This window comes from Neofelis nebulosa, chromosome 12 (assembly GCF_028018385.1).
Source record: "Neofelis nebulosa isolate mNeoNeb1 chromosome 12, mNeoNeb1.pri, whole genome shotgun sequence".
NCBI lineage: Eukaryota > Metazoa > Chordata > Mammalia > Carnivora > Felidae > Neofelis > Neofelis nebulosa.
The window spans coordinates 66,272,794-66,849,509 of NC_080793.1; the positions used below are offsets into that span (position 1 = coordinate 66,272,794).

The 576,716-nt window shown below is 42.8% G+C and overlaps 4 protein-coding genes, 5 long non-coding RNA genes and 2 other non-coding genes across 26 annotated transcripts; 2 read left to right on the top strand and 9 right to left on the bottom strand.

Annotated features, from left to right (window-relative positions):
* Positions 1-2,336: 2,336 nt before the first annotated feature.
* Positions 2,337-9,581, bottom strand: LOC131491951 (uncharacterized). The gene is made up of 3 exons (XR_009251734.1): positions 8,378-9,581; positions 7,648-7,870; positions 2,337-5,058 (listed from the first exon to the last, which is right to left on the bottom strand). It is a non-coding gene; the product is annotated as an uncharacterized LOC131491951 (long non-coding RNA).
* Positions 9,582-13,587: 4,006 nt separating this feature from the next.
* AOPEP (aminopeptidase O (putative)) lies at positions 13,588-358,678 on the bottom strand. Of its 16 annotated transcripts, XR_009251735.1 has the most exons (19): positions 358,580-358,675; positions 320,923-321,851; positions 305,942-306,108; positions 285,914-286,067; positions 278,284-278,529; positions 167,829-168,018; positions 163,710-163,816; positions 141,153-141,257; positions 139,704-139,806; positions 138,963-139,070; positions 127,015-127,058; positions 116,326-116,386; positions 89,975-90,037; positions 89,481-89,555; positions 37,322-37,438; positions 19,237-19,323; positions 17,192-17,336; positions 14,529-14,775; positions 13,588-14,140 (listed from the first exon to the last, which is right to left on the bottom strand). XR_009251735.1 is itself a non-coding variant. In XM_058695509.1 (18 exons), the coding sequence occupies exons 2-17, from the start codon at positions 321,717-321,719 to the stop codon at positions 17,196-17,198; spliced, it is 2,565 nt and encodes an 854-aa protein (XP_058551492.1). In that variant the 5' UTR covers positions 321,720-321,851; positions 358,580-358,675; the 3' UTR covers positions 13,588-13,991; positions 17,192-17,195. The 16 variants fall into 16 exon arrangements, 12 of the variants coding, with proteins under 12 accessions (XP_058551492.1, XP_058551489.1, XP_058551490.1 ...); XM_058695509.1 differs by lacking the exon at positions 14,529-14,775 and having other exon boundaries at positions 13,588-13,991; XM_058695506.1 differs by lacking the exon at positions 14,529-14,775.
* Positions 54,860-65,600, bottom strand: LOC131491953 (uncharacterized). The gene is made up of 2 exons (XR_009251739.1): positions 58,768-65,600; positions 54,860-58,531 (listed from the first exon to the last, which is right to left on the bottom strand). It is a non-coding gene; the product is annotated as an uncharacterized LOC131491953 (long non-coding RNA).
* LOC131491954 (uncharacterized) lies at positions 66,150-86,801 on the bottom strand. Its single transcript, XR_009251740.1, has 2 exons — positions 66,767-86,801; positions 66,150-66,515 (listed from the first exon to the last, which is right to left on the bottom strand). It is a non-coding gene; the product is annotated as an uncharacterized LOC131491954 (long non-coding RNA).
* On the bottom strand, positions 307,315-307,421 carry LOC131492313 (U6 spliceosomal RNA). Its single transcript, XR_009252002.1, has one exon. It is a non-coding gene; the product is annotated as a U6 spliceosomal RNA (small nuclear RNA).
* On the bottom strand, positions 348,701-348,845 carry LOC131492301 (U4 spliceosomal RNA). Its single transcript, XR_009251998.1, has one exon. It is a non-coding gene; the product is annotated as a U4 spliceosomal RNA (small nuclear RNA).
* A 50,184-nt stretch (positions 358,679-408,862) lies between the features above and the next one.
* Positions 408,863-425,182, bottom strand: LOC131491955 (uncharacterized). The gene is made up of 3 exons (XR_009251741.1): positions 425,030-425,182; positions 414,845-415,004; positions 408,863-410,550 (listed from the first exon to the last, which is right to left on the bottom strand). It is a non-coding gene; the product is annotated as an uncharacterized LOC131491955 (long non-coding RNA).
* Positions 425,183-432,106: 6,924 nt separating this feature from the next.
* Positions 432,107-448,446, bottom strand: LOC131491957 (uncharacterized). Its single transcript, XR_009251742.1, has 3 exons — positions 448,340-448,446; positions 446,207-446,500; positions 432,107-434,295 (listed from the first exon to the last, which is right to left on the bottom strand). It is a non-coding gene; the product is annotated as an uncharacterized LOC131491957 (long non-coding RNA).
* Positions 448,447-448,622: 176 nt separating this feature from the next.
* Positions 448,623-476,732, top strand: FBP1 (fructose-bisphosphatase 1). Its single transcript, XM_058695520.1, has 7 exons — positions 448,623-448,936; positions 461,486-461,648; positions 464,005-464,097; positions 470,058-470,198; positions 473,449-473,586; positions 474,661-474,780; positions 476,403-476,732. The coding sequence occupies exons 1-7, from the start codon at positions 448,767-448,769 to the stop codon at positions 476,592-476,594; spliced, it is 1,017 nt and encodes a 338-aa protein (XP_058551503.1). The 5' UTR covers positions 448,623-448,766; the 3' UTR covers positions 476,595-476,732.
* Positions 476,733-485,785: 9,053 nt separating this feature from the next.
* Positions 485,786-516,630, top strand: FBP2 (fructose-bisphosphatase 2). Its single transcript, XM_058695521.1, has 7 exons — positions 485,786-486,071; positions 490,655-490,817; positions 492,869-492,961; positions 504,071-504,211; positions 506,401-506,538; positions 512,869-512,988; positions 516,215-516,630. The coding sequence occupies exons 1-7, from the start codon at positions 485,902-485,904 to the stop codon at positions 516,407-516,409; spliced, it is 1,020 nt and encodes a 339-aa protein (XP_058551504.1). The 5' UTR covers positions 485,786-485,901; the 3' UTR covers positions 516,410-516,630.
* A 4,154-nt stretch (positions 516,631-520,784) lies between these two features.
* On the bottom strand, positions 520,785-524,957 carry LOC131491959 (procathepsin L-like). Its single transcript, XM_058695522.1, has 8 exons — positions 524,772-524,957; positions 524,329-524,464; positions 523,915-524,037; positions 523,666-523,812; positions 523,261-523,485; positions 522,393-522,555; positions 521,634-521,751; positions 520,785-521,158 (listed from the first exon to the last, which is right to left on the bottom strand). Exons 2-8 carry the CDS (start codon positions 524,452-524,454, stop codon positions 521,059-521,061), a joined length of 1,002 nt encoding a protein of 333 aa, XP_058551505.1. The 5' UTR covers positions 524,455-524,464; positions 524,772-524,957; the 3' UTR covers positions 520,785-521,058.
* Between the last annotated feature and the right edge of the window lie 51,759 nt (positions 524,958-576,716).

Here is a 576,716-nt window from a genome sequence, read left to right on the forward strand (position 1 = left end):
CCCCACCCCCCGTTGGAGAGCCAGGAGCACGGAGGCCTACGGCGTGCATTATGCAGCAGGGCTGAGGCCCAGAGGCTGTATGTGGGGTTGACCAGACTGGGTTTCTTTCCAGCACAGGGTCTGTGCCAGGCACATGCCTTTGGCTTCCGCCAGCAGAATATCCAGTGAAGAGTGGCTTAAACAGGCAAGACACCTGATGGTGTCAGACACACAAAACCCAGAGAGGTGGCTAATTCAGCCACTCAACAATGTCATGGCTGCAGATCAGCTTCACTGGAGTTCTGGCTTTTCTCTCCAAGTTCAAGAAAGCTGCCAAGCCCAGGCCTTTCTGACAGCCTCCAAGAAGGCTCTCGTGTCTCTGCTCGCAAGCCCACACGAGACCCTCATGTCATTGGCAGACCCAGCCGCCGCAGAATGGGGCTTGCTGCCACCCTGTTGCTAAGATTTATCGGGACACTAATGAGGCTTGAGCTTCAGGGCCTTGCACCACCTGGCCCCTCCCCAGGCCCTGGGAGAGGCCCTGGCATTGTGCTCCCATGGTCGTCTGTTTTGTAAAATTTGTAAAGAAACGTTAACTGCAACTGGCAAAAATGTCTCCGTGTGCTCCTACTGTCCCCCCTGCCCCTGGGCAGTGTGCACCTTCTGCGATCCAGCTGAGGGAAGCCAAGTTGGTTCGGCACCACTTTGGGGCACAGTGAAGTTACTGTGGAGGACCAGCTTCCAAGAATGCCAGCACCAGCCCGACCAGTTCAGCTGGTGCTGGCCCAGGGGCCTTGGCACAGCAGAAGGGTGGCCTGTGCCACCACAGGCCCGCAGGTACACAGGAGCAACAATGAGGGAAGTGTGAAGAGTCCTTCCAAGACCTCTGGCTTGGGTCTGGGGCGAACTTGATAGAGGTTTTCGGAGACCTGACAACAGCTCTACAATTCTGTGTTCCCCACAGCAAGCCAGGAAGCTGAGTAGAGCTTTCTAAAGTCTTAGTAATCAAGTTTTAGGTAAGCGTGCTGGAGAGACTGTGGGAATGTATAAAATCACTGTGCCAGCAAGAGGTGATCAGAGAGGACAGAGCTGCCAAAAACTGGAGAGGAAAGGCATGACTGGCCACGTATTAATGCAAAGGCTGTCACCCACTGGTACTTCATGGCGTGTGGCATGTTAGCTCTTTTAAATCTGTAATTTATTTTTTCATTATAAATAAAAAGTCACAATACATGTGAGTTTGTATTCACTAAAGAGTACAGTCTTTCTTAGAAAAAAGCTTCCCTTCTCTCCTCAATTATGGAAGCTCAGGCTACACAAAACCTGTATAGACCTGCCCCTAGAAAAGACCAATTTGGCATAGCCTTTGGGCCTGAGAATCTTGCCATCAGATACCTACAAACTGGGGTCCCACAGCCAGGGAAGAAGGGAGGGGGCTGCAGGGAGGCGGTTGGCAGGGGCTGCTGAAACAAAACGACGTGCATCGTACATGTCTTTCTCTTCTGTAAGCCAGCCTCCCATACTACCACCTAGTGCAAATGGAACTGGCCTGTATACATTGTTCTTCCCCGATTCTAAAGATGGAGCTCGTCCGACAAAGCACAGCCCACACCCGCTGTGCGCACCACTGTTTCACAGACTTGTGACCCTCGTGCTGCAGCCTCCACAGGGTCCCCTAGGAGTCATGGGATGGAATCCCCCCGCCCCACCCCCAGCTCCATTCAGTGGCATCTGCCGGACCCAGCCCACCCTGGTTCTGCAGACAGCTGGCATGGGTTTCCTGGATGGTCGCTCTGCTTCCTGATGTGCCACCCTGCACGTCTCCATCGGCCAGAGGCACCTGAGCAAGCAGGGGGCAGGTGGCCAAGATGTGTCTGAAGAAGCCCCTTGCTGAACTGTCCTGGGCTGTTTATGTCATTGTGCATTTTTAGCACTTCTCGGCCCCGTTGCTCACTGGTGGGACAAGGATGCTGGGACAAAAATGGAAACATGTCTAGAGGGCAGGAGGAAGCCATACCTTCTGTCACGGTGGAGAAGTCACGAGCAGGGGCTTGAAAGGGGGGACCACCGCGGTGGCCAGAGATGTGAAGGAGATCAGAACGGAGCCTGTCCTGTTACCCAGAGGGGCAGGGGGCGAATGTGAGGAACGCTGGTCCTTGTTTGACAAGGAATGCGAATTGATTTTGCTTCCAGGGAAGCAGAGACATGAATTTTCTGTGCTTCTCTCCCTTCTTTTCCTCTCTTCCCTCCTGTCCCCCTCCCTCCCGCCCTGCCCCGTCAGCAGTGCTGGCCATAGCCTTTTCCTTGCCTGACACTGGTTTTCACATGGATTCCACAGACTGTCAAACACTTGTCACTTATTACTCCTCACCAAGCCACTTTACTCCTAAAGAACCAAAAGCAAGGCAAAATAAGTATGTGTGTGGTAAGGCCTTCTTCTTAAATCCAATTCCACAATTTGATACCGTGAGTCCAAATCCTATCCCTCATACACAGACTGGTAATGAAGTCTACAATGTCAGCCTTTCCTTTTCCCTAGTCGCAACATAATCATCATGATAACTTCCTGTATTTGGGGTTTTGGGTAGGACACTCGGATTCTTTTATGTGGAAAGTTTCACATTTAACTTTTCTGTAGAAAAGCAGAGTTAAATCAGTGTTGAACATCTCACTGGCCTCTGGTGTTTCCCTCACTATGACGAATCCATGGATATCAGCCGGGATTCTTGGTGGCAAGCCACAGGATTGGACACAATGTTAAAAGTAAAAGGGAACTGATCAAAAGTAAAAGCCCACAGAATTGTCAGGCAGACAGGACTTGGTGCCAGGCAGCTAACAGTGCCCAGACCTGGCTTCAGAATGACCTGTGAGGAACCTCCTGCTGTCGCCACCAAATCCTGCCACATAGAACCTTTGTGGCTTGTTCGTGCGAGGCCCACCACCCCCACAGGGACACAGTCCCTGTCCCCACTCTAGGGCACCAGTGCATCTGACAACCTGTACGTTAGCTGGAAGGGCACCTGGAAAAGCACGTGTCTGGCTTATTTTGCTTCCATGACATTACTGGACACCTTGGATACCAGTGGTCTCCTACTTACAGGAAGGGGTCAGGGCCTAGGCAGCTAGAGAGAATAAAAACTCCATAATATGTATCACCTACTCTTTAGCATTCGAGAAGGTCGAGTACCATGAAACAGCCCGACTACTAATCAAGAAGAGGTAGAGAAGGGCCCTTGGCAGAGAGCCAGTGCGCAGACACCTGAGGCCGAGTTTCTCCAGTGTGGTGCGATTGACAGTGTAGGGCAGCTGCATCCATGTGGGGCGTCATGTGCGCTGGAGGGTGTTAGCAGCATCCCTGGCCTCTCCCCACTAACTGCCAGCCCAGCGGTGACAAGACTCTCTCCAGAACGTCTGGGGGGAACCCCCCCTCACCCTCCGGTGGAGAACCATTGCTCTAGCTGGGGGTTTGTTTCTGGAAAGACATCCTGGAGAGAAACACAGTTTCAGACATGTAAATTAGACTTCATAGGATCCTAATAGAACTAGATAATCTGAATCCAAAATTCTTAAGGAAAAATAAGCAATCAGGAACAGGCAGGAAAAATCTGAAAGTAAAGTGTAATGCGGTATAAAGAGATGGAACAAACACTGGCATGTGCTTTAAGGCTGCAGTGTGACCGCAGTGTGGTAGGACCAAGGGAGCTGCACACAGAGACCCCCATCTGGGTGGCGAGCCCCTCCTCATGGACCCAGCCAGAAGTCCTCAGGTCCCGCACAGGCCTGGGCAGCCTCTAATCCCGTCAGTCCCTGCTTCCCCCCTGCCAGTTTTCCCTTGGCTGGCAGAACATTCAAGGGCTTCCCCTCAGCTGGAGAGCTGGTCCCTGCTTGTCCCCTGACCTTTTCCTGGGGAGCGCTCCCAGGCTTCATCGTTGCACCTCTGCCCTGTGTACTTTCCCTGCACTGGGCTTTCACGTAGTATCTTTGTGCAGAGGGGCCACACCCTCTCCTGGACCACAGGCCTGGACGTCCCACTACCCACTGGGCATCCCCTGGAGGTCGGATGCCCATCTCAAATTAACATGTGCAAAGCCGATGCCACCAGTACCATGCCATCCCCCTAAACCCACGATCTTCCCACGTCAGTGGATGGTAACTCCATCTTTCCAGTGACTGAGACCCAATTCTGTAGTTACTCTTGATTCTTCTCTCTCTCACTCCCACATCCAAGCCATTAGATTATTCTGACCATTTCTTGCCCTCCACTCTTAGACACCGTCATCTGCCTGGCCTCCCTGCTCCTGCCCACCTTGCTGCAAGCAGCCTCAGAGATCTCTCTCCAGTGCAACATGGCATGCCGCTGTTCCAGGCATTCCAAATGCTCCGCACTTCACGCTGAGTAAAACCCAACATTCTTAAAATGGCTTTAAGGCCCCACACAATCTGGACCCCCTTTTACTCTCTGACTTCTCCTAATTTTCTCTGCAACTCCTTCACCCACCTACCACCACCACCACATGGGCCCCCAACAGTGACTCCACACATGGTATACCCCAACATCAGGGCCTTTGAACGGGCTGTCCTGAACCTCCTAGACATGCAGGCCAGTTCCCTTGTCTGCTCACAGGTCACCGTCTCCATGAGGCCTCCCTGACATTGACAATCGCACTCCACTCCTCACCCTGCACTACCTTGGCTTTTGTCCCTGACACACCACTTCTAGACACCAGGTAATCTACTTACACCTTTTGTCTATTCTTGTCTCCACTACAGGTGCCTGAAATAGTTGCAGGCATATCAAAGATGCCCAATAATTATTTTTTGAATTCATCTGTAAAGGGATTTAGTATATGATAAAAGCATTTTGATCAACAGGGAAAAGATGATGTCGGGAAATCCAGTTGGATCTCCACTTCTTTGATGAAAAGACACATTCCAAAATAAAATGTCCAACCCTCTTTCTTTACCAAATGTCAGCATCTTGAAGTCTGGGCTGGGGTTCTCTCCACAGAAGGCTCTGGCAGTTCTGCTTGGAACTGGGTGGTAGGAAGGCTGCTGCTACTCTGGGAAGAGAGCCTATTACTAAGATAAATAAAAAGCCGTTTATAGAAGCAGAACCTCCCTGATGTAGAAAGAATGTTTTTCTATTTCATTTAGAATTCCTTGCTTCCCCTTCCCCCCCCCCCCCCCCCCCCCCACGTCCCTGCCTGGGTCTGCAAGTCGAAGTCCCGGGGCCACAGCTTCCAAGAAGGCCTCTTAGTCCTTTGTGGGGAGGCCAGGGAGGAGGGAATGGGTCTTTCCCTGCCCGAGGTGGGGAGGGCCTGAGGTCCCACCCATATCACATGGAAACTTCCACAAATTCTCCATTTGGGGCCCTTCAGCCAAATGGGAGCACTTTCTATGTAAGATAGAAAACCCACGGGCACCTGGGTAGCTCAGTCAGTTAAGTGTCCAATTCTTGATTTCATCTAGGGTCATGATCTCACAGTTTATGAGATTGAGCTGAGTTGGGCTCTGTGCTCACAGCATAGAGCCTGCTTAGGATTCTGTCTCTCTCTCTCTCTCTTTCTCTGCTCCTCCACTGCTCACATTCTCTCTCTCTCAAAATAAACATTAAAAAAGAAAACCCAGAAACCAGGACACCTGGGTGGCTCAGTCAGTCTTGGTTTCAGCTCAGGGCATGATCTCACAGTTTGTGGGTTTGAGCCCTGCATCGGATTCTGTGCTGTCAGTGCAGCCCTGCTTGGGATTCTTTCTCTCCCTCTCTCTCTGCTCCTCCCCTGCTGGCTCTGTCTCTCTCTCAAAAATAAACATTTTTTTAAAAAAGAAACCCCAGAAACCACAGAAGACAAATAAAATTGACCATACAGAAACTTTAGCCAAAAATCCAGGGCACCTGCATGGCTCAGTTGGTTGTCTGACTCTTGATCTTGGTTTTGGCTCATATCATGATCTCATGGTTTGTGAGATAGAGCCCCATGTCAGGTTACACACCTAGCATGGGATTCTCTCTCTCCCTCTTTCTCTGCACCGCCCCCCCCCCCGAATAAATAAAATAAAAATTTAAAAACAAAATAACCAAAAATCTAAATAGAAATAACACTCTGGGGGAAATCATTTGCAACACATGACAAATAACTAAGTTCTAACTGTAAAAGCTCTTCTACATGAATAGAAGGCCTCCCACCCAGAGACTGATGGGCCAGTGATACAAACACTGCACACAATTAACAGGAGAAATACAAAGGACTCTGGCAAGACTTTTAAAAAATATTTAACACGGCTATGAGAAACTCAATTTTTTGTCCCATATCAATATGGTTGGAAAAGCAAAAAGGACTGACACGGCCAGATGGGTGAGGGGTGGGACACAGGCACTGTCCCACATACAGAGAGAAGGACAAGTGGTCATGTTGTAATATTTAAAATGTATACATCCCTGGGGCGCCTGGGTGGCTCAGTCGGTTAAGCATCTGACTTCAGCTCAGGTTGTGATCTTGTGGTTCATGAGTTCAAACCCCACATCAGGCTCTGCGTTGGCAGCCTGGAGCCTGCTTCAGATTCTGTGTCTCCCTGTCTCTCTGCCCCTCCCCAACTCGACCTCTGCCTCTCTCTCTCAAAAATAAAATTAAAAAAAATTTTTAAGTAAAATTAAAAAAATAAAATGTATACATCCCCCAAACAGTGTGGTAACAGAATCGCCATATGATCCAGCAATTCCACTTTTAGGTGTATCCCTGAAAGAACTGAAAGCAGGAACCCAGAGGAGTATTTGTCCACCATGTTCCCTGTGGCTCTACACAGCAGCCAAAGATGGAAACCATCCAAGGGTCCATCGACAGATCAGTGGATCAACACAGGGGTCTATCCGGACAGAGGAATATTACCAGGAATGAGGCTCTGACACCTGCTATAGCATGGACAAAACTTGAGAATATTTTGTTAAGTGAACAAAGCCAGACACAAAAAGACAAATACTGTGTGATTACACACAATATTTATAAGAGGTGCCCAGAGTAGACAAATTTATAGAGACAGAATGGAGGTTGCCAGGGGCAGGGAGGGGGCGGTCTGGGGATGGAAGTTAGTGTTTAATGGGGACAGAGTTTCACCCTGGGGAGATGAAAAAGTTCTGTGGACGGGCGGTGGTGATGGTCGCACAACACTGGGAAGGTACTTAATGCCACTGCACTGTATGCTTGAAAATGGTTAAGACGGTAAATTTTCTTATATAAATTTTCCAAAATTAAAATATTAAAAAAAATTTTACATATCCTGTTCTCCATTAACAAACATCAGTTCTTCAGAGCCACCGTTTTCCATTTCGGGTTGCACGGACCCTGCCGGAACCCTCCCACAGACACACTGGTGCCGTGAATACCCAGAATGCCCAGGGAGACTTCCTGCAGCACTGTTTCAAATAGGCGCTCACTGAAAACAGCTCGAAGGCCCCGCGGTAAAGGGACGGTTAAATAGACCAACAAATGAACAAAGAGGAACACACACCCTTACAGTTGATGCTAGGCCCTGTTATCAGGGTTTTACATCAATTCATTCATCAAATTCTCACAACCACCTAACAGAGTTGTCCAGTTTACAGATGAGGAAACAAACCCAGGAAGATGCACAGATGACGTCTGGCAGGGCCGGGCTCTGAGCAAAGGAGCCCACCAGCTATGTACCACTACTGCCTCCTGAAGGGTGTGATGTTCAGACCACAGAGCCGTCCAAACAGAAGTCAAGCTCCTCCTGCGAGCCAATCTTGAAAGTCTGTCACGTGGAAAGATCGGTGTGCGCTCTGCTCCCATGTGGGCACAGAGCCGGGGCCGTGGACGTGCGCTTACCGGAGCGCATCTGTGGAGTCAGTCTGTGCGGGGCCAGGCCCGTCAAGCTCCTAATGGTGAAGGTTTTGGAGAAGGGACCAGGTGAACATGTGGCGGGAAACCTACTTTTTGCTCTACATATTGTTTCTATTTGTTTGCATCTTTGATGTATACCAAGAAAAAAAAAATTGTATTCAGCAACACATACAGGTGGATTCAGGTTTGCCTGTTGCAAGACAGGCTTATGTCAACCGGAGCTAGGAGGGAACGGGGGTTCAGGGCCACCTGGAGCTGCACAAGGGGACACCCTCCCTGGTATTTCCCACACTTTGCTCAGCACCATGCCATTTTACAGCTTATTTAAGGGACTTCTGTTCTAGCCTTGAACATTGAGTCTTCTAGTAAAAGACAACCTGGTTGCATCCAGATGCCAGACTTACAGGGAAGATGGCCTGAGGACTGGGGTTTCCCGAGCATCCCCGGTGGGAGTAGGGTGTGGGCCATGACCCAACATCCCAATTATCCTCTCATTTATCCCCATGACTCACACTTCCTTTGAGAGCCTCTCCTTACCATACCTGATGTTCAAGTCCTGGGAGACTGAAATCAGGCGGTCGGGTGGTGGAGCCTGAAGCATCAGGCTGAGGAGGGCTGAGGTCTTAACCCAGAGGGCTTCCTTTCCTTCTGCCTTTCCCATCTCCGGGAGTATCCTCTCCAGTCCTAGGACACTCCTGCCCCCGAGGCCTGTTCTGCCAGACCTGGTGCAACAAGGGAAGACTGTTAGAACGGAAAAGAACTTTCTGGAACACGGGGCTCTTGGCAGTACTGCCAGGGCCCAACCACATGCGGTTCCGGCACCTCCCGCACCGCCCACAGACAGGAACGCCTCCTGGGCTGGGCTCCGGCAGAGGAGCCACCGCCACAGGCCGGCAGAAGGAGCACAAGGAGGCTTAAGAAAAGAGAAACCGCGGCATCCTGCACCCCCTCAGTGTGACAGCGGCGTAAAGTGGCAGAGCCGTCGGAAGTGACTCAGGGAGCTGGAGCAGGTGGCGGGACGAGCCTTTTGAGAGTTCTCCGTCTCTTCCCAGTCCTGGGGGCTGAGGAGCCAAAGCCCTGGGCTCATTTTATCTCCACCAGGGCAGTTTCACGTGCGCTGTGTGGGACAGATGGAAATCTGCGGCCGGAGAGGCTTTTACCTGCATTTCTGCGTTCTGCTTTGCATCACGCATGCGCGCGCGCGCGCGCGCGCACACGCACACACGCACACACGCGCGCACACACGCCGGTCTTGTTGCTATCACCAGCCCTTCCCAGGCCCGGCTCCCAAGCGTGGGCTGCTCCGGCAGGTCCTCTGCACCCGTGCTCCGACACCAGATCCCCACCCGTCATCCTGGCAGGAGGCTCTCAGCTACTAGTGCTGGTCCTGGGAACGTCTAGTTTTACCGGAGTTTCCTTCCGCCCCCAGGCTCGGCTGATGGCCGCCTCCTTTTTTCACACCCTCTGGACTGGAACAGAAATGCCTTATTAGCCGATCAATCTCCCAGACAGCACCAAAGGGTGGGAAAAGATCTATAAACCCCCCGCCTATGAATAGCCCGGATCCGCCTCTCCTCCCATTCCACCCTGTAAACCCTCAGGGCCCAGCCAGGGAAGGCCCAGGTCATTGTCCTCAGGACAGTGGCCTGGGGCGGGGGCCATGAGTTCATGCCCTCCCCGCTGAGCTTGGCCTCGGGCACCACCCTGGGAGGTCCAGACAGCCCTTTACACCCACACCTCCCTCAGGCTTCTCTCTACCCCTCCCTCCCCCCTCCCCAGCCCCGACCTTGGGCTGAAGGGTCTCCAGACGTCTAGGCTCCCTTCGGTATGGAGTCTTTACCATAGCTGGGCACCCCACCCCCACCCCGCACTGAAGCCCCCCCACCTCCCCCTCTGTAGCAGGAGCCGGTTCAGCCCAAGGTGTCCTGAGGAGAGGGCACTCCAAGGGACCATCTAACCCCAAAGCAGCTGCACTTTGTCACCTGCCTGTGCCAGCTGCAGCAGCCCCTCTCTTACTTCTCAGGAATGGGGTGTGGTGGGCCCTGTCACCCCGGGCAGGGTGGCTAGCAGAGGCCACAGGCCTGGGGTGCTCAAAGATCTGTCAAGCAGGAGGCGCGTTGGGACAGACTACTCACTCACCAGTGTAGGTCTACCCTGCTGAAGGGGTGGGCAGACCCCCTTCATGCCCCTCATTCTCCTACCCGACCGCTCATCTACTGAATGAGCAAGTGGTTGGCCCAGAACATAGAGCTCTAAAAACACTGGCCCTTAATCACAGCTCACTCAGCTTTTGCTTTCCAGCTGCCCGGTGGGTTTCAGGTGTCTTTGGTGAGGCCGACTGAGCCCAAGGCAGGCACTGTGAGATGGGCCGCCCCACGCGGCTCCCCACAGCTCCAACCCAGGCTGAGGCGCAGCCTGCACTCACCCTTTGCCAAGTGTCCACACTGAACCAGGCAGGCCAGGGAAGAAAGCCAGAACGCACTGGAAACATCTCTTTTGGAGCTCTGTTCTTCATTTTAAAGGGATGGTGGAAGGTTAGGGACACAGTTTACTATTTCTGGTTCCTATACTTGGGGTATTGGGTTCTGCTTGCTATTGTGACATGTCTGTACCTCATTTGGGATGGAGACTATTACTTCGATGTTTTGATTTGAAATTCCAATAAAAATAAATGCTTTGAAACCCTGTAATCCTAAAATAGAGGCCAAGAGGGAGAACTGAAACATCTTCCCTTGTATTTCTTCCCTGTTTCTCCCCCACCTCCATTTCCAGTCCTGGTACAGACAGAGCTCCCAGCACTTCGGCCCTGGCTGAGGCCCAAAGCCGGGTGGTGGGAGCTGGACAGGCAGCGGGGGCTCCTGGGGTGGGGGTGGGGATGGGGGGCTCCCACACCTCCTTCTTCTGAAGCTCGGCCCCTCAGCCTAACTGCAGAAGAGGGGGCACAGGACCACCTCAGGCTGGCCAGGGGGTGGCAGCCAGGCCCCAGCCAGGCCAAGCACAGGGTGGAGGACCCAGGGGACACCAGAGGCCTGGCCGCTGCCAAATATGCTGGAAGCCAAGGTGAACCGGGGAGATGGGCTCCTGTCCCCCTGGTTCTAGAGAGGTGGACGGTGTTTGGCAGTGCACCAGTCAACTCAGAGAACAAGACTGCTTCTTGGATAATTTCTGGTAGAACACCACCCGTCCTGTGCTTGACCGCCTGGCTGGGGTGGTGGCAGGCTCCCATAGCGTCCCCCACATCCCTTGCAAGGGCTCGGCGGGCCTGAGCTCCTCCCAAGAAGGGAGACTGCTTACAGACTCCACTCCTGGTGGGGATCCCCCGACAGCCCCCGTGAAGCGACTGGTTCCTGACAGCCAGTAAAGGCTGAGTGTTTTGGGGTCAGAGTTACCACTTAAGGAAGCCGTAAGGGGCAGGCACCACGGTTGCTAGGTGTTTCTTTGCTTTGCTAGACCAGGGAACCCACGGGGATTTGTGGGACCCTCTGCTGGGGATGTGCGATCTTGCTGGTAAGAGGCTCGTTCCTCTTGGTTTACTTCCCACGCTCATTCTGGGGATGGTTCATCCCGTCACATCTGCTTCACGTGGGAATCGTGGCAGGGGTCAGGGGAACCAAGGCCAGAAACGGGGTCCGGGGGAGCAGACAGCAGAAACTGTGGCACCGAGAAAGTGTGCCAGACTGCCATGCAGACAGGATTTTTGTGACTCCTCCATGGTGACTTGAGTGCATCTGACTCAAGTTGCCATTTTCCCAAAGCAGGTCACCTGGGGTCACCTGACCCCACCCTGGCCCAGGCCCATTCTGACAGCAAATGGGATGAAGAGTGAGGCCTGTCAACCCTCAGCCCGTTGGTGAAGAGGTGGGCCGTCCCTGACAAGTGCAGCACTGAGTGCACGGACCACAGCATGTGGTGCAGTCCCAGGGAGGAAAACCCTGAGGCATGTGGACCCACATTCATACGTTGCCTGTCACTTAGTAGGACACCTCGGGGATCGGGCCTGTTAAACCCATCGAGGCGAGATCCACAGTGGGAACCAGGATAGGACAGGCTCACACCCAGATCCTGGTCTCCACCACAGCCCATCTTCTGTCCCCAGGGCTCCTGGGTCTTCTGTGAATTCTCCGGCCTGGACCGAGGCCACTCTTGGGAGGTGCCACGTGGTCATGTGAAAAAAAGCAGCCCGGGGAGGGCAGGGTGCTTTCTAACTCAAATCCTACTACACGCCCTAGGTGACCCGCCACGGTTACCAGCGTGAAGCTTTTTTCTGCAAGCAGATGAAACATTTAAAAAAGTAGCATGCCGGCCTTAGAGACCTGCCTCCTGGCTGACGGCGGCCACTCTGCAATCCAGCAGCCCCGCCAGGCTCTGGCCACGGACTCCTCCTCTGCACCCTCGCTGCCGTCCTCTTAGGAGATGCTGAGGTGCAAGCTAGGAAAACCTGTTCGAGATTCTGAAGAAACTCGGAAGGGGTGGATAACGGGGTGTGGTCGGAACACCAACAGGAGGTCTCCGTGGAGGCCCACTCACTCTTCCTCCCTCACCTTCCCTGTGGTCCCTGTGGGGACCACACCCGACACAGGTAAGGATGCCCGCGTCTGCAAGCCGAGAAGGCAAACAACCCACGGGACTCAGCCGAAGCCGTGACTGGGGGCGTCAGTTCAGATGACCCCAGAGGACTTGGGATCACGGGAGCAAGGCAATTAGCTGTCTTGGTGCAAAATCCCGTGCGTGCGGTAGCTCAGCTTTGCCTCAGTGGTTTCTAAGGACAAAGGAGGCTTTCACAAGAAGAGGCTAAGCACTGGGCCGGCTGGTTGCCCACAGCCCACGAGGAGGTAGTGAGTGGCTGTGTGCACACAGCCAGGTGGGCAAGCGCTGTCGGTGCCTCTGGGTCCCTTCCCGCTCCACCCGAGACGGCTGAACACTCACACAGACCAGAGGGAGACAGTGTCATTTATCCCAACGCTTCCCAGGAAGCAGCGTTCTTGCATTTATTCAAATTCACAAATAAAAATCTTTTTTGAGGGAGAGAACACGCAAGCGGGGGGGGGGGGGGGGGAGAGAGAGAGGGAGAGAAAGAGAGAGAGAGAATCTTAAGCAGGCTCTACACTCAGCGTGGAGCCCGACAAGGGGCTTGATCCTATGGCCCCGGGATCCTGAGCTGAACTCAAGAGCCAGGTGCTCAATCGAGTGAACCACCCAGGGGGCCCCCAAAATTTGAATCTTGTACCACTATGGCTAACAAAGCACATACAATCATATGCAACTCATGTAACAGAGAAGAGCAAACCCCCAGGAAACCTTCTAGAGTAACAGTCACCGTTAAAAGAATTCTGGAGACCAAGAGCTTTTAATGAAAGAATGTGTTAAAACCACGCTTCCTCCCACAAGCCCGATGCAGAGCCGGGTGAACACAGCCTGGAGCCGCGCTTGAGGCTGCTCTCGTCCAGCTCGGGCTCTGGCACAATCTCGGGATGGTACCAACCACTAGGGCTTCCCGCGGTTTCACACCACCCTCCCTCCAGAACAGCGCCTGGAAGCTTGGTTTCTGTGTGCGTGTGCGCACGTGTGCACCATCAGAGCAGGAGCATACCCTTCACGCTCCCATGGCCACCTGGGAGGGTGACAGACCAACCGGTGGACAGGAGGGACGGTATCAGGTTGCAGAGAATACCCCTGGGGTAACGTCATTTTTCTTTTTAAACAGTATTAAAAAATAATAATAAAAAGTATGAAATTCAGAAGCACGCAGGAATACAAAAACAGCAATCATGTTTTATTATGAACACATCTTGGATTCTTACCCTGCCCTTTCAGAAATAGCTAAAGAACAAGACCTAGCAATCAAGACAATCCTGTAGGATCTTTCTGAAATGACCCAGAGAAGAATACCAAATGGTGTTCACTGATCCCAGTATACAGAATCTCTGACTTCCTGGAATTCTAAAAAACATCCAGTGCAGCCATATGCTGAGAGGATCCATGCAACAAGTTCAGCAGTTTTTCTGATTTTTTCTCAGACAGCTTTCATCGTTTGTGTGAAAGAACTGCCTTGACCTCACAGAAGAGATCCAATTCAGATTGCGTGTCTTGGGGTGGCAAGTTCAGGACGGGGGACAAAGGCACCACGCGGTCTGTGAACTCCAGGGACAGCAGCCTCTGGAAAGAGAAGCACCAAGGCCTGGACGCTGCTGGCTGATGGCTTTAGCAGCCCCAATACCCTTCCTTTGATGTCCAGGGTCAATGCGATCCCGGTCCCACCAGGGCTAGGAGTAGATGCATGAAAAAGAATCTCGCTGTGATCTTTCCTGCAAAGGAAACAGCAATAAAATTTACAGCCTGGTAACAACGGAAGAATTCTTGTAAACCAGTACCGCTGTGTGCCTTCGCTCTCCACTTTGGAGACAAGACTGAGAGGATGGGATGAAACCCACCGCACCTCACGACCCCACAGTGGGGTTCACAGCCGCACTGCTCACACACGGCTGTGAAAGCCAGCGACCGTAACCCGGGCCCCATTCCTTGCACCTGCTTCCGCAGCCTGAACCCAGCGAGCTCACAAGGAGGCAGCGCGGCCTGGGTCCCGTGAAGCGCTAACCGCGTTCTGCCTTTAGGAGTGGAAGCCCGTCCCCTCGTCCCCTGCGTGTCAACGTATCACTACGATGCCACCAACATCCACACCCCAGGGCCACATACAGACGGGCGCCGCCGCTGCCGGGGGTCCAGGCGCGCGGTCTTCGGTGAGCGCAGTCCCAGCTCCGGAGCCTCCGGGCACTTACACACAGGAAGGCTTTTTGCTCTAGGGCTCGACTCCTGTTCCTGCTGAACTGAGCCAGTGTGTAAAATGAGAACTGATATCAGCTCAGTAGGCACCGGAGGGCGGGTCCAATCGACAGCCCGGAAGCAGTGCCTCAGCTGGGAGCTCCTGCGCCGGCCTGCGGGGCTGCGAACACAAAAGAGAGGTTACCATGCTCGGGAGGAGGGGGAGACCGCAACCAGGGGTCTCCTCTGAAAGCAACAGCCCTACTCACATGCAACCAACTGCTGACAGTTTTGACTGGACTTTTTGCCGGCGCATTTAGCTTTAGTTTGTATGTAAGAAGAATTTTTGCAGCTTTCAATACATTTGACCGTTCAGACAGGTGTCTAATCAGTGGACTGATATTCCCACAGACTTTCGGTACACTCATGCATTCACGACAGGAGAAACTGCATCCTCGGAGCCACGCGGGTGTCGCCTCGTCCGGAGCGGCGCCCGGTGCCTGAGCGGACCACCCGGCGGCGGCCTCTGCCCCAGCAGCTCCAACTTAACTGTCCCCATCTCACCTTCTCTTCAGGTGCAGAACTTAGCCACTGTGAACAAAGCGGAAACCAGTCACTGTTCACCAATCAGCTAAGCTCTGCACCTCGTCAGAGAGGTCGTCGGCTGGGCACACTGGGGGGGCCCGGCGAGCATCTTCCACAGCTGTCGGCTTCTTCCGTTTCTGGAGAAGAGCTACAAGATGAGCGTGTTCTCCGAACTGCAGAGAGAGAGAGCTATGGCTTCCGGAGGAGCAGCCAAGGTCGTGGTTGCGTGGTAATCCCTGGCAATGTGATTTTAATCTGAAGTCACAAATCAGCATGCCAGGAACCCAAGCAGCCAGAGCACTCGGAGCAGCGCCGCGCCTGCTCACAGCCCGCACGCACGCGCTGGCTTCCTCACGCACCAGGCGCCGACACCGCTCCGCCCGCTCCCGCGTGGCCTTGACTTCGCCTTGTTGCGCGTTTACCTGGCGTCCCAGAGGCCCAGTGTCTTAAATTGAAAGGGCTCTGTGCAGCCTTGGAGCACAAAATTAAAAAGGCAAGGAGCGGCTGCCCTTGCGCGGTTTGCCGTCTGCACCCTCGGGGCCGGCCGGTGCCGTCGTCGCTGAGGGACAGCCGAGGGGCGAGGCACGCACGGGGCCCCGACGTTCACCCACAAGGGGCAGGAACGGGAAGAGTTCCCAGGAAGGAGCCGACTCGTGACCACCTCCCCGAAAACTCACGAGGAGGAACGGAGAGCCATGGTGCCCGCTGTGGTTCTCCACAAGCTGGAACAGGGGACAGTGGGCCGAACAGCCCGCCCCACTGTGTTTCAGTCTTCAAGAACCCCAAACTCTCCATGAAAACAAAAATCTAAAGAGAAATATGATCTATACTCTTACTACAGGGGGCCCACCGCAAGGGAACCGGTCCCTCTCAACTGGCCCGGCCCTGAAGGACCCGAAGCCACCAAGGAAAGGGTGTGGGTCCAGCTATACAGGACACACAGCCATGGCAATCATTTCCACTACTCTGTTTCCTGGGAAATGTGGTTCCTGCACTCTTATGGAAAAAGAGGATCCTACTTTAAAAATCCCTTTTCTCCCCTTCATATCAGAGTTCTTTCAAATAACTAAGACACTAACACATGTTAGAAATGGTCTTAATATACAGCAAAACATCAGAAGCAAACAAAATCTGACACTGGGTTACGAATACCAACATAAAATATTACATAACCATTAAGAATTCTACCTGTCGATAAGCTGTAGAACATGAAAAATGCTTGAGATCTGATGTGAAGTTTAAAAAAAGACAGAATTAGACGGGCCCCATTACATCATGTGAAACCGTGAAGAAACACTGAGAAGGTAACAAATGACAATACACCCACAGCCCCACAGCTGTACTTAACAAAGCTGCACATACCCCTGCTACGTGACTTGTGAAATGCAGAAACCCACAGTTAAACACTCCTAGAATGTACATCTAATAGGTCAATTCCAAGACAATTAACAGGAAGCAGCTTAAATAACTTAGGACTTGCACTGCAGCGTAGACCAGGAGGAGATTCCACTCCAACATGAGGTGAGAAATAAACCAGGCACAGCGGGGTCGAAGAGCACATGGCACACCTTGGCAGGATGCCCTCAAGTTGGTCAGACCCCTCATGTTCTCATACAGATGGTGGGCTGGGGATGGACCCAGACGCCTGCACGGAGCTCAAGGTTCGGGGTAACCCAGCAACGTGCTCCCGTGTGAGCCCTCACCAGAAGACTGGATCAGTGCTTCCACCGTCCAAACCTATTCCAAATGCTCTCCTGCGTTTTTGTCCCTACAAGTAACAAAACCTAAAGTGGCCAAAGCAGTGCCCAGGGAAGTGATTCCGCCGGGGTGGGCAGCCTCTGCTCCTGGGGCCAACCTGGCCAGCCTAGCGTGAGTTCTGCCTGCACTCCCAGGCCACCAGCCACTGAGGAGTGGAGGACCGTGGCTCAGCGCCTCCTTATCGACTCACGTGGCTCCTACGAGGAATCTCTGGTTAGAACCGAACAGTGGAGAATGGGAAGAGAGAGAATCACCTCTTCAGAATAACATCTCGGCCACCACCTGGGCTGAGGATCTGTCCATCTGCTCCTTGGTCAGCTCGAAGCAGCGGCGGGCGACCTGCTGCTGCCGGGAGTCCTCGCTCACCATCAGCTCCCCGTAGAGGTAGATGCCCATGGCCTGTGGGGCACAGAGCACGGAAGGGAAAGAAATGACACGTCCACACGCACACGGTCTGCGCTGCTGGAACACACACTTGCCCGTGTGGAAACTACAAAGACCCTAGAGAAGACGGCCGAGTGGCTGTCCTCCTGAAGCCAACAGTTTTCGATCCCTTCACTTTCTTGTTCACACTGAAGCCCCCTGGAATTCTTAACAATCAATTCCATCAACAGGACTGTGGTGGCAATCTAATCGGTGACAGAATGACGCATGAGCATTTCTCCAGGGATGACTGTGTCGGTATCACCAGGGAGAGTCAGGGAGGTCCCCACAATGCCCACCACGGAAACATGCGTGGCTGAAAGTGGCCTCCGAGGCGTGGTGTGCGTGTCACAGGGTTGCAGGACCTCTCTCAGGGAAGTACGCCCTGAGGCGCGGCTGGGGAATGAAGACCAGCACGTCACATGGCACCACGGCAGGGAGAACGTCACCCCACCCAGGGAAATATGTCCACTGCGTCAGCCCAGCCCGACAGAGCCCCTCAACCATCCCTGCCGTGGCAGCAAACACCGCCTCTTCAGTTCCCAAAACAATGTTCTCCACACATACTTTAAATTAGAGCCACTGAAGACATGGACACATACTGTGACAGCTAAGCCACGGCCTGACCCAAGACTTGGGGATGCTGTGAGTCATTTGGTACTGACAATGGTCCACAGACATGCACATCTGCATTTTTCCTACAGTTTTACAAACAGCCAGTTAGGTTCTGGAAGACCAAAAGAACCCTTTGGTTCTGCCTTTTCTCTGATTCCAAGCTTACTTATGCCACGGGTTACATTCTGTTGGAGCAAATTAGAGGGCGGATCTCAAAAGATCCTTTTAGCACAAGATAAAAATTTGGTAGTATGGGGCTCAAAAATCCTTTCCTTAAAAAGCTGAGTTATGGTCATCCTTATTTGGCAACGGTCTTGGCTCTAAAAAGGAGTTACTTCTGGTTTTCAGAACAGACCTTAAGTTGCTCTTATATTTTGTCTTTGTTGTCTGTGTTTCCAAACACCTCTGCTCCAACTGTGCAAATGTGACATTTCTCCTGATACAAAGTCATGTACTTTTCTTTGTGGGAAGAACGAGCCCTTACTTGCCGGCTGCCCCCCATACTCAGGCCCTATCAAAAGTCCCTTTGTTTGCCCCACCCCCACTGAAGCATGGCTCCATTCTCTCAGCCCACAGTACCCGGCGGAAAGCTCGCTCACAATGGTCACGCTAAGAGCAACCAGCTGCAGGCTGCCTTCCAGCAGCTGACAGAACCCACAGAACACACATCACCATGCACGGCCGTGCGGGGCAGACGTGGGTGGTGCAGAGGACGCAAGGCAGACACCCCCCAACACGTTCATGCGCATACATGTTTCCTGCAGGCTCCTTGGAAGGTGACTGCCTTCCCCTGGTGAACAGTGAGGTGTGGCAGGGTGTGGCTGGTACAGGTATAGACCAGACTGTCCTAGCCAGGCCGGCTCTCCCTGACTAGTCTCATGTCCACGCATACTTTAAATAAGAGCCGCTAAAGACACGAACACACACCGTGACAGCTAAGCCATGGCCTGACCTGAGATTTGGGGATGCTGTGAGGTCTGCATGTGTGTCATTTAGTAATGACAGTGGTCCACAGCTGGGTCAAACCACCAAAGCTTTTAAGAGGTGTAATTCATGCTTTAGAGGGACAAAGTGGGGGGAGATGGGGAATCAGCTCCAAAATGTGTTAGGTAAGCTCCTACCTACTTCTTAAAAATCTTTGGAAAATGCTTAAGTATTTGTGATGAAAAAGATGTTAATGACCTGGGTCCCTGTGTTAGTAAATGCACTGGACAGTCAGGAGACAGCATTAAAAGAATTCCCAGGTAATTAAAAGAATTACCTGATCCTCCTGGAGGAATCTCTCCACATCTTTGTACGCTTTTGTGTATTTATGCTTTATGATGAGTTCACACCACCGATGGCGAACCTTAAGGAAGGAGAGAAAATCCAGTAAGCAACAAGCTGGTGGGTTTCCTTAGTCTATCTTAATGACAGAATTTGTATTAGCAAAAGTTACACTCTCAAGAATATTAATGATACTTCGTTCCAAATCTCATTTTAGTTTAATTTCTTTTGCAAAGAAAGGAACCATGTCCCTCACTGGAAGGCTGTCAATTTTAGGAGAGCAAAATACACGTTTTAGTTAGGTGTTTTGATGTTTTTAAGTGCAATTCTGCAAGACAAAACAGATAAATGCAAAACATAAGTGGGAAACGAAGTGCACATCCCAGCCAGGTGACTGCTCTGTCCTCCAGCGTGCCACTAGTGAAGGTTCCCTTTAAAACTGCAACTGCTTAATTTCCTGCAATAACCAATCTGGTTCAATGCTGCTGACTGTTAGCAATAAACAAGGTAAATTCAGGAAGACACTGCTCTCCACATTCCCGAGAAGATGCACAGCTCACCTCTGCAGCATTTGGGGAGGGCACCCGGGGACAGGAAGGAGAGCAGGGCACTGTGCTGCAGGTCTGTGCAGCCTGCCGCCAATGAACGAGCTAAATGTGGGCGCCGTTCAGTCCAGATCCACTTGACTAAAGGTTTACCAGAATGCACTTGCCAGGAGCTCCAGCCCCTACAGACAATATGGGGGTCTAGTCCCAGCACTAGCTAGCTCTGCTGATGCAGGCAGAGCCCCAGCCAGCTCTTGGCACTGCTGGCACATTCTTTAGCTGGAGAGTCTACCCGAATTTGGTTTTCAGAATCTAGTTGCAGGCCAATGCCTCAAAGCCCTCTCAATTATCCCTAGTGAGGAGTTCACCACTTTCTATTCCATTCCTGGCTCAACATCAGCCATACATGGAAGTGATTACAAGCACCTAACTTCCTTCCTTCCCTCTTTGTTTTCGTTGTCTTTGAAAAAGGGAGACCCTGCATAGAATCCATTTGTGGCAACGGGATAATGTAAGCAATTTCAACATTCTGACTGGGGCCCCTGTAAATTATATCATTACCCACTGCTGGCCGGATCTCTCCTTTAATCTACTATAAATAGATTTGCACACAAACAAGTAAGTATGAAGAAACAAATCTTCTGGGAAGAATCCTTCCCCTGGGCTACAGTCCTCTCCAAGACTGGGTGTTAACTCGGGGGATCTGGTGGTGCTGCTTTTTGCTTGTGGGCAGTGAATTTACATCTGTGAAGGAATTTCAGAGGCGCATGGAAATGAGCTAATGGCCTCAGAGCATCACAAGAAATGGGAAGAGGTTGGACTGCACTGGTCTTGGCAATCTTTCCATCTTCCACAGAATGTTCTTTCCTATACAGCCAATAGAAATGAACAGACCATGAAGGGCACCCCCTAAAACGGTCTCACAAAAAAGACAACTGAACAGAGCTCCAAGAAGCCAGCTTGTCCCATTACAGTAATCAGAAGCCACCAGAACCACCAGACCCCTGCTCCCACACTCTGGTTCGAGTACCACAGGCTGAGCCCCGGAGAGCACCTGACCAGCACCCTTAGACGCCACCCCCTCCCCCCCCCCCCCCCGTTTTCTCCCTATCACGGTAACCTAAACACCTCAAATACCACTGGCCATATCTTGAGAGCTTGGTGAAAGTGGGGGCCAGCTCCCCAAGGTCAGGAGAAGGACCGGCAAGTCGGTGTGGCCTGGTGGGATGCCCCCTGGGGAAGAGCAATCCCCTCTCACACCTGCACACTGGAAGGCTTGCACCAGCTTTTGGTGGGGTGATGGAGAGCTCCGTCGGCTTTCCAAGTGCTCTGACCTGACCGCCTAGGTGTGTGTGACGTGCCCACACCATACCTCTCTGCACTCTAACACCTGGGGAGGCTATATTTTTTAGACCTGATTTTGAAATGGAGGGTTCAGCCTCTCATTTCCTCTTCCCGTGCTCTCCTTTCCCAATCTACACAGAGATAACAAGGCCTAAACAAGGGCCTATTTCCTGGCAAAGTAAGACCCGCCAGGCTGGCGGAAGGTGGGGTGGTCCCACCACACCGGGTGAAGGTCCAGGAGCCCCAAGTGGAGGCTCCTTCACACCAACATGAAGTCAGTATTGCCACTTCTCTTACTGTTAAAAAGGGTTTATTGTCACGATTAATAAGCGATCTAGTCTTCTGACCCCTGAGGGCCAACATGGCATCCAGGAAGCACAGCTCAGGCTCCCTTCCCCTCCCCTCTAAGAGCAGAAAAAACAACAAGCCTTTTCTTTACAAAAGAACTCAGTGCATCTCAATATTTCAGTGACAGGATGTTTAAAAGACATCACAGACATGCTGTGTGAGGCTAAGGGCCTGACACATTTCTTGCTTGCGCAGAGGGTTTTTACCTCTCTTCGTATTTCGCTGACAAAGAAAACCCTCACTTTTTATCCCCTAAACTTGAGGACCCAATTTGCATGGCCACTTGCCACCACACGTAATGGGGTCTTGCTGAAAAGCTGGCAGCAAAGTCACACCTGTCTTAATTTTTCCTAGCAATTATTTCCATAGTGGGCACTGCCAGAATAGTCCTTCTCCAGATCACTGAGAAACTTGAACAGTCCTTGACAGAGGCTGTCACATACTCGTACTAAGTTCCTGCCCCCTCTGGAAATGGGGAAAGTGAGGTTCTCCATGCTGCGGAGCCAGAGCCAGAGAATTTCAAACAGGTCTCTGAGGAGAGAGCTGTCCATCCTGTACATTTGCTCTTATTTCTAATTAATTTATTAATGGGGGTAGTGGTCACCTGGACTTTTAACTTCCTCCATGAGATGAAAAATAAACATCGTGTATGTACATGACAGTGTGGGCCCAGCAGCCCTCCCACAGCACCTGTGGCTTCTCGACTCTGCTCATTTAGTTCCAATGTTGCAGGTGCACACACACGCCAACACTGACCAGATTACACTTCAAAGAGTCACGTTTTATTACACCGCAGTTATGCTGATAGAGATGAAAACTTTTAATGACCTTTTGAACTAGACTCAAATTCACATCACTCCCAGTCCTGCCCTATAGGAAGCACCTGAAAACCCGGAGTCAGCCAACAGGTTAGCCCCGAACACTGGTCAATGTGATCAGGCCGGATGGAGAAGTAGGGGTGAGGACCACGTGGGGAGGGAAGGAAAGGCCAAGAACCTGAAGAGAATGAGAAAAGGGACAGAGCTGCCCACGGCAGCAAAGAGGGGAGTCCCAGGGACCTTGAGTGCCCGTGCCCTCTCTCCGGCTGCCTGGGACCTAGTGTGTGTGGGAGGGTACCGGAGGCCTTGTTTCCAGGGACGTGTCTACCTCCCCACCGTTGCATGTTCAGGATGGGTCCTGGCCCACCTCCCCTACCAGTGCCGGGACAAGCAGGCACACCCCACAACGGCCACACAGGGGGTTCCCAGCACACACACGGAGCACTTAGCAGAGCATGTGGCACGGGACTGACGGAGGATATGGAAAAAGAGAACTTAGGTTCCTGGTTCTTCCTGAAATGTCGCAATGAAGTTGTGGTAGACAGACATGCATATACGGTTGTGTGCCCACAAATACTTTGGTCTGATAAAAATTAGTCTGAAAATCTGCTTTCTAGAGTTCTGCTCCAAGGACACTCTGAACAGAAAAATGATGTGGATGCTTCAGTGCACAGGTGGGTTTTAAAACACATGCTAATCTGCACCAATGGAAATGGATTCCAGAAGTTTCCAGGTTTCCAAAGCCCCCACGAACAACGATGAGTGCACAGACATCATTGCTCTCCCCAGAGTGCCAAAACAACGTGACTGGTCCTTTGGGGTTGGGTCCAGATGGGGAGGTTTTAGAATTGGGAGTTGGGGGGGGGGGGGGGGACAATGAAGGGTAGGTGTGCAGAAGCAGATTCATCAGACCCACTTTTGGTGACAGAGAATGAAAACCCTCCAATAATCCACATAACTGCTCCAGGATGGTGGATCCCTGAACCTCAGCAGGGACTTCTCCAAGAGGATGGGCTGTGTCTGTGGCAACAGGCCTGAGCCTTGGGGGACGTGGTAGACATGCGGCCTGGATGTCCAAACAGTCCCCTGCATGTGATGTGTATACATGTGGATATACGTGCACATAGACAGAAACATGGTTCTTTTCTTAATCCTTTCCCCTACTCAGGTATTTTGTTCTTCTTTATGCTAGTTGGTACTCAATTGATTTCATGACCCACTGGGCCCTGAGTCACAGAGCCTGAGGCCCCAGGCTGGAGACCCAGGTCTGCCACTGAGCAGCTCCATCAGCTTGGCCCTGCTCCCCGGGGTGGGGGGTGGGGGTGGGTGGGTTGTAAGTGTGCGTCCCCTCTGAGCTATTGTGAAAATGAGGTCACCCACTGTGAGTAGCGAAGAGTCCCATATACTGTCACTTTAGCTGGAGTGCCAGTGTCTGGCTTTTTCTACTTCAGAAGTTCTGTTATTTATTGAAATTATGAAATCTTGGGAGTATCATTTCCAAGGAAGTGTTTGTTACCTGGTGAAATGACAGAGCAAGGCGCCTGTGCTGAAGGTAGAGAGGGCAGCCTGGATGGTGTGTGAGGGAAGGCAGGTGTGTGAGAGGGCTGGGCTCTCTCGGGTGGGCTGGGGAGGGGATTCAGGAGTCTGAGACTCCCCCTGGGAGAAGCAGCAGGGGCACCACCAGGGAGCGGCCGAGAGGCCCAGGGAAGCTGGCTCTTCAGTCCTGCCGGAAGTACACCCAAGGGCCAGGCACCTGGGAGTTTCCCAAACCACCTGTGAAAACAAAACCCTCAGCTGTGCCCCAACCCCCTGGCATTTCTGCCATTTCAAGAAAGTTATTACTACCCAAAGGGCTTGGCCAAGCTGAACTGCTTCTGGCCTGCTCCCCTGATTTCCAGCAGTGCCCAAAAATTGGCACCTGCCTCACAGGGTCATTTGTATTCCCAATCCATGTCTCAGACTCAAGGGGACAAGTCCCATGACCCAGTGGGGCCTCCCTGTGATATGACCATGACCTTTGTTAGGACGTGCTGGTGCTCCCTCTCATGTAATTATTCTCTCCTGGAAACAGCAAAGAGAGGTTGCTGGAGAAGAAGCCCACCCCCCACAACCCCAATCTCTTTTCAACCTGACAATTTTCATGCATCCGGAACCAGTTTTGTATTGAACTCTGAACAAGAGTTGGCAAATTTTTCCTGTCAAGGGCCAGAGGGTGAGTGTTTCTTGGCTTTTCAAAGCCCATCTGCCATTGTACTGCCACAGCAGCCTGGACAGTATGTAAATACATGGTGTGAGATCTGCTATCTTCAGATAAAGCTTTATTTACAAAAACAGGGTGGGCTGAGTTGGCATGGCTACATGCTACAGACTGGTCACCTGCTCTAGGACGGAAGGAAGCCCAAACCCCAGGCCCCTGGAGTGAGGAAAGGTCTGAGTGTGCTGGTAAAATGTTCAACCTCCAAATCTACCTGCACCATGTCACAGAACACAGAGCTGGGAGGTCCTCGTGAGCTGGCTCAGGCCTGCTTCAGCCGGTCCTGCCCGGAAATCTAGGATGTTCCTGAATGTGGGGCTTCTGAGTCCCATTTTGCCTGAGTTAAACTCCTTCTGAAATAGAGCGTCTCTTGAGCTGGTGGGCCCAGCACAAATGTGGATGGTTAGGCATCACGCATGGGTGAGTGACCGGACACTGAGGAAATGAGGTCTTTAGGAAGAGTGACCCCCTCAACCAGCTCGCTCGTCTCCCCACACTGCCGGGGCTCCCCTCTGTGAATCACCACACACCCCAGATCCCATGCTTGCTAACGCTTCACAATTCCCAAGGCTCTTTTACAGCTTTTACCTAATTTTCTTTCTTTTCTTACTTCAATTTGAGTGTTTTCCATGAAGCTAATTTCAAAGAACAAAAAACTCGTCTATGGGAATGCTCCCTGACAGCCTGCTTACTATCTAACAGACTAATTTTCTGAAGTGATTTTTAAACTTTTCTTAAACGTAGTTTTTCTAACTTTTATTAAAAGTGTACTCTGGGGCACCTGGGTGACTCAGGTGAGTGTCTGACTTGATTTCAGCTCAGCTCATGATCTGACGGTTCTTGGGATTGAGCCCTGTGTCAGGCTCTGTGCTGACAGTAGGAGCCTGCTTGGGATTCTCGCTCTCTGCCCTCTCTGCGCCTCTTGCACGTGCATGTTCTTCTCTCTCCCTCTCTCTCAAAAAAAAAAAAGAAAAGAAAAAAGAAAAAAAAAAAGGTGTACTCTGGAACCTCCTAAAGACCAGTTTGAGAAAAGAATTTAAGTGGTTCTTCAAGCAGTCTGAACCTCTGTGTCAGGTAGGAAACACCTTTAAATTAAACAGTAAACTGTGGGGCCTTGCAGGCAGAGTTTGAAAAACAGAGTCTCACAGAGGAGTTACTGTGCCTGAAAAATAAATGGAATCACACAGAATGAGCAGAGACTGCTGTATATGTAAGAGATTAGTTCCAGTAACTTGGCTAATACCCTTAGACTTGGCTCTGATAGCCACTGTGTCACCAACACCATACATCAGTCAAGGTGAGAGAGAGAGTCAACCATGTTGCTTCTGTTGCTGTGGTTTGGGAGCCAGGGTTTGGTTTGATGCACGTCAACATCCAAGCCTGAGCAGGCACCTATGGCTCCTGTAGGCAGCTGCTTCCCTTGCTTTATCTTTAAATGTTTAAAAATTATAAACACATTAAGTTTGCACAAATGGAGAACCCAATGAACATGAAATTCTAGCCATTCAGCCAAATTCATTTCTGATCTTAACAGCAGCATTCAACATGGATATAGTATTCTGCATTTCTCCTTTTCCCTACCTGCCACCATTGGGTTTGCTCGCTGAGTGCAGCCCGCACACCATCACTTAAAAACAACGGCAGGGAATGCTCCCCTGCTAATGTAAAGTCTCAGTGTGTCCCAGAAAGTCCCAAAGTATGTTAAGAGACTATGGCTTTTTAACAAGCAGGCTGTGAGGGGCCAGCACACAGGAGGGGAGGGGACAAAGACTTCTGCTGTGACACTAGACGGCCCTGCTGTGGTCCCACTCTTCCCAGCACACCTGTTTGCTCTTTGGATCTTGTACATGTGCATCCCTGACCTTGCCTCTGTGGCCCAAGTTCATCAGCACTCCACCACCACTGGCCACTCGGTGTTGTGCCTCATGGAACAGGTTGCGTCTCCTTGTTTGCCTGTGCAGTGTACAAGCTCAGTGAGAGCAGGGGCCTGGGTGCCTTCAGGTCATCTAAAGATGACCTGAAGGCCTCATCTCAGTGCCTGGCACACAGTACACGCTTGATAAACGGTTCTGAATGAATGAATCACTATTAAAGACTCAAATGCTTCCCAGCGACTTTGGAATTATAAGGCACAGTTAGAAGCTGTAAAACGCTGTGAAGAATACCACCCATCCTATTTATGACAGGAAGTACTCCCCTTTCTTCTCAGTCCTTTTGATTTCAAAATTGACTGTTAAAGGGGAAAAAGTCCGTCTGGGGAACATGATCTGGGAAGCCCATTAAACCTCATTTAGAGTTCCATTTTATATCTGTAAACAGAAAGACCAAGGCCCATGGCTTTTGGGAGTTAATAAGTCTAACACAGCAATAAATGAAACTGCTTTTTCCATTTGTGTCTGAAATTAGATTTAACTTTGCTTTAAAGTGGCTTCACGGCTGGTGACAGAGGCCTGCCCAGCAGCGCAACGGCAGGAAAGCCTCTGCAGCGACTCCGGGACAGACGGCATCTTCGACCAGCGTTCTGTTTGGGGCCGGACACACCTCGTCCGCTCTCCCTCACGAGGAAACATGGAAGATCCTTCAGCCGTGTGGCCCTCACATCAAGATCCCTAGCACTTCTCCTTTTCTCTTGAAGTCTTTACCCGATTTTTTGAAACAAAAAGGAATGAAAAGTTTCTGCACTTGACGTCACGAAGCCAGGTGGGCAGATCCCTCTGCCCAGGGTAAAGGCAACATGGGAGGCCTCAGAGGCTCTCAGCAATTTCTCGGGGCTCCTACCAACCATCCGTCACGCTCTGGTTATGTAAAACCGGTCATAACTGGTTACAGCCAAATACAACTCATGCTGAGGCAACTTGCAAAACAGAGATCCTTCAGACGGCTGTGGGGACCCCCACACTGGACACGTCCACAGAGAGTGACAGGGAGGATAAATGTATGACAGACATCAAGGATTATAAAGGAGGCAGCCCTATTCAGAGTTCTCTCGGGCAAGTTCTAACCCTTCTTGCTTCTCCTGTGGATATACTATTTGCTTTAATGAGTAAATTATTATATTATTTATATAACATATAAATAATAAACATACACATAAATAATATATAAATGATAAATATTTTATATTTATGTATTATAAATTATATTATTTCTCAAAGCTGTTATTAAAAGCAACTCAAGAGCCCAACTGGGGAAGGCTGTTTCAGCAAAGGGCACTACTATGGGGTCTCTTCTTTTTAAAAAAAATTTTTTTTACATTTATTTGTTTTTGAGAAACAGAGTGAGACAAAGCGTGAGTGGGGGAGGGGCAGAGAGAGAAGAAGACACAGAATCCAGAGCAAGGCTCCAGGCTCTGAGCAAGCAGTCAGCACAGAGCCTGATGTGGGGCTCGAACCCACCAACTGTGAGATCATGACCTGAGCCGAAGTCAGAAGCTCAACTGACTGAGCCACCCAGGTGCCCCCAGGATCTCTTGAGGGAACTACCTGGTGTCCTGACAGCAGGGCTGGGGCAGGGCCGGCTCTGGCCTACTGCTTCCTGGATGGCAGGCTCCGCCTGTGCTCAGCACGGTGGGCTGCTTCTCCCTACAGAGGGGCGAGACGGTTGGTCTACCGAACATGGGTCCACGTGGTTCAAGGCTGCAGTGCAGCAACATGCAGACAAAGTAGCTTAGAAGAACCAGTTACAATGCCACCCCATAAGGTTTAGCTGATCTTTAAATCTCTCTCTCTCTCTCTCTCTCTCTCTCTCTCTCTCTCTCACACACACACACACACACACACACACACACACACACACACACAAAACACATGCCATCATTTGCATATAAACGAGGACTCTTAAATTTTTAAACAATTTAAATCCAATATCATCTTCTCTTTGCCATCAGGTACGGGCACAAACATTCGCACGTGAGAGGCACACGCTGCCAGGAAACTGTGTGGGGTCCACAGAACACTGCCCCCTGCCTGCAGCAGCTGTCCTGGGGAAGGCTCCCTGCACACCCCTGGGAGAGGCTGTGTTCTGTGTGTGGTGCATAGGTACTGACAGCTCAAAGGCTACTAACCCAACCTCAACTCCTGATGTGCCATGGAACTAGAGAGCAAGGAAAGTGTCCAGGCAAGGCACTGGAGGGAAGAAAAGCGATCTGGAAAGTGGCAAAAGTGAGTCCTCTATTTTAGGGCACTTATGGGACACTTTATGTATGAACATGGCTCATTTTATAGTTGTGGGGGAAAAAAAGGGCAGTGTTCACAGACAATACAGTGCTTTTTTGGTGTGGATTTCAGCACAGAAATACAAAAATATGTAAACTACTGGAGGTATAAAGAGCCCAGAAGAACGAACAAAACCCCCCAGTGATTTCACTCATGAGCCCTTTAAAGACAAAATCGACATGAGCTGTAGCTGGGTTTTGGGCTCTACCAAAAGAGCATTAGGGCAATGTTATCTGTAACCCCAGAAAATGTGTTAATCTCTGCATCTTGCTGAGAAAATCTGTACAGATTGGGGGTGGAGAGGTACATAGCAAGATTAGATGATGCTCCTTAAAGTTTCCATACCACAAGACCTGCTGCTGAACACCAAATGGCCAAAAACAAAGAACAGGAAGAGACCAGGAACTTTTCTAATCAAGTCTGGCTGAGCCTATGGCTAACCACCCCTCTATTAAATGTTCCTTTCCTTTTTGTTGTATTTACAGATAAATTATAAATAGTATGAACTGATGTTAAGTGTTTATTTAAATGGTCCTTAGAAGAAAAACTGAGACTATGCCATTAAGTGGCTCACTTTTTCCTTTATCTTCATCATTTAACACATATTTCAGCAGCCCCAACATACTGTAACAATTCAAGGTAAATAAAACACAATCCCTGCCTTCAGAAACAAAGAGGAATATTCATCTAAAAAATAAAAGTCTTTCAACTCTGTCACTGTAGATCACTTTTTGAAAAGTTCCTTTATCACACTATAGCAGGGGAAACTAGTCATTGCAAGATTTCCCCAGGAAAACTCTAGAGGCACTGAACTGAATAATCAAGAAAACTCCAAGAAAGACCTAGAGAGATCTTCCTGACTTGGAAGGAAATATTCTAAAACATTGTTTCATAAACCAAATACAACAAAGAAAAAAATATAACTAAAGAATTATATAAGAGCTCTGTTCTTTCCCACATCATAAAAGGCCCAAAGTTTAAAGACAGGTATATATCTAAAGCAACTAAAGAAAATTACCCTGATCTCTTTTTTCAACTTGTACCCCACCCAGCTCTGAAAACTAGAAAAGGAAATATGATGCTGTGTCAAAGGGGCAGCTGAGCGTCCCCCACAAGCACAGTCTTGGCTTTTTAAAAAGTGGGTATTATTTCACACTATTTATAGCTCACATCCTAAAGTTGGGGTTCATTAGCAGTTGACCTCTTGATTTGCAACCTGAGCTTAACCACATCAAAGGGGCCACCAAGCCAGACCCCTTGTCCCTGCAAAAAAACTATGACAAAAAGCCCAATGCTGGATATGGCAGATGCCAACCTGCCTTTCTGGAAGCTCCCGCCCCATATCTTACCCTGGTAAACCATCTCACTAATTATTACCACACCATTCTCACTCTCCATAATGGTCTCTCTTTCACGTTTAATCCCAAAACTGCCTCATGGGTCTCTGGGCCAGGATGGTGCCTGTTGACAATGCTGGTTGAGGACCTGGAGACGTCCTGGGGTATGTGTACAGCAGAGCAGCCTCTGGGAGGGAGGGAAGGAAGGAAGGGTGTCACTGCAGGCGGGGTGGGGCATGCTGAGCCCCGGCACTGGTCCTGCCCAGTGTCCCTGCACCATGCAGCTCTCACACGGCACCAGGACTACGGGGCCAGATGTCAGCAAGGCCACAGCATCTGCCTTCGTGCTGCTTAGATTGTGCGTGGAGCCAGAGCAGAAGGAGGCATGGAGTTCAGTGGACTGCATTTTAACAAATGCAACTGACAGAGCAGCCTGAAGCGGCAACAAGACCTAAGTGATCACATCTAATCTCTCCTCTAAACTGTTTTGTGTGGAAAACAAAATAGGAGTGCTTTATTTATTTTGTAGCTGGAATACTGTGGGAAAGCAAGCAGCCTAGGAAAGGGGTACTGGGAGCTCTGCACGACAGGGAACAGACCGGAACACCCTGCAGAAGATGGTAACTTTGAATGGAAGGAATGTTAGCATTAAAAGGAATGGGCAGAGTCACAACTATGGATCAATTTCAGAATTGAGAGATATAACACCTTACACTAAACTTTTATTCTCTGCCCTTTTATAACATATCAAGGTCTCCGAACCATGAAATTCTCTCAATTCATAGAAACTATGTTTTGGGCCCAAACGAAATCAGAAATGGGCACCAGAGCTGTCAGACCCTTGCATTCCTGGAATTATCCTGTCTACCTTTGGACTTCAAAGAGAGCCTGTCCTGTTTTCTGTTCAAGCAAACGAAAAATTCTCTTAGTAACGATGTATGCAAATACATGCCCTCCCTGCATAGGCAAAGCCCACCGTGGGAGAGGGTTCAAGGGCTCTTCAGCGGGAAAGACAGGAAAGGCAGCGGTGTGGGAAAGGCGTGCAAGGTTGGATGTTTTCCCATTTGCAATCAACCTTGAACGTGTCCTTTTCGGAGCAGAGCCCACGGATGCTGGCAGGGCTTTTTCTGCACACTAGTGGTAAAACAGGTTTGCCCTTCTTTGCTAATCTGTTTCCTCGGCTTTATTTGCTACCACCACTTTAGTCATAAGTTCCTTCTTTTTCTTCCCTGTAAGAGATTTTGTTTTCACCTCTCCCAAGGTTACACTGTTTGGAGCCTCATGAGTACGATGACTCAGGATGGCCCTTACATGTTGTTAACGATCTTTCTAGCTCCTCCATGTTGTGTTGTAACCACTCATCAGACGCTTTATTAGATGAGAGGAAAAAAATGCCTTTTGTGAATCAGTTGGGGCTATAGAGATGGGGTTCTTAAATGGGGTGACTCTGCCCCCCAGGAGACACTTGGGTATGTCTGGAGACATTTCTGACTGCCAGATCAGGGGTGGGTGGGCAGCACTCCTGGTAGCATGTGAAGGCCAAGGATGCTAAAGTTCCTGCAATGCCCAGGCCACCCCACCACAGTCCAGAAGGTTGGCAAACCGTGATTCAGAGCCAGTTCTCCCTGGCATCGTACCCCACAAGCCCACCACACCCCCAGATCAAGAATTCTGTGACCAGATGCTTCGGGGCTCCCAGCAGTTAGGTAGCCTATGCTTCTTTTCTCTCTTTCTCCCTGACAGATTAAAGGAAGGAGAGAATACAAAGGTTGTCCAAGCTAAATAACATAACTTGACCATTTCACAACAAATGAGAGACTGTGAGTCTTACATGAACACACATTACGTTAAAGCCGTGGATGCTCACAGACGTTTTCTCACAGCATGTTGCTGATGGTCCCATGAAGAAGGGGTTCATGGCTCTACTTTAATCCTGAGAAGGTGGAGGCACAGGATCGTCGTCCACAGTCCGCAGGGCGGAAGCAGGGGAGCTGGTGAGGACCCCGACATCATCTCATCCAGCATTTTTCAAACTGTGGCTGGCACCCATTTGGTGGGTCATAAACTAAGTTTACTGCATCACAATGCACGTTTTAAAAGAAAGCAAAATAGGAAATTATAATAGACAATGTAAGAGTAAAACCGGTTTTGTGAAACTCTTTTTGCCAGTTGGCTGTGGTCATTCAAGCTGGAACACCTGAAGTCTGGTCCCGGCAACAACTGTGCGGACACGAAGACGGGACCCAGCAGGGGGACGACTTGGCTGTGGTCAGCAGCCTCTTGGGGGCCTGGCACTTGAGTGTAGCTCGTTCCTAAGTCAGTGTCTTGGCCAGTACCAGATGCTCTGCGGGGGTGTTAAGAGGAGATCATGGCATGGAGAGTGGCTCCTGAGGTCAGGAACAGGCGCCATCCTTCCCTTCGTGTGGCCAGTCATGGGAGCACATCCAGGGAGACTGAGGGCTGGCGCCCAGCTGTCCCATTCCAACCTAACCCAGGAGACCTCTCCTTTCAGCCTTCAGTACTTCCCCAAACGCAATGATGGGGGGAGCTGATGCTGGTCATGGCCTCTCCCAAGAATTAATTTTCTGGCTCAATCTACCAACTGAAGCACCAGGGCAGGGCATGACACCTTGGAGACCTTTCTAACGTCCCCCACTCTTACCTAAGACACATAAGACACTGAGTTGCTGATTCTGAATTTCCTGAAAGTTCATTGGAGGTGTGCCCCTAATTTTGAAGTGCTTAGCTGTAGTCTGTAGGAAGAAGTTAACTTTGTGGCGCCTGGGTGGCTCAGTCGGTTGGGTGTCCAACTTCGGCTCAGGTCATGACCTCACAGCTCGTGGGTTCGAGCCCTGCGTCAGGCTCTGTGCTGACAGCTCGGAGCCTGGAGCCTGCTTCAGATTCTGTGCCTCCCTCTGTCTCTGCCCCTAACCCACTTACATTCTGTCTCTGTCTCTCTCAAAAATAAATAAACAATAAAAAATTTTTTTAAAAAAACCAAAACACTTGTTTAGAAAGAAGTTAACTTCCAGGTCAGTTGTGGGGCTCTTGGGGAGAAAGGTCCCAGAGCCACCTTGCATGGACCCTCACCTCACTACCATAGCAGCTATTTTTACACTTTTGAGAGACCTGCTGAAGAGGGCAGTCTTCACTTAGAAAGGAACTTAGAAAAGATCTTTTGTTTCAAGAATCAGTTAAAACTTGTATTTGTAAACTTCCATAGCTCTTTATTTGGGCCAATACGGTCAAAAAGTGTAGACATCATATTTCTGTGAACTAAATTTTCCCTCAGCTCATTTTCCATCTTGGTTAAAGCAGCCCCACAATAAGGTTAGTAGTTTCGGTAGCTAAGGATGTAAAAGATGGGTGACCCTTGTACTCAACGATACTTTCCAGGCTAAGGAAGGCAAACATTCCCCCACCACCAGTGCCCGTTTCAGATGATGGCAATGAGAGTGGGCAGGCAAGGCACAAAGTGGCCTAGGAGGACACCCAGGACTGCCCAGCTTCCAATCGCATTTGTACTCCGGCGCTCTTCTTGTAAGGCTGGGAGCAGACCCGTGTATTCACGCCACAGGTGACACGGGCACAGGGAAGTCAGAAGGCCGACACCCACCAATCTGACACGCAACACCCTGGTGAGCAGACGGCACCATGCTCGGAAACCCTGACACACAGAGCAGACGTTCTACCACAGCTGACACAAGAAGCTGCACAACAGGCACCGACACTGAGCTACCTGGAGAGAACAATGAGACACAGACTTCCTCGTGGGCCTGCACTAGGCTGTCCACACACAGGGAAGGAAGGAGGGAGGGGCCAAGGAGGGTGACAGCAAAGAAGCTGAAGCAGCTACTGAACAGAGGGGCCCCATTCGCGGCAAGACAGGTGCCTTAAATAGGTGAGAATCCTCTGGTGGGATGCATCAAGAACGTGCTGTTCTGCCAAAAAAGGAGGGCTGCAGTGATCAGGGGCATGAACAGCTGAACACCCCACCGCCGCAAGCTGTGGAAACACTGTAGCAGCAAAGCCCAGGGAAGTGGGCTCCCCTGTCCAAGACGACTTTACACATACGCTTTCAGGAAAAAGTCCTGTTCAAGAATAAGGGGAGACACCTTGGAAACATGGGGGATGACACTCCCTGCTGTGGGCCATAGAGCCCGGCCGTTCTGGGGCTCAAGTCTTGATCCCAAGGTCACAGCACCCTGAACAAGGATCACGGGGCTTTAGCCTACACTGCTCCCGGGGAAGCCCATCCAGAACCCTTTCCCACAGGTGTGCTCCACACACAGCCTGCCACACTCAAGTTCACACTCAAGTCAGAATCCTCAAGCCCTTCCAACCAAATAACAATTCTTTCTCCCATGAAATGTTCTGTCATTTAAAATAAAGGCAGATGGTTATTCAACTAAATTCCTGCTAATCAATGTCACAAGAAATCACACTTAACTAATGAAGTTTCTAGAAAACACCCTGGTTGGCCAAAATCCTGTTGCTTTTCTGGTTCTGAGTGACATTTCAAGGAAACTTCACAGTGAGACAAGCTGTCAGCATAACCAACTACATGCCAGGACCTCAGAGAACCTGGGGAGGGGGCGAGGCGAGGGCACATTGTTAGAAAAAAATCCCAACCGCGCACCACGGCCCCAAGGCCCTCCTTGATCTGGCCCCTGCCCACCCCTGACCTCAGCCCTGCAGGCCCTAGCACAGGGGTCAACAAACTCCGGATAAGGCAGGCCAGATCAGCCTGCAGCTAGGAGCGGTGTGTATGCTTTTAAATGTCTTTTTAAAAGAACAACAACAAAAAGAGTATCTTGGGACATGTGATAATTATATGAAATTCAAGCTTCAGGGTCCACAAAAAGTTTTACCCGTGCACGGCACATGTTTGCTTACATGCCATCTACGGCAGCTTTTGGACTACAACAGCAAAGTTGAACAGCTGCAAGAGAACGCGTATGGCCTGAAATATTGAATATCTACTTTACAGAAAAAGTTTGCTGACCCCTATCCTAGCACATGCCGAGTTCACACCTTTGTACTTGTGGTCACCCCTGTATAGAAATCACCCCTGGCCCTTGGGCTTGATATGGCCAGTTCCTTCTTGTCCTTAGGTCCTGGCTCAAATGTCACTTTCTCTGAGTGGCCTTTCTGGAGTACTCTATCTAGAGACACCTAGCCCGGCTTCATCCTGTGTATCTCTTGCATAGTTCTGACCTGAAATGGTGTTATTCATTTACTTATGAGCTGTCTTTCCAGAAGACTATAAACTTCCTAACGGTGACCCTCGCTGCTCATGACCACTGCTGTCACCCTAGTGCCTGGCAGAGCTAAGTATCTGCAAAGAGCAACAGGGACGGTACTAGTTATACAAACGGACTAAAGCAGGCTTCAGGCCCCAGGCTCTCGCCAACAGAGACCCAAGCTGGAAAGCCTGCCCTGGCTTCAGGTACCCTGGTTTATAAGTTTTGTGAGATATTGTAAGTAACCAAATTAAACCTGTCCTACTTCTCATAGGTTTAAGAGGTTACAGGTAACAACTTCGTTGAGCTGTAAGTGAAGAACACGATGTGTTTTATGCCAAAAGGAAGGGGGAAAACAGGGTCTCCCACCTCCTGGCTTCCAGGCAGAGAGTGACAGGTGCCCGGCGCCTGCTGTGATCCGCCTGCCCTCGCCTTGGCCGCTGCCGGTCACAGGGGCCTGGCATTTCAGCAGCATTCAGCTCTGATTAAAACATAACCTCATGCCTATAAATAAAAACGTCTTTTAAATACTAATTAAAAATAACACGCTGGCATTTGGAAACTCCCATAAACAAAAATATAAGAGTTGAAATAAACAGCAACCGTTGCACGTGTGATCTGTGCTCAGGTGGGTAAAAAGCTACATGGGTCTTCTCTGGAGTTTTCCATTAATTCCCGAATTTATGGGGCTTTAAAATGCATAACAATGTCCATCTTACCTTTTAATCTAATAATGAGTGGGCTTTTCTCAATTTACTCCATTTTAATGACTGTAATTAGTTTTAATAATATTTTATTTAACCCAACGTACCAAAATATCATTTTGACATTGTATAAAACAATAAGAAATTATTAATAAGATAATTTGCTTTTTTACACACTACGTCTTCAACATCCAGGGTGCATCTCACGCTCTCAGCACGTCTCAGTTCACGACAGCCATGTATCCATTACTCAAGAGCCACACGTGCCTGAAGGCTGCCACGCTGGACTGGACGGTTTTTAAATGTTCAGTTATTTCAACCAGACACAAACCAGACTTACTTGCATTTTAAGGGTTTTACATAAAAGAGCTTTTCTCGTTTTTTTTTTTTTTTTTTTTTTCCCAACGTTTTTTATTTATTTTTGGGACAGAGAGAGACAGAGCACGAATGGGGGAGGGGCAGAGAGAGAGGGAGACACAGAATCGGAAACAGGCTCCAGGCTCCGAGCCATCAGCCCAGAGCCTGACGCGGGGCTCGAACTCACGGAGCGCGAGATCGTGACCTGGCTGAAGTCGGACGCTTAACCGACTGCGCCACCCAGGCGCCCCAGAGCTTTTCTCGTTTTGATTGTGTGCTTGTTTTTTTCGTCAGATGACTTACTACAATAACTATTTACTATTTTATATATAAAAACTCCTGGAATTCACCTTAGGATTCACACTGCATTCTTCACAATAAGCTAGAAGATATTATGAACCACATCATATTGCTTTCCACAAGCATCCAGTTTTGCTTTTCAAACCATGGCTGTTAGATTTAGTTTTCATTTCCTTCACACATGGCTCCTTTCCTGTCCTAACTGAACAAGACTGAGAAGCTGTGGCACATCTGAGCCAAGTTTCCTCAAATGTGCTGCGGGAGGGCGCACATCGTGCACAAAATGACCGCCTGAGTTATAATTCAGAAACACCGCACCCTGTCTGCTCATTCCTTTAGGAAACTTATTCCATCCTCATGATCTGAGAAGTAAAAAGGGAAAACTTAGGACGGCAAGATACTCTGGTGAAATGAGGAGCAGAGGCCCCCTGCTGGAGCAAACACAACCAGGGGAACAGCTTACGCTCGGCTCCAAGTACCTGCTCTTCATCATAACCACACAGCAAGGATGCTGCTGATGGAAACAGCAGCTTTAGCAGCATGGGGGCGATGGGACTACCTGTCTTCCCCAACAGCGAGGGCCCAGCGTCTAAGCTCCAAGAGCGCTCCTGGTTACCTCTGCATCCTGCTGGGTGAGGCGATATGCCCTTTCAAGGCTTTGAAGAGTCCGGGGGTTCAAAGTCTTCTGCTCCAAGAGATGCTCCAGAAGTAAGACAAGCTGGTCTGGAAGAAGCTAAAGGCAAAACCAAAAAGCTTGTGAAAAGACTACAAACTTGACCTTGGTAAAAGCTCAGGGCTTACACTGTGGTTCCCAAAGACACTGCATTCCGGGGCCTGATTAAGCCCTATTCTCCATGGCTTTTCATGTCAGTTCTATATTTAGAGCAGATCAAAAGATCTGGTGTTTATCTTTTTATTTTTAGGTTGTACAATGTAATTTTTTTTAAAGGTGTGCAACATGACAATTTAATATACATATACACTCTGAAATGACAAAAACTGTACTTATCTTAATAAAACAATATCATGGTTTATTAAACCTCTTTCTTTTTGGTATATGCCAAAAAATGCCATTTAACCTAGGTAAAGATTCAAGAAGCCATTTGATTGATATTAAAAAGCAGCTTTCAGATTTCCTTTGTTATCACCTAAACATTGCAAATGTACACCAAGAAATAAAAAGCACATAATGGAGAACCATATCTCACAATCCTCCATTATAAAAGTTGTAAGTTTATTATTTCATCAAAATTTTAAAATGATTGTACACGTGATTTTATACATGTATGTATGTACGTATGTATGTATCATCACACACACATACACACACACAACACACACAAGGTCACCCTTATTCCTGAGTTTTTCATAAGGATGGGTCAAAAGAATGGTGTTTAATACTTAAAGGCAAGGAAAGAATGTTTTTATACAACATAAAAGCAACAAAAACTAATTTGTGAGCAAACGATATTTGTGAAATCCAAGGAAAAATGTCTTTATTCACAACTGAACTGCACGCAATGCCTAGATCAGCCTCTATCAAAGAGCAGCACTAAAACGAAGGAGGAAAAAATTAATCTCAGATACATCTTATAGGAACTGAAAAATATCCATTCTAAAGTCAAGGTTTTAAAACTATTATGAATTCCATTATTCTCCACATTAAGCTGCCCTCCCTCCTTGCTTGCACCCAGATAATCCCTGTCAGCAAACTCAATCTTCTCGGTGTGCAAGTCAATGCTAGATCAACAGCATGTTCATACCACCACCTGGATGTTAATCCCCACTTTCTGTTACTTTAGAAGAAAATTTAAAAATCATTGGCTTCTCTAGCTACCTTTCTGCCTTTTTGTCTCCAAGTGGTACTCCGCCCTACCCTCACTCCCAAACACCACATACACTTGTCCAAAATGTATGGGGAGGAACATCAAGCAGCCTGCAAGCATAACATTCACCAGGCAATTCCACAAGGAAAGCATTTCTTGTATTTTCTCACTATGCCCTTCTAAGTGATAATAAAACTCCCACTTTTCCTACAGATAGACACAGAAGCACATCACTTGATTCCTTGGCATTTGTATTTTATAGCAGCACTTCATCTACCTTAGAGTCATGCTGTGGATCCTCTCTCAGGCTGACAGGATCAGAACAAGGTGCCTTCAGCAAGAATAGAGGGTTACAACCAGCACTGACCTGTGAGGTCCTGTAGGAAGACTCAAAGAATAGCTAACACTTCATTTTCTTTCATTATTAAGTCATGTGCCTTTAAGATGTTCTAAGGGATCAAATCACTACGTAACAACAAAAAGTAAAAACGCCAGTTTTTCATTTTTTATAGTTTCAGACACGAGACTTTTATATTTTCAAAAAATTTGTTTCTAAAACAGCCCAAATCCAGGACCACCAGCCTCTAGGGAGCCTCCTCACCCACCAGTTCACACCACGAGCAATCTCCTTAGGCCCTGCACGTACCCAGGCTCTGTCAGCCCTCCTTCCCACCCACAGCATGCTGCAGCTCCCTCTCTGGATCCTTCCTTCCCCATTCTAAGAAGGGCTCTTCTCTAGTGGAGGCTAATCCTTCAGCACTGGCCTTGAGTACAACCCCTCACGGCACCTTAGGTCAACTCCTCAATTGTCCTCCTGCATTTGAACCCTCTTCAGAGAGCTGGCCTTTCTGCCCCATCAGGGTTCCCACCCCCTCACTACTTTCCTTTACAAAGTGTGCCCCAGTGGCCCACACCTGGCGGTGACCTAGCCTAGCATCTGACTCTGTGGGGGCTGTGGAGGGGAGAGCCCCAGACTGACTGAGGGGCCCATCCAGCCCTACACTCCTTCCCCCCAAAAGGCACTCTCAAAACTGGTCCACAGCACTTCCACAGCTAGCCAACACCAGGAGCGATGGCTTCGTGTCGAGGCCACTCTGGATACAGGAAGAGGGCTTCTGGGGAGGGGCCCACCTGATACAGCATAGAACACTACTCATCAGCTGGGGGTGTGGGACTTGTTCGCTAACTAAATACAGCGATTTGCAGAGTTACAGGGAAGGAAAGAGCAAGAAGGAAAGCATCTCCTTATTATGTGTGCACACACGTACAAAGACGCCTATTGTTACAACTCAAGTCTGGGATTTGGTTTAAAGTACAGAGACCCAGGGAGGACAAAACCCTTGAGTAAGACGAGTCGCTTGGTCCTTAACTTACCCCCAACTGGGTTTAACCAACAAACACAACTCCAATTTACAAATGAAGAATTACTAACGTGAATCTATCAAGATACCTGGATTCACACTTTTATATCTCTTGCAGTTTTCTTCTGAGCAGAAAGGTCACACATCCACACAGAAACAAAACCACAAGGATCAGTGAAAGCTTTTGTCCTCTCCAAATTTTCCTCAATGGAAAAATACTTAAAGCCAAGCCCCCTGCTTTAAGACAGACGTTGGAGATGGATTAGGGAGAGGTGTGTGTGTGTGTGTGTGTGTGTGTGTGTGTGTGTATGTGTGTGTGAAACCTTCAGGGCTCTCTAATACGTTTCATTTCCTCTAACTGGGGCGAGGCACAGAGCAAGCTGCACACCCCGCCAGGGAGCGCCCCCTGCCCCTGGCCCCTACTGATGAGAGAGCCGGCAACGAGGGCCCACACAGAGACTTGAGACCATTCCTAACACAGGGAGATCTGCAAGTCCTACGCTTCAGGATGGACTCTTCTAGATGACTCTCTCTTAGTAAACAACCTGTAGCCGTCTGGCTTTCAGCTGCAGCTCTTCTAATTCACCAGGAAAACTGTAGTTTCTAAACAATGGGAAAACTAGAGAAAATCAGTAATCAAATGCTACTTTAGTACACAGACAATAAAACTGATCAAAGGTCTTTCATTCACAAGTAAACGTGACATAATTTTTTTACATGACATTACAGACCTTGAAGCGACGATATTAAAGCAAAGATGTGGTAAGTTGTTCACTTTAATACAGCACATTTCCCATCGTAAAATCAACATTTACTCCCCGTAAAGCCACCCTACAATGAGAAAGAAGTACTACGTAATAAAGCGAAATGTTTTGCACAGCAGTTCAGAGCTCACACACCAGCCAGTGCAGTGCTGGGCACCACCGGTCCAGCAGCTGGCACGGAGCAGTGGGAAACGTGGTGTGGGTCACTCCACTTCCACCCACATACAAATCAAATCAGATTTCACGTGATTTCTATGCCAACTGTGCTTTAACGCAGCAGTGCTGAGAGCTTCCGTTGCACTACGAAGTAATTAAGAAAAATAAAGTACGTGTTTCAGAGCGTTATCTCCTGAGAAAGCAGCTCTAAACATTCTGAAAAGAACTTGCCTTTACTTCTGAGGGTCTAATGGTGCTTACACCCACAGTTCAACAGTGACAAGAATAGAAGGTCCTTTCCTTTTGCACAAACAAGGAATTCATGACGGGGTAATTATTTTTTCCATAGGGAAACCGGCTCGGTATTTTAAAAATTCATCTGCCACAGAAACTCCGACAAAATAAGACTATGGGGTGCCCGAGTCATGTGCATACTTTGTGTGCGAAAGAGAACTTCACAGCACTGTCAAACTTACTCAAATACAAAAAATAAAACGGTAAAGGGGGGGTCAGTCAACACAAATGCTATTTGTTAAGGATTTAAAAGTCTGTGTTCTTATTTTAAAGAGAAAAGATTCCATAATTGCTAATTACCCAGAAACATACAAAGAAAAAGGAGTCTACCTGGTATTTTCCCAGTCAACTTAAGAACTGAGGCAAGCCACACAACTCGGAATGGTTTTAAAGAGTTTCCACATAGGCTCTTGGAAAGAAAATATGAATTTTCCTAACCCACCCTCCTAGTCTACAAGCAGCACAAAGCAAACAAACCCTGACTCTTCCAGAAGCCCCTTACTGCTGTCACAGGGACATCACTCACTCCTGGCTCCCAGAGGACCACCCACGCAACTGAGCCCCTCCACCATTTCTTCCATTAGCAGGATGCAGAAAAGGCCAGCTTGCCTCCTAGATCAGAAAATGTCACCAATGCGTCTCACTACTGACCTTCCAGAGGCAGGAACCGACACAAGGAACCCGGTGCCACCAACGTCCAAGTCCCACCGCCTGCACCCCTTCAAAAGGAAGGCACCTCCCCTCCCGGCCCAGCTGGCCAGGCTGCAGCCGCACACGAAGGAAGTCTCTGAGAGGCTCCCAGGCGGGGAATGAGCCTGGGACTAAGGCAGCCACCGACTGACAGTGGCGTGAGTTCTATTATTACCCCATTATCACTCTGGATCTGTGCCTAAATGAAGCATGCTTCCTCCCTGCTGCCATTTCCTTTTATCCTGGCTGGAGACTAAAAGCGGATCAATGGGGGCAATACATATGATGTCACTTCAATTTACAGCAACAACCTCCCTCCTTCAGTGTGTCTGAAATACACAGAAAGATCAATTCTTCCCAAAAATGGTTAAAAAATGCTTAGGGAGCATTCTTCTTCCAGAAAAGCATTCTCTGCTATATTTGTCTATGTTACTACGGCAGGAACTGTTTACACTGAACAAAAACAGAAGAAATGGGGGAGGGAGAAAAATCTCAAATTCTCCTGTATGCTGGAGACTTGCTGGCTGAAATTCAACAGAAGCAGGGTCCAACCAGAATTGAAGCTGTTGACCTTTCAAAGTCACAGGCTCTGGGGCATAGGGGCACAATAGAGACAGCAGTTCTCTGGCCTTTGGAATAAAAAGGTAACTCATAGATATAAAAAGTCATTTTTGTAAGATTTCTCCACAAGTCCACCAAATTCCTTTCCATTCTTCCCAGAAAACTCACACCACACTACATAGCCTCAGGTGTCCCCACAGTCCAGAGCAAGAACAACAGTGCCCCTTCATGCACTTTTCTCACTAAGGGCAACAAGGGACTGACTACAGGACACAAAGAGATGGAGACTTAAGTCAGCTTTCAGACAGTGCTCTGACCCCAAATGAAAAACAAAATAAACAAAAATCTCTAAGTTGTATAAATTTTTGTAAGATGATTTTTGGAAATGGGTAAAATTAAGATATACTAAAAAAAAAAAAAAAAAATCCTCAAACCATAAATGCTCCTTCTCTACAACCCCAAAAGACACACAAAATCGTAAGAGTATCAGAACCTTGGTGAAGTTGACCTTACAGACTCCAGACACTGGGCAGGACTATGGTCTTCACGTCATTAGTATATAATCTTCCTTCATCTGTCACCTTTTTTTTTTTTTTCCAGTTTATTTATTTGAGAGAGAGAAAGGGCACACACGTGTGTGTGTGAGTGCATGTACGTGCGTGCACGTGCATGAGCAGGGGAGGGGCAGAGAGACAGAGAGAATTCCAAGTAAGTTCCATACTGTCAACACAGAGCCCGACACAGGTCTTGATCCCATGAACTGTAAGATCATAACCTGAGCCAAGATCAACAGCAGATACCCAAATGACTGAGCCACTCAGGCGCCCCTCTGTCACCTTCTTAATGATAAACGTTGTTAGCTGACAAAAATGAATTATGTAATAACATTTACACAGGAAAGTCTCTGCCTAAGAGCTTTTATCAACTAAAGTATCATGATAGAATTAAAATATTTCTAGTTTAAACTGGTAACTTCTGTAGCGGAAAAACAATTGGCTTGAATTTCTGCTGAAAAACTAAAAACAAAGCCTACAAAAGAAAAACCATCCCCTACATGCTAAAGCAAAAACTGAATACATTTTAAAGAACTGCCAAATTTAAGAAAAGAAGTCATAGTTCATATAATATTGGGGACATGAACTTGATTTACCAACAAATGAAAATCACCAAATAATTAAAAGCAAAAATAATTTCCTTCAAAATAAGAAAGCAATCTATCTATAAATAAAAATTCATATAGCACAGTTTTGATTGTCAAACATCTTTAGGGAGTAGGTCTGTGGTCAAATTTTAATAAGAAAATTTAAGCAGAAGCAACTATTCATATAATTCATTTCACACCAAAAAAAAAAAAAAAAGCATATTTACTACAAAACAAAAATACAGTAACTCCCCTCATACACATTTCTTGCCATCTTACCACATTACGGGAACAGTTCCATCTTATTCTTTTTAACAGCTGCATACTACTCCATTATGTGGTTATATACCATGGCCACAATCTGATGTACAAAACCAGCTGACAGTTCTCATGATAAAGGTATTTGCATGCTGGACTTTAGGGGGTCATAAAATCATATGCAACTAGAATTTTGAGTTAGAAGCTATTACTATGTACAAGTTAGGAACTCTAGCTCATAAAACACACGCACTTATTCAAGACAAAGACATCAGTTATTCAATACAATATTATTAATTTAAGTGAGACAATTAATTCCAAGGAAACAAAAAGATTTCTGTTAAAAAAAAAAAAAACTGCAAATGCAAGAAAAGTTAGAAGCATTCTCTGATACTTTCAAGTGTTCCAAATTCTTTAGAAAGCTTTATGAAGCCCTATACTGAGCATGCCACTGTTGTCATGGCAGAGAGAATAGACTGCATCACTTAGGAATTTATAGTTTCTTCTTCACAAGTGAGGATTTTTTTGAGAAGCCTAAAATTCAGATCAGGAATGGTCACCCTGTGGCCCCTTTGGTTACTGATTTGGCAGGTTCCTGGGTAGGGGAAACAGACATAAAAAATCCTAAGCACTCTGGTAAAATTCTGGTAATTTTCAACGTTGAGTGTTTACAAAGATTTCTTTTCCAAAATATATAATGCCATAAATGATTAACGTACATGTTTATAAAAGCTGTGAGAGGATTGCATTTTATGTAGTTTAAATAACAGGCTTTATGTCAGCATATAGCCTGGATAATACTTTTATAAAAGCTGGTGACATTAAGTTAGCACATGAAAATGTGACTCTTATATAATGTGTACACATGAGACTGACTTACGCCAGTAAATTATATCAGATACTATTTATTTGCTAATGATGGGTGTCTGTTTTAGTCTCTGTGGGGTCACTTTTGGAGGTACTGACCCCACCCATGACTCAAAAGTACAGTACGTGAACTGCCTGGTCTTGGTCTTTTCCCTTTTTTCTGCCTCCCGCTGAAGCGAACCGTTTTTCTTAAGTCAAAAAACATTTCCCAATTTACTTAATAAAGAGAAGATCTACTTTATGAAGAAATTCAATACAGCAATCTAATCTAAGCACTGAAATGCATAAACGATTGAAGCACGTGCTCTAACAAAGCCTGCACCTGGAAACTGGGGGCTTCTGTGAAGAGGTTCAGTCAGTACAGGCAGAATCTCTAGCACGAGTGTCACAAGAAACCTGTTGGTAACCCTCTACTCTTAGTCATAACGACAATATTTGAAAATAACCCAGATCTCAAAAGTTCTGATTTCAACGTTACTATATAAAGATGAATGCTAGCACCGTTAAATATAAGACGTTAGTTCTGTGCAAGCCAACGGCTAGAATTCTACAACCTTGAAATGCTTTCTGTATATAAGGCATTGCATCAAACAGCTGCACGCTCAGATTTTTATGTTGTCATTTACAACACAGATGAACTATCAAATACGTTCAGTTTTTTCCAAGAGAAAAAAGCAAACAGTAATTTCATTCAAACCGAGAATTTTCTTCCCATCTTTCTCTAACTTCCTGTATTACCCCTCAAATGTCAAAATCAGATAGTCTGTGGAACATTATTTATTACAAATTAAATACTTTAGTAAATAATAACTGTATCAACTTTAATGCCTCTTTGTAACATTTGGTTGAATATATTTCATGTAGCCCTATGTTCCTGGTAAAGAGTGATCGATCTATGTAACATGCACAAAAGGTGTTCATAAGTACAAATATGTAACCCTTAGGAACATTCAGTCTAAAAACATACTTTTTCCTCTAAACAAGTAGTTAGCAAAGGGGGGGGGGGGAGAAACTTAAGTTACTGAAAATATTCTCTTCCGTATTTTATGGACAAAAATAAGATCCTTATAAGTTTAATAAAAGAATAGCCGAGTTCAAACAAAACTATATTTTAACTTCCGTAAAAAGTCTAATAAGGCAACTCCTTTCAGACTGGAACCGACAGTGCTCATTTATTGCACCATCTACCCCAGGCCTGACATGCACATGTTTATCAAATTTAAACAAAGGACATAATGTACAATGTAGTAGGTGGAGTAACATAGTAAAAATGATGGCAAGAATGGTTGTCAGTCAACGATTTGGTGATTTAAATCTATTACAAAAAAACTTACAGCTACAAATGAAAATTCTAGCCAGGAGTGATTCTCATGTCTAAACTAAAACAAATCCAAAAAATACAAACATTCAAATACATCAATTTAAAGAGTTTTTTTCAAGCATTCTGTATAATAATAGACGTAGTAGAGGATTCTTAAACGGTACAAATGCCTCTTCAACTGTAATCGACTGTATTCACTGAAATGATAGCTCTGTAATGTTCTTAAAGAGCTAAAAAGTTACGCTGTATGAGGAATTGCAATAACCCGTTCTGCTCTACGTGCAAAAACTTGATAGCATCTCTAAGAGAAACCTGCCTTTTGCTTTCCAGTCTCCTTGTTAAAACTTGCTATTCAAGATTTTTTTTCAAATTAGAAAATTACCTGCCAAAAAGAAAGTAAGCCACAAAATCATTTTAGAGACAATGATACATATGAACAAGACTTTAAGGTGAGAAAGAAAACAAGAAACAGGAGGAGGGAGAAACCAAGTCAACCACTGGCCTCAGCTTACAAACCGACTCAGGCACACAGGGACACACACATTGGTGTTTTTAAAGTGCAGAACGTAATTTATAAACTAATTTCATCTTTGGGTGTTTATTCTGGTCTAGAATGCTCACATTCCATTACTGCTAGTTCCTGCCCTTTCTTCTTCCCAGACATGTAGTCAAAACAACAGAAATATTTTTTATTTTAAGTAGACTTTATTTTCTAATATTCTTTCTATATTTTCTACCAAATTCAAACTAAGCATGAATTTAGCCACATGCCTACAATGTGTTGCGGTTTCTGTCATGAAGTTGACATGACACATATCCCTAGATATATGTATAGCCAACCACAAGTAAGGAGGCATTGTGGGAGTGGGAGGCAGACAAGGGTGGGGAGCCAGACTGTGTGAATGACTCTGGGGCAATAAAACAAAAAGTTATTTTTACCTAATAAAAATGCGTTGAGAGTACAGTTCAATGGACTGTCCAATGTCTCAGGGTTATTTGACAGAATTTATTATAAAGCACATGAATCAGATTTCACTCAAATTCTGTATACTTCTGGATTCAAGTCCAGACATTTTATATCCACGACTAACTCTGAAAAGTTTTATGAAGAATAAAGGATGAACTGGTTAAGGGTCACTTTGACAATTACAGCAATTCGTATTCTTGAAAAAGATATGGACTTAAGAACTTCAAGAGAAAGAAAGGTAGAGAACAAGTTTCACGTACTTTCAAGAAATGTTTACTTCATTTTTAACTTCTTTTCCCCCTCCTCCATATTAACACCTGAGGGAAGCAACACCCCTAGAGGTCAGAGCTCTGTATAAAGAGAAGGGGATGTCTTGTGGTTGCACATCATGTAAGAAGGTGAAACAGTGAATGGGAAACAACAATAAAACCACACGGACACCATCGATGCCAGATTTGTTCACACCAAGTTGCATGCTCTGTACAAATGGTCAAGTAATTCACAAATTAATGTGCTTCTTATCACAGCAGAAACTATTCCCAACTGAACAAGTAGATTAAAATAGTAAGCTTAATAAAAATGTTCTTTTGGAGCAAAATACCCACTTTATCACTAGGAGAGTTCACACACTATAATCTTAAATCTACTGTGAGCTCCAGCTGGGACTTGAGGCTCGCCGCCCCCGGGGGTGGGGGGGGGGGGTGGGGGGGGGCAGCCTGAAGCTGATATGGGAACAGGAAATCTGAAATGCGGCCCTGTTTCCTGCCATGGAAATATTTTCTCATCTGAATTCAAGTACTGGAAAGTCAATCCAACAGAAGTAAGTCTTCAAAGATGCAAACAGATACTAACCATGGATCTAAAATCCTGGTAGGTCAGAGACCTTTCTAATGCGTGTTGGCACGAACATGATTAAACCCCACAACGTGCTTTCTAGTGGTAATCTAAAATCTCAAGGATGTGCGAGTTATCCCTAATAGATTCCTAAAGAAATTTCATAAAAATTGTTTCAGATTTTCCTTTATTTATGTATAATGTGCTCATGTAAAAAAAATATCAATATTATTTTATTGGAGTAATACATTTTAATAGCACAGAACAACTCTTGGAAGTTACAGAACATGTTAAGACATTTCTAAGTTTTCTGTTTATTGAATTTCAGTGGAAAATAGTCCACTGGAAAAGCAAACTTTCCCTTCCCCCTAGTATCCTAAATTATCTGTATAAGTTAACTTGGAATTTATCTTTACAAAAAAAAAGAGATTTTCAAAATTTTTTTCTTACAAAATTAAAACTAAAAAGAACTTAAAAAAATATTTACTCTCAACATTTTAACACAATTTTTGCTACTGTCATTATATCAAAGTTACAACACACCAATCATAATCTACACGTTCTATATCAAAGTGAAGCTTGACTTATTTAAAATAAATTAATTTGAAAAAACAGTCCTCACAGATTCCCCCAAAAATAAAAAAGAAAAACGGATACACATACTTTTTTTTAATGACTAAATGCAACCTTACAGGTTGAGAACTATTTCTTCGCTGATGTCACAACGTAGGGTCTCATCTCAGAACTTTGTTAAGGAATAGTTGAGACACAAATAAAAAACAGGTTGCTCCTTCCTGGGCAACCCAAACAAACTTCTCTTTAGAGTCAATATTTAAAATGCAGGTTTTAAAAAATTGTTTGTGGTCAGCTGCCCAGCATTAAGTCTACATTTCCATCCAAGAATGCCTCCCAGGAATTCAAAGACCAGAACCCCTCTTGATCAGCACACACCCTTGACAGAAGAAGAAAAAGGAGAACAGTTCTCTAGAGACTAAAGTTACCCTGTAGAACGTTTCTAAAGAAGGCTCCAGCCAGAAGCAGTAATTTTTGTTACTCCTTTCCTGATGGATTTGTCCTTTAAATGAGTTTTCTTGTGTGCATCCGAACACACTTGTTTACCTGGTCTTTTTTCCTTGAAGGCTTGGTGAATATAACACACCAAAAATTACAATACCGACGCAGAGGCCATGGAACACACTCTGAAAGTTAAAATGTTTACAGCGACTTACAAAGGCAGGATAACAAAGGCAACAAACAGCCCGTCAGAAGCCCCCTATAGCATTTCTGAAGGCAAAGGAGAGCTCCCATTCACACGGAACGCTATCACCATGGTGGTGGGAATGCAAACTCCACAGAATGGGCTGCTAGCTGTCAGCAAATAAGGGCACGATTATGAAGCAGAACGAGTAACAGTAAAGCAAACTTGGCTTTCTTTCCCGCTAAAGCTCATCTGGTGGAAAGACTGAGGTTAAAAAGAGGCAAACAAGAAGGGATTTGGTAGAAGGGGAAGAAACCACTCTAATTCTCCTAACGAACACCACTTGACGGCCCGGGCCCCCGCAGCTGTCAGACGGGCCGGGATGCGGCGGGCGGGGCCGCCGACCTGCCGGGGGGAAAACGTCTTACTTACTGAGGCTCCTGTCGGGACGTGGGCCGGAGCCTGGAGTCCGCGCCGACGGGTCCCGGCGCCGGCTGATATCTCCCGCGGCCGCCCCGCGCGCCGCCTCCGCCTCTGCGGCCAATCCCCGGAGAGGCCGGCCGCCGCGCCCCGCCCTGCCCCGCCCCGCCTCGCGCCGCCAGTCCGGGCCCGGCTCCCAGCGCGCAGCGCCCCGGCCCGGCCACACCCCTGGCCCCCGCCCCGCCCCGCCAGTCCGCTCCCGCCCGGTAATTACTCTAATTAGAAGTCTTAGTCTCAGCAGTTAAACAATGTACGAACCAGTCCCAACACAGCCTGCAATTCAAGTGGCTTTGAGAACAAAGGCAATCATAGCTGTAGCAATTTTCCCCCTAATTTATAGAATGTGAAGACTTTCTCTCTCTGAACGTTGTACTTAAAAAAAAAAAAAAAAAAAAAAAAGTTTAACCTCTGGTATACATGCCCTTTCACAAAGATATCAGCATTTCTGTGGAAAAACACCGGCACATACCAGCTACATGTAACAAAAGAAAAAGAAACACCCCCGTTTCGAACAAATGAATATTAAACTTGTAAGTTTGATCCCTCCTGCAGAACCAACGTTCTTGGATCACTTGGAAATATGTAAGATGTACAGAGACGTGGAAGGGCTGTTTTTCTAACAGTTTATAGATTATATGAATGAAAGGGAAACAAACTACCCGGGGCATCTTTCTAGCAAGCAATCTGCACAATTCTTTACTAGTACCGGTGAAGGTTGCTAACTGTTCATACTAATATCGACAGAATGGCTACCTTCCTATCCAAGGGAGGAAAACACCACAGGATTGTATCCTGGGTGCAAGAGCAACAAGCTTTAATGCCTAATGACTGGCATGTTCGCCAGAAACAACCAGAATATTTCAACAGCACACAAGAGGCCAGTCTTGTTTCCAATCTTATAGCAATCCCAGTAGATAAAGGTCACCAGAACAGATTCCAACAACAAAATCAAACACTGCAGCTACCATCAACTACAGTAACTATTTCAAAGATTGGGGGAAATGTATTTATCAGGAATAAGGCATTTCTCAAAGAGAGATATACTTCACAATAAAGTCAAAATAACATGGCCCCAAACCCAAGGAACTCTCAGGAAGGGATGTGATCAGGCCTGTTTTCCCTAGAAAATTATAACAGCCCATTCACAGCTCTTCTGGGTATTAAACTCTTTGTGCTAGCTTAAATGTACACTGGAATTTTCAGGACGAGTAAAATTATAACCGTAAAGTATGTGTTAGAAAGACTTTAAAAAACATCAAAAACAAAAAAGCCTTTCTTACTTTACTTTCCAGTACTAATTTGATCTTTAAAGCAATGTGCATCCATTTTAGAAGAATTACTCAACAACTTAGAAGTTTACGTGAATGATTTTTAAAAAAAAAAAGGCAATGAACTATTGGAGAAATAAAAGCAACCACTACAAAAATGTTGCACAAAATAGGGTATATGTCTCAAGTCTTTCCCTTTCATCACATTTTTTTTCCCAAACACAGATTTTAAGTTTTTCAAAATTTCAGGCATAAGTACAATTTTCAGTTCCACTCCATGCATTTACCAGGATATGCCTGAAAGTTTCTCCATTTTTAAATGAAGGAAATCTTAACTGTTCACATTATGAAACACTAATTTAGTGCCTTAGTTTCTTACAAAATGTGATTTTTGTTTAGCAGCTGTTTGCCTCTCTAGATGTTAATTAAGACAAATACCTGAACACAACTTAGTTTCATTGTAGTAATCATTTAAAAAGTTAATCTCTTTTAACAAGGAAAACAACTAATTCCAAGTTAAAACAAAGAAACAACTAAAACCAAATGGAAACACTTTCAAATGCTAATGTGCCTACCCCGTTTAAAAGGATAAAGCCCTGAATATAAGATGATATTCTTAATTAAACACTTAAAGTAGATCAGGTGCTTGGGAAATACATAGAAAGGACTTCCCAACACTTGTTCTGCAGATGAAATAAACATAGTGGGCAACTGAGAACCAACACAGGGAGAAACCTCTTTCAGAAAAAAAAAATATTTCCCCCAAAACTTATCCTTCCAAAATTCTCCACTGAGCCAACATCTAAATATGTAAATGGCTTTAAAGTCTTCCTTAGCTAAGCCAATCTCTTTGCGTACAAGACAGGACAGCCTCTTTTAAATTAGTTAAGAACATTAATATGCTTTTCAAAAGTGTAAGAACGTAAAAATCATTCAATATAACACTTTTTTAAAAGTTTGTTTGAAAAATCCATGTTATCTTCCTTCAAATAATAAACATAAATATTCCGCAATAAGAGACAGAAAAGAATAAAAATTTTTTTACAAAATATACCAAAATGACTCACAAAAGCAAACCTCTAACAGCCAAGTACCCATGCTATCAGCCTCATCGCTGACCCAAACTTATTTTAACATTTATTTTTAAAAGCAAAAAGCTACTGTCGATTAAGCTATTAGTCAAAGTTGCAATTTTGCTTTACATTGCAAGGTAAAGAGCAAGAGTTAAAATAAAATACACATACCGTCCTGAAAGTATCTCCACTTAAGGCAGAGTTCTCAACATCAGAGATTTCATTTCTCGTTGATTCCAAAACTATTTGCTCAAGCTATTATTATAATTACCATTTCCGCCTTTGGAAGCCAAATCAATAGCCCTACTCCATGAAATTGTTATTTATTTGGAGGGGGGGGGGGGAAGAAGCAGTATTTAGGAAACGTTTGCTACCCCCTCCCCTTCCTAAGCAGAACGCTGTCCTCTGAGGGCCAGCACTGCGAAGCCACCTGCGCAGCACCCTGCGCTCCCACCTCTCTTCAAAGCGGGGTGGGGTGGGAGTGGGGGGGACACCTCTCCAAGGGTTTTCAAAAGCAAGTCCCCAAACGCCAGTATCAATTCCACAGGTCCCGCTGGACGATGCTGCCCGAATTCTACACGTCTCGCTCCACGCTGTCAACCAACTTCACCTAAACTTAAAACCAGGTAGGACTACACTGACATCTGTCCCCGAGCACATTTGTCTCTGAAGCAAAGAATGACCTAAGTTAGAAAGCACGGGGACAACAAATTATGAAGGGTGGAGGGGGGCACAAAATTAAAGTACCTAGCTCCTAGGAGCCTACGGCTGTTGCGTAGAATCAATGCGCGAATAACGCTCTCCGGTTACGAAGCCGAGACCCTGGGTGAGCACGCCGGATACCTCCACGATACGCACAGAAGCCTTTTCGCCGGGAGAACCGAGCACCCAGAGTCCACCAGGAAGGCGCAGTCGGTCCCCGCAGGGAAGAAGAAGAAAAGGGACTTAGGGAATCTCTGGGGTGCCCAAATGCCTGGATCCGAAGCCCGGAGCACCCCTAATACAAGAAAGTTTCAACCAAAGCAAGTCGTGTTGGCTCTGGGGCCCCACCGGCCGCGGTTCGTCTTCCCCCACCCGGACCCTCACGCGACACGAACCGCCAAGCCCAGATAAAGTCCGCTCCCGCGCCAGTGTCGGCGCGGCCTCGCAGCCCGAGAGTGGGCCCATGCGCCGCAGGGGTCAACCTACCGAGAGCGGGTGGTGGGCGGGCTGCCGGGGCTCTCACGGAGGGGGCGGTGTCCTGGTTCCGCGCCGGCCCCGCCCCCCCCCCGCCCCCCCCCCCCCCCCCGCCAGCTCTGCAGGTGTCTACCCGGCCGCGGCACCCTCCCGCACCTGGCTGCACCGGGCGGGGCGGGGTTGCGGCTCTCGCCTGGTGCAGGCGGTAAGACTGCCTTGCCTCTCTTTAAACACGAGCGTCCTTTTCCTCCGAACACAAACAGCAGGCAGTAGGGGCGCCTTCAGCGGGCAAGTCAGAACCCGGGTCTACTTGCCTAATGACCTTGGGCGCAAACTGCGAGTTCCATTCTCGCATCCCCAAAAACTCTACCCAACTCTTAAGGGTGTCAAGAAATACTGGCCAGCGCACTTCTGGGCTCGTGACCCACTTTGGTCCTTGGCGTGAATTTACAACGGCCCACCCTCCTCCCTCACGCTCCCCAAGAACCAACTGTGCCCACAAGGAGACAAGCAGCGTAGAGCACGGAGTGAAACCAGTGACCCTCCCAAAGTTAACCACCAAACGTGAACCAAAGCAGCTCTTCATTCTCCCTCCCTCCGTGGTTTGTAGCGCCTCCCATTGTGCGGGCCCCTGGGCCTCGTCAGGCCTGCGTGACGGCATGGATCTGGATTATAAACCCATGTTGCCCAACCCCACCGGGCAGGTGAGTGTCGCTTACGCACAACTCTGATTCTGGCCGCCTCTTCTCTCTGTTCTCTGACACAGTGACCTGTATGCCCCAATGTGTGTCATTCAATACGTTCATTTCCAGTTCCAATCCTCTCAGCCGGTCAAACTTTCTTTGCAAACTGATATGAATTGCTAATAACCAGTCCCTCTGCCTGGAATGCCCTCGGATCCCCCTAATCACTTTTCAGGGGCTACCTTTTTCAAGAACCCTTCCAGAAACGGTTTGTGCTTCCTGGGTTTTATTCTCTCACCTATTCCCACGTGGGTAGTCCCTCTCTGCCGTATAACAGAACTGTCGGTGCTGCTGTGCACACACGGAGCTTCTGAGCTCCTGGAAGGGCCCCCGGAGGTCTTTTCTTTCAGTCGCCCCACCCTCAATACCCAGCACAGCCAACTTACATGATTCGGAATTAATGTAACCTGACTTGCAGCAAGATCAAAGTTTCAATCTTGTGCCCATTAGCACTGATTTTAGCAACCAAAATGACGAAAATTTGTTAAAACAGGATCAACTTTAAAACAGAAATTCAAAGATAATTTTTTTCTTTTTTTAAGCCTTACACCATTAATTTCACAGGCAAAGAAAGCCATTACAGGTAAATGTCATATCTACTTCAGGGACATTTTCTACTAGGAAGCTGTTGACAGCTTAACCACTGCAGCTCTGTTTTATGCAAATACAGATGGCGCTTTTCTCCCAGAGAACTTCACACATCTGCTATCTCAGTTGATTTTGCCATGGCCTTGCAGACATGGGCTCACACCACCCAGGGCCTTCAAAAGAGATGACTGGGGCAAGGGCCCACAGAAAAGTCAAGCCACTTACACACAAGAAATGCACACAGTGCTTAAAACTATGTAAAACTTTTACAGATGTGAGCACCAAAAGATCTTTATAGTGCTAAAAATAGAGTATCCTTGTTTTTTAAATAGAGTATCATTTTCATTGGACATTCTCCTATGAAGTGGGGTGTTAATGACAAATTATACAAAAAATTCACAAGACAAAACATGATTAATTCAATTATTCTCAAGTCAATGAAACTATAATTGGATCATTCTTTTGAATAGAGAAATGCCATTTCCCCCCAAACTAAAATTATAAATATGTGTATGTCACACGTAAAGTGTCTTTATATTTACTAGTTGACATTAGATATTACAGTAAAATAGAAACCCACTCAAGCTAAAAATAAAGATCTTTTTATTTATTGGTGTTACATACCATGTGTGTTCATGTACATATATAATTTTTCCAGATAGTAGTTATAAGAAACCTTAGTAAGAAGCTATGAAAACCCACTTCTAATACCACACAGCCTGTATCTACTATCCAACTCTATGAACTCCTAATTCACTAATCTCTTACATTATCAATACTCTCTAGTGTGGTAAACAAGATAATGGCCACACCCTGATCCCTGGAACCAGTGAGTACTTTAGGTTGCCCGGCAAGGGAGAGTTAAGGTTGCTAATCAGCCGATTTAGAGCTGGGATGATCCTGGATTACCGAGTGAACCTGATGTAATCACAAGGTCCTTAGAAGGAAGAAGACAGGCAAGGAAGAGAGAACCAGAGAGACAGTAGCGTGAGAAAGACTGGCCGGGCCTTGCTGGTTTTGAAGATGGAGGAAGAGACCATGAGCCAAGGACTCAGGGACCTCTAGAAACTGGAAAAAGAAAGGAAGTGGATTCTCCCAGAGCCTCCAGAGTGGCCTACTGACACCCTGAACTTCGCCCAATGAGAATGATTTTGGACATCTTACCTCCAGATACTGTAGGTAATAAATCTGTGTTGTTATAAGTCACAGAATTTGTGGTAATCTGTTACAACGGCAACAGGAAACTAATACATGTGGGTTCTAAGTTCCTCTTAGAATCAACCTCACTGCTGGTTTGTGTTTGGCTCAATATGTGAGGAAGATAAAAACATTCTTTAAAGGCTCTCGGCTACACCTGCAGTCTGATCAGTTTCCTCCTAAGAGGGGAGGATTCCTTCCTGGGCCCTCCCCTCATCCCCAAGGACACAGCTTCATGGGGAATTTCAGGCTCGACTCTAGTGGCTGAGAAGTTTGCTGGAGTCGGTGGGCTGAGATGAGAAGAAAGCTGGATAGGGGGTCTAAAAGCCCTTTAGGGTCTGGTTCCTAACTGCTTCACTGCTTTTCTAGTGCCATGGAGGCCAGGGCAGAGCATGTCAATGAAACAAAGGACAAACATGAAACAAAACGCCATGGGCAACCACGTCTTGATCAAATCTAAGAGTGATTCAAGTTAATAAGTAACATAACCCCACCACCTTTTTCATGGCTTTAATTATTACAGCCAGTAAAAAATATTCAGGCCATCCCTGTTTAGTGATGTTTTATTTACCCCTAAAGGCTAAAGTCTTCATTAAAAGCAGAAGAGTTGTGTTCAATTCAACACATATGGTGAGATCACAGCCCAGTTTATTATAGTTTTTTGAAATGTTCACTCGCCCTCCCCCCAAAACATATATACACACAATCGAGGAATCTGAATACACAGCACTGCAATTACAATTGGCCCGTATCAGATTTTTAGTACATAATTGATTTAAAACACAAACTTATTTTTGAATAGATCCCCATGGTTTCTATTTTTCTAGCACAAATCAATCTTTTCCTAAGGCCATTTCTTCCACTGTTCAAAGGGAACAAAGCTGCTGTTGAAGGGGTTTTCCTTTGCCCCAGATGTTTCACTCAGGTGTGCTAAACCTGGCCAAGTTCCGGAATGGCCTGACACCGTGTGGTTGCAGAAGCCAGACAAAATGCCTGAGCTATAAAGGAACAGGTTAAGAGGACGGAGCAATCCACACATCCACAAGATCAGTGCCATTAATTTCTTTTTTTTTTATGGTATACAGACTTTATCACGGAACTGCCCAATTATGTTTTCCAAATTTCACACTTTATGTTTTCCAAAGAGAATTAATGAGCCGTATCTTTCCAGGTAAACTCTTCACTGAGGGAAGAAGTGTAATTCTTTGCCATGTCTATATTAGAAAAGCAATTGTTTCCAATCATACCTCACTTGGATCAGTGGTTTTTTTTAAATACCTTTGGCTCTCTTTTGGCATTACTTGGTCTGTGAAGCTAAACCAGCAGGAGAGGAGCTGGAATCATTCCAAATTAAGACCCTCCCTCCTGCAAGAGAGGAAGGCTGAGGGGGGAGGGGTAGTTCTGTCACAAATGGCCTCACCTCCATGAACACTCAACCGGAGGGAGGGGGAAAGCATCCTCACCAGTAGGTGTCTCTTGGAGCACTTGGTCAGAAATGAGCAAAGGAGTCAGATCTCCCTGCTCTTTAATCCCAGGGATGGAGGCAGGTTCTGGAGAAGAACTGGAAAATGTGGAACCTCAGGCACTGGGAAGCAGCCCAAGATGAAACACACTTGGACCTGGGCCTTGACATTCTTCTTTAGAAAAAAGTGCTTATCATGTGGCTGTACAATGGTCTAAATGCTGGAAGCATTTAGCTGGAAGCTAAACTTGGCTTTGTGTTTGACCATCCATTTTTATTAGCAGAATTGCACACTGTGAAATACAGCCCTCCTTCGTCCCTAGTTCTCAGAAAACCATTCCTGATGGCAATGTAATTCTAAAGGGGAAAAAAAACCCACAGGAAAAAGAGGCCAGGCATTAAATTTTACAAAGCACAGGAAAGTAACTGATGTTTGATTATGTACGGACGGTTATTCCTATCAATGTAGACACAAGCCTATGGGAAGGGCTTGGGGAAGCAGGGCCCTCTGGTGAAGCTGCGGCCTCAAAGCCACCTGACCCCTGTGCTCCTCTCCCCTCCTGAGGTCCTCTGGAACTGAGGAGAAACCGTCTCCACCTGGTGCTGCTTGTGTTCGAGGAGGGCTAACAAGACCCGTGCTTCCTCTTCTAGCCCTTCCTACAAGCCCCTAATGCTATTCTTATTATATTCCCAGAATTAAATTAAATTAAATTAAAATAGCATCCTTAACATGCTTTAGTTCTGTGGGAAAAGGAAATATATCAATCATGTACTAACTTAAGAAATTTAACATCCTGAAAAGTTTTTACAAACTCTGAGAAATAAAAAATAATGTCAGCAATCTTGGTCTGCCGTTACAAGTCACTGTTCTTGACAGTAAATAACACCAGGGGCCATTTTAAAGACTTAAAAATTAATAACATGAAAAATGAAGGAATGACAATAAACAAACATGATGTCCATAGCAGGGGTAAACAAATTAGTAAACTCTTAAGTTGTTTCTATTGTATAGCCTGCCCTAAAGACTTTAGGAGAAGTATTATTAAAGTAAAATGTTGTGGGTTTTCTTTTTGTTTTTAAGTAGGTTTCAAGCCTAGTGTGGAGCCCAGTGCGGGGATCGAACCCATGACCCTGAGATCAACATCTGAGCTAAGATCAAGATACAGCTGTGTAAAAATATGAATTTATTAACCGTTTCTATTAGTAACACAGTATATTGATTTATAATTTGCAAAAATAGGACTCTTAAACCCGCCAGTGCAGTTTAAATCACTTAATTTTTGTCCTGTGAAAATACAGATTATCTTGTGGACACCTCCTTTGAATACAGGACAAAATACAAAGATGGCAGGATGTCTGGCTTCCTCACTACAGGAGAGTTTTGAGAGGCACTCAGTGACTTGTCCAGAGGCACAAAAGCTAGAACCCTGCTGGCAGTTCATCCCCAAAGCCTCAAACATTGCTGCTACTAGACAGAAAAACTCTCCTCATAGATCTTAATGTTTATTCTCTAATATTACCTCTCTTTGGACGTTTCCCAACTGATCCACACTCCTCAAGATGCAGACTCCCAAAGTGCATAAAGCATACTGTCTGATCCCCTCCCAGCCATTACACTACTAAATATTTAAAATTTTTTTTTCAACGTTTTTTATTTATTTTTGGGACAGAGAGAGACAAAGCATGAACGGGGCAGGGGCAGAGAGAGAGGGAGACACAGAATCGGAAACAGGCTCCAGGCTCCGAGCCATCAGCCCAGAGCCTGACGCGGGGCTCGAACTCACGGACCGCGAGATCGTGACCTGGCTGAAGTCGGACGCTTAACCGACTGCGCCACCCAGGCGCCCCTACACTACTAAATATTTAGAGGCAATGGGCAAATCCCCACAGGTGTCCCATTCAACTTCTGTCTGCCTAGTGGATCCACAATAACCCTGCTTTCAAACCTAGGGCTGGGAGTTTCCCACATGAATCTAAACAGTGCCTGGTCTACCAAGATCACTGCGACTGCCACATTTACTGGCAACTTTATTAAACCTGCCTCACCTATAAACTCGCCACGGTTATCTTGAAGTCCAAATCCCCAACACCAACAGTCAGCCACACTGATTCAGGGACTGCTCCTATCATTTCCCTCCCTGTGGCAGTGTAGGCCCTGATCCATCCAAACAGGACTCCGTGAGTCCTGAGAGCCGCTACAGGAAAAGGTAAGATAAGCCAGTATTCAAGAAACCATCCAGTACCCCTTCATGGACAAAACATGCTGCTGTCAATAAAGAGATCTACGACTTCTAACAATCTTAATACAGGACAAATTAAAAATACAGGAAAAGAAATCTCCCTTAATGAAAGAAACCATTTCCATGAGGAGATCCCTTCTCTTGCAGGGGATCCTGGAAGCAGAATACCCACGATTTGTTCGTACCGTAGAAATATTAATCATTTTGCAACAAAAGGAGTTATTTACAGCTGCTTTGTCTTCACTTCCTAGATTTAACCACCAGAATCTCTAAATAGCCAGGTAGTGGCCTGGATTTGTTTGCTGTAGTTACCAAGAGTTGTGGCAAACAGGGGTTATGTCACTAGGCTTTCTATCATTGTATTCAGGAGGGTTTTTTTTGGTTGGGGAGGGGAGGGGAGGGGAGAGTTTATGTGTTTATATTCAGATTTAAAATTTGTGCAAGTTGCCTAGAAACCAAAGCACAGAAGAATTCACAGTCTGATGTATGTGAAATTGCAGCTGCTGGAAACAGCATGTTCTCCCAACTACATTCTGGGCTGGGCTCATTCCTATCTAGCTCTGTCATTCATGGTTGATGGGATCTAGTTTTCCAGAGCGTTTGGTTTAGTTTATACCATCACCTTTGGTATAATGACAGGAATCAGTGTTGTTTTCCACCTTGCTTGAATGTACTTTATTCTTTAGGAAACTTCCGTTCCTTCTCCTGTCTCAGGACAGTACATACATGTAGCTTTACTTTTGAGAGATACAGGCCTTGCACAGAGTGAGGATGGGTGGATTGATGGATGGATGGATGGATGGATGGATGGATGGATGGTTTCTCACACTGAAAGCATTCTTCACACCGAGCAACTTTCACCGAAAGAGCTCCATGTATTCTGTACACATCGGAGGTGCCAACATTCCCCGCCAAGGCACCATACTCCTGGTCACATTCGGTAAGTAGGGGCCCAGTAATAATGCTGCTCAGGATAACGATAAATCAGCAAGTGAAGCCAGATAAACGTTCAGGAATTTATGAGCTTGTCTGCCAGGTAATGGGCTATACTATACAGATAAATCACTTATAATGTTGCCATAGTTTTCAGGACTAAGCACTTCCTTCTCCAGGAGCGTCTGAAGGCCTGCAGAGAGCAGCTGAAGAGAAATAAACAGCACTTACGGGCTTTTCCTTTCTAGTTTAGCAAACTGGACGATTTACCATCCTGTCCCCGTCCCTCAGCCATCTCCTGGAGGCACTATGCCCAGAACAAAGATGATGCCTTATTTACTCCACAAACTGAGAGGTGGAGAAGAAAGGTGAATATTCTAGGGAAAAAATGCAAGTTAAATTTCTGTAGCACACCGGAATTCATCAAGCTCTGGTGCCCAAGATACGGTGTTATTTTTTATACTATAATCTCAAACAATAAAACCCTGTACAACCTTTACGACCAAATGTGGCAATACTTCTGATGACTTATATGTCCTAAGGACACAAATATTTTCTGTAGTTACTTGTATAGCCTATTATTTTCTATCAATGAACTCTAATCAGCTTTTGGGTAAAATAAGCAAAGGATGACTTCAGAAAAAATTCTTAAGATAAAATAGACACTGATAAAAGAAAATCCTTTCTTTTTTCCCCCCAACTTAAAGGCGAACAAAAAAATACAAAGGTGAACAAATAAATACATTTTTCCTGAAACATCATAAAACAGTTATTCATAACCAAACTACCAATACCGTTCTGAAGTCATGCTGGTAAAAAACTTCAAAAGCCTCTGTAGGCTCTCTACAATCTTCATGCCCACAGTAAGGCTGGAGACACCTCACACATGTGTGATGTTCCAACAGAACAGCGGCATCCAGGTTTCAAATGAAAAGTTTAACAGATGCTACCACTTTCTGCAAGTAGCACATTCAGAATGCGCAACCTGCCCAAACGCAGTGAGCATCTGATCCCCTAACAGTTGAGTTGGCAAGAGAGGGACATTCAGGGCCTGGACTGCTAAAGTGAGCTGTGGCCAGGCTGGGACAAGGAGGTCAAAGGGCTCTCAGAGCCACAGCCCTGCCCCCACCCCGGCTGACTTCCAGCCCTGTGGTCTCCAGGTCAGACGTGGAGCTCCGGGGGCCAGGTTTCCTCCACTTCTCGGTTATGTCACGCCTGGTGACGTCTGCAACAAACTAGTGTTCTCCCCACTTAAAACAAAAAAATCCCCACCATTCTGGTAGCTGCTGAAAGGAATACAACACCACACTTCTGGTTTTTAAGAGCAAGTAAATACACACGTTTTATGGCCAATTACGTATTAAGCTAATTAGGGAGCAAGGAAAGATTTTTGACAAAAAGATTAAATACCTTTATAAGGGATGAAGGACATTCCCCCACCCTCCATTATGATTCCTGTCATTTTAAGGGTTGCTACTCTTAGAAAGTTATTTAAAATTTAGGATTTTTTTCCATAGGTGACAATTAAAAGCAAGGACCTTGGAACCTGGGTGGCTCAGTCGGTTAAGCGTCTGATTCTTGGTTTCGGCTCTGCCCTGGCAGGGCGGGGCCTGCTTGGGATTCTCTGTCTCCCTCCCTTTCTTCCCCTCCCCTACTTGTGTTCTGTCTCTCTCAAAAATAAACAAACATTAAAAAAAAAAATCAAGTGAAGCCTACCAGACAAATTCCATCTTCAAGAATTACAACCTCAGATAATAAAATCAAAAGATTGTATTTTCATACTTTCAAATAATTAAATTACAAAAAATGTCCTTCAGAGAAACCAGTAAGATCTTGCAAAAGCAAGCAAGCTCACTGGAAGATTCCAACTGCCCTCAAGCTTAGAGAAGCTTAGGCTTACAGGAAATGTGCACACACAAAATCACAGGTGCATCCTCATAAAGGAACCCTTAAACACAGCAGGAATTCTTAAAAGACACCTCAATTACGAGATAGCAAAAATCTGGGGAGATTTAAAACACGAGTATTTGTACAGTCTTTTGTATTCAAGAGAGTTCAGTGTGACCAACGTCACAGGAGCCTCTCCCCGGGGTCTGCAGTCTCTCATTTTCATTTTCTGGATGAAGCACCTGAAAGCATGTGGTGTAGGGGGCGAGTCTGGGTCAATGAATGATGAAAGGGCAGTGCCTGCTCTTACTGACAGACAAGCTATGCTACGCACTGATTTCTTTTAAAAAATGGGGCGCCTGGGTGGCTCAGTCGGTTAAGCGTCCGACTTCAGCTCAGGTCACAATCTCGCGGTCGGTGAGTTCGAGCCCCGCGTAGGGCTCTGGGCTGATGGCTCGGAGCCTGGAGCCTGCTTCCCGTTCTGTGTCTCCCTCTCTCTGCCCCTCCCCCGTTCATGCTCTGTCTCTCTCTGTCTCAAAAATAAATAAACGTTAAAAAATATTGTGGGGCGCCTGGGTGGCTCAGTCAGTTAAGCGTCCGACTTCAGCTCAGGTCATGACCTCGTGGTTCATGAGTTCGATCCCCACATCAGGCTCTGTGCTGACCACTCAGAGCCTGAAGCCTCCTTCGGATTGTCTCCTTTGCTCTCTGCCTCTCCCCTGCTCACACTCTTTCTCTCTCTCTCAAATAAATAAACATTAAAAAAATTAAAATATATATATTGTGTGAATCTGGTGTCAACGGGATTCATTTTTAAAAATAGCAAGGCACCAGTTCAAAGGAAATTCCTTAGAGAGTTACTATTGCTTAGATCTTCAAGGTGTTCCAACTGGTCCTCAACCTGAGTTAGTTTCTGACTGCTCTCACAGGATGCATCTTTGGGGCAGATTTTTCAAATATGCCAACAATTAATGTCCAGTTTCAGGGAAAAAAATGAAGTGTGACTACTGTTAGAAATGTTTTTCTTCCAAATTATTAAACAAAATGCTAGATGTATAGGATGTCTTCCCGCTTCCCTCCCAGGTTCATAACAAAACCAGAAACATATCAATCAATCCAATCTAGCCTTTAGCAAGAATCACAGCAAGGTCTGCCTGTCAAGCTCCTCTTTCTAGAGATGTGTATTACATCACCGAAACAGTATGTGCTTTCTCTCAGTGTGGCTCATGTGAAATCAAGGACTGTCAGTTGATCAGAATTGAAGGCATAATTGTTCCAACCTTTCTCCATTAAAAAAACATGAGGATATTTACATCTTCCAAACAAGTACCTTTAGCCCACATAAAAACTGATGAGCCAAAGGAGGCCTCACAGGCCACAGTGCATGGTTTAAGGGAGAAATTATTAATGCCCAAGTACGGTTTCAATACTAGCTCATCTTTACTGTTCAACTGTTTCACCCTCACCATTTATGCCATTTCTGCCCCATTTATTGTCTCAAACTGTAAGGAACATGGTCTCAAATTCTCTCACCTCTTTGATCTGTGTCAGAAAACTCAATTTGTATTTACCAGTTTTGCCCTTTCTTATATCTTGATGTTATTTTTCAAATCGACCTATATTACCAGGAGGGAGAAAATGGGGGTGAAAACGTATGTTTTAGTGGTTGTCTGGACCCATTCTCCTTTGTGAAGGATCCACTTTATGAAGATACCTAAGCTCTTATTCAAAAGTGTAATAAGAATAAAGATGAAGTAATCACTACTTACATTTTGGCTTTGAACAAGAAATAAAAGTACGATTAAGTTTCAAATATAACTGAAAACCCCTGGTTTTCAAATATGCACCCTAAAGAGAAAACAACATGAATGCCAGGACTCGGAACCAAATCTCTAAACAGAAGACAAAGCAGGGACACGTGTCACCAACAGGTCACATAGAAAGCAAGTCTCTTAATTTAGGGGACAGAACTGCACTAACACAGGTGACAGCAAAATGGGCAGAGAATATACAACACGTTAGAACCCCTACTTGATTAAGCAAATGATGCGGTTTGACATTATAAACTGCTATGTATAGTATACTAAATTTAATGCCCAACACGAAGAACTTTGGACATTTAACTTCTGGCTATATGATTTTTATTATTTCTGTATATTAAATTGTTATGTAACTCATACTCCAGTCCCATTTCTGATATGGCACGATACAAAAAACAGCACTGTGATTCACTGAATCTTGCCAGATTCAACATAAAGCTCATATTCCTAAATGTCAAATATTCCCAACGGGATCCTTCTGGTGAAAGGAATATTTAGTAGACTAAATTTATTATTAATTAGTGTCAGATAATTAACCTAGTATTTCATTTTCAAAGAGGGGAAACTGAGTTATGGAGTTAACATGAAGAGTCACTGACCGATACAGAGAGGACCACACACATGTAAGCCCATCAGTGCTACTGGGTTAACAAGGCCGTCTGGTGGAACATGACTGGGTGGAAGGAGAGGGAAACTGGACAAGTAGATTCCGCAGGACAGAAGGAGTCACCATGTGGGGTGCAGGGGAGCAGGGATAAGAGAGGAGAATGGAGAGAGGAATGCTGGGCACCCTGAGGGGACGAGCCACCCAAATCAACAGGTGGGGGGAGAGGCTAGCACCAGAAAGGGGAACAAAGGTATCAAAAGAAGGGGTGAAATGAGGACACACTAGGTGGACACCTTGGACGTGCCACCCTCCAGCCTCTGTGACCCAGTAGGAGAGAACTGCCTCTGAAATTAACAGCACATGGTAGCAGGGCTACTCTTAGCGATCTGTGCTGACTGGAGTTGCAGGTACCTGCCCTCAAACCACGCAAGGCGTTCCTCTAACTCCACTGTTTCTAACTGAAATCTCCTCAGAAACTACACTGGTGCTCTAAAAAACAGCCATTCTAAAATGAACTCGGGTGTTCCAGCACTTGGCACAGTATCAGGAAAGCCCGTCCCCATTATACACACACACATGCACACGTACATCCACAGTCAGTAAAGACCTCTGGGAATCTTTCAGGGCAGCACAGCCTACAAAATCAGTGAGAAGGCTATTTTATCATAGAGTAAAGGCTATTTCATCACAGCACACAACTGGATACAAGAAATCACCCTGCCCTGACTCTATTCAGTCATGTATTTACCGATTTGTTTCAGAGAACGTGTCTCTATTCCTCAATAGCACCTACTGTTTACTGGTTACAAAAACTAGCCTCTGGCACTCCTGAAATGTGCCACGACTGAATCCCGTGCCTCAGAAAGACCCACAGAGCAGAGAGTATGCTGGAGGAACATCAACTCTTCTGACCAGTCCCACTGGACACCCAAGGTGAGGGTGAACAGTGAACACCGCTGTCTTTCCAAGGACAGAGAAAAACATCTCCAGATTTTAGCCAGTGGCTTCTGTGTCAATAGAAATACCTCTGAAGGGCAGAACGGCGGACCGTACTTAACTGAGAACATACCCACGAGGCGTGCTTTAAAAACAGGGCTACGGGACCCTCTTGTTTCCCTGGAGGCAAAAGCCCACTCTGCTCCAGAAGGGATAGGCTTTCTGATGAGCCACAAGGCCCCACAGACTGCTGAGGAATACCTGGTCAACCCCAGCGCCCCAGGAGGGCCAGGACTTGCACCTACAGCTCCGAGAGGGGTGACCCAAAAAGGAAAGCCACACTACCAGAAGCATTTGGCCCTGGTTGGTCAGGACCAATGGGGCTTTCTCAGACATACACAACAAAGTGTGTTTTCAGGCACACTGGAGAGTTACTGGGCCACTACACATGAGTCTGATATCCTTGGACTTGTGCCTTCTGATCAGGCCCCTTTCCATGTTATGGTTAACACAACAGGATGAGAGAAACCACAAAGTACAAAAAACTACAGGGGACTGAGCAACTTATCCATGCCCCCTGTAAGTGCTGGAAAAAGACGTCTTTAGCAGAAACACATGTAATCAAAAGAAAGGGTGGGGGCTGTGGAACACCAAAGCCCCTCAGGGTGGCACAAGGTCCACAAACAGGATAATCCTCCAAATATTGGGGACAAGTTGCAAGATGGGGGAGCAGATAGCATCTGCCTGTTGGAACGGAGATACATTTCCAAAAATGACCCTCAATGACATGATCGAGTAACAGTTTAGGAAGCTCGTGTTTTAATTCTGCTACCCTCTGGGAGCTGGGCTGGGAAGAGTATTCAAGATGCACAGGGAAGCTTCTGCAATTCTTTGGTTCCTCGGGGGACTAAACCCCAGTGGCCCCTTTCATTTTCATGACTGTGCAGCTCTGATGTCATGCTCCACACCAGCTGGCACTGTTAGGGCATTGTCAAGGAGCTGTGCACCTGACCTTTCACGGACAGCCACGACTCGGCAGGTATCAGCTGCTGTAAAATTTTTCTAAGGGACTTGCTTTCTTCTCACGTTAAAATGAAGACCTACCAGATATCACATTCTGGCATGCTGGGAACATGTGGGCCGTGCCTAACCAGAGTATGTCCTGCAACAAAAGAGAGCCTACCTAAGACTCATGACACTCTTTTTAAACTAAAAAGAGTAGATGCACCAAGAGCAAAAGCAGACAGACACACTGACTCCATTTAAGCCAATACTGGTAAATACTGAAAAATCCATTCATCGCCAAAATAATCGCCACTATTCACCCACACAGATTTGTGTATGACATTCACTTTGTGTGGTAACACTACCAGGCCCGTGATGATGTGTGTGTGTTTGTGCACACGTGTGTACCTGCACACCCCAAGGATGAAATAGGCAATGCACATGCCAGACTTTCCAGTAGCCTGGGACGAAGCCTCTCTGGGAGGGGTTTTCACCAATGTAGAAAGCAAGATAGCCAGAAAAGCCAGCCTGGCTGCAAAAACAAAAACAAAAACAAAAACAAAAACAAAACCCAGAGAGGCACGGCATCAGTTATACCCCTGTTCAGGACTCAATTATACTACTTTGAAGTTAAGACTATTTGCATTTTAATAGAAGCCAGAAAAGACAAGATGGCTGTGTAACTGCATATTCCTTAGAAACAAGCTGGGAGTATCAATTTCAGCATAACTCTTGAAGTGGAACAGAAATAGCCCCCTATTTAACTGATGAACAGAGGCATCTTCCATAGTTCCCATACTGTGACTGCAAGCTCGACCCACAAGTCATGAGGCGAGCTGGTAGCATACCCTCAGATCCTGAAATGGATGTCTGTCTGATTCACAATGAGAGAGGAAGCAGAGACACAGCATGTTGCTGCCACTGTTTACACCAGCGGCCACACGCAGAAAGTCAAAGGTAAAAGGAGTATCCCACAAGCGCTGGACACCCACTCCCGGCATCCATTCGTGAGATCGTGACAATTGCGTTTACAAAGGTTTACTCTAGTACACACAGGGTCATTTCCACACGGATTTAGTTAAGGTACACAAGTCCCTGGGAAAGCCAGGATTCTAGCATTCACTGTCAAGCAAGTTAACTTTTTATGAAAGGTATAAAACAGACCTTTCCAAAAAGGCAGAATTTCAAAATCACTGAATTCAGTTAATTAGGAAAAAATAAAAAGTAGCCTGAATGAACCACCTTTGAAGTCATAAACACAAAACACACTCCCATTCTTTTTCAATAAGTTTTTTCACTAAGAGACTTAAAAGACAAACACTAAAATGTTAAGAGTAAGTAGCTCTCTGGATGACTGGATTACTGTCAGTTTTCAACCCTCTTCTTGATCCTTTCCTGTATTTCCTAAGTTTTCTCTAATTGACAGTATACCACTTTTGCAACAAAAAAAATGTTGATTTGCTTGGCTCACGTTGATTTGAAACGAGAAACAGAGTTAAACATGCTGAAGTAAAAATACAGGAAAGGTGCCACACAGGAGAACAAACTGAAGTTATTTTGTGTAGAAACTGGGGACATACCACTCTGCACCAGTTAGCACTCGATCTAGATGTCCAACAATTCGAGCAACATAAACTGGGATCCCCAGAGAGCCCACTCAATCAGCCCCGTGGGGCGGGCATACTGTGGCCCAGGCTACCCTGCAGTGTCATTCAGATTTTACCAAGAAACTCTCAAAGGCGTACGCATGGCTTAGTGGAAACTCAAGTTGTTCTATTAACAGTGGACTTGGGTTATTACAAATAAACTAAATTAAAATTAATTCCAAGTCCCTGCCCCAGTAAATCTTTCTCAGGAGCTTCCATGAAAAAGCTGAATTAATTTTTTTCCCTCCTTGTGTCCCTAATAAGCTGTTGGAGAAGGCACTTACAAGCACTGAAATGCCCAAAATATCAGTAACAATTAGAAGGAGAATAATTAGTATCGGAAAATCTGCAAACTTGAATCAGTGCTAAGATCGTTAGGAGCCGGTCAAATATCACGTCTCGAAAACCCAGGGATGAAGAGGGACTGGCATGGCACAAAGTGGCCCAGAGTGATGACAGGCTGGCAGGTGTCTGAGGGCCCAGGAGGGGAAACTGTCACTCACAGGGAGAAGGACACTTGCAGGTGAGGGCTCCGAGTAACTAACTGCCCTGCTAACAAAACACAGGCCCGAAGGGGCTGCTCCAGTGTGTATCAGGGGGCACAGCTCCTTGTCAGGAACACACACAGACAGAAGGGCCAAGGCTGTGAAAACTGAGACTGGTAAGATGATTTAATGTGTGCGTCTATGCAGCGCCCCTAAGGAATTAGGTAATGTCATCATGAAGCCCGACAGCTCAGTTCTTCACTCTCCACTCTGCATCTCTTCTCAGAAATATGTGACTAGCCTCGTGACCATCCCCCCGCCCCCCTTCCCTACGGAGGGGAGGGTTCTGCACTGGAGGAGACAGCAAGTAGTCCCAGGGAGTACTACAGAGCCCACAGGAGAATCCATTTACAGCAAAGGAGCACAGCTCAGTGACATGCAGCACCCTGCCCTCCACAGGTATCTGCAAACTCAGCTCCCCCTGCACCTCCCATCAGCTGGGGACACCCCCTTCCACACACACCTGTAACATGGACTGAAAGCCTATTGGAACGTGGAGCCAATGGCTCTCATGGTTATCAGAAACAATGCCTCGCTTTTAAAACTAACTCAAAGAGAAATCCTTAGATAGCCTAACACACATACCACAAATAATGGGAGGGAGAACTTAACAGAATGCCCCATCTGTAACATAAAGGAGAAGTCAAAGGAAAGCAGGTCCAAATGTAGTAATGTGCACTGCGGTATTTACAAACCCATGAACCCTAAAAGACATAATGAAGCAATGAGAGGCCTGAAGAATCCCCATAAACACACAGCTATTAATGCAAACTGAATCAAGCACGCTGTGTAGTTACTCAGACACAAAAGCATTCCCACTGAGGACAAAGTTTTCTGAAATGGCAAGCACTTTGGGGAAAATTCAACAACATACAATCCTCACAGATTTACTTGGCAGTCACATTCCTAGAGAAAATTGGTAAATATTAAAACTGTGTATACAAGAGTTAGATTAGAGCCAGGATTTTCACCTGTGTAACTCTCCAGCAGGCACCCAGACGCTGAGGAAAGCAGCTGATTCCTCGCCACCCTGAGAAGAACTACAACTGTAGGTACACGGTTCCTGGACGCAGCCCACTAATGGCCACAGTGCCCCCCAACTGCCGTGATAACCACATCATCCTCATGGGGGCGATTCTGCCCCTTGAGAACTACTCCTTTATACCAAACTGCTCCCACATGTCAAAGTGTCAGAACAGATATGGAGACTAGGACAGTTCATGCCAATTGTATTCAGCTGCGGTGGTCTCTTCAGCCATCAGGACACAGGAGAACATCTCTGCTGCTGTTTCCTTCCCATGGACTTCTGTCACTTGGCACTTGGGTACCCCTCTCATCCTTTCTTCTTGGGAGGTCAGGTGCTCTCATCCCTGAAAAACCGTTATCTTTATCCAGTCACTGCTAAAGCCAACTCTGGACAAGCACAAATTCAAAAGACAAGCAGGCCTGCAGGTGTCCCGAGGCACCCATGGAGCAGCCACAGACATCACCCAGGAAGCTTGGCTGTGACTAGGATGTGCTTAGAAAAATGCTTATTTGATAAGCTCACTGTCAGAATAAAACACACCTGCAAATCCTAGAGTACACAAAAATAATAAGCAACTTTTACCACTTGGTCTTGAAAGTGCACAGAAATACCTGCCATGTCAAATTATGTGATAAATTATTCCTGCACAACTTTTGTGATGCCTCTGGAAATGGCCCAGATTAATACAAAAACCTCTACTTGCATTTTTAATAAAGAATGCTTAAAAGCTACCTAATTCTATAAACTAGAAACTTACCATTTGATTATTTAAAGTACCATAAAACATGGTTCTACAACACATGTGTCTACTCTATATTAAGACAATCTGTATAGTTAGAAATATAAACTTGGGGCGCTTAGGTAGCTCAGTTGGTTAAGCATCTGACTCCTGACTTCTGCTCAGGTCATGGTCTCACAGTCCGTGGGTTCGAACCCTGAGTCGGGCTCTGTGCTGACAGCGTGAAGCCTGCTTGGGATTCTCTCTCCCTCCTTCTCTCTCTGCCCCTCCCCCACTTGTGTGTACTCTCTCTCAAAATAAATAAACTTAAAAAAAAAAAAAAGAAATATAAACTTATAACCTTTTGTCTGAACAGAGAAACTAAAAAGAAAAGTCCAAAAAATAAAATCCCTTCTCAAAGTAAACTAATTTAATGTTGAGACAATTAACAGCACACATACACACATACCCTGCATACTTCATATCAAGTCCACACACACACACACACACACACACACACACACACACACAACGTAATTAAATGGAACATTGTAAAACTACTGCAAACTATTGCACCACTGACTGGTGGTAGACCCCGGAGATTGGAGAAGACAGAGTACCAAGGACTACAGTTTCGGTTAAATTGTGTTAACAATGCTTGAAAAGTTACAAAAACACTAAAACAGTTTCTACCTTTCTTTTATGCATAGAATATCAAATAAAAGTTAAAAATTAAGGTTATTCCTTAAATATAGCCTGTGGTTAGGGTGTGGAGAAACTAGAACCCTCATACATCACTCACTTCTGGGAATGTAACAGGATATAGTTTTTTTGGAAAACAATCTGGCAGTTTCTTAATAAGTTACACATAAATTTACTGTAATACTCCTAGGCACCTACCCAAAAGAACCGAAAACACACGTCCACACAAAAAGTTCTGTGAGTCTTTATAGCAGCAGCATCTATGATAGCCCCAAACCAGAAACAACCCAAATGTCCATTAAAGAGTGAAGAGACAGGCAAAATGTGGTATATCCATCCAACAGAATACTACTCAAGAATAAAAAGGAACAAACTACTGATACATGCTATAATATGGGTGAACCCCAAAAACGTTATGCTAAGTGAAAGAAGGCAAATGTATTAAAACCACATTGATTCCACTGATAGGAAATGTGCAGAAAGGCCAATCTAAATGAAGAGCAAATAGATGACTGGTTGCCCATGGCTGGGGAGCAGGGGTGGGGGGAAATGGGGAGGGAGCCACTGCTAATGGGCACCAAGGATCTTTCAAGGACGACGGAAATGTTCTAACACTGGAGTCTGGTGATGACCGCACAACTTGGCAAAATTATTAGAAACCAATGAATTACACACTGAATTTCACACTGTTTACATTACACCTTACAGAAGCTGTTGAAAACATATACACACATATACCCATAGAGCCTACAGCTGAAGCTCTGGACAGCTATGAAATGTTAAATCTGTGTTTTGGTCATCCCTCTCTCTTGACTCCAGACTGGAAAAGATGACATCAGGCCATTAACATTATGAGAATGCAGAATTTTGCTATTCAATTTCCTCTTAAAGATAATAAAGGAGCATGGCAGGGAGGGAGGCGCACAGGGGGAGCAAATAAATCTGCTCTTTCCTCATTATGGAGTTCAAACCGGGTCATGGCCCTATTAGCCGGTAACTACGAGTAGCTTACTTATTACTGCACACTGCCGGCGGGGACTGTGCTGGGGCCTGGGAACGCAGAGTCCACTGCCCTATGAACATAGGACCTTTGTAATGGGCAAACCTAGGCCAGGCACTAGGATAAGCATGCTAATGGACACTCTGAACAATTAAGAAATGAGAAACTAGGGAAATGCTTATATTCAGTTTATGTGCCGAAAATCTAACACAAGCCACTTACCTCCCAAACCTCAAAGTTAGTTTTATTTGTTAAAATGGGTACCTACTTAATAATTTTACATAACGACAAACTTCAGTCTGGTAAACAGGCACACCGTGTACGATGCCCTAAGACGACCTAGCCTGCCTTCCCCTCCCATCTCCTACCGAGTCCACTTTTGCCAAGCACCTCCTAAATACACTCACTGCTTTGCTCAGCTGGGCAGTGCCTCACAGCCAGGGTGCTAGCTGCCTTCACAGCAAGGTAACATGCTGGATGGCATCCGGCACCGTTCCTGTGCACAAGGAACAGGTTCTGGGCACTGTGGGCTGATGGAAGGGGCAGGGTGACAAGCACGTGGAATAGCCCTCTAGGAAATGGGTCATGGAAGAAACAAGGACAAGGACAAGGACAAGGTAGTCAGTATCCAGAATCTCTGTCCATCCATAGCTAGGACACCAAGACTGCTCCTGCCATCTACTCACGGGAGGTCCCGCCGCAACCCACGATACCTGTGCCACGTCTACGGACAAGCACCTTCAGGACCACCTTGTACAAAAGTTTGAGTAGGAAAAATAAACAAACAACGGTAAGTACACAAGTGATGAGAGGGCCAATCTGATAGAAATGGTAGGCAATTATCTTCTGTTGAAGTTGGCAGGATAAAAATCCATCTTAAGAAAAATGAAATGCTGTGAAGAACAGAATGAGCAGGAAAACGGAAACGCTATACTTATCCTCCTCTCTCCCACCACTCTTGAGTATTTCCTCTATTTTCAGAAGCAATAAAACCAATAAAACTGTTCCCCCTACCAGCAATCTGCCTGTACTCGGAGACACACTGGCTGGCAGGGCCCCCACTTGGCCCAGAGTATAGGAACATGCCATCTCTGGGGCAGTCAGCACTCACACGGGGTCACAGTGCTGCCCTCTGCTGAGCTCCCCCCCCCTCCCCCCCGCCCCATCCCCCATGAAATCCTTCCAGTGGCTCTCGCCACTCACAGAGAGGTAAGGCACTGCTTGGGAGAAAACGGGGACAATGTTCCAGCGACCGCCTCCTCAGGGGGCCCCACAATGCCCCTTACTGCTAGCAAGCCTTGCAGCTGAACTGCTGCTCTCTGTCAACAGAGGTAAGAATATTCCAAGAATGTCAAGGACGAATGAAAAGGACCAGCAGTGTTTTCCCATGATTCATTCCCCTCGTTCCAAACCTACTTTCTCTCTCATTCTTGAATCTCTTATTTAAAATAAACTTCACAGAGGAAAAGTAGGGATCAGGTGAGTAAAAGCAGCAACGTGCATAACCTGATAGAGCTAGCTGGCTAATATAACGTTGACATGAAAATTATCCTACATAAAAAAATAATTTCTTTCCCATAAAAAATTCAAGCCTGTTCATAATTTAGAGGGTATGTGGAGTTTCAATCCTTAGCAATTAGGGAGCAAAGTCAGTCCACTGGGTTTTGTCCAATGACCCTTTTAACTACTTGAAAATGATGTCTGATTATCAAATAATGTGATGGCTTATCTATAAAAACTTCTTTCTAAAAAATATTGATTCTTGATTTACATAAGCAAGGACATTCTGAGAAGCCTTTTTAAATCATGCATAATACATTACTTATAGTTGAGAAAAACACTGGGCCCATTTCTTCAGTGTCTAAGTGGGTTTCTATTAGTAAGTCTGCGCCTGGGGAAACTCACTATTTGGAGCCAGCTCTACATAAGAATAATAGTTATTGTAAACTCAGACCTCTATGGTTGCTGGGGGGCGGGGGTATCTCAACGCTTATTTTTGATAACTTCCTGGAATTCTACAGTGCTCAGACACCAGCACTGTATTTCTGGATAGCCAGACCTTTTGATGATTGAGATGACTTTAAGTAAGACCTCAACCCAAATCAATAAAACCTCTCTGAGGACTTCCAACTAAAACTGTCTCGGAGGAGCCTAGTGGAAACTTCCAACAGAACCCAAAGCAGCATTTGTCTAAAGCAGAGTGGCCCCACAGAGCAGACTCCTGGGTCAGCTTGGGAGAGAGGTGTACCTTTAGGCGTAGCTGAGACCTGCCAGAGAAGTCACTGGGCTGCCTCCCTGGTCTTAATGCTGGGGACACTCCAGCTGGTCCAGAGATGCCAGGCTGATGTTCCCAACGTGGCCATTCTTCTGTGGCTACATTTCTTGATCTATCTTATTGCTTCTCAGGGCTCCTTCTGTTCTCTCAATACACCACATATGATAAATGCCTTTCACCCCTGATGATGGTATTGGAAAAGCCTATCACCAATAACGCTAATAACTAGTATCAGTGAACAATGATCTAGTGGCAGCTCTTTGCTAAATGCTTTACAGTAACTATTTTACGGATGAGGAAACTGAGGCTTACACTGGCTAGTTTGTCCAGGGTAAAACAGCTAGTAAGGGATAAAGATGGGATTTCAATTCATCTATCTGACTATGAATTCCATGTCGTGAAGGACAATAGAGGGGGAGAAATGTACTGTACCATTTCAGTTCAATTCTAGGAGCACAGATGACCCACAGGCATCAGTGGTGGCCATCTCCAAAGTTCTGTGGAGAAAGAAGTTAATGGAAACCACACATGTTCTGAGAAGAGGGGAAAAAAAGTGTCCATCCACAACAGATTAACATTTTTCTTGCTAAGAAAACTAGAGTCAGAAAACTGTTTGGGAGGTAAATGCTCTTGACACATGAACTCTTTCTACTGAGCTATTATTAAAATAACCACTTTATTTTGATTTTCAACTACTTCTGATACTAAAATGAATGGTCTTTAAAAAATGAGGAAGTGTTTCCATATATGCTGGTAACTGTTTTTCATAGGAAAAAGTCCCATCAAAAATAGCATAGAGATAACTTCTTTATTCTTAACCCTCTTGTAAATGACATGTCTCACCCTCCCTATTATTGGAAGTTCCTTTTGAATACAAATAATTTGAACACTGAAGTTTGCACATATTTATAGTATATCCCCTTCTCTGCAACAGTACACAATCACAAAACAGGCTGGATACAAAAAACTGGAAACTGAGAAATTATGGATACATGTTCAAAATCTACAACAATCACTTAGTTTACTCTCCTCCCCTCCTCCTGTTTTAAGAATGTAAACACAAGAGTGAGGAGTCCTGCAGCAATAAGCCAGATCTCTCTTCTAGCATCTCCAACTCTAGCAGGATGACGGCAGTTCTCAGAAAAGTGACTACAAGTTCAGCGAAACTAAACAAAAAACATATCTTTCACCCCCTGCTCTGGAGCCTGCTTTGCTCCACCGTCACTTTTTCCACCAAACCTCTCCCTCAGATGGCTCACAATGACAATGACTTTGCATTACGCACAGGGAGCATGAGTCAGACTCAAACAGTGCCAGCTGTGGAAACAGAGTCTGCAGCTTCCCTCTGAGATGGGAGACAGTGGTCACAATAGCAGGCCTCAGCCCTAACCTCCCCTGCTTGGAGGCCAGAGGTCGATGGAACAGGTAAATGTGTGTGCACATGCGTGTGTGCGTCTGCATGCATACCAACCAAGTTATATGTGCGTGCGGGTGCAGCAGTAATCCTTTGTTGAAGGACAGTTCAGCATCATCGAAATTTGTCTTATGATAATCTGGTGCTCTAGGACTGGGTAATGCTACTGTTGACCAAGCCAGGGACTTAATCTCAAAAGAAGACTCAAAGTATACCAGATCAGCAGTGCAGGAATCTCATCCCGTGCCTTCTCTCCAGCCCCTTTCATTTTGCTGGGAGTGAGGGGACAGGGTGCCTTCTGCAAGTCTGAGGCAGCTCAGTACCCACTCCCCCTTTTCGTCTGCCCATTTGGGGCACTATCCTTCTGTATCTGCCAGCTGTGTTGCAGATAAAACACAAGCAGTTTTTCCCCTAGATCATAATATTCCTACTCACTTTGCCCTGCCAACAGTACAGCAAGTTCTGGGAACTAAACCTTTCATAATCCAAGTTCAGCACTGGTTTTATCAATACTGTTTTGGAGGTGGAGGTGGTTTGATTTGGCCTGTAAGCCACAAGCCAAGTCAGAGACACTGAAGAAAAACATAACTCTAAATGTGCGATACATCGAGGTAGGAATATGTAGAAACACAGAAAGCAGCCTTGCATTTTAGAATAAACATTGAAGATATCTGCACAGACTGAAGAAAAGGCATTTGTGGGTGTGCCTTTACCACATTCCAAAATAAAATGCCTAGTAATCTGGTCACACTTATGTCTGATTAAAAAAACTACCCCAACAACATTTTCGTGTTGCAGTTGCCTGGCCTGTGATAAGCATCACAAAAACTTCAAATAATCTGTGCCTTGTAAAATTCACTCATTTATTATGAAAAGCAAATGTCCACGTCCACCCTTGCAGACACCCAGCTGTCTCACCATGAAGTCTTTCTCTGCGTTCGGAAATGACCGAGCCCTCAAAATCAGACCTGGTCGGTGCCTACCCAAGCCTCTGTATGCTAGGAAAGGGCCCTCACTCCGGATGTGTTTCTAGGTGACAAGGAGTGGCCTTGTAGGGACATTCTGAGTCCCCCAGACCTTCTTTCCAGGCCTCCCTCAGCTGTCCATGCCCTACAACAAAACAAAGACCAGCGGGACCCACTTCTCCTCACCGGAGTCCAAAGCCGCTCTGCCCCCACACCCTGCTTTGGGGGAAGTGCCCAGGTGAAGACAGCAAAAATGGGGACAGACGTGGGCTCTGGTTCCAGGCGGGCACTCCAGCCTGGGACCGAAATATTCTCAAGGCCCCCGTGTTTTCACATGCAGAAAGGCTGGCCTTGGAGAAGCCGTAAGGTCTTCCCTATGTCTAACAGCTCCATCCCGTATGGCCTCCCAAATAAGTTGAAACTGGAGTTGTTCAACTTTCCATGGGACATTCCCCTCCATTTCCCCCCTCATGGTCCTGCGCGCTTAGGACCTCCAGTAGCTTTCATAACATTACAGCCCCGCACACGCTCCTCCAGTCATTTTAGACAGCTCCTTGGGGGTGGGGAGGCTAGTTTCTGAAGTTCTCAACCTTTTAGCTCCTGTTCTGTGTGGCAGCCAGAGACCAAGATGAAATTTTTCACAGATCCAAAAACCACGTTCCCCTTTAACACTTAGAAACTCAACGTGACCAAGAGTCATTTCAGAGAAAATAATCATCTCACAGACAACTACCTAGAATTCACTTTTTGTCATGAAATAAACACTACAACTGTGGCCAGCAAAAGGCAACAGAGGTTAACTGGAACCTTCTCTTCAACATGACCTGCAAAGTGACAATGGAGTGGGGAGGTGTGCCCCATATTTAAGTGCTTTTCATTAGCTGGGTATTTGTATAAACCCCACCAGCCTTCAAAGGAACTTCATATCAGAACATTTTGGTCCAAAGAAACAAAAGCAATGACACGTTGAGTGTAAGAAATGATTATAGACTGATCTAAAGCCGAACTTTGCTAGAACACAGATCTTATAGCCTAAAGAACACTTTGAGCACTTCAACTTGGAACACGGAACAACAACACCTTATTCTACCAGAGTGGACAAACCGAAGGGAGACACACATGAATTGATCCAGTAGCTCTGAGAAGTAGGATTAGTCTTCTTGAGTGAAGCCAAAAGACAGGGACTAAACATACAAACTTATAAAAGTACTACTGCTACATTTGCTGCAGACCAAAGAACAATAAGAAACCATGGCTGATTTTTTAAAATTAGTATATAAATTTAAGAATGTTTTCCTGCCTCACTGTACAGACAAAAAAAACCCATAAGAGTGGTGTTACCATCCACACACCACAAGATAATCAGCCCTTCACAGTCATCTGAAGAGGTGCTGTAAAATGTATTAAATATTTAGTACATGCCAGCTGTTTTCGATAAGTCACCTCACTTGACTCCCACAAGGCTCTGGTGAGGCAAGCATCTACCCCCTTTGACAGGATGACACGTGGTGGCACAGTCCACAGGGCCCGCCTTGGGAGCCAGGCCTGAGCCACACAAGCCTGTGTACTGCAGCTAAGGAGCACCTCTCCAAGACACGAGCACATCTCTGCAGAAAACAACTGGATTTCATCAGACAAAATTCCACAGAGGATAAGAATGATCATTCTACAAAGATCAAAAGAAAGCCACACCCAACAAAGCTATGAGGACAAAGAAGGCCCTGAGTCACAGGGAGCCACGAGTTGGAAAACAGGCTGCTGTGTCCCCAACTGCTGCATGAGGACTCTAAGCTCAGTGATTCATTTGGGGATCTTGGGTGAGACATTTAGATTCTCCAGGTACTGCTCTACTGCCTTCTGATCTGTAAAATGCGGGACACAAGCATATTGGGGTATAGAGATACTTTGAGATCCTCACAAGAAATAAAAGAAGTATAGAAAGCATAGTTCAACTCCCATGAGAATGGTTAAAATAAAGATGTCTGACAATTCCAAGGGCTGATGAGGAGACAGAGAAACTGGGAACCTTAGGAGCGCCTGGGTGGCTCAGTTGGTTGAGCATCAACTCTTGATTGGCTCAGGTCATGATTCCAGGGTTGTGGGATTGAGCCCTGCATCAGGCTCCACGCTGAGCATGGAGCCTGCTTCAGATTCTCTCTCTGCCCCTCTCCCCAGCTTGCACTCACTCTCTATAAAAAACAAACAAACAAACAAACAAACAAACAAAAACACAAAAAACTGGGAACCTTAAACACTACTGGTGGAAATATGCTGCAGCCACTTTGGAAAAACAGTTTAGCAGTTTCTTGAAAAGTTAAACATACCCTTACCCTATGGCCAAGCCATGCCCAAAAGAAGTAGGTCTACATAAAGACACTTAAACACTATTCATAATAAGCCAAAACTGCAAAAAACCCAAATGTCCATCAAGCAGTAAACATATAAACAAAATGCAGTCCACCCACACAATGGAATACTACTTGATAATGAAAAGGAACAAACACAAATATATGCAATACTTCTGATACTCAAAACAGGATGATAAATGGAAGCACCCAGGTCCAAAAGACTAAAGTGTGTATGATTCCATTTATATGAAATTTGTGTAAGAGGCAAAACTAAAGACAGAAAGCAAATTGGTAGTTCCCTGGGGCTAGGGGTCAGGATGGGGATTAACCACAAATGGATACAAGGGAACGTTTTGGTGATGGAAATGTTCTAAAACTAGATTGTGATGATGGCTGCACAACTGTGTAAGTGTCTTAAAACCCAACAAACTGTATGTGGGTGAATTTTATGTCATATAAAAGACACAGGACATTAAATTCAATGAAACTGTTAAAAGAGAGAATCAGAACCATAATCTTCTGTTGTCTGTGGAAGCACTCAGCATCCTTTACCATTAGCGTCAGGAATAAATGCTCACACCGTACCTTCGACACTGAAAACTAGAGTTTGTGTGGCTGACAGTTAAGGAGAAAAAGTGAGAAACCAAATTGTACAGGAACTCAGTCCAGAGCTGTGACCTGCTTCTCTTCTAGATTTGTGCTGTTCCTTTTTGACTTCTCCTGCTCCTCATGGAGACCATGAATTTCTTTCCTTGGACATCAAATGAAAATGGCCACAGAAAGCGAACAGCATAAGCTTTCTGTCTTTCAGTTATAAAGGCAGCTGCCTAAGAGGGCTACTGTTCCTGTTTTCTGCGAAAATGCCAGGGAAGTACAAACATATTCTAAGACCATCTTTTCCCACTTTACATAGTTTCCTTGGTATTAACCACTGCAAATCAGGTTGTTTTCCTGCTTCGTGTCTATGAAGTCTGAACCTTCACATACCTATGATTTAGAATTTAACACTCTGAAAAACAAACCTTTCGATTTGTAGAGAGACATTTAAAATGTTGATGATTTGGATGTGCACTTAATGCCATTCTGTAGCTCGTTCGATGAGTCTGTGCTCATCATCAGAAAGGTAAAAGGGGCATAGAATTATTTCCTTAATACTTTTTTTTTTTTTTAAAGGTCATGCTATATTTCTGGTGCTGAAACAAGTGCGATGCTTTGTGAATAACACGATCCAACGTTCAAGAATCACAAGAGGAAACGAACGGGCTCTAGAGCTTGCAGTCACCATCCCTGATTCTGAAACCAAAAGTTTAGGGAAGGAAAAAACTCCAAAACTTAACGATGCAAATAAAAGGGCAAAAATAGAGTGAAACAGACTGAAAACCTGACGTCCTCAAGCCCAGAGATAGCATGACCTGGCAGTGGCACTTTGCAAAGCCGAAGGGAAGTGCTAACTGCAGCATCAGTATGTTCTCGGGAAGACCATCAGAACCTTGAGAACCGAAATGCTGGTACCCTCAATTCTACAAAGTAACAAAAGCTGAATAAACTCGAACAAATATTTATACCCTGCTATCATCCGGGACCAGACTTATGGATAACGCAAAATGCCCAAAGTGAGAGGGTTCCCTTTCCTTACAGATATCCAAACTACTCTGTGCACATACCTGCGTTACCATTCATAGACGTTTGATTCAGTTCTGTTTCCCACTTTATACAGTTTTTCACACCTAACTGTAAACTAGTTGAGGCCTGTTTTCCATTCATCTCTGTATTTATGCATACTCCTTATTCGGGGTTTTGTGTGCTGTGGATATGCAGTTAAGTCAGTAAATAAATGGTTCAAATAAAAATAGAATTTAATAAGGAATGTGTTAAACATGGAATTATAGGCAGTATTATATTTCTAGCCTTGGGTTTTTGAATGATTCTGGTTCATAAGTGTCAGCAGAATTTCTATGATAGGTTCCAGCCTTACTTGCAAAACATGGATGAATTTATTTTTAAGAATCACATTTTCAAATAAAGACACTAACACTATTTACATGTACGTCAATCAAACCCCTATCTGTGCTTACAAATCATGTAAAAGCATTAAAATGGATTCAGTTAATTCAGTTACCCAATTTCCCACCGCAACTTCCAGGCTGCATGTGTAAAGGTTGCTTTATCAAAACATGGCCCAGGCGTGGAAACTCGAGTCCAGGGTAGCCTCAGGTAAAATGCATCATATACTCATGTCCTTAGTTTGTGCCACACTGGTTTGAATTTATTTATCACATGCTGCTTTGTAAATGATCTTTGATATGTGTGTGTTTTATCTCCCATGGCCAGAAATGACATCTCCTGTGTCTCTGGTATTTTCCAGCAGCTTCTTATATAGGACTTATGTACAGCAAATCCAAGAAAACATGTTGGCTGATGAGAACTGACTTGAGTTTTCAGCTCTCATTATTTGAAAAACAAAATTTTTTTTTCCTGTGTTATTGTTCTACACGTAGACTACGGTCATGTAAACCCAGTTTTATGTGGGAAACTAAGTGTGAGAAGAGTGTGAGTAGAATATAATGGAGGAAGTGTTTTCTACGTGAGATTCTTTCAAAAAGCACCACTGTTTTTAGGCCAGAAGTTCTCCACGCATGGGCACAGACCGCCTGCTTACCGCAAGGAGTCGGCATGCATTTACACATCGCTAAAATGCAGACAAAAGACTTCAGAGAATCCACTTTAGATTTATCCCAAATATAAAGCCAACTCAAGTCCAAATGCCCATAAAATACTCTAAATTTTAAAGTTCCTAACAACAGGGGACTTTGAAGAGTCACAGAAACTAAAATAAATGTAAAGCACTTTATATACAGTATCTTAGGTGGTCTTCAAATCCACTTTGAGTAGCAAAAAAAAAAAAAAAAAAGTTACCATTATTCTCATTTTACAAATGAGGCAAATAAAGCTCAAAAGCCAATGGACAACTGTGAAAACTAGCCCACAATGAGACATACCCAAGTAACATTTTTGGAATTTAAAGAAGAAATGATCTGGATGTCCAAGAGAAAAGACCAGGTCACTCTGAGGGGAAGAATTGAGACGAGCAGAAGACTTCATGCAAGACAATGGAGTAACATACTCAAGACACTTAAACAAAGAAAACATGAATCCAAAATTTTGTGTCTAGTTGAACTGACCCTCACATGGAAAGAGCACAAACTTATTAAAATGCAAGACCTCAGGAAATATAGTTGCCCCAAGCTCTTCCTGAGAAATCCACTCTGGAACTAGCTTCAAAAAATCCCAATTGCTGAAGATCAGTTATATAAGGGCAGCTGATGAGCATTATAAATTTACTTGCAGAATTAAAACTATGTGATTTTATAAAGCATATGGTATACTATGTCTACATGCGCTGACACTGTAAATCTAGTACAACTATCAAAAAAAAAAAAAAGAGGAGGAAATGGGAAGACTGTATAAATACTGTCAGCTTGTTGGCTGTGTTAAAGGTGTTTAACTGAAGCAAAAAAACAGTATTTCAAGTCACATGACAGAAGATCAAAAGAGGAGGGGCAAGAAAAGGTTAACATCTAATTTCACTACTGCTCACAGCAGGAAATCAATACACAAGAGCAAAAAAATAAATAAAGTGAAGAAAAGAAACCAAAATGTATTATTATGTCAAAGTAACCACTATAACAAAAATATAAGCCTCCTAAATACCAAAAATGGACAAAAGAAAAATTACATCATAAAAGTATAAGAAAGAGTCAAGGCCAAACACACACATTAATCTTATCATTAAGGTACACTGGCCTAACTGGCCTGTTAAATGAAAGGATTTTCAGATGAAAGCAGAAGTCAAGTGACAAACTCAGGGAGCACATGATTGGGTGGCAGAGTTGGGACCAGGGTCAGGTCTTCCTGGCTCTGAGCTCTCTTTATAGACGAGATGAAAAAGATGACCCATGACAACCAGGAAAGCTCTCCCCAATGTGCCTTCGTGAAAACCTCTGTCATTAAAGATCAAAATAATTAAACAAGAACTGGGACGTTACAATTTTTAAAAAATGTAATCGCCAAGTATGATTTAGGAAGGTAAGTGCCATGTGTGGGAATCATTCATCTAACTCATTCAACAAATAGTAATCAAGGCTGCATGTAATCAGGTCCTTCCCTAAGTGCTGGAGATAAAATAAAAGGCTTGAGTGTCAGTTCTGCTGCACTCAGAGACCCAGAAACGTAAGTGAAATACATGTCAGCTATACCTAAAGACACATAATAGTGTCCGCCTCCTGAAATAGAAGATGAATGGAAACATTCACAGGTCCTAAACGACACTGACATCAGTAGGTCCTACTAAAATAACGCATCTTATTACTACTGTATGATGCTAGGCGCAAAACAGCAATCATTAAAACGCCTGAGATGAGAATGATGGCCAAGTAAAGCATTCTATCACAGGAATGTAACTAATGCTTCCTATAAAAGTAACTAAAAAGGCACGAGATTGTTCTCTGCCCGCCTCCCTGTTCCAGCCACACTCATGTTTTATATTAAAATGGCTTTCATCTTTCATGGCACAGAAGAGTTGCTGGCTGCTGGCATCAGATCTGCTAAAATCAACAATAGTGTAATTATCTGCACACTTTCATGTGTTTTCAAAACATTCGCTGGCTAGGATTTTCCTCATTTAGAGATGCGTCCTTTATGCTCGTGGTCTAGGGCTATCAATAGCCTGGGCTAAAAAAATTTGTTTAAATCTTGCCCAAAGCATTCTTTTCTGCAGCAATTATTTGATTTGTTTATACCTCACCTACTTTCACAAAGCGTTTGCCCCCGTCTACAACATCCTCATAGCACATTGCTGGTTGGTGGTACTACTTTAATGGTACATTTACATGAGCGGGTACATGCAAAGCACTTAGAATAGAGCTTGACACATGACAAGTGTCAGCTATTATTATATTAATAGTCCCATTCACAGATTCTTTTTAAAATACGTGAATAAGTGCGTGAGGTAAGTGGATGACTGTACTTTAATTTTCTCCGTTATGCTAGTTGAAAATGGAAGGAATTTCAGTACACTCAAAATTCTTAGAACATTTTCTTAAAGGTGCAGATTCTTAAAAAAATAAATCTATGGAACAGATGAAAATTTAATGGCATAAAATTATGCAGATCAGCCTCCTTTCCTGAGGCTACCAAAAATACATTTTCTCAGCCATTCTTCCTCGGTCCAGTTTAAAAAAAAAAAAAGGCAGAAAAAGCCAAGATTTTGTAAAACCAAATCTACTTTGAGACCTAGGTATAGAGAATTTAATAAATTATGTATTTGCCAGAGATTTACAAGGAAAAAAGGGAGACCCACAAATAAGACCCAGTTCTAAATATTGCAGCAATAAAATAACGAATTGCATATTAACAGCACTGTAATTACTCTTTTTGTTAGGTTTCTTTGTAATTACTTTTAATAAATTACCCTGCCTCTCTCCATCACTCAAGTAAGTTGTCATCCAAAGGCACAATCAGTACAACACAGGACACAAAGCCACTCACAGATAGGGAGGGCGGCTGGTGCCTCAAGAGCAGTGACTCATTAGAACCCATAAAGCTTTTCTATGGAGATCAAGTATCAATGAAGCTATTGTAAGAGATTACAGCTATATAAATGTAGACTAGTTATGAATTCTCACAGGGCAGGAACATTTTCGAAAAGAGGCAAGGGCACCGATGCCTGGGAAACCACTCAACACCAATGCTGCCTCAGTTGCATAAGAGTGGCTGCCTGCAGCCTACCATTTTGCTAAATGTGGGGTAGCTCCTGTAAAGTGAAGGGACCCTTGGTTCAGCACTCTTTAAATTCGTCTTGTGCCATTTTCTCAAGCTTTGTATCCTGATCGCTCCAGAGTCAAGCCTAACACGGTCACCGTCTGCTGTTACAGGTCCAAGAAAGAGCCAGATAATTTTTATTAGTCTTAAATAGTTTTCCAGAAATCATAAACTTAATATAAAACAGACCTTTGTCACAAAAGACAAACAGCAGTAAAGCATTTTGTTAAATAGTTTAAAATTTGTACCTACCTTTAACGTGTTGAATATTTCAATATTAGAATTGTAATAAACGCATTTTCTTAGAACATATAAAATTTTAAAAGGAGCAATAAATGTGGCAAAATGCATAAGCCAAAATGGGTTCTATACACATTTTTTAATCTGTAAATTATTATTCATACCAAGATAATCACTGCAGTTCAGAATCAAATGTGAGGAAAGAACACATGAAGTAAAACTGAGGGAAAATGCTCCAGATCACAAAGAAAACTGTCCGCATTTTCTCTTCTCAAAGACTCTGAGATGGTGACTAAATACTATAAAATCCACATTTTCACAACCATCTCTCTAGATCTTTATGTCTCACTCGATATTTCAAGGAAAATTTCACATTTTTAACAATCTTATGCTCTGGAGTATTGTTTTTAGGGTTCTGGCAGGAAAGAACAATTAAGGTAACCTTAAAGGGTGCTTTTGTTAGAAACCATTTGCACCTCCTGTTCCTTATGACTAATCGTAACACAGGCCAGACACTCACCCTCGCCAAGACCACTAGCTTGGAAACAAACTAACACACATAAAAGATAGCTTGTCAATAATAATAGTCAACCTTAGTATCACTAAATTTTCAACGTTCTGAAAGTTTGCCAATGAATACCTGTGACATCATATATACTCGATGATGACCAGAAAAGAGTATCTTAAAATTTATCCTCTGTACATTATCAGGTACGTATAAAACATATTTCAGGTGCTTCTCTGCAATCTGAAAATTGGAATTTTCTTCTTCTAAAGGAATCATACGTCATTCACACATTCTTTTCCTCAATATACTATTTATTATTGTGTAGTATAGTATTACTAACCCTTAAAATTAAAAAAAAAAACCACTATTTAAAATCTTTATATTTCACATATATTTTAAAAGTATGTTTTTCCTTAATCTTTGAATGTGATGGATAATTTGAATTTATTTTTGAATCAGTGAAAGATAAAAGCAGGGAAAAAAATGTTCCTCTTCCAAAACCAACAGCCATTTAGAAAAATCTATTAACATTATTAAAAAAAAAAATACACATACAATTCACTTTTGCAACCACCATTGTTTCACTGCCCCTTGCAGAGCTGAGCCATTCTCCCTAATTGTTCTTTGTGTAGTTGTTCCTGCTCTCCTTGCCTTTCTGCTGCACAAATTATTGAAACTAAATAATAGGAACTTGAAATAACATAAAAGGAAGAACATCATAATGTAAGGAGAAAACACCTGAGGACCAGAAGCAAAAGAGAGGTGAGTTTGTAATTTAAAATGAAGAAGACCGAGAACAGTATAAAGGATCTGAGCTGCACCTAGTGGAAAGGGGGCTAAAGTATGAAGAGAAAATAAAATGAAAGTAAATATCAGGGAAGACAGAAGACGCATAAGACAGCACTATGAGCTTCAGGAAGACGAGAAGCAAAACCTGGAAGACAGCACTGGGCCTCCGGTGGCTGGGTGGGAGGGAAGGACTCAAGGACTCGCACAGGAAGGAGAACAGCCGGGAAAGGCCAGGAGAGCATTTTAAATCACTTCTCCCGGTAGAACCTCTCACTCACCCAGTTTACTTTATTTCATTATTCGTTATTTTAACCCACAGCTGAGAACAGGGTAAGTTTGTTTTGCTTCCCCTTCTGAGTTCACTGAAAAACTCAACTCCTAGATCAGGCCGTGCCTACCACTTAGCACCTTCGTGATTTTCTTTACGGGGGGTGGGGTGAGGGGGACAAATACCTCCTGTAAGATTACATTCGCCACCTATAATTCCTCGCCCGCTGCCCGCTTCCAGACTGTGGCCTCGCACTGCTGCTCGGTTTTCCTTCCGCGGGCAGGTCAGGAGACTCTGCTCTCCACAAGTCAGTAAACACTGCAGGAGAAATGTTCCGACCCTAGCACAGTAAAACACAGACTAGTTAACCAAGTTCAGTCAGATCTGGGCTGAGTCCCACGTGAGCCTGGAAGATGTAAATACAGACTTGGGGGATGGAGGAAGGGCGGCGTAGGGGAGAGAAGGGGCAAAGAAAACAAAGTAGGCAAATAAAAGCAATGGGTAGACTGAAAATTATGCCTACCAGAAATGACTACCACTCGTTTTCATATTTTACAGTAATATAAAATGAATAAAAGCTGAAAATACCACAGTGTTACTTGAATGCTGTAGAAATAGCGGATGCAGGAAAAAGGAGAAACTGGCTAACGTGCCTCTACTCGTCGCGTGGCAGACATTTAAAAACCCTTACTAAACTCAACAGAGAGTTAACTACTGAGATTCCTACTAACAGGTTCAAATCGTAGCAAAAGGTTAACATATGACCTCGGTTTAAATACTCATTACCACACAGAATTTGATCTGTACTTCAGAATAGACACTCAGGCAATCAGGGGACGGCACCCTGGCTTCCAGCTGCAGGGTGGCCTCTGTGCCTTTCAGAACTTGCTCTGATGCCCTTGGTCACTGATCACACTCCATTTCACCTTGCCCTTGAAAATATCGCAGGCCTTTGCCTCAGGGAGCTCCTAACCCTCTCCTGGCTGTAACACAGGCAAAACAGTGGGCAAAGGGCTCGGCTGCCTCGCAGAGCCAGGAAGAAAGACTGGACACGCTGATAATTAATATTCTCTGATCCAACTCTGAAATCTCCCATCTTCTGACCTCTCTACCTCCTCCCTCAAAGCTTCAGCTTTCAGCTTCATTCTTTGAAATCAAGTTCAGTGTGTTGATCCCAACCTACTTCATTTTCGTATCCTCTTTAAAACTGTTGCCCACGTTTTCTAAGAAAAGTCAAACGTGCACCTTGCCCATAAGCTCTAATACACAGCCTCTACGGAGCCGAGAAGGCTCAGCAAAGAACCCCATTTTCTTGGTAGGTGAAATCCTCAGCACCCCCTTCTCATTCTCTGAAATCCTCAGCACCCCCTTCTCATTCTCTGAAGGCGTCACAATACTTCAAGTTCAGATTTGGGGAGTGATGGTACCTAGTAATCCACAAAGGTAACGGCTTCCCTTCATTCACGCCTGGCATATGGTCTACTTGAGTAATCTTATTTTTGGCTTAAAAAAATCATAGCTGGAAATTTTTTTTTTGCAATACTAAGCAAGCCATAAAACTTTTCCCTTCTTTGGACATTTTATGATCAGATTCATCACCTTACATTTTTTAAAACACCTAGAGCATGAAAGTTAAACAAACACAACCTACCACAGCATGCCGAGGTATGGTCAGAAAACTCAAGTCTCTTCAAAATGACACCTTTTTCTATTACTGTTTAACTGAACTGACAGATATGACTCTGTTTAAAAAGGTTAGGGCTGGGGTGCCACTTTTCACACACTGAATGTCTCCCTACAAATGACCAGGATCCTAGGCCAGTTCTTTTCCCCATTCTCTTAGAAGCTGGCCTTGGTATCCTTACATGCACTCTGGAACTCTGGGATCACCTTCATTATGATGTGCTTTGTGCACATTCTCGGACACTGCAATGCCCATACTAAGGCAACACATCACCGAAGTCAGCAGCAATGCTATCAGCAAGAACTTGGCTTCAGAACCAGGAGTGATTCATCATACATTCTAGCAGCAGAAAAACAACACACATCTATTTTAATCCCCTGGTGCTATCAAGAATCAAAAAACAGTACAGTAATTAAGTAGGCGCAACAAAAATCGTATCTGCTATAACATTTGTGAAAACGTTATTCACTTTTAAGAGCTTTCAATAAAAGTCACTCAGAAAACAACAAACTATACTTACCTTATTTCATACTATTTATTATAATGACAAATCAAGTTTTAATTTAATATAATTTCAGGAGAAAATAGGTAGTCCAAACTTCTGCAAAGTAACATATTGAAATTCTAAATTTAGAAAAACAAGTTTTTCATGTGCTTTACAGTAAATAAAATCCCTCCTAGGGTTTCAAAAGAAATCCATCGTCTCCCTCCATTTTTAAGATTACTCTAATTTAAAGTCCCAAAGCTAAGTGAGTGTGCTGTGTCTATCACAACCGAACAGAGAAACCCGATATTGTGGGCAATTTATTCAGAACGCCCCCCCCCGCCCCCGCCCGTCTAGAAGTACCTTAACAACTGCCATAATAACTACTACTGGTCTAACATAATAATGGAACCCGCTTATGTCCCATTGCTCTATTTAATGGACATGAAACATAGCTCCATCCGGGGTCATCCTCTTCCTGACAACATAGTACGTCCATAATCATTAGCACTGTCAACCAATTTTTCTGTGTAACTATCCAGGTTAATTTACAGCCTACTGTAAATTTAATTAAAACTTAAAAAAAAAAAAACAAAAAAACGCTACTCTATTGTTGTGACCAAGTCCTCTGGGGCGGACAGGGAGCTTTCTCAAGAACTCCACCCGGTGCTCTCTCTCGAGGGCCCTACCTTTTCAAACACTTGTTCGGTCTCCCTTCGCTTCCGTTTTCGGGGTCTCCGGTTCATTCGAATCCATTTCTCGACCTGAAGTTCAAAAACCACAGAGCATTTTAAACAGGACGACGGGTCGTGAGGGCCCTTCCTCGGCGTGAGAAAGAAACGATCGACCGCCTCGCGACGCAGCCTTCTTGCGCTTCACCTGGGGAAGCCACGGGCACCTTCCGGGCCCGCTGGGCGGCCTCAGTGCCGGGGGCCCGGGAGGCGCGCGGGGGGTGCGACGCACCCAGGCCGTGACCTTCGCCCGGGCCGCTCCCTCCGGTCACGGGCCCGGCTGCCCGCCCCCGCGCCGGTGCGCGCCGGAGCCCCCCGAACGGGGCCATCTTACCCACCGCGGTCGCGCGTCGCGCCGCGGGGACTCCGCGGCGGGGATGCGGCGCCGGACCCACCGCCCCAGGGAGGGAGAGGAGGGACGGGAGCGCGGGGAGCGCGCCCCCCGCACTCACCTCGACGCTCACTTGCCGCGCGAGCCCGCACTCCGCCCCGGCCTGGCGTTCCCTCTGCAGCGGCTGCGGGGGAAGGGGACAGAGTCAAGTTTACCCCGGGAGCCGCCCCAGCCTCCCTCCCCCGCGCCCCACCAACTCGGCGCGCTGACCCACTACCTCGACCGCGGAAGGTGAGGGTGGGAGCCGGGGCCCCGCCGCCCGCGCCCAGCGCCCGCCGCCCGGCCAGCCCGCTCGAGAGCAGCGGGCGCGCGGGGCCCGCAACACCTAAGGCGCAGCGCGGGCAGCGGGCGGCGCGGGGCCGGGGCGGCGGCGCGGGCGGAGGGCGGGCGCTGGGGCGGAGGCGGGGCCTGCCTTAAAGGTATAGGCGGCCGGGCCGGCCTCCCCGCAGGTCGCGCCCGCCCCCGCCCCCGCCGGCGCGTCCCTATTTTATTGTTCTCTTTGCGAACGTCTTTCTTCCTCTCCCCGAGTCCCGCCCGCGCCCGCGCTCCCGCGTCCTCCCACGCGCGGACCGACCCGGGCGCGCACGCCTTACCTTTCCAGCCCCCACCCCCGCGGGCTCCGGGGGACCCGCGAAAGGGTTTCTCTGCCGCTGAGCGTGCCGAAGCGCGGCCCGGCCGCAGGAGAAAGGGCTTAGCTTGAGAAGTGCCCCCACCCCCGCGGCCAGGCCACCTCGCTTCTCCCGTCAGAAACCTAAGTGTCCAGATGGTCTATGCGGAGCGGAAAGGAACTTTCCTAGTGGACTTTTTTTTTTTTTTTTCCGGGAATGGATTAGACGCCATTAAGTAGACATTTTTCAGTGGCCCCTCCGGACTCCGGGGCTGTGACAGGTGACCTCCCCAGGGAGAAACCGGGAGCGCGTAAAGGCGAGCCCCGCGCACCGCCCGCGCTTCGACGGAGCCTACACGCTCCGGTTAAGCGCAGTAGGCACCGCACGCGTTCTGCCCATGGAACCCCACCTCCACCCCACCCCCGCCAGCGACAGTGGTTGAATTTAAAAGGGTACATTCTGTATTCCTTATTAGGGGAAAGTTTCCCCTTAGTTTGTAAAAGCCTGCGATACTCCAAGTTTTTCCGCCGACCCCCAAAAGACTTTCTTCCCATCCGCATCAGAAGTTGGCTGAACCAGAATGGGGGTGAGCGCTTGGGGAGAGGAGTCGGGTAGCATTTCTGTTTGTTGATCTTGACCATCCCTTTAACTTTATCGCATTTCTTTAAAGAAAATCTGTCTTGCCCTCTCTTTATTGCTACCCCATCCTTCTTTCAAGATCAAAAGCTTTAGATCAAAGCCAAGATCAAACTCACTACTTTAAATAGAAGCAACTTTGCCACGGAGTATTTTACACAAAGAGGAGCTTCTTAATGGACACATCAGAGTGGAAAACTTTATTTTATCCCTTCATCCCATATTCATAACTGGACTACTTAAAATTACATTGATGATGCACTTATATGTCCTAAAATAAACAACAGGTCTGCTCAAATGGGGGATTCTTAAGTGTTTGTGCTTCCAGGAATACAAAGAAAAAAAAAAGTCACTCTATAGAGTTAGATAGGCATATTAGCCATTTTGTATCATTACTAGCTAAGTGCTATGAAATGCATGCTCATTTGGTAAAGATTTTTCAAAGTGGTAGTGAATCCTTACGTAATGTACAACTATCATATACAATTTTTCACTGTAAAAGAAATGCATAAAAATAGTGAATGTCTTGCAAATTTCCAGTGCACAGTACACATAGGTAGATAAAAGTTACAAATGATGAAGTGGATTATGTATACGCAGAGCTGCTTAATTTTAAATGGAAACAAAACCTTGAACTATTTGAGCTTCCACGCTGCTAATTACAGTTCCAGAATCAATAGAAATCTATATACTGGTAAACACTTCCCTTTACTCACTAGAATTTTTTTCCTTGGGAATTCACTATCCCTAAGAACTCTGCTACAAATCGTTCAACACTGATGTATTAAAACAGCACCCTGCCTAAAGTGGACCTTCCTTAAGTATCCTTTTTGTTGACTTATCAAAAATTTTTTGACACGTAGCCTTAAAAGAAACAAAAAACAAAATAAATTCCAACAATCCAGTAGCAGGAATGGATAACTATTGAAAATTAAATCCGACACAGATTTCTATGAAAATGTGTTTTTACAGCTGGATAGTTAGTACTTGAAGGCTTGTTTTCCCTTATAATTCTCATCTTATTGTAGTCTCAGATACACACACACACACACACACACGATTGTTCCTCATTCTAAAAATCCCACTGAGCTGCTGGAAAGATCTTAGGAATGGAGACCTGGGAACCCCGTCTTGCTGCCTGTTAACAGTCTTCTGTCTTCCTAGCCTGTGGCTCATGGAGAACCTAATGGCTTCTGGCATAAGCTGAGCAAAGGAAAGAATCCTACTGTCATTCTGTTCTACTACTACTTTGAGTAGATAAAAGCTATGGTCCATTCTAAGTTCCTCCTAACTTGTCTCCTTTGTACTCATGCACCCTCATGACCACACCCATGATCCATCCTCCATGGAGAAGTCAGAAGAATATTTCCAAAGGTAGTTCAAATGATATCACTTTGCTTCACCAAGAATGTACTTCTTTCTCTTCTCTGCCTGGCTGGCTCCTACTTATTCTCTAGTTCTGACCTTAAACAACAACTCCAGAAAGGTCTTTCCTTATTCCCCAGTCCAAATTATGTCACCCCTGCTATTCCTTCTAATAGCATCCTGTTTATTTCTTTTAAATTGCTTATCTTTTAGAGCTATTAAATATTTTTTTATTTTTAATTAAGACTTTATTTTTTAGAGCAGTTAACAGAAAAATTTATGCAGAAAGCAGAGTTTTCATATGCCAACATAACACACAGTTTTCTCTGTTACTAACATCTTGCATTACTGTGCTGCATGTTACAATTCATGAACCAATATTTGATCCATCATTAGTAACTACAGCCCATGGTTTACATTAGGGCTCGCTCTGTGTTGTACATTCTATTAGAGCTATTTTTTATTAATTTGTTGAATGTCTATCTCCCCAACTGGCTTTAAAGTCCAGGAAGGAAAAAAAATAAAGTCCAGGAAGAAAGAGATACTGTCTCTTTTCTTGTTGATTTTTATCCAGTCAATAAAAACACTGCTGGCACATAGTAGATACGAAATACGTATGTTAAGTAAGTGAGTGGAAGACATAGGAACAAATGGCTGAATGAATAGTGTATGAAATTTCAAGGGGAAGAGTCTCAAGATGAAGATCTTTCTAATTAGCTCCTGTTTGTTTTTCCACTAAAATACCTTGTTTTGTAAAGAGCACAAAATTGTGCATTTTTTAAAGAGAAAGACCATGGACCTCAGTTCATTGCTAGGGTACTTCTAAAATGACTTAAAAAAAATAAAAACAGAAAAGCAAAAAGAAAATAAAAATAGAAATGAGAAATAAAGATTCCTAATTCCCTAATATTAATCATAAAAATTATATTCTAAAATGATGCTAGCAGCTGAATTTAATTTGGAATAAAACAGTAACATATTTCAAAATTATTGGGAAAATATTATTAGAAAAATTTTAATTCTTTTTTTGTGTTCAATATAACTTCCACACATTTCTCCTTTTGCCCACCTGAATCTCTCTTTCTTCATGGGCTGACCCTGACAAAGGTAACGTGTGGAGAGACTGGAAGAAGACCACTTTTTAAAAATTGGAATTCCGTAGTCAGGGATGGATAGTCTAATAACTATCTTTAAGAAAGTGGTGAAAGCACTTTAAAGCTATCTTTTAAAAACAGATGTTTTCTATTTGAATTATGTTTTGAAAAATGTTTCGTCTAGTAGAGATGCAAGTTTTGAAAGGAAGTTGTTCTAAGAAACTTTCTTGTCAATGCAGTTTATAATAGCTGAAGACAATTTCAGAGGCTGAGGAAAATGCCATTGCTTTAGAATAAAAGCATGACTTAATCTAGTGGCTGGAGACTACTTTTGGAGAGAAAACCTTTTTCTGTTTTTTTTGTTTGTTTGTTTTGGTTTTGTTGTTGTTGTTGTTGTTGTTAAGAGGAAATGACTCCTTTCACTGGAATAAGATAGTGATATCAATGTCGTGTTGTTAGGATGGATATGTGCTTCTGTTTCATGATGAGCTATAGTCCGGAGGAATGAGAAGCAGCAGCACACTTTCTTAGTCACCTAGAAGGCCGAAAGGGCAGACAAGGGGAGCCCTTTAATTAGTCCAAACAGCCTCAGATGGCAAATTACACTCCCTTGGGCACAGCAGAGGAAAAACTATCTACTGTAAGAAGTCAAAAGACCTTTTAATACCAAACAAGGTAGAGAGGTCCAGAAGCTTTTGCTGGTTTCAGAAGGGATCTATAGCCAACATATATCAAGGGTAAATGGAAAAGTAAGCATGTACACAAAACTGGAAATAAAATCAAGGCTAGTTTAAGTTGCAAATAACAACAAGGAAGTAATCCTGATTGGGGTCAAAGTTCTCATATGTCTATGTCTTTAAACTTTGCTCTACCATTTTAGAATGTAGCATTCCTTTATGATATCTTTTGTTTGATTTTAGAAAGGCTATAATTTCTATTATTGCCCATTTTGTGTCTCTAAGAATGAATGCCTAATTCTCTCTCACAAGGATTTTGGCCCTGCCCAATGGACCTCTTAGTGGAATCCTTATAAAGCATGGTTTTCAAAAAAGGAAATCCTTCCCACATTTGTTCTGCAGTGAACGGGCTCACAGAACCTCTTTCTCTCAGCTATCATAACCCCAAACTGTTAGAAACTTTTACGGAACGTGCCTGAGGGAACATGCTTGGTTCTTGCATTGGTAGATCCCCTCTGAGAATCTGAAGCATTAGCTATCAGCTGTTGGCACCCTAGGAAAAAAAATACCCCTACAACACACACGGTCCCCTACCCACTTCCTCCACACACATCAATTGTCAGAAGGTTTACAGATTTTTCTGATTGCCCAAACCCTTACCCTAGATACTCTAAGATCCTTTTGGATTAGAGCAGACCACCATACAGCTGGCGCAGGACTACATCTTACTGGTGCTCTGTGAAATTCCTTTTATCGCATTATGTTCTGGTAAGAAGCCATCAACCTTTATTGAGGCACATTATAAGAAACAGCCCCATAAAATCCATCACAATGTTTACCGTAAGGATGGTTTCAGAGGATTGTTTATTACATTAAAGGGTAATTTTCTGAGAGGACCCACAGGAAAAACTTCTCCCTGGTATCAACATCAGGAATAGCTGGACTGAGGCACCTGGTTTGTTTTACCTCATGAACACTGCAAATTGATCCCTTTTCCCTCTTCTAGAAAATTCTGTGACCTTACACTAAACCAAGCATAGGAACTGCAGGGAGTGCATACTGTATGCTAATTTAATTCCTGGCCCCATCTTATTTTCTTGCCATTATTTTCACATTGCTTCATTTTTAATATTTTAATTTATTTTTATCATTCTGTATTTTGCTTTGGAAGCTGTCTTAACTCTGTTTTGGGCAAGGAGGAATAAGAATAAATAAAATATTCTTGGTTTATTTTTTCTTTCTTTAATTTTCTTTTTTTTTTTTTTCTGGGAGAGGAAGGGGGTCTGGAAAAAATGTTATGGTTCTAATATTTCTCTCCATTAAAAACACTTAGAAGTGAAGCACAAAAGGTAAGGACGTATGATTATAGTCATAAAATTCAAGGGAAAAAACTGTTAAAATATAAAACAAAAGTAAATACAGTGCTATACAGACATCACACTGAAATACTATAAAAATGTTAACCAACCAAGTATTTTATCTTTTTTGATATCAAAACCAGAAGAAATGAGCTCTGACCTCCAGAAGAAGAATGTAGACTGGACATATGGACAGGTTAGTCATTTAACAAATGTACTGAGAGCCTACTGCAAAACAGAACACTAGCTTGTGAACACAGAGATGAGTAAGACACGGTCCCTCACCTCAGGACACACATGTGACCAGGCAGTGACACGGCATGGTAGCAGGAGCATGCAGACAGCCTTTGAATCCAGGCTCTGCCATATATCCATCGTGTGAGGTCTAAGCCTCCTTTCTTAGAGAGTTGTGAAAATCGAGAGACACATGTGATGTGCAGTTGTTATTTATCAAATTCTAGACTGTTAAAACTAAGACTACAACATCGCTAGAAGCTGGACAGAAGAGACCTTAAGACACAAAAAGTACTGAACTGCTATGTATATCAGAGATGACGGAACCTCAGAACTGGTAGAAAGAACCAGGGTGGTCAATTTTGTAAGGCTTGCAAAGTGCTTCCACATGTAGGCCATTCTGTTTGTTTCCCACACAGTCCCATTTTCAGGATGAAGAAACTGAGTCTTGGGGAATTTTTGGACCTTAAAAAAATTTTTTTTCATGTTTATTTATTTTGTAAGAGAGAGAGAGAGTAGGGGAGGGGCAGAGAGAGAGAGACAGAGACAGAGACAGAGACAGAGAGAGAGAGAATCCCAAGCAGGCTCCATGCTGTCAATGCAGAGCCCAACATGGGGCTTGATCTCATGAACCCTGAGATCATGACCTGAGCTGAGATCAAGTTGGACGCTTAACTGACTCAGCCACCCAGGTGCCCCTGTATCTTTTTTTTTTAAGATTTTATTTTTAAGCAATCTCTACACCCAACGTGGGACTCGAACTTACAACTCCAAGATCAAGAATCACATGCTCTACCAACTGAGCCAGCCAGGTGCCCTAAATTTTCCTGTATTTAGTACTTAATATTGTGTGGCCCTTAGATCTCCTGGCTGTAAATGTAGTACTCTTTCTACTCTAGCATGAGAGCTTAAGGAACATCTAGCATGACTGTCTTACTTTAAAATAGTTGCTTATTATGTGGATCCGATCAACGTCAGATCAAAACACAGCCCATAAAATATTATCCCATACCATAAAAATCCATTGAAATGGCCATTTCAGAAAATAGATATTGTATACCCCTTCAGCATCTGTATGACTGCAATTCTTTACAGAAGCTTAACATTCACGGACACTTTGACCTTAAAGAGTTTCACAGGTGAAATATAAAGTTATTTAGGTGTGGCTTTAGATCAGTGGGTCCCCTGACTGCTTCTTAGAATCACCAGGAGGATTTACAAATCCCAATGCCCAGGTGGCACTCCAGACCATTTAAATTCACATCCTGAGAGTGGAACCCTGGCATCAGTCATTTTTAAAGCCTTCCCCACCCCCATGCCTCCCCCGTGATTCCACTGTACTGCCAGTGGTGAGAACCCCTGGTTTAGATCATTTTAATGATGACCTATCTCTAACAAGTTACTATTAAGAAATTCCAGATGTTTGGGAGACATCTAAATTTCAAGGTCAGTGCCACAGAGGACAGCCATCTATTAAGTTCTATTTCAATAAGTCTCTGGGTAGTCAGCAGACACAATGCTGTCAGCCTGACCCAGCGTAGCATTTCCTATAGTTTACACATAGGGATGAACTTCTCAGCAAGATTAGTTAAGTACACACATAGACAAAAGATTGAAAAGAAATGGAAGATCTCAACACTAACCAGAAGGGAGGCAAGAATGGATGGGTATTTGGCTTTTCAGAATTTTTTCCAGGTTCGCAGTTAATACAATTCTGGATCCTGAGTGAAAGCAGCATAGATCCTTGCCTTTCAGGGAACCTGGAAAGCTGTATATATGAGGTGGTTATTTCCCCACTCATCCCCTGTAGACAATGCTCTAATTATGTCGATGGCTGCCACCTATTCCCTGGAAACAAATATCTTGCATTTGGAAGACTTCTGGCCATGATTAAGGGTCAGTGTGAACCAATGGAAAAGACCCTTCGTTATGTGCAAAAGCTACTGTTCTGCACAGGAAGCAACCCAGGTTGATCCTGCTTAGTGTTGGACACCATCCTCTTACCAGATGGGCTTCCTTATTTAGAAAAACACACTACAATGATGCTATAGGAAAACTACTCTGGCAACAAGCCTTACAGAAGATATTAGTTACTATTTTTTAAAAGCATAAACATATATGTTAGTATTTCAGTAGCTTGAAAAGCAAATGCTCATGCCTAGGTCCCTTTGGTTATTCCCTAAGATGGAGTGGGTGTGGTACCTGTAAATATTTGCACTGGGAGTGCCTTGTGCTTCATGGTACCTTTAAAGGAGGCTATGCATTGGGAGTCTGGGGCCCCAGCATGTCTATTTTTAAAAACATTGGCACTCAGACTGGCTTGCCTCTCATCTGGCCTCCCAAGAGAACCCAATGAAGTCACAATTTGCAAACAAGCACAATGGGCCTAAATCATCCCACTTCTGTTCAGAAGTAAGAACACACACACACACACACACACACACACCACACACAGAGTAAGGAAAGTAAAATCCATCACAATGGGAGGGTGGGTAGGATGGCTGTCCCAAATATAAATAATACATGAGAAAAAGCTATTTTCCAGACTGTTTGTTCACCAAACATTTAGATCCATAGAAGAGGTGTTCCAGGAAAACAACGGGAAGGGTCAGAATTAATTGGCTGCTAATCTCTTCACTTTTTGTAGGATGTTTCCTCCAGCAGTGGATTAAATCAATGTTTAATGCTACACAGGCTCAGCTGTGTCCATATTAGGAAAGCCCAAGCTCACATCTCTTTCTCAGTGAAGAAAGGACCCAGCCTCCCTCCTTTGCTTCACTTCCACCCCCCTGCCTGTGTAGGTGGGAGAGTAGGAGCCAGGGAATGTGAACTTGATCCAGCATTGATCAGCCAAGCAGCAAACTCTCATTGTTCTTTAGATACCAAACATAACTTCTCTCTACTAGGGATCAACCCAGCCATTCTGCATACAACACAGCTTTTGTGCTCAGTAGTAGGAGAGATGAAAAAGAACCACAAAGAACATTAAAGCTTTATTAGCCTCATCATAAGCACCTAATATGCAGAATTTAAGAATCTACCCAGGGAATTCATATTCATATTAACATTACGTATGTTAGATTCTCTTAAACCTAACAATCTGCTGGTCATTTCTGTCTTTACAATTACGGATTTCAATTTATACCATAAATACTGAGGTCTGCTTTAGTTTTGCCTTCCATCTGAACATTTCTTACCTCACTGCCTTGCTCTCTGAGGTCCAAGAGCATTGGAAACCAGGCTAATATACCACTAGATATGCTGTTGTTGCTTTTAAGTGCTGTCTTATGAATGTGGCTTAACAATCTTTGTACAAAGCCATGTGTAATAAGAAATATACAGTTCAGAATTTAGACCTCAGCTACCTCCATCCTTGCCAGCTAGAAGCTGTGTAACCTCGGGCGTGTCACATGACCTCTAGGAGATTATGCTGTCTGTCTTGCAGAGCTGAGGATGAAATGAAATAGCCCATAAAGCAAGAGGCACAAAGATGGGCCGGTAGATGCTAATTCCCTTCTTCTTCCTCCCACCCCCCAGCCCCAGAACAAAAGCCTGGGCCGTATGTCTGATATTCTGAACTTAAGTAAACTTTCAAAGGTATCAAATCAATGAGATGTGACATCATGATACAAAGCCTCACCTGACCACCGCACAGATGTGATGCCACTGATGGGGCCTATGGTGATATGGCACGGCTGAGCTACAACGAACAAGTGCCTGTCCCTTCCCAAAGGACTGGTGGACATGAGGAAGCAAGTTCTCTTTCTCATGTGCCTTATTATAAAGGGGATCATTCTGTTTCTGGTCCCATCTCTCTCAAAACAATAAGCCCACTGTTGTTCTAAGAATATTGTAAAATGAAATTTGATATTTCCAAATTGTTCTCTGAAAGTACCAATATGACCAGGTGTTAGATGCAAAAACATCTAAAATCCTGATAGTAGCTACGTGCATTTAAAGCTAATGTAATAATTAAGAAGAGAGAAAGATTAAATTGATAAATACAATTCTACACAGAGCTATCTAACCTACATGTTCTTGGATTTACCCATTTACAGGTTTTTTTTTAAATGTTTATTTACTTATTTATTTTGAGAGCGAGAAAGTGAGCAGGGGAGGGGTGGAGAGAGAAGGGAGAGTCCCAAGCAGGCTCTGCACTGTTAGCACAGAGCCCGACACACAGCTCCACCTCACAAACCGTGAGATCGTTACCTGAGCTGAAATCAAGAGTCAGACACTTAACCAACTGAGTCACCCAGGCGCCCCCATTTACACTTTCATTCACTAGATGCATTTATACAAAACTCAGGCAGACATCTTTCAGTCACAAAATCACCGACAGCGATGAAGAAATACAATCTGAGGAGGAGAAACTCAGCAAGAACTCTGGAGAAGCCAACTTTCCAATAAGTATAACCAGGAAGAGTCTTACAGAGAACGTATCTTTGTCTGGCCACAAGGAATATGAAAAGTGACTGCACACACAACTGAGGAAAAAGGAAGAGAATACAGAGCAAAGGAGATGAAGACCAGAGGAGCTGCCAACACGGAAGACAACCTCTCCCCATAAACAGGCCATGGAGTGAGGGCCTTTCTCTCCAGTTCAACCCTATTATCACTTGTTGCCCTGGAGTCTTAGCCCCCAAGTCTGATGTATTGACTCTGGTCTCCCTTCCATGCATTTTCATGCCAATAAAGTTGCTGAGATTAAGAAGTGAATTGTGAAGGTTTCTGGCATAAATAATGTCGTATTGCAAGGTCAGGACTAATGACAACCAGGATGCCCTAAATGCTCTTTAAGAAAAACCATCTGATCTATGTAGCTCTCAATGTGGTTTGAAATTCCCTTAGCCTACAAAGGAAAATATTTTTAGCATGTAGCACACTTTGTAACAGACATATAAATGCACTGAAAATATAATTTTAGGAAAGCATCTGGGTTTGATCATTTCTTGTTATACCTCAATGCCAAATAGGTTCTACTTTGTCAATATAAGGAATATTGCAACATTCTGTTACAAGCTCAGCGATCACTGTAGCAATTTCTCATAAACATTTCATTACTGGCTCTGCTTGGTTTTATTTTTTAAAGTGCAAATAATCTACAGATTTAAATATAAAAGCAGCATAAAAAATGAGATGCTCCTTCTGGACCATTTGGCCCCAATGTCTTCCTCTCCCAGAACTCACTGGACATTTTTCCCCCCAAGGTCATCTGGAGAACAGACATAAGTGAATATTTATTTTTATGGCTCAAAATGTGTCCTAAAAATAATAGTTGCCTCTGTCTAAGGTAAACTCACCTGAAGCTTTTATTGATCTGCAGGCATTTCAAGACATCGACAACCCTGGCAAAAAATTTTTTTTCACCTCCTGCTGGCCAAACAGGTCTGTGAATAACTGATTTGCAATAGAAGTAAATGCCTATTCTTCAATGATCAGCCAGCCTAAACGCTCTTGCAGATTGATTATTACCTATGATTTCTCCTAATAATCATTTCAAATAGCAATGTGCCAACTGAAGAGCAAAGAAATGCACACACAAGATTTCTTGAGAGTGTACCTTTGTAAAACACCACTCAGGAGGAAACATATGAAAACTCTCCCAATACCACTCCAAACTAAGGGCAATTCCACAGATTCCTAGGTAAGAAAGGAAGATGCTTAGAGGAAAAGCAAATCCCAACTTTGCTCCTCTCAGAGGCCACCAGGCTCATCTGGAGCTCACAGCTCAGCCAGGTACTGGGCACAGCATATGGTAAAAAAGTGGCTCTGGCCTTCACCCAAGCCAGTGCCCCCCATTCCCCAAAGAAGCAGGAAGGGCTCAGAGAAGGCAAGTGGTTCACCCAAGGCCACACAGCTTAGTGCAGTACAGGACTGCTTGCAAAGCTGCATCTAATGTATCAGTTGCCTCCTGCATCCAATATAGGATTAGGTTTGCAGAACAAAAATTCACTACAGCGTGCTTTGTGAAAACAGCAAATTGGATACACCATAACTGACTCTCCTCTCCCACCCAGCCTCTGTTCCTGCTCCTTAACCTCAAAATAATGCAGCCTTGCATTTTATGCATCAAATTGTCTGGACCCCACTTAGATATGGTGGTGGTAGTTATAAATAGGATCAGCAGCAGAAACACTGAGCCTGTGAAGGCCCAAGCTGGAAGGCCGACCTGGAAGGACAGGGTCTGCTGTTGAATGAGCCGAACACACCCACTGCCAAGTGCCAATAAATCACAGACAACTGTCATACAGAGATAGGTGTGTGACATGCTGTCCTGTTTTAAACACGTATTTGGATTTGGGAAGTTTGACAATCATGAACTATTATCCTGACCTGCGATACACTTCCTGGTGGGTCACCATCGGGCCGTGCACCCCAATGCTCTCCTGCTCTGGGGAAGTGGAGGGGACAAAATAAGGGCAAAAGCCAGGGACTCTAGTTGGAATTTGCTTTTGAATGCAAGTAAGAAGATAAAGGATGCATCCCTTAAATGCTTTAGAAAGTACATAAGCACACATTTTTGTTAGACCAATTGCTTTTTCTCATTTGTTATCTTGGTGACCTGATATTTATTACCTAATTTAGTTGCCATTTCAAGGGAGGAATAGCTATGTCTTTCTAAAGGCAAAGACCTAAACTCATCTCTACACACACTCCTATTTTTCACACCAAAAAATGCCGTAAAGCCATAAATTTCCCATGCAAAGTAGTCAGTCAGATACACAGGGCTACTATTTAGAAACATCCATTGGAAGAAGGATGTATATACACCATGGCACACACTTACGAAAAGCCCTGGAAAGTGAGGTTCATATTACTGCATGCACAAGGCACATTTTTGCCCACGAAAGAATAAAGAACAGATTTAGGAAAAGGAGCAGTCATTAGTTACATTAAAAATCACCACCGCTCAGAGCTCCCTGCTGTATTCATTTGTTATCTCTTCATAAGTCTTGTAAAACTGAAGACAAGGATGGGATCAAGCTGATTTGGATTAAAAGTAACACTGCTAAAAACACAAAATACCTTACTTGGATGGACAGACGATTGAGGGTCCTAGAGCTGAGCTGTGGCACTGTCATCCACAAGAGCTATCAGCTTGGGCAGATCAGGCCACCACTCCTGGGGTGCAGCTCCCCCATAGGAGAAAAAATGAGCTCCTCACCAAGACTTGCTCCTGTCTAGGATTCTAAAGCAGACTGAAGGCTGTGCAACACCAGAAAAGACTAATATTTAACCAGGAAGCAATAGAGGCCACACCCAAGAAGCACATACCACGCGCATAGTAAATATACACCTATTTCGTACGACATAATGTCTTTCCACAAAAGAGAAGGGGAAAAAAAGGCCTGTGGCCTAAAATCAGCCAAGTGTTCCTAATAGCTTTCCTTGTCAGCAGGTGCTCTGGCGGCAGGTGCTGGCGGAAGTCCCTGTGAGCATCGTGGAGGGCCACCATCAGAGCCACTGCCCAGAGGCATGGGATGCAGAGCTGAACATCAGTATGTGCAACAATGCTGTGCAATGTCAAAGTGCCAAGGGGCCCTGTGTGTGTGTGTGGGTGTGTGGGTGTGCAACAAGTGCACAAGTCGCCACACTACTGGGTCTCAGGGCTTTCCCCAGATGTGGGAAGAGTACAAGGCAAATACAGAATAACCAGCCTTTGCTACAGAGTCTACAAGAATATGCCTTCAGGCTAATAAAACAGAGAATAGGGGCAGTTCTTCAAAAGTAGAATCAAATGCTTTTCTATTGACATAAAGGTTTACAACCTAAAGCTGATATCTTTGTGCTAATTCTTTGAGTTTACATTGCTCCTTCTTTCCAGAGATGTCTCTCTATGAAATAGATAAAGCACCATTACAATGAAGTCCTGATAAGTGGTATCACTATGATTGCTGCGATGTCCTTACTTAGATGAATCTCTCTCATGGGTGCACAGTATATATGAGCCTGAAAAACAAGTAACACCTGTAGATCCAAACATGGACTACCAGACTTTATACCGTGAGGCCAGTCACACTGGCTCCCTTGCACATGAGCTGGCTGACTTGTGACCCAGTGGGGCACAGCTGAGTCTCCTGCCTCCAGGCATGCAGTCTTCCAATGGACTTAGTCTCCTAGCTGAATGTGGCAAAGAAGTCAACCTCTTTGATTCCTCTCAGGTCTCAAACTCAGGGCAGAGGCCCCTTTTGCACACCTGGAAAAAATGGCTGGTTTGTAGATGCCCCTATGGGCCATGGGCTCATGAGCAGAGCTGTGTCCTTTCCGCTCCATAAGCCCACTGTCCAGCACAATGCGTGGCATAATGGTTGAACAAATAAACCCGAACCATACTGCCAAATAATTGGATTGCCCAGGAGGAATGTAAGACTAAAGGATCCTAAGAGCCTAGATTATACTCAGTGAATAAGAAAACTTCTTTTGATTCAATACATTCCAGAATATGACCTAATTATGGATTCTGTCAGTTGGTCCCAGCCCTACTTATGGAGAGCATCATTCACTAGGTAGGGTCTGAGCCCAGGGTCCGTAGTTTTAAACAGCTTCCTGGATGATTCTGATAACCAGGTCTCAGCACGACTGGGCTTCGTGGACTTGAGGATCTCTAACCCAAGCCCACAAAGCTATGGTTCTAGAAAATATCCACACTTATCTCTTTATTAAAAACCATGTGTGTAGACAGGCCCCTACCAACTGTCTCTATCAACTGGATGGAGCCAAATAGACTTTTCAAAGCTAGTGGCTCCTGCTTCCTTTTCCTTCTGATTCAAAAGGAAGCAAATATTGTTTTTCTCTCCACAGTGTCACACCCTGATCATGTTAGTGTCCCTCTGGGCCAGTTCAGAATTTTTACTCTTTTTTTTTTTAATTGTTTTTCACCATTTATTTTTCAGAGAGAGAGAGACAGAGACAGAGTATGAGTGGGAGAGAGGGGCAGAGAGAGAGGGAGACACAGACTCTGAAGCAGGCTCCAGGATCTGAGCTGTCAGCACAGAGCCCAACATGGGGCTCAAACTCACAGATCGGACTGTGAGGTCATGACCTGAGCCAGAGTTGGATGCTTAATAGACTGAACCACCCAGACGCCCCCAGAGTTTTTATTCTTTTTAAAGAAACAAGTTCTTAAATGCTCTTTACCCACCTGAGAGAGCCATTCCCATATGCCTTCCTGAGCTCACTTTAAAAATAGGTGTCCAGGGCACCTGGGTGGCTCAGTCTGTTAAGTGTCCGACCCTTGATCTCAGCTCAGGTCATGATCTCACAGTTTGGCGGGGGAGGGTTGGGATTCTCTCTCTCCCTTTCTCTGTCCCTCACCTGCTCATGCAGATGTGTGCACTCTCTCTCTCAAAATAAATAGAATTAAAAAAAAATAAAAATAGATGTCCAATCTGAGATCCTAAAGGATGCAGGCCTCAGTCTAGGTCAATATCTTCAGTGTTTTCCCTCATCACTTAGCAGGATTCAGTCATGTTATCTGCATTACATGAACTTGTGCCTGTTTCACATGGCTTCTTACTTATTTCTCTGAGGGCACCTGTAGATATCTGTTGGCCCACTGCATGTGCTTTCTGGGGAGACACCATTGGCCATCCAGATACTGAATGATGCTTTTAAAAAGCATCCATGTAAATGAACAGCTCCTGGACATAAGAGTTCGAAGTTAAAAACTATGGAGTGAAAGTCACTCCCTCACTGTTCCTCTCACTTCCCGAAACTCCCTAGAACCCGAATGGAGGAGTGAGGCTTGGCCTTTCATCCAGGAGTCTTCCTTTTAGCCAGGCTGCTTGCACATCTGCAAGCCTCTGGCGGCCCTCAGTGGCTCTTGAATCTTGTGGGAACCCTCCAGCATCACATCCAAGTTCCTGTGCAGTCTGGCAGGGTCCTGCCTAACTAATCAATGCCCTTTGCAGATCCCACTCTCCACGAAAAGCAAGCAACAATAAACCTGTCCCTGACAAGGGAAGTGGAAGGGGGAAAGATCACTATTCCAAACTGTGGTCAAAATGCATTCACCTAGAGCCCCTGGGTGGCTCAGCTGGTTAAGTGTCTGACTCTCTTGATTTCAGCTCAGGGTCATGGGATTGAGCCCTGTGTCGGGCTCCACACTGAGCATGGAGCCTGCTTAAGATTCTCTCTCCTTCTGCTCCTCTCCCCTGCTTTTGCACACGTTCTCTCTAAAAAGAAAAAAATGCATTCACCAATTATATTTTTTTATCGCTACAAAAAAAAAAAAATGCACTGACCCTTCTATTACTGCGGGCAGAATGACCTTGTTTAGAATGTGGCAGAGGCTGGGAGGGAGCAGGGAGTGACAGTGAGGCTCACTAGGAAGCTGCTTTCCCCCCTCCCTTCCATCAGGATACTGCCTCCATTCCTCCATTCCTCTGGGCACTACCCACCGAGCCTTAATCATGCTTATGACAAACTGGTTCCTCAGCCCTGCCTCCCCATCATAGAGCTCTGACTCCAACATACATGCTCAGTTTTCTACCACCAGATGCTGGTTACGGCTCTCCTCCTGCCTGGAATGGCCTTCTCTCCTACGTGTCCTTCAAGATTGCCTTCAAATGGTACTTCAGCCCTCCCTGCTTCCACACATGGGAAATGACCTCTTTCTTCCAAATGCTAAACTTTAGTTCATTTTTCACAAGTTACTGCTTTCTGCCTTAGGTTGGTTATTTGTGTATCTGTTTTCCCTACTGAATTATTAAGCATGTTGAGGGCAAAGCCTGTGTTCTCTCATCTTTGAGTCATCCACAGTCCCTCATAAAGGACAGCCGTACAGGCTTTATTTGTGGGAAGAAGGGAGGGGACAGAGAGGGAAGGCACTGGAGTGGGTATGATTTCAGACCCTGGAAGATTCCTCTCACAAATCTCATCCATCTGGCCTGGGATGCTTCACAGCTCTGTAGAAGCCTAGGCTCCAACACAGTTACAAAGGAAATCTTCAAGGGAGAGGAGACACTTTTCATCCTTATTATTCCCTTGGAGTCTCCTCTTAGACTCTTGTGAATGAGATTCAAATTCTTTCTGGAAATCGGGTTTTGAAGGGAGAGAAAAGAAGGAAGGACACAGAGCTTTCATTGGCACACCAAAGGGAAATGCCTCCTGTTTCCTCATGGTGCCTTATGCATTTAGACAGTGTCAGATCAGATGCCCCCACTAACACGCAATGCCCAGCACAGACCTTCAGTTGCCTAGTACTCTCTGGGAGAACAGACCCTTCCTTCCCATATTTCTTTCTCTCTCATTCCACAAGACAGAATGTCATTTGGGACCCTCCCAAAACTATAGACACCCAAAATATACATCCCTAGGGGAATAAAATATAGTGAGGTTGACTTGAGTGATTTTTATTGGCCATTTTGAAGGGATTCACAAGAAATGTGGAACTAATCAGGGAAGTGTTGGGAATAAACATTGCTAAGTACTGAAGTTTTCTCCCCAAAATCCACGTGTTGAAGTCCTAACCCTTAATACCTCAGAATGTGATTGTATTGGAGATACGGCCTTTAAAAAGGTGATTAAGGTAAAATGAGATCACATTAGTAGGCTCTAATATAATCCAACTGGTGTCCTTATAAGAAGAGATTAGGACAGAGATCTGTACGAACACAGAAGAAGAGACCACGTGAGGACAAAGCGAAAAGGCGGCTGTATGTAAGCAAGGAAAGAGGCCTGAGGAGAAACCAAACCTGCCCACACCTTGATCTTGCACTTCCGGCCTCCCAAACCGTGAGATGATAAATGTCTGTTGCTTAAGCCTCCCAGTCTGTGGGATTTTGTTGTGGCAGCCTGAACTAATACGAGCATGAAGGCACAGACGCCTTCATGTAAAATCAGGCTACAAACGAAAACTCTCCGTCTCTTGTGACTGTGGAACAGTGTATCACTCTGAGGGGTTTATTCGATAAACCATGGTGACTCAACATTACAGGCCCTGCCCAAACTGAGGCCAGAGAATCTAGTCAATGTATCTCAAAGTACCCCTTACAAGATGTCTACTCACTTAGAAAACATGAGTCAAACCACTGGACAAAAATGACAGCAAAATTATTAGGAGCCCCCAAAGCTCACCTCATAATGGTAAATGCTATTATTGATTAAAAAAAAAGAAAAAAAAAAAAAAAAAAAAAAAAAAAAGAACTAAGGCTCTCATAGCAGATATAATTCGAAAAATACAATTTCTCTGGAATTTGTAAAAAACAAACCAACCAGTCTCGGTTTTCTTGAATGACCATTACATGTAGAATTCTTGGGGCGCCTTGGTGGCTAGGTTGATTAAGCGTCCAACTTCGGCTCAGGTCATGATCTTGCAATTCGCGAGTTCGAGCCCTGCATCAGGCTCTATGCTGATGGCTCAGAGCCTGGAGCCTGCTTCGGATTCTGTGTCTCCCTTTCTTTCTGCCCCTCCCCCACTCATGCTCTGTTTCTCTCTCTCTCTCTTTCTCTCAAAAATAAACATTAAAAGAATTTAAATGTAGAATTCTTATAGACACCACTGAGATGGAGTATCCCAACGGGCTTTAAAATAATGTTGGTGTTATGGCACAAGAACAGACACTCAGACCAATGGAACAGAATAGAGAACTCAGAAATGGACCCACAAACGTATGGCCAACTAATCTTTGACAAAGCAGGAAAGAATATCCAATGGAATAAAGACAGTCTCTTCAGCAAGTGGTACTGAGAAAACTGGACAGCGACATGCAGAAGAGTGAACCTGGACCACTTTCTTACACCATACACAAAAAATAAAAAAATGGATGAAAGACCTCAACGTAAGACAGGAAGCCATCAAAATCCTCGAGGAGAAAGCAGGCAAAAACCTCTTTGATCTTGCCCGCAGCAACTTCTTACTCAACATGTCTCCGGAGGCAAGGGAAACAAAAGCAAAAATGAACTATTGGGACCTCATCAAAATAGAAAGCTTTTTTCTGCACAGCAAAGGAAACAATCAGCAAAACTAAAAGGCAACCAACAGAATGGGAGAAGATATTTGCAAATGACATATCAGATAAAGGGTTAGTATCCAAAATCTATAAAGAACTTATCAAATCAACACCCAAAAAACAAATAATCCAGTGAAGAAATGGGCAAAAGACATGAATAGACGCTTCTCCAAGGAAGACATCCAGATGGCCAACCGACACATGAAAAATGCTCAACATCACTCATCATCAGGGAAATACAAATCAAAACCACAATGAGATACCACCTTACACCTGTCAGAATGGCTAACATTAACAACTCAGACAACAACAGATGTTGGTGAGGATGTGGAAAAAGAGGGTCTGTTTTGCATTGTTAGTGGGAATGCAAGCTGGTGCAGCCACTCTGGAAACCAGTATGGAGGTTCCTCAAAAAACTAAAAATAGAACTACCCTACGACCCAGCAATTGCACTACTAGGCATTTATCCACAGGATACAGGTGTGCTGTTTCGAAGGGACACATGCACCCCCATGTTTATAGCAGCACTATCAACAATAGCCTAAGTATGGAAAGAGCCCAAATGTCCATCGATGGATGAATGGATAAAGAAGATGTGGTATATATATATGTGTATATATATATATATATATATATATATATATATACACACACACACACACACACACACACACACACACACACACACAATGGAGTACTACTCGGCAATCAAAAAGAATAAAATCTTGCCATTTGCAACTACGTGGATGGAACTGGAGGGTGTTATGCTAAGTGAAATTAGTCAGTCAGAGAAAGACAAAAATCATATGACTTCACTCATATGAGGACTTTAAGAGACAAAACAGATGAACGTAAGGGAAGGGAAACAAAAATAATATAAACACAGAGAGGACAAAATAAGAGACTCTTAAATACGGAGAACAAACTGAGGGTTACTGGAGGGGTTGTAGGAGGGGGGGATGGGCTAAATTGGGAAGGGGTATTAAGGAATCTACTCCTGAAATCATCGTTTCACCATATGCTAACTAATTTGGATGTAAATTTTAAAAAATAAAAAATAAAATTAAACAAACAAAAAATAATGTTGGTGTTATTACCTAAACCGTGCAAAAACAAGCCTACAAGTTATTCGCCTAATGAACCACTGACTTTCTCTGTGCTACAAGCACCACATCTTATCAAATTTCCTGTTTTGTAACCGGCCCACTTTCCCTAGGAGACTTGAGTTTTCTATCATTTGCTTGTGTGGCCTTTGGCAACTTGTAGATGTGTGCTTAAAAAGAAGTGGTGTTTTCCAAGACGACACAATAGCCTGCTGTTGTAACTTCTGGGATGCAGGAGCAAGTCTGGGAGCTTGAGCTGCTTCCCGCCTATTTCCCAGACACTCGATGTGATCAGCTCTCCCCCATCTTCTCTATCCTCATCGGTGCCACTGCTGCCTGTGATTTTGCCATGTCACATGTGCTGAGCACTTCCCCCAGAGCAGACAGAGCCCGAGATGGGCCGTGAGGCGCTCTGGCGTCTGTATGCTACTTAATAGTACCTCGGGAAACAGGTTGCCTGGGAGTTGAAATGAGGAGCTGAGGTGAGGCTGGTAATTAGTTCATGCCCTTCTGGATGTCCACTGTGAATAAGCGCTCCCATCCATGCATTATAATCATCTGTGCCGTCAGAGCAGATTGAAGGGCGTGTATGGGTTGGTCAGGCTGTATCTTTATCCATACATCTGACAAAAATATAGATGTTTTCACTTACATTTATTTGGTGGGGGATTTTAAGGCATGGTGCACTCAGATTTTAATTCAACTAATAGCTTTACAGCAGCACTGTTCAATAGGAATATACGCAAGCCACATTTGTCATTTAAAATTTTCTAGTTGGTGAATTTAAAAAGTAACATGTAACAGCTACAATTAATTTTAATAGTATTTTTTACTGGGTATATATGCATTGGGTTATGATGTAGCCAAAATAGTATCATTTTGACATGTAAACAATATTTTAAAAAACATTAAAGAGATATTTACCCTTCATTTTTTTATATTAAATCTAAATCTGATGAGTTTTCACAGTCACCTCAAGTGCTAAATTTTAACCAGAAATGCTTGAACTGTATTTAGATTTCATAAAATTTAGTTTAAAAAGTAGATTCATTAGGGCGCTGGGGTGGCTCAGTCAGTTAAGTGTCCGACCTCGGCTCAGGTCATGATCTCACGGTTCGTGAGTTTGAGCCCCACGTCAGGCTCTGTGCTGATAGCTCAAAGCCTGGAGCCTGCTTCAGATTCTGTCTCCCTCTCTCTCTGCCCCTTCCCAGCTTATACTCTGTCTCTCTCTCTCAAAAATAAACATTAAAAAAAAAAAAGTAGATTCATTCACATACCCAAAGTTGTTCCAAACAAAAACTGAATTATTCTTTTAACTTTAGATTTAGATTCAATTAAAAATTCAGCTCTTCAGCTACACTAAATATTTTTCAAGCACTAATAACTGCATGTAGCTAGCAGCTGCCATATTGCCATAGACCCTGAGCACCTACTATGTGCATCACAGCAGGTAAGGCAAGGATGAGTTAGACACAGCCCTTGTTTCCTCTGGCGGGGGGCGGGGGGGTTGGGCAGCCTGTGGATGAGGCACAACGCAAACAGCAACAATGTAAGGCAGGCTACCACACTTGCTAAGGACACAGAAAGGAAGACATTGCAGGGAGAGAAAAAGGCATGCACAAAGGAAGGCTGGGGGCAAAGAGACGATCATGTAGAGATTGGAAATTATGGTTGGACATATGCCTAGGAGGGTAGAAATTAAAGTTTAAAAAGACAGCCTGGGGCAGTTCTGCTGATAGCCTCAAATAGCAGACCAAAGAGTTTGTTCTCAATCCACTGTCAGTGGGGAAAAAAGTTCCTGGTGAGGATGAGTCTTTTGGAAAGATTCACTTGGTATTGATGCAGCAATAGATGGGGGGGGACGGTTTGGTGGCTACAAAACCAATTAGAGGGGCACCTGGGTGGCTCGGTCAGTTAAGCGTCCGACTTCAGCTCAGGTCACCATCTCGCGGTCTGTGAGTTCAAGCCCCGCGTCGGGCTCTGGGCTGATGGCTCAGAGCCTGGAGCCTGCTTCCGATTCTGTGTCCCTCTCTCTCTGTCCTTCCCTCGTTCATACTCTGTCTCTCTCTGTCTCAAAAATAAATAAACGTTAAAAACAAAAAAAATTAAAAAAAAAAATTAGTTACTGAACCAGTCCAAGCAAAATACAATGAAACAATGGGGGAGGTGCTAGGAAAGGAAAGAAAATTCAAAATTTAATAAATATGTACATAAGGATACCAGGACTTGGCAATGTGGCCAGGAATTCAAAGAAAAAGAGGAGTCAGAGAATTCTGTAGCAGCTAAAATAAGGAAGTAGAGATGAAAGACTGGATGGGAAAAGTTATTTCTAATGTATCTGCATATAAATGTTTTAAAAGGAGATTGGAATATGTGTACATATGGGCTGGTAGGGGGCGGGAGGAGACCTTTGGGCAGACATGAAAAGAAATCAAAATCTATTTATAGAATGGCCAAATTAGCAGAATGGGTGACTTTCTAAGAAATAATGTATACTATTCCAACAGTGGGGGCGAGGAGGGAATCTGAGTAAATTAAATTACAGTACCATTTGTTAGAAAGCCATGCAGCTGCAGGGGTGCCTGGGTGGCTCAGTCGGTTAAGCCTCTGACTTCAGCTCAGGTCATGATCTCACAGACCGTGGGTTCGAGCCCTGCGTCATGCTCTGTGCTGACAGCTCAAAGCTTAGAGCCTGCTTCAGATTCTGTGTCTCCTTCTCTGCCCCTCCCCCGCTCACACTCTTTTTCTCTCTCAAAACTTAAAAAATTAAAAAAAAGAGAAAGTTATGCAGCTGTTAAAAATTATGGCTCTTAAATTATATCATAGGATATGGAAAACTGCTTAAGATATACTTTTAAATGAGAACTTTCAGTTTGAATAAAAAGATTCCAATTTTATTTAAAAAAGGTATGCACATTAAAAAAGGATGCCTGGGTGGGTCAGTTGCTTAAGCCTCCAACTCTTGATTTTGGCTCAGGTCATGATCTTGTGATTTGTTAGATAGAGCCCTGCACTGACAGCACAGAACCTACTTGGGATTCTTTCTCTCCCTTTTTCTCTGCCCTCCCTCGCTCTTTCTCTCTCTCTTTCTCTCTCTCTCAAAATAAATAAATAAACTTTTTTTTTTTTTAAGATATGCACCTACATTCTGTATATCACATAAAATGTGTGGAAGGACTCATACTAAGTGGTTAGCAAGCATGGATTTGCTCTGGGGAGTAAGACTGAGGGGGCAAGGGCTTTTGCTCTTTATATTTTGCTACTGCTTGAACTTGCTACAGAGAACATGTTATTTTGAGTTTTAAAAAGGGAGACAGGGTACCTGGGTGGCTCAGTTGGTTGAGCATCCAACTCTTGATTTGGGCTCAGGTTGTGATCCTGGGGTCATGGGATTGAGACCCATGTTGGACTCCACACCGAGTGTGGAGCCTGCTTAAGATTCTCTCTCTCCCTCTCTGTCCCGCTCTCCTGCTCACGCATGCACTCTCTCTCTCTCTCAGAAACAAAACAAAACAAAAACAACAATAAAAAGGTAGACAAAGGTCAAACTATGTATTCGTACATCAAAAAAAAATGACTGAAGGGATTTATCCCAAAAAATTATCTCTGGGCCATTTTAATTTTCTTATTACAAATTTTTTTATATTCTAAAATAAATATGTAATACTTCTATAATTAGAAAAAAGTCATAAAAGGAAATAACCTATAATACCAATGGTACAATCAATTTTAAATCTGTTTGCAAAGCCAAAGGTTACAGGGTTGGGTGTTCTTTAAAGAGGTTTGGATCCAATTTCTTTTACTTCTTTGGGGCTCATGCTTACTTTTATTGCTGCTGAAGTGATTTCCACATTTTTTTTAATGATTTCCATTCAGTGTGGCCAAAAAGGAAAATCGAGGCCAACCACAAGGCAAGCCTTCCTGAGAGGAGACAAAAAGCCTCTGTAACCTGTGGAATGAAAACTTTACCAGGAGAACGTGACTCTTTTGTCATGAATGACTTCAATTGCTGGTGGACAGAAATTTTTAACGAGAACAAAGAGCATCGAAGCGATTTCAGTGCCCTGGTTGTCAATCCAGGCCAAGCACACTAGTAACTTTATATTATAATGATGAGGACAAAGAACAAGGTGTCCCATTCACCGCCAGGCTCCTGCAACCAGAGGGTCCCGGGCCTTTGCAGAACCTTTCACTGCGGTGGAAGGGAGAAGGAACTCTCAAGGAGCACAAAAAGGGCTGTGAGCAAGTAAATCAGCATCAACCATATACATAATGGCAGAGAATGGGTACAGAGATGAAACGATGTCGTCTGATCATTCACCAATGGAAAGATATGCACTAAATCAGGGTCTTTTCTGTCTGATGCTGTTGTTTTTACTGAACAGTTAAGCGCCCAAGGAAATACCAGTTGGGTCTTAAAGACAATTTATAGCTGGGTTGGCCTCATTGCACCTGGCTGTGTTTTGACAGCAGGTTTCGTCAGTTTATAGCATAAATTCTTGTCTACACTATAAGCTGTCACAAACGCAACTAGACCTTGGAAAAAATGTACCGCTTAAAGGCAAATCTCCCTTTCGCCGCACCCCTCCCACTTTTAATGAAAAGCAAAAGCCTCCTGCTGGTGGCACAGCCTCCTTCTCTTCAGGGGAAATCAGGGAACCTCCTGGGACCAAGAGGGTCAGTCCCAGTGTTACAACCCAAGCAGGGTGCGCCTGCTTCTGGGCACCCGATTAAGGACTCTTTCTTTCCTCTTCCCTGAGGGCTAACTGCTGAATACAGCGGCCTTGTTGTTCGGAGCCAGGAAATTTCAGGATTCTGCTCTCTGAGCTCCCCACTCTTCCCAACTGCCAGGCCACGGAAAGAATGTCTGGGCGCCTTGCAACCGCCTGGCCTCGGAGCACAAGGCATGCAGCTTTGGCGAATGCCCTCTGCCCCCATCTAAAACAAGAAGGCAGCGCTTGGCTAGTTGGGATCAGACAATCCTTAACTTTGTTTTTGAGATTTTTCTAGTCGGCAAATGGCCTGGCAATGACTTCGGCAAATGACTTCCACCACCGTGGAAGTCACAGAACCTCATTACAATACCTAGGAGGTGAGAGCACTGGCTCCCGGGACAAGGTATTGCCTTATCCACCCCTGTTTTGTGTTGCTTTTTAGACCTCAGGATTTTATTTTCTGCTCCCAAGGACTGGGCCAAACAAATAACTTTTAACAGGTGCCACGCATCCCCGAACAGAAGGCAATGCGTCCTTTTTAGGAATGAGTTCATGGTGGCTGGTGGCCGACATCCCCCCCGTGGGACAGAAAGGACAAAGATGCAAAGAGAGGATGAAAAGGTAATGGAGAGCAGCCCCTCCTGTTCCTTAATTTCATGGTTCACAGACATTCATTGACATTCAGACACTCCCAAGGGGAAGCTCATATAACCAGCCATGAAACTAGAAACGAGCAAGCTAAGGGGGCTGCTTGCCTGGACCCAGGGCAGAGTTTCTCACAGCCATGGGGGTCCACTCCCAGACACTAGGGCCCACTGTGATGGGTCTGCAGCTGCTCGGGGGACCAGCCCAGATTGGGAAGCTCCAGGCCTGCAGAGTCCTTTGACCAGCCCCACGCAGGATGCCTCCCTCGACTTCCCAGGGCCCATGCTCTAGTGAGGGTCAGCACTCGGGGGCTGCCCTTCAGGCTCCAGGAAGCACAGGACCTGGGAAGAGTGGAGAGAGAGGAGGCCTCAAGCCAGGTAGTTCCAGTGGAGCTGGGGCTGGATGGGAACATCTCTCCCACAGAGGTGCCCATGGGCCGAAAGAGGAGGAGACAGCAGAACCTTCAGGAGGGGCAGGTCCTGGTCCCTAAGACAGAGAGATGAATCTAAATAGCGCATGCAGATAGGACCAGCTTGAGGCAGGGATGCAGAGCCAGAGGAGGAAGCTGAGGGGCTAGCTGCACCGGGGAAATGATGGGGAATGAGGGCACAACAGGTCAGAGGAGAGCTGCAGGCGAGCCGGCTCACTCATTCATCCGGCTGTGTCCAAAGAGCAGAGCTGGAGGCCACCTGCTCAATCCACTGGTAGCCTCGAAGTGCTGCCTGGTGACAGCACCCAAAACATACACCACACTTTGCAAGATCTCATTTAACACACCGCTCAAGGTCAACCAGGCGCCCTCCTACAGCACCACTTGAGGCAGAGGCCAGAGACACACGTCATGATGGCAGGCTGACAAGGGTGGGAGACTGTCATTTTCCCGACTCAGGGATACTCCAACTCAGCCAGATGATTAATTTTATATTTACACACATAAGTAAATCACTGTCCTAAGCAATACACCAAGCAGCAAGCTTTACTATCCTCCACAGACTCTCCTGAGCAGCAATGTTGGGCGCACCTGGGGTATTCCAGAACTCTCAAGCCAGTCTCGGAAGATGTTCTCCACAGACAACTCAAGCCTTTAAAAATAAAATGAAAAGGAAAGGATTAAAAAGGTACAGAGCACTTATTACATAGCACATTTCTATGGTACCTCACAGCATCCGTCTTCCAGAGAGGTAGCTGCTCTCTGGAGAAAGCAACTCTGTCCCAGGTTAAAGTGCAGGGGGGGGACCCAGCCACACTCAGGACAGCTTCAGTCAATAGGAAGGTGCACCATGAAATCTAAACATCAGAGGCACACCATCATAGGTGCTCTCAATGCCTTGGCAGGAACTGTTTGGTTGGGAGTACCAATTCACGGACAATAGGGCATGTCCACAGGACACATCAGGCGTGACCGCTTCCCCCAGAGCTGGCGGCACAGTGAAATCCGAATGCTGTAGCACTTAGTACACCAAAGTGACATTTGAACTTTATCGTGACGAGGGGCTGTGACAGGCATAAATGGTGCAATTCACCGTCAGAGCACAGACGGGCTTGGCTGCAAGAGTGCACACAGTTTCCATGCCTCTGTTTTAAGCAGGCCCACATTGCTTGTTAAGTCTGACCCAAAGTCAGCTGAAATTCTTTTTTTTTTTTTTACGTTTATTCATTTTTCAGAGATGGAGAGAGAAAGAGAATGAGCAAGGGAGGAGCAGAGAGAGAGGGAGACACAGAATCTGAAACAGGCTCCAGGCTCCAAGCTGTCAGCACAGAGCCCGACATGGGGCTTGAACTCACGGACTGTGAGATCATGACCTGAGCTGAAATCAGACGCTCAACCGACTGAGCCCTACCCAGGCGCCCCAGCTGAAATTCTTTTGGTTTCAGGTCCTGCTGATTTGAATACTCCTTAAATTTGTGAAATATCCAGTATATTTAGGGTCAAGAGACCTTAGGTTGTGTCTTCCTGTCTTCCTGGGCTAATGATGTTTAAAGCAACCCCAGCTCACTTCTAGATAACTCCCACTCATGCCCCGTATCTCTGCTCGCAGAGGCCTTTCCCAAGCCCTCTCCCAGGCTGTGTATGACACCCACTGTGCTCCCTGTCCCCTGCACCACAGCATTCATCAGTTTGTAACTGTCATTTATTTAACCACTTGCCCTTTACCTGTCCCCTCGCTGGGTTGAAGCTCTCTGAGATCAGGGTCTAATGTCTGTTTTACTCACTTCTCTAAATCCAGAACGGAGACCAGTTCCTGGTGTAAGACGATTCCCACTGGTATTTTTTATTGGAATGAGTGAAAACACATTTCACAGTGGACTCAATAAAAAATATTCCCTTTTAATTTAAAAATTACCTTTCCCAGTAAGAGATTCCCAAGGTGTTAGGCTCCAAAACGTTAAAAAACTGTATATATATAGAATATCCCTTTCCACCCTCCCTTTAGGGGTTACAGAGAAGCTGTGGAAAGATACAGTGCTGTCTGCATTGTGAAGGTACTGAAGGCCGGAGCTCCTTTCACCTCCCAGGCTGGGAAGTGGTGGGAAGGGGAGGAGGGAAAAGTGGGTGGGGGTGGGGAAGAGGGGGCTGGGCTGATATTTTCACTTCTTTTTTCTTCCCCAGTGAAAAGCAAGTCGCTGGGTGCCTTGGTCTTCCCGGGGCCAGGGCAAAAGCCAAGGTTGCCAAAGGGCTCAGCTGTTGGTATTTCCAAACAAAACAGGGGGCAAGAGGGACTACACAGACAAAGCGATTTGGATTCATTTTCAAGGTGATGTCCATCTGTGAGATGAACAGCAGGGGAAGGGGAGAGGCCAGCGGTGGAGAAGGGGAGAGTGACGACCTCCCAAGGCTGCTCACCCTGGGCTCATCCAGGTTCCCAGACTCAGTGGAATTATTGGATGTGCCTCGTGTGCAGGTACCACCGGGTGCCACTGTCCCCGAGCCTTGCCCCACCTCTTTGTGGCCAGTTAGCAGCATCAATCCAGGTGTGAGTGGCCAAGCTCCCCCTCATGACCAGGAGAGTGTAGAGACGTGTGTGCATGCACGTGTGCACTCATGTGCCTGTGTGTGTGTGTGCAGCACGTGGCGCAGGGGTGGGTGGATGACTGGAAGAGAGGAGGTGGCTCCCAGAACACCTTAAATCCAGGTCACTGTTCCTTTTTGAGCTTGGTTGGTGGCACGGAGCAGTGCTGGAAATGCCCTGTAACAGGCCTGATTGATCTGCTAGGGAGAGTAGGCAGGGCTGAAGGGGCCTCTTGGAGAAGTATCTGAGGAAACTCAAAGTGGTCTTATTTTCTAAGGAAATGTGAGGGGCTGCAAAGGCAGAGACTGTATAATTTCCACTGAAGACAAGGTGCTCCATGCAAGGCCTGCTCGTTTGGAACAAATGCAGACCATCCCCACCTTGTCTGGCACTCAGGAGGGCGGGTCATTTGGTGGTGCTGGGTTCCTGCCCTGGGGCCTCAACAGCTGTGGGGGGGATCTGCTGGTGCTCTAAGTTGTCTGTCCTGATTGAGAGGCATGCCTGCTTTCTTCCTGTCCTTCCTTCCCAGAAGCTTTGCTGAAGCTTCTCCTAAGCAGCCCATTCATCTGTTTCCTTTCCTGGGTCTGGAGCCCTGGGGCCAAAATCTCCTGTCGCCATCCTTCCAGCGAACTCAGGAAAGCCAAAGCAAGAGGCTCACTCTGACCTGAGCTCTGTTGTGCTGTGGCATTCTAGAAAAACAGGCATTCTTAAACCTTGCACAACTTGAGAGGAAGACAGGGAATTTAGAAAGGATTTAGACAAGAGTGGCAGTGAGGATCAAAGGGCCGAATGCATTGGATCCGCAAGGGAGGTCAAGGGAACTGGGATTAAATGTCCTGAAGAAGAGAAGTCTGGGAGTGACTTCATGGCCATTTTTGAGTGATTTTACAAAAGATGGCGAACAGCTGTTGTGCCTCCCCGTGGAGGAGTAAGAGCACGGACATAAATTTCCTTCAGGGAATTTTAGCTTAAAAACACGTTGTTAGGGGTGGCATGGGGAGGGGCTGAGGAGTTGAGTCCTGGAATGCTACTGAGCAAGGCCCAGTCTTCACCAGAGAAAACTGAAGAACAGGCAGTGCCTCCTGCCTGCGGGCGTTCGTTCCCTGCATAGATCTATAGGGCACAGGGTTCTGGGGAAGGCTCAGATCGGAAACCCTGGGGCCTGTCTGGTAGGGACACACAACAGACATAGTCACCGTGCTGCCAGGGCCTGTGCGGAGAGGTGGGACTATGTGTGGAAGGGGCACCGGCTGCATCAGGTGTGGCAGCTAGAAGGACAGTGGGAGGTGTGTTAGGGGAGCCTTTTTTTTGAAGCTTATTTATTTATATTGAGAGACAGAGTATGCTCATGCAAGCAGGCTGCTGGCAGAGAGAGAGGGAAAGAGAGAGTCCCAAGCAGGCTCTGTGCTGTCAGTGCAGAGCCCTACACGGGGCTCGATCCCATAAACCGTGAGATCATGACGAAATCAAGAGTTTGATTTAACTGACTGTACCACTCAGGCATGCCAGGAGTCTTCTTAAAGGAAGCAAAGCTTGGACCACGTCATGGAGGAAGGCTGTGCTATACCCAGTGATGGAGCAGGACCAGTAAAAGAGAAGGAAAGTGCATGCAGGTAGAGGGAGCTGAAGCAGGAAAGCGCAAAGCCATGGTCACCTGGGCTGGCACACGGAATGAGGTGAGGGAAGAAAAGGGGTAACCTGTGAGAACGCTGAAACCCTGTCCCTGGGCCTGGGCTTCATCAAAGAGGCACTGAATATGGCTGCAGAATGACACAAACAAAATGGAGTCAAGGAAGAGCACCTGAGGGAAAAGAGGCTGGAGGCAGAGAGACTGAAGTGGAGGCTGTGAATGTGTTCACATGAGAGGCTATGTGAAGAGGATTAGACAGACGTGGTGTGCTGGGGATGGATGTGGAGGGTGGCACTGGATGAGTGAGAGACCATGTGCAGACACTGGGCCCCATCACTCTCTGCAGGATGATTCCCCATGGAATGAATCTACATGCTGGTGAACAATTTGTGCTACGGTCTACAACCTGAACAACGGACCAGGCCAACTGTGTGGGTTATTCCGTTGGAAAGTATTAAGGCAAATTTTGCTTTGCCATATTTAGTATTTGCACACACAGGTACTACTATACCATGGCACCAAAACAAAGCAAATAAGAACTCCTCTGTCCACTATCAAGTAAAGGCATAAAAGCAGCAGCTACTATTTATTGAACACCTACTATGTACCAGGCACTGTAGCGAAAATCTCATTTACACTTTACAACATTTGTGCAAGACCAATACTATTATCCCCATCTCAGAGATGAGCAAATACAAATTCCAAGAAGTTAAGGGATTTATCCAAGGCCACACAGATGGTACTTGAAGAGCTGGGATCCAAGTCTATGCTGCCTGGCTACAAAGCCCCCGCTTTTCTTTCTATGCTGAACCTAGGCATCGTGATATGTTGGTTGTGACTTTTGGTGCAGGCAAATCTGTGGAAAAGAAGGGCCTGTGCTTGTTCCAAACACTGCTGCCTTCTTGCTCATGTCTCTCCTGCTGAAGGTGGCCTGGCCCCTGCTGTAGTCGCCCTGTTTGTCTGCCCTTCGATTTCAGTTCTGAAGAGATGGAGAGACCCTTAGGAGGGGCAAAAGTGTGAGGGCAGAAGAGTTCATTGTTCAGCTGCATCCAGGGGCAAAAGACACTCTTCCTTGAATGAAAAGAACATGTGTTTTCAGATCACTTTCCTTTGGAAAGGTTCAAAGCATCTTATAACCATTATCACTTCATTCTTCATAATATCCTTGTGAAGTGGGTGTCAATTGTTGTGTGTGGCTTCTAGCAGATGGAGAAACTGCAGCATGAGAAGACTGGCCAAAGTTGGGCCAAAGAAAAGACCCAGGTTTCTCGACTCCCAGTGCCATGCAGATGTCAAACTGCACTGATGCCTATTTGGGAATTGCTAATGGGGAATGGGACGCTGAACTACGAGAGGAAGATAAAAGCAGTAACTGCAGCTGCTAAAAAAAACCCATTATTTTTTTAAGGTACTAGAAGTGGCTTTACCTCCCAAAGAAGTTATAAGGGATGTGTGATTAATGCCTACTTTTTTTTAAGGAGGCTCACTGCCCAACATGGGGCTTGAACTCACAACCCCAAGATCAAGAGATCTACTGACTGAGCCAGCCAGGTGCCCCAATAATGCTTCATTTGCAAGGAAGAAATGGACTGCATGTTTGGAGGGAAAAAGTGACAATTATGTAGTTTTTGCTGTTTTGTCACAATTATTGAGGTGACAGTGCCGGTGAATTTTTAGGTCTGGATTTGGATATACAGCCATGGTAAAGCAAAAGTTGGCTTTTTCAAATCAAGACGCTCAGAGTCTAAGCCAGTGGTGAATGTTTTCCCTCTGAGATCATGTGGCTTAAAGCATCACAACAACAAGCAGAAGCAATTCCACTTCGGTGGGACCCAGGACTTACAGGAAATTACTCTTCTGCATGTCTGATCACTATGGAAATTGATTTTATACAGATAGCTAAAAGTACACAGGCCCACGATGCATGCCCCCATATTTGTACTAGCGAGCAGTACTTCTGCCTCATTACCCAGGCCTCCTGGATATCTGGAACAGCACGTTGTTTCACCCTCCGGCTGGGAGAGTTCCCTCTCTGTACTCCTACATCCTGTAAGGCAACTCTGCATTTCAGGCGTCTGTCTCCAGTCCCTCTGAGCTATAAATGTGGTCACACATAGTTAACACGGCAGGGGAAAGAATATGCTGGACGCCCTGGCATAATGCTGGCTAGAGAAATAAGCTGTGTTTAAAGCTGAGAAAGTTTAAAGGCAATGGCTCTTCTCTCTGTGAGGTTAACATGCATAGAAATAGACCCAGGCTTGTGTGAAAATGGTATTGCGCTTGTGGTATTGCTTGTTCAGTTGATATCTGAGGGCGGAGTGACGAGGCTGGGTGGGCTGACCATCAGCTGTTTCTGCCACTTGTGCCTCTCAGCTTGTTGCTGACCAGAAGAGATGTCTTTATCACTCTGGCTCCCACCTGCAGCCTCTTGAGGTTCCAAAGATCACACACTCTCCATATCTCTAAAGGAAAGCACAACTTGCGCAACTTTCTAAAGCCCCTTGCAACTTTCACGTGAACTAAACTGCAGATGGGACAGACTTTGGAAGTGCAGGTACGAGATGCACTCAAGCACTGGGACCCTCAGTGCTCTGGTCTAAAATGGAAATGCCCTTGTTTGGCACATGACTGACATTCTGCATGGATTTTCAAATTTTAGTAATTTATGTTCTGGTTTTTAAAATTTTTTTACTTTAGAGAGACAGGGAGCGTGAGCAGGACAGAGGGGCAGAGGGAGAGAATCCCAAGAAGGCTCCACATTGTCCGCACAGAGCCCAATGCAGGGCTCAGTTCCGCAAACCTGGGATCATGACCTGAGCTGAAGTCAAGAGTTGGATGCCCAACCAATGGAACCACCCAGGTACCCCGATAATTTGTCTTTAAGTTTTCTCTCTACAGTAGATACAAATAGTGTGCATCTCAGAACCGTGCACATGGTTACTTGTTTCTTGATCAAAAGGAGTCATTTGTGCTCGGGTAGATAATGAAGATTGCTGAAGTCACATTTATAAGCAAGTACTCCCTAGCTCTGTCGGGGAGGAAGGGTAGTGAATTAAACCAAACATAGGAACATGCACACACAGACATAATAATTGATGAGACCCACTGTTGATACGGCTGCAGTATCAGGTGGGCAGGGTGCTCTTGTATCAGGGCTGGTTGGCACCTAGGATCCGTTTGGATTTCCTTCTAAGCCCTTTCAGCTTTTTCTTCCCTTGGTCTCATAAAACATTAGCATTTAAACAGAAATCTCACGTTGAAGATGTGTGAAACACAGCTCCTCACCTTCCTCCCTCCACCTTCAAGTCCTCTCCCTTTCACTCCCTCTGCCCCATACTGGTTCCTGAGACAAATCTCCCCTCCCTGAGCTATGTTTCCAGCGCTACCTCAGAGAATAACTGAGTGGCCAAGAAAGGTAGGTCAGGTCGTGCTGGACTCCTCCCTATAACTTCCAAAAACAACCAACCAAGTCTTACCTGTGGCCCCTCTGGAATATCCCTCAGATCTGCTCATTATTCTCAAACCCTCCTGCCACAACCCCTGCTGGGTTCCAGCTCTAGATCTTGCTGGGTGAACAGCTGTCTTGGTTTCTCATTGGTGGACTTCCAGTCCCTCCCACCCACATCTATCTTCCACAGTAACCCCCCCCCCGCCCCCCTCCCCCCAGTATCTTTCAAACCTGCTGATGGCACTCTCCTACTTTAAACCTTCAGAGGTACTTCCTTGCCTCCAGGCTTGAGGCTAGGACATGGGGGACCTTTCCCTGTATACCGAGGAGTCTGAAACTCCCAGGAGCACTCCCAGGAGTCACAATGATCTGTTTCACGTGTATCTTCAGCAGTGGATTAGGAGATCCCTGCGGGCTGGGCATGGAATCTATTCCTTCCCGTCCCCTAGTGTCCAGCCTTTATATAAAGCCTGGTATGGGAGGTGCTCAATAGATAATGTTAAATTAATCAAAGCAAAAGAACAATGCAAAAGCACTATGACACACAGGATGCTGGCTCCTGAACACTAACTGGTCTAATCTGAAGAACCTTGTCCCGATCAGAATGGCTCACGTGCCTAACAGATGTGCCCAGGGATCAGTTTGCAGCAGAGCCACAGATTAGAAGCTCTGGGGGTAGGTGTGGGGCCTTCGGAGACCCAGATAAAATTGGTACAATATGCTGCATAGGTAAAAGGGCAAACGGTCTGTTTTAATAGCTGAATTAGATTCTCAGTTTAGTTAGCAGGAAAGAAGATGTTTGAGTCTCAAAAACTATTCTGGTATACTTGCTGAAACAGATTCCTTGTAGGGAGGAAATGATGTTAACTTTTAGGGGGATTTTCACAAAGAAGCTTAAACCTGCTAGCCAAAACATGATCCTAACTGGGAGAGGCATCCTCTCCTATGGTGAAGGTTGCTGGTCGGTGGCCACTATCAAACAGACGGGGCTCTTCCACAATCACAACAAAAGTCTCTTTGTGGGTCCAACAGAATGTCCCTCAATAAATATTCACAATGATAAAATCCAGGTCCCCTGGAGCCAGAGGGCTCAGGGCCATCCAAATGAACTTCATAACCTTAGTAGCAAGAGGATGAAAAGAAAGACCTCCCAAACCAAAAATGCACTTTGTTGCTTCCATGAAATTTGCTGTATTTGTGCCCTAAGAGGTTCTTCTGAAACAATGTATAGTAACAGACTTCGGTAACAGCAATATACCATTTCTATTAATTTTCTTTTCTTTTTTTTCTTGCATTAGCTTCTAAGGAAACTGCTTAATTCTACCAGAGGGCATGAAAACTTATTTCAGGGAGGTACAGAAAAAAAGAAAAGAAAAAAAAAAAATATATATGTATATATATATATATATATATATATATATATATATATATATATACACACTGTTGTTCTTGACCTTAGGAATAATGGCCACATCTGATGTGATTTTTGCATAAAGAAAACCCTTATCTCTGCTTTAAAAGAAAGGATTGTAAATCTGAAACATTTTAGACTTTCCAAAACAAACCACACTTCCTTCAGGAGCAGCCTCGTGAAAAGCTAATTATCTTGGCCAATTACTAAGCTCCATGCAATCTCCCCGTATAAGATTTCCTACAGCATCAAAAGGCATGAACATGAAGAGGCAGAAATAAAGGAATTTATCAAATAATAGAGGTATGTTCATTCTGTATGGTGCACTGGTTTGCTTTATGTGTGTGTATTCACATCTAATTTTATTTTATTTTTAAAGTTTATTTATTTTGAGAGAGAGAGAGAGTGAGTTAGTAGGGGAGGGGCAGAGAGAGAGAGTGAGACAGAGAATCCCAAGCAGGCCCTGCACTAACAGCACGGAGCCCAATGCGGGGCTCAAACCCACAAACCGCACTATCATGACCTGAGCCAAAACCAAGAGTCAGGCGCTTAACCAAATAAGCCACCCAGGCACCCCCACATCTAATTTTTAAAAGTAAGTGGCTAATTGGAATTAGAAGTAGAATTGGAATTGGAGTTAGAATGTGAAAGATGGGAGTTAAGACAAAAGGGCAGGCAAAAATCTGAAAGATGGGAGTTAAGACAAAAGGGCAGGCAAAAATCTAACACTTAGAAAAAAATCTTCATGTCTTCACAGCCCCTGGAAACTCCCCTGAACCTATATGTCATCTTCTGGTGGCATAAACACTGCCACCTTCCCTTTAAGACATTCATCTGGACTGCCTGTAAGACTGGCCCACCTACATGGAAGATGACCTTGTGTGGGTCCAAGTAGTGTCTGTGTGAAAGAATTCATTTCCACATTTGGAGACCCAGTGTGAGCATAAAAACATAGTTAAATCTGTGGGTCAGAAACGAGAGGAACATTGGCTCCGCTTCAAAGAAATGTTTGATTTCTCAAGATGCCCTCCTTTAAGGTTAAATACCAATTTTGCTATTAGAAATTATGTTTCAGGGTATTCACTTTTACTGTCTAAATGAAGACGGGAAATTAGAAGGAGAGGGTTGGAATGAACCTAGTCTAAACTTTGATGTAGGTCCTAAACCTCCTCCTCCTGTACGTGGTCAGCTCCTCGTGCCTCAGTCCTCTTACTGGTAAAATAGGGGCAGGCATGTAATGCACCAAACGGTGTTGGATGGAAGGTTAACTGAGTGTCTGCATATAGAAACCTTCCAATGAGTGCTGGCTCACAATAACCACTATGATGGGGCGCCTGGGTGGCTCAGCCAGTTGAGCATCCGACTCTTGATTTTGGCTCTGGTAGTGATCTCATGGTTGTGGGATTGAGCCCCATGTTGAGCTCTGTGCTGAGCATGGAGCCTGCTTAAGATTCTCTCTCTCCCTCTCTCTGCCCCACTCCCCTGCTTGCTCTTTCTCTGTCTAAAACAAAATTAAAAAAATAAAACGATAACCATTATGATGATGGTGGTGGTGGTGGAGGACTGTAATGAGGATTAAATGACTTACTGTATATAGATCCTATATACAGTGACTGATGCACAGAACATGACTATTGTTTTAACTGTATCAATCATTGATTGAGCACCTACTTTTCACAGGTATTATATCCTTTAATCCTCCCAAGGGTGAAAAACTGAAATTTGGAGGCATGAAGTAACGTGCTCTGAATCTCAGAGCTAGGAAGGAGCCACAGTGATGTAAGAACCTACCTAGGAGAACTTGACTTCAAATCCCAGGCTCTTATTACTACACTATGCTTTTACCTTCAATTAAACAGTATTTCCTTATATTAAGCTACATTAACTAGAGAACCCTAACCTAGAACTCTCCTCTCCTCCATTCTTTTTCACAGTAACTAAGGCCACAAAGTGTCCTTGGCTTGCCTCTTACACTACTTTCAGGGCTCATCTATTCTGGGCCCTCCCAAGGCTGCATGCCCTAACTCCCAACACCCACCTGGGCCTCACTCTCGGTCTGGTTGACTGTCCTGGGACTCCCTCCGCCTGGGAGGGAGTTAGTTAAGGGAGGAAGATTGAATTTTCTAGATTGTAACAAGCCAAACAATGGCAGGATCCTTTTTTAACATTAAAAGTAAAACCGGGCTCTTAATTCCTAAATTGGTCCTCACCTTTTCTCTTCTGGGATGTTCTCCAACAGCATTTGAAGGAAATCCTGGAATAAGAAAAAAGCAAACCATTAAAGATGTCCATCAATAAATAACTCTGTCCGGAATCATGCCAGAGACCGGGTGCTCCCAGCTGCTGACAGCTTACCTGGTAGGGAAGCCAGGCCTATGTTGACTTATTATATGATATATTGTATTTATTAATTTACCAGGGCTTCAATCCAATCAGTTAAAGAGATTTGTTTTGTAAAACCCACAAACAAATTGAAAAATGTACTGTTTGTTATTTTGACCTAACCCACCAATTTATTTTATTTCATGTTTAACTATTTTCAAAAGGCACCATCCTCTCTCTACTCAACCACATTCTCGTCATGAGCTTTCCCTAGAGATCCTGTTACAACTGGACAATCACAAGGCCAAGGGGCTAGTGACTAACTTGCAACATTCTTGCATTACTCTAAGGAAAGATAAAGACAGGCACCTGGCTCCCTCAGTTGGTGGAGCATGTGACTTTTGATCTCAAGGTTGTGAGTTCGAGACCCACGTTGGGTATAAAGATTACTTAAAAAAAAAAAAAAAAGATGAAGACAAAAATCAAGACAATTAATACCCCAGTGGAGGAACAAAGATGTCACAATTACAAAATGGTTCATGGGCCCATGCCTCCACAGCCTCTTCCATGCCGCTGTGAAATCCTCAATTATTTCACATTTAGGATCTTTCACTAATAGATTTTTCTAAACTAAAGGTATGACTTAAGACACGCCCATTTTTCCCTTTATGATGGAAAATTTCAAACACACTCGAAAGTAGAGAAGAGTATAATTAACCTTCATGTACCCATCAACCCACGGCCAATCCGCCTTAACCTCTTACCTGCCTCCTGTATTATTCAGAAGTGAATCCCAAATGTTACACAATTGCATCAATCAATGTTTCAATAAATTATCTCTAAAAGATAAGGACTCTTTAAAAAAAAAAAATAGCCATGGGGTGCCTAGGTGGCTCAGTCGGTTGAGCGTCCGACTTCAGCTCAGGTCATGATCTCACAGCTCATGAGTTCAAGCCCCGCGTCGGGCTCTGTGCTGACAGCTCAGAGCCTGGAGCCTGCTTCTGCTTCTGTGTCTCCCTCTCTCTCTGCCCCTAACCCATTCGCATTCTGTCTCTGTCTCTGTCAAAAATAAACAAACATTAAAAAAAAAAAATAGCCATGGGGCACCTGAGTGTCAGTCCGTTAAGTGGCCAACTCTTGATCTTGGCTCAGGTCATGATCTCACAACCCATGGGATGAAGCCCCTCGTCAGGCTCCTCGCTGATAGCACGGAGCCTGTCTGGGATTCTCTACCCCTTTCTGACCTTCCCTTGCTCTCAGGCAGGAGCTCGCTTTCTCTCTCTCTCCCTCTCTCTCTCTCAAAATAAACACACATTAAAAAAATAAAAATAAAAACATAATCACAATATCATAGGCCTAAAAATTTCACATATAAATGTTCAAAGTTACATTTATATTTAATTGGCACCTTAAGTACTGTGACCAATCTTTTCAGCCCATCTAATTCTAGAATCTCGATTTGGTCTCAACTAGGTTTGTCAGATAAAATACAGGATGATCGGGGCGCCTGGGTGGCGCAGTCGGTTAAGCGTCCGACTTCAACCAGGTCACGATCTCGCGGTCCGTGAGTTCGAGCCCCGCGTCAGGCTCTGGGCTGGCGGCTCAGAGCCTGGAGCCTGTTTCCGATTCTGTGTCTCCCTCTCTCTCTGCCCCTTCCCCCGTTCATGCTCTGTCTCTCTCTGTCCCAAAAATAAATAAACGTTGAAAAAAAAAAAAATTAAAAAAAAAAAAATACAGGATGATCAGTTAGATTGGGGGCATACTTACACTAAAAAATTATTTGCTGTTTATCTGAAATTTGAATGTAAGTGGATGTTATGCATTTTTATTTGCTGAGTGACCCCAGACTAGTGTTAACCCTAAGTTATTTTCAGGGTTTGATAATATTCATTTTGGATAAATGTAGAACATGAAAGAGAGAAGATGAATATTAAAGTTTCTAGGGACTTGATATTGAACAATAAACAAGGTCTACGCATGAAGTTTTTCTTTTAATAAATTGAAAACAATCTTTTAAAACAGGTCCTTTAAAGAGGGACCTGTGTGTGAGTCCAACTGATCAAATAAGACACTACCAAATGACTCTCTTCAGAAAGAAGCCCCACCCTCTGCCCCAGCCCCAAGAACCAAGTCTTCAGATCCAGGGTCAGCTCGGGGCTCTGATGAGATCCATCTAAGTCATGGTGCAAGATGGAAGCAGCACTGACTTTCATATTACAAACAGATGGAACTGCAGAGGAATGGAAATCTGCAAACAATTTGTATGACAAGGTGTTCTCTCTCCATCATGGCACCAAGCATAGCCGCCATCCCTTTCTGTGTTTACAGGTGGTTAAGGCCATTTCTTCCACAGGCAAAGTCTCTCTAGTTGGAATACTAATGAAAGGTTTATTTCTCCTAACCTCCCTTCTCCTTCCAAGTTATTATTTGTCTACTGCTGCTTCACCTACAATAAATGATACAAAGAGCAACAAAACTAATTTTTAAAAAAATGTATTGTGTATGGGGCGCCTGGGTGGCGCAGTCGGTTAAGCGTCTGACTTCAGCCAGGTCACGATCTCGCGGTCTGTGGGTTCGAGCCCCGCGTCGGGCTCTGGGCTGATGGCTCGGAGCCTGGAGCTTGTTTCCGATTCTGTGTCTCCCTCTCTCTCTGCCCCTCCCCCGTTCATGCTCTGTCTCTCTCTGTCCCAAAAATAAATAAAAAACGTTGAAAAAAAAAAATTAAAAAAAAAAAATGTATTGTGTAGTCAGAATGGAAAAGGACAACTCCAAACAGAATAATGCCTCACATCTAAAGTCCTTCCTAGCACCTTCAGTAGATATATGGAGAAAAAAGAGGAAATGAGTAATATCTAAAATGTGAGGAATTATTATTTAAACATTTTTTTAATGTATATTTATTTTTGAGAGAGAGAGACAGAGTGTGAGTGGGGGAAGAGCAGAGAGAGAGGAAGACACAGACTCTGAAGCAGGCTCTAGGCTCTGAGCTGTCAGCACAGAGCCCGATGCGGGGCTCGAACTCATGAACTGTGAGATCATTGCCTGAGCTGAAGTTGGACACTTACCGACTGAACCACCCAGGTGCCCCTGTGAGGAATTATTTTTGTTTGAGGTTCTTAAAGTCATTATTTTTATAATTTAATTTTTTTTAATGTTTATTTATTTTTGAGAGAGAGAGAGAGAGAGAGAGAGAGAGAGAGAGAGAACAAGCAGGGAAGGGGCAGAGAGAGAGGGAGACACAGAATCCCAAGCAGGCTCCGAGCTGTCAGTACAGAGCCCAATGCAGGCTCTAACCTGTGAACCATGAGATCATGGCCTAAGCCAAAGTTTTATAATTTAAATAATTATTTTGTAAAAAAGTTAATTTAGAAATTAATTTGTCACAATCTGGTATACTGATTACTTTGCAAATATTTCTTTCATTGGCCTACTGATAGTATTCTTGCTTCTTAAAAATCTGAGTGCTGAGGCATGCATGGGTGGCTCAGGCAGTTAAGCATCAGACTTCAGCTCAGATCATGATCTCACAGCTTGTGGTTTCAAGTCCCACGTCGGGCTCTGTGCTGACAGCTCAGAGCCTGGAGCCTGCTTTGTATTCTGTGTCTCCCTCTGTCTCTCTTCCCCTCTCCTACTCATACTCTGTCTCTCTCTCAAAAATAAATAAACATTAAAAAAATTGTTTTAATCTGAGTGCCATAATTATAATTTACTAAGTTTGCTTCATCATCTCCTTATAGTCCATACTGACTCATCCCATATTCATTCAGTAATTTATGCTCAATTATATAGGAGAGAAAGTGACGTTAACTCAATGACAAGGAGGAGAATTTAACTGCAGGAGAAGCAGGTAATTCAGAGTTAACTTTAATTCTTCCCTTTTGCATTTTTCAATCACAATTGGATCTTTCTTTATAGGACTACAGAACACAATGTTCCAGAATTTTGTGTGAATATAGGAAAAGTATAGGAGGTCTCCAAGAAACCTTGCTTCATTTTTGAGAAAGCAGGTCGTCATCTGCCTCATCCTGCCTCAGGGTTGAGACCTGCAGGTCACATGGCAGCTGGCTGGCGGCTTCCAACCAATGCTGGGGACAACAGGTCTAGAGGATCACGATGGATCACAAAACCCCAACACCTCGAGCATCTCTAAGTCATGGTGCCTGTATTCCCATGGGCTGTGTGAATGCCATCCACAGTGCTAGATCCATCCAATCCAAAGACATTCTTGGCCCCATTGCTGTATCAATGGAATCAACCCTGCTGGTCCTTCTTACTCCTTTTATAGACCTAATCATTAACCACAATCTGCTAGCTTTCCTGGCTCTTTTTGGAAATTGGCATATACCCCAGAGTGGACTCATGACAGAAGCTTTCCCCCTCTTCTCACAACAGGAGAACATAAAAGGAAAAATGTCTCCTATGGTTATTCTTTCCTTCACTACCTCTTTTCAATTCTTCCATCCAGCTTCTTTCTTCCCTTCAACATGTTGGCTGAATTTTAAGTTACAAATCTTAACTGGACAAGGAGGACTTTCCTTAAAGCCTGATTCTAGGATCATTGACAAAGTTAGCTAGCAACAAATGCCAGAGTCCCAGTTTGTCACCTCTACAGTATGCCTGAAAAAAAGATTAAAACCAAAGGCAAACCAAACCAAACTCAAAGCCCAAAACCCCTGTTGTTTTGACAGTGGGCTAGGATAAACTTTTATCTGGATCCTTGGAAATTGTTACAAGCCCTCACCCCAATCAAAAAATACATTCCTTGTGAATATTTTGTCATTTCCTACTGTCATAAGAATCTGTATTCCTGCTCTTGTAATAACCTATATAATCAGGTCAGTCCCAGATAGCTTAGTTTGATTAATACCTAATAACAGTGAATTAGGCATGATTAAAAAAAAAATACACTAATGTTTGGCACAAGGCTAATTTGGTAATTTCTTTTTTTTTTTTTTTAATCCGGGTAAAAATATTCAATAAAAAGCAGGTACACATATATTCTACCAGACAAACTGACAATGGCTTGATAATTGCACAGGACTAGTGATTTCTTTCAGATGTTTTATGAATAATTACCATGGTCATGGGGAGAGGGAGGTAGGAGAGGCAAAACAAATAACCAAATAATTTAAGCAAGGACAGGGTTGGCAGGGTAAGAACTGAGAAATGAACTGGTCAGCAAGAAGTCATTGTTAACATGTAGTGGGGACTGGGAAGATGGTAAAACCATAAAATATTGGACAGGTGGGGTTTCATAAGGGATATGATTAAGAAGTAAATTGGAAAAAGAAGAAATTGAAGGACTTCTTTTTTTAAATTTTTTAAAATGTTTTTATTTGTTTTTGAGACAGAGAGAGACAGAGCATGAACGGGGGAGGGGCAGAGAGAGAGGGAGACACAGAATCCGAAGCAGGCTCCAGGCTCCGAGCTGTCAGCACAGAGCGCGATGCGGGGCTCGAACTCACAGAGGGCAATATCATGACCTGAGCCGAAGCCAGATGCTTTACCGACTGAGCCACCCAGGTACCCCTGAAGGACTTCTGAGCAAAGAACCTGGATCACAGCCTTACTCATCATTAAAAAGTAAAAAAAAAAAAAAAAAAAAAAAAATCAAAAAATTAAAATTAAAAAAAAAAAAAAGACAAAAAATGGCACCGGCAGCATCCAAACAAGGAAAGAAGTACAGCGTCACGGCATAAATTTGAAAAGGAGACAATACTAAGGAAAGAAACATAAGAATCCAACACAGCCTTAAGCCCTCCCTCTGCACCACGCAACCTCATGCTTAGCAGTAGTGGGACTGGTAAATTGCCCAAACCCTGAAAATTCTCACAGATACCCACACATTTGGAAAGAAACAGGACTATCTTTACCTTTCCTCTACCACCACCACCACCGAGTCCTCTTCCTCCTTCTTCTTCTATTTATTTTTTATTTTATATTTCTTTTTGACCATGAAGGGACTAGAAATGTTTACTAGAGAGAGATAAGCAAAACCTGGGAAATAAACAACTGAGGAGGATGCTCTTTGATGGACTGTATAGCTTCTAGAGATCCAAGCAGAACTGGAGGAACACTATTGAGAGAGTACCTGCAGTGGGAAAAAGCTGCACCCAAATTAGGTGATGAGAATCTTTGCTGGGGACATTTAACAGAATTTCAAGAGTTACTGCAGCCAAATTTTTGCAACAAAAGCTGTATGTAGCTCCAAGTGGAGCTCTTGCCCTTCACTCTCTCCATGCATTAACACCCAAGGTTTAAACTGTAGCTCAGAGGGAAAGAAAACATGTCTATGACAAGTTGGGAAAGAAATCAAGAACAAAGTTCTAATACATATGAGAATAAATAAAAGGTCAGGACAGGGCTACTTATACTGAGAATAAGCAACAAGAAAAGTATGGCAACTATGCAAATTAATGTAACAAAAACCCACATAAAGGGCGAGAAAGAACTAAGAAACATAAAATAAAAGACAAAGACTCCAGTCTTGAAGAAAACCTAATCCAAGGAACAGAAGAAAATTCTCTATGAACATTTACACTATAAAATAATTTAAAGATTATAATAAGAACATAAAGTCAGTAAAATGAAAGCTCAGACACAAGATGACAAACCAATGAAATGAGATGAAAAGAGAGATTTCTTTTTTTTTTTTCAACGGTTTTTTTCTTTTATTTATTTTTGGGACAGAGAGAGACAGAGCATGAACGGGGGAGGGGCAGAGAGAGAGGGAGACACAGAATCGGAAACAGGCTCCAGGCTCCGAGCCATCAGCCCAGAGCCTGACGCGGGGCTCGAACTCATGGACCGCGAGATCGTGACCTGGCTGAAGTCGGACGCTTAACCGACTGCGCCACCCAGGCACCCCTAAAAGAGAGATTTCTAAGCAAAGAAAATAAATTAAGGACCAAAATAATAACAGTACAGGAGCACCAATAATACAGAAACAGCAATAAAAACAGACATTAAAGAAAAAAAATTGCTATAATGTTATAACAACATTAATAACAAAAATAATATCATCTGAGATAAACACAGGCCATCAAGAACAAAAAGACAGAAGCAATTACAAAATAAAAGATATGGAAGGCAAGAATGATATAAAATAGAGGCAGGTGCCTGGGTGGCTCAGTTGTTAAGCACCTGACTTCAGCTCAGATCATGATTTCATGGTTTGTGGGTTCAAGTCCCCACATCAGGTGATCTTAAGCCCCGCTTTGGATGAACACAAGCCCCACCTTCAGGAGAGGCCCGCTTCTCTCTCTCTCTCTCTCTCTCTCTCTCTGCCCTCGCTCACTTGCATCCTCTCTCCCAAAAAACAAAACAAAGATGATGTAACATAAGGATAACTGGTAACCTTGAAATTCAGGACCCTTCAAGGGAAAAAAACCCAAATGTGTTCAAACATACAGCTAAGACAATTTTACTAAAAGAAGGAAGAACAGAAGGTAAAACTGGAAGTGCACACTCCTTTCTAGGGAAAAACAAACAAAAACAAAAAACTGATGCAGACTCATAGACACCGAGCTATTTTCTGAGTCAATTACTAAATGTCACAGATAAAAGAAAAATAATCCTTCTTTCATCTGAGTGGTATATAGAGGAAAAAGTAGTTTCTACAGCTTTATTAATGTCAGGAGGCAGGTTAAGCAACATCCACAAAGTTCTGAGGAAATGAAAATGTGACCCAAGAATCTTATACCAATCCAGTTTGTAATTCAACTATAAAGGCAACAAACATTCTCAGGCACATACGAACTCAAAAATCACAGAAGCAGTGAGTCTTCAACTTGAACATCAATTTGATAACAAGTCCAGCCAACAAAAAGTCAAATCAAAATATGGCACTCCTAAATACATAAGCATGAAACAGTGACAGGTGGTGAAAGTGAAGTCCTTTACATACAGAGCTAAGACTATACAACTGTGAAAAGTATGGCTACAGCACATACTGTAAAGGATATAAACCTTAACTATGTGAAAATATTCACTAAGAAAAGTTTCAAATTGGGGGAAAAGTAGTAGAAATACATAACTGCTAATTTCTTCAGCTTTTACAGAAGTGAATAAACAAATGCTTTCTAAAAAGAAAATAAATAGCTAAAGAGAAAAAAATAATTTCAACCTCAAAGACTTTTTTGTAATCATCCTTCTTAACTATAGAAGACTCTTTTCTCTCTTACATGTATCTGAAGTTCAGGAAAGTTTTTTGCATTCACTAGTTTCTTTTTCATTTGTTAAATTCAAGTAAAATAAAGTTGAAAACACTTCATTAAAAAGCACATACAATATAATCCTATTTTTATAAAATTATTTTATTTTTAATTTTTTTAAACGTTTATTTATTTTTGAGACAGAGAAAGACAGAGCATGAACGGGGGAAGGTCAGAGAGAGAGAGGGAGACACAGAATCTGAAACAGGCTCCAGGCTCTGAGCTGTCAGCACAGAGCCCGATGCAGGGCTTGAACTCATGAACCGCGAGATCATGACCTGAGCCGAAGTCGGACGCTTAACCGACTGAGCCACCCAGGCGCCCCTATAAAATTATTTTAAAATATATCTTTGTGTCTATACATGTGTACACACATACACACACATATATACACTATATACAGATATACATCCAGATACATGTATACATATCATCTATAACATATAGAAAGGGAGATATAGAGAGTGTAATTCCTGGAATGAAGTTCACCTAATATTCATTATGGGTATTTATAGGTGGTGGGATTTTAAATATTATTTCACATTCTTCTTTGTACTTTTATGTATTGCTTGAATTTTTTTTTATAATGAGTATGTGTCAGTGAAAAAGCCATAATTTCCAAACTTATTGTGGTACTGGCAGAAATAGAGATTGATGGAATGGAATTAATAGTCCAGAAATAAACTGTAGATAAAATAAAGTCAACTGACTTTCAGCAAGGATGCCAAGACAATTCAATGGAGGGAAAGAATAATCTTTTCAACAAATGGTCATGAGACAACTGAATATTCACATGCAAAAGAATGGAGTTACATCCCTACCTCACACCATATATAAAAATTAACTCAAATGGATAAGAGACCTAAATGTAAGAGCTAAAGCTATAAAACACTTAGAAGAAAACATAAGAGTCAATCTTCACAACTTTCAATTAGGCAATGGTTTCTTACATATCATAGCTAATGTATAAGCATCCAAAGATAAAAAAGATAAATTGGACTTCATCAAAATTAAAAGTTTTTGTGCTACAAAGGACATTATCATGAAAGTGAAAAGACAGCCCATAAAATGAGAAAGAACATTTGCAAATCATATATTTGAAAAGGGATCTGAATCTAGAATATACTAAGTACTCTTAAAACTCAAAAATAAGAGACAACCCAAATGAAAAATTGGCAAAGAATCTAAATAGACATTTCTCCAATGGAGATACACAAAAGGCCATGAAAAGATGCTCAATATTGGGGTGCCTTGCTGGCTCAGTGGGTAGAACACCGGTCTCTTGATCTCAGGGTCATGAGTTCAAGTCTTGAGGGTGGAGCCACTTTAAAAAATGCTCAAGATCATTAATTCTCAGAAAGATGCAAATTAAAACCACTTCACACCCACTAGGATGGCTATTACAAACAAAACAAAACAAAACAAAACAAAACAGAACAAGTGTTGGTCAGGATGGGAAGAAATAGGAACCCTTGTGTACTGCTGGTAAGAATGTAAAATGGTACAGCTGCTGTGGAAAACAGTATGGCAGTTCCTCAAATACAATTAAAAGATAAGAAGGCAGGGACTCCAACAGATATTTGTATACTAATGTTCAAAGCAGCATTATTGACAAGAACCAGAGGGTGTAAATAACCCAAGCATCCATCAACAGATGGATAGAAGAACAAAATGTGGTTAGATACATACAATGGAATATTGAGTCATAAAAAGGAGGGAAATTCTGACATGTGCTCCAACATGGATAAACCTTGAAGACATTATGCTGAGTGAAATAAGTCAGACATAAAAGAATAAGTATCGTACGATTCAAACTCATGAGTAGTCAAACTCATAGAGATGGGAAGTAGAATGATGGTGGCCAGGGGCTGGGGGAAGAAAAGAATGTGGAGTTATTGTTTAATGGATACAAGTTTCAATCTGGGAAGATCAAAACATTCTAGAGATGGATGGCGGTGACAGCTGCACAACAATGCAGATGTACTTAATGCACCGAACTACACATTTCAAAATGGTTCCAATGGTAAATGTTGTTATGTACATTTTACCCAAGTTTAAACAGTAAAAACTAAAATTAAAAAAGAAAGATGAAGTACTGCTACGTGCTACAACATGAACCTTGAACACACTGTACTACATGAAAGAATCCAGCGCAAAAGGCCACATATGATATGACTCCATTTTCACGGAAGGCCCAGAACAGGCAAATCCATGGAGACAGAAAGTAGGTTAGTGGTTGCCTAGCACTGGGGGGAGATGGAAACGGGGCGGTGGCTGCTAATGGATTGGAGGCTTCTTTTGGGGGTGATGAAAATGTTCTGAAATTACAGCATGGTGATGGTTGCACGATCTTGCAAATATACTAAAACCACCAACTTGTACACTTTAAAAGGGTGAAATTTATGGTATGTGAATTATATCTCAATAAAGCTGTTATGTGAAAACAATAAAGCTGTTGTTCACAGAAGATAAACAACAGAAAAACCGAGCAATTTGGTGGAGGGGGGCACTAACTATTTCACGGGAAGTTGAAATCGGAACATCCGAAGTCACGGTAAATGTGAGGCACTCATTTAACAATACAGTATCTTGGTGAGAAGTGGTTTTAAGCAGTAGGAGTTTGGGCTAATCAGTCAACCAAGCATATAAGACTTCTGAGCCCCTTTTCGAGATGTCTTTCCAAATACATGCCTAGGAACACCTTCCTTTCCCCCGCAACCAAAAGAAAAAAAAGAACGTAGAAGCAAGGAACAGCCATCCAGTCTTGTCACATCATGCTATTCCCTCCACAAGTGTTTAGACTGTGCATGCACATCTGTTACATCTAACACTGTGGGCAATGTGACTTCAAGACTGTGTATGAGCACCACTGTCAAATAGCAAAAATACCCATCAGACCAATCTGTGCTGAGGCTGCATCTTCTATTCTCTATCAGTTATGAGTGCTGTTTTCAGAGCATCTCCCTCTTTGTTAACTTTCTTGCTATGTGCAGCCCGGCCTCATGCCAGTATAAGCTGACAGTGTCTTTCTCTGATAGTTTTGTGGCCAGGCTACCTGACTATGTCAGTGTATCTTTTTATTAATCTATTCGTTTATAAAATATATATGGCACATGTACTGTACCAACTGTATATTAGGTACTGGTGACGTAAAGAGCATGGTCTGGCCTTGTTGAACTTATACACAGAGTGGAGGAGACAGAAAAAAGCAAATGGACCCACAAATGAAAATATAATTATAAATAATGGGAATGACAATGAAGGTTATGATAAGGGCAAAGGGGAAAGAATAACACGGTGGGTGCACCTTTGCTTGCAAAGATCATTCCAGGTAGAGAGAAGAGAGGGACTGCGCTGCTTCTGTTTTTAGGGTCACTTAAGGTGCAACTATCCACACCACTGTGCACAGGAACAGCTTTGGGTTACAGCCTGTCCCAAAGCTATAGGGAGGTCAGCCTCCCTGAAACAACACTGCCCTGTGTCCACTTCGTTAACTTCCTATTTTTCTTACTGCATTAAATCGTAAATCTTTCCCCTACTTTTTAATACTCACATAACCTAGTCTCTACATACCACACTCCCTCCAATTATATATCATGGACTCATGATGACTCATAAATTACCTGAGAAAGAATCAACTGCCCATGAAAGGTGTGCACAAATTTTCTTAAAAATGCAAAATAGGTGTCATCTCCAAGCCTTTGGGCAAGGAACCGGAGAAGGAAATAGCCCTAGAAGAAAGGAGGGGGAAAAAAAAAAAAGATGCCTGTCAGGGGTTTGTGAGAAAACACAGCCAACTCTAACTCACCCACCAGTGCTTTATGCACATGTAAAGTGTTCTTTCTGGCCTGTCCTGGGCTGCCTTCCACACCCTTACCAGTAAGGCGGGTCCTGGAAATTAAGGAAGGCCTACTTTGCTTGCAATTCTTCGGTTAATGGTATCACCATCTTGTTTTTCCTTTGTTTACATGAAGCCTGATGTCCATCATGGACCAAAAGTGAAGAGGGGCCCAGCTCCTGCCACCCTCAGCTATGAGGAAAAGCCTTTGCAATGTAAAATACTTCCTTATTACTCCTGTCTTCTACTTGGAACCTAACAGCAATTTCAAGATTCTGTTCTTCAAAAGTGACAGGAAGCAGAGGGAAGGGAAGTGCAGGGCAGGGAATTTGATTCATGTCTCATTTGGGGGGTATGACATGTTTTAATTATGCGACAATCAAGATATCTTCCCAGTCAAATGACATTACAATGTGGATAATGTTTTTGTTTGGCACCAGCCATGTGATTAGTCTTCCCTGGTTACATGTATAACCTAAAAAGTGCTGCCCCGTAACAACTGGCCTCTGCCACTTGCTACACGTACCTTTAAATAATGAACCTGCATGAAGACCTTCTCAGGATTGAGCCCATGTTTGACGACAGATGATCCTGAGTCACTCACATAGCCAGTCTTCTCTTTATTGGGTCTAAAATGATGCAGAAAAATTTTAAGTATGCACATTCTGAACTAATTAAACCGTAACATCATCTTATTTCTTATTTTCAAAGTTGCTCAACAGTGTCTGAGTTCTGTTCAATTGTACCAGGTATAATTTAAAACAGTTTATATTATAAATTCATGTACTAAACAAGGAGGGATTTATATTTGGGTTGGCAACCTGAGGTTGGCTATTGGCAATATTTTACATCATCTTATCCAAGATTAAAGCTTGCCAGACCCTCAAGGAATCTGAGCTCCAATATGAATTATTTAAGAACCGATGGGCTTTTCTTTCAGTGGGAGTGATGAACTGGGAAATGCAATGGAAAATGCAGCTTTACTTGGAAGGATAAAGAATTAATATCATTTTCAAAAAATTCTGAAAGCCCCAATGTTATCCACTTCTCTTAATTTGCATTTAAGTAGTTCAAGGCTTAAGAAATGTTTGTACTCCGAGGCCATTTTACAATCTCAAAAACAAAAACAGAAGTTGTAGAAGCCCACGTTTTTAGAACTGGAAGACATTGACATCCTACATGTTAACCTTCTTGCTTCACAAATGAGGGAAACTGAGGCATACCGAAATTAAGTCTGCATCCCCAGTCTCCCAGCTTGTTTCGACTTGTGGTGATATCAGCATTGAAACCAATGTCTGCTTATTATCTATCAGGGTGCTTTTCATTTTGCTCTATAGTGTCAAGTATTTTTTAAAAATCCCTTTAAAAATATAAGTGCATAACAAAGAAGCTTCAACAACTAGCTAAAATCAAAATAAGTGGCAAGGTATTTGCAGCCTTCAGCTGTTCTAAAACCAGTCACTTATTGGACACACTGAAGAGCATGATTTGGGGTGAGGGGAGGGAAGGGCTGACCAGAGGGCTGACATATCAGACAGGGGGCGCTTATTTTTCAAAAGTAGTGTGGTGTTTCAAGGTACATGGCCTTTAATCTGAGAGACCTGGTGTCGAATCTCAACCCCACTTCTTACTACTTGTTAATTACTGGCAGATTACTTAGATTCTCTTGTCTTCAATTTACTCATCTGCAAACCAGGACTAATCCTACCTAACTCCCCAGGTCCTATGGGGAATAATTGAGAAAATACACGCAAAGCCCCTAGCAAGGGCCAGGGATACAATAATTACTCAATCAACTTAATAAAATCTTTGAAAGCAACAAATACTGCTAAATTCAAGGTTGGTCACCTGATATTAGAGGTCACCTGATTTCAGTGGCTCACCCATGCAATCCATATGCTCACAGACACAAGGGTGTAAGGACGCTGTACCCAAATGGAAGTACCTGAGGATGGCCCAGCTTGCCGGTCAGTACCTTTGCAGTGTGTTCAAGCTGCCAAGCCAGAACCTCTGATTAAGTCTCTGCTGAATATTCCAGTACATTATCCCGGCAGACACAAGGCACGGGACCAGCAGATTCCTAAAGGAGAGACAACAACTGGCCGATGGAGCTAACTGCATAGTTTCCATTTTTGTGCTTGATCCCTGACTTACATACATGACCATACTTGCGGCTATAACTAGTCTCTTTCATCTTCATTTAAGACTCCATTGAAACGCACCGGCTTTATTCCTGCTCTCAAGTTTGTCCTGGGATTGAGCGTTTTTATAAAGAAAGCCGCACTGGCTTTGATAGGGAAAGCCCACCACCCACAGCCTTGGCAGGAGGAAGGCTTCTCAGAGTCGGCTTGAATTCAAACCAGCTTTCCCAGCCCCAAGAGAGGCAGACTTGGCTGTGAGTGTCTTAGGCCTTAAACTTTAAACTGAGACTATCAGAAGGGGAGGGACACAGAAGACCAATGTAAATGTCTGCTCTGAAGGTTGCCTTCTAGCTCAAGTTCCTGACGACACCTTTATTTTATTTTATTTTATTTTATTTTATTTTATTTTATTTTATTTTATTTTTAAGTTTATTTATTTTTGAGAGAGAGAGAGAGAGAGAGAGAGAGAGAAAGTGAGCAGGGGAGGGGCAGAGAGAGAGGGAGGCACAGAATCTGAAGCAGGCTCCAGGCTCTGAGCCATCGGCCCAGAGCCTGACGCGGGGCTCGAACCCACAGACCGTGAGATCATGACCTGAGCCAAAGTCGGACGCTCAACCGACTGAGCCACCCAGGCGCCCCTGATGATGCCTTTAGTTGGTGCTTCTTTTTTCCTTTGCCTAAAAATGTCTTTCCAGAAAGCGTCCCTCTCTTACTTTGTTCTTCCACCTTCTCCAAATGAAGAGGTGTTCAAGAAAATTCTTTTATGCTCACAGCATCCAAGGCAAACGTACAGGTCTCCAAGAGGTTCCTTTTAAAGTAGACGTTGTGGCGGAGAGAGCAGTGTGCAGGCAAGCTTTGTGAGAAATCAAAGGGAGTGGTTTTTACAAGGAAAAGATACTTCATGAGCGGGAAGAAGGTGACTTGCTCTGCTGTCCTACTTTGGTTCTCATGATGCCATTTACCCCCAGGTCTGTGCAGAGAGACAAAGCACAGAGAGAAAGCAGGAAACAAAGGAACTACCATTCCATGCAAAAACAGATGACTCTCCTGGGTGAGTGACAGGAGGCACACCTAAAAAGAGCACATGCCAATGTATGATTGCATTTAAATAATTGTAGTCAAAGAACAGGCAAAACAGACCTTTGAGAATGGAGATCAGAACAATGGTTACCCTTGGGAGCAAGTATTGACAGAGCAGGGAAAAAGAGGAGGGTCTCTGAGATGCTGGGAACATTCTATATATTGATCTCAGTGGTACTTTCACAAGGATACATAGGTAAAAATATACTGAGCCATCTAGAAGTATCTGCATGCTTCATGCATGTTACATTTCAGTTAGAAAGTTAAGAAAAAATAGACGCACGTGAAGCAGTACACATTTTGTGAGAATAAAAGGGAATCTGTGTAGAAAGGGAGTTTGCTGTTCATGTGCTGAGAACACATGACTAACATTAACGAAGCCCTCTACACCTGAGGACCAATGAAGTACGTTTTTCTTTATTTTAATTTTTTTTAATGTTTAGTTACGTATTGAGAGAGAGAGAGAGAGAAAGAGAAAGAGAAAGAGAAAGAGAGAGGGAGGGAGGGGCAGAGAAAGAGGAAGAGAGAGAATCCCAAGCAGGCTTCGTGTTGTCGGTGCAGAGCCCAACTCAGGGCTTGATCTCACAAACTGCGAGATCATGACTTAAGCCGAAATCCAGAGTTGGCGGCTCAACCGACTGAGCCACCCAGGTGCCCCTGCAGTATGTTTTTCAAACGACACTGTGAGAGGCAGGAAGAGCTGTGGCAAATGTAATTTGGCTCAATCCCATTCTCATCCACCTTCTCTCCTGCCTCTTATACAATTAAATCTGAAAAGTTAAATGCTCACTTTCCAAGTGTCCTGGCAGCTATGAATAGTCAGAAGACACGGTCCAGGTCAATGGGACAAAAGCAGATGTCTACTGTGGTTGAAGTGGGGTTCTTGGAAAGCTTTTGCTTTCCTTACAAAAGAGGGAAATATGACTGGAAGATGGAGGTACAGCAGCCACCTTGCAACCTGGAGGCAGTAAGTCAATATGCTATGGAGACTAGAATCACCCAAAGAAATAACATAAATAGTCTTTAATGGTATCATTCGGCTGCTGGCCAGCCCGAGACTGACTGCCTTCAAACTTTTTATTGTCTGAGAAAAAGAACCCTCATTTGTTTAAGCCAAAATCGCTTTACTATTCTATTAATTGTAGCCAGATTCATTCCTGATGGATGGAGAATGGAACTAATACTAACAGCTACCATTTCCTGTGCCAGGTACTCTGCAGAGTTCTTCTTACATATGACGTCCTTCTACCCTCACAAGAACCTGCTGGGACAGGTACTATGATTATGTCCATTTAAAGTGCTGGAAAGTGAGGCCTGGGGAAGACCACAAAGCCAGTTAGTGGCAGAGTTGAGGCTGGAACACTGAAGTCCTTGCTGAACTCTGAGGTGTCCCCAAGATCCAGGCCCCCGTGGTGGATGCGCCAAATAGAAGTGGAGAAACAGGGACAGGTGGCTTACCCTCCCTGAAGCTCAGTTTCCTCACCTATCCAGAGCGTGATGACGCTCAGATAACATGAAGGCACTTTGTGAACACAAAAGTGTTAAGCATCTCTCTAACATGACACACCAGTGTTTATTTCCTTGGCTGGAATACATGGAATGTGGGAGATCAAGTTACCAAGGTCGTTTGGGCTTAAATGTCCTTGGTCTCTGTTGGACCTGGCACCAAATGCAACAACCGAGATTAGCATGACCTTTCCCTTCCTTGCCTCCTTCCTTTTCCGCTGCGCTCAGAAGCAATATGGACATTGAAAGAAGTGTCAGATAGCAGTGATCTTTGATAACACAGTGATTTCACTTAGACTCAAACCTCCCGAAGAAAGGACCAATTCTGTAGGAGCATCACCAAAGGTGGGATTTGGGAAAATGCCTCCGAAAGGTGCTCAGGCGTGTCAGCTTGGGTCTGAACACCTCCTGTTCTGCCACCGCCCAGACGGGCCGTCTGCCAGCCTTCTCCATCTCCTACCCCTTGGCAGTAGAAGTGAGAGCCACGAGATATCTTCATCTATAAATTCTCCACTGTTGTGCCTGAGCCAGAAACTAAGCATCCCAGAAATGAGAGAGAAAGAAATGAGACCACAGGCCGTTAGCTTTTCAACATGCTTGTCTGTCTATCCATCACAGCTGACCTGCCAGGTGTGAAAGGCCGGGAGTTGGGCCTCACTCATGCCACCACAATGGAGGAAGTTAAACACTACCTTTGTCCAGAAACTGGCCTCCTGGTACTTATCTGAGCCCCACATGCGAATGTGGGACCTACAGAGGAAGCAGTGTAAACACTGGATAAGAGTTTGGGTGTGAATTTTAACTCTGCCGCTTAAGAACCACGCAAGTCAAGCAACCCCACGAAGCCTGTTCTTTCATCTGTAAAAAAGGGGACAGCGATCGTGACCATGACACCTCATCAGGCTGTTGTAGCATCTAGTAGCACTTAGCCATAATTCCTGTTGGCATTTTGTAAGCACAGCATGAATGCTGTCATCGGCATAATGCATTCTGACTGGAGTTCAGGGAACACCAGCTGACCCCGCCTATGACAGGCAAAGGCATTAACAAAAGACCTCACTCTGTGGTCCTACACGTTATCACTAGGGGAAGCTGGGCGAAGGGTACACAGAACCTCTAGTTTTAATAACTTCGTGTGAGTCTAAAATTACTGCAAAATAAAAAGTATTTTAAAGAAGGTACGGCACAGTAATGAGGACTTACACCTTCCCTTTGAGAAACCCAATTTTGAGTGTAAACCCTGCAGGGGTCAGTCTTTAAATCTGCTCCTTGAAGAATCAGCAGAAAACGAATAAAAAGAAACAACAAATTTCAGGTGTTGCCTAAAGTTCTTGTGAGCTAGGTCTGGGCATATTTCTGACACACAAGCCCATAGTCTACACCACTCTGTGAGAAGATTTCTAAAATCCTGGGTAAAAAATGAAGGCGCAAATAATTCAAAGTACAGGAATCTTATATTCTCCATTTGTTTTTGCAGCAACTTTCCCATCTATAAAATGTGCATCCTTGCCACCGACCTGACTGTGGACTGTGCTACCAGAGAGAAGTGGACAGAAAGTTGTGCACACCTTTAACTAATGAAGTTGTGTTGTGTCAGAGATACCGTTTGGCAAGTTTGATTATCTGTGTGCTTTTCACAATGGATTTAACAGTTATCCAGCCTGAAGGTTCTCTTCCCCATCAGGGACCATTATCCTGTAGCAGACACAGCAGGATATTGCTCTGGTGTTGAAAAAGGCAATTGTTAAGATGATTTAAGACAGAAGGAAGCTTCCCTCCAAGGAGCCAGAGAAAAGTGCAGACGTATGTTGTAACCCCTGATGGTGAAAGGAGCCAGTGGTCAGAACCTATAGAAAGAGAGGTCAGCTGCTGAAGGTGACCAAGGAAAAATCTGTAGTTAGCGGAACTGTAGAAAATACAAAGTCCACCAGCTCTGATAAGCAGGGTAGGAAAATGAAGGATGAAATTTCGAAAAGTGGGAAGCAATGAGCATCAGTACAAAACCAAAACAGTCCTCAGGTTTTTGAAGGCCCATAAATCAGAACTCCCTAGGAAACAAAATCCCAGAGGAAAAAAAATAAAATAAAATAGAGATTAATACAATGGTCTGAGCCAGAGGTAATTTGGACATGTCTTCAAAGGACATAAGGAAGACAACAGAGAGCAAAGACACCAAGATGGCTGCCCAGGAGGTTTCCGATGAGGTGAATTTTCAGAGGCCATGTGCGAAAGATGAAAGTGGGGGATGCTGGAGAGAGAAAAAAACCAAAGCTAAATATAAGAGCCCAGAAGTATAAAATCCTTGTCAGGAAGGCAAAAAGTCAGAAGGAGCTGATGCTAATGGAGAATGTTTAGGACAACAAAAGGGGCTTTAGAGGGATTGTTTGGAGCATAAAAAAGACCAGGTGTGAAGACACAACGGAACCAACAGAAGTACTTGAACTCCCACTTTGCTTCAACTTTCCTGCCAAGGAGAATGATTTTCAAATTGCACATGGCAGAACAGCATTGTTCTGTGGGAACTGATGCCTGGGACAGGTGACGGGGGCTCCCTCCTCCTTGAAGAGTTCTGACGCCAGGCCCCAGTAAGGGACATGCCACAACTCTGAAAGCTTCCATTGGCAATCATAGACCTCTGGGGACATCACCAACGGAGACAACAGGAAAGGGACTGGTGGGGACAGACAAATGTTATTCTCATTTGCTAAGGAAGAGGGGTTAAGAGGAGGAAAGACGAAATTCGTGACTGTGACTCACACAGAGCTTGTGAGCTCTTAGAACAGAAAATGAGGAACTATAGGAGTGAACATAGAATCTGGAGGGCCACTTCCATAAATTCACTGCGGGCATCAGGCATCGTGACAGAAGTCAGCTGGCAGAATGGATGTAGCAGTGGTGAGTGCATAGTGGTTGTTTCATGCCTTTTAGGTTAAAAAACAGAACTCAAGGCTGTTGATTAATTACTGGCTAGAACCAGGAGGGAGTACTACTTAGGCTGAGCCCCAGGAATGACGATGTACTGGTGTAACAGATTTGCATTTTAGTCCAAGCTGGGAGTCTAGCTGGTTGATTGACAGCATCCACAGGCAAGAACAGCAAGCACATGCTGACATGAAGATCCAAAATTAATAAGACAATAGTTAATAAGAACAAAGAGGTTTGAAAGAATAAGTCTTTCCCCATAAACTCAACAGCGATTGATGTGACTTCCAAAATAATAACCACGCTGGTAGGTGGGCTCAACAGGAGCAACGAGAAGGTAGTTGGAAGTACTGCTGGGGAGGGCATCAGACAGCGTCCAGAGCAGTGGTCAAGAGCTGAGCTCTGGAGCCAGACTTTCCTCTACTTGCATCCCGGCTTGCCACCCACTGGCTGTAGAAAAGTGGCCAACTGCTTAACACCCCTATGCATTGGTTTCCTCATCTCTCACATGGGAAGGAAGATGGTACCAGAACCCATCTCATAGGGCCATTTTGAGGACAAAATGAGATCATGTATAGAGTGCTTAGAAAAGTGTTTGGCACATCGGAAGCACTCAATGAATGTTACTGAGGAGAGAAAAATGTGTGGGGATTGGAATGGTAGGACCACCATTAGAAGGTGTAGGATACTGGTTTAAAAACAAAATATGGTATATATGTGAGTGCATCCAACTTGATCAGTACTTGTCCATTCTTTTCTGGCCTAGCCGGACAAGAGAAGCAGGAATAGTCCCACTGAATTCTTCAAAGGTGTAACTACAAACAGCACTGTGTTCAGTTCAGGTGTCATATCTGGAGAAAGTCACTGTCAATGAAGACAACAACAAAGGACCAAGCCCAGGAAGGCAAGGGTTCTCCCAACCTTGCATTAGGTATGACAGATTTCCAAATCTTGGGACCTAGTGACCAGGAAAGGAAAGACAATGGTCTTCACACATGTGGATTTGTTTGGGTGAGAACAAGGCAAATCCTGTGTAACTCTGGAGGTAAAGAAGATGACCTGGAAGAACTTACAAGGAGGCAGTTCCAGCCCAGTCTGAGGAAGGCCATTTTAAGATGGGCATACCCACAGGGAAATTGCTGCTTGCCAGAGCAGGGAGAATTGGATCCTGGAAATCCTTTGGTAGAAGCTGGGTAGCTGTCTGTCAGGGATACAGAAGGTTAGGCAGAATCACTTTCAAGGTCCTTTCTGACCCTAATGTTCTAGGATTTTAGAAGATAAAATAACCCAGAATTATTTAAGCTGCAGTATTTAGATGTAAAACATTATTCATCCACTATAGTGGAGTCAACAGGTTTGCTATGTAGCCTTGGTCATGCCAAATCAGCATCAAGGGTGATTCTGATTAAAAATTCTGATTAAAACAAGCACACAAGGAGCTTGGTGGTTCAGTCGGTTAAGCATCTGACTTGGGCTCAGGTCGTGATCTCACATTTCTTGGGTTCAAGCCCCGTGTTGGGCTCTGCTGATAGTGTGGAATCTGTTTCGGATTCTCTCTCTCTCCCTCCCTTTGTGCCCCTCCCCTGCTCTCTCTCTTTATCAAAATAAATAAACTTCACACACACACACACACACACACACACACACACACACACACACACACGTGTAAATGAATTAGAGGAAACTTAATTTTATTCAACCACATATATTTGGGGATAGATGTAGCGTAAGAGTATATGATCCAAGCATAAGAGGCTTTCATTATATTTTTTACAGAGTTGTAGTCTAGGAGAGAGGGCGAAGGCAAGAGAGGTGCATATGCAGTAAACCTGAACTGGAATCCTCAGAATCCAGGTTAAAAGGAGCCGCATACTCTACTCAGGGCTAGGGTGATCATGACGAAAGGCAAGCTGTCCGTCAGCTATACACATTCAGAACATAGGACTACAGAGAACTTGGAAATTACAGGAGGTGATTTCAGGAGAAAAGGTAATAAGGGAAAACTTTTTTGTACTGCATCAAAAAAAAAAAAAAATCCACGACACTATCCCAGAAAGAGACAAATGAGACAAACACTGGCTTCATTTTGTAAGGGGGGCTGGAAGCACTTTTTGAACACCAACAGCATGTGTGCTGCTGTGTGCTGAGATGGTGGGAAGATTCGTCTCATCTTATGACTCAAAGAGGAGCAGATGGTCGGTGGGAGCTGGAGAAGGACTTTCCCTCCTTGGTGGAGAATGGCACAGAGCTGAGGACTGGTAGCCACAGGGGGGTGGGGTGGAGGGCTTGCCTGGGTTTGAAGCCCAGTATGCACCAGGATGTAAAACAAGATGAGTAGTTGGGAGAAGAGCTCTCTTCTCAGCCTTGCGGGCAACTGAGTACTATTTAGGTCTTATATTTAACATGCTGTGCATTAACAGTAAGACCATTCACCACAGTATTGTTTGGAAAAACAGAAAGCTAGAAATCACCAAAATGTCCAGTGGTTGACAAGTGGTTAGTTGGTTGTGGGACACTCATATCCTGGAATATTCTGCAGTAGTTAAAAAAAAAAACAAAACCTACAAGTGTTGATAATAGAACTAGAGTCAGGACTATATTATTATTTTTTTAGTTTTTATTGTGGTTATTAATTTGAGAGAGTGTGTGAGCAGGGGAGAGGGGCAGAGGGAGGGAGAGAGGAAGACACACACACACACACACGGAGAGAGAGAGAGAGAGAGAGAGAGAGAGAGAGAGAGAGAGAGAGAGAGAATCTTAAGCGGGTTCCACACTCAGCATGGAGCCCTATGCAGGGCTTGATCCCATGACCCTGGGATCATGACCTAAGCTGAAATCGAGTTGGATGCTCAACCAACTGAGCCACCCAGGCACCTCAGGTTATTAAGAGAACAATGGAAGGGACGGTATGTGGTGGAAACAAATTGACACACACACTCACTCATGTGTATATACTTGTACTTGAGGGATGCTTTCTTGGAAGTGACTCATCTCTAGGTGGGGTTGTTATACCACAAACCCTATAGAGATATCTTCCAGGCATCCAGTGCTAGATATGGCTCCTTGGGGCTCATCCAATGCCCTGAGAAAACCAGTTGCCTTCTGCCATAACTTCATCTTCCATCTCTCCTTCAGACACTGCTGGTCAACCCTGCTAAGGCTGAAATGATGTTATGAAATGTTATAAAATATGCAATGATTTCCATCAATCCCTCTCTTTAAAAAAAATTGAGATATAATTCACATATCATAAAATTCACCATTTAAAAAAACTTCAGGGGCATCTGGGTGGCTCAGTACAGTTGAGTGGCCAACTTGGGCTCAGGTCATGATCTCATGGTTTGTGAGTTCGAGCCCCACATTGGGCTTGCTGCTGTCAGCACAGAGTCCGCTTCAGATCCTCTGTCCCCCTCTCTCTGCCCCTCCCCTACTTGTGTTCTCTCTCAAAATTAAACATAAAAAAAAAAACTAAAAACAAGTATAATTCACTGGTTTTAGTATATTCATAAGGTTGTGTAACCATCACCAGTACCTAATTGCAGAATATTTTCATCACCCCCAAAAAAGATCCCACACCCACTAGCAGTGGTTTTCCATTTTTCCCTTCACTCCAGTCCCTGACAACCATTAAGTTACTTCTTGTCTCTATCCATTTGCCTATTCCAAATATTTCCAATAAATGAAATCATACAGCACATGGCCTTTTGTGACTGGCTTCTTTCACTTAACATAATGTTTTCAAGAGGCATCTATTTTTGTAGCACATAACAGTACTTCATTCCTTTCTATGGTTGAATGATATTCCATTGCACGAATATAACACACTTTATTTATCCATTCATCTGCTGATGGACATTAGGGTTGTTCCTACTTTCACTATTAAGGACAATGTTTCTATGAACATTTGTGTACACGTTTTTGGCTGGACTTATGTTTTCACTTTTCTTGGGTAAATACTTAGGAGTAGAGTTGCAGGGTTGTATGAGAACCCTATGTGCTACATTCTGAGGATCTACTAGACTGCTTTCTAAAGGAGCTGCACCGATTCACAATCCCACCAACAATGTACAAGGGTTCTAATTTCTCCAAATCCTCTGTGGCACTTGTTCCTATCTGACTTTTCAGGATAGCTGTCCTAGTAGGTATGAAGTGATACCTCACTGAAGTTTTGATTTGCACTTCCCTGATGGCTAATAATGTCACATTTTTTAATGTGCTTATTAGCCATTTGTATATCTTCTTTGGAGAAATGTCTATTTAAATCCTTTGCCCATTAAAAAAATCATTTGAGAGAGAGAGAGAGAGAGCACATGAATGGGGGAGAGGGGCAGAAGGAAAGAGAGGGAGAATCCCAAGCAGACTCTACACTCAGCACGGAGCCTGACACGGGCTTGATCCCATGACCCTGGGATCAGGACCTGAGGCAAAATCAAGAGTCAGATGCTCAACTGACTGAGCCACCCAGGTGCCCCCTTTTGCCCATTTTTAATTTGAGTTGTCCTTTGAGTTATAAGAGTTATAGGAGTTCTTTATATATCCTGGATACTAGTCCCTCATATACGATTCACAAATATTTTCTCCCATTCTGTGGGTTGTCTTTTTAGTTTCTTGATGGAGTCCTTTGAAACACAAAAGTTTTTAATTTTGATGAAGTCCAATTTATTGATTTTTTTCCCCTTTGGTCACTTGTTCTTTAGTTTAAGAAACAGTTGCTTAATCCAAGGCCATGAAGATCTATACCTATGTTTTTAGCTCTTACATTTAGGGGTTTGATCCATGTTGAGTTAATTTTTGTATGTGGTATGAAGCAGAGGGTCTAACTTCATTTTGTGCATGTGGTTATCCAGTTACCCCATGGCCATTTGTTGAAAAGACTATTCTTTCTCCCATTGAATGGTCTTGGCACCCTTGTCAAAAACCAGCTGATCATAAACAGAAAGAACAGTTTGTTTCCAGACTCTCAATTTTATTCCATTCGTCTATATGTCTGTCCTTATGCCAGAATCACACTGTGTTGATTACTGTAGCTTTGTGGTAAGTACTGAAATTGAGAAGTATGAGTCCTCAATCTTTATCATTTTGGTTATTCTGGGTCCCTTGAATTTCCATATGAACTTTAGGATCAGCTTGTCCATTTCTGAAAAAAAAAAAAAAAAGGCAGCTGGAATTTTGACACTGAGCATTGCCATTTTAACAATCTTAAGTCTTCCAATTCATGAAGACAAGATGTTTTTCCATTTACTTCATTCTTCAGTTTCCTTCAACAATGTTTTGTACTTTCCACTGTATTGCACTTCTTTTGTTAAATTTATTACTGTTTCATTATTTTTGATGTTATTGCAAATGAATGTTTTCTTAATTTCATTTTCAGATTATTTATAGCTAGTGTATAGAAACACAATGGACTTGTGTACATTGATCTTGTATCCCGCAACCTTATTGAACTTGTTTATTAGTTCTGCCAGTTTTTTGGAGAGAAAATTCCTTAGGATTTCCTATATATAAAATAATTTTGCCTGCAAAAAGAGATAGTTTTATTTCTTCCTTTCCAATCTGGATGCCTTCTATTTCACTTTTTTACCTAACTGCCTTGGCTAGAACCTCCAGTGCAATCTTGAACAGAAGTATAATCCCTCTTTTTTATTCTTTATCTCCTCCACCACTGACTTGAAAGAGGAAGAAGCCCTTATAAAACTTAACATGTAGAAGATTCTTTTTATGTGTCCTTGCAGCAGTCCAGTCAAATACCTGTATTGTTTGTCAGCCATTCTTGGTCAAAACTATTGGCTAAAACACAAACTAAATGGTGGTGTTCGGGGGAAGTGTACAGGGAGGATGAGAGTTTTTCTGAGCGGGCAACTAACACTCACTAGCCATGAATGTAGTGTACATCATGCTAGGATTGGCTGAGTGCGTGAGATATCCTCAGAGGCAAAATAAGAGTGAATTATTATAGATTGGTTTATATACATGAATTATTATTATACAGGACTAGTATTATGTTTTAGGAAAATATTTCACAGGCAAACAGTGTTATAATGAATCAGTCGCACACGGGGGAGCAATACAGAAGTATGCGTGTATACTTACAAAATTTATTTTTGGAAGGATTCACAAGAAAATGCTAGCAGAGATTATCTTAGGGTGAATGAAGACTGCAATGGTGGGGATGCAATTAACACCTTTCTAAACTGTCTGGGTTTTCCTCTTAGTACTTTTATTACAAAAACAAAACAAAACAAACCCACCCCCACACCATGGTTAACTAAGCAGTGATTATGAACTGCTTTATTTCTTCTTTAAGTTTTTCTATATTTAAAAAACCCTACTAAATGTAATTGTAAAAATGAAACACAATGTACAGTAAATATGTAATTAGGGGCCTATCAAGGAGAATTCTATCCCTCCCTTAGAAATACCTGAGTGATGAGTAACCAGGGAATGGTTCAGCAAGATGAACCATTTGAGTGCTATTTGAGTTCAAATATTCAGGACATGTCTATCATCTTTGTCGGGTAAAAGAAGTGTGAACTGAGGGTGTCCCTCCAACAGGAAACAGGAACTGAGTGGGCAGCTCAGGGGGAGGGAGCTGGCCTTTGAGACAGGAAAGGGCAGAGTCTGTTTCTGGCTAGCGGAGAGCCTTAAGGTTTTTCAGAAAATGCTGGCACAGGTACAGCACCATCCTGTCACGAAAGGGTAGAAACCGTCTATACAGCTAGCTTGCTAGTGTGCGCAGCTCAAAAAAAGAGAACAAGACAGAAAAAATGGGGTGAAGGGGGTCCCGGGCTTGAGGGATGGAGTAGAGGGTAGGAGTTCCAAGGTATGTATGTAGAGATCCCAGGAAGTGCACAGGTCAGTGCCAGTGGTCAGAACTCAGGTAAGAACGCTTGAAGCCATAGAGGCCAGAATTGTTTTCTCCTCAGGGCTGTGGTCAGATTCTGCACAGAATGCCAGGGGAACTGTACCGAGTGAGCAGCACCAGAGGGGACACCAGTGTGGCCCTGATGTACAGATGAGACCAAAAGTAGGTTCCAGGAAGGTATGAAGATTCCATTTGTCTTAGAAGCATTGCCGAGGTAATTCTTGCCTCAAGCTATTAGTTTAAGCATCTTTGTCTAATGTTCAAACTTTTTGGGGGGTTTGTTTTTGCTTTTAATCCCATCTTTTTCATTGGTAACCAGGCATTCTTGCTCCCCCACCCCTTCTTTAAACATCCTCTTAACTTCTTGGGGCACCTGGGTGGCTCAGTCAGTTGAGTGTCCGACTTCGGCTCAGATCATGAGCTCACAGCTGGTGAGTTGGAGCCCCGTGTCAGGCTCTGTGCTGACAGCTCGGAGCCTGGAGCCTGCTTCAGATTCTGTGCCTCCCTCTCTCTCTGCCCCAACCCACTGGCATTCTGTCTCTCTCCCAAAAATAAACATTAAAAAAAATTAAAAAAAAATCCTCTTAACTTCTTAATACAATTAACTTTTCGGGGTGCCTGGGTGGCTCAGTCGGTTAAGCATCCCACTTCAGCTCAGGTCATGATCTCGTGGTTTGCGAGTTCAGGCCCCATGTTGGGCTCTGCGCTGACAGCTCAGAGCCTGGAGCCTGCTTCAGATTCTCAGATTCTGCCCCTCCCCCGCTCTGTCTCTTTCTCTCAAAAATAAATAATGAAAAAAATTTAAGTTTATAAATTAACTTTTTGAACATTCTTGCCAATTCCAAGTTAATCAAGAGGAAAAGTAGTGTTTCCAGGCTCCAGTTGTTAAAGAGACAGGAGAAGGGTGCCTTTGTGTTCACCAGAGGAGGGTGGCAGCAGTGAGAGAAGAGACAGAAACCAGAACAAACCAGGAGAGAGAGTGGGGCTGGCTGCGAGGGCTGTGTCCTTGTGCCCTCTGTCACTCGTTGGGTAAATATTGACCAAGTGTCAGAGGGTCTAGATGACAGTACCTAACATGTGTTGAGTGTTTACTGTAGGTTGAATCATTGGAAACTGACACTACTGAGCCATTTTAGATCTACCAAAATGGCAATTCTCTGTGACTCAACCCAATATATGTGTTCTAAGTGATTTGTACATATTCATCACATTATCCCTCTTACTCATCTATAAAGTAGAAACCATTGTGTTATCATCTCCATGTTAGAGTGAGGAGACCAAAGCTTATTATGCTGTGTACCTCTGTCAAGGTCACTCAGCAAGTGGAGGAGTCAGAACAGGATGCAAATCCAGGCACTCTGGCTTCCTAAACCCTAGACTACTCTCCAGGGTTGAGACCTGAAGACTGACAAGCTCTGGAGAGGGTCCAGGCCTTCATTCGTAGCTGTTGTTTCTCTAAAATGAGGCAGGACAGACCAGGCTTTGGCCAATAAGGAGCTGGGACTATTGCCTTTCACTCTGTTAAAGTCATAACAAACTTCACAAAGCCCACATATTCAACCACTTCCTTTAGTGGGTCAATCCAATCCTTATCTGCAATCAGAGAAAGCTTTACATCCTATTATTAGAAGCCTTCTCTGAAGTTGTATGGACTCTCCAACCAGTTTTGAATAGCCCCAAATGAGCCACTTAGAGCCCTAGGCCAACCAGGAAGAGGATCCTAAGCTCTTCTAAATTCAGGTGTGGGTTCCTGAAATGGCTTCTAGTCTCTGTCTCTCTGATCATGTGTGATCTCACAGGCTGGGTAATCTTCCCAGAACTCTCATTTTCATTATGTCATTCTTGGAACTGAAAATAGCTCCCCAATGCCTGGATGGTCACGTGCAAACTTTTGAATCTGGCATCTAAGGAACTCCATTACTTAGCCTGTCCTTCCCTGGCCCCCTTCAGTCTCATGGGGTTCCTGATGGCTATCCTTTCCAGGAAGCTCATTCTCACTTTAATGTCCATTTCCACAATTAATTCACTGTTTACGCCTGCCATGCTTTGCTCCTTGAGTTCCCTTCCTTCCAGCTCTTTCCCAGTCTCAATGTTAGCCTTTCTTTCCATCCCAGTTCAAACCTCACATCTTCCCAGCCACCCTTTCTAGCTAAACCTGCCAACAGTAATATCCCAGTCCTTAGAACTCTGAGGATACAGCCTAGGGTTTTTCTATCTACTGTCTTCTGACCAATATTTCAACGCTGCAAATAATATAGAAAGAACCTCAGGGACAGAGGTCATGTTGTCTAGGACATTCATTTCTTCAACATTTATTGAGTATCCATTTAGTGCCAAACCCTGTGGTATACAGAGGTGAAGAAGTCCCTGGATTCACAAGGCTCATGACTCAGAAGAAAGATGCATTAGGTTGGACCATATGAAACTAATGTGTTTGTAGGTTAAAAAGGGTCGATAATTGGCAATATAACATGGCTCATTCTGAATTTAATTATCAAATAATGTAGTAAGATGAGGGATGGAGATACAACCAGAGCATTTAGGGGTTACAGATGAGGGTCACATGTTTATATTGTCAGGAGAGAGCCTGAGACTTTTGGAATGTGGTGATATCTGTGTTGAATCATGACGATTTGGGGTCATGCAATAAGAGGAGGACATTCTAATAGAGACCACATGAAAACAAGGCAAGGAGGTTAAGAAAGAACAGGCATACAGTAGATGTTATGGGCTGCATTACATTTCTCCAAAATTTTTATGTTGAAGCCCTAGCCCGCCCTACTTCAGAATGCAACTAGATTTAGACACAGGGCCTTTAAAGGGCTAGTTAAGTTAAAATGAGGCATTTGGTTGGTACCCTTTACAAGGAGAGGAGATCAGGACACACAGAGAGACACCAGGAATGCAGGCACACAAAGGAAAGACCAAGTGTGGGCTCAGAGAGGAGAGGTTGCAGAAGAAGCCACACCTGCTAACACTTTGATCTTGGACTTCTAGCCTCCAGAAGCGTAAGAAATAAATTTCCACATACCAGTCTGTGATATTTTGTTATGGCAGCTCTGGCAAACTAATACTGTAGGGTTCTATATGACCTCAGTGAGGGGGCTGGGGTGAAGCAAAAAATGGCAAGAGAAGGGACTGTAAAACACAGGTAGGAGTGATGGCGTGCAGGGCTGTGCCTGCTGTATTAAGGAACTTGGAAGTTTTTCCTGGAGGTGAAGGGAAGCTTTTGGAGAGTTTTAAGTAAGAAGGTGGCGGAATTAGAAGGTGTTTCAGGGAAAGCTCCACGGTGGCAGTGAGGAAGGTGGACTTGATGACTAGAGACAGAAAGAACAATTCGGGAGCTGTTGGATTGGTGCCAGCGAGCTAAGTTCTAACCAGGGAGACAGCAGTATTAGGAGTGGAGAAGGGCCCAACTGAGAACACTTGTGAGAAAAGTTCATAGTGATGACTTAAACCCTCCCAGGGCAAGGAGGAGAGAGGAGGGAGGAATTGGAAGACCCCCCATTTTTGACCTGGGATGAACGTGAGAACCTGAGCCACCACTGATGGGCTCACCACCATAGGAGGTGAGCAGATGGGGCCCATGGGACAGGGTTACCAGTGTGAGATGGCTGTAGGGCCAGCAGGAAAAGAGGATGTCAAGTGGGCAGCTAAGCAGTCACATGTGATCTTTAAGAGAGAGCGGGGCTGGCCTGGGGATGTGGGAGCCTCCAGCACAGAGAGGAGGTATAGTCAGCAGTGCCCATGCCCCACTCACATTCTGTGGGGCCTTTTTATCTGTGTGCACGTTAACTCTTGTCCTGCTCTCCATGACTCTGTCAGATGTGGCTCTCTGGTTGCCTGAGGTTCTTCTACGTGTAAACACAAGAGACAGAAGTACCTCGGGATGTACATCTGTCCAAGCAATGAGGACAGGCAAAGGGGTATACACACGCTGAGCCACACCCTGGTGGGGACAACTCTGAGACTGACCCGCACTGCCTCCACAGCAATCCTATGTGACTTGACTTGATACCCTGGCTTGGCCTCCTTTCCTTCTCCTCACTTCTACTTCCCCTCCTGGGAATACTTCCCCATGAATCTTGTCTCAGGGTCTGCTTCTGGGGAATCCCACCTAAGGCAGGGGGTGTAGATGAGACTACTCTAAGAGTGGAGCCCCCGAGGAAACAAGAACTCTGAACAAGAGCCAGAAGAGGTGCCACCAGGAAAGCCAGGTGACTGAGATCCCCAGAAGGCAAGAGTTATCAATAGTATCAAACAAAGCAGAGGAGTTCCAATAATATAAAGACCGGAATACATTTACAGAATCTGGTGATCTTAAGGGCAAAATGGCCTTAGGAAAAAAGTTCCCCTAGAATCATGACCCCAGCCCATGGCCCAAAGTGATGGCAACTTCATTCTCCCTTCATATATGGATTCCCACCCCCCCCCGCTTCCCTTCTTCCTTATGGGCAGAAGGTTTAAAGCTCACCTAGGTATATGCAAGTTCTAGACTTGCGTCGATGCACATGCATTTCCACTTCTACCTCTGGAACTAGAAATTTGTCTGTAACTGTATTAAGACTGACAGGTTGCCTTCAGGCATCTGAGAGGTCAGGGAGAAATGGATGTTGATGCATTTATAGAATTGAAGGGAGAACATGGCTGATGGCTTCAGTTTTCCCTGGGGGACAGGAGGCAAGAGAAGAGAGAGCAGGAAAGGTCTGGAATAAACACTGAAGACCATGGGGAAGGGAGCTGCCCAGGAAAGAGTGAACAGATTTGTTCCCAGGCTGTGGGGCCGGTGGAGACTGAGGTGGGCATGCTGGGAGTCTTGGCCCCAGGAGGAGGAGCGGCGGAGGCTGAGCCTCTGGGCTGGAGGTGGGTGCGTGACGGCAACAAGGGACTCTGGAAGGACGGGAGCTTTCCCATGAGGCAGCTTTGTGTGGCTACGAGTGGCTGAGTTCCCACATGTGGGTGGGAAAAGACTGCTGTGTTCTTCAAGGATCAGAAATAAAAATTTTGAGAAAAACTTTAAAGGCAAAAGCTTCATGCATACCAGAGGTGTACACATAGACTGATTTCAAAAGTCTTACTGTTTTATTATTTTTTTAATGTTTACTTATTTTTGAGTGAGAGAGAGAGAGAGAGAGAGAGAGAGAGAGAGAAGACAGAGAGCAAGCAGGGGAGGAGCAGAGAGAGAGGGAGACAGAATCTGAAGCAGGCTCCAGGCTCTGACCTGTCAGCACAGAGCCCGATGGGAGGGGTCGAACTCACTGTGAGAGCCGCGAGAACCGTTTGATCATGACCTGAGCCAAAGTTGGACGCTTAACCCACCGAGCCACCCAGGTGCCCCCAAAGTCTTACTGTTTTATTTATTTATTTATTTTTCAACGTTTTTTATTTATTTTTGGGACAGAGAGAGACAGAGCATGAACGGGGGAGGGACAGAGAGAGAGGGAGGCACAGAAGCGGAAACAGGCTCCAGGCTCCGAGCCATCAGCCCAGAGCCTGACGCGGGGCTCGAACTCACGGACCGCGAGATCGTGACCTGGCTGAAGTCGGACGCTTAACCGACTGCGCCACCCAGGCGCCCCAAAGTCTTACTGTTTTAAATGGAACATCCAGTGTTCAGGTGTCACACAAACCCACAGAACCAACGGCACGGCATGCACACTTCGTCTTGGCTGTGGACAGCTGCATATGTGGGGTTCCCCCCATTATTATGGGATGTCTTTTCGACCAGGGAATGAGACATTTATGAGGAAAGTAGGAAAAGATATTGGTGTTTCTCTAGAATTATATCGTCTGTGGAGGCAGCAGCTAGGAGAAAGAGCCACATCAGACTCTGGGCCTGTCAGCGCCTTCTCAACATGATATATTTTCACGTTTTTCTCAGCATGAGCTTGACTTTAACAATGAATCCAGAAAAGAGGGGAAGTGATAATAAATCACAAACAATAAAAACCAACAGAGATTTCTCCTGACCCTGCCACTGTAGCTCTTCCGTCCCGCAGACCTGTCAGAATATACTAACACTCACAGGGTAAAGCTCTTTAGAGAGAGAATGCCAGAATCCAGCAGCGCCCCAGGGACCAAAGGCATGGGAGTCTTACAGAAGGCCCTTCACATCTTCCCTGGCAAGAGTCACGACTGCTGCACAGTCAAGGGTGGGGCGGGGGTGGAAACAACAGGAGAGCAGAGTGGTGGCGGCCAGGCAGAGTAGGACAGCAGTAAGATCAGCTTTGCCTCGTACAGTTCTGTCCAGGGTCAGTGGACAGGTGAGTGGGGGGGGGGGGGGGGAGTCTGGGGAGAGTTGCCGGGCTCTCATCTATGGGAAAAGCATCTTTAATAATTAACAAATGAGAAAAGACATGGAATGAGTAATGTGACCCCTAGCATTTTGAAACTATGAGCAAATCGTCATGCCACAAGAGCCTGCCGCCACATTACAGGCTCCCCAGCCAAGGAACGCTGAGAAGGAAAACACAGGAACTGTTGTAACCAAATGAAATCTTACAACCAAGTCAATCCAGGACATATCCGATGAGAGCCATGTTCAACACCGGGTGTATGGAAGACACAATTGGGAAACAGTTATAACATTAGCACGTCAGAGCCAAATACAATTTTAGTTTTTCTCTTCTCACTTTGTTAATACTCCAATATCTATAATCAACACAATGTTGAGGTTTTTTTTTTTTTTCTTATAGCTACTGAAATAATCAGACACATGCACTCATGTGTAAAAGACAAAGATGCTTGGCCCAAGGATACTTTTTTCTTTTAAGTTTTTTTATTTATTTTGAAAAAGAGAGAGAGAACGCAGGGGAAGGGCAGAGAGAGAGAGGGAGGGAGAGAATCACAAGCAGGCTCCACGCTGTCAGTGCAGAGTCCAACACGGGGCTCAAACTCACCAACAGTGAGATCATGACCTGAGCCGAAATCAACAGTCAGATGCTTAACCAATTCAGCCACCTAGGCGCCCCTAATGATAATTTTTTTAACCCTAACCTTTGTATCCTTCCATGGTTCAAGATACCTTCAGGGTTTGTTTTTTGTTTTTTGTCTTTTTTTTTAAAATGCAACTAAATGCTATACCGAGTTCCTTGAAAGCAGAGAGAGAAAGACTAGGGAAAAGAGGGTCGTTTCCATCCCTAGGTTTCAATCTCTGCTCTGCTCTTTATCAGCTGTATGATGTTGGACACCTTAATCTCTCTTTCTGAGCTGTGAGTCATCTAAGTGAAGATGTTGAATAGCCAGCAGGAGGGGTGGGGAAGGGTTGGCATCAGAGCAGAAGGAAATCAGGGAGAGTGGGACACACAGAAGCCAAGTGCAGAAAGTGGTTTTAGAAGGAGGGAGTGGTCAACCATGTTGAAAGCTACTGCAAAGATGAGTAAGAAAAGTTTCCATTTTGTCTGTCAACACCGAGGAATGAGGAACGTAGCAAGACACAAACCAAACTTCTAAATTGTTGGTCCATCACTTCAAGACCATGGGGTATCTTGAAAGAGAGGGAGGAGAAAAATAGCGTCTTTGATTATGGTCTTGTCTTAAGCTATTTCTTTGCATATTAAACCAAAATAAAACCTGAGAACAAATTCTCATAACTCTGATTCTTTTTTCTTTTTCACTTTCGGTTATTTCTAGGCTCTCCGTTCCCATTTAAGGGAGAATTCCACAGGATGGGAGTAAACTAAACCTAGACTATGTAACTCGGGGCAGGTTCAGAAACATCTCATCTCCACCATAAGCACATCTGATAGCCTTGGTTTCTATACTGATGTGCAACAAATCTTTCAAATGCAGCCATTTCATGGTTTGCCTAAATTTAGGCAAACACGATTTCTGAATACTAAGACAAAAACAAATGCCATAATAAGCTTTCCAGCACAAGGGTCTAAATATAGTGTATTTCTTCTCCCGGCTCTACACACACAGGAAAAGCTCTTGGCCCTCAGAGGCTGGGTTGATCACAGCCCCATGGAGTGCAGAGATAAGGCTCTCCTCATGTGTGTGATGACTTCTCTGTGTGCGGTTGGCCTGCTTATAAATTGGGAGCACATTTCATCAACTCACGTTCATTACGATGCCCCACCCCCCTTCCACACTGATTTCCAGAGTTCCTCTGCTGGCTCCCCACCTTCCTCCAACCTCTTCCCTTGCCGTCCTCTCTCCCTGGTGATTTCAATGTGCTCAGTTTTAAGTATTTATAGTCTGAATGTTCCAATCTCTCCAGTGAGCTGCTGACTTGTAGACCCCACTGAGTTCTCAATATTGAGTATCTATTTGGCATCCCAAACTTCAGGATTTTTATTTTTCTTTCCGGTATCTCGGCTGTCTCACCAAATGGCCTCACCGTCTACCCAGCTGCTCAAGTCAAAAGCCTGGAATCATTCTGGACACTCCCATCTCCCTCTTCTCCACATTCAATGACCAAAGATCCGGCAGCTCCACCACCCAAACCTGTCTCAAATGGGTCTATTCCTTGCATCTGCCCCCCACCCCCAGGATCTCCTGCATGGATAACTGCAGGTTCTAACCCTTCTCCTTGCCATCCTTCTGCTGCCTGTAGCCCACCCCCCCAACTGCCAGAGCAGCACTGAAAACACAAGACAGATCATGACCCTTCCCTGCTGCAGGCACTTGGAGTAAGGCTTGCTGACCTGACTCCTGCCTGCCTTTCTCTGCCCATCTGGCCCCACCATCCCTCGGCACCAGCATGTCAGGCCCTTTCCTACTTCAAGCCTTCATGGTCCTCAGAGACACCTTCCCTTCGTGACACTTCTCAGCATAACTAGCTGTGAATATGACAGAGTCCCGCTAAGTCGAAGCTCCACGAGATCAGGGACGCTGTCCATATCAGTCCCATGGGAGGTATAGCCGTCCCACTGGCTGAGTGCAGAGGTGTACAAACAGTGGTGCTGGGTGGGGGACGCGGGGCTCCTGGCTCTGGCTTTGGCTCTGGCTCTCCTAAACAATAGATGAGTCAGCGGACTGCAGAGGTTTGCGTGCGAGCTGGGGGGACTTGTCTGTGGGAAGAGTGGCCACGCCCAGGCTGCAGTGCTGCTCAAAAGCACCAGCCAGCCTCCCTGGGGTCAGGCTGGGCCCCGTGCATTTCCCTCAGACTTAGCCTCAGTGGACACTCACTGTGGAGTGGGGGTGTTCATTTAAAAACAACAACTGAACCATTTCAGGCCAGCCCTGCTGGGGAGGCGGACTGGCCTTCAGGGTCATCATCAAAAATGAGGGGCTATTGCTGGATGGCTGCCTTCCCACCTGTCAGACTGAGGATTCCACATGCTTGGCTCTAGCAGGATGAAAGCTTCTGTTGTCATAGCAATCGTGGCGTTCCTAGGGCCTAGGCTTCGGGTTTCAGAATAACAACTATTTAGAGAAGTGAAGGAAATGAGCAAAGCAGAGAGGGGCAAAAATGGAAAAAGCGCAAGAAGTAATCCTACAAGTAAGTGCTACAAGTCACACTCTGAAAACAAAACTCAGGAGCTAGGAGTAGAATCTTCCCCAGGCACGGGAGCGGCCTCCTGCTGGGAAGACGGGAAACAAAAGGCCCCATTGACACAAACATCTGTTATTACTAAACACTTAGGAATCAAGTTTTTCCTAAAGGTTTTTTTTTTTTTTGGCTTTTATTATTTATTTATTTATTTATTTATTTATTTATTTATTTATTTATTAATTATTTTGTCAGGTCATCAGACCCCAACCTTGTCTGAGTCCTCAGCCACCACATAAAGTGACTCTTAGAACATCAAATGAAGAATTTGGTCCTGGAAACGGCCTTGTGTTAGTTTTTTCCTGGCCAGAGACACCAGGAAAATGTCAGAAGGCAAAGCCCTGAAAGACGCAAAACACAACAATCACATCCCTGGGATGGGGAGGGTGGTGGTGACCTAACCCAATTTGATTTAAAAAGGAAACGCAGCAGATTTCACAGATGGCCAGGAGGTGCCTGGAAGGAGAGAAGGAAGGAGGTGGCAGGCAGAGGATGAGAAGGCAAAGAGATCACCTGGCGCTTTACCTCAACACCTGCATCTCCTCCGGGGAGTTCCGCACCTCGTCCTGGAGACGACACCAGCGTAGACAAGCCTTCAGCTCCTGCTGCTCCTGGGTCTCATGGGGGTCCAGCTGCTTGGGCCACAGACACACAAACACATGTGCACAAAACACGGTCACTGTTGTCCTCGTGTGGGTCACAGCTGCCCAAAGGAGCAGCTTGCTCAGTTTCAGGGTGATGGTCTCTCCACCGTGCCTTGTGCCCCACCAGAAAAGTCAGAGGGCAGAGGGGGTCTGGCGGGTCCTCAAAGAGCCAGTTGCTCACTCTTCTGCTGGTGACAGAGCTGGGCCTGGCTGTTTGGAAGGCGCCCCCTGGTCCTAGACCCACCCTTCACACAACCCTGGCCCCAAGAGAGCAGGCTTCCCTAGGGGGCCATTTCCAGTCTGATTCCATCCAGACCTTTCCTGCTTTGTCTTTATGCACAGGGTGGGGCAGGTCCCCTCCATTTACCTCCTACTTTTCCCAGCCCTCAGTTTTGTTAAGGGCTGTTTACAGTGGAGCCTGCTAATGCAGCCCAGATGATTCTGTCTGCATATAACCAGAAAGAGTGTACTGCCTGGACTGAGTCTGGGGGAGGGGAGCACCATCACTCCCTGCCCTGCTAGTGAGAATCGGCGGCTGTCACTGTGCTCATGAGGCCCTGCGGCTAAAGTCTCTGTAAGGGAGGGCAGCAGAACATCCACTAGGGAGGGAAATGTCAGTATCAACAGGCATTTCTGGAAACTAAAGAGCCTTAATGGTTCATTCAACAGATATTTACTGAGTCTCTGCCAGGCCCTGGGTACATTACGGACACAGCATGTACTCCAGGAAGACTGATAAGAACACCAGCCATTAGAGTGCAGTCATGGTAGACATTAAGGAAGAATCTAGATGCCCTCTGGCCAGCCAGGTGAGTCAGAAGGCTTTCCTGAGGAGGTGCTGGGGCCTGTGCTGGTCCCCAGGGACAGGAGGAGTCAGCCAGGGGAGGAGGAATTTCAGGCAGAGGGAAAGCATGTGCAAGGTTCATGGGGCCTAGAAAGAGTGTGATGTATTTACAGAATGGTGAAGGATATGGTCAGGCTGGGAGCACGCTATTATTGGGGAGGGACAGAGGTGCCAAGTAGCCAGCAGAGGCCAGATGATCAATAGGTTCTGTGTGCTCTGTTGCTATGGAAAATTCGTATGTTGAAGCCCTAACCCCCAATGTGACTCTATTTGGAGACAGGACCTTTAAGTAGGTAATTAAGGTTAATGAAGTTATTAGGATGGGCCCTGGTCCAACAGGAATGGGGTCCTTACAAGTAGAGGAAGACACGCCAGAGCTCTCTCTCCACATATGCAGAGGAGAGGCCATGGAAGGACATACTGAGAGGTGACCATCACCAAGCTAGGAGAGAAAGGTCTCCCCAGAACCCAAGCCTGTCAGCACATTGATCTTGGATTTTTAGCCCCCAGAACTATGAGAAAACAAGTGTTGTTTAAGCCTCGCAGCCTGTGGCATTGTGTTATGGCAGCCTGAGCTAAGACACCTGTGAAGGAGTTTAGATTTTTATCAGGGTTGATGACAAGTTATATGATACAATCTTGCAGCTAACTCAATTCACTTCTCCCTATGGAATGCCACTTTCTATCTCCTCATTCAGTGACTTCCCCCTCCCCACTTTGCCCCGCTTGCTAATGTTCAGTGCTGCACAGCACAGTCATCTGGGCAGCCAAGTGGCCAGTGTGCCTCATGACATCTTCCCTGGTGACATCCACTGCTGGCCAGAAGAGTCCTGTGAGCCAGTGCACCCTTCCCTGCCCCAAAGAGCCCTCCTCTCATGCTTGGGAGGTCTGCTGCACACACTCAGACCTCCCTTCAAGGAAGGAGCTAGAGTGACCCATGTGCTCTGGAAATGTTTCCAAACTTTGTGCTAAAATCCGGAATGGCCACTTTATTTCAGACCAAAGCGTTTTCACGTATAGAAGAGTTATTGCCCAGACAGTAAAGGGTGATGAGGTGGGTTGTCTCCTGCGCCAGGTTAAGGGGAAAGGAGGGATAAAGAATCCTCAACTCCTGCTTTCCCTTTGAGGCCCATGTCAGAAGTCACCTCCTCCAAGAAGACTTTCTGGATCAGCTCAGACCTGACCTCTCCCACCTTTGAAGCCATACAATATTCAGTGTTTACCTCTCTCTTCTAACTTGTTGTCTGCTGTGTGCTTTTCTTATCTTCACAGTTCAACTATGACCTCTTTCAGAGCAGGGTTGTGTCTTACCCATCCTATTATCTCTACAGGTCTAGCACAGATGGACACACAGAAGGTATGCAGCTGTGAGATGAGGCCAGACTGGCTTCATGTCTCTGTTAGTGGAGATGGACATATTCAGGGCAGTAAGAGGCAGGACCCATGCGATGAGACTCAGGCGTGATCCCCTGGAACTATGGGCAGGGGCAAAGCCAAAGGAGGAGCGCTTCATGGGGATGGAGATGATGAACAGAGAGATCATCATTACATGCCTGAAATAAATTTCACACTTATCAAGAATAGCACAAATCTGATTGTCTCAGGACAGAAGCACCTGAGAAAAGGGATGTTGATAGAGACTCATTGATATTAGCCTATTTAACCCTTGCTAAATGTCTACTGTGCGTCAGATGGTGGAAAATACAAAGAGAATGAGAGCAGAAAAGGAGAACTGGTATTTCTTGCACAAGCTCCATGTGTCATTCATAATTTTCCCATTCACAGTGCAAATGTTTATTCTTATACCCATTTTCCAAATGAGGAAACTGAGGCTCAGGGAGGCTACATAAACTACCCACACTTACAGAGCTGGTGAACAGCAGAGGTGGGATTCCATACCTGGTCTGACTCCAAACCCAGCTGCCTTTCCCAAACCTGCCACGTGGCTGCTCTTCACTGTGTGGCAGGGGACACAGGGTGCATGCTGCAGGCCAAGGGGCAGAGAGGGTGGGAGGGCGAGTAAGATGTAGCTTCGTTCGGGAAGAGGTCACAGTCTAGTTGAGAGGTTCGAGGGAAAAAGAAAAAAGTGAGGGAAAAAGAGGCAGGTACCAAATACTGGGGGAGTTCCAAGCTTCTAGAAGAGTAAGTATTGGATTGTGAGTGGACTGATCAGTCTGGGTTATTCAGAGTAGGTGATCTTGAGCTGGTTAGTGAAAAATAAACAGGATTTCAACAGGCAGAAGGAACTCGAACAAAACCACACAGGTATGCACAAACTTGAAGATTTCAGAAAATGTTAACTAGTCCAGTAAGCATGTAAGGGGTGGGGATGACAGGGAAGAGAAGTGACCAAATATTCGGAACTAAAACATAAGCAGGAACCAGTTTAGCTGCCATATCCTCATTAGCACTGGCATCCAATTCTTTAAAGCAGAGGTTGTAAACTGGGAAAGTGTTGCCCATACCTCTGGGTATGTTTGCTTGGCATAGTATTCTTTAAATTACTAAATTTCACATAAAAATCCAGATTGCGAACTTCCTTTAAACAACTACGAGTCCAGGCTCCCCCGAGCCCTCCCGTCCACATGATGACAACTGGCCCTCACTGATGCACAGCTCCCAGTTGGCCTGAGTCCTCACTGCTCCCTAACCTATTACACCAGCCACGTTTCAGTCTTCATTAGTTGCCAGCAGACATCTGAGATGACAACTCCCGATTTAAATTTTTATCTTATTAGTAAAGAACCAAAACCATACACAGTCAACATCACCACAACCATAACCACAAGGGAGTGCCTGGGTATGCCACAGCCTGACCTGAGCTCCTAGTCTCTGCTCAAATGTCCACTATCAGAGAGCCCTCTAGTGCCTTCTAAAACTCAGCTTCCCACCACTCTCTCCAGCTTCATCTGCCTTCCAGTCCTCACCACCTGACGTGTTACAGATGTGTTTGTCTGTTTCCCCATTCTCTCTCCTATCCCTGCATTGAGAACCCCCAGGGCTCAGGGACTTTTCTCTGTTTACACAGCTCTCTCCCCAGCAAGCAGCACAGTCCTGGTGCACAATAAGCCCTCTACATATCTGTTGAATGAACAGATGCCTGTGAAGAGAATCTGACTCTGGGTGGGGAAATGCTTAGGGTCACTGTAAACCTACCTGCTGTGCTTTGGCCCAGAACACATCTTCCAAGTGAGTGGCGAACCCTTCACTCAGCCACTCCTCCGTCCAGTCCCGGGCCCCAATGGCTAGGCCAAACCAGGCGTGAGCGATTTCATGGCAGAGACGGGTCCCACAGAGATGGCTGTTTCCCGTCAAGACGCTCTGAGAGAGGAAGATGATGTGTGGGCTGTGGATAATGGGGGAGAAAACACACGGAGTCTTGTTAGAGCCTGCCCTCGTGGTTGCCCCATGGGGCGGCTTTCTCAGCCTGGCGAGCCTGTTATTATCATGTGCATGCCAGATCATGACGGATAGGCTTGCAGCTTAGATGCTTTCAGAAACAAATAAAGTGGCAGTTTACGTTTCTGGCAGCGGTTCAGGTGGCCGTTTGTGCCAAGCAGTCGTCTCCGTCACCCAACGGCTATTACCTGTAATGAGTAACCTGCACCAAAGTTTTATGCCGAAGAAATTACAAGGCAATGGAAGCATTTACTCTGAAATCTGGACTGTAAAAGAAGAGCAGGTGTGAGACTGTGAAGCCCATGCTGTCAAGAGAGTGATCAAAGAAGCCCCTTCAGCCAAAAATCCGAGCAGCTTACACGCAAATTGAGAAGTCATGCAGAAGGACAGGAAAGGCCCAGAAGAATGGAAGCAAAAATTTTCCATTTCGGACTGGGGCTGGTCATGGAGTTAACACACCAACAGGTGCCGTGGATGGGTGAGGTTTCTGAGAGACTCAGATGAAGGCGCAGTCTCTGCAAGGCAAAGATTTTCAAAGGTATCATCTCCTATCTGTAGCTGCTTATACATTCACATGACATAACAAAATTAGGCAGGGGGTGGGGGGAGCCAACACTCCCAGGTGTGCGAACGGCCCCAGGGCTGGCCCCAGCTGGGGAGATTTATCTAATCTCATTTTCCATACCTTGTTTTAAAACCCCAAATACCATGATTAGATTGCATAGACAAATGGGAGGAAGGGAGGCTGAAAAAAAGAAGAGGCAGATAGAAAACCTCCTCTGCTTCCACCTTCCACATTTTTCATTTATCCAGGACTTGTTTACACTTTTATTAATGAAGAATTTGCTTTAAAAAAAAAAAAAAATCCCTCCTCCTTCATTTGGACAAGAACAGTTGGGAAACCTCCCAAATTAAGAAACTGTACACACGGGTTCCCTCCTTCAAAAGCCATTTGTTTGCTACCACGCCGGCTCTGCACAAGCCGGGACTGCTCGCAGATTTGTCCTCCGCCCCCACGGCCACCAGTAGAGAAAACCCCACCTGTATTTCCCTTGCACAACATCGCCCATTCAGCTCGGAGAGCTCCACTGAAATCGTAGGAGCCACGTGTGCCAAAATAGACAGCTTTCATGTGAAATAATAACAGGGCAAGCACGCAAATGAAGTGTCTGCCAGGCCCTCAGCAGAGTCCACCAGAAACCCCAGGAATTAAAACGTGTGGTTGGGGCATTTAGGATGCGGCGGGTGGGGGAGGGGGGCAATGCAGCAGCCACCAGCAGTAGTTCAGAGGACAAAGTCAGAAAACAAAAAAGGAAGGCAGGGAAGAAGGGAGGACAGGAGGGCCGATGGAAGCAAGGGAGGAAGGAACTGACAGGCACAGGAGCTAACCTTCTTACTGAGAAAGTCACCCCATAGAGAAGACAAACTGTGAAACCTGGCATTTTCGAGTAAATGACCCCTTGCTCTGGCATGTGCAGCGCTACAAAGGAAAGCCACAGAAATGTACCAAGTAAATAACATTCCAGACATACTGCTGGCAGCGCTTGGCCCTTTTGGCTAAAACAAAACAGAAGTAACTGCAGGCCTTGTAAACAGGCTCAAAGAGGAGTCTGCATTGGAAGGGTCTGCTGGCCAGAGACACAGACGGTGCGCACGTAGTTACAGAGACTGGACGACTGACCCGTCCACTCAACCCACGAAGGTTACACAAGCTGATGACTGTGAAGTCACGGCCAGACTGTCCACGAAGAAAATGCCTGCCCTGTCCTTGGTGATGGCTCGCTGTTCTGTCCCAACGTGGAAGTCCAGCCAAGGCCCATTTATGCAAATATCAAAGTCTAGAGAGCCTGAAGGAATGCACAAAAGCAGCTGCGTGGGGGGTGAGGGGTGGCTGTGCGCTTTCCTGCCCTTTAATCTTTTCCCTCCTAGGGCCTTTGTTGTCTCCGCCAGACCTCCCTCCCCACCTGCCAGTGCTCTGGAGACTCCACCCGGCCTAGCCTCCGTGCGTCTTGGCCGGGCTCAGGACGGGACCGGCGTGGCTGGAATCCTACGTTCCCACTTCCCATCCCCAGGCCCTTCTTCCTAGCCAGGAATAAATGGATTTCCTACTGTCTTCGGAGAAAGATCAAAGCTTAAACATCCTCCTGGGTCGGAAGGAAGGGTGTTTCATTTGATATAAGTGACCCTATTATCAGTGGAAAACATGACCTTCTCCCTGAAAAGCAATTTTGCAGTTGAGAACCAGACCCCAAATCCTGCTGCAGTGGAGTCTGCACTCTGAGCTTGGCTTTTTAACTGTGGGCGACTCTGGGGTGGTACTTCCCTATGAAGGAAATGGCTTCTTTCTTAAAACTAAATTTAAAACATGGATTAAAAATGGAGTAAGGTTTTGATAATCTTTCTCAAGGGTTATTAACAAAATTCTGACACAAAAGGACCAATAGAATTTACTTTTAAGGAGAATTTCCTCCTCTCGACCCTAAATGTCAGAATTGCTCGTGTTACGTACAATTTTTACCCTGTTGTTTTTTTTTCAACAGTGAGTGAGGAAAAGTATAATGCTCTTAAACTCACTTTAAGGAGTAATATTAAATACTCCTTTACCGGCAGATAATCTACTTCCTGCCCACCTTCAAAACAGGATGGATGTTTAGAATTTTCTACTTCTACCTTAACCTTGATTTATAAGTTTCACCCCTGGGCTCCTCACACATTCCCGCATTCTCAGAACCTTATTCATGGTCCTGATCAGCCAGTGGGTCATCCGTCTTCACTCTGACAAGGCCCATTTGAAAACAGGTTGTCTTGTTTCCCCCTAAAAGGGCCTGTGTCAGCTGCCTCTACCATATGCCAAATTGTCGATTCATCACTGCAAAGGATGAAGATAATCACTTCAATGACATCTTCATCCTAAAAACTGTTTTCTTTTTAAATTCACAGAGTTTATCACTTTTCCCAAATAAGAGATGGGCAGAAAAGTAATACTTCCAACTCTCAAAAACCAGAAGCCTCCTGGGTTGTATCATAAATTCTCCCTTGCTACAAGTGGTCGGAGGAGGACAGGGGGCAGAGGAGGGGGGCGGCACAGAGCGACAGCAGGACACGTGTTCCCATTCTTTCCCAGGAGACCACCAGCGGGGCTGCTCCCGACAGAGGCCACGTGGTGGTGGATGTCTGCTGCCTTGCCCCTCGAGATTAAAAATATCATTTCTGGCCTGAAAACAGCTTCCCAGGACTGTTCCTAAAAGCTACCTCTCCATCCAGATTAGAAGGCTGTGTCTGTTAATGTAAAACATGCTTCTAGCAGAGGAGGAAGGAGTGCCTTCATTACTCTCAAGAGCTGCTCCAATCCTTCGGGAGGAATTCAATTTGGAACGGAAATGGAGAATTTCATCAGATCTTAAGCAGGGGCTGGTGTGTGATTTATTTCAGCTTTGTCCAGGGAGACGTGACCAGCGTGGCCCATCTTGCTGCCCAGGGAGAGGTACAGCACTTAGGGGCTCCAGCTCCACGTTGCCACCCAGCGGGTCAGAGCAGGCTGCGGGTGGGACCGGGACAGGAAATGGCTTTTGGTTAAGGCCACCCCTCCCATCTTACTGGAGCTGATCCCAATTCCCCCGGGGGTGGGGGGGTGGGGAGAGGAGAAGCAGATTCACTTTTTCTACAGATCCTTGGGAGGGGCATCCAGGAAACAGATTTATACTCTTCGAGCTTGAACTTCTTAGCGGTTCAGTTTTTCACAATCTCAACAATACGTGGACTCCAATGTCCCATTATGGGGAGGAAGGAAGAAACCAGGAAAGAGGCTCTTTTCCCTGCAAAGTCAACCTGGATAGTTTTAAGGGTCTCATAATCATGTGAAAGCAGCTTTTGCTTGCATGACTTAATTACTTGCTAATTTAATTTGGACAACTAAAAGTAAATTCGTAGTAGCCTGGGGCAATCTGCAAAGGGAGACCAAATCTTAGTTACCACTCCCTAAGATTCAGAATGTGTTTTCTCTTTCATCCTTAAGGTTAGCGTGATACATGTCAAGCACTTCAACCAATGTGTTTACAAACAAAAATGCTCAATCTGGAGCCCCTCTTCTCTGCAATGAAATCCTGTAGTCCCTATCTCTGGCATGCAGTCTGATGTAGGGGAGGCATCTGTGGTCCCAAAGGCAAAGGGGTGGCCCAGATGACCTGGAGAGCCCCTGCTCCCATCTGGCTCCGAGACTGCTCAGTAGGAACTAGTTATGCTTCATTTGCCCCATCTGGCATCCCACTGTGGTCACACAAGGTAGTCTTTACACTGGACCTGTAGGAGATGAGGGAACGTTCTTTCAGGGATATGGGACTTTCAGGAGCTTGAGGTAGAAACCAGCTCTAAAACCTTGACGAAAACCTACTACATCTGATCAACACTGAGATCTAGGTTTGGGAGAAAAGGCTAACATTAGTATAAGTTTTCCTTTAAAAATTCTGAATAGCAAACAGGTGGCAAAACATCTACTCATTTTCCTAAATGAATTCAGGTTTTTAAGTTTTTATTTATTTATTTTGAGAGAGAGAGGGAGAGAGAAAGAATCCTAAGCAGACTCTGCTGTCAGCGCAGAGCCTGATATGGGGCTCGAACTTATGAACTGTGAGATCATGAAATGAGCCAAAACCAAGAGTCAGATGCTCAACCAACTGAGCCACCCAGGCACCCCTACCTAAATGGATTTTGGCTGAAACTACCAACATAACTACAGCAGAGAGTGACTAAGAGAATCCCCAGGCCACATTCCAGAGGCTTCTACCAAAAGCAAATCTTCCTTCTAAAGATTCATATTGCTTGAGTGCTTCCTATGTGCTGGGCACTATATGATATATATATCATCTCATCTGATCTATCTCATGACCTCAGGAGATAGATTTTATTATTATCCCCATTTTACAGATTCTGAAAGTGAGGTAGAAAAAGGTAAAGTGACTAGCTGAAGGTCACATAGCGAGCAAGTAATGGAGTATTTCCATTCATACAGTCTTGACCCTGAAGCCTTACTCTGCCCAACTCTGCCCAGGGTCATTTGGTTTAGATCTGCAACTTCTGGGCTCCCATCCCTCTGTGCTAGCTCAAGCCCAGTGGTGCAATAATGTCCTTGATGGAGCCCCATCTTCAGAGTCCACCCAAGGGAAGCCACCAGCCATGCCCTGGGACCTCTGTTCCCTAAATGTATGTCACAGCCAGAACCGGCCAGGGTTACCAGACTTTTGATTGGTAGACCTTCAGCCTCTTCCTTGTGGGAAAGCAGGTGAGGATGGAAGGGACAGGGGGCAAAGCGAGGAAAACATTACCACTCCACTTCTGATGCCTTCATAGGGCCTAAATTCCTGAATGTAGCACCTCATTCTTTCTAACCCTGTCCTATGCCAGGAGTCCCTCGTGGACCACCACAAGGGGATGCTTAGATAAGCAGGTGCAAAGGTGCTTAGGCCCATCCCTAGGAGGCCAGGAACACGCCAGACTCTCCCTGCCTTCTATCTCCCACCCATTTTTGCTAACTCCTGATGTTCCTTTTCCTAAATAGACTTTATTTTTTAGAGTTGTCTTAGGTTCAAAACTTAGGTTCTGCAAAAACGGAGCAGCAGGGTACAGAGAGTTCCATATACCCCTCTGCCCACAAATGTATAACCTCCCCTACTATCAACATCCCCCACCAAAATGGTGCATTTGTTATTGTAATTGATGAATCTACCTTGATGCATCATTTTCACAGTCTACAGTTTACATTAGTTTCACTGTTGGCGTGAGGCATTTTCTATGGGTTTGGACAAATGTATGACATGTAACCACCATTATAGCATCACACAGAGTAGGTTCACTGCCTGCAACAATCCTCTGAAATTTTTTTCAAGAAGAGATGGTTTAAAGCAGGTCGCAAGCTCAAAGGTTTACAGGAGCCAAGAACATAATACAATGAGGGATGCAGAGACGGGAGAAATGGATAAAAAGATAAGGGGAGTAGACAAAAAGATGGGAGGAGCACACAAGGAGATAGAGAAATAGACAAGGAGAGGGGGAAGGAGTCAAGGAGAGGGGGAAACAGATCAAATGAGAAAAGCAGATTACAAAAGGAAGGAGGAAATAGACAACAAGATGGGAAGCAAATAACAAGATGAAGGAAGTAGATTAGAGGGGGATAATAATATAGGGAAACAGGTAACTACAAGATGGAAGTAGAAAACAATAGGGGGAAATAGGCAGCAATTTTTTCAAACCCCAGGTCAAAGCAAATAAACCTATGGACAGGAGCTACAATCTTTCTCCTCTCTGGTTTAAAGCAGTAACCTTAGGTGAAGAAGCTCATGGTTTCATTGCACACTGAGGTGTGCATCCTACCAGGGTTCAGTATGGGGCTCATGGAAGACAGAGAAAGGCTCAATAGCTGAGCACAGATGACAGCTGGGAGGAGAGATGGGGTTCCAAGTGAGGCACAAGGAGGGAAAAAGGGTTGGCGCTGGGGACACCAAAACATTTTGCCCGCTTCACAACTTTGTTTAGTGTTGGCCTTGGCCTCTTGCTAATGGGAAAAATCATAGCATGGCAGCAACAAAACGCAGAGACCACCTCTCATTCCAGCAAACACAAAGACCACTTCTGACTTGAGAAAACAGAGATTGTCTTTGGCAGAGTGCTTAGCTGTCAAAAAGCAGAGCAACAGACACCGTACTCCTGCACCGCTGGGCAATCAGTCCATTGGGAATGCTGTCTAGACCTCAGCCCTGAACGAAAAGTGGAGACAGGGCTAGCAATGAGCTATCAGGAGTTGGCTACATCTAACTGGGGCAACCCTGCCTGAGGAAGGCGGTGGCGGTTGGTATCTCGTGGTTATGCTGATCTAAAAGCTAAATAAAGCCACAAGTAAAGCTTAAGAATCATAGGTAGAACTAGTATTTGAATTATCCAACCAGATTTGGACTCCTTTCCTTCTGAATCCTAATGTGCAATGTCTACCTAAGGAGTCTTTGGATTTTCACAGACGAAAACAAAGAAAGAGCTTTTTTTCTTTTTTTAAGTTTATTTATTTATTTTGAGAGAGAGAGGGAGAGAGCACATGAGCTCGGGTGGGGCAGAGAGAGAAGGACAGAGAAGATCCCAAGCAGACCCCCTGCTATCAGTGCAGAGCCCCACGTGGGCTCAGACCATGAGGTCGTGAGATCATGGCCGGAGCCAAAACCAAGAGTCGAACGCTTAACCAACTGAGCCACCCAGGCGCCCCAAGAAACAGGTTTTTTTGAAGTTACTGAACACTCTGATGTTTTGGACACCGGGGACCTACCCATACCAAAACTACATGAACAATATTTATTGTAGCTGAGCATGTCTTTTGAAATCACTAAATTACTTATGAACCAAGAGCTGTGTTCTGCAGGATCTGGAGAACTCTCCTGGTAAGTAATTACCAATTAAAACATGTTGGCAGCCTCCACTAAAGCACACGGATGACAAAATGTGATTCCACTCCTTTACCCCCTGCTCCCGTCCTCCCCAACCAGGGTGATGATGTTTGTTCCCATAAAAAGAGCTAATAAAATTAGCTTCCCCTGTGATACAGGGGAAATTTTATTCAATAAAATAATGCATTTTGCTTCATTCTCATATTAGCAACAAAATGGTGCTACTCAGCACCATAATATCTCATCCAGTCGGTTTTTGCTGTGTGTACAGGTCTGTCATTCGTGGCCAGGTGGAAGCCTGGAAAGCTGCTTCGATGAAGGAATATGTTCAGGCAGTTTGCACCACCCTCAGTAAGAACCACATGGTTATGGGTTTCCCTTGAAATATGGTGTGAGCACTCTTTGGATCCACAAACGACGTCCTCCCATGTTCCTTGTCTAGAGAAAGAAATTGCGGGAATTTCCCCAAGAGTACTTAGAAATTTAACTGGGGTGGAGGGGAGGTCATCCGTTGCTTCCACCACTGAGAGGCACTCTGGGAATCTGAAACCTCAAGATGTACTTAGGAATATGTTTAAGTGTTGTGCAGGGGGCTGATGAAAGCATACAGGGGGCAAAAAGGTGGGTCTGGACAGCGATAGCCCTGAACACAGCAGGGTGCTGCAAACTGATAGAATGACTCCTGGAAGCAGATCTGTGCAGAAGGCACAGGGTCCTCCTGCCAGACAGCCACACTGTCAGCTAGCTTCCAAAGCAGTAGGGTACTCTGTGTAGGAACAAGCACCAGAGCTACCTTAGGGTATGAGGTAACAGACTCAGATCTCTATATCAAAGGTAGATCCAGGAAGACAGAATTAAAGGAAGCTGAGTTCAAGTACTCCCTGCTGGTTGGTCCAATGGTGGTGGCGGTAGTGGAGAAAAATGAGAGGAAAAACAAAATAATGATGATGGTAAACTCTGAAGACCTTGCTTACTCTCACCCAGGCATGGTTCTAAATACATTCACTAACCCGTTCAATTCTAACAATCCCGTGAAGGAGATATTACTATCCCCCATTTTACACACAAATAAACCAAGCCACAAAGATGTTACATCGCTGGTCCAAGATCCCATAGCAGATGTCAAATCTGACTCAAACACAGGCAGCCTGGCTTATGTATGTGTTTTGCTTGATCAACATCAGTGTGTTTCAGAATCATCCAGAGGTAGGGTTGCTAGATAAATACAAGACACCCAGTTAAATGTGGATTTCAGATAAACAATGAATAATTTTTTAGGGTATGTCATGCCCCGTGCATTATCTGCTAAACCTGGCAACCCTACCTGGAGGGCTCATTAGAATAGATCATTGGGCCCCCACCTCCAGAGTCTGACTCACAGGCCTGGTTGGGGTCTGAGATTCTACATTTCTATGAGTTCCCAGGTGATGCTGATGTTGCTGGTCCAGGGATCACACTCGGAGAGCCACTGATTTACATTGTGGTGGCTGTATTGCTCTAATTAAAAAAAAAAAAAAAAAAAAAAAAAAAAATCCACTGTCAAAATTTCTAAGTGGGAATATTTCACCTTGAGATCCAGATTTTCTAATTATACTGAAAATTTGAAAGATTTGGCCACACTAGACCCATATTCCCATGTAGCAACTGCAGCTGAATAGCAGGTGACCCTTTGAGTGGGAGCCTGGGCCCTCAGACCCCAGCTCCCCACCACTCCTTTCTGTCTCCCCACCACTGGCTGAATCCGCTTGTGTGTTTTTTCTCCCCCTTTCTTACAGCAGGATTAAGGGCAAAGTGAAATATTTCTTCTACCTGCGTCTCTATTAAAAGTAGGCAGAGAAGACGAAGTGTTCTAGGGAATCCTCTGCCATGCACTCATTTTCATCTGCTGCCTCACTCCTTGTAAGCATGTGGATTTATTAATCTCTTAGTTTTTCATGAAACATTCTACTGTCAAACTTGTTGGTGTCTATAAAACAGTTTAGCAGACTCTTGCTTCGTGGAGAGGACAAAGACACAAACTCCTGCCTCGCTCAAGCCATTCACGACAAATTCCATATTACTAAGAGTGGAATTAATCAGGTTGATTGTATTTTTGAAATCCAAACACAGTTTCAATTATTACTAGTCACTAATGGCTTATAATGAAGGCAGAGCTTGTTAGCTAAGCAAACAACTGGCATGTTTGTTTAAAGTGTAAATAGAAGGGAAATTCATGAATTAAATGAATGAATTCGCTGATTGTTCTCTTTAGGCTGTAAAAGAGCATTCAGCTGCCACAATATATATCACCACCTTTGCTGAAAGGATTAGCCTGCTCAAGTTGTCTTTATCCGGTCAGGGATCTTCTTAGTAATTGCTCACGAAGTAAATGTCTCTCTGAGTTTTTGAAAGTACTCATCTGCATCAGTAAGTGCCATTAAGGACAAGGGATCACCTGACTGTTGGAGGCTCATAAATAACTTTGCTTTTAAGAACAATAGCCATATTCCCTAATCTTTATTTGACTCCACAAATAGACTAACAGCATGCTTGAGGATATAAACAGACAATATGCCTCATATTTTCCAGGGTGGTCCTAGAAAGTATGGGGCAGAGGGTCATTCTCAGAGGTTTTGAACTTAACAGCATTTCCCTTTAAAAGGTAATAAAGTGCACCAGAAACGAAAAATAAACAAATAAAAGGTTTCACTCTTCAGTCTTCTGGTTTTTAACTAAGCTTTTCATTTAACAGAAAAGACAACTCACACTGGTACACACGAAGAGGGGTTCTCTTCTTTCCTATAACAAGACGTCTGGAAGAGGGTGGTTGCTGGGGTTGGTTCAGTGACTCAGCAATGCCAGTCAGAGCTCTAGATCTTTCTATCATCCCATTCTGCCAGCCATCCTTACTATTTTCGCTTTCGTCCTCACACCTGCCACCTCATGGTCTCAAGTTGGGCTACCGCAGCTCCAGGCATCACATTCATGTTCAACATAAAACAAAAAGGCAGGAGAAAAGGGGTGCTGTGCCAGCAATATCTATTCCTTTCATCAAGAAAGCAAAACTTGCTCCAGAAAGCCCAGAGCAGATTTCCTCTCACTGGTTACCCAAGGCTGTAAAGCAGCATGGGGAAGAGTCTCTTTGGCTTTTTCTGATTCCATGGCAGAGGTGGGCAGGAAGAAGGGGTTTGCATATAGGTGTAGGGCCAGCCACAGCACCCGAGTTCAGCCGTCCTTCTCATAGATGTTAAAGAGCCACTCCTTGGGTCTCTTAGAATGCAAATACTTTCAGAAGAGCTACTGTGCTAAAAGAATTCACCCTTAAGTGTTAGTAAAGTATCTCATATTTTTCTAGACAGGAGGCAGTTTGAACGCAGGGACTGCAGGATGGGCAAGAGTATGTACTTCAAGGCCATATTCTACCTATTTCCCAACTTACCATGATGCTGGCTGACATCTGGACTTTTATTTTACCGTCTTATCCTCCACAGAAGACTGAAACCCATTCAAGCTAAAGGCAATGCTATCAATATATTATGGTGGTTTTTAAGAACTCAAGCTTTGGGGACAGAGCCATGGGTTTAACTCATGGTTCTCCCATTTACCAGCGGCAACACTGTATCAGTTTCCTGTTGCTGCTATAACAAATCACTACAAATTTAGAGGCTTAAAACAACACAAATCTCCATTTTACCATTCTTCAGGTCAGAAGTCTGACATGGGTCTCACTGCTTTTAGAAGTCAGGACATTGGGCCTTGTGTGTGTCAGGAGGGAGGTGACTGGAAGGAGGGGGGCATGGGTTCTTCCGGGGCATTGGTCGCATTCTGCTTCTTGATCAGGGTGCTAGTTACAAAGCTATATTCAGTTTGTGAACGCTCGATCAGCTGTACACTTAAGTTGTGCACTTTTCTGCAATGTGTTGTCCTTCAGTGAAAGGTTAAAAACAAGCAGACGAATATCTTGGGGGGAGTGGTCTCCATTTTCTTCTTGGAAAAATCAAGGCAAAGATTAAGCCAGAGTCCCATCAGTAGGGACAGGAACGAGACCAGAGACTGTGAAGCCTTCCCCTAGTTCTTTAAGCTGAATGTAGTCCAGGCCAGTTTCCAACACTAATTATGTATATATTTTAAATCTCTCGAGAAAACTTTTTTTTTTTCTTTTGCCATAGAGTCACATTTCTATTGCAAGTAAAAGGTACCTTGTATCCTTCAGACACACCTGTAAAAACAGAACTGATACTGCCATATATCCATGTCTGCTTCATTTTCTTTCAGACACACTGGAAAACATGCCACAATAATAAGCCCCTTTTCCATCCTGGCCAGCTGGAAAATTACGTTATGATTGAAATGACATCATACAGCTATGACACTCAGCCAGCGGCCGCTCTGAGAAACCTGGGTGAGGCAGTGACAGCATGGATGTGAACGCCACTCGCAATGAATCCCACCTTTTATTAGCAAATGACTTTTTTATTGCCATGACATTTTGAAAATGAAACTGTGGCAGCCACACTGTCGGAGGCCATTGATCACCCAACGTCCCCTATCGCCACAACTAACCACACTGGCCAAACAAGACAAGAACGGGACTAGGAGAAAGTTCGTTTTAAATAACTAGTTCCAAAGGCAAAAGACCAGGGGCTGAGGCCAGGCCCGCAGTGACTCTTAGGGGGTGGGTTAGCATTCCCTCTACTGCTATCAATTGTTTCTCAAGTGACCTCCAGTAGTAGTCATCATAATAATAGCATAAGGAGTAGCAGTAGTAGTAGAACCTACACTAATATCCTTCGATGTAGAATACTGACATTTCTGTAATGTAACACTCCAAGCAAAACCCAGCATGCTGACTAGGCAAATAAAAACAGGACAAGGCCCTGACTCTCCTCCATCTTTACAACTTTTGGGACGAACCACATGAAACTGCTGATATTTGACCATTCTCAACGTCCAAAGATGGGCGATCTCATATGGCTCATCCTATAGACTGTCCCTCCTCCACCCAAGATCCTGCTCTGCAGCAATGTCAGGAGCTGCCACGAGATCTGGGAAAATTCCTATACTTCTCAAGCAGCAGGGAATTAGAAACACTGTTGCATCCCACTGCGGAAAAGTGCAGATGACAGATCCTGGGCAAATGACACTGAGTTGTCCTCAGAAAGAGGTGGACCCTGCCTAGGTCAGTGCCCCAGATCAGAGCCCTCTTTGGCCAAGGCCAACTCAGTGTGAAGCTAGGCATCTCAGGTCAGGAGCAGATCCTGAAGTCAAAAGCAAAAGCAGGAGTGGGCCAGAACAGGGAGACTGGAGCAGCGATCACTCCCACACCCTGAGGGAAGCCGAGTGTATCCGCAGCTGATGTGCTGGGTGCCTTACGGCCACCTAAGACCCATGCCCGGAAGCCAGAGGCAATGAGGCTGGGGTGCCATGGCAGAGAAGCTGGAATCGCAACCGAGTGGTGTGATTTTAGTGACCCAGCCTCGCAAAGACACCTGACCCTTCCGTAATAGAGGCAGCCCCCATGGATTCAGGTATTACATGGTCCCAGGGCCCAGGGGGAGATAGACAGCACACTGTTTCATAGCCACTGTGCACAGGATGAACATGCATGCGATATTTGTTTAGCCAGCTGCCAGGAAGGGCTCTGGGAAAGAGAACAGGTTCATTTTGATGGAGGACTGGAGGTGGGGAGGAAAGGTGAGCACAGGGAGCACTGTCAAGGAGAAAAACTCAGCCCATGGGGGTCATGGGGGTGAGTAAGAGGAGCAGATCCGGGGCAGGAACACGGGATTCAAAGGCCTGGGTAGAATCTGGCTCACAGGTGGGAGACGGGCTGAGGCAGGGAGATGAGCTAACACTGAAGCTGGGGAAGGTATGAGACTGGTTCTGGAATCCCTGGACAGTCCATCCAAAAGCGATCTTAGAGACCTGCCCCTCTCCATTCTACATATGAGAACACAAAGACCCAGAGAGCGAGCTCATTCATTCCACATGGTGAGAGCTGCCTGTGCCACAGCTAATTCATGTCAGACCCAATTCTGCCAGACATTTTATTCTAAAGTGTTTCACAAAATCCCAGTCACAGCAGAACCAGCGAAGCCCCCTTGCCTGAGACTGGTGTCTCACTCAAAGCTCGTGGCGACTGAGGGCAGACATCGGTGGACCTCATCTTCTCTAGCCATGGTCACAAAATGCTTCTGAGATGGATGTTACCCACCTAACAGCCACTGATTACTGGGATGCGCCCTCTGGTAAGATTTGGCTTTTTATCCTACTGACAGAGGGCTACCCTGAAGGAAAGCTTCAACCACATTGTTTTTGTCTGTTGGTTTCTTTTTTTTTTTTTCCGCTCACCAGTTTCACATAGGAGGAAAAGAACAACAAACAAGAAAAAGAGAACACCCCATGCTATTTTCTTGGTATAAAAGGTGTCATACCTTCAGTGTGTAACTAACGGTTTACTTTACTGTTTTCAAATTTTCTCTCTTGTTCTTTAATTCATTTTTTTAAGGCTCTGCAAACTGACCTTTGGGTTGAACACATCTATGGAAAGAAAGCCTGGCGTAAAGAAAAACTGGGTTATGATGGAGCGTCAAGGCAGGTAGCCTTAACTACAGTGTTTGCAAAAGCAAACACTGTAACGTATGAAATAAAATATTAATAGCCATTACCTCAGTTCTTCTGAGAACAGACCTGACTCACAGTTTTTGTGTGGCGTGATTTCCACACATGAGCCTCACCGTGAACACTGCTCACGTTACCAGGCGAGAGAAGCCTCAAAGCAGGCGAGACCAAGTCGAGTGTGTGTTTTTATTCCATAATGTCATGGGCAACGTTGCTTATTTTGGCGACCAAGTTCAGTTCTCCTGAATTTACCACCTAGTGCACATTTAAGACTAATCACCTAAACATATACTAGGAGGGTTGGCAAAATTATTTTCAACTTAAAAAGGAAAATATTGGAATAAGATTAATGTCTCCTGGTGATTTATCAGTGGCTAGAGATGCAATCACTCAGCTGAACCCTCTGACATTTGAAAGCACAAAGAGGGCAAAATATTTGTGTTAGTGGATGTATTTCCAATGCCTCATATGTGGGAGTTGCGAATGAACATAACTAGATTTTTTAATTCTGTGTGGATGGTGTTAACGTACGGCAAACACATTCAGCTTCTCGGGGGCTTATGGTAGGTCTGGTTTCTCCTTTTCTCCCTCTTTCCACTGTCTTCCTGAAAAGTTTTAGGTTCATAGTGGCCTAAAAAGAAACTGTTTTGACAGTTTTGTATATGATGATTATTTAGCTGAGTTAAATAAAGAATAAGAGTCAAGTGCCTACCTCAGTACCGGCACACAGAAAACTTGCCACAAATGTTAGTCCCTCCTTCTTATGCTGTCTCTTAGACCGCGAAGTGCTTTCAAGTCCGTGTTTAGAATTGATTCTTCAAATCCCCCATGAGATAGTGTAAAGTGAACAGTCCGCTTTTATTGGCGGGGGGCCCAGAGGGAGAGGATGGCTAATTTACTCCTCCAGACGGGATGCTGGCACAGTCCACGGCTGGACTGAAACTAGCTCTCTCGGCCACAGCTTAGCGGCAGGGGTTCCTGAGCTAAACTGCTTCTTGAGGTGGCCTGCCACACCGAGGTGTGTTTTTTAAATCTGTGCAATAAAATTTGGTGTGGTTGGAGAGGTGGCGGCGGACGGGAACCCACCCACAGGCAAATGACGTCAAAAAGCTAGAGGGAAACATTGGGCTTCTCTGTTCTCGAGAAGCTTCTGCTATGTTAAGCAACCTGAGAAGGAAGCTGACTTTCCATTAAAAACCAGCCGCTTTGGCAGTCGTCAGAGACAGCCTGGGGTCTATACTTCCCCTCTCAGGAAAAGTGGGGAAAATAATTTCCATAAGTTGGAAAGGAAGAAACCTGGAGTTCAAAGAGTCTTAGTGCTGGAAAGGCACTTAATGGTCATTTGGGGCAACTACCACTTCCAAACAGCAAGGAAGGAAACTGAGGCTCAGAGCAGGTTGGGGACTGAGTCTTGGCTTCTGGATGTCCAGGGCAGCTCCTTCTCCAGACTGTCACAAAGCCAGCTGCCTACCTACACCTTTGTGAGTGGCTCAAAGGAGAAAATACTTTGCACTCCAGTTTGCAGAGGGATTGTTTCAATAGAAGTTCATGGATGACTGAAGGGAGAAATGTCCTGTCCCACTGATACTCTGAGGCCCAAGATCTTGCTTGGGAAGAAGCTCTGGAGAGGCTGGGATGTGTGTGTGTAAGGGGCACACCTTTGCCCATAACAACCTGATGTGTGGGGTTGAGCACACTTTGCAGTGGCCCCTGCACCCTGGAACTCTGGGAGACCATACTGCGTGGGAACCGGGGCCAACCACCAGATCTCTCAGATCTTCAGCTTTCTCCTTTGCAGAAAGAACCCTGAGATGACAGCTAAGGGACGACTGGGAAGCAGCATGCAAAAGTCACCAAGCAGCATTGTCCACACATTCCACACGAGGCTGCAAGTTCAGCTTTACTCTGTGTGTTGGGAAATCAATAAGCCCGATTTAAAAATACCATTATGTCGCTCACAAATGTGTTTGTATTTTCTTTAGTAAATTAACTGTCCCATCAGTGACTTCCCAAAAGAGACATTCTTCAATTAATAAATTGCAATATCCTTATAATTTTAAAAGGCCCTTCACATCCATCTGTTCTTTCTCTTTTTAACTGAACCTTAACAGCTTAGTGAGGATTGTGGATTTTTTCCCTTCGGGGGAGAAAATGAAGGCTCAGAGAGAGGAAAAGACTGACCTGAAACAGCAAGCACATGGGTAGGAGCTGGAACTCAAGCCCAGCTCCTCTTTCTAACTGGACTCTGGACACGTGTGCAGTAGGACCAGCGTTGGTTCCATGGTCTACAAAGTGAATTCACTCAGGGAACAGAAATTCTTGGTTCAATACTGGGTTGCACAAACAGGACACATAGGGTGGACACTGGTGCTGATCCATCCATTCACTCAGCAGATGTTTACTGAGAGCCTGCTAAGTGTCAGGCTCTGTGCTGGGTGCCTGGGATACATTCATGAACAAAAGGGGCAGAGGCTGGGGTGGTCAGAGAGATCACAGTCTAGCAGGGGAGACATTCAGTAAGTGGTACTTACTTTCCCTCCCTTGGTTTGTGTTTTTTGTGGTGCAAAATCAGATCTGCACCCCCCACCTGCTTTATGTTTTGCTTGCTCAAGGGCCTCTGTAGCCCTCCCCTCAGAGGCCCTGATCTCTACTCCCTGTGGAAATGACAGTGATGATGGATGGTTCTACACAGTGTCTGACTGCTTTAGTTTGAGTGGTGGCAGTTGTTAGTGATGGACATTATTATCTGATCACTGATAGATTTCATTATGTGTAGCTTTCTATCATGGCGTTTACTGGAAGAGAGTGTGTGTGTGTGTGTGTGTGTGTGTGTGTGTGTGTTTCCCAGAATACATTTTATGGTAAGTTTTAAAATGGTTGGGGCAAAAGTGTGAGGTGAGCAACTTTCCAATAAGGGCTCGATGATGCGTAGACAGAAAGTGCATTTGAACAACAAGGTTATCCCTGTACATGTAACTATAGAAAAGAGATGACAGAAGAACATGTGTTTTTACTGTTTTGATTAAACTAGACTTTTAAATCAAATTTTTATCTTTTTTCTTTTCTATATGCAACTCTTAGTTTCTTGATCCACAAAGGCTGGCTCCTTCCTCTTACCTCTATTATTGGAGGGGTTAGGACAGTTATTTAATGCAATCCCTACATAATAACTGCTTTTATAACATTTTAAAACCACTTTTCTTAAACAATATGTAAGTGGAGCATAAAGAAACCAATATTTTAAATTTACTAAAAGATCACTGATCGCTCTGGAGCTTGTTCCTGTGGTGAATGAAATGCATTCTTTAATCAGGGGGGAAAAAAAAGGATGAGAGGGAAAATAGCACATAAAAGCATAAGTAGCAACTCAAAAATTATTTTCTTGGTTTATTTTATGTTGCAGCTACACAAGCCATCCCTTTTTGTGTACCCATCAATAAGATATCTGTTGTGCTTTTGTACAAAGAACAAAGATGCTTTTATCAATTCTCAAAAGTCTGTAGGACAAACCATTCATGCTGTCAAACCCCCTAAAACCCTTTCAGCAAATAATGAAATCCATCAGTGACAAATGTCAACATACTAATTTGTTAAATGCAAAACAAAAGCAACATTCAGACAAGGCGCTTCATTTCATGTTATATCAGCACTCCAATTTGTACCAAGTTTATGGCAACCCACGGATCATGCAATATTAAACAGGACTATTATAATGACTAAAACTGGAACAATAAACTCTCCTTAGCTAGAATGCTAATAGCAGCTGAAATACTGGCTGTGATTTTAGTACATTCAACTGCTTCCAAACTATCAGAATTTCCATGAAGATACCTATTTGTAGTAAAGAGTGGTGGCGTACATGACCCAAATACATGGATTCCTCGTGGATAAAAAAAGAAATTTGAAAAATAAAATGGAAGTCATAGGGAAGACTTAGAACTCAGTTCAACAAGACCACTTGGAGCAAAATGAAATTCTTAAAGGTCTGAAAAGTACAATGGAAGGATTTTCCTGATTTTTATTGTTGATCATGATAAAAGGACATGTACTTTTTAATTTGTTCCTTTTTTTTTTTTTAGTTTATTTATTTATTTTGAGAGCGAGAGAAAGAGTATAAGCAAGTGAGGGGCAAGGAGAGAGAGAGTCCCAAACAGGCTCCACACTGTTCAGCGATGTGGGGCTTGAACCCACAAACCATGAGATCATGACCTGAGCTGATATCAAGAGTCAGACACAACCAACTGAGGCACCCAGATGCCCTGATAAAATGGATATTTCAACTGAGGTTGTCATATTCCGCATTATGGCAGATTTTAAAAAGAAAAGCCAGAAGAGAAAAGGGAATGGGTGATGCTGAGAGGCGGGGCTCTATACTTAGTGTGTGTGAGAGAGAGAGAGAGAGCCATTGACATTTCCTATGATTTTTTTTAAAAAACAGCTTCAGATGATGCCCAGTGCCCTAGAGGACTCTCAGTGAAGTAGTCAAAGAGCTAGTGGGTCTGGCAGGCTTTGAGGCCAGACAGAACTTGAGTAAAAATCCTGGTTCAAGTGCATGATAAGTGTGTGACTTCAGGCCAAGTTCTTTACCTCTCTGGGCTGCAGTTTCTTATCTCTAAAATGGACATCACACCCACCTTGGCAGGGAAGCTGTAAGGATTTCCAAAGTCATGTACAATATTGATACATGAATGTCTTGGCCAGACTTCCCTCAAATCATTTCATTTTACCCCCTTTACTTTCCAGAGAGATTAATTTAGTTGGGCTTGTGGGCACTCAACTGAAGATATAGCAAAGAGCACCATTTTGGACAAGAAGAAGGCTAAATTGTGTAGTTATGGTGTGCAGTCAAATCGCAGCAAATGGCAATCACATGGCAATCTCAAGTGTTTTACTGATATTTTAAAAAGTGTATCTAGTTTGGATTTCCATGTATCTTCAACCAATTCAATTACCATAAAGACAGGGTAAGGATGACACCTGCTGTGTATGACCACAGATCCATTTGCTACCATTCTCCCCCAGCACGGGGGCCTGCTGCCCTTTTACAATCTTTAAAACAGAAGCAAACAAACAGAACTACTTCAAGAAACAGAAATACGAAAAGTTATCACAGAAAGATAAAAATGAGCTTCCAATTTTCTTCCCTAAACGGAGTGTGTGTACACGTGCGCATACATACACATTAAGAAAATCGTAGGAAACTCAGGGCCAGAAAATGTGCCTAAATTGTGATGAAAGAGGTAGACAAACATATCTTTGTCGAAGATAAGTTACACAAATCACACCACTAATGTGTTGGGTAAATTCCCAATTGGGCAATTGCCACCTGCCTGTTTAAAGTCCCATTCCTTGTCATTTCTTTTGGATACAATACCTGTCTGTCTATGCTTCCACTCCTAAAAGGGGGCATGCTGTTGGGGAAAAGACTGAGCAGCTGCTGTGTTTTGCCCACGCACTAACCTGTGTTTTGGCAGCTGACCCGCTCACCTTCCTCAGGAGCTGAAGCAACAACACACAAAGCAAAATCTAGCCAGCTTCATTATTTTTTTTCTCATTTTCTGAGCATCATTCACACGTAACCCTATTCACCCTTTTCCACCCCTTTTCATTTATGTGTGTGTAAGAAACAATAAATGACATACTCACTGGAAATTGAAATGTGACTTTCTTTCCTGATTAAACAATTAACAGCACACACAAGTTCAACTGCAACACTTTGACACTCAAAATGTGGTCTGGAATGAGGACCATCAACATCTCCTGGGAGCTTACTAGAAATGAAGAATCTTGGACCTACCTCAGCACTGCCAAATCAGAATCTGCATTTTAAACATGATCCCCAGTGGATTTATACGCATATTAAAATTTTAGAAGCACTTTCCTAAGTGAAAAGTACATGTGTTTTAAGTGAAATCAATTGAAGAAGTCAGATTTTTTTTTTCATTCTCTTATGGATAGCAATATGGGTGTGAGACACTGGAGGGGGTGGGGGTTAGTCCTAAGGACTCAGGGTTAATCCCACATTCAAAAGATAAAACTCACATTTAACAATCAGAGGAATACTGGGCACATATGGAACACTGAGCCAAGTGGAAGGGGTTTAAGGATGATATGCATAGGGCCTGTCCTTCCATTTAAAACACTCACTATATCCTCAACATAATAAAGGCCATATATGACAAGCCCACAACTAAAATCACAGTCTACAGTGAAAAGCTGAAAGCTTTACCTCTGAGATCAGGAAAAAGACAAAAATGCAACTTTGGTCAATATTAGGAGTCCTAGACTTCTTCTAATAATATTAGAAGTCCTAAACAAAGCAGTTAAGTAAGAAAAAGAAATGCAAATTGGACAGGAAGATGTAAAACTGTCACTGCGGATGACATGATATTATATAAAGAAAATCCAAAAGATTACACCAAAAAACTAGTAGAGCTAATAAATAAACTCAGTACAGTTGCAGGATACAAAATCAATATACAAAAATAAATTGCATTTCTATATACCAATAACAAACTATCAGAAAGAGAAATTAAGAAAACAATCCCATTTACAACTATATTGGAAAAAATAAAACAGCTAGGAATAAATTTTTTTTAAATCATTTTATTTTTTTCATCATGATAAGGGTACTCTTTAATTCCTATCCTCTATTTCCCCCATTCCCTTCCCCCAACTTCCCCTCTGGTAACCACCAATTTATTTTCTATACTTAAGAATCTGTTTCTTGGTTTGTCTCTCTTTCTCTTTTTCCTTTGCTCATTTGTTTTGCTTCTTAAATTCTACATGACTGAGATCACATAATATTTGTCTTTCTCTGGCTGACTTATTTTGCTTAACATTATACTCTTTAGTTCCATCCCTGTTGTTGCAAATGGCAATTATCCATTCATCTATTGATGGACATTTGGGCTGCTTTCACAGTTTGGCTATTGTAAATAATGCTGCAATAAACGTAGGGGTGCATATATCCCTTTGAATTAGTGTATTTGTATTCTTTGGGTAAATGCCCAGTAGCGCAATTCCTGGATCATAGGGCAGTTCTATTTTTAATTTTTTGAGGAACTTCCATTCCATTTTCCACAATGGCTGCACCAATTTGCATTCCCATCAATAGTACATGATGATTCCTTTTTCTCCACATCCTCACCAACACTTGTTTCTTGTGTTTTTGATTTTAGCCATTGTGACAGGTGTAAGGTGATATCTCATTGTGGTTTGATTTGTATTTCCCTGATGATGAGTGGTGTTGATCATCTTTTCATGTGTCTGTCGGCCATCTGAATGTCTTTTTTGGAGAAATGTCTGTTCATGTCTTCTGCCCATTTTTTAACTGGATTATTTGGTTTTTGGGTGGTGAGCTGTATATGTTCTTTATGTATTATGGATACTAACCCTTTATTGGGATACATCATTTGAAAATATCTTCTCCCCTTAGTAGGTTGTGTTTTAGTTTTTTTAATAAATGTTTATTTATTCTGAGAGAGAGAAGGGGAGGGAGAGAGAGAGAGAGAACGAGAGAGAGCGAGCACACATGCAAGGGAGGGACAGAAAGGAGGGGAGAGAGAATCCCAAGCAGCCTCCACACTGTCAGCTACCCAGGCACCCCAGGTTGTATGTCAGTTTTGTTGATTGTTTCCTTTGCTGTGCAAAAGCTATTTATTTTGATGTAGTCTGAATGGTTTATTTTTGCTTTTATTTCCCTTGCCTCAGGAGACATATCTAGAAAAATGTTATTATAGCTGATGTCAGAGACATTACTGCCTGTGCTCTCTTCAAGGATTTTTATGATTCCAGGTCTCACATTTAGCTCTTTAATCCATTTTGAGTTTATTTTTGTGTATGGTGACAGAAAGTGGTCCAGTTACACTTTTTGGCATGTAGCTGTCCAGGTTTTCCAACACCATTTGTTGAAAAGACTGTCTTTTTCCCACTGTATATTCATTCCTCCTTTGTTAAAAGTTTAATTGACCATATAATTGTGGGTGCATTTCTGTTTTTGTTGTTGTTGTTCTATTCCATTGATCTATGTGTCTATTTTTATGCCTGTATCATACTTTTTAATGCCTTGTAATATAACTTGAAGTCTGGAATTGTTTTGAAGTCTGGAGTTGTGTTTTTCTTTTTCAAGATTGCTTTGGGCCTATGAATAAATTATTCAAGGAGGTGAAATAACTACACACTGAAAACTGTAAGATATTGATGAAAGAAACTGAAGACACAAATGAATGAAAAGACATTCCATTATCATGGATGATAAAACCTAATACTGTTAAAATGTCTATATTACCCAAGGTGATCTACATACAATGCAATCCCTACTAAAATTCCACTGGCATTTTTCACAGAAATAGAACAAATAATCCTAAAATTCATATGAAACCATAAAAGACTCCAAATAGCCAAAGAAATCTTAAGAAAGTAGAGCTTTCTTCTTTCTTCTTTTATATTTTTAATTTTTTAATGTGTATTTATTTTTGAGAGAGACAGAGACAGAGACAGAGCATGAGTAGGGGAGGGGCAGAAAGAGAGGGAGACACAGAATCTAAAGCAGGCTCCAGGCTCTGAGCTATCAGCACAGAGCCCAGCGTGGGGCTCGAACTCACGAGCCATGAGATCATGACCTGAGCCAAAGTCAGACACTTAACCAACAGATGGCCAACAGGTATGTGAAAATGTGCTAATAAACATTATTAATAATCAGGAAAATGCAAATCAAAATCACAATGAGATATCAATCCACACCTGTATAGGATGGCTATTATAAAAAAAAAGACAAGAAATAACAAGTGTTGGCAAGAATGTGGAGAAAAGAGAACCCTTATGCTCTGTTGAAAGACATGTAAATTGGTGCAGGTACTATGGAAGTTATTCAAAAACTTAAAAAAAGAAATACCATATGATCAAAAAAAAAAAAAAGATACCATATGACCCAGTAATAACACTTCTGGGTATTTATCCAAAGGAAATGAAAACAATAACTCAAAAATATATCTGTACCCCCATGTTCATTGCAGCACTATTTACAATAGCCAAGACAGAAACTACCTAAGATAACCTAACATTCATGAAGGATGAATGGATAAAGCAAATGTGGTGTACACACACAAATGGAATATTATTCAGCCATAAAAATTAATCCTGCCATTAGTGACAATGGGGATGGACCTTGGGAGTAGTAGGCTAAGCGAAATAAGTCAGAGAAAGACAAATACTTTATGATCTTACTTACATGTGGAATCTAAAAGAAAAAACTGAACTCATAGATACAGAGAACAGATTGGTAGTTGTTAGAAGCAAGGGGTGGGGGGATCACCAAAAGGGTGAAGGTGGTCAATAGTTACAAACTTTTAGTTATAAAATAAATAAGTCCTGGGGATATAATGTACAGCATGGGACTATAATTAATAGTATTGTATATTTGACAGCTACTATAAGAGTACATCTTAAAAGTTCTCATCACAAGAAAAAACTTACATCACAAGAAAAAAACTATATATGGTGATGGATGTTAAATAGACTTATTACAGTGATCATTTCACAATATATACAAATACTGAATCATCAGGTTGTACACTTGAAACTAATATGTTATATGCCAATCATATCTCAGTTAAAAATGAAAAACAAAACTAACATTTACTACACTACACTATACTAGGTTAGGTTATTAAAATTGCTAATGAATTGAAAGAATGAAAGAATGTATTGAGAGGTATGGGGGCCCAGAGGAGGAAGCAATCAATTCTTTTTTAATCTGAGCAAATCCAAATACTCTATTTTTTGTCATTGCCCATTAAAAGGTAGAATTTGCCATAAATACAAGCCAACTCCACACGAGTCAGGGAAGATTATAACATTTGACTTCCTGCTTGTTGACCGTGAGTACCACATTCTACTTAATTGTTTTGATGATATCTCCCATCTAACCACTTAGTGAAGTGATATTTTGTACTAGTTACTCAACTTTGCATGGATTAGAAATAGAAGCCCAAATGGTACCCACCTCCTGACATTAAGGAATACAGAAAGGTCAGTTTTGCCAAGATCTGAGAAAAAGTGAGCTAATCCAAGTATGGAGTTATTGTAGGAAAGACTTGAGCAAGGTCTAAGAAACGGGGCACCTGGGAAGCATCCCACTTAACTTGTGAGTCAGATGTATCCTCACAGCGAAGCTTCGTGATTTTGTTTAAAGTCAGTTCCCAGAATCTCAGATATATCCAGAACTGGAAGCTAAGTAGAAAACACTCTGAAGCCAAATATAGATGACATTTGGATGATCAACACTCCCCATTCTCTTCTCTTAGGGAGAAACCTGAAAGTTGATGAAGATACAGATATGCAGAGAAAAATGTTTCAAAGAATTATCAGTACTGAATACTATGACAGAAGTGATAGCTTGTGTCCCATGATTATCTTCTATCCAAGTACCATAAAATACTTTCCTAGTGCAATCTGGGGCAAGTGCAGTGAGAAATGGGGAAGAAGATGATAACAACACAAGAGATTCTCTGGAGAGGGAGGAAAGCACAGGGAAGTCCTGAAAGGCCCAGAAATGTAAGAAAAGGGACCTCTGTACTCCCCTTCATGAGGTGTGAAGAACCACCAGCCCTCCATAAGATACCAGCAGGGGTCTAGGGATACTATTGTTTTTGTCCGTTAAAGGTGCACTTTGCTTTTTTGTGCGTGTGTCTTTTTGTTTTGAAAGTTTATTTATTTTGAGAGAGAGAGAAAACAGGAGTCGGGGAGGGGCAGAGAGAGAGGGTGAGACAGAGAATCCCAAGCAGGCTCTGCACTGTCATTGCAGAGCCAGACATAGGGCTCAAACCCAAGAAAGGGGCACTTTGAAGAATAATGTTTACGTTAGCTAGCTAATGTAGTCATCACAATCGCTTTGGGGGCATTAAAAGTTTACAGAGTGGAATGTACATACACCACAGAATTTGATAACTGGAAGGGACTTTTGCCACCACCTTTTACCCAGTGGTTTCATTTTACAAAGGAAAAAAGAGCCTCAGAAAGGATAAGGTGCTTGCTAAAGTCCCACAGTGAGCAAGCTGGTCGCAATTAGTAGTTAGTGGTGGCATTCATTGTCCTGACTCCCTGTCCAGTGCTCTTCATATTATAATAGCAGTTCCCATCCTGGGTTCCCCAGACCCCTGTGACTCCTGTAAGTCCATGGGAATAAACTATGTTCAGTATTTCAAATGAAACTATATTCAGATTCAAATGAATCCATATATTTGCTGGAGGTAAAAAGAAAAAAAAAAAACAAAACAGATTCAAGTGCCAAGTCTCTGCTTTTCGTTAAATTTATTTTAACTCTGTTGATTCTAGTTAGATAGTAATTTGGGACTCAAGCAATGTAAGTTTTAACACTCTGTGATACTTATCGAAAACGGTTGTCTGTAATTTGTTTCTATTTTTTGTTTTTGTAATTTTAATAATGAATAACATGTGCACCGTAAAAAGATCTCAGTGTAAAAAATTAACAAACGATGAGGAAGATTCTCATCAGTCCTCCCCTTTGAGTCTTTCTTCTCCAAGACGAAGTGTTAAAAACTTATTGTGAATCTTTCCAGAAAATATGTTCAGGTGTATAGGACAAATCATAATGCCTCCTGCATCTTGCTTCTTAAGATGATACCGTGTTTTGGAGCTTCTCCCACTGTAGTTCTTCTACCTTATTCCTTGGAAGGCTATAGAAAAGTCCACTGAATGGTGTGGCAGCATGCAGTTATCCTGGCCCTACTAATGGACACTTGGATGGCTTATAGAGTTTTGTTTTCACCAGCAATACTAAACTGAACACTCTCGCCCATTCACCCACCCATTCTTTGGTGAAATTCCTAGCAGTGGAGGTGCTGAGTCAAAGAGAATATGCTTTTGAAAGTTTGGTAAATATTGCCAAATTGCCTTAAAAGTAATTACAGCAATTTCTCCTCCCACAAAAAAAAAAAAAAAAAAAAAAAAAAAAAAAAAGTCAATGCCAAGTTCATGTGCCCAGTTTTCTTTTGGGTTACATTAGATTTTCATTTTGGGGAGAGAGATTTTTAAAGTACTTGTTAGAATACTTTAAAAAATAAGGAATCCGACCCTTTATTTGTCATGCATTATATATATCCCCCCCCTTTTGTTTTATTTCTTCCAGTCTTGTTTATGGCATTTCTTTCAATAAAGAAGTTTAAAATTTTGATGTAAACATATTTATCACCATTTCTTTCTGGTTTCTGGGTTTTATCATTTGACTATAAAAGGATTCCCACATTTTAAGAGCATAAATAGTCATGTTTGTATATTGATGTGGTTTGTTCATTTATTTGCTTCCATTTGATGTTTGATCTGGATTTTTGTGAAAGAAAATATGGTGTGCAGCTAAACTTCCAAATTGCTTATAAGTTATTTCACTAACATTTACTGACCAATCCATCTTTTCCTTGCTGATTTGAAACGCTACCTTTCTCACATAAAAATAGTTCTCAATGTATTTGAATCTAGTTCCTAGTGCTATTCTATCACATTTCAAGTGTTTAGTTCCATCTCAGTAACAGACTGTTCTGATTAATGTATCTTGGTAACATGTTTTCATGTTTGATAGAACTAGAACCCTTTATTAATCTTTAAAAAATGTTTCCCCATTCATTCTCACATGTTTATTTTTTCAGATGACTTTTAGTGTTTTTCTTCCTTTTCTTTTTAAAAATATTATTTTCATGGGAAATTTATTGAGGCTGAGCTACATACCTTATTATTTCTTACATTCAATTTGTATACTTTTTTATTTAAACTTTTTATTTTAGAGTTGTTTGATTTATGAAAAGTTGGAGAGACAGTAGAACCCCCATCCAGTTTGCCCTATTGTTAACATCTTACATTAGTACATTTGTCAAAATGTATACGCAGCTGTAAAGGTATTGGTCCAATTGTATACTAGTACCATGAACCAATCTTAATACATTATTATTAAAGTCCATAATTCACACAGACTGAACAAACTTAGCTTTTATTGAATGTCCCCCCTTTTTTCTTTTTTTGCAGGATCCTATTCAAGGGCACATTACATTTAGCTGTCATCTCTCCTTGGCCTCCTTTACTGTGACAGTTTCTCAGACTGCTTGGTTTTCAAGAACTTGACAATTCTGAGTGGTCAGGTATTTTAAAGAATGTCCTTCAACTTGGGTTTGTGTGATGTTTTCCTCATAGTTAGAGAGAGGTTACAGGTTTTGCAGAGGAAGACCATAGCTGTAAAGTGCTGTTCTCATCACACCATATCAAAGGATGCGATATCAACATGAGTTATCACTGTTGACACTGGCCTTGATCACAGGGTTGAAGTGGTAGGACAATCTGTCAGGTCTCTCCACTGTAAACTTCCTTCTTGCCTCTTGCCATGTGATATTTTGGAAGGAAGTCACCATGCACAGTCCACACTTAAGATGTGGGGCATTATGATCCACCTACTTAAAGTATAAGGTATTTGGAATTCTGCACAGAAGATTTGTCTTTCCTCCCTCGTTTATTTGTTCAATCATTTATTTATATCAGTGCAGACTTAAAGGTATTTATTTTGTACTTTGGGTTATAATCTAACACTGCATTATTTGTTTATTGCTCAAATTATTCCAGGTTTGGACAGTGAGACTTCTTTCAGTTGGCTCTTGCGTCCCACTGACATAACCACATCACTTTTAGGGGCTTTGATGTTTTCAGTACTTCCTTAGTTTGTGGCATTCTATAGGTTTCTATCAGTTTGTCTTATATATTCCCAGTCCTAGCCCTAGAATCAGCCATTTCTCCCTGAGGAATATGGCTCCTTTTACTGGAAAATATATATATTTTTGTTTTTTTAATGTTTATTTATTTTTGAGAGAGAGAGAGACAGAGCATGAGCAGGGGATTTACAGAAAGAGAGGGAGACACAGAATCTGAAGCAAGCTCCAGGCTCTGAACTGTCAGCACAGAGCCCAATGCAGGGCTTGAACCCACAAGCCACAAGATCATGACCTGGGCTGAAGTCAGACGCTTAACCGACTGAGCCACCCAGGCGCCCCAGGAAAATGTTATTACTAATGCCCAAATCTATGCTGACTATGATTTTTCCTGCTGGGGTTTTCTTGGCTTCTAGGTCCTATGAGCTGACAGAACCATGAAATGGAAGTGTGCATACTAATCCATGTGTATGTACGTATTTCCATATGCACCCATCTGTATCATAATATTTAATATCATTTAAAAGCCCCTCTTCCCCCATCAGTTCAACCCAAAACCTACTGATACTTTAATTGGTATCAAATTGAATTTACAGATGACTTGGGGCTGGGTTTTTTTGTTTTTGTTTTTTTATAAAAGGCTAATGTAAAATAAGTGACAATGAGAAATATTTTTATAAGTTTTTCTATCCTTTTTCTTTTGTTCTGATCCTCAAGAAAGTTTAGGTTTTCCTTCACATGTTTCCATATTCCAAAAATTTTTTTTCTGTGATTTTCTAAAGCTCTTCTTCCATTGTAACTTTTTATTGTTTGTAAAGCAATGATTTTCAAGAAACTTATTTTGTAACCATCCGTCCTGTTGAATTTTCCTATTATTTTTATTTTCTGTTCAGATGATCATTTTGGGTTTTATATGTATCTTTTGCAAATAATGATAGTTTTGCTTCCCCCTTGCAATATTTATATATCACTTGGTCTTATCTATTTGTATTATCTAGAACAGAGATGAGAAAATTTTTTCTATGAAGAGCTAGATAGTGAATATTGTGGGCTTTATCACATGTACCCTCTGTCACATCTATTCAATTCTAGAATTGTAGTGTGAAGGCAGCCAGAAACAAAATGTTAATGAATGGGCAGTACTGTTCACCAATAAAATTTTATTCACAACAACAGGCAGTTGGTCGGGTGGTATAATTTATTAACCACTGCCCTAGAATACAAATTATGTTACATAATGATGGTGATGGGGGGTACCTTTCCTTGTTTTAATCTTCATTTTAAACAGCACATTCTTCTGTTTTACTATTAAGCATAATGCTAGCATCTGATCACAAATACACACATACGTACACATAGTTTAAATAATGTTTACAAAATCCACCTTGCCCTATTTTCTCTAAGAGTATTTATTAGGAATATTGTTGAATTTTGTTAACTGCCTTTTTTTTTTTTTTTTGCAACTACTGAGCTTTGATGTCTTTGACCTATAAATACAGTAAGTTATGTTAATATGTTTCTTCAGATGTAACCATTCTTATACTTTTGGTATAAAGTTCACCTGGTTTTGGTTTATCATGCTTTTGATATATTATGTATTACTCCATTACACTTGTTAATAGTCTGTGTATGATTTTTACATCCATATTCACAAATAAGAACAGTTCATAGTATATGATTATTTTAAATTGTCAGATTATGGTTCTAGTATTTTGCTGGCTTCATATATATAATTTATTTATTTTTTTTTTTTAAATTTTTTTTTTCAACATGTTTTATTTATTTTTGGGACAGAGAGAGACAGAGCATGAACGGGGGAGGGGCAGAGAGAGAGGGAGACACAGAATCGGAAACAGGCTCCAGGCTCCGAGCCATCAGCCCAGAGCCTGACGCGGGGCTCGAACTCACGGACCGCGAGATCATGACCTGGCTGAAGTCGGACGCTTAACCGACTGCGCCACCCAGGCGCCCCCATATATATAATTTAAAAGACTTCTTTTCTATGGAAATATTATTATGACTAGGACTTACCAGTTTATTGAAAATCTGAGCAAATTCATGTATGAAACCCACCTGGGTCTGGTGTTTTTCCCAGGGAAATCTCAGGTAACTTTCTCTATTTCTTCCATGGATATTGTCTAGTGATAGTTATTCTGATATCAATTTTTGGTGATTCATTTGTTCTTAGAAAATCATTTCTTTCACCCAGATTGTCAAAATTATTTGCTGAAAAGTTCAGAGAGTACTATATGATTTTTAAAAAAAATTTCCTTGCCATCTGTTGTTGTTTGCCATTTTTCATTTCTAAATCTTCTGTGTTAGTTCCTCCCTTTCTCCTCTTAAGTAAGCTAGCCAATGTTATCTTTGCTTTATTGGTGTTGACAAAAAAGCAACTTTTGGATGCATTCATTAATTTTGGTTTTCTTTTTCATGCTTTCTAATTCGTGTCTGCTTTGACCCTTGCCTCTTCTGTGTTCTTTAGGTTGACTTTATCACTGTTTTCTAAACTCTTAAGGAGTGATTTGGGCTACAAATTTTTCACCAAGAACAATTTTAGTGGCATCCCTTAAATTGGGCTAGATGGTGTTTCATGTGATTTCCAGATATTCTCTGCAGTTTAGGTTTTAATTTCTTCTTTGATGCAAAGGTGAAGAAAGAAGATTTTAGGGGAGAGAGATATTGGTCCTCTTTTCTGGTTTCCTAATTTATTATTTTATTGCATTGGGATCAGAGATAGTCTTATTTCTTTTGAAGAACTGATCAACATTTTTAGTAAGTCCCAATATGATTAGTTTCTATAAATGTTCCATGAACTAGGAACACTTTTTAAAGCAGACAATTATAAGTGCACCTGGGTGGCTCAGTTGGTTAAGTGTCCAACTCTTGATCTCACCTCAGGTCTTGATCTCAGGGTTGTGAGTTCAAACTCCACACCGGGCATGTATCCTACTTAAAATAAATAAATAAAATAAAGCAAACAATTATACACTTCACATTTTTCTAAGAACAGTATAGAGTTGTTTCTTTATGAATAGTTTCTTTAGAGCAGGAGACCTATGTGATTCATGTTTGTATCTCTAACACATGTACTATGCTTGGTACACAGTTGTTCTGTAAGTGTTGAATTATTGAATTAATGAATGAATGCTGCCTGTATTCAGTGGGCTTATTTTTCTGGGGTTAACTGGCTCTAGACAGTTTCTCTTCACACCAATACAAGACTGACTGACTACTAAGCCATTTGCTTCATAGCGATCCATGGTAAAATGTGTCAATAAAAAGGTTAAAATGGGATTTGGTATGTAGGTTGTTAAAAACCTAGTTGTATACTCTTCTTGTTTCTTAAATGTCTTCTCTTCTGCTCATTTTATACTCATCTTTTAAGGCTCAAGTCTTCACTCATATATGAAATCAGGCCATCTGAGTTTACTGAGTCTCCAGTCTTGTGACTTTCATTGACTAGAATCATTTTGGCATGTGATTTAAAGGGCTTTGTACTGTTACCCAGCTGTTTATTATATCTCTTGTCTTCCTGGTAAAACAAAAAGCTCCTTGAGAATCTTACATTCCTTTCTATCCTACAGTGTACCCCAAAGAATGTTCAGTAAACACCTGCTGTATCAACAAGAGAAAAGTTCAGAGAAACTAGTACTTTGGTTGACATTCTACCGTATCACGTTCTTGTGACTTCAGCTATTTAATTTTACATCTCTGGAGCTCAGTTTTCTAAAAGGGCACACTAAAGCCCTTTCAAAGCTTAAGAAACGCAATCATTTTTGTCCTATGTTTGATTCTATGAAGGAGAAGGAGAGGCAATCACATGAAGGAAACAGCATAAAACATGCATCCAGTTGGTCAAGCAACAATAGCACCATTGTTCTACACAGACGTCAAAAACCACCCTGTTCCATAGTTTGTTTCTACTCTGCTCTTCCACCGAGGCCCTCCTCAGCTTTCACTCCTCCTTCTTGCTCCACTCACTCACAGAATGTCAACTGTCACTAACATGTGTCTCTAAAATGTGCTCCCTTTGGGCCCACCTCTCCAGAGAAGCCACAGACATCCAATTATCAGGCATTGTGCTGACAGATACACAATGTATCTGGGTGTTGTGCTGGTTGCACACATTCATTTCACAGAAGCTCATATTTTGACTTCCCTATCCCCCAACCCATAACCAATTCCTTTCCCTGATGTTCCTACTTGTTTTAATGCCCCTACCATCCTTCTCAGAGTCCTCTTTGGTTCTATCCTATCCCTCAACTCCCATATTCAATCAATTGTCATGTCATCAAGAATCTACCTCTCCACCGTCTAGAATCCATGCTTTCAGGGGCGCCTGGGTGGCGCAGTCGGTTAAGCGGCCGACTTCAGCCAGGTCACGATCTCGCGTCTGTGAGTTCGAGCCCCGCGTCGGGCTCTGTGCTGACAGCTCGGAGCCTGGAGCCTGTTTCTAATTCTGTGTCTCCCTCTCTCTCTGCCCCTCCCCCGTTCATGCTCTGTGTCTCTCTGTCCCAAAAATAAATAAAAAAAAAAACATTGAAGAAAAAAAAAAAATTTAGAATCCATGCTTTCATTTCTATTCCCTTTGTTACCACCTTACTGAGGCTTGCATCACCCACTTCTCAGGGCAACTCTAATTGCTTCATAACTAACCAGTTTCTGTATGACCTAATCAATCATATGCAACACTGCCAGATTAATCTTCCTACCGTACAGTTCAATATGATGACATTGATTAACTGCCTATCATGTCTCTGTGTTGGCTTAATTAACCAATCAACCAACCAATGAAACAATCAATCACAAGTAATTCTCCATGTTCTTCTAAAACAATTTGATATACAAATTTCACTCTGGAATGAACCTGTTTGGATTAATTCGCCACCTGTTAAATATACAACCGGTGTCCCTGGGCAAAGTAGTGAACCATTCTGTTTTTACAACTGGGAAAAAAAAAAAAAGGACAATAGAAAATAATGACTAACACTTAATGAATATTTTTTATCTGCCAGGTACTATGCTAAATGATCTATATGTATTAAACCACTTTAAACCTCAAGCAGCCTTATAGGGTAGATACTACTTTAATGCCCACTTTTTAGATGAGGACAGAAATCTGAGAGAGGTTAAATACCTTGCTGAAGGAGCAACTGTTAGTAAATGGTACAGGTGAAGCCTAGAACTCGGGTCTCTCTGAGATATTTAGTGAGCTTTGGGTTCTTTTTTTAAATTGAATTAAATTTTATATACAATAGAATGAACAGATCTTAAATAGTTTGATGATTTCTGATAATTGAATACACACAAGTAACAACCACCCAAATCAAAATTTAGAATATTCCCATTACCCCAAAAGTTCCTTCATGCCTTGCTCCAGTCAATCTCACCCCCACCCCAAAGATAACTACTGAGTTCCAGTGCCTAGATTAATTTTCTCTGTTCTTGAATTTCATATAAGTGGAATGATACAATATGCCTTCGTTAGTAACTGGATTTTGCTCACCAGAATTTTTTTTTAAGTTTATTTATTTATTCTGGGACACCTGAGTGGCTCAGTCGGTTAAGTGTCCAACTTTGGCTCAGGTCATGATCTTACAGTTTGTGGGTTCGAGCCCCACATCTCCCTCTGTCTCTGCCCCTCCCCTGCTCATGTTCTGTCTCTATCAAATAAATAAAGGTTAAAAAAAAGTTTATTTGTTTATTTTGAGAGAGAGAGAAAGAGGGGAAGAGAATCCCAAGCAGGCTGTATGTTGTCAGCACAGAGCCTGATGTGGTGTGCCATGGAACCACGAGATCATGAAAAGAGCCAAAATCAAGAGTTGGACGCTTAACCAGCTGAGACACCCAGGTGCCGCAGAATGTTTTTGACATCCATGTTCTCTTGATGAGTAGTACTTCATTGTACTAACATACCATAATTTGTTCACTCATTCTTTTCTTAGGAGGCATTTGGGTTGCTTCCAGTTTGGGGCTATCAAGTATTAGGCTGCTATAAATATTTTTGTACAAGTCTTTTTATAAATACATTGTCATTTCTTTTTATAAGTTCTTCAGAGCAGGATTGCTAGGTCATATGGTAGGTGTGTTTTTAACTTTGTAAGAAAGTACCAAAAAGTTTTTTAAAGTGGCTGTATCATTTTACAATTCTATAGGCAATGGATAAGGATTTCAGATGTTCCACATACTTGCTAACATAATCCTATCCACCCATTAGTCATTCTTGTGGGTATAAATGTTATCTCATAATGGCTTGAATTTGCATTTTCCTGATGAGTGACGATTTTTTTCGTATCTTTTCATGTCCTTTTGACCATTTCTAATTTGTGTATGTGTGGGTGGTGACTATTCAAGCCTTTTATCATATTTTAAAGTGAGTTGTCTTCCTTATATATTCTGAATACAAGCCCTTTATAATGTGAATAATTGTGTCCCAGTCTATGGCTAACCTGTTCATTTCCAAATATTCATAATTAGAATTGTTAAGTTTATTAATTTTATCATTTATTGTTAGCACTTTTATGTCCTAAGAAATCTGTTTGTATTCCAATGTCACAGGAATATTTTATATTTTCTTCTAGAATAGTTAGGACTCTAATTTTCATATGTAGTTTTTGATCCAACTCAAATTAATATTTGTTTCTGGGGTGAGGGAAGGGTTTAGATTCATTTGTTTCTATAGTGATATCTAGTTTTTTCAGCCCACTTCCCCACTGATTTCCCTTGGCATTTTTGTGAAAAACAAAGTGACCATATGTGTATGGGTCAGTTTCTAGATTCTGTATTCTGCTCCACTCATCTGTCATCCTTACAGCAATACTGCCCTGTGTTCAGTTTCCATTGTTTCTAAGAAGAGGTCTGTCATCATTTTTAATGTTGTTCCTCTGAATGTAATAATTCTTTTTAATCTGGCTGCATTTTAGATATTCTATTTATCTTTGATATTTAGCATTTTGACATGATATACTTAGATGCAGTTTTGTTTGTAGTTTGTTATCCTGCTTGGGATCTGCTGAACATCTTAGTAGATATGTGGGTTAATTTCTTGGATAAGTTTTATAATATTTTTGGCCCTTATTGCTTCAAATATTTTGTTTCTTCATTCTGTCTCTCTTTGCATTCTGCAACTTCAACTACACATGTGTCAGACCATTTAATAATGTTCTACAGTTCTAAGATGCTCCATTCATAAAATGAAAAAAATGTTTCATTTTATTTCAGATAAAATCTATTGATTTGTTCCTAAGTTCACTCATCCTTTTTCCTCTGTGTGTAGTCTATTCTTTGCCCCATTATATAAATGTGTCACTTTTTTTAATTTTTGGAGATTCCATTTAGTTCTTTCTTAAAGTGTCCTTTGTTATTGTCGTTGATATTCCCCATCTATTCATTCACATTGTCTACCTTTTCTATGAGATCCTTTAACATATTTATCCAGTCATTTTAATGTCCTTGTCTGCTAACCCAACATCTGGCTGTTCTGTGGTCTGGTTCTAATGACTGATTTCTTATTCCCCTTCCTTCCTTCCTTCCTTCCTTCCTTCCTTCCTTCCTTCCTTCCTTCCTTCCTTCCTTCCTTCCCATAATTTTATTTTTTACTGTATACTCAACTGAGAGTATAAGAAAAGTAAAAACTTAAGTAGATAATATTTATTCCAGGAAAAGCTATTCCCCTTTCTTTGTCAGGCTAAATCAATACACCCTGTAGTCTAACTGCAGCTTTGTTTTGTTGCTGTTTTAGTTTGATTCAGTTCACCACTGACTTTAAAATGTTTTGAGGTTGGGATCATTAATTTCCCCTCAGTTCCAAGAAAAATCAGATGCTGGAATTATCTCACGAGGATTTTAAAGCAGCTGCCATAAAACAATGCTTCAATAATTAATTAAAAATTCTCTTGAAATAAATGGGAAAAAATAGAAAATCTGAGCAAAGGAAGAGGAGTTATAAATAAATGGAAATTATAGAGTTGAAAAAAAACCCCAATAACTAAAATGTTAAACACAATAACGCAATAACTCACTGGATGGACTTGACAGTAATTGGAGATAATGGAAGACAGAATCAGTAAACTTGAAGGGTAGATCAATAAAATTTACTCAATTTGAACAGTTAGAAAACAGATAAAAAAATAAAACTATAGAACTTTGGGGCTCCATGGGAAAATAACAAAAGTTCTAACATTCATATCATCAAAGCCTCAGAAGGAGAGGGGGAAGAGTGTGGGACTGAAAAAATATTTAAAAAATAAATATTCAAAGAAATAATGATTGAACATTCCCCAAATTTGGCAAAAGACATAAATCTATAGTTTCAAGAAGCTAAGTAAATTGCAAATAAGAAAGCCAAAGAAACCCGCAAACACATCATAATTAACTTTCTGAAAAGCAAAGAGAAAGAAAAAATCTTGAAAAAAGTCAGAGAAATGACACATTATAAAGAAACACCAATGGAGCCTTGTGGTAATGGTATACTTAAGTACTTTGATTGTGATGGTGGTTACACATGGTGGAAACTACATACAGAATGTAATTGCAGAGAGTTACAAACACACACACAAATGTAGAGAGAAATAAATGTATTACAGCTGACCCTTGAATAGCACAGGTTTGAACTGTGTGGGTCCACTTATATGTGGATTCTTTTCAGTAAATACAGTATTGTAAATATATTTTTCTCTTGTTTATGATTCTCTTAGTAATATTCTTTTTCTAGCTTACTTTAAGAATACAGTATATAATACATATAACAGACAAAATATGTGTTAATCACCTAATTACGTTATCTGTAAGGTTTCCAGTCAACAGCAGGCTATTAGTAAAGTTTTTGGGGAGTCAAGAGTTACGTGTGGATTTTTGACTGTATGGAGTCAGTGCCCTCAACTCCCACATTGTTCAAGGGGCAATTGTCTAACTGCTAAAATCTGGATAAACTGTGTAATGCATCAATGTCAACTTCCTAGTTTTTTCTACAGTTAGGCAAGATGTTAACACTGGAGAAGGCTGAGTGATACACACATAGGACATCCCTGTACATTTCTTTGCAATTTTCTGTGACTCCATAATTATTTCAAAATAACACACACACACACACACACACACACACACACACACACACACACACGTGCTTCGTCTCAATTTATTCTATGATGGATTAACTTTATTTACACGCCATGGCCAAAAATGCTTAAAGTCTCATTTTTATGGAGAAGGGAATAAAATTCTAATTGGTTGACACTGTCACCTCAGCTGTTAATAATAGATTTTTGTCCACTTTCATTTTTACTTCTTTCCTTGTCATTAATTACATGCTACTATAATTAAAGTAATCCTCTTTTTAAGATGTAATATTGGAAAAAAGGTGAAAGTCTGGTTAACAGACATATTTTTAACAGTCCGTCAAGGCAAACAATGGCCTTATGATTAGAAAACTTTCAGCATGACAAATCCGTTCCCAATAAAACCCACTGCTCACAGCCTAATGAGGGAAACTTCCAGTGTTTATACTGGATTTCTCTATGGACTTATTTCACTTAAACATGAATAGCTCTAGCTTCTCTTTGTACAGGCTGAAGTTCAAGAAAAGAGTCTAGTTTGCCCTCATTACTTCAGATATGTTAACACTGTTCTGTGCATAAGTCCATCTGATTATGTCTGTTCCTGGGCAGAAAACACAGGACTGAACTACTTCCCTGGTTTGGTCATCCAACATAACTTCCAGCACAGACTCATGAAAATTCACTAGCAGTAAGACTGACATGGTGCCTGCCCTTCTGATACTCTCAATCTAGTAGGGACCTCTTGATATGTATAGCACATTAGAGTTTACATACCATTTCATTTGATCTTTAATACAACTTACGAAATAAGTAGTAGCCTCATGTTACAGGCAACAGAGGTAAGGCTTAGAAAGAGCAAATGACCTGCCCAAGGTCATAAAATGTCAGGACTTCCAACTCAAGTCCAGTATTTGTTCCTCTACACCATGGAACTCCATCTTTCATGGATTTAATTTACATGGATTAAACCACACCCACACATAAGAAAAAACAGGCACTAATAATTTAAATAGTACCATGAGATAATACGTGCATGTGTATTTCATCACTGTATACTAATCTGCATTATACATTCCTATTACATGATAGATTATATAAACATATCTACATATAGTATATTTTATGGATGTTTTAAGGCATTTTAAAGATAATTTCAAATATTGGGACTTACAAAACTTAATATAATGTGTTGTATTAACCCTGTCGAAAACTGTACTGTCCCACAAATTTCAACAATACTAAGGAGCAAAGAACAATCCCACTGTAGGAAATCAGTCTAAAACCATTTTTTAAAGAAATTTTGCATGATATCACCTTCTTTTTTACTTTTCTTTTAAAACTGATATATTTGAAAAGAAAAAAGCATAAAGTCAGCCCATGTCTATTCCAGATTTTTTAAATTATCACAAGTTTGCTTTCATACACATATAACGTGACCTGATAGGATGACCTACTTCAAAAAATGAGTAACTACTTAGGCTAATAGACCATGGAAATAAAAGGTTTAGCCTTTTTTGTAGGACTTGATTACATAGATATCTTTTTTTATTATTTAAAAAAATTTTTAAATGTTTATTCATTTTTGAGAGAGAGAGAGAGAGAGAGAGAGAGCGAGAGCGTGCACACGAGCAGGGGAAGGGCAGAGAAAGAGGGAGATACAGAATCCAAAGCAGACTCCAGGCTCTGAGCTGTCAGCACAGAGTCCAATGCGGGGCTTGAACCCATGAACCATGAGATCATGACCTGAGCTGAAGTCGGATGCTTACCGACTGAGCTACCAGGTGCCCCATAGGTATCTTTTTTAAAGCATTAAAACTGGATTTCTACAAATGCAGTTTATAGACATCTTCTCAAAAGTGTTTATACATCCAGCAAAGCACATCTGGCTCTTGGCTATATTTTATTTGTATGCTTTAATAACTGCCAAAGAAACTCCATTGCCTACCACCTGTCAGATGCACATTACTTTTGCTTTTCTTTGGGGTTAGCTTTTTCATCAGACAATTTTCTACCATTCTGACCTTTGTATTCCATCCAGATCTCTCAATTTTCCACAATGCTTTGTGGTTTTAATTTTCACCAATACTTTCTGGTTTCAACTGCACTAACCTCAGATTGTACTGACATTGACCTTGGCCATGGAGCCAATGGAGTGAATGTAGATTTTATTATAATGGTGGGTCAGTTGTTACCGAAAAAAGAATGTGTTTCACATCTTCTGGCACTCCTTTGATTTCACACATTGATATCCTTTTCAATTAACATAACTCTTTAAATATGAAACCAAACTAATTTAATTTTGATGATTTTGTAAGACTTTTCAAGTAAAAAATTTAAGCCACATATTTCAATGTTTAGTTAGCAAAATACATGTTTTATTACATGTATCACATGTACTTTACGCACTTGATCTCTTGAAAAAGCAAAAAAAGCTAGGGGATTACTGATGGGTTTTAGGGTTGTGGCAGAAGATTCTCTTCACCAAAATCCACTCTCCTCTTGTTACTGGACTCTCAATGTTAGGCTATATTTTCTAGCTTCTCGGGCAGTTAGCTGTGGCCATGTGACTGAGTTGTAGCCGGCGGAATATGAATAGGAGTGATGTTCGCCATGACCAGGGCTCAGCTCATAAAAGCTTCCTGCGCATACTCCATGCTCTTTCCCCTTCAACGATCTGAATGTCAGTAGATAACTAGTATAAGCTATCTATCTATCTATCTATCTATCTATCTATCTATCTATCTATCTATCTATCTATCTAAAACAACAATGACAATAGTAACAGCAGCAAATATTATTATAGCATCTACTTTGTGCCAGTCCCTGATTGTAGAGCTATACATGCATTAATTTCTTTCATCATGACAACCCTGTGAGATAGGTACTATTGTCCCCACTTCTCAGATGAGGAAACTGAGATGCACAGAGATTAAGTGACTTCCCTAAGATCACACGGTTAAATGGCAGGGCTGAGGTCAGCACCCTGAAGTTCCAACTCCAGTGTCTGTGCTCAGTCTGATTCTTTTTGAATTGCTAACACATGTCTTATATTTTGTGATAATTCAAGATTAGCCTAAATATGTGTCCAGTCTGAAAGCCCTAACTGCTTAAGAGAATCTCATCTTCAGCTTTCCTAGAAGTCGAGTTGGGGTGCCACAGCCAATTCCTTAAGAATTCATTCTTTAGTTGGTAAAACAGCTTATCTTGGGTATGGATTTCAAAGCCTCACTGAAGCATCTTTATTTGGCAATATTACCTGCTAATATATGGGGGGAAATCTGAGACAAAGGAAGAAGTAAACAGCAGCATTAAAAGGGATTTTATGGTTTCTTTAGTTTCTTCCTTTCTCCATCTCTCTCCAGACCAAGAGGGGAAGGGTTTTTTCCTGGGCTTGTGATCTGCTTAGTGCGATGAAGACAGAGGCCCCCAAGGAAGATCCAGGTGGCAATTTGCATCCCAAAGCAGATGACCATGAGTTAGTGATCCTCCTCATGAAGTTCTAAGCCTTGAGTGCCTCCATCTTCGGGTGTAGTTCTGAGAAATAAAGTGGTGGCCAGAAGGCTGCCCTAGGTCCCAGCTTTCAGAGCCTGTACCTGGGATGGAGGTCTCAAATACCCATCATTCTGTGGGGTCTCTCCTCTCACTTTCTCTATATGGTCTCTAGTATGTCAGACAATATTAATCTGATCTCTATCTCAACCCTCAATTCACGTTTAAAATTTTTAACTAATATCTTCTGCCACTGACCTAAATTATTTCATAGGAGTATACTTATGCTAGACACATAGACGAGAGAGAAACATATTTTTCTGATACTTAGAAGTAACTACCTTATTCCCATTACTTTATTATTCTCATACTAATGATCCATACTCATAAAAATATTTTCATACTATTCTTGAACTGGAAGTGGAGGAGTTAAAAAGCATCTGGGTGAAAAACTATGGACCCTGAGTTGAATAAGAGCCCCCAACCTAGTCTTCTACTTTAACAACTTACAAGTAGCTAGACGGGCCATTGAAATCTACCTACCACAGGAAATCAGTAAGACAATAAAGGCTAAATCTTGAGACTGTTAGTCAACAAAATCTTAACGTATACTTCATAAGCCTTTTAATTATTGGCAGCTTATTTTCCTATCCTTGGCCTGAGAAATATTTACAATATTTACAATATTCTTCAGCCAAGAATTCATCCTTGATCATCTTTCCCTACACAGGTGAAAGGCATAAATTCATGTTTGGCAGGGTTATGAGAAATAACATAACTGCCCTATTAAAAAAAATAAATAAGAAACAGAAAGCAGTCTGCTTTCTGAATCTTGGAATAACTCAGGCCTCGAAATCTTCTGAATGCCTTTCTGGACCTTCAAAAACGTGTAGAGATTCCGTCTCTGGTTTTTAAGTTGTAGCATGTGTTATTGAGAATTTCGAAGAGCTTTTCTATGGCTCCTTCCTTCATCCACAGAGTGCCTAGTGGGTTGGGATAAAGCCACATTTCTTCTGGCTTTTAACAAACAAATGAACAAAAGAAAGAGAGAGAGAGAGGAAGGGAGGGAGGGAAGGAAGGAAGGAAGGAAAAGGGGAGGGAGGAAGGGAGGATGAAAGGAAAAAAGAGAGTCCACATGTCTTAGGACACAGTGAGTTCTTTGAAATCAAATGGAAGCAGAATTACTGCCCAATCTTCTAAGTGATGAGTCAACATTTGAAAAGTGCTTGAACGTTTTGAGATGAAAGACCACAGATCTGTATAAAGTATTATCATTATAAAAATAACTCTATTTTCCTGTGGTTATTTTTTTCTTTAAACAGGAATGTTCTTTTGGTTGCTGTTTATAACCAATTAAAAAAAATAATAAAAACCACCAAAAGGAGGATATTCTTGTAGAAGAACATTAAATCATCAGTACTTTTCTAGGATTAAAAAAAAGGGAGTAGGTGGTTGAGCAATGCCTTTGAGAATGCCAGGATGGGAACACTGGAGAATTGTATAACACACTCAAAATTTTTTAATAATCATATCAATGACCTTTAACAAGTAATTTTCTAATCACAGTTTTCCACCTTTTTTCTATTTAGTTTTAGAGGGAACCGATATTTCTCCATGGTCACAAAATCGAACATAATTCTCTCATATTCTTTACATGCTCCGGGCTGTACCTTCTGTTTTTGAAGAGAAGCTGTGTTCCTCGTCGAGGCCGCACACAAGACGGAATGTCCTCAGTCAACTACTAATGGTTTACTCACCCTCCACTGAGAGCAGGGCATGTTATCTCATCACTTCACTGAGCACAGTGGCCGGGACTACACTGAATTATGTCAGGAATTTAGTATTTACTACCTACAACGTTTTATAGCCATGCTGGTGAAACAGAGAAGATATTACTGTTTCAAAGAAGCAGTTTGAAAACAATTATACTAAGCATTTTCTTGGCCTTTATTAAGTTAGTGTATAACACATGTAAGTCAAACAAACAGAATAAAGAAAACAAAAAAATTTTTGATGGTCCCCAAGTAATTGCTCTAGGTTCTGCGAGTTGGTGAATTCTTGTGAACGAACCAAATATGGGAGACAAAAGTGAAATGAAGAGCAGCAATTTCCCCTCCTCTTTGTTCCTTCTTCCAACTTGGCCAAAGTCCCTAGTTCCTTCGCAGAGTTACCTCCTAACCACCCAGGCAACTGTAATTTATTAAGTTATGCTTTGGCTCCAAAGACGTCAGGTGCTTCCCGAAGTGATGAGATAAAGACCACACCACACGTATGTTAATTCCAAAGAATTCTAGAATCAGAACTTTCAAGTCATATTCTTGGGCAAATAGTGTAACGCCTTCTTTCAAATCAGAGAAATAAAAGTCGAGGTTTGGGGAAAGCATTCAAGTATTTTCGCAGGGAGTTTTCGCCTCGGTTTCCTTTGGCCACCAAACCAAAGCATTTTTGACAGATAATTGGCCTGGAAACAGTGGCCCTGGAAACCATCAGCCAGCATTCCCACCCATTAATTAGGTGATTCATTTTCATCTTTTTTTTCTTCCCCATTTTTTTCCCCGTTTCCTTTTCCCACCCTTCCTTGTTGGTTTTTTCTTTGGATCGTCCATACCTCTGCTATCCTTCTTGATCTATTTATTTGTGTTATAACTCACTACCCCCTTGGATATATTTTCTGTTCTTGTTGCCTCTCCTGACCTGTGGGTTCCTCTTTGACAAATCTTCCTGTCTTGCTGCTTAACTTCCCTGTGGAAAGCTTAACTATCCTGCAAGTGAGAAACCGCTCCGGAAGCCTCCCTGACTGCTCCAACTTGCAGTGATTTTCATTTCCCTTAAAGTTCCATGGCACTAATGATTGGTACCACACAATTAGCACTTTATTACTGCTAGATAATCTTTTGTATCTTTTCTTTCCAAATGAGCATTTCCAAATTATAATCTTTTTTGTCTCTTCTTTCCACTCAAGCACAGGGAATAGTACAGCTAAGTCTCAGAAAACACGCAGTATCACTTGAACAAATGGTCACTGATTGAGTAGGACAGTGAACATATCTCATGGAAATAAGTGATGGCCTCTTTGGGGGTAACAGGATTTGAGGTTAAATGAATTTTAGATATTTAAACTCTTTTACTTGAGAATATAGGAAACACATAGCTATGAGGATAAATAATAGAGTATAGAACTCTGGCCTCAAAGAGGCATTTCTATTGCTTCATCAGTTAGTGACCCAATATTATGTGGAAGTGAGGTTTCAAAATTTCTCCTAGAAGTTCTGCACGTATGAACTCATGAGCCCTGGGTTTGAGCTAATTTCTGCTATGAGTTATATGAAAAACCATGAGTAGGTCAACCTTTCTTGGCTTTGGTTTTCTCCTCTGTAAAATGAGGGAGTTGGATAGATGACATTTAAAAACCAAACAAGCCAAAAAAAAAAACAAACAAAAAAACAAACAAAAAAACAAACAAAAAAAAACCAAGAGTAAAGAATCAGTACCCCCGTTTCAATCGGAATAGTGTAATCTATCTAAACATATGCCCCATTCGGAGGACCACTTTTTCAGATTCGCAAAGATATGCCACCCAAACAAGACCTGGAGAAGAGAGGATGAAAAGTCATATGAAAATTCTAGAGTCTACTTTTTACTGTCGTAGAACCATTTAGTTCCTATCTTGTTGGACTATAAAAAACTAGTAAAAAAAACTTCAACTCATCATATTTATTATTATTCTATGAGATACAAGACAAGGAAAAAACCTAATTGTCATACTAGCAAATATCAGATAGGCAAAATACTTTTAAGTCTGGAATGATCAGGTTGGTAAGGGGTTGCAGAAATTCAAGCCCAACTTGACACATCAATGTTAGTAAAAATAGTACATGCCAGAGCTACTTTCTTAAATCAAGCAATCACTGTGGTAAAGCAAAAAGGATCAAAATATCAAGACAAGCATGCCATTGGCTTGAGGTATGTGTCAGATTTGTTGTGGCTGAGAAGATTGAAATCAGGCAACATTAAGGATGGTGTGTACGTGCCGCATTCAGATGTCAGGAAGTCTGAAAATTATGCCATCAACGCAGAGAGGTTCCTGGGTGGATGATAAATGAAAGACACATTTAAAACAGAAAGGCCGAAAAGCACCCATGGCGCAGAGATCCTGTGATCGCTTGAGTCGCAGCATTACCTGTGGCTATGGTTAAGAGAGAAAAGCTAAAGATAGCAAGATGAATCAAGGTCATATGAAAGAGCTATAATGAGAGTGAGTAGAAAAGTTGCTGACACAGGCTCAAAAATATGATGTCAGGGTGGGGCACCAGAATGCACTCCAGCGTACAGACCTTTTTAGAGAATGGAATTGGAAGTTACTCCCAGGTTTCAAGAGTTGGGGCAGAAGGCCGAGAGAGGGATGGAGAGTAAGAGGAACGGCTGGCCATTATTTCTGCTGGAGCAGTGGATACTGGCCTAACCCAATGCAGGCAGAGAGAGGCGGGTGATGGCTCGACCACCCTTCAGAAGCCAGCCAGCTACTTGAGACAGACCTCAAGTAGGGCAGGGATCCTTCCAGGCCAAAGGCGGGTCTGTAAAAACCCAAATCACAGTGACTTTTTAGTTTTTCTGGCTCTTCCTTGGAAACCACATAACCACTAACATTCTACTTCTTTTCCCACTGAGAGGACACACATCCAGCTTATATATTCCCGATCCACAAGAGACATGGCATACATGCAGTCATCGTGCTGTGCCAGGCACCAGTGGTGATTCCTGCCTAAGGCAGGGCTGGGTTGTTGCTAAACTGTGGCATCAGCAAGCTTGGTTTACTGGAGTGTGGAAAGAGCCCTGCCTCTGTGAACACATACATCCGGGTCCAATTCTGGCCCTCCCATTACCAATTCTGGGACTTGGAGGGAACTGTCTTAATGCCTTTGAACTTTTTTCATTTATCAAATGATGAAACACATATTTATTCTGCAGGGTCACTGTGAGGACTAAGTGGAATTTGAATGCATGTAAAACACTTAGTATGTGCTGGGCATGTAATTGGTACTCTAGAAATGGAAACAATTATTATCAACTCACTGTACTCTTGTCCTTTAAAAAAATAAATAATTTAAAAATTAAAAAAAAAATCGTGTTTTGACCATTTCGTCTCCCTTTAAAAAACATTCATGGCTTTCTCCTGCCCAAGTGCTGAGTGCCCTTATCGTGCTCTATCTTTCCTGTCAGGAGAGAAATCAATTTGGTAATGTTACTCATATCAAAGGACAATGCTCAATATTACAGACTTTAAAAAGCAATGCATATAATGGTATTGGGCAATGATTACATAAAAGAGTAATCTGTGGAGAGATAGTCACAGCAGATAGGCTGTCCCCAAATGGCACTCTATAGATGAGTAATCATTCATTCTGCTTTTAGGTGAGATGAGTCTTATCTGGCTTGGATTCTGTATCTCTACATGCTTCCTTTTATACTAATTCAATCAAATTTAAAGGTAAATGGTGTGATTAAAAAAAAATTACCCAGCTCATTCTACACGGCTGTGCCATCCACAGCAAACTGCCAAGAGATACTAGTAAACTTTTCCAACACATATTTTGCCCAGACAATAGGCTGAATGGAAAACTCAATAGAACAGATAAGAGTTGATGACTCAAGCCTCCAAACAAATTTTTGGTTACATAAAGTTTCAAAGGCTAATCACTAGATGCAATCCACCCAAGCTAGAAATAGGGCATTCACTAACAATCAACAACCCTGTACAAGATCAAAAACTTGGAACTTCGGAAACATAAAAATAAACTGGACACAAAGGCTGCCACAGCAACATGGACACATTTCAAAAACATACAGTTTTTGAGGGTAAAAAACAAGCTGTCGGATAGGAACTGAATCATGTTAAGCTTTAAAACATGACAAGAAATACTAAATAAATGTTTTGAGAGTATATACATATGAAGTAAAATTGTAGAGAAATGAAGGAGAATGAGAAAGAATAGGGGTTGCTGGAGGGAGGGGCACGGAGAGAAATGAAATTGGGGAAGGTAACACAGGGAACTTCTGTTGTATTTGTAATATCTCAGGTCTCACTCGGATGATGGGTGCCCTTGGATACTTACGTAATTCTCTAAATCTTTTTCTATTTCTGAAATATTTCATGCTAAGAAAATACAAAAAATAAAAATAATTCCACGGTGGGAAGCTGTTGACCTAGGAGAGAAATAAAGTCTGATAATATCTGTAAGCTCTTAGTGATAATAAAATGGACCTCTGCAATTCTTATTTCCATTTCACTAGGTTGGGTGGGGAGTAAGACTGGATGAAGGTTTGATAAGAGCTGAGCTAAAGGGAAGAAGACCCCCCTGATGCCCCCCCCCCCCCCCCCCCCCGTTGGATCACTTGTTGATGGAGGCAACCTGGGTCAGGGTAGGGCATCAGCCTCTGGCATCTTCTTGTTCTCTAGACCTTCCCATCAGGCAAAAAAAAAAAAAAAAAAAAAAATGAGACCGGTGAAGCATGAAGCCTTACACCTTTTAGGATCTTGGTCTACACTGGAAGTCAGCTAAAGCACAGGAGTACTCAGGGCAAACTTCATGGGTGTGCCACCTGTGCACAGGGCCCTGTGTTCCCTGTGCTTGGTTTAATGTCTCAGTCTTGAAATTCTTAAATAATGTTATCTTTGAACTTGTGTTTTGTAAGCCAAGACAATGGGACAATGGAGCATGCACATGAGCAGAGAAGCTATTATGTGCATCGTATGTGTCTGACTATGGTCCCTGCCACTCTATCCGCACAGAGCAGTCACAATGCCCATGAACAAAGAATTCTGGTGGACCCACACTGCATGGGAGTTCAGGAAGACTCAAAGTGAGCACAAGGTAGCTGTGCTATGGCTGAGACTGAGTAAGTGGGATTACCCAAGAGGCTCTGCTTTCCATTTGAGCCAGAATTTTCTTCGGAAAATCTGAAGCCAGAAATCAAAAAGAGTTCTAAGAAACACTAACAACTGAGGAACCCCAGCTAATCATTTTTACTCCTGTTACTTCCCTGTATTAGCCAACCACAGATGCTGAAAATGATGGGATAGAAGAAAAGGGTAGGATAGGGTGAGCTATATAGTTCATTGTCTTCTTAGTTCTTCCTCAGTCATCAGGAAGTCAAAAGTAAACAGTGTTGGTAGAATGTGCATGCATCAAGAAGTGAAATAAAAAAGAGTGAGCTAGTTTTCTGCAGCCTTTCCACTTCTGGTAAGAAAATCTAGGTATGTATATGCTACAAAGAGCTATGTGATTTCAATGACTTTGCATGTGAGTTGAATGTTCTTATATTTGCATTAAAAATCAGTTAGGGACGCCTGGGTGGTTCAGTCGGTTGAGTCTGACTCTTGATTTCGGCTCAGGTCATGATCTCACAGTTCCTGGGATCAAGCTCTTGTAGGGCTCTATGCTGACAGTGTGGAGCCTGCTTGGGATTCTTGCTCTCTCTCTCTCCCTCTGCCCCTCCCAGATCTCATGGGCTCATTCTCTCTCTCTCTCTCCCTGTCTCTCTCAAAATAAATAAAAATTTTTAAAAAGCTTTTAAAATTGGCTTTTCATAATATAAAGATGAGTTGTAATAATAATTAAATTTGTAAAATTTTTCTTTACTTAAAAATCACATTAAGCAATAAATAAAACATAGAACAAGTTGAGACCAAGACTGAGGAATAAAAGGAAAAGTCCTCTATATGAATACCTTTCTCCTGGCATTTGAATAAGGGGCCCTGAATTTTGATTCTGCACCGAGCCCCACCAATTATGTAGCCAGTCCAGGGAATACTTAACTACCAACTTCTGTCCCAAAGAAGTATGGTTTCTAATAAGTCTCAAATGAGCAATTAACTGATAGTATCTGTATTTAAGGGCAACTCCTGAATAGCATCTTGGACTGTGTAAGTTTTGAATACATGCTTTGAAAGACAGCAAAATTAAAAAGAAAAGTCAGCCATTTTATTCGTTTTCAAGATTTAAAAAACATTTTTAAATAATCTCTACAACCAACATAGGGCTTGAACTTCCAACCCTGAGATCAAGAGTCACACACTCCACTAGGCCAGCCAGGTGCCCGAGTCTGCCATTTTAAAGAGAAGGCAAGAATCTAATTGGAATATATCCTTCCTTCCCTAATGTTATTTGGTAATGCTAATCACATTCTCTTCTGGAACCACCTTTTCCCCAAATGTCATTAAGTAGTTATGGTCATATTTTGTGGTGAAGCTACCTTGAATACCTCTGTGTGAGAGAAAGAGAGTGAGAGAGCCGGAAAGGGAGGGAGGGAGGGAGAGGGAGAGGAGGAGGGCGAGAAAGAGAGAGAAAGAACACTCAGAAGTGCACACTCAGCAGAGTGGGGCTTAGAGGCCTAGTTCTGGACTGCTGGTAACTCCCTCGGGCGCCTCCTCAGATTCCCAGCTAAGAATCAGTTTTACCTTCATTTATCCTACTTAAAGCATTTCACAAACATTCCTCAAATGGCTCAGAAGCCTGAGAGACATGTGATGTGTAACGGCAATGACTGGAAAATCAACGTTTTGAAACATTTTCTCCAAGTGCAGAAAGCACAGTCCTCCAGATCAAGGACCGGCAGGTATTCTTACTACAGCAGACTGCCCTGCCCACACTGCAGAACTGTGCTAGGTCTGGAAAAAAGATGGAGCCACTTGTGGCTTTCCTGGGGACTGAGTGACACAAAGGCCTGCCCACCCTGGCTGTTATGCTCATTAATGCTAATGAATCTTGGGAATTGCTAATTTTGGTCAACTGTTTCACCCAGCACGGGTTTGTTTATTTGAGCTTTGCAATTTTCCTTAATAAATAATCAACAAATCCTTAAATTGGTGGCCACTGTCTGTAGGCAAATCTCCAGAGTGTTCTGACTGTCAAAATGGAAAACAGCCAGGGAAGCAAGGATTGGGAAAACAAGAAGGATTTATATAAACATCATATATTTATATGTATATGTATACGTATATGTATATGCATACATATATTATACTATATTATATTATATTATGTTATATTACATTATATTATATTATATCATATCATATTATGTTATAAACATGTTAACTCTCATTTTCCTAGCTGGTCTGATGTCATACCTTTATGTGATACTTTGGCATTTTTGAAATGAAAGGCAACTGGCTTAAACCCAGCTATAGGAAAATCAATGCACTAGCACATAAGTACCCAGGTTCATTCACCAAGAGAATGTTCCTTGGTGTTCTGAGTCAGAATGGATCCTACCAGAGCTGGGAGGACTCTGGTGACGGTCTTAAGGGGTACTGACCTAGTGGCATTCCTAACTTCAGGCCAAGGTGTTTGGAAAGGGAGCAGTCAGCCATCCTAGCTAATAGGCCAGGTGCCTCCCAGGCAGGAAAAGAGTCAGACAGGATAGGAAATCAGACAGAAAAATAAACCTACTCTTCAGAATATGAGGTGAATTTTATCACTCTTTCAATGTATATTCAAATAATTTAGGTTAAGGAAAGAAGTAGGGGGGAATGCTTGGATAAAATATTTTCTTTTCCTTGGCCAATTGCATGGAACAGGCAGACTTATGTGTGTGCCGGTGAGGTTGACACTGAAGTGACCTCTGAAAGCAAACACCCCAGTGAAACTGTTATGTAAACCAAAATGCTAGACATTCCAGGCCACCACAGCATAGGGCAGGCTGTGCTAATGACAACCCGCCACCTGTAAATAGCAAGTATTTCTGAACATAAAGGGGATGGATGGATGGAAATACCCTCTCTGATTTTACATTAGTGATAACATTCTACATTGGGATACAATTTTGTAAGTAATAGAGATCTAAAATAGCTCAAAATTTTAGAGAAAGGCTTTATAAACGGGATAGGTGGTAACAGGAGGACTTTGAGGTTTCAAATCTGAACGGCAAGAACCAAATTTAATCAAAACAGCAGGCCACAGGCTGGAAAGGGTATAATATAATATGGACTAATGTGTTATTAGCCCATGTTCACGACAATGAGATTAACTCCCAACAGCATCATAATCAGATCTTGGTATTTTGCTGGGTTAGATCTATATCCAAAGGACATACAGCCAGAAGTAAGTATGATGCATTTCACACCAAAATTCTGACTTACTTAAGTAAAGTTGCTTTTAAAACAATCCTTGATTTTATAAACTGATGGTGAATCACCAGACCCTTCAAAACTCCTTAAGTAAAAGGTCTAAAGAAAAAAATCCTTTTGGACAGTGGTTACATTGATGCTGCTTATATTTTTAATCAACCAATGAGCTTTCCTAAATCAACGAAAGACTTGGTTTAAAAAAGCCACAAAAATCTGCATATCCAAGTGAGCTGCTTTAAAAACAAAATAATCCAAAATCTATACACTGATTTAAGTCATCAATCTCTCCTAAGGGTTTTTCTTAAAGTAAACAATCTAAGATAATTTTTTTTGAAAAGTGGCTTCACTGATGCTTGCTATATTTTTGATCAACCAATAGGCTTTATTTGTAAAATTCAAGACTTGGTTTACAAATGCCACCAGGCCTGGGCAGAGAGGAGCCCTGCATTTCCTTTGTGCATGAGAGTTAATAGGATTAAAGCTTGAAGAATTGAATAAAAACCCTGAGCTGGTTAAGATGGATGTATCACATTTCAGGCTTCCCATTTCATAACCGGCACGCCCCACGTTTCATAAAATAAAACATGCTGGTGAGCTTATTTAAATGGTTCTTCAGGAATACACTGATTTCAGAACCTTGAAAAGGGAACGCGTGGCCATTTCCTCTCTTGAGCCATATGGCTTTTTGTGTACTCAGCCTGCCAGGTTTTAGGCTTGTTTCTGCTTCACAGTCAGGGACTGACTCGCTGCTCCCGTCCAGTTACATGGAGAAGAGAGTCTACACCTTTGTGCTCAGCGAATTTTTGTTTATGAATTAATCGTTCCTAACTTTCACAACGATGCAATTTGCACTGGTCTTAATCATCTATAAATATACCAAAGCCAAGCTAAAATGCCAAAGCCCTGTTATCTTCCTCCAGATCATGTAATGGAACTGGGGGTCTGCTGCTTTCTGTTATCAAGGTGGTTATTATCAAGTATAATTTGTGGTTGGGAATGTTTGGCATTCCTGTCTAGCAGTAGCCCAGAATGTTTAGAGTAGATTTTTACATAGGAGTTCAAACATCTGTCCGTTTTAGGTCAGGTTTCTGTGAGAACTTATGCATTACAGTCTCTAAACATCTGCAGCTGTCTTTCCCAGATTAAATGGGAATGGTTTCTTACATTACGATGACAACAAAGGGTCAAGTTTAAAATTAAGAATATAAGAATAAGGCTAGGAATGGTAAGCAAAATGTGTTCCCATTCTTCCAAATGCCAGATAATGTCACCACTTACAAGTTGGGCTGGAAGGCTGTTTAAACGCCATCCCAGCGTAAGACTGGTTAATGAGCAGTCTATAACACCAATTTGCCTACGGACTAATACGCAGCATTGCAATTTCATTATAGATTCCTTTCATTTGCAATTCCTGTTATAGGAACCTGGTTCGTCTGAAGGGAAGAGCGCTTATTAAATGAAAGCTGTATATAAAACTGCAAAGAAACATAACGTCACATGTTGGAAAGGAAGTTAAAGAAGAATTAAAACAAGCTGTGATGATCTTAACAAAGACACACAAAACCTGTTACGAGGAAGAGTTGTTTGGTCAAATTTCCTGTTTTTCCCTAAGCCCTGGTTTGTTTTAAACACGTCTTCAGCGCACAGTTTACTGCTGCTGATTAACATTCCTACGTGTCCAGTCCAGAACTGCTCTCCAGGACTTTTTACTTAAAGATACTCTAAACAATGTGGATGTTCTCTTTCTTCTTCAGATTGAGGAGTTGACCATAATTAGAAGATGATAAACCGTGGCCTGAAATAGCTGAAAATTACTATTAGAAAGTAGAAAGTTATTCAAGTATGGGTTAATAAAAGAGTCACACAATGAAAGTTTCACCAAGTGTCTCTTTAACCCTAAGCAATCTTACCATAGGATTTGAGAAATCAGCTTGGACTGCTACAAAGCACATCAAATCAAAGCCACCCAACTGTTGCTGATGGCTCTTTGTTTTTTTTATTCACTTAAAAAAAAAAAAATCCTTTGCAAAGACATATCTTACTCTGATGGCAACCTATTATAAAATTTAAATAACTTAATCATACCATTGTGTCTGGAACATAGGGAAACAAAAATTCCTCCCTTGGGGAAAAAAGTATAAAACATTAACATTTTTCTAAGTATTTTATAAATTACACAGCTTTATTAAACACATAGCATCAGAAGTCTCTTCTAGGACTGACAACACTTTGCTTAATGGTCGTTACATGTTTAAATAAATGGCTCCTGAAAATGTGCATTTACATTATATAAATAAAACCCTAATTAATATAAACATACTCAGATATAAACTTTTTAGAAACGTGAGCTTAAAACTATCCAGTCTAAATAAATCTTCCTATGACTGGTCTAGCAAAGCAATTTTAACACATTTATTCACCTAAAAAGCTCATAGAGATTTAGAAGCACCATCCAAGAGAGAAACCAAAATAGCTTTGAAGAAGACTGTTTCCTTCATGTAGTAAACAACTCTAAGCATACCCAATGGATGGATAGTTTTTAAAACCAACCAAGGCCATGTGATTTTATTTTCTTTTCAGTACTATTTTTTGCTCACTTATTTATTCTCCTGCTTACTGTTGTCTCCCCAACCTGAATGTAAACTTCCTGAACGTAAAGACCGCATTTGTCTTGTTCTCTTCTCTACTGTTAACACACAGCATAGTAACAGGCACACAGTCGACACAAAGAGTGGTGCACTGGAGAATTCTTGAACGGTCTGATGAGACAAAGCTAAAAGGACTCAGTTATTCCTGTGTACCTCACTTTATCTAATTGGTCGCATGTGTCAGAGTCTCTAGCTGTATTTCCCCTTCTTCCTTAATACCCCCAAGTTTCCCTGAATACATGGCCACCTAGAATAAAGCCTACATTTTCCAGCCTCCCTTGTAGCTAGGTGTCACTAGGTCTGAACTAATAAGATGCAAACAAAAGCATTCTGCAGCAGCTTCTGGGAAAGCTCCTTGGGAGGCAGCTGATGCGAGCCTTTTGTCCCTTTTTCCTCCTCCTCCCTCTCTCCTTCTTCCTGCCTAAAATGTATTCCTAAAATGGTTGGAGCTCAATCAGCCACTGTAGATTATGTGTTGATCTTGAGAATGAAAATCACTTGTTATGGGGCAGATCAGCAAGAAAGAGAAGGCTAAGGGCTGGGTGCTTGCCCTGTGGGGTCCCACCCACCCTGGACTCTTCCCTCTGCCCTTCCATCGCATGGAAAAAGAAAGAATGTCCTATCTTAATTAAGTCATACTTCCAGTTTTCTGTCTCATGCAGCCACATTAAATCTTAGCAATATGATTTTGAAAATAATTCGGAAAATGAGACACAGGTAGACTTTACACGTGCCTTGAAAAAATCTATTACTTGACAAAAACACTGACAACCAACAAGTAGGCAAGTACTTGTGAGCACGTATTTTGTCCTCAGAATTAAGTCTGATACTGTCAGAGGATACAGAATAATTCAAGACTTAGCTCTTCCCCTTAAGATGTCAGTGATTTAGCCAGTGAAAATGAACACACACAACCTGCCCATCTTCCCGACAGCCACCCAGAGGAAACAACACACAGCAGCAAAAAACAAAGTGAAACTATGTGCTAAGCCTGCAACTGTGGAAAGAATGCAGAAACCAAAGGGCCAGTGAAGACAAGGGTTCTTGGCAAAGGTTCCAGGGATGAACTGGCCCTTGAGGTGAGACTTGCAAGAGGGGCAACCTGCAGAAGCAGTGGAAATGGGCTGGGTGTCCCCCGGGTGGGGACCGACAGCAGGGAAGCCTCTGTTTCAGTAATGAGCACAACATGTTCAAGGAGACTGGAAGGAGGTCAACCAGATGTGTGGCCTCTGGAAACCAAGCCCTCCTGTTTCTCAGAATGTGGTCTCTCAGCCTTAAAGAGGATCTCGTAAAGGATGGCTCACCTCACCATTCACCCCCCTCCTCCCATTTAGGAGAGGAATCTCTGCTCCAGATTCTCCCTGCCTTGCATATAACACATGCCTGATATTGCTTACAAGTCCCCTGAGCCTCCTCTACAATATGCCTCAGACCCAGGACCCCTGCTTTTCTTTAAGGATCCTGCTCAGACCTCAGCCCAGTAGTGACTTCTAGAGAAATGTGCTTCCTCCCATACAACAGACCCATCTGAAGTCTTGCTTACATCCTCCGATGAGGTGTTTTAAATTAAACTGTTAGGTAGGGGTAGGGTGCTGTGCCCCCTACGTTGTGAAATAACAATAAAGCCACAGACTGACCGCTCATTGCTTCCAAAGAAGAGGCCAGGGAATTAGATTACTCACAAGCTAACCACAATCACAGGATGAAGCAGCAACTTTCCTAATAAGTTCCCTTTCAGCTGTTCCTCATAAACAAAGCCATTGTTCAGTTTTTAAAAATCAACCAATCAACACCTGAGGAAAAGGAAGGCGCTGTCGAAGCTAATGGAAGACCTGGACACAGGCTTCCCTCACAGGATGTGTTTCAGGAGAGCAAGTGCCGTTATGGCCACCAAGGAGCCCAGACGAGGTCAGCTGAACAGAAGGAGCCCTGTGGAATCAGGGCCCAGCCAGGTTTACTTTGAGTAATAAAGCACTGACTGAGGAGAGGAGCCCAAAGTGTAGCAAATTACATACAGTGTTTTTATATCTGGGGGTGTGGAGGAATGAATAATCTCTCAAGGGGTGGGCTCTAAGACGAATGAAACCAAACTTGACCCTTTTTCCAAAATTGGGCCTAAAATGGCTCCTGGAAACCATCCCTAGCATCCTGGTGGGGCAGGAAAGCACGGGCCAGGTGTGAAAAGACTTGAGGGCGGGCATGGTTCTGGGGCTGAGGAACTTGGTGTTGACCTTGCTTTCTTTATCTGTCAGTGATAAGGAGTTGGACTCGAGATGATCTATCCCTGAAACCCACTCTGCCAAGAACAGACAAGTGCAAAGGAAAGAAGGAAATAAGATTTTCTTTCTGACTTCATCTTCTTTTCTGCCCGTCGCCATTTCTCCATATGCCCCAAATCACATTAATTCGCCAATTAATAAGCAGCCCTCCTCGGCCACAATCTCCTCTGCAGCTCAGCAAATTTCATGCTTGTCTGGTGACAGCAGCAGCTGCTGGTCTCCTCAAACCACATCCTTCCCCTTCGTCATGAGGCCTCCTCACTAGCCACAGTTTGCCTTGGCCAGGGCTCCCCCTGCGTCAGCTTCCACCAGAAACTGCCACCCATGTGCAGGGTTCTAGTTCATCGGCCTCTCTGAAGCAGATCCAGCTGGCCAGAGCAGCGTCCAGGTGGTCAAGACCAAACAATTTCATAGCATCGTAGGCATATTAAAGCTGAAAGGGGCCACAAAATGCATCCAGTTCAACTGCCAATTTATAGATGAGGACACTAATGCCTAGAGAGGTTTATTTATCTGAAGTGGCCTAGCCAGGGCTAGAACCTAAATGTACAGACTTAAAGGCCAGTTATGATTCGAAAATGACTAAAATAGAAGCTCCTATTTCCAGTGTGCTCCATGCCAGGCACTGTGCCAACTGACTTCTGCAAGGTTAGCATATACAAACTTGAACTCAGGATCTTTTCTCTAAATCTGCTCCTCCATATGTCCTCCTGCTTTCATCAAATGGCACCCCCTCATCCATCTAGCTGCTTATGCCAGGAGCCTGGAGTCATCCTTGACACCTCCCTCTTCCTCATGACTCCCTCACATAAAACTCTTGAGTTTTTGAGACCCTCCTGTCATTTCTCCGGGGCATATTTTGCATCTCTCCAACGTTCTCCACCATCAATATCGCCAGCCCTGGTCCACGCCAACTTTGCCTCTTGTCTGGAACTATGGTCACACCTTGGATCTCACCATGCCACTGCCACCACCCTCGTCCTGTCAACCCATTCTCCAACCAGAAGGCAGAGTAATTCTGTAACAACATAAACAAGATCATGCCATGCCCACCTGTTCCCACCCTGCCACTACTTAAGCTTCCGGTCTTCCTAGTGCACTTCGATGAAGCTCACATTTCTAGAAGGCCCTGCCTAGTCTGACCCCTGATGACATCTCCAATCTCATTTCACTCCAGTCTTCCCACAGCTTTGTAAGTTCTACCGACACTTCTTTCAGTTCCTCCAAAGCTCCAAGTTCCTTCCAGCCATAGGCTGGCCCTTTGCATGAAATGCTCTCCTTTCTATTCCTAGCCTGGCTTACTTCTCACTGTCCTTCAAAATCTCAGCCTAAACATTACTTCCTCTGATGGACCTTCCTCAGGACCCTGCTAGAAGCTACCCCTTCTGTGTAGCATTTACCAGTGTGTGGTACTGTATTTTTCAAGTATTTGTTTAATGTCCATCTCCCCAACCAGACTATAAGCCCCATGAGGGCAAGGGACCACATCTATTTGTTCATCATTGTAGCCAAAGAATTTAGTGGCAGGCACATAGTAGGTCCTAAATAAATATGTGGTGAATTAATATATGTTTGCTTTTAACACTTACCAGATTGCATGGGAAGAGAGAGAAGATATAGGAGCCTTGAAGGTTAGTTGATTCATTTGGAACAAATGGAGTTTGGGATAGGCTAGAAAATGACCCCCCCCCCCCCCCAAGAGATATCCATGCCCTAATTCCTGAAGTCTATGAATGTTAACTTATATGGCAAATACATAAGAAAGAAAGAGAGGAAGGGAAGGGAAGGGAAGGGAAGGGAAGGGAAGGGAAGGGAAGGGAAGGGAAGGGAAGGGAAGGGAAGGGAAGGGAGGAATAAGGGGGAAGATCCTTTAAGAAGTGATTAAGCTAAGAATCTTGAGATGAGGAAATGATCCTGGATTATCCAGACAGGCCCTAGATACAGTCACAACTGTCCTTAAAAGAGAGAAGCAGAGTGAGATTTGACACACAGAAGAAACGGGGATATGAAAATATAGCAGAAAGGGATCTGAAGATGCTGGCCTTGAATGGTGAAGTGATGTAGCCACAAGTCAAGGAATGTCGGTGACCAACACAAGCTGAAAGAGGCAAGAAACAGGTTCTCTCTATAGACTTGGGGGAAGAGTGTAACCCTGACAACAGCTAGATTTCAGCCCAGTCATACTGATTTTAGACTTCTGGTCTCCAGAACCATAAGAGAATCAATTTCCATTGTTTCAAGCCACCAAGTTTGGGACAATTTGTTACAGCAGACCAAGGAAAGTAGTATACAGTCCATAACATTACTTTGCTAAAACGCAGCGGTTTACATCTGGAAAAGTTTTACCCCTTCCCAACATCCCCCGTCTGTACTGTGCCATACACTGTTCAGTCACAGGTAAACATGGCTCCACCATGGCACTCGTGGCACCACCTCTACCACACACGCCCTAAGTCAAGAATTAGCAGTGAGGAATGAGAAAACTGTAAGGCAAGACAGAAGAAACCACTGACCACTAGGGGTAAAATGCCTCAAAGCTGAGGACTTGTATAAAAACCAAAGTGAACAATGTCTTAGTATTGCTTCCAAAATGTTTAGGATCCATGAAGATCTTCTGTTTTCACCTACATAATACAGTAAAACATTTATAATAGATAAACAACTGCTTTAGAATAGCTCGAGAATTCAATTCCATGAAAGTAAAGGCCTTGTACTTTCAGATTCGTCCTTCGGCTTGCCTCTTGGTCATGGTCCTGCCTCATATATCACTAGTTCGGATTTGGCAGACAGATAACGTATGCTGCTTTAAGACAATCTACAATTTTGTAAGACAAGATGCCTAGAAATATAAATTTCCAATGACTCATTTTAACATTATAAAAGAAGTCAAATAATATTTATGAGGTGAGACACACTGTGAAGAAATACATTTTAACATAACCTCAATATTCCCACCCAGAGGACAGAGATAATAGCCCTCTTGCCGGAGCAGCCATCTTGCTATTATTCCGTTCAGAGCTTCCAGATGGGAAAAGGATATTAAGTCGTTGGAAATTAATCCTGCCAAAGGAAATCGGAAATTTTCAAAGCTGTTGTCAATATGGCTCTGCAGTTAAAGATGAACATACATGAGGTGAATACACAGCAGTTAAAATCTGGTTGAAGAAACGATGATCATAAGAACTGCTGTAAGAGAGCATAAAGAAAGCTCCAGATGAGAGGGAGTGAGAAAATATGGTTGAGGCAATTAGGTGCAGTGGTTCAAGTTTGCTGAGTCTTGACAGAGGGCAGGGCAGGAAGGTGAGGACATTTCAATGTAAGAAAATCTCAGCAAAGATGATTCTCACAGAGCCCAGAGCTTATTTGGGAAGCAGTCAGATATATTATAAAGCACTTCACTTGTCATGAGATTTTGAAAGTAAAAAAACGAAACAAAACTCCGAAGATCATTTAGCTCAACTGCCCCATTTTATATATGAGAAACTGAAGCCACCAAGGGTTTCCCAAGGACAGTCTGCTATCAAGTGGCCGAGCTGGGGCTCAAACTCAGGTCTGTTCGACCCTCCTCTGGTGCTGTGTGCTCTGCCCCTCCACATTGATTTCAGACGTGAGAGGTGCATCTACTAGCTTAAATAATGGCAAATTACCTTTTATTTCTTAGAGGCAAATTGATATTTAAGCACTGTAGACCTATTCTATAATGAGCTATTTCAAGCTGATTGCTTTTTATCAATTCTTTTCAATATGATGTTCAAACAGATGTAGCATCTCGTCATCTTCCTGCGTCTTCCTTTACCCTTGGTCTCCCTTTAATCTCCTGGTTGGTAAATAGCTATTTGGCCAAATAACTTGTTTTCACTGAGACGATCCAGTTTTTACACCTGAGTTATTATCAGCCACCCTGAAGACAGCAGCCTGTGTTGACAGGAGCAGATGCTGGGTGGGTGTGCTCGTGCATACTGGTCTGTGAGCATGTGGCCTGAGTCGTATCACTAGATGGTGTGTGCCCAGCTGCAGTGCTCAGGGGCACTGACCTTCCTGCTGCTGTGCCCCTACTCCAGAGCTGATGCCCAGGGCATCAGCCTCCCTAGCAGGAGCTTGCTTCTTAGCCTTAGGTAGAAAGAACTTTGGTGTGTAACCCTAAGGTATGAACCCCATGTACATGCCCCTTTGCCAGGTTTATATTCTAATGCTTCTTCAGTGATGACTCATGAACATCTGGTGACAAGAGAGTGTCTCTCCTTTGTCATATATTCTTTGGGTCTCACGCCAGAGTCCAAGAGGAGGACACCTGTGACTTTGTATAATGTAGTTTTTATAAGGATAAACTGCAAATACATTCTTTTTATCTATCTCTAGGCCATTATTTATCAAACATAATGGGCATTTGACCCACACATCGACCAACAGTTCTAGGTATATGAAAAATAAAATTCCTCATGACCCCGGGTGGATCAACCGACTGGTTGAGCACCAGACTCTCATGTATGTTGTTCTTAAAAAATGTTCCAGGGTGCCTGGGTGGCTCAGTTGGCTGAACGTTCAACTCTTAATTTTGGCTCAGGCCATGATCCCAGGGTTGTGGGATTGAGCCCCACGATGGGCTCCATGCTGATCATGGAGCCTGCTTAAGATTCTCTCTCTCTCTCTCTCTCTCTCTCTCTCTCTCTCTCTCTCTCTCTCTTCCCCTCTCTCCCTCTCTCTCTCCCCCTCTGCCCCTGATCCCGGCTTTCTCTCTCTCTCAAAAAAAAAAAAAAAAAACAACAACAACAAAAAATAAGATTCATTACAATTTTAAAGATAAACTAAAGCATATTACAAAATTATCATTTTTTAAAAATTTTGTTTAATGTTTATTTATTTTTGAGAGAAAGAGAGAGAGGGAGACAGAGTGCAAGCTTGGGAGGAACAGAGAGGGAGACACAGAATCAAAGAAGGCTCCAAGCTCAGCTGTCAGCACAGAGCCCGATGCGGGGCTTGAACTCACAGACCTGAGCCAAAGAAGGATGCTCCACCCACTGAGCCCCACAAAGTTATTTTAAATTAGTTCACATCACTGAGAGGGATGATATGGTATATAAGTATTTACCTAATGTATATTTGACATTATATCTATAATGACAAATTAATTTGTCAGACATAAAATGACAAATAGTTTGAGCTGTCTTCTACGTAGTTTCTTATTCTGTATTTCTACTAAATCAGAATCCTTGTATGTAGAGACTGTCAGAAAGGGCTACAAGTGTTTGGTAGCTCTGTTAGATACATTTGGATATTCAGATTCAGCACTGTCCTAAAAATTATGGGGTGATTTCTCACCAAGGAAACATAAATTGGGCTTGGTAAACACAAACTGATGAGCACATCAGATCCAAGAGCTGGAACATAGGGCTGAATGTTCCATCAGGGCAGAGAGCAGCCGATAGACGTCAAATCTATTTTTTGGTTGCATTTGGCAAGCATGTAGCAGCATTTGGATATGGCTTTAAAGCGTAACTTACAATACACCATTAGTTCTTTCTCTAAGGAATAAAGATCCATTCACTCATCAAGTATTTATTGAGCTACTGCGGACACTGCTGGGCACTAGGGTCACAAGATAGGGTCTCTGTCCTCATATATCCACAAGATAACAGGATTTCTTGTACTTAACATTAAATATCTTAATGTTCAGCCCCCAAATAGCATATCACTTGAAAAAGCCACCTAAATAATAGAAATGGCTTTTACAGACACTAATCAGGGTCATGAAGACATGCTTATAACTCATATCATGTTCTAAAATCTTTTGAGAGGGACCTTTGCCTCCAATATGCTACATGCTGCCCATTTTCTTCATTTATGAGAAATTGTCACACTTTTTGTTATTTTTTTTCAACTGTAATCAGGATCAAGAGGCATGTTACAGATCACAAACTGTTCTCTGAGAATAAAATAATGTTATCACATTCTAGTGTAACTTCTTTTATTCATGTGGCGGTGTTCTTTTTCCTCCCGAATCTGTCACTACTGGTCCCTCCTTACCTTTTTCATTGCCCTTCATGGCTCACAACATTATCATTAACCAAAGCAAACCTTTTCTGGTGACACGGGTTTTCATGAACAAAAACTCTTCAAGCAATTCGTTTCATATAAGTACTGCATATACGCCAAGAGTCTCTTAATCTGCACATCACTGGCTTTGCCCAAATGTGACGTAAAAGATCTACTAACATGTACATCCAATAGTAACTGCTTTTACACATTTGTACCATGGATGTTTTGTAATTCCCATTTCATAAGAGAATTTTGCCAAATTCCCTAGTCTGCTTTCTTTGAGAATTATACTCGCCACTAACTTGGGAGAGAGCCTTATGAACTCTTCAACAGTAGTGTGACTTGTGCCTGCTTTTCTCTACATGAAGTGGGGCTCCGAATATTGTCTCGGTCAGTGACAGAAAAGCTTCAGTGATGTCGTGCCACTATTTGATAAAAAGGGCAGTTTACAATGAGGTAGGGTTGAGGGGATGGCTGTCTCAATAAAATCTAATTTTAGATATCCATCAGCATGCTTTTCATCCTTATTTGGTCACTTATGTTAAATCATCCTACTCATGGAATCATTTGTCCCACCAGCTACAGATACATATTCTATATTTTCACTGGTGTCCTGTTCACTGTTAAAGTTCTAACATTACTCTGAGTGCTAATATGACTCATCCAGTCTACTTTTTCCCTTCACCATTGAGCCATTTTTTTTCAAATTGGCGTATAGCTGTGATACATGAAAATTTATGTGAACAATAATGGCAGATGAAATAAAAACATGTCAGCTGAGATGAACTTCATTCAGCTGACCAAGTATTGTCTAAGACAAAGTGACTGACAGTCTTTCTAGCACAGATACTATCTTTAAGAGGGTAAAGATTATTAAGAACAGGATTCCCATGAAAATAATATTATTTCTAATAAGTAAAATGTGTATGAATAAAATGACTTCATTGGTTTATCCCCCAGAACTGCCAAAGCACCTGCAGACCACCTGACAGAATGGAATGGGGGTGGGGAGATCCAGATGAGCCACACTGAAAAACTACTCTCAGACTTCCAGCTTGACTTGGGTCTATGTAACACTCCACCAAAAACTGTCATGGATTTCAGACCCACTGTCAACTCAAGCTGAACCTCATGAAAAAGTTATCTTCGTATCTTTTCCCCTTGTCCCTTACCCTATGTCCAACTTCCAGCCAGTCCTCTCACCACCCCTGGTCTATGCAAATTTACCCGCAACATCTCAAGTCAGGAAGCTTGGGATAACCTCTGCTCAATTTCTCATATCGAAGTGTGGTCAAATTCTATTGGCCTTTCTCTAAGGCAGTAGTTCTCAATCGCGGCAACTCATTAGAATCACCTGGAGAGCTTTAAAAAGATTAAACAGTACCGTTGCCTAGACTCCACTCCATATCAGTTCGACCACAATCTCTGGGATGAGGCCCCAGTACTTATGATTTTAAAAAGCTTCCCCAATGACTCTGACACGTAGGCAGAATAAGAATCGCTGCCATAGGTGGCACTGCTCGAAGGCATCTCCCATAGTGGTCGTCCATTACTATGTCTGAATATTCTCACCCACCTGCTGGGATCACCATCTCTCATCAGGGCTACTGTGACAAGCCCCCTGCTGGATTCTCTGGCTAGTGGACCTACTGACGCTGGTGCCTTTTACACCTATTGTTGCCACAGATCTCAAATGGCCTTCATCATCTTTCCCTCTGGCTGTTCTTCTCTCCCTCCAGGATGGTGGTTCTCAACTTGACTGCGCTTTGGAATCGTTGGGGCCTTTCAAGTACCAGCATCCAGGCCGCAACCCACACCCAATAAATCATCACCTTTGGGGATGGGAACCAGGCATCCATTGCTAAAAAGCAGCCCAGATTGAGAATCAATACTGTGGGACCTGAAGTATCTTTCTATGACCACGTCTAGCTTCATTTAGCAACGACTACTGAGCTCAGTTCTGGCTTCCTGACAGCCATTCTCAATAGGGAAATCTCTTCACTCAAGAACTTACAGTCTACTGGCAGAGACAGACTTGAAAAACCAATCTTTAAATCACAGTGATGTCAGTACTACAATGGAAATATGAAAAACCTTTTATAGGACACAGAGGAGGGAGCAATTAAAGGCCTGAGGAAGGCTTCTTGGAGGAAATTCTACTTGAACAGGGTCTTGAGGGTGCCATCAGACTGGAAGAGTAAAAGGGAAAAAGGATGTTTTCTTAGAAACATATGTTTATCTTTTAAAATACTTTTATTCTTGGGGTGCCTGGGTGGCTCAGTCGGTTAAGCTTCTCTCTCCCCTCTCTCTGCCCTTCCCCCACTCATTCTCAAACAAATTTTTTAAAATATATTTTTATTATTGACACACTGATGCAGAATATATTTTTTAAGTTTTTATTTTTTTAATGTTTATTTATTTTGAGAGGGAGTGCACAAGCGTACGTAGCTAGCAAGAGGGGGAGGGGCAGAGAGAGAGAGGGAGAGAGAAGAGAGAAGGAGAGACAATCCCAAGCAGACTCTGTGATGTCAGCATGGAGACTGATGTGGGATTTGATCTAGCGAACTGTGAGACCATGACCTGAGCCAAAACCAAAAGTCCGATGCTTAAGTGACTGAGCCATCTGGGCACCCCTAAGTTTTTATTTACTTAAGTAATCTCTACACCCAACATGGGGCTCGAACTCATGACTCCAAGATCAAGAGTCGCATGTCTCCCAACGAAGCCAGCCAGGGGCCCCCATAATACTTTTTTTTTTCCCCCAACGTTTTTTATTTATTTTTGGGACAGAGAGAGACAGAGCATGAACGGGGGAGGGGCAGAGAGAGAGGGAGACACAGAATCTGAAACAGGCTCCAGGCTCTGAGCTGTCAGCACAGAGCCCGACGCGGGGCTCGAACTCACGGACCGCGAGATCGTGACCTGGCTGAAGTCGGACGCTTAACCGACTGCGCCACCCAGGCGCCCCCCCATAATACTTTTATCATATATTTTTGATAACTTAGGACAGGGTTTCCCAACCTTTTTTTCCAACCAATATAGCTAACTGCCACAGCCATAGGTACATTTTCATCTTACTTCTAAGGCTTTTTGTGTATTTTGACTTTTTAAAATAGACTTTATTTTTTAGAGTAGTGTTAGATTCACATCAAAATTAAATGGAAGGTACAGAGACTTCCCCTATAGCTCTTAACCCTACACAGGCGGAGCTTCCTCCATTATCAGCTTCCCTGCACCAGAGTGGTACATTTGTTACAACTGATTAACCTACATTGATACACTATTATAACACAGAGTCTACAGTCTACATTAAGGTTCACCCCAGGTGTTATATACTATGGGTTTGGACAAATGTAAAATGATACGTATCCACCATTGTAGTACCATATGGGACAGTTTCACTGCCCTAAAAATTCTCTTCACTTTTCCTATTCATCCCTCCCCACCCTCAATCCCTATTAACCACCGATGTTTTTACTGTGTCCATGGTTTTTTTTTTTTTTTTTTGTCTTTTTCAGAATGTCATGTAGTCAGAATCATACAGTATACTGTAAGTTGGCTTCTTTCACCTGGTAATATGCATTTAAGGTTTCTCCATGTCTTCATGGCTTGATAGCTCACTTCTTTTTGGTGACGAATGACACTCCACTGTCTGGATGTACCACAGTTTATTTATCCAATTCACCCACTAACGGACCTTTTGGTTACTTCCAACTTTTGACAATTATATGAAGAAAGCCTTTATAAACATCAGTGTGCAAGTTGTTGTGTGGACATGTTTTCAACTTTGGTTACAATACCAAAGAGTGTGACTGCTGGGTCATACGGTAAGAGTGTGTTTAATTTTGTAAGAAACTGCCAAACTGTCTTCCAAAGTGGCTGTACCATTTTGCATTCCCACTGGTAATGAACGAGAGTCCCAATTGCTCCACCGCCTCACCAGCATCTGGTGTTTGGCCATCCTAATAGGGATGTGCACCTCCTAATGGCATCCTAATCGTGCACCTCATTTTTGTTTTAATTTGCATTTCCCTGACGACATGTGATGTGGAGCATCTTTTCATCCTCCCAACCTTTTCAATGCCACGATACACATAGAAAATATCTGTAAATTCTCTGGATTAAACACCAAGCTTGCCTGTGGCTAAAGGTAATAGGTCTGGGACTCTGGCTGCCCCTGGTCCTTCCCAGCCACCTGAAAGCTGAGGGCATCTAGATTTCAGCATACCTGTTACACATCTACAGAACACCAGCATGCCATGGCACACCTGTGGGGATGCTCTGAATCAGGATGCCTTTAGCTACCAGTAACAGAAAGCCAATTCAAACTAACTTAAATAATGAGGGGTCTTATTCTCTCATATAACAAGACAGGCAGGAGCTAAGTGCCTCCAGGTATAGAATGTCAGGTCCTGTTCTGCTTCTCAGCCATGGTCTCTGCAGTGCCTTACTCTGGGTATTGGCTTCCTTTTTAGGTCAGTGGCAAGACGGCTGCCACATTCCTAGGTATCACAACCAAATGTGATCAAGAAAGGTCAAGAGAAAAAAAGAGGTGTCCTTCCTTATGTGTCTATTTCTCTCAGTGAAGAAACCCCTTTCTCTTTCTCGGAAGTATGTAAAAAGTCACCCCTCATAGTCCTTGACCAGAATCTTGTAAAATGCCCCTGCCTAACCACATTCTTGACAAGGGGAAAGAGGATACCATGACTGGCTCAGATGAAGCAGGATTTACTAAGGGAAATGTGGACAGGATTCATCTTCTCTGAGAAACATAGAGAGGGGCAAAGAACCAAACAGAATCAAGGCTCTTCCAGCAAGCAAGACAGTGGAACTGGATTTTAGGCAGGCAATCAATGGGGTCAGCCTCAGTGTACTTACTTCATGTTGGAAACAGGCTATAGAGCACAGTGGCCAAGGGAGTCAGGCAGTGGGCTCAAATCCCACTGGACCATTGACTACCTGGATGTGCAGCCTTTAGTTTCTTCTCTCTGAAAAAGGAATAACCAGAGTCCCTAACTAAGAGGGCTGCTGGCAGGAATAAATGTATAGTGCTTAGAACAGACTCTGGCACACATTAAGGCTTAATCAACGTTAGTGGTCATCTTCACTTCCAAGGCATCTGTCATAGATTATAAACACCTAATGGGCAGGGACCAGATCTGTGGGGGAGAAGACTTCTCTCTGATGAGTACTGAGCCCAGTACCATGCTCAATTAGGCGTTCAATAATTCATTTGTGCATTTTTTGCATATTAATAACTTAATTAAATGGTAAATTTCTTCTTTTTTAAAAAAATGTTCAATGTGTATTTTTGAGAGAGAGAGAGACAGACAGAGCATGAGCAGGGGAGGGACAGGGAGAGAGAGGGACACACTGATTTCAAAGCAGGCTCCAGGCTCTGAGCTGTCAGTACAGAGCCCAACACAGGGCTTGAACTCACAAACCGTGAGATCATGACCTGAGCCAAAGTCAGATGCCTAACCGACTGAGCCACCCAGGCACCCCAAAAGGTACAGTTCTTCTTATTGCTAGCAAAAGCTGTTACTGACTAAAAGTAACATTTTACCATTACAAATACTTCAAAAAATCTATTGCTCACTGAAAAATATATTAAGAGAAATACAATAATTATTACTTACAATGAGTATTTACTGAGCCTTTACTATGTGCTGGAGACTGCTATCAATGCCTTACATACATTATCTCATTTAATCCTAAAACCAATCCATGGAGTCAGGTTTGCCAGTAAAATACTTTTTTTTTTTTTGGAGAAAGATAGAGAGTGCGTGAGCAGGATACAGGCCCGGGGGGGGGGGGGGGGGAGAGAGAGAGAGAGAGAGAGAGAGAGAGAGAGAGAGAGAGAGAGAGACACTCTCAAGCAGGCTCCATGCTCAGCACAGAGCCCTATGTGGGGGCTCGATCCCATGACCCTGGGATCATGACCTGAGCTGAAACTAAGAGACACTCAAGTGACTGAGCCATCCAGGCATTGCTACCAGTGAAACCATCTTAAAGCTAACCTCAAACAAAATACAGATTTGTCTTCAAAGTGTTAATGTTTCCACAGTACAACATCAAATGAAAACTTGAGCTACCTAATTTCTAGTTTTAAGACATGTTTTCTCTTCTGCCTCTCTTCCCTACTCCTATTTTAACATTGCTAAAACCAGAATGCATCTTACATTCAATGTTTATATTTACTATAGTAGAGTGTGTGTGTGTGTGTGTGTGTGTGTGTGTGTGTGTGTGTGCGCGTATGTATCTGCCCGGTTAGGATGTTGGAAGTGCACTTGCATAAAGAAGGAAACACAGGGGGCGCCTGGGTGGCTCAGTCAGTTAAGCGTCCGACTTCGGCTCAGGTCATGATCTCACGGTGAGTTCGAGCTCCATGCTGGGCTCTGTGCTGACCGCTCGGAGCCTGGAGCCTGCTTCAGATTCTGTCTCCTTCTCTCTCTGCCCCTCCCCGACTTGTGCTCTGTCTCTATCACAAATAAATAAATCCAAAAAAAATTTAAAAAAAAAAAAAAGAAGGAAACACAGCAGTTACAGCCATCATGGAGTCAGCCTCCATGTTTTACTCATTAACCCTCATTAACCAAATGTATGCTGATGAGATGCTCTCTTCTACAGAGGGCCTTAAATTGGGAACTGAACAACTAATTGGAGTATCACATTTCCCCTGGAGCCAGTAGCCAAATAATTCCCATCTTAATTGTAGAAATTATTGTGAAGAATAATTGTGAAGCAGTGAGGGCCTGAACGTTAAAGAGTGAGGATATGTCCCCAATCCTGCAGGTGGTTTACAGTCAAGATTTAGCACTTTGCTTCAGTCCGGGGACCAAGTGATGAACTAGAAATTCAAGGACACCACTTAACTCCTGGATCTATCACTAATTTGCTGGATGCTATGGGCAGTTACCGAAATGCCCTGGGCTCTCATTCTTCATCTGCTAAAGGATATCAACTGTCCCTACAGAATGTCTAAGGATATTAAGAGTAACTAATGAGATTGTTTCGGTTCCAACATAACTCAAATTTTCTCCCACTCATATCTGTTTCCTCTCTTACCGCACAGAAGGCCCCCATCTCCCACCCCATTAATGATTCAACCCATTAAAGAAATCAGCTCCTCGCCTGGCACCTAATAACACAGTTCTGCTTCATTACTTTTTGAATGAATTTCATTCTCTTCAATCTTCTATAAGAATCTATTCAATTTCAAAAAAGTAGATGTTAACAAGAAATCAATAGCATAAAGAACTAAAGAGAGATGTCACCTGTTCCAAGCAATGGCCTCTGAATGTCCTCCTGCCCCCAGGCTTTCTCCACCTAGTCCCATGTGGGGAACAGAAGCAATCGACACAGGACTCCCTCGCTCTTTCACCACCAAATTTACCACCCTACCTGCACCCGCCTCCATGTTTGCCTCCTCTTCTCTGACAGGGAGATGAGCCTCTTCTGCTCCCATCGAAGGTCCACTCTGCTCTAACTCTGGACCCCCATCCCTTGTGCCACAACCACACATGTGCCACCATCACCCATCCTTTCTCTCCTTTCTCATCACTTCTTCCTCTTTACTCAGATCATTCTCATCAGCACACACGTGTGCTCTGATACAGTCTGTCCTTGAAACATGTTCACGGGACTTCGCAGGTTGCCCAGCAACTTCCCCAGCCCTCTGGTCCTCTTTACAACAGAACTCTTTGAAAGAGCTTCCTGTACTTATGTCTCAACTTCCTGCCCCCATCGTCTCCTTAACTCTCTGCAAGTAAGCGTCCTTTTCCACCATTCCATCACCATTGCTCTTTTCAAGGTCACCAGTCACCTCCACTGGACCAAATCCCACAGTCCTCATGTAATCCACTTCTCAGTGGCTCACACTCTTGCCCACCACATCTCAGTGCTCACACCTCTTATCCTCTCTTTCTACCTCCTTCCACAACATGCTCTTCCAGTCCCATGACTTTAAGTACCATCCACATCCTGAACACCCTCCAAATTTATATCTCCAGTCAGGGGCTTCCCTTTGAATTCTAGTGACAATTCCACTTAGACATCTCAAAATCAACGAACTTAAAACCAATGTTGATTTTCTCTTACAACCTTATTCTTTCCCTGCTGTTTCCATCTCAACAAAATGGCATCAACATTTTGTTCAGGCCACAAATCTTTAAGTGGTCCCGGTCTCCTCTTTCTTTCCTGTCTTACACACAATCCTCTCCAAAATCTCATCAGCTCTATTTTCAAAATATCCCAAATATGAACACTACTTACCTCATTCACTACCACCACCCCAGTCCAAGCTATCATTTTCTCTCACATGGATTTTTCCATTTGCTTTCTAATTTGTTTGCCTGCTTCTGCTCTTACCCGTCTCTATCCCCCAAACCAAAATATCAGGCATCCATCCAGAATGACCATTTCAAGGTATAAATCAAATCATGTTACTAACTACACAAAACCTTCAAGCGGTTCCCCCTACCATGCAAAATGAAAGACCTAGAAGGCCTCACACAACTGGATCCTCAGCAACTTCTCCATGTATACTTCCTGCCATTCTTCCCTTTAGTCATTCAGCATAAGAAACCTGGCCTTCTTGGCAGTTTTTCCAACTTGCTAAATACATGTCTACTTCAGAGGCTCTGCTTCACCTGGCCCGCTCGGCTGCTTCCAACAAGTCTGTGCTCAAATATCACATCATTAGAGAGTTCCCCCTGAACTGGCCATATACAATAGCAATTTCCCCCCATAGCCAACATCATACTCAATGGTGAAAAGATGAAAGCTCTTCTTCAAAGATCAAAATAAGACAAAGATAAGGATGCCCACGACACCACTGTATCAACACAGTATTGGAAGTCCTGGCCAGAGCAATTAGGGAAAATATAAGAAAGAAATATAAGGCATCCAAATTGGAAAAGAAGTAGAACCACCACCATTTGCAAAATAGCAAGTTCCATACTCTTAGTGCCCTTACCCTGCTTTATTCTACCTAGCACTTTCATTATCTCCCCACATACGCACTCATTTATTATTTGTCTCCCCCAACAGGACTTAAGCTCCATAAAGGAACGAACTTTGTCTGGTTTGAACAAGTAGAACAGTATGTACTACACAGTAAGTGTTCAACAAGTATTTGTTAATTGACAGACTGCATGGATGACTAAATTCTTGGGCTTCTTTACTGTTTTTCTGAAATGGACACTTTTTAAGTTTCTACATGGTATTCACTGACTGGCACAGGTAACTTATGCCCTGGCCCAACAGGCTTCACACCATTCCCCCTGAACTCCACGTCCACAGGCAGCCCCGCCCTAGCCCCTCAGAGCAGGCCCACCTGTCCTTGGGGACCGTGAGTTCCTCCAGGGCACATTTTCTGCATTAACTTGCATCCCCTGTGCTAAGGGTTTCTGGCACCAAGTGGCTGTTGACTACGTGTTTACAGATTTAAATAATATGCCCAGTATGACTTGGCAACTCTGGGGAGGAAAAATAAATAACCCAGCTATAGTGAGATAAAGCAATACTGTACCTAGATTTATCAGAAATTATTTTCCATAGCATAGATCTTACCAATACTGAGATAGTAATAGTTGAAAAAAATAACACTGAGATGCACATAAAAAAAAGAAGGGAAGGTATACTGGAGGGAAATAAAAAGCCAAGTGTAAAATCTAAACTTTGGCTTGTGAGGGGGGAAAAAAACAAAAAAAAAACCCCAAAACTATGAAACAACATAATCTTTTCTGTTCTGAAGAGTAATAGAGTATTCAAAAGCTATAATCATTACAGCAATATCAGACAAAGCAAAAAGAGAGTCTTGGTTAAATTGAATAAATTTTATCTATAATTTCCATAAAAAACTTGGTTTCAAAGACTCACAGGCATTCTGTGTCTGGTACTCAACTTACCCAAGAGACTGAAGGAGCAAGAATGGCAACAATAACAAACTAGTTATACACGGTTGAGCCTCGTCTAGATGCCAGACACTGTGCCAGGCACTGGGGACAGAAGTACAAATAAGACACAGTAGACTGTGAGTTCCTTGAGAACCGGGCCTACGAGAAGGAAACATGAACACAGACCAACACAAGAATGAAAAGTATAGTAATAGAAACATGTAGAATGTACCATGGGAAAAGAGGAGGCTGGGATGAACTCACGCTGAGGGATCAGAGATGGACCACTGAGGATGATACTCCTGAAGCAACTTTTCAGAGATGAGTACAAGCTTGCCAGGCAGCAAAGGGGGTGGGGGTGGGGAAACAGGGACAAGTTGGGCCCAAGGAACAAGATGTAAGAAGATGCAGAGGCCCAAAAAACCTGGATGGGGGAGGAATCTGAGCTGAGAAGAAATCTGGTTCTGTGGGGTGCCATGTTATGACCTGGGCACAGGCAGGCAGGAAAGGGCCTTGTATACTGTGCTAAGGTGATCAGCAGCCAATTCTAGTCACTTTTCAGGCAGGTTGGATAATCAGGTTTGTGATTTAGGAGGACAGTTCCGTTATGGTGAAGAAAACAGATTTTGAGGGGAGCAAGGCCAAAGGCAGGGGCACCCAGGAGGAGGCTTCCTCAAACGCCAACTGAAATGACAGGGTTTCTAATCAGGAAACACCCTCAGAAGGGAGAAGAGAGGGCTCAGAAATACTTTGGAGGAAAAGCAGGAAGCGTCTGATGACTGACTGATGGAGTGAGTGGGAGGTCAGCAAGAGTTCAGACTCATGTGGAGCTTTGTGACCTCGGTCACTGAGTGGATGGCAACGCCACTAACCAAAAGAGAAGAGGGGAAGACAGAAGGGAGGAGGGTGACAACTATTAAAGAACTGGTGCATCCATGCACTCACCTCGGCCGGAACATGGCACTGGGGCCTCCATTACACTCGGGTTGTTCTCTGGAGCTTCCAGAGCCAGCCTGAGGAGAAAGTAGGTGGGACAGCCCTGCCTGTGGCCTCTCTGGAGAGATCTGGTCTCACAGGGTCAAGGGCATTGCTTCCCTGGTACTGTGCCCCTACACTTGTTGCACCACACAAAGGTCACAGTAAATAAAGCAGAAGTGACATAGTTGACCTCACCTGCTGAGAGAAAGTGAAAAACCACAGGACTTGGCTCCCCACAGCCTTCAAACAATGCAATAAGTTTACTGGCACATGAGTAAGTTGTTTGGAAGGAAGCATGTAATTTTTGAAGACTTCAACATTTTCTTACTACCTCTGTTTGTTTCTTCTTCAGTATTATTACTTCCATATAAGATAAACATTTCAGTCATAATATGAAAACATTTTGGAATTTTATCCAGTTTTGGTGAATAAAAAAGAATTAATAAATTGTTAACCTTCTAAACTACCACTATAATCAATTTCAGTAAGTTCTTATTAGTGTCATTACAATGCAAACTACAAGCAAAAGTTAAGAATACCATAAAGTCCTTTGAGGAAAACTCTTGGTCTACACAGGGGCCCCACATGTTAATGAAAAGAACACAGGCCCAGAGGATTTCTGGTTGCAAGTCAGGTGGAATAAGCTCCCATCACCCCCTCTCTCCCAATGAAGGCAAATCTGAGATATTGACAGATGCATGGAATGACTATTTGAAGACTCTGAAAAAGAAATAGCAGAAAAAGTTGTAGATAAAGACTAGAACTCAAAATACTATGGAACCAGTGAAATCTCCATTTATCACGCAATATTCCCCAGGCTGGACTCAAAGCAATGATAAGGTACTAAAGATCTATGCAGGGAGGGGGGCAGATGACAAATTCCCCATTTCCTCTTCTTTTCTTTTCTCTGTTTGCTCACTCCCTAGCCTGAGACAATCTACAGTGGCTGTGGTGACAGGCAGTGGAGACAGCAGGGGGGGAGGAGAGGTGGTGGAAAGCACCTAAAACTGAGGGAGGTAAGCTTCCTTTGAAGCCTTGGTCCAAAAGGCTGGGGTAAACACCTATTGCTTTTTTTTTTTTTTTTTTCCTATGTCAATACTTCTGCTGTTTGACCCTGGACAAGGGCACAGATGTGGGCAGTGTATAACAGAAGGGGGCAACTAAAGCCCCAGCTTTCTGGTCAGAGGACCAAAAAAAAAAAGGAGACCCAGGTAACCAGATAGTAAAGGAAGACTGCAGAGAGGGAAGGGCCCAGCACCCAATAACACTGTTTATAAACTTCTGAGTTTACTCCCAACCCAAGCTATGTATGTGGGGATCTGACCATAAACAGCATACCAAAGAGTTTGAGAACTGCACAAAAGACCACTAGGCTTCCCATAGGGTGGTACAGAGGATGGACACATCCAAACAGCAGTGCAAAGACTTTTAAAACAGGGCAGACATTGAAACCGTAATCTACAAACGACCGGTCAGAATTTCTAGCCTAAACCTAACTGCACTGGTTGCATGCTTAAAAAAAAAGAAATTATTCATAGATTTAAACAAGACACAAATCTCATTAAAATTTAAAATGTCCAGAATATAATCCTAAATTATTTGTCACGTGAAGAATCAAGACGATGTCAGTCACATGAAAAAGACAGTCAATGCATGACAATGCAGAGATGACAGAGACGTTAAAATTATCTGAGAAAGACTTTAAAGTAGCTGTAAAATGCTCAAGGAAGTAAGGGTGAACACTCTTGAAATAAAATGGTAGAAAGTTTCAGCAAAGAAATAGAAGATACAAAGCAGAAGCAAAAAAAACAAACAAAAACCCTCACTGGATAGGCTCAATAACAGATTAAAAGTGACAAAGGAAAGATTCAGTAAACTTGAAGATACAGTGATAGAATCCAAGCTGAACAACAAAGAGAAAAAAAAAAAGTTAAAAAAAAATGCTCAAAGCTTCAGGTTCCTGTGTAATAACACTAAAAAAGTTAACATTGTGTCATTTAAAGTCCCAAAGAGAAGAGAGACTGCAGTGCAGGAAAAAATACTTGAGGGGCGACTGGGTGGCTCAGTCAGTTAAGTGACCAACTTCGGTTCAGGTCACGATCTCACAGTTGGTGAGTTTGAGGATCTCACAGTTGGTGAGTTTGAGCCCCTCATTGGGCTCTGTGCTGACAGCTCAGAGCCTGGAGCCTGCTTCCAATTCTGTGACTACCTCTCTCTCTCTGCCCCTCTCTTGCTCTGTCTCTCTCCCTGTCAAAAATAAATAAACATTAAAAAAAATTTTTTTTTAATATTTGAAGACATGATGGCTGACAACCCCACAAATCTGCCAAAAGATATAAACCTACAGATTCAAAAAGATGGGCAAGTTTAAGCAAAATCAACTGAAAGAAATCAATTCCAAAACAAATCAGAATCAAACTGCTGAAAACTATAGACGAAAAACTCCTGAAAGCATCCAGAAAAATCACTTATAAGGGGACAATGATTTGAATGACTGTGGATTTCTCATCAGAAACTAAAGAGGCCAGAGGAAGTAACAGTATTTTTAAAGTGCTAAAAGAAAAGATATACCCAGGAGTCTATGTGAAAATATCCTTCAAATAAAATAATGACACACTCAAATGAAGGTAAATTAAGATAATTTCTTGTTAGCAGATGTGCTCTAAAATTGGAAAAAAAAGTTCTTCAAACACATAAAAAAAGACACCAGAAGAAAATCTGGAATATTAGAAATGAAGGAAGAACAAGAGAAATGGCAAATGTCTCTATAAATATAATACTTCTCTTACTGAGTTCTTTAAAATATGTTTGACAGTTGGAAGTAAATATAACACTGTCTGGTGAGATTTACAATCTTTGCAGATGTTATATACAAGACAAGTACAACACAAGAGAGACAGGTAAAGGAACGCTTATACAACTCTGTCTAATAACAGCAGAACAGAAACTCTTTTGAAGTGCATGTGGAACATTCACCAAGACACAACATATCCTGGGTCATAAAAACCTCAAATTAAAAAAAAAAAATTGAAACCACAAAAAATTTGGTCTCTGACAATAACAGAATTAACTAGATATCAATAATAAAAGAGGAGAATCTCCAAACAATTGGAAATCAATCAAAACCTTCTAAACAGCCCATGGGTCAAAGAGAAAGTCTCAAAGGAAATTAAAAAATATTGAAGTGAACAAAAATGAAAGCATAATATATCAAGATGTGTGGAATACAGCTAAAGCAGTGCCTAAGGGAAATTTATGTCATAAAGTGTTTATATGAGTAAAGAAAGGTCTCAAATCAACAAGCTAAGTTTCTATCTTTAGAGATTAGAAAAAGAAGAGAAAAATAAATACAAAGCAAGCAGAGGAAGGAAGTAATAAAAATAAGGGCAGAAATCTATTAAACTATAAACAGAAAAAACAACAACAGAGAAAAATCAAAGAAACCAAAAGTTGGTTCTTGGAAAGGATCAATAAAAGTGATAAATCTCTACTCAGAAAGACAAAAATAAATAAACAAACAAACAAATAAATAAATAAAGACAAAAGAAGCAAATTACCAATATCAGGAATGAAATTATCATTACACACTCTGCAGACATTAAGAGGATAGTAAGGGAATACTATCAGCAATTCTACACACAAAAATTCAACAACTTAGATAAAAGACAAGTGCATGAAAACCACAAACATCCAAAACTCTGCCAAGATGAAACCGATAACCTGAATAGTACTGTAACTTTAATAAAACTGAATTCGTAGTTAGAAAACTTCTAAGAAAGAAATTCTCTAGGCCCAGATGGTTTCACTGGTGGTTTCTACCAAATGTATAAAGAATAAATAACATCAATTCTACATAATCTCTTGCAGAAAACAGAAGAGGAAAACACAACAACAAAACAAAACAAACAAAAAAACCTCCCACACTTCCCAGCTCAGTTTGATAAAGCCAGAATAACCCTGATATCAAAACCAGTCAGATAATATAAGAAAACTGTAGGCCAATATAGCTCATGAACATAGATACAAAAATCCTCAACAAAATATCAATTAATTGAATCCAGCAGTATAGAAAAAGAACCATATACCACAATCAAGCGTGGGTTTGTCCTGGAAATGCAAAGCTGGTTCAATATTTGAAAATCAATCAGTGTAATCCACCATATTGACAACCTAAAGAACAAAACCCAGGGGCACTTGAGTGGCTCAGTCCGTTGAGCCTCCGACTTCAGCTCAGGTCATGATCTCATGGCTCATGAGTTCGAGCCCTGCATCGGGCTCTGTGCTGTCAGCTCAGAGCCTGGAGCCTGCTTCGGATTCTGTGTCTCCCTCTCTCTCTGCCCCTCCTGCACTCATGCTCTCTCTCTCAAAAATAAATAAACATTCCAGAAAACAAAAAAAAAAAACAAAAAAAAAAAAGAACAAAACCCAGATAATCATATCAGCTAACACAGAAAAAAGCATCTGATAAAGTTCAACATCCATTCATGTTAAAATTTCTCAGCAAACTAGGAACAGAAGAGAGTATACTCAACCTGGAGAGGACATGTACAAAAACCCATAGGTAATATCACACCTAATGGTGAAAGACTGAATGCACTTTCCTTAAGATCAGGAACAAGGCAAGGATGTTTACCCATACCAGTCCTCTTCAACATTGTATTGGAAGTCCTAAGTGTGCAATAAGGCAAGAAAAAAAAAAGTCACACAAAGTACACAAGAAGAAATAGAACCACCCTTTTCCTCTGACTCCTAGAACTAATAAATGAGAAATAAGATCGCAAATAGAAAGTCAATGCAATTGTATGTATATGTACTACCTATGAAAACTGAAAACCACAGTTTAAAAAGAATACCAGTTATAGTAACTGTAAAAAGTGAAACACTTAGGACTTGATCTAATAAAACAAGTATAGAATCTGTATGCTATAAAGTACAAAACACTGATGAAATAAATCAAAGAAGACCTAAAAAAAATGGAGAGATACACCATCATGTTCATGAATTGGAAGACTCAAAGTAAGGACTCACAGTAAAGATGTCAACTCTCCAAATTTATCTCTGGATTTAGTGCAAAAATGATCTAAATTCCAGTATGTGTATATATTTTGCAGATATAGATAAGTTAATTCTAAAATTTATATGGAAGGCCAGAAGAATTATACTAGCTAAAACAATTTTTGAAAATAATTAGAAAGTTGGAGGAATCATACTGCCCAATTTGAAGAATTATTATAAAGAAGCTTCAGGAATCAAAGCAGGTATGCCATTAGACACAGATCAATGGAAGAGATTAGAAGGTACAGAAATAGACCACAAAAATATGGTCACTGATTTTTTGACAAAGGTGCAAAGGCAATCCAATGGAGAAAGAGTAGTATTTCAACAAATGATGTTAAAACATCATTGGGCATACATAGGCAAAAAAATGAACCTTGACCTAAACAGTACATCTTACCAAAAATTTTTTCTCAAATTGATCGCAGATCTAAACATGAAGCATAAAACTATTAACTTAAAAAAAAATTTTTTTTTAATGTTTATTTAGTTTCTGAGAGAAAGAGAGAGACAGAGCATGAGCAGGTAAGGTAAGGGCAGAGAGAGACACACACACACAGAATCTGAAGCAGGCTCCAGGCTCTGAGCTGTCAGCACTGAGCCCCATGTGGGGCTCAAACCCATGAACCGTGAGATCAAGACCTGAGCTAAAATCAGATGCTCAACTGACTGAGCCACCCAGGTGCTCCTAACTATTAACTTTTTAAAAAAACATAATAGAAAATCTCCATGACCTGGAGTTAGACAAAGAATTCCTAGACATAACACCAAAACAGAATCTATAAAGAAAAAATTGATAAATTAGACTCCATCAAAATTAATATCACTTTCTCTTTGAAAGAGACTTGAACAATATCATGAACATTATGAGGGAATGAAGAGACAAGCTACAAGCGGGAGAAAATATTAGCACATCACATATCTGACAAAGGACTTCTATTCAAAATAAATTATGAACTCTCAAAACTCAACAGTAGGAAAACAATCCAATTAATAATAGGTAAAATATCTGAACACACATTACACCAAAGAAAATAAACATATAAAAAAATGTTTAACATCATGAACTATAGGGAAATGCAATGAAAATCACAATAAGATACCACTATCTACCTAAAAGAATGACTAAAAATTTTTAAAAAAATTTTTAATGTTTATTTATGAGAGAGAGAGAGAGAGAGAGAGACAAAGAGCGTGAGCAGGGAGGGGCAGAGAGAGAGAGGTAAACACAGAATCCGAAGCAGGCTCCAGGCTCTGAGCTGTCAGCACAGAGCCCAACAGGGGGCTCGAACTCACAAACCACAAGATCATGACCTGAGCTGAAGTCAGACGCTTTACCAACTGAGCTGCCCAGGCGACCCATGACTAAAACTTTTTAAACTGACAGTACCAAGTGTTGGCCAGGATGTGGAGCAAGCAGAACACCTGTTCATTGCTAATGGGAAGGTAATACTGCAAAAACAAGTTAGGAAGTTTCTTAAAAAGTTAAACATATACTTAACATATGACCTAGCAATCCTGCTTCTAGGTATCTACTCTAGAGAAATCAAAACTTATGCTCCTACAAAAACCTGTATATGAATGTTTGTAGAAATTCCATGCACATCTTAAGTTATGTGGCAATTACCTTTTCCTGGGAAAAGGTATGCACTTGCAAACATATATGTATGCACACACACATGTGCACACACGCACACAAGCCACGAGGGGAAAAGGTCAGCCAAATGTGTGCAATCTCATCAAGGTGCTTTCTCCTGCAGATAAACATGTCCAGCTACACATCCCTCCCCTACACCACTACATCTCTGAGTTCAAGATCCCCTCAACTGGGATTGACTGATTTGGGGATGCGAAGAGAACAAAGGCAAAAACAAGGAACAATAGAAGAATTAAGAAAAACCCACTAAAACATCAGAGCCTCTGAACTCATCACTTGGAAGACACACTTGGGACTAGTCATAAATACAGAATTGCCTTGGCTGTCTACTCCCTCCACTCACCTGCTCTTCGGGATTTTACATAGATACCATTTCAACTGAAGCAAAAAGAAAAAAGTTCAAGCACTCACCTAACTCTGTGTCAAAGTCTTTGCTCTTGTCTGGTTAATAGACCAAAATTTAAAAATAAGCTGAAGTCTCAGTGCATCTGGGTGGCTCAGTTGGTTAAGCATCCGACTTCGGTTCAAGTCATGATCTCATGGTTCCCAGGTTCAAGTTCCACATCAGGCTCTGTGCTGACAGCTCAGAGCCTGGAGCCTACTTCGGATTCTGTGTCTCCCTCTCTCTTTGCCCCTCCCCCAGGTACACTCTGTCTCCCTCTCTCTCAAAAATAAATAAACATTAAAAACATTTTTTTTTAAATAAGCAGGAGTCTTAATGCATTTCTTAGCGAAGTTTCATACCTCTAATTTAAGTCACTGAGAAATGCAGGAAATTAAGTTAGAGACCATGAGGGTAAGTTAGACTACCTTTTTTTGTTTGTTTATGTATTTTTGAGAGAACGAGTGCAAGTACAGGCACATTAGCAGGACAGGAGCAGAGAGAGGGAGACAGAGGATACAAAGCAGGCTCTTTGCTGACAGCAGCAAGACATATGTGGGGCTCAAACTCACAAACCGAACCATGAGATCATGACTTGAGCCGAAGTCAAACGCTCAACTGACTGAGCCACCCAGGCGCCCTGCTTTTTTTTTTTTTTTTTTTAACGTTTTACTTATTTCTGAGAGACAGAGAGAGATGGAGTGTGTGCAGGGGAGGGGCAGAGAGAAAGGGAGATACAGAATCTGAACCAGGCTCCAGGCTCTGAGCTGTCAGCACAGAGCCCAGTGCAGGGCTTGAACACACAAACTGCAAGATCATGACCTGAACCAAAGTCAGACGCTTAACTGACTGGGTCACCCAGGCACTCCTTAAAAACATTCTTTTTAATGTTTTGTTTCAGGTGCCCCAGTTTTAAAGGAGAAAAAATAGAGGCTCATTTGATGGTGGAATATTTTCTGTGCTCTCTTCCATCAATCACCAAATTCTCCCCAGTGTCCTGTTGTTTCTAGTGATGTAGAGACTAAAGGAAAATATTGGCTAAAGCTAGGAAGGCACAGACCAAGGATGACCACACAACAGGCAACAGTTGAGCCAAAGAAAAACTCTGACTCCATGAACCCTTAGTAAAGAGTTAAATACACATTGCTGGGGTGGGGGGCGGGGGACAGAGGACAGAATCACTCCTGTACATCCTGTGGTGGCACTCTCCTAGCTGGACTCTTACCCATCCAATCTATTCTGCTCATTCAATTACATACAATAAAATGCACTGGTTTAAAGGGTACATTTTGATAAGTTCTAACAAATATGTACACCCACATAACCACCCAACAGTCAAGATATAGAATATTTTCCATCTTGCCAAAAAGTTGACTTGTGCCCCAACTCAGCAGATCTGATCTGCTGTCACTAAAGATTTACCTTTTCTTTTTATTATTTTTTTTTTTAATTTTTTTTTTTCAATGTTTTTTATTTATTTTTGGGACAGAGAGAGACAGAGCATGAACGGGGGAGGGGCAGAGAGAGAGGGAGACACAGAATCGGAAACAGGCTCCAGGCTCCGAGCCATCAGCCCAGAGCCTGACGCGGGGCTCGAACTCACGGACCGCGAGATCGTGACCTGGCTGAAGTCGGACGCTTAACCGACTGCGCCACCCAGGCGCCCCCTTTTTTTTTTTTTTTTTTTTTTTTAAATTTTTTTTTTTTCAATGTTTTTTATTTATTTTTGGGACAGAGAGAGACAGAGCATGAACGGGGGAGGGAAGATTTACCTTTTCTAGAGTTTCATATGAATGTAATTATCCCATATATATACTCTTTCATGTCTGGCTTCTTTTAGCATAACCCTTTTGAGATGCAACTATGTTGCTAGATGTATCATTTCTTTTTATTGTTGAGTAGGTGTCCATTATATGGATAGCATGGATATACCAAATTTGTTTATCCATGCACATAATGGTGGACATTTGGTTGTTTGCAGTTTAAGCAGCAATGAATACTGGTGTGTAAGTTATTGTGTGGACATTTACAACTTTAATTTCTCTCGGGGAACTAACTAGGAGTGGAATGGTTGAGTCATTTGGAAAATGTATATTTAACTTATAAACTGCCAAACTGTTCTCCAGTTATTTACAATTTTGCATTCCCAGCAACAATGCAGGAGTGTCTCAGTTGCTCCATATCCTTGCCAAACTTGATATTGTCAGCCAGTCTTTTTAATTTTATCCATTCTAATATGTAGAAGTCAACTGGGGTATCACTGGGGGGTCAATTTGCATGATCCCTTTTCAAGTATTTGTTGACAATCTATCTACTTTTCTAAAGTATCTGTTAAAAAATACTTGTCAATTATTTATTGGATTATCTTCTTATTGAGTTGTAAGAATTATATTTATTGTGAATAAAAGTCCTTTGTCAGACATATATATTATGAATATTTCTCCCAGTCTTCTGGCTTGCCTTTTTAATTGTCTTCACTATATTTTTCAAGTAGGAGAAATTTTCAATTTTGATGAATTGTTATTTATCAATATTTTCTTTTATGGTTCATGTATTTTGTATCCTAAGAGATATATTCCTATCCAAAGGTCATGAAGATTTTCTCTTCTGTTTTTTTGTAGAAGTTCTATGTTACCTTTAATTTAGGTTTATGATCTGTTTTAAGTAAATTTTTGTGTATTGCATGAGGTTAAGGCCACTATTCATTTTTAGTACAGTAATCTAGGGTTGTGGGGGTGAGGAAAATGGGTGAAGGGGGTTAAAAAGTACAAACTCCCAGCTGTAAAATAGTAAAATAGTAAAATATAAAATATAAATTTATATAAAACACAAAAAAAGTCCTGCAGTTGTAATGTACAGCATGGTGACTATAATTAATATATAATACTGTATTATATATTGGATAGTTGCTAAGAGAGTAGAAATTAAAAGTTCTCATCACAAGAAAAAAAATTTTATAACTATGTATGGTGATGGATGTTAAGTACACTTACTGTGGTGACCATTTTGCAATATACACAAACATCTGATCATTATGTTGTATACCTGAAACTAATATAACGTTATATGTGAATTATATATCTCAATTAAAAAAAATGTTTTAATAAAACCAAAGTCCAAGCTTTCTACTGAAAAAAATTATTTTTTTTTAAAAAAGGCTATCTGGTTGTTCCAGAACTATTTGTTGAAAAGATTGTCTTATCCTACATGAAGTAATCTGGCATCTCTGTCAAAAATGAATTGACCATATATTTGTGGGTCTTTTTTTTTTTAAGGTTTTATTTATTTATTTATTTTTTGAGAGAGAGAGCAGGAGCAGGGGAAGGGCAGAGACAGAGGAAGACAAAGGATGCAAAGCGGGCTCTGTGCTGACAGCAGGGACCCTGATGAAGGGCTCGAACTTATGAATCATGAGATCATGACCCGAGCCAAAGTCAGATGCTCAACTGAACTGAGCCACCAGGTGCCCCTATTTGTGGGTCTTCTTATAGCATCCCTGTCCCCTGTCCTTTACCATGTCTCTTCCTTTTTCAAGGATCCATAATGGCTCCTCATTGTCCATCAAAACAAGTATAAAATTTCCATTCTTAACAAAGTACTTCCAACAACTTTCAGGTTCAGTTGGACCTACCTCAACTCCACCTCCCTGCCCCCCCAAGCCCCCCCACCCCCGTTCCATTCCCTGAATACAGCATTATCAGCGCTGCCCTATCATCCTGGGGATCCATGTCACTCTTCCTGTCATCCTAGGATGCTCCTCCTACCATCCTTAAAACATTGCCTGCCCTTCTCCAGCCATGAAGCATTCCTTGATAATTGTATGTATCAAAAGATTTCTTCTCTCACTGTCTATAGTTCTCATTATACTTAAAATACATGCCAATATCATACTGTTCCAACCTTAAGTGTGATTCAATATTCATTCCAAAGAGCTACTGAGGCTCTACCATGGCAAAGCATGGTGGTAGGCACCTCACGAGGAGAACGAAATGAAAATAAAGGGTCATCATTGCCCAGAGACTTACAGACTAGTGAGGAAAGAATCAAGTAAACAGACAAAAATAATTCAATATATGCTCTCTCATACCATTCACTATAACACGTTATAATTGTTTCATGATGTACATTTTGTATCCCTCAAATAAATATTTCAGTATGTAGCTCCAGAAGGACTCATTTTTTTCCTTAAAGTTTATTTTGAGAGAGACAGAGACAATGCGAGTGGGGGAGGGGTAGAAAGAGAGGAAGAACAGAGAATCCCAAGCAGGCTCTGCACTGTCAGCACGGAGCCTGACATGGGGCTCGAACTCACAAAACCATGAAATGGTGACCTGAGCCAAAACCAAGAGTCAGACGTTTAACCAACTGAGCCACCCAGATACCCCTAAAAGGACTCATTTTAAAACAAAGCTACAATACTATTCTTATACCTTAAATATTGTATTTACATCAATATCATCAACTACCTAGTGTTAAAATTTCCTTAATTATCTCATAAATGCTTGTTTACAGTTGGGTTTGTCTACACTGAAATCCAAATAAGGTCCATAATTAGAACTGGTTGGTATTTCTCTAAGTTTCTTTTTAGATTCCAATGCCCCTCTTCTCTGCAATTTATGTGAAAAACCAGATTGTTAGTCTTTAAGATTACCCGGATTTTGCTCATTATATGCCTGTAGTGTCTGTCATTTAATTTGTTTCTCTGTCCTCTCTGTATTTCCTGTAAATTGATAATCACATCTAGAAGCTTGAGCAACTTTAGGTTGGTTTTAGCTGGCTAAGAAAATGTCAACAGAGGTGTGCGCCTTTGTCCCCCCCATTAGTAGGCCTAAATGATCACTGCCTACATCCATTAATTAAGCAGGGGTTGCAAAATGGTAATACTCCATTCTATCATCACTTCTTAATTTATGAGCTGGAATTCTTCTATAAAGAGAAACTCCCTTTCTTAACAATTTGATTATGCTGAGATACAGCTCATGCAGGAAAGACAGGATAAATGCTTGATTCTTTCTCTTTGTTTATCTGTTTTCAAAATAATGAATTCATTCTCTGGCACCATTAGAGGATGAGCAATTATGTGAGTTTATTTTTATTATTATTAATTCATGGATCTAAACATGTTTGATGTATTTTAAACCATTGCAGTTACTATCCTATTAATGCTCAAATTGCCCCAGTGGGCAAAGTCTTCAGTTTGGCTCTCAAGTCCTTTGATTGTGGCTCCAGTTGTCTTTGACAGCTTCTTTGCTTTCTGGTATGATAAAAAAAAAACCAACCAAACAAACAAAAAAAACCCAAAAACCTTCAAGCACAAGTTGTACATTTCCTGCCCCAAATTTGGAAACAATCATTTCTACTAGGAGTACTAGTTCCCTTTAGTGAGAAATGGTATTTAGAAACCACAAACTATGTGCTAGAGATGCTCATTGCTACATTATCCCTTGGCCTTTCAGTTGACACAGATAGGAAATTTTTTTTTCTCAACATGAACTACATGATAAGCCCATAAACACTTCCATTTCAAATTCATAACTATGGAGTTTTTACTTAACTTCCATCAATTTTACATCTGGATCTTCTTTCTCCAATGGCTTAAATCTCAGTCCTCAAAGACCCCAACATAATTACTCATTTGCTTTATCCTACAATAGACAACAGCCTCAAATTAACATCATCACTACCACTCACAATATAATAGAACAGAGTAACTCCACTGGAAGTATACAATCAAACTACTGTACTTTAAAGTACTTGGAATAGTTACTCTGTATAGTCATGCTGCCAATCTGAAACACAGTTAAGTTCATTTGTTTCATTTTGCTTTCAATTTTTAGGGATTCCTTAAAAAAATACCATAGGTTTACAATTATGTATAATATTTTCTCAGTTCCAAAGTGAAGTCTCCAACAGAAGGTGTGGTTAAAAGAAGTCTAGCTCCTATCTCTGTCCCTATCATCTGATTCCCTTCCACCAAAGGTAACCATTTTAAAAACTTTTATCATTTATATTTCCATTGTTCTTGTTAAATATCAAAGGAATTGATGTTTAGTATCAATTTAACAATTGATACTGTACATACTTCCTCTACCTTGCTCTTTTCATGTAACAATATATATAAAGATTACATGGCCTTTGAGAGAGTCTGCAATTTTTTTTTTATAGCTGCATAGTGCTCCATTGTGTGAATGTACCATAGTTTCTCTAAGTTAGTCAAATTGGTGGGCATTTGGGCTGCTTCTGGTCTTTTACTGTGCCAATAAATAACCTTCTACATGAGTATTTTCCTGTTTTTGCCAATGTATCTGTAAGATAATTTCTTACAAGCTGGACTGTTGAAGAAAAGGACTATCTAATTTTATTAGATATGTAAATTCCCCTCCATGGAGGTTAAACTGTTTTGCATTTCTACCAGCAATGTAAATTGCCTGTTTCCCTGCAGCTCCACCAGCAGTGTATGTTGTCAGACTCTTATCCTGATAGGTAAGAAATGATAGTGGTTTTAATGTACACTTCTTCTATGATGAGCAAAGTTGAGTGTCTTCTCATAGCTTTAAGAGATACTTGATTTCTTTTCTGTGAACTGTTTGTTTATATCTGTAGTTCATTTTTCTATATGGTTATTGGGTTTTTTTTTTCCTCTTTCATTTTTAGAAGCTCATTATTTATTTGTCTATGGCATAAAGTACAGATATTTTTTTTTCCCAATGAGTCATTTGCTTTGCTTTTTTTTTTTTTTTTTTTTTTTACATGCAAAAGCATTTTGTTTTCAGGTGCCCTAATTTATCATTGTTTTGTTTTATTGGTTCTCTATTTTGAACCCAGAAGTTTTCTTCAGCTTGAGGTTAAAAAAGGAATTCACTCATGTTTTTCTTCTAGAACTTAACACAATATTTTTAATGATCTTCACCCTTTTGCCCTCAGTCCCTTAGAGTATATACAAAAACAGTCTTATATCCAATCAATTCACAAGTTGTAAGCAACTAATTTCTCTTTTTAAAAGTCAAACGTCTGATGTAGTTCACGTAGTCTTTCTGGTAATGCTGTTCTTTCACACGCATGATCCCTTGGATTGTGCAGGCAAAGCACAGAGACATGCATGTGAATGTATCATTGTGTTTTCCTTTACGGAGCTCCCCTTGTCACCTGCAGTCATAACGTCAGGTGAAATCCAAACCACCAAGTGCCTCAAATACCAAGAGAGAGCTAGAGTCAAGGCATTTTATTCCATCTCTATTCAGGGAATGAACAGCAAAGGAAATCTAGGAGCAAGGGAATAATGAGTTCTACCTAGGGCCAATCGGGATCTGCCAAGTGGCCAGGGTGAGTTGGGGGTACTCGCACAGTCCTTTTGTGGGTGTTTTTGTGGAAGAAAGAAGAACTTTGGTTGAATGAGCAGCTGCAGCCAGCTGCTCAGGGAAACTCTGCCCAATGCCCTGGCATCATGGGCATGGCCTGTTTTGTGAAGTGCATCCAATTTAGAAATGGGGAACAGTTTCTAACGTCCCTTTCCAGACACAGATCATGTTTCCCATCTAAAACATTTCTTCATCAATAGGCTTTTAGGAGAATGACTTCCACAACTGCAGTCTGGTATGTGGTTAGACAACAGCCTCACTTCTTTGGATTTCAAAATAAGACCACAAAAAAGATCTGATTTTTTTTTTAATGTTAAAATATATAAATCAATGTTACTCAGATATTTGATAATAATCTAAGAGGAAATAATAACCAGGCCTAGCTGGCTTCTAATATAAACCAGTGTATCTTAGGGGCGCCTGGGTGACTCAGTCAGGTTGAGTGTCCAGCTCTTGATTTCAGCTCAGGTCATGATCTCACGGTTCGTGGAACTGAGCCCTGCGTGGGCCTCTGCACTGACAGCATGGAGCCTGCTTGGGCTTCTGTCTCTGCCCTTCCCCGTGTGTGTGCATGAGTGCTCTCTTTCTCAAATAAATGAACACATTTTTAAAACAAATTTTAAAAAATAAAGCACTGTATCTTATACCTAGTCATAGAAGAATCACGTGTATATAAAATCACTCTGCTCTCCTGACAAGTATTCCAGGTAATCCTAATGCAGGTTTCCTCATTTCCCAGTTTTTTTTGGAAAACCAAATAAAATAAAAGAAAAACAAACTCTGCTCAAAAGTCTAAATCCTCTGAAAGTCTACCTTACCCCCAAATTTCTTAAACTGCCTTTTTTGTCCCCAGGTTCTGAAACACTCTGACACTGATGATTATTTTGTTGACGGTTTTCTCCTTGGCATCTTTCACAATGCCTGGCACACAATATGTATGTCATACCTGTTTGTTACATGAAGGAATACGAATCTAGGGCAAGTGGGCATCTACATGCAAGGGATGACATTCTCATGCCATACACAACACTTGACTCAAAATGGATGAAAGACCTAAATGTAGGAGCTAAGGCTATAACACTATCACAAAGCACGGGTGCACATCTTCATGACCTTGGATTGGGCCATGGTTTCTCAGATGGGACACCAAGGGCACAAGCAACCAAGAAAGAAACAGATATATTGGACTTCATCAAAACTAAACCTTTATGCCTCAAAGGATATTATCAAGACAAGTGAGAAGACAACGCACACAACAGGAGGAATACACATCTATCGCCTGCTTCCATGCTTCCTATAAAAATATTCCCCCGCGCCTACTCCAAAACCACTATTCTCCATCATTTCTTTTCTAGCCTTCTGTCTCTGGTCTTTTCCACTTCTTCTCATCTTTCTTTTCTTTTTGCTCTCACCCCGTTCCTCCTTTTTCTTATTCTGTGTCTAGGGAATGCAATTTATATTTTTATTTTTATAAATAGGATTCTGGTTTTTTGTGTTTCTTTTCTTTTTTCTTTTTTTCTTTTCTTTTCTTTTTTTCCTAACATCACCAGGGAATTTGTTTGAGGGTTAAAGATCCTGGGTACCACAGAGTCTTTGCCATACTACAGGTCGCCCGCTTCTGTGTACTTACCCAAGGCTCACGAACAGACACACACAAAGTAGGCCTTTGATCCTGAAAATGGAGGGATCCCACTGGGATGAGGATAAATATTTATCTCTATTTGCTTTTTTCTGTTGGGGCCTGGTTTCTGGCTTGCCCAATGTCCTATTTGGCCAAAGACCAGCCAGGTCAGGAAAAGATCACTCCACAGTTCTAGCCTTGAAAACATGCGGGAAGAGCCTCCAAACAGTTCCCATATGAATCTTAACAGGGTCATCTGAGTACACGATGAGTATAAGGAAATATGTAGGGAGCAAAGACATTCTCTGCACTCATGCTAAGTTACAGCAGAAAACCAAATATAGAATAATCTCTTATGAATTTCTTCCCATACCCTTAGCTAAGGAAAGGTAAGAGATATTCCAGAAAGTCTAGGAGGACTGAAAAGCTATCTTGCGGCCACAGTGGAGGAAGAAGTAAAAAGGGTTTGATGTCACAAAGATCACCTTTTTCAAGCCCCAGTTTTGCTACCTATGAGCCACGCTTCACTTTCCTAAGCTGCAAAACAAAGATAATAAAAGCTTGCCTTACAGAGTTGTTGAAAGGATTTACAGACACAATGCATGGAAAGCACAGGGCGTAGCTCCTGGGACATAACAAGCAATTCAATTTTGGTAGAAATATTACCTATGTCCCGCTGTGTCTCTAGTAACAGGTCTAGGGTTCTAAACCTTCAGATCACCATGTTCCTAAACTGGGAGCCACAGAAAAGAAGATGAGTTGTTCTCTGGCTCTCAAAGGGAGACCTGCCCTTTAAAAAGGGCGTGTAATCACCTCTCCTACAAACCAAACTCATTGTTCGCTGGAAGGCGAAATCTATCAAAAGCCAGTTGTTGGCTCCACTGGGCATATTGCGTGTTGGGAAAGCACAACAAACAGATTCCCAACGCCACTGCCTTTGCAAAGAGCCTGGGCAGGCAGAAGTTTGTCACTCCCAGTGTTGCCATCACCACCATCACTGCAGTGTTGGTACCGCCACGACAACCACTGTGGCCATCGCCTCCTCCACTAGTAATACCATCAACCCAATCATCAGGACCTTCCCCCATCACAACCACCACTACCATCATTATCACCACAGGGCATCAATCAAAACCCCAGCTACTAAAGAAGGAATGACTGAAGGTAAAGCTGTTTAGCATGAAGCCTTAAGGAAGGTTCTATTTGGTGGACTTCTGAATCACGTGTGCAAACAGGATCACACCCATCTCTCAGCAGGAACAAAAATGGCCCCACCTAAAGCTACTTGCCGCAGCAACTGCCAATGAGCTTAAGAGAGATTCTCAGACGGGCAATCTCCCTCTTCCCCTTCCCTACACTCACAGAGCAACGGCTGGGAGACAGTTCTCAGGCCCCCAAGTGGATCTCTAACACGGTTTTGTACTGGGGCTGCTCACCGTATCCCCACATGCAGGGGCCAGAAGGCTAGGGCTGGGTGGGATGTGAGAGTAGCCCCAGCCTCGTAACCGGAAGGACTGGCCGTGTTTCCATGCGCGAGCAAGAGGCTGCTGTGCACTCCTCAGCCAGGAGTTCTGTTCCAATGACTTGAAGTCCAATGGCAAAACGGCTTTGCCAGGACTCCTATGGGAGGCTCATGTCTTGGAAGACGAGGCAGGCATTTACTAGTGCCCCCGCCTGTCGCCATGAGGAAAACTGAAACAATATCCGTTTAAAATATCTTTCACAGAGATTTTGCCATATTTTCCTTTGAAGACGTAACAAATCTCGAAGAACCTTGCCCACATTTTTAAAAATGGGTCACAACTTTTTGCTAAAATAAAAAGAAGCTATTTTTATTTCCTTGTATCCTTGTAACTTAGCAGTTATAAACAGCTAAACTGAATTTTTAATTATCCTTTTTAAGACTTAAAGCGTAAAGGTTATTCCTAGGCTGACATTGAATATGCCAGGTCTGTAGCTAGAAGCAAATTTTTATAGCTGGTTATAAACCCCTGAAATATGAGTTTATATTGGAAAAGCTGAAGCAACCTTAACTCTAAGTACGCCGATGGGCGCCACTTTAATTACAGTCCCAGAATCGAATAAAACACAGTCTCTCTTCTACAGTAGCATCACAAAGAACCCCATTAACTCTCCAATTACTAAATGAGGAAACAACATTTTCTAGAACCCAAGCCAAGGAAAAAAAGAACAGTGCATGTTCCAACTTAAAACCTTAAAACTGGGCTTCAAAGTCACAGTCTGCCTAAGGAGGCACTCCCCTGCACGGTAATGTTTACTTCACTTATTTAAAATAAGTGAGTGTCTTTGCCAAGGCTCACATAAGGCTATTTGTTTAACAAATAAAGATGTGTGTTTCCTGGAGTGTTTCTAATTGGGGTTTCAGATACCACCTCCTAGGAAATTCTGGGCTTGGATACCTCCCGCACGCATGATGCCTTTGACCATGTGGGTATCCCATATTGAGGGGAGTGGAGGGTCTGGTGTTCATAAGGGAGCAGGCACATGGCAAAATCTACAGAACAAATGGTTTGTGTCCCAGCAACGCATCCATCACGCTTTCAACAGGAAAGAAAACTGGGGAAGGTCAAAACGATATCCAGTAGGATTGGTAAATCGAGCTATTCAGTAGGCAAGCAAACATTAAAAATAGCAACTTGGGGGAGGCCAATCTTCCCTCATCTCCTCCCTTCTCTCTCTCCCTCCTGCCTCCCCAATCTGCCCTCCTGCCCCCGCTGTCTTTGCAAGAGCAGTTAAGCAGCCCAGTTCTCAAAGCCACGATAACTTCTTGGGAAACGCCAGGGCAAAATCAAAGATTCTTTGGCTGGGCGTGTAATGTAAAACTTGAAGTTGTTCCTGTTAAATAAAAACAGCCATGTTAATTTTGGTGCCATTGAAAACACAGGAAAATGCTGTTGCCAAATGGAAAAGGGGGAAAAAAATAGCTTACCAAATGGGAAGCAGTTGTATTTTCAAGACTTGAGAAGGGTAAATGACAAAAACTAGACAGTGAAATTGAAAGAGGAAAAAGAGATGTAAAAGAATGGTTGTTTTCTCTTTTTAATTCTCTTCCTCCATCAAGGTAAAGGAATGCACCCTCAGTTCCCTGGAGGAGACAGGGAACTCAAGTCTCGGGGTTCACTGCCTTGCCCTGTAAATAACGAAAAGCTTCCCAGCCCAAGCTCCTGGTCCCACCCTTCTGCAAGTGCTCTCAATAACACACTCCCATGGTTTACAGATTCCGTGAGCCACTCAGGAACCAGAAAAAATATTCTGTACTCAAGATCCTGCTCTGAGCTGAATATGACAAACAGTTGGAAGAGCATAATCGTGGAGGCAGAAATTGTTGGGGCGCCTGGGTGGCTCAGTCGGTTGGGCGACCAACTTCGGCTCAGGTCATGATCTCACAGTTTGTGAGGCCCCCGTGTCGGGCCCTGTGCTGACAGCTCAGGGCCTGGAGCTTGCTTCGGATTCTGTGTCTCCCCCTCTCTCTACCCCTCCCCTATTAACGCTCTGCGTCTCTCTGTCTCTCAATAATAAATAAACGTTAAAAAAAAAAAAAAAGGAATTGTTTATTTTCTGGTTCCACTTGAAAGTTAGCAACTATTCCCAGCAGTGTTTCCAAGTACTTCTGAGCTCTTAAACGCAGTAGACACCACACTGTACTTGTAATGATGGGTATAATTGCAAGCGATTTGCAGGAGACCATCCTTGGCGGATTTTAACATCTTTGGGCAAGAAACCAGAGAAGGAGAGAAGGAAAGAAAAGCTAAAGACCAGAGACTCTCGAAATCCTTGTTTCAGGGGCATGAGGAGATTCTGGAACATTGACGTGTTGTTGTTGCTGCTGCTAGTCCTAAAATATGTGTTACGAGAACTTTTTTTACTTTAATTGTAATTTGGAAGATAACTCTAATGGTGATTCCTGTCTTGCCTTCTCTTGCTTAAACTGCTGTCCAGACACTGGGGAGATTACACTAGCTATCTTTGCCAAAAGTAAAACGACCTTCATCACTATTGCTATCCCTACGGGCATTCATTCTTTCCTTCACTTTATAAATAATAAATAAATCAACTGAATGTCCTCTACATGCCTGGTACTGTGTAGCGTGCTGGCTGTGATACAATTCAACGTCAGGTGAATATTTTTCATAGGTGGTATTTTTTCATTCCAAAGGCATGGCTTCCACAAAATGCTATCTTGGCAGTGCCCCAGGTTCTTGGTGAGAGCCATGAGTGCATGATAACCCTGGCCTTGAAACAAAATGCAAGTTAGTTTTCCCCAGGTCTGAAGTTACTGTGAAATTCTCCCAAATTTGGACTGGGCACCCCACACTGTGGCTCACGCTACACATCCTTCCGTTCCATATGCCATGGAAACCCAGGGAAGGACCAAGGGAAGCATGCGGGTGACATCAGGGAGGGCACTGGTCACCCAAGACTCCCAGGAGGCACTCGCCAGGTAAGAGACTTCATTAGATCCTCCAGGCAATCGAGCTAAGAGAGGTTAAACAGCTTCTTGAAAGGCTTGAATTCAAATTCAAGGAGCATCAAAGCGCTTAGAAAAGTAGTTAAATAAAATGAATTTCCAGGAACATGTGCAGACCAGTCTGAAGTAAGGAATGAAGACCCATGTGCTAATAAAGTAGAAAAAGGTGGCCATAACAATCTTTAAATGGAAAGCAAGACAGCTATCCAGCACAGTTGTCAAACATAAGGACCTGGGATTAGTGAATGAAATCACGGCACTGGGGAGACATGGCTCAAACTGCAGGCTATACAGTCAGATACCCTGGTTGAGTTTCAGCCTTGTAACTTGGGAGACTGAGCAAGACCCAACTAGTCTTTTTGGTTTCCTCATCTATCAAATGCCAATAATACTAGCCTCTACCCAGAAGCGGTTGTAAGGCTTACATGAGACAGACACACATGAAATGTCCCCAGCAAGTGCTGGGCCTAGAATTAAGTGCTCCATAAATCGATCCTATATTCACCAAGGAGATACACTTTTGTAGCTTCCTGGGCCTGGTTTGGACTTTCCAATTTCTGGGCAATGAAGAGAACTAGAAAGTGATCCAGAAGAAGGCAAGTGAGATGATTAAAGAAAAGGAAAACAGAAATTACAAAAAGGAGCTCGGTAAAACTGTTGGGATTATCTAGGCCGGCAAAGCAAAAGCTGGAACAGGCTTAGCAAGAAAGCAAAACAGCAGTAAGGCACCCCGTTATTCAGCATGGGGTGACCAGCTGTTCTGCTGCTGGAGTTCGGTCACAGTAGGACGTATGTTGCTGCAGCAAGAGGAGCAAGGGTTAGCTATAGAAAAGGACTCACTTATAATTTTCTTTTTATGAAGAGTCATTTCCCTTGGCCTCAGAGTCAGACAAGCACAAGTCTATTTCTCACCAAACCAGACATCCATTTGAGAGCATAGGAAAAATGACCTTCCGGCTTCTAACAAGATCACCACATCCCTAAAGGGGCCTAGGGGTCCTGCCAGGTAGGGGAAGTAACACAAATGGCCAGTAGCTCCCCTCACCCTGCTCTCTGAGCCTTTCTGTGATGGCTCTCTTTGTCTGTTCCCCTCAAGTGATGACTGTCCTTAACAGTGTCACACACAAAATACAGTGTCCTGCCCAGCCAGGATCACTGTATTTTGTGTATCTCTGGTAAATATGTACCAGGGAGGTCAACAGGCTGAATGCTTGTGTGTGTGTGTGTCTGCACACACGCAGCACAAAGGCCTGCAGTTCGTATCAATTTTGAATCCACTAAGATGGTTGCCCTTTAGAGATTAAAAAAAATTATTTGCTATGCTAATAAAGAACGTCTTCTGAATTTGTTCTTCAGTGTCATGCCTTATTAAAGCTGAGATAAATCACATCCCTTGCTTACCTCCCGTTGATGTCACTGAAAAAAATTAGATTATTCTAGCCAACATGAAACCATAATGGGGTAGCTGCCTAGCCTCTGCTCACTATTTAAAATTGAGTTTTGGGTGACATGCTCTAGAATTATGTGGGGGGTGGTAAATGGACATTCATCTGGACTTAGAAAAACATGTCTCAGCAACTCTGCCACAATTCAACCCATTCCTTGAGAAGCCGGGAAATTCGGACACGTTTGGTTGTTTCCATATCCCACTACTTTCCACTTCCCTTTCTGGCATTTCATTCCACTTTTTCTGTTTTCGGATCATGCTTGGCTTTCTGCCCAAGTCTGAAGATTAAAACCATTAAAAATCTCTGTCTTCTCAACATCCTCCTATTTACAAAAAAGAGCCCGCATTGGCTTTCCCCTTTATTTTTCTCTCTTACAAGGTTAAAAGCAAATTTCTCCTTTTCCTCTTTCAAACTTTTTGACTTGAAACCTACACAGCAGCACTATTTTATAAGACGGGTTGCTGACCTTTTGGCCTGGGCTCAGCCCGGCCCCTTGCCTGCCCACCTCTGTGTCTCTGGAGTAAACACCCAGCTGCCGAGAGCCCAGCTGTGGGTCCCTCCACCAGCTACAACCATTCACTCAACACCAGGGCACAACCCAAATAAATAAAACCAACAGCCCAAATTGTATAAACAATATTTAGTTCTCTTAACCAGAAAAATAAATGGCATTTCTTAATGCGGTTGAAAAGAGATAGCTATTAAATGGGCTATTTAAAAATGTCAAACATGTAGGTTCATTTTTAAAACAGAGGCTCTCTCTCAATTTCCCAAGTTACTGAGAATGGGATGAATACATCTTTAAAATTGCTGAAATTAAGAAATCTGAAAAACAACATCATTACCAAACACTGAGAAGGGATCATCCATCGTGGCTTGGGTCTAAAGGAACAAAAGCCTCACCATGGAATGTTAGGTTTGAGGTGAAGATTATTATTCTCGTTTCCATCCCTGCTTTATTGCATGTAGGTTCCTCCAAGTTTTGGAGAGCCACACGGAAGTGCTGACATTTGATTGCTTTTGAAACTTCCCGAGAAACTTCATGCGGTCCCACCTGTAGTGGGGGATGAATAAGATGCAGGCACAGCCCTAATTCCCGCAACTAGCAGGCAAATCGATGGAATCTTTGTGCATTTACTGACTCCTCAAAATGCACCAAATACTCAGTGCAGCATTGTTGACAACAGTAAAATACTGGGGGGAAAGCTCAAAGATCTGTATTTTGGAAAAATAAAAAGGGAACATCTTCAGAGTAGAACACCAATGCCACTAAATTGAAAAAAAGAGAGAGAGAGGGGCGCCTGGGTGGCGCAGTCGGTTAAGCGTCCGACTTCAGCCAGGTCACGATCTCGCGGTCCGTGAGTTCAAGCCCCGCGTCAGGCTCTGGGCTGATGGCTCGGAGCCTGGAGCCTGTTTCGGATTCTGTGTCTCCCTCTCTCTCTGCCCCTCCCCCGTTCATGCTCTGTCTCTCTCTGTCCCAAAAATAAATAAAAAATGTTGAAAAAAAAAATTTAAAAAAAAAAAGAGAGAGAGAGAGAGAGAGAAAACTTACTAGGACTTACTGGTAGAAAGCAGCCCAGGATGTAATGTGAAGTGATAAAAAGCACAGAGTAAACAGGGTGTGTGTGTGCTGCCTCCTTTTGTGTAAGGAAAGGGAGGGGTGGTAATATCCATATAGTTTTACTGGGTGTTATTGCATTTGCATGAAGAGACACAGGAAGTTATATAAAAAGCTAATAAAAGTACCTAAAGAAAGAGGAATGAGGTATATGGGAACAGAGGTTAGGAACAAAAATAGAAAACAATTTCACTATAGAAACTTACTATTCAAAGGCCTTTTAAGGTTGATTCCTTTGCAAAAGTGTCTTGAGCCATTCCCATTCTGGCCTACAGGATTATCTCAACCAACACAGGAGAGTACTACTTACAAAATGCTGTGTGGGCTTCTGGGAGAGGGGCCTTGGGAAGGCAGCCTGAGCAGGGCTGGCATTCAAAGCAGAGCAGAGCAGGACATCACCCCGCCCCGCCGCTGCTCGCCCCTCTCCAGCCTGGCCTTCTTCCTGATTCGGAGCCTCTCTGGCTCCATTTGGAAGTGGCAGGGGTGGTGACACAGGGTTTTTTTGGAAGTTTCCATCACATAGTCCTTTCAAGCATAGGTCAGATAATGCCTCCGATACCACCAAGAACGGACCAGACACTGCTGCCTCAGGAGTGAACAGGGCTCCATCTCTGATCCAAAAGCCACAGGAAAAGGGGGTCAAGGACACAGCTTTCTCCAACTGCTGGACCCAGAGCCCCAGGGGGCTCGGACAGTCCAGCTGAGTCCGGGTGGGATCCCAAATCCCCAGAAGTTCAGGATTTCTTTTAGATGTGGAAAAGGAACTAAGAAATGAATGTGACCTGAATCAAAAATGTCTGCTGGTTTTATTCTGCTGCCATCTTCAACTTTTTTGGGGAGGAGGAGAAAAGTTAATATGTGAACTACTAAAGTTCAGCTACATCCTTGAAGGGAGACCTAACAAGAATGTAGGCGCTACTCTAAAATGCTCCACTGAATTGAGAAATTCCATTTGTACGGTCTGAGTAATCTGGGCTCAATAACTCTTTGTAACAAACCATTCATGTTTTCATAGTACCATGGTAACTTATCACACCTATTTTTATTTTTTCCCTGGAGCTATTACTTCAGAGAATCATGGACATCCTGGGTTGGTAGGGAACCTTAAATTTTGTGATTCATACTAGTAAGCAGCCAATCACAGAGGTGCTTTCTGATCCATAAAACTACCAAATGTCTCCAAGCCTACCAAAGCAAGGGACTGATATCTGCCAAGAGCCTACTATGCACCAGCTGTTAACGTGATCTTATCTGATGCAAACAGGAGTCCCGGAGGTGAGCAGCCACAGAGATTTTACAAACGACTAACTGGGCCGAGTGTCACAACAGTCAGTGGCACAGCTGCACGACACACAGTCTTTCCTCACTCCAAAATCTGTGTCTCCTTCCATCATCTACGTCCCAAGGACGGAAGGACTGACATAGGCTCTGAAAAAGCATGCAGTAACAGCACAATGGTTCAAAAGGCTAACCAAGGAGAAATAAACCACAGGAAAGGATATTAACTGCACGTCTTGCCCTTGCTTAAGCTCACAGTCTGTGCATGGGTCTACAGGTTTCTATTCCTCACCTCAAGCAAACAACCCACCATTAGAATCCACTTGTCCTTGGGGTGCCTGGGTGGCTCAGTTGGTTAAGCGACCCACTTCGGCTCAGGTCATGATCTTGCAGTCTGTGAGTTCGAGCCCACGTCAGGCTCTGTGCTGACAGCTCAGAGCCTGGAGCCTACTTCAGATTCTGTGTCTCCCTGTCTCTCTACCCCTCCCCTGCTCACACTCTGTGTCTCTCTGTCTCTCAATAATAAATAAATGTTAAAAAAAAAAATTAAAAAAAATAAAAAAGAAAGAATCCACTTGCCCGATGCCTCAGAGGCCAAGAGTGACAGAAGCCCAGGTCCTGATCCTGGCTGTCGGCACCTGCTGAGACTCATCGCCCCACAAGATAAACTCCTGGGCCAAGCAGAAAGCAGAGCTTGCCCTGCCGGGGCACGGGGGGAGAATGGAAAATCATGACAGGCGCTGGGCAGACAGGCCTCTCTGAGTAGGAGGGATTCCATGAGGAGAGCGGGCTGGTCCTGAAGGTAGCTTCGGGGAGCCTGTGACAGCTGGGCTATCACAGGGCTGAGAGCTTGTCTGTGAGGATCAAATGACAGAATATATGCACGAAGACCCTCCGCAAGCTGGGAAGAGTTGGTCAATGGTATTACCATGTAAGAATTGGAAGGGAAAGGATCCCAAGTTGCTCAAAGCCACTGACTCATCTTTGCAATCCTAAGGTCTAATGATACTTTGTCTGTACATGTGAAAAAGAAGTAGCCCTTGTAAATTCGTCAGGGCCCTGGGTTGTAAATGACAGAAAACCAACTCAACCAGCTTGGACCAAACAGAGCTCCGTGGGAAGGTTCGCAGACCCACGGGAAGAGCAGGGGCACACATGAATGCCATTTCTCGCCCAGATTTCTGCTCCTCTTCCAATCTGAGACCAGGCTCCTCCTGCTAATGGAGACCCAGCCGGGTCACTCCCACCCCACACACTCCTCAGCCCCCTCTGCCCCTCATCCCCGACTGGGAGATCCCAGGGAGGAACTCAAGCCCATCTTAAGGTTCCAGTACACAGGTGCCTCGGGGGAGAAGTTACGAACATGAGCAGCACGTGGCTGTGGGAGGGAGGCACTGTGAGGTACAGCCACGGCCTGGGAAGGTTCCTGGGGTCTGAGGAGGACAGGCTGACAAGCACCAGTCTCCTCTCAGACCCTGAGTCAGACCTCGGTGAGACCCCCTCCTCTGTCCACCTCTGTGAACACATCGTGCTGGTGGCAATGCCGGTTAGGTGACTGTCTAGATCTGGGCCTCTGGAGGAAGTATTACAGAGTGAGAAGATAGACACTTGGTCTTGAGTCTTGACAACAAGCACCTTCTTTGTCATCTCTTCTTTTAGAAATGAATTTGACCTGAACCAAAAATGTCTGGCGGTTCTATTCTGCTGCCTTCTTCGTCGTTTTTTTTGGGGGGGACAGACTTCCTTCAACAACTTGGAAGCCACAGAAGAGGCATTCCCCAGGTGAAGAGCCATCATCTGTATCCTCAAATAACATGAAACTATCCCTGTGCTGGCAGGCACGAGGCTGGATCCAATGGGCTCCTTTTGTTCATCCGTTCACTCTCCTCACCCCAAGTTCCAGCACCACCATGCACAGCTCAGAAGCAGAGGGGAGACTCGAAGTTGTAAAAGATAAATTTCAAACAGATACAACAGAGGTGACCCTGGACCACATAGGTAAGGTAAGACTCCTTCCCAAACATGTCTCCCCAGATAGCACTGAAGCTGAGGAGGTGCCCCCGCCCCCTGCCCTGGGGAAGGGGGCCAGGCTGCAGGGTCCTGGAGGCTGGCAGGCTTTCTGGGCCCGATTTCCTGCGGTGGCCTGGGGCCTGAGCCCCCTACCAGGCAGTGTGCCCTGCTGAGCTCTGGGGCCCATAATCTCTTGATTGCTTGCAGCTCTGCAAGAAGATATCAAAGCCAGGAAGAAATGGTTTGAAGCCAAACAGAGGGGTGAGAGAGCAGGAAAGGCTGATTGGGGGTGGAGGGAGTCTGGAGGGGATGGGTGGGGAGGGGCTGAGGGTGGGGAGGGTTAGGACAAGGGAGAAGAGAAATCAGAATTAAATGAAAACAGTGTCTGTAGCTGGGCCCCTTTCAGTAAAGTCCTGCCATGCATGCATTAACCCTCCATCGATGAAAACAAAATCCAGGGACCTGGGGCTGGCCTGCTGGGGCACATAAAGCTTAGGGGATATAATATCTTCCAGGTGGGTGTGCCCAGAAGCACACAAAGGTGCTTGACAGGTCGTTTAAAACTGACTGTCAAGGTCAAAACAACACCACCTGCAGGTACAACTAAAATGTCTTCATCCATCCCCTCCTCTGGGTTCTCTGTTGTTGTTTGTTTTAAACCAAAGCACAGTTTGAGCGGCAGACAAGCCTGACAACTGTTCAAACATATGTACGTGCAACTTATTAGCTTGCAAATGGAGGTATCTGGAGGCTAAAAACAAGGGGTGGGGGGAACAAGTTAGCTGCCATCTCAGAGGGGGTGAGGGGAGGGGGTCTTAGTTGTAAATGGCTGGGCTGGAGGATGAAGGCCTTTATCCACGGAGCGTGCTCCTGATGCGGTATTTGGAAACGCTGTTTTGCACTGACGGTGTGCTGAGCAGAGGCGGTTATTATGAAAGGAAGGGGCCCTTGCCCTTGAGATCTGTTTATTTTGCAATTAACCAGGACTAAGAGAGGCCCCTTCTGAACCTTCTGCTTGCGGGCCTAAAATTTAAACGCCCACTGCTGCCTAGGTGCCCAAGGAGTACAAGAAAATCCCAAGCTTATGACTAACTAGCTCTTACATCAAAAAGAAAATATATGTGTATGTAAATTGCTAAATGAAATTGAATCACCTCCACTCCTGTTCAGCATAAAAACTCAGCATAAAAACCTAATTAAATCAATGAAGGTTAGGGCCCTAAGACACTCTGCAGGCGATTCTAAATCGGCCCCTTCACCTTTTGGGATGAGCACTGGGTGTTGTATGGAAACCAATTTGACAGTAAATTTCATATATTAAAAAATAAATTAAAAAAAAAAAGTACAAGTAATCAAATAGTGGTAGTATTTTAAAAATAATTCTAATTATAATGTATACCTCAATTTTATTTTCCAATAAAAAGTAAATCAGAGTAAAAAAAATAAAATAAAATAAATAAATAAATCGGCCCCTTCCTTTTTCCTGGGATCCTGGCCTGTCACTGGGTTCAGCTCCTCCAGAACACCCCTTCCTTTCGAGTAACAGACAAGCAGGGAGCCTTACCACGGAGCATCCCTGCTATCCTCTTTCCTCAGTCTGACATTCTCACCTGAGAGAAGATGGCAGGGTGTGGAGTCTCAGAGCTTCCCAGGAGAATTTAACCTGTCCAGAGATGCCTGCCAACCCTGCACAGTCCCCAGTGCACACACTGCTCTCTAACACCTGAGCAGAATCACCTGTGTGGACGTGTTAAATTTGCTGATGGCAAGACCCCACTGCAAACCCACCGAATCTGAGTCTCCGTGGTGGAACCCAGGTTCTAGGGATGCCAGGGCTCTAGCCAACCCACTAGATGCAAGGAGAAATAGAAACTCCTTAAAATTTTTCTCATCCTATCTCATTTCCATTTTTGTGTGCATTTTAAAGTGTGCCCAAGTATATTAACGCTGTATGAAATGTATACAACTTATAAACACCCGTAAATTCCTTGTGCGGGTGACAGTTCAAAAAGAGATGTAGAATCAGAAAAGTGTAGGGCCTCCTGCACTAAACTGTGAGCCCATCTTCCTCACTGCGATAAAGCAAGGCTCTCACCAGTGCCTGACACATGGCAGGTCCTCAACTGACACTGACACTGACACTGACACAATGAAAGGTGGATTCCACAGCCAGCTGTACAGTGGGCTCCAAGATATTTTGGAATAGAATTCCTTCTCAAAGTTCTGTTTTGAGGAGGTTTTTTTGAGACCATAAGAGGAATGTATACTGTAAAGGAGAATCCCTGGGCACATAAGGAGGGATACTGCACCTTCTGGCCCATCTTCAGTAGGCACATATACACCAGGATATTAAATCAGGATAATAGGATATTAAAGGCTTTCTTAGAAGTCCTCCAGCAAAGACTCCATTTTAACTCTGTTTAATCCATTCATTTCCTGAATTAATTACGCCACAGTTCCTTTTCCCACATTATTAACATTCCACAAAACTAGTCTTCCTTGGAACCTACTGTAGAAAACCCAAATTTAGACTAAAGGTCTCCTACTTCTTTGCAGCCACAGAATCACCAGCATTCATCATACCTGTCCATTGATATGCATCTACTGAATGAATTCTTGGCTTTGCCCATCCAGGCCTTTCCACCTGCCAGCTTTCAATAGGATGTTCAGAAATTGCACATGTGTGATAAAAGCCAGGAACTGCAGCTGGCTCATTCTCAAAGCAGGTTCTCAGGGTCTCTTCTTGGAGTGGACCAACTCAAATATGAGGATCTGCCAACCACAGTCCCCACAACTCAGCAAGCTGGCCTCTAAGGAATAAAGGCCCAGTGATGGGCCCCCAGGATCACAAGAGCACCCCCTCTTCTTTGCCCATCCCAAATCCTGGCTGAGGAGCCCAAGTATCATTCACACTTTCCTGAAATGGAATTCTAAGTTTTCCATTTTCTGGTGAGAAGGGGAGGTGGTTATTTTCAGCAAGCTAACTGGGAAAGTGAAGGGCAGATCTGGCATTCTGTCTTCCCGGAACAATGTCTAGACTTTCTGAGGAGTCACCTCTATAAATAGCATGGTTAGTTAACTAAGAAATATAACATGCTCTACTCTGAGCTCCACTCGGGTTAAATCAAGGTGAACTTTTGCATTGTACCCGCAAGTCCCACTAAGCAATCAATTTCTTAAAAAGTAATCCATTTTCGAAAGGATCACATCTTTGGCCTTTTAAAGTGAATACTACTTTTTATAAAAGGTAGCTAGCACACTTTTCCAGTTACATTTCAGTGGTGGGGTAAAGTGACAATCACCCACTTTATGCACACAGGCCTCTGTGGCTCAGATGTCGGGGGGTTGCAGGTGCATATTGGCTGTAATACAGCAGAGGCAATGTTCCCACCGAGCAGAGTTATTCATGCATTGTGCCTTGCTTGAGGACTGTTTCCAGAGTTGGTGTTTTCCCCCAAAGGAGTCTACCCCATGCCCACATACATATATAATACAGTCCAGAAGCTGGTAGCATTTGCTCACTCTGTGTAGTGGTCTGAGGAGTGAGAACCCACAAGGTTGGGAACATTCCAACTCAGGCAACTTTGCGCACTGAATTCCATTGTTCTTTTTCAGCCAGGGAGTGTATGTTCTATTTAGTAATGATGCTTCTGTGGAGAAATAAGTGGGAGGGGGAAAAAATAAAAGCCTTTTCTTTGCAGTGGAAAAATGGGAAGGTAGTGCTGACTGGCCATCTCAGGCTCAAGGGCTGGAAGAGATTAGGGGCCTATGGAGAGAAGAAGATTACAAATGTAGGCAGAGGGATGATTGCTTCAGGAAGGCCTTTCAAAGGCCTGACAACTTCTCTTGAAGGATGGCCCCAGCAGTGTTCTGTGAAGGTAGGACTGTCAGTCTATGTGTGTGGAGAACAGTTCAAAGAAAACAAAACACTTAAGCCTAATCTTTCAGAGGGTGAGGAATCGTGGCGTAATGATGATAAAATGCTACTTCTGGGTCTGACAAGCCGCACAGCTGTTTGATGGCAAGAAGAAGATTCTGGCTAAGCCAAAAGCTGTGAGTTCACTCTGCTGTTGTTCCAACAGAAGAGAGAGAGAGAGAGAGCCTGGCCCCAACTTACTCATGTGATCCAGGAATCTGCCTGGTTACCCAGACTCTGTGGCTGCCTCAAAATGAGCCCACGGTGAAAGCTGACCTTCAGGTAGACTCCATGACACTAGGATTCCCAGGGAGAGACCCTGAAGCAAATACATACACCTCAGAGAGGGTTCCAGAAAACACTCACCTAAGTCTGAACCCCAGACTCTGACAGCCATCCCGTGATGAGGCCGTTTTACTTCTCTCTCTGACATGCTGGCTTTAAGTGACTTGGAGGCATCATAGATCCTCCTGCACCTGCGCCATGAAGAACGGAGCATACATACACCTTCTCACTACCTGCCCCACTCAGTATAAACTCGTAGTGTCAAAACTAACCAAATAATCACGGCCAAGGGCTTTCAAGGTCTCAGAAGAATGTGACTGTAGGAATACCAGTTTCTATTTCAAGAAAGAAAAACAGAAGAACTAGAACATGTTAGACCCTTCTCTGTAAGACAGTAGGGAAAAGAAGTCAGATAATTTTCTCAAGAAGAAAAATGGAGATCAAAAACGAAATGGAGGAATGAACACAAAGGAAGCCACAAAGGGGACACTTGTGAGCTAAGCCTCCTTGCGTGGGACCTCACCACTCACCCACATGTTGCTTGTTCATCACTATGGCAAGGGCTGGCGTGCCAGTAAACACAGGATTAAAGTCTTTCAGGAAAAAGAGAAGGATGGTTCGAGCTGCTTTCTATCATTCACACCCACCTACTTGAAAAAACATAGAAGCGTTATACTAGAAAACATGGGAACGAAATGCCCCTTCAAGACATTTTTAAAACCAATCCACTCAGAAAGAAATTTGAGAATTTGAGAGTCTGGGAAACAAACAGCAACAACAAAGAAACAAAACCCACACACAGACCCCCCAAATCCTCAGCACATCAGAGAGGGGAAGAGCTGGCAGCCTTGGTGCCAAATCAGATTGGCTCAAATCAGATTCCTGAATGGAAGAATCACTACAGTTGCATCCTGCATTGAAACCATGGGGTCACATCCCCTAAAATTTAAAGGGCTATTTAAAAATATGGTGGTTTCGGTTTGGGGGGAGGGGGTGAAAAAATTCAAGTAGAAGCCAACAAAGAACAAGCAAAGAAAAATTCCCAAAGCTGTGAAACCTTGCTATTTAAGATAATGACAGAAATTTATGACTGCTTCCTTCCCCGGCAAAAAGGAGCACAATTAGAAGGCTGAAAACAACAGGCCCTTTGTACCAGCATGTTATGTTTTGCTTATTCTATTACACACTGGCTGGGAGATAAGAATAAACAGGACAACACCCTGTCTAACCCCAGGAGGAGGGGGCGGAGGGAAAGCTGGTGACGTTCATTCTTGGGCATGTATGTGCACACCGTTCATTCCCAAATTGAGGTACTTGAGAAAATTGTGCCTGCAACAGTCAGGAACTAGTATAAGCACCCAGAAGCCTTTTATTGCACAATCACATCTTTTAGGATAAGCCATGTATAATAGGGAGCTTTATAGTTTTTCTCTGCTGTGAAGTGCACTGAAGATATTTAAGTAATTAGTGATTATTTCTCTATGCTCTTTATCAATCCTATTTTTGTTCAGTCTTTGAAAAACTTAAAAATTAGGATGAGTAGGGGCACCTGAGTGGCTCAGTTGGTTAAGTGTCCTACTCTTGGTTTCGGCTTGGGTCATGATCTCATGGGTTCGTGGGATCGAGCCCTGTGTCAGGCTTTGTGCCAAGTGTGGAGCTTGCTTGGGATTTCCTCTCCCTCCCTCTCTCTCTGCCTCTCCCCCTCAAAGTAAGTAAGTAAGTAAGTAAGTAAGTAAATAAATAAATAAATAAATAAATAAAATTAGGATGAGAGCATATAAACACAGCCTCCTTCCCTGGATCCAATGTGTCAAAAAAGCTTGGAAGGAATCAATCAGCCATTGGGAAAGGCCATGTGGTGGCCTGAGACTGTGTTCTCTCTTCTCCACAAGAGGAGAGTTGCCAGTCCTTGCCAGGTGTTCTGATGCCCCGCGATGGAGAATTCTGCTCAAGGACAGCAAATGCTAAGCCAAGTCAGGTTCTAACTAGCCAGTCACAAGATGGTATGGCACTGTTGGTCCTCACAAAACGGAGAAAAGATCTGACTTCTCTTGCAGCTCTCTCTCCATAACACCTCACTGCCTGGAACCATCAATCCCCACTCAATCTCTGCCATTTCTTGGTCTTTCTTGCTAGTGCTCCTCATGAGGGTGTGCAGGTGGCTTGGTGACCCAAGCACTGAGGGACCATGGAATCTCCTGGCACCCAAAATGAGTTTATGGAAGGAGCTAAGAGAAGCCATTCTAAAAGCTCACTGCTCTCTTTCTGCCCCTCCAGCCCATTTCAGTGGTTCTCATCTCGGGGCCTTTGGACCTGCACTACCTCAGCCTGGGTTGCTTTTCCACCAGACTGTCACAGGCTGGCTCCTTTCTGTTCTTCTGTCTCATAGCAAACATCACTCTTTAAAGAAGTCTTTGCCTCCCCACCCTAACGATCACCCTGTCACTTACTTGGTTTTCATTCTTCATAGCACACATCTTAGTTTCTTGTTTTTAAGTATATGATTTTCTCCCCTGACCAGCATGTAAGTTCTGCAATGACAGAGATCTCATCAATCTTGTTCACCCCCATAGACTCAGCATCTTAAATCCTACCTGGTACACAGTATGTGCTTAATAGAAATTTACTGAAAGGATGACCAGATAAATAAATAGGCAAACAATGGTCAGACGAACAAGACAATCTGCTATGAAACCAGTGGAAAAACAAGTCAAAGCAGAATCATCACCTAATGTCAACCACAATGCCACTGTATTTTTTTTCAACTTTCCAAGCGGAACCAGGGGTGAAGCTACATGCAAACAGTAGATCTGAGAAGGAGACTCACAGAAAACACAGCTTTTTTTTTTTTCCAGTGCTTTAAACACAAAACCGCTCTGAAATGATGGCAGAAGATTCTTGAAATTCAAATAGAGGAGGAAAAAAAAGAATGTATTTGGATGTCAGCAAGGTAGTTCTGCCAACCTAATTATGCCCCGTGACATGTAATTGTGAACCGCTGAAAGACAAATGGCAAAGCAAAGCATTTATTATAAACACACACAGAGGTAAGACTGAGGTGTTAATTTTTAAGCAACTGTCATCAATCTGGTTCCAGGATATTATTCCATTAACATTATTATTATTATAACAAAGAATGTAAGCACGATGATGAGTTCCTTTCATGTATTTCTCAATACCTGGGAAACGAGACTTACTCGTCAATCTCTAGCTGAGACACCTGAGAAAAACATGAGGACACAATGAAAATGGCAGAACACTAATTATACCCACACAAAGAGAGTGGATCTATACATTGGAGATTCACTTAAAATGCATTCACGTCTTTGGCTAGACACCATATTACTCAATCCAAGAAAGGTATACTCCTTATATGGCAGATTCAACCTCTATGGAAGGCACAAGCAAAATGAAACAAACAGAAAGCGTACATGCATCAAGTGAGAAAATTAATGGAACTAGTCAGTAGTGTCTCAGGGGCAAACCGGTGATTCTTCTCAGAATCAGAAGAGAATGAAAGCATCTCTCCCCAGAACAGTGACTGAGAAAAGGAGGTTGATAAGTAATGGCTCCTATTATATTAAAGGTGACCCAAAAAATGAGGTGCAGTTTTTTCTTTTTTCTTTTTTTTATTTTATTTTTATTTTTTTTAACATTTATTTATTTTTGAGACAGAGAGAGACAGAGCATGAACGGGGGAGGGTCAGAAAGAGAGGGAGACACAGAATCTGAAATGGGCTCCAGGCTCTGAGCAGTCAGCACAGAGCCCGATGCGGGGCTCGAACTCACATACCGCGAGATCGTGACCTGAGCCGAAGTCGGACGCTTAACCGACTGAGCCACCCAGGCGCCCCGTAGTTTTTTCTTTTTAATTTTTGTTTTAATGTTTATTTATTTTTGAGAGAGACAGAGACAGAATGCGGGTGGGTTAGGGTCAGAGAGAGAGGGAGGCACAGAATCCGAAGCAGGCTCCAGGCTCTGGGCTGTCAGCACAGAGCCTGACGTGGGGCTTGAACCCACAGGCCATGAGATCATGACCTGAGCTGAAGTTGGACGCTCAACTGACTGAGCCACCCAGGTGCCCCTCTGAGGTGCGGTTTTGATAGATGTTCTAGTTACTGCTATGTTTGAAAAGCCCGCCAAATTCTAAAACAATGTGTATGTGTTGTTTGCCTTCTTATAAATTGATTTGTCATTATCATATGTTCAAAGTATCATATTATACAAGTGTGTTTCTCCCTACTTTACTGAAATATCAGAATCAGGCTCCAAACAGACTCAGAGAGGAGAGTTTTAAGATTTTTCCATACAAACTACGATATGTAATATTTGAAATACAGTAGAATCTTTATGGATATCATCCAAAGTTTTTGAAAATTCTTGAAAATGGTTACCAACAATTTACCCATTTTAGTTCATGTGGGAATGTTTAATGCCATTCACCAAAAAAGAATACTACAATGGTAAAAAATGGTATTCATTATGATTAAGACCTAACCACTCGAGAAGGCCAGAGGTATGGAATTTATGATCTTGCTTACATGTTTATAAATGTGGACTCGGCAAAGAACCATTTAATCTACCAAGAAATCCTTTGATCTCTAGTGCATTGCAATTAACAGGACAATGGCAAGTTTCAGTGCAGAGGTCTTTTTGGATGGCTCCTACTACACTTGGGATTTCTCTGTTCCTGTTTAGGGTACAGGGTTGACCTACAAGACTGTCATTTTTTGTTCCAGCTTTGCTTTTACAGAGCCCCAAGCAAAGCCCTGACCATAAATAAGGCAGCAGGGCCCCCGGAGCCAGCTGAGTCATAAACCCCACTCACTCGCATGTGGCTTAAGGTGTTGGGATCCCGCGAGAGTCAAGCCAAGCAAGTGGAATCAATTTAGGCCAGAGTTAGGAAAAACAGAGTGCTCCCCCCACCCCTGGCTGGCAGTGCAAGATACACAATCCCCCCTCCACAGCTCAAATATGGGGAACCGTAACTAAGCCCAGGAAAACATCTAGACCAGGGCAGACTACTTCCACAGTCTAAAAGGAAAGAAAAAAATGGGGGGAAAATGATATTTGACAACCAACCACAAAATTTTAAATGTACGGGTCTCCTGTTTTTAAAGCATAAAAACGGTCTTGTTGCTGCTGAGTTATAACCATCACATTTTCTGACATTTGTGCCCAGTACCATTTGGCCTTAGGGTTCTTAGGCTTATTACTTTCAAAATACAGAGCAAAGCATGTTTAAGTCACTTTAAATATCTCAAAGAGCAGCAAACCCACTGCCTACCTGCTTGGGCACGCAAACTCGAAAAGAGAGGCTTTCCAGAATGGCCTGCAGGTCAACAAATTCTGGTTTTGGCAGACTGCTGTCAGGAAGGAGCTACAGAAAATGAGGTCCTCTGTATGAAAAATACTCTGCCTTTGGTCCCCTCACGTCAGAACTTGGAACTGTTAGCAAACATGCCCTGAAAAGCTACAACTCTCATAAAGTGCTAAAAACTCCCAAATAAATAGAGCCCCTCAAAACTAGGTACAAATGAGAAACATTTAATGAACAACCCTTTCTTCGCCAATAATTCTGCTTAAATTAAGTCCAGCAGACTCTTCAAAGGGACCAAAGAATCCCCCTTGTTAAGACAAATTCTATATATAGACATCCAAAACAATATTGATGCACATAACCAAATATATATAATTATCCTAGTTTCTACGTTCTCATTATCTTCATAAATACAGGATAAAAATCAGCCAAAATGACTTTCTCAGACCTCCTCAAGGATTAAGACTAGCCAGCCAGCTTTAAAAAGTATACGTATGTAGTAAAGATCAAAAGCAAATGTTCTGGTCAGTTCTTTTCTACTCATGGGTCTTACTAAGAATGTATGCAGTTTTCAGGGAAAACACCACAAATGACAGCTGTTCAAAAGCATGGAAATTAATTGGCAGCAGGAATTTCCTTGACTAATAGGGAAAAACTTAAAGTCACATGTTTTGATGAGCTTATTTTTCCTATCTTCAGTCAAGCATATTCACTGTTAATGATTAAGATTTTCACATAGAAATATAACCAAGTGAAATCCTGAGTATGTAACAAGTAAAATGCTGAGTGGAACACAGGTACCTATTATTGAAGGAACAATAGCATTAACGAATGGGTTTTAGGTGTCAATAATATATAGGGAAAGGTTCACCTTGCAGGCCTGGATTATCCACGAGAACTAAAGTGAGAAAACAGTAAGAATAATGCATTTATTACATTAAAAAATATTAGCAAGACAAGTGACCCCCCCCCCCCACTGCCCCACCCCCCGGTAAGCCATCTGCTTTGAGCTGTTTTTCCAGCAGTGGTGATGGATTTACACTGATCCATCCACAGTCTCTCTGACACAGGGGCTCTCAAGTCGTTGCCCTTATGACCAATGGCAAGAATGGATGAGACAGCTGGTCAGGATTAGGCGAGCAGCCTGTGGCCCAGGAACTAAGTTGTGTTCCTCTGCCCAGAGTTGTGACCTTGGGCCCATTAGCATTATGCTCTCACCACAAGCTAACCAGTCACTCATCAGCCACGATCCAACATACATCACTCTGGGGGCACAATGTGTTTTCAATCCAAGCGACAATGTGAGCTTGTTATTTTCAGAGCAGCTGATTGAGCCCACGACACCCAAAGGCTCCCGCATGGTGGAGGCTACACACAAACTGTCCCTCGAGGCAGCAATGAGATGTCCAAGCATGAGCAACTGTGGCCCTTCCATCCTAACGGAGCCCTGACAGAGCCCAGGGAAAGCAAGAAATAGTCAAAGGATGTCCAAAGCATGTTATCCAAGTGCCACAATAGAACAACGTACCTGGCCATCCCCAGACTCGGAAAATTGCCGGGGACGATGAGTATGTCCAGCCTGGAGAACGGGTGTGTTCCCAGGACACGGTGTGCTGCTGAGAGGCAAGGAGGGACCAGTTGCAGAAGGGTCTCTTGGCAGGCACCCTTGAGGCACACTGGGGCAAAGACCCGATGAGGAATAATTTCCTGGGTGGTGGCAGAAGGATTCTGGAAGCGGCAGGGGTATTCCATGTGACCACAAATGCCAACATACCTGGGAACAACACGAAATAAATAGATGCACTTTATGGTAAATCGGGTTTATTCTTGCCATGGAGGTGGGGAACTCTCACAGACATGCACAACTTCTAAGAGACGGCAGTTCAGATGGGCTCACGATCAAGACAGTTCAATGGAATTCTTGGCTTGTCTGTTTCTCTGCAGCAGTGAAAAACTATAAGTCAAAATACTTATTGATGTGCTGAATTGACCAAGTAGCTTCAATCTAAACTAAGTGAAAGTAGATTTTCCTACTTATTTTAGAGTAAACAAGGAAAACCTCCCAAGCCTCAAAACAACAAAACAACCCCCTCCCGAAAATAAAAAGCAAAATTTCTGCCCCTCAGAAATGTGCTTTTCAAGTAGCACCATGGAAAAAAATCTCCAAATCAGAAACAGTTCATAACTTAGAAAGGCAAGGATGGTGCAAAGCCAAATTAAAGATCCCATTCTAGAATTTCCTAGAACAAAAAATGAACCAAATGACAGGACAGGTTTCGACTTTTCAAAAGAACCCAGTCCATTTTACTAAAAAAGTAATCCAGATGCTCATGTTAAAAGCCATCAGAAGTTGTGCTCTTATGGAACACAGAGACACTTTTTTATTTTCCCCAATCCACTTTTGATACAAATTGAACAGAATCAACCTTTTAAGGAAACAGATCAGAGCTCAGCCTGTACCATCTGATCGCTGCCAGTTATTCTGTCAAAGGTGGAGCTGAAAAAGAATTCCTAGAACTTGACTCACAGGCCTCGAGAGAACTCATCTACCCAAAGAAACCCACATCAAAGGGAACTCTATTTTTTTGCCTGTTAGTACGTCCTTTATTCAAACACAATGGAAAACCCCTCTAATTTTAATTTACAAATTATAATTTTACCTATGGGTGCTTGTTGGATTCACAGTGAATAATGAAAAACCTTAAAATGCTGGCATGTCCCAATAGGGGCAGGCCACAACAATAATTCCTCTCCAAGTTTCTGAAGTGGCTTTCACTTATCCAAGGCCAGCACTGCCCAAGGAGATCCACACAGCTATGGAGATGAGCCTTGCCCTCCCACAGCTTGGTGCATAGAACACAGCTTCCAGCACCAGTGACATTTCACCGCTGTTGAGGGTAAGAAAAATGGGTGGAGACCCATAAACACTTCTGCCAGGATAAGGCAACAGGGAGAATATAATTATTGACATTGAATGCTAGCCAAAGCCCCTGGGTTGATAACCTTGCTTTATGGAGAAAGTGACTAAAGGTGCCTGTTGGTAAACATTTACCTGAAAAGGCTTCAAATGTCCACCTAATGACAAGTACTGTACTGGTGTATACATTCAAAGGTCTCATTAAGTAAAGAAGTCTATTTATTAAGGGGTGCCTGGGTGGCTCAGTTGGTTGAGTGTCTATTGATTTCAGTTCAAATCATGATCCCAGGGTAGTAGGATCAAGTCCCACACCGGGCTCCACGCTGAGCATGGAGCCTGCTTAAGATTCTTTCTCTTTCTCCAACCCCCTTCCCCTGCTCACGTGCTCTCTGTCTCTCTAAATAAATAAATAAATAAAATAAAAAAGAAAGCCATTTATTGAGTTAACCACCTAAGATATTTACATAGGGACATAACAGGCTATAATAATTAAAGCTTACACTTCCTGGAAAACTTTCAGAGCACATTAAATAATAGAGAAACTGGAGGTGTGGAGGCATCTTCAGTACAAATGTGGGGCATAAGTTTAAATTCTATGTGTCAAAGCACAATTTCGCAACGAGGCATTCCACTGGCCTATCTAGACACATACCACGGGGCCAGACTATTTCCTGCAGCCAAGAAAGATCAGAAAATAATTTGAGGTATCAAAAAAAGTCAACTTGTTGAAGAGAAAAGGTGAGTTAAATTCTCTCTGGACATGAACGGCACTAGCCAGGGGGAATGAAGGTTATTCCAGTTGTGTGTATTAGCACCATTTTTTAATAATCAAAGCCTGGGAGAAAATGCAGGACTTTAAGGTAATCAACCTATAGATAAATGAGACTATTAAGGCTCTCCCAATAAAAATGTACGTGGCATCAGGGAAGGCCACACATAAGTTCCAACGTTGGGATCAGGAAAGCTGGGCTTCAGTGGCTGTTCTCACACGGGCTAACTGTGATGTGAGGCAAGCAACTCAGTGCCCAGGGCCCCTTTCTCGTCTCTAATGTGGTCTCACGAAAATGGCTGCAGGGGGAGGGGAGGAACTGACCGGAAAGGAGGTGAGGGAACTACTGGATGCTGGAACGTCCTCTATTAGTTTAGGGTGTAAACAATTGGCAAAAACTCAGACTTAAAATCTGTGCACTTTGTTTTATGTTAATTATACTTTCGTTAAAAACAAACAAAAAACATGGCTTCCAAGGTTTCTTCTGGTACTGTGATTCTCTGACAACTCTCCACATGAGGCCCTCGCCCCTCTTCATATTGTACGTTTACGAAGTCATGAATAGTCCTCTGTGAAAGCAGTATGAACTCAAAGATGCTTCTTCTCACACTCACCTTCGACCGTTCATTTCTATAGCTGTGCCTGCTCCAACCCACTCTTAGTATCATCAACAAGTCAAGCATTTGTAAATAGCTATTCCCTGTGCCCAGGCTCATAATCAGGGTAAACATTTTAATAGTTAAAGATTAATAATAATGCTTGATTGTTATTTATAAATAATCCATACTGATGAGAATTAAGAATAGTAAACAATAACTCCTACCACAACTGCTATTGAACATTCACTGTGTGCCAAGAACTGTTCTGAACACTTCATGTGCATTATCCCAATTAATCCACACAGCATTCCTGAGGAATAAGAACTGTTCTTTTCATCACATCGTGAGTCATCACAAGCTCCTCCCTCCCGACCTTCCTTCCCCACATACTCCGTTAATCTTCTTGAGTAAATTTGGATCCTAGATTTTTCTAGAAGCTGAGCTCAGCTGCTCTGTGGTTCTCTGGTTTCCTGTTCCTCCTTGTCGATATTGCCCATTAATATTGCCAAGAGTGGGAAGAACTGGTGAAATAAATGTTAGGTTGATAAATGATGGGAACCAGACCACTGGTTCCCTCTCCTGCGATTCCTGGGCTGAAATCATTTCACATGAGGTCTTTCCAAGGAAGAAGAGTGACCAGGTTTTATTCAGAATCACAAGATTGGACATTGCCTACAGAGGTTCTCCTCTGGTCCTCCTCTTGTTTCCAGAATGAGATGTATGGAAACTAGTTGACAAAGACATTTCCCTGTCATAGGCTCAAAAGGAATCACCAAAATTTCCCTTAGGGATGCAGGTCCTTTTTTGACAGTTCAACTCAATCATTTAGTAATGATTTCCTGCATTCTTGCTCTACTCGAGGCACCCCAAAGGTGTGCCACGTATACACATAGGAATAAATTTCTGACCCTACCTTTGAAGAGTTTACAGTTTTAATGGAAGAAAAAATTTAAAATTCTGGTACATACAATGACACTCTAAGATGTTTGGACAATTTATTAACATATTTTAGCAAGCAGAGTAGATGCTTGCATACCGTAAAGATCACAAGTGTTCAAAATGCCACCACCAGCCACCAGTGAGCTGTTGGCAATGATGACAATACATACGCAGTGATGCAGTCGTATCTGAAAGCTGGATGCATTTCCTAGGGGAATTCTCGTATAACGCAAAGCAAAATGCAGGATGTACAATAAAAGCCAGAAAGCTGAAATATACCAGGGAGCTAGAGCTGGAGAAATCAAACCAAGCCAAGAAGATTTGGAAAGGCTTCTCTACAGCAAAGCGTGTACTGGAAATTGGCATTTTCCCCTATGATTTATATATCATTCGTTCTTTCCTAGCCTTCCAAAGACACAGAAATAAGGCCTCACTCTGCTAGGTTCACAAGGCAACTTTCCACAGACCCACAACTCTAAAGAAAACTGCTTCCCCCCTGCCCCCCACCCAAGCTTTCCCTTCTTTAGGATGAGCAACCTCAATGCCTTTTCTTTGTGGTGCCTATTTTCCACGCTTTTAATCATTTTTCCTGAGTTTCTCTGGACTTTATCCAAGTTTCCGTGTCATGCTTAAACTGTATGGGCCCAAAGCGAAGACAATGCTTTAACAAAGGCCTCCAGAGGTTAAACATAATAAAAAGATTCCTCTGTGGCCAGAGAAGGTTATATTGCAGCCGAAGAAAATTAATAAAACTTTCAATGGTTTACCTAAGTGCCTTCTAATTAACGTATTTACGAAAATGCTCACCCAGAGTGGGCTGGAGCACGTGTGGAATTGAGTTGGAAGAGGGAATGTTCTTCCTATAATTTAGCCCACATGAACAGTGATCAAAAGTTCAGTGACCAATACTTTGGCCAAATTTCTGGGACCCAGATGAACACTTTAGGTAAATGAAAGCCTGTGGTATATAAGGCCCCTATAAAAGTTACATTTACGTGCATTGAACTGGTGGTCTTGGGAAGGTTTGAAGTAGAAGAGGGGGGTGGGGAAAGCAAGGGGACCAGATGTGAACATAACCGAAAACACTGTTGCAGTTGGCACTTCAGAGTACCTTTGTTGGCAAACGTAGCATGGAGCCAGAGATTTAATGGATAAAAACACAAAGCTACCCTCTGATGACTAAAGACAGCACACATGAAGCACGCAGCCAGGGAAGGATTAAGCAAATGCAAGCTATTATTTTATCAGCAGTACATTTTTGATAGACAAGCACAGTGATAAATGAAGGGAAAACTTAGTCATAGCATGTCAGACATGGAAGGGAGTGTGGGAAGGACTCCGTTCCTCAGGCCTCTCCACACAAGGACATGCTCCCCTGGAGTGGCACCTCTGACCTCTCTCCAGCTGCTCTGATTGGCTTGGCCACTCTGGGCTGCCTCTTTTCCTATCTGCTTGCCCACAGACGGTGTACTTTTTGGCCAAGAGGCAGGCTGCGTGTATCTGTGTTGTGGAGGCCAGAAGCAGTCCAGGTAGGCAGGTAACTGGACGGGTAAGTTTGTCTAGTTTGGAAATGGAGTATTAGAAAGCCCACTGTGACTGTATACCTGAGTATTCCCAAGTCCAGCTTCTGTCAGTAACAAAACCTTTACTGTGCTCTTCTTCTATGGTGTCTCAGCTGGCTATAAACTCTAAAGGACAACATCCCCTTCCCCTGAACCCCAACGGGAATTTCAGATGCCATCTCTTCCCAGAATGCCCAATGGAAATGGCCATGGCTTCCTCCTTCACAATTACGGGCATAAAGTGAAAAGCCATCTCCGCTGCTATGGGCAGTAGAAAGAGCACATAAGAAGTGGTCCTGCCCACTCCCCAACCTCGTATCCCTGGGAATATGGCTAGAAGGAAAAAATAACAAATGTCTTTCTTTGCCTTGCACTACAGGGCACGGTTTTCAACTGCACACCTCCTCTAACAGTCAAGCAGCCCTGAGGCTGTAGGTGAAGAGCACAGTGCTTCTTCATCATGAAGAATTTGACAACCCCAAGCAAAGTCTTTATTCTACAGAGAAGCACAGTACAGCTTTGCCCCAGGAAACCTACCCAACCAGTAGGGACAGCACCCTCATGCTCAAAGGCAGAATTCTCAATTTCTGTCTTCCGTTCTAAGGCGACTCATTCCAATCAATAAGAGTGACTCAGACATGGCAGTGACTCTCCAGGTGGGAAGGTGGATCAGACTCCAAGTAAGGCATGGACATTATACACAGTTTTTAAAACTCCCCAGGAAAGATTCTGAATCACTTCTATAGGGGATCAAGCCCAGATGGGAATCCAGGTGTTGTAACTCAGTAGAGATATGAACACGGACATATTGCTGTCTAAAACCTCAATACCTTTATCTATAAAATGGAGATAATAAAGCCTATCTATCTTATAGGCTTATCCTCAGGACTAATCAAGATGACATTTAAGTCAAGACTTTTCCTGATTTCAAGCATCCAATGACTTCTCTATCATTTTGGGATAGGCTAGGGTATGTTGCAATAACAAACATCCTCAGTGTTTCAGTAGCTTAACAACAGAAAAAAGTTTATTTCTTGCTCCTAACAAGTCCACTGAGGATCGCATTAACTCTCTAGAGCACCTGTCCTCCCTATGCAGAAATTTTGCCACCCAAAACAGAGTGGGCCACATTGGCCTACTCTGAGCTCAGTGGCAGGAAAGGGTCTCACGTGCAAGTAAGTATTCCCACGTGAAAGTAATATGTGTCACTTCTATCCACAACTCTCCTCTTCCCAAGAGTGCATAAGTAAAATCCAATAAGCAATCTAGGATACTGTGTATAGCTCAGGGAAGACTAGTCCAAAATAGGCAAGTTACTAAGCAGGAAGTGGAAATCCCTTCTATTCCTCCAAAAAGCAAAATGCAAGTGGTAAGACATGATTGTCATAGGAGAGGGCTCAATGGCTTTATGTCCTAACAGTACCAACCACCACTGCAACCACTGCAGTAAGAGTGAAAACAACATGGCAAAACACAACCAACACAAGGGAATTTGCACTAAAAGCGTGTCTTGGTTGGTTTACCAACCTGGGCTTTCTCTACCAGAAGGTACTGGACATAGTGACTGTGTATAAACAGGAAAAGTGGTTAAACTAAGCTGGGTGTACAAGTCCCAGGAATGAAGCATGATGCAATAATGCACAATTTGGACACTTCGTACCTCCTACGTCCATTCCCTTCCTCCCTTTTGGTTCTCAAAGCTAGAAACAGTTGAAGGTCTGGGGAAGCTGCAAGTGAATATCCAATGGCCTATGCTGATTTTTAAACACTTTAAACTGATTTTCTCTGGTCCACTTTGAAAAAGAAGGAATCACTACTCAAGTTAATGGAGTCCTAACCCAGGAGGTTACTTGTAACCATGACCTTGTGACAAGCTACCTTGTGTCCTGTGCTCCAAAGCAGACTGACAAGCCCCACTGATGGAGGGCCACCCCTACAAACGCACTGCTAACAGCAGTCCTTGGAACGAAAACAGTAGAGTGGCCTACGAAGTAATCCAGCAGACAAGCAACTCCTCTTTATTGTGTTTTTGACCAAATTGGCATTGAAAACCAAAATTAAAAAGTGTAGAAGGAGGGAAGGCATTGAATCTGAGGATTCTGTTGACTTAACCAAACACATAAAAATATTTCACCTGACTTCACAGAGGATTTCATATATACTTCTTTTCTTTTCTTTCTTTCTGCATAAACAATATGCCCACATTTCTGCCTCTCAACTCCCTTTCCCTCCCAGTAGGGTTTTCCTGCTTTGATTAATCATATTTTGGTTTAGTTTCTCAGCAGGGATGACTCACATTCCCAGTGCTTGGAATAAATGCATCATACTGCTCCCTTAAGTGTTTGTTTTTCAGCAAGTTCCCAAATACGAACCTGAAGTCAGCCTCGGAAGGTGACAGAGATCTCTCTGCTGCCAGATCATTGGATGAGCAGGTCTCTGGCTTCATTTCTGTCCAGGATCCCACTGCGATTGTGAAGGTGGAGGCCGGCATTGGCATGGTTACATAGTAATGCCAGCTTGAGCACCCTATAAACAGAAGGAGAAAATCCATAATGAGGCCAATGAATGGTTCTGGACGTCACTCTGTACCTTTTCGCTTTAGGCACTTAAAGAATTTGTGTGATAAGATGACATGAGCTACTCCTGGAGATGGGTCATATCTACTGAAGGGGCATCACTGCAGTTCTCAGGCAGAGCCTAGAGGGATGACGGTTTCAGGGCAGCTAAGGAAGTTTGTATCTCCTTAAAGACCAGGGATCAGTTTGAAGCACTTCAAGTGAGGCTATAAATAAAGGGTGGCACTTGAGATGGTCACGTAAGGGCTACAAACACATAAAGGGCACAGGCTGTATGCTGCTATAGAAACAAGAACATCTTTTGTTCATACATATTGCCTAGAGCAGTGTTTGGCATAAAAAAAGATGCTTTGCTGAATACATAGATGAAGAAACTAACACATGAATGATCACTACTGTGCTGCTAAACTATTTTGTCTAAATTCAATTTAAGTCCATCTAAAATGGATATGGTAGAGAATGGAGAGACCAGGGAAGGAAGATACCTGGGTTTTAGTCCCAACTCTGAAACTAATTAGCTGTGGAAGCTTAGGTTTATCCCTTATCCTTTTTATCTGTACAGGTATTGGGCTCCTCCCCCATTCCTTAAGGAGCAGATGAAAACCAGGCCTAGAGAGTTTCAGGGGAGCCAAGGACTCCCAGCTAGTTTGTAACAGGCCTGGAATTTCAGCTGAGGCTCCCCACCCCAGCCAAGGGTGTGTGTTCCACTTAGGCCAAAACATAGTGAAGGTGTTTACAAAAAAAACAAATGACTGATAGTTTATAACACTATACTTCTTACTTCTACGATGGGAAAATGCTTTCACTGTTTCTGATATCTGAATGCACCCTACAACCTGATCTAATACAGTATTTTTTTTTTTTCCTGAGCATCTGCTATAAATTGATGATGTGCTTAAGGAGAATTCATATCACCTCTTGTTATGGAACACACTTCTCCTTTCCTCATGTTCCATGTAGGGAACTTCCATTACTCAACTAGCCCTAGCCTTTCTTTCAGCCCCATACTAATTCTTTTGCAGGAGCTATTCTTGTCATTCTTTTTTTAAAGTAAATGTATTTTTTTTAACGTTTATTTATTTTTGAGACAGAGAGAGACAGAGCATGAACAGGGAGGGGCAGAGAGAGAGGGAGACACAGAATCTGAAACGGGCTCCAGGCTCTGAGCTGTCAGCACAGAGCCCGACATGGGGCTCGAACTCACAGACTGTGAGATCATGATCTGAGCCAAAGTCGGACACTTAACCAATTGAGCCACCCAGGCGCCCCTTTGTCATTCTTGTTAAAAGTTTTAGAGGGCCATACACTCATGGAGTGGCCTGTGATTGTCCAATATGATCAGTGAGTGGATAAGATGTCAAATTCAGAGTCAAATAGTTAACATGCCCACATTGGCCAGCAGACCTAACATGACATTTTTCAAAGTGTTTTTTTTACCTGTAAAAATCAATAATAAAGGTTAGATTTCGATCTCCCTATGCTTGTCTTCTCTGTCTCTCAACTCATTTGAAACTCCAAAAGCTAGAGGGGTCATTATTTATTATCCCCTGAAACTACCAACTCAGATCCAAAGAAACAAAATTTTAGGGGCACCTGGTTGACTCAGTCAGTGGAGCACAGAACTCTTGATCTTGGGGTTGTAAGTTAAAGCCCCACGTTGGGTGTAAAGATTACTTAAAAATAAAATCTGGACCAGCTGGGTGGCTCAGTCAGTTAAATGTCCAACTCTTGATTTTGGCTTGTATCATGATCTCATGGCTTGTGGGATAAAGCCCTGCATCGGGCTCTGTGCTAACAGCAGAGCTCTCTCTCTCTCTCTCTCTCTCTCTCTGCCCCTCCTCCCACTTGCACGCGCCCGTTCTCTCTCAAAATATACTTAACATAAAATCCTGGGGCACCTGGGTGGCTCAGTCAGTTGAGCGACCGACTTCGGCTCAGGTCACGATCTCACGGTTTGTGAGTTCGAGCCACGTGTCGGGCTCTGTGCTGACAGCTCAGAGCCTGGAGCCTGCTTCTGATTCTGTGTCTCCCTCTCTCTCTGTCCCTCCCCTGCTCGTGCTCTGTCTCTGTCTCAGAAATAAATAAACATTAAAAAAATAATAATAAAATCTTTTTTTTTTATGTTTGTTTATTTTTGAGAGAGTTCAAACCATGAACCGTGAGATTCATGACCTAAGCCAAAGTCAGATGCTTAACCGACTGAGTCACCCAGGCACCCCAAAATAAAATAAAATCTTAAGAAAAAAATTTAAATAGAAAACAAAGGTTTAAACATAAAGAAGAACTATGATATCAAGTTTGAATAAGTATGATAGGACATGAAGTTTGGAAGTCACTGGAGGAGATATTTGATGAAAGAATATAGAAGGGCACACTCAGAACTACTGGAAACCCATCACAGAGGCAGCCATGCTCCCAAACCTGTTTGTAAGTTCATCCTGCTTCTGGAGTCAGAACGGCCACTCTAAGAAGCTGAAGGCACACTCCTCTTTAAAGAGACAACCAAATCCAGTGATGTTGGAGCCAATCTGGTGATATGTGTAGCTTCTACTCAGCTTGAAAGAAAGCCACAGCTTTAAAGAGAACAGCTGCTCTGATCCCCAGCCAGTAAGAAGAGGGTAGAGACAGTCACAGCAGACCTAATAAAAGCATGACATGGACTCAGCAGGACACGCTGCACCGAGCCCACCTCCCTCGTTTTTCTACCTTCCCTTAACTACCTCATTCCCTGCAACCTGATGCCGCCCCATGGTTGCTCCATGAAGACCTTCAGTTTGGACTGAACACGATGAGAGGTTGAGGGAAGGCTGGAGATGAAAGAAGAGGAAAGGAGTTGTGGGTGAGGAACTAAATCTTTGGAACAGCCTCAGTTTAAAAGAAAAATCTTGACTAACAAAATTCTCTTAATCAAAGGGCTGTGGTCTGGTCATGCTTTCTGTGATGTACACTTTGCAGTGTTTACCGTGGGCCACTGAATTTTCCTTTTAAAAACTTCAGACACTGGGCATTTGATAAATAGCAATGGTGAGGCTTTCAGGTAAAAATGGAAGACTGAACACATGAAGCTACTTTTGCTTCCTCCCAAAGCCCAATTAAAGGACAGTAAAAGGATTTTTTTTTTAAGATTTTAAAAATTTTTAAGTAATCTCTACACCCAACATGGGGCTCGAACTCACAATGTCAAGATCAATAGTTGCACACTCCAATGACTGAGCCAGACAGGCACCCCGTAAAAGGATTTAAAAAAAAAAAATCCATACACCAAGAAGAACAGGGAGAATAAAATAGGAGACAGGAGCTGCAAAATACTGGAAGCTACCATGCGGATGGAGGCAGGGCTAATGACGCAGCCGATCTGAATCCTGAGTTGGCAACGGAGAAAGACAAGAGCCACCTCATTTTATCCTCTAGAAACCCCAGAAAGCTGGGGGTGGAAGAAGCACAAAACTAAGCAGGCCTGGCTGAATGACCATCTAAGAAGGGCTTAGATCCCCAGATGGACTCCCCTACTCCACACACCTGTGCTAGTTCCCCCCCACACTGCCCCCCACAACACCCCAGCAAATAACTGGAGATTTGTTTTCTATAGAGAGTAAGAGAGAAGGCCTCTAGACTGGGGGGGGCTGTGGGTGGGGGTGGGGAAGAAGGGAGGAAACCGGCACAGTTGAAGGCAAATGAATGGGATTAGATGAACATATGCATATCAGATGCTGAGACCAGCCAGCCAGCTTCTCATTTGGTTCCCAGAGTGCAGGCAATCAGTCTTTTACCCTCCAGGCAGAGGAATGAAAAAGCTGAACAGCCCAAGAGAAGGCAACTAAGGAGACTTAAGTTGGAGGTGTCCTATGATCAGCCTATGGTGAAGCTAGCTCACAGCTGAGAAGCCCTACGTGGGCACAGAGCTTCCGGTCAGTATTTTAGTCCCTACTCCTGAATGCCTACAGACAAATCAAGCACCTCTAGGACATCTAGAAAGCCTCTGACGTGAAACAGAGATGAAAACGAGCAACTTGAAGGTCAGTGGTCTTGTGAGGAGAAGAAAACTTCAAAGAACACCAAACATACACCCACTAAGTATACACTGCTAAGTATTGCAGTGCTGAAATAAGAAGAGTATAATATAAAAAAGGAGCATTCCAAAGTAAAGAGAATTAAAACCACGATAGAAGAAAAGAAAAATTCAATAAAGGTGTGAGATGGAATGGAAAGCTGAGGAAATCTCCCAAAAAGTAGCAAAAGAAGAAAGGAAAAAAAAAAAAAAAGAGGGAAAAATAGAAACCAGTTCCGCAGGCCCAATATCCAAGTAATAGAAGCTCCAGAAAAAGACAACAGAGAAAAGAGAAAGGGAAAAAAAATCATCAGTTAAAAAATTTGAGAAGATTTCCTCAAATTTAAGGGGCCATGAGTTTCCAGATTGAAAGGGCACATAACCCAGGACACTAGATACAAATCAATCCACATCAAGATACATCATTTTGAAATTTAGAACCCTAGGGACAAAGACAAGATTCCACAAGCTTCCAAAAAGAAGGAAAAAAAATCAACATATAATAAGGACATTTTCAGACATGCAGTTTCACAAAAAATTCACCTCCCACGTATCCTATTCTCTGGAAGCTACTTAAGTATGTAAAATATGCTTCACAAAGATATAGTAAACCAAGAGGAAGGCAGACAAGCCAATACAAGAGAGAAGCACAGGGAATCTGTAGACTAATGGAGAAGGGTGATCCCAGGCGCCAACTATGCACCCAGCAGAGAGGGTAACCCAGCTCTTCAGCAGATTCCAGGACCCTGGGAAAGACTGCTTCAGGAGGAAATTGATAGGCAACTTGATGTATTCGAGCACCTTAGAAGATTGAAACAACTTTCAACACCTCTAGGGTTGGTAAATACTAAGCAAATAGGAAAAACAAACAATAAAACAATGATTAACGCCATGAAAAACTAACATGTTGTACAGAAACAATAACATAATCAAAGCTGTACAAGACTCAGCTTCTAAGAACATAGATATAATGATGTGAAGAACATTGATCTAATCAAGGTTATGAAATTTATTACATCAGGACGATGGGATTTGGGGAAGGGGGTATGTGTGTTACGAGGGCATGGAGAGAGCTAAATCCTCACCTGCCAGAGTGGGAAGATCAACCCTGAACAGTCCTGCATCTTACTGAACAACATGGACATATATATCAGATAATCAGCTAAAAGATGTGAAAGGGGTTACTTCTGAAACAGAAGAAATACAGTAGAGGTATTTTGGGGAGGAGTATAATAAACCCAATAGAACTATTTCACTCTTTGAATATGTGCCTTTTTAGTATAAAAAAATAAAAATAATCAGTCAACTAATGAAAAAAGAACAATATTTTTGGTCCTAAGGTTATACTGAAATGATAACATACAACTCAGAAGTAAGAGGCAATTTAGAGATAAGGAAGAGGTACTAACCTATTAGAAAGTCCTTCTAAGAATAAAGCACTGGCAATGACTCTTTGGATATGACATGAAAAGCATAAGCAACAAAAGCAAAACTAGACAAGCAGGACTACATCAAACTAAAAAGCTTCTGCACAGAAAAAAAAAATAAAACAACCCACAAAAATCATCAACAAAATCAAAGGGCAACCTACAGATTTGCAAACCACCTATCTGATAAGGAATTAATATCCAAAACATATAAGGAACTCCTACAAATCAACAGCAAAAAATACGATTAAAAATGAGTAAAGAACCTGGATAGACATTTTTCCAAAGATATTCAAATCACCAACAGGTACATGAAACCACGCTCAACATCACTAGTCATCAGGGAAATGCAAATCGAAACAACAGTGAGAGATCACCTCCCACCTGCCAGAATGGCTACTATCAAAAAGTCAAGAAACAACAAGTTTTGGTGAGAATGTGGAACAAGGAAAGGGGCCTGTTGTGCACTGTTACTGGGAGTGTAAATTGGTGCAGCCCTGTGGAAAAGAGTATAGAGGTTCCTCAAAAAAATTAAAAATAAAACTAACATACGATCCAGCACTTCTTCTTCTGGGTTTGTGCCTGAAGAAAATGAAATCACTATCTCAAAGAGATTTCTACACTCCTATGTTCATTGCAATGTTCTTTACAAAGGCCAAGGCATGGAAACAACCTAAGTGTCCATCGACACATGAATGGATAAAGAAAGTGAAGTATACGTGCACAACGGAATACTACTTGCCATAAAAAAAGAAGGAAATCCCGCCATTTTGACAACATGGGTGGACCTTGGAGGCATTATCCTAAGTAAAACACATCAGACAGAGAAAGACAAATACTGAATGACCTCACATATTTGTGGAATCTAAAAAAATCATCAAACTCACAGAGACAGATTATAAATTGGTGGCTGCCAGGGGTTGGGGGGCAGGGGAGGTGGCAGAGAAATGGGTGAAGGTGGTCAAAGGAAACAAACTTCCAGTTACAAGATAAATAAGTTCACAGGGTGTAATGTACAGCAAGGTGACTACAGTTAACAATCCTGTATTGTATATGTGAAAGTTGATCAGAGAGTGGATCTTAAAAGTTCTTAAAACAAAAAAAATGTAATTACATGGGGTGATGGATGTGTTAACTAACATTATTGTGGTAATCATTTTGCGGTATATACAGATATCAAATCATGACGTTGTACACCGTAAGCAATGTTATATGTCAATTATATCTCAGTAAAGCTGAGAGGGAAAAGAGAGGAAACCGTGTACACAACAGGCTTTCTCCCTACACTCTGCATTGAAGTTTTGATCTGATGTTTACTGTCTCTTTGGTTCTTGTACCATACAACTGGCACATGGGCAAGAGGAGGCTTCTGGAAACAGCAAGAACTAGAACTGCTTTCCAGAGAGAACAGTGCTAATGGAATAAGTGGTTTCTGCTAGATGCTATGCAAGGTCACAGAGAGGGCCCAATCACATCCTGTCCCAGGGCCTTTACTGGAATGTCTGTATCCTAGAGGTGATGTGGGGAGGGCACTGGAAGCGATAAAGAGATGTGGCAGGGAAGAGGGAGAGATCAATGTGTTTGTTTTATTTTATTTTATTTTTTTCGGGCAGAAACCTTAACCGACCTGAAGTTTGGGAGTGAGATAGCAAAAGTGATAGCAGAACCTCAGTCAAGCCCAGCAAAAATATATCCAAACTGCCACTGCTCCCTTGTAGTCTTCTCTGAAGTTAAACAATGGAAAGAAAGGATTTGGGGGGCAGGGGCGGGATGTATTGAAAATATCACTCAAAAAAAAAAAAAATATCACTCAAACCCATATCTTAAATGTTCAAGATGATTTTCTTCTATATGATCCTCAGGATTTTTCATTTTTTAAGATTCTTAAAGTTCCTTTACTTAGTGGATGTCATTTAGAATAAACTGTTTCATATTTCGAGCCTTAACAGCAAAAAAGTTTCTCTAGGCTACCAAGTGATGGTTAAACAGGGGCGGATCAATGCGCTGGGCCAAATAAAAACTGGCTAGAAATGCGTTTCCCAAAGACCCTTGTTGGACCCTTCACAGAGGCTCCCCAAAGCTGTCCAGCCCTGGGCTTCTTGCCCAACCCTGGGTGAATGTTGGAGCAACTGCTGTGACAACTGAACGCTTTCAGTTCTCTGGGGGAGGTTTTTACTAGTTTCTTACTATGAGGGCATGTCTGGTAGAAAAGTCTCATTGGGGTTGTCTGTTAATGGATTATTCCACTGAGCCCAATCTTGTATGAAGACTGCCCACTGCCACAGGGAGCTAGCTGCTCAAGGAATACCTGATCTCATCTTCGAACCCAACGGCAAAAAATGCAAGTAACTAGGTGGAAATACTGCCCCAGAAAGCAGAGCATGCATTCCAAAGACAAAGAGAAATAATTTCTGGATTATCTATTGTTTGGGATAAGCCTACCTTGCAAAGGGAATTGATGAGAGCTTATTTCTTCTGAATATGTCCATTGATTGAGTTCCAGCTCTGGAATCTGACTGCTGGGGTCCAACTCCCTGAGCCACACTTACCAGTTTGGGCACATTGCTTAATCTCTCTATGCATCAGTTTCCTCATCTATAACAAGGGAATAATCATAGTATCTGCCTCATAGCATTATGTGAGGATTAAATTAGATAATATATATAGAAATCACTCGACATAGTAATTGGCACATAATAAGTGTTGAAGAAATGTTAACTGCTGTTGTCTTTACAACTACCTCCCCCTGTTGCTTGGGCTGACTGTCTGGAGACAGAGACAAAGAATGTTGAAGGTATGGCTGCCACATGTGCACCAAAGCCTGTGGCCTGATGAGGCCCACATATGGGGGTTTAAGGTTGAATGGCATTAAAACGCAGTGCACACAAAGCGATCCATTTAAAGGAGAATGACAGCCCAAAGGGGGCATCCTGTATGACTTCATATAGAATGGGCCATTTGGAGACTATTTAAATGGTGTTTACTTTAAATGAGCCATCCTCGATGAAACAGACAGTGAATGCCTTCATTTTCCTTTTTGATTCAATCCACTTGCCCTAGACTCCCTTGCTACACCAGCTGCAAAACAAAGAGAACACGCTGTACTTGAATTAACCCAGAGTTTTTCCTCTGCAAAGGCCAGAAGCCCATCACACCACTGGATGATTTCACGGCCAGGCCGGATTCATTAGCAAGACTAACAGGGAGGGGGGAGGTAGGAAGGGGCCCAGAGGAAGTGGCACTCCCTAACCAAGCAGGCTTGAGCAGCCACCCATCTTGCCTCCCTTCTGGGCCTCCTCAGAAAGCTCCTGAATACCCCTTCACCACCTCCTCAAACTGGAACTTACTAAGGGTGGAAAATTCTTATACTCCGATGGTCTCACGAGTAAGACAGATACATCATATCAAGTATTGTTCTTATGATCACAATAGCAGCTGCTATAAGATCCAAATAGACCTGTTCGTGTCCAGAACGGAATTGAAATTTTCTTTGAAGATGATTGTATTTTTTGTAGGTATGATAAGGATTTGAAATAGGTCACTTTTTAAATCATAAGAGGCAGTTCAAAATTTAGTTTTAAAAATTCTTATAACTGGAGTGTTAAAACAATTCCCTTAATTATTTTCTTATTTATCACATTTTAAAACACCGTCCTATGAATAGTTTTAAAGGTTCAGTCTTCCTCCATAAGAAGAGGAAAGAGGAAAAAGGAAGAATTTGATGGAATCAGCCCATGGAGGCAGAAAGAACTTTTTTACACTAAGCCTGTAAAAAACCTTGCTCATTATTTGGAAAGATCACTTTTATAAAAAGAAAACCAGAAGAAAATTAAGATACTGTAGTCATTTTGACACATCAATTATGCCCACGAATAGTAAATTAAATACAAAATATATGGAAAGTCATTATCCTATTCTTAGGGGAGTCTTGGAAATACAAAACACACTGTAAAAATACAGCCACCCCATCCACAACCACCCTGCTTCTAGAGGCAAAGGCAGATAATTTATCTTTGCAAAGTTAAACATCTCACAGAATTTTTTTGTTATTTAAGGAGTTCTTGTTTTCCCTGAAAATTAAAACAGGCACTTAAATTCTTCCTATTAAAAGCTCTCACTTTATCTTTTAAACCCTTCCACTGTAGGTTAGACAAATAACATGAAGCATTAGGAAACATCAGATTGATACATGCTTTTACTTAACATATCGGGTTTCTTTCCTCAATTCTTCTGTAGCCCCTGCTTGTTTCCTACCTCACGACTGATTTTTTTTTCTCCAGCCCCTCTTCTTAATTTCAGAATTTCCTGCCCAAATTATTCCATGTATCAAGCTATTTTATGATTTTGCAGTATCTTTGTATTACAAATTAAAGGTGTATAGGAACACGTGTATAAAGGAAAATGTGTATTTTTAAGTGTAAGAGATAGTCACACCATACACAATGCGCAGGTTATATACGTGTTGTGTTTGTTTTTTTTTAATAATCACAGATACATGAAAAGGAGGGAAAGGTCCCGGTTTGGGTTGCTCTTCCTCTCTTGGCTTGCCGGTCCAGTGCTTGGGTCTTTCAGCAAACCCCAGCCCTTTCTCTTTCAGTACTTTTGAGCTGCTGAGTCTACACGTTCTGGTTTTATGAGCTAGTGCCACCCTCTTGAATACCCATGGCGTGACTGTCTTTCGTTAGTTCTTCTCTGCTGTTGCTCAAGGGCGGGAACTGGCACCAGAACAAAGGAGACAGTAAGAATGCCCTGGGCTGGTATGCACCGGCACTGCCTAACCAGGGCCAAGTGCCAGGTCATGCCACCACTTCTCAGGCACTGATGCCACCCAGCAGGGCTTCGGGTTTCCTTCCCCGCAACATGGTACTGCCTGCGGCACAGGACTCCCCGAAGAGAATGACCTTCAAGATCATTCTTGTGAACCAGGTAAAAGAGCGCCACCTACTGAACTGAGAACACAAGTACCTCCATTGGTTTTGAGGTTTCCCCTCGTGGTTAACGAATACCTAAAGGAATACATCGCATTTCACCAGGCTTGTTATTCCACATCTCACCCACCATTCTGACCTGTGACACAGATTACCCAGTTCCCCTTAAACTTAAGTACAAAATGGGTCAGCAAACCAGGCACCAAATCATACTGCTGCAGATGGTCACAGGTACACTTGAGAACTTTATTCACATGAGAAAATTCATGAATGTCAAGCCTAAGACAAAAATCCATAGCAAAAAGAATTGGTCCATGCCTATTGTAATCATCATTACCCAAAAGACATCATGATGACTTCCCATATGCCAAATATGGTAAGTACAGCACTAGGAGGGCAAGCAAGAGCCAGTCAGAAGCAAGTCACAATGAAAAGAATGAATGGACAAAGATTTAGAAAGTGCTGAGACATGATGTGAGGCCTTAAAGTGAGGGATGTAACAGAGCACAACACTGTCTCGATCACCAGGAGCTTTCTAAAGAGAAAAAGGTGAATGCATTCACTCTGTACTCCTATCCCTTGAAACATATGTATGTGTGCTAGCTCAGAATACAGTTTCCTCAGTTCTAGAAACAATGAGCTTTCTCTACGTTGCATTCTCTCTTTGTGGTGAAAACTCTTAATCATAACCATTCCTAAACGTCTTTTACTTTATCATTTCCTTATACGTAATTCCTGGTTGCATACTGTGGGAGCAGTCTAAGTAGTATTGCTCATTTTGAGCCATCAAGAGGAAAGAAAGTTGGCTTTCAATTGCACACAGGAGGGTCTGGACCCTGAAATCCTGGCTTTTTCCTGGAATTTCCCCACACAAAGTCAAGAGAGAGAATGTCAGAGACTTAGTCTATTGGGCAGGCCAGAGTAGCATTTTGCCCAGGATGAAGTAATGTCTACAGTTTCTTACTTTTGCACAGAAAAATGAAATCAGATACTATGCGAGGGCACATAGAGTTTTTAACACCTTTCTCTTGTTCATATGCTTCTTCTCCTACTTTTGTAAGCAGCTTAGGTTAGTTTTATTCATTTACATCAGGCTTTCCATGAAAAATAAGTGCAATGTTTTATTTATCTAGGAAGTAGGAATACACTAAATTAGACTCTACAAAAATAAAACTAAATTAGACTCTACAAAAATAAAATAAAACTAAACTAAACAAAAGAATTGCAGAACAGGGAAAAATAAGAATGTTGTGCCGTTCTTTTTTCTTTTATTATCTATTGAGCCTAGGAAAAAAGGCATAAACTCTAAACAGAAGCATAAGTACAGAAATGACCCCGAAATCTTTTTTGTTACTATTCAGTAGTGCTTTTAAATGCTCCTTCCATGAACTTCTATCTGATTATACAGAACACATTTTTTAAAGCAAGTATTGAGGACCTATTACATACAAAGCACTTTTGGGGGGCAATGGGTCTCTGTGCATAATAGTTGAGCTACATTTTGGCAGGCAACAGAGGCCAACCGTAACATACAAGCTAACATTTCTATCTGCCCAAATGAAATTATGCTGGGGAAGTTAAATAATAAAGGGGCCAAACTAGCCAATCTAAATCGATAGCTTTGATGTAGCCTTCTTGAAAAAAGGCTAGTGAGGGGCGCATGGGTGGCTCAGTGGGTTGGGTGTCCGACTTCGGCTCAGGTCATGATCTCGCGATCCGTGAGTTCGAGCCCCGCGTCGGGCTCTGTGCTGACAGCTCAGAGCCTGGAGCCTGTTTCGGATTCTGTGTCTCCCCCTCTCTCTCTGGCCCTCCCCTGTTCATGCTCTGTCTCTCTCTGTCTCAAAAATAAATAAACGTTAAAAAAAAAAAAAAAAGGCTAGTGACTTCTGAGCTAATAAAATTCTTATGATGGTCATCATGCTGCAATCTAAACCATTAGCCTTCTTTTTGTAAAGAGCGAAGAGGAATGATTTCCCTCCTGTAGCAAGGGCTCAGAGGTCCATCTTCTGATGTCTGTCCCCTGCCCAAAGGCTGCTGTCATTTCTGTTGCTGTTATCTGCCTCATTACATTATGCTGCTCCCAGGTGCTTTGCTTCTTTCAAGAAATCAGCTGGTGCCTGCCAAATGTGCTAATCACGCTGATGTGTCACTGTGATGGCAACTGTGACTTGGGGGCCCAGTTTTCCGCTCATGTTTTTGAGGGGAGCTCATCGTTTTAAAGGGCATTGTGCACAACAGAGTGGAGGACCTAGGAGACCACTCTACAATCTAGAAAACATAACTTAGAAAGGAAGTAGTATCATCTTGTAGCCACATACCCTTTTTCTCTAGGGAGCGCACAGAAATTTGGAGGCATTATTCCATCCTCAAGATAGCCATTTTGGAACTAGCAAAGAGCTTTGCTAGTACTCTTTTCCGGTTGTCCTTTGGAAAACCTCAGCTGTGGTCTGTAGGGGAACTGCAGTATTAGGTATTAGTATGAGTATTTTTCCTTGTCTCACTCAATCCTTTCTCAGTTTGAATTGGTAAAGTCTACTCCATGATATCACGTAAGTGTAAGTGGTATGAACATAAGCAAATCCCAGTAGGCATCTCCTTTATTACAACTCTGCCCTGAACTGGTTAATTCTGAAAAAAACATTCTCAGATATATTCCTGGAGGCATGAAAAATTTCCATGAAAATTTTAAAATCAATTCTTGTTCTAATTTTGATAATCTTTAAATAGACAATTATAGACAGATACGAAAGGGGTCAGAAGGCTTTTTTTCTGTAATAAGCTAGTTAATAAACATTTTAGGCTTTGCAGGCCATACAATCTTTATCACAATAGTTCACCTCTGCCACTGTAGCACGAAAGCAGCCATAGGCGATGGCCATGTTTCAGTAAAACTTTATTTACAAAAACAGATAGCAGGCCAGATTTGGCAAGCAGGCTGGATCATCCAGATATAACTGAGTACTGGTAAACAATTTCACAGTTTACATCTGCATTAGTGTATATGATTGCACAGGGACATGCAAAACTGCTTTAATTATTGAAAGATAACGAGAAAAGAACATAAGGATGTTTTTGGTGAATAAGGACTAGATGACATAATAGTATGCTGTGTAAACAAAAGCTTTACAACACGTGGAAGAAAAGCAGTGGAGGACAAGATCCTTGTGTGGCTCAGGGTAGAAGACGCACAATAATCTCAACAGAACCTTCATGGAGCTGTCCACACTACAGTTATAGTGAGGGGCAATTTCATTTCAGTGAAATAATAATCTTTTCATTAAATTAAGTTGCTAATTTGAATTTTATTGATTTAATAGTTTGGTCTATGTTTAGTTTATATTTGATTTTGGCTTTATAGATGTGTAAGAGTTACTACATAATAATAACATATATAACAAATATTATCGAAATATATAATAATAAATATACTGACCATATCACATATATCATAATAATATATATCAATAATATATCCATAATGTAATATAACATATATTATGTAAAAGTTTATACCCAGTCTTCCATTTATACTTTCTAAAATATCATTCTAAAACAAGTAATTTAAGTCAACTCCAGTGAATCAGGGGATTTTTTTTTCCCCTCTAAAAAGACAAATAATACTCAAGTTTGAGAAACACTGCCAAACACAGCCTTTATATCTGAACTGCAGAGCCAAATTATGAATGAGGAAGTATGTAGCCGTGGTGAAGTGGGAGGAGGGAGAGCCACACAGCATCTGAGGAAGTGTAGTTATCACAAGTAAACCACAATAGGCAGCCACAGAGGCTGGAGGAGTTCAGGTATCAGTGCCTGCTTGAGGCTGTGGCATTTCATATACTCAATCAATTCAGCATGTCACGGAACCACATAGGGAGGGTAGAAAAAGACCCTGTGTGAGCCCAGCAGAAGTTCATTAGACAACTTGCAAGAAGGCACCAGAGCCTGGATAAAGGAGCGGTGTGCTTTGTAACCTCTCCTGTGATTAACAGAGAGAGGGTTTTAGGCAGCATATAAGTAGACAGTGAATGGAATGCAGGGAAATCCATAGACTTTATCCTGTCGGTACATAGCAGAGAGGAAAGCCATGAACACTATTAAAAAACAAAAAACAAAAAACCTCAAAATAAAGGTCAAAGAAAACATTGTTCTAAGGACTCAGAGGAAGAACAAGACTTGGAAGTCAATTTACTAGACCCCAAACAAGTTCAGCAAACTGGCATTCCAATTATGATACGAGATATAACTTCTATTAAAAAAACAGTAAAAAACCACGCGAAGGCAACAGGCTGAGACAGTGTAACATAGTGAGATCAAAAGACAACAAAGTAATGAGATAAAAAAGATGAGGAAGGATTGCAAGAAACTGTTACAGAAACAACTTAATCTGTAATGGAATTACTACAGAACAAAACGTCTCTAAGGAAAATCAGTGTTATATTATAGACTACTAGTAAAAAATGAAAAGGCAAGCCATACAGACTGGAAGGGTGTATTTGCAATACATACATCGGACAGAAGGTTTGTATCTAGAGTATATAAAGTATTGTTACAATCTAATAATAAAAACAACCAAAAACCCACATTTAATAAATGAGTGAGTTGAAGAGATGTTTTTTTAAAGGAAGATATAGGAATGTACAATAAGCACATGAAAAGTTGCTCACCATCATTAGCCGTCAGAGAAATGTGAATTAAAGCCACAAGGAGAAGTTTTTTACCACCAGCTGGAGGGCTAAAATTAAAAGGACTGACAACACCACGTGTTCTGCTGGTGAAACAGAAAATGACTCCATCACTTTATAACTAGTCTGGCAGATACTTACAGAGTTAAAATATACATATATGATCCCACAATTCCACTCCACGATTACTCAGAAATAAAAACCTGTATCTGCAAAAAGACTTATAATTGAATGTCCACAGCATATGCTCTGTGATGGTCAAAAACAATTCAAATGTCTCTCACCAGGTGGGCAGATAAAACAAAAAACAAACAAACAAAAACCCGTGCAGTTCATTCATATAATGGGTGACTACTCATCAATTATCTTATTTAAAAAAACAAAAATGTTCTAAGCAAAGTCTACTCCCGACATGGGGCTCAAACTCACAACCTTGAGATTAGAGATATGCTCCACCGACTGAGCCAGTCAAGCCCCGCCCCCCCCCGCCACCAATTTCCTTAAAAGAGTAAAATATTGGGGCGCCTGGGTGGCTCAGTCAGTTGAGCGTCAGACTTCAGCTCAGGTCATGATCTCACGGTACGTGAGTTCAAGCCCCGTGTCAGGCTCTGTGCTGACAGCTCAGGGCCTGGAGCCTGCTTCGGATTCTTTGTCTCCCTCTCTCTCTGCTCTTCCCCTGCTCACACTCTGTCTCTCTCTCAAAAATAAAGATTAAAAAAAAATTTAATAAAAAAAATAATAAAAAAGTAAACTATTGACACCAACAACAATAAACTCACAAACATGCAGAGCAAAAGCAGCCCAACATGAAAGAATAAGTCCATTTATGTGAATCCACAGGAGAGGCAGAGATATGGAAATCAGAGCAGTGGGAGACTGGTGTGCGGCTGGGGAGAAATGACTTAAGGAGAGATGGCAAAGGCACGGGGAATTACCAGGGGAACAGAAAGAGTCTATGTCTTCATAGGGGGGCTGATTAATTACACAGAGATATATATTTGTCACACCTCATGAACAAGGCTTAAATGAACAAGGTATAATACAAAAACAAAATATAAAGATAATTATCAGTCCCAAACCACAAACTGTATTAATTAAAACTGGGGAATGTGGATGAGGGAAGAGGAGAGAAGTAAATGCTCATTAAATTTATTATTTGATAAAGAGTGAAGTCAAGAGCTATCAGTTGACTAAATTGTGAAACATCCATTTACAGAATACTCTGTAGTCATAAAAATAATGAGGAAGTTCTTTATTATGTTCAGATATAAGATTAGCTATAAGACACATTTATTCTAGAGGAGGAAGCATAATACAAAAAGGTGTATAGCATGTTATGATTTGTGCAACAAAAAAGGAGAAACTATACCATCCACAAAGAAAATTGGTCACCTTGATTGCCTTGGGGGACAATTACTGGGTAGGTGAAAATTAGGAGCAAAAAAGGTAACTTTATTGCAATTTTCTTGTCCTTTGTTCATTTGTTTAAAAAGTTTTCTAATTTTTTTAACATTTATTTTTGAGAGAGAGAGAGAGAGTAACAGAGTGTGAGTGGGGGAGGGGCAGAGAGAGGAGGAGACATGGAATCTGAAGCAGGCTCCAGGCTCTGAACTGTCAGCACAGAGCCTGACGTGGGGCTCAAACTCACAAACTGTGAGGTCCTAACCTGAGCCAAAGTAGGACACTTAACCAAAGGAGCCACCCAGGCACCCCGGTCCTTTGTTCATTTCCAAATGAGCCACGTAAATGTGACCAATTTTTAAAAGTAAAAATTTACTTACTATTTTTTAAATTAAAATTATAATTATTTTTATTATTATTTTTGAGAGAGAGAGAACGTGAGCTGGGAGGGGGCAGAGAAAGAGGGGGACAGAGGATCAGAAGCGGGCTCTGTGCTCTCTGCACAGAGCCCAACGTGGGGCTCGAACTCACAAACCGTGAGATTGTGACCTGAGTCAAAGTCAGATGCTCAACCGACTGAACCCCCCAGTTGCCTCAAAAATAAAATTTTTAAATATATTGCTTGTTTTGTTTGGCTTTGACCTTGGGAATCAAGTAAACAGTCACTGAACCCTCCAGTACATGCATAAAACTAGTTTCTGACACAGGAGATCTCACAAATCAAAAGATAACACTTGTCATGCTGAGCACTGAGTACTGCACAGAATTGTTGAATCGCTAGATTTTACACCTGAAACCAATATAACACTGTATGTTAACTATACTGGAGTTAAAATAAAAAACTGAAAAAAAGGAGAGGGGTGAGCCTGAGTGGCTCAGTCCGTTGAGCGTCCAACTTTGGCTCAGGTCATGATCTCATGGTTCCTGAGTTTGAGCCCCACGTGGGGCTCTGTGCTGACAGCTCAGAGCTTGGAGCCTGCCTCAGATTCTATGTCTGTCTGTCTGTCTGTCTGTCTGTTTCTCTGCTCCTCCCCCACTCTCCCTCTCAGTTTCTCTCTCTCTCTCTCACTCCCTCTCAAAAATAAAGATAATTTTTTTGTTTTAAAAAAGGAGATACTACAAGTCAGCAAAATCTAATAAATGATCTTGGAGCAACTGGTTTCCTATTTGGAGAAAAAAAAAAAGTTTAGTTCTCATTTCATACAGCTGACCAGAATAAACTGCCAACAGATTAAATTACAAAAATTAAACTAAAATTTAAGTAAAAATATTAGAACAAAGCAGATGACTCTCAGAGCAACAAAAGACTTTCTAAGAGAAAGTTGACAGATTTGACTACATAAAAATTAAAATCTCCTCTAGGTCAAAAACATTATATGAAATTAAAAGGCATATTATAAACTGGGAAAAATACTTCCACAAATATCATACGAGATTAATAATTTTATTTTATTTTATTCTTTTATATAGGAGATGAGCTTACAGATTTGTTTAATATAAGTTTTATGTGATGAGGGGGCCCCATAAGGAAACAAAGAGCCAAAGAAACCCTCAGCCAGTGTACTTCTCTGCTACGTTTGATGAAGAGTAGACAAGTCAGGAACAGCTAGATGGAAGAGACACATATGAGAAGGGACGTGGGAAGAGGCATGAAACATCCATGCCTTCTCTCTGCATCTTCACGTTTACCAACTTGGAGGCTCCAGTATCTTTATTTATTTTTTTTATTTTTTTTTATAATTTTTTTTTTTTTTTAACGTTTATTTATTTTTGAGACAGAGAGAGACAGAGCATGAACGGGGGAGGGTCAGAGAGAGGGAGACACAGAATCTGAAATGGGCTCCAGGCTCTGAGCTGTTAGCACAGAGCCCGACGCCGGGCTCGAACTCACGGACCGCAAGATCGTGACCTGAGCCGAAGTCGGCCGCTCAACCGACTGAGCCACCCAGGCGCCCCGAGTATCTTTATTTTTTAAAGACCCAATCAAATTAAAAGGTGAAACAAACTTTCGAAAAGCTTCACTAAGGCTTATTTATTAGAATAAAAATGGGCAAAGGAAGTGAATAGTTAATGAAAATGGTTAAGAAACCCACAAGGACAGGTGCAACCTCACTGATAATCGAAGCGGTCCAATTAAAGAGAGACTTTCTCTTGCCTGTCAGACAGGTGAAGCTCCAGGTTAACCTCAGAGCTAGATAGGTATGGAAATTGGTGCAACCTTTCTGGAAAATAACTTGAGATATGTACCAACAACCTTAAACACGTTCAAAACTTTTGACTCAATACACACTATCTCATTTTATACACACTATCTCCTCAGGAATTTAATGCAACTTTATTCGTAATAGGAAAAACACCCTGTAAATAATAAAAATGCCTGATACTGTGGAAACGTTAAATAAAATCTGATATATATACAACAAAATTATTATGCAGACATTAAAATCATATTTTTGAAAAAATACTTAGTGGCCTGAAAAAATTCAAGATACAGTACAAGTGAAAAGAGTGGAATATAAAACTCTTACATGCTGCGACGACAATTTTGAAATGATAACACGTATTATACATACTGATTTCAAACACTGGGGGGAAATGCAGCAAAATGTTAGCAACCATTTTCTCCAAAGTTATTTTGTGTAACTTCTGCTTTTCTATAAGTGTTAAAGTTTCTATAATAAGTACATAGGAGGAGACACCATATTTTAAATGAAGAAATAATATATAATATAATTACAAAAGTTTTACCTGGCGTCAACACACTCTGGATCTTAACTGAAAATGTTAGCTAGTGCAATAGGCACGTGACTCACAGACAAAACGTTGATGCGTTAGCACTTGCCTTCCATCTTTCTTACACACCTTTGGTTCAGAACCGAATCGGCAAACAGTGTGTAGAACAGATGCCTTCGCAGGGCATCTCCAGTGGGTCAGCCAACAGGAGTTCGATTGCTCAGTGCAACAAATAACCTGGTACAGGCTCCATGACTGAACTCCAGACAACCCAACTGTAACAGTGTTTCTGTGACACATTTGCCTGCCCAAAAGTCTTCAGCTGAGACCACCCGCTTATGGCCCACAAACCACCAGGTGAAAGCAACTGCTAAAATAATCTAGGAATTGATAACTCTGGCATGAAGAGCCCCGCATGCTTTGTCCAGACTCTCAAGTGCCCCTCCCCATCCCCTGCTGTTTTCTCTGGCAAAATGTTTTTAGTAGGTTCATTCCAACCCAACTAATCAAGGAGCTCTTTAAAGTCGAGAAAAACATTGCGTACTGGATCCCTGGGTCCAGCATGTGTGCAATACAGAAAGAAGCACAGAACACATGTACGGTACCTTCCCGAAGCTGTGTTGGCTTGGCAGAATTTTCCCCACTCATTAAAACAACAAAAGATGCAGCTGCTCGAACTGTAGCTTGCCATGTTGACATGGCAACGGGTGGCTCCTGGCAGGGAAAAAGGGCCCTGTTGTTTATGGGAGATCCCATAGTATAAACACATGGCCTGCAGAAGAAAGACAAAGAAACAAAAGGGGAGAATCTTTAAATGAGTTGTCACTTTTCTCACCACCGCCATAGTGAAGGTTAAGTTGAGCTTTTAAAGAGAAAACATTTGAGGCTTTGTAGTTGACTGGTTTCAAAGCATTTTGAACTAAAACTGCCAAGGGCTGGCTATGTGAATAGCTGGGTAGTAACTTCTCCCAAATGAATTACTTAAATATGTAAAGAGAATTGTTGTGTTTTTTTTTTTTTTAAGGGAAGAATATATTTTTGGATATAGCTTTAAATACCATTCTGTCAATTTATTTTTTTTAAGTTTATCTATATATCTATTTTTGAGAGAGAGTACAAACAGAGAAGGGCCAGAGAGAGAGAGAGAGAGAGAGACCCAAGCAGGGAGCCCTACGTGGGGCTCGAACTCACAAACTGTGAGATCATGACCTGAGCTGAAACCAAGTGGGACGCTTAACCGAATGGGCCACCCAGGTGCCCCACTATTCTGCCAATTTAAAATTTATATTACCCATGCCCCTCCCCTTAGGCCCTTAATACCTTCAGAAGAAAACAAAAAGGTTTAGAGACATTCTTACAAACCTTTTGGAAAACATTCTGGAAAATAAAATATGTTTAGAGATCACTGAGATATTAATGTTTGGAAAAACAAGCTGGTGGTCTCAAATCCAGTTGCTGGCGGGCAGATATCCCCAATGTTGGAAACCACCATCTCAAATGGAACCCTTGTGGGAATCCTTGTGTGGAGGCCAAGAACAGGGGTTGGCATATAAACAGGACCGTAGGTCACAACAACCAAGCTTGTGATGGGAAGGCCAAGTGTAGAGTCATTACCAAAGTGAGTGGAGGAAACCAAATAGTATGACGTCAGGGCTCGTTCTGCAACAATTAAAAATTACAGACCCACCCATACCAAGAACGATCCTTTCCATGATTAAATCAGAGGACAGAGATGGAAAAGATCTAGGAGATCAAAGAAATCCATTCTTTTGACACCAGAGTTGAAGGCACACGACTGACCCTCAGGAAAATGTCTTAAGAAAATGTCTCCACTTTTTTGCTTTTCAGGAATTATGACAAACATGATGTAGGGTTTTTTTTTTAATTTTATTTTTTACTTTTTAAAATTTGCATCCAAATTAGTTAGCATATAGTGAAACAATGATTTCAGGGGTAGATTCCTTGATGCCCCTTACCCAAAAATATGGAATGCTTCACGAATTTGCGTGTCATCCTTGCGCAGGGGCCATGCTAATCTTCTCTGTATCGTTCCAATTTTAGTATATGTGCTGCCGAAGCGAGTACAACATGATGTAGTTTTAATCAGCTTGATTTATAGAGTAAAGGAATAGAGCAGAGCACTAACTCTCTTGGGTAAACTGGTTTTCCTTTTTCATTAACATGATTATGACTCAACATTTATTGTGTTCCTATAATGTGAGGGAACACACAGAATGATGGTCCTACTCCATCATTCAGGGCCCAGTAAGGAAAGGACACACCAGTCTAGATCTTACCAAACATAAGTAATTTAACATAGGCAACTGGCTATACAAATAAAAGAAGAGCTGAGAAGCCAGAGGAAAATTAGCTGATTTTCTGAAAATTAGCTGAAAATTAGGGGATTAGCTGAAGGGGTAAACAGCAGTGAGTCCTCAGGCTGAGGGAGCTGGTGTTACTGGGAATTACTGGGTTGCAGCTCAAGGGGTCATGTGGCAGAAGCCAGAGGCACAGTGGGGACTGTCCAACGGGTGCTGGGACCAGGGGAGACTCAGTCACTGCTGGAGATGCCAAAGAAAGCAGGGAGGGAGGAAGAAATACCTTGTTTCTCACCAACTCCTGCTCTCAAATTTTCCACCAGTGCCCCAAACCGTGGGCCAAACCTAGTAGGAGGCAGAAGACAAGGCAGCCTGGGAAATGAGGTTCCTTGTCATTCAGAGGTCACAAGGAGGGCAGAAACTGGATGTCAGAGCAAACAGGCAGCTGCAGCCTCTCTGTCCAGGCAGTGTGCATGCCAGTGTGCTCGCAAGTCCAACACAGGGCAGGGAAAGATTAGAAATGGAGGAGCCCGTGGTCCTGGCCAACTTATCAAATGACTGTGAGAAAGTCCCTTGACCTCTCCGAGTCCCAAGTCAAACGGCGATGGAGGGGAGAGCTGACCTCTATTCTGGGCCATAAACTTATGATTCTGGTCCCAAGTTTATAAATCTAAGAACAGAGGTAAATTTTCATAGAAGGCCCAGAATCTCCCACCAACGAGTTCTGAACTCCCACCTTGGCCTCCTTGGACCCTTAGTCAGTTGACTTAATCTTGGTTAACCATCCAGCTTTAGACTGTTGAAGAACCTAATGAGGTTCTCCCAGCTTCCTCCCAGGTGGGGCTGGTAGTGGTGGGTGCATGGTGGGACAGTGCTGTAGCAGCTCAAGTAGCTCACGGGAGCTGGGGTTCAAGGTATGCCTACTTCTGAAAACTCTACTGTTTTGCTTTTTCCCCCAAAGCCCACCTTATAGGAGGGTCTCAAGGAAGAAAGGTATCATCAGTGGAAATGGGGTGTATTCCCACCAGCCAAATGGCAGGTATAAACTCGTTTCCTCTGACAATGGTAGACATTGAGAATCAAGGCTTTCTTCCTCACTGAAGCAGAATGGATCCCACAACTTTTCTCAGTTCAAGAGCTCTAGGAAGCCACTTCCAATCTAAGTAGACATGTGGAGTTAAACCTATTTGTGATATTTACAAGGAAGTGACAGACCTTTGACTGGAGATCTCCTAAGACTTTCTCTGCCCAAGGGGCGCCTGGGTGGCTCAGTCGACTGAGTGTCTGACTTCGGCTCAGGTCATGATCTCGTGGTCTGTGAGTTCCTGCCCCGCATCGGGCTCTGTGCTGACAGCTCAGAGCCTAGAGCCTGTTTCAGATTCTGTGTCTCCCTCTCTCTCTGCCCCTCCCCTGCTCATGCTCTCTCTCTCTCTCTCTCTCTCTCTCTCTCTCTCCCCCTCTCTCTCAATCTGTCAAAAATAAACATTAAAAAAAATTAAAAAAAAAAAAGACTTTCTCTGCCTCATGCAAAGGGGGAGCTGACATCATATTATGGTCTTAAATCCTAGGTGCTTAGGTCAAGTCTGAAAGCACCCATGCTCACTTGCTATTGTGCTCAGCACCTGGTTTCTGTAGGGTGACTCTAGTGTTACATGTCTCCCCTTCCCTGCACAGGGAATGAATCCTCCCCAAAAGACTGGCTTGCCAAGAGGTATGCTCTCCTTCTCCCTATAAGTTTGGGCTGGAGCATAGTATTATATATTCCCCCTGTGCCCTTAGGTGTGTGGTCCCCAAGGCTTCCTCCATCAGCCTCCATGCCTCTTCCCTGAAGAAACAGATTTCAGATGCTGTCATGTCTGGAAAACACTGTAGAAGAAGAATCAGAAGGACTTAATGATCTGCTGAAGGAGAAGAAGGAAAGGAGCCGCTCAGAGATAGCTGCTTCCAAGGTGGCCCCCAATAACCCTTGCCTCCTGGTATTCATACCCTTATGGAGTCCCCAACCACACTGTAGCAGGGTTGGTCTGTGTGACCAATAGGATATGGCAGAAGAGATGTCATTTCTGAGATTAGAGAATTTAAAAATCTGTGACTTTCATTTTAGGGTCTCTCAGTGTCTCTCTCTCCCTCCCTTCCTCCCACCCCCCCGCCTGCCTCCCTCCCTATCACTTGCTCTGGAGGGCACCCAGCTGCCATGTCAAGACAGTACTCACACAGTCTCTGGAGGGGCCCATGTGCTAGAATATAGAGACCTCTGGTGTACAGTCAGGGAGGACCTGAGGTCTGTCAATAACCATGCAAATGAATTTGGAAGAGAATTGTCCAGCTGAGATGCCTGTGGCCCTGACAGATAGCTGACTGCAACCTTGTAAGAGATCCTGAGCCAGAACCACCCGATTAAGCTGCTCCTGGAATCTTAACCCTGAGAAACCCTGTGAGATAATAAATGTTTGTTCTTTTAAGCAGTTAAGTTTGGGGTAATTTGTTATGCAGCAATAGATAAGAGAATTTTCTCAGGTTTCTGGCTCAGGTGATAAGATGGATTGCAAAGCTATTAAGCAAGAAAGGAAACTCAAGATGACAAGCAAGGTCACAGGAAGGGACAAGGAAGAAGAATTCCTAATTAATTTGCCCATACAGGGCTTTACACACTCTATGGCAGAGGACACTTGTATGGGCACAGAGATCATGATTTTCTAACCACAAACAGTACAGTGTTCAGCAATGGGACTGAGTGTTAGAAATCAGACCGATCTTAGAAAACTGAGGAATGATGGGTTTATGAACTAACTACTGATGCTGCTGGCAGATTTGAGTCTGGGTACCACCCACAAATCAGGGAGTGTGTGGGGAAGGAAATCCTTCCATTGGCTGGATTTTTAAAAAGCACTGTTATCACCATTCTTTCTTCTCCCATTCTCCATTATTTATCCTCTAAATGGTCTAGTTCTAGGTACTTTATTCTAGAATTCTGTCTTGATCTCCCTGGCATCCTCTTGAAGGCTCTTTCTGTCCTATTGTCACTGGGTTCCAGGACTCTCCCATCAAGGAGATTAGTTACGCAGCCAGGTCCCCAGAAAGCTCTTGCCTCCCGCACCACCACCCCCCCCCCCCCACTGTCCTCACAATCCTCTTCTGCAACCTTCTCTTTACATGGGGGCGGGGGCATCCTTGCTGCTAGAATCGATGTGTTTTAGGGGCGCCTGGGTGGCTCAGTCAGTTGAGCGCCCAACTTCAGCTCAGGTCATGATCTCACAGTTTACGGGATCAAGCCCCGCATCAGGCTCTATGCCAACAGCACAGAGCCTGCTTGGGATTCTGTGTCTTCCTCTTTCTCTGCCCCTTCCCTGCTCTCTCTCTCTCTCAAAAATAAACATTAAACATTTTTTTTCTTTAATCTATGTGTTTTCTATTTTCTGTAGAGGCCACTTTTAGGCAACAGGCTTCAGTAATGGAATGGAGAGGAAGGCAAAAGGGCCCACAGCAACCACCTGGCTCATCAGGTGACAAACCTCAAAATATCCACAGGCCCCAACTGACTTATGAGCTACTTACAACCAGGCGCAGGTACGAAAAAAGGGGAAAATTCCTTATGTCCCCATATGTCCTCACCTTCCCCCTTAAAAACAGCCCCAACCACAGCCTCGATGCAGACAGTCTGTCCTTTGCTGTCCTCCCTTGGTCTCCCTTGCAGTGTATTCAGTAAACTTCTATCTCCCTTGCTCTGCCTTTGGTGAATTCTTTCACTGCCCATGCTGCCTGCCCCCACCCTATCAGGACGCCCCACATTTGGGGACCCCCCCCCCCCGCACCATCTGATTAGGAGAAACACCACACTTTCCCCTTGGTCTCCAGAGCAGTAACTCTGAAAGTGTAGAAGCCCCATCCATAAATATAGCCACGTCTAATAGAAGACACCATTGCTTTCTTATTGGAATGTTTTCGCCAATAGGAAAATAATCACCAAAGAGGGAGGTCCTAGGCAAAATTTCTTGAAATCACAGATTATCTTCGTGTTCTCAGCCTCCTCCTTTCTTGGCCTTTTCTTCTCAGTTGCAGCCTCTCTCCTTCCTTCCCAACATGCCCAAACCAAGCACCAGGGACTTTATAAGCAATGGCGCTTTGAGCTTTTACAACCTGGTATCCTTATGCATGTCACATGCCCTAGTGCAAATATCTAATACAATTTAAAGTTAAGTAACTATATTTTAACAGAGATGAAAACTTTAACCTCTGGATAAAACTCTAATGGTGGAATTTGGGGCATCCAACAAAAAGTGGAGAATAGGTGAATGTAGGGACTTCACTGAATCATGAAAATCTTACTCCCCACATAGTGATTCAAGAGTAAAGATGGCTCCCATCATGCACACCTACAAACAAGAACTACAGACAACTGATTTCCTGTCCCCCACCCCTGGTGCTCCAAGAGGGGAGGAAAATCTATGTGCATTTATAAACATGCTATGCAGCTATCTGGATGTGTAATCACAGAAATAAATGCAGCTGTGTTTATTCAACATGCACAGCCTTGCACCTCGGCCATGTTGCTAAAACGCTCACGGGACAGATGTGCAGGCGCCAGTCTCCAATGCTTAGAACTTCATTATTTCCAGACTGAAAAATTCCTTCTAGCACGCAAAGGAAAATTCTCCCACACCAGGGCTCATCCCACGTGCCCTGGGATAGCCACCCAATGAAAGACTTCCTGGAGAGCTCAGTTAACTGCACAGGAGTTGTGGGAATGTGGAGGAAGACACTGAAAATCAGAAAAAGAACAGGGTAAGACAGCGTAAGAGCGGCCCCATGACTTGCTGCCATTAAAGAGCTTCTAAGTTGGGGGGTGCCTGGGTGGCTCAGTTGGTTGGGTATCTGACTTTGCTCAGGTCATGATCTCACAGTTTGTGGGTTCGAGCCCCACGTCAGGCCCTGTGCTGACAGCTCGGAGCCCAGAGCCTCCTTCAGATTCTGTGTCTCCCTCTCTCTGCCCCTCCCCCTGCTCATTGTCTGTCACTCTCTGTCTCTCAAAAATACATAAACGTTAAAAAATAAAATAAATAAATAAATAAATAAAAGAGAACTTCTAAGTGGAGGAAGAACTTGCCAGAATGGCTACTACTTCAGTTTGACACGTTTGTGTTCGTGGAGTGGTCAAACAAGGGTGAGACACACTATGCTGCTATGGGCTGAATGTGTCCCCTCAAATTCCTATGTTGAAATCCTAATGACCAATGTGACTGATGGGATTATAAGGTGGGGCCTTTGGGAGGTGCTTAGGTCACATGAGGACAAGGATTGCATGAACGTGACGGATACCATTAGCTCCTAAGCCCCTTCCCCCATGCTAGAAATCAGCAGTCTGCAACCCAGAAGAGTGCCTTCATCAGAACCTGACCACACTGGCACCCTGATCTTGGACTCCCAGCCTCCAGAACAGTAGGAAATAAATTTGTGGCATCTTGTTATAGTAGCCCAATGGACTATGACCTACACCTTCCAAGGTAAGAGGTCGGCAAACACTCCCATGCTTGCTCATTGTCTTAAGGAGCCACCTTATAGACAGAAGATAAACTTCTAGATAGAAAGAACACTTGAAGGGGATTGATTCAAACCACATATTTTCTTTTTCTTCAGGTGATGATTATATGATTTGTCTTTTTGCAGTCAGTGTGAAAAGGGGGTTATTCTTATTTTAAATAACATTTCAAATTCCACCGCTTTCCATAAAATCACCTGTTTTCAGAGACTTGGTTCAGTGACTGGGGAGAGGGCTGCTTCAGGAGAAGCGGGCAGGAGGTGATGAGCTTGAAGCTGCCATGAGTGTAGCTTGTTGGGGTGTTTTCCCATAATGAGATACTGATCTGGTCCTGGAGGCTAGGGGGCCGCAGATGTTAACAGTGGCGGTGGGTCGGATTCTTTCATAAACTTGCCAGGGTGACAAAGTCATCAGGCCTCTTTCAGTTCATTACCATCTCTTCCCTTTCCAGCACCTGATCTTTTGTAAGACTCCATGTTCTCCTTAAACCCAAGTTATAGGCAAGCAACCCTCTTGCTTTCTTGTGCCACAAAAACCAAGCACCGAACTACTAAAATAGGAAATGTCAACTATGACTCACTCTCTCCCCTCAACTCTCCACACACACCTTCCTCATTATATTCTCCTTCATGGCATAATTACTGAAACCAGGATCCATCAATCATACTGGACATGTGGCAGGTACAAGGAGAATGCTACTTTGACTCAGATTTTGTGTACAAAATGAACTGGACTGAATGGAAGTGGCTTTGAGTCAGAAACTCCCCACTTTTCAGCACAAGTGTTTTGGGTACAGAATAGGCAAGTTGTTTATAAAGGCAAAGACAGTATTTCTCATCTGGAAGTCTCATCTGGAGATCCTACAATGAAATCTCTTTTTAGCACATGAGAAAATTAAGCTCCAGGGAAGTAAAATGCCTTATCTGAAGTCAAACAGCTAATGGGCAGCACGGCTCGGACAAGGGACAAGTCCTCAGGTCTCCTGGCTCTCGCTTTCCAGCTTCTTTCCAACATACTATGCTCTTTGGTATAGGTCTTTGTGATTTGTTATTTTCTACTGGTGTTTGGTTATTCAGGGTTTTTCTGTTTGGTTGGTTAGTCATTTGGGTTACTTTTGTAAATTAAGACAGTCCATCCTTGCCTTTTCTCCTGGGATTCTAGGAAACAGAGATAGATCTAGAATGTCAGCAAGGGGAGAAAGAGGCTAGAGTAGAACGCTTGCAAACTTTTAAGTTTGGGACTATCACTTCCTCCTCTTACAATGGTATCACAGCATTATTGTGCATCCCTACCTCAGTCCTCATGAATTTTGTATTGGTTTCTTGCAGCAAGCAAGAAAAAAAAAGGATTAGCTGTAGAAATGTTCCTTTCAGACCTGAAATCTCTTCCAAAAGATCTGCTCAATTCTCTTAAATCTTTCCTTTATAGTGAGATATTAAACAATGAAACTACTTCAGTGGGGGAGGGGGAACATGTTTTAACATCTGGTTTTGATATCAAACTAAAAATACTCCTGAAGTCTACATTTTCCTTGGTCCAATAGCTAAATAATAAACATAATTGAAAAAAATTATTCTCTTTAGTATCTTGCCAACTTCATTCTGGTCTTGTCTAAAACAACATCATAGTGATGTAAGGAATTAAAAACTTTTAATATTACTTTAAATTATAGTGTATTTTCCTAATCAGTTTCCTTATCTTTAACGATGATCCAAGTAAGTGGGGCTTTAAAAATAAATTTCCTATATTTAACTGAATTTCAACTCCAACTCCTGTTCAGTGATGTCATCAGCTTAAACCCAGATTATCTACACCACTTGGCTGGTTCCACGACTATTATAATGATCCTAAGGGAAAAGAGAATGGGTTACCAGAGAGAATGCTTTGGTTTTAAATAACATTTTATTCAGTGGAAAAGAAAAGTAAATGGAAACGTACATAAACTTTGAATTAAAGATTTCCATTTCTTTTTTTTCCCTTAAATTTATTTATTTATTTTGAGAGAGACAGAGAGAGTGCAGTGGGGAAGGGGCAGAGAAAGAGGGAGAATCTCAAGCAGGCTCCACACTGTCAGCACTGAGCCCATGTAGAGCTCGAACTCAAGAAATTGTGAGATCATGACCTGAGCTGAAATCCAGAGTCAGATGCTTAACTGACTGAGCCACCCAGGCACCCCTTCTTTATTTTTTTTTTTAAGACTTTTTTTTTTTTTTTTTTTTTTTTGAGAGAGAGAGCATGCACGCACTCCAGCAGGGGAGGGGCAGAGATCTAGAGGGGAGGGGCAGAGAGAGAGAGAGAGAGAGAGAGAGAGAGAGAGAGAGAGAATGAATCTTAAGCGGACTCAGGCTTGATCTCATGGCCATGGGATCATGACCTGACCTGAAATCAAGAGTCTGACACTTAACCAACTGAGCCAGCCAGGCACCACCCTTAAAGATTTTCATTTCTAAAAATTTTTTTCTTAGGTATACTAGGGATCTAGAACCAAAAAGATATTAAGTCCCTTTCCTTCCCAGCTTAACAATAACTCCTTAACACATTCTTGACTCAGTCCCTGTTCTGAAATAGTTCTTCAAAATAGTTTTAGAGGGCACACACATTCACACTACAAAACATAAACAGGGTTTTCAAGAAGCATGTTGTATCAAATTGTTACATACATGTTTGTTTTGGCAGTCCTTTTTATTTTTTTTTCAAATTTTTTTTTAACGTTTATTTATTTTTGAGACAGAGAGAGACAGAGCATGAATGGGGGAGGGTCAGAGAGAGAGGGAGACACAGAATCGGAAGCAGGCTCCAGGCTCTGAGCTGTCAGCACAGAGCCCGACGCGGGGCTCAAACTCACGGACCGTGAGATCATGACCTGAGCCGAAGTCAGACGCTTAACCGACCAAGCCACCCAGGCGCCCCGGCAGTCCTTTTTAAATGTCACCTGTAATGACTGAGGCAAGAAAGAGCATTTCAGTTCAAGATCTTCCATAATCCCACAATGGCTAAACCTCGGTAGGAAACTGTAGCTTTCACACTACCAGATATCTCACTTTATTTTTTTAAAATGTTTTTAAATGTTTATTCACTTTTGAGAGAGAGAGAGACAGAGAGAGAGAGAGAGAGAGAGAGAGAGAGAGAGAGAGAGAGAGAGAGAGACAACGCATGAGTGGGGGAAGGGGAGAGAGATAGAGACACAGAATCTGAAGCAGGTTCCAGGCTCTAAGATGTCAGAAGAGAACCTGACGCAGGGCTCCAACTCACGAGTGGTGAGATCATGACCCGAGCGGAAGTCGGATACTTAATCAACCGAGCCACATAGGCACCCCCAGATATCTCACTTTAGAACTAGAATAATAATGGGGAAGAAGAAATTACTGAAAACTATTGGAAGAAATACTCTATTATAGCTTCAAATACATTTTCAGTTCCCCAGAAAACACGGTCACTTGATAAAAATCTCCCTTACAAAAAGGAGGTTTTAAGGTATAAAGATGGTGACTGCTTTCCAAATTTGTAGTTTATTTTTTTAATAAACATTATTTTAGATCAGGTTTAGATTTATTTTTACAAGTGCAAAAGATAATACATAGATTTCCCATTTACCCCATACTCACTTTTATTAACATTTTCCGTTAGTATATTTGTCACAACTGATAAACCAATATTGATACATTATTAACTAAAGTCTGTATTTTATTCAGATTTCCTTGGTTCTCCCTAATATCCTTTTTCTGTTCCAGGATATACTATTTTTATCTCCTTCATGTCTCCTTAGGCTCCTCTGGACTGTGACAGTTTAAGACTTTCTTTTCTTTGTTTATGTTAGCCCTGAGAGTTTTGAGGAGTACAGGTTGGGTATTTTTTGAATGTCCCTCAACTGGGATTTATCTGATGTTTTTCTCTTGGTTCCATTGGGATGATGGGTTTGGAGGGAGGACAATCACAAAGATGTCATTTCATCACATCATACCAAGGGTACACACTATCAACATGACTCATCACTACTGATGTTAATTTTGACCTCCTCACTGACAGGTCATGATTGTCAGGTTTTTCTAATGTAAAGTTACTCATTTTTCTCAGTCCATACTTGGTAAGGAGCCAGGAGTTATGTTCCATCTCCTTGAGGATAGAGTATCTACATAATTTGGACAACTTCTATACCTTAGATTTGTCTGTTCGCCTCCATTTGTTTATTCAAATATTTATATCAATGTGAACTCATGAATATTTATTTTATACTTTAGGTCATCATCCAAAACTATTTTACATTGTTGCCCAGCTTTGTTCATTAGGAGTTCTTTCAGATGGCTCCTTGGACCTTGGGCATATACTCGCAATTGCAGGCTACTACTGCTGCTGTTTGAGCACTTCCTTATTTTCTGGCACTACAAGGTGTCCAGGGCTCATCTTGTCTATTTCCTCCAGTCCTAGCCATTCCTCCAAGAAGCCCTGGTTTCCTTACTGGAGAATGGTAAAAACCAAGATCCAGGCACTGTGCTTTTAGACCCTCTTGGCTGACAAGCAAGGAAATTTATGCTTTCATGCTAACCCTTGGAAAACACCTACTTATAATTACAGTATTTCTACATACAACCATCTGTATCCCTCTTAAGCCAAACATAAGTTTACAGTGATGCCTCCAATTCTAATCTATCAGCACATAGATCATTCTAGGGTCCTCCCCTGGCTCTCTGTAACCTCCCACTTCAAAAGTAGGAAACCTGGTTCCCAGGTTTACATAACTGACTGAATTCCTCAATTCCAGTAGACATGTATAGTGGTCCTGGACTTGTTAACCTGTATCCCCATGGGAAATACCTTAATCAACTACAGCACAGTACTGAGGTGCACTGCCTTTTGCCTTTAGTTTTACAGACTCCCCTCATTTCCAAAGTGACAGGTCAGCACCTTCTCCCCCAACCCCCGCCAGCGAGGTTGTTTCATACATTTTTAATACAGTTAGATTGTTTGGTCACAATGTGCATTCCAGCCTGGGATCCTCTGATCTCCTAAATGATAATTATTTATATATTATCAAATTAAATAATTTAAGTTTTATTTTCAACATGGGGCAGGGGGAGCGTGACAAGGGGAGAAGGTACTGATGGAACTCAAAAGGGAAGGTATTAACAATTTAGAGATTTTCTTAAGTTTCTACTGATTAAAAATAGAAATTTATTGAAAACTAATGTAATTATTTTTTAAACATATTGAAATCTTTGCACATAAAAATGGACATGGTAAAGATCAAAAGTAAGAAACATAGTTCCCTCTTATAATTGAAACATGGATTTTTCTAGGAGCTTTCAGTAACTTTATCCAATTTTCCTAATTGTAAAATGAGAATAAAACATTTCTTATCCAGGACTAAGAATTTATGGTAGGTATACAGATAGTATTCTGCCACTCAAGGATAAAATGTTAGTTTTAATAAAAGCAGACTCTATGCCTTGGAGAAAATAAGCTCTACCCAATTATATTTTTCATACAATAGTAAAATTTTCTATTTTCACACAATCGTATTCATAAAGCCTAGTAACCCTGATGATGATTAACTTCTTATCACTGAGGAATTTTTTCTGTCTAGCAACCTGGGATCCTTAGGCATTTTAAAGTCCTTAAACTATCCAAACAGTTACCAATATACACCTAGATTTATTCTTAAGCATGTGGGAGAGTTTAAAAAGATTTAGTGGCCATAAATTACCCCAAAAAAAGACAAAAGGGAGAGGAAACATCTTTTGAGGATTTCTTTTTTAAAACAAAATTTATTATCCTCGTAAGGCTGCATAAATGCCATTTATTTACTAACACATAATCACAAATTTCCAAGGATGCAGTTTAAACTCCTGCTATGATCATGCATTTTATTGAATTATCAGAAGAGGAAACATTACAAGTAAATTTGCCAAGACAACCTTTGCAGGAACAAGATGTGCCCAAGCACCCCTTCAGTTCCTTTACAGAAAGCAGCATTTATCCATACGTAATTCACACCTGACATGGAACGTAATTCAAAAATCTAATCTCTTTCTGTGTAGTGAGCACTGAGAAGGAAGCCATGTGTGAGGCCATTAATGAATATTTCTTCCAATTACTATTAATAGATTCTTCTTCCCCATTATTTTATTTCAAAAATGAAATATCTAGGAGTATTAAAAACCGATTTCCTAATCAAGTATTCAGAGACCATATGTTGTTAAATCTCATTGAAAACCCTATCCTTAATAATTTCAAAAAATTTTAAAGATACAATTAGAACACCTGTTTCTTTGAGCCTGGGTGGCTCAGTCAGTTAAGTGTCCAGCTTTTGATTTCTCCTCAGGTCACGACCTCCCGGTTTGTGAGATTGAGCCCCGCATCAGGCCCCGTACTGACAGCACGGAGCCTGCTTGGGATTCTTTCTCTCCCTCTCTCCCTGCCCTTCCCCTGCTGGCGCTCTCCCTCTGTCTCAAAATAAATAAATAAACTTAAAAAAGAAAAAAAAAAAAGAACACTTGTTTCTTTCTCTCCTGGTTTCCCAAGAATATCCAATAAGTTATTCTATACATAAATCAGTATGCTTTTGTACTGGTGTAAGTTTGTACCAACCCTGCAATTTCCCAAAGACTGTCTCAGACTCCAACAGAAATAAGGCAAGAACTGAACTCATTGTAAGTAGAGTGGGAGACCAGAGCAGAGAGGTAAGATTGGAGGCAAGGAATAGGATAATTAGAGCCCAAAATTAAAGTGATGCTTTAAAAAAAGCAAATCTAAAAGGTTTGAGGGGGAAGGGGGTTAGGGAAGAGATCTAAGCAATTTCCAGAGACGACCACTTCTGTCAAGGGAGTCTGATGCCATAAAAGAAGGCGCTCAAAACAAGATCATGGAGATCAGCATTCCTATCGATTTGCAGTACATTAGCACAAAGACATAAGTAAAATAATGAGGAATCAAAAAAGTTTGATTTAAAAATCCTCAAATTCTAAAAACCTCGAACAATTGTGGGAGGAAGGGCAAGAAGAACAGAACAAATGGCTGCCTAACCTAACGTGCCCTTGGAAATTGATGCTTCATCAATTCCTTCTCTCCACACGAAAAACCCAGAGGCTCCTGGTGTCAAATATGAAGAATCAGCGCCAAAGGAGCAAGTGTGCAGTCTCAGCAGGACCGCCACACCCCACAAAAATACACCATTCCAGTGTTGTGGGGGTTCACGCTACCTGACAACTGACAGTCTGGGAGGCACAGCTGCCAAGACACAGGTACAGTAAGAAAAGTCCCCAAGCAGAGCTGGCGTTATTTGGAACCACTTTAGCAGGCCTCACACCAACAAAGCTTGGCGGCAGTTTGTTCCCTCAGGGGGAATCTGAAGGAACTTTGAGAAAGTATTTGCTCAGAGCCACATATCGCTTCCATCTACAGCACTCAAGTCGCCAGCAGAGATCCCAACAGAGAGGTAGGCTCGGGATTTAATCATTAGGCTTGCCTTTCAATCTCCTAACTCAGAAATACAGGGGCTTAATAAGGTAATCTTTTCATCCTGATTTAAGGGAAATAATCCCATTAAGAGTTGAGCATGCCTGGGAATTTACCTGCTTCACCGTGGGTCTAGGGATTTGAGGCTAGATGGGTAATGCCACAGAATAAAGAGGAGCATCTTTGCAGAGACTGTCTCCTGAGAGTGTCCCTGCAAAGGCTCCTCTCCCAGTGTGTGAGATGAACGGGCAGGGGGCTGTGGGGCGCCCAGATAACCTACCTGCCACTCTGGTCTGAGGTCCAGGTAACTGATCGCCCCTGGGGTTTGGTGCTGTACCGTATCCTTATGGCGTGAGGAAAGTCAGTAGCTGTCTGAGCCCCTGTCTTCCTGATCTGCAAGCTCCAAGTGTCAGTGTCAAACAGGAGTTCCCCACAGCCAGGAGCCTGGCTGCAACGAGCATAATAGTCTAACTGCTCCCTCCAACGATCTGCAGGCAGAGTCACAAGTTCACACACAATCTGATTCCTGAGCTCCTCAGAAACAACTGTGAGCTTGGGAGACCTTGTCAATTTTTCAATACCTGGCACAGCAGCAACATCCACCTCCTCAACCTTTAACACAGATAAATCACAGCAGTCCAACACTAGCAAAAAATCCTCACTCCCATGATTCCCTGTGTCACAGCAGTACTTTGAGCTAGAAATCCCAGAAGCCTGTTCCCAGTTGTCATGGTTACCATCTTTACCAGAAGTATCTTTTTCACCTTTACCACAGATTGTAAAATCATTAGATCTTGTTTTAGAGGAGAAGGTCCTTGTATCTGTCACAGGACTATGGCAGGGTTCAGGCATCCTAAATCTGCAGGCTTCGTTTGACTCTGATCGGCAGGGTTCCTTGGTGGACCCACTCTGTTTCTGGAATCTGTTTCCAGACTCAAAGAAAAGCACTATGGTGCCCTCGATGATTTGACTTTCAAAGTCCACAGCTAAATCCAGTACATAGTGCTTCACAAGTATGTGGCTGGTGTTGGCCATGAGAGGTAGGTCATCCTGGGAAGGGTCCAGCTTTGTGTCCATGGCGTTGGTTGTTGTTCAAGAGCTTTGTTAAAATCTCAGAAGGGGCTTCCTAGCTGCCTTAATCTTCCGGAATCATAAATGGCCGCTTACCAAAAAAATACCTGATGTCATAATCATGGCTCTTTCAGTCCCCTGGCAAAGAAGAAAAACACCATTAGACAAAATTCCAAACAAGACCCTAAATGTTCCTACAACCACTGCTTCACTTCAGCAAACTGACTCCCTCCTTAAATAATCCCCCAATGTGGTAGAAGCTCATGGCTAGAAGGCAGACTAATCTTTCTGACTGACATCAAAGAAGGCTGCATTATGGGTTTCTAAAAATATTTCAATTACCAATGGAATGAAAGGGGCCTCCACAAAGCCTGAAGATTCTTGCTCTTAACTAGAACAGTCCTTGTTCTGGGAAAGAGCAATTGTTATGCAAAAGCATAACTGAGCATCACTGCGCCTCTTGTTTTAAAAGATATTAAATGCATCATTTCTAATTTTGTGCATCAAAGATAAGTGATTGTTTCTCTACTGTGATTCTAAGTAACAAATGTGAACGAAGGCTAAATGGCCTCATACGTTTTATTCTTTGAGAGTAATAATTTAATACATAAAATGTAACTCCAGGGATTAATGTACTTTTCACATTAGGCCTGCTCTCATATCAGCACTTCCAGTAAATTACAGGAAAATGAGCCAATTTACCAGGAGTGCATTCTAAGTATTCCTTTGAGATTGTTCATGGAGATTTTTCAAATTTATAGTTAAATACTCAAGGTATATCATTACATCTTAATAGCTGAAAACCCATTAACATTCTGGATAATAGCCTTCTTGTGGCAAACAAAAAGGTCTTCTCACTTGAAAAAAAAGTAGTATGCAAATACCTATAAAAGGAAAAAGAGAAATTAAAATGTAGAAACAGATGTTGTAATAAAATGCCCAAGTTCTTCATAAAAGTTCTGAATCAAAATGTATTCTTATTTTATAATAGCAATCCGGCTATAAGAAAAATTATTTGAAATTATTTCAGTCCCTGTTGTGTACCTAATTTCTTTCAGCATATGCTGTTCTTTATTTTTTATTCTTTTACCAAAAATGAAAATGGGGGAAAGAAAATAACAACTCTGACAGGGTAGATATATTTAAAATAATCTTTGTATTTCTACATATCAGGAGGTATTCTTGTATCAACTACAAAACATCACTTGCTTGACTTTTCAAGTAAAACTGAACCCTCCCTTTTTATTCTGCTTAACTCCTCCTCACTTCCCCTCAGATTTTATCTGCCTGTCTACTAGACTCTTATTTCCTTCCTTTTAGAATCTCATTCCAGAAATCAAACCTATTGAATTTTCATTTTCTACCTCTCCACAGGCTACTTCCTCAGGAAAATCCTACCTACCCTAAGCGGGAGGGGGATGGAAAACCTGGCTTCCTGCATCCTTGTCCAATCTGGTTTCAAGCTATTTTCCCGGCACGGAGACCATACTCCCTTTGCATCCGTGTCCTCTAGCCAAAGGGCCTGCTCAACAGTCTGTCCCTAAATATGACATGCTCTTTGGACTAGGCAGTGGCCATACCTGGAGTGTTCCCATAGCCACCTGCCAAATTCTATTCTGTCTCCATACCCAGTTCAAGTGCAATCACCTCCTGAAATCCTTCCTTACTCTCTATTCTCCCACCCTTCACCAAACTGTATGTGGCAATATACAGTTTGACTTTAAAAGTAATAGGAACTGAGAGAAATCAGGGATGCAAAGAATATTTTGAGATTACTTTATAAAGAAGTTGGCACTCGCCTGGGCTCTAGAAGAATCAATAGGCCAAGGGAGGAAGACAGAGTGTTTTCTTTTCTGCATGAAAGCAATTGAACTTGTCATGTAAAGAATAATTCATAGTCTAACCCTAATAGATCCTTTCATTTACTTGTAAAAATTAATATAATTTAAGAATAAAATGTATTCTATAGAGCAGTTGTCACCACTTTTGTCCCTGGTGGCCGATAATAAGGCAGCTTGAGAATCCCATCCATCCAAGCCTGTTAACATCACCTCTTCACCCTAACTGGAATCATTTGCTTCTCTTCCATGGATTCTTGAGTACACTCCCCATAGCTGCAGTTCTAAATCTTTTCTTAACTTTCCAGTTCCATGCCTGCTGACTCATTCTCGGCTAACTATTTGGCCTCCCACTTTACTGAGATTATTTCAAATCTCTGAAACTCCCTCATGGCTCAAGTATCTGTAGTTCTTCACAACTATTGCCTTCTCCTTTTTGACTCAAAGAAAACAATAGTATCCCTTCTCCCCAAAGCTAATTCCTTTCCCCTTGAATCCTAGCTTCTGGGGTATGAAAGGGCCAAATGAATAGCACTCTTCTTGCCCACTCAAATTCTGAACACACTGAAATATAAGATGAGGATATGGCAGAGGGATACCAAAATATCACTATTATTACAGGTGAAGGTTAAACTGGAGAATATGGTTTAGTGTGGGAGCCAAAGGTACCTGAAAACTCAATCCCAAAATTCAATAGATTTACCCCCAGGGTCACAGGAAACACTGGATCAGGTCAAAGCTCCCACAAAAGGTACCCTCTCCAGGTAAGAATTAGGGCCTGGAGAAGTAAGGAGAATAGCCCTCCAAGGTCAGGACTGCTGGCCTAAAAGCAAAAGGGAGGAACTCAAAGGAACAGAACATGCTCGATTTCTTCTTCCCGCTCCACCTCCTTTAAGAGGGAAGGAGTAAAGTGATCAAGAATTTTACAGTAATTAAGCACCCTTCACAAGACAGGAAATATCAGAAATAAGAAGCTTTCCCTCAAACTCTATCTCCTCCTACTAATTTGGAATCTTCTTACATTTGACAAAAAATGTTTTTCTCTTGCCAACATCTTCTTCCTCTCAGTGTTTCTATCCTATTCCCAATGTTTCAAACACTCCCAGGGGCTGCCATCTTCAAAAACAAACATTGCAATATATCCATATCAAAGCAGTATGTTATACACCTTAACCTAATACAATGTTGTATGTCAATTACATCAATTAAACTGGAAAAAAATAAAAACAAACAAAAACATTCGACCCTGCTGCCTATGTTAACTAAGTTTTTATTTCTTTGCATTCTGGAACTGACAGATTCCTTAGGGCTTAATGCAACTGTCTAGTTCTACAAATCATGACAATGAGGCCCAGAGAGGTAAAGCAATGTGCCAAGGTCACTCATTTCTGATGCTTTTCTCCTTGCCAATTCTTTCCCTTGCAATTCTCATTCTCCAGCTCTTGTAGCCATTGTCTTTATGTTGTCCAAGTCATAAATCAAATGTCTCCTCCTAAGACTGTCTTCCTGTATTCCCATGCTCCCATTCCTATCCTTCAAGTCATATGGACTAGACTCATTTCATACTGTAATAGCTTTGTGGGGAAAGGAGAATTTTTAGGCCAGCCCCAGAAGATTCAGAAGATCACGGTCACCTCTGCATGGTTTCCAACCTAAGCTGTGTACAATATGTATGTAAGTCTGTTAAACTCGTTGCTTATTACACCTATTTCCTCCTTGCCTTGGATTCTTAGATGACCTGAATCTCCTTTCTCGACAAGTTCACAACTCTCACTGATGTCCCTAAACAGCCCCACGTTTAGGGAAGAACTGAACTAACTGTGGTTGCAAATGCGAGTACGTGGCCACCTTGTAAGGCTTCTCTCAGCAAATAGTAACCATATTTCTAAGCAGTCTGTTGACTTCAGCACTTTTTGCTATTATTGTGCTCCAATTTAAAATGCCAGTTTGTCTCACTGAAGCATTTTTCCATTCTCTGTCATAAGCCATAACATATAAAATTCCCCCCCTTTATCAAACCCAATGGTTAGTTTCCAGTGGCTAACCACTGCTGCCTCTAAAATAAGTGTACTGTGTGGTATGTATTTTAAACGCTTAAATGATTGTCTTAGCAACACCAGTAAAGGCTTCAAAAGGATTAACGTACAGCAATATTTTTCTTGAGAAACGTGGGAGGAGGGGGCAAAAGAGAGGATCAAATACTAAACAGTTATGGCACACTGAAGAAACTGCCCTGCCACTTTCACTCGCCAAACAGAAGTGCACACACCTACAAATGTGTAAAATAGCCTCTGTAGAGCCATTCCAGATACCTCTAAAGAAAATAATTTCACTCTCCTTTCAAGCTACAAAGCCACATGTGTGATTCTCATGACCCTTCCCTTATCCTGCCTCATTCTGCAGTTACCTCTACCCTTCCATGGTCTAAAAACAACTAGAGATTCCTGATTCATCTTTGTATGCATGGCCACGTTGAGTAGAACGTACACAGTAGGTTCTCAGCAAATATCTGTGGAATTGACATCTGAGGTCATTTATGACTTCTATGTCTAGCTATCTACAGAGCAGGGATTCTGGCTTGCATAGGTTCTAGTAGAAAGTTATGGCTTAAAAAACATCTTTCTCCAAATGGTTCTCACTTTTTCTTCTCATACCTGTCCCTCTTTATGCCACATCTCTTTCCTTGTAAGCAAGTCAAGGGAAAAGGAGAAATTTACCGTATACCACTGAGCACACTACGAGTGGTTACAAAATATTTCATTCTACAGACTACTTGTTCAGAGGAAGATAGCTTTCTGCTATTCCAAGTGTGTTCCTTCTGTAGAATACAGTGATTGCTCTTAATGACAGCCAGTTTACTTGCTGAAGTATACTGTTTCTGGGCACAGTTCCTCAGACACTCAAATGCATATAATCATAGGAACATAGCTTATTGCTGTGAAATTTGATAAAATAATTTCAGAATTAGAAGGAATCTTAGAAGCACAAATGTATTATTTTGTATTTAGAAATGTCACACTGACATATTACTCTGTAACTTATTTCTTTCACTCAGTGGTTTTGAAATACAGCCATGTAGATACACATAAATCTGGCTCATGTCTTGTAAATGCTGCTTAGTGTCCCTATATGAATATTCTACAATTTATCTACACATTTCCCTACTGATACTTAAATCCTTTTAAATTTGTCATTATTATACACCATGCTACAATGAACATCCCTATATAGGTCTCCTGGTGCAAGTGTTCCCTGGGTGAAACACCTAGAAATTCCATTTGGCCTCAGATTAGTATTGCCACACCAACTTTCTTTTGGTTTGTTTTTAACTGATACATCTTTTTTATCTCTTTATTTTTATTGTTAACTGCTCTGGGTTGTTTTGCCTTGAGTATCCTTTTAAAGCAACAGTTGGCTGTATTTAAAACATATAATTATCATTTTTAATAACTGAGGTTAATTTACTTAACATTTATCATGATTACTGCTATAACAGCACTGATCTCATCTCAACCAATTTATTTTATGTTTTCTTTCTTTTTCTTTCTTTCTTTCTTTCTCTTTCTTTCTTTCTTTCTTTCTTTTTTAAATGTTTATTTATTTTTGAGAGAGAGAGAGAGAGAGAGAGAGAGAGAGAGACAGATCGTGAGCATGGGAGGGGCAGAGACAGGAAGACACAAAATCCCAAGCAGGCTCCAGGCTCTGAGCTGTCAGCACAGAGCATGACACAGGACTCGAACTCACGAAATGTGAGATCATGACCCAAGCCAAAGCCAGAGGCTTAACTGACTGAGCCACCCAGGCGCCCCTATTTTGTGTCTTCTATCTACCATGATTTCTTTGCTACTTAGCTTTTACTTTCTGCTTTTTGCTGCATTTCTGAAATATTTTTTCCCTCTACTGTTTCATAAGTTATACCATCTATTTCTTTAACGTGCCTACTTAACGTCAATCTCTAGTAGTCTTCTAAATAATAAGACCCTAGAAAGTTTTACCCTCAGTCTCTCCTCTTCCCCACTCTCTGATATATCAGCTTCCACATTATTGTTGCTAATGTCTTAATATCACATTGTGGGGTTTTTTAAGTTTATTTATTTTGAGAGGGCATACATGCAAGAGGGGGAGGGGCAGAGAGAGACTGGGAGGCAAGGGAAAATACCAAGCAGCCTCAGTACTACCAGTGCAGAGCCCAACATTGGGCTCAAACTCATGAACTATGAGATCATGACCTGAACTGAAGTCAAGAGTCAGACACTTAACTGAATGAACCACCCAGGCAGCCCAATATCACATCTTTAACAACCCTCATCCAACTTAGGAAAAAAAAAAAAAAGTTAATACTTACTTGTATTTGTTTACCAGATTCCTTACTCATGACTGATTTATGCATTCCATTCATCCTGTCAGGGTTCAATTTTGTCCCAGTTGCTATTGCTACCTGAAAAATTAACTCAAGACTTTGTGGCTTCAAAAAGCAACCATTTGATTCTGTTCCGTGGGTCAGGAATTTGGGTAACACTCAGCTGGGCCATTTTCTGAATCTTATGAAAATGACTACGGCACTCAGTGGTAAGAGGATGGCTCATCTGGGGGCTCTGATGACCAGGAGCAGTCATACACAGCCCATCTAACATAGAGGTTTCAGAAGAGCTGGACAACTTATATGGCAACTGGTGGGCCTCAGAGCACGTGTCCCAAAGGACCAGTTGAAAGCTGAATGACCTTTTCTGACCTAGCCTCAAAAGTCACTGTGGTATCACTCTACCATATCCTATTGGTTTCAAAAAGAGTTGTATAGCTAAGCTAGTCCAGATTCAAGGAGAGGAAACTCAACTTCATGTCTTGATGGGAGAGTGGCTAGGTCATACTGCAGAGTGGCCTGCGAGAAGGTAGACACTGTTATGGCCATTTTGGGAAAATACACTCAGCCACAATTTCCTTGTTACTTAAGTATGTCTTTAGTAATTCTTTCAGGAGTCCATGAGTAGTAAACTTTCAACATCCATATGTTTGAAAATGTCATTATTATATCCTCACTATTGAATGATCACTTAACTAAGTGTAGATTTTAGGCTGATAGTTATTTTCACTTAGTACTTTGAACATATTACTATACTATATTCTGACATTTCTTTGTGCTGATAAGGCATTTGATATTAATCTGCATTTCTTGATATGTATCTGTTTTTTTCTCCCTAGTAGCTTTTATACTTTTTCATTATCTTTGATGTTCTATTGTCTCATTTGATGTATTTAAATGTGAATTTATTTTTATATGGCTTGCTCAAGATTCAGTGTGCTCCTTTAGTCTGAGGAATTCTTTCCATGTATAACGCCAAGTAGACAGAAATTTTCCTTGCCTCTCTATTGAGACAGTGTAATGGAATTTTCTTTCTCCATTTGCCCCTTCATGGCTTCTGGCTTTATACAGGTATCTCAGTTTCAGTTCTCCACAGGTACTAGGTCTATGGCCAAACACCTCTTCCTTGGTATATATCAGGATCCAACCCCCTTGCGATTAAGCCTACACTTTCCCTCTCCATTTTGGTTAACTAGGATAACTCTTTCTTGGTTGTGAATCTGCGTGTGTGTGTGTGTGTTATACTTTGTCCAGCATTTCTAAATACTTGGTAAGTTTTTTGTTTGTTATTGTTGTTTTTTAAGTAGGCTCCACACCCAGCATGAAGCCCAACACGGGGCTTGAACTCACAACCCTGAGATCACAACCTGAGCTCAGATAAAAGAGTCGGACGCTTAACCAACTGAGCCACTCAGATGCCCCCAGCATTTCTAAATACTTGAAGGGGGTGGGTGGGGAATTCCTCATAATTCAGTTCATCTTACTGACCAGAAACCCACGAAATCCACTTTACCAATTAAATGGTCCACAGCCACAAGTCCCCTGGCTTAAGAAGTTTTCATGCAGGCCATGGTTTGCTGTATAACTTTCTAGGCACCATAGCGACAGATTCCCTCCCTTTCATCATCACAGAAGCCTAGAGAGATGATTAAAGACTGAGGGGATAAGAATACATGCAAAGAAGCCAAGATGCAAAGAAAGCTGGACCATATCGCTCATTCATTCAACAACTATGTGGAATCCTCTTCTATTCTCTTTATTAACTTTTTCTCTCTCCCAACCATGTCCTCAAGGAAAACTTTCCAGACCTCACCGATTAAGTCAATTTCCCTATTAGATCTCATAGCACTGTATACTTCTTTATAGCACTATAGTTTTCATTTTACATTTTTTGTTTGATTGTTTAATTAATATTGTTCTTCCTCTTAAATGAAAGAGAGTACCACTTCTGGTAATAGCAGAGTAGCTTATATCAAACCAATCCTCTCATTGATAGCACTCGTAAACTCTAGACATCAACAATAAAAATCTGAAGGTTCATGAGAATGAACAGAAAGCTAACAGAAACTGTAGGGAGTTAACACTTGGGAGAAGGGAATGGCACTGAGTTTCCTGGGTTATTGCTTTTCATCTGAGGGCAGACCCTAGTTGGCACTATACTACTAAAATTCAGACTGAGACCTGCAACCTTACTGGCTAAAAAATCAGAAAACAGAGTTCAGGACTGAGTCAGTACCTGGAAAGTAAAGAAGGAAAACTTCAGAAAAGGTATGAGGCCCATATTCTGCATATATACTGCCTAACTTTCTATGGAACCCCTGAACCATGCATTTAGAGGCAGACCAAATAGTCCAAGTATGGCTAAATGAACTGAAGTAAGATTTCTGCTGCTGCCCACTTCAGGGAAGGCAAAGTTGAAAGTTTAAGTTCAGCCAAGTTAATTGCCTCCTAATACAAATACAAAACATTAATACTCTTCAGAGGAACATAAATCCAGTTTCTACTAAAGTATCAATCACAATGTCCAAGATAAAATCCAAAATTATTAAACACAAAAAGAAACAGGAAAATATGACCCATACTTAAAAAGCAATCAAATGGAAACTGACATGAGTGGACCCAAATATTAGAATGCTAGAAACAGCAAACAAGGACTTTAAAGCAGTTATTAGTATCATAGTTAAGGACACAAATACCATAATGAATGAACTAAGGTACACTCAGCAGAGAAAAAGAAATTTCTTAAAAAAAAAAAAAAAGGAAATTCTAAGAACTGAAAAATACTATGTCTGAAATAAAAAATCTACTGAAGTTTAACAGAGATTATAGAAGAATAAGTAATCTTGAAAATATTTATATAGCAAAAATATTTATATGGCAATATTTATATAGCAAATATTATTATTAGCAATCTGAAGACCAGGGAGAAAAAATATGAATCAATGAACAGAGTCCCAGGTACTTTGGGTCAAAGATTTAACATATATAGAACTGAAGTCCAAGAAGAACAGGTGAATAAGAATGCTGCAGCAAAGAATACATTAAAAAATAATGAGCAGTGACAACAACCAGCACCCAGGTTACGGTTCCTAAATACCATTTTCCAATGAAAGGAACTCCTAGGAGGAAGGGCTGATTCTAGGACTGGGGCAGGAAAAACAGAAGATGAGCCTACAGCATCATATAGATCCCAAAAGTAAGAAAGCTTAAAAAAAAAAAAAAAAAGGCAGTGGGTAGGGGAGAATGGGCATCTCAAAAGGACACAGGAACTAACTGCAGGAGCTTCCAATAGCCAAAAGTAGAACAATCTGAGCAGGAAAATAAATAATGACAGTATTGGATTAGAACCCAAAGAGTAAAATAAACACCTATAACTCAATTTTGATAAAAACAAATGATTGATAAATGGGGAAGAAGGGAACATCTTCCTTAAATAATTCCAAATAACAGAAATTGATACTACCTCTTCCAAAAGGCAGGGGTAAGGCTTAACTTCCTTCCCCTTGAGTATGAGTTCCGCTTAGTGACTCACTTCCAAAGAATAGAGAATGGAAAAGAAGAACTACAAAATTTAGAGAAGAGAAATGTGGCAGACATAAACTTAACCACATTATCGAGGTTAGTATCACCAGTGATAAGTCATTCTGGTATCATTATCCCATCCTATGATTCAATCATTGAGAAGGGCACCTGACCTCTGTAGTATTCTTCTCCAAATCCATAAGCTCAGTTTAAGTATTATAAAACATCTGACAAACCCACACTGAAGGACATTCTAAAAAATATTTGTCCAGTATTCTTCAAAATTGTCAACACAATGAAAAGCAAGTAAAATCTCAAAAACTGTTACAGATTGAAGGAGGCTTAGGGCATGATGATAAAATGTAATGTAGTATCTTAGACTGGATCCCAAAACAGGAAAAGAAGAAAATAAAAAAGGACACTAGTGGGAAAACTGTAGTTATTAGTGGCATTGTGCCAATTTACTTTTATAATTTAACAAATACACCATGATTATGTAAGATTATGGGAAGCTGGGTGATACATATATGGGAACTCTATAGTATCTTTGCAAATCTTCTGGTAAATCTGAAAGTATCACAAAAGAAACCATTTATTTTTAGAATAGTTAAAATTTTCCAAATTTGGTGAGAGATATAAATCTAAAGATTCAAGAATCTGAGAACTCAAGCAAGATAAATGCAAAGGAAACCACAGCTAGGTGTGACACAAACTGCTAAAAACCAAAAATAAGGAAAAAAATCTTGAAACTAGCCAGAACAAAATGATATTACATACAGGAGGAAAATGACACAAATGACATCTGGCCTCTCATCAGAATAACACTTATCAGAAATCATGGTAGCTCAGAAAACAATGGAATGATATCTTGTAAGTGTTTAATGAATTTGGGGAAGCACATTTGCCTCAAATATATTAGTCCTAAAATACTATTTATTTTATAAGAACAATTTATTAGGAAGCTCTTGTTTTTGTGCTTAGCATGACGGCAACCCATTTCCGCTTAAATTATCCAAACTTCTGAATAAAGGGGGCCTGGACCAATTTCTACTTTAATTTAAAATTGGTATTTCCTCTTACTTACTTTTAAATTTTTAATTCTTTGTATTTAAAGACAAATGTATACTCTAAAAGACTAACCCTCTCTCCAAAATACCTGGCTCTTTCCTTCTCAGTAGAAATGCTCATGAATCACGGACAAGTTGACATAGCATGGAGCAGGTTTTCCACCCAAAAGTTTGAGTAGCTATTAAAGTGTCTGGCCCCTCAGAACTCTTCTTTCAGCTGCTCATTTTAATACCTTGCCAATTTGATAGCAATGGTTCACTGATGCCTTAAACAGTTAATAAACTTTCAAAGTTGAAGTTTTTTTTTTTTTTTTTTTTTTTTTTTTGTCAACATTTTTTATTTATTTTTGGGACAGAGAGAGACAGAGCATGAACGGGGGAGGGGCAGAGAGAGAGGGAGACACAGAATCGGAAACAGGCTCCAGGCTCCGAGCCATCAGCCCAGAGCCTGACGCGGGGCTCGAACTCACGGACCGTGAGATCGTGACCTGGCTGAAGTCGGACGCTTAACCGACTGCGCCACCCAGGCGCCCCCAAAGTTGAAGTTATTTTTAAACAGCAGAAACAAGCCAATCAGATAATCACCATTATCTCTGGTACAGTTTTGATCTTTGAGTTTAGGATATGCCAATATGCCTTCAGTCACTTTATTTGGTTTCCAGCATTTTAACATTAAGCTTTCCCCTTTTGTTCATTTCTTTTTATTTTTCTTCTACTTCAAGTAAAAATGCAGTGTTGAAACATTAAGCTATATGTTTTAACTGAACAAAGTACCAAGATATTCAGAGTTTAAATTCCCTCTGGAACCCTAATTCTAACAGCCTGCACTGCACCCCCACCCCGCCCGTGGTATAAATATATGCTACAATAGGGTCTTTCATTGCAAAACTCATACCTGTGAGGCAATGTCATTTATCACTGAGTAAATAATGCAAGATAACATACTGAAAAGGGGATTTTGCTTTATTCCCTTAACTATAAATAAAAATATGTAGCACTTTTCAGGATTACCATGTGGTATGATATGTATGATTTAATAAAGATTAAATACCAATCTTTAAACCAAACTGTAAATAAGATAAACTATGGTCTCTGGTCTCAAGTTTTAAATAGACTCTCTTTTCTTTAAATTTACTGCTTTCATGAAGCATATAAGGGTGACTGCATATAATTTGTGATCCTGCAATGAAAGAGCTATTGTGATATGTATATGTGGGGGAAAAAACACAACAACTGGAGTTAATGTTGTTGTGGGAATTAAAGAAAGTGCCTGTGATGAAGATCAGTGCAGTGAGGCCAAGTCAGAACTAGAGTCAAAGGCCTTTTTCCGGATAAAGAAAGCAAATCACTGTCAGCTGTGGCTTGATTTATATATTATAACCAGTCGGGGCGGGGGAGGGGGGGAGGGGGGGAGGGGGGAGGGAGAGAGGTCTAACATGTGAAAACAGAAAACAAAAACTGATTTTACTCACATCAGTATATGACTGCCCTGAATTATGTTTGAACATGATGTGATATGATGGAATTCAGCTTCCCTGATGGCAGCTTGTGTTTATTCTGGCTATTCTGATCCCATCTCAGCATCCAGATGCCATTCCTCTCTGGTGCCTAATGTGTTTATGCTCACAGTATCAGCAGGCATTGGGTTGCAAAGATCAGATTGGAAGTGATTTCACTCTATTTTCAAAGAGAAAAGAATTTATCCCTTTGATTGCTACTTGCTTGCAAAGTAGAACTTGTTCGTTTTCTAAAAGTGCCACTTAAACTAAATTATAGCAGAGTGATCGCAAAAGGATTCCTAGGAGAACACATTACAGTTACAAAAAATAGAAATTTCACTTTTCTACTCCTTTTTCAAGAAGTCATACTGACCAGCAAAGGCAGTGGAAAAGTTCTTTACCTGCTGAACTGCAACATCTCATTCCTCCTTAGGAGATGTATCTTCATCAACACTGATTTGTTTCCTGGCACTAACAACAATTAAAGGTTTCATATAAACATCTAAACTTTAAAACTAGAAAACAGCTTTTCTGTGTCAAAACTGTTAGACATGTCAATAGAACACAACAAAGAACTCATCAATCATAGCGTGGCCTGTTGTGGATACACCTCTCCAGACAAGCTGACTTTGTCCTCACAGAATCCCTTTATCCTTCCCCCTTCCTGTGCTCTTTGCCGTCTTGCTGATGGCACAAGACCTACTAACATATACTGACAACTCTCCATTATCCAGAGGCAAAGGCCATGATTTGTCAGGGTTTTTTTTTTTTTTTAAGTGCCTTTATGGGGGCGCCTGGGTGGCGCAGTCGGTTAAGCGTCCGACTTCAGCCAGGTCACGATCTCGCGGTCCGTGAATTCGAGCCCCGCGTCAGGCTCTGGGCTGATGGCTCGGAGCCTGGAGCCTGTTTCCGATTCTGTGTCTCCCTCTCTCTCTGCCCCTCCCCCGTTCATGCTCTGTCTCTCTCTGTCCCAAAAATAAATAAAAAACGTTGAAAAAAAAAATTTAAGTGCCTTTATGAAAAACTGGACACTAGCGAAAAGCAATGAAAACATCTGTTAGAGATAATCTATCTAGAAGAAGAAATAATTGATGTTTACTGTAATACTATTCTATTCTATTTTTATTCTTTATCCCCTTTTACAGATGAGGAAATGATGTGGGGAGAAGCTAAGTGTCCAAGATTACCAAGATTTGAACTCAAGTAGTTGGACTCCAGAGTGCTCTTGCCCTCTACTGCAGGGCAATCCCACAGAGTAACCACGCATGCCACCGTGTGTTAATGTCACAGGTAAAACCAAACAGAAGCCCATCATAGAAAACCGCAAAGGTGAAGGGAAAACCTAGAAGTGGGTACAGGAGTATGAAGGGAGCAAAATTAGGTCAGGGAAGGGAGGGGTGAGGACAAACAACAGACACTGCATCTCTGCCCAGCTCTTGTCCCATTCTAATACTTTTTTTTAAGTTGTTTTGTTGTTGTTGTTGTTGTTGTTTTTGGTGTTGTTGTGTTTTTTGTTTTGTTTTGGTTTTTGAGAGAGAGAGAGAGAGAGAGCACAAGGAAGGGAGGAATAGAGAGAGAGAATCCCAAGCAGGCTCTGTGTTGGCAGCACAGAGCCTGATGTGGAGCTCGAACCCACAAACCATGAGATCATGACCTGAGCCAAATCAAGAGTCAGATACTTAACCAACTGAGCCACCCAGGTGCCCCTCCCCCATTCTAATACTTAAGAGAGAAGTCCATGAAAATGAGAAATTAATTAACAGATGATTTTGACAGGTAGAGGGTTTTAAGGTGCATTTCAAATATTATAATGTTTACAGTACCTAAAACATACTTGTATTTTTTCATACTTTTAATGAATAACAATTGTGTTTCTAAATATCAGATGTAAGTTTAATTAAATAATTTTATGTTAAGTCCATTTCTTACCACATTTTTATTCTTCTTTGAACCATGATCAGGATTATACGACGCCCACTCACCATCTCCCCAGGACTCTGTCTCTCAGTAACTCCTATTTACTGAGCAGTGATTTGAGTATGAAGCTGAATTTCCCAGGCTGGACCCATGCTGTTTCGAGCCATTTCACCAATGCTCTCAACAGGGCTTCTGAGTCCCTGCTCACTGAACTCGGACCACATCAGTGTTTCACCCCTGTAATGCCCTACCGTGCATTTTCCGGTTTTGAAGCCACAGAGACTTGCGAGTTCCCATCCATTTCTCCTGCTAACCACCCTCAGTTTGCCATCTACCAGCAGTTACTGGGTTATGCTCCATTCCTGTTCAGGCAGAGCCCATTCCCACCCCCCCAGGCTCACTCATGACCTCTGCTCTCCACTCCTGCTCCTGCCATGAACACGGCCACCGCCTCCTTCCTTCCCACATCTACTCTCCCACCTCCCAGCTGATAGGAGCCTTTAAAGCTGCTCAGGTTCTCCTACAGCAAACAAAACAAAATAAAACAAAACAACAACAACAACAACAACAAAAAACCCCAGTAACAGCAAAATATGCTTTCCCTTACTTGGCCCAACAGTACCATTCGAGCTTTTGCCTCTGTCTTACTATCAAACTTTCCCAGCCAATAGCCCATACCCTCTTCTATTTTATGATCACACATTTCTTACAATGTTGAAATCTGGTATCTGACCATACCACTTCACTAAAAGTTTATTTTTAAACATTCACAGGGATTTTCTTCTTGCCAAATCTAGCTTGACCTCAGTCCTTTTCCTTGACTCTCTGTGGCATCTGTCACTACTAATCTCCCATCACCTCCAATGATTCCTAGGAGACTATACTGTCTACACCCCCTCTTACATCTCTGCTCTCAGACATTGGATGTCCCCCAGGCTCACAGTCCTGGGCCCTCTTCTCATTCTGGAATCTGTCTTTTGCTCACATCTCTGGTACTCAACTAACCTCCCTATGGAAAGGACTCAGCTCCTTACCTCCAGCTCTGTCTTTAAGTCCCTGTCCTTACCTTCAAAGCAATACTTCTCAAACTATCTGTGGCGAAGGGCTAGTTATTTTTTCCCGTTACAGGTCAACACTTTTGTAAAACATAATGAAAACAAATCACAAAAAGAAAAAAAACCCTACAAAACACAAGCCCTGATTATTTTATCATCGGATTTAACACAAGCGCAACCAGAATAAACCATAACATGGGAAAGAAGAAAATAATTACTATAATAGTTTTTTTAATGTTTATTTATTGAGTGAGAGAGAGAGAGAGAGAACGAGAGGGGGAAGGGCAGAGAGAGAGGGAGAGAGAGAAACCCAAGCAGCATCCGTGTTGACATGGGGCTCAATCTCAGGACCATGAAATCATGACCTGAGCTGAAATCAAGAGTGGGACACTCAACTGACTGAGCCACCCAGGCACCCCACTATAATAGTTTTTAAATGATTACTCTCTGTTTGAGCACTGGCTGGCAGACTACTCCTTAAGGAGCACTGCTCCAGAGGCCTGCAGGGCATGGACTGGGCCCCTACCATTCCCTAACACACACCAACTTCCACACTTCTGTCTGCTATGGCAGCATCACCTTCCACTGGGTCTAAGAGTTCTGCCTCATCTTGACTCCTCCCTCCTTTGTAACTCTACCCAATCAATTATCAACCTTTAAATTCTACTCCTTCAAATTCTTTCTTTTATCCAGCTCTTCTCCACATTGCCTGGGACAACTCTAATCCATACACTAAGACCACACACTTGAACTATTATACAACAACCCTCTAAATGAGTCTCCATGGGTGGTGAGCAGTCATTAGTGCTATTTACAAATATTCCCAGTTCTTCTTCCCCAGTCCCTAATCCTCATACATAGAAGGACTGCAATTTCTGGTAGCCTGTGACTGCCATCTAGTTCTAGCCAATAAGTTATAAATGGAAGCATGAGTGTCACTTCCAGGCCTAATATTTAATTGCTAGTGCATGACCTTCCAGAGTGCTCTCTTCTCTCTTTGGGCAAACAAAACATGAGAGGGTGGCTTTTCTGTCAGCCTGGATGATTATAAGTAGAGTCCCCAGTTGAGCTGTGATAGACATGCAGCATTAGCAGGAAACATACCTTTACCTTGTTAAAACCACAAAGATTTTAGAGTTATTTGTTACTATGCTAACTTAACCTATTCTGACTCATACACTCTGTACCAAGCCTCTCCTCTCTCTAAAACCATACTTACCACGACTGATTCTTGAAGTGTGAATTTAATATCCTGGCTCTACTAAAAAAAAAAAGCACCTTGAATGAATTTCTATTAAAGAAAAATGCAAACTCCTTGGCATTCAGAACTCTTACCAACCTATTTTTTCAGTCTTATCCTACCAGACTAACCTCTCATTTCCTGAACTGTCAGGCTCCCTTCCAGTCACCCACCAACCCACGCCCCCAAAAAAAGGAACACTTCCCTTCTCTCTTCTCTTTATGGTAAATAATCAATTCTATCTACTCAATCAAACTTTCCCCCACAGCTCTACCAACAGCTAACACTGAATACTTGTTAAGTGCTAGGTTTTGTTCTAAGCATTTGTCATGTATTAACTAATTTACTCCTCAAGTAACTCTATGAGATGAGTACTATTATTATTAAACTCATTTTACAGATGAGGAAACTAAAACATGCGGATTAAGTAACTTGCTCAAAACCACACAGCGAATAAATGACAAAGCCGGATGAACCCAGCAGCCCATCCTCCTAACCACTGCCCTCTACTGCTTCCAGGACACTCTGTCTCCCCTTCCACTGAACTTCCAGGACACTCTGGAGATCTCCCCAGTACATAACCTTGTGCCCTGCATGACCAGTCACTGATGCGTGCAGGCTTTCTCTATTAAGCTAGACTGTAAGTTCCTGAAGGTCAGGGAGCCACGTTACCATGTTTTGTATCAGTCAGTAAAACGCTGCTGAAAGAGTCCCTTCTGTGATAAAAGCACAGGTCTACCAGACAGGAGATCTGTTAATCATGGTTTTCATTTTCTGTATTTGATGATGCTTTGACATCTTGGGGCCCTGCTGCCCCCAGACAGACAAGTCTTTCCAGGGCTAGCCAATATGCAAATCAACCAATCCAGAATTCACATCCCCAACCACCTCTTTTTATCTTTTTAATTTTCTCTTTATTTTATTTTTCTTAATATAATTTATGGTCAAGTTAGCTAACACACATTGCATACAGTATGCTCTTGGTTTCGGGGGTAGATTCCCATGATTCATCGCTTACATACAACACCCAGTGCTCATCCCAACAAGTGCCCTCCTCAGTGCGCATCGCCCATTTTCCCCTCTCCCCAGCCCCCATCAACCCTTAGTTTGTTCTCTGTATTTAAGAGTCTTTTATGGGTTTGCCTCCCTCTCTGTTTGAAACTATTTTTTTCCCCTTCTCTTCCCCCATGGTCTTCTGTTCAGTTTCTCAAGTTCCACATATGAGTGAAAACATAGGATATCTTTCTCTGACTGACTTATTTCACTCAGCAGAATACCTTCCAGTTCCATCCACGTCATTGCAAATGGCAGGATATATATAAACCACATCTTCTTTATCCATTCATCAGTTGATGGACATTTGGGCTCTTTCCATGATTTGGCTATTGTTCAAAGTGCTGCTATAAACATTGGGGGTATACGTGCCCCTATGAATCAGCACTCCTGTATCCTTTGGATAAATTCCTAATAGTGCAATTGCTGGGTTGTAAGGTAGTTCCATTTTTAATTTTTTGAGGAACCTCCACACTGTTTTCCAGAGCGGCTACACCAGTTTGCATTCCCAGCAGTGCAAGAGGGCTCCCATTTCTCCACATCCTCACTAGCATCGGCTGTTTCCTGAGTTAATTTTAGCCACTCTGACCAGTGTGAGGTGGTATCTCAAGGTGGTTTTGATTTGTATTTCCCTGATGATGAGTGATGTTGAGCATTTTTTCATGTGTCAGTTGGCCATCTGGCTGTCTTCTTTGGAAAAGTGTCTATTCATGTCTTCTGCCCATTTCTTCACTGGATTATTTGTTTTTAGTGTGTTGAGTTTGGTTAGTTTTTTATAGATCTTTGGATAATAACCCTTTATCCAATATGTTTGCAAGTGTCTTCTCCCATCCTGTTGGCTGCCTTTTAGTTTTTTTGATTGTTTCCTTTGCAGTGCAGAAGCTTTTTATCTTGATGAAGTCCCAATAGTTCATTTTTGCTTTTATTTCCCTTCCCTTTGGAGACATGTTGAGTAAGAAGTTGCTCCCAACCACCTCCTTTAATACTCATACACCAAGCCAATATTCCCCCAGCCCCAATTCTTCCCAGGGCAAGCTATCAAGGACTAGGGACCACCCCAAAAGCCCAGACCCCTCCAAAAGGACTCAAACTAGCCAGTCCTAAGTCTGCTGACTTTGCCCTGCCTGGTCTTCCCCAGAAACCACAATAAAGGCTCAGGCTCCTGCTCTACCCTTGCTCTTCTGCCTCCTGACCAACCCTGGTGCTCCCATGTGTGGCTTTAGGGGTATGCCCCCTCCTCTTGGGAACTGTAAATAAGAAACTTTTCTTTCAAAGACAACTCGTCTCCATGTCTGTCACCTGATCATACCTGATTAAAACAAATGCCGGGTCCATGTTAAAACATGTTATCATCCTATTAGGAGCTCTTTGGGAATGCAAACTACATACTTGATATCAGGGAGGATTCTTTTCTTTTTTTTTTTTTTTGTTTTTTTTTTTATTTATTTTTTTTGGGACAGAGAGAGACAGAGCATGAACGGGGGAGGGGCAGAGAGAGAGAGGGAGACACAGAATCGGAAACAGGCTCCAGGCTCCGAGCCATCAGCCCAGAGCCTGACGCGGGGCTCGAACTCACGGACCGCGAGATCGTGACCTGGTTGAAGTCGGACGCTTAACCGACTGCGCCACCCAGGCGCCCTATCAGGGAGGATTCTTAAGGCTCTCTCTTGATTCCATCAATCTCTGTGTTGTTGGAAAGAAGGATTTTCACGGGGGATAGAAGAGATAGAAAAAGGATTTTCAAGGGGGTAGAAGAGACAAAAAATATAGAATAGAATATACTTGGTGAGCTTCATGTTCAGCATAAGGAAAAGAGAAGCCCTAGTTATTTTTCAATTGTCTTTCAGTCTTAATTCTAACAGTTACTATCTTAGCACTGAATTGGTAACTATAATTGTAAAAACACCAAATCTTTAAACTCTGCATTTGTTAGCCGCCTTCTATTTTTTCCATAAGGATTAGCAGTAAAATCCTGAATCCCACAAGGATCTGAAGATAACCATAGGGGCAACAAGGAAAGGTGAAAGCTAAGGATAGTGTAGCCTATCTGCAGCCAGTCTTGGGAAAAATAAAATCCCAGGAAAGGAGTGGGTGGAGGCAGTTCTGAGAGAGAAAACCAGGATAAGCCCCTGAAATCTGCCACCAGGAAAAGAGCATGAAGATCCTACCTTGATTTGAGAAGCAGTCTTAGCAACAAAAGCCAAGGGGTTTCCTAACACTCTCCTAGCTAACTAACACTCAAAGCTAACCAGTATGAATAAGTGCTTAATCGACACTTGTTGAATGAATACCTCAATCTTATAAAATTGAGTATAGTTTTATGACACTCATGAAGATTTAGATATAGTACACTTTGTCATCCTATTAACTTAAACTCTTTGTGTCCTTTACTATATCTCCCTTGAGACAAATATACTGCTTTTCTCCTGTAGCATAAGGTGGTACAATTTTTCAAAGTGCTCTGATATATTTCAAAGTGTTCTTGGAATATTTCTTTGGAGTATCTGCACATTCAGCCATGGACTTTGAAAAAATGCCAGAGAAACTCCCATCCCACAAACGCTCCATGTTTCAGAGGTTCCAGGAACAAAGTGTGGAAGATATCCAGATTATCGCCAGCCAGGAGAATGCCATTCACCCAAAACTTCCCTAGAATGTGTTGGTCCCAAACAAGCAACATGAATCTAAAAGTCCTTGGAAAGACCAAGAAGACCAGAGTCTTTTTCCTTTGGGGACTCAGTCAATTCAGAACTCATCTGGACTATTTAGAAATCTTTGAGAAGGCACTTGACCTTTATATCCCAGTATGAATAACAATTAGCAACTGCATCTAACATCTATTGGGTACTTGCTATGAGATAAGCAAGGCATATTAAATACATAATTTCATTTACTCCTCACTATCCAGTGAGGTCCGTTATCTCCATTTTACAGATGAGTAAACTGAAGCCCAGAGAGGTTAAGATAACTTCCCTAAGTTCACAGTTATTAGATGCCATAGTTGAAATTTAGATTCTTATGGTCTGGCTCTAGACCCTAGATCAGCACTATACTGTATTACCTCAAATACAGTCCAAGCCTAGATCAAAAATACCCATTTCAAGTGCAGCAAAGCTCGTTAGATCCTAACCCTGTAAGTTGAATGACACAAGCAACAGTGAAACAGGTCAAGGACTATCCCCATATCCCCATACAAACATGGACACCCACTGTTACCAGAGTCTTCCCCACCACTCTTAACACCATATTCTGTTGTTTATGGGCAAGAGGGTTTATACTATTCTATAGATCCTACATTTCAAGGAGCAACAAAATCTTCCACATACACCAAATGCAAAGTAAATTTAAATCCTGACCTAATAACACAACTACATAAAACTGCATTATACCAAACAATGCTACATGTTTGTATTCTATGTGTTAAAGATAAAATCATGCATTCATGTAATAATGTAACATTCCATATATCCATGAATAGCCAAAATACTGTCCAGAAACCATTCTTACCATCAGACACTGGACAAGATATTCTAGGAACTGAAAGATGGTGGAAAGGTATTTAAGGATGGAAATTAGAACATGAGAACACAAACTCATGTTGTAGGCCTCCTCAGCTGGCAGAAGTTCCAGCCTTGTTGACATATGCGTCTTTCACACCAACTTCCCCCACTACTCTCCAGAACAAGACAAACTCGGAATGGCTGGGAGAGCCCTCATGATACTGCCCAAGTCTTCTCTTCCAAGCTCAGTTCTTTCACCTGCTACTCACCCAACAATGGTTCTAAAACCTTCATAATCCCAGCTCGTGCTCAAATTCATTCGCTGTCCTCACTGCAGAATTTGAGTACAATGGTTGAAATCAGGCAGGACTTCAGCAGAAGCAAAAGGAAGGGCTATTATTACATGAAGTGCTTTGTACACTACAGGTCCAAGATAAATAACTATTGAACATTTTAGTAGACATAATTCAGTTAATACAGCCTTTAAACATAAAAAGCCACCTGGGTGGCTCAGTCGGTTAAGCATCAAACTTCAGCTCAGGTCATGATCTCACAGTTGGTGACCTCAAGCCCCACAGTGGGTGAACTCGAACACTGCTTTGGGTGAGCCCCGCTTCTCTCTCTCCCTCTCTGCCCCTTTTGGGATTCTCTCTCTCTCTCTCTCTCTCTCTCTCTCTCTCTCTGCCCCTCACTGCACCCTCTCTCTCTCTCTCAAAAAAAAAAAAATTAATTAAAAGAACTGGCTTAATATTTAATAAAGATGAGGGTTTTATCAGACCACCCAGGAATTTTTGTGCTAGGATAAAAGTTAACAAAACTTTTCAAACTCCATTAAGAGAATTAATATAATTTATTATTATCTATAAATATTCATAGAGTGGAAACAAGATCTAGATTAATAGAGCTGGGTTACAGAGTTCAGTAGGGTAAAAATAAAGAAATCGGAAAAGAAAATATAGACAAAAATATCAGCTTTTTCCATAAGATTTCCTCTTCTAGAATTGTTGAAAAACACTATTTTTAAATAGAAACTATTTTGGAAACTCAGTACTTAAAGAGGTATTGTGAAAATAGTTTATTAATGAACATTCTGCTACAGAGAAAAAGTCACTGCTCTGGCTCATAGGAAAATACATTTTACTAGCAAAAACAGATGACAGATACAGACTCCTTGAATCCATGACAACAAGAGACTCAAAATTCAGTTCCCACTCACTGCACGAGGCTCCTCTACAACACACCAACAGAAGTCATCTAGTAGCTATTCAAAGATTCCAGGTATTTTAATTTTTTTTTTTTTAATTTTTCAAAAGTTTATTTCAAGAGAGAGTGAGAGTGGGATAGGGGCAGAGAAAGAAGAAAGAGAATCCCAACTAGGCTCTGCACTGTCAGCACAGAGCCCAATATGGGGCTCGAACCCATGAACTGGGAGGTCATGATCGGGGTCAAGATCAAGAGTCAGACACTTAACCAACTGAGCTACCCAAGTGCCCCAAAGACCTCAGGTATTTTAAAATATTGTTTAGGAGTCCAAAATATCTTTTGGAGTGATGATAATACCTGAAAATTAGACAGAGGAGATGGCTGCACAACTCTGTGAATATCCTAAAAGCCACTGAATTATACAGTTTTAGAGGCTAAATTTTATGGTATGTAAATTACATCTCAACAAAGCTATTTGTTTAAGTAGGCTCTACACCCAATTTAGGGTTTGAACTCATGACCCGGAAATCAAAAGTTGCATTCTCTACCAATAGAGCCAGCCAGGTGCCCCAAAGCTATTATTTTTAAAAGTGGCAAAAAAGAACAGCAAACTGTTTTAACAAAGTCTTACAGTGGTTTTCTTACCCATGTCCTACAGAAGATAGAAAATCTTACATAATTTAGAAAAGACTCAGTAAAAACGTATCAATGATATTAGCAAGGATTAGTATAAGCTTCATGTTTTAAAAGGGCCATTTAAAAGAGATGTACATTGGGGCGCCTGGGTGGCTCAGTCGGTTAAGTATCCGACTTCGGCTCAGGTCAAGATCTCATAGTCTGTGAGTTTGAGCCCCATGTTGGGCTCTGTGCTGTCAGTTCAGAGCCTGGAGCCTTCTTCGGATCCCGTGTCTCCCTCTCTCTCTGCCCCTCCCCCACTCATGCTCTGTCTCTCAAAAAATGAATAAACGTTAAAAAAAATTTTTTTAAATAAAAGAGATGTACATTGACTTGAATAGGAACTTGTAGTTAAAGATCTATGCTACACCCAGTGCACATCTTCCAACATGGCATGGCATTTCAACCTCAGAATTTATTTTGTATATTGTTTTAAAGACTATTTCAAAAAGTGTAAGCCCTGAGTATCTCCTAAACTTCGGTCATGTATGTACCACCTTCAGTATTTTTGCCATCTTCATACCACCTTGTTATTTATTAAATACTTTTTCTTCAATCCACTTTACCACTGACTCAACTTTTATAATATCCATGAAATCATGGGTTTGACTGGCTAATTTACATTTTTCCACCGTATATTAAAATGGACACATAACTATTAAAATTCAAAAGATGCTTATCCATGTACCACTTTAAATCATCTTGCACACAAGTCAAGAAAACACTGGTTTTAAAAAATCAGCTGAGCCTGGTAACATATCTGTATCTACACTTTAAAAACTGTTAAGGAAATCAGAATGTTCAAAAGCCACTTTGCAGCAAAATTTAGGACTGTCCTACTCTATGAAGGCACATTATCAGTGGGAGCCACAGGGCTGGCATTCAGCCAAGAAAACGTATTTGAGAATAACACTGGAGTGGATGGTACAGAAAGATGGCAGGCAGTAGGCCTCCATGAGGGAAGCAGCTGAAAGAACAAGGATGCTAGGTCCTCTTTACAAATTCTTGGGTTCTTGCTACAGCCACAGAGCTGAACTTGGCAGAAGACCGACTGCCTAATGGACAGGTGGGCAGGGCTTTTTATTTATCCTGCTTCCTTCCTGCCAACACCAGTACTGAAAGCCTGCAGAAGGGCCCACTCCTAAAGTAGTATTCTAGGGCAAAGAAAGAGTCTGGGCTCTACCACACCTGTTCCTCCCATCTAGAAGACATATGGGTTAGATTTCATTCTGAAATATTAGCACCGTAGGTGGTTTGAAACAGCTTCCTGAAAGGAGCTTACCCCCATTCCTGATGGGGGATGTCATGACACCATGCCCTCACACCCCTCAAAAAAAAAAAAAAAACACCCTGAAGACACTGGATATCTAACCACTTTTTTTTCACTTCCTTTTCACACTGCAAAGAGGACTACCTCTTTTTGTAGTTATCTATCCTAAATAAGTGACACAATTATAAGTCACTGCCTTTATTCTTATTCATTTCAAGAAGCCCTAACTGAGTCCTAGGTAGTGAGGCATAGAGAAAGCCGGTAACTGAGGCTGTCTCCAAAGAGAACTGGGAGAGGGAAGGGGGGAGGGTGTGAGAGAGAGAGAGAGAGAGAGATGCTTCCTGCCCCAATTTTTGTTCTTGGATCATTTTTCTGGTAACTAGATAAAACAATTTTTATATAATTCTATGCAGTAAAAAATCATATATCATTTTAGATAAATCTACTCCTGCCCCAACAGTGAACTTAGGGTACTAGCCTATAGGCACACTGACACAGTATTTTCTTAATACTATTGATCCCTTTTTGGCTTCTAACACATGGCTTGGAGGCTGCAAAAAGATACACTTTTCCAGTATTTTCTCAACTAAATCCATTCCTTTTCTGTATAAAGTTTTAATATGTAGCCCCATAACTATAAACGTAGGCTTCCTAAAGACTATTTGGAAAACATGAACTATATACAACAAATTTTTAAATCTGACTGGTTTTGTGTTATAATGTTATACTGTCCAACTGGCCTTTGGGGGGCATCTTTAACCTAGGAAGGATACTCATGATTTCTAGAACTTTATCCCAAGCATCTCTATACAATTTACTAGTGAGTATTAAATATTCAGAGAGCTTCACTGCTAGCAATTAAGATTCATATCTGTGAATATCTCCAGCAATTCAGGAACACATCTGTATCTCAGAACTCCTCAAGGATAAAATTGTAATCCAATAAATTACTGCTTTTCTCAAAGATCTAGCACGGTGTTTCTCAAAGCGTAGGCTGAGGATCACATGCATAAGAATGATCTGGTGAGGGGCACCTGGGTTGCTCAATCCATTAAGCGTCTGACTCTTGATTTCGGCTTAGGTCATGATCTCATGATCATGGTGGGGTAAAGCCCCGTGTCATGCTCTGCAAGGACAGCACAGAACCTACTTGGGGTTGTCTCTCTCCCTCTCTCTGCCCTTGCCCTGCTCATGTGCTCTTACTCAAAATAAAGAAACGTAAAAAAAAAAAAAATAATAAGATCTTGTTAAAATACCAACTAGTGAGCTCCAAGAATGTGCATTTCTAACAAATTCCATATTGACACTGCTGGTCTAGCAACCAGACTTTGAGAACCACTGGCTTAATCTAACTCTGGTTATAGTAACTCTGGTCTCCTCCCAATCAACACTGTTTAGGATTCACTGTGGAGTTCAATGATGCTAAAAAATGGCTCCACTTGGCAAATTCTCTAACCACTTTCCATAGGGCTTCTTGTGTAAGACTCTTCTCAGTATCTTCAAGAAGTTTCCATCATTCAGAACTTGTAGTATGGGTGAAAAGTTTGTCCTTTCTTGGCATCTGCAGGGATAAATACCCTTCACATCCCTCCCCTAATTCCTGGACTCTGTCTGACCTTACAGCCCCCACTTCCTACCCTGCGTGGACAACCTTTCTGTCCTCTATAGGAAACCATACTTCCTACAGCAGGAAAGCTGTAGGAAGGGCAAGAGGTCACTCTGTTCCTGTGTTAGGAAACTACATTTCCTTTAGCCAGAAATCAAGACAGACTCCCTCTACTTAGTGATTTATTTGGTGATTGTCACAGGGCTACAGCTACAGACAACCAAGGACAAGGAAAGGAGTACTGTACCCAAAGGCAAAATTTGACAAAATTAGATTCTTTAGAAATAGCATTCAGATCTCAATATTTACACTCTGCTCTTCCATGGGAATAAATATATAACAGATTTCTCCATTGAGAGATAGGTCCACAATTTACACACTACAAATAGGTGTCTCATTCTCTGTAAATGGCTTTCAAATCCATCTCACTGAGGTTTAAAATATATTCCTAGTGATTATCATGGTCTCAGTGGTGAACTGAACATATATGCAGTTCATCCTTCCCAAGAAAAGAGATTTCAACTAATTCCTAGAAACTGAAAAGCATTTGGGAGAAAGATAATAAAGAAAACATATTTGATATAGCTTCAATATCTTAGAAGATCTCCAGGATCTCCATTATCTTTTCAATTTGAATATACAACTGAACATATGTAATTGGAGACCATATTAAAATTAATTAGGATGATTTAAAAGGCAGGTTAAACAGTTTATTTTTCAGGGCGCCTGGGTGGCTCAGTTAAGCATCTGACTTCGGCTCAGGTCATGATCTTGTGGTTTGTGAGTTCAAGTCCTGCATCGGGCTCTGTGCTGACAGCTCAGAGCCTGGAGTCTGCCTCAGATTCTGTGTCTCCCCTTCTCTCTGCCCCTCCCATGCTCTTGCTCTGTTTCTCTCTGTTTTGCAATAATAAATAAACGTTAAAAAAAAAAAATTCATTTTTCTTTGAGACTTCGATATATGCTTAAGGAAAAAGTATAGACCCGGAGAATGATACAGAACAATAGCAACAGGGAAGGATATTTAAAAAAAAATTTTTTTAATGTTTATTTATTTTTGAGACAGACACTGGCAGAATGCAAGTGGGTTAGGGGCAGAGAGAGAAGGAGCCAAAGCAGGCTCCGGGCTCTGAGCTTTCAGCACAGAGCCAGACACGGGGCTCGAACCCACAATCTGTGAGATCATGACCTGAGCCAAAGTCAGATGCTCAACCAACTGAACCACTGAGGTGCCCCAACAGGGAAGGATATTTTTAGGAAAGTTTTCAATTAGCAATAATCGCGCCTCGGATAAATCTCATTGGTTACGATACTGCCACTGCACAAAGCTGGAAGGATATTTTTTAAATGTTAGCCATAAACTGGTTAAATGCTGCAAATACTGCATAACATTAACAATTTACAAGGAGTGTGAAAAATATGACTTTCTTAAATCATTGTAAGAAAATGACTAAACAAAACATATTCTATGACCATGGTATTTCCAGAACCTAAAACACTCTATTAGAAAAGTCATTAAACCATGTTCAGAATCAAAATGATTTGTTACTAACAACAAAGTTCTTGGGCATACGTGTGTTCGAATGCCATCACTGAAGAATCTTATATTTGTCCAATACTGAATGTGGTTGCAGACTGAGCACAAAAATCGTCAAGTGTCATCTGCCGCTAGAGAACAACCGATGGGGATGTAATGCTGCTGCTTTTTAAAGCACAACTTCTGCGATAAAATGTTTCTGGCCTGCTTTTGTACTTAGGATGAATGTCCGTTTTCGTGGTTTGGAGAGAACAACTCATTTCTCCTTTGAGGTGTTAGATCCTAAATACCAAAATTAAGTCCTCAAGAAAAACTGGTCATCGTTCTTTATTGAAGTAACAGATTAATCTTTTTCTTGGAAATCCTCATATTTAAGTATAGAAATAAGGTCATAAAAAATCAGTTCATCACCATTAGGGGATTTAGCCATAATAGGATATTCCTAGACAGAGCTACTTATTATACTAGATCAAACATAGTATAATACTGATCTAATAGATCAGCACTCACAAAAAATAATTCATGTAAGAATCAAGTAAAAATGTCAAGGCTTTTAATGCCACCTACTTACTTCCTATTTTGCAAGACAATACTTGGGATATTACAATAAAACCTACATCAGCTTATATCTGTGGATAAGTTTTTTTTTAATGCCTTGTAAAAGAGGTGGGAGTTATTGCACTTTCTTGATGAATAATGCAAAGTAAGCATTATTACATAGGAAAAGCATCTAAAGGCATATTCTATGAATATGTCCAGCTTACTGAGTCCACTGTAATTACTTGTCAATCAACACCACACATACATATAATCACAGCTTAAAAATAAATATGAAACGGGGCGCCTGGGTGGCTCAGTCGGTTGGGTGTCCAACTTCGGCTCAGGTCATGATCTCACAGCTCGTGGGTTCGCGCCCCACGTGGGGATCTGTGCTGACAGCTCAGAGCCTGGAGCCTGCTTCAGATTCTGTGTCTCCCTCTCTCTCTGCCCCTCCCCTGCTCACACTCTGTCTCTCTCTCTCTCTCTCTCTCAAAAATAAACATTAAATTTTTTTTAAATAATAAATATGAAATAATAAAGAGCAAAAGAGAAAGCAATGGGGTGGGGGAAGGCAAGGGAAAAGAAGAACATCTCTAAGAGGTTGTAAGATTTAAGGATATGTTGATACGTCTTCTGCCAAAGATAGCAGACTTCATAATGAGGTGCCCAAATGCAAAAGAAATACCCTGAAATTAGGTCACACAGCACAGAACCTGGGCTTATTGAAAAGTAATATACTTATAAGTAAAGGATCACAAAATCAGATCAAGAAAATACTGAAAAAGAAACAAAAAAGAACTCCTCACCTAAAAAATACTACAAAAACCAAGCTGAATAAATTCCATGACTTTTTTAAAAATATTTTTTTTTTTACATTTATTCATTTTTGAAAGACAGAGAGAGAGACAGAGCATGAGCTGTGGAGGGGCAGAGAGAGAAGGAGACAGAATCTGAAGTAGGTTCCAGGCTCTAAGCTGTCAGCACAGAACCTGATGCGGGGCCAGAACCCACAAACCATGAGATAATGATCTGAGCTGAAGTCGGATACTGAGCCACCCACGTGCCCCCGCTGCCCCCACCATGATTTTTTAAAACACTACAGAAGGAAGGTCCCTGGTCAGGGAATTGATAATGTTAGAAAAAGAACTGAGAAACACTTAATGGATAGAGTAAAGAAACAAACATCCAAAAAATCAGTTCTGGCAGCTGCTTTCCCAGCTTGTTCCGTAACTATAGGCTTTCTCTCTCTCCCCAAATTACCTACTCAGTGCCAACAACCTTTGCCTTCACTCCATTCGGTGAACCAATGGTCCATTCTTGACATTTTCACTACTTGGAACAGTTCCATCACTTAAATACTTCATTTCCATAATCTTGTATCAGAGCATGGCTTCCTATTCTCCCTATTCTTTCTCTTAATTATTCACCAACTCTTATTATATTGAAACTCCAGTCCCTCGGCTTTTCCATTATCTTCAATGCATCTGCTCCCTCTGGTTCTAGGACAGAGGCTCCAATCGGGGAGTGCCCCTCAGAGGGTATCTGGCAATGTTTGGAGATATTTTTGATGGTCACAACTAGAGGGGGAGGCATATAGTAGGTAGAGGCCAAGAAGGCTAAACATCCTACACCGCACAAAACAGCCCCACAGCTTCTACATTTCTGAAGTTGAGAATCTCTACTCTGTGGTCTTCTTTAGATAATGTGGTTCCTTTCTTCAATCACTCTTAGAACATTTTAACCTCAATTCTCTTGCTCTTTCATCCTTCTGATACCTATTCTATAAAACCTTTCAACCAACTGAACACCCAAGTTTTCTACTTCTAAAGTCAGTGTACTGAACTCAACCAAAGCTAAAGAAATAAATTATTAAATAAATATCACACGACCATGCAAAAGGTGGATGCTACATATTCACAGATTCCAACCTCAATGAGACCCCCAGCATTACCAGGCAGGCAACCTTTCATGTGTCTCTCTCTAGTTGCCCCCTCAACTCCTGTTCTTTCCCCTCAGTGACTACTCTAAACTTTTACCTCTATCCCCAATCCTCCACCGAATCAGCACTCAATATCAGCAAATTTACCCGCTTCATCTAGGAAAGTTTGCTACCATCAGGCAAGAATTTTCCCATATTCCCTCCCCAACTACAAACTTATTCACATTTATCCCCACCCTTCCCCAAGCGGTCCCTTCCAGGAAGGTGGAGTAAGTGTCCTTCCTGTCCCAGGACTCCCTGATCACAGCCTGTGACATCCTCTCCCACTGGCCTTCTCTGGAACCCTGCTTCATCAATCATCCAGCCACTAAGGCCCCTCCCTCAACTTCATCCTCTCTCTCTCCACCCTTTACATCTCAGAAATAAGTGATTGTTCCAATCTCTTCTTGGGGGTGGGGGGGGGGAACATGAACAAAAACCCTTCCTTACTCCCACATTCCCCTCCAGCTCTTCTCTCTCTCTCTCCCCTCACAGCCAAATTCCTAAAAAGGACTGTCTTCACTTCCCACCCCCATTATTCCATCTCCCTTCCAGTCCACTGCTTACATCCTACCGTGCCACAAAAATTCCACAATGGAGGCAGATGACTTCCTATTTATCAACTGCAGTAGGTTCTTCCAGTCCTGAATTCTGGAGCATTAATACACATGACCGTACCCTCCTTAAATTTCTCTCCTCTTTTGGTATTTGTGATACCATTCTCCTCTATCCCTTCCTGCCAATTTGGTGCTTCCTTCTCCCCCTTCATAGATGCTGGTGTGTCCTCCAGCTCTAGCTTCAATTTTTCTCATGTGCAATCCATGCTCTATTCACTTTGACCTCATACACCCAGTCCTGATCTCCTCTAAGTTTTCCTAGTGAACAACACCACCATCTACTCAGTTACCCAAGTACCCCAGATTTCTTACTCTCAGCCACACGTAAACAATTGCAAAGTCTTACTGATTTAACTTGAATACCTCTTGAATCCATCATATCAATTCATTCTCTTGGCAACCTATCCAATTCAAGTCATTCTCTCTCACCTAGAACGTATTATAAGATTAAGTACATATGAGTAAAAATGGGAGTCCCTCTTACAAGTAAGGATGCTACATACGTACAATGAGGTATGATTAAAAAGAACACAGAACATTGGAACTCTTTTTAAAAAAATGGATTCTAATACCGTTTGAATATAGGGAAATCATTTAAGCATCCCAGGCTTCAGATTCCCAACTGCTGAATGAAGGGTATGAGAGAAATATCTAAGGACCCTTTGCACCCTTAACATTCATTCTATAATTCTATTTCCGCCAGACATTACTCAGACAGTTGATACCTCCAAATATGCACCATACTTGCTACATATGCAAAACACTATTACTGCAAATGAAATAGGCTGATATACCTCTCTTTTGCTGCCAAACTCTATCAAGCATATCCCAATTCCCATCAGTTTCAAAAACCAAACCTTCAACTGCAAGTGTCAAAGAAATAAAATGTAAACAAAGGAAAAAGCCAAGAAAAAATTATAATGAAATTGATTATATATATAAAAATGTTATCTGAAGATAATTTCTTCAGGAATCAAACCATGCAGAGTAATGAGTTAGCAACAAAATGAATGTGCCATAAACAATCCTGACAGTAACGTTATAAACAAAAAACTCTTTTTACACACAGAAAAAGAGTGCGGGAATTGTGCGACATCTAAAGTCAATGCCAAAAAAATATATATGCAATATGAGATCTTAAAACGTTTCAAAATCTGTTTTTTCAAAGACAGGCTCTCAGAGAAAGATAATATGAACTAAGCTTTGAAAACGCAGTTTGAATGTCATTCAAATGTTATCGCCCAGCCAAATAAGAAGCACCTGTCATCCTTTTGACAATTTGGGTTCAGAGGCTCTTCTGTTACCTACTGAGCTCAGAAGTAATGTTCTATTTTAAAAATGGTATAAAAAGAGAAGGTAGGGGGCGCCTGGGTGGCGCAGTCGGTTAAGCGTCCGACTTCAGCCAGGTCACGATCTCGCGGTCCGTGAGTTCGAGCCCCGCGTCAGGCTCTGGGCTGATGGCTCGGAGCCTGGAGCCTGTTTCCGATTCTGTGTCTCCCTCTCTCTCTGCCCCTCCCCCGTTCATGCTCTGTCTCTCTCTGTCCCAAAAATAAATAAAAAATGTTGAAAAAAAAATTTAAAAAAAAAAAAAAAAAGAGAAGGTAGAGGAAGAGTGTGGCAGGCAAGAGAATTTACGTTGCAAAATTGGTAGTGAGCCAAATGCCAACACAAAACATAGGATAAATCAACTCTGGAGCCACCTAGCCTGAGTTCAAATCCCAATTTCACCACTTTGCCAGCCTTGCAATTTTAACAATTCAATTACTTTTCTCTGTGCCTGGTTTCTTCATCTATAAAAGAGAATGGTGATAGTACCTACTTCACAGGTAAAGTGCTTGGAATAATGCCGGGCATGCTGTAAACACTGTAGAAATACTATGTAATGTTATCATGATTATTATTTCCCTTATTATATTTAGACTAAATAATAGGTGAGAAGAAAAATTACACTATAATGCATGCTCAAGCTCCAGTTTAACACTATTACCAGGTATTTTGTTTACTGTTCAATAACATTATTTCAAGTATTTCCATTCCCATCCTCTAGAAGTTCACAAACCAAATCACCAAGTATTAAATTCATACTATATGGAATGAGAAGTCTATAAAAGCATGATTCAATATGCATCAAAAGTATAGTATATGCTATACACATACAATGGAATGTTACTCAGCCATAAAAGGAATGAAATTCTGATAGATGCTACCACACAGATGAACTCTACTACAACATGGGTGAACACTGAAAATATATGAAGTGAAATAAACCAGATACAAAAGGATAGTGTATGACTCCACCTAGAATAGGTAAATTCATAGAAACAGAAAGTAGAATAGAGGTTACCAGGGGCTGGGGGGAGGGGGAGAGGGGAATAGGGAATCATTTTTTCATGGGTATAGAGTTTCTGTTTGGAATGATGAAAAAAATATGGAAATGGATAATGGTGATAATTAAACAATACTACAAATGTGCTTAATTGCAATGAATTATATGCTTAAAAATGGTTAAAATAGTTAATTTTATATTATGAATATTTTACCACAATCAAAATCTTTAAAACATACAACCTACATTTTCAACAGGAAGTTTTAACATGAGTATCAGCTTTAATGGTACTAAAATTAAAAAAGTAGATCACTTATTCTCAAGTTCCTGACTAGGGATACCAAAGGAGTCAATATCAACTCCTAGCTTGAACTTGGTTTAAAATACATGCTTGAAAATGGGTACACACTTTGTAAATTCAATAAGGAACATTATTTCATTTTGCATATAGTCAATTTTTTTTTTAGCTCATTGAAGACAGAAAACGAGAATTACACTGAGAAGGTAGCTTTATATGTGACCAATGCATAATGGTTAGTTCTATGAGGAGGTATTTATCCACATAGAATCATAACATGAGAGCAACAGCATACCTGTGCAGAGCACAATAAACAGATATATAAATCAACTGGTATTCAATTCAAAAGTAGAGTGGGTTCCCATATATTGGTAAACCATAATTTAAACCACTGAAATATCCCCCAAATTCAAAACAGAAATTAAAGGCCTATTATTTTGATACATATAATAACATGAAATATTTGAAGTCTTCACTCCAAACAGTGCAACCAAAAAGCATATTGCATTTCAAAGACAAAATGAAAGTAAATTTAATAAATTAGCATTTTCCCAGAATGGCTATGGTTAAGGCACTCTAGTTAGGATAATTTAATTCTCCAGTAAAGTCATAAATATTATATATCAAATATCATTCAAAGAATAACAATTTTCAGAGAACTAGAATGCAATTTTCAAAGAACCTAAGGCCCAAACTAGACTAATAATATTAGCAAACACTTACATGGCTCTTCCAATATGCCTGATTTGTTCTAAGCCCTTTTCATAAAGTAACTCACTTTACCCTCACAACATCTTCTGATAAAAAGTATCTTATTATTCCCATTTTACAAATGAGCAAATTGAAGTGTAGAGGGGTCAACTGTCCTGTCTGGGCTCACTGAGCTGCTAGTAAGTGACAGAGCTAGGACCTGAATAATGGAAGTGTGGTTCCCCAGTCCCTGAATGTTTTTATTTTTTTAATGTTTATTTATTTATTTTGAGAGAGAGAGAGAGAGAGAGAGAGAGAGAGAGAAGAGGAGACAAAGGGCAGAGACAGAGGCAGAGGGAGAAAAAAATCCCAAGCAGGCTCCACGCAGCCAGCGCAGAGCCCAACGAGGGGCCTTAACTCACAAACCGTGAGATCATGACAGCCACCCAGGAGCCACCCCACGCTCCCCCTAACCCCATCCCTATGGTTTATCACTATGGTTTACTATCTCTTGGTGACAGTGAGGAATGGAATACATAAAGTATAGGTAAACTCCAAATGCAAAGCAGTTTGGGTGGTCAAATATAATAAAATCTCTGAGGAAATTACCAAATTATAACACAGGACAGTAAGAGGGCACTTGTTGGGATGAGCACTGGATGTTGTATGTAAACAATGAACCACAGGAATCTACCCCAAAAACCAAGAGCACATTTCACACACTGTATGTTTGCCAATTTGACAATAAATTATATTATAAATAAATAAAAATAAAAAATAAATTTAAAAATTTTTAATTAAAAAAATAAAATGACTGCTCTGAGCAGCATCAGGGTGGTTCAGTCAGTTGAACGTCAGACTTCAGCTCAGGTCATGATCTCATGGTTTGTGAGTTCGAGTCCCACATTGGGCTCTCTGCTGTTAGCACAGAGCCCACTTCAGATCCTCTGTCCCCCTCACTGTGCCCCTCCCCTGCTTGAACTCTCTCCAAAATAAATAAATATTAAAGAATAAATAAATAAAATGACTGCTCTAAGACATTAAGAAAAGATTAAAATACATCAGTATACTTAGTATTTAAGAAGGCAAGGAATTGTTTAGGACATTTAAAATTTTTCTATCCAAAATAGTCAATAGGGTTTTCAATTCTTAAAGGGGTAAAACTTTCCAAAATTATGAATTACACATTCCCTGAGGGGTCTAAAAAGAAGGAAGAAGGGTTGTACTGAGCAATCTTGCTTCCCACTTATCTCATTCTTAAGGAATGTGTGTGTGTGTGTGTGTGTGTGTGTGTGTGTGTGTGTGTATGTCTAGGGGGAATCATAAATTAAGCTTTCCAGGCATTTTAATTCCAGGTATATAAGAACTTAATACTAAAGATATTACAAAGTGTCAAATCATTTAGATAGATGAGTGAATAAACTCACACAATTAGATGTGACTACTGTGAAAAGGCTGGAATTTTGTCATTTATAGCAGAGTCATTTAAAAACAAACAAACAAGGGGCGCCTGGGTGGCGCAGTCGGTTAAGCGTCCGACTTCAGCCAGGTCACGATCTCACGGTCCGTGAGTTCGAGCCCCGCGTCAGGCTCTGGGCTGATGGCTCGGAGCCTGGAGCCTGTTTCCGATTCTGTGTCTCCCTCTCTCTCTGCCCCTCCCCCGTTCATGCTCTGTCTCTCTCTGTCCCAAAAATAAATAAAAAATGTTGAAAAAAAAATTTAAAAAAAAAATAAATTAAAAAAAAAATAAATAAAAAAAAATAAAAATAAAAACAAACAAACAAAAAAAAGGTATATGCTTTGAAGTCATACACGGACCTGAACTTAAAGCCTGGCTCCAGCATTTAGTTAGAGTTTTTGGCAAGTTAACCTCACATACCTGCGCTCGTTTCCTTCTCTGTAAATTGAGGATTAGTAATTCCTAACTCACACAAGGTTGTTGTGTGAGCTAAGAAGAAAACATATGCAAAGTGTCAAATGAAGTCCCTGAGACACAGCAGATGGTTAACAATGAGTGACTATTATTTCCATAACCTTATTCTACTTTGTCCCCCTAATATTAGAAGAACCTAATCTTACCAATCAGCAAGTAATTGGCAGGCTTCTCAAAATTATATGAAGATATGCTCTATTCAAAAATGGAACATACTTAAAGACAAACACAAAACCAAACCATCACCAGATCATAGATTTCAGAATCCTGCCTTTCCTCCCATATCTATTCTGGTTGGTTTTGTAACAACCCGTGTCCCACTATCAACAATATGAATTTTTTTTTAATTTTTTGCTGTCTACACATTCCCAGTGGGGTTCTGATACTTATTTTGCTGACTAACTTTGCAAAGGTACTTGTCACCACCGCTTGAAAACCAAAAAGAAAACTAGGAATAAGGAATATTTTAATGAGATGCTGTAACTGTTCCATCCATCTCAGCAGTTGATTGGATCCCATGTGGATCATTTATTATCACACTAGATTTTCACATTCCTTCGCCATTCCCTTATTCAACAAATACGTGCGTTAAGGAGTAAAACTGACTGACAGAAAGAATGCTCTTTAGGGACACCCAAATTCAAAGCTTGGTGATCTCAGTAAGGATTCTTGGGGCGGGTGTTGGGGGTGGTACAGAGTTGGGGGGCAGGGAAGGTGGTTGGGCTTCACTGCAAGTGGAAATTAAGAGACCTGTAAACTGTTTTTGTCTCCTTAAACACGACTGGAGATGAGTCTTGTGGAGCTAGGAGCGGAGGGGGGGGGGGGGGTGAAGTGGGCCTGGAGGCAAAAGAAGGAGACAAATGCAGGCTGAAGAAGGGTCTGTGCCAGTGGGGAGAGGAGAGGTCAGTGCCCATCGCCACCCAAAGAGCTGAGGCGGAGAGAAGTGGCAGCTCAGCCCAAGTCCCCAGGACGGGTTCAGCCTCAGGAGTCTGAGACGACTCAGAAGGGATAGGGACCCCACCGACGGAAGATGAGGATTGAGGAGGGTTCCCGGTCGCCTCTAGAACAGGATGCTGCTGTCCCCGCCGCCATCGCGGCGCGAAAGGAGAGGAAGGCAAGGACCCAACTGGGAGCGTACAGGTTACCTGTATCAGTCGCCTGCCCACCGGTCTCCACTTCCGCAGACTCTGGGTTACCACGGGCTACCCCGTCCGCGTCGAGTGACGTCATCCACGCGCGCCCGGGACGCTGCCGGCCCGGCCCACCCCTTCAGGAAGACTGGGCGGAGTCTCCGAGGGGAGGTCTGCGCAAGCGCAGAGCTGCGGCGAGCGTGGGCTGGTGGGGAATGTTCGGCTGGTTTTGGGAAGTGTGGGGTTGCCCTTGTTTCTCGATTATTTCTAATTGCAAAGTCTTACAAGTATTTAGGAAAGGAAAAGTTACTGAATTACAGTAGTGCACTTTTTTCCTTATTTTTTTTCGGCCTCTGTTATATATGAGTGTAAGTGTACATATTCACTCCACCACAATTTATTAAAATCCAACTATGTGCCCGGCAAGCAGTCTGGGGTATGGCAGTGCACAAAACAGTAATCTCTTTGTGGAGATTCCTTTCTAGTTGAGAAAGTACATATTGAATAACTCAACAAATCCACATGCATTCGTAGAGATCAGAAGTGTGTGGAGGGAAAAAGTTGCCGCAGAAACTAAAGGACAGAGGGTGCCCTATTGGTTTGAGATGTTAAGGAAGTAACTCTGAAGAGACTTGTTGAACTGAGAAGAAGCCAGCTCTGTCAAGATCTGGAGGAAGAACAACCAAGAGAAGTGTTGACATGTTCGCAAGCTATGAGGAGGAAATAAAATGTGGTGCCCTTGAGAAAGTGAGAAAGTAGGGTAAGGAAAAAAACCGAAGATGAGAACAACAAGGCAAGGAGAGTCCTGATATTGCAGAGCCTTTCTGGGTTATCATAAGTGGCATGGGTTTTATTTGAAGTGTAATGGGTAGACAGTGAAGAGGTTTAGACATGCCAGTAACAGGATCTGATTTTATAAAACCGCCCTAGCTGTTGTGTATACAATGAACGATAATGTCTATAGTAGTTCATTGGAAGACAAGAAAGGATGCAAAGAGACCATTGCTTTTGCAGTGATGGTGTAAGGAATGATGGGGAAAAGTTGACAAATTTAATAATTTGGGGCTAGAGATGAAAGCCTTGGAGATGGATTACATAAGGCGATAAAGGGAAAGAAAGGTGTCAAAAATTACTCCTAAATTATGGGCCAGCTCGCGAATAGAGACTATGGAGAAATGGAGTTCATGGTCCCTACTCAGCTCTAGATGATTTTTGCCAACCAGGAGTGCTGGCTTGGTGATGTCAGATCCTCTCATTTTTAAAGATAAATCAATATACGGATAAATATACAGATACTTACATAAAATTTCTTAAATTTTAAATGTTAGTCACTAATTCAAATTTTGTTAAATTTTTATTTTGGACCAAACAAAACACATCTGCAGGCTACAACTTTGCCTCCTCGGTGGATATTTTCCCAGCAGGGTGACTTCATTTACTCTTGTGGGACTACAACTTGTAAGCTGATAACTCCCAAGTCTGTTTCTCCACCCAAGCCTTTCTAAAATTTCCTATCGAAATACTCAAACTTCACCTAGACATCCAGTTCTCATCTCAAACTTGACATTTAAAACTGAACTCATCATCTACCCTCACCCTCAAACCCAACCTACTTAGTTATTCTCTGTCTCTGTTAACAGTATCAACATCCACCAAGTCACCCAAGCCTAAAATCCAGGATGATCCCAGACTCATATCTCTCCCTTATCCCACAGTCCAACTAAACATGTGCTGACCTTGATCTTCTCAATATTTATCACATCTGCCCATCGCCTCCATTCTTAACTGACTACTGCCTTTGATGAAGCATTTGTATCTCTCTTTGGGAAAGTCACATAACCTTTCTGCGCCTCTGTTTTTTCACTTGTAAAATGAGAGGATTGAGCTAGTTGATTTCTAAGATCTGTTCCATTTGTAAAATTCTGTCTTCTAAAGCCACCAAACATATCACAATCACTGCCTAGAATTTTTTTGTGGTTTTTGCCTGGCTGTTTTAATACCAAAGATATTGTGAATAGGTTAACAGGGGGAAAAAGGACTTGATTAAAATAAGCAATACAAAATGAAATTAACAAATAGCTAAAACTACACACAGTTTTGTTACAGAATAAAAAATGAAAGAAGCTACTGGTTGGTAATATTGAAAACTGGAAAAATTGAGAAAAACAGACATGGCAAATACAATTTCTCTTTTATTAAATGTTGATGGGAAAACAAATATTCTTGACAGAATTTAAACCTACAAGGTTTGTGCAGAAAAAAATCTGTCTTGGTTAATTAACTGCAAAAGAAAGTTCATAATACCAGAAGCTCTAATGGCTATAATTTTTCATGAAGAAAAAAAATACTGAATTTTAAATTTAGTGTAAAGTTTATATGTAAAAAAAACTGAAACTGATTCCAGTAAAAATAATTTTGGTACAATGGAAAAACAAGAAACAAATTTTATATAAAATCGAACATGGCATTTCAATAGCATGATGAAATTTGCCCTTTTTTTATTCTAAAGAATTTAATATCTGATTTTAAAGATTTCGAGTAGAATTTTAAAACCTGGAGTTGAAGTTGAGAGTATGGTGATTTCTGATATTAACAGTCATTAGAAGTTGGTTTACATGCAAAATTTTTTCATTTTGGGATGCCTGGGTGGCTCAGTTAATTGAGCATCCAACTCTTAGTTTCAGCTCAGGTCATGATCTCACGGTCCTGGGATTGAGCCCTGCATTGGGCTCTGCACTGGGCATGGAGCCTGCTTGGGATTCTCTCTCTCTCTCTCTCTCTCTCTCTCTCTCTCTCTCTCTCTCCCTCTTCGCTGCCCCTCCTCCCCCCACCCATCTAAAAAAAGGGGAAAAAAAGAGTTTTCTCATTTTGATGATTCAGAGTAAAAGGAACTCAGAAAAGTGGACAAGTACTCACTTAAAACTCTGTGTATGGCAGCTAACCAACAACTATAGCCAAGACAACAAACCACGTGGTAAAAGCTATCTTGTTTTTCTAAGTTATTCATGCATTACCAATTATATTGTTGTTTGTTACTCATAAGAATAAGAATAAATGTCCCCTTCCACTGTCTTTTTTCTTCCCACCTGTTTCTCATGTTTATATAGGATAAATTATATTTTACAAAGTAACTTATTATGAAAAAATGGAATCTTTTTTTTTAAAGGAATAGATTTCTAGGTTTTGACTCCAGCCTATGTCAAGTAGGTATGTTCTGTGAAGACTCTTTGCACAACAGTTAAGACTATAATTACATAAGTGCCATCTTTCCTATACAGAAGATGCATTTAAATCTGAAACATTAAAAAGTCCAAATATTTTTGTGTCAATTTCTTATATCTCAAAATACATAGACAAAGATATTTTTAAGTCACTTTATATTCTTCATACACAAACAGCTATGTGATAAATGTTTTCTTTCAAACACGATTTTGTAAATGTCAACAAATTTTCACTCTTCACACAAACATAGATTAAAAATGAATATTTAAAGAATCAAACTCACTGCCTTTTTAAACACTCTGTCCCTAGTTCTACATTTGTAGCTTCAGTCTTTAGATATTTTAAAATACGGTATTTGTCTTTTGATGGAAAAGAATCCCTCAGCTTGTAAAGCTGAAGTATCCAGGCCACCAAACTGCAGGAGAAATCCACCCATCCCTGCTTTTGGCTTACCTTAACTTGCATGTTACTTCTTTTTTTTTTTTTTTTTTTTTTTTTTTTTTTTTCAACGTTTTTTATTTATTTTTTGGGACAGAGAGAGACAGAGCATGAACGGGGGAGGGGCAGAGAGAGAGGGAGACACAGAATTGGAAACAGGCTCCAGGCTCCGAGCCATCAGCCCAGAGCCATCAGCCCAGAGCCCGACGCGGGGCTCGAACTCACGGACCGCGAGATCGTGACCTGGCTGAAGTCGGACGCTTAACCGACTGCGCCACCCAGGCGCCCCTTCTTTTTTTTTTTTTTAATGTTTATTTATTTTTGAGAGAGAGAGAGAGAGAGAGAGAGAGACAGAGCATGAGTCAGGGAGGGGCAGAGAAAGAAGGAGACATAGAATCCAAAGCAGGCTCCAGGCTCCAAGCTATCAGCACAGAGCCTGACATCGGGCTCAAACTCACGAACCATGAGATCATGACCTGAGCTGAGGTCAATGCTTAACCAACTGAGCCACCCAGACACCCCACTTGTGTGTTATTTCTTAAAGATAAATCTCAAAGGTCTCTCAAGAAATTTCTCACAAAAAGCAAGTATTTTGATTGGGTCCAAGAGTGTTCAGGAAGTTTATTTTGAATGCTGCCATAATCCATTTAAAAAACAGTTTTCTAGAAAATACTGTTTTTTTTATTAAAATTGTTGATGTAGGTATAATTGTGATTTAAAGGTTTATGATCACATATACAAAATCATCACCCCACAGAATCAAAATGACAGAGTCAACATCTTGTATTTATTCAGTAACTCTTGAAAATCTTTAGCTGGTCTTTCAGTTCTAAAACTCACATTTATGAGTATTTATTCATGCCGCAAGCAGAGGTATTTCCTAAGTTCTGGAATAATTGGAGTACATATAGCAGATATGCTTTTCATTAATGACTGTTTTTCCCCTTGAGGCTTTCAGTCCATGAAATCTGTTGATATCCACTGCGATTTAGTGCACTGGAACATTTTCAAGGGAATTTCTGGCTTGGCTCAGGTGAACTCTGTACAATAGAGGAGGGGAAGACAGAGACTGCTGGCTATTCCTCAATATCTAATCTCTTTTTTTCATAATAATAGAACCCTCAAATTTTAAATAATAGAAAATCCTATCTTAGCCAGACACATGGCCACTCAACATAAAGACAGTTCTGGGACAGCTGGGTGGCTCAGTGGGTTAAGTGTCCGACTTTGGCTCAGGTCGTGATCTCTCGGTTTGTGTGTTCAAGCCCCATGTCAGGCTCTGTACTGACAGCTCAGAGCCTGGAGCCTGCCTTAGATTCTGTGTCTCCCCCTCTCTCTGCCCCTTCCCTGTTCACACTCTCTCTCTCTAAAAAATAAATAAATATTTAAAAAAAGTATCTAGACTACCTTTCAGCCTCCCTTGCAGCTAGATGTGGCTCTGTAACTAAGTGCTGGATAATGGCAGTAAGAGTAAGTATAATGTAGCAACCATCCTTTCAAAACAGATGGGACAGGGGCACCTGGATGGCTCAGTCAATTAAGCATCTGACTTTGACTCAGGTCATGATCTCATGGTTCATGAGTTCAAGCCCCGTGTCAGGCTTTGTACTGACAGCTAAGAACCTGGAGCCTGCTTCAGATTCTATGTCTCCCTCTCTTTTACCCCCCTGCCGCTCGTGCTCTCTTTCTCTCTCCCTCTCATAGATAAGAAAACATAAAAAAATTCAAAACAGATGGGACATAGTTTGTGTTCTTCCCATCCTCCTGCCCATTGAGTGGAACACAGATGTGTTAGTTATTCCTTTTTTTTTTTTTCTGAGAGAGAGAGAGGGTGCAAGTGAGTGAGGGAAAGAGAGAGAGAGAGAGAGAAGCGGGGCTCCCCCAAACCTGGGCTTCAACCACCAGAAGCAGGGCTCAAGCTCACCCAATGTGGGACTCAAACTCACGAACCATGAGATCATGACCTGGGCAGAAGTCAGACGCTAACCGACTGAGCCACCCAGGCGCCTTGGTTATTCCCACAGTAGCTATCTTGGGTTATAATTCAATCTTCAGAACCTTAAGGAAAAGCACCAAGATGGAAGTCCAGACCCCTGAGGACTTTGTGGACAGAACCACCATACCAGCTCTAAACTATCCATCTCTGCACTTGTACCAAGAGAAATAGGCTGCTTTCTTTTTAAAGTCACTTTATTTTCGGTTTGTTTCTTCTACTAAAACTAACTGATATGAGGACTAGGGGTCAAAAGAAAAATACACAGTAAAGGCATTTGTGGATTGAATGTAGACCTGAGTACCAAAAAGAAAAATCCTCTCAGAGGAAGTGGAGGCTCACTTTTGTAACCCCAAGCCCCTGAGAGAACATAACAGAGGCCTGTAAGAGATACTGTCTGAAGGCATTAACTCCTAAATTCAGTTTCTTGATAAATCAGGTACTTCCCTCTTGTAGCCTCACTCGTATCCTATGTAATATCCCTCATTTCCCCTGGTAACAGAACCCTGATTTTGTGGAAGAAAATCCATTGACCTCAAAGAAGGTAGGCCCCTCCTTCAGTCTCAATGGATGAACAGTTACAAATCTAAACTGGTTATGAAATCCGGTTCCTCTCTGCCCTTCCTCATGGTCCCAGCTTTCCTTACAGCTAAGTTAGATCATGTGGGACCATCTGGGCAATGAAAAGGAAGGGGAAGACTGCTAAGTGCTCCTGGGACAGATTTTATTTTATTTTTTTTTAAATTTTTTTTTCAACGTTTTTAATTTTTTATTTTTGGGACAGAGAGAGACAGAGCATGAACGGGGGAGGGGCAGAGACAGAGGGAGACACAGAAGCGGAAACAGGCTCCAGGCTCTGAGCCATCAGCCCAGAGCCTGACGCGGGGCTCGAACTCACGGACCGCGAGATCGTGACCTGGCTGAAGTCGGACGCTTAACCGACTGCGCCACCCAGGCGCCCCGGGACAGATTTTACCTTTCTAACAAAAAGATAGTCATAAAAGAAGAGCTAGCTGGCCTGAGGGCAAAGATGCTGGAGTGTGGCAGCCATCTTGACCTTGGATGGTAAGCCTAAGGATGAAAAGGTGGGTGCCTGGGTGGCTCAGTCAGTTAAGCGTCCAACCCTTGATCTCGGCTCAGGTCACGATCTCACAGTTCGTAAGTCTAAGCCCCGCATCAGACTCTGCGCTGACAACACGGAGCCTGCTTGGAATTCTCTCTCCCTCTCTCTCTCTGTCCCTACCCAACTCGTGCCCTCTCTTTCTCAAACTAGATAAATACACTTTAAAAAAAGTTAAGAAAGGATGAAAAGCCAATGTGCTGACAAAGGAGGAGGAGAAAGAGAGCGGATCCTGAGTCATTGCTGACAGTGAGATGCTGACCCTGATATCTCTTTGGACTTCTTAGTAAACAATACTGTTTCTGGTTTTTGCCCATTAATAAGGTTTGTTGTTGTTGCTGCTGCTGCTAGTTGCAATTAATTTTTGTTGTGTGCAATTAAAAAGGGGGCATAAGAGTGCCTGGGTGGCTCAGTCTGTTAAGCGTCTGACTTCGGCTTGGGTCATGATCTCACAGTTTGTGAGTTCGAGCCCTGCATTGGACTCTGTGCTGACAGTTCAGAGCCTGGAGCCTGCTTCAGATTCTGTCTCTCCCCTCTCTCTGCCCCTCCCATGCTCATGCTCTATTTCTGTCTCTCGATAATAAATAAATGTTAAAAAAAATGTTTTTAAAGAAAATAAAGGGGGGGATAAGGGGCGCCTGGGTGGCTCAGTCGGTTAAGCGTCCGACTTCAGCTCAGGTCATGATCTCACGGTCCGTGAGTTCAAGCCCCGCGTCGGGCTCTGTACCAACAGCTCAGAGCCTGGAGCCTGTTTCAGATTCTGTGTCTCCCTCTCTCTCTGATCCTCCCCCGTTCATGCTCTGTCTCTCTCTGTCTCAAAAATAAATAAAATAAACGTTAAAAAAAATTTAAAAAAAAGAAAAGAAAAGAAAGGGGGGATAATTCCAGCATTTGGGGGGTTGTAGATTTACCTCTTCACTCTTTTCTATACCAGGCCTTCTCTTCCATGTTTAAATAGTACTCCGTGCTGATGCTTCTGCTGTTATGGCTGTTCTTGCTTTTTTTTTTTTTTTAAATGTATTTATTTATTTTTGAGAGAGACAGAGAGCATGAGCAAGGGAGGGACAGAGAGAGACGGAGACAGAGAATTGCAAGCAGGACTCCGTGCCATCAGCTCAGAGCCCGATGCAGAGCTTGAACTCATGAGTTGTGAGACAATGACCTAAGCCAAAACCAAGAGTCAGACGCTTAACCGACTGAGCCACCGGGTGCCCCTCTCCTGTTCTGTTTTTGTTTTTGTTTTTGTCACTGCTACCATCTTACTCTTTGAATGTGCTAAATAAACACTTATCCACAATTTACTCTACTGTACACTAGATTTAAACAATCTTTACAATACCCTTTTGCCTAGCTCTAATACCAGTGCGGTTTTTGATAAGCCATTACCACTATTTTAGGATGAACTATGAAGAGTTCACAGAAAGGAAATGGGTCTTCGTGTTCTCTAGAAGATAAAGTTTGTGCTTTGCCTTGTTATAAGAGGCCCCAGGATTTCTGGTATGAGTGGTCTACTAAATTCCCATCCACTAAAGGAAAATTCATAATTATCCCTGATTCTGTCACTATCTGCATGGCCCCAGCAACTTACTCATCTTGTCTGAGTTTGCATTTTCTTCATTTGTATAATGAGAAAATGTCACTAAATGATTTCATGCTTGTTGTCATTTTTTCTTAATTTCAAATTTCTACTTTTCTAACTTCCCCTAACTACCAAACATAGTTACATAAGCCTCTAAACTCTTAATAGAATTTCCTTAAGAATAAGAAATTAGGGGCGCCTGGGTGGCTCAGTTGGTTAAGCGTCTGACTTTGGCTTGGATCATGATCTTGCAGTCTGTGAGTTCAAGCCCTGCCTCAGGCTCTGTGCTGACAGCTCAGAGCCTGAAGCCTGCTTTGGATTCTGTGTCTCCCTCTCCCTCTGCTGCTCCCCTGCTCACACTGTCTCTCTCTCTCAAAAATGATAGATAAAAATTAAAAAAAATTCTTAAAGAATAAGGAAATTAGCCTAAAGCCTGTGTGCCATGTCTCTGGCCCATTTAATGTCACCATAGTCCAGCCACATGTCACACCAAAGGGAGTGAGCATGTTAGAACCCAGCATGGGTTGCATGCCATCATTACCTAAGGCAGGAGTTGTGGCAAAAAGAATTCTCTCTAAAAATCCCTATGGATTGATGAGAGACAGGTGGGGTGAATGTGTCAAAATTAAAATGAAGGATATGAAATGTTTGCAAGTTTTTAAAAGGAAAATCATACCAGAGAAGGATGGTTGGTAAATGAAAGTTGAATATAATGACTGGCCTAACAAACATAGGCCACAGGTCATCTCAGTGACTTGGTCAATATAGATTGAAGAGATTACTATAGATTTTATATACAGTCAATCAAACAACAGGGATTTGAGCTGTGTGGGTCCTTTTACCACAGATTTTTTCTTTGATAAATACAGTTCAGTAACATAAGAAGTGTATTTTCTCTTCCTTACGATTTTCTTGATAACATTTTCTTTTCTCTTGCTTACTTTATTGGAAGAATACAGTATGTATTACATATAACATATAAATATATATCAATAAAACCAATTTATGTTATTGGTAAGGCTTCTGGCCAACAGTAGGCTATTAGTAGCTAAGTTTTGGCAGAGTCAAAAGTTATATGTGTATTTTTTGACAGCACAGGGTGGGGATGGGGTCAGTGCCCCTAACCCTCAAGTTGTTTAAGGGTTAACTTTATAGTCATATAGCAGTTTAGGCCACAGATCTTATTGCCACACTGAGGCTGATGTGAAAAGTAAACACAGAAGAGATCCTGTGGCTTAGAGTGACAGGGTCATTTCCAAGAGCACTGAAACTGAAAATGATGATCCTTTTACTAAAAGTAAGAAAAAAAGGCACAGGAAGCCATCAAAGTATTGTCAAAATGGATGGAATACAGTGATTCCTAGAAAGAAAGAGAGTGACATTCATGATAAAATATTTATTTCTACCAGAGAAGGAAACAACAGTTTTCAAAGGATTCCAGTGAAAGCAAACACTAAAGTGGCTCAGCCATAGATGGCACAGAGCCTCTGGCTTCTAGAAAAGAAAGTCCTTCTACACTCATCTCTGGTCTCTCTTTTCTTCTCTAACGCAGGAGTATGTTCAATGGAAAAGAGGATATGTGAGATATAAGATTGATACATTCCTTGCTAACTGGACGTGTGTCATATAGCCACATTCATTCTTTTTCTTTTAGCAACATTTCCTGAGTGCTGCCATGAATTGGGTACATTTCTGGGGTCTGAGGATACAAAGATGAAAAATATGTCCCTGACATCAAAGAACTTCCAGGCTATTGTGGAGATAAAAGGGGTATATTTCATTAGAGATCAGAGCTCTGGAATTGTGTCCTAGGTGGGTTCCAAATAGCAAAGCCAGGATGGTGAAAAAGACAAACCGGGACATGAAGATAAAATTGGGGAAGAGAGATGGATATTGAGAAACCAAGAAAGCTGAAGACGATCCAACATGGCAGAGAAGTACGGAACCGAAGTTCCCCTGTCCCTCAAACATAGCGGTGTTGAGGCCAAAGGACCTTGAACTCCAAGAGTCCGGGCAGCAGAGTGAGAGAGACGCCTCCAGGGACCCACTGGGACAACATGACAGGCCATGGGTGTGTGACTGCGAACCGGCAGAGAGAAAATGGGCAGAGGAGGAGCGGAGGAGGAACGGAGGGGAAGGATGCCCTTCCGCAGAGAGACAAAGGGAAGAGAAAGAGGCTGGAAAGCGTAAGACTGTATCTGGACAAGAGAAAACCCACAGACGGGGATTGGAGATAGACCCAATCTCTAACTATGGGGCTATCTCTGGACTGGGACTGGCTGCCCTGTTCCCGCACCTGGGGAGGAGGGGAGCCAGCCCTGGGCTCAGTAACTAGTTCAGAGGCGCAATCCACAGTAGGAGAAAGTGATCCCCTCCCTGGAGTGCTGTGGGAAAAAGTATATAACCATTCAAAGGACAAAGACTAGCTGCACCCGCAAGTGCGCCCCTTTAAGACATCGGGGTTTAAATTCCAGCCAAGCACCAGGGAGGTGTGGGAGTCGGTGGAGCAGGAAAAACTGCCTCATTGGTGCCTGAGGCGCAGTGAGAATGGGATGAACACAGTGGTTTGGACACCCAGTCTGTGGAGGAGAGACTTGGGTGTCTCCATTTTTCTCCCCATCACCAACAAGGTGGGCCTGGGACAGGGGACCCACAGGGGAGGCAGTACCCGCCTGCACAAACCACGCCCCTTTGCACCTTGTAACTCCACATCTAAGAGAGCGGGATTGATGCTGAGGAACCGGACAGCCCTTCCTCCGAGCCAGACCAGCACTGCCACGGGTTCCAAGGCACCCAGCAGTTTTGCATGGCCTGATTTCATTCTCAGACAATTCTTATATATATATAATATTATATATCTTTTATATTGTATTATTATATTTTAATATAATATACTTATATAAAATATAATAATATAATATATATTATATAAAATATAATAATACAATAATATAATATATAATTTAATATAATATATTTATTATGTTCTATTATATTATATATATTGTATATATATATATATATTCCTTCCTTTTCTCCTTATTATCTCTCCTCTCCTCTAGTCTGGTTATTCTGGTTGTTGGTTTATTTAAGCAGACATATTTAATCTATTCTCTTTATACCTGTTCTACACCCCGTTCTTTATTTTCCTTTCTCACTCTCTGGATTAAGTTGTATAGTTTCTCTGTCTGGTCAATTTTATTTTATTTTATTTTTCCTTGCCTCTGTCATTTCTATCTTTGTATGGGATAAGACCTCTTCCATCAGCGCCACCCCCAGCCTGCTGTTTACTTGTAGCTGGTGTTTCTGGTTTTTTGTTTTTGGGTTTTTTGTTTGTGTGTGTGTTTGGTTTTTTTTGTTTGTTTATTTTTTGTTTGTTTTCCTTTCCAAGGCTACTTCAGCGAACAAATCAAACCACATCTGGTGGAGGGTCCAAAACATCACTATGAGTAGGGAGATAAAGTCATCCAAGTCACAAAAACAGAGAGCAAATAACACTCTCCAAAAAACACCTCCCGAAGGGCCAGGCCCTGGACAGTGTATGACCCCTCTTTAATATAGTAGTGCTCACAGTTGCAGGGCACATAACAAGCTTGTAAAACACATAAGGGACAGAAAACTAGCCAAATGACAAAATGGAAGAATTCTCCTCAAAAGAAATTCCAGGAAGAAATCGCAGCTAAAGAATTGATCAAAACAGATATATACAATATAACTGAACAAGAATTTAGAATAATAGTCATAAGATTAATCACTGGGCTTGAAAAAAACATAGAAGACAGCAAAGAATCTATTGCTACAGAGATCAAGGAACCTAAAAATAGTCATGATCCATTAAAAAATACTGTAAGTGAGGCACAAAATAGAAGCGGTGACAGTGAGGATTGACGAGGTAGAGGGGAGAATAGGTGAAATAGAAGATAAAATTATGGAAAAATATGAAGCTGAGAAAAAGAGAAATAAAAAAATTCTGGACCATGAGGATAGAATTAGAAAAGTAAGTGATTCAATGAAACATAATAACATACACATCATAGGAGTTCCAGAAAAACAAGAGAGAGAGAAAGGGGCAGAAGGTGTACTTGAACAAATCATAGCTGACAACTTCCCCAGTTTGGGGAAGGAAACAGACATTGAAATACAGGAGGCACAGAGAACTCCCTTCAGATGTAACTTGAATCGATCTTCTGCATGACATGTCATAGTGAAACTGGCAAAATACAGAGATAAAAAGAGAATTCTGAAAGCAGCTAGGGACAAACGGGATTTGACCTACAAGGGTAGACACATAGGGGTAGTAGCAGACCTATCTACTGAAACTGGGCAGGCCAGAAAGGAGTGGCAGGAAATTTTCAATGTGCTGAATAGGAAAAATATGCAGCCAAGAATCTCCCTTACCGAGCAAGCCTGTCATTCGGAATAGAAGGAGAAATAAAGGTTTTCCCAGACAAACAAAAACTGAAGGAATTCATCACCACTAAATCAGCCTTACAAGAGATCCTAAGGGGAACTCTGTGAGTGGAATGTTGCAAAGACCACAAAGGACCAGAGACATCACTACAAGGATGAAACCTACAGATAACACAATGAATATAAATAGTTCAATAATAACACTGAATATAAATGGACTAAATGCTGCAATCAAAAGACATAGGGTATCAGAATGGATAAAAAAAAAATAAAAAAGACCCATCTATTTGCTGTCTACAAGAGACCTATTTTAGACCTGAGGACACCTTCAGATTGAAAGTGAGGGGATGGAGAACTATCTATCATGCTACTGGAAGTCAAAAGAAAGCTGGAGTACCCATACTTATATCAGACAAACTAGATTTTAAACTAAAGGCTGTCTGGCTCCTGGGTGGCTCAGTGGGTTACACATCCGACTTCGACTCAGGTCACGATGTTGCGGTCTGTGAGTTCGAGCCCCACGTCGGGCTCTGGGCTGATGGCTCAGAGCCTGGAGCCTGCTTCCGATTCTGTGTCTCCCTCTCTCTCTGCCCCTCCCCCGTTCATGCTCTGTCTCTCTCTGTCTCAAAGATAAATAAACGTTAAAAAAAAATTTTAAACTAAAGGCTATAACAAGAGATGAAGAAGGGCATTATATCATAATTATTTGGTCTATCCATCAAGAAGAGCTAACTATTATAAATGTCTATGCACCGAATTTCGAGGCACCCAAATATATAAAATAATTAATCACAAACATAAGCAATCTTATTGGTAAGAATGTGGTAACTGCAGGGGACTTTAATACTCCACTTAAAACAATGGACAGATCACCTAGATAGAAAATCAATAAAGAAACAATGGCCCTGAATGATACACTGGACCAGATGGACTTGACAGATATATTCAGAATTTTTCATCCTAAAACAGCAGAATACACATTCTTCTCGAGTGCACATGGAACTTTCTCCAAGACAGATCACATACGGAGTCACAAAACAGCCCTCAATAAATATAAAAGAATTGAGATAGTACCATGCACACTTTTGGATCACAATGCTATGAAACTTGAAATCAACCACAGGAAAAAGTTTGGAAAACCTCCAAATACATGGAAGTTAAAGAACATTTTACTAAAGAATGAATGGGTCAACCAGCCAGCTAAAGAAGAAATTAAAAAATATATAGAAACAAATGAATTGAAAACACAACAGTCTAAACGCTTTGGAATGCAGCAAAGGCAGTCCTAAGAGGAAAATACATTGTAATCCAGGCCTATCTCAAGAAACAAGAAAAATCACCAATACACAATCTAACAGCACACCTAAAGGCACTAGAAGCAGAAAAACAAATAAACCCCAAGGCTAGAAGAAGAAGAGAAATAATAAAGATTGGAGGAGAAATAAACAATATAGAATCCAAAAACAAAACAAAACAAAACAAAACAAAACAAAAAAACAGTAGAATAGATCAATGAAACTAGGAGCTGTTTTTTTTGAAAAATTAAATAAAATTGATATACCCCTAGCCAGACTTCTCCAAAAGAGAGGGAGCCCAAATAGATAAAATCATGAATGAAAATGGACTTATCACAACTAATCCCTCAGAAATACAAGCAATTATCAGAGAATACTATGAAAAATTATATGCCAACAAACTGGACAACCTGAAAGAAAAGGACAAATTCCTAGACACCCACACACTACCAAAACTCAAACAGGAAGAAATAGAAAATTTGAACAGACCCATAACTAGTGAAGAAATTGAATCAGTTATCAAAAATCTCCCAAGACATAATAGTCCCGGGCCAGATGGCCTCCCAGGGGAATTCTACCAGACATTTAAAGCAGAATTAATACCTATCCTTCTCAAGCTGTTCCAAAAAATAGAAATGGAAGGAAAACTTCCAGACTCATTCTATGAAGCCAGCAATACCTTGATTCCCAAACCAGACAGAGACCCCACAAAAAAGGAGAATTACAGGCCAATATCCCTGATGAACATGGATGCAAAAATTATCAAGATACTAGCAAATCAAATTCAACAGCATATCAAAAGAATTATTCACCATGATCAGGTGGGATTCATTCCTGGGCTTCAGGGCTGGTTCAAATGCAGAAAAAGCATTTGACAAAATACAGCATCATTTCCTAATAAAAACCCTCAAGAAAGTTGGGATAGAAGGAACATACCTCAACATCATAAAAGCTATATATGAAAAACCCACAGCTAATATCGTCCTCAATGGGGAAAGCCTGAGATCTTTCCCCCTGAGATCAGGAGCATGAACAAGATGTCCACTCTCACCCCTGTTGTTTAACATAGTGTTGGAAGTCCTAGCATCAGCAACAGACAACAAAATGAAATCAAATGCATTAAAATTGGCAAAGAAGTCAAACTTTCACTTTTCACAGATAACATGATACTCTACATATAAAACCCAGAATACTCCACTAAAAGTCTGCTAGAACTGATATGTGAATTCAGCAAAGTTGCAGGGTAGAAAATCAAGATACAGAAATCAGTTGAATTTCTATACACCAATAATGAAGCAACAGAAAGAGAAATCAGGAAATTGATTCCATTTACAATTGCACCAAACCCATAAATACCTAGGAAAAAAACCTAACCAAAGACGTAAAAGATCTGTATGCTGAAAACTATAGAAAGCTTTTGAAGGAAATTGAAGAAGACACAAAGAAATGGAAAAACATTCCATGCTGATGGATGGGAAGAATAAATATTGTTAAAATGTCAATACTACTTAAAGAAATCTACACATTCAATGCAATCCCAATCAAAATTGCACCAGCATTCTTCTCAAAACTAGAACAAACGATTCTAAAATTTGTATGGAACCACAAAAGACCCTAAATAGCCAAAGTAATATTGAATAAGAAAATCAAAGCGGGAGGCATCACAATCCCAGACTTTAGCCTCTACTACAAAGTTGTAATCATCAGCACAGCATGATATTGGTACAAAAACGAGACACATAGACCAATGGAACAGAATAGAAACTCAAGAATTAGACCCACAAAAGTATGGCCAACTAATCTTTGACAAAGCAGAAAAGAGTGTTCAATGGAAGAAGACAGCCTCTTTAGCAAATGGTGCTGGGAGAACTGGATAGCAACATGCAGAAGAATGAAACTAGACCACTTTCTTACACCATACACAAAATAAACTCAAAGTAGATGAAAGACCTAAATGTGAGACAGGAAACCATCAAAACCCTAGACGTGAAAGCAGGCAATTTCTTGCTCGACACATCTCCAAAGGCAAGGGAATTAAAAGCAAATTGAACTATTGGGACCTCATCAAGATAAAAAGCTTCTGCACTGCAAAGGAAACAATCAACAAAACTAAGGCAGCTGACAGAATGGGAAAAGATATTTGCATATGACATAATGGATAAAGGGTTAGTATCCAAAAATCTATAACTTACCAAACTCACACATGAAAAACAAAAAATCCAGTGGAAAAAAATGGGCAGAAGATATGAATAGACATTTTTCCAAAGAAGACATACAAATGGCCAACAGACACATGAAAAGATGCTCAACGTCACTCATCATCAGGGAAATACAAATCAAAACCACACTAAGATACCACCTCACACCGGTCAGAGTGGCTAAAATTAACAACTCAGGAAACAACAGATGCTGGAGAGGATGTGGAGAAACAGGAACCCTCTGGCACTGTTGGTGGGAATGCAAACTGGTGTAGCCACTCTGGAAAACAGTGTGGAGGTTCCTCAGAGATTTAAAAATAGAACTACCCAACGATCCAGCAATAGCACTGCTAGGAATTTATCCAAACGATACAGGAGTGCTGATTCATAGGAGCACCTGTACCCCAATGTTTATAGCAGCACTTTCAACAATAGCTAAATTATGGAAAGAGCCTAAATGTCCATCAACTGATGAATGGATAAAGAAGATGTGGTTTATATATATGATGGAATACTACTTGGCAATAAGAAAGAATGAAATCATGCCATTTGCAGCAACCTGGATGGAACTGGAAGGTATTTTGCTGAGTGAAATAAGTCAGTCAGAGAAAGATAGATATCATATGCTTTCACCCATATGTGGATCTTGAGAAACAACAGAAGACCATGGGAGAAGGGAAGGGGAAAAAATAGTTACAAACAGAGAGGGAGGAAGGCAAACCATAAGAGACTCTTAATTACAGAAAACAAACTGAGGTTTGCTGGGGGTGTGGTGGAGAGGGGAAAATGGGTGATGGGCACTGAGGAGGGCACTTGCTGGGTTGAGCACTGGGTGTTGTATGTAAACCATGAATCATTGGAATCTACCCCGAAAACCAAGAGCTCACTTTACACACTGTATGTTAGCCAATTTGACAATAAACTATATTTTTTAAAAAAGCTGAAGACAGATTGAGTTCAAGAAGTCAAAGGAAGATAGCCTGCGTGACCCTAGGATGGTTTTTGTGGTTGTGGTTGTGGTTGACAGAATGGGAGAGACTAAGTGGTTTGCCAGCCTCAGGCTAGTGTGAGCAGCTGATCTCAACACCCAGTTCTGACTCATCCAGAAGGTGCTCAATATGTTTATTTATTAAAAGAATGGGTGGGGGCACCTGGGTGGCTCAGTCTGTTAAGTGTCCAACTTTGGCTCAGATCATGATCTCGTGGTTCGTGAGTTCAAGCCCCGTGTTGTGCTCTGTGCTAACAGCTCGGAGCCTGGAGCCTGCTTCAGATTCTGTATCCCCCTCTCTATCTGCGCATCCCGCATTCATACTCTATCTGAATGCAAAAACTTGCTATTTGTCTCAACCTAGAGAGATATATTCCTAAGAATCTGTAGGATTCAACTTGATTGAAAGCCCTTCAAAAGTCACTAATTTTTTCTAGTTCCATTACTGTCAGTAATAACTGGTTTTCAAACCCACTTAAAATATAAACACTTCCATAAAAGGATTGATAAACACTAATCTCTTGTCTTGTAACAAAAGGTTACCACTGGCTGGATGCTTGTATTAGTTGTGACTCTGGTTTCAAGTATCATATAAGGGAATTTCTTATAAAAACACAGTAGTGACTCACAGAACCCAAAGGCAGGAATGCATCTGGGTCAGAGGAACCATGGGAAGCCTGTAGAGCTGTCTTCTTCTCTCTTCTCTTGTTTTCAAGTATTTCTGCTTTACTCTTTTTTTTTCTTCCTAGATACACTTTTTCTTGCTCTGTAGCCATGTAATAAGCAAAGATGGTCATCTCAGAATACTCAAGTTTATATCTCTTCCTTCTAAGAGATAGCAGATCTCTTAATTCCAATTCCAAATCACTGAAAGAAAGAACACGATTAAGACCATTTTAGGTCAAGTGTGTATGCCTAATCCACTCATCTCTGGCCAGGGAACACAAACATCGCTGCTGAGTAGCCTTCTCTGGAAGAGGATGGGGGGAGAGAGATCCCCAAGTCTCATGTTTAATTGCCAGGAGTGTGAAAATACCCCACCCAGCAGATGAAGCAAATTCCTATGCTAATCATGCAAATTTTTAGATAAAATTTAGACACCCGGCTCTAGGTAATCATTGGCCTATCGTATAGCAATATGAGAATGTTGGCTTAAAGAGAGGACAAAGATAAATCTTGGCAGCTGGACAGTATTGCTGCCTCCTATCCTTCACTGCACCCCCGGAAAAGCTTGACTAAAATCTGCAGGTCACCAGATAAGATCCCAAGTTAAATGCTTGCATACCCCTTGGGCTGTATAACCGTGGTGTTCATTGTAAATAAGACCAACAATAGCACAAGAATTTCAGAAAAGTTTCTTGCACTGAGCACTGTTTTACTTTTGCTGCCAGAAAACTAATGTGATTAATCACATCACGGAGATCAATAGAGATTATACAGTCTGGCCTATTTCTATGTTCTTTCTCATAAGCTTTAGTCTAAGTTATTAAAACCTAATTTCAGAGGAAAATTTTTTTTTAATTCTCAAGAATGGAAAAGATAGAATCAGTTGAGGAGAATCACAACCATTCTTTCTCTACCTACCTTTAGCCTTTTCAGAGGAAGGTACCCTGTGATGAAGTTGCATGTGGGACAATGTGAACATTCACTGTTCTGGTTGGCGGTGTTTATAGATTTTTAAAAAAATATGTAGCTTTCTATTACTAACTAAGTTTTAGAGAGCAGGAATCCAGGGACAGAGTCACGCTGCAGAGGCTCTTGAGAGATTCTTTTGAACACAGGAAAAAAAAAAACCACATTAATATGTTCCACCATATCTCCTATTCTCCATCGGTGTTTTTGGTTTTCATCCAGAGAAACTGATAATTCAATATATTCTTCTGGCTAAATTAAAAGAAAAGCAGACATGAGTAAGTATTTTCACTGACTGAAATGTACTCAGAAAAGGCCAATGGTCAAAGCAGCTGTTGACTGTGAAGTTCCTCATTACGGGGAAATATAGTAATATTTTGAAAAGATAACATGTGTATAAAAGGAACTTCAAGCAGTAAGCAATTTTTTTCCTACATTAATAATGAATGGATATGGGTAAGATATGAAACCAGCTTTTGATGAGATGATTATGGTAGGATATTAATTTGGGGTCTCTTCTTAGTGCTGTAGGAATGAGTGGGGAGTAGCTGTCTTTCCCCATCCCAAGAAGTCTTCGTGTTCTGCATTTTATCTCCCTAGCTTTAGAATGGATTTTCTCTTGGAAAGCTGAAGTTTAAGGTGCCTGGAAATTACCCCCTGCCATCCAGTGATGATAATGGGTGATGGGAGAGCCAGGGTAGTGTGGGGTCAAGGCAGAGCTGGCCCAAGCAAGGAGAAGAGTGAGAAGAAGAGTTAAGTGGTGAAAGTTCAGGTTAGTCTAAGGATGTGAGGGCTGAGTAGCATTCCAGGAGGGACAGTATATGCAAAGATCCTGTGGCAGACAGGTACATCCAAGAAACTTACAGAAGAGAGGAGGACAAAGGTAGGAAAGAAGACTTGAGTTAATAGGGAGGGTGTCAGGTTTACATGGTCTTGTGCCTTGTGTTGGTCTTTTCCCTAAAAAAAAAAAAATAAATAAAATTAAAAAAGGCATTTCCTGAAGGTAATGCAAAGCCATTGAGGAGTTTTAAATAGGGGAGTGATGCAATCACATTTGCCCTATAGGCATTTTATCTTTACAGTATTTCTCTAAGGTAAGTACAATGGAACTAGCTTTAGGGAAGCTTAGCAACCTTGTAATCTTTACCAAGCACCCCAAATAAACATGTATTCTTATAATGCAACAGTGTGCTTACAATGGAAATGCAGCTTCTACACAAGTCCTTAAGCACTCCTTCCTAATACCCTGGGATCTGGAACTGCCACTCGGTGTGCACAATTATTATTATCTTCCCAGATGAAGAAATCAAGGCTGAGAGAGATGAACCACCTTAGTCAGGACCAAACAGCTAGTAAGTTTCAGAGTGAGGATTTGAATCGAGGTCGGCCTGACCAGAGTTCTTGTAGCAGATGTGATTGGTGCTCCACCAATACCCCCTTGGCCCACCAGGAGGGTACCTGCAGATGACCCCCCTCACACCCATCTCTGAGGCCCCCTTCAGTCAGCCCCCACACACCCACCTGGGAGGTCACCTGCAAAGAGTCTCCCTCTATGCCCCACAGGCTTCTTGGATATCTCTGCGTGAGGGTCTTCTCTGGTTACTGGCACCCACTTGACCTGTGCACAGAGATTTAATTCATAGAAGTGACCCTCAACCAGTGAGGACAAGAGGTGGTAAATGAAAAGGTCAGCTTCCTCACCCCTCACTCAGGTGATTCTGAGGTATGCTGTGCAAAGTCTCTCAGAGGGTCCCCGGTAGAAATTAGCCTTACTTGCCCAAAGAGATAAGTTGATCAGTAATTTACCTTTTATTGGCCTTCCTCCCTCCTTAATTCTCCCTCAGTGCTTGATCAGCTTTGGTATAAGTTACTTGCACTTAAATCCCTGTCTCAGGGTCTGTTGTTGGGGGAACCCAAATTAAGACAACTCATAACGAGTACAGTCTATGCCTGTCTTAATAGCAGTTGGAGAATTTCCAAAAACTTCCCTTATTTTGAGATCAATTTAATGAGACTTTAATGAGTACATGGCCCTGTACCAATGGGTACAAAGGAGCCATTTATGACTCCTAATGGGTCCATTACTTTGGGTAGAAGGTGACAACTTCAAAGAGGGAACGGAAACAAGTGATGGAAAGAGAAAGATGACAATTTTGCATGTAGGTGGCCCTATATGGGGGTATGATAGAGCAATAGTACTTCTTTTCTAATATATTCCTCTTTGCTCTGATTCCAGGACATTAAATATCTCCATCGGTGAAAATAATGTCACACCATTAAGAATTAATAATATACACTCTTGGATGACATTACCCTATTAATTCTAGTTCTATCTCCATTGAACACAAATGCTATTCAGTGTTTGGATGATTTGTCAAGATATGAAGTAAAGCTTGCCAAATCTCTAGCTACAGTCATAAATAATTTCACCATCTTTTATTTCACATTTTCTATTTAACAGACCATATCTTGGCAAACATGTCATGGGTGGGCTTTATGCCTCAAATTATAATTTGAGCATGAACTCCAGTCTTTGAAAGTGGTATGTGTTTGGTGGCTTTTCTAAAAGTACCTATCCAATGGCACAATATAGTGTCCTACTTGAATCTTTCATAAGGTTTGCAAATCTACTTTACTTTTGCAGACACAGTGAGGGTGGCTTAGTCGTTCTTAGAGGGAACAGCAGTTCATTTACTCATCCTCAGTGGAGGTGTTCCAGAGTTGAGCTCAACGTATTTCTGGGGTGAGATCCTGGCATCACCATACACTTCTTTCCTTTGTCTACACAGGTTCTCAGAGTGTGCCATAAATAATTATAGCAAATGTGCTTATGAGAGGAAATGGTCAGGTTGTAATCCTTGAAAATGAATCGTGGCCCTCAGAAAAGTGACAACTTTTGAGGGTCAAGAAATGGCATGGTCAGAAGTGAAGCAAGTGTAGGGGCGCCTGGGTGGCTCAGTTGGTTGAGCGTCCCAGGCTCAGGCTCTGTGCTCAGGCTCTGTGTTGACAGCTCAGAGCCTGAAGCCTGCTTTGGATGCTGTGTCTCCCTCTCTCTCTGACCCTTCCATGCTCATACTCTGTCTCTGTCTCTCAAAAATAAATAAACACTTTAAAAAATTTTTTAAAGAAGTGAAGCAAGTGTACATTTCTTTCTTTCTTTCTTTCTTTTTTTTTTTACTTCATCCCAAAACTATAGCATTGTGGGTGTTCTGAGCAGAAGCAACTTTGATCTGTGGTTTTACATCTTGTTGTCCAGTTGTGACCCTTACATGAGATTATTCTTTTCTGGGAGCTCCTGGGTGGCTCAGTCAGTTAAGCATCCGACTGTTGATGTCAGCTTAGGTCGTGGTGTCATGGTCTGTGAGATCAAGTCGCACATCGGGCTCTGCTATGACAGCATGGAGACTGCTTAGGATTCTCTCTCTCTCTCTCTCGCTCTCACTCTCTGCCCCTCCCCTGTGCAATCTCTCCCCACCTCCAAATAAATAAACATTTTTTTAAAAAGGATTATTCTTTTTTGTAATGTAAAGAAAAAATTTATACGTGGAAAACTTAAAACATACAAAAGTAAAGGGAATAGTTTAACAAACCTTCATGTATCCATCATCCCAACAACAATCAACTTGTGGCTTGTCTTTCTTCATTTTAATTCCTACTCTTTATCCCTCCCCAGTTATTGTGAAGCAAATTCCAGACATCACCTAATTTCATCTGTGAATATTTCAGTATGTACTTCTGACACACAAGGACTCTCCCTTTTAAACATAACCACAATGCCCTCATCACACACGCTCCAAAATCAACAGCAATTCCAAAAAAAGGCACTTTAAATAAAATTTGCTGGATGAAATAGAAATGCTCTCCCAGGATTTTAGCCAGCAGAAACCTTTCTGGTATTAATTACACAATGTGGACAAGCTCAAATACCATTCTGTTACCACTTCAGGGGAGGTAAATTCAAGCACACCAATCAACTATTCAAATAGCTTGCCATTTTTCAAAGAAATATTACTATTGTTCACTTACTCATTGATTCAACGGGTATTTATTGAATGCCCATCTTGCTAGGTGCAGGATACCAAGATCGACAAGATCTGACCTTTGCCCTTGAGGCTTATGGAGTATACAGGTTTACATCCAAGTACATGTGACTCAAAGCAGGAGGAACCAGGTGTGAATGAGTGTACACATAGCTTGAGCAATCAAAGAGTTCTGAAGGATGTGTGCCTCTTCTGAAGTAGCAGAAGAGGGCTTTTCACTGGAGGAAGGAGCGTGAACAAAGGCATAAAGAAGACAAAATCTGGGGTGCCTGGGTGACTCAGTCGGTTAAGTATCCGACTTCGGCTCAGGTCATGATCTTGCAGTTCATGAGTTCCAGCCCCGCGTGGGGTTCTGTGCTGACAGCCCAGAGCCTGGAGCCTGCTTCAGACTCCTTGTCTCCCTTTCTCTCTGCCCCTTTCCCTGCCTGTGCTGTGTCTCTCTCTCTTTCAAAAATAAAAACATTTAAAAAATTTTAAAAAAAGAAGAAGACAAAATCTCCTAAATTATTTATTCTTCAAGAGCAAAGACTAGGCCCTTCCATCTTTGCAAATCTGCTGCCCTGGCCTGTGACACCTAGCACAGTGTCCGACATGCAGTGGCTATTCAACTAACATTTACTGAAGAAATGAATGTAAAATTCACTTTTTACCCAAGGGACTATTAATATTAACTCGCAGCCAGTTCGAAAACTCCTATGTGATATCGCATTGTTTTCATACACAAAGACTGTGCCATAGGACCCCTGCAACCACTACTGGGAAGAAGTAAGCATTGAGCTATTTTACAATAAGGGATGGCTTGCACTGGACACTTTCAGAAAGAAACTGCTCTCCTTAGACTTGGAGTTCCTTCAGAAGCCTAAGCAGTAGGTTGGTGAATTTTTGCTGATCTCCTTTATTAGTTTAAAAGATGATCAAACTGTCTGTGCTTCCCAGCTGTCATGACCTGCCCATTGGCCTTCTAATGAGCAGCTATGAAATTTGCTTCCCTGACCATTTTCTCTGAAAATAAAAGAGGGAAGCTTTGCTAATCACATGACTGAAATTTATTTCCACAGAAAGGATTTCTCGTGTATGTGTTTGTGTGTGTGCGTGCATGTGTGTGCATGTAGGGTTTGGCTATAGCTCTAAATTAAAACTTAAATAGCTATCTGTAATCATTACAAAGGGACTGTACTGTCCTGAGTAAGATTTAATCCCATCTGTTCCGTAGGAGAAAAGGTCTGAATATTTACCAGCTGGCCAGGCACGGGGTAAATTTGTATGGGCTTATTTTCCATATCATTTTGTTTATTTATATAGGCCCGATTAGACCCTTTTAAAGGCTTAACTTAGTGTGGCTGCTGCAGACAGCTAGTTTACACCAAGTCCTGCTTGGCAAGACTTGAAAGCAAACAGTAAATGGTGTAAACAATTGTATGTGATTATACACTGCCAAATAGTGTGCATCTGGGAAGACAAACAAAACTTATTAAACAGACAACAAATAGCTGAGGTAAATATCAAATATGTTAACTCTACAAAATACAGGGCTGGATTTCGTCAAAGTCTTATTAACTCAGCACAGCTGGATTAAAATAAAAAGCATTTAGACTTAAAAGCAGGAGATCCCCAAGTTAGAAAGTCTGGATTCTGTTCCTGTCTCCATCACTAATTCACTAAGTGACATTGATTATTACTTTGATTTTTGTTTGAGTTTTCCCATCAATGGCAAGGGAATTTCAGGCCTGCTCCTGAGAGTATAGGAGAATGGTCGCCATATGCCTTCCCTGGAAAGGAACAAAAGAGAACTGCGGTCTGGGCACCTCCCAATTTATCTTGCAATCTCTAAGACCTTGAAGTCCCATGGAAACTGAATTGGCCTAGGCAAAAATTGATGAAGGAGATGACACTTGCAAGTTAGGTCACCACCTGGCCATGGCAGGCTTTGAGGGCAAGGCAACAATAATTACTGCTGACCAGATCTGCTTCTGAGTGTATATGGGAAAGGAAAGCAGGAAGTGGGGGAGGCTGTGGCAGCCCCAAAGTTTGTAGTCATGCAGAACACTTGTCCTATCTCTCCAGAGCCAGAGGCTTTGGAACCATACATGGTTATAGCCATCTCTGAGTGTTTTGTTTTAATTTTTTTTAACACTTATTTATTATTAAGAGACAGAGACAGAGCACAAGCAGGGGAGGAGCAGAGAGAGGGGGAGACACAGAATCTGAAGCAGCCTCCAGGCTCTGAGCTATCAGCATAGAGCCTGACACGGGGCTCAAACTCACAAACTGCAAGATCATGGCCTGAGCCAAAGTCGGATGCTTAATTGACTGAGCCACCCAGGCACCTCCCCCATCCTTTTTTCATCTCTGCGTGTTTTTAATAGGACTTGCTTTAACAACAAAGCTTTGTTGATGAATTCCTTGCCCTCATTTATCTACTCTTGTTCCTTTCCTGCCCCATGCCCTGAAATGTTATCTCTTCACACCCCAGCGTTCCCACTATTCTTAGATCAGAGATGTTCAACTTGCCTGAACATAAGAATCATCCAAGGAGACTTTAAAATTAATGTCGGGCTCCTGGGTGGCTTAGTCAGTTGAGCATCCAACTCTTCCTTTTGGCTCAGGCCATGATCCCAGGATTGTGGAACTGAGCCCAGCATTGGGCTCCATGCTTAGCCCGGAGCCTGCTTAAGATTCTCTCTCTCTGCCCCTCTCCCCTGTGGGCTCTCACTCTCTCTTTAAAAATAAAGAAATAAAAAACAAACCAACAAAAACCCAATGACCAGGCCTGTACTCCCATAATCTCAAAGGATGGGACCAAAGCATTAGCATTTTTTAAGTCCCCTGGGTGCTTACTAAGTGCAACCACATTGAAAAACTCTGAACTAATAGTCCAAATGACTTATCATAATGTAAAGTAGCAGTGCTCCTTAATCTTGGAGATTCCCTTGTGACGACACTGGTAATGATTTTAAATGTCACATTTGCCTGGGTCACACCGTCTGGATATAGCCTAAATGTGACAGTCCCCTTCTCTACTGCTCCCATCTTAATTCAGGCCACTAGCATCTCTCTCCTCTACTTCTGCAACAGTATCTCTATTTGCACAGCACCCACAGTGAATCTGAAGTATAAACCTGATCACTTAACATCCTGCTCATAATCTTTCACACTTAGAATAAAATCCAAGGTTATCACCACAGCCAATGGGCCCTACGTGACTAACCCCTGCCTCTTTCTCTCTAGCTTCATTGCCTCCTACTCTGCAATTTACCTAATTGTCTGCAGCCTCTGTGCTATGCCTTTGACATGCCCAGGACATTCTCACCTCTGGGTCTTAGCACTCGCTCTTTCTTCTACTTAACATCTTTCTTCCCACATATACACAGGGCTTCAGTTTCTTCATTCAGGATTTTATTCCTTACTGGATACTTTCTCTTGACTATAGCTATTGCAACACCTCGCTTCATTTTGGCCTCCTATCCTGCTATATTCTTTTTCATGGTTTATACCACTCCCAGAAACCATGTTACTTGCTAGTGTATCTATTGAGTGCCCATTTCCCCCCTAGAAAATGTAAGCTCTAGGAGAACTAGGAGTTGGTTTTATTTGGCTGTAACCTAATATCTGGAATAGTGCCTGGAACATAGTAGGCACTCAACACACGAGGAATGAATGAATTAATGGGTAAATGTCCCCTACTTTCATTCCATTCTCATAGCCAAATATATCAGAATTACGACTCTATCTCAGAAAGAGGCTATTTAGATCAACCAGGTTGCTCAAATAAAACAACACGTGGATGCATTTTTGCTCTAATTTATTTGGTTTCCTTTAATTTGAAACCTGTCTCGCTAGATCTCACCAGCCCATAAATATACTGGGCCACAAAAAGCATCAATAAAAATTTATTTTTATTGGAACAGGTGATTGCCCCAAACTACGACCATCAGATTTAGCAAATAAATTATAAGTTGTCCAGTTAAATTTGAATTTCTGTTAAACAATGAATAATTTTTTAGGATCAGTACGTCCCATGCAGTTGGGAACACACTACAAAATTACTTGTTGCCTTTCTGAAATTTGAATTTGATTTGGTGCCTTGTATTTTATCTGACAACTTTAATCTAAAATGCGATGGAATTTGTTTTAATATGGGAGCGAATATGGACTCAGATAACCTGGGTTTGAATCTTAGTTCAGCCACTTAGTTCTGCAAGCTTGGGAAGTAATTTGGCTTTGTCAGGCTGTAGTTTTCCCAACTCTAAAATGGGGATAGTAGTAATACCTACTTTGCATGGTTATTATGAAGGTTAAAATTGAAAACGATCTAAATCACTTACCATAGCACCTGGCCCATAATGAACACAAATAATATTACTGTCATCATTGTTACCATATGCAGGGGCATGAACCATCTCAGGCTTTTCCAGGATTCAGGGCTTCCCTGGGATGTGGGCCTTTCAGTGTTAAACTTGAGGAAGTTCCAGGCAAACTAGGACAGTTGGCCATCTTAGCAGCTGCTCAGAAAAAGTTAAGTACTGCTATACTATTGCACTTACTTTAAACTTCAAGTAACATATGAAGATTGTTTTCTGTCAATTATCAAGAAAAGTTGGGTTGCAATGGAAATTTTTCCAGCTTATATTTTAAAAAGCAAATTTATTCCTATTAACCCTAGTCACATTTAGATCTCCATTACTGGAAAGAGGTGTGTTTGAGTTCTACATATTTAGAAGATTGCTCAAGGGGCACCATTAAATGTTGATGAATACACTTTGAGACCATTAACAATTAAAATGGGGCATTTGACTGCCAAAAGTTCTGTGCGTTTGTAGTTTGGTGCTTTGTTCCTGCATCAGAAAACCTTGGGTGGTGGGTTTGTTTCGCAGGTGAAGTGGTGTTAATTTACTCAAAAACAATGATTGAAGAAGCAAGTTTCAAGGTTATATCTTGAAACTCTCAGGCCAGGAAAATGAGTAGGATGCTAAAAGTCTCTGTTATGATTGTCTCCCCCAATCAAATAGGTGCCTCTTTGAGCTGGTGCTTGGTAATATAGTTGACTTTGGAAAGGAATACATCTCTTTGGCAGGGACCAAGAGTAAAAGAGTGGTCACCTCTGTACATTGGATTTCCAGTTTGAGAACTAGTCTCAGTCAAAGCACAGAAGACATGGTGGAGGTTTAGGCCACATCTTGGTGATATGATGGAAAGGCTGTAGCCAACAGAAGGCGGAGAGCAAGAAGTGGGGAGAAAAGGAGACAAGCCCCGATTAGGCAACATCCTCATCTTATAAAAGGGGAAGTTGCTGGAATAACTAGCAATTCAAGTACACTATTTATTATCTTATAATAATATGTAAGTATAGTATATTATTTATAGTTAAACAATCACCCGTAGAATATCTAATAATCACCATCTAACAACTCTCAAGCACTAAAGAAGTAGAAAGAAGTGATGGGGGAGACAAAAGTCAACTGAAACATCATCTTTCTTACCAGAGTTAGTAAAAAAGTCTCATGTTAAAGTCAAGAAATTGAGACATAAGCATAAAATACGGAGTTGTGATAGAAACCGCCAGAAGAACTAAACACAGAAATATCACTTTATTTTTTCAATGACTGGAGCAGAATGAGGGGGGCTGTGGGGAAGACTACTGATTTTATCAGGAGCTGCTCTGTGTCACTCACTGTCATGGGCACAGACTGATAAAAAGTCAAGAAAAAGATGTTGCTGTTGTGGCACAAAGATGTGGTTGTCCTGTTCTCTTTAGTCAAAAGTGAGCAATGTCATTAGTGGCATCTGTTTGGTGAGCTTTCAGAAAATTGAATTAGAGTTGTTTGCATTTGTTTTGTGCCTCAAGGCCCTTAGAAACTACTTGGCAAAGCTCAAGCTACTTAGCAAAGAGATATTTTAGAATAGGGAACAAGGGGGAGAGAAGGAAAGGGAAGAAACAAGTCCAAGGTCACTTCCTTGGTGCCATCAGTAGTGGAAATAGCTCCCACTAGCTTTAAATGTCAAAAACCTTAGTACTGACCAAGTGCTTGATACACTTGGGGAAAAACATTCTATCATGTGTCACCCATCCCGGGCCTCCTGGCTTCCTCTTGTTCTCATTCTCTGCCTCTCTGTACCTAGGCCCTGTTTATTTGACACTAAGCAATTTGCAGATGTTCATTTCTCTTCGCTTTTCATCGGTATCGAATTTTTTCAGACACACAGTATTATCTTCAATGGGTCATTTATCAGCTGCTGTGTTTAAGAAGGGCGCGCCATCTGCATGGGGAAGACGATTTTTTTTTTTTTTAAACCTGGAGCCTTTGGTCTTAGCATCAAATTAGCGTTCCTCATTCTGAGTGTGTTTACTGCCAGAGAGGATAAGAATAAATCCCTCTCTGTCCAGCTGTTCAATGAGTACCAACAAGCCTAGGCCGGGAGTGGAAGACTCCTGCTTCACTCCTCATTTTTCTTTCTGACTTGAACTTGCATTTTCCTTCCCAATCAAGAGCTGTGATGGTTCAGCCGTTCGTGTGAATTAAAAGCCTTCCATACATAAAGGAGTTCCTCTTAGGGTTAGAGAATCATGTCAAGCTCAGATGCACTTGATAAGGGACACATCTCCAATCACCATCAAACTGTCTTCTTTAGAATTCGCTGTCCTTCCTTCAGTCAACCCTTCTCATTCAAGGATTTTCTCCCAGCACTGCCTAGTTTCACACTGTCCTGAGACCTGGAACTGCATTCGTTTGCAAAGAGCAGATAAGTAAGGGTTGGGGGGAGTGTGAGCCTCTGTTGTAGGAAGCCAGGTGGGGGACACCTGTCTCCCTCCCCCACCCCAAGAAACTTTGAGAAATACAGACACTAAGCCCTCACAATTGTTGCTGTGGCATTGAACTATGGTGGCAACGACAGTTGTGACTTCATTGAAGAAGGCAGAACAGCTGGCAAGGCCTGGCGGGTGTGCTCCTAATTTGTGCGCAGATAGCTTTGTAGTTCACAATGGGTTCCGGCTGCAGTGACTGAAGCCAGACAAAAAAAATGCCCTTCTATTGAAAATGTGGCTTCCTTCTTCTATTGAAGTCAGTGTCAAAATTTGCTTTTGTGAGGGCCAAAGGGCTGAGCCCAATAGTTTAAAAAAAGGAACACACACACAAAAAGGCAGTTTTCAAGGCCGACCATGCTTTTCTCATGCATTCTGAATGCCCACTGCCTTCTCTTGGCTGGTCAGTGTGCAGAATAAACTTGAAAACTATGGATATGATTTCTGAATAATGCTGACATCTCTAGAAATATAATTCCTTTATTTCCAAATAAAAATTTTAAGAATTCTTTCTACTTGAGAAATCACCCTTGGGTCTGGTCTGAAATCACCACCTTGGTAGACTGGTCTTGCCTATCACATAATCCTTCTTTTATTGTGTTATTCCCTCTAGTGGACATCTGTCACTTTCTAGCTACCAAGTAGCCATTCTTTCTTCCTAACAGTACCTGGATATTCCTTTATGAAATCTCTCCTTCCTCATTTTGAGCCTTATGGTTTAGAGGGGATAGACCCCACCTACTTCTCCTGGCTTAGACTCAGCTTTTTTCATTTATCTTACTTCTTTCACTGGTTCCCAGATATGCCAGTAACCCAGTCAGATCCATCAAGGCACAAGGAGACATTGAGACCTCTATCTTACACAGGTGCTACCAGAAAAGATATTCATTCTTCCCCTGGAAGATGTGGGAGGGGATCTGGGGTCTGGGATTGCTATAGCCATTTTGCTACCACAAGTAGCCTGGAGCTGCCAGTGAGGCAGATGGGATGGGAAGGAGAGACAATATGGCATGTGAGGATGGAGATGACATAGAGAAGTCCCCTGATGTCCTTGTTGGGACCGCTAGATCAAGCCTCACTGGAGGCCAGTATCACCTGTGGATATTTCCATTCTGTAAGCCAAGAAAGTCACTGTATTGTTTGGGCCAGGTCAACTTGGCTTCTCTGTTACTCATGATAAAATAGTCCCAGGTAATGTAAGTCCCTTGTTAAGAAACTTCTATATCTCCCCATTGTCTATAAAAACAAGTTTAAATTCCTCAGCTTTGCAGTTGAGATAGTCCATAAGAGGAACATAACCAACCTTTTATTCTAGTCAGATGTCTGGTAACAGTTTCCACTTGTTTGTTCCTTTTCTCTGCTTAACTATCCTTACAGGTCACCGCCCTTAAATTTTACATCTTCCCTGATCTTCATAAGCTATATTTACCTCTTTTGACCTTGTTTCCATTCATGTTCTTCCAGTTATTAATTTAAACTGCTGCATTTCTCTGCCCTTTTCATAGGCTTATGTTATTAATCATCTTAATGTGTGTTTAGTTTATTTTTTTGTGAGCAGGTGTTATTGCTTTTGGATCAATGGCTATCTCCTAGCACTTAGAGCCATGCCTTACACACAGTACAGATTAGTAATATGGGCTGGGTAGTTGGTAATAGTCACATGTTTTGATCAACATCAACACAAATGGTTATATCTGGGTAAGGTTAAGGACTCAACTACTGCTTAGACACATGAAAACAATAAAAGCAGAGGAGTCTGACTACATAATTTTCACCTGAGAATGAAATCAAGCTATCCTAATTTAAGGAAATCAATTGTATGAAGCAAACTTGGCTAGTGGATTATAACCTAACTCTTAACTCTTCAAATCACAGGGTTCATGCAAACAAATGAGGTAAACCGATTTGACTAATATATCTCAATTATGAAAGCCCACTGGAGCTTGCTCAATTATAAAGAGGTATCAAGGGGCCACGTAATAGAGCCCTATAACTCAAGAGCCATCTGTGGTCAAGTATATCTGCCAAGAAGGTGTGTGATTTGGCAGTCCCAATCCTCAGTTCTACGTAAAGTCTTTGAGTCATTCAAGAGGCCTCCAGACCAAAAAGCCTGCAGAGTGGCAACGCAATGCTGTTCACTTCATTATTTCCTGCATTGCTTCCCACCTAGGTTCCTTCTGGCTTCATGGAGTCTGTTTACAAAGAGAAGTAAATGCCCATACTCTGCTTGGCCTCCATGTAGGTTTTATTGTAGCGCTGTAAAGCTTTATGACATTCTGTGGCATATTTCCCTGGCATTCCAGCATGACCCATAGTACGGTGGAAATAGGCTGTCCTTGGCATTTCATAGTCTGAACATTTAATGACATCATTCTGTGAGATGAAGGGAAAGCTATAAGAAAAATCCAATTTGGCTTGCTCTCTCCCCAGTTGCCTTAATTAGCCTCCGTTTCTAATGCAATGAAAGGAATAAACCTAAAGATGGCTGGCCAGGAAAATTATGAGCTTTCAGGTATGCTTGGTTACTGTGATTTTTCTGCTGGTAGAAAACATTGTAAAGCCACAGATTTGCTCTCTATCTTGAGAACACATACTAGAAGGAGAAAGGTACACACATAAATTTTTAAAAAGGCATTAAGGTATGCTATGTGGTATCATCCCCATATTGGCATCTCCTTTTTTTCCAGGAAGCAGGAGCACTTTCTCTCTGTGTTGGTTCCTCCTTCTCCTTGCTGTGAGCCTTACAGTTTTGTGAAATATGAATAGGTAATATTGAGCTGGATTGGATCTACTTTTCACTATAAAGCTGCATTGTCTGTGCTGGCATCTCTGTGGAGTAATCCTTAAGCAAAGAAGCATTTGGAACATCAAATAAAATAAGGCACATTTTCTCTTAAGTGTGGGCTTTATTCTTCTAAGTAAATAGATGCTTCAAAAGCAGCCAAGTCTCCATTTGGTGTATCTGAGTAGGAGTCTGATATTTGCACTGAGAAATACTGAATTCCTAGAACACCAGGAGGTGATTCAAGAACTTTCTTACAAATCAGTTGGACTTTAAGTCAATTATTTGCATATTTGTGAACAGATATATTTCTTTCGTATACCCTAAGCATGAAGAAAAAGAGCATCAGCTCTCAACTCTACCTTTTCTATGGGCATGTCTTGTGATACACAAGAATCTTAGGTTATATGGTTAAAAAAAAAAAGTAGATTGAATAGAAGACCCTTGGGGCAACTAACTACCCAGAGCTTTAATACCCATGCAATTACAGCATTCTTAGCCTGGCTAAGATCTCGGATATGTTGTGACCTGTGGATTTGAATCATATGCTGTAAGTCAGCAAGTTACTGGCTGGTTGTTGGGCCTAGCCAGTCACCAGTATTCAATCCCAAAGCATCTTTATTGCTCTTTTTCTCATGTATGATATACAGTAACTCTGATGACTCATTACAAGTGTTTATCTAGAAAAGTGACAACTCTTCTCCTCTTTTATCCCCTCTAAAGACCATGAATACTGCCAATAGATATGAAGAAAGAAATGAAAAGATTTAACAAAGAGGTGATATTTACAGTCAATCTTTCTTGAATACCCAGGTTACTGTGGTTATGGGGCCTTGGGCGAGGCACTTCACCTATCTCAGTTTTACTCTTTCTTTCCTTCCTTCCTTCCTTCCTTCCTTCCTTCCTTCCTTCCTCTTTCTTTTCTACAACCCCTCATTTATTTAACAAGTAGGTGTAGTCTATCTACTATGTGTCGGGCGCTGGTCTAGGCACCAGGCATATAATGGTGAACTGAACAAAGTCACTGTCCTATTTGAGCTTATTTTTTAGTGGTGGGAGAGAAGACAGACAGTAAGTCAGAACACCTGATTATTTTTAGTCAGTTCAGTGGGACAAGTGAAGCAACTTTATTCTGATTCTACAGGCAAGATTTCTATTTAATTACATGAAAATAGGGAGTCTGTCTTTTAATTAGTCTTTACGAAATATTCTGAAGGGCTTATTCTGATGCTTTCCTTAGGGCAGCTTGAATGACCTGGAGGCAGAAGAGGAAAAGGGGCAGAACCGCCTCCACTTGCTAACTACATTATTTACAGGCTTCATTTAGCCCCATAAACTTCTCAGTGTGGCAATAACATTTTCCTAATCACCTCTTGGGTTAGTTGACGAACAAAACTGGGATGAGCCCTGGGACAGAGCAATGAAATACAAAGACTCATACTGGCAATATTGATTGGTGCAGTGATGTCAGTGACAAGAAGTGGGGGCAGGGGTAATGTAAAGTCATTTCTCCCTGAGTTTCTTTTCAGCCTTGAAGGGAGTCCAGATTCAACTTAATATGGCACCATTGACGATATGTGTTAAGCACCATATACGTAAACCTGTAGATTGTTGACAGACACTTCCCTATGGGCTCACTCGTTTCCTTGAGGGGCACTTGTTTCCAGCAAGGGGCATTAGCAGACCAAATTGACCAATCTGATAAAACCCCACCTCACCTGCATCTCTGTGGAATTCTTACTCAACTTGGGCTCCTAATGTTGCCTTTGCCTTGTGTTCTTTAGCACCAATATTATATTTAAAGATATATAAATGATTGTCATTAGTGGAAATTGAACAGACTATTGAAATAAAACTGTGGATAGAATATATCTTCCTTGATTCTCAATCTGTTTTGGATCGAAGACAAAAAAGACCATGTTAGTAAAAGAAAAATTGGCCTAAATGTGAGACCAGTTGGCTTAAAAAAAAAAAAAAAAAAAAAAAAAAAAATATATATATATATATATATATATATATATATATATATATCATTAAGTAGTCACAGAATGGCAAGAAGCCAGGAAAGCACTCAGTGGAGTTTTCCATTCCACTCCCCATGTCTTGTTTGCAGCATGTGTACTTTTTGTGTTAAGGCACCATGTTCCCAAATTGAGAGAGTAGTCTGTCTCTCTTATTTCTGTGTAAATAAAACAGTTAATTATGGGACAAACAAATTTTGATTGGAAGGACAGATAAATAGATTAATGAATGTTAAGCTAACAGATCCTTTTCCCCTCTAGGACCTTGTCGTTGTTAGGGATGACAGTGTGGTCTGAATCTAATGCAGCTGAAAGCTAATTGACTTTATAATTCCCCAAGCATGGGAGCAAGGCTGGTAAAGAGACCAGGATCAGAAGTCGTGCTGGGAAGGAAATGATTTTTTGTTGCTTCTGCTCTAAGTGTGAGGTTAAAAAATTCCTTTCAACCCAAAAAAGATATATGTCATGATACAGCAATAAAAAGGGATAAACTGCTGATACAAGCAATGTAACATGGCTGAGTCTCAAAAGAAGGCACAAAAGAGTGTATGTGGTGTAATTCCATTTATACGAAGTTCAAGAATATGCAAAGTAATCTACAGAGAGTTCAAAAGAGTGGTTGCCTCTGGGAGGGGGTACTGACTGAAAAGTGGCATGAGGGAACTTTCTAGCGGTGGTGGGAATATCTTATATCTTGATCTGGGTGGTAAAGAAGTGTATGCACACCTGTGAGAAGTCATTGAGCTATACCTTAAGATTTGTCCACAATACTGCATGTAGGTTATATCTCATTTACTTTTTCTTTTTTTTTTTTTTTTTTTTTTATTTTTTTTATTTTTGGGACAGAGAGAGACAGAGCATGAACGGGGGAGGGGCAGAGAGAGAGGGAGACACAGAATCGGAAACAGGCTCCGAGCCATCAGCCCAGAGCCTGACGCGGGGCTCGAACTCACGGACCGCGAGATCGTGACCTGGCTGAAGTCGGACGCTTAACCGACTGCGCCACCCAGGTGCCCCTCATTTACTTTTTCAAAAAGGGCATCACATTTAGAAGCTACCTGAGAACACCGTTGTTCATAACAATAACAATGGTTGATAGATTTTTAACATTTGCCACTCTACAAAAGTCTCTCATATGCATAATGTCTTGATTCTTGCAAGCATCTGTGAGCTTAGATGAGAAAGGTGAAGTTCGTTGGAGTTAAAGATAAAGAGGATGTCTCGCCTATCCCCATTCCAACAGCCCAGAGATGCTGGAGTGCCTCAGTAGCCATGTTTCTCAATGGAAGTGTTAATGGCATTTGGTCAGGACATGTCTTCATTGTGTGGGTCTGTTTCATGAATTGTAGAATGTGTATCATCTCTGGCAAATGCGCTTCCCTAAAGGCCAATGGGCTGACCAGAAACACCTTTGCACATTTGCAGATGCTGCAGGAGCACACTACAACCCTTGGCTGAGAACACTTGGGCTTACTGAATTCCTGGATAATGGGACTTGAGTATAAATTAATCCCTAACTAACAAAAGAACTGGATCCAGGATTGTGAGAGGCGTGTTTGGGCCTTCATGCAAATGGATGGGATGTTGGGTGGGGACCTCTGCTTGGAACCACTGTCACTGCATTGGCTGGAGGTCCACCATATAGGTCCCTTTACATAATCCATGGCCCAGCATCACTAGGCCTTCAACATGGTGTTAGGGTGGGGTTTAAGCTCACAGTTTGTTCCCTGGGGTTCAATGCTCTAAGTATATTCCTTTTCTCTATTTCTCTGCTAGGATCAAGTATCTGGAGCTCCCTTTGGCCCTGGAACATGGGAGGTTAGCCAGGATTCCTAACTCTACTCCATCCTCTCAGAAGCAGAGACTCTATATTGTAGAATCTCCATGGGGCCTTCTGCACTAGAGGAGGCTGCCGAGGATCATGTGATAAGTGACCAGGTATGGGCTTGAGCCCAGCTCTCCTTGCCTCAAATCTTGCTCCCAATCTGCTACACCCTGGCTTGGCAAACCGTGACCCATGGTCCAAATCTGGCCCACTGACTGCCAGCTCAAGGATGTTTTTAAAAAATGTTTCAAAGGTTGCATTTAAATTGGTTATATAAGCATCTACACAAAATATTCTCAATTTTGCCTCTTGGCACACAAAGTCTAAAATATTTACTATTGATCCCTATGTAGAAAGATTTTACCAATGCCTGCACTGCCTTTGTGCTTTATTCCAGCTTATATTCAGTAGGACTGACAGAATCTATGAACAAAAGTTTCCCTGTTGGGAGCCCTTGTGACTTCTTTTATACTGGACATGGGACAAGAAAGAGACAACTCTCTTAAGATGTCAACAAAGCCTATTAGGGAACAAGGAGAATTAAATGGTGGTGTAGAGACAATCCAGTGCATGTGCTGTCCCATTATTTTATTTTTATTTTTCTAATTTTCATTCTAGTATACTTAACATGCAATGTAATATTAGTTTCGGGTGTACACTGTAGTGATTCAACACTTCCATACATCATCCAATGTTCATCACACCAAGTGACTTCTTTAATCCCCATCACCTCTTTCATCCCGCCCCCCCCCCCATCTCCTCTGATTTGTCTTCTCACCTATGTCTCTTTTTCCCATGACAGCTTGAGGACCATCTCCTACACTGAGCTGGTTGAAATCAAGAAGATCACTCAAGAATTGGCATAACACTGATGTAAAACTTCAGCAATCTGCTTAATTGATTGGATACTTACCCTGGGGTTCTTAGGGCCCACAGATCATTCATCCATCAACAGACGTGCGTGTACAGAGATAGAGAGTAGAAGAGTCCATTCTCCTGAGGAACTTAGTGACAAGCAAACAGATATTTACCCAGCAGTTGAGACAGAAGCAAGAAGAGAGATGTGTGACCTTGCTGGGATGGAGAAGGTGATGTCCAGTAATCTAGGTCTTGAAGGAGGAGTTCACCTGCCTGGTGAGCAAAAATCAGGGGGAAAGATATTTTGGGCAGAGAAGAGCAAGAACAGCTATTGTGTATACATATTTTTTACTTTGTGTATAAAAAAATGAAGTAAAGGCATGGAAGCAAGACAAAAACTTGGGGTGTTAGAATGAGGAATCTGGCATATCAGGTACCAAAGGTGAATGTGAGGGCCAGAGATGCCCCTAGAGATGATCAAGGGCCAGATGCTAAAGGCTCTTGTAGGCTGTTGTGTCAGGTTGGGTTCCCCCAGCAGCAGACGCTGAGACAGGTGAGACAGGTGAGTAGATTTGCTACTTCTCCCACTGAGACAGGGGGAATCTTATTCCCAACACTTTGAATCTGGACTGAATTTAGTGACCCTCTTGAACAATAGAATGCGTTAGAAGTTCCATCCTTTAAAAAAATTTTTTTTAATTCTAGTGCAGTTGACACACATTGTTACATTAGTTTCAAGTGTACAACGAAGTGATTCGACAAGTTTATAGCTTGTGCTATATTTGCAAGTGTAGCTACCATCTGTCACCTTATGGCACTATTACAATAGCATTGACTATATTCCCTATGCTGTGCCTTTATCCCTGTGACTTACTCATTCTACAACTGGAAACCTGTATCTCCCACTCCCCTTTACCCATTCTGCCCATCCCCCCATCGCTCTCCCCTTTGGCAACCGTCAGTCTGTTCTCTGTACTTATAGGTCTGATTCTGCTTTTTGTTTATTTACTCATTTGCGACCTTCTGGGACTTTTGACATCAAGTCACAGAAAGCTTGCATCTTCAGCTTGGGTCTCATGGAACACCTTTTCTCTGGGAGCCCTGAGCTGCCACATATGGACCGTGACAACCCTAAGATAGCCATGTTAGAGAGACCATGTGGAGACCTTCTGGACAACTGTCCCAGCTGAGTCCAGCCTTCTATCCCTGAGATCCCTATCCAAGTGCCAGACACATGAACGAGCTGTCTTGGATACTCTGGATTTGCCCTGTTATTAGCTGAATACCAGTGAGTAACTTCAGTCAACAGCACATGGGACAGAAGACTGTGCTGAGTCCTTCTCAAATTCCTGACCCAGGAAGTTGTGAGATAAAACAAAATGGCTGTTGTTTTTGTCACTGAGTTCTGAGGCAGTTGTTATGCACAGCAATAGATAACTGCATTGATGTCCCTAGGGTTGCCATGACACAGTACCACACACTGGGTGGCTTAAAGCAACAGAAATTTACTATCTCATAGTTCTGGAGGCCAGAAGTCAGAAACCAATGTGTTGGCATGCTCTCTTTGATGGCTCTATGGAGGAATCTGTTCCTTGCTTTTCTCTTAGCTTGTGGTGTTCCTGGCAATCCTTGGAATTCCTTGGCTTGTAGATGTATCGCTCCAACCTCTGCCTTTGTCACATGGCATTCTCCCTGTGTTGTTGTCACACACGGCTTTCCCCTCACATGGCCTTCTCCTCCCTGTGCGTGTCTCCCCTCTTCTTAAAAGAACACACTTTGGGATGCCTGGGTGTCTCAGTTGGTTGGGTGACCAGCTCTTGATTTCAGCTCAGATCATGATCTCACGGTTTGTGGGATTGAGCTGACAGGGCAGAGCCTGCTTGGGATTCTTTCTCTCCCTGTCTCGCTGCCCCTCCCCTGCTCGTACTCTGTCTTAAAGTAACTAAACACACACACACACACACACACACACACACACACACACACACACAAATACACACAAGGACACACATCATATTGGATGGATTAGGGCCCACCCTGATCAAGTGTGACCTCATCTTAATTACATCTATAAAGAAATAAGGTCATATACACAGGTAGCTGGGAGTTAGGAACTCAACATATGATTTTGGGAAACACAATTCAACTTACAACAATAACAAAAGCACAATGTTTTGAGTACAAGTAGTTTTTTTGGGAGGGGTGATTCTATGAAGCACTGGTGGAGGAGTGGGGAAGCAAGACAGAGAAGGGAAGGAAGCAAAAATAATGTGCATTATGGAGCAGACTGCTCCTGTGGGCCATTGGGGTCGATTCCACTGGGAAAATCTGGGAGATATCATGGACAATACCTCAGTTATTCTCTCCCTCTTCCCCTGCTTCCCTGCCCCAGGGGCCAGGAAGATGGAGAATTCATCCTTCAGTTCCCATTTATCATTGACTGAAGCCTGCTGCCCAGGAGCATTAATTTCCTGGCACTTATGCTCCATTGCTCACAACTAAGAACTCCCTCAAGTGAAGAGCAGCAGGTGCTTACACTAGGATGCTCTGGGCATATCCTGGAACAGCCAGTGCTAGCGGATAGGAGTAGGGCCCTGATAATCTTTGCTGCAGCCATGCTGAGAGGGTGGGATTTTACTGTAAGTGTATGGGAGCTGGAGGGAGTTGGTTGAGCTATTTAGTGCAGCAGAGCAATGCGTTTGTATTTGAATTCTAAATCACTCGGATGGGGACTGAAACGGGCTGGACTCTCCAGTTGGGAAGCAATGTCTGTAATTCAGGGGAGAACCCATGAATGCAGTGGTAAGTCAGATGGAGAGGAAGGGATAGATTCAAGATATATTTAGGAGGTACAACCAAAAGGATATACAAAAGGAAGGTAAGGATAAATTTGAGGAACTTCTGGGACCCTAAAGGAACTCTTAACATTGAGCTAAGCTAAAAGTGAAATCTTATCTTTCATGGAGATAGAATACCATTGTGATAGCAAGCTGCCTCGGGGCCTTTACACAGGCTCATTCTTCTGCCTGCAACATCATCCCCCCTGATCTCATGATCCATTCCCAAGCATGTTGCTGGTCTTTGCTAAAAAGGCTCCTTCTCAAAGAGGCCTTTCTTGACTCCTTAGCATAAAATTGCAAGCTACCTTCCCACCATCATTTCTTCCTATTGCCCTATCTTGCTTTATCTTTCTCTACTTCTCATACCTGGATATACATTCCTTTTAATCATGCGTTTGTTTATTGTCTCCCCTGCCCCCTGCTCTAGAGTAGAAGCTCCACAATGGCAGGATTTTTGTCTGTTGTGGCTGCATCTCAGCATCTAGAACAGGACCTGGCACATTGAAGGAATTCAATACTCATTGAATGAATGAACAGTTGAAAACAATTGTTAAAAACAAACGGACTATATAGCTGCTTCTGTCTTCTAAGGGGGAGGGGTGATGTTCACACACTTTATCCTCCAGGAGAAGATAAAATTTCTTTATCGCTCCCTTTCCCCTGCAAAGACTGGGGGTGAAGAAAAAGAAAGGGAGACACCTGGTGATGGCGACTTGCCTGGATCGAGTGCAGGGAGCACGGGTTAAATACGGAGGAGGAGGTCCCTTAGGCAGTGTAGCAAGAGACCAGGAAGAGTGTCAGCAATGTTGGTTTTGTGAGGGAAATAGATCAAAGAGCAGGGAGGGAAACTTCACTCGGTGACTCAGTTTTACGTTGTTTGGAGTTTCTGCAAACCCACTTTGTTTCCTTAAAAACTTTAGCAAAGTCTGCTATGAGCACAAGCCTTGTGTGAAGTTTTGGGGGGAAAAACTGAGGAAAGGACCTGAATTCCACATCTGGGTTGCCACATTATGGTGCAGGAACAGCAAGTAGGGAATCTGAAATGATACAGAAGTGGGACTCAGAGGAAGCAGAAGGAAGGATGAAGCCAGGGATGACACTGAGAATACAGAGCCTGGAGAATTTGTGGAAGATTCAGGAAATGCTTTGGAGTGAATAGTCCCTTCTCATACCAGTCCCTCGGATTGCCATGATACACTCTATAAAGTGCACATGGCATTTTACAATTCACAAAATGTTTTCAGACATTATGTCATTTTTATCTCCACCTTGTACAACAGAGAGGTTGGGTAATTTACGTAAGATCACATGTGTGTCCGCGCTGGAGCTAAACTTTGGATCTTCAGACCAGAAGTGAAATGTATTACTGCATTACTCCTAGTTGTTGCAGAGTCAATATTTGAGCTTTGAGCTATTTCAAGTGGTGCAGTAGCTTGACACTTATGCCTTGGCACAGCCTTGAATCCTCTGTTCTGGGAAGCTGGTCTGTAGGAGGGAGCCCCCAAACTAGTGAGTGAGGCTGTCCCCTTGTCCAGCAACCACAGCTCAGCTCAATCCCATTGTTCCATCCTGTGGTACATGCTGGAGGGTTTGCAGAGTTGGAAGGTCTTGGGATCTATCTATGGCAAAGGGCCAAGGGCCAAATTTTCTCTTCCAACCTGTTTTCTGGAGGGGAAATTAAGGGGTGCTTTTAAAGAAATAAAAATGATTTCAATTTCTCATGCTTTATTTGGGTCTTTCATGGTTAAAAGCATGAATGGAGCATAAGTCTGGGTTTGGAAAGTGTGGGAAGATATATTTCCACAATCTTTTCTCCATTTAAGCTGTTGCTATGACATCTTACCCAAAGTATCCTGACTCTTTTCCCAAGAGATTGCTCTTCTGGGAAAAAATGCAATGATACTCAAGTTAGAAATGGAGTGTGCCACAAATTACACTCAACTCTGCTTCTTTGGGTTGAGGAAGGGAGGTATTTGTAGTTATAGTTTCGATTGGAACAAAAATGTCTTATATATGGAGCCTAATTAAAATGAGGGAGAAATGCCACTTAAAATTTTCTTTCACATATGTGCTTATGAAGCAGGCTCGTAGAATGAGAAGTAAGCACATCTATTTTTCAATCCAAAAAATAATCCACATACAGGATTCAGGCTGGCAATGGCATGAAACTTAATTATTTACCCAGATCCATTCAATTTCCTCCTTTTTTCTGTGGATGGATAGAAGGTAAATTGGTGGAAAATTAACACCGAATCTATTTCTGGTTAGTGAGACTAAGTAAATGGGATTTGGGTTATTTCTTTGCTTTCTTCCTTATACTTTTGTATATTGCTCAACTTTTTAGATTATGAATGTGTATTCAATTTCAAACAACAAAGCTATTACAAATTAAATTGTTGCCATTTCTGTCAGGGTCCAATGAGGAAAGGGGAACCATCTTGAGTTATGAAAGTTCTGTTACAGGAATTTGGCCTTACAAAATGGTGGGAGGTGTTGAGAAGTGAAGGCTTAAAAGGAAGATCAGGGGATCACAGGAGTCTGTCATCATCAGTCCCAGAAGCCAAGCACATCCAGACCCCCCAGATGAGACCACCAAGAAGCAGCTGGAGGAGAAATTGTTGTGTTTGGGGCTACACAGCTAGGCATCTGATGATGGCCCTGGGGGCTGCCATCGGTCAGTGGGGCCGGAAGCCAGGAAGAAGAGTGAGATATGGAGCACAGGAGACAGAAAAACCTGGAATCTTCCAGCACCTGTAAGAACGTCTGTCACTGCAACTAACCACTGTGACCTTCCAAAAGGTATGGCTGTTGCTTCACTTCCTCATGTAAATTCCTCTTTTGAGCTAATCTAACCTGGAACCACACAGGGAGAAGATTCTGGGAAACAAGTTTTTATCTTTTTTTTCTCATTTTTTTTAATGTTTGAGAGAGAGAGAGCACGAGCAGGGGAGGAGCAGAGAGGGAGACACAGAATCTGAAACAGGCTCCAGGCCCTGAGCGGTCATCACAGAGCCCGACACGGGGCTCGAACTCAAAAACTGTGAGATCATGACCTGAGCCGAAGCCAGATGCTCAACCGTCTGAGCCACCCAGGCACCCCAACAGGTTTTTATCTTAAACAAGGTGACACTGGACACCACAGATACCATGAAGCATTGTATGTATTTGATTCTGATCAGGATCCTTCATTAAGTGAAGTTGGACATAAGAATCCCCATTATAATCCGTTTACCCCATTCCTTATACATTTAACCCTCTGGCACAGCCGCTTGTGTGCCTCCATCTTGTCTTGTTACAACTTGTCACGATTAGAAAAAGCCAGTTATTGGAGAGTGGGTATTGATACTGTGGGAATAGCAGGATTTCTACCCATTGCATGTGAATGAGGACATCTAAACTGACCAACTCACGTTTTTACCCCTCTTACTGCTGTAGTGTCAAAATCTCATGAAGCCCAAAACTGTTTCTGTTCTGTTCATCCACCAATCAGTGTCGGATCACAGAAGTTTCATCTGGAGACATACAATGTGAGCAGCCAGAAACATGTCTAATGCTGCTTTATTTTCATCCCGGTGTTTAGCACAGTGGTTACCACCTGTCTGATAAAATGATACCAAGACGTTCGTCTTTCAACATCACTTACTTGTGCCATATTTATTAAGCCTCTAAGTAGTGCCACGAAAATGTGTGCGTTTAGGATGAAACAACACACTATAAGGGAAAACTTAGAACAATGAAACCAGAACAATGAAGACAAGACCCCAAAGATTCCCATCACAGTTACCTGAAAAATCACCAACGTCTAGACTATTATCATTCAGAGATATGATCGAGAGTGTCACAGGGCGCCTGGGTGACTCAGTCAGTTAAGCGTCTGATTTTGGCTCACGTCATAATCTCGCGATTAGTGGGTTTGAGCCCTGCATCGCGCTCTGTGCTGACAGCTCAGAGCCTGGCACCAGCTTCATGTTCTGTGTCTTCCTCTCTCTCTGCCCCTCCTCCGTTCGTGCTTTGCCTCTCAAAAATGAATAAAAACATTAAAAAAAGAGTGTCCTTAATAGGTACCAGATTAATTTTGATCACGTTTTGTTTAGTTCTCTGCTTATATTACTTTGTGCTTTATCTACTCTTGCTTGAGGATTATGTGCTTAGGATTTTAAAAAATTTAGGGCATTCTGAATATTGTCACAAGGAGGGACTGGCTCTTGTTCATCACTCTGTAAAAACAGGCTTATTATTTTATAATCACATAATGAGTTCTTGGAACATTCTCTTTAAAAGGCTCGATGCAGTATTACAACAAAATAATGTTATTAAAATTTGATAACCTGAAAACAGCCATTTGTGGTTCTTTCAGTACTCAGGCTCCTTCAACGTTGTACATACAGTTCTCCTGAAGTGCATTATTTATGACTATAAAGGAAGAGTAAAGAACTATAAGTTATTAAAAGAAATGTTGACCAGTACAATACAAACTGGCTTTTTATGGCTTTTCCTAAGCTTCACCTTCTTTCAAGAGCCTCATAATATAGTGGGAAGGGAATGGTCTTTGGAGACTACCAGATTTGGGTTCAAAATCTTTTACTCCATAGTTTTCTAGCCAAATGCTTGATGACAGGTTATTTATCCCCTCTGAGGCTCATTTTCCTTACCTATAAGATGGGGATGATAATTTTTAGTTTGAGCAAATGATATTGCTGTGCTCAACCTTTTTTTGACTTATAAAAATGACAATTTCATATGGTACAGCCTAGCGTATACTTTATAGGGTAGGGAATTAAATGTTCCGGAAGACTAAGCACTTGGCTTGCCACCTGCAACGTTGTCAGTGTTCAATGGTTGCTAGTTCCACTAATACCGCCTTTTTTTTTTTTTTTAAACGTTTTTTTTTTTTTTAATTTATTTTTGGGACAGAGAGAGACAGAGCATGAACGGGGGAGGGGCAGAGAGAGAGGGAGACACAGAATCGGAAACAGGCTCCAGGCTCCGAGCCATCAGCCCAGAGCCTGACGCGGGGCTCGAACTCACGGACCGCGAGATCGTGACCTGGCTGAAGTCGGACGCTTAACCGACTGCGCCACCCAGGCGCCCCCCACTAATACCGCCTTTAAAAGAAAAAAAGTTTATTTATTTTGAGAGAGAGAGAGCACACACTCAAGCAGGGAAGGGACAGAGAGAGAGAGAATCCCAAGCAGGTTCCACACTGTCAGCACAGAGCCCAATGCGGGGCTCATTCTCACAAATGGTGAGATCATGACCAGAGCTGAAATCAAGAGTCAGATGCATAACTGACTGAGCCACCCAGGTGCCCCATAGTACTGCCTTTTAACTGGACTTGGGGAGCATTTATTTGGGTGTGCATATCTTTTTTCTTCAGGTTATACTTTCTCTGAGCTTCTGGTTCCTCTGAGCCTTCTCTTTACAACTTCCTAGTCTATTCAGGCTCTTAGTGCAGAATCTTAATCATCATCTTGAACCAACCTTATGATCAGTTCCATCCCAAAACCCAAATCACAAGTTATAGGATCAGAAAAAACAGAATCTCAAACTGGTAATAATAGCTACCTAGTCTTGACCTCAGAATCCATAAAATTTGAAAATGCAGCAGCACTGTCATTTTTGGTAAAATCTAAATACAGTAAACCCCACCTCATGCTCTAAATGTGAACTAAGTACCTGGGTTTTATAGTTTATTGTGGTTAGTGTGTGTTTCCCTAAAACAATGCCACAGTCCTTGTGGTCATCCTGGAAGGTGGTAAGTAGGCTCATGTGTGCTTTGCGGAATCAGGAGTGACTGGAAAAGGCAGGGCATGGCCAGCATTTATCCATTCATGCAGGGCAATGTTTGTGCACCTCTTATTCACTGGCCACTGCTCTCGGGACATACTGAAGTAAACAAAACTCTTGCTCCTTATATTTGGGGGCAGAGAGAAAGATGGTAAACAAGAAATAAACCTAAGAAACAAGAGAAAATTGTATTATAAGACTTGGGGTACTATGGTGAAAATAGAGCAGGGTAAGGGGCTGGAGAGCCAGCAGTGACCCAAACACTTCCAACCACTTCTGGTAGCATTCCCAAGACTGGTGCTTGTCTTCACTGAGCTTCCCTTCTGGCCTTTGAGGTTACCCTGCGGGCCACATTGGTCCCACTAGGCATGCAGCAACCATTAGCTGGTGGTGGCAGCCATGGTGAGTGGACTATGGCAGATACCATAAGGCAAAAACACCTCCTCTTGCAAATTATAGACCAGCAGAAGAGACACGATCTAAAAGATAGTTACATATTTGACTACATCTAGGTACTGACCACACATACACACAGGATAAAGGCTAGGACACCATTTCCCAATGTTTTGAAAATAATTTCTTTAATTTGCATTAAGAAGTAACCTAGAGGTGTCTTCGAGAGCTCTCAAGGTGTCCTCCTTGACAGCAGCATTAGTATCCCCCCGGGATTTGTCTGGGCTGCAAATTCTCCGGCCCACCCAGACTTACTGAATCAGAAACTCTGGTGGGGCGCCTGGGTGACTCAGTTGGTTAAGCGTCCGACTCTTGGTTTCGGCTCAGGTCATTATCTCGTGGTTTGTGTGTTCGAGCCCCATGTTGGGCTGCCCACTGACAGTACGGAGCCTGCTTCGGATTCTCTGTCTCCCTCCCTCTTTGCCCCTCCCCTGTTCATGCTCACTCTCGAAAGAAAGAAAGAAAGAAAGAGAAAGAAAAAGAAAGAAACTCTGGGGCAGGGCCCAGCAATCCATGGTTTAGTAAGCTCTGCCCGTGATTCTAATCTAAAATAATGTTTGAGAATTACTGCTATGAAAATAATTGATAACAAAAATATTTTATAGCTTTAATAGTCATTTCTCATTTGAGCTATGCTATGACAGTGCAGGATCAGCAGAACAGACATTCTGCCTATGAAAAACAAAATAAAAACAGAACAAGAGGATACTTAGGCTCAGACAGGTTAAGTGAGAACCCCAGAATCACACAGCTAGTAAACACTGAAGAAATAGTGTCCTGGTGTTCTGTCTCCTTGCTCCTTGCAAGCGTTCCCTGCTTCATTCTTGCTGAGCTGTCCCTTCTTTTATGCACAGTCTATATACATGGGAACTGAGATGCCTGCCTTAAACCCTTAGATCAGTAAGGGACAGATTATAGAGATTGTAGTTGATACATCAAAATATTAGTGACAACAATCTCCAATGTCTGAATGGGAAATTTCTTCAAGCGAAGGGCTTAGAGTGGCAGTTCAGTTCCTCTCTTTACCAAGAAAGACCTTGCAGGGCACCTGGGTGGCTCAGTTGGTTAAGCATCTGACTTTCAGTTCAGGTCATGATATTACAGTTTGTGGGTTCAGGCCCCACATCGGGCTCTCTGCTGTCAGCAGAGAACCTGCCTCAGATTATCTGTCCCCCTCTCTTTTTGCCCCTCCCCCCCTCATTTTTTCTCTCTCTCTCAAAATAAATAAACTTAAAAAGTAAACAAAACAATTTAATTATAAAACAAAACAAAACAAAACAAGAAAGACCTTGCAAAGCCTGAAAATATTCACTCCAAGTGGCCTCTCAGGCTAATTAGCGGTCTGATTGCTGTTTCCAGTATCCTTCACAAAGGTCCTTCCCGGAGCCTAAGGCCTGTCGCCTGCCATCTACCAGGATTCACGGGCTGGTGGCTAAGTGGCCAAATGTGGATGGCATGGTTTTATGATGCACACTGCCATCTTCTGGGGACCTCACGCATAGCCAGTTGTTCCATTGTTTGTGCCAATGTTCCACATCACAGATGGGTCCCACCATCATCTCAACCAGACCAATTTCCAGGAACTGAAATGATGAGGATGAGGTTGTTGATGACGATGATAGAACACAGAGGATGCTGGCGTTCACAGCTGTTTTCACTATCCTAAAGGCACATCCCGTAAAGAATACAGCTGACCAAACAACAAAGGAGAAGAAAATACACAATAGTGCTGGTACTATTTTTAAAACATAGAAACGGGTGGAATGGCCGTGGGGAGGAAGTAAAGGGAGCCTGAAATGTAACAATCCACAGTGGTTGGCTCTGGAACTTGAGATCAAGTAAATTCTCTTTGAAATTTTCCAAAATTTCAACAGTAAACAGGTTGGAGAGTATGTCATGGGCTGTATTAGTTTCCAAGGGCCACCGTAGCACAGTACCACACAATGGGTGGCTTGAAACAACAAAAATTTTATTGTCTCACACTTCTGGAAACTGAAAGTCAGTAAGCAACTTGTCAATAGGGTCATGTCCTCTCTGAAGGCTCTAGGAGAGAATCTGTTCCGTGTCTTTCTCTCAGCTTCACGTGTTACCAGCCATCCTCATCACCCCAATCTCTGCCTCTTCTGTCATCACGTGGCATTCTCCCAGAGCTCTGTGTCTCTTCTCTTTTTATAGACACCACCATATTGGAGTAGGGGCCCACCCTACTCCACTATGACTTTAACTAATTATGTTTGTGATGACCCTATTTCCAAATAAGGTCACATTCTGAAGTTCTGGGAAATAGGTGAACTTGGGGGAACACTATCCAACCCAGCACATGGGTGTTAGATTCACATCTTTTTATTAATCAGTTACTAATTAGCTGTGTAATCTTGAACAAGCCATTGGCTCTTTCTGAGCATCCATTTTCTCACGTATAAAATGAGGACAAGAACACTAACCCCCTAGCCCTTTTGCAAGGATGAATGTAAAAGGGTTTAGGATGTTCCTGGTGCAACATAAACCCTTAGCAGGCGACAGTTATTATTTTTGCCTTCACTATCAGAAAAAAAAACAAACAAAACTTAACAAATTTAAAGAGGGGGGAAAACAGGATCACATGGTCTCTGGACCAAAACACACTGTTTAAATCAAGAGAACATTGGTAGAGCACCATTTCTACCTAATATTCTTTTCCCTCTCACATTATATTTAGTATCTGGAAAAAAATAAAATTTAGTTCAAGAGACACTGGATTGTAGTTAACTGAGTGCTTCTGATGCAGGAGATAACATTTGGGTCCATTTCAGCCTTGTGTAAGAGGCTCAGTAGAGAGAAACTATTTTTTTTTTAAGTTTTAATTTATTTATTCATTTGTTTTATTATTATTTTCAAATTTTATTTTTTATTTATTTTTTATGTTTTTATTTTATTTTTGAGAGAGACAGAGAGACAGAGTGCAACCAGGGGGAGGGGCAGAGAGATAGTGAGACACAGAATCTGAAGCAGGCTCCAGGCTCTGAGCTGTTGGCACAGAGTCTGATGTGGGGCTCAAACTCATGGACGGTGAGATCATGACCTGAGCCGAAGTCAGACACTTAACCCACTGAGCCACCCAGGCGCTCCAAAATTTATTTATTCATTTTATTTTATTATTTTAAAAATTTATTCATTTTAAGTAATCTCTACACCCAACGAGGGGCTCGAAATTACAACCCAGAGATCAAGAGTTGCATGCTCTTCCAACTGAGCCAGGCAGGTGCCCGAAAGAAAATATTTTAACATCTAAGAGTACCTTTTCCACCTTTGCCATTCCACGCGTTCCACCACCGAGCTCTGTGTGGGCCTGAATTTCCAGGACAAGGTTCACTTTAACTTGACTCCAAGTATGTCCAAGACCTTTGGTGTTCATAGGAGGGAGCTATAAAATCTTGGCGGAAAGTAGGCACCTCGTCAACCTGACTAACTTCTCTTCTTTAAGGCTGGGTACATTTAGAGATGTTATCTGGAAAGCCATGATATTGACTTACTAGAAATCATTACCATTTTAGGATGCATCAGTTCCCCAATAAATTAGACGCTCTAGAGGCCAGGACATTCCGAGAGGAGGAGGGAGATTGAGAAGAGTCCAGAGGCTGACCTGGGTGTATTTTTATTTGGGAAAAGTAGTAACTGAGAGCCTCTGAGTGGTAACCGATTTGCCACCTGAGAAAAAAAGCCCCGGAGGCATCAACCGTGGTATTTACATGTGCAAAATGTTCCATGTGCTCCTCTAAAAATGTCCATGTGGCTCTGTGTATACATGTGTTTACAGAATGTGTAAATAAATATGAGAAGAATATGAAACACATGCGTCTGTGTTTATAAAATATGCATCCACTTATGCTAATGAAATTACTTCCATCTGAGAACAAACGGTCATTATCTACGGAAGTGCTGTGAATTAGGGAGATTACTGGAATTTTTGTCCTCACATTTGGAGAAACTGAGTCACCAAAGTAATGTTTTTGTCATAAAAGGCAGGAAACATGGCTTATGTCAACATTGGAAACTTTATTGCTCAAAGATCATATAAGCTGGAACGAAAGCTAACCTCAGAAATCCTATCTTCACAACAGAGGAACTTTTTAACTCAAATTCACTTCCAGTGTTGTAATTGACGTCCTGCATATTCACGGATCGGGTTTCAACAAGCTTCTCAAGCCAACGTGGTGCACATAAAAACCTCTGGCAAGCTTGTTTAAAAGTGTATATTTCTGAACACCGCCTCCAAAGAATCTAATTAAGTGAGTTTCAGTGAGTAGCAGGAATCTGCATTCATAGCCTTAAGTGAGGCAGGGGGCCAACGACGGCGCTTTGAGAAACAGTGCTCTAATGTCCGAGCGGTGAAATGAGGATCAGTGTTTTTAACTTTTTTGTTTTTTATTTCTGAGCGAGAGGAAGAAAGAGTATGAGCGGGGCAGGGGCAGAGAGAGAGGGAGACAAAGAAGCCGAAGAAGTTTCCAGGCTCTGAGCTATCAGCACAGAGCCTGTCGCAGGGTTCCAGGAACTGTCAGATCATGACCTGAGCCAAAGTCTGACTCTTAACTGACTGAGCCACCCAGGTGCCCCAGGATCAAGTGTCTTTAAAAAAAAAAAAATGGGGGAGGGATAGGATAGGGACATTTAGAGGATGACACACAAAGAAAATGAAATAAAAGTCTGTCTACTCTGTGCAACCCCTAGCTTCCCAGTCCACTGGCAGGGGTTGAGGCGGGGGTTAGTGAGCCTTAAGGTTGTGGAGTCCCAGCCAGTTCAAATACAGTCTGCACAGGCCGATGTATCTCTTCAGACAAATCAGTTTATGTAGGCACAGCTGCTGCTGATCCAACATCCACTCTTGGTGAACCAGGGTTTCATTTTTAAACTACGGATTGTGACCTTGAGTAATTTAATGGGTCTTGAGTAATATTCAAAACATTTTTGTTTTGAAATAGACATGCGCAAGAAATTGCAAAAGTAGTTCAGAGGGGTCCCGTGTACCCATCGCCCGGCTTCACCCAATAGACACATCTTAGCTGACTATAGCACCTTATCAAAACCAGGAAACTGACACTGGCCCAGTACATTTAACTACTACAGACTAGTGGCCTTACTCAGATTTCCCATTATTACGAGCACACCTTTATGTGTGTGTGCAATTCTGTCATACATATATATGTGTATGATCACTGCCACCATAATCAAGATACAAAACTCTCCCTCACCACGAAAGGCAAAATTACCTTTTTATAGTCACTGTCTCCTCCTGCCAGACATACTGTTCATAACCCCTGGAAACCACAGATTTGTTTTCCATCTGAGCGACATTTTAGAAATGAAATAGAATAGAGCAGAATAGAAAATGAGAGAAAATAAGCATATTTCAAAGGGGAGGGGAAAATATTGATTTAGGAAATTTCTGTTTCCATTATATATATAGTTATATATTATATACATTTATATTTCTTACCAAAAAATGTAGGCAAAAAAAAAAAAAAATTGAGAAACACCATGATAATAGACAGCCTGCAACATCAGTAAAACCTTCCTGCTTTCCCAGTGCTCAAGGTCATGGAGTAGAGACATTTTCCATTGGCCAGTAGCTGCTATTTGTCTCCAGGCCTTTAGTGACTGTCTCCTCTGTATCTGGATGGAATTTCACCATCTGGATCTTAAGTGTTTGGACATCCCTGCTCAGACCTGTGGACCAGGAGACAAAGGGAACAGAAGCAGGTAAAAAGACCACCAGGGAGTCAGGGACTATGACATCCTCTTGGCCCAGCCTCCCCTGGGGCCTAGAAGTTAACAGAAGCCAGAAGATAAGCCCTACACTTGTACTGACTCCTCAAAGGCTATTCACAGGAGCAGCTAAGAATATTCCTGGAACATCTTTTCATTTATGAGCCATTTAATGATATGCAATGCATACTCAGGCAATTTCAGGAAAACTTAAAAGATTCATCATGATTTTAAATAAAAGCAGTTAACATTTTAGATAATATATTTCATATTAGTGACAAGGATAATATTTTTATACTATTTCACCAAAAATATGTATCTGGCTAGGAGGAAAATGGATTTGTGCATAGATGAACACCCCCCCCCCCCATTTGTTATTTTCTTATTCCGTATTTCTAGAGCATCCTATCTCAAGGGCATAGGTCATTGAGAATGGCAAATGTGTGGTGACTTTGTCAGAGTTTCTTTATGGGGAGATTTCTCCATAGGACACCTCATAGCACCCTGCAATTGTGATATTGACAGGAAGCTGAAAGATGGAATGTTTCAGCCTGGAAAGTAGTCCTGAATGCTTGGGTACCTAATCCATTCTTGGGTTGCATATATTCCTAGAAATAATTTCTTCATGTTCTGTCACAACATTTGGGCTTGAGTTTTTAAGTATGCCCAACAATATGCCATCAATCTACTCCACCGATAAGCGAAGGAAATCACCTAGAGTTGAGAACAGTCCAGCTCTCAGGGACTAAGTTGTTTGCAATTCGGCTTGGTTGTCTTAATGAAGTCTGGATAGCCTATTCTCAATGCTAAGAATTTTTCTAGTTTGGGCCTGAAGTGATTGATTCAGGTCTTTCAAGATACTGAAAAGTTTGCTGCCAGATGTCCCTTGAATAATCTTCCTGAAATCACAGAAATGATCTTTGCTGAAATTATCATCCTTCACTTCAAAACTTCATGTGAGCCTTCTTTACTTTGACAGCTGTCATAATTCATTTTGGAAAAGCAATGTCTTGTATTTGCTGCTTGTTTCTTGCCACAGTGGAAATTGCATCTATAATTGAAACATATATACTGAAAAAAAGGTGCATGCATTTGGATTACAGGTGGAATTTTCTCCATTTTCTTAAATACTGATTCAAGGTCAGGAATATGCTATCGACTACTGGCTGTTCTCTGGGGATAATGCTGAGTGTGGATTGACATTCATATGTAGCCTCTTTTCTTTGTTTTATTTTATTTTTTTCATCATGATACTCTTTAATCCCCCACCCATTTCCCCTCTAGTAACCAGTTTGTTCTCTATAGTTAAGAGACTGTTTCTTGGTCTGTCTCTCCCTTTTTATCCTTTGCTCATTTGTGTCAGTTTTTAAATTCCACACGAGTGAGATTATATGGTATTTGTCTTTCTCTGACTTATTTTGTTTAGCATTATACTCTTTAGCTCCATCCATGTCATTGCAAATGGCAAGATTTCATTCTTTTTTATGGCTGCATAATACTCCCATTTTGTGTGTGTGTGTGTGTGTGTGTGTGTGTGTGTGTGTGTGTGTATACCATATCTTCTTTGTCCATTCATCTATTGATGAACACTTGGGCTGCTTCTGTATCTTGGGTATTGTGAATAATGCTGCAATAAATGTACAGATATATGTATCCCTTTGAATGGGTGTTTTTGTATTTTGGGGGTAAATACCCACTAGTGCAATTCCTGGATTGTAGAGTAGTTCTATTTTTAATTTTCTGAGGAACTTCCATACTGTATTCCACAGTGGCTGCACCAGTTTGCATCCCCACCAGCAGTGCATGAAGGTTCCTTTTTCTCGATATCCATGCCAACACTTGCTGTTTCGTGGATTTTTTTTATTTTATTTTAGCCATTCTGACAAGTGTGAGGTGATATCTCATTGTAGTTTTGATTTGCATTTCCCTGAAGATGACTGATATTGAACATCTTTTCATGTGTCTGTTGGTCATTTGTATGTCTTCTTTGGAAAAATGTCCATGCCTTCTGCCTATTTTTAAAATTGATTATTTGGGGTTTTTTGGTGTTGAGTTATATAAGTTCTTTACATATTTTGCATAGAAATCCTTTATCAGACGTCATTTGCAAATATCTTCTCCGATTCCATAAGTTGCCTTTTAGTTTTGTTGATTGTTTCCTTTGCTGTGTGGAAGCTTTTTATTTTGATCAGTCCCAATAGTTTATTTTTGCTTTTATTTCCTTTGCCTCAGGAGACATATTTAGAAAAATGTTGTTATGGCTGATGTCAGAGAAATTACTGCTTGTGCTCTCTTCAAGGATTTTTATGCCTTCAGGTCTCACATTGGTCAAAAACTTTTTCTGCATCTACTGAAATGATCATATGGTTTTTATCCTTTCTCTTATTGATGTGATGGATACATTGGTTGTTTTGCAAATATTGAATCACCCTTGCATCCTGGGAATAAATCCCACTTGATTGTGGTGTATGATTTTTCTAATGTATTGTTGGGATGTATTGTTTGCTAATATTTTGTTGAGCATTTTTGCTTCTATGTTCATTAGAGATAATTAGCCTATAGTGTTTTTTTTGTTTTTTTTTTTTTGTAGTGTCTTTATCTGGTTTTGTTGTCAGGGTCACACTGGCCTCATAAAATGAATTTGGAACTTTTCTTTTCTATGTTTTTGGAATAGTTTGAGAAGAAGAGGTATTAATTCTTGTTCAAATGTTTGGTAAAATGCACCTGTGAAGCCATCTGGTCCTGGACTTTTGTTTGTTGGGAGTTTTTTCACTTCTGATCTAATTTCATTGCTGGTAATCAGTCTATCAAAATGTTCTATCTCTTTCTGCTTCAGTTTTGGGAGGTAATGTGTTTCTAGGAATGTATCCATTTCTCTTCTCTTTACCTAGTAATGGCCCCTCTTGTGGACATAAGACTCACACCCCATCAGTACTGATCACATGACTGCTCTTCCAGGTCACATGACATTGCTCAGGTTATTTAATCACACACACACACACGCACACATCATTTCCCCATAGCATGGATTCTTATTGGTAATCAGCAGTGATAAAGTCATTAATTTTTCTCCCTCATACAAATACTATGGCAAGGACAGTGTTATGATGTCCCCACATTGTTTCCTCCCAGCATTTCCCAATGGTGTCATTTCCAGGCCAGTGTATTTAAGAGCTGGTGTGCCTTTGCCAACTCTTTCCATGCTGCAATGATCTTGGAAGACCCTCGTTCTACATGGCCCAGCTACAATACAAGAGGGGATCACCCAGCTGCATCAGACTTTATAAAGGCATGGTTTCAGGGTTTATTTGTTGCTCCATGTAGTCCAGTCTAACTTGGCTTGTATGTAGGCCAAAAGTTGACTCATACTTTGGACATGAGCATTTTTATCCAGCTATAAAGTAAAATATCTGCTCATACACATACGATAGTAATGGCTTTTCCACATTTTATGCCATTGAATTTTATGTGATGTCCATAGAGATGTTTTATATAGGAATTTTATGAATAAATTTTTCTGCTTTTTCTCCTGGCATAACATTTGTAAATTTGGGGCTGGTTTCATAATAATCTTGGCAGAGAAGTAAACTACTTGTTTTTACTAAAAAGGAGTGGGAGTTCAAATGATGTCTCTATGGTTTTTGTCTCTTCTTAGGCCTTAGCAACAAAATTGCATACTGGAAAGCATTGTCTTGTACTCATTCTAGAAAAACTCAGTTGTTCTACTAGAGAGCCCAGAATGTTTTATGTGAGAATAAAGCAAAAGTTTGACAAAGCCTCAAAGAAGACAATACGTGTTCAACTTGACTTTTACTTTTATGTGACGTAATCACTTGTCTGATCTACACAGATTCATATTCCATATTCATAAGGGAGTCCTACCCACTGCTTATATTTGAGATGCTTTTCTGAACTGTAGTTTATGTTACTGTGTTCCATTTTCTCTCCAGGCCTCACTGAACCATTTTAAAACAATAACCTAACTTTTTAAATTGGGAGTAGAACATAATTGTCTTAACCCGGGTCCTCAAGAAAGTGAAGCCTGAGGCAAGGATGAAAGTGCTGATGTCATTTGGGAGGTGCAGACCTAGGGCAGCAAGGGTAGAGAAAAGGGAGCTGTAAGGAAAGAAGAGACGTGATGGCATCACAATGACCCACGAAGAGAACGAGCAGACTGTACGGCAGGCAGGCACATCCACTGTCCAAGGGGGATTTTCTGGAAGGGTTACAACTCCATGGCAGAGGTAGAACCTACCCACTTCCCAACTCCATCTTGTCTCTTGCATCTCAGTGGTCATCCCTAGACGTCCAAATGCCCATTACTTCCGGGTTGTGCCGTCTAGCTCTTTGGTGGTTTCTGAGTCTCATTTCTGTTCTTTGGTCAGATGAAGACAATTATACAACATTCTCATGACCTGTTTTGAGGATGAAACAGGATAATGAATTAAAAACCTTAGTATTCAAATAAATGGTTGCTAAGGGAAGAGATGATGGGAACTCCTAAGTGCTCAGCCATTGACCAGAGAGCTCCTAATCATCTACAAAATGATGAGGAACCTGTGATCAGTAGGTCACAAGGAAACAGGGCAGACACTTGGATGTGGTGACAGACTTGGATCCTGGTCCAACAGTGATGTGCAGCTGTTATGACTATATTCATGAAAGTGGTGGGATAGGATGGGATCCAAAAATATTTCTGCAGAATAATAATAAGCAAGAATTAAATAACTTTGGATGGAAAAGACTCACTGTGTAGTAGTCAAACACAATAGCTTCTAACATCTCCTCAGGAAAATGTCTATTTCAACATTGCTTCAGGAATTCAGAGAATGCTGGAAATATTTACTCCACCTTGTTTCTACCTTTAAAAAAAATATCATGTAGACCTAGAGCAAAAGTTCACATCTCCATCTGTTGTCTCACTGGGGCAGGGTTGTTCTTTTAAATTTGGGAGATAAGAGCATCAAAGTTCCCAGATCAGGCTCTTGACTTTTCCCCTCAACATAGAATTCACTTATATTGAATGGTTGCAAGTTTCGCTACAGAGCGGCAACACACTGCATTTCAGCCAAGAAACTCACGTTTAAGAAAAAAATATTCCAAGCCACAATGAAAACAGATCCAGTGCTAACAGCTGAATTAAACCTTGAAGCCAAAACATTTAAAAATTGGTATTCTCATGTTGCTTGTTACTTCTTTACATGGCATACAACTGGATGCCTTAATTCTCTGTCGAGTCCATTAAGAACAGAACTTTTCATTCCACAAATACGCCTTGAGATTTGGGGTTGGGGCTATGGACATTAATATGCAAGCATTGTATGAGTTTCCTACAATTTAGTTGCAAATATGTGACAATTAACCAATACAATTGTGAAAAGGATGGTATAAGGCAGTCTGAAAGTCTGGACTAGTGAGGGATAAAGATAGCTAAGGGCTCCAAATTTACAAGACAGAACCCCACATGTTGGACAAATCAATGGAGGCATAGGGTGGAGGCAGAATTTGAAAGGATGGAAAGAGCCTAGGTGGAGAAAAGGGGCTGAAGAGAGCTAATATTCTAGGCTGGAAGAGAGTTATGAGTAAAGGCATAGAGGGGTAATGTGCATGCCATGGTCAAGGGGCAGAATGGGAAATAATAATAGTGTTTAGTGAGCACCTACAGTCCATTTGGTTGTGCTAAGCCCTTCAACATTATTCTCATTAAATCTCTCAATAACCCCACATATAGGCATTCTTATCATCTCATTTTTACAGAGGTAGACACTGTCTTTGAAAAGGCTGAGTGACTTTCCAGGGTCAAGGAATTATCCACAGGCAGGATTTTGAATTCAGGATGAGGGCTCAGGTGAGACTAGGAGGAGCCTACATGCTAGGCCTGTGCAGGGTAATGGGTGAGACAGAAAAGAGACAAAGAGGAATGAGCCTCATTCCTCAGACTCACAGTCTAGTTGGGAAGAAAGACAAGATGGCAAGTCAATAAGATGGTGGTGTGCAGGATGGACCAGAGCAGGGAAATGCAGCGCCAGCCATGGGGTTAGAAATGCCAACTCTCAGGCTGTACTCCAGACCTACTGAATCAGAAACTCTGGGGATGGGACCCAGCAATCTGTGTTTTAACAGGCCCTCCAGACAATGATGGAGCCTGAGAACCATCTAGCAGTGGAAGTAGGGATGGAGAGGGCCACCTGGTGAAATGTTATGAAGGATGAATCAGTGCTAAACTTTTCTGTCCACTCAGTCAGTCCTTGGCTCACACAGGCTACACCTTGCTGAATGGCTGTGGAAGGCTAGAAGAAATGGAGGACAGAATGTTTCCTCATAGGTGTGGACATTTGAGACCTGGGTTGGTTGTCCTGGATTTGCCACATCCTTCACCTCTTTGAAGTCTCAGTTTCCTCGTGTGTAAAATGGAAAGAGCAGTAAGGGCAACCTCACAAAGGTCTTGTTGTGAGTGCAAGGAGGTTGTGTGAGAGTACACACTAAACTTCCATCAAAGTGGAAATACAGGCTGTTAATAGTGACAGACAGAAAGAGAGAAGAGAGGCTCTCTTCACCACTTGGTTTTATGAAATATGAAGTATCTACCTGGATAGAGAAAGTGATGGTAGAATAGCTAATTGTGAATGCCCCTGTGGGCAGTTGAAGACTCCAAGGTCAGGGATGGAAATACAGGTTTTGGAATCTTGGCAAAGAGATGAGCAAGTGTAGGGTTGCTCTTTTGTCACAAAGAGGGTCACAAATAGAGAATTTATATTTATATAAAATACCACAATCCACAAAGCCCATCATGTGGCATCTCTAAGGTGCTTTTGGCACAGTCTCAGGGGGCCCCAGAGATGAAGATGTGTGGGGAGACTGTGGTGGACACACGAACCCTGAGGATGCGCAGGGCAGCTAAGACCACTGAGAGAGCAAATTTCAAAATTAAAATAGGGGAGGGGCACCTGGGTGGCGCAGTTGGTCAAGTGTCCGACTCCTGATTTGGCTCAGGTCATGATCCCCAGGGTCGTGGGATCAAGCCCTGCCCTGGGTTCCACATTGAGCATGGAGTCTGCTTAAGATTCTCTCTCTCTTTCTCTCTCCCTGTCCCTCTGCCCCTCTCCCCAATTCATGCTCACTCTCTAAGAAAAAAAAAATAGACAAAAAATTAAAATAGGAGATGTCTCAGAATAGTTGTGGCCAGTATAGTATTCAGGCTACAAACTCAGGTCTGCAAGAAATAGGACATATTTAGTCAATTAATTTTTTGCTTTTGTGGTTTATTTATTATTAATGCTTAATCTGAGAAACATTTTTTGGAAGAATAATTGAAATATGATTTATATACAATAGAATTCACTCTCTTAAAGTGTACAATTCAGAGGTTTTTAGTATATTTACAAAGTTGTACAACCATTACCACTATTTAATTCCTGAACATTTTCATCACCCCAAAGAGAAATCTCATACTCCTTAAGGGTCACTCCATTTCATCTAGCACCTGGCAACTATTAATCACTTTCTGTCTCTATGGATTTGCCTATTCTGGACATTTCATTTAAATGGAATCATATAATATGTGACCTTTTGTGACTGGCTCCTTTCACTTAGCACAGTGTTTTCAAGTGTTCTCCATATTGTTGCATAAATAAGTACTTCATTCCTTTTTATTGCTGAATAATATTCCATTACATAGATACATTACATTTGTTTATCCATCCATCAATCAGTGGAGTCTTTGGCTATTTAAAATAATGGAGTGGATGCCTGGGTGGCTCTTGGGTGTCAGACTCTTGGTTTCAGCTCAGGTCATGACCTCACAGTTCGTGGGATTGAGCCCCGTGTTTGGCTCTGTGCTGTCAGTTTGGGATTCTTTTTCTCTCCTCTCTCTGCCCCTCTCCCAACTCTCTCTCTCTCTCTCTCTCTCTTTCTCTCTCAAAATAAATGAATCATTAAAAAAAAGACTATTAAGAATAAATAAATAAAATAATGCTGCAATGAACATTTGTGTAAAAGTTTTTAAGTGGCTATATGTTTTCAACTCTTTTGGGTATATACCTAGGAGAGGAATTATTGGGTCATATGGTAACCCTGTTTAACTTTTTGAGTAACTGTCATACTGTTTTCCAAAGTGGCTGCACCATTTTACATACCTCCCAGTAGTGTATGAGGGCTCCAGTTTTTCCACAACCTTGGTAACACTTATTATTTTATTATTATAATTATCCGGATTTGTGTAAAGTGTTATCTCATTGTGGTTTTAAGTTGCCATTTCCCTAGTGACTAATGATGTTGAACATCTTTTCTTGTGCTTATTGGCCATTTGTATGTCTTCTTTGGTGAAAGGTCTTTCAAACCCTTTGTCTATTTAGTGGGAGGGTTATTTGCTCTTTTACTGTTGAGTTGTAAGAGTTCTTTGTATACTTTTGATACAAGTCCCTTATCAAATATATGATTTACAATTATTTTCTCCCATCCTGTGTATTCTTTTTACTTTTTAAATTATGTCTTTTATAGAAAAAAAGTACTAAAATTTTGATGAAGTTGAATTTATAATTTTTTTAAAAAATTGCTTGTGTTTTGGGGTAATATCTAATGCCTAATTTAAAATCAAAGATTTACACTTACATTTTCTAAGAGTTTTATGGTTTTAGCTCTTACATGTAGGTCTTTGATCTATTTTGAATTAGTTTTCATATGTGGTGTGAGGTAGGAGTCCAACTGCATTCTTTTGCTCATGGATATCTGGGTGTCTGAGCATCATTTGTTGAAAAGATTGTCCTTTCCTCATTGAATTATATTGTCACTTGTTGGAAAGCAGTTGGCCATAAATGAATGGCTTATTTCTGGACTTTCAATTCTATTATATTAATTTATACAATATGTCTATCCTTATGCCAATACTATTGTCTTGATAATTGTAGCTTCATAGTAGAAGTGTGAGTTCCTCTACTTTGTTCTTTTTCAGGCTTATTTAGGTAATTTTGGATCTCTTGCATTTCTACATAAATTTTAGTATCAACTTTTCAATTTATGCAAAAAGGGAAGCTGAGGTTTTGATAGTCTGTGTTGAATCTGTATAACAATTTGAAAAAAATAGCCACTTTAACAATATGAAGTCTTCTGATCTATGAACATAGAATGTCTTTCTATTTATTTAGGTCTTTAGTTTCTTTAACAGTAGTTTTCAGTATACAAGTCTTACAACACTTCTTTTGTTAAGTTTATTCCTAAATAATTACTCTTTTTGATGCTGCTGTAAATTGAATTGTGAATTTTGTTAATTGTTAAATTATAAATTTTCTTACCTTATTTTTTGGATTGTTCACTACTAGTGTTTAGAAATACAATTGATTTTTGTATATTGAACCTATATCCTGCAAACTTGATATACTTGTTTATTAGTCCTAATAGGTCGTGTGTGTGTTTGTGTGTGTGTGTGTGTGTGTTCCTTAGGATTTTCTATATATAAAATCATGTGATCTGTGAATACAGATGGTTTTACTTCTTCTTTACCAATATAGATGTCTTTTATTTCTTTTTCTTATCTAATTAGCCTGGATTTACTTTATTTTTAAACAATAATTTCCTCTTAAGCTTCTATTTTGCCAAGCCATGGAATCATAATTATCAATTTGGATCTGCTGTGCATTTTCTGGACTTGTGCCTAATTTCTTAGGAAGCTTATACGGAATTAAGTTATCAATAGAGGAGAGCAGTGGCTGGTCCTTGGTGCCACCTTCATTCCTGTTTCTATTGAGTGTTCAGCCCTTGATGCATGGAGAGCACTGCTTTGTCCTTCCTGGCCCAAGCTGTTGGCCTTCTCAGATTTCTAGCTCTCTGTGCTACCTTGTTATAGCCCTTGCGTACTCACAAAACATTCAATAGCTCCCAAGTTTCTCTGGTTGCAGGAAACTCTGTTGAGACTGTCTTAGATCTGTCTGCTTAAACATAACATTGCCCTCTTGCCCTGATGGGCAACAGGAGAACATGTACCCTGGGCTCTTCCTGGACATGGTGAATATGAATTCCTTTGGAGTCCCCAATAAACATGGAGCTTTGGTCATTTGACCCTGTATCCCAGGATCTGGTAGGATCTGGTCATGGGGTGGGACTGACTATGGAGCCCATCTCACAGGCATCTCATTCCATGCTCCTGTATTCCTTTCTCACTCTCTTAATTTCCCACCTAGAGAATTTTCATGTGATTCAAGCAGTTTACATGGGCTCTTTCCTTAGTCTTCGAAACTGGTGGTTCTCAGTTGTGTCTCAGGGATGTTGGCAATGTCTGAAGATATTTTTTTGTTGTCACAACTGGGGATGAAGTAGGTACTACAAACATCTATTAGATAGAAACCAGGGATGTTGCTAAACATTTTACAATGCACAGGACAACTCCCACAACAAAGAATTATCTGGACTAAAATGTCTATAAGGTGGAGGCAGAGAAATCCTATAGTAAATCTATTGTTTAAGCTTTAAATCTTCGAAGATCTGGGCTTTTGAAGTAATAATTTTTTAAAAAGCATTTTAATCTGATTTTCTGTTGTTTCATTGCCATCCTTAGGGCATGAAAGCAGAAGGTCTATTTGATCAGGGAAGGGTAGGGAGCAGAAGGAAATAACAAAAAACACATTAGTTGAGTATCACATAGCAATGAAACTGAATGAGCCATAGACACACACAAAACCCAACCACAAAATAATGTTGAATGAAAGAGTATATACAATATGATTTCACGTACATAAAGTTCAAAAAGAAGCAAAAATATTTTATTGGGATATTCACAGCTGGATGGTAACATTATAAAGGAAAGCAAGGATATTATTGCCACAAAATTCAGGGTGATAATTATCTCTGGGGTGGAAAGGTGGAAGGAAAATGTGATGGAAAAAGGCTACCAAGTGAGGTTCAAAGGTACTAGTGGTGTTCTATTTCTTGTTTCTTTTAAACACTGCATTTTTGTTTTATAAGCTTTTATGTATGCTTCACAATTAAAACCAACCCAGCCACATTAGTCAGAATTCAGAAATTTTACCCTTCCAGAACAGAAAAAGTACATAAATGGAAAAAGAGGTGACTTTCAAACAAAAGCTGGGTTTCAGTTAATAGTAATGTACCAATGATAATGTCACAGTTTTGATGCCTATACTATACTAATGTAAAACGTTAGCAATCAAGGAAATTGGGTGAGAGATATATGGGGTCTCTCTGAACTCTTTGCAACTTTTCTATTAATCTAAAATTAGTTCAAAATAAAATGTTGACTTAAAACAGATCTCATGCTAATATTTATAGATCTTTCTCTAATTCTTGATCTTTCTTTCAGTTTTTACTGATTTTCTTTTGATGATATGAATAACAATGAACATAATAAGAGCTAATACTTGCAAAGCACTTATTTTGTGTAAGCCCCTGCTCTAAGTACTTCATACATGTTCACTCATTTCATCCTGACAGGATTCCAACGGTTAAATGTTATTACTATCCCCAGTTTACTGATGAGGAAATAGAGACATGGAGAGAACTGTGTGCAGTGACTAGCCCAGCTGGTAGGTGGCAAAGAGGGTAAAACACCAGTACAGCCGCAATCTGGCTCCACCACTTGTGCTCATAATACACTGTGGTTACTTTACTGAGGGTTTCAGAAGTATGAGAAATACAAGGAGACAAACAAAACCACAGCCACTCAGATGCAACCACGATTTACACTATAGCATGTTTCCTTCTTCCCTTTTTTCTCTGTATGTTTTCATTTGGTATATACAAATTTGTAGCTTGATTTTCTTTTTACTCCAAACATCATGTCAAAAGCCTTTTTCATGCCTCTAAAAATCTAAAGTAAACATTAAAGGCTACGCAATATTCTGTGTACAGATATGCAGTGTTTTACACACCCGTATCTGGAATGCTGGGCATTTAGGTTGTTCCTAATTTTTTTGTCATTAGATAAAAAGTTGCCATGAACATCCTCATTCTTAACTTATGCCTATATTTTGATCATTTGCTCAATTTCTTCTTTTTCGTCACTTACTTTTTTCTGTTTTTCTTACCCTAACTTACTAGGCCAAGCAGTTCTATAAATTCACAGGGTAACACTTTAGAATAAAAATTTTCAAGCTTTTGGGGGCTCCTGGGTGACTCAGTTGGTTAAGCATCAGACTCTTGGTTTTGGCTCAGCTCATGATCTCACAGTTTGTGGGTTTGAGCTCCACACCAGGCTCTGTGCTGACAGTGCAGAGTCTGCTTGGGATTCTCTCTCTCCCTCTTTCTCTGCCCCTCCCCTGCTTGCTTGCTCATTCTCTCTCTCGCATAATAAATAAATAAACTTAAGATATTTTTTTCAAGCTTTTACAACTCTGTTTCATACCATTCAATCAATATTCCCCCTTATCCTTTGAGAGTGAATGGCAGATTTTCCATACTATGAAGATGAGACAAGCAACTGTGAGTAGTATCTTTCTTTACACCTGAGGGAAGAGAGGTGTCAGGGTGAAGCAGGATTAGGCAATGACACCCATAATGATGAGGAAACAAGTAACATTTCAAAGCTTCTAGTAATATACCAGGTGCTCTTGGCATGTAGTATCTTACTTATTCTTCTGACCAGTTCTATAGGCAGATATTTCTACCCATTTTATAGATGAGGAAACTGAGGCCCAAACCCAGAGAGCTAGATTCAGAAGACAGGGTGGGCAAGGAAAAAGTGATGATATGGGAAGGGGAGCAACTGTTAGACCAGACCTATTGGTCTATGTCTCTGAGCAACACATTGTGTGGTGCCTATTACATCAGGATCAGTACTTAATATTTACTGGGGAAAAAAATCCCTCAGCTCCTTATCTTCAGGGTTCTTTACAGAATCCTCAATTTATGACAGTCTATCCCAGATATTTGCATTTAAATCAGCCCACGTGGGGTGAGGCTGGTGGGAGTGTTGTGCATGCAAACCTAAACCTTGCTACTCAAAGCACGGTCTACCAAGCAGTGGTTGTGGAACCTGAATTTGTCAGACATGTGTAATCTCAGGCCCCTCCTCACACACACTGGCTCAGGATCTGCATTTTCACAAGATCCTAAGGCTCTGCATACACATGGAAGTCTGAGAAGCAGTGCTCTGAGTTTCTTAAGAAGAAAGATTTGTCTTAGGCTGTGTGGAGGCCCAATGCCAAACCTATGGGCCCTGAAACAGGTCTTCAGCTCAGTTCTGTTCACAAAAGTGGCTCAAAGAATATTGGCTGATGGCAGAGGCTATCTAGAGACTCTTGGAAATTCAGGTGTGAGATCAGAGAACTTCGGCCCTGCCAACTTTTTTTTTCTTGCTCTATTCCTACTTCTACCTACACCCAACTCCATCATATTGTAAAGTTCCAAGGTGGGATCTGTTGGAGGACTTCTCGAGGAATCTTCTAAGCAGAGAACAGCTGACCTCCACCTGCCACTATCAGCTTCCAAGAAAAGACAAGAACCACGAAGACAAAAACAATGCTACATTTGGGAAGTAAAGGCAGGAGGATGGTGAGAGGAGATGGTTTCTCCTCATGCTTTTTATAGAAGTGCATTTTTGCTTCAAGAACTGACAGGGTGCTTAGAAAGGGTGTAGCCCAACCTCCTTGTTTTACCTGTGAGGGAACCAAAAGCTTTCACCGCAACCACACAGCTATTGGCAAGGGCAGAGTCAGGGGTCATATGTGGCTCTTCAGTTTCTGGACCCAGTCCCGCTCCACACCACATGGGACATGAGGGTGGTTATACTACTCATCATCATTTCCAACCCCTTCTAGCAAGCCTTCCTTCACACCTTCACCTGCACCTCCTTCAGAAGTAAGCTCCTCTCCAGACACCCCTATAGTTGGGTTCTGGATACAATTGGGGTTACTTGGAGTAGATGTGCTCCCAGGATGTCTGAAAGTAGAAGTTAGCACAGAGCACATTTCTACTCTTTCTGTTGGCAAACCTGGGGATGGAGGTGAGATGCTACAGCACAGCCACGTGGGAGTCAAGAGGCGAAGAACACTTGCTCTTGCCAGTGCAGATGGAGGACAAGAGGTGTGGTTCTGGGGAAACAGTTGAGATCACGAGGCTTTCTGATCCCTGACCCGCATCAAAGGTACCCCAGAAGGCAGCTTCTCGATTCCCAACCTTTCTGACGATGGCGAGGCAACAAACAGCTCCTGGAAGGCGATTCCTCCTATCTTTCTGATAATTTGGTAAGCACATAACTCACATAACATTAAATCCTTTTGTGCTTCAAGTGCCCAGGGCACTTCTATTTTCTGCTGCTGATACATTTCACTCTCCTAAGTGTGAGGCATATATTCACAATTAATCATGGTCAGGAGGAGCTTTGTGAAGACCCATTTTTCTCCTTTTCTCTCTGAATATGAATGCACCTTATTTGAAACACAAACATTTTTCACAATGTATTCTTATTTTAGAATTTATATTATGTCATCACCTGAACTTCCTGGAATGGTAGGATACTGGAATACAAACATTGTCACATCTCAAAACTTTAGGCATCAGGAGAAATACCAGAGGTTTCATTCAGTTTGAAATTAGGGTGCCTGGCGAAAGAACAAACACACCTGACTCAAGAAGAGTTACTGGAGGATAGGAACATTTAATTTTTTTCTTCTTTTTTTATTTTTTAATGTTTATTTATTTTTGAGACAGAGAGAGACAGAGCATGAACGGGGGAGGGTCAGAGAGAGGGAGACACAGAATCTGAAACAGGCTCCAGGCTCTGAGCTGTCAGCACAGAGCCCGACGCGAGGCTCGAACTCACGGACCGGATCATGACCCGAGCTGAAGTAGGCCGCTTAACCGACTGAGCCACCCAGGCGCCCCTAATTTTTTTCTTCTTAATATTTGTATGAGATATTTCTAAATTCTTTAAAATGTTTATTTATTTCTGAGAGAAAGAGAGCACAGGCAGGGGAAGGGCAGAGGGAGAGGGAGACACAGAATCCGAAGCAGGGTCCAGGCTCTGAGCTGTCAGCACAGAGCCCGATGCGGGGCTCGAACTCACATACTGCAAGATCATGACCTGAGCCGGTGGGACGGTCAACCGACTGAGCCACCCAGGTGCGCCATAAGATATTTCTAATGCTGAGTACTTTCTTGCTTTGTCACAGTATAGCATGCATTTATTCATATGGCACATTTGGCCCAGAAAGCGGTTTGTATTAAAGTCCATGTAATGGTTTAAAGTTAATCATTTAGAGAAAAAATTTATTCCAAAATTCTAGCTTATTTTAATAATAATGATAATAATAAGAGCAACAACGACTGCTATTTACTGACATCTTCCTATGCTCCAGTCACTGTGCTAAAACGCCTTTTATCTCATGCATTGGATGTTTCCATAAGGTAGATGTTATTGTTTCCATTTTACAACTGATGACACTGAGATTGAACACCTTCATGGTCACACAACTGCTAACTGACAAATCTAGCATTTGAAAACCTAGACCTTTTTGACTCCCAAGTTCATAACCATTCCAACTTTGTCTCCCAAAATAGCACCTGCTAGAGAGAATAGGGTTTCACGGAGTTTTGAGAAGTTCAGGCTGTGGGCTGCAAATTCTAATGTAACTAAAGGGTGTTAAGGGGATGGATTTTTTTTTTTTCTTTTGAATCTTATTTCTTTTCCTGATGGAAATTTGGGTCATGTAAAATTTTTATATATGTCCAAATCCATGGAGTTCTAGGGGGAAGGAGCCAGTAATGCATACCCACAAGAAAATAAATTAGACCAAAGTAGGAGGACAGGAAATTTTCCTTTTTGTTTCTCTCTCAACTACCTAAGGATTCTGGGCCATTCACATTTTTGCAGAGCTTCAAGAGGACCTGACGCTAGGTGAATCTCACTCTTGGCGTGGAAAGAACTCACACGCAGAGGGGTGTATGGTACAAACTCATTAGTCATCAAGAAAACCTGTTCTTCACCTGCACCCACAGAATGGCTCTGTGCGCATTTCTGCAACATCCCTCGTTTCCAGTGCTGTGCTAAGAAACACATCAGACTCTCCCTTGTCTATTCAAATGATCTTTCCTGTTTGCTTGACGCTTTTGACAAAAAAGGATGGGAGGCAAAACTCTGCCACCCACAGCAAAGTGCTTCATTCACCTGGGCGTTGGAGTCAATACCTTGGCAGCCGAGTGCTGGAAGGGGCTGGGTTCAATTTTGAATGTTGTCCAGTACTCAAGCCACGCAGTTAATCACACACAGAGGCTGACTTCCCTTCCCAGGTTACCAACGTCACGGAGGGATCAGGGGTCAGGGGTCCTCGTTGCATCATCCGCTTTTTGCAAGAACGGCTGACACCAATGGCGATTTCCCCGTGCGCAGACTGGAGGCCCCCCGAGAGGATGGGGCCCCCAGAAGCTCCACTTCCATCTGGACCTTGTGCTCCCAATCAAACACAACCCACTTGGCGGGCGGTGCAGAAACCAGCTGATGCAGCTCTCGTTGACCCTTCAGACTCGACCTTTCTCCTGTAATCTCTAATCTTGTTTTTAATAAATGTTTAACTTCTGGATTAATTTCCATGATTTCTGAGGGTAATTTTTCACAACTCAGATAATGTGTTCTATGTGCTTGCTGAGCTGTTGCTGCACTCAACACTGTAAACACTTCAGATTGCTGTTGTCTTCCTAATACTCTCCCTTATTATGTGGGCTTGCGTCGTCAATGAAATTTCGTCTTTATTCTTTCTGCCATCTGTATAATCGCCAGCGTTTAGAAATGCTTGCTCCTTCCTTTCTTTGCCACTGGGAGAAGAATTGTTTGTTCAACCTTCACTAAATCAGTATTTTTCTGGCTTCTTATCTCTCATTTCTTGAGCAGTGGTATATAATTAACTCTGAAATTTTAATGTTTTTCACTTTCCTGCCTTTTCTTTGGCAATTCACCTGCTTTCTACTTTCTTCCTCTCCATCTGCTGATCCCAGGGAGGGGTACTTCTCGCCCACATCATTATTCTATTTGTTTTTTAAAAGGCTCTGTGGTTTGTTGGAAGAAGAAAATGTTATCTGCTGCCACAGAGCCTGACTGGTCTCTTTTGTCATTTTGCCCGAGTTCCCTGGGTCACGTCTCCTATCCTCTGTACGTGGCCGTGGGACTCGGAGGCGCCGTGTAATGCCATAATGGAACCACATTTAAAAGCTGGACGGATTCCTCAGAGTACTGCTGCTCTAATATGCTCCCATTACCGGCATGTGTCGATATGTGCCCGAGACAGCAAAACTGCTGGGAGGGTGTCTGAAAACAACGGAGAACATCAGGATGATGTGGATCTTGGCAGATTTTTTCCAGTGTTTCTTTTTGCCTCCTGCCATACCACAAGCAGCCTTATTTTATTTTTTGTTTTGTTTTGCTCTTTATTATGTTGCCTTTTCTTATAATAGCAAGTGATTTAAACAAGAAGTCCTGTGATATGATTTTCCAATCACTTATATACAGCTTTTAAAACACAAGCTGAAGAATGCTGCGCATACAGTCATACATTTTATTATTGTTTTTCTTTTAAACTTGTAACTTGAAAACTATTCTAGGGGCACCTGGGTGGCTCAGTCGGTTGAGCGGCCGTCTTCGGCTCAGGTCATGATCTCGTGGCTTGAGAGTTCGAGCCTCGCGTCAGGCTCGCTGCTGTCCGTGACGGAGCCCACTTGGGATCCTCTGTCCCCCTCTCTCTGCCCCTCCCCAGCTCGTGCTCTCTCTCTCTCAAAAACAAATAAATATTAAAAAAAGAAAATTAAAAAGAAAATTATTCCAGTCTTTCCCTCTTTTTTAAAATTTACATTGTTTACATTTGCATTACTATTTTTACATACTAACATACAGAGATCATGTGTCCATACTTATAAATATCACTTTTCATGTGATTTTTAAGAGGTCGAGTTTGCCTTTTTTAGGACCCTGTCTTAGGTGTCAGTGACCGTCCTGTGTCCTCCGAGGACCATGCAGTTACTGGGTGCTCCACCAACATTTGAGGACTGGATGTGAATTGAATCAATGCATTCAATGGAAAAAGTCAAATGATAGATTGCAGTGGTCTGAGGGGGGATATGAAGAAACCAGATTCTGAGCATCTAAAGGTATCCCACGTTTTTTTAGTTTCCTGTTTTTCTTGTTGTTTAATTTCTTTAGAACAACGAGAACATTTTCAAACCTCTAATCAGTGGTGATGAGTGTCCTCGTCAGACCAGAGAAGATGGGAAGCTGCTTCTCAGGATCAGCATTGGCATGTGATTTGGGTATTTATCTCTCTGAGATGATTTATGTCTGGACCTACCTGGAAGTCTGCAGGTTGGACCACATGTTCTCTTGAGGTCTTTGCCAAGCCAAAATTTTTCGAATTCCTTGGTAAAATGTTAGAATTACCAACTCACACTTGCTTCAGATAAAACTCGCAGACAGCGGAGACATGAAGGGAAGTTACCCTGCATAACCCTAAAAGCTTACAATTTGCCTTTCTTCTACAAGTGGATAAGATCAACCCTTTAGTATCATGGTATTTTAATTGCTCTGAGATAATAATTTTTGAAGTGTGAGTCAGATCCTATCATTTCCCAGTTGTAATGCTCCAATGTCTTCTTTTGCAAATGGGATAAAATCTAAACCCTTTACTGTGGCTCTGCATTGCTCTCCACCACCCAGGACTCTGTTCATGCTGGTCTGTGTTTTACTCATCTTCAGTGGCACCCGAGGGTTCCTAGCAGTTGCTCTCTTCTGGGGAATATGCCTTAAATTCCCCTGGATTGATGTTTGAAAATATGATTCCCACCTGCCCTTCCTCTCCTCCACCTTCTGAAATGAAACTTTTCTGGGAGTGAAGCCCTGGGGTAGGTATAATATTTTGAAGCTTCCAGTAGATTCTGATATACACCCACATTTGGGACCTACTGCCTCACAGGGAAGCCTCTGGACCTGGCTGCTGGCCTGCCCCCACATGGCTGGAACCATTTTCCTTATCATTCAGCGATGTCATTAACTAGCCTAACTCTTCAAAATCCGGGCCAAGGAAAAGAAGGCACAGAGACAGAATTTCCCTTTCCCATCTACCTGGGGCCCTGCCATTTGACCTTCTGCTTCCAGTCTAAGGTGCAAGCCCCACTGCTCTGAGAGAGCCAAGCTCCATGACCTTCTCTCCTACCCTCGCCCCTGCCTGCAGAGGTGATCACATAGAACTTCTGAGTGATCCTGGTGTCCCTCACCATCCCTGACACAGAAGGTGAATCCTCTAGGATCTCCTGAGGAACATGACCTCTGGGAGCTCTGGGGTGCTCACATCACCACCCCAGCACCCACTGCTCAGACTTTTGTTCTTTGGTGGAAATTCACTATTCAAAAGTAAACGATTCAGTGGCGTTTAGTACAATCATAATGTTGTGTGACCATCACCTCCATCTAGTTCCAAAACATTGTCATTGCCCCCAAAGAAACCCCATAACCCTAAGCAGCCACACCCCACCCCTCTCTCCACAGCCCCCAGCAACCACCATCTGATTTCTGTCTCTATGGATTTACCCGTTCTGGACATTTGGGCAGGGAATGCAGGAATTGCTCTGGCCCAACTTAGACACTGCCCTTGCAGGAGACCAGCGCCAGCCACTGTTCCAGTTTACTTTACCCTGAACCAGTAAGCTGTGGCTGGTGGGGGACTGGGTTGAGGCCGGGTCACAGGGCCTCCTAGGCCAGGAGGGGCTGTTGACTGTGTAACTTCTCTTGGAAGGAAGTGTGAGAAAGCATGCCAATATGATATCCTTAGAACAACACTTGAAAATAATTTGCCGAAGTCTGCTTTGCTAGAGAGAGAACTGAGAAACCAAAGAGCCTGAGTAGAGAAAAAATGAAGAATAGGAACACCGAGGAGACAAGTTTTACAGCTCAGTGGTTTTCCAAGTGGCTGAACCGGGTGGTTCACAAGGCTTGGCTGTAACAGAGGTGCCTACACTTTGGTATATAACAGATTCTCCTGTGTAGTGGCTTAAAAATACAGATTTCCTGGATTCAGCTTCCTTGGGTGGGGCAGAAGTTCTGCTGGGAATCTATATTTTAAAAATATGCTCCTCTGATGATTCTGATGCACACCAGAATTTGAGGAAAAGTACTCTATGGGAATTTTCAGTAACAGGAGATTTAAAACAATGGAGAATCAAGGCTTTACCCTGGTGCAAAAGTTCCTTCTCAACTGCCTGACATCTGTTCTGGTTCTGGGGTGTAATTACAGCAAATGAGAAATTACAATGCAGTTTGAAGCTTAATAGTCATAATGGTAATGATAATAATTATGATATAATAAAAAGGCAGTCAGGTGCTAGGAATGGAAAGGGATACAGCCATGTAAGAGAAGAAAGGAATCCAAATTCTAACTAGGAACTTTCAAAGAGGACTTCTGAGCCAACAGGGAATAACAGGGAATAACGGGGAATATACCTGGAAATACCTGGAAAAGCCTGGACAAAACAACGGGTGGTCAGACACAACATTATATCAGTTTTTCCCTCTACATATACTAGCAATGAACTATCAGAGGTTGAATTAAAACAAAAAACCATGCCATTTATTATAACATCAAATTATAAAATAGGACTAAATATGACAAAAGATGAACAAATCAGGTAACTTGAAAACTACAAAACACTGCCGACAGAAATGAAAGAATAGCTAGATAAATCAAGACACATGCTGCTGTAATTGTGGGTCAAAATGTCAATCAAAATGCTTGGGGGATCTTGTGGGGTGCCTGGCTGGCTCAGTTGGTTGAGCATCCAACTTCAGCTCAGGTCATGACCTCATGGTTCATGGGTTCAAGCCCCACATCAGGCTCTGTGCTGACAGCTCAGAGCCTGGAGCCTGCTTCTCTCTCTCTGCCCCTTCCCTGTTCACACTATCTCTCTCTCTCTGTCTCTCAAAAAAAAAAAAAAATTCTTGTGGGATTTTGTAGAAATTGATAAACTAAAATTCATATGGAATTGCAAGGATCTAGAATAGCCCAAACAGCTTTTAAAGAGAAGAACAAAGTTGGAAGACTAACACTACCTGACTTCGAGACTTATTTTAATGATACAATATTCAAAACATATGGTATTGCTATAAGACAGACAAACAGATCAATGGAACAGAATATGGAGTCCAGAAATGAGATGCACATATATACGGATAACTTTTTTCTCACAAAGTTGCAAAGGCAGTTCAGTGGAGAAGGGAAGGTACCAAACCACTGGATTTCCACATGCCAAAATTTCAACTTGGATCTGTACCTTGCACCAAAAAGAAGAGTCAACTCAAAATGTAGTAGGCCTAAAGGCACACCTGAAATTGTAAAACATGTAGAAGAAAACATAGGAGACAATTTTGCAAGCTTAGGCTAGGCAAAGATTTTCTTAGATAGGACACCAAAACACAATCCATAAAAAACAAAACAAACAAACAAAAAAACCAAACTTGGTCAACAGAACTTCACCAAAATTAAAAACTTCAACCCTTCAAAAGATACTGTTAAGAGAATGGAAAGACAAACCACAGTCTGGGAGAAAATATTTGCAAATCATATATTTGATAAAAACACTTGTATGCATAATATGTAAAGAACTTTCAAAATTCAGTAAGAACACAGCTAAATTTTAAAAATGAGCAAGAGATTTGAGCAGACACTTGGGAGAGGAAGACACATGTTGACAAATAAGCATATGAAAAGATAGATATTCAATATCATTGTCATAATTGAAATGCAAGTTAAAATTACAATGAGATACCACTATTAGAATGACTACAATTGAGGGGCGCCCTGATGGCTCAGCCAGTTGAACATCTGACTCTTGATTTTGCCTCAGGTTGTGACCCCAGGATTGTGGGATCAAGCCCTGCGTCGGGCTCTGTGCTGAACGTGAAGCCTGCTTAAGCTTCTCTCTCTCTCTCTCTCTCTCTCTCTCTCTCTCTCTCTCTCTTCTTCTTGCCCCTCCCCCCTTCTCTCTCAAAAGAAAAAAAAAAGAAGAAGCAAAATTTAAATGATTAACTATAGCAAGTGCTGGTGAGAATGCAGATCAATTGGAACTTTCCATACAATGCTGATGGCAATGTAAAATGGTACAATGGCTTGGAAAACAGTTTGGTGGCTTCTGAAAAACAAACCATATAGCTATCATATGAGCCAGCCATTCTATTCCTATGTATTTTGCCGAGAGAAATGAAAACATATGCACATAAATTGTGTAGCGTCTTTGTCTGTAACAACCCCAACCTGGAACAGCCCACATTTCTCAACATCTGAATAGAGAGACAGTGTGGTATATCAATTCAATGGAATGCTATGGAACAATAAAAAAGGATCAATTATTGATACTAGAAACAACTTAGGCAAATGTCAAAGTAATCATGCTGTGTGAAAGAACAAGAGTACCTATCGTATGATTCTGTTTATGTGAAATCCTGGAAAATACAAATTACTGTGACAAAAAACAGACCAGTGTTTGCCTGAGTGTGTGGGGTCGAGGTAGGAGAGATTACAAAGGGATATGGGGCAATTTAGGAGAGCAACGGATATGTTTATTTAGTTTGATTGTGAGAATAATTAAACAGGTATATACATGTGTCAAACTTACCAAATTGTGTATTTTAAATGTGTTTGTTTTGTTAATTATATCTTAATAAAGCTACTTTTTAAAAAGGAAGATCTTGTAGACAAGCTCACTTCCTGTGAGTCTTCAACAGCAGCTGGGAGAATAGGTCTAGAGCAGAGTCTGATGACAAAGCAGCCTTCGGTCACTTGGCTGGCCACATGCCACCTGGAACATCTCTCCCAGGGATCCAATCACCTCCAGCACCCACAGAGGCAAGAAAATGTTCCAAAATGTGGCTCTGGCTGTGTCTGGATTATAATTAAAGCTACAAATAACCCAAAATGAATTAAGTCTCCCCAGCTAACGTGTCACTCCTAATTTAATCTAATTGGCCTCTGAATGAGAGTCTCAGCCTGCCTCAGAGGCAAAATTTTCTAAATGAAGTGAATTTAAACTGCTAAGTAATTGCAAACTGGGGGCTTTATGGTTAGAACAATTGTTATTGTTCTTTGATTACTTGCTCAACTGGATTATTCACTCATTACCATTGGAACCACTGAGACTTTGAAGTGGGGCCCTTGTAGCACATAAATAAAGCATTTTATAAGACAAACCAGAAGGGAGGGTCACCCAAACCAGCTTGGCCTTGGGGAACTGTTGATTATGTTGATTTTATGAGTGTTTGGAGAATCTTAAAGCATATTTCATGAACAAATGAATAGCCTGTACCACCCATTCAAATAACTGGTGGCTTACTACCCCTGCGTTTGGAGGCATCAATTTCTATTTAGCCCCAGGATCTAAGCAATGAGCTTTGAAGTCATCCCATTTAATCAAATTAACTTACTGTTCAACAGTTTTGACCTTAAGATGCAGCTGTCATACCTGGGTAGACCCCTACAGCAGCTGTGGGGAGAAAAAAAAAAAGATCTGTGTTCTAGACAATTTCTCATCCCCTGTGTTATATGGACATGTTGCTGCACATCTCTGAACCCCAGGCATGGAAGTTCTGTAGGAAAAGTATCAGCTTTGCAGGAAGAACCCACCTGCTGTGACTGCTGCCCAGTTACTTCTTCTCGCATGAATCATTGAACTTCTTCGGGCTTAAGTTCCCTCTTGAGCAGGAATGGCCACCTCGCAGAGCTGCTAGAGAGACTGAACATGATCAGTTATGTGAAACATTTCATACTTGTGAATGCTGTTATTTTCCTCATCTGTAACAAAGGAATTCAATCAGGGGATTTGAAGAGTCCCTGTGTTAGTTTCTGTAGCTGCCATCACAAGGTACCATGGCCTAGGTACCGACAGAAATGTACTTCCTCACATTTGTGGAGACTAAATCTGAAAATCAAGGTGTCAGCAGGGCTGCGGTTCCTTAATGGCTCCAGGGGAGAACCTTTCCTGGAAGGAGTCAGCTCTGCATGCTCCTCAGTTTGGTGGCCACGTCATTCCAGGTTTTGCCTCTCTCTTCATATCACCTTCCTCTCTGTGTGTCTCAAATCTCTTTCCACCTTTCTCCTGAAGGGGCACTTGTCCTTGCATTAGGGCCCACCTGGGTAATCTTGGGTGAACTCATCTCAATATCCTTAAATACATCTACAGAGAACCTTTTTCCAAATAAGGCCGCATTCAGAGGTTCTGGGTGGACATATCTTTTGGAGGGAGCCACCATTCAACCCACTACAGTCCTCTTTAGTGCTATTGTCCTCATATTTTGGTCTGGATGTCAACATTTGGTCAAGCTTCAACAAGTTCAAGTTGTCTATTGAGTAGCATAAAAGGTATGATGAATTTTGACATTTTCATATTGTCTGAAAATACGTTTCTTCAACATAGCCATGTAAAAAATGCATCCAATAATTTGCTATGGTGGGAGGAGGGGCTATGTTGAGAACAAAAATTTATTGATGACAAATTTATGCAAACTGGACAAGGAAGTAAAACTTTCAAGCAGCCTGTGGCACCATAACAACAACAACAACAACAAAATGTGTGGCCAGCAGGAGTTGTATTCAATTATCAAGGAAGTAGAAGGAGCAACTGTCAGCACTGAGCCAAGTTTGCCAGAATTGGTGCCTCTTGGTTAATAACTTTTGTATTTCTCCTTCAGCTGGTTGATGTCTACTAGTCTTAAAAGCTTCTGTGGAGGGGAGCCTGGGTGGCTCAGGCAGTTAAGCATCTGACTCCTGGTTTCATGACCCACAGTTCATGGGTTCAAGCCCCGCATTGGGCTCTGTGCTGACAGTGTGGGGCCTGCTTGGGATTCTTTCTCTCACTTCTCTCTTTGTCCCTCTCCCATGCTCTCTCTCTCTCTCAAAATAAATAAATAATGTTCTGAAAAAAGTTTCCGTTGAAAATAGAAAGAGGAAGATGTTGGAAAGAATGCTCATAATAGATAATAACAGCTCACTGTACTTCCTTTGCAGATGGTCATTAGAATTATGCAAGTGTGGGATGTCCCCATGTTCTCTGATCCTCATTTTGGAGAGTGAGCCACTGGGGAAGTCTAAGGGTATGGGATGTGTCATAAGAACCACAGTGGCCAGATTTAAATCAGGGCAAAATGGACATTAGGTGAGTTAGCCTGTTCCCAAATGACCTGTTTTAAAGTATAGGATTGGATCCATAGCATGAGTCATAAAAGTGTCTGGATTTCATATTCCCTCCACCCTGTGGATGAATAAGGTCAGGATAGACTCTTCTTTCCTCCCTTCCTCTGGGTCCTCCTAGACATGGATACTGGGAAACTGCTGGGTTGGTGACTACCCTGATATGTCCTCTCTGTACTTCCTATATCTCCTGGACCACCGCCCATGTTGTCCCAGTTAATGACTCAGTCTCAGAATATCAACTCATCATTACTTGGCTGGCAGAAGAACTCAACTTCTCTGATCTCCATTCCAAGAAGGTGGTTACGTGCACAACGAGTCTATGTTTTCTGAGGGCTCTGGAGGTGGGCAGCCTAGACCTTAGGGGGAAGAGAGCTCTGTCTCTGAGGGCTGTGCTCTTGGGACTCGTGCTGTGTGTTTCTAGTTTTGCATCTCCAGCTCTATTCTCCATCCTTCCCCAGCTGCTATAGGCCTTGGGAAGCTGAACTATAATACAGCATCAAGGATTCCCTTGCTCTCTGGCTTCCAGTTGGGTTCAGCCAATGTAGTGTCACAGAGAGAGGGAGGAAAGTAATGTTGGGGCATTTTATTCATGTTCCTTCAGGGTCACTGTCATCCCTCCACCCCTGGTCTCAGCTCCTGACTGGCAGCCTCCTCCACCCTGCCCTCTTTGTGGTAAGGAGGTCCTGGTAACCTTCAGGCCTAGGAATAGTAATGAAGTCCTTCCAGTCCTTACTTGCCCTAGAGTATTGCATCCTCTCTTGTGTCTTACTTTTCCCCTGCACAAAGCCTTGTCAAGAGTCCCTTTATGTAATTCTTCTGAAATCACCCTGAGTTGAGTGTGCCATCTTTCTCCATAGAGATCTGAACTGATGCAGCCCCTTCATTTATAAAAATTAAATAAAATAATATCCATCTCATAATGTCTTCAGGATTAAATCGGGTAACACATGAAAATCACTCAGCATAACAATGAGCACATAGTTCTCTGCTCAGTAAATGACAGTCCAAGACATATTTCAGAGTGGAGTTGGTATGGCACTCTGATTAATAGTATTTAGCATCAATTCAATTCAGTTCAGTCCTACCAAGATTTACTAAGCTCCCACTGGGTACAAGGCAGTTTCGTGATCATTTCAAGGTTTTGGAAACATCACTTTGGATGCCACACAGGGAATAGGGTAGATAGAAGAAGACCAGTTAGGGGTTTTTGCCATAGCCTGGATGAAAGATGGCAGCTTGGGCTGGACTGGCACCAGAGGAGCTGAAGAGAACTGGACCAATCCAAAAGGCATGATGAAGATAAAATGAATAAGAAAATTGGGGGTGGATTGAATACAGAGAATGAGGGAGGAGGGTATCAAAGAAGAAACTTAGGTTTCTGTTTGTTGGTCATGTCATCATCCAAGAGATAAAATATTGGGCTGAAGATCTGGTTTGGTGTGGAGGGGGTGGGAAGACCATGAGTACAGTCTTGGGTTTGATCCAGGTAGGCATCTAGGTAGGGAAGTCAAGAAGCAGTTGGAGCTGATGACACCAAATGCTGACAAGATGTGAAACCATAGGAACTCTCATGTGTAGCTAGTGGGAATGCAAAATGGCACAGCCACTTTGGAGGACAGTTTGGTGATTTCTCACAAAACTATACATACTCGTACCCTGTAATTTAGCATTTACACTCCTTGGTATTTATTCAAAGGAGTTGAAAACTTAGGTCCAGCCAAAAATCTGCACAAGGACATTTATGGCAACTTTATTCATAATTGCCAAAACTTGGAAGCAATCAACATGTCCTTTAGTAGGTGAATGGATAAATAAACTGTGCTACTTCCTGACAATGCAATATTATTTGGCACTAAAAAGAAAAGAGCTATCAAGCCATGAAAAGAAATGGAGGAAGCTTAGATGAATATTACTAAGTAAAGAAGCCAATCTGATATGGCTACATACATATGACTCTAATTATATGGCATTCTGGAAAAGGCAAAACTGTGGAGACAGTAAAAGAGATTGGTTGTTATCAGGGATCAATTGTTGGGGGGAGGGATGAATAGGCAGAACACAGAGGATTTTTAAGGCAGTGATAATTCTCTATGTGATACTGTAATGATGGATATATGTCATTATTCATTTGTCCAAACCATGAGATGTACAATACCAAAAATGAACCCTAAGGTAAACTAAGGACTTTGAGTGATTATGATGTGTATATGTAGGTACATCCTTGGTAACAAATGTACTGTTCTGGTGAGTGATGCTGATAATGGGATAGGCTATGCATGTGTGGGGAATAGGGTATATGGGAAATTTCTATACCTTCCTGTCAATTTTGTTGTGATCTTAACACAGCTTTAAGATATGGGCTTAGCAAAACAGGGGAGAAATTGGATATATGGATCTGGAGCTCTAAGGGGAGATGTAAGATGGAGACTGGATTTAGAAGCCATAAGAAAACAGATGGTAATTAAGATCATGAGCTAGCCTTGGGAGACCACCCACTGAGAGGGTCCATGAAGAACTCGAGAGGTAACAGGAAAAGCAGGGGAGGGTGTGACAAACTCTGAGAGTTGCAAGAAAAAGGGTGTATGTCGGGTATGTGTTCCTAAGAAGTCAAGAGGAGAACTGAAAATTATCTGTTAAGTTTAGTAACATGAAAGTCATCAGTGACATGACCCTGGCAAGAGTTCTTTCAATGGGTGAATAGAAGTGAAAGTAACCTTTTTCCATTTTCTCAAGAGATTTGACCGTGCAACTGTAGCTGGAGAGGAGTAAGGGGGTTAAGAGAAGGAATGTGAAGGGTGCCTGGCTGGTTCAGTCCATAGAACATAGGACTCTTGATCTTGGGTTGTGAGTTTGAGCTCCATGCTGGATGTAGAGATTACTAAAGAAAAAGAGAGAGAGAGAGAGAGAGAGAGAAGGATTTTGGTTTGCTTTTAAGATGTGAAGGATTTGAACATATTTAACTGATAATGAGATGGATCCATTTGAGAGGAGGTAGGTGAATATGCAAGGAGAAAGGGGAGGTGGGGCAGAGTTTACTGAGAAGGTCAGTGGATCGGCTCCAAAACTCAGATGTAGAACTGGCTTTACAAGAGGGAAGGAGAACTGGTTGCAGAAGATGTAGTTAGATTTCTAGCTGAGGCAGGAGAAGTTAAAGAATTGGTTGGGGCAGATATAGTTAGATTTCTAGCTGAGGCTTTTAGTAAATCAGTGAAGGACGAGGTGAGTGGCTGGAAGTTTTAGAATAGGTGAGTGAACTGGGTGGAGACGTGTCCAACAGTGTTGAGAGAAAAGTGTCGCCTTATGAATTTATGGTGAACTCCAGGTATCCAGTTGTGTGACCTCCAGCGGTGCCCAGTGGGGAGAGCAGATGGTTGAGCGTATCTAGGGGGAGGTGATAGAAGACAGGAGGGTAAGGCGTTGAGAATATTGCCAAGAAGGACGCTGAATTGATGCCTTCTGGGATCTATGATGGAAAAGGAAGGCTGGAACAAAGAACTGGATTAGGAAAAAATAAAAGATGACGAGCAAGCCTGAGTTCACTCGCTCTGTGAATGTTTCCCCAGTTGTCTTGGGGAGAAGAGATTCTGCCTCCCCCCTGGTTCTTCAGGCATCCATGGAGATATTAGCCCTCACCCAAGGCTGTGGTTGTTTGTGTTTATGATGCTCAACAAAACTTTGCTGAACCTACTACACATTGCCAAAGACTAAAGCAGTTATCAGAGTCATTCATAAATAGAATGATTAATCATAACCATAAGTCATAATAATGCTGGGTTTTTTACTTGCCAGGCAAGGGAACACACCAGTGAAGAAATTCACTGACATGGTTTCTGGGAGGAGGAAACTTGGGGTTTGTGTTTTAAGAATTAGGAAAAACAGGGGCGCCTGGGTGGCTCAGTCGGTTAAGCATCCGACTTCAGCTCAGGTCATGATCTCGTGGTCTGTGGGTTCGAGCCCCGTGTCGGGCTCTGGGCTGATGGCTCAGAGCCTGGAGCCTGCTTCCGATTCTGTGTCTCCCTCTCTCTCTGCCCCTCCCCCATTCACACTCTGTCTCTCTCTGTCTCAAAAATAAATAAAAAACGTTAAAAAAAATTAAAAAAAAAAGAATTAGGAAAAACAGGGGCACCTGGGTGGCTCAGTCAGTTAAGTGTCCAACTCTCAGTTTCGGGTCAGGTAATGATCCCACGGTTTGTGAGATTGAGCCCCGCACCCGGGTCTGTGCCAGAGCCTGCTTGGGATTCTTTGTCACCCTCTCTCTCTGCCCTTCCCCTACTCATTCTCTCTCTCTCTCTCTCTCAAAATAAATAAATAAGCTTTAAAAAAAAAAAAAAAAGAATCAGGGCACCTGGTGGCTCAGTCAGTTAAGCGTCTGACTTCGGCTCAGTTCATGATCTCACAGTTCATGAGTTCGAGCCCGGGGTCGGGCTCTGTGCTGACAGCTTAGAGCCTGCAGCCTCCTTCAAATTCTATGTCTCCCTCTCTTTCTGCTCCTCTCCCGCTGATGCTCTGTCTCTCTCTCTTTCAAAAATACATAAAAACATTAAAAAAAAAATAAAAAAAAAGAATCATCCTCTCCTTTAAAAAAAAAAACAAAGAAAGGAAAAACCAGTTTCAAGGTGGCTATGCTAATTAAGGATTGACAATAGTACCCTGGATAGGATGGTTTAGAAAAAGTCCTATTGTTCTTTGGTCACAAAGGAGTCTTCAGTGACTGCCATTATGGGCCTAGCGTCTAGGGTCACATCAGCCGGTGAGAACCAGTTGAGGGGAAGCAACATTCAGTTTTGCTGTCTCCTCAGCAAGTCCTGCTCTTAAGTGAACACATTTTCTTTCACGGTACAGTGTGTTGTTCCATGCCCTGGAGAAGCAAAGGCAGTTCCTGCCGTCCTTGGAGCTTATAGCCCAGTGTGGAGGGCAGAAGGGAAAGAGCAGAGTAGGAAGAAAATAATGGAGGAGATCCAGGCAGCAGGAGGGACCACAAGAGGGTAGCTGACCCAGCACAGGGGCTGGGCCTCTGGAGACCTGTCTGGTGGAAGGAAATTACCAAGGACTAGAGCTGGTGGAGGTGGGTGGATGGTTTCAGTGAGGAGGCAGTGGGTGGTCCAGCCTTGAGGCTGGAGAGAGCCAAGCCTTACATGAGACCTGGATTTGGAAAGTCTGGGAGCCAGACAGGCTGGGCATGGGCTCTGGAGTCAGCCCGTCTGAGTTAGAACCTGGTTCCCCTGCTTATTAACTGCGTGACCTTGGGAGAGCGACTTAACTTCTCCAAACCACAATCTCCTCCTTTGTCAAAGGGCAATCACAGCTGCACTTAGTCACAAGGCCTTGTGGGGTCAAATGAGATAATTGGTTTGAAAGCACACTTAGCATGATGCTAGGTGTGTAAAACACACTCAACAAATAGCAGCTATTATTATTACACAGGGTCAAAGAATGTAAGGAAGGAATCTTGCAAAAACATGTAGTTCTACCTCCTTATTTTTCAAAGAAATTAAGTGACATTCCTAAAGTGAGTTGGTTTCTAGATGAGCCGTTCCTGGAATCCGGGTGTTCACTTTCTCAGTCTCATCTGATGATAAAGAAGCAATATGCTTAGTGCTTGGGCTCAAATCCCCACTCTGATAAAAGATACTAAGTGACATTCCTAAGGCGAGCTGGTTTCTGGCAGAGCTGGTCCTGGAATCTGGGTGTTTCCTTTCTCGGTCTCATCTGATGATAAAGAAGCAACATGTATAGTGTTTGGGTTCGAATCCCCACTCTGCTACTTACTACTCCATGGTATTAGACACCACAGTAAACCTGTCTAAACTTCTGCTATAAATTGGGTCAAACACCTCATTATGTTGTGGGAACCTCCTGAGTAGATCAGCACCTATGTACCCAATTCATCATAATTCTCCTTATACGTTGAAACTCTTACGTAGCCAAAATCCTGGTAAAAAAAGGAGGCTCTGCCCTGATCCCCTCCTTTTCAAGAAGGGATTAAACTAGATGACAGGCAGCTAGGACACCAGCAAGAAACCCAGCCAAGGCAGCTTCCTTATGCCTCCTTTGTGACCTTTCTTCTTCTCATTAGCTAAAATGATGAAGCCATCACACAGAAGCCAGGTCTCAGGTGAGCAACCCGGCAGACCATGAAATGGTCAAATTTCCCTATGCATCCTTTGGTTCGGGGAGTGGCCTTGGAGTTGGTTCAATGTAGTAGGTACAAATTCATTGCTGCAGAGTGAGATGTGGGAGGAAGGGGAAAAGGGCAGGAAGCTGTTCTGCAGCAGCTGGAACACTGGGAGAGGGAGAAGAGGGAGTTCACTGGAAGGAATTGTGGGGTTTGGTGACATGCAGTGGTGGTCTTACATGTCCTGCTCAAGAGCTGGGTTTGTTTTTCCCAGACAGTGGGGGGCCATGAGAGATTCTGGAGTGAGGGAGTGACAAGATTTGAGCGCCTTCAGGGGAGATAAAGCATTAAGGGCAGAGATGGACGATGACAGAAAGGAGACTAGAGAGAAGTAGGGGGATGGGAGAGCTGTTTCAGAAGCAGAACAAATGTGGCCTGATTGGGTGTGGGGCCCAGGAATACAGCAGGGTCAAGACTCCACTGAGGTTGCGGGTCTGTGTGATCAGACAGGTGGCAATGTCATCTTGTCCAAAGATCCTGCTCGGAGTCCCAGGTTTACTCCACATGGTGTCTGGACTGTGGGGGCCTCTAGGTAGGTCAGTACCTACGAAGATTATAATTCTCCTTGCACATAAAGGCTCCATGAAGTCAAGACCCTGGTAGAGAAGGCGTCCCCACCCTGATTCCTTCCTCCCCAAGGTCTCTGCTGCCACTGGCCGGTACAGACTCTAATCCAGATGGTCACAGGAGCCTCCTGCTTGTTGTTTCTTGCTCCATTTTCTCTCCACTTCAATCTACCCTGCGTGTTACGACTAGGAAAAGTAGTATCCTGCACATGTTACTCATCATTGAGTAACTCTGATGGCCCTCTGCCGGCCTCAGTGTTGCTTCTCAAACTATCCGGGGTGAAGGACCAGTTTTAAAAAACATTTCCAGTCCATCATGGGTCATTGTTTTCATAAAATACCCTAAAAGTTAATTTCCAGAAAAATGAAATAAAAAAGATGTAAAATATACATCCCAAATATTTATTATCAGATTCAATAGACATAAATTTATTCTGTCAAATTGCTATGGCTTTTTGTGCTCAGATTCTGTATTTGTTATGGGTGGACAACCGACTTTGCAGAGCAAAGTCACTGCCACCCACAGTGGCAGTGGTCTACAGGACAACATTCCAACTCCTTACCCTCTTGTTCAAACCCTCTGTAGTCTCAGGCAAACTACGCTCCAGGCTTGCTGGCCATTGGTCTCTCATTGACACGCTCCACCATGTCAGTCTGGCTTGCTCACTGTCCTTCAGATTCATCTTCAGCTTTCTCAGGCTATTTCATGTTCCCCTGGCCCTAGAATGCTCCATCCTGGCTGCCAACCCTTGATGCCTCTTTAAATTCTAACAGCAGCGGCAGCAGATGTAGATTGAGGATTTCCTAATTTCCAGGCCCTGTGCTTTTACTCACGATTTCACTGGATCTATGTAACAGGTAGTTACTAACATTTGTAACATCTTTTATAAATCAGAGCAGATCCAGGGTTCTCGCTCTAACAACGATCATCAGCTGAGGAATGGTCACCTATCTGGGCCAGTAAGAGTTCAACACCAATTTTTGCTGGAACAAGGGGGAAGAGCTCAGCTGATAGAACTTGGGTCTGGAAATGCCTGAGGTCATACGCGCTACTGTAAGGGGAGGGATGTCTGAAAGTGGTAACACACAGAGGAGAGGGAAGCTGAGCAATGCAGGGACAGCCCCCTAGCTCCAGTCCTGGTCTTCTTTGCTTATTCTAGTGGATGCTGGGATATGCCACCCGGTTCTTCACTGAGGACAAAAAACTTGTTCTCCAGCCCCTGGCACTGTTGCCTTGGCAGAAGAGAGCCACCTATCCTGTGTCATGCCCCTTTCCAGGGCAGCCTATAGCTAATGATGGGTTGACCTGGGGATGTAATTACTGGCCCTCTTGCCCCCAACCCAGGACAACTCTGAAGGGTCATCCCAGCTTAGAGCTCTAGGCAGGGCCCGCTGGGCTCCTTACTGCAACCGCACCGTGGCTCAGCTTCTCCCCTCTGCCCACCCTGGTGCTGCCGTAACCAGCCTGTTGCTAATATTCTCAGGAGGGGTGAGGAAATAGGGCTAATTGCTTTACATAGGAGAATGGACCACTGGGGTATGGGGTGGAGCAGATTTGGAGAAGAGGAGGAACCACAGAACTACAACATGGTTTGGGAAGGAGTTTCAAGAAGTCAGTGGGTCCAAAGCAGGATGGGGAGAACTTCAAAACCTTGCCACAGGAGAAACAGGTGAAGGAAGTGAAAATATTTGGTAGAGAAGGAGAGATTTGGGAAGATTATGACCGCATTCTTCACATATTTACAGGCAATCAAGTAGGGGCTGGATCAAACCCTTCTGCTGGGTCTTCCCTTTGACCCTCTACAGTTCATTCCCACACATTCAGATCAGGTCATATCGCTCTCCAGCTGAAAATCCTCCAGTGGCTTTTCACCATACTATTTATACTCTTTTTTATTCCTTTGAGAGAGATGGAGAGAGAAAGAGAGAGAGAGAGAGAAAGAGAGGGAGAACCTGAGCAGGGGAGAGGCAGGAAGAGACACTTCAAGCAGGCTCCCAGCACAGAGCCTGACATGGAGCTCGATCTCACAACTGCGAGATCACGACCTAAGCTGAAATCAAGAGTCAGATGCTTAACCGACTGGGCTACCCAGAAGCCACTTGCCATACTATTTATAGAACACAAGTGTCTTTTCAATGACCTGGAGGTCTTTCCTAATCTGGTTCTTGCTTTCACTTTCCCACCTTATCTCTACTGTATCTTCCCCTCACTTACTCTTCTAGCTGCACTGGCCTTCTTTTTGCTGTTTGCTGAATACACCAGCCCATTGCTACCTCAGGACCTTTGCACCAGCTGCTCTCTTTGGCTGTTCTTCTATGAGCTCTTTATTCACTCCTTTCCCTGTTTTGTTCAGTCCCTCCCTCATTGCCCTGTTTTGTGTCCTTCCTAGGACTCTTTGCTTACTGAGATGGTTTTGCATCTTTGCTTCTTATGTGATTCTGTCTCCTGACTATCTCTCATAGAGAATGCAAACCTGACATGAAAAGAGATATGTCTGTCCTCTTCACCACTGTACCTAAAGCATGTGGTATGGTTTTGGCACACGGCAGGTGCTCATAACTATTTGTTGAGTAAAATAATGAATGAGCACAGGCTTCAAAAGTAGCTCTAGAGCTGAGAGGTGGACAATCTGTAGAGCAGACTTTTGAAGCTGTAGCTGGCAGGCTCAAAGCCTCACCATGGAGGTGAATGTCACTTAGCAGGGAACCAGCAGGCCACTGGGAATGTGGGGTTTGCAGTCAGATAGATCAGGGTGTACATCTTGGCTCTGCCATGATGGCCACAAGCCTCGGACAGGTTCCTTGACCTTGAAAAGCCTCAGTTCTCTCATCTGTAAGGATAGGAGTATGAGCTGAAGCCACTCCCTAGGGGCACTTGGATGACTAAACTTGGGAAGCCCTCAGTGAGTGCTGGGCACTTAGCAAGTGCTCAATAGATGTTAGCTCTGCAGTTTGGCTGCTCAGTTTCTGTTGCTTCAGAGATTACTGGTCCTACTGCCATTACCTCCATGAGGCTACAAGAGCTGGGGACTCACATGGGGACCATGCTGCCACAATCCCTTCCCAGGCAACCAGCTGATATTTTGTTCCCTGTCACACTAACTGCCCTGGGGGCCGGAAGAAGCAAGCAGAAGTTCCCTGGGTTCAGGGGTGGGGGTGGGGGTCGTGAGTTACCATCTAGACTGTAACTTGTCCATTTCCTGCCACTGACACAAACCAGAGCTGATCTCCTGGGGTTGGAGGCAGGTGAGGAAACAGTGAGCAGTTTCTTCGCAGGACTCCTAGCCGTTACAAGAGTCCCAATATGGCACACGTTACTCCAATCTGCACTACTACTGTGTGAAGCTGAGTGTGTTTTGTGATGAAGCAGCAGGAGAAAGCTGGGGTCCTGCTGGGAGCAGCTCTGCCACAGGGGTGGGTGGAACTGGGAGGGAGAGGCCCTGTGTGTAGAGGAGCCCACCTTCCGCTGGTCCTGCACCTTCCTTCCTCTGGCTAACACGCAGGTGACAGGTTTATGCATCCTGACCCAGAAAAGAGCTGGTCACGGTCAGCCAACATGACAGAGGGGACACTATTGCACAATAGGTAAATACAGGCTGAGGCTATCATCTCTATGTCCCTTCTGCCCCTTTGTGACGGCAAGGGAAATTTCTTTCTTCTATTCAGATGACAACAGCAGCTGACACTATCCATACAAAGAAGGAAACACCTACACGGCATGCACTCACGGCAGCCTGGGCACGGTTCTGCAGCACTTCACCGGTGTCGCTTGTATAATCCTATGCGGTGGCCAGCATCATTACCCCCCATTTACAGATGAGTGAAATGCTCCTCAGCGAGGTTAGTAACTTGCACAGGCTTATGCCACCGGCGACGGGCAAGGCCAGGACGGTAACCCAGGCGGTCTGGCTCCGGAGTGCGTACTCGATCGCCATGCAAACTGGCCTATGTCTAAGGGGGACGGTTTGCCTTGTCCACGGTGGGCTTCCCGTCACTGTGGTGACACTCTGATAGGAAAAGATACGATTCAGTAGGCAGAGAGGGAAAGGACAGACCTGAGGTCCCTGGGTGGGGAAAAACACATAGTTTGGAACAATGCTGGGAGGGTCTGACCACAGCAAACCCCCTGGGGCGTCAGGTTCCCCTTAAGAATGTAACAGACACCACCTACTCCCCCTCAGGTTCCCTCAGGAATTGACGAAAGACCTAATTGAAAACAAGTAGACCTAAAAACGTATGACCCACAAGGAACGGTCCTCACGGTGAGAATGAGCCAATCGGGAATGGACGGCCACAGATGCCCCCCCCCCCCCCCCCCCCCCCCCCCCGCCCAACACGATGGAAACGAGCCAATCAGGAATGGACAACCCAGCACCGAGAGCTACCCGGTCAGTAAGGGTAGGACCTGAGAAGGAATAACGGGGAAGGGATGGGGCGGTGTGACCAGGACCTTATCAAACAAGGACCCTCGCCTACAGTCCTCAAGCATTCACTTTCGAATGTCCTCTCTCTGTAAAGAGAGCTTTCATACTATTCTTCCTTTCTGATCTTATACTCTAATAAACTTGTGCCTGCTGCCCATTTGGTGCCCACCTCGTCATTCTTCCAAGTAGCGAGACAACGAACACTGGGTATTGCAGTAAAAAATCCTTCAATGACAGGGGTCAGCAACCGAGCTAGACAGAGAGGTCTCTGGCGTGTGTTTAGCGTATCCTCCGTGTCTGGCTTGGAGCTGAGCACTCTGCCAACAGCATCTCACGTCAGGCTCGTGACACCCCTGCCAGCTAAAATGGTCATCTCGCTTACCAGGCAAATATACTGGAATTAAAGAGATTGGGTAACTGGCCTAGGTCTCTGGGCTGGTGAGGCTGGAGCTGGGAATCCAGCAGGCCTGACTACCCCAATCCAGATTCTCGAGCACTCACCACGGCCAGTTTCCAAAGGATTAAACATCAGAGGCACTGGATTGGACCAGCTGACTTCTGGGGTCCTAGCTAACGTGAGATGTCCCGGGGGCTAAGTTTCTGACACAGAACCCCACAAACCCTTGAATGGCGCTGGTTTCTAGGCCAAAGTAGTAGTCGCTACGTTTCAGATATTATATTTAAGTATTTCACTTCCCAGCCTTTTTTCTCAGTGAAGGCTTCCTTCGCTACTCTGTCTAACCTTCACCTTCAACATTCCCTGTCTTGGTTTCCTATTTCATTTTTCTCTACAGCTCCTATGGCTCATCTAACATACCCATCTATTGTTTATGTTTAATCGTCGCTGTTAAAATGTAAGGTCAAAAAAAGGCAGGAGTCTTGTCTGTTTTGTTCAGGCTCTGTCCCCAGTGCAGCACAGGACAGTGCCTGGCACATAATAGGTGTTCAATAAATGTTGTTCCACGAATCAGTGTATGAACTGCCTGAAGACAAAAGCTCGTGGCTACAAAGAGATCAGGATGTGGTCTACTGAGTCTCTGGCCTCAGTGGGGCATTCAGGAGGCATTTCCCTGTGTCGGCGACTGTTTTTTTCTGCCACACGCAGACACTGAAAACTGGTCTGCCAACAAAGCCCGAATGAAAGAACCAGCCAGGGCCATCAGACAAGTGAGGCACAGGGAAGCCACTTCTCTGGAGGTTGGTGAGAAGAGCCAGATCACAGGCCCAGCAGGTTGGTAGAGGGCAGGGGGCAGGTTGGCGACCAGGGGGCAAGTGGGGCTGCGAGCGGCAGCCGGTAGGAGCGCGAGCGCAGACACCCGCAAGTGGCCTAGAGCGCGCACCCACCAGCCCGCCGCAGGGAGCACTAACGTAACCTGCCGAACTTCCGTTTTATAACGAGGGGAGGGGTGTTCAGGGCTGCACCTCGTGGCAGGGTCGTTGCGGGGACTCGCGGAGATCATGCAGGTGGGCCTGAGCACCGCTCCGCAATGTCGGAGGCCTTGGGCAGGCGGCGCGCAAGCGTGGTGAGGCGACGGCGGAGGAAGGACAGGTGGCGGCGCCTGGAGGCAGAGCCTGCGGCCGGAATCCCGGACGTCAGCCGCGGGTCGGCGTGGGCGGAGCCGCAATCTGAGCAGGGCGGAGGCCCGGGCGCGGAGGTGTTCCCGGGGGCGGGAGGCGGCAATCTGTGTCTATAGGCTCCCTTAGGACACACCGCCTGAACCTGGCCTTGGCCAGTTACGCTCCGAGTGGTGCCGACGCGCTGCGCGGTTGCTCAGTCCTCTCACGGCGTCCAGCCGTACGCACCTGCTGCCTGCACCTGCTGCCCAGCCCGCCACAGCCCGGCCTCAGCATGACGGACCGGGCGGCCTTCGACACGGATATCGTCACCCTGACCCGCTTCGTCATGGAAGAGGGCAGGAAGGCCCGCGGCACAGGCGAGATGACCCAGCTGCTCAACTCGCTCTGTACTGCGGTCAAAGCCATCTCCACCGCCGTGCGCAAAGCGGGCATTGCGCACCTGTGAGTCAGGCCTCTGGCCATCGGGCAGCAGCGTCCTGTCCGTTCCGCTGGGGATGTGTGGTCCCCTTCCTCCTAATGCCAGCCTGCCTGTCTGTCTGACAGATGGGAGTCTGTCTCTCTCTTTCCCTTTTCCTGGTAGCCTCTTTCTCCCAAAGCCTGTCCAACTGCACTTATGCCCTGGCTCCCCTCCCTTGAGCTTGGGGGTGCCCCAAGGGGGGGTTGGACCTGGCTCACAGTCCACAGCCGTCTCCATTCTGCAGCCCTCTCCTCTGGGCTGAGCAACCTGCTTTGCACCCACTCTCCGCCTCTCCCTGGTGTAACTGGCTAGCCAGGCCGAGCACCTGGCCTGCCCACCATACCCAACCGGGCCTCCTACAGGAGAGTGCTGGCGCAGGTGCCTCCTTTCCCTTTGTCTTCTTTGACCTCCTTCACTTCCTCTGGAATTGGGGTCCCAAGCTCAGGTTTCTGATTTAGTAGTACCTCCTTGACCCTAAACAAGTCCCGTTAGGAAGAAAGGAAACCCAAGGTAGGCTGGGAGGAAGCCTGCATGCCCAGAGCTCCCAAGAGTAGCAATGATTGCGAGCAAAGGGCTGCTATAGGTCTGGGGTGTCTGAGAGTCTGCATTTCTAAGAAGCTCTGCTGTAGGTGGTGCAGATGCTGAGAATCTGCACATCATGTTGTGTGTGTAGCAGAGGAATCATGGGACATGGGATTCAAAGGGCGCCTTTTTATGAGGCTTTTGTAAGTAACACAGATACCCTTCGGTTTACTCTGGTGTGCACAGGTACTTTGTATTTAGATTGGTCCTCTGCCCTCACTGCTTCCTAATGTTTCCTACACTTAGGAATACTGTAAAAATGTGTATGATGCTCATAGCTGATCTGAAAAAATATAATGTGGACGACCTGGATTCCTTTTCTAGTGAGCTGTCTGGCTTTGGTCCCATACAGTGGGTTGGCGGAGCTAATTCTTAAAAAAAAGGGGGGGGGGTGTCGATCATGTTTATTCAGATGATAAGCAGAGACGGGCCTTGCTGGGATTGGAACAAGTATGTTAGGAAGGTGGTCGTTCCATTACTATTTCACCTACAGCCACTTTTAATAATATGTTTCAAAGGAGCCTTTGTTTTAGGAAATACTCAGTTAACATCTTCGTTCAGATTTAATTTACAAGTATAGGTGCCCTCACCACCTTTCTTGCCTTTGAGGACCAGGGAGCTTTGTGAAAAAGGGTGCTTGGCATTTCTTGTATTATTTAAAAAACATGTCAGTACCTTTCAAAATCCTCAAAAGACTCAGAAACCCAAGATGTGCTCTGATGTGTATCTTTCTCACCTTTAAAATAGCCTCAGCCTTAGAGGGACCTGGACAAAAGGGTGCTAGATAAGAGTGTATATTTAAAAAAATTTTTTTTAACATTCATTTATCATTGAGAGACAGACACAGAGTATGAGCAGGGACACAGAATCGGAAGCAGGCTCCAGGCTCTGAGCTGTCAGCACAGAGCCCGAGGCGGGGCTCGAACTCACAAACTGCGAGATCATGACCTGAGACAAAGTCGGACGCTTAACTGACTGAACCACCCAGGCGCCCCTAGAGTGTGTATTTTAGACCAGATAGTTGTAAATACCAGATTAAAAAAATATTGCTGTTGTGGGGCGCCTGGGTGGCTCAGTCCATTGAGCGTTCAACTCTTGATCTCAGTTCTGGTCTTGATCTCAGGGTTGTGAGTTCATGCCCCACACTGGGCTCTGCGTCAGGCGTGAAACATACTTGAAAAAAATATGTTGCTGTTATTACTATAAGCTACCTAATAAGTTGTACTCCTTGACAAAACTTCATATCACTCAAAAGAACACAAGGGAAACAGTGAAACCCATCTCATATCCATTTCTTGGGGTATCAACTATTAATAATTTACTGGTTATCTTCCCAGATACTTCTTTATACTCATACAATTTTATATATGGATATGTATTTACATATATATATATATATAGCCTATATGTAATATAGCAAACAAAATGGCATCACACTTAATATATTCTTCTGTAGTTTGCTCCCGTCATTTAACATATATAATGAAAAGCCTTCAATGTCAGGACATATAAATCCACCTCCTTCTTTTTAACTGTTGTGTAGTGTTTCATGAGCTATTTAGTGTATCATGGGCTATTTAACCCTTCCTCTATGGTAGGGCATTACACAGGTCTTTGTTTCAAGCAGTGTTGTACCTATAGAATAGGGGTTGATGCCTGGTTGTGTGGGTAGTTGACAGGGGAGGACCAGGAACTTGGACACTTCTGAACCCCTGTGGGAAAATAAGAACTTGGTTATCTCAGTATGACATGGTCAGTTGGGCAGGCAGCAGTAAGACAAGATCTCAAGCCAGGCCTCCAAATTACATTCATTATAGGCTTTGATGAAAAGGCCGTGCCTGCAAATAACTTGTTACTGCTGAAGACTTGCCCTTAGGAGGGCATGTACCCAGAGGAACAACATGATTGCAAATTTGCAGGAACCTCACAGAAGCCAGTTTATTGAGCTCAGTCATGTCTCACCAGGGACACATCAGTTTAAAAGTAGAGCCTGGAGTGCGATATCTCTCTTGCTCTCTCTCTCTCTCTTTGTCTGTCTCTCTCTTTCAACTGATAGTTGCTGTGGTAGCCAGCTTCATTGTAGTTGATAAGACATTCATAGAATCACAGAGTTTTGAAAGACTCAGAAGTCACCTAGTCTAGCCCCTCTTTGTACAGATGAGGGCCCTGAAGGCCGGCGGGGGGGGGGGGGGGGACGCGGGGGGAGGGCTGAGGGTGAGATGCCTAGACCTGTTGCCCAGGCTGGGAGTCTTTATACCACGCGGCTCCGACTTTATTTTTCCGAAGCCAGTTAAAGCTCATCTGACTCTAAACCTTACCCGTTAATTTTATTTTTGATGCAAATTAAGAATTGTACCTCAAGAAGCCATTGTGCTTCTAGAAAACCTGTTCTTGAAGGCTTATCTCTGTGCTTCTGCCTCCCCTCCATCCATTCTCTGGAGCGAAGGTAATGACATTCGTACAAGGGGCAACCCACCTTCTGTTCTCCCAAGGAGAGGAGTCAGCCGCCTGTAAGTGGATCTGATGAATTTATGGTTCAAACTGAAGTGATTGCTCTTGTCTTTGTTTTCACTCCTTTGGGAGAAAGTGGTTCTCCAGTGGTTTAGGCTTTTGCTTAAGGCATATGAAGTTGATTTCCCTTTGTACGTGTTTCCAAATCATTGCCTGAAGAATTCGCTGGTTCTGTTTAATTCAACAGAACATTATTGAACACCCACAACGTGCAGAATTCTAGGAGAGATTGAGAGATGAGAACAACAGAGAGTTTATGCTGTAAGACAAGTATAGAATTAGTTACAAAACACAATAGAGTTCCTGAAAGATGCTTTCATAGAGATGCCAAAAATACAATGTGGATGGATGTGTTATGCCCGAAGTTCTGAAACCTCCCACAAAAGACCACCAGAGTCGTAAGTCAGAGCCAAGCGGCAAGGGTCATTTATTGCAGGTTCGAACCTGGACCTCTGCGCCCCCATTGCTGGTGACGCCAAGAGGCCCTGAGAGAGGTTTTTACACCCCTTTTATAGACAGGTACAAACAAGTCATGGGGAAACCAGGAATTTTTCACAGTTACAGAGCTGCGATTGGTTGGTGTTTAAAGTTGGACACTTAACAGTATTCGATTGGTTCCTGCCTTTAGGTCAGACCACAACCGGGGGTACGGGTATCACAATGATTGATCAGGAATACACGGATGTGCCAGGCAACAATGATTGATCAGGAATACATGGGCACGCCAAGCAATTGTACAGAAGCAGAACAAGCTGGTTAAGCTTGGTTAGGTTTCAGTTTCCCGTAACTTAAGCTTTTAAGTTTCAATTTTCTCAGGCCTTTCAGATGCAAAGGATTGTGGGGCACTGAGATGGGCATTGGCAGTGAGCAGGGAAAGATGATCCCAAGTCCTGATGGCTAGAGAGCATTTTGAGGTGAGCAGTTGTGTGAGGGAAGGTAAGGGGTGGTGGGAAGATATTTCTGGAGAATATGCTCATTTAGTTTGACTAAAGCAAGGAGCACATATGGTGGGGCATTTGTGGATGTTAAATTTGAGTGTGTTGGGGGCATCCAATGGCAGGGGTGAATATATTTTGCGGGTGTATGCAAAGGGGAGAGAGTGAGTACAAGTTGTTGAGTGGGTCAGTGGCATGATTAGCAATTAATCTGGGGAAGATATGGCTGGAAGTCTAGACTTGGAAGGCAGCTGAAATATTGGGAAAAGCCATTGAGGGTGGGGAGTGAGGAAAACACTGAGCTGAGCTGGAGCATTGGAGGGGAGTGGAGAGAGACCCCAGGGAAGTCTTGAGTGTGGATTGGGTGAGAAAGGGCAGTGAGGTTCTCAAAGAGAAGGTTCTAGCAATTGAGAGTAGGGCCATGCCATTCAAAAACAAAGCAAAACAAGACCCCAAAACACAATTCCAAAGCAGAAGCTGGTTTTAGAGGCTGGGGATGGATGAGAAGGTGATTCCAACATTTTGGAAATGTTAAACTTGTTATGTTGGAGCGCTATCCAGTTGGAGGTGTTGTTCAGCCTGCTGTTGGATGGGCTGTGTGGGATTAGGGCAAGAAATCCTGCCTCATGGTTTGGCCACTGGATTTTGGCACCTTTGCCCTGAGGCAGAGAGGAAGAGGGGAAGAAAATCAGGACTGGATTTAACAGAACATGCAGGACTTCAGAGCATGTTTTGGGGAGCAGTGGAGTTGGGCTTGGAGTCCTGCTGTGCTATTCAATTTCTGTGAGGATTTGGGCAATTGATGGAATATCTCTGAGCCTCAGTTTTCCCACTTAATAAGATGGAGACCACTGTTTTTCTTCAACCTCAGAACGTTGTGTAAGGATGAATTGAGTTCATTAAACAGGTACCAATATCGTCATTACTTTGTTAGGCTGAAGATTATTATTATTTTTGTTATAAGCTGGTATGTCTTTCTATTTTGCCTTTCAATCCATAGTAGTTACCCATGTGCACTCATACATTCCCAGGCATGTATTTCAGGATGGAACGTTATAAGAGCAACGTTGCACCATCAGGTCGATTACAGGAAATCTCCTATACTGCTCATGTGGTATCCAGAAAAGTTGCTTTAAAAAAAATTTTTTTTAATGTTTATTTTTGAGAGAGAGGAAGAGCACAAGCAGGAGAGGAACAGAGAGAGAGGGACACAGACTTCAAAGCAGGCTCCAGGCTCTGAGCTGTCAGCACAGAGCCCAATGTGGGGCTTGAACCCACAAACTGTGAGAGCATGACCTGAGCCAAAGTCGTACACTTAACCGAGTGAGCCACCCAGGTGCCCCAATAGCACTTAAAAAAAATTTGTTTTTCAATGTTTTTATGTTTGAGAGAAAGAGATACAGAGCATGAGTGGGGGAGGGGCAGAGAGAGGGAGACACAGAACCCAAAGCAGGCTCCAGGCTCTGAGCTGGCAGCACAGAGCCTGATACGGGCCTCGAACCCACAAACCCTGAGATCATGACCTGAGCCAAAGTTGGACGCTCAACCAACTGAGCTACCCAGGTGCCCCATAAAAGTTGCTTTTATATATGGGGTTCTCTTGGTTGTTTGATGGAAAAAAATAATAAGGAACTTCAGTTTTAATTTTGGAATTACAGATCAGTTAACATGTTTATTTTCAAATTTGCAGAGTTTATGATATTGAATTTTTCAAACTTTATCAGATTTATTTTATATTTCTTAAATTATCTTCTCCTTATTACCAGAGAGTGAACTGTAACTTCCTTTCCATACGAGAAGCACAGCCAGTCACAGAGAATCCTATTTGTTTGCTTTTGACTGGCAGGAACACAAGCGAAGGTTGGGGTTTGCGATTTTTGAACGCTGTTCCGGTTGGCATCTCTTCTTCAACTAATTTCTTTTTCTTTTTCTTTTTTTTGCTCTAAGCATTTGTGTCAAAGTTTTTTGTTTTTTTTTTTGTAATGTTTATTTTTGAGGGTGGGGGAGAGGGGCGGAGAGAGGAAGAGGGAGACACAGAATCCCCAGCAGGCTCCAGGCTCCAAGCTGTCAGCACAGAGCTTGATGTGGGGCTTGAACTCACAGACCCCGAGATCATGACCTGAGCCGAAGTCAGTTAACCGACTGAGCCACTCAGGCGCCCTTTCAACAAATTTCCGATGTGACCTTGGATATCCCTGTGTGGGTGAACAGTTGGTCATTTACCTCAGAATCAATCAATAACAGGTCTTATTACGTTCCACTGCAGTGATAAGGAGTAAATAGTAATCTGTCTTCCTTTCTCTTCAGGTGGGTGTTCTGAAAATGAGCTCTTTCATTTGGTTCTTTTGCTTGCTGTCTGCTGTCCTGTTGACGTCAGGAAGAAATGCTCTGGAGAGTTCTTCCCTGAGAGGGGTGTTGGCTCCAATCCTGGTCTCTCGGGCTGTGCTACAGAAATGTTGCTAAAGGCGGCTTTCCCCTGATCATCATAAATCACAAACTTTATGGCTGCGAAATGGCACATCCATTCTAGAAGTCATGTGCAAATTTGAAACATAATGCTAATATTTAATCCAAGTGTCTAAGGCTTTTAAAATACTGGCCAAATTTAGCCTATCCTTTTAAGGAGTTCCCTATTATATGAATTAAAGCAATGTAGCTTTTTCAAATTTTCAGGGAGGTTTACAGTGCAAGTGAAAGCAGATACTTTTCAAGTTGATTTTTGTTCCCCAACCTCCAAAAAGAGAACTCTTGTGTGTCTAGGCCTTTAAAAAGGAACAATTCACGGGGCGCCTGGGTGGCGCAGTCGGTTAAGCGTCCGACTTCAGCCAGGTCACGATCTCGCGGTCCGGTCCGTGAGTTCGAGCCCCGCGTCAGGCTCTGGGCTGATGGCTCGGAGCCTGGAGCCTGTTTCCGATTCTGTGTCTCCCTCTCTCTGCTGCCCACCCCCACCTTCTCTCTCTCTCTCTCTCTCAAAAATAAAAATAAACATTTAAAAAAAAAAAAAAAAAAGGAACAATTCACAAGGACTCAAACCCCGACAGGATGCTTCCCACCCTTGAATTACTTAGACTGCAAGGCCAACAATTTGAATAAAAATGGAGTGCATTTGAAGGTATTTCAAATGCAATACTATCCCCATTCAGACTCTTCAAATGCAAACTTTTGAGCACTTTCTTTTGTTGCCAGTTACCTGTGACACAGTTCTGCACTGGCTGACTTCTCAAAAGCTGCAGGCAAAACTGGTTTAGAGGTCATGGTTGCCCCTCCCCCATCATCAACTAACATTTACTCAGTGGACGCCTGTGGGGCTTGCTTGAGAACATCATGGCTGCCGTTTGGCTGCTGTGAACCAGGTGCATTGGTGGATTAACCCTCGTCCTTACAAAATGTAGAAGCAGAAACAATCCATCAGGGAATTGAGGCACCTTGATAAATACTCGGAAGGAGAGACAGAATTTGGACCCAGGTGTCTCTGGTGCAGTGTTCTTGCCAGGACCCACCTTGGTTCTTAGCGTGGGTGTATTATTTCCAAGGAAAATTAGGGATGGGAATGGAATGATACCAATTCTTGCTCATTCACCTATATATGCCAGGCTCTATTCTAAGCCTATATCAATTCATTGACCCTCGCTTCCCCCATATATTACCAAGTAGATGTACTTAATTTTCATTTTTACAGATGAACCAAAGGATAGAGATGCTAAGTGACTTTCCTTGGCTTGCTTAGCCTGTGACAGAGCCGGGACTTGGACTCCAGTAATCTAGAGTCCTAATCTGTGTGATGAGGTTTTGGGGTAACGGTGGGGTTCGGAGCTGACGGTTAAGAAAGAATTCTTGAAGAAGTCTTTGGTGCAAAAAAGGTCATTTTATTAAAGCATGAGGACAGGACCTGTGGGCAGAAAGCTGCACTAAGGCTGTGAAGAGTGGCTTTTTATATACTTTGGGGCTGGGGGAGGTTATGTCAAAAGGGAAGTTTCCAAAGAGATTTTCATATGCTAAAGACTCACAGATTACTGGAGGCCTAGCTATTGTCAGGCCAAGGTTGTTTTTCCCTCTAGCAAAGTGTTAACATTGAGACCAGTAGGGAGTTCCTGGAGAAACTTTTACTCTGCCTGCCTCAAGTATCTGTCAATGGGCTGTAGGTTATACAGATATTCGATTTTATCTGCCATTTTCTTACTTCCTTTGTTCCCCCACATCACTATGGAGGAGAGGGTGGTGTTGGGGTTCCAGGAAAGGGAGTCTATAGGTTTCTGGAGATTTAGGCTATTGATAAAATTGCCTTTTTTTGGTAATTGACTAAGAGATTTGTAAACTGATGGAGACTCTGACCAGTCCAGCCATCTGTTTTCTGTCCTTTCCTTTGTTGTCGGGCAGCCAGGATTGCCTGAGGAATGTCACACATATCCCTCCTGGGGAGGGCAGGGATAATGCTACTTGGTGCTTGCCCCTCAGCTTGACTTATGCTCCCTCATCATGTGGAGTTAAAGCCCATGATGTGTTCCCTTTCCCTCTGTGATAACTTGCATTTAGGAAAAGCTTCGTCGGCAGATCAAATGACTAGCTCGGTCACAACTGATGACCCCATCTCTGCATGATCAGTGCCCAACTGAGTCCTCTGGGTGGGGTGGAGGGTGGAGCTCAGCCTAGAGGTTTACAGCTTGCTTAGGGAAACCCATTTTTTCACCTTTTGGCCTGATTCTCTTTCTCCACTGATTGTAAGGCATAGTTGGACTCTGGAAGGCTTTTTTTGACAGAGTTGTATTATGGTTTCCCCACAACCTTGCAGCCTCATTTGCTGCCTGATTCTGGCCCCAGGGAACTGCAGATTGGGAACTGATGTAAGAAAGAGCCTGGTGGTGTGTGAAAGGGTTGTTGGTTCCGTGCCCTCTTGTTCACAACAGCAGGCACGAAAGTTGCTTCTACACCAGGCTAGGCTTCTGGCCTCTGCTGTGCTCTTCTGGAATCCGTCTAGAATTCTGGTTTGGGGAACACAGTTGATTCACTTTCCAAGCCCTAGTTAAAGTGGCCGGGCAGAGGCATGGGCCGCCTCACTAGAAGCCAAGGCCCACATCTGCTGTCCATCTCAAAGGCGGGTGACACTGCTCTCTCCTTGTGGCCATCGGAATACACAGTGAAGGCTCTTTGTCATCTATCCTTTGGGGACTTTGAGGAATGATGACTGATCAGAAGGCAGACATTTCTTGTTTCAAGAGGGTTTCTGAAAACTTGGGAGAAAATAAGCTCCATGTGTTGTTCAGCTAATTAGTTCCTTGAGGGTATTTCTGAGGACGTTTCTCCTCTGTCAGAGTTGCAGGAGCCCTGCATGCTTCTGGCTTTTCATTGGGCTGTGGAAATGTGTTCCCTCAGGGACATCTTGCAGCTCTTCTGAGGGCCTCTCCTGTGGTGTGTTGGGAGAAGCCCGACTGAGCATTTGTCCTGCCTGGCTTATCATCCCTGAGCGGAATAATGCAGGGGACAAACACGAGTCAGGGTAACTTTGTGTGCTAAGACAAAACACAAAGAACACCCAGTGATAGGATATGAACTTGGTTGTAATTACTATCAACGCAGCAGTCTGGGAACTCATTCTCCTGAATCCTGATTCTACCTCAGAATCACTTTCCTATGCCTTTATAAAAGACTTTCTTAAACACCAGGCGTCACCAGGGGAAACCCTGCCACAAGAAGACCTAAGAAAGTTGTAAAGTACCTGAATTTTGAGTTTGAGGGGCCTAGAACATTGTATCTCCATATATTTTGTTTTCATGTTTCACAAGCAACTGGAGGATAGTTGGGAAAGGGTCCTTCTCGTTAGAACAGAGGAGGGACCCTCAATGGCGTAAAGAGGAGAAAGGGAAAGGTAACCACCCAACCTTGCAGGGAGTTGGAGCCAGAGAGGTGGCCAGTTACCTGCACTGGTTTGGCAGGGAACATGGCCATTTCAGTGCCAGGTGTAGCACATGTCCCCAGAGTGTTATATGGCGCACCTGACACCCATTACAGAAAGGTGGTGCCACCCGCTGTGACCCAGAGCAGGAGCTTAACACTCGGGGCAGCAGTAAGGAACCAGGCTGGTGGTCTTGACCATTCCAGAGCACTTACTGTTTCTTGTTTGTCTCACTCACTTGAATATAAGCTCTATGAGGGCAGTGGTCTCATCTGTCTTGCTCCACACTGTACCCCCAGCACTCAGAACATCTCCTGGGGGCATGATAAATATTGTGAAATGAATGGACACTCACACGAGCCTCTAGGAAGCCTTGGAGTCTGACTCTTCTTCCCCCATACTGCTGGATGAGGTACCTGAGCAGGTGGGACATAGGCCGAAGTGTGAAATAGGCCTTTCCCATGCCTACCTCAGGTGCCTCGTCCCTCTGCCCCAGGCTTCCAGGCCTCTGTGGAGCTGTCCCCATAGGCCTGCCCCTCTGGAGACCGTGCCAGTGGCTTTCCCTGGCATTGTAAGGCGTGGAATGACCTTGAAAGTCCATTGCTCCTATACTCATTCCTTCAGGCTCAGGTTTCTGCTCTCCTGGGTGTATGCCATTCATTCATGCAGCAAGTGTTTATTGAGGGCCTACTATGTGCTGGAAGCCGGGACACAATGGAGGAAAACATACCCCTGTCGTCCTCCTCACAGGAGTGAAGGATAAACCATCCATGCTAACATGATGGGGGATGAAGCCTGGGGGCTCTCTGACACCCCCGCCTCACCTCCCTCAGCAGGTGCAGATCCCTAATGAGGGCTCCCTTGAGAGAGCAACCAAGATAATTAACATTTTTTCTTACTACTACATGCCAAAGGCTGTGCTAAGCCCTTTGTGTGCCTCATCTCATGGAATCCTCTAGCACCGCACAAGGTATCACTGCCCTCAGTGGGCTCATGCACCAAAGGAGGCACAGAGAGGAAAGCGACTTGCAGAGGTGAGGCGTGAGCTGGGTCTCTGTTAGAGAGCTCAGGTTCCTTTCCACAGCCTGTTTGCCTGCCTGAATTCATAGTGACTTTAGAAGGAGCAGCAGTGAGGGCCAGTGGGGCTAGGGAGGGAGGTATATTTGGGTTGGTGGCCCTGCCAAGCCCCTCTCGTTCCACCCAGAATCTGGCTGCCTTCTTTCTCCAGCAGCATCGGCTTCACCGTTGAGGTGAGAGAAAGATTATGTGGGGAGAGGACCCAATGCCCGGACCACGGGCTACAGCTGTGGGTCTGACAGATCCCTCGGCCTTTGACTTATGAACGAGGAGCGACACGGTGGGAAGGGTGGCAGTGGGCAGAGGGCTGGTGGGATGAGACACCATCCCCAGGTGGGCAGGTGAATGACATTGAGGCAGCACTGGAGGTGGGCTTGCTGGGAAGCCGGAGTTACCTTCTGGAGACGGTCAGGCCAGGTCAGGCCAGGCCAGGCGTTTTGGGTGGCACGGTTCCCAGTGTTGGCTCAGGTTTGTCCGTCCAGCCAGAGACATGTGAATTCTGTTTAGAGAAAACAAATTTGCAGAGTTGAAGCAGGGGCTCCTGGGACCACCGGTTCCCAGGCAAGTGCTCCTGGCAGCCTCAGCGAGGGCCGCCACTGTGCCCCTTGTTACCCACTCTCAGCTGTTTGGTGGTGTCTTCAACGCTCCTACTTGCCCTCCCCACATGCAATCTCTTCTCTTGGACTGTGCATTTTCTCCAAAACGTTTCCCTCTTCTCAGTGTTCCTGCTCAACACTGGGCTGGAACAACCTGCCTCTTACTTCATTCTACCAAACTAGGCTGCATTTTGCACAAGCCACTCCGCTTCTGGAATTCTGCAAGTACGGACTTACAGGTACCTTGAAAATAAAGTAGAAACTCCAGATTTTCCACTTTCTGCAGCTTCTCATCTCTGCTCTGCTTCTCTGGTTCAGACAAGCCTGTTGCTGTCTGGGTGTGAGCTTCCTTCTCTATAAAATGAGGTGATGCGACCAGTCAATATTTTCTTTCAGGAGCTTTACAGCTCTAAAATCATAGCATCCCTTGTCTTTGCTCATATCTAAGGCTCCCCGCCCCTCCCCCCCCCCCCCCCCCCAGAAGTTTCCCTTGCTTGCTGTACCTCTCAGCAGATTCATTCTGCATTAAACCTGTGCTTCCGGGAGGTAAAGATTGGTTTTGGGGGGAAGTGAGAAAGATCAGTCTTTTTAATATATAAAGCACAGATATACACTATATTTGTAGTATTCAAATTAAAATTTCATGGAGGAGTATGATTAGGAAAAAAAGCTAAAAAGCCTTCTTAGGGGCCATTAAAAAACGGTTGAGAAACATGGATGTAACCACAAACGTGTGCTGGGAAACTTGATAGGTACTGGACAGATGAATAATCCAGGGAGATGACCGTTCTTCTTGTTTGTTTTTTTTTTTTTTCTCCCAAACCATGTGTCTTCCTTCCTGTCTTCTAAATCCTACTAATACCCATTTCCAATGGGTTTATAGGTGCATTAGCATATTCTGGTGGCCATGGCTTATATTTTTGTGGCTTTTCTTTCCTCTAGCTATGGAATTGCTGGCTCTACCAACGTGACAGGTGACCAAGTGAAGAAGCTGGATGTCCTCTCCAATGACCTGGTTATTAACATGTTAAAGTCATCCTTTGCCACCTGTGTTCTTGTGTCAGAAGAAGATAAGCATGCCATTATAGTAGAGCCCGAAAAAAGGGTGGGTCTGCATTTCTACTGTTGAGGGGTTCAATGTAACCATTTTCTTCCTAGCTTTATAAATGGCTCCACTTGTTCAGCCAAGCTGGATTCCTAGGAATCCTATCTTCTTCTCAAACCATCAGTCATCATTCACAGACTGCACCTCACTTCCGTATCTGAAATTTACTGTCTACCCCATAGTTCATGCCAATACCACCCCACCACTGAACTCATACATTGGAGAGACTCTTATGTACTCCTACTCATCCCCAACCCTAAATTTTTGTTGTCATGTTCAAGGCTCTTCAAAGTCTGGCTTCTGTTAACTACCTCTTTCACTTCATCTCCACCCACCAAATAGCCAACCTTCACACTCACCTTTCTTGCCAATTTAAACTGCTCAGGTCGCCTGGGTGGCTCAGTCAGTTAAGTGTCCGACTCTTGATTTCAGCTTAGGTCATGATCTCACGGTTTGTGGGATCAAGCCCCGTGTGGGGCTCCATGCTGACAGCATGGGGCCTGCTTGGGGATTCTCTCTCTCTCTCTCTCTCTCTCTCTCTGTCTCTCTCTCTCTCTCTCTGCCCTTCTCCCACTTGTGCACTCTGTCTCAAAATAAATACACTTAAAAAAATTGCTTTCAATTCCTATCACTGATTTATGCATCATAATCTATTTGGATCGCATTGATTTGATTGCTTCTTGAAGGCATTGATGGGTTACATTCTTTTATGTATCCCAGCATCTTGCCTGGCAGCTTGTAGGGGCTCAACAATAAATTGTTGTTGAAGAAGTGAATGAAAGAGTATAGCCAGTTTTTGAAGAACAGCAATCATGATTTAAAAAAAACCTTTTGAGATATGATGTGCACTTATATGGGCTTTCTGCCTTTCCCTGTTTGAGATGAACTGGGGACAGGAAGGAGTAGCATTAGAAAAAAGCAATTGGAGGATTAATTTAAAGAGGTTGCCTGCTACCCAGTTTTGACCTTTATAAGAGGGGTGGGGAACCATATCAGATTAACTTGTTTTACATCATTCCTAAAATACCACATCATGTCAGATTCAAAGTTCATGTTTTTCTCTGCTGGGCTTCTCAAGGTACTTGGCAGTTTTAGGCATGTGGATTGAATTTTGTGTTTAATATCCTCTATCAGTTACCTCAAACTTCCCTGACTGTAACATGCCTTGATAATAGGCATGTTTCTGTTTTCCAGATGACAGCTTCCTCTGCATCAGCCAGGGTGATTTGTTAAGAGCAATAGGTCAGGGAATCAGAGAAACCTCTTAATTTGATGCAGAACATTTAAAAACCACATCTTAAAGTGGTGGATTTGGAGATGGAAAATCCCCAGTGGTGTACTGGTAAACTCTCTCCCTCTCTCTCTCTCTCTCTCTTTTTTTAAAAAAACTTTTTTTTTTTAACATTTATTTATTATTGAGAGACAGAGTGTGAACAGGGGAGGGGCAGAGAGAGAGGGAGACACAGAATCAGAATCAGAAGCAGGCTCCAGGCTCTGAGCTGTCAGCATAGAGCCTGACGTGGGGCTTGAACTCATAAACCATAAACTGCAAGATCATGACCTGAGCCGAAGTTGGACGCTTAACTGACGGAGACACCCAGGCGCCCCTCTCTCTCTCTTAAGAAAAAAAAAAAATCTCTGATGTGTAGCACATGCCAATTTCAACTGTGTCAATACTCCCATAGTTTATTTCAAGCTACCAACATGACATCACTGAAAGCACAGTTGGGAAGAGATGTGCACCATTGGCTCTTGGGCACCCATAGGGACCAGCTCCAGCACACCGCTGAAAATCCAGTTCAAAGGGTGACATTTTGATAGTCCAACTACCACAGAGAGTTATGCCCTTTGGGAATCACAGTAGGGATATTGCTGAGAGCTCTGTGTGCTATAACCTCTAGTATCATTATTTATCTGCACGAGAAGATTTTTTACAGATCTTAATTCTGTCTTTGCTTCACCTAAGGAATTGTTACGTTTTTTCCCCCTTATGAATAAAGAAAAATAAGTGATTAACCTTGTTTCTTTTTTTCCTCTGGCTGCCAGGAAACTCAAACCAAAATCATGATCCATCTGTATCAACGGTGTAGGAATTTTTGACTTATTTATCTGTATTTCATCATTTTCATCTAGACCTGTTATTCTCTGTTTTCTTTGCCTAATGATCTTTTGGGATGCATACTTTGTTGTTGTTGTTTTCATTCTGTATGCCACCTTATCCCTTACATGACAGAGGATAAATGACTCACATTTCTTGAACTTTCCCCTAGAGTCCCTTGTTTTATCCCCTTAGTGTATTCTTGTTGTTTTGCTATAATTTTAAAAGTAAAGTTGTATTTCCTTTTTCTCTGCTCAGGGTAAATATGTGGTCTGTTTTGATCCCCTCGATGGATCTTCCAATATTGACTGCCTTGTGTCCATTGGAACAATTTTTGGCATCTATAAAAAGGTAACATGTAATGTCAAGCCCCTTGTTTGAGATAAAAAGAAAAGTTAAGGTTGAGCACCCAGTACTATTTCTCTATGGGTGGAGCTGTCAGAATGTATATCATGGAAACTGGGAGGCTTGAAATGGGTTTGTATCTCAAGTTCCCACTTTTCCAGCATTAACGTCTTGATGATGATCCATTAAGTCGTTTAAAAGAAAATATAGGAAAACATGGGTGGGTGGGAAGAGAATGCTATTTCTCTCTTTTAGCTATATCTTGCTTTCTTTTATGAAGGAAAATGAGAATAAAAATAAGGATCAATATAGATTTGTCACAGTGATCATACTATGTGAACTGAGAATTATATATACCACAATAAAGTAATAGTTATGTCAAAATTGTCCTTTAAAGACCCTGAATCAGGAGTCTGCAAACCATGACTCCCTGGGGCCAAATCCAGCTCATTGCCTGATTTGTATGGCCTGTGAGAAGAAAATGCCCCTTTGCATTTTTATTTTATTTAAAAAAATTTTTAAGTTTATTTATTTATTTTGAGAGAGATAGAGATAGCACGAGTGGGGGAGGGGCAGCGAGAGAGGGAAAGAGAATCACAAGCAGGCTCTGCACTGCCAGCACAGAGCCCAATGTGGGGCTCGAACCCACAAAGCTGTGAGATCATGACCTGAGCTGAAACCAAGAACCAGACCCTTAACAGACTGAGCCACCCAGGCACCCTAGCCCCTTTTGCATTTTTAAATGGCTGAAAAAAAAAATCTAAACACTCATTTTGTGACCCATGACATTCATATAAAATTTAGTTTTCACTGTCCATAAATAAAGTTTTAATGGCGTACGGTCAACTCGTTTGCTCACATATTGCCCTTGGCTGATTTTGAGCTGCACCAGCAAGGTAAAGTAGTTGTGATGGCGATTGTGATGGTGAAGCCTAGAATGTTTACCCTCTGTCCCTCTGTGGAGGGTTTGCTGCACACTGGTGCAGCATGGGGCCCCAGACTCCTGGCCTGGGTCTCTCGCTTATGTGAACTGGGTGGGTAACTCTACCTCCAGAGCCTCTCTTTCCTTCTTTTTCGGTGTGTGTGTGTGTGTGTGTGTGTGTGTGTGTGTGTGTGTAATAACTCAAGTACACAGACTGGTAAAAAATAGAATGGGTCCCCATTGCCCATCATAAACATTATGAAATCTAAAGTATGTCATCTTGACTTCTGCCCCTCTTGTTTATTTTAGAAATAAAACCTCAGTAAAGCCTGAGCCCATTCCTTCATCTCAGTGGATGAGGCAGCTTCATTCAGCTGACCTCTGAGTTTCCTCCCAGCTTTCCTGTTCGGGAGACAGAGGGAGGCCACAGCTTGACAGGCGGGACCACAGTTTGCACCTTATTTCTCAGAGTGATTTGTCTGGTGTTGTACATAATTTCCTTTTGAACACATGGAAAGTAGGACCACCGTGGGATGGTTTTCTTTCATCATTGGTGTGGATTTTGGTTTTCTGTCTTGGCTGAGAGGCAGATCCACATCAAAATCAGTTTGGGTAATAGAGGATTCTAATGCTCATAACAAAAAGGCAAAGGCAACAACTCAGTTATTTTCCAAGTCATACATTCCTATTATAGACATGGAGGGAGGTAATTTTTACTCATCAAGTATCGAATCCACAGTAGAGCAAGAGAGGTTTCTAGCAAAATTCTTCCTATGATGGTAGACTCCTTCCTGGTTAATGACTTCACCAAAACTAAAGGAGTGTTGATGTTTGCCAGCCACAGTCTCTATCTCAAAACCCTAAATAAAGACTCTTTTAAGGAAAGAAAAAAATCCCTAGAAAACTGAGAGCCAGAAAACTAGCTATCAACCAAAAAAAAAAAAAAAAAAAAAAAAAAAGCATCTTGCAACAGCAGCTTGATGAATGCTAAAACTCAACAACAGGTCTCCATGCTCTTAATAAACCTGAAGTGGCTCTCTTAAAAGCCAAAAAAAAAAATAAAAGAAAAAAAAGAAAAGATGAGTGTGACACCTGCCTTTATGTTATTTCAATTTTCAAACATCTTATTGATTCTTTGAAACCATTTGAGAGCTTGGGGTGGGGGGTAAACATCCATGTGTTCTGATGCTTCAAGTGACACATTTACTGCTGTAAATGTGAGCTGTCAGCCCAGAGCCTGATGCGGGGCTCAAACTCACCAACTGTAAGATCATGACCTGAGCCGAAGTCGGACATTTAACCAACTGAGCCACCTAGGTGCCCCTCATTTGGCCTTTTAAAGCTTCAGAAAATAAGGTTGTTTTTGTTTTACATGTTTGGAAATGGCTTTCCTGCCCTGCCCTGTCCTTTCCTTTAAAAAAAAAAATGTTTTTAAGCTAAACGTGTTTCATATGAGATGATTTTGGAAATATCCAGTACCCACAACTAAATGTAGTTTCACAAGTGCTGGGGCAGTTTCAGAATCCAATTCAAGTCCTTTAACTGAGCACAGGGAGACTTATTAATTAATAGCCATATGGAATGCAGCTTCCTAACACTGACACTTACCAGTTCTATAGGACCTTGGGCAAAGTAACTAACTCTCTGTACCTCTTGTTTCCTTATCTGTAAAGGGGAGGTACTGAAACTTAAAAATAATGCCCCAAAAATAGTATCTGGCACAAAAAAAGTGTTTGATAATGTTAGCTATTAATATTACTTGGTTTGTATGTGAACATTCAATGGAAAGTATCAGAACTCAAACTAAAGAACGGAATGAAAAAAGGGAGGGAGTGAGGGAGGGAAGGAAGGAAAGTAGAAGAAAATTATTGGTTCTCATAAGTAGAAAGCCCAGTGGATAGATTTGCTTCAGGTGCAGCTGCATTCAAGGACTCAGACCATGCAACCAGGAGACGCTTCCTCTCCATCTCTACTGCGCTCCTCCTCTCTGGTGGCAAAACAGCACCTAGCAAATCCAGGCTCACACCCATCCCTCTCAATTAAGTCGAGCAGAAGATGGAAGCCTCTTTTCCAACAATTGCAATAAGAATGTCATCTCATTGGGTCTGATTGGCTTCGCTTTGATCACCTGGCCATCCCTCAACTAATCACTATGGCTTGAGGCGATGATTTTGTTGGTCAGGCCAGGGTCATGTGCCGCGCCCCCCCCCCCCCCCCCCCCCCCCAGAGCTGAGGGCCCGGGAGTATGTTAAGGAGATTAACAGTGAGTGCAGTTATCATCAGAAGGATTGTGGTTGCTGACCAGGCAAAACCTACCCATGTTCACTAGTGATTATAAACCCCTTGAGAGGGCAGGGGCTTTGTTTTATCTATTTTTTGTAGGCTAGGTTGTCTAGTGTAATAGTAGATGAACAATATTGGCTGAGTTATGGGGGACTCTCAAATGCCTGTGAGCCCTTCCGAGGAGGATTTGGCTGCCCCTCTGAGGGAAGACCAGATAAGTGACAAGATAGCATAGCTCCACTCTTGCCTGATATTCTCTTCCACTGCCTTAAGTCTCCAGACTCCATGATGTCTTCCTCATGAGGTGGTGTGGAGTAAAACAAACCCATACCTGCAGCAGGTGGGGGCCTGGGATAGGTAGTGAAAGGTAGGGTCTAGAGACTTTCTCTAATTTTGCCTAGGGGTCATCGGTGGGTCTGTGAGCATCTGCATGGGAATGTGATGGATCCCTTGGAACAAAGGCCTTCACTGCTGGGGTTTGAAGGAGGGAACCCATGCATTAGAAAGATCAGGCTAGGAAAGAATTCCTCCTAATCCATGATTCCATGGCATTATTTTCTCTGAGTGTGTGGATCATAGACAACGTGACCATTTCTTATTCTATGGAAGTCAGAGGGTAAGTTTTTCAGGTGGCGACATTTCAGGAAAAGCTGTTTACTCTTGCACTGTTGGCACAGGCAGGCACAGATGGTTCTGGGTGAGATGGGTCTTTGAGGGACTTTTCTTACTGGAGAACTGATTATTTCAAGACTTTAGTGGCTCCCAGTCAACTCATTCGTTTACATATTGCTGTTACCTGATTTCTCACTGCATTGGCAGGGTTAAGTAGTTGTGATAGAGGATAATTGGAGGACTGAGTCCTCCCCTATGTCACTGGCTTTGAAGAAAGCTGGTTCTTTTTTTCAGGTTGGACACTGGCAAAATTTGGAGTTTGGGAAAACAACTCAAAATCTTGATAGCGTGTTTGGTCTGTGTTTTTTTTTTTTTTTTTTTTTTTAATTTTTGGGACAGAGAGAGACAAAGCATGAACGGGGGAGGGGCAGAGAGAGAGGGAGACACAGAATCGGAAACAGGCTCCAAGCCATCAGCCCAGAGCCTGACGCGGGGCTCGAACTCACGGACCGCGAGATCGTGACCTGGCTGAAGTCAGACGCTTAACCGACTGCGCCACCCAGGCGCCCCTGGTCTGTGTTTAGATGCAATGCACTGCTCTATGAACACAAACCAAACTAAATCAAATAACATGACCCAATCCAGCCAAAAAACCAACAAACCGCCTTAGTGAAAACCATTTATTAGACACAGGAGTGGGAATGAGGGGAAAAAGGAGAAAAAATGGCTTTTGGACTCTTCCTTTTTTATAAACTACAGTGCAAGAGTCATGTATGGTACACAGTAAAATGCAGATTCCCCCTTAGAAAGTCTGGCTTAGTAAGCTTAGGCTGCACCCCCAGAATACACATTTTTAAAAACAATTTTTTTAGCATTTATTTATTTTTGAGACAGAGAGAGACAGAGCATGAACAGGGGAGGGGCAGAGAGAGAGGGAGACACAGAATCTGAAACAGGCTCCAGGCTCTGAGCAGTCAGCACAGAGCCCGACCCCACATACCGCGAGATCATGACCTGAGCCGAAGTCGGACGCTTAACCGACTGAGCCACCCAGGCGCCCCCAGAATACACATTTTTAATAGGTGTACTGAGTGATTCTGATGCAGATGGCCTCTGGACCACAGTGTCAAAAGTTACAGGGAAAAATTACCAGGGATGTTTTTGCTGGGATGACTTCCATCTCCGGCATTGTGATACAGGTGTGTGTACTTATTTTCAGCTACTGGAATCTCTGGGGAAGGAATAAATGAAATTGGCAGAAATTGCTCATTTTTTATTCTGTTTGAATCCAAGTAGAGAGTATTCGAGCTGAAAGATTTGTTTGGGGCTGTTTTGAGGACTGAAGAAGCCAATCAGGTGTTAATAAAGAAGATCCCCTTAAGGCGTCCCCTTCCTTAGTATCAAACTATGGTCACATGACCCGGTGGGCTATGTTTTTAATGAAAAATGAAAAGATTAGGGTGCATGTAATGTTCTAAGTGTGAGTATTGCTTTATTAAATTTGTGTAGTTGCATGTGCATGTGCACGTGTGTTGGTACTGGTTTGTGGTGTGAGTGTATTTTTTTACTGTGGGATGTGGTCAACAAAATGGAAAGCAACTGCCCTATCCTGGAATGACTCTGGAGAGATCTTTTAAATTCCCGTATTTCTGAGAATTGCTTGGATGTGTGAGGCAATAGGCCACACTGCCCACTAAGGCACGCGCAGCAACTGGCCAAAGCCCACAAAATTGATTTCCTCGCCAGACTAACAGTCCTGCAGCCCAGCCTTAATATGTTTAAATAAAGATGGAGTAGGCAGGTGAAAGACATTGATGCCTGTAATAAGATTAAATTAGTGGGAGCTGGCAAGGAGGCATGCTCTTTTTCGAAAGTGATAATGGAGAAATGAGGGAATATCAAATTAGTAAAATTGGAGGAGGCCCCTGCCTGGAAAGAAGGATCCAGATGCAGGAAATCTGCAGTATGGGGGGAAGGCTGCTGTGGTAATGCAATCAGGATATTACTGATGTGTGGAGGAAGGCCCTTCTAGGAAGATGCCCTGTTGTATTAGGAGAGTACCTTGATAATGCATCTTGCTAATGATTGAACTGGAAAAAGGAAACATAAAACAAAACAAAAACATGTTGTGTTTTCTTTCTTATCCCAGAGTTCAGCTGATGAGCCTTCTGAGAAGGACGCTTTGCAGCCAGGCAGGAAACTGGTGGCTGCCGGCTACGCCCTGTATGGCAGTGCCACCATGTTGGTCCTGGCCATGGCGAATGGCGTCAACTGCTTCATGCTGGACCCGGTGAGAGACACTGTGTGAAGTTAGGTGCTTGGCTGGTGACTGCAAATGTCTGTTATTTGTGTGGGAGGGTGAAGGGGGGGGTATGTAGAGGTGGGAAATGAGGCCCACAGTGGGGCAGAGACGATGGAGTGGGGAAAGAGTGAGGGAGATGGAGGGGGCACTGTGTATATCGTGAGAAGCCTACTGAGGTGAGAAATAATATTTGTCCAGAGCATAAGCAGGGGACTTTGTTCCAAGATTAATTCTTTAGAACAGACATTACCAAATGGATTCAAATGTCCACCAAGTCCAGGCAGGCCACGTAAGTGAATGCAGTGTGCTGGGGAAGGAAGACTGGGGCAATGGTGGGGAATGGGGAAAGCTAGCTGGAGAGGTCTAGCAATTGTTACTATTTGGGAATAGGGGCCCAGTCTGGCCAAGGCTTCCAATGTTTCAAGAAACATTGGATTTAAAAAATGTATGTGCTAGCCAACTAAAACACATTTATGGACCAGATAGGGCCTGTAGATGGTCTGTTTGCCACTCAGTATCTCCGTTAACTAGCTTGTTTTGCAGAGGTGAATGGGTGTCCCAATGCAGTGGCTTACATTTCTTCAAAAATAGCTACCGAATTCATTTGATGTTGTGCTCATGCATGCACACCTTCTGTGAACCCTTGCAGTTTTGATAAGGCTTTGAAAAACTCAAGGAAGAGAACTTAAAGAAGGAAATGAAGATAATTCCTCCTTCCACCTTATAGAGAAAAGCTACCTTACAAAGAGGAGTCCAAGGTGGCGTGAAAATATTAACAGTTTTAATTTGTTGGTAATTCCTTCCACATGCCTGTTGATTGGAATTATCTCTTTATTCAGGTAGATGATGGTTTCAACAAAGCAGATGAATTGGGGAGAGAAATCTCTTTAAATATCTGGCCCACTTAAAACCTACTGTTGAATGTAGAATTCAGTAGGTCGGCACGTTCATTGTGCATTCGATACAGTGCCCCAAAGGGAAAAGAACTGGGCTTATAAATACCTTTTAGTTTTCGACGAGTCCTCCTATGACAGTAACGAAACTTCATCTATTTGGTGCTTTTTGTTGACGCACTGAACACAAGGTATAGATGCCTGGCTGGCACCTGGCGGGAGACAGTTTGTTCCTGGTGAGGCCCTGGACTCTGTGCATGGCAGATGGTATAAATGAGAACGTAGGCTGCCTTGGCCCCCTACAATCTTGCACAACTGGACTTTGCCTCCTTGGAAGAACCGGTGCTTAATAGATAAACGAGGCTAAGGGAACAATACCAGATTAAGCCTCCAAATGAGGTGACCTCAGGGGAAAATAGTGGCAGAACCAGAGCAAAGTTCACCCGGAGCCCAGCGGACAGTTTCTGGAATCACTGATGTTTGCAGATTTACTGTTTTGCCAGAGATGTACTGCTTCCCCCAGACATTCTTCTGGTGACTTCTCTGTTACCTTTGAGTTGGTGGACGTGTAGAAAAAATGAAATCTTTTCTCGTTTCCAGATCGTAGACCGGTGTTTCTGGGAGTAAGTTTCTGTGTATTTGATAGTCTTTTGCCATCCTGAGACCTAATGGCCCCTCAGTGTCTGGAAGAATGGTGCACGCCTGCTGTAATGGTCCCCTGCTGGGGACACCATCTCATTAACCCACTGCTCTCTGGTGCCTGCGGGGCGAACCTCGGACCCCCTTAGCGCTTTCTTTTCATTTTGGCTGATGGTTTCTGCTAAAAATACTGAGACAGCTCTCTCTGCGTTTCCAGCAGGCTTTAACTTTCAGAAGGCTTTTTAGTCTCTTGTCTGCACTTGCAAGAGACTTTGCTCCTTCATGTTTCGCATGCTCTGGCCAGGTACCAGGGCAGGGCATCTGGAAGCATGGCTTCATGAGCTCTCGGCACCTGTTGTGTGATGGATTTGTTTTCAAGACTTTTTTCTTTCTTTTTTAAAATGCTTTTAAAAAAAATGTTTATTTATTTTGAGAGAAAGAGAGAGAGAGAGAGACGGAGGGGGAAGGGCAGAGAGAGAGGGAGAAAGAATCCTAAATAGGCTCTATGCTCTCCATGCAGAGCCCAACTCGGGGCTCAATCCCATGAACATGAGATCCTGACCTGAGTTGAGATCAAGAGCCAGTCACTCACTGACTGAGTCACTCAGGCGCCCCTCAAGAATTCTTTTCTAAATATAGTTATTTATTTATTTAGTTTTCTGATTATAAAAGAATGTTTCTACATAACTGTGGTCAGAATTTTTGGGAAAAAAAAAGCATAAAAGGAAAAAAGAAGAATCACTCACAATGAAGCCTTCCAATGACCACTGTTAATTCCAGTCTCTTTTTCTCCTTTTCCTCATCCTTCCTGTTCTCCTTCCATTCTGCCTTCCCTTCCTCCGTCTATTCCTCTCTTTCTAGGTCAGACACACTCCCTGTCTGCAGGAACCACTCTCTGCTGGGGGGGAGGTAAATGGCTGGAGACAGGTGTATTGATACCTCCTTTCTTCCCTCTCACCTCCATGGAACAGCCCCCTCCCCACAGGACAGGTCTTCAAGCGCCCTCTTCTCAGGACATGTAGGAGCCCCAAACAACCCTCAGTCCAGAGCAGTAGGAGTTAGGTGACACTTTCCTTCCAGATTGCCATCTCCTCTAAAGTACCTCAGCCCTAAAGGCATCAACTCAGCACTGGGACTTGGTGGCAGGACTGAGTTCTGAGAAACACTTTGCAGACCCATCTCCTCACTGACCTCCCCTCTGGTAACCATCAGTTTGTTCTTTGTAGTTAAGAGTTTGGTTCTTGGTTTGTCTTTCTCTCTCTCTTCTTTTTTTCCTTTGCTCATTTGTTTTGTTTCTTAAATTCCACATATGAGTGGACACACAATTCTTAATCTCCCTCAGGTTTTGCTGCTGTTTTACCTATTTCTGCCCTCCCTGTTTTTGTCTGGTTTCTCTCTTGTTTTACTGAAACGATTTGAAAGCAAACCCCAAAATTTTGATCCCCTAACAACATCTGCAGCAGCCTCTTCTCTTCTTTCCTTTTCGCCCACTGACTCTTCCCTTGTCCTGTTCGCCATTACTGAAGTGGCAGGCTGGGGACATAGTGTCCCAGCTCCAGGAGAAGCATCCTGTGCCCCCCAGCCTCAGGACCCCCAGCCCAGCTCAGCCCAGCTCAGCCCAGCTCAGCCCAGCCCAGCCCAGCCCAGCCCTCACACAAGCCTGGAGGAGGCAGCTCATCACCTCTCCCTCTCCTTCCTGTTTCCAGGCCATTGGAGAGTTCATTTTGGTGGACAGGGACGTGAAAATCAAAAAGAAAGGAAATATCTTCAGCCTCAATGAGGGCTATGCCAAGGAATTCGACCCTGCTGTCACTGAGTATGTCCAGAGGAAGAAGTTCCCCCCGGTAAGTGAGGGCTCTGGGCAAGGGCCCGTGAGTTATGCACAGATCTGTTGGTTCATGATTTAGCCTGGAGGCTAAAGGTGGCAGGGATCACAGGGCCTTGGATTCCACTGTGCACTGACCCCATGATGAAATTCCCACCTAGTCCTGGGCACTGGAGCCCCTGCCCTCAGAAGTCAAAGTCCGAGGGTCCGTATCAGCCTTAGCTACTTTCTCTTGGCAGAAGAAAATTAGGATAATAAAGTCGCCGGATGAATGAGTTCGTTCATGGCAGTGAAACATTTCACTTCTGTAGTCCCTGATCTCAGATGGCACAGAATGTGGTTCTCGTACCCAGGTGCCCACCTTGTGGTGTCCAATGGATTTCTATCCACCATCTCAAGATTAAGAGTGTCCATCTTGGCATCTTTCTGAAGAGGTTACAAATTACCAAATACAAAGAGAAGGAATGGCTGTTTATAAAGTTGGTTCTATGCAGGAATATCCAGTTTTGTCATACTCCTACTTAAATGCCACTGAGGAGGAAGCCCAGATACTGTTTGGCATTCAGGGCCTCAGAGCTGGCCCCAGGCTCTCTTTCCAGCTTTACTATCTCTCTTTCCACCTTACCCTGGATTCCCCTCCCACCCCTGAAGCTTGCACACACGCACTGCACCAGGGTCCTCCCCAGACCCCTGGTGGACAGCATTTGCATTTGCCTTCTCTGTGTTGCCATACTTTGCTTGGGCGGTTCCCTTCCCCCCTTGCCCAGCTCCTTAGCTTGGCAAAATCCTTCTCAGCCTGCAATGTCCCGGTAAAACGTATGATTTTGTGATGGCCATCCCAACCCCATAACCAGAATCAACCCATCCCCAGTTGGGGCTTCTGCAGGTAATTTGACCTATTGTGAGATGTGTAAGAATGGGGCTATTCGTTTCTGCTCCTTGGGAACAGGATATTCATCACATTGCCTATCACAGCCCCAAATAAGCGCCTCGTAGGTGTTCATTAAATGACTGTTGAATCAGATGAGCATAGAAGACACAGAACTCATTTTCTTTGCGGCAACCCTAATTATTGTTAATCTTAACCTTGCAGGACAACACAGCGCCCTATGGCGCCAGGTACGTGGGCTCCATGGTGGCTGATGTCCACCGCACCCTGGTCTATGGAGGGATCTTTCTGTACCCAGCTAACAAGAAGAGCCCCAATGGAAAGGTAAACAAATCCCCTGAAAGGTGATTGAGAGGCACTGGAGTTCCTTTGCAGCCCAGGGAATTTGACTTCGGAAGAAAGAAAGATGACAGTAGCTATTATATTGCCATTGTGCTCCGCAGTAGGATGCTAAGGATATGTGTGGCATCTTCTTTCCTAGATTAGAGGTTGTCCTCATTAAAGCCAGGTGATATCAGCTCAAAATGGTCTCTTGAGAGCCCTTCCATTGCTAAAGATAAGTAATAGTGTTATGGTGAGGACAGGTGCTTCCAGTGGGTGCGTGGTTTGGCCTGGGAAAAATGAATGCCATTCATAATGTGAAATGAAACAGTTCAGCTTCATTGCCAAGGCAGAAAAATCGAATATGTATCCAAGTAGAGGTTTCCTTTGATTGTTTTCAAGAGGCATAAAATAGAAATAACTAATGAGCTGACATTGGCTGCTTGGAAAATGAAACCTTCCTAGGGAAAGAAAGACTCTCTGGGGAAACCTAGAGCTTTCAGGGAAGCTGTTATCACTGACTGCACTGGTCTAATGCCCACAGAGTCCCGAAGCCATGGGGTGAGCTGTGCTTGCTTAACACTGGCTGAGGGATGCCCCGCTTTTCTTCTACACAGTGACAGTGTGTTTCCTTCCCAAATATTGTCCCTTTGTTTTCCCCGATAGACAGACTGTCTTTTTTTTTTTTTTTTAATGCAAGAAAAGGAATGGGAACAATAATCCCCTTAAGATAGTTAGAAGTGTATATGTTCCAGATATGTTCAGATTTCTGTTTACAGCTGGTGGTGTCCAGTTTGCTGAAGGCATTCTTATTTGCTTAAAACAGCGCCCTTGCCACAGCCACGTCAGGCATCTCAGCCTGTGTGATTAGCCTGCTCCATAGCACTTTTCTTTAATGCCTAAAAAAATTGTTTCTGAACACAGATATTGAGGTGCCTCCTTTTTTCCCCTCAATTTTGCAAATCTGGCCATGACACCTGTATGGAAATAGAGTCAGGAAACACCTGCAAAAAGCTGTCTGCTCAATAGGCAGACTGCATGAAAATGAACACAATAAAAAAGTTAATATTTAAAAGTAAATGCCAAGATGTATAACATACTAAATCCCAACCCTGAAGCCTTTGGAGAATTGTAAAAGGAACGTGCACAGCGTTGCAAACAATATCATACTGTTTGGAGGAGCCAGTCTGCTTTCCAGATGTCTGCAGCCAGACACTACCATGGATGTTTAATGCTTTTAGAATAGGCAAAGCTCCATCCAAAACACACACCGAGTCACTCATTAGGTCCAGTTTCCGTGCTATAAAGAGAAGGGAACCATCAGTTCTGCCAAAATGTCATTCAGTCCTGAGTCCAGGTGGTCTGTCTCCCATTTGCATCAGGCCATCTATTGCTGGCTCTGGCTCTGGCTTGATGAATGGCTTAATTTAACCAAATGGTTAAGTTAACCATTTGGTCTTAGAGGCAGTCTTGGGGGTGGGGGCTATTACAACCTCAGAAGGAAAGGGAGAGTTACATGTTACCTTGGAAACTCCCACTAGCTCTGTATTAGTTTGGTATAGAACAAATCCCTTTTCTATGTAATATTCTGGTGTGAGGGCGCTGCTCTTGGCTCTTTTTTTCAGTTGAGACTGCTATACGAATGTAACCCAATGGCCTACGTCATGGAGAAGGCTGGAGGATTGGCTACCACTGGCAAGGAAGCTGTACTGGACATTGTTCCCACTGAGATCCACCAGAGGGCGCCAATCATCTTGGGGTCGCCTGAAGACGTGAAGGAGTTCCTGGAGATCTGTAAGAAGCACGCTGCCAAATGAAGAAGTGGCCTTGCCCACACCAGAAAGAAGTGCCATTTACCTGGACCTTTTATCCCACACGGTGCTACCCCTTTCTGACTGCGCATCATACATTCCTAAACAGCAGAAATAAAAAGCATGCATAGTTTCACTGTCAAATGCTGTGTAGTGCTTGGTGCTGCCTTACTATCTCAGTAATGCTATGGATGGCATGTTTTGAGTGGATAGGAGAGAAATAAACGTCTTCTATTTCTAAAAAAAGAGTCGTCCTTGCTTTGTGTCAAACAATAGTAGTAGTGATAATAATAACAATAACAGTGAATGCATAGAAATTAGATAGCTGATTTAATCTTCACAACAACCTTACCAACTAGGCACCATCTATAAATGACCCATTTCACAGGTGATGGAATGAACAGAGAGGTGAAGTAATTTGCCCAAGGTCTCCAACCGATGCGCGGCAGCGCTGGGATACAAACCCAGGTACTCTGGCCACTGAACTTAGAGTTAATGTGTCCCTTGTTCTTTGTGTTGCCCGTTCAGGTCTGAGTGCGCAGAACTAACCTGAGCAGAGAGAGCTGTTTATGCCTTCCTGGGAACTGGACAGGTGAAAAGTTAGGGGGCCACCCATCTATGACCTAACCTTCTGAGTCTAAAGGCTTATGTTGCCACTCAGTAGTGACTTTTCAATAAAAACATAGCACTCTATTGAACAACAAAGCCTAATAATTCCTAAGGTCTAATTACCTTAAGTAAAAAGATTCATCATAAAATGTAATTTAAGGAAATACAATTTATTGCAAGCAAGTCTATTTCTCACTAGGCTCACTGTATAAACAGTGTCTCCCTTAGCTGACCCTGGACTAGAATTCCCAGATCATGGCAAGTTATATGTTAAAAAACATCTGTGGGCTTTCTTGAGCTCTAGATTTAAACAGATATGTTAATATATAATAAATGTTATTTGCTATATTAATCCATAATTATATCGATACAGTAAAATATTTTATCAAACATATTTACCATATTAAAACATTTAATATTTTAAATACTTAATATATTTAATGTATTAATAAAATATAGATATGTAATAGATAAATATATATATATTTTTACTTGTAAGTTTAAATATGTGTCTGTAAATCCTGCTCTTTTCCCTCCAAATAATCCCTGCCAATTTCATGTTTTCCAACAAGGAACTTAGTTTGAGTTTAAGCATTGGGTCCACTTTTGTCCACTGACTAGACCCAAAGCTAGTATTTTTCCCACTCCAGCTGTGGCTGGACCTCTCAGGGAAGTCTCCTGAACTCACAAAGCACCTTTTGATTTTTAACCTTGTAGCTTAGGTCTTGTAACTTCTGGTTCTCGAAGCACTGAGGGAGATGTGGTGGTCTGGGAGCCATTTCTTACTATAAAGACAGCTAGATGGGAGATAATAGTCTCCTACCCCGCTGCTGTGAGGAAGCCAAGCAAAATCACAAAAAGATACCTTCTCCCTGTTTTTGTTTTATGTTCTGTATGGTGTCTTTCGATGGGGCCGTTGGCTTATTTAACTAAGAGTTTTCATCTGGTGCCTGTTTTCTGCTATGGATGCATTGAGTCTTTCTCTTTTTCTCTGAGAAAGGAAGACAGACACAGAATCAGCAGCATGAACAGTGATTCTCCTCTGATGATCCATGGAATCTCAAAGTTGGATTTGACCTTGGAAACCCTGAGATGCCCTTCACGGATAAGGGCGAAGGGATGGTGTTTGTGGTGCATTATGTAGAGACTTGGCAGGAACTCAGGTCTGCTGGTTCTCAGGCTCCACATGTCATGCTGTCCCTAAAATGGGAGCTCTCTCCTACTAATCAAAACACATAATGTTCTCTTTGCAAAGGAAAGCATCCCTTTTAACCACTTAAATATTTGACTGCTAGGAATTTTCTGTTAGGTTCTTCAGTAACATCATTAGCAGGATTGGTAGAGGTCCCCACGCCTCCCTGCTGCCACCTACAGGTCTGACTTTGGTACTTAGAGTTTCCATAGCCTTACTCCTCATGTTCCAAGTTGAAACCATTCCTGGAGTTAAGCTTAAATTCTAAATATTTTAAAGTAAATCAATAGAGAAGTTTCTCCACAATGACATACTTGCTGCTTTGTGTCTTTCACCCAAAGCTAAGTCCAGTTCGACTTGAAGCACCTATCTGCCATGGTTTGCCACCATGCTATGCTACTGGGCTTTCGACAGGACACCCTGTGACTGACCAGGAAAAGAGTAGAAACTGAGGATGAAAATCACTGTTTCTCAAAATTCTCAGAGCGACTGTGGTCCCCAGCTTCAGAATTGGAAATAATTTCAAGATTACTATAGCAGGTTGAATGGTGTCCCTCTGCCCACCCCCCTCAAAAAAAAAAAAAAAAACCCACATGTCCACATCCAAACCTCTGGAACCTGTGAATATGAACTTATTTAGGAAGAGGGTCTTTGCAGATTTAATTAAGGGACTTGAGATAAGATCATTCTGAATTACCTGGGTGGGTCCAAAATCCAATGAAATGTGTTTTTAGAAGAGACACACAGAGAATGCAATGTGAAGATGGAAGCAGAGACTAGAGTCTCCACAAGCCAAAGAAACCAAAGAATGCCAATAGCCACCAAATACTTAGATATAAATCTATCAAAATATGTATAAGATCTACAAAACTCTGAAGCATGAAAGTTCAAAGATGAACTTGAGGGAGAGTTATTCTATGTTCATGGATAGAAAGACTCAATATTGTCAAAATGTCAGTTCTTCCCAACTTGATTTATAGATTCAGTGCAATCTCAACCAATTTCCCAGCAAGTTACTTTATGGATATTGACAAACTGATTCTAAAGTTTATATGGAGAGGCAAAAGACCCAGAATAGCTGACACAATTTTGAAGGAGAAGAACACAGCTGGAGGACTGATGCTACCGACTTTAGGATGTACTATAAATCTATAGCAATTAAGACTGTGTGGTATTGGTAAAAGAATAAACAAATAGACCAATGAAACAGGATAGAGAGCCCACAAGCAGACCCCCATAAATATAGTCAACTGATATTTGATAAAGACAATGCAATGGAGCAAAGATAGTCTCTTGAACAAATGGTGCTGGAACAACCAGACATCCACATGCACAAAATGAATCCAGACACAGAACTTACAGCCCTCACAAAAATTAAACTCAATATAAATACAAATATAAATGTGAAACTCCTAGAAGGTAATATAGGAGAAAACCTAGATGAGCTTGGGTGTGGCAATGACTTTTTAGATATGACACCAAAGACATGGTCCATGAAAGAAATGATTGATAGGCTGGACTTCATTAAGATAAAAAGCTTCTTTGGGAAAGACAGTGTCAAGAGGATGAGAAAACAGGTCACAGACTGGGAGAAAATATTTGAAAAAGACATATCTGATAAAGGACTGTTATCCAAAATATATGAAGAACTCTCTAAAAATTCAACAATAAGAAAACAGCTGATTAAAAAATGAACCACAGACCTTAACAGATACCTCATCAAAGAAGATATATGGATGGCAAAATGGCAAATAAGCATATGGGAAGATGTCATCAGGGAAATGTAAATTAAAGCAACACCCCTACATACCTTTTAGAATGGCCAAAATCCAGAACACTGACATCACCAAATGCTGACGAGGATGTGGAGCAACGGGGACCTCCCATCCATTGCTGGTGGGAGTGCAAAGTAGTGCAGACACTCTGAAAGACAGCTTGGCAGTTTCTTACAAATTAAACATACTCCCCACATGATTCAGCAATCACAGGACTTGATACTTACCCAAGGGAGCTGAAAACTTACATTGTACAAAAAATCTGCAGAAAGTAATTTATAGCAGCTTTATTCACAGTTGCCAAAAATTGGAAGCGATCAGGATGCCCTTCCATGGGTGAATGGATAAATAAACTGTGGTACACTTAGACAATGGACTATTATTCAGCACTCAAAAATCATGAAAAGCCATGGAAGAAACTCAGATGCATATTTCTAAGTGAAAGAAGCCAATCTGAAAAGGCTACAGGGTGTATGATTCTAACTATATGACCTTCTGTTATACAATGGAGACAGTAAAAAGATCAGTGGTTACTAGGGATAGGCGGAGGAGGACAGATAAGTAGGAAGAGCACAGAGGATTTCTGGGGCAGTGAAAATACTCTGTATGATGTTATAATGATACATGTATGCCATTATACATTTGTCTAAACCCATAGAATGTACAACATCAAGAGTAAACCCTAAGGCAAACTATGGACTTTGGGTGATAATGATGTGTTCATCATTTGTTTTATATATATATATATATATATATATATATATATATATATATATTCACACACACACATATCACTCTGGTGAATGATGTTGGTCACAGGGGAGGCTGTGCATGTGTGGGTGTGGGAGGAAATGGGAAATCTGTATCTCCTCTCAATTTTGCTGTAAGCTTAATTTGCTCTAAAAAACGAAGTCTTAATTTTTTTTTAAATGCATAGCATGAGGCACAGTGGTCACCACAGAACTAAAATACAGGTCTGACATAGGTCAGCTCTGCTTTAACTTTGTTTTTTCCATGTGAAGAATGTATACAGCACTTTCCTATGTATTTTTTATACAGTGAAGACTGGACTTGGTATAACCATATTACAGGAAAGTAGAAATTGGATTCTTGATTTTCCATCTTTGTGTTCTGTTAATCCTACAAAGTTAAGGCTTAAGCCGATTTCATTAGTACATGAGGAAAAGTAGGTTGACCTGCAAGGAATCAGAGTCCCCATGTGGAGCAGCTTATAAGGGCGCTCCGTGTTCCATGCTCAGGTACATAGGAAACACTGCAGTCCTACGAGGGAAGAGGTATAGATATTTTTAAACATTGTGCCACAACTGCATTGTTTTTCATTTTTACCTGATGGCATCATTCTTAGAATAAAATCTTTTCTGAGTGAAAACTAAAAAAAAAACAAAAAAAACCCCCATATGTTGACATTGCCTGAGAGAGTGTACGTAAACTATCTCAGTAGAGTTTGGCTAACAAAGAATGGTCCCTCCGTTGATACCCTAAGTCACATTTTAGATCCCTGCTTTTGTCTTCAGATCTGATGTAAGAGCAAGATTGTCTCAACTATCAGGAAGGTCTGCTTGCCCTTACTCACTTTGACTCAGGTCTGTGAGCATCTTTCCCAAAGTGGAGCAAGGCCATAGAGAGCTTTGAGGTCCCCAGTGTATCAGTGGCCCTGAAATAAATGTAAGATGGATGCTCTCTCCTTTTCTCCAGGCTTTCTCCACGGCTGTTCTATGTTTCCACCCTGTCGTGTGCCCTGAAAGAACTTTGGCATTTGCTGAAAGGTCATCAGTTGCAATTTTAGACCATTGGGTAACTCGAACTTCTAACATTTAAATGTAGCTGCAAAAGGGTATGATTGCTGTACCCAGCTGCCAGCCTAAGCCAGACAGTGGCAAAAATAGCAGACCCTCCCCAGTTCCTTTTAAGATGAGTAATTGACCGCTTATAAATGACACTAACCAATACTTCTCCTTCCTGGTCTCCAAATTCTCCAGTCTTCTGCCTACTCTTAGCGTCTGTAGTGTGCTGGGCCCAGAGCTTCTCCAGGGAGTTGTGCTGAAGCACTGATTGGTGGGTTTCACTTCCAATCTCTTGTTAACAGATACTTTATAAAATGTAATATAAAGAATTACAGGAAAGGCCAAGAATGAGAGTTATTGTTTAAGCAAGAGTTTCAGCTGGGGGAGATGAAAAAGTTCTGGAGATGGATGGTGGTGATGGTAGCACAACACTGTGAATGTACTTAATGACATTGCACTGTATGCTTAAAAATGGCTAAAATGGTCCAAAAAGAAAACCTGGAAAAATGAAATAAAAACCAATTACCTACAAAAGGCAGGCCCCAACTGTTTAGTGTTAGGTTGTAACTTCATTTAAATTTAAATGACATTTTATTGCTAGATTTAAATTGCATTTTAATATAGTCAGAGCAAATGTAATACAGAGAAGTTGCTATAGAAATTTCTAAATACTGCCAATTTTTCTACTAACTTTGTCATGGCCTAGTACAGTTTGCAGACTGTCCATGATCCACCTTGCATTTTGTTTTACAGTAAAATGAATTTTAAACAAATGTAGAATTATTTGGGTTTTAAATAGATTCAAATTTCCATCACCATAATTAGGATACAGAAAAGTTCCATCAGGCCAAAAAACCCTCCCTTGTCCTGACCCTCCCCACATGGCCACAGAATTGTTCTCTTTGTATATAATTTTGTATTTTCAAAATATAAATGGAATCATACCATATATAATCTTTGAGACTGGTTTCTTTCTTTAAAAATTCTTTTCATTTATTTTAGAAAGAGAGAGAGAGAGAGCACGAGCCAGGAGGAGGGGCAGGGAAAGAGAGAGATAATCTTAAGCAGGCTCCATGTTATGCATGGAGCCTGATGCAGAGCACGATCCCACGATCCTAGGATCATGACCTGAGCTGAAGTTGAGAGTTGGATGCTCAACCAACTGAGCCACCCCAGCCACCTTGACTGGCTTCTTTCACTTAGCACGATGTCTTTGAGATTCATTCTAGTGCTGCGTGTAGCAAGGTTGTTCTTTTTTCTTGCTGAATAGTAGTCCATTTTATGGATCTACCCCAGTTTGCTTATCCATTCACTGAAGAGCATTTGGGGTTGCAGTCTCTTACATAAATAGAGCTGCTATTAATATTTGTGAATGGGTGTTTGTGTGAATATACATAATCATTTCTTTAGGAAAGATGTAAAGGCCCACTGCAACTGGCATTGTTTTTCACTCTCAAATCCTTTGAAGACAATGTTGTACTTCAAATCCTTTGAAGTACAAAGGATTTGAAATCCTTCAAATCCAATGTTCACCTTCAAATCCTTTGAAGACAATGTTGTACTTCAAAGGAAACCTGGAAACCTACAAGCAGGACACCCTCTTCTCTTATATTCACTTACTGGCCCAGAACTCCTAACATGCAGCCACTGGTCTTCCTATAATTATGTCAGAAGAATCATTGTTGATCTCTCACTTGAAAGACAAAGCTTAGTTATTTGTTAATGGCAACATGACACATCAGGATCAAAGAAAGTTCCCTTCTATATTTCTTACAGTTCCCTGAAGCTTTCCGAAAAGAATGAGAGCTTTCTGGTTTAGATCGTGGTGATATCAACATGAAAATGTTCTGACTGAAGGCCTCACACAAGAGCATGCACAAAGATAAGGAAGCTTGTGGAAGCATTATCTCAAGGATGCACATTTCCAAAGTAAATTAATTGTTCACACACTAAAATGCAGCATACCTCTATGTACCAACATGGATGTGTATTTCCAAGATGGTAGGCTATGGCAGCCACCTTAGATTGGTTAATCCAATACCAGTGCCCAACTCTTGCAGTGAGGGGTCACCATGTGAAACAAATCTGGCCGAAGCTATGGAAGTGGAAATCTACTGGTGCGCGCGCGCGTGTGTGTGTGTGTGTGTGTGTGTGTGTGTGTGTTTGTTCTGAGGAAATATTTCTTTTCTAATAAAAGGGAACTGATGTGATTAGAGTGCCCTTCTCCCCTCTTTGGGCCTTCAGTGTGGGCTAGATGGGCAGAATGGTGGTTGCCATTTTGTGCTCATAAGATGTTTCAGCTTGGAGGCAGAAGCCAGCTGACCCAGGGTAACAGAAGAGACAGAGGGGCCCCTAAAATGGAGCTTTGAAGAGCTAAATAAATGCCAGCAGCCACTTCCTCGTGAACGCATGAGAAAATATGAGAAAAATAGCCCCCTACAATATTTAAATCATCTGAGTTTTCTCTTACTTGCAGCTGAACACATTCTGATTGAAATAACCATCAAAAGAAAAATCATATTGCAGACCAATGTATGTATTCTACAAAGCAGCATTCATATTCCTCTATTTTATAAAGTGGAGTTATATATGTATACATAATAATTATATATACATCAAAAATTTGGAAGGGTAGTAATAACTACCAAGTACTGGGAACCTGCTCTGTGCCAGGCACATCTTATCACTTTTAACCCTGAAAACCACTCTATAACATAGATGTTTTACTTCTATTCCCATTTATAGGAGAGGAAACTGAGGCTTCAGGAACTTTCCCAGGACAACTAGCAGATAATTAGGTTGGGACTCAGTGCCAAGTCTATGTGCCCCTAGAGAAAGTTCTTGGTCTATGCTACCCAGGCCCCTGCCAGTGCCTAATACCAGTACAGACCCCCACCAGCTCAGTTATTTCTAGAGAGTAGGCTGGGAGATGGGCTGGTGGTGAGGACTCTCACTTTTTCTTTTATATAATTCTGTAGTGTTTCCTTTTCAGTAAGAAAGTAGTATCTAAAAATTTTTTATGTTTATTTTTGAGAGACAGAGAGAGAGAGAGAGAGAGAGAGAGAGAGAGAGAGAACACTAGTGGGGGAGGGGAAGAGAGAGAGGGAGACACAGAATCCAAAGCAGGCTCTAGGCTCTGAGCTGTCAGCACAGAGTCCGACGCAGGGCTTGAACTCATAAACTGTGAGATCATGACCTGAGCTAAAGTCGGACATTTAACCTATTCAGCCACCCAGGCATCCCAAGAAAGTAGTATTTTTGAATTAGATGTGCAAATCTAAAGGAACTGATAAAAATAACCTGATGCTAGGCACTGTGCTAGGAATGTAATTTTTTTCTTCTAGATTTGGGTGGCTTTTAAGGATATCCACTCAGGCATATGTCTTTTTGGAAATAAAAAGCATCCTTTGCAAAAGTATATAAAAGACCCCTGGCTGAGAGGTCCCAGGATTGCCATATTTTATTGTGTGACCTATACCCTAGGTAAGATCTGCCAGTCTGCCTCTTAGAGTGATTGGGGAACTGGATTCTACAGTAGATATATGCAAAGAATCCTTCTGAGTCCTTGAATGAGAGGGTTCTAGGGATCATTTTTTAGTGGCTGGATTTCTCATCTTCCACCAGTTTCTAAATGGCTCCTTCTTAGGATCTTTAAATAAAAAGGTTCATCAAAAGAAAGTAGGTGTGTTTCTGGGCTGCCTGATTCTATTTACAGCTTGCTTATGGTGCTTTGGCAGCCTTCAACATCAACCTTGCCAGAGAGATTTCCTTGAGGGCTTGCCCAGTTATCTTAATCACGTGGGTTGGGGCACTTTTTCGTTAAAGGTCCTGGCAGGGCTAGCGCAAACCAGCTCTGATACCAAAGAGCCACAGATTTCAGAGATAAACAAGGCTTTCCAGGAGAAGAAGATTTTGAACACTTATCCGCCACCATGTCAGACAGCAGCCCCTTTGAAACGGACATGCTCACCCTGACTCGCTACGTTATGGAAAAGGGGCGTCAGGCCAAAGGGACCGGGGAGCTCACACAGCTGCTGAACTCCATGCTGACAGCCATCAAAGCCATATCCTCGGCTGTGCGCAAGGCCGGGCTGGCCCACCTGTGAGTCCTGGGGGAGTAGGTGTGGGTGCACAGACCTGCCCCTGATGTATAGGGATTCGGGCCCAGGTGGGGCGTGGGCAAAGCCACAGGTGCAGGTCACTTGGGCAGGCGACCATGTCAAAAGCTATTTGCCTCTGTGCTCTGGAGGGAAGACGCTTTTAAAGTTTCTGTCTGTTGATAAAGGGGCCTTTGACTTGTTTCCAGAAAGGAACGAAATACTTGGAGACATGGTATGAAGAAAAAAATATATAATTTTTCCAGTTGCCATGTATTATAACGATGAGAAGCTCAGTGGCTGGTTGCATTAAAAACATAGACTGTATTATCCCAGCTTGTTTCTTATGGCACAAAGAAACAGCAAATAGGACTTGAGATTTTGCTTTATGATTTTTGCAGGTAGTAGCATTTTATTGCCATGAACTTTGCCATTGTGTTAGGAGCTAGCAATCATTTACAAAATGACTTCCTGCCCTGCGTCTCTGTCCTTACTGAGGGAAGGAGTCTTTGCTTTCAAAACAATTTTTTATTTCTTCTCTGAGACTCATTATCTTTTTCTCTACTTGGTGTGCAGGAAGCTGGGAGGTTCTGGGTCCAGGAGGAGGAAATGAAGAGCATTCTTCCACTTTGTTCTCTTCAGTACTTTATCCAAGCACAGAAGAAGGCCAAGTTCATACTATGGCTGCTGAATGTCACAGCTGCTGACCTTAAAAAATAAGCCAGTTATTTTATTTTATTTTACTGTGAGAGAGAGAGAGAGAGAGAGAGAGCGAGCGCAGGAGGAGGGGCAGAGGGAGAGGCAGAGAGTGAATCTTAAGCAGGCTCCAAGCCCAGTGCAGAACCCAATGTGGGGTTCCAATCTTATGACCCTGAAATCATGACCTGAGCTTAACGGACTGAGCCACCCAGATACCCCAATAAGTCAGTTATTTTACCGCCCAAAAATGAGTTTATTTGGGAATAGTAAGAGAATTACAATATGGGACAAGTGAACTATGCCAAAAACCATAGGCTGGTTTAACAAAGGAGAAGACGTTTATTTTATGAAGGAGGACATTGGCAGGAGCTGTTTTGAACAAAAGTCCATTGGTGAAAAGCAAGAGTTCAGGGCCATAATGGTTTCTTATTGGCTGAGTTGGCAAGTCAATTTCTTGCAGGAGAGGCAATGTACATCCTTCCTTCTAGGAGCCCCTAACTGATGATTCTTTCCCCGGAGGATTTTTGTGTTAGTCTGGAATTGACACTTCCTGCAATGACCTCCAGTGCTACAGTGTGAGGGTTCCCCCTTCTGGCCTCCCGACTCAATTTTAGTGAGGTTTTCCTTAACGTTCACACAGCCAAGAGTCGTTTAAGTCTGTGCTGAAAAGAAGCTGACTTTCTTTGCACTTCCATTTTTTTTTTTTTTTGTAGCAAAGGTCCTCTCCAAAGGTGAAGGGGCCCATTATTATTATTCCCCCAAATGAAGAAATAAAGTCTAATAATTTAAAATAGTAATTCTTAACAATTTAGTACTTTTGAACCAAAAATTTGATAGCGTTATATCACAAGATGTAATTCTCACAAGATAACTATAGGATTTATTTATAACGGATAAGGTTTTGTAACCCAGTAATGACATCCAATTTAAAGATGCATTATGATCGGCCCTCCCTGATCTCTGTGTATTGCTATAACTGTATTGCCTCATAGACCAATAATGGCCAACCTTTACTTGTAACGGTCTTTATGAACGCGAGGTACAGCCATTTGCCTCTGTCCTGATCCCACCAGGTGATGGGCTGTGCTGAGTGACACTAAGTAGTGACTTCACCTGTCCCTGCATATGGCTCTGCTATGCTTAGAGCCATTTTCTGGGCATCTCCACTGCTTTTCAGTATTATTTACCCGCCTTAATGTGCTCATCTTCTGTGCAGGACGCTTAGCTAGGCAGTGGATGTGGTGGTACAGTTGTACTACGCGGCTTCAGAACTCTAACTTTGTGGTTGTCGAGTGTCCAGATGAAGTAGACTCAGGAACTGGATAATGTGTTCATTTAACTTGGCTGCCTTCCATGTGACTGTCTACTCTTGTAGGACCTCAGTTCCCCATTTGTAAAACAGAGGGGATGGGAATAGCCCGTAACTTATAGGATTGTTGTAAAGCTTATTGACTCCATGTGATGATAATTTCAACAGCGCCAGATCCATAATAAATGCTCAGTAAATGCTCATTATTACAGTGGGTCCAAGCCTAGATCTGGGGAAATTTGCCCGCTGGCTGTTCCATGCTGCTGAATGTCCACTAGGTGGCAGGTGTAGCCCATGGAATCAAGACTTCAGGATCCACTATTTTCTCAGAGGCTGAGGCTGGGGTCCTCAGGCTGGCAGAAGCCCCACATTCTGCCAATTCAGATGTCATCCTTCTCCTGACCCCTCACTGAAACACCAAAGTGGCAGTGTGAGATGCCCATTGCCTGGAAATTCCTTCTTTCTAACAGAATGCTGAGGTTATCTTAAGAGGACCCTGGAATTGCTTCTCATATTGCTAAAAGGTCGTTCTCTGTCCTGGAACAATTCTGCTCCTGAAAATAGGATTTTCACATGCTCCTGCCCCTTTTCTCATCTAGGGAGCCTCAAGCCCCTCATTCTTTGCTTCCTTTTTTTGGGAAGACATTTTAGGCACAAGCTCAATGAATGCAAACGTGATAAAAAATGTTCATGCTTTTTCTTCTTTTGTCTGTTCATTGCTGTAGGAAGAAGGGAATGCTAGAATCCTTCTCCTGGAAGCATCTTCATGGGTTTCTGCCAAAGTGGTAGAATATCCCATTCAAAAATTATCAGTAAAGTTTTCAAAAAATAGTAAAAGATATTGTCTTGTGGATTATAAAGTTCTGCTGTATCCATGATCTAACTTGGAGCAGGTGTCAGACAGATCTCATTATGAATGTGCTTCCATTCTTTCTGGAAGGAGGGGTGCTAATGGGGGCTAAGGGTAAAGGGCACCTGGAGGAAGGTTGTCAGTCAAGGAAGAGGGTGGGAAGTGAATTGTCCCCTGCTTAGGGTACATCAGTTGTTCTCAACCGGGCTACCTGTTAGAGCCACCTGAGGATTCCTTCAGCAAATACATGGCTTTAAAAAAGGTGTGGGGATGTAGAGAAATTATTTTCCTGCCATGCTTTCTTCATAATTCAGTGAACATATATTGAGCATTTACCACATTCTTGGGTGCTGTGGAAACCAGTATAATAAGCCACTGTTCTAGCCTTCAGTGAGCAGATAATCTACCAGGAAAGGTATTCCCATGAACAGATCACAAACTGCTGTGGAAAGATGACAGGGGTGTGCCTGGTGGTGTTGGGGCCAAGGAAGCCTCTGGAATGGATCAGGAGGGAGAGTAGGGAGAAGCTCATGGTAGGCAGACAGCATTCCTGTGGAGTGAACACCATAAGTGAGGGTGAAAAAGAGAGGAGCATCTTGCTGGGTACTGGTGGCCACAGGACTTTTGTGGCTGTTGAGATGAAAAAGGCTTGAGTGGGTATAGCCATGCCACTCTTGGCGGGAAGAGTGCGGGGATGGGGCAGCCAACCGAGGGGTCGGTGTAAGACAAGTGTGTGCCTAGTGGATTCCAGAGGCTGAGACTGGCTGAGTGAGGTCAGTGGGACAAGAGGCAATGCCAGCATGGGAACAGGGCTTCCTTGGTGAGGCCTTAAGTCCACCATGGGGAACTTGGGGATTCTGGGTGAGACCAGAGTGATCTTGTTGGTATTTTAGAAGGACCCTGCCCATGACGGTGGAAGTTAGGAGACCTTTGCATACTGATATTCTAAAACATAAAGCTAGATAGAATTTTTCTTACGTCGCTTGAAATGGTAACGAAGAACAAAATTAAATTAGTTAAGTCTGTCCCCAAATTTCCATCTTAAGTAATGCAAAGCCACCACAGGGCAAATTTCTCATTCAGTCCACCAGGCCATTATTTGAGGGTGATACTTGAAATTCCTGTGCTGGGAAGCCATGGTCCTTTAGTTTTGGGGTTAGTAATGATGGCAACATGTCTGACTTTATGAATTGGCTCTTTCCCTTCACCTCCCACTGCCCATTGCAGGTTTGTATTTTTATAAGATTGAATTCCAGTTAGCGTTGTTGGGAGAATACGGGGCTATGACAATATCCTCACGGTGTAAAGGAAGCAAGGTTGAGAATCACAGCTTTGAGACACGTTGCACTTGGTCTGTATAAATTGGAGATTTGGCAGCAATGAAGGGAAAAGTGGCTTATAATAATGGTGTCTGGGCCTTTTTTTTTTTAAGTTTATTTATTTTGAGAGAGAGAGAGAGAGAGAGAGAGAGAGAAAGAAAGTGCAAGCAGGGGAGGGGCAGAGAGAGGGGGGACAGAGGATCTGAATGAAGCAGGCTCTGTGCTGAGAGCAAAGAGCCTGATGTGGGGCTCGAACGCACAAACGGTGAGATCATGACCTGAGCAGAAGTGGGATGCTTAACTAACTGAGCCACCCAGGTGCGCCCCCCCCCCCTCGCCACCCCCATCTGGGCTTCTCTGATGGAGTTTTGGATTCCCTTAACAATTTCATTCAGTCTTTCGTCTTCTTAGGTATGGAATTGCGGGAAGCGTGAACGTGACCGGGGATGAGGTGAAGAAACTGGACGTGTTATCCAATTCTCTGGTGATCAACATGCTCCAGTCCTCCTACGGCACCTGTGTCCTGGTCTCTGAGGAGAATAAAGACGCGATTATCACCCCCAAAGAGAAGAGGGTGCGTGTGGGGACGGGATGCAGTTCCCCTAGCCACCAGTAGATGGTACTACTGAGTTGGGAAGAATCTGGTTGCTTTTCTTTAGTTCCTGGGATATTCCTATTCCTTAACTTTTATTTTCTGGGGGGGGGGGGGGGGCGGGGAGATTGCATACTTTTTTAGAAGTCTTACGCTGTCTAGTGGAAAAAAAAATCCACAACAGGGGGGTGATTCATTCAGGGTAAAGAGTAATTTCCTGAAAATGCCTCAGTGGGTGGGGTTTTGTCTTCATTTGCCAGGAACAAGTGCTGCATTTTTTGTGGTTTCAAAACCATCAAGTCCAGTAAAAACTAGAGCTCCTGGGAAGAGCAGACCTGTACTCTTCCCATCCCCACTTCTATTCTCCCTCTCCCCAACACACACTTCTCCAAGGGGCTCTGGTTTCATCAGAGATTTCTTCATTCCTGACAAACTGTTAGCCAATATAGAAAAGAAACTGTAAAGATTGTGCCCTCTTGCCTTAATACAATGGCAAACTTGGTTAGTGCAGGGCATGACCAGGCAGGGTCTGTAGCTACTCTGGTTTCACAAAAACAGTTCATTGAAGTCAGAGGTTTGCTAGTGGCCAAAAATTCAACCCATGTCCAGCTGTGATACAAAGTAAATACTGGGCCTGGGCCTTGTTTTATATATTGGGTGTTGGAGACCATTTCTTCATAATTAGCTGAGAGGATGAAAAATGTAAAAGCAAATGTATGAAACATCTACCTTATACCAGGGACTGTGCAAAGCACTTTACTCTTGTTGTCTCACACAATTTAAGCTAAATCACATCTATTATTTTCAACTTTCAGTTCCCACTGTTACATGCCTCTCAATCATCTCTCCTATCTAATCTATTGTTTTCCTCCCCATTTGGCCTGATCTATACAGGTCTTAGTGCTGGTTCTTGAATATTCTATGCCTACTTCCACACCAGTTCTTTGAACATTTTCCAGCATATGCTAGATGTTCAAAAGATATCTGTTGAATGAATGCATGAATGATTGAATGGGTTCAGTTGAATTATCCACAGAGAGAATGGGAAATTTCCAAACTTATGGATTATCCCATTTTTAGCCCATCTCCACCCCCAGTGAGAGAGGGAAAAAAAAATAGCTTAAGCTAGGGCATTAAGTCACCAGAAAGTCAGGGAAAAGTAATTTTAGTGGTGGGAGAAATGACTTCCATCTTACTTGATGTTATATTACCAGTATTTAATTAGCCTAATTAGCCAGGAAACTCTGGTCCCCATCACTAAAGCTCTCCCAGAACCTTGCACACAGGAGGCCTGTAAAAAGTATCTGATGATTTCTTCCCGTGGAATGTTGGCTGGAGCAGCCTGTGACAGCGGTGTGGGTGGGCTGGAAAGATCCAGATCTGTCTTCTGGCCTTCACACAGGACAGGTGGGTTGGATGCAGCAAAACCTGGGACAGTATTTTTATTCTCCTGACGTATGTATACATGCCAGCTCTCTTAATAAGACAGATCCAGAGGCCCTGGGACATTGTTCTGAGGTTTTCTGAAGTCTTTTGGCAAAATTGCTCCCCAGTGAGAAAAGCCTGTCTGCATAGAGGTTCAGAAATAATCATGAATAAATCCATAACTGACTTTACTGACTTTACTGTGGATATGGGTAGAGCTCGCTCAGGTTTATCTTCGGCTCCTCTATCTCTTCCCAGCCAGGTGCCAGTTTCAGACATGGTTTCCTCTCACACCCTCCACTGCTATGAGGCCCCCATGGGCCCACCCTGGAGGGAAGGGCAGAGCCAGAGGAGGCACGGAGGTGGATGGGATTTCCGCCACCCCATGTGGGCATCGACTCATCTGTCTATGGGCACGTTGGCCCCGAGCTCAGGATTCATAGATGCTGACACACTTTGCCCTCCTTAAGTAATTGCAGTTTTTGGTAAGGATATCCCTTTGCTCTGGGTCACTTTTGATGTAGTGGTACCGACCATGCACTGCCACTTCACAGAGTGTATTGGTTGGAAGGGCACCAATCAGGTGGTTTTTCTCTCTGTGCATTTAGGGGAAGTACGTGGTCTGCTTTGACCCACTGGATGGATCTTCTAACATCGACTGCCTGGCCTCCATTGGAACCATCTTTGCCATCTACAGAAAGGTGAGTCTGATCTTTAATGCCTTTTCCCTCTTGGTGGCTTCTGGAAGGTTCCTGGCCTGGGAGCCACAAGTTTGGAGTTCTAGCCTCTATCTTCCCACTGACCAGACCCACCATTGTAAGCAAACCATAACTCACTCTGGCCTCGGGCTCCTCATTGGAAGAGCTGATATGGTAATTTTCCATCTGCCTTCTTCACTGCATGGGTGGGAAGGTAAAATAAGAGGACAGATGAGTCTTGGTTTTAAGAAAATGGGAATGACACAAATATCAGATAGAGTATTAGGTTCCAGGTGGCATTTGAGGACTCCTCTGTTTCTTCTTTATGTTTCTCAAATCTTATTGCATTAGTTTTCTATTGCTGCTGTAATAATTAACCACACATTTGGAGGCTTAAAATAACCCCCATTTAGTATCTACCATTCTGTAGGTCAGAAGTCTGAAAGGCATGACTGAGTTCTCTGCTCAGGGTCTCATAAGGCCAAAATCTGGGTGTCAGCCAGCCTGGCTTCCTATCGAAAGGCTGGGGGGTGGGGAATTAGCTTCCAGGCTCTTTTAGGTTGTTGGCAGAATTCAGTTCCATTCTGCTGTAGGATGGAGGTCCTTGGGTTTTGTTTTTGTTTTTGTTTTTTTTCTGGCTGATACTGGGATCATTCTCAGCTTCTAGAGGCTTCCTATATTCCCGGGCTTGTGTTTCCTTTCTCCTCCAAGGCAGTGAAGGCAGGCCAAGTCTTGCTCAGGCTTCTAATCTCTCTGATATCCCTACTTGGCCTTGTCTCCCCTGTCCTCAGCCACAGAAAGTTCTCTGCTTTTAAGGGCTCATTTGATTAGATTGGGCCCATCTGGAAAATCCACAATGATACCTCTCTATTTTAAATTAGTGACCCTAATTGCATCTGCAAAGTCCCTTGTGCCATGTAATGCAACCTAGTCACAGACTCTGGGCATTAGGACCTGTTTGGGGCCATTTCGCGTATACACCACATACCTGCCAACAGAGGATCTTATGGGTGGGTTGGCGACCACCCAGTATTACCAGAAACTTCATGTCACACAACATAGACCACAGTATATCTCAGTTTGAGATCAGTCCTCACTCTAATCAGAATGGCTGGGCCTTTTCCCCAGGGGGGCTGTCAGGCCGAAGGGACACTACAGGCTCTGGATGGTCTTAAGGATTGTTCGGTTGGGTAATCTGCCCTCTGGGCTGGTCTTAGAGGCCCATACCTCTGGCTCCACAGCACACATTCTTTCCACTAAACTATGATCAAACACACACAGGCATCACTGATTTCTATGCTACCAATTTGGCACTAATCATGTAATGTGTATGTAATTAACTTACTATGAGTGTTTTCCTTCATGCTCTTAGATTATAAATGTGGGGGAGGATAGGGTACATCCCATGTCGCCCAGTGTGTTGTCTGTAGATATTGATATTGCACGATTATTTGTGCTTGGCTGACGGTTTTCCAAAGAAAGAGGCCAGAATTTGATTTTCAGGGGCAAAAGCTTAGCAGAAACCTAACCTTAGCAGAATATGTGAATTAGCCTAAGCTTTCTTTCTGTGAAGAAAATCAAGGAGCAGGATGGGGGCTCTGTTACTTCTGTTTTGGAGAACCAAATGTAAGCCAACCCAGCCCAGGCTAGAGGAATATTCTGAGAATGTTTCCCAGTTGGTGTTTCTCTCTCTCTCTCTCTCTCTCTCTCTCTTTTTTTTCTTGTGAAGAGAGAAAAGGAGAATTTTGCTGAGGGAGCAGGAGAAAATGACCCAAGACACTTTCTCTGGTGTTTGAGAAAGTGAAAGACTAATATGATATTTGAAGGTTAAGCCAAAATGAGATAGGTGTATAAAGGAACATTACTTCTCTTTTTGAAGTATAGCTTGGAAATAAAAATAAAGAGATAGGTGGTATGATCTTTATGAGATTCTGAAAAAAGACACCAGTTGTATCTTTGAGGTAGCTTTCAACATTGGCTTTTTCATTGTGGCCAATACTGTTGACTGTTGAGCATGAGTCAGGAACTCTTCTGCCCACCTACAAGCACAGTGCTCCTGGGTCACTCATCACCTCAGCCCATGAGGCAGGTGCACACACTGCTACCATTTTTTTTTTTTTACATTTTTTTTTTTTTACTGGGGAACAAATTGAAACACAGAGAAGTTAAGTAACTCAACTAAAATCACCAGTTGGTACGTGAAGGACAAGAATTCAAACAGGCTCTCCAACTCTGCCATCATGGCTCTTAATAGCTCCTTGCCCCCACTCCCAATTTTACTGAGATCTAATTGATGTATAGCATTGTATTAGAATAGGTGAACAACATAATGATTTGATATATATAATATATGTATATTGAAATGATAACCACAGTAAGTTTGGTGAACATCCATCACCATAGTTAAACAAAATTTTTGTCTGGTGATGAGAGCTTTTAAGATCTACTCTCATAGCAACTTTCAAGCATACAATCAGTATTGTTAACTATAGTCACCACACAGTACATTACATCCTTAGGATTTATTCATCTATTTACTGGAAGTTTGTACCCTTTGACCACCTTCACTCATTTCCCCCTCACCCTTCCACCCCTACTTCTGGCAACTACCAATATGTTTCTAGAAAATAACATAGGACAATATCTTCCTGACTTTGGGGAAGGTAAATATTTCTTAAATAGGACACAGAAAGCACTAACCATGAAAAAAAAGGCTAATAAACTGTAGTTCATTAAGATTAAGAACTTTCATTCATCATAAGACAAGATAAGTGAAAAGACTGGGAGAAAAGATTTTCAATACATATTTCCAACAAGGAACGCCTATGCAGAATAAATCAAGGACTTCTACAAATCAATAAAAAAATACCATCAGTATAATCAAAGGGATGGGCAAAAGCTTGAATAAGCACTTCACTAAAGAGATATTTTCCACACAACTGGTTAATAAGCACAAGGAAGATGCTCAAAGTCGTTAGTCATCTGGGAAATGGATGTTAAACAATGAGACATCATTCATCCCCACAAGAATGGCTCAAATGAAAAATGTATACCAAGTGTTGATGAAGAAACTGGAATTGTACATTGTTGACGGCAGTAAAAAGTAATACAAATACTTTGGAAAGGTTGGCATGGCACCTGTGATGATAAACATGTAGTAATACATTGTGGCCCAGCAAGTCTACTGCTGGTACTCACCTAGGATAAGCGAGCACTTGTGACTGCCCAAAGACATGCACAAATCATTCACAGTAGCCCCTAACTAGAAAACAAAGCCCAAGTGTGTATCAACATTAGAATGGATAAATAATTGTGATATATTCATATAACAGCAAACTACATAGCAATCAAAAAGAACAAGAAGTTTCTGAATGCAAAGACATAGATAAAATTGCAAAGACGTAATGTTGTGAAACATAAGCAGATGCAAAAGAACACATGCTTTGTAATTTCATTTATATGAAAACAGGCAAAGGCGATTATCCTTTTGATGTCCACATGATACCTTTGGAGGCTGTGATAATGACTGAAGAGGTATCCAGAGACTGCTAGGTTGTTGGAGATGTTCTGTAATTTTTTTTTTAATTAAAGTGTATTTATTTTGAAAGAGAGAGAGAGAGGGAGAGTGACAAGAGCAGGGGAGGGGCAGAGAGAGAGGAAGAGAGAGAGAATGCCAAGCAGGCTCTGTACTGTCAATGCAGAGCCCAATATAGGGCTCAAACCCACAAACTGTGAGATCATGACCTGAGCTGAAGTCAGGAGCCAGATGTATAACCGACTGAGCCACCCAGGTGCCCTGGAAATATTCTGCAAGCTAATCTCAGTAGTTACATGAATATATACTACATGTATGTAAAAATTCATTGAACTGGACAATTCAGATTTGTGTGCTTTGCTATGTTTAAGTTATACCTCAACAAAAAGAAAAATAGTCTACTTTTCCATACCCTCTACCACCACCAAGGCAATTGAGCCTTTGCAATTGTCACTAACTTTACTGGTAAGTTGCCATATGATGCATCCCTTCCTTTACCCGTGACAGATTTAGATATTTTATTGGGGTAGGAAGAAATAAAAAGACCTGAGAGGGGCACCTGGGTGGCTCAGTTGGTTGAGCATCCGACTTTGGCACAGGTCAAGATCTCACAGTTCATGGGTTTGAGCCCCGCATCAGGCCCCCTGCAGTCAGCCTGTCAGTGCAGAGCCTGCTTTGGATCTTCTGTCCCCCTACCTCCCTGCCCTTCCCCCATTTGTGCTCTGTCTCTCAAAAAATAAATAAAACATTAAAAAAAAAAAACACCTGATAAAGATAACACCAAATCATTTGCAAACTATTCTGAGATTTTCTGGGAGAAGTGTCATGGCAATAGAGATTACTAATGTGAAGTAGATTTTTGAAGTCTCAGAACCAGAAAAAAATGAGCCTTTCTTTTTTCCATGCACTAAAGTAAATTACAGATGGTTTAATGGACTTGGTGGAGAGATGGGAGATGAAACTGGAGCAAAAACAGAATAATATTTGTCTGGCTTTGTTTTGATGTAGGGGAAATTCTATCTAACCATAAAGACAAGAGAAGAAAATAATGTGGGCTGTAGTTAATAATTTCAATTACTAGAAAAACTGCACTGCAAAAGAAAAGGACACTGTAAATAAAATTAAAAAGCAGATGACAATTGAGGAAAATAGGTGTAACAAATATATGGCATTAATATCTCTCATATGTAAAAAGGTATTACAATAAACAACAAGAATACAAACACCCTGAGAGAAAAATATGCAAAGATATGAAACAGGCAACTTACAAAATAAGAAATAAAAATGGACAAGAAGGCTATGAAGTTTACTTTGTTAACTATAAAAAATGGAAATTAAAACAAAAGAAATATCATTTTTTTTTCAGTCACCAAATTGGCCAAGTTGAAAAGATAGTGCTCTTTTATGTTCATGAGGTTGAATTAAAGTGAATGCTTTTTATCACTGATGGTAAAGCTATAAGTTAATGCAGTCTTTCTGAGGGGCAACTTTTCAATATATATCAAAAGTCTTTCACCCAATAATTTCATTATTTGGAATTTCTCTGGGGAAAATAATCAGGGAAACATGTATTTGTTCACTAGACTGTTCATCTCAGAGTTGTTTTGATATTGAAAAAAAGGAGACATCTAAAGGATAAAAAGGGAATACTATAAACACCTCTACCTGCATAAATTGGACAAGTTAGATGAGCAATTCTTCAAAAAGCACACTCTGTAAAGAGGATGAGCGCAAAAGCTACAGAATGAGAGTTTGACAAAGGACTCAAAACTCAACAGTAAAAAACTCGAAACAATCCAATTAGAACATAAAACATAAAGAGACGTGTCACCAAACAGGTGAAAAGAAGTTCCTTGGCAAAGAAGCACATAAAAGATGTTCAACATCACTAGCCATTAGGGAAATGCAAAGTAAGACCATGATGAGTCATCACTACATACCTAATAGAACCCCTGAAATAGAAAACAGTGACAATACCAACTGCTACAAGGGCATGCATTGTTAGTGGAAATGTGAAGTGACACAGCCACTCAGGAAAAGTTTGGCAGTTTTTGCATTTTTCCCAGAGAATTGAAGATTTATGTCCACACAAAAACCTGCACGTGATTGCTCATGGCAGCTTTATTTGTAATAGCCCACAGCTGAAAATAACCCAAACGTCCTACAACAGATGAATGGTTGAATAGTGATACATTCATACCATGGGGAACCACTCAGCAATAAGATGGAATAAACTATCATTACATGTAACAACTTTGATGGATCTCATGGATTTCATGCTGAGTAAAAAATTTCAGAAGTTCACAAACTTTATGATCCCATTTATGTGATATTTTCTAAAAGGCATACTTATAGAGCTGGATCAGTGGTCGCAGGGGTTAGGGATAGCAAGGAGGGGCGGAGGGTGGGAATGACCATAAAGGGGTAGCATGAGGGAGACTTCTGTGCCTGATGGTATAGTTCTGTGTCTTTATGTGGTGTCTACACATGTGACAAGATGGCACAGAGTGGTACACAGACTTAATACCAATGCCAATTTCCTGGTTTTGATATTGTACTGTAGCAAAATATTTACAGTGCAACTATTGAAGGAAATTGGATGAAAGGTACATGGGATCTCTGTACTATCTGTGCAACTTCCAGTGAATCTTTAATTATTTTAAAATAAAAGGTTAAAATTCAGGAAAGTCTAAATTTATATAAGAGGTTGATGAAATTTGGGAATGCCTTGCAATTGCCTGTCCAGCATGCTCCTGAAAATGTATGTATGCATGCATATATATGCACATGTATTAACTTGCATGGATGTTTGCATGTGTGAATCAACTGAATGCCATAACCATGTGCCAGATTGCACCTCATGGTGGGAAAACAGTCCTGAACAAGACAATTGGCACCTGCCACCATGCAGCTTATAATCTATTTAGGAAGGCAGACATTAAACAGCACTAATGAAGGTGTGTTGGGAGCTTCCCAGGAGAAGCACTAAGTACCTGGAAGACTAACCAAGAGGTCAGAGAAGGCCTCCATGGAAAGATGATGCTTCACCTGGGATGTGAAGGTTAACTATGAGTTCCTCAGGCAGAAGGTGTGAGGAGAAAAGATTGGGCCATGCTGGCTAGAAAGAAGGTCATATACAGATTCTTGGAGCTCAGATGCAGGGTGGTGGAATGTTCAAGAAGAGAAAAGAAGCTCGGTATTTTTCCGGTGTGGGGCCTGGGTGTGGGGTGGAGGATGGTGTTGGACAAGGCTGGTCAACCAGTGGGGGACAGATCACGGAATACCTGGTAAAATGAGTTAAGAATATCAGACGTTGAGGCAGTGGGAAGTCAATAACGTGTTTTAAGCAAGAAGTGACATGGATCAGAGTGGGGCAAGGGTGGAGTTGGGGGATCAGGAAGGAGGTAAAGGTCACTTGGGGCCAAGAGGTGATGGTAAGGATGGAGAGGAGGCCATGGAGTTGTGAAGAGTGGGTGCTAGGAGAGACTGGGTTCAGTGAGTGGAGGGCATGGGGTAAGGGCAAGGAGGGTGGTCAGGGAAAGGGAGGGGCAGGTGACCCTGAGGTTTCTACTGGGCAAATGACAGTGCCATTTGCTGAGACAGGAAGCAATGGCAGAAGAGCAGGGATTTTGGGGTTGAGATGGGGCAGACAAATTCCATCTTAGATGATATTGAGTTTGGGGTATCTGTGGGATACCTGACTAGGGATATCTGGTGGGCAGGTGACTCCGAGGCTGGGCTCTCAGGGGAGATGAAGATGGAGGACTGGGAGTGTGTGTAGGGCTTTGAACTCTGGTTGTGGGTGAGATTACAGAGCAGTGTGCAGACTAAGAAGAGAGCTTTATTAGTTAGGGCTCTGGTGTAAATGGCAGGAATGGCAGGAATGGATTAGGAAACTCCAAGGTAGGAATATGGCCAGCCTCAGGGAAAGCTAGGACCAGAAAAGTGTCTCTTATCTTGCCTTCCTGCCACCTGGCCAGTTCACTCCTTCTCTCTGTGGACCAAGTTTTCTCTGCTTCTTTGGCCAATGGCAGAAGAAAGGTGCCATCCCACAGCTCCCAAGTTGACATAAACCAGAGTGTTCTAGCCCCAAATCTGGATTTCTGGGTAGACTGTGATTGGGGCAGTTTGGGTCAGGCATCTACCCCAGACCTCATTAAATTTTTCTGTCTCACAGCAATTCAGAGTCTCCACATTGGATAGGGTGGCAGTTAAGAAAGTCCATTTTGTACTGCGGAGAACCAGGAGGAATACCTGCATTAAGGGATCAGAAGAATAGGGGATGGCAAAAACAAATGAGAATGCACAGCGAGAGAGTTCAAAAGAAGTCCATGAAAGGTTCCTGGACCCAATTCCAACATGGGGATGCCATGGGGTCCCCACATAGCATCAAGCAATTCTCAGACACCAGCAGGTGTCCAAGAAATCAACTCAATTCTGACACTATCTATCCGGAGATAGCATCAGATTCCAGGGGTTAAGGGCTCAGTCCTACAAGGCAAGCCTGTACTTCTGACCAACATGCTATAGATTGAAAGCTCCAATGACTCCCCCCACCGCCCCTGCCAGCAACTCAATTCAGATGCCAGTCGAGAGCCCAGGTTTTTCCTGTGCTTCTGACTGGTTATAAATCAGAGGTTCCCAAGACCCCCTCCTCAGGTTTGATTAATTTGCTAGAGCAGCTCACAGAACTCAGAGAAACATGTTGTTAGATCACCAGTTTATTATTAAAGGATATAACTCAGGAACAGCCAGATGGAAGAGATCCCTAGGGCAGGGTAAGCGGGAAAGGGTGCAGAACTTCCCTGTCCTTTCCAGGTACACCACTTTCCTTGTATCTCCAGATGTTTACCAATCCAGAAGTTCTTCAAACCTTGTCCTTTTCGGGTTTTATGGAGGCTTCATTACATAGGCATGGTTGATTAAATCACTGGCCATTGGCAATTGATTCAATCTCCATCTCCTCACCTCTCCAGGAGGTCAGAGGGTGAAGAAGAAAGTTCCAGCCTTCTAATCACGTGATCACGTGGTTGATTCTCTGGGCAACCAGCCCTCCTTCTTAGGTGCTGTCCCAAAGTCACTCATCATCATGACAAAGACACCTTCATCACTCTCAACACTTAGGAAAGTCTGAGTGTTTTGGAAGTTGTGAGCCAGGGACTGTGGGCAAAAACCAAATATATAGGAGAAATGCATTTTGGTCATCTGAAGGAGCAAATACATATTTCTTATAAATCACAATATTGCAGTCCAGAAAAGAGGGAAGTGGACAGATGCTTAGGAGAGACCCATGTCTCTCACCTAGGAAGGTGACAGTAGTCAAGGGACCCAACATTGCCCAGGGGTTGGGTCAGGAGGACTGGACAGTGTGCTCCTGATAGAGTGGACAGCTGGTAGCCTGCGGTGGTAGCAGGAGAAGAAAGACAGCTATTGTAGACAGGCATTTCAGACTCCAGGATCTACATGAAGACAGAGATAGGGCAATGGCTAGAGGGAAGTTTTGGGATCTGGAATGTATTTTTTGTTATTTCTTTAGACCAGAGAGTTCTACCTGTTATTAAAAGCTAGTGAAGCCAAGGGGAAGGAGTGGTTCTCCTCCAGCCATGGGAAAGAGGCCAGAGGGCCACCGAGAGGGTGCTACCCTGTGCAAGGGCTACAGGATCACAGCTCAAAGATAGAACAGCCTCTGGTCAGGGAAAAATCAGTGGGAAGGAACCCTAGTTTCATACACAGAAAATGTGGTCCTTCTGATGGCCGAATGGAGGTGTTTTAGGAGCATCAATGGTGAAGACTAAAAGTTTTAATTAAAAACCTTTCAATTTTCTGAAAAGCCTTTAGAGCTCATTCTTTAAAGCTGTGGTTCCCAAACTAGCATGTTTCAGAATCACCTGGAAGCTTGACTCTGGAGGCCCAGAGTTTCTGATTCTGTAGGCCTAGCCAGATTGGGGGAGGGGGGGGGACAAATATTTGCTCTCCTAACAAGATCCCTGGGGATACTGATGCTGCTGGTCCACTTTGAGAATCTGCTCTGGGGTCTGGTTCTCAGAATCTGTATGTGACCAGTAAATCTGGAAGTAAGGCCAATTTATTGAATATGTGTCCAAGTCAGATGGAAATGTAATTATTTGCAAAAAAAAAAAGTTATTTAAAAGAATGTAAGATGGGAAAAGGAAAAACTATTAAAAGGAACATGCCATTTTTAAAGAAGGGTAAGGTTTGGTAATTATAATCAAGTTGTTAGGATTTTGTTTGCAACGGTCAAACTAGCCCCATGTTCTGTGACAGTGTTGAAGGATGAAGGATGCTGGCTTAGCATTGGGAGATGTGGGTCTGTCCCAGCTTTATCACTCACTGGTTTCAAGATGTTGTGTGGGTACCTCCCCTGACCTCCATCTCTTCTCTTTTATTTTACTTTTAAGAAATTTTTAAATGTTAATTTATTTATTTTTAAAAAATTTTTTTTAACATTTATTTATTTTTGAGACAGAGAGAGACAGAGCATGAATGGGGGAGGGGCAGAGAGAGAGGGAGACACAGAATCGGAAGCAGGCTCCAGGCTCTGAGCCATCAGCCCAGAGCCCGATGCGGGGCTCGAACTCATGGACCGCAAGATCGTGACCTGAGCTGAAGTCGGACGCTCACCTGACTGAGCCACCCAGGCTCTCCTAAATGTTTATTTTTGAGAGAGAGAGAGAGAGAGAGAGAGAATCCGAAGCAGGCTCCAGGCTCTGAGCTATCAGCACAGAGTCCAATGCAGGGCCTAAACTTACCAACCATGAGATCATGACCTGAGCTGAAGTTGGACACTTAACCGACTGATACACCCAGATGCCCCACCAAACTCATAAGTTTTGATAAACTTGCCTTTTAGAGCATAAGGAGGAGGGGAGGAAAGGAACCTTCGAGAGGTATTGGGGAAACTGGGTTATGAAATAGAGTCTCAGCTGCAGCTCTGTCCCTCCATCGAGAATATTTGTTGCTTCTTCCTGGGCATCCCCACCTGTCCTGTCTCTGAATTCTCACTCACACCTGCATTGCTGCCATGGCAAAGGGGGAGGCTTCCTGAAGAAAATGTTCCGAACTGTAGACATGGGCTCATTGCGGTGTGGGGATGGAGGTGGGGAGCAGGCAAGGACTAGGCCTTCAAGGTACAGCACATGGAACAGGGAAGAGCCCTGGGCCAGGCTGCCTGGGTTTGACTCCACCTCTGAGGCTTCTTGATGTCGGGTGAGTTATCCAAACATTTAGATTCTGAGTGCTTCATCTACACAATGGAGTTGATAAAGATTTTTCCCTCTTGCTTATGACTATGAAGAGAGGCTGTGGTTTTAGCATCTTGAGTGATTTCTTGGCAGGATGCAGACAAATGTGTTCAGAAACCAGGGAGAAGTCCAAGAATGGCCTTTGCAAAATGGCTCAGGTAGAACTGTTCATTAATATGGCAGCTCATTCCCTCCAGGTGCATGTGCTTCAGCTCAAAATGCTGAGAACTGCGCTTCCTTCAGTGCCAGCGGCCTCTGGCAAAGGGTTCTGTCCAGAGACAATAACACACCATGTTCCTCTTTTCTCTTCCGCAGACCTCAGACGACGAGCCTTCCGAAAAGGATGCTTTGCAGCCAGGCCGAAATATTGTGGCTGCGGGCTATGCCCTCTATGGCAGTGCAACCCTTGTGGCTCTTTCCACTGGTCAGGGAGTGGACCTCTTCATGCTTGACCCTGTAGGTACCCAATATGGCAGCATCAGTACTTAGGACTCCATGTGCCTCTGTGCTTTAATTCCAGTCCCCTGGGATAATTTTCTGGTCATTCTTAATACTTGCTTTTTGGGGCCAGAGAGTCTAGTTGGTGAGCCAACACCAACATCAAAAAACGTTAAAGACTTTTGTGTAATGGAGGGCATTTGAAGGGTTCCTAGGGGTCTGTCCTATCAACCCAGACCCTGTCCATAAGGAGTTTCTAATCTAAAAATGTGTTAAACCTCTTTGGCTTATGGGAATACAATGATTTAAAAAATCATAATGTTGCCAATGTCTAGACAGTAACATGGACTTTTAGAGCAGCACCATGCAATAGAACTTTCTGTGACCATGGATATGTTCTATAATCTGTGCTGTCCAATTTGGTAGCCACTGGCCCCATGTGGCTATTGAATACTTGTAATGTGATTAGTGTGATTAAGAAACTGGGTTTTAAATTTTATTTTATTTTAATTAACTTAAGTGACTACCCTATTGGACAGCTGGGTTTGTAGGACTGCCTCTAACATACATGTTCTTCCCAATTAAGTAAAGGATGTTACTGCATTAATGATAAAGCTCAAAATGAAAGCTGAAATGGGCAGGTCTTGAGGACCAGGAAGCAGGAGTCACAGGAATGGGCTTGCAGCTTGGCCAGTCTGGTTTGGACACTACCTCTGATTCTGTGTCTCTCACTCCAGGTTCACTTGCCAGGGAGGAGAATTTAATTTGCCAAGATAAGTCAAATGCATGAACTGAGCTAGAGGAGGCTCAGTCTAGTCTTCCTAGATTGGCATCCACTGAGGAGAGTTAGTTCTTCAAAGGGAGTCAGGCTGCTTTTAGGAAGTATTACTCCACACTGGGCTGTTCCAAAGCAACAAATGTCCACAGCAAGTTATTAAATTTCATGAACTAAAAACCACCAAGAACTTGCCTCTAATAAAAAGAAGTTGGGTTTACTGAACAAGGGAGGATGTGTTCTAGAGGAACTGTAGAGTGTCGTGGTAGGAGGGAGTTGGGATGGACTTAACTATATAGCAAGTGGGCTTTTGCTTGATCTCAGGAGGATTCAAGAAAGAGAGGATTAGTTCTGGTTTGGGAGTTGTCTAGAAGTGGGCACAATTAATGATTGTATATCAATAATTTTTATCTAGGAGGTGGGAAGATTAAAGTGAGGGTAGAGATTCATTGGGAAAGAAGCAATCATCACATACAGAAGAGAGGGATGCTTAGTTACTTTTGTGGCTGTTGAGTATTCTTATCATTGTCTTATTTCAGACATGGTCAACATGGTCTTGCCTCTTTATACTCTTGGACTGTAAATTCCTATGTTTATTAGGAACCTTCTAGTCTAGCTGCCAGCTGTGAGCTGTCATCGTGGGGGATTTTCACTTTCTTAGTCTTTGAAGTTCATTAAAGCTGATTTACATTTCCAAGCCTGGTTTTCCTCTTAGTGACTTAGAGAGATATCTAGCCTTTCAAAGTGATACCTGCAACCACCTAATCACATCCATAAGTACTCAGATAAACAGGTACCTGAGGGATGTCCTTATAATACCAGCACTCAGATAAAGGGGTACACTGGGGATATCCCGCAGAGCAACCACAGTGGGGGCACTGCCACATTTTTATTAATGATTCTGAAGATTTTAAAAATTTTTATCCATTTTACTCCTTATGCCAAGTGAATACAGTTTCTGATGGAAGGGATTTTCTCCTTAACTTGTGTAAGAGTCACTGGGATATCAGGAACTTTTAATGGTTTCTAAGACTGAGTCATTTACATAAATGGACCACCCATTGGTAGGGCAACTGCATCGCCCACCTTTATGACAAATCCAATCCGTGAAACTTCTTCCTCTCATTGTCTATGGCCAAAAACTCCCTTGAAACATTAGGAATTAACTGGGGATGAGAACTTGGGGGATAAATACTGCAAGCTTCCCTATAAATGAGTAACTGGGCAGGCAGTGAACATTACCAAGGAACCGTTCCTGCTTTCCTTTGAATTATTTCATCTCTTGCTGGTGGAGCTATGGAAGGATGTGGCACCCCTGGGTTCCTCCAGCAGCCCCACATTTTCTGATGCTCTCTGATTGCTCGGCAGTGTGCTGTGGGCTTCTGTTTCCTGGTTTCTCTCTTCTTCCAGGTGTTTCTCTTCATCTTTCTAGGCTCTCGGTGAATTTATCCTGGTGGAAAAAGATGTCAAGATAAAAAAGAAAGGGAAGATTTTCAGTCTGAATGAGGGCTATGCCAAGTATTTTGATGCTGGCACTTCGGAATATGTGCAGAAGAAGAAATTTCCAGAGGTGAGTGAAGGAAGCCTAACACAGTAGCAGGGAGAATGCTGCCTCACTGGATCCCTGTTTGGGTGGTGGCTTTGGGAGCCTGGCTGACAGAGGTCGGTGCCACTGGTTATGGCTCTGGTTGGTATGAGAATGACTGACCCTGCCTTTCTTCATAAATGACCAAAGTCTTTTATAGCTAAAGTTACCTACTCAAGATAAAATTCCCCAGTTAGTTTTTTTAGGAGACATTGTTTATGAAGAAGACAGACTACATTTTCAAAATTCAGGATTCAGGCCTGAACTTCTCAAGTCATTTGTTTACTGAGCTACCACCTATGTATATTCTGGTCATTCCATTTTAGATGGAATAATTAATTCTATTTGAAAGTCCCATTCATATGCCCTAGTATCAGGGCCTTGTGTTTACCCCAAGCTTTAGGATGTTTTTTGTCTCTCAAAGGGATTACCACGTTCTAGACTTCATGTGGCTGTTAATGCAGCCCAAACACTGCAGTCAGTATGTCCACCATACTAAGAGAGCTTTTAAGACAGGCATGGGAGCAGAGTCAAAGAATTTCTAGACCAGAAGTGTAAATTCTGGTCTAAGTTGGAAGAGGGGCTCAAGCTTGTTTACAAGTGGGACCCTCTTTCACCAAACTCTGGGGCATGTCATTGGAATTAAAAAGTCAGTGTTCACTTATCACAGAAATGGTAGACTGCTGAGCCCAACATATTAACCAATATTTCTATACGGAATCAAAGATGAGACCCTTTTAAACAGCAAAGGAAGGTACCTATTCCCCAATATAAAGCAAATCTCCAGAATCCTCCAGTTGCCTTTTAATGTGAAACCTGAGATTTACTATGTATCTGTTCTTAGCATAAAAGGCATTGTTTTGCCTATAGGACGTTTTGGTTTTGCTTGCTTACTTTTACATAAAATCCCTTACAAGTTCCATAAACTGAAGACTAGGGATTAGTTGTTAGGGAAAGTCGCTTTCTGGCTTCAGAAAGTTTAGTCTACATGCAAAGGCTGGAAACTAGTGTGAATGCTTGATAATTTTCTCAGGCAATGCTTGAGAGTCCAGGGAGGTACTTTCTTCTGGATGTAAAAACAATGATCCATTTTGACTCAAGTGCCAGATGGTCTTGGGAGCGTCCAATTCTGACTGATCAGAAGAACAGAATGAAACCTAGAGTTGGATCCCAGAATTTCTACCTAAAAATACAAAAAGGAATTTTGACTTTGGACAAATGGGAATACACTCAACAGGGTGGTGGGCATCCTCCTGGCTGTAGTGGAGGTTTGCAGTGATCCCTTAAAGAAATTAAAAGAAAATTAGGGAAAATAATCTGTGCCCCCTTCCTCAAAAATTCTCTGTGAAGAGAGAGGGGCAGAGATGAAAGCAGGAGAGGTTGGCCTGATGGGTGTTGGCTTGAAGCTGTTGTTTTATTTTATTAAGTACTTTTTACTATTTTTAAATAAAGGAAGGCCCAGAGTTACCTGAGTGGCTCAGTCAGTTAAGCATCCAACTTCATGTCAGGTCATGATCTCATGAGCTAGAGCCCCTCATCAGGTGAGCTCAAGCCCCGCTTTGGGCTCTGTGCTGTCAGCATGGGATTTTCTCTCTCTCCTGCTCTCTTTCTCTCTCTGCCCCTCGTGGGATTCTCTCTCTCTCTGCCCCTCTCTCATTCATGCCCCCCCCCAAATGAAGAAATAAAAATTAAAAACAAAAAAAAAACAAAAAAGAAAGGTCCAAAGAAGAAGGCAAAAGATAGTTTGCAATGTTTCTACTTGACTGAAACTCTGATTTCTATTCTTGTTAACAAAATTTAAAAAGTAATATATCTCAAAAGTTGAACATAGAATTACAATTTGACCCAACAATTGTGCTTTTATGTATATACCCCGGATAACTGAAAACAGGGATTTAAACACACACACACACACACACACACACACACACACGCACACACACACACACACAAAGCCCCACCTTATACACAAATGTTCATAGCAACGTTATTTATAATAACCAAAGATGGAAACAATTCAATGTCCATCAACTGAAGAATGGATGAATAAGTGATGGTACATCCACACACGGTAATATTATTCAGTCACAAAAAGGAGTGAAGTACTGTTGCATACCACAGCATGGGTGAGTCTCAGAAACATTTATGCTGAGCAGAAGGAGCCAGATGCAAGGACAAGGTTAAGGTATAGAGTCAGATTAGTGGTTGCCAGGGGCTGAGGGAGGGGATGGCAGGGTCTACTTAATGGGTATAGGGTTTGCCTTTGGCTGATGGAAATGTTCTGTAATCTGACAGTCATTGTTGCACAACATTATGAATGTGTACTAAATGCCACTGAATTATGCACTTTAAAGTTGTTAATTTTATCTGATGTGAATTTTACTTCAATTTTAAAATGTGATCTAAGATGAGGAAATGTAAAACATACAGAAATATACAAAATTAAAAGCAAAAGCCTCCCCCCTCCCATACCCCAAGCCAAGTTGCTCTTTCCAGGGATGACCACTGCTCAGTGTTGCTTCTATTCTTTGAGCTGGGACAGCGGGAGGGATTATGCACATCCATCTCCATATCTACCCCTTCACCCCTTAAGATCAGGTAGAGCATATTAGTCTCACCTGATTTTCTCTTTCATGACTTGAAGATTGTTCTACACAAGCACAGACAGATTTGTGGCATTGACTGAAGGGGCTGCCCAGCCTTGTGTTGAGAGGACAGAATGAGCTAATTCCTTATGGAGAAAAGCTTTGCTTGCCTCTGATTTTCCACCAGGAGACCCAGAGCTGCAATGGAGATGCCCAAATGTGTACACTCGTGACCTTGTGCAAGTAGATGTGCACAGCACATTGCTTACTGGGGTTACTGGATCAAAGTATATGAGCACTTAACATGTTAATGTTATCAAATACTCTTCCACAAAAGTTGCATCAATTTAGTCTCTGGTGCCATATGAAAGAGTACCCGTTTCCCTGCATCCCTGATGGTGCTAGATATGGTGAATCTTTAAAAATTTCTGTCCATCTGATGGTAAACAATGAACCTTGTGGCTTGACTAGTGTGTAATTAATTATGATTTATGTCATACATGTTTGCTTGTATTTATTAAGCATCTACTTTTGTCTTGGTAAATTGCCTATTTCTATCTTTTCAAATATTTAATTAGTATTATTTATCTTTTTCTTGTTGCTTTGTATAAGTTCTTAGTAAATGAAGGAAAATAGCCTTTGTGTGTTATTCATATTAGGAATATATCGGGACTTTCAACTTTTGATCCTATAGAGATGCTTACAATTTCATGTTATATTTATTTATTTTTATTTATTGATTTTTTATTTTTAAAAATTTACATCCAAATTAGTTATCATATAGTGAAACAATGATTTCAGGAGTAGATTCCTTAGTGCCCCTTACCCATTTAGCCCATCCCCCCTCCCACAATCCCTCCAGTAACCCTGAGTTTGTTCTCCATATTTATGAGTCTCTTACATTTTGTACCCCTCTCTGTTTTTATATTATTTTTGCTTCCCTTCCCTTAGGTTCATCTGTTTTGTCTCTTAAAGTCCTCATATGAGTGAAGTCATATGATATTTGTCCTTCTCTGACTAATTTCACTTAGCATAATACCCTCCACTTCCATCCACATAGTTGCAAATGGCAAGATTTCATTCTTTTTGATTGCTGAGTAATACTCCATTGTATATATATACCACATCTTCTTTATCCATTCATCCGTCGGTGAACATTTGGGCTCTTTCCATACTTTGGCTATTGTTGATAGTGCTGTTATAAACATGGGGGGGTGCATGTGTCCCTTTGAAACAGCACACCTGTATCCCGTGGATAAATGCCTGGTAGTGCAATTCTGGGTTGTAGGGTGGTTCTATTTTTAGTTTTTTGAGGAACGTCCATACTATTTTCCAGAGTGGCTGCACCAGCTTGCATTGCCACCAACAATGCAAAAGAGATCCTCCTTCTCCGCATCCTCACCAATATCTGTTGTTGCCTGAGTTGTTAATGTTAGCCATTCTGACAGGTGTAAGGTGGCATCTCATTGTGGTTTTGATTTGTATTTCCCTGATGATGAGTGATGTGGAGCATTTTTTCATGTGTCAGTTGGCCATCTGGATGTCTTCTTTGGAGAAATGTCTATTCATGTCTTTTGCCCATTTCTTCACTGTTCACAAAAACAAATAATATTTGTTTTTTGGGTGTTGAGTTTGATAAGTTCTTTATAGATTTTGGATACTAACCCTTTATCTGATATGTCATCTGCAAATATCTTCTCCCATTCTGTCAGTTGCCTTTTAGTTTTGCTGATTGTTTCCTTCATTGTGCAGAAGCTTTTTATTTTGATGAGGTCCCAGTAGTTCATTTTGCTTTTGTTTCCCTTGCCTCCGGAGATGTGTTGAGTAAGAAGTTGCTGCGGCCAAGATCAAAGAGGTTTTTGCCTGCTTTCTCCTCGAGGATTTTGATGGCTTCCTGTCTTACATTTAGGTCTTTCATCCATTTTGAGTTTATTTTTGTGTATGGTGTAACAAAGTGGTCCAGGTTCATTCTTCTGCATGTCGCGGTCCAGTTTTCCCAGCACCATTTGCTGAAAAGACTGTCTTTATTCTGTTGGATATTCTTTCCTGCTTTGTCAAAGATTAGTTGGCCACACATTTGTGGGTCCATTTTTGGGTTCTCTGTTCTGTTCCATTGATCTGAGTGTCTGTTCTTGTGCCAGTACCATACTTTCTTGATGGTTACAGCTTTGCAGTATAGCTTGAAGTCTGGGATTGTGATACCTCCTGCTTTGGTTTTCTTTTTCAAGATTGCTTTGGCTATTCAGGGTCTTTTCTATATATTTATTTTTTGTTATATCTAATAGATTTTGTGTACCAAATTATAAATTAATGTATTCATGTTTCCTTTTTCTGTGCTGTCCAATACATAGCTACTACCCACATGTCGCTATTTAAATTTAAATTAATTACCATTAAATAACATGTAAAATTCCATTTTCATCTATACTAGTCTCATTGCCAGAGCTCAACAGCCACATGTGGTCAGGGGCTGCCATGTTGAACAGTTGAACATGGTGATAAAAAGCATTTTCATCATCACAAAGAATTTCATTGGACAGCCTTATTCTAAATTATTTGTGAGTTTCTCCTTTTAAGTCTATCTCCATCTTGAAGTAATTTGGTTGTCAAGAATGAGGGTAGGAGTCTTACACACCTGTTTTCTAAGCAGCTAGCCCAGTGCTGCTCTCTATATAGTGCTCTTCCATGTTGATTGGAAGGTCATGTTAACCATAAATGAATTTCTTGTCTATCTTTAGGCCCAGGACCATGCTCTATTCTGATCTACTGTTTGGTGTTTGCATTTCTTCTTTAAATATGTAAACATTGTTAGTTCACTATATGTTCTTAGATTTGGTAGAGATACATATGTTTCTCTTGTTCTTCATTTTCATAAATGTTCAGGTTTACTTTGGCAGATAATTTTAATATCATTTCTTTCGAGTTTCTTCCCCAAAAAGTCTTGATATTTTCTAAGAGTTTTAGAGTCTTAGCTCTTATGTTTAGGTCATCTATCAACTTTGAGTTAATTTGTCATATGGTATAAGGTAAGCTTTTCGGTTTTTTGTAACATTGGATTATTCATCTTCTTACCATTGAATTGTAAATTCATTTATTTTTACTCATTTATGTATGCTAGTCTCCCCCTTTAGTTGGTGATTTCCTTGGGACTGTCTTCCCAATTTTGGCCTCCTCGGGGCCCAGCCTGGTGCCTGGCATAAAGAAGATGCTGAAAAAAAATTGTTTTAGTGTTTATTTATTTATTTTGAGAGAGAGAGAGAGGGAGAGAGAGAGAGAGAGAAAATCCCAAGCAGGCCCCATGTTAGCATGGGGCTCAGTCTCATAAACCGTGAGATAATGACTTGAGCCAAAATCAGGATTTGGACACTTAACTGACTGAGCTGCCCAGGTGCCCCTGAAAATTATTTATTGAGCTGAATTTATACAAGATTTCTGAACATGGCTACTCATGTTGTTACCTAGGAGAGCATATTGCAGATTTTGCATTGCATCTCATCCTCAGGGTTTGGAATCACCTACAGTGCCTGTTTTTATTGCATTCCAATTTGTTTTGTTGGGTGAATTTCTCTTGCTGTCTAATCCAAGCCTAAATGCTTTTGGGGTCTCCCTCTTTCCTTAGAAGCCTTTAATAGTTAATTTCCCATGCGTTGCAAACTTCCTAACCCAGGATACTTTGGTAATGGAGTATCTAATTCAGATGAGCATCTTATCTCCTCTCTCTGCCTTTTAGGATGGCAGTGCTCCCTATGGGGCCAGATACGTGGGCTCCATGGTGGCTGATGTGCACCGCACCCTGGTGTATGGAGGGATCTTCCTATACCCAGCGAACCAGAAAAGTCCTAAGGGCAAGGTAATTCTCTTTTGTCCACTGGCTCTGGTCAGTAAGCCAGTTGGAGTTCCCTTTCTCTTCATGTCTGCTTTTTAGTTACTGCTCTGTCCTTTTCGCGTCCACTTGTGAGTGGGCATGTGGAAGAGAAATGAAGGCTATTTCCCATTAATGAATTTGAGGCTGTGGGAGAGACAAAAATTGTCGTTGTTGGCAATTTTCACTGGCCTTCACTTCCCCTTTTCCTCATGCCTGTAACTCACCGAGTCAGCTGTGTTCATCTACCACTTTCTACATATTGTGCCTGACCTGTAGCTTCAGCACCACCTGATTCTAGATTAAGGATCCTTTAAAGATCTAATGAAGAGTATGGACTCACATTCCAGAAAAAAAATGCACATAAACATACACACTACATACGTTTTTAGGGGGTTCACAGATGACCTGAAGTCTACCCATGAAGCCCCTAGAGAGTTCCCAAACTCTAGAATAAAAACTGATCAGAACTTATTCAATATTTCTACAAAGGTAGCTCCTGGAAGATCTTACTGCTAGTTTATGACACAAACCCCAAAATACTTGTATTATTAGGTGGGAATCTTATGATCCAAGTGCATCTGTCTTGAATAGACCCTCCCATAGAAACGTGTCTGTTTTTTAGCCAATCACAGAAATCATAGGTAAGTAGACACATCAAAACACAGATCTACTGTATTCTTGGGGCACAGCAACAATTAGCCACATGTATATATGTCTCCCAGGGTGTGCAATTTGAATTATTGGAATGCCGGATTCAAAGCCATGGTAAGAAATCTCAGAGCACATGGGACCAGAAGGAAGATTTTTAATATGCAGATTGGTGTATCAGAATTTCTCTTCATGCGAGTGTTTAGTTCATGTATGTTATAACCGTTGGGAGTAAGAATCACAGATAAGTCTGCATGAGAGGTGCTGGCCTGGAGGATTGAATGAGATCCAGAAAATGAGGAAATGCTTAAATACAACCACTCTTGCTGCCTACTCAGTTCAACACAGAAAACATTAGGCTAATTATTAATAATTGTTAAAATGACTTAAAAGTGATGATTCACCAAATTCTACTGAAATCATTATTACACTATATGTTAACTAATTTGGATTTAAATACAAGTAAAACAAAATAAAATGATTTAAAATAAGTCAGAAAATATCCACATATAATGACCTAGACATTTCTGTAAGTACATATAATTCCATATATAGATCTATATTCATAACACCATAACCATCATCCCTATTGAAAATACCATTGGTTCCTGAACTCAGTGTTTTAGCTTTTGTGGTCTCTGTGACCACACTGGTGTGTATTTTGGGGGTGGGGTGGTTGTGTACACCTTTCCTCCTATGTGTGCTTGTCTCTTTTTATCCATTTAGATTTTAACTGCAGAATAAAGTAGATCATGAGGACAGCAGGCCAAACTCTGAAAACCTGAGAATTGTGTCTTAAGATGGATTTACTCTAAGGGAAACTTAAGGTGAAGGGCAGCCTTGGACAAACTTTATGCGAGAATCCTATGTTGTTTTTTTAAAGTATCTGAATCAACATGGTACAAACAAAGGCTACTTGGTTACAGTCTGAGACTTTATTGCTGACATCCCAAATTCCCAGGCAAGGGAAGAAGGGGCTGAGGTCTATAAGCTGACCTAGGACTGATTGGCTTCCAGTGTCCCTCCTGTGGATGATCAGAGACAAAACTAGCCAATCCAAGTGTGTCCACACCCACTGGGGCTTCTTTGCACTCTGCTAGGATGCCCACAACTCTGAGAGCTAGAGGTCTAGGGAGAGGGCAGCATACACTGTTTTACCAAAATGGCAGTAAATGCCCTCTGGAATCTTAACTTACTGTCTCCTGAATGTCCGGCTCTCCAACCTAGACCAGAGATGTTTTGCTCCTCACTGTGAAATAATAATAATTCAAAAACCAGCACAGAATATGACTGCTTCTCAAGGTAGTTTCAAATGATCTTCAGAATCGATTTGAAGAAAAGAATAGAAAAGAAAAAGCTGCAGAGAGCTGGGCCAACCACTTTGTAAGCTGATTACAGAAATGAACTGGTTTTCTTTTAAATGCAAATTTTGTACCTATTGGGGAAGGAAGGAGAAGGTGGTACGATATTGAGGTAGAACATGCAGCTGGACCATCCCCCTGGATCTAATGTGATATGTGTGTGTGTGTCTGGTGGGGGTGGGGGTGGTGAGGAGGAGGGAATCACAACATAATCACAGAAATAGATCCCAAAAGCATTCGGTCCAGCCCATTTCATTTCAACTTTTTAAGTACTCACTGGATGCAGGGCAGACACCTGCTAGTTCCCTTAGTGCCTCTTAGAAAAGGCAGCCCTTCCTCAGGACAGTCTCAGCCCTGGGTCCACACGCACAACTTGGCAAGCAGGACAAAGGCTGACTTTACTCTCCTTACCCCGCCCCCTGTGGCCCTCCACTGGGAACCCTTGGGTAACGGATGCAGTAGCCTTGTTTGGACACTTCCTTGTGTCAGCAAGTCCTGGGAACGGAGATATCACAATGACCAACCAAGACAGACTCTGTTGCTGCCTTCAAGGGGAAGCATATAAGGAGGAAGGCAGTTACTAAACAGAGCTCAGTGTGACAAATATATGAAGAGGGATGTGCTATTGGAGTGCAAGCAGTAGAAGTTAATTCAGTCTCGGGGGCTAAGAGAAAAGACCATTTAAATACTAGCAACCTACCTCGTCAAGTTGATGCTTGAGATGTGGAATTCCTCCATATGATCTCAGACACTGAGGTTATCCTGAGAGGCTACCTAGTATTCTCCAGGTGACCTCCCATCCCACCCAAGCTGGACTCCTTCCTAGTCATAAGGCCTCACGTACAGAGAGGCTCCTGACCAGGCCTCAGCGTCAATTTGCCTCATTGCCAAACTGTAAGAAACTAGTATCTAGATCTCATACTTCCAGACAAGGAGGCAGGTCTCCTATGAACACAAAGGTCACAAGATGGGTAGATACTGACCAGCAGTGCCCCAAAGATGTGATGATGAACAACGTCTGATGCACCCAGCCTTCTGGAGGGCCCTGACTTCAGGAAGCCCACTCTGCTGGGGTGCCCAGTGTGCTCATGCTAATGAGACAGAAGTTCAGCAGTTGTAATTCCTTCACTGAGCTTTAGGGGTGTGTCATAGGACTTTTGGCAGCTTGCCAAGCTTGTCCACCTGACTCTGTTTCTCCACAGCTCCGGCTCCTGTACGAGTGCAATCCCGTGTCCTACATCATAGAGCAGGCGGGAGGCATGGCGACCACAGGCACCCAGCCTGTTCTGGATGTGAAGCCGGAGTCCATTCACCAACGAGTTCCCCTCATTCTAGGGTCCCCGGACGATGTACAGGAATACCTCACCTGTGTACAGAAAAGCCAGGCAGGCAGGTAGTGGGTTTGACCCTGCAAGCTGTCTTCTCTTTGCCTTGTCCCTTCTATTAAGGGCCCTAAATAAACGATAAGTGAAAACAATGGTGACGAGTAACAAAAGGCAAAGCTCCTGAGTCACATCCAGAACAGCAGTGAACAGCTTGTCACAGATCCAGACCCTAGAGGCGGTTCTGTGCTCAGTGTAAAGGGCTCAAAATAAAAACCCACATGTGAAAAGAACAACTTTGATTTGTCTTCTTTCATGGGCGGCAGCTAGTAGAGATATAGTTCTAAGTCTGCCAGCCAGGGAATTGGCAACTACCGACTTGTGGCAAAAAGTCCAGAGATTAGCTAAGAATTTGTCTTGGTTGGCTTATAATTTGAACCTAATGTATTATCCTGTAGTGATTCATTTCCTTTCTTGTGAAAGAGATAAACGTATTTAATATATATTCTATATTTAAATGTATATTTACATGTACTTAAATGGCTGGCAGTTACGGAAGAGCTTTTGTCTTACTTTGGATAAGTTTTGAGTTAGAAATCTTATGGCTATTAAATTCTGAAGCTTCAGATTGAGCCTTTTTCGGGAGTGATGATTTGGATGCCCAATAATTGTTTGAACAGAAAGGTGTGGTCACCTGTTGACTAAGCCACATATGAAACAGAGTTAAGATTTAAAAATTAATACCTACTTTTCTCAACCCCTTAACTTTGAATTTTCATTTTGGGGAGAAGATTTTAATTTATCCTAGGGCCTGACCAGAGTGCATAGTTAAATATCAATCATTTTTCAAAATTATGTCAGCATTGCAATTGGGGTGGCATATACATCAGGAACCTCAGCTTGTTTTCACAAGAATTACTATATATGTATATGGACCCAGAGGACAAAAATCCTTAATGAAATATTGACAAATCAAATCCAGAAGTACTTAAAACAAAGATGCATCAGGACAACATCAGGCTTAACCCAGGGATTCAAGAGTGACTCAACATTAGAAAATCCACTAAAGTAATGCATTAGGCAATGGTGGTGGGGAGGTGGGGACTAGGAGGAGCCATGGGCAGAAGCGAGGCTCTCCTTTCTCACTGTGGCTTTGGGTGGGTGGTTCATACAACCCAATGCAGATGTCAGCATGTGTATAATTCAGGACTCAGCGTTGTTCCTCAGCTAAATATGGCTTGGCAGCAGTAACAATAGCGGCAAAATTTTAATATGTAATTGAAATACTTTCAGCCTCTCCAAAGGACACATCAATTTTTTTTTTTAAGAAACATTCTGATTTTAACCAATAGGCTACTTTATTATAGACTTCATCTGAAATGTATATCTCAAAGATCCCAACTGAAGTCTTCACTTCAAAATCTCTTAGGAACACTTTGATTTGGTGAGCGTACAGCACCTGGTCTAAAGACTGCACAGCCATGAGGAGAAGGTTTTGCTGGAAACAGAGGTGAGAGACAGCACCTTCGGTCATGGTGTGTGTTGCTTTGATAAGTGTGGCGGACGCTCAGAAGATCCATGCACCATTCATACGCCTCCTTCTTCAGGCTGAGACCGTGGGTCCCTGTAAGTGAAATCCTGAAACAAGGAGCTGGGAAGAGCTTAGGACTCCCCCACTCCATTCTCAGAGGCCACATATCAAAGATTCGAGGGAATTGGTGGAATGGTGCCTGAGTGACTGTCCTTCCATAGGCAGGGGACAGAAGAATTATTGGTGGGATCTCTGGTCTAAGTGATCTGAGGATCCCTTTCTTCTTGGTTTCTCATTCTCTCCTGATTGCCTTCCCAGGTTAAATGTTTGGGCCTGTCTCAGGGGGAATCCAGGTGTTCTTTCCATTTTCTAAAAAAAATAATAATAATAATGTTTATTTTTGAGAGAGAAAGAGAGAGAGAGAGGAAGGGGCAGAGAGAGTTGGAGACAGAATCTGAAGCAGACTCCAGGTTCTGAGCTGTCAGCACAGAGCCCAATGTGGGGCTCGAACCCATGAGCCATGAGATCATAACCTGTGCCAACATTGGACACTTAACCAACTCAGCCACCCAGGCGCCCCTTGGTTTGCTTTCCATTCTCTAGCATTTCCCAAAGTACTCTTTATGGGTCTGGCCCCACTTGGGGAAGGTGGGACTATTCACTGGTTTGCATTGTACTCTGGGCAAATGGGCTTCAGCAACTGGAAGGCAGAGCCATTAACACAAGGAGAAAAGCCATATGATTATTTTAATAGATGTTTTTTAAAAATAAGAAGAAGGCATGCTGTTTCAAATCAGTGGGAAGAGAATGGTGGATAATTAGCTAGTCGTCTGGGAAAAAAATAGAAGTGGATTTGCAAAACATATTACAGACGGATTCCAGAATTAAACATAAAAAACGGAAGTATGAAAGGGATATATTTATGACCCTAAATGGGACCAAAAGACAGCAAGAAAAATGTATAAAGGAAAGAGATGCGATTTAACAACATCCCCCACACAAAGTTAAGTCACTCCAAAGTGCAGGAGAAAATGTTTGTGACAGGTAATAAAAGGCACATTAAGGATCATACATATTAAGAGAAAAAAGATAAACCACCCCCCCAGAGAGATAAACTAAGGATATAAAACTGCAGTTTGTGAAGAGAAAAATACAAATAGTCTATAAACTAGTGGGAAGATGGTGAGACTCCCTAAGGATCAGGAAATGAGAAGAACATGGCCCATCTGTTCTCACTTAGCAGATGCACAATAAACAGCAGTGACTGATCCTTTCAGATGTCCTCAGGTGCTGGGACATGGCCCTCTTCTGCCTGCTGGAGAGACAGATCACAGGACGGCCACAGGACGACAATGTGGCAGCTCTGTGGACGTTGAGAAGTTTAGATAAGCAGGCCCTCTGACCTGCGGGTCAGCAGGAAAACCTAGATGAGCCTTTCTAAAGTTACATATTGTCTGTAAGAGCAAAAAGATGGGAAGGATCGAAGTGTCCAGCAGTAGGGAGACGGTTGACTGTGGAAAGCTCTTCAGTGGTTTGAGAAAGTTGCGAATTACTTAGAAACCTGCTCCAGCTTTTATGAACATGGAAATAAATCCCTTCCCTAGTTCAAGGGACATCACAATAGACAAATGTGGAAAGAAATAAATATATTGGCACCATGCTAAGCCCTTTTGCTCCACCTAACCTGATGACAACACCATCTTTACTCTCTGTATTCACTTCCTGTAATGAAATCTAACCATCTTCTATCATTATTATTATTATTTGCAAAGAAGGGGAAAAGGCATGAGAAAGATATGCAGGAAAGTAGGACATGGTGGGTGGGTCTATAAGATGGGTCTGTGTACCAGTCTGAGTTCTCCAGAGAAACACAACCAATAGGATTCAAGCCTTCCTGCCCTGACACACACAGACACACACACAGACACACAGACACACACCCTATGCCACAGTCTTGAGGCCGAATTCCTTCTTCCCTTGGAGACCTCAGTTTTGCTCCTAAGACTTTCAAATGACCCAATAAGGATGTAGGGGTTCAGGACACGCTACTCCAAAATAAGCCACAGTGGCATATTGGTTATTTTGAGATGAAGGCACTGGAGAATCAGCAGATAGATGCAGGAAGGGCTCTCTGACATCCCCTTTCCAGAAGCAGGTCGTAAAATTTCCCTGAGAAAGGTGTTCTCCCCTGAGAAAGTTTCCAGCAAGAGAACATCCTGATCACTGGAGGCTGGAAGTCAGCACTGAACACATCTCTGTGCAGACACAATTCCTAAATAACCCTCATCTTCCACTAGTTTTGCCTCCTGCCCTCAAAAGTATTTCCTATTTGCTCCATTCAAGGGTTGGGACAGACACAGCCAAAGGGCAGCTGAGATGACATGTGCCTATTTACAACTACAAGAGCCAGACCCCACCCAGCATTCTCCTAGTGGACCATGGGCACATTGTTAGGTCTTTTGAGCTACAGGCCCAATGTGGTAGCACTTAGGTAAATGAAGCAAATCAGCAAATGAAGACTCAGTATGTAACCTAACTGCAGTTTCAACTCCCTTCCCACTGAAATATAACCTTTAACCAGTAATAATGGGAATGTCCTGGTCAGCACTAGGAAATACATCAACAGACTCTTTCTCTTCTTAGGAAAGTGATCTTGCCTAAAATAAGATTCTTTGCTAATAATTTCCTTTTTTCTGTTCCCTCTACCTTTACAAACCTTTCTTTTTCTGTAGCTCTTGGAGCTGTCTTCTACTTGCTAGATAGATGAGAAGCTGCCTGATTCATAAATCCTTCATGAATCCTTCATGAACCATAAATCCTTCATTGAACCAATTAGCTCTTTATAATTTACTTGGTTGAGTTTTTGTTATTTAACAGCCTGATTCTACAGAAAGTTAATATATTGAAAACTGACCCCACTTCTACTTTGAAATGGTTTTATTTTAAAAGGTAAAACTTTATACATCAGTACAAAATATAAACATTCAGAAGTTATTAGACAAATCAATCACACAAAGCTGTTCAAAGCAGTATTTAAAGAAGTAACATTTTACTGGTATAAAATGTCACAGAATCAAATCACAAGTTTGAGCTCCAAGTGTTTTGCTCCACACAATAAGGTGTGGTCAGTTGTAAGATAAAATTCTTCTTCGTAGTATTCTGTTCCCAATCAAGGCCTTCTATAGAGATCATCTCATACAACAGGAAAGCTGGCCATGGTGGCGATTCCACAGTGGTTTTTCCGGTCTTTGGCCATCTTTATGTAGCCATCTATGCCCCAATTTGCACCCCAGCTGAAAGAAGACAGGGTTTGCCATTTATTACAAACAAACACATTTATCTTTATGAACAACAATACCCAATACTGAGCAGTGTACCAGAGGCTACGGCAGATTCAGGAAGAATCAGGAGAGGCCATTCTTGTTCATGATTGGATTCTAACCCAGCACAGAATTCTATCCCCAGACCTTTCACAGACTGCAAAATGAGAGACCCCAAAGCACTTGGGATCAGATGTGTTTCTGAAATAAGGAAAAATTTCCAATTTAGAAATGCAGTGGTACCAAAACTATAGCACTACCTTAGCAAGCTTGAGACAGTGTCTTCATGTTGTCATGAAATGAATATGTCTGTGTTTCCCCTACGTAGGGTAAAGACTTCTGTGATTTCAGAAGTGTGCTCAAGGGTTTGAGAACATGCCTCCAAACACTGATTTCGGAAAGGATTCCCTTTTCAATTTTAAAGATAAGTATTTTTGGCTTCTTATACCTGTTCTTGACAATCCAATATGTATTGTTTATCGACTGTCCTATTTCAGTGCCATAGCCAATCACCAGAACACCATGGTCCAGGTCTTCACTGCTGCAGTCTGGATCATAATAAATGCCTGGAAAAGTGAAACTCAATGCTAGGGTGAGGATTCCCATGTGACATGTGATAGCAGCCCAGCCTATCAACCAGAGTAAGGGAGGCATTTCAACCTTCAGCGAAATGACATAACACCAGATAAGAGTTAGAAGCAGATCTTTTCTGAGCTAGGCTAGGGATTGAGGCTCTCATCTAGTACCAGCAGAAAGACAATTTGGCAAGAAGCATAAAACAAACCTGTCAAGAGGCTTAAAAGAGCACTCATTGAAACCTTGTGATTTGACTTTTAGGATGTCAGCTTAAGGAAACAGCACAGAACACTAAATTACTTGAGCCAAGGGATTCTGTCCAATCTCAACAACAGTGGTAAAATTCTTTGGAATGTTTCATGGTCTAACAATTAGAAGAAAATAAATTAAAGTATGCCAATTGAACTATATAGCCATTTAAATATATTTATGGCGTACTTAAAATTGTGGGGATGTGGTTCAAGTCATGTCAAACAAACAACAGGCACAAAAATTACATGTACAGAATGATGTTAAATCTACACCCTCCAAAATTCTACATCGACTTCTACATAACAAAGAGTCAATCTTGCTGTACCTTATGGTGGTTTCCCCATTTTTCTGCCTAAATTTCTACATAGACAGAGCTTACCTTCATGATAGAACTGGAAGGTAAAATGGCTTGCATCTATACCAACAGAGATGGGACCCTTGGTTGCTACAGCCACCATGAGGGCCTTCTCCTGCTGAGGGATGTCAAAGAAGCCAGTGTCATTGGCAGCAGAATCCTGGGGCTTGTATTTGCAGGATTCATCCTTTCAAAGGTGAAGGGGAAAAGACTTAATTACTACCATCCACTGGGAACATGACTTCAAGACAGCTTACAGGTAAAAGATTTCCAAGTCAGGTTTGTTAACACATCCCAGGAGTTTAAATGCTATTGGTTGTTTTGAAATGGAAATATTCGCTGGTGTGTATTTAATGAGACACTCTCAGTCTACCTGTCATAAGAATTTTGTTGCTCTGGAGAAATTTGCAATATATATAGAATGGTATGTATATCACCACAAACATAGAAATAGGAACAGCTATATGGTAACGATCTAAGCAGAGAAATGTGCCCGGCCGATACAGTTTAATGACAGATCTGACAGTTTGCAGATCTAGAGTCTACAATTTAAAATGTGCATATTCATATTAAGCGATGCCTGGGTGGCTTAGTCGGTTAAGCAGTTAAAGCGTCTGACTTCAGCTCGGGTCATGACCTCATGATTCATGAGTTCGAGCCCCGCATTGGGTTCTGTGCTGAGAGCTCAGAGCCTGGAGCCTGCTTCAGATTCTGTGTCTCCTTCTCTCTCTGCCCCTCCTCCACTCTCTCTCTCTCTCTCTCTCTCTCTCTCTCTCAAAAATAAATAAACGTTAAAAATAAAATGCACATATTAAATGTGGTATCTGTTTTCTTCAAATGTATTTAACTCTAAAAAACAGAACTGGAATGACAGGTAAAGAGCTCCACTCACCTGTGCATGATATGGATAGGATTCCTCTGAGTCCAGGCCTCCGTTGTCCTTAACATACTGGAAGGCATTATTCATTAGGCCACCATTGCAACCCTCATTGCCTTGAGGCTGAGAGCAGTCCACCAGGTTCTGCTCACTCAGTGAAACAAGTTTGCCAGTTTTCCGGAACATCTGTCCTTCAAGAGCACCAGTTGCACTAAAAGCCCAACAAGAACCACATGGACCCTGAAAACAAATCATAAAGCTCTCAGTCTACAAAACAAATATCAAGATTTGACAACAGCCCACAGATTTGAAAACTCTTAAAACATGGCGAACTGCACATTGTTTCTCAGTCTACCATAGCAAGGACACTGATTCCTTTAGCCTTTACTCTTGAGAGGGACCTGCTGAACATTGTCCCACCTGATCCTTCACAGGAGTTACATAGCCTTTCTCTCTCCAGTCCACAGATGAAGGGATCTTAGCAAAGAGAGGTGCTTGGAACACTTTCCCCTTCTTGTGCTTCTGCATTTGAAGGCCATTCATCACCTGCTTGAATTCTTCATTGGTCTTCAAGGAAAAGGGAATACAATGTTTGACAAGCATGAGATTTTTTTGGTAAAGTATTGGGGAGAGGAAGCACAAAAAGTCAGCAATCCATGCCACACTCACCATGTCACCAAAGCCATTCATTGCCACCGTGAAGCTGTGTTTCCCTTGGTTGTGTTCCCAATTGTGCTGTCTGATCATTTTCATATTCTTCTCCCACACCTCTTTCCTCCATCCTTCTTCATCCTGGAGACAAACATATAATTCATCATCTTTATTTCTATTTAAAACCAACTCACCTGCACCAAGCGGGTGTGCTCACAGAGAGGAGGAGAAACCACAGCCAAGGATGGCCTGATGCTTCCGCGAGCTGTACTCCAGCAACCACACAGCAGGACATATGCCCACGTACAGTCAAGGTGCCCCGCTTACTGCCTTGGTAAGAGCGGCCTCAAGAAGCTACTCCCTGCTATGAACTCCCACCAGCACAGACTGTTCTCTGCGGGGGTCCCTCTGTGCAGTTTAAATGTTACCAACCATGCCATATAGCTTCCTGTGTGTTGCCTTCCACTGGGACCATAGTTCATCTAAGCTCTGGTTGAGTTGCGGAGCAGCTGAGGCTATTCCCAAGCAAAGGGCAGCCAGGAAGAGAGAAGGATGCATGTTTCAAAACCTAGAAAGGGAAATGAGTTTCTAATTAGACCAAGCCATCCTCCTTTCTTCTGAGATGTTAGAGCCACTAAGGTGGAATTGAATTTATCCTCCCAAGCGTTTGCATAGGGCTGGGAAGGAAGGCTGAGGATGTGGGATGTGCTGGGGGCCTGCTGCCCTGCTCCCCTCCCTGAGACCCGCCTCCCACTGGCAAGGGATTTGGATCTTGGCGCAGGGAGGGGAGGGCCTCGCAGCGCGGCGTCGGAGGCTCAGGCTGCCGCATAAGGAGAGGTCAGGCCCGGGGACAGCGCCTCCTGGGAGCCACGAACCTCCGACCCCCAAGGCAGGTGGCCTCGCTGGTTCCTCAGATGGCCCCCTGCTCGGGTTTGGCGGCGGCAGACCAGCTGTGGTAGGTGCAGCTGAGCAATCTCAGTCACAGGTGCAGGTCCGGGAGTCCAGAAGGCCCTGCACTGGGCCGGCAGCCGCCCGTTTAAGACCTAGGATTCGGCCCGGCCAGCCCCGCCCTGCTCGCCTTGCTCAGGCTGCGAGTGGCTGAGCCAGCCTGTGGGCGGGGCTTCTGTGCCCTGGAGCTCTGCTCGCCTGGGGAGTGAGTTGCCTGGATCAATTGTCCCAGAGAGGAGGCCCTACCTGCTTCAGTGGCCCCGGGGGAGGTGAGCCGGGGGACCAGTGACAGCCCCGTGGAGGGGTCCGGCGTCTCCCTGGGGACCCGGATCAACTAATTACCACGAATTTATGTGTTGGCAGGTGGTTCACGTAAAGAACCTCACAGGGAGCCCCAAGTGGGTTTTCAGCGTCACCCTTCCTGTCCTTTAGTTCTAGCGTTTTGGGTTAAAATCTCCCGGAGGGCTGGCGGAGGATGCAGAGCCCACAGGGGGAGGTGTTATCACTGTGTCAGGATGGGATGCCCCTGGGTTATGAAGAATCTGGAGAGGGCTGATAGTGCCCCACACGGGGCATGCGCTGGGCAAGGCTCAAGTCCTTTCAGGGAAAGGGGCAGACGGGGAGGGGTGTCGGGGAAGGCGTGGCATTTGGTAAGGCTCCTGTCCTGCCTCCCCCAGGCAGGGATTCTTCTTTCCTCAGAACTGACAGAAAAGTGTCATTTACAGAAAAATCTGGCTTAATGAAAGAAAGGCAAAATGTAGAAACTGCTTTTTCTTTCCCACTCTCTGTGTTATGGAGTATTATGTTCCTCAGTATCCGACATGTTTTTCTTTAGATTTAAGAAATTTGCTTGAATGACTTACTTCGGTGGTTATTACTTTAATTTACATGTAATGCCAGGACTTCCATGGCAGTTTGTAAGAATATTTTCAATGGAGGAAAATATGTTTATATATGAATATTAATTTATGTAACTAAGCATTTAAGAAACACAACTGGAAACGTAACTAGCTGGGGAATGTGCCAGGATTTTCAGGAGATGTTGAAATTAAAAATACATTTGACTGAACTAGCTCCTGGTATCAGGGCAAGCTACTATTACCTGAGGCTTCTATTTGTGGGAGGTTGGGTGGAGAAAGGGGCAGAAATGCATCCTGCACTTCCAATGTAATTAATAATGACTCTCATCTGTGGGAGAAAGTCAAGTCCTTTCTCCCATGACGTGGGGTCGGAGGGACAGGCCCTTCTGCCTGGGGCATGTGGGTCCCGCCTTCTCATCATGCTGACACAGCCCTGAGGGATCACCGCTGGGCCTTCCGCTTCCCTCAGCCTCCTCCATCTGACCATTTCCTTTATGCTCCCTGGTGCTTCAGCATTTCTGTCCCCAGTGGCCAAAAGAAACATTCAAAAACCTTTCTAGAAAGTTGTCAGCAATCCACGGATGACCTTAAACAAAGCTAGCCATATTTTTTAGAGGAAGTGATATTTTGGGCAAGGAATTTCCATTTGAGCTAGAGTTAGTTTTTTTCCCTTTTGAAAATCATTTTGTTTATGTTTTCTTTTTTCTTTTTTTTTTTTTTAAGTTTATTTTTAAGAGAGAGCGTGAGCAGGGGAGGAGCAGAGAGAGAGGGAGACGCAGAATCCGAAGCAGGCTCTAGGCTCTGAGATGTCAGCACAGATCCTGACACGGGGCTCAAACTCAGGAAGTGCAAGATCATGACCTAAGCTGAACTCGGATGCTCGACCCACTGAGCCACCCAGGTGCCTCTTTGTTCATGTTTTCTACTTAATTCAGAATTTTTTGGATTTATAACAGCTAGGGCTAATGAATCTAACATGCAGAGTGCTGATAAAGAAAAAAGAAATCTTATAGAAGTTTTGAACTAAAGTACTTCTGCAATGCAACAAGGCATCCCCCCTTTTATAGGCACCATGGAGTTGGCTGGACTCCTTGGAGCCATAGGCAACTGGCCCTAATAGTTCAGTGAACTGCAAAACAAAACAATGATCTGTCATTCCACCATTATGCCTCCATTCCCTAGGTCTGGAGGGGAGGTAGCATTCATTCATTCAACAAATATTTATTTTAGGCCAATCATATATCAAGTGAGTGGTGAACATGGTGGTTGGCAGGCAAGAGACATGATATGTAAATAAATATTTACTAATTCAGGCCATTGATTTTGAAGCAAAACAGTTTTAGTTTCAAATTTTGATCCTGCTTCTCAACAGTCTTGTAACTTTGGCAAGACACTTCACCTTGGAGGGTCTATATTCTCACCTGTCAAAGGGAATAAAAAATGTCTATTTCTAAGGATTATAGAGGATATGGTGGTCAGCATACAATCCCTAGAATGTAGCTACTATTATTATGCTAAATGATGTTCTGGAATTTAAGAGGGCTCTTATCATCAAAACATCCTTGTTGGTGTCATATCTTAAGATATATCACTGAAAGTTTTAGAATATCAGACAGTCCAGATACAATAGGACACATGATAAGCCCTTGAGGGCTGTGGGACAGGGGGCGAACACCTGAGGTCACCAGACCCAGCAGAGGTGGACAGAGGATTAGGGACATGAGGCCACAAGTCTCAGCTGGAGCCATGCCAACATGCTGCCTCTGGTGTGCTCTGTGCTCAAGGCTGGATGGAGAACGAAGGACTAAGGTGACCTTGGAGACTCTCAACCAAACCAGCTTCCATCATCATGGCTTCCCCCCCAGCATTTCCTTGCTTGTGGAGCCCCCAAATGTGCACGACGCACTGAAATAGGTCAACTGTGGGCAGACTGTTGGCAAAATGCAATGCTGAGTCCAGGCCTCGTCTTGGTGAACCTTGGTCATCGGTGATCCATCTGGGAATCTGGTGTTCTTCCCCTCTTCTCTTGCATGTTTTCAGAAAAATAACAGGCAAGTGAAAAATGACTTTGTAGGTGTCTAGTGGATCCACTCTCCAATTGGTCCTGGCAAACTGAACTTGCCAACAAATATGAGTGAACAGTTGCCTTAAAATTTCAGTCTCTAGGTCCTGACCTATTTGTAATCTAATGGAAAAGGCAGTGGTTTTTTGTAAATATAGAGTATGTGGCTGTTTTATTCCCAAGAGGAACAATTAGCCAACCAGTTACCTGGCTCATGAACCACAATGTCACACATTCCTTATATTGTGCCCCTGGGGATGGGACAGTAAGCGCATTGTCACCCTGGCTTGTCTCGTCTCATTAGAGTTTTTATGAACAACTTGGCAGTGGCTGTTTTCAAGGACTCTCAGAGGGACCTTGGCCATTGTCCTTCTGGGAGTTTTTTCTGTTTTTTTCTTTGGTTCCTTCTGTTTCTTCTTCTTTTTCTTTCCCCCCTCTCCCCCCTTTTTTTTGCTAAAAAAACAAAACAGTCATTATGAAAAATTTTTAAAGTACAGATAAGCAAAAAAAGGGGAAAAATGCATCCAAAATTCTGGTCTTTGTGGCTTCTTGAAGCCAGTAGACAACTGGGATGTATGGCTCACTCACCAATGCTCTGCTTTGGATGATGGCCTTTGTTCGCCATAATACCCCTTATCGTACCTTACAGATGAATGAACTGAAGCTTGGAGGGGCTTGGCAGCTTCCTCAGCTGGTGAGCAGGGAGCCAGGGTTTGATCTCAGGGGATGTAACTCCAGACAAGGCAACACACAAGGCTGTACCAGACCCGGGATTGAAGGCTGGACATCAATAAAGATCATTAAAGAGAATTGCAGAGGACAACGGCTAATACTTTATGCTGCAGTGTGGGGACAGCAACCAAGGGACCACAGTCTTCCCTGGGCCCCTACATCATTACCCCAGGCACAGTCACTAACCCTCTACCACTGTGTCCACTCAACATTTCTGGAAAGTGCCTCCTGTGTCTGTGACTGTGTATGGGGAGACCTCCCTTCTCCCTGCAGGAACCGTCACCCTCTTCTCCTAGAAGAAGATCCTCCACCCTGAGTTATTTCTTCTAGAGTAGGTCTTAGGGTACAGTTGTCAGGGCTGAGGGAGACTGTATCAGATGCAGAGAGGGGCCCTATAGTGGCCTGCAGACCTGTGTCATGTGTGACACAGGGGAGTGATACTGTCTGAAATGTCTGTATTCTTTTCCTGTTTGTGTTCCATTTCTAGGGACAGGTCTACTCTACAACCAGGGACATCCTTGTCTCATAGACAATCAGAATTTTAACAACAGGAATGCAAAGAAGGGTCACTGTCCAGCACTTGACATTCCAATTAGAATTCCTGAGTCCAGGAGGGACCTGAAAGCCAGGCTTTAAAGAGAGAGAAAAAGATTTTCTAATCCTAGGGCCCAGTCTGAAAACCTCCCATAATGTCATTGCAGGGAAGAATAAGTGTCCTTTGCCTATTGAGTGGGAGAGAGGAGAGGTGTCTCCCTAACACTGGGAGAGGGGCAGGAGGCTGCTCTGAAGGGAACCACTTGCCTACACTCATGCTTACACTCATGTGTGGCTGGTGGGCTCTGGAAGATTCCCAGCACACCCTTTGGCAAGGAGGGGTACAGGTCACATATTTGAAATGACCAAGAGTAGGAAACACAGACTGCCCATAAGACCCCAGGACCTTTGCACTCTCCACGAGGAGACACTTGTTGAAGAATGAAAGAGGCTAGATTTTGCATGAATGGTTCCAGGTCAGATTCATTTTAAGAATAATAAAGGAATATGATAGTTCTTGACAGTGTGGACAGTAATTATACCCAAGGGCAGTGTTGGAGTCATGTTAAAGCTGAAAGGGACTCATTTCCCAAAAAATGAAAGGAAATGCACAGGGTTGCTGGAATGTGGGGGATTAAGGTTACCGCTTCTCCTTAGGCCATTCCTATCATTGCAGTGGAATCACTAACTTCTAGTCCCACTCAGCCACTAACAGGGTGAAGGTTGACAAACAGAGAAAATGCCACAGTCTCTCTAATGGGTTAGGACATTTTTGCCGCATCAGCCATGTGCGCTCAGCCTGTGCCTCCTGGCTGGTGAACTCCTTCCCAGTTGAGTCTCCTCCTCCTGAGTTGTGTGTTTTCCTGTTGCAAAGGAAATTATCCTCAGTTGATGCCCCATGATTTCCATACTGGAGTGTTTGGTGAGCTCCAGGCAGTCCGGGCACAAACAAGATTCAGGCTGTGCCAAATGGATATACTAGAAAGGTCAGGGTGTGCTGCTAAGGATCACCTGCACAGGAAGAGATCCCGCCCCAGGCGCAGGCGGCTTGGGTTGAATACAGGTGAAATGTGACCCCACTGCCCCCTCCTGCAGGCACCCTGCAGCAGTCTACAAAGAGTGCAAGCGTTTGCAGGGGCCAGACAGGAAATATGCTGCCTTAGGGAAGATGCACAGCCTGCTGCACCCCTGCTTGCTCAGAGCTCATGATCTAGACAGGTGGGGGAAGCACAGGGTCCCGGCTGGCTGGTCACACTCACAGGACAGCACCAGGGAGCTAGGCACGCCCTGCTCTCCCGAGTCTCCCAGGTGGTAAGGTTGAAAGGGTAACGTTCACTTCTTGTTGACTTTCTTGTGTGCAACCCGCCCCTCATTCAGCCAGAGCTATGCATTGCCTTGGAAAGTCTTAGGATTATTAAAATGAAATGATAGGAAAAAGAGTCACATGTTCAGTCTTTAACTTTCAAAACAAGATTTTTGAGCTCATGGCTTTCAACATAAACCCAGGCTTTATAAAGAGAGAGACACTGTGCTACGAATTGCCAAAAAAACTCACGAAAGGCTGTGCACCCTATGCTGTCCTCACTCAAGATCATTTTGTCTTCCACTATATATGTCTTTAGGAGATTGAAAACAAGAGCAAGCAGCATAATCACTATTTTAACAAATATTTATGTGGCTATTGTAGACGTGGAACCCAGGTTTCTTTTATTTAAAAAAGTTTTTTTCTTAACATTTACTTATATTTGAAAGAGAGACAGTGTGAGCAGGGAAGGGGCAGAGAGAGAGGGAGACACAGAATCCCAAATGGGCTCCAGGCTCTGAGCTGTCAGCACAAAGCCCGAGGCCGTGTTCCAACTCACAACCTCGAGATCATGACCTGAGCCGAAGTCTGACGATTAACAGACTGAGCCACCCAAGTGCCCCAGATATCAAGGTTTCTATGTAACCTGGAGGCAGAACAGGGATGGGAAATTCAGGAGGCAAGTGTCAGCACACTTATGAATTAAAAACTACTTTCCCTTTCCTTATCCTGGGCTTTTTTTGAACAGAGACCTGTCAACCCTTGTGTTTCATGACAGGGCCATGGTCTGACATGTGTGTGACTCCAGGTTTTGTCCTAACACTGAGATCTGTTACATGTTTCAAGAGCAGCCAGAATCACTAGTCTTCCCAAAGTGAGGCCCTGCCTGTGGAACACAGGGTGAGTTTTATAGTGTCAGGGGATGGGATCCACACGGCCACGAAATATTACATGGAAAGGGGCCTGTGGGCTTTCCCTGCATTTCTACACACAATACAGAACAAACCATACAGTAAACTTTTTAAAACCACAACAATGTGTTCAATAGTTTAGTGAGGTAGAGAAATAAGGACCACTGGGTGATTTTTTTCTTAAGGTTAATTATTTAATTGAAATAAATATCCAATATTCCAAGGCTGTACCCTTTTTGATTTTTGAAATCTACTCTTTCTTTTATGATGTCTTCACATATGAAAGATAAATTTTAGTGGGTTGCTTGGTTTGGCTCGGCCAGTGGAGCACGTGACTCTTAATCTCAGGGTTGTAAGTTCGAACCTCATGTAGAGATTACCTAAAAATAAAATCTTTAAAAAATATATATTTTTTGTGATGACTGGTGACAACAGTTTCTAAGTAGTCTTACTTTGTATAAGAAAGTGTCAGCCCCTATGTTCTTCATGAAATTTTACTATTTCATGAAAATCCCAAAGTATGGGAACCACTGGCACACAGTAGGGCTTCTCAGGGTTGAGGAGTCAGTAGATGAGAAAACAGCTTCTCACCTTCATTGGAAAACAGCTTCAGGCTACACTCTTTGAGGACACAGAATAGTACAATTAATTTTTATTTCTTATTTTTAGGACAGCATTCTTGCCAAAATGATGAATGAGAACCTAACTGGGCCTGAAGTCCACCTTTGTCCCGACTATGGAGGATAAGTTAGGTGTCAGCAGGAGAAAGCAATCAGATGACACCACAAATCATAACATTCTAGAAGATAACCATTTTTGCATGTTGGCCCTGGGGCTGAGTGTTCTCCACATGAAAGAATAGTCTTTCTTGGCATCTTCACCATTTACAGTGATAAGGTCCCCCAGTCCTTTCCCAATGGGAGAGGGGCAGGGCCCCCAGCTGGATGGCAGGCCTCCAGGAGCAGGGATGTGAGGAGGCTGGGGAAGTGGGGACCTGGGCCAGGTGGCAGGGGAGACTCTCACAGAGAAGAACCCAGAGCACTAGTAAGGCCGTGTCCCCAACAAGGGGAGCCCGCAGAGGAGCTCAACCCCTCAAACCAGACAGAGAAGGACGATGACCCCCACAGACTGGTTAACCAGAGTTGACAATCAAGAAACATTCAAAATAGGTCACTAGATAAAAAAACTCCTCATCAGAAAAGCCTACAGCTTTCAATAAGAAAAAAATACAACATGATAGAGGTTCCCCAGATTTGAAAATAATCCTAAAAATGTGCATGGTAGTACCAAGAATACATTTTGAAACTGAAAGTTTTCTAAACTATCAGTAACTATAATTACTGACAAATCATTTTCATTTCTCATGTTGGAATGATTGAATCATCTTTCTGTTTTGGTCAGAGTGCTATTATGAAATCTGTTATATGTAGCAAAAACTGTATTAAAAGCATTATGAGGTGTGTCAACAGTCTATCCATACAGTAATGCATTCTGGGGAAAAAGGAAACCAGAGAAAGAGCCATATAAATACAAGAAGTGCTTCTCTCCTCAGTAAGAAGTGCTTCTCTCCTTGGACTTTAATTGTCATGTGACAAAGCAAAAAAAAAAAAAATTCATATCCAATGCAAAATACAGAAGAAAAGTTCAGGAACTTGGTTATCCCAACTTTCTTTCTTTCTTTCTTTCTTTCTTTCTTTCTTTCTTTCTTTCTTTCTTTCTTTCTTTCTTTCATGTTTATTTATTTTTGAGAGGAAAAGATAAAGAGCGAGTGGGGGAGGGGCAAAGAGAGAGGGAGACAAGAGAATCTCAAGCAGGCTCTGCACTGTCAGCCCAGAGCCCAATGTTGGGCTCAAACCCACGAACTGTGAGATCATGACCTGAGCCAAAAACTAAAGTTAGACACTTAACTGCCTGAGCCACTCAGGCACCCCTCTCAGCTTTATTTCTAATAGGGAAAAATGTGTGTTTCATGGTAGGGAACATGTAAGTGTATGCAGCCATTAACACTGTACTTTCTGAAGAGCTTCTAATAACATTGAATTTTTGCTGTTATGACACATTAGGTGAAAAAAGGCAGGATGTAGGGGCGCCTGGGTGGCGCAGTTAGTTAAGCATCTGACTCCTGATCTTGGCTCACGTCATGATCTCACATCATGATATCTCAGGTCGTGAATTCGAGCCCCACATCGGGCTCTGTTCTAATGTGGACAGCCTGCTTGGGATTCTGCCTCTCCTTCTCTGTGCCTCTCCCCCACTTATGCTCTCTCTCTCTCTCTAAGATGAATAAATAAACTTTAAAAAATAATTTTAAAAAGGCAGGATGTAAAACTGTACATTTTGTGATTTCAGTTACATTAAAATATGTCTAGGAAAAAAATTGAAGGGAATAAAAACTTTCATTGCATCAAATTGTCCTCAAATCCCAGAGGGTTGTTGCCTGAGTTCCAGGGAGAGCCAGCACCAAAGGACTTTGTTTCGCTGACTTCTAGTACACTGGACTGTCAGCAATAAATTCCACGTTTCTCTGTACCATGTGAGGGCTGGTCACAGAATCATGATTCACAGGAGTCAGCACCGGTCTCCCTATAAGATGACTATAAGATGACTGGCCTTCTCTTCTTGGAAGACAGAAAGATTATCATCAGTACCGGCTGTGATGCAACCTGAGGGCTCTGCAGGACCCTGTGGGGTTCACACAGGGGTGGGGATGGTGGGGAGCTGGGGGGAAGAAGACAGTCCTCACCTGCTCTGTGAGCCTCCTTAACTGTGGGGAACAGGCACTCATGGATGGACCGGTGAGGGTCATGACTCTTGGCTGGGAGAACAGGTCTTTAGGGACAGACAATCCTTTAATTTGTGAAACACACACTCACATATACACAAGCATATATAAAATACACACACTATACAGGTACACACACATGAAAACACACTTATGCACATATATACACAGGCATACTCTCTCACACGCACATTATGCATGTATGTACCCACATAAAATTTACCTATAGGCACAATACACAGTTACACATATGCACCTGCAGATATGCATGACACATATACTTATGCACATATATACAGATGCATACATATGCATAGACAGTTACACAATACACACATTTACACATGCACTCAGCACAATACACACATACTTCATTATAATATAAATACTTAGCACAGGAGAAAAGTGAATCCCCAGGTGTGGTCAGATGTCCTGATACTTAGTCTGAATTGTTAATAACTGATGGTACAATTTTGTCTAAATCTCTTAAGCTCTTTGTTTCTAGACCCCACAGAGTGTGGCTGAATAAAACCATCTGTAAATTTCTTTCAGTTATAAAATTCCATGATTTAAGGGGGACAAGGCACATCATCTAACCAGAGCTGGCCTCAGGACCTTCTCTGTGCCCTGACAGGAGCCCCGCAGACTGGAGCGACAACCTCGGGCACCCGGCCAGGCCCCCTCACCAAGCATCAGCCCCGAGAAGGAGGGCACATCACAGGCCCATCTCGGGGGAACCTCTGCTGTAGAAACCTGTGCAGCTTCTTTCCTGCCCCTCCTCCCTACACCTACACTCTTCTTCATCTTTTTCGAGCAAAGACTTGGCCCTGTGAGCAATAGTCACGACCAGCAAGCATCCGAGGCTGGGGTTCTGGGAGATTAGCAGCTGTCCGCTGGGCCATTTCCTGCTCCTGCCACACACATTTCCAGAGGTGCCCATGACAGGGGACTGACCTCCTTAAAATCCCCTTCCAGGGGCTCCTCCCTGGTCCTCCCTCCTCCAGGGTGTTCAGCAGGGACCTGCACTCCCAACCCTATCCTGACCCGTGTCTGGAAGCGGCTGAGTTCAGAGGGGTCTGAGGCTCCAGCCTCTCAGAAATGCACAATCTTTGGTTGCAAAGATGAAGTCTGATCTACCCTCAGGTGGCCACCCAAAGCATAGCAAAGGTCTCTGGAAATAGCCCCTCAGAGCCACCTTTTCAGGCAGCTGTGGAGTGGATCCCTGTGATGAGCCTGGGTGAGCAGACACATGGTCACCTGTCTCTGTGCCCTGTTGTGAGCCCAGGGCTGGCACCCATAGTAGGTGCTCAGCAAAGGTCTGGGGTATAATGAATCAGACAACATTACTCCCCATAAAGTTTGGCCTGATTAAGTCTTCCAGAATCCAATGTTCTGAAAAGACTATGGCGTTATCCCATGTATGAATTGAAACTGAGGAAAAAAAAATTGAGTAGTAAAGAAAAAGAGAAAAGAAGCCAAACTAAATTCTTACTTCTTCTTCCCATGATACCACTTTAAAGAATTTTTTTTTTTTAAGTAGGCTCCACACCCAGTGCAGAGCTGGGCCTGAGCTCATGACCCTGAGATCAAGACCTGAGCTGAGACCAAGAGTGAGATGCTTAATTGACTGAGCCACCCAGACATCCCTTAAAGAATTTTTTTTTGAAATAACACACATGAAATTCTTCCAAAACAAAATCTTTTTTTTTTTTTTTTCTATATCCCTCTTTTTGGGAGTCCTGCTTTGCTGGATGGTCTAAACACAGCAGATAATCTTCTGCATCCCTCTGCAAGCCTTATTGTTACCTGGATTTTTTTTTTTTAATGTTCTACCTTTATATATTTTCTCTATTTAAAAAAATTGTAGTAAAATAGAATATAAAATTGTTCATTTTAACTACACTTACAAGCACATGCACATTGCCATGCACCATCACTAGCATCTGTCCCCAGAACTCTTTTCGTCTTCAGAACTGGATCTACTGTTTTACCCTTTGTGAAGGCCTTCCACTTGTCAAGCTCGGATCTCCTGACCACCCTCTCAATTTTACTGCCTCACAGGCATGTAGCCGCTGTTTATGTAGGAAGACCTAAGTCAGCCCTTCGCTTTGGAGTGGCTTTTCAGGGTCACCCCATCAGGGTTTAGTAAGACCCGTGTGGACTCAGCACACGAGGGGAGCCGGTCAATTTCAACATTTCAGGGAATCCTGTAGTTGTAATTAAAACCCCCTTTCTGCAAACTGTCCACCAGAATCTCCACCTACAGTGCCATCCAGATTTGGAACTAGTCAGAACTCCCACAGTGTCCTCTAGCTGCTGTGGTCCCTGGGAATCTCCTGTCCAAAAGGAGACCACAGGCACCAGAGAGCAGCCTAAGGGTGGACTTTGTGCCAATGGTCAGCACCGCCCATAGGAGACAAAGAGCAGGTTCCCAAGTGCATTTCACGGCAACACTAAGAAAAAGATCCTAGGAGGCTTTGCTTTCTGGCTCCTAAGAACTTGCACCCTATGAGTCTCACTGTGGCTGAAGGAAATGAGACGTGTTCTGGTTTCTTCCCTCCTGTAGGGGGTGGAGCCGGCTTCCCATGGTGAGACTTTGCCAGACAGTTCCAGCTTCACCTGAGTTCATGCACTAAAGATGTCAAAAGGCTCCCTGGCCTGCCTCCATGGCCTTTCCCAGGATGGGACAGTGAGGTCAGTGGTCTTTAAGCCCTTTGGATTTGGGTTGTAATGATTCCTATTATGGCTTCAACACTTCAGACATCCCAGTGGTTCTGCATCCTTGTGAACACTTGCCAATCCAGGCACCTGCATGAAAGAGAAGTATAAAAACTCTTGCTTTCCTTTGCTTTTATTTGCCCAGCATCCTCCCTCTGTCCCCTTTTTCCTGTTAACAGAATTTCCTTCTTGGGCTTCTTTCCCAAACTCAACCCATGGTCCCAGGGCCAGGCCATCACATTTTGCACAAGGCTACTCCAGGACCCATGTGGGACCAGATCCTTCTCTGGGATTTTACATACAGATGAAGGCAGAGACCAACCCCTTGCCTCTGGGTTCCAGTGGCCTTGTGCCATGTTCCTCCCCTGTGACACTCTTTTTGAAGGAGGAGAGAGAGAAGTGACCTTTCAGGATGGAGGCGACACAAAAAAAGATCGTCCACTCTTCTAGAGTGACCAAAGCTTCTATCTCAGTGCCATCCTTTCCTGGCATGTCAATGTGCAGCTTTTAGTATCATTTCATTCATTTTTGTTTTTTTTTCTCATTATAACATAGACCATTTTTATTGCAGACAATTTGGGCAAGACAGAAATAAACAGTATTCCCAGCCCCACGGAAAAAATCATCGTTACCATCTTATTTTTCCTTCCAATCCTTTTTCCTTTCTTTAAACAGTCTTTAGATTTTACTAAATGCAGGTTTTGTCACTGAGCGTTTCCATGCAAGTCAAAGCTGGCATTTACAGCACATGGCCTGGGCCGCGGGCTCTGTCTGGAAAGAAGGGCAGGAGATACGAATCTTTGGCAGTAGGTTTTCTCTTGCTCCTGTGGGTTGGTCCCTGCACCTCTGTACAGACAGAAAAAGCTCCCCATGTGCCTGGCCGGCACTCAAGGACTCCAGTGGTGTTGGGTCACCCAAGGACAACGGAAGGGACTCCCTTCTTCAAGTGACAACAGTGTGAAAACCATCTGGGCTCTTCCCGCCTCCCCCTACCATCCCCAGTTTTAGTACTAATGCCCCCAAATGAGCCGTGTATTTCCACACAGGAGTTTAGGTTAACTGACTTCCTGGACTTCAGTTTGGTTTGCCCTGCCATGTGGGGTTTTGGCAATTGAAGAAAAAAGAGAGAAAAAGGATTCCTTTTGAATGAAACTCCAACAAACTAATGAAACAAGGGACATTTTATTTATAAAAAAATGAAACAAAAGGAAAAAGAACAAAAAAGAAAAATCAGCAACTTATTGACTACATCTTATAGATTAAGTAAACTTAACTTTGTTAATACACGTATATACACATACTGCATGTAGATAGATAAGTGATAGATGCTATAACATTAAAATTACACGCTTCTCAGGACAGAAGAATTAGGACGTGTTTCCTCACTTCAACCTAAAACCCCATCACTACTTAAAATCACTGCAGGAAATCTTGCTTCCTCGCATTCTTTGTCGGACTTCACAGACAGGAAGTCATCGAACCAGGATCTACATGTGAAAAACATCTGCTCCGCGCAAATGACAGCGGACTGCCACCGAGCAGGAGTCAGGGGTCTGCTGAGTCCTCCCGCAGACCTTCCTTTCCTGCAGCTGTGTCACCTTCTACCTGAGATGAGCGGGAATGATCAGCGGACACTCTGAGGGTTCTGCGTGGACGCGCACGTTGACGTTTACACAAGAGCAGCAAGGACGTGTCTTACCATGAAAACAACACTGTGTGTGAAATCACTCTAGAAAAGGATTCCTTCCTCCCCTTGCATGTGAAATGAAACACAAAAATTTCTGGAAAACCACAACTCAGGGGGGAGCACCTCAGGCGGTGATCAGCAGACAGCAGGGGACAGAGAGGGAGAGTTCCCTGGATGGTCTCAGACACAGCCTCACAGCCTCTTCTGCAAAGGCCTCACATGTTGTCTGTTTGTCAGTCAGACAGTGGGATTCCAGAAATGGGAGTCTGTCCTACAAATATCAAAGGGATAAACAGAGGACATGGCCTGACAAGGAAAAGACTATAAGAAACACATTTGGGATAAATGTACTTTTTTTTTTTTTTTAGGACAATTCATACAGTAGTTAAAAAAATTTCATTGAAAAGTTAGGAATTCCAGTAAAATTATCAGTAAGAACCAAGGTGCTGGCAGATGAGAGATGATCTAGGACACAGGGAGGAGGGATACTGGCTTCTCAATTGGCCAAAGGACAGGCTGTGGTCTGCTCTGTAACTACAAAGACCGTTCACACACAGTGGAATGTGTGGGAGGAGGGAGGTAGTGGCAGAGAAACTGGTGAAGCAGGAGGGAGGGCGGGGACCTTCAGGATGTGGGCACAGGGAGGGATGCCGGAATTTCTGCCGGGACTATGGGCTGCACCCCCCTGTTCTGCAGTCCAAAGACACCCTGCCCAAGCCAAAGGCTGCCCTCACCAGGACACGACGGAGCTGATGGAATTATAAGATGTGCCACTGTTACAGCTGGAGTCATAGGCCTCCTGGCCATTGCCATCGAGGTTGATTTTGAACACTGAGGATGCCTTCAGTAGAAAGTCTGCTGCATCCCGATGCCCCAGCTCCCACAGTTTGGACATGAGGATGCCGACCGTGCTCTCGGGGTAGGGGGCCCATTCCCGGAGCAGAGCGTGGACCGGGCTTGGGAGGAACTCCTTGGAAGCCCCGTTATTGGTGTTGTACTTTGCCACAAGGTCGGGGAGACCCAAGTTCATGGCCAGAAGGCACCAGTCCTTCCCCATGGGGTCGGGCGGGTCCAGCAGACGACACAGTTTCCTCCGGGTCAGGAGGTTCAGATCTGATGCATGGATGTCCATCCCTAGGCTGGCCTGTGAGTACACGTCATGACACCCAAAGCACATGATGCTGCTGAAGCTTTCCTTGTACCCACCCATGGTGTTAGCGAGGTCTCCTTCAAGGTCTGCTCCCAGAAGAAGTCCCGTGGCTGGTAGATCATGACGGGCTCATGGTGCTCCCTCAGCTGCTGGGGGCTCAGGTAATGCTTCACTGTCAGCAACCCTGGGGGTGTGGTGGCCATGAGGTTCTCTGCGGTGCTGCACACGGAGTCCAGCCGGAGGCAGCACTTTATCATTTCCATCTCTAGCCCTCGCTCCTGCACCTCCATGCCCTGGCTGTGGTTGACCAGAAGCACCAGCAGCTCGGCCCTGCGATTGGCAATCTTGCAGTTGTTTACCCGTAGACCCTCTCTTCATCCTCCTTCACCATCCAGGAATGGTGTAGTTTGTCTGTTTTGATCAGGTTAGGGATGTCCCTCATGGTCCTGCTGCTCAGGTCCCAGGCACAAATGTCCACGGCATCTAGGATCGGCAGCAGCTCCTCCAAGTGGCTGTCAGGCACCAGGTGTTGAACATCCTCCATGGTGTGACAGCGACAGTAAGGGTGCAGGGCCTGTGGGGTCTCCACGGAGACCAATTTTAATATAGAAGTACACATGGAGGTTTCTGAAATCTCTCCCCCCTGGCTGATGGGTGCATTTTCACTTGTCACCACCAAATGATGATGCAAAGGCAAGTGGCAAGCCCAGAGCAGTGTCCCAGGGAAGGCAGCTGCCATCCACCCGACAGGGGTGCTCTCCAAGGTTGGCTGTGTTTCTGATACAGAGAGGGTCTGAGGAAGAAGTGAGTGCGAGTTGCTCCCATCTAGCTCTGAAGGTGGGAGAACACCGATTTTTGGAGGGAGAACACAAGTCCCTCTGTGCTCTCTACCTCCCGGGAGCCCCAAGACCACCTGTGTCCTGGTGGTCACAAAACCCTGTCTGGTCAGACCTTCCTGAAGTAATGCCTGGGAAGGGAGGAGTTGGGACTATGATTGTCTACGCAAAATGAGCAAACATTTTAGAATTTCTAAAGGAAAAAAAGCAAGTTTTATTGGAGTCCAAGATAGGACAACTGCTAGGAGACACAATCTTCTCAAAGAAGAGAATGCTCCCAGAAAGGAACATTTAGTGTAGGGTCATATATATATGGTTATATATATAATATATAAAAATAATATATATATTTATATGTTAAATACATATAATAAAATATATTTACATAAAGAGTTACAAATTATCATGATGAAGGATATTCCAGAAAGTTACAGACTTTATCTTATGTTTTTAGCATATGCCAATCTGCATGATTTTAATCTTATGGGAACCAGGATTTTTATTCTTTTTCTTATTTTCATGTTCGGAATGCTTCTTTTTGGTCATTTTGCTAGCAAAGAGGATATATGCTCGGGGCAGGTGTGTGCTCGGGGCAGAAATAGAGCCTATGCTTTGAGGTTTTGCTAAGTCACTTTGACTTGGTAAATCTCAGTATAGCTTCTCTGTGAGCCCAGAAGCAGGGTCCACAAAGGTTAAAAGTTGAAAATTGTCTTTATTCATAAATTTTGGCTCCTGCCTTGAAATATTCTCCTGTGTGTTCCCCCACTGCCTTCCCCAGGCAGGCAGGTGTGGCTGGAGGCAGAGGTGAGGCTGGGGTGTGCATGGCTGTTGGCCTCTTGCAGGGGAGGATGCCAGGCTTGTGAAGAGCTGGAGAGTTGGGGGGTGAGGGAAGAAGCAGCAGGGAACTCGAGGAATCAGAATTCTAAACCAGTCCTGCCTTCCAGGTGGTCAGATAGTGTATTTATGTAAGTGGGAGTCAAAGTATGAGCTATTTCCCTGTTTGTTCACTCTAACCTTGTATTTTACATATTTACCCAGGGATGGGGGCTTCCTTTGCACTCCTGCCCATGGCTCACAAAGTGTCTGAGCCTGGATAACCCCATCCAAGTGCCCTCATATCTCACTGGCCTCCAAGATCACCTTCTACCTGGCCTCTCTGGGCAGTGGAAGGGAAATTCTTAAAACCAGAGTCAGATCTTGTGCCCGCCTGCTAAACCCTCCTGGACCAAACCCAATCTCCTTACCTAGGTATGTAAGGCCCCCTATCTTTCTGATTAGATCCCCTCAGGCACCTTTCTCCCAGACCACCATGCTCAAGCCCTGGTGCCAGCATGCATCAACCCACCTTTTGGTTTGTTTCCTGGGTGATACCCAACTCCCTGCTGCCCCAGGCCCTTTGCACTCACTGATCTCTCTGCCTTCCCTAATCCCTCCTCTGGCTGCCTCTTCTTTCTTGTCCTTCACATGTTGGTTTAAATGTCACATTTGGAGAGGGGTCCCGTGGGCAGTCAGTGGAAAGTAGCCATGGCCCCAAACTCTTTCTCTCATTTCACCCTGTTTGAATCCGTGCACTTACACCAGGCCAGCAATCCTCTCTGTAAAGTGACTGGTGTTCTCAATTGTGAATGCCATGTCTCCTAAACCTCTCATAAACAATAGGAAATGAAACAGGTGTTTTTGTTCCAATAAAACCTTATTTACAAAAACAGGTGGTGGGCCAGCTTTGGTTCATAGGCCACTCTTTGCCCACCCTTGACTTCCCCCATCGGGCAGTTTTCTTATTTGTTTACAAGTTGAGTCTTGCACACTGTGGACACTGTGCTCTGTGCTCACCACGGTCTCTCCTGTGCCTGGAACAGTTGTTGGCATACAGCAGACACTGTGGTTATCTTTGAAGCCCTGGTGAATCTGTTTCTTCTACTTTTCCTTTCTTTCAGTGCTTTTTCTCACTGGCAACTTAGCTCCACTTTCTCATTAGCAAAGGTGACTGAACCTCAGGAGACGGACATCAGTATCTGGAAAAGCCAGAGGACAGCACGGAGAGCTTACATTGCTTTCCCCACAAGGCAGGATGCAATGGGTCCCAGCATGGAAGGAGCAGCAACTCTCAGTGATGCAAATGCAGCTTATTTGTGCTGAATTTTAAATTTGGGGCAAACTGTACACCTTGTCTTATTTTCCAAAATATTCCTGGGCACCTTTCTTCACTGTGTTGTCTTAGGCTTAGAGAAAGTAACTACTCTAATATCAGCTTGCAAACAATCTGATTAGGAGGCTAATCACACAAAATAAAAATAAGGTAACTTCCTAACCATCCCTCAGACTAGGATGTTAAAATCAGATCGGGAGGGCACCTGTGATGATAGTAAAACTACATGCACTCATGACATCTACCTGTACTCCCTCCCCAACATCCTAATAAGCACCCCTCGTCTTCCTGGGAGGCAGAATTGGTCTGACTAAGCAACAGCACACTTCTGGGCAGGTCTGGGCAGTTGCACTGGCCTAGTCAGTTGTGAGGGGGCATAGGGCAGAGTCGGAGGGGCCGCTCCTTTTGTAAGAAGGTGGTTCCCACACCCCAAGGTGTGGCTGTGGGGCTCCTGAGCCCCCAGAGCAGCGATGGGCTGCTTCGCCAGCTCGCTGGGGGCGAACAAGCCTTGATTTGCAGCACCGGCTGCTTCCTGGGATGCAAATACTGCCACCAGGGCTGATTCCAAGCCCCCAGTGTGAGGGCACTGAACACCCAAGTGGGAAGAGACACGTGTGGTGGGTTCTGCAGGGGGCACCAGAGGCTCCAGCACACGGCTGACCCCCAATCACTTCGGGGTGAACTGGGTCACAGCACACCTCGCCCAGCTCAGGCCTGTCCCGGCTTCTTCCTTCCCCCACAAGCTCTGGCCTGGCCACCCCCAACCCCCACCCCGCCCAGATGCACTGGCTGCAAGGTCTCATCTCCCCAGGGTCAGCCCCCTGAGCTGTCTCAGGACCCAAGTAGCCTCTTCCTGTGCTCTGGCTAGTCCTCTGCTGCCCCCTGCAGGTCAACAAGATGACTTAGGTTGTATTTCTGGAACCAGAAGCCCGTGGCTTCTTTAACCATGTTTTTTAAAGATAAATTCCTGGCTCTTCTACGTGATTAGAGGCGAACACAAGGGGGTGTTTCTGTTGCTAATTTGGCCCACTTGGAAACCTATGGAATGGTCAGGCAATTTAAAGCCACCCCCCCCCTCAAACCCGCTGTGTAGATACAGACTTCTCCCCATGAATATGTTTAGGATTCACAGGAGGGGGTCTTGACAGAGGGTAAGGAAATGTGTAAAATCAGTTTTCGAGTTCAATGAATGGGGGCGGGGGACTATGACTGGAGCTCCTTGGGGTTCTCATGTCTTACAAGGACAGGAAGTCCCACTCACCCCAAAATGCCCACCGCACCCTGGTGAGAAACACTGGGAACATCAAGAAGAAATGACATGGAAAGGAAATTTGTGGGGCGCCTGTGTGGTTCTGTCGGTTGAACATCTGACTTCGACTCAGGTCATGATCTCGCGGTTTTGAGTTCGAGCCCCACGTGGGACTCTGTGCTGACTGCTCAGAGACTGGAGCCTGCTTCGGGTTCTGTGTCTCCTCCTCTCTCTGTCCCTCCCATGCTTGTGCTCTGTCTCTGTCTCTCAATAATAAATAAACATTAAAAAAAAAAAAGAAAGGAAATTGGTGACAAGATGCTCCTATGTAGAAATTGTCCTCTTCCTTTCCCTTATCCGTGGTTCCTAGTGTGATTACTCTCCCCCTCCAGATGACCAGACTTATCACTGCAAATTCATCTACTGTCTTGGCTTCTCTGCCTTGGCTTCTATTGCCTGCTCCTCCTGACAATCTACCACAAGTCCTTGCTGACGTATTCTCCAGGGTCGCTCCTGTGACCCTCAACCACTTTCAAGAACCAGATTCCGGGACCGGGTGTCCCCAAACCCCAAGCAGTTACTTATTTGGGGACTTATTTACTAAAAAAAACTAAGAATGTGGCAGCCAACTCCTCCCTTTCGGGCTCAACAGGAAGCTGAGTCTAGAACCTTCTGAGGGAATGATTGTAGCAAACAAATCACGGGTCTCAGTGAGCATGGAGTCCAGGAGACTCTGCTAAAGGGAACAGGCCCTGGTGACCCCTGGAAGGAGACTGTGGCTCACCACACAGCATGTGAGCTCAGCACCGGGGAAGGCTGGCGAGGAATCAGCACTGAGCCCACTGAAGGGCACTGAGAGACAAATCAACCCGCATGGAAGTGTGTCCTCACAGTCAAACCTATGTTGTTTAACTGTCAACTGTATTAGAGAAAATTTGGGAAAAATACATTAACATTTAAAGAAGAAAGTGTTAATCACAGTAGTAAAATTCCAAAACACCACTGTTAACATTTTGTTCCTATGCTTATTTAAAAAAATTTTTAACGTTTATTTATTACTGAGAGACAGACAGACAGAGCATGAGCAAGGGAGGGGCAGAGAGAGGAGGAGACACAGAATCTGAAGCAGGCTCCAGGCTCCAAGCTGTCAGCACAGAGCCCGACGCGGGGCTTGAACTCACAAACCACGAGATCATGACCTGAGCGGAAGTCTGACGCTCAACCAACTGAGCCACCCAGGCTCCCCCTATGCTTATTTAAAAAACATAGGTGGGATTATAATGTGCCCTTAATATTATCTTCCGCTTTGAAGCCAGGAACAACCTAAGCATTAAAGTCCTGCTGCTAAAACCTCTTCAACAATATTTTAATGTCCCCAAACCATTCTATCCTGTAGCTGCATAACAATTTACTAGACATTATTGTTGGTCATCTGATGTTTTTAATTTTTGTTACCATATTATAAATAACACTGCAATGAATATCTTTGCACATAAAACTTTTTCCCCCTACATTTCTTTAGGATAGAGTCCCAGACATGGAGTTCCTAGCTTAAAGGGTGTGACTATTTTAAAGACTCTTGATACACATTCCTATGATGTGGGCGGGAAAGACACCCCTGCATTTACTAACTTCTGTCCTGTATCCTTAAACCTTAGAGTCAGAGTGTTTCCTCTACTGGAGTGTATCATGTGATATCTGGGAGCTCAACACATTAAGAAGGAAAGAAGCAGTCAGCCTTCTCATTTCCTGTCTACTTTGTGGGGACGGTTATTACAGAGAGGGTGGGAGGAGGGAAACCAGGCATAGCAACTGTAAGGACGTCACATGATTTCCATGTCCAAACACAGAAGAGGAAACTGATAGGTAGCTGATGTGTTGACGCTAACTGTATGCAAACCACAGGACGGGGGTGGGGGTGGGGGTCCAATGCCTCACTTTGTTCATCTCATCGTTTACAAGGAAAAAGAATTTTTCACATAAAAACAATTTCAGACCAATAAACAGAGTTTCTGCCTTGCAAGCAGACCTGCTACGTGCTCGTACTGTTCTGATTTAGCCAGTTCTGCTGTCTTCCCATCCTGTTGGAGAAAGAGGATTTGTTTCTTTCCTTCGCACAAGGGCTGCTTGTTCCATACATTAGCTCTGCCTTCGGAGGCAGAAACAAGTGCAACGGGCGCTGGAAACAAAGAAGGTGGGCAGAGCGTGTCCTGGATTTTTTAAAAAAATTCTTAATGTTTATTTATTTTTGAGACAGAGACAGAGCACGAGTTGGGGAGGAGCAGAGAGAGAGAGAGGAACACACACAGAATCTGAAGCAGGCTCCAGGCTCTGAGCTGTCAGCACAGAGTCTCATGCGGGGCTCGAACTCATGAAGAGCAAAATCATGACTTGAGGGAAGTTGGCCACTTAACCGACTGAGCCACCTGCTTTTTTTTTTTTTTCTTTTAAGATTTTATTTTTAAGTAATGTCTACACCCAACATGGGGCTTGATCGCACAGCCTCGAGATCAAGAATCGCTCGCTCTACAGCCTGAGCCAGCCAGGACCCACCTAGATTCTGTGTATGCACAAATCTCAGCACTCATTTGAGGCTAGCTGCTGGTAATAACTGTGCACTTCAAAGAAAAGGCTTAGTTTTCAGACCATTTTGACCTAAAGGCTTTCAGTGAACATAAAAGGAGGACATTAGAGTTCACAGCACCTTTCAATTAGAGAATTTTCATAGGGCTGCAGTTTCGTAGCGAGCAAATTCACTTCCATTTCTGTGCCATGAATAAGCACAACACCGGCTAACATGTAGGGAGCACCTCCCGATATCATGCGCTTGGTCCAGCTCTCGGGGCTGTGCCTGCACTGACTCTGGGAGTCGCCTGGGGGAGGCAGGCACGGAGGCTGCTCACGTGCCCCCAAGGAGGAAATGGAGGCTTAGGGACTGCAGTTTTAAAGTCATTACAAATTCGAAAGTAGAAAATTGCAATTTCCATGCCAATACAAACAGTATCTTTTCAACAAGAGTTAGAAGCATCTCGGCCCCTCTCTCAATGTTTATCAGTAACAGTTAAAGTTCCATTCCCACGGAAGCTCACGGACGCCCGAATCTGATTAACACATCTTTGAATTTCTCAACTCGAGTCATAATCTGAGCCATGCGCGGGGTTTCATGAGACCAGCGTTTCTCAGCCTCAGCACTGTTGACGTCTGGGACCAGATCAATCTCTACTGTGTGGGCGGGGCTGTCCTGCGCATGCGGAATGTTTAGCTCATCTCTGGCTTGGGCATCAGATGCCAGCAGCATCGCCTTCCCAAACACGTGACAACCCAAAGTGTCTTCATGAGACAATATAGGGAAAGCAAAAGGGACTTAACTCCTATAAAGCCACTGGTCTAAGGCAAGGGTTAAATGTTTCCATAGGCTTAGAGACAAAAATCTCCTTCTGGAAGGGAGAACAAGGGAGAGATAAGAGCCATTGGGGAGTAACGGTGGTCTGGGCAAAATTAAAGTAGCAATTTAAAGGCTCCTTGGACAAGTATTTCTGTTTTCCAGGAGTTCTAAAGGAACGTTGAACATGGGGAAAGGCATCCTGTGATTGTCTTGTATCCACTAAAAAGTAACAACCACAAGATAATGACTGTGGGACTGAAGGATGCTTCCCCACTGCTTGCTCTCACCCTTTGGAAACATGCCTTTATAAGCCTTGCATGCTGTCCCTTCTGGGAGCAACATTCCTCCTGCTTGTTGGCTCCCTCGTACACAGGCTATCTCTAATAAGTTCTGCCTGCCTACTTTCTCTCAAGTTTAGGGTTGAGACTCAAAAACCTGGTCTTGGGGGTCCAGTAACATTCAGACATTGCCAAGCGTTCCCTGGGTGGTGCGAGATGGCCCCGGTTGAGAACCACTGCCTTGGGCCAAAGCTGGAAGCTCATGTGGGTGCTCCGGGGAGGCAGTCTCCCACCCATCTCTCGCTCTCCCTTAAAGTCCCCAGGTGTCTCCAACGGGCAGGTGAGGGCTTCTCGTTTGCTTTGGGGTCAATTAGGGATCTTGTCGGACACCACAGCCCAACCAGGAATTCATGCCCAACTGCCCAGATCCTTACTGACATAAGAAAAGGCTTCAGGTTAGTGGTTCCCAAATCTGACCGCACACTGGAATCGCTGGGGTCCTTAGCACCTCCTTGTGCCTGCACATGTCCACTCCCTCTGGACACTCTGCTTCCCTAGGTCTGGATGCCACCTGGACACTGCAGTTGTGAGTGCTCCCAGGTGATTCCATCGTGTGGCAAACTTTGGGAACCACTGTTCCCATTGAAAAAATCTGAGCCTTGACTAAAGTTGTCTTTTGGTGTTTTTGGTGATAACATTTCTCTTGGAGACCCAAGATCTGCATGGTACACAGCCAGAGGAACTTTAGTGACAAAGGTCCTTCATGGAGCCTCTGCAATGACAAGAAAGCCAACATCAACCAAATGACCTCCACTTGCCCAGCATTTTATAGTTTGCAAAACACTGTGCCCTAAGAGACACTACTCAGGCTCCCAAAAGAAAGGCCTGTCAGTGTAGTGGAAAGTTTGAACTTTGGAGTCAGAAGGAGTAGGTTGAAATCCTGAATGTACCCCTCACCAGCTGTGTGGCAGTCACTCGGCCTCCTGGGCTTCTTCACCCGTAAGATGGAAACAGACACCCTCACAACACACATACTTGAGCAGATTAGAGAAAACCGAGTGGAAAGAACCAGCAAAGTGTCAGGCATAGAAAAAGAGAGCTGAGATTTCCCCCCAAATTCCCTGGCTTTCTGTCCAAGAAGAAAAAGAGTAGGAGCTGAATGTTTGCATTCTGGCCTTGCTCTACTGTGTGCCCCTGGGCCAGGTGCTAACTCCCTGGTAGTTTGTCATGAGGAGCAGACCATACCTGCAGAGAGGCCAAGACAGTAGATGTATTTGCAGCTATAACTCAGACCATCTGGAAGAGGAGAGTGATCACAATCAGTAACCATGGCTAAGGGAAAGGCAGAGGGCAATTTATACTTATTTCCTTTCCATGTCACTTTTTCTTGATATTCCCAGTGTTTCTCACCAGGGTGCAGTGGGCATTTTGGGGTGGGTGGGGCTTCCTGTCCTTATAAGACATGAGGACCCCAAGCAGCTCCAATCATAGTGCCCCTCGCCATTCACTGTGAAATCAAAAACTGATTATACACATTTCCTGACACCCCTTGGGGGAGCTACTCTCTGTAAGACCCCCTCTTGTGGATCCTAAACACATTCATGCTAGAAGTCTATATCTGCAAAGCAGGGGGGTGGCCAATAACATAGGTTTCCAAGTGGGCTAAATTAGCAACAGAAAGACCCCTTCTTCTTGACCTGCAGGGGACAGCAGAGGACTGGCCAGAGCACAGGAAGAGGCTACTTGGGTCCTGAGACAGCTCAGGGGGCTGACCCTGGGGAGATGAGACCTTGCAGCCAGTGCATCTGGGCAGGGTGGGGGTGGGGGTGGCCAGGCCAGAGCTTGTGGGGGAAGGAAGAAGCCGGGACAGGCCTGAGCTGGGCGAGGTGTGCTGTGACCCAGTTCACCACGAAGTGATTGGGGGGCAGCCATGTGCTGGAGCCTCTGGTGCCCCCCGCAGAGCCCACCACATGCGTCTCTTCCCACCTGCGTGTTCAGTGCCCTCACACTGGGGGCTTGGAATCAGCCCTGGTGGCAGTAATTGCATCCCAGGAAGCAGCCGGTGCTGCAAATCAAAGCTTGTTCACCACTAGTGAGCTGGCGAAGCAGCCCAGTGCTGCTCTGGGGGCTCAGGAGCCCCACAACCACACCTTGGGTTGTGGGAACCACCTTCTTACAAAAGGAGCGGCCCCTCCAACTCTGCCCTGTGCCTCCCCACCACCCCCTCAACTGACCAGGCCAATGCAGCTGCCCAAACCTGCCCAGAACTCCCCCACAATGGAGTCCCAAACCCTTAGACACTTCACTTCCTGGTTCTTCCCCTCTCCGATTCAGGGGTTTATTTTTCAGGCTTTGCAATGAATATGCGCCAAAAAACTGATGTCTCTGCATCACTTCAAGGAATGTATATTTGTTCTCATCAGACTACTTTTTGCCTTGCATGGGCATAGGCAAGGTCTGGGTAATGCTGTAACCTCTGTAGTCCTCAGCCAATGAGGAAGCAGGGGAGGGACTTACATGCTAGGAGATAAATTGTCTGCTGTAACTGCCTTGAGTGTGCCTGTCTAGGAGACACCCACTCTTGCAAGATGTTGATTAAAGCTTTGCTTCATTGTGCTCTGGGTCTTCGTGTCCCTCCTTTGATTGGGTCAGTGGGCTTATTTCTCACATTTGGGGGCTTGTCCAGGATGGACCTTGACCTGCAGTGTCCAGGTCCTCTTGTAAGAGGAGAGACACATCCCACCCTGGTTTGGGTGGTCTTTTGTGGGAGGGCCCTGTCTCTGTGGGGTCTGTGGAGCTTGAGATTTTTTTCCTTTGGAGACAGAATAAGTGACACTGTGGAAAGAGTAAAAGACAGGCACTGCAGCGACCTGGTAACTCTGTGCATAGACCAAGGTAGGAAAATTGGACTCTAAGTAGTGCCTTTGTGGTCAGAAATCCTCAGGCTGAGTGTGTGTGACTGAGATGTATCCTAGATACGAAAGGAATGCAGTGTCTCGATCTGCAGTTCCCTTCTCCTGCAAGGGAAATGGCTGGAGACAGATGAAGCAGGCTCTGGAGAATGCAAGAAACCTCCATTAAGGTGGGTTGAGGGAAACTCAGGAGCAGGAACTAGCCTGGTGGAAGATGGGGAACAAAAATTCTAGGCCTAGGGGTAAGGGAAGAGATACACGGAAAGAGGTCGGGTCTCTTTAGATTCTCCCAGAGAGTCCTCTGGGGCAAATGTTACAGTACTGGGAGGATGCTTCTTGTACAAGGAATAAGAACAAACATAAAATAATCAAATTCTGTTGCTTTGTTTGGACTAAAGACCCAATTAAAGGGCAGTCTGCTTTTTGGCTCAGAGGAAGACTGATTCTATCAGGCTCTAATTCTTTATGTGAATGACAAAAGTTCTAGTACACTGGAGGAAAGGGGCTCTCTGCTGGTTATGATTGTCTAAACAGACCTCCTCTGAATAAACCCAGGTTGCTGGAGTAAACACAGGGCATCCCTAATGAAGGGGACTCTGATACTCTCACTGTTCCTCCTTCCTGATAGACTCAAGTTATTCTAGCTGTATGTGGGGGCTTCTCCCTCATTCATTTCCTGGGTTAATGACTATGATAATTGGAGCCGTCTCTAGTTAGTCTACTTCAGGAGGGAGACTTTAAGGAATGTTCCCAAGCAGCTGCCAAACTCCTTCCTTTTGTTTTGGGGAAATTCCCTGTCTTCTCTGGCCTGACATAGACTCCATATTTCCACTTTGGTGGGTAAAAAACATGGCATCTGCTCCTCTGTCTGAGCTAACAAGATTTAGAACTGGGAATCTTCTTTCTCTGCTTTCTGCTAGCACCTCACCTCTTCTGCCTTCCCTTCCCCCTCCTCCTGTTTCTGCACCACCTAGGGTGTGGCCATGCATAACTGATTCCATACCCTCCTCTGTGCCTCAGGCACCATTGGCTGCTCCTCTCATCCTGGATGTCAAGGAGGGAAGAGCACCCAGTTGGACTGCCTACTTCAGATTCCCCCAAGAGTGTCCCAGGAAAACTGACAATGGGGAACAAGTGATTCACTTTTAAGTGGATGCAAGTGGAATATATTCAATGTTTAAACTAACTTAAGTTTGTTGGTTTAATTAAGATAAACATGTATTTAGAGTTACCAGCATTAAATATGAGACTTACTTTCCTGGCTAGGTTGGTCAGCCAGCTGAATAAAAGTTTCCCAATGTAGACCCTAATTAGGACAATAATGATCCTGGGGACAGGATTAAGATGCAGGATGTAAGAGAGCTAATAATCAAAGAAATCAGGGAATCAGCTCCAAGATATCAGAATGTTGGCAAGCTTTTTGAGATATAGCAAGAGAAGGAAGAAACCCCAACTGTTTTCTTAGAGAGACTTAGGGATCACATGAGGAAATATTCAGGTCCATATCCAGAAAGTCCAATGGGGCAGGGTCTCCTGAAGGTTAATTTTGCCACTAGAAGTTGGCCTGATATTGCCAGAAATTTATAGAAGATGGATGGATGGAATGAGAAGCAGATAGAAGAACTGCTCAGGGAGGCACAAAAGATAAAAGGGATGAAGAGAGACAAAAACAGAAAGCAAAGATTATGGTAACTACTGTGAAGAAGATGACTGAAAGGAAAGGGGGAAGTAGATGACCCCCTTGGGGAGAAAAATGATGAGGAAAACAAAGGCAAGAGAAATGTAGCTTAAATAAGTCTCATTACAGCTTGCAGCCCACGGATAGACACCTGAAAACATGCAGAACGTGACCTTCCTTGAGGAACTCATGGCTGCCTTGGTGCCTTAATGTTTTTGTTTTATTACCTAGGTTTTCTGAAGGTCAAATAAGCTCATGTTATCTCTTTTGCAATTTGTTAGCAAAATGATGACTTAAAATGATGGCTTCTCGAAATTTTTATGGATGAGTAATTGTAAGATCGCTTTCAAAGTCTTTGATAGTCTGAAACTTTAAAGTTTTGCTTGCATGATAAATGGGATTAAATTCATTGGATATCTAATGAGATAAATGCTAAAGCAGTGATGACCAAACATAGATTTGTTTTTAATTTCTTATTGCAAAGAAACTAAGGTCATTTGGGTCTGTTGGTAAATATGCTTTGTGCTTAATAGATCCATAAATTTGCCATTTAAAAAATGCTGATGTAATAGTTCACAATTGGTAACTACTTAGTTTTCACTGGAGACTAAGGTTTCTAAGAGTTAAAATTCTGCTAAATGCAGTTAAGACTGATGGTGAAAGAGAAGACCTAGGCCGGCCGACTCCATTTTGTTCTGTGTCCTCCATCTTGTTCTGTATCCTCCATCTTGAGTGACTATGTCCCCAACATGGCCACAGAAAGAAATTCCCGCTCAAACCTCAGACCATGCCTCCTCCCCTTGAGTAACTTCCCGATCAAACCACGCCCGGCACGTGTGTAATGGGACTCTGACCCTTCCCCAGCCAATCGGTTAAGGCCACGACCATTACCTCACTGACTACCCCTAGACCCCTATAAAACCTTTGTGCTTTTGAAACTCTCTCTCTCTCTCCAGTATCTCACCGCTGTGTCGGTGCAGGAAGGGGATTGAGCTCCAGCTAGCTCGAATAAAGGCTCTTTGCTTTTGCATCGGACTTGGCTCCCTGGTGGTCTTTGGGGATCACGAATTTTGGGCATAACAATGGAAATAAGAATAGCAACTTTGTATGTAAAAGTAGATATGTAAAAATATATACATATATGTACATATATAATGGAAATACATTTTTGTTGGAGGTAAAAGAAAATAATTTTGTGCTAAATGAGACTGGTTGTTTGAAGAGGAATGGCTGGAGACATGATCTAAATGCAAAGGAAAGTTGTAGAATGTTTGTGAAGGGAAATCTTTGGAAAGGAATTTTATGTGTGGTCAGGACGGACTAAGGTTAAAATTTATGGATTTTAAAAGTACACGGATATAAGATTAAAATCCTTTACTCTCTGTTAAAAAAAAAAACAAAGTTTTCTTGGATTGCTGGTCTGTTTTTGATAAAAAAGGTAAAGGGTTTTTTTTTCTGCTTTGCCCAAAAAGATGGAAAGAACTATGATTTAAACCAAAAGGGCAGGACAATATGCCCTTTTGAGTTGTTTTGCTCAAGGCTTGGTTGAAATTGCCCCCCCCACACCTTTGATCCAGAGGCTGGGGAGACGGTGGCATTGTCCTTGCTGTTGGCCTCCAAATGCTCCATATTTGTGTTGTTTCTGGAAGGCATAAGAATAGATGCCTGTGGCATATGAGGAGTGGAGGACTGTGATATATGAAGGACTCTTACTGGGATGCATGGGAGCCATTTTGCTACACTCAGCCCAGTGTATGCTGACTTGTACCAATCTAGAGACCTTAAAATGGACACCCACATGGCTGGAACATATTTATATGGGCATTGACAAAACAAGGCAGGGGAATAAACCTCGACTTTGGCCCTTTAATTCCCCTCAACGGCTGATTTTATCCTTAGGAAAAAGAAATGTTTTTTGCCAGCCCTTTAAGATGTATTTGTAAAGGGGCGCCTGGGTGGCTCAGTCGGTTGAGCATCTGACTTCGGCTCAGGTCATGATCTCGCGGTCTGTGAGTTTGAGCCCCGCGTCGGGCTCTGTGCTGACAGCTCAGAGCCTGGAGCTGCTTCGGATTCTGTGTCTCCCTCTCTCCCTGCCCCTCCCCTGCTCATGCTCTGTCTCTCTCTCTCTCTCTGTCAAAAATAAATAAAACATTTAAAAAAATTAAAAAAAAATGTATTTGTAAACAGGAACAGTTTGATTATGATCAATATGTAAATTACTGTTGAGCCAAAATAAAATTAATGTCTCCCTTGACAACCAAGGGAATCTTGCTTGGTCACAGGCAATACCCCCGAAGTCCCGCAGGCAGGAAATGGAGGGGTAGGAGAAACCAGGGAAGATGGTCAGCTCTCAGAGGTAGTGAGAGCGACTACTCCCAGCACTTCGAGAGACTTACAGGGCTTTTGGCTACCAGTCGATTTGCCAGTCAAAATGCAGGGCCAAGAGATGAGGCTTTTCCTGACCAGCTATAGGAAATTGAGATAAAGGATGCCTTTTTCTCCTTTTTCCTATAGATGGGCAATTCCCCAAACAAGGCCAATACTCCTTCGGTATGCATTCTGAAAAGTTGGGATGATTTTGATCCACAATCCTAAAGAAAAAGCAACTCATTTGCTTTTGCACCGAGGCTCAGCCCCAATACAAACTGGAGGAGGAAAACTGGCCACCAGAGGGAAATATCAATTACAGTGCTATGCTACAGTTTGACTTGTTTTGGAAATCTGAGAGGAAACTGGGAGAAGTCCCCTATGCTCCGTGTTTTGGGGATCTTAAGAGACAATTGAGATATGTATAAGGTCGATCTTGGCCTATCAGCAACCCTTTTCAAGGGTTCACAATGATGAAAGGAGGGCACCAAGGGTCCGTTGCCTGTACCCAAAGCAGACCTAGAGAAGGAGGAAGGGAAGACTTCCACCTCAACCTTCTTCTCCTTGGGTCCTAGATCTATATATATCCAGACTTAAAACATGCACTGCTGCTCACCTTATCTAGGCTCTCCCTGTCCGTAATGTAACAGGCATGTAGTCCCCATAAGAAGCTAGAGTGTTAGAAGGAGAAACAGAGGAAGGCAACACCATGATAAGATTACAAGTAGCTCTTTCATTGTGAGATTTAAGATGACTGAATTAGGGACTATAGTGCTACTAGCTCCGGATCGATAAACAATTGCCTGCACTTATAATAATCTGTGTATGGAAGATCGATATTTCCTTGAGGTAAAATTAAATGCACCTCATGGAGTTGTTCCTATGGAAACTGGATGGGCAAAGGAAGATTTGAGGATTGAGAACCAAAACTAGATCAAATCCTTAATTATTCTAACCAACAATATCACAAGATCCAAATAAATACGGAAGAGGGAGGAAAAACTATAGTTAAACTTAAAAAAAAAAGAAAATGACTAGACATGTCAGGTACTTTTTGGATGGCTACAATGCAACTTTCCCTTCCATGATGTTGTGACCTCCTCCTTGGAAACATTGCATTTGGAATATTAATGTTTGTTGGTCTAATATTCTATTTATTTATTTATTTTTAACTAATTAATTTTTATTTTTTTAATTTTAGTTTTTTAAATTTACATCCAAATTAGTTAGCATATAGTGCAACGATGATTTCAGGAGTAGATTCCTTAATGCCTCTTACCCATTTAGCCCATACCCCCTCCCACAACCCCTCCAGCAACCCTCTGTTCTCCATATTTAAGAGTCTCTTATGTTTTGTCCCCCTCCCTGTTTTTATATTATTTTTGCTTCCCTTACCCTGTGTTCATCTGTTCTGTGTCTTAAAGTCCTCATACGAGTGAAGTCATATGATATTTGTCTTTCTCGGACTGACTAATTTCTCTTAGCATAATACCCTCTAGTTCCATCCACACAGTTGCAAATGGCAAGATTTCATTCTTTTTGATTGCCAAGTAAGACTCCATGGTATATATATACTATATCTTCTTTATCCATTCATCTATAGATAGACATTTGGGCTCTTTCCATACCTTGGCTATTGTTGATAGTGCTGCTATAAACATTGGGGTGCATGTGTCCCTTCAAAACAGCATACCTGTATCCCTTGGATAAATATCTAGTAGTGCAATTGTTGGCTCACAGGGTAGTTATATTTTTAATTTTTTGAGGAACCTCCATACTGTTTTCCAGAGTGGCTGCACCCGCTTGCATTCCCACCAGCAGTGCAAAAGAGATCCTCTCTCTCCTCATCCTCTCCAACATCTGTTTTGCCTGAGTTGTTAATGTTAGCCATTCTGACAGGTGTGAGGTGGTATCTCATCGTGGTTTTGATTTGTATTTCCCTGATGATGAGTGATGTGGAGCATTTTTTCATGTGTCAGTTGGCCATCTGGATGTCTTCTTTGGAGAAGCGTCTATTCATGTCTTTTGCCCATTTCTTCACTGGGTTATTTGTTTTTTGGGTGTTGAGTTTGCTAAGTTCTTTATATATTTTGGATACTAACCCTTTATCTGAAATGTCATTTGCAAATATCTTCTCCCATTCCATCGGTTGCCTTTTAGTTTTGCTGATTGTTTCCTTTCCTTCACTGTGCAGAAGCTTTTTATTTTGATGAGGTCCCAATAGTTCATTTTTAATATTCTTTTTATATGTCATTTGTAGAAGCTGTCACATATGCCAGAAAAATAAGACATCCAAGAAAATTTTGCTAGCCCAGATGTTCCAAATACCCTCCCATTATTTTGAACCTCTCGATTGACCTCTGACCCTGCCCTGACTGCTGTGCCCCTGTTATTGCTCCCTTTCAGCAGGAAACAGTTAAGATTGGTCATCATCTCAATTCCTAATGGTAGTTAGGAGTCATGTGTTCAAAGAGGGAATATGATAGGAAAGGATGGGGTTCGGTAGGCAGAAAGAGAAAAGTTAGGACCTGAGTGGAAAAAACAAACAAACAAACAAACAAACAAACAAACAAACATATTTTGCAACAATGCTGGGAGCTTCTGACCACAGCAGACTGTCTTGGGCTTAAGGTTCCTCTTAAGAAGAAAATGTCTGTGCCTTATACTCAAAATAACCTATATATGAAAATGGAATTAATGTAGAAAACAAGAGGAGGGATTGTAAGAAGTAAGGGAGACGATTCATTTTCAGAAATACCAAATAAAACTGTTGTCTAATTAACAATAGGTTTACAGCGTATTGGAAATATGTACGAACCCTGTCCCCCCACAATGGAGTCCCAAATCCTTAGACACTTCACTTCTGGTTCCTCCCCTCTCCATTTCGGGGGCTTATTTTTGTGGGCTTTGCAATGAGCATGCGCCAAAAAACTGAAGTCTCTGTGTCACCTCAAGGAATGTACATTTGTTCTAACCAGACTGCTTTTTGCCTTACATATGCAAAGGCAACATCTGGGTAAGGGTGTAACCTCTGTAGTCTTCAGCCAATGAGGAACCAGGGAGGGACTTACATGCGAGGAGATAAATTGTTGTGACTGCCTTGAGTGTGCCTGTCCATCAGACACCCACTCCTGCAAGAATGTTGATTAAAGCCTCGCTTCACTGTGCTCCGGGTCTCTGTGTCCCTCCTTTGATTGGGGCAGTGGGCTTATTCCTCTGATCTGACTTGAGCATCCTAGTTTCAGGGGGTTAGGAAGTTAGCTCATTTTTGTTTTGTTTGATTATCCTCCTAATCAGATTGTTTGCAAGCTGATATTAAAGTACTTACTTTTTCCAAGCCTAAGACAACACAGTGAAGAAAGGTGCCCAGGAATATTTTGGAAAATAAGACAAGGTGTAGAGTTTGCCCCAAATTTAAAATTCAGCACAAATAAGCTGCATTTGCATCACTGAGAGTTGCTGCTCCTTCCATGCTGGGACCCATTGCATCCTGCCTTGTGGGGAAAGCAATGTAAGCTTTCCATGCCTCCTCTGGCTTTCCCAGATACTGATGTCGGTCTGCTGAGGTTCAATCACCTTTGCTAATGAGAAAGTGGAGCTAAGTTGCCAGTGAGAAAAAGCACTGAAAGAAAGGAAAAGTAGAAGAAACAGATTCACCAGGGCTTCAAAGATAACCACAGTGTCTGCTGTATGCCAACAACTGTCCCAGGCACAAGAAAGACCACAGCCTATAAGCAAATAAGAAAACTGCCAGACGGGGTAAGTCAGGGATTGGCAGAGTGGCCTATGTACCAAAGCTGGCCCACCACCTGTTTTTTTATTTTTTTTATTTTTTTTAATAAAGTGTTACTGGAACAAAAACACCTCTTTCATTTCCTATTGTTTATGAGTGGTTTGGGAGACATGGCATTCACCATTGAGAACACCAGTCACTTTACAGAAAGGATTGCTGGTCTGGTATAAGTGTAGGGATTCAAACAGGGTGAAATGAGAGAAAGAGATTGGGGCCATGGTTACTCTCCACTGACTGCTCAGGGGACACCTCTCTAATGGTGACATTTAAACCAACATGTGAAGGACAAGAAAGAAGAGGCAGCCAGAAGAGGGGCTGGGGATGGCAGGGAGAATAGTGAGTGCAAAAGGCCTGGGGCAGTAGGGAGTTGGGTGTCACCTAGGAAAGAAACTTAAAGGAGGGTTGATGGGGGCTGGCACCAGGGTTTGAGCATGGTGGTCTGGGAGAAAGGTGCCTGAGGGGATCTAATCAGAAAGGTAGGGGGCCTTACATACCTAGGTAAGGAGATTGGGTTTGGTCCAGGAGGGTTTAGCAGGTGGGCACAAGATCTGACTCTGGTTTTAAGAATTTCCCTTCCACTGCCCAGAGAGGCCAGGTAGAAGGTGATCTTGGAGGCCAGTGAGATATGAGGGCACTTGGATCTGGTTATCCAGGCTCAGACACTTTGTGAGCCATGGGCAGGAGTGCAAAAGGAGGCTCTCATCCCTGGGTAAATATGTAAAATATAAGGTTAGAGTGAACAAACAGGGAAATAGCACATATCCTACCTCTCACTTACATAAATACACCAATATGAAAACTTGGAAGGCAGGACTGGTTTAGAATGATCCTCGGGTTCTCTTCTGCTTTCCACTGGGGTCCCCGGCCCCACCACAGCATTCGTGTTTGTATTTCCTGATGCCTCTTCTGAGCATCTGGTGCCATCACGGTGTCATGACGGAACAGGACCCCTCCACACAGAGGAACAGGTGTCCCTGGACTACCCTGACAGGCTGACCCTGGGTGCCTTTTAAATTGAGGGCTTCATGGGAGTTCCTCCAGCCCATTCCTAGTGTATCAAAATATTTTGGGCGCAGGCACATCCCTGGTGACAGAGAGCACATTGGTGGTTGCCAGGGGCCAGGCAGGGAGAGGGGGTGACTGGTTATAGCTACGGAGCTTCCTTAGAGGATGGAAATGCTCTGGAACCCAGTGAGTGTTGTGTGTACACACTGTGCATGTAGTAAAGCCTCAGAGCTTCCATCCACTCTGAAATGGCTAAAACGGTCAATTACCTGTTATGTGCACTTTGCGTGCATTGTTTTTGATGCAATGGGACAGAATAGAACATATCTGCAACATGGGTAATAATCGCAGAACAGGGTACAAACCTTCAGAAATACAACAAGTAAGTCTAGAGATGTGATGTACAGCATGGGAACTACAGGTAATACTGTGCCATGCATTTGAAAGTTGCTAAGAGCATAGACCGCCAAAGTTCTCCTCACAAGAGAAGAAATGTTTCTAAGTATGTGTGGTGAAAGATGTAAACTAGACTTATTACGATGATCATTCCACAATATATACAAATTCTGAATCGTTATGTTGCATATTTGAAACAAATAAAATGTTATATGTCAATAATACCTTTAAAAAAAGACAAAAAGAATTGCAGACCAGGAAGGAAGCAGCCAGGGATTCCAAACATGAGAATCAACAATGACAATCTGCTCAGGGCCTTCTCTTTTTCTGTGAGTAATACACCCTCTGTCACCTGTGTTTAGGATACATACTGAGGACCCTTCGTCCAGCAGGTGAGACCCACATAGAACCTCCAATCTTGAGTCATAGTGAAGCTGCTGGGCCCTTAGGGGTCTGGGAAGACCACTCTGGGAGGATCTCTCAAGTGTGGGCTGCTGAAAATTTCTTCAGAAGATGCTGGCCCAGACTCTCCTCTACCAGCTCCACAAGGTTCCCACTCTCACCCCTACAATCCAAGCTGGCGAGTAGGGGCCTCCTCCCTGGCTCCTTTCTCTCCACTCCATGCTTGCTTTTGTGCTGTCTCCTGGCACAGTCTAGGAGGACTGCTGGCTTTGTGTTGGTTGCTTGGCTCATGTCACCTGAGTCCCACTACCTTGGTGGCCTTAGGTGTGGTCAGCCCCATGGTGGGCCCTTCTTGGCCTGTAATCGAAGATGCCTCTGCAATAGCAAGGACAAGGCCTCACCGAAATCACGGTCATAGTCGTAAGGGTCCAAATTGCAATGTTGCCAATCGCAGATGGTGTTGGGTTCTTCTTGGGGAATTGGCCCCCAGAAGACACAACGAACTTGGACAGCACAGTTTCCAGATTGCACAGATCCCCAATATTGGCCCCAGGATGGGTCCTCCCCTTAGGCTTTCTTCTTGGAATTCTGGGCACATCCAGTGACTTGAGAGCAGAGAGCAGCACAGTTGGGTTCCTGTGGAAGCACGTTCCTGGGTGTCTCAAAATTGGTTGGTGGTCTTGAAAGGCTCCTTAATGATTTCACGAATGGTCCATGCACATGCATGGAGCCTGCCTGGGAGGCTGGCTTTGCTGTCTTCCCTTCCTTCTGCAGACACAATTATGGGTGGATTCACATCCAGAACTGCAGGGTTGCCCATGGATGCCTAAGAAACATCCACAGGGACCAAGAGGGAATTGTGCCACCTGGGAAGTTATTTTTCCTGAATCCCCCTAGTGAGGGAATTCAATTTTGTAAAGATAAGAATAGAGGCCTTCAGAGAGTTTCTCACACAATGTCAATTTTGAAGTTCACTCCAGACCCAACCACAGGTGGGGGTAGGGGTGGGGGCAGTTATGAGATGGTGTGTGTGTGTGTGTGTGTGTGTGTGTGTCACACAGACAGAAGGTGGGGGAGAGGGAGAGAGATCTATTTAGATCTATGATCTGGACTTTTTCTAAGTCCTCATTGGGTATGAAGATTATGCCCCAGAAGCCTAGGAGTTACACTCAATCAGCTACACATCAAGTGACACGTGGGTTCCCAGGAGGGTGAGATTTTATCCCCCATATTCATCTTCCACATCTGTAAGAATCTGGAAGTAGATTCTTGATAAAATGAGGCTCAGGAAGGCCAGGTTATCAGCCAGGGTCATGGTGTATAGCAGCGTCCTTCAGGCAGTGCTGAGGGAGACTTGGTCATGGGGCTCAGTGACAGAAGATTCTGTTGAGGATGAAGTCTACTCTGGACAGTACACGTGACGGGTCCACAAGGCCCAGCCCCAAGTAGCAGGGGGTGGGGACAAGAGTGTCCTGGGAAGGGACAGGGCATGGCGAGGTGGGAGGGGCGCGCGCGCGCGCGCGCACACACACACACACACACTCCGCCGTGGGGCGGGGTCTCACTGCCTCCTCTCCGCCTGCAGGCTCCTTGAGCATCAGCAACCTGTACCCGGGCTGGGAGCATGTGAACATCAGGAGCCGCAGCATGATGTTCGAGCCGGGTCTCACCAGGGGGACCCTAGAGGTGGTGGTGGCCCCGCCCCAACACCCGCACTGCGTGGCCGATGGCCACCAAGGCCATCGACATCCAGAACGCCTATCTGAACGGTACAGTAGCCCGCCCACCGCACCGGGGAGCGCGCCTAGAGTCCCTTTGCCCGGACTGTAAATCACCCTCCCCACCCACACACACAGGGGGCCTCTCCTGCTGCATGTGTCACAGCCCCACGAAGGACAGAGGAAGAGCCACACAAAGTGACCTTGCGATGACCCAGTGAAGCGTGGCTGGTCAATACCCCTAGTGAAACCAGACACCATGCTGTCCTGGGCACCTAGCAAAGCCCCAGGCACACAGTAGGTGCTTAATAAATGACTGCTGAGTAAATCAATACATTTTCTAGGCAGAGCCAAACATCCACTTGGATGAGAAAACTTATAAAATATAATCCCATTAGCAGTTTGACAAATGCAAGTATGAGAAGAGTGATTCTTGAATACATCTCCACTCACGGCTGATGCTGTGATACAGGCCAGGCAGTTTTTTCCCACAGGCAAAATTTCAAGTGCTCTCAATCATTTCCAAGGGGGTGAAGCTTTAAATGTTACCAGGGAAGGTTTACTATCTCCATCAACCACTGAATCTTTGGTGCTGCACCTTCCGAGCTCCCAGGAACCCCAGTTGGGCCCATGTCACTTGAACACCAGCTTCTGCCCTGTTGAGACACAGTTTAGAGCAGGGATCAATAAATTTCTTTGAGACTCATCTATGAAGACTGTATGAGTCCTTGTTTATTCAAGCACTTGGTAGAATGTCTGGCATAGTGGAGGCATTCAGAAAATGGCAACTGGAAGCATCTTCATGATATTTTGTTATTTCAAAAAATATTTAAAGTGGTTATCATAGGGAGACGAGGTTTGGCTCTTTTCTCTTTTGTTTGCTGTTTAATTTTCTTTTTTTCAGTTTTATTTTTTTTTATTTTTTATTATTTTTTTTTATTTTATTTTTTTTATTATTTTTTTTTAATATATGAAATTTACTGTCAAATTGGTTTCCATACAACACCCAGTGCTCATCCCAAAAGGTGCCCTCCTCAATACCCATCACCCACCCTGCCCTCCCTCCCACCCCCCATCAACCCTCAGTTTGTTCTCAGTTTTTAACAGTCTCTTATGCTTTGGCTCTCTCCCACTCTAACCTCTTTTTTTTTTTTTTTTCCCTTCCCCTCCCCCATGGGTTTCTGTTACGTTTCTCAGGATCCACATAAGAGTGAAACCATATGGTATCTGTCTTTCTCTGTATGGCTTATTTCACTTAGCATCAAACTCTCCAGTTCCATCCACGTTGCTACAAAAGGCCATATTTCATTCTTTCTCATTGCCACGTAGTATTCCATTGTGTATATCGGACTCTCTTTTTTTCAGTTTTAATCCATATATGAGATGATGCCATAGTCCTTTCATGACTTTAGATTCTTGAGGGCTTAATAAGGCCAAATTGTTTATGAGGAGTGAGGTTATCTGATTCATTATCCCCCAGACCTTTGCTGAGCACAGGGGTACAAAGCCAGGTGACCATATGGCTGTTTACCCAGGCCCATCATTGGGCTCAAGTCAACAGTACCTGAAAAATTGGCTCTGGGGGGTTATTTTCAAGATTGGAGCTGTATTTTGGGTGAGTTAGATCAGACTTCATCTTTGCAACCAAAGGTCATGTGCTTCTGAGAGGCTGGGGCCTCAACCCCCTCAAACCCCTCTGGACTCAGCAGCTTCCAGACAGGGGCCAGGACCGGGATGGGAGCACAGGTCCCCGCTGAACATCCTGGAAAGGAGGGCCAGGCAGGAGCCCCTGGAAGGGGATTTTAAGGAATGGTCAGCCCCCTGTCATGGGCACCTCTGGAAATGTGTGTGTCAGGAGCGGGAAATGGCCCAGGGGACAGCTGCTAATCTCCCAGAACCCCAGCCTCGGATGCTTGCTGGTCATGACTATTGCTCACAGGGCCAAGTCTTCACTCGGAAAGGATGAAGAAGAGTGTGGGCATACGGAGGAGGGGCAGGAAAGAAGTTGCACAAGTTTCTACAGCAGAGGTTCCCCTGAGATGGGGCTGTGATGTGCCCTCCCTCTCAGGGCTGACATTTGGTGAGGGGGCCTGGCCGGGTGCCCGAGGCTGTGACTCCAGCCTGCGATGCTCCTGTCAGGGGCACAGTGAAAGGCCTGAGGCCAGCTCTGGGTAGATGATGTTCCTTGTCCCCCTGAGATCACAGAAATTACAACTGAAAGAGACTTACAGATGGTTTGCTTCAACCTCAGTCTTGGGGTCTGGAGACAAAGGGTTTAAGAGATTTAGCAAAACTGTACCATCAGTTGCTAACAATTCAGACTAAGTATCAGGCCATCTGCCCACACCTGGGGGCCTGTTATTCTCCTGTGCTAAGTATTTATATGGTAAAGTAGTGTGTGTGTGCATGTGTGTGTCACGGGTGTACACTTATGTGTGTATACGGTGAAAGTTGAGTATGCATACGTGTGCATGTGTGTCTTATGTGCATAAGTGTGTGTATGTGTGTGTATGTGTGTATGCACATGTGCATATGTGAACTGTGTGTGTGTGTCCCTATGGGTAAGGGTATGTGTGCCTATATATATATGTTTGTGTTTTTGTGTATGTATGTGTGTGATGTGTGTACTGTGTATAAATGTGTGTGTGTGTGTGTGTGTGTGTGTGTGTGTGTGTTTTCATGAGGTAAAGGATTCTCTGTCCCTAAAGACCTGTTCTCCCGGCCAAGAGCCATGACCCTCACCGATCCATCCACGAGTGCCTGTTCCCCACAGTTAGGGAGACTCACAGAGCAGGTGAGGACTCTCTTCTTCCCCCCAGCTCCCCACCATCCCCGCCCCTGTGTGAGCCCCATGGGGTCCTGCAGAGCCCTCGGGTTGCATCACAGCCAGTGCTGATGATAATCTTTCTGTCTTCCAAGAAGGGAAGGCCAGTCACCCGAGAACGAGGCCTGTGCTGACTCCGATGAATCATGTGAATCCGTGACTGTACTCTCATGGAAAGGAGAGGCTAGGCATTTTTGGTGACAGTCCCGCCTCTGCAAGTCAGCAAACCAAAGTCTTTCAGTACTGGCCATCTCTGAAGCTCAGGCAACACCCTTGGCTTTCGGGGCCCTTTGATGCAATGGAAGTTTTATCCAAGATAAAAAAAAAGTCTTATCTTTTTTTTTTTCTGACATATTTTCATATAACTGAAATCATGCAAAATGTACAATTATATATACTGCTTTTTTTTTTAAACCTGACACCATGACAGCTACTTTTCAATGTTATTGGAAGCTCTCCAGAAACACCAGTTTTTATGGCACATAGGACAATGGTGTTGCCTTATCTCGATTCACGTAACTGTTCCCGACCAGGAAACACTGAGGCATATTTCCCTGTTAAAAATAAAGATGGGATCAACATCTGTCTGCACAATTTCCTTTTTTGTATTTTTGATTGGACATGGAACTCCTTTTGTGTGTATGGGTTGTCGCAAAGCAATTAAAATTCAAGGAGAGAAGCATTTATTGCTGTGCACAAAATTACATGTGTGTTTCTCTAGATCTGTTTTTTTCCCTCTGGAAAAACATTATTTTATTAGCTGTTGACCCACCTTATAATACTCTCACTACAGTTTTTTGCTACATATAACAACTTTGAGAATATCACTATTCCACCATCATCATTGTTAATATATAGTTAGTGATAGTTTTGAAAACGTTCAGCTTCAAAGCTCATTATTGGTAGTGCCATATAAATATTTAAGATTATTTTTTGATCTGGGGAAACTCTATCCAGTTTTTTAAAAATTTATAATTTTAACACACAATGTTATGTTAGTTTCAGGTGTGTAACATAGTGATTTGACCATACTGTACATTATACAATGCTCACCACCGGACGTGTACTTCACCTATCACTACACAAAGTTAATACGACATTATTGCTATATTTCCTGTGCTGTACTTTCCGTTGTGGTGAGGCATTTATTTTGTAAGTGGGAGTTTGTGGCTCTTAGTCCTTTTCATCTATTTTTCCCATCCCCCACCTCCTCCTTTGTAGCAACGGCTGACTTGTTTTCTGTATTTATGGGCCTGTTTTGGTTTTTGGTTTGCTTGTTTGTTCATTTGTTTTGTTTTTTAGATTCCACACATAAATGAAATCATATGGTATTTGTCTTTCTCTGCCTGACTTATTTCACTTAGCATAATACCTTCTAAGTCCATCCATGTTGTTGCAAATGGCAAGATCTTACTCCTTTTTATAGCTGAGTAATATTCCATTGTGTATATATGTCACCTCTTCTTTCTCCATTCATCCATCAGTGGACACTTGGGCTGCTTCCATACCTTGGCTATTGTGAATAAGGCTGCCATAAACATAAGGGTGTATATATCTTTTTAAATTAATGTTTTCATCTTCTTTGGGTAAATACCGAGTAGTGGAATTATTGGATCATATGATATTTCTATTTTTAATTTTTTGAGGAACATCCATACTGCTTTCCACAGTGGCTGCACCAGTTTTCATTGCCACCAACAGTGCATGAGGGTTTTCTTTTCTTACCAATACTTGTTCTTTCTTGTCTTTTTGATATTAGCTATTTTGACTGGTATGGGGTGATATCTCATTGTGGTTTTGATTTGCATTTCCTTGATGATCAGAGATGTTGAGCACCTTTTCATGTATCTGTTGCCCATCTGTGGATCTTCCTTGCAAAAATGTATATTCAGTTCCTGTGTCCTTTTTATTTAAAAAAAATTTTTTTAACGTTTATTTATTTTTGAGACAGAGAGAGACAGAGCATGAACAGGGGAAGGGCAGAAGAGAGGGAGACACAGAATCAGAAGCAGGCTCCAGGCTCTGAGCCATCAGCCCAGAGCCCGACGCGGGGCTCGAACTCACGGACTGTGAGATCGTGACCTGAGCTGAAGTCGGACGCCCAACCGACTGAGCCACCCAGGCGCCCCCCTGTGTCTTTTTTAAATTCTGATTATTTGTGTGTTTTTTGATGTTCAGTTGTATGAATTCATTACATGTTTTGGATACCAACTTCTTACCAGATATCTAATTTGCAAATATTTTTTTCACATTAAATAGGTTGCCTTTTCATTTTATTTATGGTTTCATTCACTGTGAAAAAGCTTTTTATTTTGGTGTGGTCACAATAATTTCTTTTTGCTTTTGTTTTCCTTGCCTGAAGAGACATATCCAGAGACGTGTTGCTAAGGCTGATGTCCAAGAGATTACTGCCTATGTTTTCTTTCAGGAGTTTTATGATTTCACGTCTTTAAAGCTATTTAGTTCTTTAATTCATTTTGAGTTTATTTTTGTGTATGGTATATGAAAGTGGTCTAGTTTCATTCTTTTGCATGTAGCTATCCAGTTTTCCCAGCACCATTTATTGAAGAGATTGTCTTTCTTCATTGCATATTCTTGCCTTTTTTTGTCATAGATTAATTGACCATATAAGCATTTCTGGGCTTTCTATCCAGTTCCACTGAATTCTGTGTCTATATTTGTGCCAGTACCATATTGTTCTTTTACTCTACATTTGTAGTGTATCTTGAAATCTGGGATTATGATACTTCTAGCTCTGTTGTTTCACAATATTGCTTTGGCTATTTAAGGTTCTTGTGGTTCCATATAAAGTTTAGGATTATTTGTTCTAGTTCTGTGAAAAATACTATTGAGATTTTGATAAGGATTGTATTAGATCTGTAGATTTGTTTGGGTAGTAGGGACATTTAAATAATATTTGTTCTTCCAACCCATGAGCATGGAATATCTTTCCATTTGTTTGTATTGTCTTCAATTTCTTTATCAATGTGTTATAGTTTTTAGAGTATAGGTCTTTTACCTCCTTGGTTAAATTAATTCCTAGGTATTTTATTTTATTTTATTTTATTTTATTTTATTTTATTTATTTTTTGGGGAGTGCAATTATAAATAGAATTTTTTCTTTTTCTTTATTTTTATTTTTATTTTTTTTAACGTTTATTTACTTTTGAGACAGAGAGAGACAGAGCATGAACGGGGGAGGGTCAGAGAGAGAGGGAGACACAGAATCTGAAACAGGCTCCAGGCTCTGAGCTGTCAGCACAGAGCCCGACACGGGGCTTGAACTCACGAACTGTGAGATCATGACCTGAGCCGAAGTCGGATGCTTAGCCGACTGAGCCACCCAGGCGCCCCTAGAATTTTTTTCTTAAAAATTTTCTTGCTACTTCATTATTAGTGTATAGAAATGCAACAGATTTCTGTATATTAATTTTGTATCTTGAAATTTGACTGAATCTGTTTATTAGTTCTAATGTTTTTTTGGTGGAGTCTTTAGAGTTACCTATATATAGTATCATGTCATCTGAAAATAGTGAGTTTTATTTCTTCTTTTCCAATTTGAATGTCTTTTATGTTTCTTCTCTGATTGCTGTGGCTAGGACTTCTAGAACTATGCTGAATAAAAGTGGCAAGATTGGACATCCTCGTCTTGTTCATGACCTCAAGGCACAAGCTCTCAGTTTTTCACCATTGAGTATGATGTTAGCTGTGGGTATGTCATATATGGCTTTTATTATATTGAGGTATGTTCTCTCTAAATATAAAGAAAGAAAGAAAGAAAGAAAGAAAGAAAGAAAGAAAGAAAGAAAGAAAGAAAGTAAGTTTAAAAGAAAAAATAGAAAAGTTAGAGTCTTAGGATAATGGACATTTCTTTCAAAGGAATAATTTAATCTCAGAAAAAAAACCTATCCATTTGTCCTTATTGCTATATTTCACTGCAGTAATGACCATTTAGTTGTGGGCAGTATGGCTTTCAAGTTTATTATTGTTTTGTTTGTCCTGGCAAAGCTCTACACTGTGTATAGAAGTGTGGAGAAAGCCCCACAGGCCCCTTCCCATGAAATATTTCATGGTCATGTGGATTCTATCCCCTGACACTATAAAACTCACCCTATGTTCCACAGGTCCAAAGTGGCTGCACCAGTTTACTTTGCCACCAACAATGCACAAGAGTTCCCTTTTCTCAACATCCTTGCCATGGTTCTTAATTATTGTCCCTTTGAAAATAGTTGTTCTAACAGGTGTAGGTGATAGCTCATTGTGGTTTTCATTTGCATTTCCTGATAATTAATGATTATGAGCATCTTTTCATGTGCCTGTTGGCCATCTGTGTGTCTTCTTTGGAAAAATGTCTGTCCATATCTTCTGACCATTTTTTAACCTTTTTTTTTTTTTTGCTATTAAATTGTATGTGTTCTCTATATATTTTGGATATTAAACCCTTATCAGATGTGTGGTTTGCAAATATTTTCTCCTATTCGGTAGGCTGGCTTTTCATTTTGTTAATGGTTTTCTCTGCTGAGCAGGAGCTTTTTAGTTTTCTATAGCTTTCCCACTTGTTTGTTTTTGCTTTTGCTGCTTTTGGAGTCAGATTAAAAAAATCATCACCGACACCTATGTCAAAGAGCTCACTGCCTCTGCTTTCTTCTGGAAGTTTTATGCTCTTAGGTCTTAGATTTTTTTAATGGTATAAGAAAGTGGTTCAGTTTCATTCTTCTGGTGTGGTGGCCCAGTTTTCCTAACAGCATTTATGAGGAGATTATTCTTTCCCCATTGTACATTCTCACCTTCTTTGTTGTAAATTAATTGGCCATGTATTCATGGGTTTATTTCTAGGCTTTATATTCTGTTCCATTGATCTGTGTCTATTTTTATGCCAACAAAAGGGACGTGGGATTTCTCTATATTATTTTTACAAGTGCATGTGACTCTATAATTATCTCAAAAGAAAAAGTTTAATGAAAGAAAAAGCTTCTCTGTATGTTGAGAAAGTTAAGGAGCAGTTGGTGTGTTGAACAAAGGCTATTTCTTAGGCACCAGCATGCATTTCCTCTTGTCCTGGTGGGAGCAATGCAATTTCTTCTCTTCTCTTCTCTTCTCTTCTCTTCTCTTCTCTTCTCTTCTCTTCTCTTCTCTTCTCTTCTTTCTCTTCTCTTCTCTTCTCTTCTCTTCTCTTCTCCTCTCATCTCCTCTCCTCTCCTCTCCTCTTCTCTTCTCTTTTCTTCTAATTTCTTTTTGAGAAATCACTATATGATTTCTCCATTATAAGCAGTCTTGCTGGAGCTATAATCAAGGTGGCATGCTTTTCTCTAGACGCAGATGGGATATTAACAGATGTTGTCTTCCAGATCTTGAATCTTGAGCAGAGTTATGCAGGATGGAAGAAACAGTGTGAATCTATTCATTCCAATAGCTGAGCCCCAACAACGCTGCTGAATATGTCCTGCAACTCAGATGCCATTGTTGCCCTGGATTCTGGTTGTTTTGGTCCTGACATCTGTTTTTCCAGCCTGAGGTCAATTCTGTGAACATCCCAATATCTCTTCCCAAATGCCTTTTAGAAGAAGTTCAATTGGTTCGGCTTACCTTTCATGTGGTCTTCAAGGAGATCTCACAACCACTTGAGCTGTTACTCAGGTTTCACTCAGCACTAACTCAAACTCAAAGATTTTTTGTTCTTTGCATACACTAAATTAGAATACCCCCCACCACCCTCCAAATTTAGATTATTGGGAAAGGGAGCAAGTGTTCAGAGGCTCTCTCACAGAGAAGTTACTATGGAAACAAATGCAGTGATATATTTTAACTAACAATACTTAGCATATCATAAGTGTTGACAAATGCTACCAAGGTGGTGATGATAATGATGATTGTAGAATATCTGAATTAAAAGTTGCAAGTAACTTGTTCTTGTTGCTGATAAAGTGAAACCAAAGTGAAGTGGTTATTTTAGTAAGTCAATGATACACTTGTAATTTTCTGGTCATTGGAAGGCAGATAGTAACAATTAATGAAAAAACAGCTGCTATGACTTTAAATCAGTCAAAATACAACATTTCCTGCCCATATCTTACGGAGGTTGGGGGGAAGTTGCCTGCTAGAGTAAAGTCACAAATGCTCACTGTGAATATCTTTTTCAGTTACTGTTAAATTGTCTGGAAGTGATTTTTCCCCCTATTAATGGATCATTCTGGTGCTACTAGAAAGATGTGAGATATTTGGAAACTATAATGGATGTGATATAAAATAATAGTGTGAATTCTTAAAGGCCTTGTAATCTCCAATAATTTGGAATAGTGAACTGGACAACTACCCTCAATAAATGGTTGGCTAGACTAATAAATTTTTTCCCAAGATGCATAAACATATTGTAAATCTTTGAAAGCAAGCACTATTGCAGAGTTTTTATTTTCTATAGAATGATTTAGAGCATATAGCTTAGTAGAGATGAGGTCCCTCATAGCAGAGCAGAAAAACAAACTTTTCAAACAGAAAAGTCAAATACAGAAGAAAAAACAGCTTTCTCCCTGAAGGAAAGTCAGTTCCCGTGTCTCCCCCTCTTCTGCTCTTTCCCAGCAGGTGCACACATCTTAGTTTCCCTGGGAGATGTTCTTTTTTTCTTTTTTTAAAAAAATTTTTAACATTCATTTATTATTCAGAGACACAGCATGAGCAGGGGAGGGGCAGAGAGAGAGGGAGACACAGAATCCGAAGCAGGCTCCAGGCTCTGAGCTGGCAGCACAGAGCCCAATGCAGGGCTTGAACCCACAAACTGCAAGATCATGACCTGAGCCAAAGTCAGACACGCAACTGACTGAGCCACCCAGGCATCTCTCCCTGGGAAATGTTCTAATGCTCTACTTTAGAAACACAGACTAAGGATCTGGAGGAAATTTTTATTGTTTTACAAATAAATGTGAAATCAGTAACTAATTGTTCTCTTGCAGCTTTAAAGATGGAAGAATGGTATTTAAATCCTGTGTCAGCTATTTTAGAATAATTTACAGAAGAAGAGAGTAAGGCCCGGATGGGTGGACAGACTTCCCAGGAGCTCACCCTGAGTTTGGACCACTGGGTCTGCTGACAGCTGCCCTGTGGCTTCTGGTGAACCCAGGCTGCAGGCACTGCTGACCGGAGAGGCTGGAGGTCAGGCTTTCCTTTCCCAACTGCTTTTCCGAGGGAGGCTTACTGTCACCTCTTATTTCTACCACATCAAGCACAGTAATCTTACTTGGGGCATAGCTCTAGGGCCAATAGAAAGATCTTGGCTACTTTTTTATAGGTTTTTTTTTCATAGAAAAGGTGGGAATCTGCTCAATATCCTGATACAGATTTCTATTTTTTACAATATAACTTTCCATTTTTGCCCTGATCTCACGAATTTTATGGTAATGCAGTTTCTATTGAGGTAGAATTTAACACAGATTAAAATTAACATATCTTAAGTGAATAGCCTGGTCAATCTTGACCAGTATCTACACCCACGTAACTATCCCCAGGATCACAATATAGAAATCTCCATCCTTCTAGAAAGTTCTCTTGTGCCCCTTTCCAGTCAATATTTCCCTTGTAGGTAACCGTTGTTATGGTCTCTATCACCATAGATTGGTTTTGCCTGCTCAAACTTCATATACTATGTTCTTTTCATATGTGCCTTCTTTTACTTGACATAGTATTTTTGAGATTCATGTTTGTTGCTGCACATAGAGATACTTTGTTCTTTTTAAATTGTTGAGTATTAATATACTACCATGTGTTTACCCACTCTCCTTGGATGGACACCTCTCCATGTGTTTCCAGTTGGAAGTTATTATGAGTAAAGCTTCTGTGAACATTCTCACTTGGGCAGATCCTAACACTGGAATTGTTGAGCTGGTGGGCAGGTGTATAATTACCCTTATAAGAAGCTGATGAGCCCCTGTCCAGAGTGGTTTACCTTTTACACTCACTAGTAATGTCTGAGAGTTCCTGTGGTTCTGAAACTGTGCCTCATAGTGTTTATAAAGTTAAAACTGTCACCTGGAGACACCCACTCACCCTCATTCTTCACAGGCATGTTAATCTTTTATAGGCAAACAACAGAAAGAGCTTTAGCTGGCCTAGACCACTTTGGGCTTGATCAATGGCAGACTCATATCTGTGTGGATGGACCTTGGGGTGTCCAGCAGTTACCTCTATCTCATTATAATGTTAAAATATCCACCCAAGCTTCATTAACATAACATGTATAGGTATTTTAAGTACACCTGTGCAACCATCTGCCTGCCTTTACATGGAAAACAAAACTCCCTTTTCTGAATGCTCATCCTAACCCTACATAAAAGAAACCCTTTTATCCCCACCTAGGGACTCATGGCTTCACAAAAAGACTTCCTGTGATCTCCTTATATGATGCAAACACAGTTTTCTTTGTGGTAACAACTCCACTTGTTGTAGTCTCTACCTGTAATTCACTAGGGAGCAAACTCATGTTATTTCAGTTACAGTCCCACATCTCCACCCACACTTAGTATTGCACCCTTGTCAATTTCATCCATTCTGCTGGGTATATGAAATGTCATCTCCTTGTAATCTCATCATTTTTAAGGAAACTTGAGCCACCTAAGCACCCTCAAATGACCTCCTAAATTCAACTGGCAAGAAAAGCTATCTGTAATTTACAATAGAACATTATCTCTGGCATGATGGGTAAAACAGGAGACAATGAATTTTATTTTAGATTCTGTGAGTGTAGTCCTAAGACATGTATGAGTAATATATCATTTCGGAAGCCAAATTTAAGAATATTACTAGCTGTATCTTGGCTTGTAACATATAAGCTTGCTTACCACTATACTTTATGGTACATTTCACCAATCTTGTGACCTGGCTCGTGGAAAGTAAAAAGTAAGTAGGAATTGCCTGTGTATAACTATTTTGTGAAATAAGCAAGGCCTCTGGAAAGATTTTGTCTTTGACCTCTTAAATAACAATTCAACCAAGTAAATTGGAAGATCTATATTGGCTTTATTAAATGATTCATGAATTGGGCAGCATTCCACCTAGCAAATAGAGGGAAATTCCACTGAACTAAGCAAAAGAAACATTTTAAAAGGCAGAGAGAAGGTATAAAAAGAAGAAATAAAAAGAAAGAAACAATCAACAAAATTAAAAGACAACCTACTGAATAGGAGAAGATATTTGTAAATGATATATCCAATAAAACGTTAATATCCAAAATGTAAAAAGAACTGATAAACTTAGCACCTAGAAACCCAAATAATCCAATTAAAAAAGGGAGTGGGGGGGAGAAGGGAAGAAGACACAAAGAGACATTTTTCCAAAAAGGACATTCAGATGGCCAACAGACACATGAAAAGATGCTTAACATCAGTCATCATGGAGGAAATGCAAATCAAAACTACAATGAGATATCACTTCACACTTGTCATAATGGCTAAAATAAAAAATACAAAAAATGATAAGCATTGATGAAGATGTGAAGAAAAAGGAAGTCTAGTGCATGCACTGTTGGTGGGAATACAAACTGGTATAGCCACTGTGAAAAATAGTATGGAGGTTCCTCAAAAAATTAAAAATAAAACTGCCATATGAACAAGTGATTGCACTACTCGGTATTTACCCAAAGCATACAAAAACACTAATTCAAAAGGATATATTCACCTCTGTGTTTAGTGCAGCATTATTTACAGTAGCCAAATTATGGAAGCAGCCCAAGTGTCAGTTGGTAGATGAATACATCAAGAAGAGGTGACGTGTAGGTATGCATTGCCATTCTGGGAGGCTGAGAGTGAGTCTCTGAGGACAGAGAGTTCATCTTGTCTGAGTTTCACTCAGCTTCTTGAATATATAGACACAGACCTTACACCTTCTGTTTTAAAATTACTGCCATAAAATAGGTACAAAATTTACTAGTTATAAAAGCTGGATCTGGGTTTGGGTTTTTTAGTGGATGGAATAAGTTAAGGTTATTGGTCTAGATGGCTAAAGCTATTTTTTGAAAAAAATTTGTGGAGAAGAAACTTAAAATTGTATTTCTATTTGGAGGGTCAAATTTTCATGTCCTGTAGAGCCTGGGTTCATAAAAGAAGTATAATGGAACTAAAGAGTGTTTGTCCGCCTAATGCACTGCAAGCCAGTAAAGGAACACCCAGCTGTTGCAGTGAAGAAAGATAGGCTATTTATTGGTGTGTTGTCACCCAGGAGAGTAGGGAGCTAATACTCAAGGTCTCAAATTGTCCCCTGGCTTACAAATGAGGATTTTTAAGGGCAAGAATTACAGCCAGGGTCTCCGGGTGGAGTGGCATTCAAGGACTGTTGGAGAATGAAGTCACATTCTTAAGATGCTGTCTTCTGTTCTTTGCTTCCATGTCTGACTGGGAGGGGGTCTGTTCTACTTCAAAGACTGTAACTCTGCAAAACGTCTCTATTGTACGTCAGTGAGTTGATAAAATGTAGTGTACTGGGGCAATATGTCCTGTGATCTTATCAATAGTATTTTGTTACCTTACGTGATTGTGGAAGTGTTCTCTGTTTATAACTACAATTATTTTAAACAACACATAGCTAAAATTCTGCCACAGTGATCAATAGTGACTTACGTGTAGCTTAACAAATCTGCCTTCTGTTCCATTCTCTGCTAGTATTTTTCCCAATTTCACAGGGACAGCAGTGTTTAGTTTCTCAAACAATTGGTTGTTGCCTAAATAATATCAAAGGACTGACACACCCATCCGCCTGTAGAAAGCCTTCTTTTTCCTCTGAGTGCATTTTGCTTTAAGGGAGAAGCTAAAAAACAAGAATCTATCAGGCTCTGAATATCAGCTTTTAATTGGGCCAGATTTCTGATTATAAAGCTATTAAATTAAAAATAAATATTTTGTTGGGTTTTAGCCAAAACACGGTAAAGATTTCTGATTCTATTAAATGATTTCATGGAGCCAAGAGGTATCCTCAAAGAGGGTGTAAAAGATACTATTTTTACAAAATCTAGACCCACTCCCAAAGACGGCCAAAGAGAGAGCTGAGGCAAGTGGAAAGCCAAACCATGTTCTTAGGATGTAAAACAAAAGGAACAAGAAGGAAATAGTTTTTCCCAGGAAAGAAGGATTCATAGCCAATAGGTCTGGAGTTGGAAAGGAAGGGATGATGTGAATTTTTATTTCCTTCTCTCACCTGGGCTCAGGGGGAATCTATTTAAGAATAAAACAAATAAACAAACAAATGAAAACTCTTGAGGACCCTGGCTGTGTTTATGAAATGTTTTACTGTGAGCCTTAGTTCAGTCTTTGACCAAGGATGAAAAGCTTCTCAGGAGGACCACCTGTAACCTCAGGTGGTGTCCTGTAAAAAAGGTGGGTGTCTCTTCAGGTGGAAAGGCACCTGGGATGGGAAAATGGCAGACACAGAGTTCAGGGAAAGGAGGGTTGAGGAGGTGGAGGACATAAGTCAGTTTTACAGTCTTTGGTCCTAAGCACCTCTCGTGTTTCTAATTGTTCAGTAGCCTTTTGTAGTGAATCTTTCACTGGGACTATTTTATAATCTTGAAGCCTTTTGGAGGCTTCTGCATATGAATTAAAGTAGGCACCCCACTCTGTTTATTTAGATTGGGATGCCTGACTTTCATGTACACTTCTTAAATGAACAATCTGGCCTAACTGGAAGGTTCCTCATGGTGGCCACTGTAATTCTAGGTTATTTTTAAGAATTTTTTTTCCATTTTGTTAGATATCTGTTGCTATCTACTGATATCTAGAAAGCTATATATCTTGCTGATATAACTTCTGGGACCATAGTTTTTAGGCACAAAATAAGCAAGTGTGCTGGAAGCTAGCACACCTGACTCTTTAGAATTGAAGGATCCCTTCAATTTGGCTTTCTCAGAGGGGAACTAATACCTAAGAGGGAAGTGCCACAGGACTGGGGATAGTGTGTGTTTTACAGTGTATTTTTATTGTATGGAAGTTTTCTTGAGCTGGAGGGTGGCCTAGTGTCCATCTAACCTATTCTATGACAAACTTATTCTATCATGGCAGACTTCTTGAGGTGGCCAGAGCTCTAGCAGCCTTTAAATGCTAGACCCTTGCCTACCAACGTTTGTGGCTTTTTGGCTTCCAAGATCCTGCTAGCAATAGCCTTTAT

Coding starts and splice junctions, on each gene's coding strand:
- LOC131491959 (XM_058695522.1), bottom strand. CDS start 524,454: ATGCATCCTTCTCTCTTCCTGGCTGCCCTTTGCTTGGGAATAGCCTCA. Junction 523,486..523,665: donor TAACTCCTGTGAAGGATCAG/GTGGGACAATGT, acceptor ATTTGTTTTCAG/GGTCCATGTGGTTCTTGTTG. Junction 521,159..521,633: donor TATTGGATTGTCAAGAACAG/GTATAAGAAGCC, acceptor GTCTTCTTTCAG/CTGGGGTGCAAATTGGGGCA.
- FBP1 (XM_058695520.1), top strand. CDS start 448,767: ATGACGGACCGGGCGGCCTTCGACACGGATATCGTCACCCTGACCCGC. Junction 448,937..461,485: donor AAAGCGGGCATTGCGCACCT/GTGAGTCAGGCC, acceptor TCTTTCCTCTAG/CTATGGAATTGCTGGCTCTA. Junction 470,199..473,448: donor ACTGCTTCATGCTGGACCCG/GTGAGAGACACT, acceptor TCCTGTTTCCAG/GCCATTGGAGAGTTCATTTT.
- AOPEP (XM_058695509.1), bottom strand. CDS start 321,719: ATGGACACAAAGCTGGACCCTTCCCAGGATGACCTACCTCTCATGGCC. Junction 139,071..139,703: donor TGCAGGTTCATTATTTAAAG/GTACGTGTAGCA, acceptor CCTTTCTTCTAG/GGCTATTTCCTTCTCCGGTT. Junction 19,324..37,321: donor TCACCCAGCAGGATGCAGAG/GTAACCAGGAGC, acceptor TCCTTCCTTAAG/GTTCGCCATCGGTGGTGTGA.
- FBP2 (XM_058695521.1), top strand. CDS start 485,902: ATGTCAGACAGCAGCCCCTTTGAAACGGACATGCTCACCCTGACTCGC. Junction 490,818..492,868: donor TCACCCCCAAAGAGAAGAGG/GTGCGTGTGGGG, acceptor CTGTGCATTTAG/GGGAAGTACGTGGTCTGCTT. Junction 504,212..506,400: donor ACCTCTTCATGCTTGACCCT/GTAGGTACCCAA, acceptor TCATCTTTCTAG/GCTCTCGGTGAATTTATCCT.